Raw genomic sequence first — 529,784 nt, forward strand, 5'->3', positions numbered from 1 at the left:
GGCACCCTAAGCTGCCTGAGGCTCCAGAACGATCTAGCCCGGGATGAGAAGAAGCATAGCCAATCTGTCTTGGAGCAGGATCCATTCTGCAGAGGGCTCTCAAACCGGAACTGCTGGCATAAGTCGTGACCATGACCCATGAGATGGGACAATTACGCCGGTTTAGAACTGAAGCCACCAGAAGAGGTTGCCCCTCATCCTCGATACGTGAAATAGGTTGATTGTTGCCCCTTGGTTTCCGTTGCCGTCGACAACCTAGCTGGAAAGAAGGGCGTACATCTGCAGGGACCACTTGACCATAGGGATCGTGGAGCCCATTGGGCCGATAATCTTTGATACCATGAGGTCTTCAGCCATGAAGAGAAATTAAATTCTCCTCTGGAAAAAACGAGATCTTCCCCACTGGGAGTGGGATGGTGCCTTCCACTATAGAAAAAACAAAGCTGGGCTCCAAAGTACAGCGGGCGCTGGACTAGTTCTAGGTGGCTCTTTCACTGATCTAGGAGCCATCCACAGCTGGCCAAGGTGGAGACTACCTTCTCCCTGTGAACCAGCAGCTACCCTTTGTCTTGGGACAGCAACAGGAGGTTGAAGTAGTGAAAGGACGTACGTTCTGATGAGAGCCACTATGGCCAGATGAATTCTAGAGAAGACTTGGGTGGGGTTGACAGCCCAAAAGGAAGGAAGATGAAATGTAGATGTTATCGTCCAACTTGCAACCGGAGGTATTTGAGAAACTCCTTCGCCACCAGAACATGGAGGTAAGTATTTTAAGTCGATTAAGAATAGCCAGACGGAGTCTACATTTGACCCTTCATACTACATATACTTGTTTAGGTAAGCTAAGACTGTCACTGGTCGCCATAAACCCTTTCTCTTGTTCTACGAGAGAGGGGGGGGGTATACCCCCTGGGAATTTCCGTCCCTTGGGACATGTACCGCTGCTCCCTGCGACTTCAACGATTTAAGTCCACACAGATGTGCCAGAAGTTCCAGCCAGGCCTTTAAGGGTGAGCTTCTCCCGAGCGTTCAGAACCTTCCATACTAGAAACTCTTCCGATCAAACAGACGCCTAACCTTGGGGAAGACGTAAGTATAAGGCCCACTAGCCGTGACCGAGGCTTAAGTATGGAGACATATGTTCTCTGTCCAGGTTTCCAAAGCCTTAGCCATAGCTGTTAGCGCCAGGTCAGGTCAACAGCCATATCATAGATTTTCTTGGGTCTTGGCTTATTCTTCTCTCCAGCCCGTCCTGAAGGACGCAGGATCTTCTAAAAGAATGGTAACCCATTTAGCCAACCGTATTAATGCTGCAACTATGGGGGGAGTGTTCCCAGAGACTTCACTTCTTCTGTCATGAAGGGGTATACTCTGGAATTTTTTTTTTTTTTGATGAAGCAGTTTTCATGTCCACCATAGTCCACTCCGATGATATCCTTTAACTCCATAAGAATCTTAAAGAACCTCTTCGCTTAGCCGGGGGTGGAAGGGTCCACCCACCTAAGGGTCTCCTTAACCATCCTGACTAGTGGGGGAGCCAAAGAGCCATCAAGGCCGCTGACACTTTACATCACCTTCCAGCTCGCTGACCGAAGAATCCGGAGAAGCAGCGTAGGGCTGTAAGGATCCAAATCCTTTGGGCCGCATCAGCCAAGGAGCCATGTAGAATGGTGGACTGGCTCCGTGTGTGGGATGTATCCCATTTCTTTAGGGATTGATCTACCACATATTTCACCAGAGACTTTTCATACTTCATAGTTTCCAGTCTCTATTTCCCTCAACTGCCTGGGCATCACATTGGTCACATAAGGACTTGCCCTCCGGGACTCGTGTCCCATATCCCCAGCAGGCTCTGCGTTCAGAGCGGCTGTCACGGCAGTGGGTAAGGTGAATGGAGGAGGAATGGAGCGTCTCCTCTATTTGGAGGAGGAAAGCAACGTCTCCTCTAGTTGGAGGAGGAATGCAACGTCTCCTCTAGTTGGAGGAGGAATGCAACGTCTCCTCTAGTTGGAGGAGGAATGCAACGTCTCCTCTAGTTGGAGGAGGAATGCAACGTCTCCTCTAGTTGGAGGAGGAATGCCCCGTCTCCTCTAGTTGGAGGAGGAATGCCCCGTCTCCTCTAGTTGGAGGAGGAATGCCCCGTATCCTCTAGTTGGAGGAGGAATGCAACGTCTCCTCTAGTTGGAGGAGGAATGCCGCGTCTCCTCTAGTTGGAGGAGGAATGCCGCGTCTCCTCTAGTTGGAGGAGGAATGCCGCGTCTCCTCTAGTTGGAGGAGGAATGCCGCGTCTCCTCTAGTTGGAGGAGGAATGCCGCGTCTCCTCTAGTTGGAGGAGGAATGCCCCGTCTCCTCTAGTTGGAGGAGGAATGCCGCGTCTCCTCTAGTTGGAGGAGGAATGCCGCGTCTCCTCTAGTTGGAGGAGGAATGCCGCGTCTCCTCTAGTTGGAGGAGGAATGCCGCGTCTCCTCCCAGTTGCAGGAGGAATGCTGCGTCTCCTAGATGGAGGAGGAATGCTGCGTCTCCTAGATGGAGGAGGAATGCGACTTCTCCTCTCATCGGAGGAGGAATGCGACTTCTCCTCTCGTCGGAGGAGGAATGCGACTTCTCCTCTCGTCGGAGGAGGAATGCGACTTCTCCAGTTGCAGGAGGAATGCGACTTCTCCAGTTGCAGGAGGAATGCGACTTCTCCAGTTTCAGGAGGAATGCGACTTCTCCAGCTGCAGGAGGAATGCGACTTCTCCAGCTGCAGGAGGAATGCGACTTCTCCAGCTGCAGGAGGAATGCGACTTCTCCAGCTGCAGGAGGAATGCGACTTCTCCAGCTGCAGGAGGAATGCGACTTCTCCAGCTGCAGGAGGAATGCGACTTCTCCAGCTGCAGGAGGAATGCGACTTCACCTCCAGTTGCAGGAGGAATGTGACTTCTCCTCTTCTGTCTAGACGGCGAATCTCGTCTAGATCTAGACAATAAATGGAGAAAGTTGTGGTCTGGCAAGGTCTCGGACATCCTGGACCACAAATTGCTGGTCCGATCTTTTGAAAGAGCTGTGAAAGAAAGATTGGGGGGTGGGGACACCAAACGCAATCTCAAACCCTTGAGAATGCAACCTCAGCCCCCTCCCCTTGCCTGCACCTACCCAGTGCGCAAGGGCTGGCTGCAAAAAGGCAGTGACCTGTCCATAACCTCTGGACAGGACGTCAGCAAAAAATACATACAGTCTGCGGATGACCCATAAATGCTACCCAGACCAGGGAAGCCAACCAGAAGAAAAAACATCTATTATTATTTTTTGTTTTTATATTATCAAAAATATACATATACTTTTTTTTTTTTTTTTTTTTTAACATATAGAGCATCCTGGTGCAGACTCAGCTTGGGGGAAGCCACCGCTCACTGTCTGAGGAAAATTCCCGCACTGACAGGAGGCAGACCTTCGAATCCCCGGCCTGGTGACGTCACCGCCCCCTCCACCTCGCGCCTGCGCCGTGAAGACAGCCTAACGGCGCCTGCGCGGTCGCCGGACCACCTGCCACTGCATGAACACGAGAGCCGGGCCTCACTATCACAGAGGCCCCGCACATGCGCAGAGCGGCGGCAGCGCCCGTGACCTGGAAGTACCGTGGCACCCTGGAACGCAAATGCATTCCATGCGCCGTGAGGGGACACAGAGGTACCGGAGAGTACCAGAAAATAAAGGGAAACAAACAAACAAATAGACACAGAGGCGACTGCCATGGAGGAAGTGAAAAAGGTTCAGACCTTGCCAGCCGTTGATGCGTCCACCTTCAGGCATACCGTGGCAACCTCCATTCCATCACTGGGGTATATATTTTTGGAAGTGCGGTTGTTCACCTTTTTCCTTTCAAGCTTTGTTTCCATGCATTGCCTGCACCCAGGCTTCTGAGAGGACACTGATTGCTTAGTGCACTCAGCTGGAGCGGCAGATCCCTTCTTCTCTATGGAGTGTATACTGCCAAAGAAATGCACAGGCCAACTCGTAGCTCAGCCCTGAGCTGTACCGCATGGATGATATGCCAAAAATTCAGGAAATATTCCAAACGGACGCCAGCAGGAACAAACGTGATGTAGGTCCATGAGGAGGACAAAAAAGGAACACAGTACTGATAGGTGAGCTGACTTTTATGGGTATGGGGTCCTATAGCATTGGAGAGGAGGCGGGATTAACCCACACGTAGGCTGCCATGGAGTCAGTCAGGAAAGTTAAGTTTCCCATCACTTACAGACTTGGTCACCAAGACTTGCAGCCACATGAGTATAGTTGAGATGCAAGTAATAAGAAATTACACAGAGACAATTTCCTACAGGTTTGTGTCTTTTTTTATTAAATGATATAGGCAAAACATCTATGGTAACATATATTAGACAGGTTAAGCATATGAGATAATATTTGGTAAAATGTTAATAATATGAAGACTAGATAAATTACACCAAATTCATAAATTTTTGTTATTTATTTATCTAATATTTAAATTCAAAATCTGTTTATAATACATATTCAGAACACTGCACATCAATTGTTTGCTTCTGTTCATAATTTATAGTTTTCCCATATTCTTCGTTTGTGACAGGAATTTTCTTTTTTTTTTGGCCAGATGTTAGTTTTATTGAAGTAGAATAATGCTGTATCTGACCTATGGCTGAAAATAAAAAAAACAACAAATCATTAACATTTCAAGTCGCTATTGACAAGCTTTGCAATCTTTAAATCTCTCAGTTTACTCATGACTGAGTGGGTCTTAGCTGTCAAAAATGACTCATGCAGATAGCAGAGCAGGTAGGCATCAAAGAGAAATCACACTCAGTGCTTTGGAGTGAGGCAAGTGCACACTATAAAAGGATATGCTTTGTTTCTTGTATTTTTTATTTTAACTCTTGAGGCCGCATACACACGGTCAGTCCATCCGATGAGAATGGTCCGACGGACCATTTTCATCGGTTCACCGCTGAAGCAGACTGATGGTCTGATGTGCGTACACACCATCAATTCAAAAACCGATCGAGTCCAACGCGGTGACGTAAAACACAACGACGTGCTGGAAAAAATTAAGTTCAACGCTTCCAAGCATGCGTCAACTTGATTCTGAGCATGTGTGGTTTTGGAACCGATGCTTTTGTGTACTAACCATCGGTTTTGACCTATCGGTCAGGCGTTCATCGGTTCGATTTTAAAGCAAGTTCTCTGTTTTGGAACCGAAGGACAACAGACTGATGGGGCGTACACACGGTCGGTTTGAACCAATGAAACTGAACTTCAGTCCGTTTTCATCGGTTTGGACCGACTGTGCGTACGCGGCCTAAGAGAGTTGGGAAGACAGCTTTAAATGGTAAGTATATGTTCAAGATAAGAATGTGAAGCCATTAGAGTCCACTTAAACCCATTTGGACCTGTGTTTTGGTTGTAATTTATTTTGAATGGCAACCCATTGCACTAAAGCAGCCCATAAATAAGCCTTTTTTTTTCATACACCCAGTGGGTTGAATGAGAAAAAAATCACTCAATTCCCTCATTCCAGGGCTGGGACAATGCCCCGTGAGGGGCGGCTGCCCTGGTCACTGTTGTATCATGTGGGGTGGCACGCACCACAGGGAAATTGAGGGGGGGGTTTGTGTTAGAAGGGGGACTTTGTGAAGAAAAAGCGGGTAAGTATTGTTCTAGAAGGGGATTTTTTTTGGCGGGGGGGGGTTGCTAGGAATAGTGATTTAAAAGGGATTTGTGTTGGGAGGGAAGATGGGGGAGGAATATTTGTGCTAGGAGGCGGAGATTTGGGGACAATGTTTGCTAAAGAGGGGATTTGAAGTGGGTGGGGTGATGTGTACTAGGAGGGGACATTTTTTAGGGGTAAAGGATTTATGCTAGGAGGGGTGAATTTTTTGGGGGGTTGGAATTTGAGCTGGGGGTATTTAGAGGATGGAAGGGGCAAACATTTGTGCTAAGAGGTGGGATTTCATCAGTGGGTCAGATTTGTACTAGGAGGAGAGGGAATTTATGCTTTGGGGGTAAGCATGCAGATTAGTGCTCAGTGTTTTTGTTGGGGGATTTTTGCTGACACATAATGCTCATACATCGTGGGGGGTGCAGTTTGGCAAGTGCGCCCTGGACTCTAGATGACCTTGTCCAGGCACTGCCCCATCCACAAACTCGATTAGTGGAGAAAACCCCAACAGGGTGGTTTTACTGAGGTTGATCAGTAGATCAACTCCTGTACAACCAAAGAGCTGATTTGTGGATCAAAATTCGGCCGGTCCCTACTCAACTGGCTGAATTTCAATCAATGTATGGTGGCTTGAGCCAGTCAATTCCAATATACCCACATTGCAATGCACCATAATGCAAAGTGACTTACACTTTTAAGTACACAATGGCACCAGAACATGTATGTAAAATAAAAATGTACTTAAAGTGAAGAAATCCCTTATTTCACTTCTGAGGGGTCAGGGGCTGCAGTGGGGGTGTCAGGGGCTGTAGTGGAGGGATCAGGGCCTATAGTGGAGGGCCATGGGCTGTAGTGGGGTGGTCAGGGAGTAAAGTTTATAGTACTGTACAGTAATCCACTTACGTTTTAGGCAGCAACTCTGGGCTGGCTTGCGGGCAACTCTGGGCTGGCTGATGGGCATGGCTGGTGGGCAACTCTGGGCTGGCTGGCATGACTTTGCCTCTTCACTTGCGGCTTCTAGTAATAGCGACAAATCCAGGCGGCAGCTCTGCCTCTTCCAGGCCATACTGCGGCTGCATGGCGTGGGAATGTCTGTACTTGTCTGTACACTTTACGTACACTCGCAGGTATGTCCGTACTCGCGAGTGTACGTAAAGTGAGTGTACTTAAAGTTGGGTATGCCTGTACTATCATGTGATATACTGTGAAGCAAAATAAATGACGCAGAATCTCCTTTAGGTTTGTTTTACTGCATTGACAGCTTATTCAACTTAATAGGCTGCCTTTACACAATGGATGATAGCATGAATTTGTTAATGCATCAGACTAGATAGCCCTTTCAGTAAACCTTTTGCTTTTCCCACATGTTTGTTCTAATGTCACCTAAATATACAATTGTCTTTAGAACTTTATATAACACCTGGATCCTGTGGTTTCTAATTATTTACCAAATTTCTCGCAATGAAAGCTCTAAGTTTAAAGATGGCCATAGACATCAGATGTCTCATTTGACCAATTTTCCACTGGATATGGTGATAATTCTTATGACTAACTAAGATGTAATGCCTCCACATATTTAATTGTGTTCCTCCTATATATGCCTCATCCATATATTTTTCTTATTTATTGCAAAGTAAGCATGGCCACCCATTTTAGTTACAGTGCCAACCATATAGTCAGTGTCTGGTCTGCAAAAAAAATTTCCACAGCAATCTCAGGTAATTAGGCCCGTTAATATTAATTGTTTTCACTTAAGACAAGTTGGATTTGGAGGTATTTTAGGGATTTCTTGCATCTATTAGCATAAACATGCATGCTCTGGATGTTTACAACATGTCTGCATGCCCATCCACGCTTTAATGTCTATTGCTAGTTTTATAAATCAACATCTTCTTTTATGACTAGTCTGGCCCCATAGCATCTAAAAATCTACTCCAGCAATGTACAGTATCTCACAAAGGTAAGTACACCCCCCATTTTAGAAAATATTTTTTTATACCTTTTCATGTGACAACACTGAAGAAATTACACTTTGCTACAATGTAAAGTAGTGAGCGTACAGCTTGTATAACAGTGTACATTTGCTGTCCCCTCAAAATAAATTAACACACAGTTATTAATGTCTAAACCCCTGGCAACAAAAGTGAGTACCACCCTAAGTGAAAATGTCCAAATTGGGCCCAAGATTTTGTGTGGCCACCATTATTTTCCAGCACTGCTTTAACCCCCTTGGGTATGGAGTTCACCAGAGCGTCACAGGTTGCCACTTGGGTCCTCTTCCACTCCTCCATGATGACACCATGAAGCTGGTTAGAGACCTTGCGCTCCTCCACATTCTGTTTGAGGATGCTCCACAGATGTTCAATAGGATTTAGGTCTGGAGACATGCTTGGCTAGTCCATCACCTTTACCCTCGGTTTTTAAGCCAGGTAGTGGTCGTCTTTGAGGTGTGTTTGGGGTCGTTAGCATGTTGGAATACTGCTCTGCGGCCCGGTCTTCGAAGGGAGGGGATCCTGCTCTGCTTCAGTATGTCAGTACATGTTGGCATTCATGGTTTGCCCAATGAACTGTAGCTCCCAATGCCGGCAGCACTCATGCAGCCCCAGACCATGACAATCCCACCACCATACTTGACTGTAGGCAAGACACACTTGTCTTTGTACTCCTCACCTGGTTGCCGCCACACACGCTTGACACCATCCTAACCAAATAAGTTTATCTTGGTCTCATCAGACAGCAGGACATGGTTCATAGTTCCAGTAATCCATGTCCTTAGTCTGCTTGTCTTCAGCAAACTGTTTTCAGGCTTTCTTGTGCATAATCTTTAGAAGAGGTTTTCTTCTGAAATGACAGCCATGCAGACCAATTTAATGCAGTGTGCGGCGTATGGTCTGAGTACTGACACGCTGGACTGGTCAGTAAGGCTCGGTAGAGCAGAAGTTTATTGTCGTTAAATTGATGGCAATATGTTTTTTTTTTCTTCTGTTTGGGAATATCCTGTGGATTAAATGTGATGTTTTCCTAAAAAAATGTGAGTTGTTCCCGGCAATCAGTCTAATCCCCCACAGGGTGTACTCACTTTTGTTTCCAGCGGTTTAGACATTAATGGCTGTGTGAGTTATTTTATTGGGGCAGCAAATTCACACTGTTATACAAGCTGTACACTCACTACTTTACATTGTAGCAAAGTGTAATTTTTTTAGTGTTGTCATATGAAAATATATAATAAAAGTTACATTTACAAAAATGTGAGGGGTGTACTCACTTTTGTGAGATACTGTATGTATTATACTTTAGGCAGACTTGAGCTACAGATTTATTTTAAGAAGAAGTATGGCCAATGCTCTTTTGGCCATACTTCTCTTTTAGATACCTGTAATGCACTTAGTTCTGCATTTCTGTGAGCCAGATTCAGCCAACAGCAGGCTAAGCCTGCTGTCGTCTGACATCACAGGCTCTGCAGAGATCCCAACCTCTCAGATAGCCTAAGCCAGCAGCTCCCGGCCCCCTGCACAGTCTGGCACTCCAGTGAGGGACAGAGGGACAGAGCAGAGAGCCAGTGACTTATAGTCACTGCTTTGTACTCAGTGAAGACCGCGAACTGAGCGATCAGCGGTCATTCGATTGCTCAATTCTCAGTCTTAGAGCTGATGGTGGACAGCTGCAGTATCGGACCTATGCTGCATTCACATAGGTCAGGGGTCTCCAAACATTCTAAACAAAGGGCCGGTTTATTGTCCTTCAGACTCTTGGAGGGCTGGACTTTTTCAAGCGGGGGTGGAAATTTTCCCGGCATCAGTGGGACTTAACATATGGTATTAGGGGGAGAAATAACACCCCATCGTTTGTATCATAGGGAGGAATAGTGCCCCATTAATGGTGTCAGTGGGAGAAATGGTGCTCCACTGTCGGTGTCAGATGTCAGAATAGTGTCTCGTATTAGTGGGAGGGATACTTCCCCAAGGGCCGGATAAAGGCAAGCAAAGGGCTGCATCCGGCCCTCGGGCCGCAGTTTGGAGACCACTGACATAGGTGATTATGTATGTTTGTTTTTTTGTAATCTCACACTTATCTTTTAACCTAAAATTAGAAAATAAGACACCCTTACCTTCAGGTTAGCTCTTGCTTTCTTCAGAATTCCACAGGTATTTGTAACTGTAATAGAAAAGTACATAGAATGTAATATCTTTATTTTTATATACATGTGTGTGTGTGTATATATATATATATATATATATATATATATATATATATATATATATAATCATTCAGTGCCTTGAAAAAGTATTCTTATCCCTGGAAATTTTCCAAATTTTGTCATGGTACAACCAAAAAAAAAGTATTTTATTGGGATTTTATGTGATAGACCAACACAAAGTGGCACATAATTGTGAAGTGGAAGGAAAATGATAAATGGTTTTCAAAATTGTTTACAAATAAATATGTGAAAAGTGTGGCGTGCATTTGTATTCAGCCCCCCCCGAGTCAATACTTTATAGAACCACCTTTTGCTGCAATTACAGCTGCAAGACTTTTATAGGTAGATTCAGGTAGAGTTAGGCCGACTTATCAGTAGATAAGTCGACCTAACTCAGAATCTACTCCGACCTATGTTTAAGCGTATGCTCAAACAGAGATACGCTTAAACATATCTAAGATAGGACGGCTTGCGCCGTCCTATCTTAGATTGCAATATTTCGGATGGCCGCTAGGTGGCGCTTCCATTGTGGTCGGCGTAGAATATGTAAATGAGGAGATACGCCGATTCACGAACGTACGCCCGGCCGCCGCAGTAGTTTTACGCCGTTTTCGTAACGCATTACAGGCCTAAAGTTATTCCATCTATTAGGTGGAATAACAATGTTAAAATATGGCCGTCGTTCCCGCCGCGAGATTTGAATTTTTTACGTCGTTTGCGTAAGTCGTCCGCGAATCAGGATTTACGTTGTTTACGTCCACGTCGAAATCAATAGGCCCGTGCGGCGTACATAGCCGCAATGCACACTGGCAAATGTAGTCGCCCGGCGCATGCGCAGTAAAAAAAACCCTGTCAAAAACGTAAGGTCAAACACAATTAGCATACAACACGCTCCCCTAACACACATTTGAATTAGGCACCCTTACGCCCGCCGATTCAGGCTACGCCGACGTAACTTAGCAGGCAAGTACATTGTGAATCATGTACTTGCCTCGCTAACTTATGGCGGCGTAGCTTAAATTCCTTAAGCTACGCAGCCGCAAAGTTGCGCCGATCTTACTGAATCTACCCATTTGGGTCTGTCCCTGCGAGCTTTGCACATTAAGGCTAGGTTCACACTTCACACAGATTTTCCTGCATCCAATTTGCATAGCAGGAGATTGTAATCGGCTGCGAATTGCACAGAAGCCCTGTGCGTTTTTGAGTTAATTTCAGGTTCGAATTCAGGGCTGAAATCGTACCTGAAACGGTGAATGGAGACGCCCCCGGACTCCTGCTGTGTGATCTAGTGTGATTCCAGCCTTAGAAAGTGACATTTTTGCCTGTTCTTCTTTGCAAAATAACTCAAGCTCTGTCAGATTAGATGGAGAGCGTCTGTGAACAGCAATTTTCAAGTTGTCACATATTCTCAATTGGATTTAAATCTGAACTTTAACTGGGCCATTATAACACATTAATATACTTTGATCTAAACCATTCCATTTTAGCTCTGACAGTATGTTTAGGGTCATTGTCCTACTGGAAGGTGAACCTCCGCTCCAGTCTCAAGTCTTTTATAACAGGTTTTCTTCTAAGATTGCCTTGTATTTGGCTCCATCCATCTTCCCATTAACTCTGACCAGCATTCCTGTCGCTATTGAAGAAAATCATCCCCACAACATGATGCTGCCACCTCCATGTTTCACGATGGGGATGGTGTATTCAGGGTGATGTGCAGTGTTAGTTTTCTGCCACACATAGCGTTTTGCTTTTAGGCCAAAAAGTTCAATTTTGGTCTCATCTGACCCAAGCAACTTTTACCACATGTTTGCTGTGTCCCCCACATGGCTTCTCACAAACTTCAATTGGGACTTATGGCTTTCTTTCATACAGCATTAAACTTACAGTAACGCACTGATATGATGCCTTAAAAAAAGTATTTATACCCCTTGAAATTTTCCAAATTGTGTCATGTTATAACCAAAAATGGAAATGTATTTTATTGGGATTTTATGTGATAGACCAACACAAAGTGGCACATAATTGTGAAGTGGAAGAAAAATGATAAATGGTTTTACATTTTTTTTTACAAATATGTGAAAAGTGTGGCATGCATTTGTATTTAGGCCCCTAAACTCTAATACCCCTAACTAAAATCTAGTGGAATCATTTTGTGGGGTGCAGAACTAATGCCACGTACACACGATCGGTCAAACCGATGAGAACGGTCTGATGGACCGTTTTCATCGGTTAACCGATTAAGCTGACTGTCACGCCTACACACCATCGGTTAAAAAAACGATCGTGTCAGAACGCGGTGAAGTAAAACACAATGACGTGCTGAAAAAAACAAAGTTCAATGCTTCCAAGCATGCGTCGACTTGATTCTGAGCATGCCTGGATTTTTAACCGATGGACGTGGCTACAAACGATCGGTTTTGTTCTATCGGTTAGGTATCCATCGGTTAAATTTAAAACAAGAATGCTTTTTTTTAACCTATGGATAAATAACCGATGGGGCCCACACACGATCGGTTTGGTCCGATGAAAACGGTCCATCAGACAGTTCTCATCGGTTTGACCGATCGTGTGTACGCAGCATAATAGTTGTCCTTTGAACCACTTCTCCCACCTGAGCTGTGGATCTCTTCAGCTCTTCAGCTCCTCCGCTAAGAGTTACCATGGGCCTCTTAGCCAATTCTCTGATTAATGCTGTTTTTGCTCAGCCTGTCAGTTTAGGTGGATGGCCGTGTCTTGGTAGGTTCGCATTTGTGCCATACTCTTTCCATTTTTCCATTTTGGGAAGATTGATTGAAAAGTGCTTTGTGAGATGTTTAAAGCTTGGGATAGTTGTTTATACCCTAACCCTGCCTTAATCTTCTCCACAACGTTATCCCTGACCTGTCTGGTGTGTTTCTTGGACTTCATGATGTCGTTTGTTCACTAAGGTTCTTTAACTACTTAAGGACCAGACCAATATGCTGCTAAATGACCCAAGGGGTTTTTACAATTTGGCACTGCGTCGCTTTAACAGACAATTGCGCGGTCGTGCGACGTGGCTCCCAAACAAAATTGGCGTCCTTTTTCCCCACAAATAGTGCTTTCTTTTGGTGGTATTTGATCACCTCTGCGGTTTTTATTTTTTGCGCTATAAACAAAAATAGAGCGACAATTTTTTCGTGACTGCGACATTATGGCGGACACTTCGGACAATTTTGACACATTTTTGGGACCATTGTCATTTTCACAGCAAAAAATGCATTTAAATTGCATTGTTTATTGTGAAAATGACAGTTGCAGTTTTGGAGTTAACCACAGGGGGCGTTGTAGGAGTTAGGGTTCACCTAGTGTGTGTTTACAACTGTAGGGGGGTGTGGCTGTAGGTCTGACGTCATCAATCAAGTCTCCCTATAAAAGGGATCACTCGATCGATGCAGCAACCACAGTGAAGCACGGGGAAGTCGTGTTTACATACGGCTCTTCCCGTTCTTCAGCTCCGGGGAGCGATCGCGAGGGGGCGGCTAGAAACGAATAGCCGCGCCCTCATCCCCGATCTCTCCTGAAGCCACGGGAACCGCCGCATGTACGGGGGGGGGTCCCGATCGGACCCCCGACCCACGTCTAGGCAGGGACGTACAGGTACGCCAATGTGCCTGTCCGTGCCATTCTGCCGACGTAAATGTACATGCGGCGGTCCGGAAGTGGTTAACAAACATCTAGAATGGCACGGCTGGTCACAGGCACGTACCTGTACGTCGCCTTTAAGAGCCCAGCCAAGGGTTGCACACGCGCCGCCGACAGCACGCCCGTGACCTGGTCCGAAGCTCCGTGACCACGCCCGCGAGACCCGTGGACCCGATCGCCGCTGGCGTCCCACGATCGGTCACAGGAGCTGAAGAACGGGGAGAGGTGTGTGTAAACACACCTTCCCGTTCTTCTGTGTGGCAGTGTCACTGATCATCTGTTCCCTATTATAGGGAACAACGATCAGTGACGTCACACCTACAGCCACACTCCCCTACAGTAAGAAGCACTCCCTTAGGGCACACTTAACCCCTTAGCGCTCCATAGTGGTTAACCCCTTCACTGCCATTGTCATTTTCACAGTAATCAGTGCATTTTTATAGCACTTTTCGATGTGAAAATGACAATGGTCCCAAAAATGTGTCAAAAGTGTCCGCCATAATGTCGCAGTCACGAAAAAAATCACTGATCGCCGCCATTACTAGTAAAAAAAAAAAAGTATTATTAAAATTGCCATAAAACTATCCCCTATTTTGTAAACGCTATGGCCCGGATTCACGTAGAATGGCGTATCTTTGTGCGGGCGTAACGTATCCTATTTACATTACGCCTCCACAACTTTTACAGGCAAGTGCCGTATTCTTAAACGAAAGTTGCGGCGGCGTAGCGTAAATAGGCCGGCGTAAGCCCGCCTAATTCAAATGTGGTAGATGTGGGGGTGTGTTATGTAAATTTTATGTGACCCCACGTAAATGACGCTTTTTACGAATGGCGCATGCGCCGTCCGTGAAAGTATCCCAGTGCGCATGCTCCACATTAACCCGCAAGAAGCCAATGCTTTCGACGTGAACGTAAATGACGTCCAGCCCTATTCACGAACGACTTACGCAAACGACGTAACATTTTCAAAATTCAACGCAGGAACGACGTCCATACTTAACATTGGTACGCCGCATCTACGCCTCATATAGCAGGGGTAACTTTACGCCGGGAAAAGCCTAACGTAAACGGCGTATCTGTATTGCGTCGGGCAGGCGTACGTTCGTGAATTTGCGTATCTAGCTGATTTACATATTTCTAGGCGTAAATCGGCGTACACGCCCCTAGCGGCCAGCATAAATATGCAGTTAAGATACGACGGCGTAAGAGACTTACGCCGGATGGATCTAATACAAATCTATCTATAACTGATTCTAAGATTTAGGCGCATAGATACGACAGCTCGGACTCAGAGTTACGACGGCGTATCTGGAGATACGCCGGCGTAACTCGTTTGAGAATCCGGGCCTATAACTTTTGCGCAAACCAATCAAAAAACGCTTATTGCGATTTTTAGATTTTCCCCAAAAATAAGTAGAAGAATACGTATCGGCCTAAACTGAGGAAAACATTTTTTTTTATATATATATATATATATATATATTTTTGGGGGATATTTATTAGAGCAAAAAGTAAAATATATTGTTTTTTTTCAAAATTGTCGCTCTATTTTTGTTTATAGCGCAAAAAATAAAAATCGCAGAGGTGATCAAATACCACCAAAAGAAAGCTCTATTTGTGGGAAAAAAAGAACGCCAATTTTGTTTGAAAAACACGTTGCATGACCGCGCAATTGTCAGTTAAAACAACGCAGTGCGGAATCGCAAAAAGGGGCAAGGTCCTTAACCTGCATAATAGTCCCGGTCTGAAGTGGTTAACAACCTCTAGAGGCTTCACAGAACAGCTGAGATTAAATTACACACAGGTGGACTCTATTTTCTAATTAGGTGACTTCTGAAGACAATTGATTTTACTAGATTTTAGTTAGGAGTATCAGAGTAAAGGGGGCTGAATACAAATGCATGCCACACTTTTGAGATATTTATTTGTAAAAAATGGGAAAACCATTTATCATTTTCCTTCCACTTCAATTTTCCGGTTGTGAAAATTAAAATGTGTACATCAACCAATGTAAACTGAATAGTCATATAATGGAGAAGTCAAGATACTACAGTTGTCGGCAAGAAATTGTTTGTATAACAAAATATACCTGTGCATATGTGAAGAAGAAAGAAGGGAAGATAGAAATTGAGAGAAGGGAGGGAAGAAGTGAGTAAGGGATACTACACAAATGTCTACAAAATAATTTGAGAGTCAGAGATATAATGCTGTCTGATCAGGTTGGGAGTAATTTATCCATGGGGTTCATATTTTCAAAAATTAACTGTGTTTGTATAATGTTAATTTTAAACAGCAGCTAGATGCTCCAGTGAGTGCTCCAGGACCTGTTGCTACTAACATCCTTGGTTTCTGCACAAGAGACTGGTAATCAATCTATGTTTTCTTAAAGGGATTGTAAAGGTTTGTTTTTTATTTTCTAAATAGGTTCCTTTAAGCTAGTGCATTGTTGGTTCACTTACCTTTTCCTTCGATTTCCCTTCTAAATGTTTTTTTTTCTTTGTCTGAATTTCTCACTTCCTGTTTCTCCTCGGTAAGCTTGCCCCCATCATCCGAGCTGTTCTGGCTGGGGGTTAGTCAGCCAGAACAGCTTACTGAGGAGGAACAGGAAGTGATAAATTCAAATGCACACAAACAGTAGCAGCAAGACTTCAAATAAGTCCCCATACCACATACTGCTGTGGTTGCACAGATATATTTAATCAAGCTTATAAATCTATTATGGTTGAAAATGTTTCAGATGACCTGAACGTATTTCTATTTATTGACTCAACTGTCACTACACAGTCCTAAACAATTACCAAGATAGTGAAATGTTATTATTAGGGTTGTACCGATACAGATACCAGTATTGATGCTGATACTAAGCATTTGCACGAGTATCGGTACTCAAGCAAATGCACCAATACCTCAAAAGTGCTCATTTTAAATCCCAATATACAAGTTATTGTCGGAAAACGGGTTTGGGGACCTGTTTCTTTCCCCAGGGAAACATGTATCAATGGAAAAAAACTGTCGTTTTTTCTAGAGCAGCGATTTTAATGATGCTTAACCAGTTAAGCCCCGGACCAATATGCAGCCTAAAGACCCAAGGTGTTTTTACAGTTCGGGACTGCGTCGCTTTAACAGACAATTGCGCGGTCGTGCGACGTGGCTCCCAAACAAAATTGGCGTCATTTTCCCCCCCACAAATAGAGCTTTCTTTTGGTGGTATTTGATCACATCTGCGGTTTTTAGTTTTTGCGCTATAAACAAAAATAGAGCGACAATTTTGAAAAAAATGCAATATTTTTTACTTTTTGCTGTAATAAATATCCCCCAAAAAACATATATAAAAACATTTTTTTTCCTCAGTTTAGGCCGATACGTATTCTTCTACCTATTTTTAGTAAAAAAATCACAATAAGCGTTTATCGATTGGTTTGCGCAAAATGTATAGTGTTTACAAAATAGGGGATAGTTTTATTGCATTTTTATAAAAAAAAATTTTTTTACTACTAATGGCGGCGATCAGCAATTTTTTTCGTGACTGCGACATTATGGCGGACACTTTGGACAATTTTGACACATTTTTGGGACCATTGTCATTTTCACAGCAAAAAATGCATTTAAATTGCATTCTTTATTGTGAAAATGACAGTTGCAGTTTGGGAGTTAACCACAGGTGGCGCTGTAGGAGTTAGGGTGCACCTAGTATGTGTTTACAACTGTAGGGGGGTGTGGCTGTAGGAATGACGTCATCGATCGTGTCTTCCCTATAAAGGGAATGACGCGATCGATGCGCCGCCATAGTGAAGGACGGGGAAGCCGTGTTTACATACGGCTCTCCCCGTTCTTCAGCTCCGGGGAGCGATCGCGACGGAGCGGCTATAAACAAATAGCCGCGCCGTGGTCCCGGATCGCTCCCCGAGCGGACCCGACCTCCGCATGTAGCGGGGGGGGGGGTCCCGATCGGACCCCCCACCCGCTAATAGGCGAGGACGTACGTGTACGCCCATGTGCCTGTACGTGCCATATTGTGGACGTATATGTACATGCGGGGTCGGGAACTGGTTAAAGTGCAAAAAAAAAAAAAAAATGAAAAATTCCTTTAAATATCGTACCTGCTGGGTGTCTATAGTAGTGGCACGTGTTTAGAACTGTCCCTGCACAAAATAAGATTACTATAAGAAAAAAGTCATTTAAGACTGTTTGAGGCTTTAATCTAATGTTTGGTCCCTGCAATTTTGATGAAAATCACTGAGAAAAATAGCATGGGTTTCCCCGCCCCCCTCCCCCCAGGTCATTAAAAAGCCCCTTTGGCCCTATATACTTTGAACAGAAGTATACAGGCAGTGCAAACAAGACAGGGACTGTAGGTTTGTTGTTAAGTAGAATCTATTTGTAATTTTTAACTGGTACTTCTTTAAAGTGTAGCTTCAACCCTAAAATCTTTTTTTAAGCTTTTCTGAAAACATAGAGAAGGGTTATCACCCCTGTAACATTTGTTTTGCTGTCTGTGTGCATCTGTTCAGAAGATTGCACCTCATGCCGCGTACACACGGTCGCTTTTTGTGATGAAAAAAAAAACGACATTTTTAAAAACGTCATTTAAAATGACCGTGTGTGGGGAAAACGACCCAAAAAAATTCAAGCATGCTTCAATTTTTGATGTCGTTTTTCAAAACGTTGTTTTTTGTGTCATAAAAAATCACAGTGTGTAGCTAAAACAACGTTTAAAACTACGTTTTTAAACCCGCGCATGCTCAGAAGCAAGTTATGAAGCGAGCTTGAATGGAACAGAGTGCCGCCGTACGTTTTTTTTCATCACAAAAAAACGACCGTGTGTACGCGGCATCACTTTCTGTCCCAATGACAAATGATTTTTTTTGGTGAAACAAGGATTGTGATAAAGCATCAGTGGACAGGAGACACCTCTTACAGAAGAGAATTTCCCTTCCTAGGGATAGATTTCCTCTCACTTTCTGTTGTCTCCTTCCGTTTGCAATTTGGATGTTTGAAAGTAGGGGCCTGCCGTATATACTCTGCAGAAATTTGGGACCTAGGTGTTGGTGTTGCCACAACACTGTAAGCCCTCACAGTTAGTCTTGGTGGGCGCTGGAATGCCCTGCTGTGAAATATTAGATCAAGAATTGTAATTACACGCCCCTGTTGGGCCTTAGGCACTGGTGGCAGTGCAAAAAACACTGCAACCCCTCACAGATACTGTAATTGGAGCGCAGCAAAGCACCTCATACAAAGTATTGCATCAAAAATTGTTATTACACGCTCCTGTTAAACAGGGGCAGAAAAATTGTGCCTTAGGCACAAGACTGCAACCTCTCACAGATACTGTAATTGGAGCGCAACAAAGAGCCACATGCAAAGAATTGCATCCAAAATTGTTAATATGTGCCCCTGTTAAACAGGGGCAGAAAAATTGGGCCTTAGACACTGGTGGCAGTGCCCAGAACCAACAATGTTCTTACTAGCTGTAGCGGGGTCCTCCTGTCAGAATCTAATGAGAGGCCATCCCCGCTGGAACTTTATTCATGCTTGTAAATATGTAAGATACCTTTAAGAAAGCTATTCATTGTGGGACTTCAAGTAGCAGGAGATATGGACTCCATCTACTCTTAGGAGAAACAGACTATACTTCCCACAATGCCCTGTGTTATTGGAACATGTGACACCTCCGCACAGACTTATGGGGGAGGTTATTTAAGGAAAGGGAGTGGCTGATCTCTCTCTCTCTTGGGATCTGCATCTTCTCCTGGGCAGTGCTTCTGAGGAGCACAGCCGTGCTGCTAGGCCAGAAGCCTGGGCCTAAATTCACAGAGAGACCAGCCATCCAGAAGGAAGCAAGACTCCAGCATCCAGCCCGTGTTCCCGGAGATCGGAGAGGCAACCCAGCTGACAACTGAAACAGTGGAGAACCCTCATCCAGGATCTTTGTGCTGTGGAGCAGTGATTTATCAATACCTCTTCTGAGAAGAACTCAGGCGTATCGGCCTTACGGGTGAGAGAGCATATGCTCAGCTTCAAACTCTCCCTTTAAACAGTTAACCTAGTACCACCCCACAGGCCGGAGACACGTGTTGGGCCTCCAGCTGAAGTTTAGAGGCCCCTTTTTACTGTTCATAGTTATTATACTGAAGTGACTGACGTTGGCTAGTGATCAGCTCACCAACATTGCTGTTCAGGATACTTTGTTTAATCAATCTTCCCTTATTATTTACCACTTGTGGATTATAATTTTAACGTGCACCAACCGGCCGCAATGTGACTTTAGCTGTTTGCAGGACTGCCCACTAGAGGGCGCTCACAAGCATAGACTGCCTATCTTAAGTTTAAGTAATGGTACCATTCTTTAGTGTAGACCTGTTTTTTTCTTATTAATGTCACTTGCTGATTTCCAAAAAGGGCCCTTGCGAAATCATATTGTGTTGTTACAAACAGTTATCCATTTAATGATTTAAACTTATGCTTGTCTCTCTTTGAGTTCATATAAAGTAAACTAATTTTATTTAAATATATTCACTGTGTGGAGTGTATTTTTCTTGTCTGGAAGGACCGTCCATAACAGCAGGTAATCCTATTGTCATACATCACTGCATATTGTGTACCTGCCATTGTGACCCCAGCCCAGCAGAGGTCACAATATCTCACTCACCAGACTTCTGATGTGTCAAGGGAGGGTTCGAGCTAGTTAAATAGGGGTGAGCTAAGCCAAAAGAGAATAGATCCCAAATCAACCAGCGGCTCCTTCGGGGGTAGCGCTACATAGCTATCAGCAAGATCACTGAGGAGGAAAAGGATATTCAGTCAGAAGCATAACAGGACAGTCACTCAGCATCAGCATAGGCAGTCTCCAAGGGATCAGACATTTTCAAAAATTATTCAGTTACATCAGCATCAGGTGCTTGGTAGCTGGTGTTGATCCAAGCCTGATTCATTTTTATGAAGGTCAGTCGATCGACGGACAAAGCCTCCCAGCAGCACTGAATGTGCGTTCTGAAAGAACGCTGGATGCCAGGACAAGCCAGTAGCTCAATTGCGTACTGTGCAAGCTCTGGTCAGTGATCCATCCTCAAGACCCAGTAAGCCAGAGGATTTTCGGTGGGGAAGGTGTCCAAGTCTGATCTTGCCCCTAGGTACTCCCGCACCATGTAAACAGACGCTAGCGATGGTTGGTGGAACCGGTCATACCTTGGGGCTGCGTACTAAAAAATTGTCTGAACGCATCGGTCAGATGGCCACCTTCTCCACCGCTCCCTCTGTGACTCACCGAAACCACAGCAACACGTTGACCAGGACCAGGATTTGGTAATCCCCCAGGTTCTGGGACCGCGTTGCACAGGCCTTTCTGCAAGGCCTCCCGAAGATGTTTCATCTTCTGCTCCCTCTGCGACGGCAAGATAAGCTCCGCAACCTTACTCTTGTAACGTGGATCAAGGAGAGTTGCCAGCCAGTAATGATCCCTCTCCTTGATACCACGAATACGAGGATCCTTACGCAGGCTTTGCAGGATCAGGGAGGCCATGCAGTGTAAGTTTGCTGAGGCATTCGGGGCACAGGCCTCTGGGTCACTGATGACGACAGGATCCACAGTCACCTCATCCCAGCCACGTAAAAGTTCATGGGTTCCTTGGGACTGTTAATGATCCCTTGAAGACTGCTGCTGCTGATGAGTGATAGGCTCCACCTCCATGCTGATGATACAATCCTCCTCCTCCTCGTCCTCTTCCTGTGTGCTAGGTGGGCAAGCAGGACCACTGTCTGGATAAAGGGGGCCTTGAGAGGTAAGGAAGTCCTCCTCTTCCTCCCTCTGTTCTGCCTCAAGGGCCCTGTCCATTATTCCATGTAGCGTGTGCTCCAACATGTAAAAAAGAGGGACAGTCTCACTAATGCATGCACTGTCACTGCTCACCATCCTTGTGGCCTCTTCAAATGGTGACAGGACAGTGCATGCATCCCTGATCAAGGCCCACTGGCGTATGGAAGAAAAACCAAGCTCCCCTTACCCAGTTCTGCTGCCATATTGGCACAGGTACTCATTGATGGCTCTCTGCTGCGTGTGCAACCGCTGCAGCATGGCCAATGTAGAGTTCCATCTGGTGGGCATGTCACAGATTAGGCGGTTCTTGGGCAGGTTGTATTCCTTTTGGAGGTCTGTCAGCCGAGCAGTGGCATTATATGACCTTCGGAAATGCACACAGACTTTCGAGCGTGTGCAACGGCCACGTGCTGAAGAGGATGCACTGTGTCCACCACCAGCACTGTTGCCTCTAGATGCAGAGCCTGCTTGCCCTCGTGACTCTCTGCCTCCCTTTGTTGTCCTTCCAGACATTATAATGGTCTAAAGAAGAGGACAAAATCAGTACAAACACCTCGTAGCTTTAGGTGCAAACTGCAGAGGACACGTGCAGTACACACCAAGTAGCTTTATGTGCAAACTAATAAGCACACTTGCAGTATACACTAAGTAGGTTTAAGTGCAAACTAAACAGCACAAGTGCAGTAACACCAAGTACGTTTAGGTGCAAACTAAACAGCACAACTGCAGTAACACCAATGACGTTTCGGTGCAAACTAAACAGCACAAGTGCAGTAACACCAAGTACGTTTAGGTGCAAACTAAACAGCACAAGTGCAGTAACACCAATGACGTTTAGGTGCAAACTAAACAGCACAAGTGCAGTAACACCAATGACGTTTAGGTGCAAACTAAACAGCACACAGGCAATACAACATGTTAGAACACTGCAGCTAGCACAATCTACTGCCTGACAAATAGAAATAGCTGATCTAGCTAAACTATACAGTGTATAAATATATGTACAACTCCTGGGATGTATATATATCCTCTACACACTGTAAATTTAACTGAACTGACTAGCCTGCCTGCTCTATCTATCCATCTATCCATCTATCTATCTATCTATCTATCTATCTATCTATCTATCTATCTATCTATCTATCTATCTATCTATCTATCTATCTATCTATCTATCCATCTAGTAAAAAAGACACTGGCCCAGATTCAGGTAGATTTGCCCTTTAGTTACACCTGTGAAGAGCAGCTGATTTGCTCTGCGCTGGGGCAAATTGGAAAGATTGCCACCTGATTCAGGATTCCTTTTGTCTGCTAATTTGCTCCTTTGTAAGGCAAAAATCAGGGCGTAAGGCAGCGCAAGTGAAAGTGGGTGTGCCCTATGCAAATGATCTTTTTTCCACTCAGCAGTGGTTTGCGCCTATTTTCAGGGCAAATTTTGCCCACCTGCTTGCACTGAGCAAATAAATAGAGGCAGACCTGCGCAGGTCCTGTGCAAAATTACATCCTGCTTGTTCCACCCCCCCCTGAGCAAGGTAATTGTGCCTTTTGCTGCGAGATGGCACCTCCCGGCCCAACAAAAAAAGAGGAAGGCTAACTTTGTGGCAGCGGAGATGGAGATCATGCTGGAGGCACTGACGCCCAATACTGCTGTTCTGTATGACGCTGAACGGCAAAATACTACCGTAGCCCAAAGGAGGGCAATATTTGAGGCGATAACCTTAGACATCAATGCCCTGGGCTTTGAGGACCGGACTTGGATGGACATCCAGAAAAGTTCACGGACATGCGGCGTTGCGTCCGGGACAAAATTGTCCTCATTAAACAGCAGGGGCATCGGAGGAGGACCAGCCTGTTCTGTGCGACTCAATCCGGAGGAGGAGGTCATCTCTCAGAGTCTAGCGCTGGAGCAGGTGGAGGGACTGCCAGGCTATGACTCCACTGTTGGGGACTTGGGGACTGGTAAGTTTTTTGTTTCTCATATCTGCTGTGTATCATGGGAGGAGGTAGAAGTGAACATATGAGGGGGTAGAAGGGAACATGTAACAAGTTTTTGTTTCTCATATCTGCTGTGTATCATGGGAGGGGTAGAAGGGAACATATGATAAGTGTGTTGCTCCAGCAAAATTTTTGTTTTGTGTCATCCACAGATGTTGATGATGAGGCTGGGCCGTCGTCGGCTGTAGGGCGACCCACGCCATCCCCAGAACATCATGGGGTGCAGTCAGGCCCTCTGCAGATCCTGGGCATGTTGGTGGAGGAGGATATCGGCCAGAGTCCATCTAGGGAGGAGGAAGTGGTGGAGGAGGCCGTTATCCTCAATCTGGAGGAAGCAGTGTCCCTCCAGGAGGATCCCACCATCCCGGACCGACCCACCACCCCCCGACCATAACATCATCCCCCTCCAGGGCAAGCCCCTCCAGTGTCCCTCCCTCCAGTGTCCCCCCTCCAGTGTCACTCCCCTCCTGTGTGACCCGCTCCCCTTCTGCTCCCTCAGTTCGTGCCCCAGCCTCTCCTCCAAGGAAGGCTCTTTCTAAAACAGGGGTGTACCCTCCAGCCTCTGTGAGGGTCTGCAGGAGGAGCAGGCCCGGCAGGCCCACCATATAGGGGAGATGGTGGGAGACCTGAGGCGGGTGGCGGACAGCCTGGCATCCTCCTCCTCCTCTGTCCAGCAGGCCCTCACCCACCATGCTGACCGGGGGGACTGACAGAATGAGACCCTGGAGGATGTTAGTGGCAACTGCGCAGCCATTGTGACCTGTCTGGTTGAACAGCAGGATGCCACTGCATTATTAACTTCGGAGGTGAGCAGGTTGGCAGGTGCGGTGGAGGCCAACACTGCTGCTGTGCGGAGGAGGGGAGACTTACCCGACGGCAGTTGAGGATCACCACCACATGGCAGATGAGGATGTTGGGACAGACCAACACCGTCCTCAACCGCCTGGCCAACACCATGGAGGGCTTGCAGGCACCACCTGCCAGGAGAGATGAAGTAGGGGTTGATGCTCCCCCATCTCCATCCCCCACCCCATGCTCCACCACGGCGTCTGAGGAGCAGAGCCGGGGCACCCTTGGGCCAAGGATGTCCAAAAGAAAAAAATAATTTATGACCATTCTTTTTTTTTTTTGGTGGGCTTTAGATTATGAGCTTGTTTTTTGGTTATGCTCAGATTTTGAGTTTTTTTTTTTTATGATGCTCAGATTATGAGCTTTTTTTTATTTGTAGCTGCCCCTGGCATGTTGGCACACAGATGTGAGATCCAGAAAGTGTGGGTGCTCTGCTTGTTCAGCTCGTCCGTCTTGGTGCTGCTGTAGTTGCTCTCCAGCTGACCTGTGGCCATCTGTTGCTAACTTGCCCCTGCTTTTTTAAAGTGCAAATTTGCCCCGGCCCAAACAGCTTGCACGCTTTGGGCGCAAAATGCGCCTCAAACGCGCAAGTTTATGAATCAGTGGCAGTTCCTCATTTGCATATTTGCTGAGGGAAAACCATGAGAGCGCAATTTGCTCCCTGAGCAAAATTGCCCCTTAATTGCGCCGGGGCAGAGAAGCTGCCTCCGTGCAAAAATGCCACATTTCAGGCTTAGCTTGCTTTCTGGGTCACCCGCAAATTTGCCTGGGCGCAAATCCGTACTTGCGCGGCGCAAATCGCACTTGCTCGAACATGGATTCGAGTCGAACGCGAAGCTCATTCCTATTGCCCAGCACCGTAGCACTATCAGACATAAGCCATGTTTGCCGGTATCTAGGCATTTTCTTGAACAGGACACAAGGATTCTGACTTGAGATTTATGGTTCTGGAGGAAATACTTAGGCCCCGTACTCACGACCAAACATGTCTGCTGAAACTGGTCCGCAGGCCAGTTTCAGCAGACATGTTTGGTCGTGTGTGGGCGCGAGCGGGCCGAATTCCAGCAAACATTTGCCCGCCGGGCCTTTTCCCAGCGGACAAATATTCCTGGACTTGTTTTAAACAGTCCGCTGGAATCCTGCCCGCTCGGACATGTACGGTCGTCAGTACAGACCTACCGTACATGTCCAGGCGCCCGCCGTCCCTCGCATGCGTCGAATGACTTCGACGCATGCGTGGAAGCATTTTAAAGGCGGGCCGCCCACGTCGCTGCGTCATTGTCGCGGCGACACCGCGTCATCGACGCGGCGACACCGCGGACACGCCCCGCGTATTGTTTACGCGCGGACTTCTGTACGATGGTGTGTACAACCATCGTACAGAAGCCCTCTGGCAGACATGTATGGTGAAAACGGTCCGACGGACCGCTTTCACCATACATGTTTGGTCGTGAGTACCCGGCCTTAGATATATGAGAAGTGGTGCTAGGATTTTGAAATTAAAACAGAGAAAGGTATGGTGGATAAATAGATTGCGATACCTGAATCCTGAGGGAATGAACAGGGACTATGATCCATATTTTTATAAAAATAATGAGGTTTGAATTTCATGTTCCCTTTCAGATTGAATTGGACCGCACAGAATAGGAAAAATTAAGTCCATTTTTGGAGTGAGCCATGGAAACATACAGGGGGAGATTCAGAAAGAGATACTACGGCGTATCTCCCGATACGCCGTCGTATCTCTGAGATCCGTTAAGAATCAGTTACACATAGATCTCCCTTAGATCCGACAGGTGTAAGTGACTTACACCGTCGGATCTTAGGCTGCAATCTCCCGCCGGCCGCTAGGTGACGCTTCGTTTTTTTACGCAACGAATATGCAAATTCCGATTTCCGCCGATTCAGAAATGAACGCCCGCCCCTTTGCTTTTTTTTACGTCGTATGCGTTCGGCTTTTCGGCGTATACTTACCCCTGCTATATGCAGCGTATCCAATGTTAAGTATGGCCATCGTTCCCGCGCCGAGTTTTGAATTTTTACGCCATTTGCGTAAGTCGGTCGCGAATACGGATGGACGTAATTTACGTTCACGCCGAAAAACCAATGACGTCCTAGTGACGTCATTTGGAGCATGCGCACTGGGAAAAAATCGCGGCCGGCGCAGGCGCAGTACGATCGGCGCGGGACGTGCCTGATTTAAATAATACACTCCCCCTAGCCGCGGAATTTGAATTCCGCCGGGGGAGTTACGATCCGCCGGCGCAAGTTTCGAAGGTACGTGCTTTCTGAATACAGCACTTGCCTTCAAAAATTGCGCTGGCGGATCGTAAATAAGATAGATTACGCGGATCCAAAGATCCGCTGATCTATCTGAATCTAGCCCACAGTCTATAGAGGAACTGTGATTGTATTTTTTTTGTTTTGAAAATTGTTTTCTTTGTTTATGAAATTATATAGAATTTAGACAAATATCTGAATTACTGGTGTTAGATGGGGAAATAAATTTGATCCATATGTTTGACACTTTTTTGGTGAATGAGTAGGTTTTATACCCCATACCCATCACATGGGGGCAGGATCTGGGGGCCACCGGGCAAGGGTTTGTGGAGATGAGGCCCTTTTCCCCCATCAACCCTCCCCATGTTGAGGGCATCTGGCTGGTACGGTTCAGGAAGGGGCGCTCTCTCACCCCCCCTTTCCTGCAGCTATTTTTTTGGCACAGGGTTACCCCTTAACCACTTTAATAAACTGTGTTATATAAACTACACTGCCTGCATTGACTGAATATAGAGTCTACACTGAATGCAGAGTATATATACAGTATTTTACAAAAGTGAGTACTGAAGTTCATCACCATTTCACAGGTGCACCAAATTTAAGGTTTGAAATGTTGGATATCTATTTACTCAGTGTAACCTCAACTTGTATATTTACCAAAATGTGGGTAGTTTAGTGCATTTTGTTTGCCCTAAAAATCACATTAGTGTGTTTTCTACTGACCATTTTGTGTTTCCTAGACCTTTGCGGTAATAACGTGTGACCATAAAAAATTGGAACTACCACTATTTTATTCTCTCCTACGCTTTGTCTGCAGAAAATATGATCGTGTGTATGAGGCTTTAGCTAGGCAACTAGTATTCAAAAAGTTAAATCCAGCAATGGCCTACAAAATGTTTAACACTTACCGACCGCCTAACTCTAAATATGCGTTATTACTTTGGCGTTAAATACCGGGGTTATGGTTACCGGGGCTAGCTGCCATAACCCCCCGGTATCTTTATTTAGAGCAGGCAGCTGGCTTTATGGTAAAGTGGTCTCAGCTGCTGCAAGCTCACTTTTATAGGGCGCAGGAAGAGGTGCCCCTCCGCTGCTTCCCAGTGTTTCCCAAGCTTACCAGAGCCATCGGTAACCAAGGAAACCATCGGTGCGCCCGATCGTTAGACAGGAAGCTGAGTGGGGGCAAGATAGCCCTCACTCGGCTCTATGCTGTTGGAGGACCGGAGGTGACCTCACTTCCGCCTCTCAGCCTTTAAAGGGATGATTTGTTTTTCCCTCTTAAAGGCAAAAGGTCATTTATTTTGGCTTTTTAGAAGGTAAATGAGAGATCTGAGGTCTTTCTGACACCAGATCTCTCCATATTGTAATTGATAAATAAAAGTGATACATATTTTTTTCAAAGGACGGTGTAAAATAAAGAGTAAAATATATTCGATTTTTTTTTTTTTAAAGCGCCCCGTCCCTCTGAGCTTGCACGCAGAAGTGAACACATATGTAAGTCCAGCCCACACATGGTAAACAGTGTTCAAACCACACATGTGAGGTATAGCCGCGATCGTTAGAGCGAGAGCAATAATTTTAGCACTAGCCTCCTCTGTAAACTCTAAACAGGTAACCTGTAAAAAATTCAAAACACTTCCTATGGAGATTTTTAAGTACTTTAGTTTATCGCCATTCCACGAACATGCACAATTTTAAAGCATGACATATTGGGTATCTATTTACTTGGCGTAACATAATCTTTCACATTATAGAAAAAATTTGGCTACACTCTAGTGTCTTGTTTTTTTATTTATTTTTTCATTGAAGTTGAAAGACTGCTGCGCAAATACAGCGTGATATAAAATATTGCAACAACTGCCATCTATTCTCTATGGTTTTTGCTAAAAAAAATGTATATAATGTTTGGGGGTTCTAAGTAATTTTCTAGCAAAAAATTACATATTTTTCTTGTAAGCAACAGTGTCAGAAAAAGCCTGGTCTTGAAGTGGTTAATACTTACGTTGTTGTGATACAAGCTTCTCATGCTGAGTTTGGTCAAGGTTTGATATTTTCAGCTTTTCTGACACTTTCTTTAACATTACTCTTTTTCTTTCACCTTGTTTCTGAGAGTCAAAATTTCATCTTTCATTGCCTGCTCCTGCATAAAAAATATCATTGCATTTAAAATTTGTAGCATAAATACTTTTAAACAGATGAAATTCAGTTCCTAGGTTGTACTTTTGCTAACCATGTTCCTGTACTTGTTCAACCAAGTAATTTATGTCTGTAGGGAAAAGAGTAGCGGAGAATTTAATCTTGCCACAAAATGTGCTCATCCTTGTGTATTTGATTGTTACTGGTGTACTGTTGCTTTAATTTTTTTTCCTGGTAAACATAAAATAATGAAGCTAATAAGAGGCAATTCTTTGGCACAAGAACAGGCTTAAGCTGGCCATACATTATACAATTATACAAGTTTCTTATTCAATTTTCCTTTAGATTTACCAAAACCATATAATATGAGGTCAAAGCTAAACACTTTCAATGTGTATGCAGTCAGGCAGGCCCTTGCACTACATAGTTGAAGGTAAATCTAATAACAATTGAATAAGAAAATTGTATACAGCCTTAGAATAGTTTAAAGATGCTGTCACCCTTAGGAGTCATTTAAAGTGGTTCTAAAGGCATGACGTTTTTACCATAAAGCGGAACTCCACCCTAAAGTGGAACTCCCGCTGATCGGAACCCTCCCCTCCTCCGGTGTCACATTTGACACCTTTCAAAAGGTGACAGGTATTTGCACCCACTTCCGGCCACACAGTTTCGGGCAGACTGCGGGCATGACGTCACCTCCCCCCCCGTTGTGTTCTGGGAACACTCGGCTCCCAGTACACAGCGGGAGACAATCGGCAGGCGTAGCGCGACTCGCGCATGCGCCGTAGGGAACCGGACAGTGAAGCCAGAGCGCTTCACTTCCTGGTTCCCTCACCGAGGATGGCGGGGGGGGGGGGCAGCAGAGTGACGCCCACACATGGGTTTAAGAGTGAGCCCACATGTGTGCTACCATAGGAAGTGGCTTTGTATTGTGGCACACAAAGAAAAGGAGGAGCCTAGAGCACCCCAGAAAAGGAGGTCAGAGGTCCCTCTGTATAATTATTGCACTGTTGCACACAGCAGGTAAGTATAACATGTCTTTTATCAGGGGTGTACCTAGAGCATTTGGCACCCGGGGCGGATCCTTTATCTGGCACCTCCACATTAAAGTGTAAAAACACCCCACTGTGCCCCATGCATACCTCTGCATTCTTCAATATCTTTGTCACTACTGTGTACCCCCTCTCCACAACTGCACCTCTGGACCCCTTTTAAATTACACAGCCCCCTGCACCTCTGGACCCTTTACATTACACAGCTCCCTGCACCTCTGGACCCTTTTACATTATACAGCACTCTGCACCCCTTTACATTACACAGCACCCTGCGCCTCTGGACCCCTTTACATTACACAGCACCCTGTATATTACACAGCACCCTGCACCTCTGGACACATTTACATTACACAGCCCCCTGCACCTCAATACCCCTTTACATTAAACAGCCCCCCACAGCTCTGGACCCCCTGCATGTTACATAGACTCCCCCTTCACTGCAGACCCCCTTCAGTGTAGCCCCCATTCAGTGCAGACCATCCCTTCAGTGCAGACACTCCTTCAGTGTAGACCACCCCTTCAGTGCAGACCACCCTTCATTACAAACCCCCCTTCAGTGTAGCCCCCTCATTCAGTGCAGACCCCCCTTCAGGGTAGCCCCCATTCAGTGCAGACCCCCCCTTCAGTGTAGCCCCGGTTCAGTGCAGACCTCCTTTCAGTTTAGCCCCCGTTCAGCAGGGGTGTATTTAGGTTTTGTGCTGCCCTAGGCCTGGCGAAACTCGTGCACCCCCTACTTTATATATGACGCACCCCTTCCTGTCAAGACTACACCCCTTCCTTTTTAAGACCCGCCCTGTCTTTTACATGGGAGGAAGACAGAGGGACGCATTGGTATGAGGACAGAGGGACAGGGTGGGATGAGGACAGAGGGAGAGGGTGGGATGAGGACAGAGGGACAGGGTGGGATGAGGACAGAGGGACAGGGTGGGATGAGGACAGAGGGACAGGGTGGGATGAGGACAGAGGGACAGGATGGGATGAGGACAGAGGGACAGGATGGGATGAGGACAGAGGGACAGAGCATCGCTTTTTTGCCGCCCCCCGCAAAGTGCCGCCCTAGGCCTGGGCCTTGTTGGCCTAGGCCATAATACAGCACTGCCGTTCAGTGCAGACCCCCCATTCAGTACCTCAGATCAGCATGGCGGCGGCACATGCACAGCAGGTGAGGTCCCCTCGGCTATGCCTGCCTGTGTGATATCCTGACCGGGATCGCTCAAAAACACAGCCCGCGGCCACGGGAGGAGGGGATGGTTGGTGCAGCGGTGTGTCACCCTGCACCCCGCAGCCCCCTCCCCCTTCCATCGCCACTATAGCTCGGAACAAGTAGCAGGTAGCAGAACCTAGACATGTGCATTTCGTTTCGTTACGAATTCGAACTAATTTTTCATTACGAAATTCTAATTCGAATCGAATTCGAAAACAAATTCAAATTGAATTTGAAAAAATAGAAATCGATTTTCTAAAAGCTACAATAAAATAGAATATAAAACAATAAAGCAATATAATCAAAAATAATAGAATACAAGTTAATAGAATGTAATAAGATAGAACATGACAGTCTTCCCAAATTTGAATAGTATAAATTTGAATTCTAGAATAGATTGGAAAATAATTAAAATGTATGGAATTTATATAAAATATAAAAGAATAGAAAAACAATAGAACAGAATAGAATCAATTATAATATATATTATATTTTATTCTATTCTCTTGCTTTTCTTTTCTATTCCATTCTAATCTTTTCTATTCGAATTTGAATTCATTTTATACGAAATTCAAATTTCTTATTGAATGAAATCAAATTTGAATAGAAAATATTATAAAAGATTAGTTTCATATTAGAATTTGAACATTTTTTGTACGAATTCCTATGAAGTCGATCAAATTTGAAAAATTTAATTAGATTTGAAAAAATCTACTGCATTCGAAAAAATTCTACCGCATTTGAAAAAAATCTACCGAATTAGAAAAATCTACCGCATTTGAAAAAAATCTACTAAGTTAGAAAAAACTACCACATTAGATTTTTTTTTTTACATATAACCATTTTCCAAAATTCGAATTTCATATAGAATGAAATCGAATTGGAATAGAAAAGATTAGAATAGAATAGAAAATAATAGAAAAGTTAATAAACTAGAAAAACAATAGAACAGAATAGAATCAATTATAATATATAGTATATTTTATTTTATTCTCTTGTTTTTCTATTCGAATTTGAATTCATTTTATACGAAATTCGAATTTCTTATTGAATGAAATCGAATTTGAATAGAAAAGATTATAAAAGATTAGTTTCATATTAGAATTTGAATATTTTTTGACCGAATTCCTAAAAAGTCGATCAAATTTGAAAAATGTAATTATATATATATATATATATATATATATATATATTGTGTATATATATATATATATATATATATATATATATATATATATATATATATATAAACCATCTTCCGAAATTTGAATTTGGTACAGAATGAATTAGAATAGAAAAGATATTAGAATAGAATATATTATATTTTTTTTCTATTTTTTCTATTCTGTACTATTGTTTTTCTATGCTTTTCTTTTCTATTATTTTCTATTCTATTCTAATCTTTTCTATTGGAAATCGATTTCATTCTATACGAAATTCGAATTTCAGAAGATGTTATATATAAATATATATATATATATATATAGATATATAAAATATTTTTTTTCTGTTCTGTGCTATTGTTTTTCTATACTATTCTTTTCTATTTTTTTCGATTCTAATTAAATCTTTTCTATTCAAATTCAATTTCATTCTATATGAATTTTGAATTTCAGGAAATGGTTATATATAGTGTAACAGGATGACCCGTGACACCCAGAGACTTTTGAGGGATGGGGGATACTCCTGTGCCAGCGGCCCTAAGAACTCTTGGGTCTAAGTTCACCCTGTGCCCCTTTTGGGCATAGGGTGGCTAATCATAATTCATGTATTACATGAGATGGGACATTAATAATAAATCATGTTTGTAGGATGTCTTGAGATATCACAAGTTGTTGGCTATTCAATGTGGGGACACATTCTTTTGAAAGGTGTTAATTGCATCTACCCCTAGACATTTCATTAACCATTGTGTAAGGCTGTAAAGGTGTTAATCCAGGTCTGCTCCCAGACCTCTAATTATGTATGCTAAATACTGTTTTGTATGTGGAATGGAACTTGTCAACCTGTCTGTCGGAGACAGAACGTCTGCCTAACAATGTGGATTGAAGAGATCATTGTGTGATGGTGTTTTGTTTGAGTTCTGTTAATGAAAGAATGTTTAGTAATTAGCTCAAAGAATGTGATTGAAGCCCCCACGGTGTGATGTTTGGGTGGGGAGTTGATTGTTCCTTTCATGCCTTGTACTGCATAAAAAGCTGAGAAGAAACCATTAAAAGTTAGTTCATATTTTGACGCAGTAACAGAGCTTGTCAGTCTCGTTATTGAGGGAATTCTTATGGAATGGATCGGGTCTGCCTGTTGGTTGGAGTGTCGATAAGCTGTCTTGGATGGGATGGAAGGTCGTAAACGGTGGTGACCGTTACAATTGGTGGCAGCGGTGGGATAATTCCATCGCTTAAACGACGGCTACAAGGACACGGGACAATGGAGACGATGTATGAACGGCTGAAGCTCTCTTCCCTCAAGGACTTACTGGAGAGCCGGGGCAGATCGGCCTGCAATCGTAAGAGAAGGGACATTATTACAGAGCTTGTCCAAATGGATAGAGCTGAAAGGCCCAGCATAACAGACAGGACACCCGATGAAGAGTTTTTTGACTGGGCTGTTAGACATGGACTGGCACACTATGGACCTAATCCTCCACCGGAGATCATAGACCGGGTTATAGCCGCTGTGGATGCCACTTGGCTACAGCAAAGAGGTGCTGCAGCAGCAGAAGTCACAGCAGCACCAACTGAAGAGAGGGAAGAGGTACAGATGCCAGTCACCATGGAAGTGGAGTTCCAGGGAGCCGGGGCAATTGGCCCCTCTCCCCAGCAACAAGCTGTGGTGGTAAAGCGTTTACTCCCAGCTGAATCGCTGGCGGCAGGGCAGGATGCTACTGGCTGCTGCACACAACTGCAGCTTGAGCTGACATCGGGGGATGGGACTGTGGTCTCCCCTCAAAGCGACCCAGCAGAAGGGCTGGCAACGGAGCAGAGTGCCACAAGTCTCTGCTCTCAACTAGCAGGAGAGGGAGTTCCTGTGGGAGTGGATGGGACTGTGGTCTCCACTCAAAGCGACCCAGCAGAAGAGCTGGCAACAGAGCAGAGTGCCACAAGCCTCTGCTCTCACTTAGCAGGAGAGGGAGTTCCTGGGGCAGTGGATGGGACTGTGGTCTCCGCTGACACAACCCCAGAAAATGGTGCGTCACCGAGACAGGATGATGTTGGCTTTGCTGTGCAACATCAGGGGATTTTCTACCACCAGTGGATGGGACTACAGTCTCCACTGGTATACCCCAGGGATGGGGGCAAGTTGGCCCAGATCCCCAACAACATGATGGACTGAGCCCAGTCACCCTGTCTTCTCTCCAGCGGCTGAAAGCACTCCAGGGAGAAGGGCCAGTCCAGGCCTCTCTCCCCAGCGGCAGGCAGGTTCTCTGAGAGAGACAGAGGTTGGCAGGGATAGTAATGCTCTGTTTAGAGCAATTTATTTGGGGCACTGTATGGATACCAGCATTGGAGGACTGGATCTACTGACTGACTTCGGAGTCAACCCGTCTGGGGTCTCCTCCTGTGTCAGTCTCCCACCGAAAGGGGAGAGATGTAACAGGATGACCCGTGACACCCAGACACTTTTGAGGGATGGGGGATACTCCTGTGCCAGCGGCCCTAAGAACTCTTGGGTCTAAGTTTACCCTGTGCCCCTTTTGGGCATAGGGTGGCTAATCATAATTCATGTATTACATGAGATGGGACATTAATAATAAATCATGTTTGCAGGATGTCTTGAGATATCACAAGTTGTTGGCTATTCAATGTGGGGACACATTCTTTTGAAAGGTGTTAATTGCATCTACCCCTAGACATTTCATTAACCATTGTGTAAGGCTGTAAAGGTGTTAATCCAGGTCTGCTCCCAGACCTCTAATTATGTATGCTAAATACTGTTTTGTGTGTGGAATGGAACTTGTCAACCTGTCTGTCGGAGACAGAACGTCTGCCTAACAATGTGGATTGAAGAGATCATTGTGTGATGGTGTTTTGTTTGAGTTCTGTTAATGAAAGAATGTTTAGTAATTAGCTCAAAGAATGTGATTGAAGCCCCCACGGTGTGATGTTTGGGTGGGGAGTTGATTGTTCCTTTCATGCCTTGTACTGCATAAAAAGCTGAGAAGAAACCATTAAAAGTTAGTTCATATTTTTTTTTTCAAAATTCTTTATTTATACACCACAATGAGCGTTTCCGCACGGATCACAATAAAAGTGCAAAACACAATGTTAATTCTAAATATGTAAGTATAGTGAATTTCAGTCAAACATACATTTTCATCAAATTCGTGCAATCAAGGATCCGCGGGCCTGCCCACATTTTCGTAGTTTCTGAGAAGTAGCAAGTGTGAAGGAAGGAAAGATAGCAAACAGCAGCAGCTCCCGAGGAACAGCTCGGGGAGCTAGGAGGGGTTGACACCCCGTGGGGAAAACTCCCCCCAGGGGGTCCAGTGTGAGGGGGGGGGAGAGAAAAAATAGAGGGGGGGACCCACGAGCATGGATCCACGCGTCTGGCAGTCCCATCCGTATTGAGCTTGGTTTGGCACGTCTGTCTCTGCTTAAACAAGGGTATCAGTCAGTTTTTTAGTTTTAAGGGCTGGTCCCTGAGACTCTGTCCCTCATCCGAGTATATGTAGATATTCCACAACTGCCATGTGTTTTTGTAAGATTCCTGCCTGTCCTGACTTGAAAGAATCAAATCTTCCATCCTACTAATGTCGTCCACCTTCCGCAGCCACATTGCAACAGTCGTGGGTCTGGGGATTTCCAGCAGATAGGAATGCATGCCTTAGCGGCATCAAAAAGGTGTCGAAGAATTGATTTCTTATATACACGGGCCGGGATGTCATTAGCGTGTAGTAGAAAAAAGGCTGGGTCATCAGGGAGCTGTCGTTCCGTGAACTTCTGGGAGATCTTCCTGACCTCCGACCAGAAGGGTCTCAGCTTTGGGCAGGACCAAAAGACATGGAGCAGCGTACCTGTCTCGCTCTGGCACCGCCAGCACAGTTCCGAGGTCGTCTGAAACAGTTTACTGAGGAGGCCTGGCGTGCGATACCACCGTGTCATGACTTTATAGTTCGCCTCCTGGACTTTCGTGCAGATAGAGGACTTGTGTGTGAAGGTCAGTATGTGTTGTTTTTGCCTTGCTGAGAATGAGCAGCGTAAGTCCTGTTCCCATTTAGCAATACATGGGATTTGATAGTCGTCCGTCGGCGTAACGATCGTGGTATATAGAATGGACAGGGCGTGTGGTAGGGCTTCCGTGCCCGAGCACAGCTCTTCTAGGGGCGTTAGAGTGTGGGTTCCCGCAGGGGGGGTGGCATGGTGTCTAGGAAGTGGTGAAGTTGGCTGGCCCTCAGGAAGTCTAAGCAGTAGCTCTCACCCGGGTCCGTCAGTTCTGCCAGTGTTCTCAGCGGCCAGCTACGCTAAAGTGGGAGGCCCGAAACACGCCTGAGTCTCTCAGAGCCCGAAACCTCCCGTCTCGTATCCCTGGTTCAAATTGCGGGTTGCCCAACACCGGGTGTAGAGGTGAAACACCCAGTGCCAGCCTTGCCCGGGGTAGCAGCTTAGCGCATACCTTAACCGTGGTTCCTATCAGTGGGTGAGTTCGTACCGGCCTGGGCAGCGTCGTGGGGCACCACGGGGCTGTCTGCAACAGAACTTCGCTCTGGGCTTGTGTCTCTATGTCAAAAGTTAGTTCATATTTTGACGCAGTAACAGAGCTTGTCAGTCTCGTTATTGAGGGAATTCTTATGGAATGGATCGGGTCTGCCTGTTGGTTGGAGTGTCGATAAGCTGTCTTGAATGGGATGGAAGGTCGTAAACGGTGGTGACCGTTACATATATTTTCGTTTAAATGTGGTAGCATTATTTCGAATTTGATAGTTTTTTTCGAATTCGGTAGATTTGTTTTCGAAAGCGTTAGAATTATTTTGAATGCGGTAGAGTTTTTCCGAATGCGGTAGAGTTTTTTCGAATACGAAATGAATCCCGAAAACAAATGTAATGAATGCAACAAACTTAACTAAACAAATTTAATTAAATAACGAAACAAAACAATTTTTTTTTATCCTGCACATGTCTAGCAGAACCCTGTATTTGTTTAAATAGCCCACTTGACACCAATCACCAAATTCGAAAAAACGCGAACGAAATTCAAATTCGAATCGAAAACAAATTTAAATTGAATTTGAAAAAATAGAAATCGATTTTCTAAAAACTACAAAAAAATAGAATATAAAACAATAAAGCAATATAATCAAAAAGAATAGAATACAAGTTAATAGAATGTAATAAAATAGAACATGACAGTCTTCCCAAATTTGAATAGTATAAATTTGAATTCTAGAATAGATTGGAAAATAATTAAAATGTATGGAATTTATATAAAATATAAAAGAATAGAAAAACAATAGAACGGAATAGAATCAATTATAATATATATTATATTTTATTCTATTCTCTTGCTTTTCTTTTCTATTCCATTCTAATCTTTTCTATTCGAATTTGAATTCATTTTATACGAAATTCAAATTTCTTATTGAATGAAATCAAATTTGAATAGTAAATATTATAAAACATTAGTTTCATATTAGAATTTAAATTTTTTTTGACCGAATTCCTATAAAGTCGATCAAATTTGAAAAATTTAATTAGATTAGAAAAAATCTACTGCATTCTAAAAAATTCTACCGCATTTGAAAAAAATCGACCGAATTAGAAAAATCTACTGCATTTGAAAAAAATCTACTAAATTAGAAAAAACTACCACATTCGATTTTTTTTTTTTACATATAACCATTATCCAAAATTCGAATTTCATATAGAATGAAATCGAATTGGAATAGAAAAGATTAGAATAGAATAGAAAATAATAGAAAAGTTAATAGAAAAAGTTAACTAGAAAAACAATATAACAGAATAGAATCAATTATAATATATAGTATATTTTATTTTATTCTCTTGTTTTTCTTTTCTATTCGAATTTGAATTAATTTTATACGAAATTCGAATTTCTTATTGAATGAAATCGAATTTGAATAGAAAAGATTATAAAAGATTAGTTTCATATTAGAATTTGAATTTTTTTTGACCGAATTCCTAAAAAGTCGATCAAATTTGAAAAATGTAATTATATATATATATATAAACCAGCAACTAAACAAATTTAATTAAATAACGAAACAAAACAATTTTTTTTATCCTGCACATGTCTAGCAGAACCCTGTATTTGTTTAAATAGCCCACTTGACACCAATCTAGTGGCGGGCGTGCCGAAGCAAACATGGCTCTGGTCAACAGGAATTCTATGTCTGCACATAACTACGCGTCTATTTACATCTGGTCTTTCCTGACAACGGGTCTGGCTAATAGGAATTCTCTGTCGGCACATAACTATGTGCCTGGGTATATTTTGCCTTCCCTGACAGGGGCCCTCGCCATACTAATTACCTGGACTTTGCAAAAGCGTTTGACACAGTTCCCCACACACGGCTCATGTGTAAGGTAAAGTCTACAGGCTTGGAAAGATCAATTTGTAAATGGATAGAAAACTAGCTAAAAGACAGAGGGCCAGATTAAAAAAGGAGTTACGTTGGCGTATCTCCAGATAGAATTGATTAGCTCAATAATAGCATGCATATTTACGCTGGCCGCTAGGGGCGCTTCCGTAGATTTACGCGTAGAATATGCAAATGAGCTAGATACGCCGATTCAGAAACGTACGTCCGCCCGGCGCATTGATTTACGTCGTTTACATAAGCCTTTTTCCGGCGTAAAGTTACCCCTGCTATATGAGGCGTAGCCAATGTAAAGTTTGGACGTCGGGCCAGCGTTGAATTTTGCGTTGTTTACGTCGTTTGTGTAAGTCGTACGCGAATAGGGCTGTGCGTAAGTTGCGTTCACGTCTAAAGCATTGACTATTTGCGGAGTAATTTGGAGCATGCGCACTGGGATACTTTCACGGACGGCGCATGCGCCGTTCGTTAGTAGCTTCAATTACGTGTGGGTCACGAATAATTAGCATACAACACGCCCCCTACCAGCCTATTTTGAATTAGGTGGGCTTACGCCGGCCCATATACGCTATGCCGCCGTAACTTCGGGCGCAAGTTCTTTCTGAACACGGGACTTGCCTCTCAAAGTTACAGGGGCGTAGCGTATATGAGATACGCTACGCCCGCCTAAAGATAGGCATTTGTTTCTGAATCTGGCCCAGAATTCAGAGGGTAGTGGTCAATGACTCATACTCTGAATGGTCTAAGGTTATCAGTGGTGTACCCCATGGTTCAGTGCTGGGACCCTTACTTTTTAATATCTTTATAAATGACATTGGGTCTGGGATTAAAAGTACAATTTCTGTCTTTGCAGATGACACTAAGCTATGCAGTGGAATAACGTTCTTACAGGATGTCTCCAATTTACAAGCCGACCTCAATGCTCTGTCTAATTGGGCAACTAATTGGCAAATGAGGTTTAATGATGATAAATGTAAAGTAATGCCCTTGGGGGCTAAGAATATGCATGCATCATACATACTAGGGGGAGTACAACTGGGGGAATCAATGGTGAAGAAGGGGGTTTTGGTAGATTATAAGCTCAATAATAGCATGCAATGCCAAGCTGCGTTTTCCAAAACAAGCAAAATCCTTTTATGTATTAAGGGAGGTATGGACTCCAGAGATAGAGAGATAATTTTGCCCCAGTACAAATTGTTAGCAAGACCTCATCTAGAATATGCAGTTCAGTTTTGGGCACCAGTTCTCAAAAAGGATATCGGAACTGGAGAAAGTGCAGAGAAGGGCAACCAAACTGATAAGAGACATGGAAGAACTCAGCTATGAGGAAAGATTAGAGTAGCTGGATATATTCCCTCTTGAGAAGAGGAGATTAAGGGGGGATATGATCAACATGTACAAATACATAAGTGGTCCATTTTGTGAACTTGGTGTTGAGTTATTCACTTTAAGGTCATCACAGAGCACTTGGGGGCACTTTTTACATCTAGAGGAAAAAAGATTTAGGCCCAGATTCACGTAGGGCGGCGTAACTTTAAGCGGGCATAGCGTATCGTATTTACGCTACGCCGCCGCAACTTAGAGAGGCAAGTGCAGTATTCACAAAGCACTTGCGTCCTAAGTTACAGCGGTGTATCGTAAATGTGCCGGCTGTAACAGGAGTGACTTTTGGGCACAGATTGAGCCAGGAGATGGGGTGGCAAGTGAATCATAATTCATGTATTACATGAGATGGGACATCAATAATAATTCATGTTTGCAGGATGTCTTGAGATATCACAAGTTGTTGGCTATTCAATGTGGGGACACATTCTTTTGAAAGGTGTTAATTGCATCTACTCCTAGACATGTCATTGTCCCTTGTGTAAAGGTGTTAATCCAGGCCTGCTCCCAGACCTCTAATTATATATGCTAAATACTGTTTATTTGGTAGATTCAGAAAGAGTTAGGCCGGCTTATCAGTAGATAAGCCGACCTAACTCAGAATCTACGCCGACGTATGTTTAAGCGTATGCTCAAACAGAGATACGCTTAAACATATCTAAGATACGACGGCTTGCGCCGTCCTATCTTAGATTGCAATATTTTGGATGGCCGCTAGGTGGCGCTTCGATTGCGGTCGGCGTAGAATATGTAAATGAGGGGATACGCCGATTCACGAATGTACGCCAGGCCGACGCAGTACTTTTACGCCGTTTACGTAAGAGATAGGCCGCGTAAAGTTAGAGCTAGGCCCTAGTCGAATAGTAATGTCAAGTATGGCCGCCGTTCCCGCCGCGAAATTCGAAATTTTTACTTTGTTTGTGTAAGTCGTCCGTGAATCGGGATTTACGTTGTTTACGTCCACGTCGAAATCAATAGGCCCGTACGGCGTACTTAGCCGCAATGCGCACTGGGAAATGTAGGCGCCCGGCGCATGCGCAGTAGCCAAAAAACGTCAAAAAACGTGAGGTCAAGCCTCATTACCATTAAACACGCCCCCCTCCAACCCATTTGAATTAGGCGCCCTTACGCCCGCCGCGTTTACACTACGCCGCCCTAAGTAAGGAGGTAAGTGCTTTGAGAATCGTGTACTTGCCTCTCTTACTTAAGGCGGCGTAGTGTAAACACGCTAGGCTACGCCGCCGCAAATTAGCGCGCCCCTACCTGAATCTACCTATATGTGTGGAATGTACTTGTCGGAGACAGAGCGTCTGTCTGGGGATGTGGATTGGAAGGAGATCATTGTGTGATGTGTGGGTGGGGAGTTTGATTGTTCATGTGCCTTGAAAACTGTATAAAATCTCAGAGTGAACCATTAAAGTTGTCTACTTGACCCTTCAAAACGTAGCCCCGTCTCGTTCTTGAAAGGGCATTCTATGGGACTATTATTCTGCTCCTTTTACAGCTGAACCTGACTCTCTCTGGATCTCGTGAATGGGATTATACCGGCTTCACTCGCATACAGCAACTTGTCAGGGAAAAGGACGTCTCCAACGGCTGATACCCTCTCACTACATGGGTAACTGTTACACCGGCGTAAGCACGCCTAAATCAAATGAGGAAGAGGTGGGCGTGTTTTATGTAAACTAATCATGACCCCACGTAAATTACGCTTTTTACAAACGGCGCATGCGCGCGCATGCTCAGTATCGCATTGAATTATCAAAGTAAATTGCGCCCGCTCAATGCTTAGTCGACGTGAACGTAACCTACGCCCAGCCCCATTCACGGACGAATTACGCAAACGACGTAAAATACGATGCTGTTCGTACGTTCCCGACGTCCATACCTTACATGACTTACCCCTGCTTTATGAGGGCTAACTTTACGCCAGGCGTATGTCTTACGTAAACGACGTATCTTGATACGCCGGGCGCATGTACGTTCGTGAAACGGCGTATCTAGCTAATTTGCATATTCTACATGGAAATCTACGGAAGCGCCACCTAGCGGCCAGCGTAAATATGCACCCTAAGATACGACGGCGTAGGAGACTTACGCCGCTCGTATCTAGGCAACTGTGAGGCGTATCTGTTTTAATAAATCAGGCGCCGAGTTGCGACGGCCCACATTCGGAGTTACGACGGCGTATCTGGAGATACGCCGTCGTAACTCCTTTGTGAATCCGGGCCTTAATCTCCAAATACGGAAAGGTTTCTTCACAGTAAGAGCTGTGAAAATGTGGAATAGGCTCCCTCCAGAGGTTGTTCTGGCAAGCTCAAATTAAAAAAGGCCAGGATTATTTTCAAAATGTATACAACATTACTGGGTACTAACATTTATAGGTAAAGTTAATCCAGGGAAAATCCATATGCCTTCCAGATTTTATAATAAATGAGCCTGGAGGCCGGCTTCCTAGCATTAATGAGAGTAGAAAGAACTGGACCCGAGAGCCCACGTTTCTTCAGTATGTAGGTTTCAACAGCCAGACCGTCAAATTTAGTTTTTGTAAGGAAGGATGGAACACTGGACCTTGTGATAGCAGGTCTTGGCGAAGTGGTAGAATCCAAGGTTTCCCCACTGCCATCCTTATGATCTTGGTGTACCAGGACCTTCTGGGCCAATTCTGGGCCACCAAGAGCACTGGTATTCCTTCTTCTTTGATCTTTGATCTCTGAAGAAGCGGAACTGGAGGGAAAGCATAGATCAGGGAAAACCTTTTCCAGGGAATCATTAGTGCATCTGTTGCGTAGGATAGAGGATCGTTTGTCCTCGATACGGAATTGTCAAACTTCCTGTTGAACCTGGAAGCGAACAGGTCTACGTCCGGGGTCATGGGCGTCCGCTGAATTTTTTTCAGGAGGGGGCACTTCGGCAGCGGCGATACACAGTCGCATTTTACCCTTTCTTCGGCCTTTAACCCCCCTCGCTAGCGGGGGTTAAAAGTGCCCCCCCACATTAAAATGTAAAAACACCCCACTGTGCACCCTGCATCTTTCAATATCTCTGTCACTACTGTATATCCCCTCTCCACAAATGAACCTCTGGACCCCTTTACATTACACAGCACCTCACAGCTCTGGACCCCTTTACATTACACAGCACCCCACAGCTCTGGACCCCTTTACATTACACAGCACCCTGCATCACTGGCCCTCTTTACAGTACACAGCACCCCTTTCCCTTGACTGAAACACTACACTATATTGATAGTATATTTATTTCAGGTCTAAGAGGATCACTGCATCACTGGATCCCTTTACATTACACAGCACCCTGCATCACTGGACCCCTTTACATTACACAGCACCCTGTATCACTGGACCCCTTTGCACCAGTGGTCATCAACCCTGTCCTCAGGGCCCACTAACAGGCCAGGTTTGCAAGATAACTGAAATACATGACAGGTGATATCATTTTCTGCTCAGTGATTGCAGCATTCTAGTCTGCATCTCCCCAAGGTAATACATAAAACCTGGCCTGTTGGTGGGCCCCGAGGACAGGGTTGATGACCACTGCTTTACACTACACAGCACCCTGCATCACTGGACCCCTTTACATTACACAGCATCCCTTTCCCTTGTCTGAAACACTATACTATATTGACAGTATATTTATTTCAGGTCTAAAGCCCCATACACACCATCAGATTATATGCAGATTTTTGTCTTCAGATTTACCAAAACCATGTAGTAAAAGGGCCTGCCTGATTGCATACAAATTGAAACTCTTAAGGTTTGACCTCATATTATATGGTTTTGGTAAATCTGAAGACAAAAATCTGCAAACAATCTGATGGTGTGTATGGGGCCTAAAAGAGGAACCTTTTGGAATGAAGGACAAATGGATTTGATTCCAGAAGAGGGACAGGCACTCTAAATAAGGGACAACTAGAAACTATGCCATAGGCTACAACTCTGTGTTGCGTTTGCTCTGCGGTTCCAGACTTGCTAAAAATACATCAGAAAATAGTCTAGTGTTACCTGTGGCAACAGATGTTGGAACAAACAAAGCACAGGCCTGGTAAACAATATAAAACGGCGCTTCCTCTGTCCTTGGGCGCTCGTATTGTATGTCACAGAGCTGGGTCTGTGTGCAAGGTCCCGCCCCCCTAGTTCGGCTTGTGTGATAGGTGGAACACTAGAAGACTATCAGACGAGCTGAACTAGGGGGGCGGGACCTTGCACACCGACACAGCTCCATGACATACGATACGAGCGCCGGAGGACAGAAGGAGGGGAGCGCTGCAGTTGCCGCTGCAGTTCAACCCTGCTCCTGGCTCTCCCTAGCGATTCCAGGGGGGGCAAACGACCCCCCCTTGCCCTACGCCCATGTCCGGGGTCCCCCATTTCTGGCATATATCCTGAAAAATTTCAGGGTGGAGAGACCGTTCCCCCGGCGATAATTGCTGGCGGCTCAGGTAATCCGCTTGCCAATTTTCCACTCCTGGTATTAAGATCGCAGAAATACAAGGAATATGAGCTTCTGCCCATGATAAAATCTTGTTTACCTCCCTCTGAGCATTCCGACTCTGGGTGCCACCTTGGTGATTGATGTAAGCTACTGTAGTAGCATTGTCTGATTGAATCTGAACCAGGTGACAGTGTAACCTGTGTGTCCAGGTTCTGAGGGCTAGATATACTGCACGAATCTCCAAAATGTTGATGGGTAGACCCTTTTTGGACTTGGACCAGGTACCCTGGGCTGAGGCTTCTTCCAGAATTGTCCCCCAGCCCAACAGGCTGGCATCCGTAGACACTACCTTCCAAGTGACTGGGAGAAAGGATTTCCCTGCTCGCAAATTCTTGGTGCTTAACCACCAACTGAGGCTTTGGCGCACCTCTGGGGATAGGTGCAATCTAAGGCCTGGATCTTTCTGTTCCAGCCTGCCAGGATACTGCTCTGGAGTAGTCTTAAATTAAACTGGGCATACGGAATGGCTTCGAAAGAGGCCACCATTTTCCCCAGCAATTTCATGCAAAGGCGAATTGATGGTTTTCCCTTTGCCCTGACCATGCAGACCAGATCCTTTAAAGATTTGACCTTTGGCTCTGGAAGGAATACTTTGGTTTGGGTTGTGCCTAAGACCATACCCAAATACTCTACCCCTCTCCGGGGCTGTAGTGAGAACTTCTGGAAGTTTAGGATCCAGCCTAAACACTCTAGGTATTTTACTGTACTAAGTACACTGTGATTTAACTGTGCCACTGACCGTTCTACCAAGAGTAGATCGTACAGATAGGCCATCACCATTATGCCCTGCATCCTTAGCTTTGCTAGAAGCGGGGCCAGAACCTTTATAAACACATGAGGTGCCGTAGCCAAGCCAAAAGGTAGAGACGCAAACTGATAGTGGTGGTGTTCCACAGAGAACGTTTGGTGAGCGGGATGAACAGGCACATGTAAATATGCATCTTTTGGGGCAGATCCACAAAGCACTTACGCCGGAGTATCTCGAGATGCGCGGCGTAAGTGTAAATATGCGCCGTCGTATCTATGCGCCGTATCCACAAAACAAGATACGCCTGAAAAAGAGGCTTTTCCGACCAACGTATTTTTTCTGCGCCGGCGCATTGTGGGCGCAAATATACGCTGGACGCATCATTGTTTTGCTATTCAAATATGCAAATGAGGGAGAAACGGCGATCCACGAATGTACGTGCGCCCGACGCGGGCTACGCGCACCGCGCATAAGACATACGTCCGGTCTGAAGTTACCCCTCATAATAGCAGCTGTAACTTTGCACCAGACGTGTGCAGGTCAGCTGGAGAGCAGCTTCAGCAGCACCGTTAGGGACGAGCTGAGCATCCACACTTGCAGGACAACAATCTGTATGCCAACATGCCAGGGGCATCCATGGTCATAGCTATACTACTGGCTTTACATGCGCGTAGAAGGAGGAGGGCACGGAGGAGGGCACGGGAGAGGATATACCGACCGCGCATAAACGACTTTGGCATGGGGGATTCGGAGGTGTATCGCATCTTCAGATTCAGCCCTGCTGTCATCCTGGAATTAACCACAACCCTGAAAGATTACATCACCAGCCAGCCATGCAGTGGAGCCACTAGTCAAGGTACTGGCAACACTCCATTTCCTTGCCAGTGACTCGTTCCAGTGTACAAGTGGAGTTGTGGCTGGGATGGCACAATCCTCCATTAGCAGATGTCTGCACCAGGTTGTCCCCGCAATCCTCAGACGCATGGCCCACCACAGGATTCCCACGCACCGTGGGGGCCATTGATTGCACACATGTGGCACTACGACCCCCCTGTGACACAGAGCACATATACCGCAATCGGAAGCACTGGCACTCCATCAACGTACAGGTGATAGCCGATGCCCAATGCCTCATATGGCACGTCCGTGCCAAACACCCCGGGGCCAGCCATGACAGCTACATATACCGTCAAAGCACCATCCCAACAGAATTTGAACAGAACGTGTATGGGGACAGCTGGCTGGTTGGTGAGTGACATGGGTGTCAGGCATGACTGTCCGACCCCATGATGCAGACATCACGAGGGGCACATGCACGACTAACATCCTCCTTTTTTTCCCTTCCAGGTGACTCAGCATATGCACTTGGACCCCATCTCATGACTCCATTCCGGAATCCCCAAACCACAGGAGAGAGAAGATACAATGAAGCACACGCACGTACCCGTGCAGTGGTGGAACGCACCTTTGGCCTCCTGAAGTCCCGTTTCCGATGCCTGGATTAGTTTGGGGGTACCCTGTTGTATTCCCCAAATGTTGTGTGCCAGATCATCAGTGCATGTTGCATTCTGCACAACTACGCCATGAGAAAGGGCCTGGAGATTGACATACGTGATGACCTGACCCCCGAGCCACACAGTCCCCCCCTAACCAAGGGTACCCGGTCTGCTGAGGGAACAGCAGTCAGGAGATGCCTTACAGTAGGCATCTTTGCACGTTAAACACACACATTCATCATGGCACAAGGAGAATGCATGCATGCACACCACTGTGGTCCCTAGCTCACACACCCCACATCCTCATCAAATTGGATTAGCCCAAGTACACCACACGGAACTTGGGAGCAGCAACGCCACGTCAAGGCTCCAATTATGTTGCTGTATATTAATTCTACATAAAATAAAAATAAGACTCATAACCTGAGTATCATAATAAAATAATAAGACTCATAACATGAATATCATAATTAAATAATAGAACTGGTACTCATTTGCCCTGACGTGGGCTACGCCTAGTGCCAAGGCTCCTGATCCTCTGTTGCCTGGGGGGAGCAGCGGGTGGAGGGGTGGGTCATCAGGAGGAGGATCATCCCCCGGTCTCTCCCTGGCTGGCTTCCCTCCAAAGCCAGGGCTATGCGTGTGAGGACCGCATTTGTCCTGATTCCCCACCGCCTCAATGGCAGCTGTATTGGCCTGTATGGCCACTGCCAGGCTCCTGACCTCTGCCACAAGGCCTAAATTTGTGGCATCCAGGTCCCTCAGGCAGGTCACTTTTGCTGTGCTGTTTACACTGACCTCCTGCACACTTTCCGCGATGGCGGTAGTGTAAGCAGCCTGCTGGTTGAGGGCCTGCTGGACTGCCAGTGTGCTGGCAGCCTGGGTCTGGCCCAAGGAGGCCAGGCTGTCTGCCATCCGGTGCATGTCACATGCAACAGAACCAACATGGCGGGTCTGCCTGGCCTGGTCCCTCGACAAAGTGGCTTCTAAGGCCGCTGGATCACCCCTCGTCTTCCTCGTAGCCTTCCTGGGTGCAGGTGAGGTTTGGGGCCGACTGTATGGGGATGCCCTTGAGGGTACTTCCCTTATGGAGGAGGAGGAGGAGGGGCTTTCCATAATGTTGGAGGCCCTTGGGGGGCTTCCCATAATGGTGGAGGCCCTTGGGGGGCTATCCCCTATGGAGGTGGAGGTATGGGAGGGTCCTGGGATGGTGGTCTCATCCCCAAGGTAAATTCCATCCTCCAGAGGACCGTGCTCCTCCTCTACTTCCTCAAAATGAGATGTGTTGACACTGTCCTCATGGGATGGGGTTGGTCGCCCAGCTCCTGGACATCTGTGGATGACACAAAACATTCACATGTTGGTGGACCCACACACTTGTCACATGTTCCCTTCCACCCCCACACATGCTACACACCAGATAAGAGATAAAACACACTTACCTGTTCTCAAGGGCTGATCAACAGAATCGAAGCCCTCCAGGCCCTCCACCTGCTCCCTCTCCAGGCACCTGGCTATGACCTGCTCATCAGTAGTCAGCGAGATATTCAGGGCTGGTCCACCTCCGGTGCCCCTGCTGTGCCTCCTCATCTTGACCACCTTCTCCTTCACGAGACGCCGCAGGTCGTTGATTTTCTTGCCTATCTTGTTTGGCGTCCGTTCCTCATGGCCAAGGGCATTGACCTGTGTTGCAATCTCAGCAAGGATCTGATCCTTACGGACCTTGCTGGTCGTGCCACTCTCCAAACCACGAGGTACTTGTTGTGCCTTGACATGGCATCAATTATTATAGCCTTCTCCTCTCTTGTAACATTTTTCATCCTCCTGTCCTTAGGCCTAGGCACTGGTTCAGACATGGCTCTGAAATAAGCACACAAAAGTAACCACACCAAACCTACCAAAGCTGCTGGTGTACTTTTGCGCTCCACGGGTGCATGTCTGGGCGTATTTATGCCATGGGCGTAAACGGTGGGCCGGCTTATCTCGGGGATACGCCGGGCGTAGTTGTGAGCATGCGCAGAGGGACGCGGGACATGCGATCACTTGAGGGCGCATGCGTCGTTCGTTCGGCCCTTCATTTGCATGGGGTCACGCTTCATTTAAATGGATCACACCCACTTCCTTCCCACTTTGAATTACGTCGGATTACGCCAACGAATTTAAGTTGCGCCGGCGCAACGCTGCGAGCATTTGCTCTGAGAATATGCTGCTTGCCTCTCGAAGTTACGTCGGTGTAGCGCATCTTTGATGCGTTACGTCGGTGTAGCGCATCTTTGATGCGCTACGCCAGCATAAAGATGCGCCGGGCTACGTGAATCTGGCCCCTAGTGTACGTCCACAGGCATAGGTGTGCGCAACTTATTGCTATTTTGGGAAGGGACAGCAGATGGTTTGAATTTTTTTTTAGAAAAAATGAACAATAACAAGTATGGGTCAACTTTTGTGGCAGAAACCAGCACCACCTCAGTTAATTATTTAGATTTAACTATTAGGAAAAAAGGATATGAGGTTTCAAACCTTAACGTATTTTAAAGCAACAGACCGGAATGGGTTTGTGCCCACACACAGCTGCCACCATCCTCAATGGATAGGGGCAGTACCCAAAGGACAGTACATGCGACTCAAACGCAAATTTGATACGGAGGAAGATTTTATAGTACAAGCCAATCACCTCACAAATAAATTCTTGGAAAAGGGTTATTCGGCAGAGACATTGCAAAAAGTGTGTTCACAGGTAGCCGGGATGAACAGACAATCTTTGCTGATTACCAAACCAAAAAAAGAGTTAAAAAATGAGGTAGCCTTTATTTCTGGATTTCATAGGCAGTATAGGCAAGTTGAAGCAATTTTCAAGCAACACTGGCCTATTCTTATGAAAGACAGAGATCTTACAACGTCCATTTCCAGTGTGCCAAAATGTATTTATAGGAGAGCCCCGGGTCTCAAAAACAGAATAGCCCACAATGTACCAGATCTGCCGAAGAAACTTGTGATCTTTTTGGATGGATCGGGGTTTCATCATTGCACCCGGTGCAAGGCATGCAAAACCACTCGTAAATCAGGTGACAGCAAAAAAATCACACAGTTCAATCCATTCAGATCAAGCCTCTCATCACATGTGGGTCTGATCATGTCACCTACGTATTGGAGTGCCCTTTTTCACTCCAGTACGTAGGGAGGACTACACGTCAACGTAGAATTAGAATTAATGAGCATTTAGCAAATATTAAAAAAAGTTTTCCAAACCATAGCGTGTCAAGGCATTTTGCTAGTCACCATGATAGTGACCCTAGCCTATGCACATTCTATGGAATTGATAAAGTAAATAAGCATTGGCGGGGAACACATATGACCCAGAGTGTTTCACAAAATGAGATGAAGTGGGTGCATAGACTACGAACGATACAGCCCCGTGGCCTAAACATCGAATTGGATCTGAATTGCTTTCTGACTAATGATTGAGGTTGTAGGCTTCAGATCCAGTCCACAACATTATATTCCCTTATTATTTTTAATATTTAGTTATCTGTGGGGTAACGCCTTAAGAATGCCCCATGATTGGGGTTAAGCCATATGGGGTCCCAGGAAAACATATTTGTTACAAGGGGGTGTGGGAATGCCAGTCAGGGGATTTAATCTCCATTTGCATATATTTCTTTGATTTTTTTTATAGGAATTTATCTTTTTTAAATTTATTATTAGTACTCAGATAGGACTAATATTTTGATATATATTTTTGTGTATCAATACTTTTCACTTTTAGTAAGTAAGGTAGGATTAAAAAACATTCAGAGATGTTAATTATTATTTGGGATGGGAAGGGTGACACCATGGGAGAGTCAATTAGACCTGTGTGTCACTGTGTTCAATCCTGATATACAACACCGGAGATTGTAGTGCACATCTAGAGGGAAGCAAGGGTGGCAATGTTTCCGCTTTATTGTTTCTGCACTCCGTGGTTGTCCTTTCTAAATAGAGATGTTTTAAATGTGTTTTTTATATTGTAAATTCATTATCCAATTGATTTGTTTGCCTGTATTTTAATTATGGCGCCCAGTTATTCAGTGAGCTGATTGGCACTGAGGCTGCATCTCAATTGGTCTTCCCCGTCTGGAACCAATGAGTAGTCTGTTGTGACTACAAATACCATGATGCCTTGTGACCAGGTACACCCCCTGAAGACGTTAACCAATGAAACGTATGTCGGCGTCGGTACCTGGTCATGTGACGTCCTCTCCGACCTGTGGAGCTAGCAGCCGGGAACCTGTACGCCTGCTACGGAGGTAGCAACGGATCCAGACGCCCCAATACTAACCGCGATTACAGCGGTGACTTGTCTGCAGTTAAAGTAAGGGGCCATTTGGCTTTTCCGTTTGTTTTATAATTTTAAAATAAATCAGTATTACTCTATTGGATTTCTCTTCGGTTTTTTCATATATCCTGCCTGGAACGCCGGGAGCAAGGTTACACAAGTTATTATCCTGTCAGCATGTGTGCAGGCACAATCCTGCTAAAGCTCTATTTGACTATCTTTTTTATTAAAGTAGTCAAATATTTCTGGTAAGCGCATCCATTTTCCTCAGCACGTTTTTGGGTGAAAGAAGAAATATCTAAGTGCGGTGGTGGCATTTTCACTTAAATCAAGATTACAGCGGTTAAGAAGAGAGGATCACTAACTTTACTGCACTTAATATTGGGACTTTATGTCATAGAGACACTTCATGCAAATTGCTATAATTTTAGCATTATAAATACTATTTATGATTGTTTCTTAGCATATATTGAAGTTTTTATAATTTCATTTTTTCCAGTACTATAGGGGATACATTTCTATTTTGTGTTACTTGTAGTTTAGCGCCCTCTATACACACCTATATATATTGCAATCACTAATTGCCTTCGAGGAGCAGCTTTTTTTAATTTACATTACTAATTGGATCACCTTCGTCTATACCCCCCAGTTACCCAGATGCTGGATCTGTGAAGCCACAAAGTAACGGGCATGCGGAACTGCCATGCCCCCTTGATCTTTAGCTAGCTGTAATGTGGAGAGGCTTATTCACACCACTTTGTAGCCCCAAATCAAGTCTCTAAACTGCGCATCAATCTGGGTAAACCATTTATGCGGCACCCAGATTGGGGTGTTGTGAAAAATGTAGAGGAGCTGCGGGGCCCACACCATCTTAATAAGATTAGCTCTCATTGTTACTGAAAGAGGGAGTTTCGTCCAAGCCAAACACTTTGCTCTGAATTTATGAAGTAACGGTGCCAAGTTCAGAGAGAGATATTGGGTCGGATCCAAAGTCACCTGGATTCCCAAGTATCTAAATTCGTTTACCACTAATATGTCTTTGGCACAGTCAGGTAAGGGGTTAGTCAGGGGGTCCAATGGCATAAGTATTGACTTGTTCCAGTTAATGCTGAAACCCGATAGGCCTCCGAAGTCCGCGATCAACGTCATCACATTCCTCAGAGAAACATCAGTATCTCCTAGATAGATTAAGGTGTCATCCGCAAACAGAGAAATTACGTCTTGCCTTGCTCCCCTGTTAAAACCAGTAATAACCGGTGAGGCTCTAATGTGTATCACAAGAGGCTCTAAAGCCAGGGCAAACAACAGGGGCAAATGCTGGCACCCCTGCCGTGTACCCCGAAAAAGTCGGAAGGAGTCCGAAACCTCCCCATTAATTCTCATTCTTGCTAGTGGTGAACTGTATAGCAGTTGAACCCATTTTAGAAAAGATGAACCCACCCCAAATCTACTCAATACTTCCCATAAATAGGGCCATTTAACACTATTGAACGCTCTAGCCGCATCCAAGGAGAAGATGGCCCTATTGCCCGGATTATCAATGGGTACCTGCATATTAAGAAACAATCTGCGTAAGTTTTGAGAGGTGGACCTGGTTGGTATAAAGCCAGACTGATCCCTATGCACCACACGATGGATGCACTTGGACAATCTAGTGGCTAGAACCCTGGCCAAGAGCTTAACATCGTACGTCAGTAGGGAGATAGGTCTGTATCAATCCGGGGAAAGAGGATCCTTCCCAGGATTCAATAGAACCACTATCAGCGCGTCATTCATAGAAGGGGGTAGCGTTCCAGTAGCAAAGGCCGTATTATATATTTTCAAAAGAATAGGAATAAGTTGGTCAGAATAGCGACTATAAACCTTGAATGGAAGGCCATCAGCCCCTGGCGCCCACCCACTCTGAACATGCGCCAGTGCTTCCAGGAGTTCCTCCTTGTTCAAAGGGGCATTAAGCATTATCACATCCGAGGCAAGTAAACTCGGTATAGGGTATCTATCCAGGAAGGAGTGAAGCTCCTCAGAGGGTTGGACCTTAGACGTGTAAACATCTTGACAAAAACTTGGTAAAACACTCCGTAATGGACTGTGTGGAGTGACACACCCCCCCACTAGCATCTGTCACGTCCACAATATGCGAAGGGGGCTGCTGCGACCTGGCCAGTAGTGCCAGCATATGGCCTGTATTCTCCCCCTCCTCAAAATGCTTTTGTTGCAAAAAGAACCGTTTGTTTTCTGCTAATTGAAGGGATAGATCCTTGAGCGTGGATCGAGATGCCAGCCACCTTCGTTTGTTAGAATCTGTAGGGTCAGTCACATAATCCGTCTCAGAGCAGTGGGCCTCATCCAAGACCTGCATCTCCCATTCCTTAGTATTAGATTTAATACGGGATATAACTTTAATAAATTGACCTTGCATGTAGGCTTTAGCCGCATCCCGTACTGTCTGCAAATCAGTCAAGCCCATGTTGTCTCTAAAGAACTCAGTGAGGAGTAAAGGAATGATCTGAGGTATGCCTCGGGTGATATTGGGACAATTTCACCAAGGGCAGCAGGAGATCATTGCCCAAGCCCAGATCTATCCTCGATAAGCCCCCCACAGAGGCCGATTGGCATGAAAATACTTTGGCGTCAGGGTTATGCATTCTCCACACATCTGTGAGGCCCAGCTCCCCCATGAGGCGAGCAAAAGGTGTGGGACCCTGTCCCCCTTGTGCATCTGCACCCACACCAGGCCTAAACTTGTCCTTCTCATAGTCGAGATAGTTGTTAAAGTCTCCTAGAAGCAATACAGGGACCCCCGGAAAATGTGACATAAAATCAGCCAAAATTCTTAGGAGACTAGACGAGAATGGGGGAGGGATATAGATTCCTGCTAATACACACTTCATCCCTAGAAGGGAACAAAAAAGAAAAACATATCTGCCTTCTGGATCAATCTTAGCATCTATATAAGAGTATTGAGTACCCCTACAAATCAGGACACTCACCCCCCTTGAGTACACCGTATGAGTAGCATGGTATTGATGACAAAATTGTTGGGCTGCAAATTTTGGAGTGGTCCCTGGAGGAAGGTGCGTCTCCTGCAAGCAAATTACATCAGCTCCCAACCTCTTGATTGTGCGTAGCACGGCCAAACGTTTAACCAGATTATTTAGACCCCTGACATTCCATGAGAGACATCTCATGGACCTTTCCGGGGGCAACAGTGGAAGCGCACAAAAGTGTCTTAGAAACTTCTCAACAGCAAAAATAGAGGCCAGAGTAACCAAAGCGAACAAAATCCGCCTTAGCATAGTTAGCGTGGAAATAGCAAACTTGGTGTGTAAAAGCTATATGTGTCATGGGACAACCGGACGCCTCCCAGATCAACTGCTCTTCTCGATCCAACCATTGTGCGGTAGCCACCGGGGAATCAAAAAATTTCACAGAGCCAAACACCTCCACTCGAAGACAGGCAGGATACAGCATGGCATATTTCAAATCAAGATCACGCAGACGTCATTTAACATCTATAAACTTGCTTCTCTTTTTCTGTATCTCCGCAGAAAAATCTGTGAACAGGGATACTTGTCAATCTTAGCGTTGTCAATCTTCAGGGCAGCCGGTTTAATTCTAGCATTATGGAGCATAGCATCTCTGTCCCTATAGTGCAGCAGCTTAAACAGGAATGGACGTGGAGGTGCTCCGGGCGGTGGTGGCCTAGCAGGCACCCTGTGTGCGCGTTCCACAGAAAACATGGGGGAGACCGCTTCCCTCCCAAACACGGCAACCAGCCATTTCTCAATGAACTCCACAGGGTTCTTCCCCTACATTTTTTCCGGCAAACCTATCGCTCTCACATTATTTCTTCTCATCCTGTTTTACAAATCTTCCAAACGGGATGAATGCTGATCAAGTAGGTGATTGTTATAGGTGAGATCCCTCTGCATAGGCCCCATATCATCCTCAATGGTGCTCACCCTTTCCTCCAGAGCAGAAGTCCTTTCCCTTATCTTTTGGGCATCTTGCCGCAGGAATGACATTTCAGACTTTATCCCCTTTACTTCTGTGGTGAGAGCTGCAATGGACATATTGCAGGAAGTCACTGCTGCAAATATATCTCGCAGCGTGGGTTCCCCATCTATACTAGGACTCACTGAGGCTTGAGGCCTATCAGACCCCGGGGTAGGAGTACTCACTGCATCCCACACTAGGCCAGGGGCACCGTATTATCCGCCTCAGACACCCCTCCGGAGTGCTGGAGGACGCCACCGGTTCCTTTGCGAGCGGTTTGGAAAACTATTTTTCTGCAGCCTCTTTGTGCTTCTCCTTGGCTGTGCGGCCTGCATAGGCGCCATTTTGGGACATGAGGTCTGCAGGCTTGTTCAGAAGCTGGCGTTTAGCAGAGGACATCACGGGACGATTGAGCTAGGCAAGGTAGGTAATTGTTCCCGGGACCTTACGACACCCACCAGAGTCTATTAAGGGAATTAGATTCCTTTTCCACAGGATTAAAGATCGGATTATCGGCGGAGCTCACTTCAGTCGCGTCCAGCTACATCCGCTGCCTGGCCACGCCCCCAAACTGGCCCTTTGTTTAAAAAGTTTGGAGACCCCGGGTCTATCACATAAAATCCCAATAAAATACATTTATGTTTTTTGGTTGCAACATGACAAAATGTGGAAAATTTCAAGGTCTATGAATACTTTTTCAAGGCACTGGGGTAGATTCACAGAGAATTTACGCCAGCTTAAATTCAAATCTGCGCCGGCGTATCTACTTTCTGTATTCAGAAAGCTAGATACGCCGACTTTAGCCTAAGATACGTCTGGCATAAGTCTCTTACGCCGTCGTATCTTAGGGTGCATTCTGACGCTGGCCGCTAGGGGCGCTTCCGTTGTTGTCGGCGTAGAATATGCTAATTTCCTAGATACGCCGATTCACAAACGTACGTGCGCCCGGCGTTCGTTTTTAGCGTCTTTGCGTTAAGGCTTTTTCGGCGTAATGTTGTTCCTCTATTAGGAGGCGCAGCCAATGTTAAGTATGAATGTCGTTCCCGCTTCGAAATATGAATTTTTTACGTTGTTTGCGTAAGTCGTTCGCGAATAGGGCTGGACGTAATTTACGTTCACGTCGAAACCAATACCTCGTTGCGCCGTACTTGGAAGCAATGCACACTGGGATATGTACACAAAACGTCAATCACGTCAGGTAATCATAAATGTACATAAAACACGCCCCCCTTCCACATTTGAATTACGCACGCTTACGCCGGCCCCTTTTACGCTACGCCGCCGCAACTTACGGAGCAAGTGCTTTGTGAATACAGCACTTGCTCCTGTAAGTTACGGCGGCGTAGCGTAAAGACGATACGCTGCGCCGCTGTATCATTGCGCGCCCCTACCTGAATCTACCCCATTGTATATAAGATTGTTTGTAGACTTTCACACAGACTAAATAATATACACTGAATTGGGTTATTTTTTACCAAAGAAATGGACCTGACTACATTTTGGCCTAAATGTATGAAGAAAGATTATTTGTTTGCAAAATTTTATAACAGGAATTAGGATAAACTTGTGTATTTTTTTGTTTATACAGTAAAAAACCCAGTGGTGATTGAATACCATCAAAATAAAGCTTTATTTGTGTGGAAAAGAGTTATGTAAATTTATTTGGGTAAAGTGTTGCATGACCGAGCAATTGCCAGGTAAAGTAGCTCAGAGCTGATTAGTAAAAAAATGCTCTGGTTATACGAAGGGGTAAAAACGTCCAGAGGTCAAGTGGTTAATTTTTAACATGACACAACGCTAATGCTCCTGTGTGAACAGCACTGCATGGTGCCATTGTAATTTTAACCGGTTTAATACCGCCTTCCGCACATTTATTGTGGCCCGGCTGCACGAAACAATGTACCTGTACGTCGTTTCGTGCAGTAGCTCTGGGGGGCGGGTGTGCTAGTGGGGGGCGTGATCGTGGGCTGATGTCAGCCGGCCACCTGTTCCCGGAAGTGTAAATGTAAACCAGGCAGATCGATATTCTGTCAGTGGGAAAGAGAGAGATCTTGTGTTTCTGCTAAGCAGGAACACGGATCTCTTTCTTTGCCCAGTCAAACCATCCCCCACACAGTTAGAAAGCAACCCCTAGGAACACATTTAACCCGTCGATTGCCACTGGTGTTAAACCTTTCCCTTCCAGTGTCATTAGTACAGTAACAGTGTAGATTTTTAGCACTGATCACTGTATTAGTGTCACTGGTCCCCAAAAATGTGTCAAAAGTGTCAGCTAGGTGTCCGATTTTGTCCGGCGCAATGTCGCAGTCCTGCTAAAAATCACTGATCGCCATTACTGGTTAAATAAATAAATAAATTCCATAAAAATATCCCATCCATTGTAGCCACTGTAACATTTGCGCAAAACAAAAAATATACACTTATTGGGATTTAAAAACAAAAAAACATGTAGCTGAATACATATTGTCCTAAATTGATGAAGAAATTTGATTTAAAAAAAAAAAAAAATTGTATTATAGCAGAAAGTAAAAAATATACAATTTTTTTTTCAAAATTTACACTTTTTTTTTGTTTGTTTATAGCGCCAAAAAATAAAAAACGCAGAGGTGATCAAATACTACCAAAAAAAGCTCTATTTCTTAAAAAAAAAAAAAAAAAAAAATTTATTTGGGTACGGCATCACACGACCATGCAATTATCAGTTAAAATAATAGTGCCGGCCTGCATCCCTATGTTATGGAAGTCCCCCCCCATCCACCGACCGTAGCCTCATGGCCTAAAAAAGTAGATGAAATAGGTAGGTTGGAAGACCTGGTCCTAACCAGCCAAAACAGACAAGAGAGGTACACCAAAACCTGGCAGCATTGGAATTTCCTTAAATACTCCACTGAAGGGCAACTCCTGAGAGGAGCCGTGCCGACACCCTGGGAGCCTGATTGGATCCGATTCCATCCCGCTCTCCTTCATTTAATCTTCATTAAATCCCCATTAGTGCTTTGCTACCTCTGACTATTTCGTCCATAACACACAGATAGACTACACGGGTGAGAGCCTAGGCCCATGTCCCCTTTTTTCTGAGCGTCCCTCCTCCCCCATCTTTTTTCCTATCTTGGGCAGTTACGCCTACTTATTTCTATTTTCTATTCCAGGTAAACTAAAAACCTTTGATGAAAAAGAGGGAGCTGGGCCCGCTGGGCCGCAGTACTTTGGCTGATACCTGCCATCCACAAGGGGCAGCCACAAGAAGAGGCGAATACGCCAAGCTCCGCATAGGGAACTCCCCGGCACAGAGATCTGATCAAGGAAACGGTGACACTGGATCTTGTTCTGTGGGGATATTTTATGTGGGTGGAAGTGGGTGGATGCTGCTGTTGAACTATTCCTGCATATGTAACCTACCATGGTGGATGTTTTGTTGTATTGTTATCATGGTACTGTTGTTGCTGTGGTGCATGTGGACCAGTTTCCCTGACATAAAAACAAATAAAATAAATAAAAATAATGCAGTGCCCTATCGCAAAAAATGGCTTGGTCAAGGGGGTAAAACCTTCCGGGGCTGAAGTTAAAAGAAAGACAAAAAGAACACATGTAAATAATGTAAATATCAAAATATTTAATCGTTCTAAGAACAAAACTTCTTTATTAACCACTTGAATACCGGCCGCATGTAAAATGACGGCTTCACAGTGGCTCTGGAAACTCAACAGAACGTCAATTGACGTCCTGGATTCCTCCGGCCACTGGGGGGCGCGCGAGCACGCGCGCGCCTCGCGTGTCCCCGAGATGCCGATGCGCGTGCCTGGCGGTCGCGATGTCCGCCAGGCTTCCCACGATCAGCAGTGACAGAGCAGGGACGTGGAGCTCTGTGTGTAAACACAGAGCTCCACGTCCTGTCAGGGGACAGAGGAGACCGATCTGTGTCTCTTGTACATAGGGACACAGATCGGTTACCTCCCCCAGTCACCCCCCTTCCCCCACAGTTAGAACACACCCAGGCTACACATTTAACCCCTTCCTCACCCCCTAGTGTTAACCCCTTCAATGCCAGTCACATTTATACAGTAATTAGTGCATATTTATAGCACTGATCGCAGTATAAATGTGAATGGCGCCAAAAATGTGTCAAAAGTGTCCGATGTGTCCGCCATAATGTCGCAGTCCCAATAAAAAAATCGCAGATCGCCGCCATTACTAGTAAAAAAAATAAAAATAAAAAAAATAATATAATAATAATTCTGTCCCATATTTTGTAAGCGCTTATTGCGATTTTTTTTTTTTTATTATTATTTTTTTTTTACCAAAAATATGTAGAAGAATACGTATCGACCTAAACTGATAAAAAAAATTTTTGAAAAAAAAAATTTGGCTATGTATTATAGCAACAAGTAAAAAATATTGATTTTTTTTTCAAAATTGTTGCTTTTTTTGTTTCATAGCGCAAAAAATAAAAACCGCAGAGGTGATCAAATACCACCAAAAGAAAGCTCTATTTGTGGGGAAAAAAGGACCCCAATTTTGTTTGGAAGCCACGTCGCACGACCGCGCAATTGTCAGTTAAAGCGACGCAGTGCCGGAAGCTGAAATTTCACCTGGTCAGGAGGGGGGTATATGTGCCCGGTATGGAAGTGGTTAAATGGGTTGTAAAGGTAAAAAATGTTTTCCCTAAATAGCTTCAGGGCCGATCTGCCCTATAGGCTCACTATGCAAGCCACTAAGGGCCCCACAAAGCTGCGGAGGGCCCCCCCAAATTACTAGAGGCTCCGCCTGGTGAGAAGTAATTTTTGGCCCCTCACCCCGCTTCTCAACTCGCTGGCTGCATGGGAGAAGAGGTAAGAAGCCAGCACCCCCTGCTTCTCACTTTAATGTAAGATGTCACTTCCAAACACCCCCTCAACCCCGCTTCTGAACTTTAATCCTTAATGTGACATGTCACTGTCAGCCCCCCCCCCCCCCGCTTCTCAACTTTAATTAATGTGACATGTCATTTTCGGCAGATTCCTACCACCCCCTCCCCCCACTTTTTAACTTTAATGTGACATGTAATTTTGCTTAGGGCCCCAGGGAGGTCAGGATCGGCACTGAATAGCTTCCTTTACCCTAGTGCAGTCCTCCTTCACTTACCTCATCCTTCGATTTTGCTTTTAAATGTCCTTATTTCCCTTGAGAAATCCTCACTTCCTGTTCTTCTGTCTGTAACTACACGCAGTAATGCAAAGCTTTCTCCCTGGTGTGGAGGGAGAAAGCCTCCTGAGGGGGAGGGGGCGAGCAGGATGGTCAGGATGCCCACTAACACAGCTCCTTTTTAGCAAAGCCTTGCATTACTGTGTGTAGTTACAGACAGAACAACAGGAAGTGAGGATTTCTCAAAAGAAATAAGGACATTTTAAAGCAAAATGGAAGGATGGGGTAAGTGAAGGAGGACTGCACTAAAGTAAAGGAAGCTATTTAGGGATTTTTTTTTTTACCTTTACAACCCCTTTAATGGTCTCATATAGGGAAGGTATCATGATAATATATCTGAAGCAATTAAGTAATATCTAGAAAGAACCAAAAGAAGAATTCATGGGATTTTGGTGGTGGGGAAACCTCCCCACCTTTTGCCGCGTACACACGACCGGTTTTTCCGTCGGAATAAACTCAGGCGGATTTTTCTAACAGAATTCCGCTCAAGCTGTCTTGCATACACATGGACACACCAAATTCTGACTGTCAAAAACACAGTGACGTACAACACTACGACGAGCCTAGAAAAATGAAGTTCAATGCTTCCGAGCATTCGTCATATTGTTTCCGAGCATGCGTGTTTTTTTCCTCCGTCGGAACTCCATACAGACAAAGGGAATTTCTGATAGAAAAAAGAACATGTTCTCTTTCTAAGTCCGTCAGAATTTCCGACGGAAAAATGTCTGTGTGTACGCGGCATTAGACAAACATATTATACAAAAGCATTCATTTTGTATTTATGTTTGTCTAAGGTTTCATCTATGGGGAGGTTTCCACACCACCAAAATCCCATGCATTCTAATGATGGGGTATCGACCCCTTAAAATGCATATTCATATACAGCATCATCCTCCCCATGATAATCAAGATAAAATATGCAAAATTAAATTAAGTTTAAAGGCGGAAACTTTTTTTATCTTAATGCATTCTATGCATTAAGATAAAAAAATTCTGTGTTTAGCAGCCCCCCACCCAGCACCCCCTAATTACCTACCTAAGCCCTTCTCTCTCCAGTGATGTCTACGATCCCCTCAGCCATCCAGTACACTCCTCCTGATTGGCTGGGACAGAGCAGAGGAGCTATTAGTTCCCACGGCTGTCAGTCAGCCAATCAGGGGAGAGAGGGGTGGGGCCAGGTCAGGGCTCCGTGTCTGAATGGATACACGGAGCTCTGACTCAGCTTGGGTGACCCCTGTAGCAAGCTGCTGGCTGAGGGGCACTCAAAGGTGGCAGGATCTAAGAGCATCGAAGAGGGACACAAGAAGAAGAGGATCCGGGCTGCTCTGTGCAAAACCAACTGCACAGAGTAAGTATAATATGTTTGTTATTTAAAAAAAAAATAGCTTTTGCAAACACTTTAAATGCACAAACTAGGAGGAAAGGTGATCATATAATCCAGACACGTTTCAAAATTATAACTTCCTCTAGGGCAGAGGGTGTTGTTGGATATGGTGGAATAAATCCCCTAGAGAGGGGGGAGTATGTACTCTGAGCTGATAAGGACCTCAAAGGCCTGGGAGAGGAACATGGCTCAGGCCTCCATTTCCCTGGATGGATAAATAATAATATACTAACAACTTTTAAAAGAAAACATCCTTTAAATGACCCACTGTATAATTCAACTTCATCCACCAAAGGGGAGAAGAGAGGAGATAGGGGAGCAAGGCCCACCATCTTCTGACTCCTATGTAGTTGGCCACAGTGAGTGCCAACCAAACAGCGGCAGCGTTCTAAAATTTTCACCATAGATACAATTTAAGTTTTATGTTTTGCAGTACAAAATAACAAATGATCTGAAACTGTTTAAGCCTGGTGGTATATGTTTAAACGACATTTGAAAATAAACTCTGTTCAAAATAAACTCGCTGCAACATTTGAATCCTCTATCTATATATTGGTAGGACCCAAATTGCACACACCTAGTATTTGGTTGGTGCAGTATTATGCATACTGTAAGTATGTACAGTATATATTTCTTGGGCTAAGCTATCACAAGTTTAACCACTTCAATACCATGCACTTTCGCCCCTTCCTACCCAGGACAATTTTCAGCTTTCAGCGCTGTCGCACTTTGAATAACAATTGCGCTGTCATTCAACACTGTACCCAAACTAAATTTTTATAATTTTCTTCCCACAAATAGAGCTTTCTTTTGGTGGTATTTGATCACTGCTTAGTTTTTTCTTTTTTGCTAAACAAACTAAAAAAGACCCACATTTTTGAAAAAAATATATTTTCTCAGTTTCTGTCATAAAATGTTGTTTTCCCCTTCACTGATGGGCACTAATAAGGCGGCACTGATGGGCACTGATGAGGCGGCACTGATGGGCACTGTTGAGGCGGCACTGATAAGGTGGCAATGATAGGCACTAATGAGGAGGCACTGATATGTAGAATTGATGGGCACCAATAGGCGGCAATGATAGGCGGCACTGATGGGCACTGACATGCGGCATGATAGGCACTGACAGGTAGCATGATGGGAACTGACAGGTGACGCTGATGGGCACTGACAGGCGCCTATGATGGGCACTGACAGGTGGCACTGATAGGTGGTACTGATTGGCACTGATGGACAGCACTGATGATGAGGTACTGATGTGTTATCGACAGGTGTTACTGCTGGGCACTGATTGGCACTGTAATGGGCACTGATTGGCACTGTGGTGGGCACTGTGAGTCTTTTTATTATGGGGACACTGTGGGCATTTATTAGCATGTGATTGGCACATCTGAGGGGGCTGTGCTGTGCTCATAATCAATGTGCTGATTATCAGCACAGACCCCCCCCCTCTGACAGGAAGAACCGCAGATCGGCTCTCCCTGTCAGCGCGAACCAAAGAAATGCTGTTTACCAGCACTTCCTAGTTCACGCGATGCTCAGCTGTGATTGGTCACAGCTGATCATGTGGTAAGAAGCCTCAGTCAGGATAACAGAGCCACTCCCCGGATGTCAATATGCTATTAACCAGGCGGGAAGTGGTTAAGGACCTAAAACCTTCTGATTTCATTGTATTTGCTTCCTAAAATAGACTTTGTTACATACAAGGAAGTTACTTACCTCCTTTATTTGTAAAGGATTGACTTGTGTCTTCGGTAGACTCTCTATCCAAAACATACTAAGTAGGGAATGTGAGTCATGTAGAATATTTTGCAGGATTCTAGTAGTAGAAATCACTTTCTGGATACGTCCACATTCCATACCCTACAGGTAAAGCAAAATGTTGTATTAGTATTATGGTATTATTTAGTGGGACTAATTTTTGTACGGATTAGAGTTCTACTGTACAAGTTTTAACTTTACATTTTTGTTGCAATTGTGCATTGTAGATCTCTACATTTGTTAAAGGAACTATGGATGAGTAAACAGATTTGTGTGAGCCAGGCTACATTTATACTTCTGCATTGCGGTAACATGTATATTACCATATGCTTTACCACCATGTATGGCAACACATGACACCCTAAAACATCTTAGGCCCCATACACACGAGAGGATTTATCCGCAGATACGGTCCAGCGGACCGTATCCGCGGATAAATCCTCTCGAGGATTTCAGAAGATTTCTATGCGATGGCGTGTACACACCATCGCATTGAAATCCGCGCTGAAATCCTCTGGCGATGACGTGTTGCGCCGTCGCCGCTATTATGACGCGGCGACGGGCGCGACGCTGTCATATAAGGAATTCCACGCATGCGTCAAATCATTACGTCGCGTGCGGGGAATCCCTTTGGACGGATGGATCCGGTAAGTCTGTACAGACGAGCGGATCCATCCGTTGGAATGGATTCCAGCAGATGGATTTGTTGTGCATGTCAGCAAATATCCGATCTGCTGGAATCCATCCCAGAGGAGATTTCTCCGCGGAAACAGATCCGCTGGCGTGTACACACCATAGGATCTATCCGCAGAAACCCATTTTGCTGGGATTTATCTGCGGATGGATTCTATCGTGTGTATGGGGCCTTATAGTTCACCACAATGCATAGTAATGCTGTCAAACGGTCAAAAGGTTTGGAAACCATAACTAGACTGGAAAATGTGTAGGAATAGAGTTTGATAGAACAAAGAACAATTTGAAAAGGGCTACTGGAAAAAAAATGAAGTAGAAAATGTGAAATTACATTATGAGAATTATAACTTCTTGTGGATTCCACTGAAAAGCAATGAATGAGATACAGTATATAGGCAGCACTTAGTCTCATGTTGGATTACCACATTAACCACTTAAGCCCCGGACCATATTGCTGCCCAAAGACCCAAGGTGTTTTTACAGTTTGGGACTGCGTCGCTTTAACAGACAATTGCGCGATCGTGCGACGTGGCTCCCAAACAAAATTGGCGTCCTTTTTTTCCCACAAATAGAGCTTTCTTTTGGTGGTATTTGATCACCTCGGCGGTTTTTATCTTTTGCGCTATAAACAAAAATAGAGCGACAATTTTGAAAAAAATGCAATATTTTTTACTTTTTAGCTATAATAAATAGCCCCCAAAAACATATATAAAAAAATATTTTTTCCTCAGTTTAGGCCGATACGTATTCTTCTACCTATTTTTGGTAAAAAAAATCGCAATAAGCGTTTATCGATTGGTTTGCGCAAATGTATAGCGTTTACAAAATAGGGGATAGTGTTATTCATTTTTATATTTTTTTTTTTTTTTTACTACTAATGGCGGCGATCAAGCGATTTTTGTTTCGTGGACTGCGACATTAGGCGGACACTTCGGCAATTTTGACACATTTTTGGGATTTTTTGTCATTTTCTCAGCAAAAATGCATTTAAATTGCATTCTTTATTGTGAAAATGACAGTTGCAGTTTGGGAGTTAACCCTCAGGTGGCGCTGTAGGATTTTGGTGTACAAGTGTGTGTGTTTACAAACTGTAGGGGGGTGTGGCTGTAGGAATGACGTCATTGATCGTGTCTTCCCTATAAAGGGATGACGCGATCGATGCGCCGACACAGTGAAGCACGGGGAAGCCGTGTTTACACACGGCTCTCCCAGTTCTTCAGCATCCGGGGAGCGATCGCGACGGAGCGGCTATAAACACATAGCCGCCGTCTGTCCCGGATCGCTCCCCGAGGGGACCCGACTGCCGCAAGTCGCGGGGGGGGGGGTCCCGATCGGACCCCCGACCCACGTCTAGGCAGGGACGTACAGGTACGCCAATGTGCCTGTACGTGCCATTCTGCCGACGTATATGTACATGCGGCGGTCGGGAAGGGGTTAAAGAAATTGTGGGTAATCTATATATATATAAAACTCAACGTGTGTGTGTGTGTATGTATGTTCCAGCATCACGTCCAAACGGCTAAAGATATTAACATGAAACTTGGCACACATGTTACTTATATGTCAGCAACAAACATAGGATAGGTGGTTTAACCCTTACCCACCCCCATTTGCCATGGTCGGGGTTTTCCTTTAAAGTCCCATTCAACTCTATGGGAAATACATGTTACTTCATAACTTCCAAACGGCTGTAGATATTTCGATAACACTTGGTCACATGTTACTTATATGTCCACTTAAACTATAGGATAGTTAATTTATCCCTTAACTACCCCCATTTGTGAGGGTCTGGGTTTTGTTTAAAGTCCCATGCAAATCAATGGGAAATGTATGTTCCCACATAACTTCTGTACGCCTGGAGATATTTCAATAATACCTGGTACACATATTACTTATATGCCAAATAAAAATATATGACAGTTAAATTAACCCCGTACCTCACCCTTATATAAAAGATGGGTATATTTATATTACTATGATTTTCCTCCCCAAAAGGTTTAAAGATAGGAAGATCGGGGCAATGCCGGGTATTCAGCTAGTATACATATATAACAGCATGTAGAGTGCAAAATCTGCATCATATCTTTGTAAAAAGTGAATTTTTTGGGCGGTTATCAAAATGTTGAGGGATGGGTCCTCCATTTTCTTTATTGATCACCAGACTCACAATAGCTAGAGATTGGAAAACTCCCTGCTTAAGTTTTAAGAAGGTAAAAAAAACAGTAAATAATAAATAAATAAATAAACAACAACTAACAGCAAATTTGTCCTCATTTGGCAACCTTGGATATCTTCAAGATATCTTCAAGATTTGAGAACTTTTTATTATCTAACTATATACAAAAATTACCCATTGGGCCCCCTCTACTGTTAATCTTTTCTTTTTATCAAATTTTTTTTTTTATTATTATTATACATACAAACATGTCAGATCGATCCATGAATTATCAAAAATAGAAAACACACACACACACACACACACACACAACAAATAAACCTTGCACTTCTCAGACTGAAATGGCTTAGCATATAAGAAACAAGCACAATAAGGACCTTAAATACATTTACACATCATCTTGTTCTCCACTAATACCAATCATTAGACTATGGAAGCTTCCTCCATGCAGCGTCAAATTATCTTTCTTTACGCAATAATTTTTCTCTTCTATTCTTTACTCCTCTACTTCCATTCACTTCTCCCATCTATCTCCTCTATGTCACTCCTCTCCACTAATTTGCACACAAATTGATTTTGAAGAATATGTATCAAAAACCAGAGGGATTGGCGGACCTAACACCCAAAGAGAACAAAGCGACAAAGAACAAAGGGATTGATCAATTTGTCTCCCTTTTGGAAGAAAACGATACCATGGATTTGATCGATTGTATCAATCTACCATTGGCACTCTCTCTTCCTCAGGAGACCTCCTCGGACAAGAAATTGGATCGACCAAACTGTAGCTTACGACAAAAAAAATAAAAAAAAAATTAGTTTTTACTCATCTGGAAATGCCTGTTGCTATGCGGTCCCACGAAATCTGCCTTTGAAACCACCTAGGATTCTGACATCATCTTCCTCTAATGCTCCTGGGAAATGTGTGTCATCATTTCCCAGGATGCAGTGCGCTGTCCAATTATCACTCCCCATCCAAGACTTCCAGGAAGTAAGGGCCTGATCCACAAAAACCGGCCGTAACTTAACTTTTGGCATTTAAGTTACACCGCCGCAAAATCTCTACCTAAGTGCCCGATCCACAAAGCACTTACCTAGAAATTTTGAGCGGTGTAACTTAAATCCGTCCGGTGCAAGGCGTTCCTAATCTAATGGGGCGAGTCCCATTTAAATTAGGCGCGCTCCAGCGTCAGACATACTGCGCATGCTCTCGACGCGATTTTCCCGACGTGCATTGCGCGAAATTACGTTACGCCGAGTTTTGTGAATCGCGCCGGGTCAAAAAAGTTGCGTCGGGAAAAAAAACAGATGCGGCGGGAAAAAAAAAATTAAAAAAAAATTTGACAGCGTCGCGGGAAAGAAGGGTCTACTTTTACATGGTGTACTAACTTTACACTTTGTAAAAGCAGCCCTAATTTTGCGATGGCAAACTAATACTTACAGAGAAAAAACAAAGCGTAAAAGCTTCGTGGATCTCCGTAAGTGCTAATTTGCATACCCGACCCTGGATTTCGACGAGAAATGCCCCCAGCGGCGGCTGCGGTACTGCATTCTAAGATTCGACAGTGTAAGTCCCTTACACATGTCGGATCTTCTGCCTATCTATGTGAAACTGATTCTGTGGATCAGTTCCATAGATAGAAATATGGATACGACGGCGTATCAGTAGATACGCCGGCGTATCCCTTTTGTGGATCAGGCCCTAAGTGCCTGTAGGCTTCACAATGCCCACAAGCAAAATGACAACGGTGTAGATATAGTTTTATAAACTATCTTTTTTGAATATCTATGCGGATCGGCGGCTGATTGTAAAATAGTAAGTGACCAGATTTATATTATAAAAACGCAGGATGAAAGGACATACATTTAAAAAATGCTAATTGTGGTTGGAACTCCGCTTTAAGAAAAAAAACAATATTTTTATTTTTTGTACGCATTGGATAGAAGAAGATCCTGGACTGCCACACTCCTTAAAACGATGTCTTTATTGTACCAATAAAATCTAAAAAACAACCAAAGCGATGCAGTCAAAATGAAGTGAACAACAGGAAAAAGGTGGCTGACATGTTTCACATCAAGTTCTCAAGTTGGTTGACCTGGAGATTGAGAAACTTCACATCCGATCTCCAAAAGTAACCAATATTAACAGCCAAGAAAAATTAGCCTTTAAGAATATTTAGTCAAAATAAATCCATCACCATTAGCCGGCTGATAAAGAGGGCAATATTGTCCTAATGGACAATACCCAATACACAGCCATGTGCTCCAAAATTATTTTGAATAAGAACTGGTTAGAGGAAGATTACCAAGGCCATTGTGGAAAGATTCAATTCAGAGTACTATCAGTTGGTCGATCTGGTCTATTCTAATAACATAATAAACAAAACGATATGGGATATGTGAGAACTAAATTCCCAATAGTACCCCACTTTTCTACTCACTTAACAAAAAGTCCAACAAGGACATATTAAATCCCACGGGGATGACCCATAATATCAGGGAAGGGTTTGATTAGTGAGAATGCAAGATCGCCTAATTGATGAGTATTTGAAACCCCATGTAGTAAGTCTAAGATCTTCGTGAAAGATACCATCCATTTTTGGAAAAATGTTGAGAATCTTACTGTCTCTGCCAATGCCTTCTTGGTTACGATTGATGTGGAAGCCCTCTACAGCTCCATTCCCCATGACAAAGAATGGCAGCTGTGAGACCCCCATATATCAGAGGGGTGATGAGGACTGGGGATATAATAAGTTCATTCTGTCATTATTGGAATATATCCTGTTTTCACAATGTTTTCATCTTTGATGGTTCCCACTTCTCCAGGTGCAGGGGGTAGGCGATGGGGGACTTGTTTGTGCCCCATCGTATGCCAACCTGTACTGGGGGAGTGGGAAAACATGTCCCTCAATGATGAAGCCTTTTCGGTATATACAAACCACCTGTTAGTATGGTTTCCGTTATATTGATGATGTTTTCACCATATGGGATGGTCCTATGGTCCTATTGAATTTTACATCATTGTCTTGACAGAATGAACAAAAATCATTTCACCTCACTTTCACACCATGTCCTCTAGCCCTAAAGAGATCTTTTTGGATGTACAGGTCTCCAAAAACAACGATAGTACTCTCTGCAGTGGTCTATACCGCAAGGCCACTGCAGGAAATACCATACTTCATGCCACCCACAGCCTATAATCAGGTCTATACCTTATAGCCAATATCTCAGGGTGAGAAGAAATTGTACCAACAATGAAAATTTTTTGATAGAGGCAGGCAACTTACGAGACAGACTTCTGCAGAGGGGTTACTCGCACAAATCGTTAAAGGCTTTAAACGGGCCACCCTACATACCAGACAAAAGCTCAACTATTCACAAAGAGCGCAAAATGAAGACAATCCTCTTCGGATTGTCACAAAGTTTTGCAATCAGCACATAGAGGTCAGGAAAATTGTCTCCAAATGTTGGCATGTCCTGACTATGGATCCCAACTTGGGAAGACTACTTCCTGAAACGCCTCTTTTTACCTTCCGAAAGGCAACATCAATTGCATCAAAATTGGTCAAAAGTGAGTTTAGGGAGGACCACGACATTGAGCACTGCAAGTACAAAGGCACTTTTCTGTGCGGATATTGCGGGTAATGCAAATTTATGTACACCAACAAAAACAAACATCTTGCAGATAAGCAGTGTTTTTACACCCAAACACTTTGCCAACTGCAAAACGTTTGGTGTCATCTACATGCTCTGATGTGATTGTGGGTTGCTTCTATGTCAGGAAGACCAAATTGGAATTCTGGCATAGAGAATACCGACACATCGGGAGCATGCAGCCCTACAATCCAGACCTACCCTTGGGAAGAAATACCTCCCTGGTACACCAGGGAGTTTTTCCCAAGATCAAATTCTTGATCCTTTATCGAATATACCCCAATCTGAGGGAGGCGATTGGAATAAGAGCCTCCTACAAACTCGAATTGCGTTGGATTTTCAGACTGAAAGCGACCAATTCACCAGGGTGTGAATGAGCGTCAGTTTGCTTTTAAGCCCTTTCTGGTGGGATGTAAAATAGATTTCCTCTTTCTCAGTCTCATTCCCTCTCCCCTCTCTTCCTCACTATTGAAAACTGCACTGTGTGTGGGTACTGTGACCAGCAATGCCTTTCATATGCTGTGTTCTATCCTTTTTTTCTCCCTACATGCTGTTCGTTCTGCCCTTTATATACTGACTTTAATCCCTTCTGTTTTTTGTTTTTGATTAATAATGTAAGATATGATTTTTTGTTATTTGTATATTTGGTATTGTCTACATAGTATACATCACTCTGGCTGCCCTTGATTGTGTTTTTTCTATGTACACACTGCAATGCATGTCCCCACTGCTGACCACCCACAGGTCATTAAATATATTTTTTTTACCCTTCTTTATTTTTTACTTACACTGAGTGGTTTTTTCTACACAGGGATTCTATACTAGGATTGCTGTGCGTTTTCGCATTTGCAATCTGTGAGGCCCCGTACTCACGACAGAGTTTCTCGGCAGAATTCACCGAGAAACTCGGTCAAAACCCGGATTCTGCCGAGAAAACTCTGTCGTCTGTACAGTTTTGGATCAATGGAGCCGCCGAGAGGAGCTCGACGAGAAAATAGAGAACATGTCTCTATTTTCTCGTTGTTCTATGGGAGAAGTCGGCCCGCCGAGCTCCTCGGCGGCTTCATCCCAAAACTCGACGAGGAACTCGACGTGCCAAGCACGTCGAGTTCCCCTGTCCGTGTGTACGGGGCCCTAAGGGGATTGTTTGTGGTTTTATTAGTCAGACAATGGGGAGGTCTCCATAGGTCGGGCTGTAAGCCTTCTCATGTCCCACATGATGACATGAGGATTGTGGTTTGTGTGCCTGGCACGGCCAAGACTCCATCTTTGGAGTCCTTTGGGAGGAGCCAGGCCATTCCATTCTCCGTCCTCTCCCTTTGTTGTGTCCAGGGCAACTACAGTTGCTTTCTGGACACGCTGCCGTGCTGGTGGGACCCGCTCGCAGCGCGCCGCTCTGGGGCGCGCGCGGTCTTGCTGAGTGTGCCCTACCTTTGGTGGCCTTTGCGCATGCGCCATGTGGCGGCCGGTCCACAATCCGCGCTCAGGGGGCCCGACTGATTACCTGTACAGGAGCCTTTCATTCCCAGCTGATTAAGATCTGGCACTAATAGCTGGGCTATATTAAGCTCACTTCATTCACTGGCAGACATGGCAGGGAGGAGGTTGTGTTTAGAGGAATCTGCATGATATTCAGCTTGAGAGTAAGTACAAGAAATCATCCTTATGAATACATATGTTATTACTGGGTGTTGGGCATTTTTTATGGCAGAATATGAATACATCCTAACTTTGGATATTTTTCTTTATATTGTTTTTTGATGATTTTTTTTCTCTTTTCCTTTATGTTTTTTTACAATATAGTTGGTTCCTCTTACTGATGTAAAAACCATCTGTACTGGCCTAATCCTCAGCACTTCCCTATTAACATGCCTGCAGGTATGTTAGTACACTTAGGCCCCCATACACACGGGAGGATTTATCCGCGGATACGGTCCAGCGGACCGTTTCCGCGGATAAATCCTCTCGAGAATTTCAGCAGATTTCTATGCGATGTGTACACACCATCGCATTGAATTTCGCGCCGAAATCCTCTGGCGATGACGTGTCGCGCCGTCGCCGCGATTATGACGCGGCGACGTGCGTGACGCTGTCATATAAGGAATTCCACGCATGCGTCAATTCATTACGACGCATGCGGGGGATCCCTTCGGACGGATGGATTCGGTGAGTCTGTACAGACCAGCGGATCCATCCGTTGGGATGGATTCCAGCAGATGGATTTGTTGTGCATGTCAGCAAATATCCGATCTGCTGGAATCCATCCCGGGGGAGATTTATCCGCGGAAAAAGATCCGCTGGCGTGTACACACCATAGGATCTATCCGCTGAAACCCATTTGCTGGGATTTATCTGCGGATGGATTCTATGGTGTGTACGGGGCCTAATACGCATAGGTGGGCAAAACATTTGCAGTGATTCTATTTCTTATATGAGTCATTGCTTTGACCTTAATACCCTTTTTACCACCCCCCTTTTTTCCTTATGCAGTTACTTATATATTTTTATGCGCCTGCCACAGGCATATTCCGAAATCCAAATTTGGTACAGAATGAATTCGAATAGAAAAGATTAGAATAGAATATATTATATATTTTTTTCTATTCTGTTCTTTTGTTTTTCTATGCTTTTCTTTTCTATTCTATTCTAATCTTTTCTATTGGATAAAATATGGACGGTTGGGACTTTAAATGAGATGCGATTAGCAATATGCGATTAAGTATACATATGGAAATGTAAAAAATTCTTACCATAAGGACCAGGCTCAAAAGATAGGACTGCAGTTACACAGAGTGCCGTGACGTGGCCTGCAGCTTCCCAGACATTTGCAAATGACTGCAACTGAACCTCTGTTTTAATCACATACAGTTAGACAGATTAATTTGGTTTTGTGCTTCTTTGGTTTGGCATTTTTGAGCCTGGTCCTTATGGTAAGAATTTTTTACATTTCCATATGTATACTTAATCGCATATTGCTAATCGCATCTCATTTAAAGTCCCAACCGTCCATATTTTATCCTTACAGGGATGGAGGCCTGTGGTGACTTAAACCACATGCCTCATATAAAGTCCCAACCCCATTTTTTAACATCTTTTCTATTGGAATTCGATTTCATCCTATACGAAAGTCGAATTTCAGAAGATATTATATATAAATATATATATATATTTATATATATATATAATATCTTCTGAAATTCGACTTTCGTATAGGATGAAATCGAATTCCAATAGAAAAGATTAGAATAGAATAGAAAAGAAAAGCATAGAAAAACAATAGAACAGAATAGAAACAAATATATAATATATTCTATTCTAATCTTTTCTATTCGAATTCATTCTTATAGAGAGAGAGAGATATATATAAATATATATAGAGATATATAAAATAGTTTTCTTCTGTTCTGTGCTATTGTTTTTCTATACTATTCTTTTCTAGTATTTTCGATTTATATTTTAATCTTTTCTATTCAAATTCGATTTCATTCTATACGAATTTCGAATTTCAGGAAATGGTTATATATAGTTTTGTTTTAAATGTGGTAGCATTATTCAAATTTGATAATTTTTTTCGAATTCGGTTTGATTTGTTTTCGAATGCGTTAGAATTATTTTGAATGCAGGTAGAGTTTTTTCGAATGCGGTATGAATGTAATGAATGCAACGAACTTAACTAAACAAATTTAATTAATAACGAATCGAAACGAAAACAAAACACATTTTTTCCATCCTGCACATGTCTACTGGGAAAGCCCTTTAAGCCCCTTAAAGGATGCATCTCTCAGAGATATTACTTTGAAGGTTTCTATTCCTGGTCGCCATAACCTCCAGCGCGCAGGATTAGCGAATTACATGCCCTGTCAATAAGGGAACCTTACTTATCTTTATTTTCAGATAGGGTTGTGCTTAGAACAGACCAAAGTTTTGCCTAAGGTAGCTTCAGCGGTCAATCGCTCTCAGGATATTGTTTTGCCTACTTTTTGTCCAAATCCCTCAGGGAAAAGGAGACTTTTTTTCACATGCTAGATGTGAGAAGGGCTTTGTTTTGCTACCTTGAAATAACAAAGTGCTTCAGACGTACAGACTCTTTATTTGTTTTGTTTGGGGGTAACAGAAAAGAATGCCCCAGCCTCAAAGGGTACCTTGGCTAGATGGTGAAGTCTAGCTATGGAGAGGCCTATCTACATGCAGGTGTGGTCCCGCCAGAAGGGATCTGTGCTCAGTCAACGCGAGCGCTTGCAGCCTCATGGGCAGAGAGAGCTGGTGGCCACCAGGAGCAGATCTGCAAAGCGGCTACGTGATTTAGCTTCAGCACGTTTGTGCGACATTACAGGTTGGACCTCATTTATGCCAGTGACCAAGCGTTTGGCAGGAAGGTCCTACACGGCTGTTGTCCCGCCCTAGGTGGTAAGTCTCTGGTATCCTCTCAAGGTGCTGTCCTGAAAGACGCCCTGGGAAAATTCAAGTTAGTCTTACCGGTAACTTGTTTTCCAGAAGTCTTTCAGGACAGCAACGACCCGCCCTATTGGTTTTGATGTGCCATGCTGTGATTAACGTATGTGTTTATGTGTTCCAGCCGAGGCCGGAGGTTTCTCTGTGACACCTGAAGTGTTCTGGGGAGGGACCTCCCTTTAAAGAATTGGGAAGATGGTGTTTGCTGAAGGAGAGGGAGGAGTCGCTATCTCTCCTGAAAGACTTCTGGAAAACAAGTTACCGGTAAGGCCGGGTACTCACGACCAAACATGTATGGTGAAAGCGGTCCGTCGGACCGTTTTCACCATACATGTCTGCCAGAGGGCTTCTGTACGATGGTTGTACACACCATCGTACAGAAGTCCGCGCGTAAACAATACGCGGGGCGTGTCCGCGGTGTCGCCGCGTCGATGACGCGGTGTCGCCGCGACAATGACGCGGCGACGTGGGCGGCCCGCCTTTAAAATGCTTCCACGCATGCGTCGAAGTCATTCGACGCATGCGAGGGACGGCGGGCGCCTGGACATGTACGGTAGGTCTGTACTGACGACCGTACATGTCCGAGCGGGCAGGATTCCAGCGGAACTGTTTTAAAACAAGTCCAGGAATATTTGTCCGCTGGGAAAAGGCCCGGCGGGCAAATGTTTGCTGGAATTCGGCCCGCTCGCCGCCCACACACGACCAAACATGTCTGCTGAAACTGGCCTGCGGGCCAGTTTCAGCAGACATGTTGCTCGTGAGTATGGGGCCTAAGACTAACTTGAATTTTTCGTCATTTAGAAAAAACAAGTTTTTTCCAACTTCATCATTAAAATGCGTTGCCCACACACTATCGTTTAAAAAAAATGCTCTAGCAAAAGCGCGGTGACGTACAACACGTACGACGGCACTATAAAGGGGAAGTTCCTGCGGATGACGCCACTCTTGGGGCTGCTTTAGCTGATTTCCTGTTAGTAAAAGACGATTTGCGGCTTTTCTGTCTGTTACAGCATGATGAAACTTGCTTCTGAGCATGCACAGGTTTTTAACGTCGTTTTAGCCCAAACACAATAATTTTTTACAACCCGAGAAAACAACATTTTTTTTTTTGTCGTTTTTCAGAACCCAAAAATGATGTGAAGCCCACACACTATCATTTTAAATGACATTTTTTAAAAACTTTGTTTTTTTTCATGCCGAATAATAATCGTGTGTACGCGGCATAAGACTAAAACTAAATCAAAATTTGCTGCCAAAATTTAAAACCCCTAAACAGAAGGGTGATCCGCTTGCTGCAGTAGGCAATTCTTCTAATCAGGAATTAAATTTAGCACAGGAAAGATTGTACCTTTTGCAATTTCTACAAACCTCAATCAATCAATTTCTAAACTCTCCCCTTTCATCCTTGGGTGCTCATGTCTATTCTTGTCTCAGTGCGAGGTATTTTCTATGTTTTTTGGGTTTATGACGCAGAGTTAGTTCAACTTGTTAGCAACAAACAAATGGGGGAAAAGAACAGCCTTTGGGCTGCTTTTAGCTGATTCCGTCTTAGTAAAGAAAGATTTGTGCTTTTTTGTCTGTTACAGCGTGATGAATGTGCTTACTCCATTTTTTTTTTTTACGTTTTTCAGAAGCCGAAAAACCATGTGAAGCCCACACACGATGATTTTAAATGACGTTTTTAAAAATGTCATTTTTTTTTTCATGCCGAACAACGATCCGCGTGTACGCGGCATTACAGTTTAATCCATTGGAAGTGAAGATGATCACCAGAGCATAGAGCAGTCTGAGAACGATCATACAGAGACCTGGAATGGGGAGCTGACAGGGTAGGAGATGAAAGGCAAAGGGACCAGGACCATAGAACAAGGGGTTTCAATGAGAGGAAGCCGCAACTGTAGCCACAGAAGCTATGGGAGCCAGAACCCAAAGGCCGATCGGACTGTGTCCGATGCCCAGAAGTGACATCACAAGCCTGGCAGAAGTCAGACTAGAGGATCCAGAAACTATGGGCAAAGCCCTGCTGCGGAGACCAAGTCAAAGTTGCTGATGCCAGAAAGGCAAGGTGGATCATACACTTCCGACAGAAGGAACTACATGTTTTGGGGTCTCACCCCGTCTTCAGGTTCGTAGCTTGGTCAGCATGAGGTTAAGTATTAAATAGGAAAAAACAGAAAGTAAGGGAGCAAGCAGGGAATGGGCTGAGCACCCTTGTCATCCATGATGCCTCACCCTCCCATGTAAACCAATAAAATCACCTAGTACTCAAATATATGTATGGAAAAAATGTAAATAAATAAATAAATAATATAATATCCTGTATATATAGTGTGACATAGGGGATTGTTCAGCTCAGTGATGGGTGCATTCTCTGAAGTGAGTTCACATCAGACAGCAATTATAGTTAAGTGCCTGGTAGCCCACGTTTATTAAATGAAAAACAAAACAAAAGTCAATTAAGAATCCCACCCAGGGTTTTAATCGTCATTCAAACATAATTGAAAATGCAAAGCCCACCTGGCTACTCTTCAATAGCACTGCTTCTATAGGTACTGGTCCCTCAAACCACCAGTATTCCAGGCCCACAGTCTTGGATGCACACAGCTTTAGGCTTCGTAAACACACAGCTTGAAGTCCTCAATGCACACAGCTTCTGGCTCCTTGGTTGCACACAGCATTTTTCTCTGTTTCAACTCTAGACTCTGTGTCACTTTACCCCCATTTTCATAGGGACAGAGCCTTGCTCTGCCACATACCCCCCCTCGATTGGGACACCTCTGTGCTGGCCATCAGCCACGTAGGCCCAACCTTTTTTCGGGTGTGCTTACAGGTTCGTCCTACCTTGGATCTTAACAGGGCCCTATAATTCTGTATACTCTGTGTGACGGTATCGGTATGATATCCCCGTCAACGTTCCCTTCTTCCCATAACGAAAATCACCCCAATATCCACGAGGGAGGAAATCCCTGGGATCGCCCAGAAAGCCACACATGAGACCAGCTTACTGTTGAACAACACAGACTTTAATGTTATCACACAGCTTATATGTCATTCCTAAACTGTTACAATGACAAATCTCCGCCCCCCTCACACTGGGGCTTCCATACAGATTATAGGTAGACACGACGGGGCCGATGCTGAAACACATTTTCTTTAGACAATGACATCAATGACGCTGAGCACTAGCTGTACTGAATACATCAACCAGACCGCTCGACCCCGCATATAGAGGATAATTACCACAATGAAGCAATCAGAATAATTAACACAAGCCACTTAAACCCAGCTCTCCTTCACACAACACAATAGATCAATTAACCTTTAGAAATAGTGAGGGGACATTAGCACATCAATAACCTGGCTAGCAGGGAGCAGTAAACTGAGCATATAGGCAAATGTATCACAATGGCCCCCCTTTTGCTCCCTGCTCCGGCAAACCCGGTTGGAACCTTCCCTGGTCCAGTAGGGTTGACGGGTTCAGAGCTATTAGTCAGAGGTTAACTCCGTTTGGCATGACTGAACCTCCCTTGGCAACTGCTTCAGACTCAGGTATGTCACCGGGTCGTCAGATCACACGCCGGTCAGTCCCCAAGTCTTTGTGCGATCTGCAAAGTCACCAGAAGTCAGTGTGAAGACAGCGAATGGGTCTGTGCGCCGCCGTCTAGGTGTCCCGCTATGGGAGGGGCCAGGTTATGGCTCTGAAGTGACAATCCCAGGAGATTCATAAAAAGAAAAAGTTATATTTGTTGAAATGCTGTAGCACTGGTGCTCAGAGTCCGGGGGGGGGGGGAGGGGAATCAGAGCCCCATAAGGTCAGCCACCCCCTGCTCCCTCCGCAGCCGCCGGTTCTCCTCTTGGAGCTTCTCCAGCTCCATCTCCAGTTCATGCTGCTGTGACCTCAGGTGGTTGTTCTCCTCCTCCCTGCGGCTTATGCACTCCTCCAGCTCTATGTACTCACGGATCAGCTCCTGCTTGCTCATGTCCTGCCGGCTCTCCACGTGGTCCTTCATCATCAGGAACTGGGTGGTGGTGTAAGGGGCCACCGGTGGGCCCTTGGCGAACATCTCGGCACGCATCTGGGACGCCCGCTGCGACTCCCTCTCCTCCAGTCGCTTCTTCTCCTCCCAGGTCAGCTTGTTATACGGCTTCCAGGACCTCTTCTTCTTGAAGGGTGGCCGGCGGTGCCTCTTTCTGCCCAGCTCCCTCCAGGGCCCCCTCCGGCTCAGGGCTGTCGCCCATGACCAGCTGACAATGGTGTTTCCTGTTGTCCGTAATACAGATTGTACATGAGGGCTTCGTAAGGGGTGCCCAATGGTTCTTCCTGACCCCAGCTCCTTTGGATCCCAAGCCGAGTCTACACAATGGGCTGCTGCTGGTGGGCGGTACCCAGGTTGAGACCAATTTGACCTGGTGTTGTCATTCATGGGGCAATTCTGCTTGAAGTGACCCAGCTGTTTGCACCGGAAGCAGCGTTGTTCGTTGCCCATCCTGGCGATGATAGAGAGGGCTAGATGTCACCGGTCTGTTAGGAGGTTGGTATCTAGCGGTTGGTGGGTGTGAGGGCACCGTTTGTGGTGGAGGTTGTTCCTGTGTGTGACCTGGTTCGTCTTGCGAGTATCTGCATGTTCATCCGCCAACTTCGCGGGCCTCTGGTAGCGTCATGGGCCTGCGATCTCTCACCCAATCCTTGACGTCCGTCTGGATGTGATTGTAAAATTGCTCCAGGAGCATTAGTTGCAAAATGTCCTCTGCGGTGGTGGCCTGGCTGCTGTTAGCCCAGTTAGAGGCCGACCGGGACCAATTGCATGCCCCATTCCGCATAAGAGTCTTTCGTGGTTTTTGCGTGAGTCCCTGAACTTCTGTCGGTGGGACTCTGGGGTTACTGCATAACGAGCCAGGAGCACTTCTTTAACCCGGCGTAGCTATGGATATCCTGATCTGGCACGGTCCGGAAGGCATCAGAAGCTTTGCCTGACAGTTTGCCTGACAATATTGCAACCCACTCTCCTCTAGCTATTCGGTGCAGGTTACATTGTCGCTCAAATCCGCCAGGAAGTTATCAATCTCACAGTCCTTTTTCATCAAAAGCTTTAAAAGCGCTTTAACGGAATCTTCCTTGCGTCTGCTGTGCTGTTACTCACTGTTCGTAGAAGGTGCGGCTGCTTGTTGGACTGCTGCCAGTTTTAACTGTAGCTCTGCGTCCCTTATTTGTTTATCCTTCTGTAGTTCTGCGTCCCTTATTTGTTTATCCTCCTGTAGCTCCGCGTCTCTTATTTCTTTAGCCTTCTGTAGCTCTGCGTTTACTAACATGTCCATCACTTTCAGTACCAACATCTGGCGTTGGTTCGGGCCGAACCACGCTAGCTTCTCTCTCATTAGCTTGTTGGCTGGCGATTCCTCCTCCTGAAACACTGGTGTCTCCATCTCTTGTACTGCTGGCATTGCTGCAATCCCGTCCTCCTGGTCTAGCTCCATTGATTCTGCTATGATGACCCGCTTGGTTTTGTTGCTAGCGATCCTTCCACGAACTTCCAGTAGTTCATCCAGTGTCTGCTTGGAAATCCGGGTGTGAAGGGGAAATAGAAGGAAAAATCCACTGCTACCAACCAATTGTGACGGTATCGGTATGATATCCCCGTTCAACGTTCCCTTCTTCCCATAACGAAAATCACCCCAAATATCCACGAGGAGGGATATCCTGGGATCGCCCAGAAAGCCACCATGAGACCAGCTTACTGCTTGAACAACACAGACTTTAATGTTATCACACAGCTTATATGTCATTTCCAAAACTGTTACAATGACAAAATCTCCGCCCCCCTCACACTGGGGCTTCCATACAGATTATAGGTAGACACGACGGGGCCGATGCTGAAAAACACATTTTCTTTAGACAATGACATCAATGACGCTGAGCACTAGCTGTACTGAATACATCAACAGACCGCTCGACCCGCATATAGAGACATAATTTAGCACAATGAAGCAATCAGAATAATTAACACAAGCCACTTAAACCCAGCTCTCCTTCACACAACACAATAGATCAATTAACCTTTAGAAATAGTGAGGGGACATTAGCACATCAATACCTGGCTAGCAGGGAGCAGTAACTGAGACATATAGGCAAATGTATCACACTCTGCCTTCCCTCTCTTCTCTTGGGGTCCCTGAGCATACTCTCCTCTGTTGGGGGAACTCTGCCTTCCCCGATCCTACTTTTTCAGTTTACGGAAGTCCGTTTCTATCTTTCACCACAGGTCTTTCAGGTTCATAAAAACCTCTCTGATTACCCACGGCAACCACATCACTTTTAACAAGCACCAATCATTAGCAAATCATACATTTCAATGTGACCCTATCACATGCAGATGGTTATCTATCTCAGTGCTTGTTATGCCCCGTACACACAATTGGAATTTCCGTTGGGATAAACTCAGACTGATTTTTCTGACGGAATTTCGTTCAAGCTGTTTTGCATACACACTGTCACAACCCAATTCCGACCGTCCAATACGCGGTGACATACAACACTACGACGAGCCGAGAAAATGAAGTACAATGCTTTCGAGAATGCATCGACTTGATTCTGAGCAATGTATGTTGTTTTTCTCCGTTGGAGTTCCATACAGACAAGCTGAATTTTCAATAGAATTTTTTTTTCATTGGAAAAAAAGAGACCATGTCCTCCACATATGCAGCACCATGTCCCCCACATATGCAACCATGTCCCCCACATATGCAGCCATGTCTCCCATACCTAGATGCCGCCGCCTAGTTAATCAGCGGGGTGGGAACATTACAGCTTTCATTTGAATAGCTGTCTGTTCCCCACCGCGCTGCGTAATAGACACTCCCCCTTTCTCGGATTGGACGGGTGGATCCACGGATGGGGGACATATGCAGCCATATCCTCCATATATGCAGCCATGTCCCCACATATGCAGCCATGTCCCCCATATATGCAGCCATGTCCCCCCCACATATGCAGCCATGTCCCCCATACCTAGATGCCGCCGCCTAGTTAATCAGCGTGCAGGGAACATTACAGCTTTCATTTGAATAGCTGTCTGTTCCCCACCGCGCCGCGTATAGACACTCCCCCTTGCTCGGGAATTGGACGGGTAATTTTTCTATCAAAGTGCAGATCTCCCGTCCAATCCCGAGCAAGGGGGAGTGTCTATATGCGGCGCGGCGGGGAACAGACAGCTATTCAAATGAAAGCTGTAATGTTCCCCGCACGCTGATTAACTAGGCGGCGGGGGCATTGCGGTATGCGGCGGTCGGGCGGCGGTGGAGGTAGTATCGGATCTGGCATCGGGGGCATTGCGGAAGTACAAGTACTCCCGCAAATGCTCAGTATCGGTCCCGATACCGATACTGGTATCGGTATCGGGAACAACCCTAGTCCCACAATGCCATTCTTGATCAAGGCTTCCCAGTACGGCCTGTACCACCTGGCTCCACTCATTGGTACTACACAGCACCACCTGGTCCGACTGCGGTTGGAGACACCCAAGTGTACAGTGAGTGCTGGCATTTCCACTAAAGTTTATTTTATCTCTAAACATCCCATGTCTTATACCAGACCTTTCTAAAGTCTTTTCCCCTGTCCAAGACATGGAGGGGCTCATCCACTGCACCTTGTGAGGTTGAAACATTTGAAGATACCTCCACATCCTTGGAAGTACCCATCATCACAGCCTGTTGCTTCCCTGGAGCGCTGTCAGACACATGTCCCACTATTATCCATTCTGCACCAGTGTCAGTGAGCTGCTGCAGGTCATGACAAGTCACATTGTCACCTTGACACTTGCTATTACTTAGTTGCTGGGCTGTGATAAACACATCTGCTATGCCAGCGTCCTCAACTGTTCCTTCAGACTGGAGGCATTAACCTTTGCAGGGGCAAACGTGTCCTTGAGCACCAGCCGAACCAGAAGGTATCTGCCATCCTGGAATGGCTAGCCCCCACCGATAAGAAGGGCATCCAAATGTTCATAGGGTTTGCTAACTTCTATCAAAGATTCATTAAAGACTTTTCTAGCATTAATTGGCCTGATCACTCAGCAGACTCGCCAACACCCGTTTCCAGTGGTCTGAGGAAGCTCAAGTGACTTTTGATAAACAAAAGGCTTTATTCACCTCAGCCTATGTTCACCCAGATCCAGCTCTGCTCTATGTCCTGGAGGTCGTTGCATCAGAAATCGCCACAGGGGCTGTCCTGTCCCAGCGTCAAGGTCCTGAAGTATTTCTGCCTCCAGTAGCTTTTTTCTCCCAAAAACTGAGCCAGCCAGAAAGAAATTTGATATGTAGGGATAGGGCACTGCTAGCCATAAAAGTCGCTCTAGAAGAGCGCCAGGAAACATACTGAAAGAGCATTCGCCTTAACATTTTTGGACCTGGGCGATAAGTTGAGATGAAAATTGAATCTCAAAAAGAACTACCGTATTTATCGGCATATAACACACACTTTGTTTCCCTGAAAATAGGGGGGGGAAATTGCGGGTGCGTGTTATACGCGCCGATAGTGTACCTTGGAAGGTAAGGAGGGGGACGAACACAACGGTAATTCACAAGCCGTCATCTACCTGTTCGGCTCTCACTCGACTCTCACGTCACACACACAATCCCACCTCCGCCACTGTGGCATTGGACCAGTGTTCTGTCTATCACAGGAGCTGGTCCAATGCCGATGGTGTCTGTGTGACTGCCGAGGTGAGAGAGCCCAACAGGAGATGACGGCTCTGTGATTTCATGCACTGTCCAGGCTGCATTAATGGTGAGGTTGCATTCAGGCTAAAAAGGGACATTGATAAGGCTGCATGATGAGATGGGCATTGATAAGGCTGCATGGTGATATGGGCATTGATAAGGCTGCATGATGGGATGGGCATTGATCATGCCACATTGGATAAGGCTGCATTGGTGAGATGTGCTGCAGATGGGCAATGATCAGGCTGCATTGATGAGCACTGCCCTTATTTTTATTCAAAGTTGTTTAGTTAAAAAAGTTTTTTTCCTGAAATTTCCCTCTTAAAATGTAGGTGCGTGTTATACGCTGATAAATACGGTAAGTCCCTCTGGCTTGCCAAGGCCTTAGACGTTTGGCAGATCTCAGGATACTCCAGGTTTTTATGATCTGTGAATATCATGATGGGGTGAGCTGCGCCTTCTATAATGTTTCAACTGCAAAATGTATTTTCCCAGTGCTGCTGTGCTGCCATTCATAAAGTGATGAGTTGATTGATATCCCACATAGCTCCAAACCCCCCTTTGTGGTTAGACTCACCAGATTCAATGGAACCCTCAGCGATACTGCGTTGTGGGTCAGACAGACTTATGCCGCTTACACACGATCAGAATTTCCGATGAAAAAATACTTATTTTTCATCGAAAATTTAGATCGTGTTTGGGCCCCATCTGACTTTTTTCCATCGTGTTTAGAAATAAAACATGTTTTATTTTTTTTCCGATGGGGAAAAAAACGATAGGAAATTCCTATCGCCGTGTTGCAACTCCGACGGAGAAAAACCCCACGCATGCTCAGAATCAAGTCGACGCATGCTTGGAAGCATTGAACTTAATTTTTCTCGGCTCGTCGTAGTGTTTTACGTCACCCCGTTTTGGAACGGTCAGAATTTGGTCTGACAGTGTGTATGCAAGACAGCTTGAATGGAATTCCCATGGAAAAATTCCATCGGATTTTAGGTCATCGGAAAATCCGACCGTGTGTACGGGGCATTAGTCTGGTGAGAAGAGTGATGAGTGATGTTTCAAACTTGGACATAAGGAGGAAAGAGCCCACATAGTATAGATCGTCTTGTTTATTCAGTAGAAATCAAGCTTACAAAGTTCCATATTAAAAAACGAGGATGTAGCATCAAAACACAGTTCCAGGAAACAGCAGGTTCTCTCACAACCTTATCTGCATTGCAACATTAGGACGTTTGATAAAGCCCTGTGGGAGGGGCGAAATGCATCAGATGCAGACTATGGACAGCAGTGACATTGATGTCCTATGTTGGAATGCAATATCTTTAATAAAGCCCTGTGGGAGGAGCGAAATGCATCAGACTACGGCACTGCAGTGACATCATGTCCTATGTTGGAAATACAGATAAGGTTGTGAGAGAACCTGCAGCTTCCTGGAGCTAGCAGACAGTGTTTTGATACTACATCCTCGTTTTTTTACTATGGAAAGCTTGATTTCTACTGAATAAACAAGACGGTCTATACTATGTGGGATCTTTAGAATTGTATATATGCTTTTTTGCACTTTATTTGAACTTTCACTGGCTACATGCTTGTATATGAAATTTCACAAATTTATTGTGTTTTTTGCACATTTAGGCCCAGATTCTCAAAGGAGTTACGCCCGGCGTATCTCCAGATACGCCGTCGTAAACCCTGAGTGTGAGGCGTCGTAATCTATGCGCCTGATTCTTAGAATCAGTTACGCATAGATTTGTCTTAGATCCGACCGGCGTAAGTCTCTTACGCCGTCGTATCTAAGTTGCATATTTACGCAGGGCGCTAGGTGGCGCTTCCGTCGATTTACGCGTTCGAATATGGTAATGAGCTTAGATACGCTGATTCTCAAACGTACGTGCGCCGGCGCATTTTTTTACGTTGTTTACGTAAGGTTTTTTGTGGGCATAAAGTTACCCTGCTCTATGAGGCGTAGATGAGGCGTACCAATGTTAGGTATGGACGTCGGAACAGCGTAATAATTTTTCAGGTTTTACGTCGTTGCGTAAGTCGTCCGTGAATGGGCTTGTGCGTAAGTTGGGTTCACGTCGAAAGCATTGAGTCTTTGTGGCGTAATTTGGAAACATGCGCACTGGGATACGTCTAAGGACGACGCATGCGCCGTTCGTTAAAAGCGTCGATTACGTGAGGGGTCATGATTAATTTCCATAAAACACGCCCCACCACTTCCACATTTGAATTAGGCGGGCTTACGCCAGCCCAGTTACACTACGCCGGCGTAACTTAAAGCGCAAGTTCTTTGAGATACGGGACCTGCCGCTCTAAGTACGGTGGCGTAGTGTATCTGAGATGCGCTACGCCCGCCTAAAGATAGGCGAATCTACGTGAATCTGGGCCTTAATCTATATTAGCACTAGCATTTTACTATTACCCAATTAAGCTTGTTTGCGCTGTGGTATTCCCATTTTCTTTCATATTTTTTTACTTATGTCATGAACAGCAGCAGCAAGTTTATCACTAATTACCATATATAGCATGGGTGATTTCTGTTTATTACTCCCTGTTGCCACCTTCAGGGGTGCCGGTGCACTGAGCTGCAAGGGGAGCCCTCTCAGCACCCTCGGCCTCTGACCAGGTACGTGACCCCTATATTTGGAAGACTGGTAAACTTGGTACTGATACAAAGGAGTATACTCCTAATTGTGCTGTAGAGAAGCCTTTTTATAATGAAGTTCAGCTAATCTTCAGCTTTTTGCTGTCTCTCAACTGACAGAAACTGCTGGAACAGTATATTGCAATGCTGGATTCCAGATCATTATACCACCCTCCTGTCCAATCCCCAGCTGATCCTGTCCAAAGCAAGATCAATAGCTACTCCTGTGTCTGTGACTGTGTCACAGGCAGGGGTTAGGTTAGAGAGTAGTAGCTATAGAAGTAAAGAGGCTCCCACCGATCAGTAGTGATGTCGCGAACCTAAAATTTTCGGTTCCCGAACGGCAAACGCGAACTTCCGCAAATGTTCGCGAACGGGCGAACCGCCATAGACTTCAATGGGCAGGCGAATTTTAAAACCCACAGGGACTCTTTCTGGCCACAATAGTGATGGAAAAGTTGTTTCTAAGGGACTAACACCTGGACTGTGGCATGCTGGAGGGGGATCCATGGCAAAACTCCCATGGAAAATTACGTAGTTGTCGCAGAGTCCGTTTTTAATCCATAAAGGGCATAAATCACCTAACTTTCATAAATTGTTTGGAATAACGTGCTTTAAAACATCAGGTATGATGTGTATCGATCAGATAGTGTAAGGGTTAGGGTTAGGGTTACAGACAGGGTTAGGGTTAGAGTTACAGATAGGGTTTACAGACAGAGTTAGGTTAGGTAACAGATAGGGTTAGGGTTACAGATAGGGTTAGTGGTTAGGGTTACAGACAGGGTTAGGGTTCTAGGTTACAGACAGGGTTAGGGTTACAGATAGGGTTAGGGTTACAGTCTGTACCCTAACCTAACCCTGTCTGTAACCCTAACCCTATATGTAACCCTGTCTGTAACCTAACCCTATCTGTAACCCTACCCTATCTGTAACCCTAACCCTATCTGTAACCTTAACCCTATCTGTAACCCTAAACCCTGTCTGTAATACGGTTAGGGTTTCACAGTGACAGACCAAACTCTGACTATGTCCTCAGAACTTTTCGAGTTCAGGGTACGTGGCCTCTGAACATTGGGCATTATTCTAGGGCCAAAGGGAATCACAGCACCATGACCAAGACGGCCCCTGCGGGTGGCCTGCCTCTGCCTGTCATTTTTTTAGATTAGTTTAGTTGTACTATGTGTGCAAGCTACTGTGCCACCAGATATGAGATGTGGCACTGGCAGGTGGGCACAGTTACCCTGTGAGGCAAAGACACCCTGGCAGACAAAAGACTACTATTTAGTATTGCAGTGATTTTGTTTTATATCTTATCACTGTGCCAACACAATATAGATGAGATGTGGCACTGGCAGGCAGGTGGGCACAGTTTACCCTGTGAGGCAAAGACACCCTGGCAGACAAAAGACTACTATTTAGTATTGCAGTGATTTTTGTTTTTAAATCTTATCAACTGTGCCAACACAATATAGATGAGATGTGGCACTGGCAGGTGGACACAGTTTACACTGTGAGCCTGGGCCCCTTACATTACACAGACACCCCACAGCTCTGGGCCCTCTACATAGCACCCAGCACCACTGGACCCCTTATATTACACAGCAGCTTGCACCACTGGCCCCTTTATATTACACAGCAGCTTGCACCACTGGGCCCCTTACATTACACAGCACCCCACAGCTCTGGACCCCTTACATAGCACCCTGCACCACTGGACCCCTTTATATTACACAGCAGCTTGCACCACTGGGCCCCTTTATATTACATAGCAGCTTGCACCACTGGGCCCCTTACATTACACAGCACCCCACAGCTCTGGACCCCTTTACATAGCACCCTGCACCACTGGACCCCTTTATATTACACAGCAGCTTGCACCACTGGGCCCATTTATATTACACAGCAGCTTGCACCACTGGGCCCCTTACATTACACAGCACCCCACAGCTCTGGACCCCTTTACATAGCACCCTGCACCACTGGACCCCTTTATATTACACATCAGCTTGCACCACTGGGCCCCCTTTATATTACACAGCAGCTTGCACCACTGGGCCCCTTATATTACACAGCAGCTTGCACCACTGGGCCCCTTACATTACACAGCACCCCACAGCTCTGGACCCCTTTACATAGCACCCTGCACCACTGGACCCCTTTATATTACACAGCAGCTTGCACCACTGGGCCCCTTTATATTACATAGCACCCTGCACCACTGGGCCCCTTTATATTACACAGAAGCTTGCACCACTGGGCCCCTTTATATTATACAGCAGCTTGCACCACTGGGCCCCTTTATATTACACAGCAGCTTGCACCACTGGGCCCCTTACATTACACAGCACCCCACAGCTCTGGGCCCCTCTACATAGCACCCAGCACCACTGGACCCCTTTATATTACACAGCAGCTTGCACCACTGGGCCCCTTACATTACACAGCACCCCACAGCTCTGGGCCCTCTACATAGCACCCAGCACCACTGGACCCCTTTATATTACACATCAGCTTGCACCACTGGGCCCCTTTATATTACACAGCAGCTTGCACCACTGGGCCCCTTACATTACACAGCACCCCACAGCTCTGGACCCCTTTACATAGCACCCTGCACCACTGGACCCTTTTATATTACACAGCAGCTTGCACCACTGGGCTCCTTACATTACACAGCACCCCACAGCTCTGGGCCCCTCTACATAGCACCCAGCAACCACTGGACCCCTTTATATTACACAGCAGCTTGCACCACTGGGCCCCTTTATACTACACAGCAGCTTGCACCACTGGGCCCCTTACATTACACAGCACCCCACAGCTCTGGCCCCTCTACATAGCACCCTGCACCACTGGACCCCTTTATATTACACAGCAGCTTGCACCACTGGGCCCCTTACATTACACAGCACCCCACAGCTCTGGACCCCTCTGCATAGCACCCTGCACCACTGGACCCCTTTATATTACACAGCAGCTTGCACCACTGGGCCCCTTACATTACACAGCACCCCACAGCTCTGGGCCCCTCTACACAGCACCCAGCACCACTGGACCCCTTTATATTACACAGCAGCTTGCACCACTGGGCCCCTTTATATTACCCAGCAGCTTGCACTACTGGGCCCCTTACATTACACAGCACCCCACAGCTCTGGGCCCCTTTACATAGCACCCTGCACCACTGGACCCCTTTATATTGCACAGCAGCTTGCACCACTGGGCCCCTTACATTACACAGCACCCCACAGCTCTGGGCCCCTCTACATAGCACCCAGCACCACTGGACCCCTTTATATCGCACAGGAGCTTGCACCACTGAGCCCCTTTATATTACACAGCAGCTTGCAGCACTGGGCCCCTTACATTACACAGCACCCCACAGCTCTGGCCCCTCTACATAGCACCCTGCACCACTGGACCCCTTTATATTACACAGCAGCTTGCACCACTGGGCCCCTTACATTACACAGCACCCCACAGCTCTGGACCCCTCTGCATAGCACCCTGCACCACTGGACCCCTTTATATTACACAGCAGCTTGCACCACTGGGCCCTTACATTACACAGCACTCCACAGCTCTGGGCCCCTCTACACAGCACCCAGCACCACTGGACCCCTTTATATTACACAGCAGCTTGCACCACTGGGCCCCTTTAAATTACCCAGCAGCTTGCACCACTGGGCCCCTTACATTACACAGCACCCCACAGCTCTGGGCCCCTCTACATAGCACCCTGCACCACTGGACCCCTTTATATTACACAGCAGCTTGCACCACTGGGCCCCTTACATTACACAGCACCCCACAGCTCTGGACCCCTCTGCATAGCACCCTGCACCACTGGACCCCTTTATATTACACAGCAGCTTGCACCACTGGGCCCCTTACATTACACAGCACTCCACAGCTCTGGGCCCCTCTACACAGCACCCAGCACCACTGGACCCCTTTATATTACACAGCAGCTTGCACCACTGGGCCCCTTTATATTACCCAGCAGCTTGCACCACTGGGCCCCTTACATTACACAGCACCCCACAGCTCTGGGCCCCTTTACATAGCACCCTGCACCACTGGACCCCTTTATATTACACAGCAGCTTGCACCACTGGGCCCCTTACATTACACAGCACCCCACAGCTCTGGACCCCTCTACATAGCACCCTGCACCACTGGACCCCTTTATATTACACAGCACCCTGCACCTCTAATCTAACTAAACTATACAGTGTATAAATATATGTACAACTCCTGTTGATGTATATATATCCTCTACACACTGTAACATTAACTGACTAGCCTGCCTGCTCTAAGTCCAAAAAATTACTCTCTCTCTCTCTCTCTGTCTCTCTCTGTAAACCACGCAGCACAGATTACAGAGAAACAAAAAGCAGACCGGTTGATTAGCCCTAACAAGGGCTGTTTGGGGTGCTGTTCTAACAGCAGAGATCAGATGAGTCTTTCAGGCCTGGAGTACACTGGCCTAACTAGCGCTTTCCCTATAAAATCAGCAGCAGCAACACTGTCCCTCCTCTCACTAAGAATGCAGGTTCAGAATGAATCTAAAATGGATGCTGCCCTAGAGGTGGGAGGGTCAGGGAGGGTATGCTGCTGATTGGCTGGAATGTGTCTGCTGACTGTGAAGTAGAGGGTCAAAGTTTGCTCAATGTTAATTAATAGGAGGCGGATCGAACATCGCATATGTTTGCCCGCGGCAGCGAACGCGAACAAGCGAAAATCGCCGCAAACTATTCAACGACGAACAGTTCTGCACATCACTACCGACCAGCTGGATAAGTGAACAAGTAGGTGGGGCTCACCTGAGGTCCTAACCAGTGTTCACCAGAGCTCCTGATGGTGGAAGTAGGTTTGGTTGTGCATTAGTACCAGGTCACTGTCCTCGGGATCACCCCACCAGGAGGTGAGAAAACCAGGGCCCAGTAGCAAATATAGCAGGCAGGGATCAAGCAGAAGTGTAGCCGAGCAACAAGCAAAGGTCGGTAAAAAGTGGTAGCGAAGATACGGCAGGCAGCAAGAGTTACAAGATCAAAATATTGGCTGGGGACACCACAATATTCTGACAAACAGGAAGTGCACAGATATGGCTTATATCAGGAAGTTCTTGGGAGGAGCAAAGAGTTCAAGATTCACGAGAATAAAGACATAAGGCAAGGTTGTCTAAGCAATCAGGTAGAGAGCTGTCCAGCATCTTAGGTGGCTCAGCGAAAAGAGTTACCAGACGCAGTCTATCAGAATGAGAAAAAAAGTCTTGTGTGAGCATCACCAATGCGGTTAACAGGCAATGATTGTTGTGAGGGTACAAATCTACCAATTAAAGTGGAATCTGGCCCAGAAGGCAGAGGCTTCTAAGCTTAGTCTGATGATGGTGAGGCTCCAGCAACTGCCCCTTTAATTCAGCCCTGATGATATATGACTATGAATATATAATAATTTCTCTGGGGTCCTGGACAAATTTAATATTTGTGTAATGTGTAATTAGACTTTGTCCTGTTTTAAGGTTTAGTTTTAAGTCTTATATCACCTATATTTGCTAATAGTGAATTGATATATGGCCTCTGTGGGATAATATTGAGAAAAATAATAATACCTTTTTTCCATGGCCTTCTGTTCTAAATATTTGAAGAGACGACTGTAAATTTTTCTCCATTTCTTCAACCAATGATTTACTCTCCAACAGATGCTTCTTCAAAGCATGGAAATCATCAAAGTGGCTTGTGACGTAAAATCCATTTTCCAATGTTACAGTGCCATCTAGAGTATGTGCTGAAGTATCTAAAGATTCTGATCGGCAACATATGCCTACAAAAAATACAATTATATTTGATATTATTCTCTAAAAATAAAATCAGAATGATAATTAAAAAAAAAGATCAAAACAAAGAAAAGGAAACAAACTGCAGAAAAAAAATTGGATCACAGTTTATATTAGCCCTAATTATGTGAAGAGAGTTGTTAGAATCCAAGAAGAGATCTTCATCAGCCAAAGTACTAAACTAAGCTAATTATGCCAGTTTCTTGTGTGTTATAGAAGCAAATGATTAGGGTCATTTTTAGTATAATTTGTGCTCTGTGTTCACCAATTCCTTATATTAAATAATAACAGCTTTAGGTCAGTTATATATATTTTTTGTCTTTTTTTAAGTGTATACATTGTTAAACAGTTTTATGTGTGCTTTAATATTGTTGGAAAATTCTGCACATGGCTTCAGTCAGACTACAGGCCTGACAGTGGTTATGATCTAAAGAACAGTGGTTATCAAAAGAACAGTAAAACACACATAGGGTATGAAGCAAGGCCAGTGCAGAAGGTTAACTTGGCAGACGGTTGGAAATGGAGAGTAGTTGCTACGGGTAACCCATGTACCTGGCCACATGGTATGGGAAATAATTAATTAAGTAAGAGCATGCGTGAGGTCCCTGCTTGTGCTTGGCGGGACCTCATTCTGTCACTGGGAGTGAGGTGATAGGTACGTTGGACTGCTGGAGTTGGCAAAGTCTCTGCGATGTCCCTCCTAAATGAAAATACTTTTCAGCAAGGTGTGTAGTGATATGGGATGATATACTACACATGAACTCTGTACATTTAACTGCTGCTGCACACAGTGTACAGCTCATCTCTAAGCTGGGGTACCGCCATAGTGTTTGATTTTCACATGAACGAGGCCCCGCCTGGACCCGGGCTTCGATGAGCATGTACACATGAAATATACAGTTTAGGCCCCACCCACTGACACAAATTGTAGAACTGATTTTTGCACTTGCTGAACAACAATGTGAGGGACACGGTTATATACTTCTTGCAACTACACTCTGTACACTTCAACATGCTTAAAAGGGAATATAGTCTGTGTTCTACACTATGAATGGTTGCTATATAGCTTTGCATCTTTTATTTACTGACTCTGCATTTTTCTTTTTTCTGTCTGCTTTTATTATAACATAGAAATTAGGGGCAGAGACTTAGGCCCAGATTCACAAAGCACTTACGCCGACGTATCTAGAGATGCGCGGCGTAATTCAAAAATGCGCCGCGCGTATCTTTGCGCCATATCCTCAAAACGAAATACGCCTGAAAACCAGATTTTTCCGTCCAACGTAAAACGATTACACCGGCGCATCTTGAAGCGCAAAATACGCTAGACACACCATTGATTTCCCATGCTAATATGCAAATGAAGGAGATACGGCGATCCACAAAAGTACGCTTGTGCGGCGTAGGCTACGCCCTGTGCGCATCTGCTAGTTTCAGGGCGGAAAGTTACACCTTATAAAAGCTGCCCTTACTTTACACCAGCCGTGTAAATGTCAGCTAAAGCAACACCGTTAGTGAAGAGCTGAGCACACACACTTGCAGGACAACAATCTGTATGCCAACATGCCAGGGGCATCCATGCTCATAGCTATACTAGTGAGGGAACAGCAGCCAGGAGACGCCTTGCAGAATGCATCTTTGCACAGTAAACACATACATTAATCACGGCACAATGAGAATGCATGCATGCACACCCACTGTGGTCCCTAGCACAGACACATCACATCCTCATCTAATTGGATTAGACCCAAGTACCCCCATGGTACTAGGGAGCAGCAACGCCCCGCCAAGGCTCCAATTATGTCACTGTGCATTTATACACCATTCACATGGACCTGGGATCACTTCTCCCTGGTCCTGGGGATCCCTACTCCACCAAAACTGAGGGTGACACCCTTTTTCATCAGGAATGTCACCCCCACATTCATACATCATTCACACACATAAAACAAATCATAATCACATAAAAAAAACAAAAACAAAAGTACACCCAATATTAACGGCGGCGGCGTGAGCTACGCCTGGGCCGGCCACGGCCACAGCCAACCAGGGGAGACTCATGGGGGGGAGCAGGGGAAGGAGGAGCCTCCCCTGGTGACTGTCCTTCTGCTGGCCTGCCCTCCAAGGCCACGGCGATTCTGTTCAGGCCCACAGTGAGGGCAGCCGTATTGGCCTGGAAAGCCTGGGTATTTGCGTGGACAGCCTGGGTCAGGGCACTCACCTCCAGGGACACGCCTGCTGTGGCGGTCTGCAGGTCACAAATGCAAGTTATGACCGCCAACGAGTTTGAGCTCAATTCACTGACCGAGTCCTTAATTGAGCACAGGCTGTCTTCCATCTGGGCCAAAGACCGGGTGACCTGACCCAGATGTTGGGTCTGCCGGGCCTGGTCCCTCCGCAGATTGGCCGGCAGAAACTCGGCCACCCCCCTGGTCTTCTGGGTAGCCTTCCTGCCTGCAGCTGAGGCTTGTGGCCTGGGAGGAGGGGAGAGAGAGACCCTTGTGGGGGAGCCCTGTTGGGGAGGAGTGGGAGGGGCTACCCCTGATGGAGGCCTGACTGCTGCTAGCCACAGGGGCAGCCACAGGGGGAGCCACAGGGGGAGCATCATCCAAAGCAAAAAGGATTTCCCTGGCAAGGTCCATCCGATCATCCCCATCCCCCCCCTCATCCTCCTCCCCCTCAACGTCCTCATGATGTGAGGTGTGGCCACTCCCCTCCCCTGAGGACTCCTGCCCTTCTTGGGGCTCTTCTGCAGCCTGTTGTCCGGAGGATGGTGCAGACTGGCCTGATGGCCCAGCAATCTCCTGGCCATCTGTGGATGACACAAAACATACACAGGTTGGAGGATCCACACACTTGGCACATATTCCCTTCCCCCCCCCACACATGCTACTCACCAGATAGAAAAATAAAAAACTTACCTGTCCTTACGGCCTCCTCAGAGTCAAAGCCAGGCAGGCCCACCACTTGTTGGCTGTGGAAGCACCGGGCCACTGCCCACTCCTCCTCAGTCAGCCTGACGGGGCAAGGTGGTCCTCCGACAGTGCCCGTGGCATGCGCTGTAATCTTGGCCACCTTATCACGGACTAGGCTCCTGAGATCATTGATCTTCTTAGAGATCCCACTGGGGGTCCTCGCCCCCCCCTCCGCATTGATCTCATCCGTAATCTGGCCGGGGTGGTGTCCCGGCTCTCAGGGCCATGTAAATATCGCCCAAATCGGGTGATGGCCCTAGCAAGGGTTTGCTTCTCACGCACCGAGAAATTCAGCTTTTTCCTCTTGGGTGCCATAACACCACACAACAATCAGCCAAAAACACACACAAAAATCAGACAGAACAAACAAACACCAAAAGACACAGAACAAACAAACAAAAAAATACACAGAACAAACAAACACAAAAATCACACAGCAAAAAACACCTAATACAAACTCCTCTAACACTATCCAATAACTCTTACCTACTACACTCCTACACAAACCAACACACAGCCACAGACAACAGAGCAAAAGAACCTCGCTTCAGGAAAGGGAACACAGGGATGTACTTTTGCAAAGGAAGGGCGTTTGTGTGGGGCTATTTATACACAGGGCGTATCTCACTAAGTCTGCTTGGCCTATTTCCTATCTCACTGATTGCCCCCGGGCCGAGTTCTGAGCATGCCCAGTGAGGTGCAGATTCGTGCGCGCATTTGGGCGCAAATGCTCTGTGGATACGGCACTTACGTCACAAAATTGAGCCGCCTTAACTTAACTGACATACGTTAGGACAAACTAAATTTGCGCCGCTCTACGTAAATCTGGCCCTTAGCTCTGGAGCTACTCCTGATTATACATAATTTTTCAATATCAGCAAAAGTTTAAATACTACTATCTATATTATTCACCAATGTTAAAACAGGAAGAAAAACTCCCACTACCCCCTTCTTCCTATCTCAGCGCTATGGAGTAGCAAGTGACATAAATACAGGTAATAATTTAAAACATAAATAAAATATATAAGTATATCAGTCAGCAGCCACTTAAAAAGTTGATCATAAATTTACACATAAGATGAATAGTTCAAACTGTCAACCAGTAGCAGATACTCATCAAAGTGGACACAGATGGTGGTCTTAAACTTGTTAATGATGCGTGCACCTTTCACCAAATTCCTCCACACACCCCGCTGGGGTTTAAACTCATCGAAATGATAAGGATATCAAGCCACAATCCACATCAATATACTGCCATATACTGGATCAGAGACTCGTTGGTAAACCAAAGCTTTGGCTTAATTTTTCAATGTGAAACTTTAACGTGACCACAAACTTCAGTGTCAATGGTTGATGATACCACATCCCCTTGGTACGACTATTTGCTCACTCCATGGAAAGCCACTGCTACTGGGGTCATCAGAACACCTAGTGAACCCTGGTCAGGTTCAACACTAGCACCGACTACGGGTTACATCCCAAAGTATGGGTGTACTCCCACTTAGAGAGAGATAGTCTTAAAAGTCTGTTTTACTGCAACCTGAGATCGTGTATTGGGAAGCAGTGGGACTAAGATCTGGGCATGTCTGTGCTCCCTCTTCAGTCTGCACCCACTTTAAAAATGTAAATTTACACTCATTTACACTACAGCTCCTAAACTTAGATTCAGGAGTTTTTGGTGTTTTTTCACTATAGTTCTTAAACTCAACTTCATAAAAGCCTACACTATGGGCCAGATTCACAAAAGAGATACGACGGCGTATCTCCTGATACGCCGTCGTATCTCCTGATACGCCGTCGTATCTCTGAGATACGATTGTCGTATCTATGCGCCTGATTTATAGAATCAGGTTACGCATAGATAGCCCTAAGATCCGACAGGTGTAAGTGACTTACACCATCGGATCTTAGGCTGCAATTCTAGGCCGGCCGCTAGGTAGCGATTCCATTGCGGTCTGCGTAGAATATGCAAATGACTAGTTACGCCGATTCACGAACGTCCGCTTTGCCCGTCGCTCTAAATTTACGTAGTTTCCGTAGAGATACGTCGCGTAAAACTAAGCATGCCCTCTAGGTGGTCTAACCAATATTAAGTATGGCCGTCGTTCCCGCGTAAAATTTTTAAATTTCACGTCGTTTGCGTAAGTCGTCCGTGAATGGCGCTGGACGCCATTTACCTTAACGTCGAAACCAATGACGTCCTTGCGACGTCATTTAGCGCAATGCACGTCGGGAAATTTTAGGGACGGAGCATGCGCAGTACGTTCGGCGCGGGAACGCGCCTAATTTAAATGGTCCCCGCCCCATTTAAATTAGGCGGGCTTGCGCCGGGCGGATTTATGCTACGCCGCCGCAAGTTTACAGGTAAGTGCTTTGTGAATCAGGCACTTACGCTGTAAACTTGCGGCGGTGTAACGTAAATGGGATACGTTACGCCGCCGCAGCGTAACGTATTTGTATGTGAATCTGGCCCTATGTGTCCATGTACACATAAGGGATTATTTACTAAAGGCAAATCCACTTTGCATTTCTACTTGAAATTGCACTGAAAGTGCACTTGGAAGTGCCTTTTTCTGTAGATCCGAGAGGGACATGCAAGGAAAAAACAGCGTTTTAGCTTGCACATGATTGGATAATAAAATCAGCAGAGTTTCCCCTCATTTCAGATCTACCACTCAGATTTACAGCGACTGCACTTTCAAGTGCAATGTTCAATTATCTGCGGGTTCGTGCCTGAGGACCGGTGCGTGTCTGTTCACCAGTTCAGGTGCTATTCAGGTCTGAATCTTTGCCTGAATTCACACCTGCACCGCACCCAAACATGCCCCGGACCCTTTTAAATCTGGACAGCGGCCGTCCAGGACAGTTAGAGTCGGTCACAATTGCCTGTCATGCGAATTGGATGGGTGGAAACCCCCATCCAATTAACATATGTATGAACCCGGGCTCAATAAAGCTTAGGCCCCGTACAGACGACCGAACATGTCTGCTGAAACTGGTCGGCGGACCAGTTTCAGAAGACATGTTCGGTCGTCTGTACAGCTGAGCGGACAGGGTTCCAGCGGACATTTGTCCACCCGACCGTTTTCGAGCGTACAAATGTTTCTTAGCATGCTAAGAAACATGTCCGCTGGAATCCTGTCGTCTGTACAGACTTACCGTACAAGTCCGAGCGGCCGCCATCCCTCGCATGCGTCGAATCACTTTGACGCATGCGTGGAAGCATTGAACTTCCAGGGCCGCGCACGTCGCTGCGTCATCGTTGCGGCGATGGCACGGCCTCGTCACCGCGTATCGTGTACGCGCGGATTTCTGTATGATGGTGTGTACAGCCATCATACAGAAAGCTCCGGGCGGACATGTCCGATGAAAACGGTCCGGCGGACCGTTTTCATCGGACATGTTTGCCCGTGTGTACGAGGCCTTACTGAAACCTCTGCAAATGCTGTGTCAAAGCTTGCTGTTCATACTACTCTTATACAAGCTAAAGCTCATGTGCAACTGTCCTAATGGAATGGAACTGAAAGGTAAAAAATGAAAATTCATTTTTCTGTGTAATAGAAAGCAAATACTTACTGCTGCTTAGTTTCATTTGAAGTTTTTTTGCAAGTTGGTTTACTTTAGTGAGATTCTGTCTAAAATTCTTTCCCATACCATAGTCTATATCATTAGTTTGGAGCATCTCTTCAATTGATTTAATATTTTCCTCCTGATGTTGAGTCAAAATGTGGCAAATACTTTCTCCTTCTTTCATCCTCTGCCGCATAAATGAAAGCTCTCGTGATTGCTCCTGAATAAGCCATTCATATTTTCTAAAACAAGGAAAGACTTGTAAGCTTTCACACAGATACAATGGAACCTTAGGAAATAAGATTTTATAATTCAATATACTTGATTTTACTTGGTTAAACTCGTAAATGTTAATAATCATAGTTAAACGAGAAGTATGGTATTCGTAAAAAAAATTATACTTACCTAGGTGGATGCAGCATCGGCCCGAAGCTGCAATTGTCCCCTGCCAACTCCAGGCCAAGAACTAAGCGATGAAACTCAGTTCTCATGCTGAAGAGAGTTGGTGATTGTCAGTCACCGGCTCTGTGCTCTACCCTTCCAGTACTCACTGGAGTGCTGGGATGTGGAGGGGCAGGCTCAGGCTCTCAGCCGATTGCTGAGAGGCTGAGCCAGATGCCAGTCCAGGGTTTTGGGTGGATCTCCACCATACAGTAGGGATCTTTTCAAAGCCTGGACTGACTCTGTGACCAGCTCTGAAAACGGGTCACAGTAGTGCAGAACAAACTGCACTCCTGTGAGCCATAGTAGAAGTACAGCCTAAAAGCTTTGGCCATACTTCTCATTTAATGAATATAGGATGTTTAAATCTTTATTTAACCACTTGACCACTGGCAACTTAAACCCCCTTACTAACCAGACCAATTTTCCCAAAACGGCTTTCAGGACAGCACCTGAGAGATATCATGGCTCCTCCTCCACAGGAAACACCTCCACCAATCAAGTCTTTAAAAGGGAAGCCTCCCCTTCCACTCTCCAGTTTTTTGTGTTTCCTCCAGCTGGAGGAACACCTCCGGTGGGGGCCATGATATCTCTCAGGGCTGCCTGGGAGACGTGTGGTTCTCACCCTTACTGTTTTTTTTTGGAGAATGACTCTCCCACTTGCCTGGTGAGGGCGGTCCGTGGGCTCCTTCTCCCTCTTCTGTGCTCGGGGAGAGCCCGTACGCCCGGAAGTTGCGGCCCGTTTTTTTCCGGCGGAGCAGCGGGGTCCGTGAAACCCCATCGCAAGGCGAGAGGCTCCGGCGTCAGAGGAGGGCCTCAGACGCGTCCTGTATGCAGGAAGTGGCAGCGCTTCCGGGTCGGCGCAGCGTCATTTCCGGCGCAGGCGCAGAGGGAGGAGGCAGGGTCTCCTGGTGCCTTAAAGGGGACTTCCGGTTCCGGGTCGGCGCGGCGGCGTTTTTGAATCCTGGAACCGTGTCCTCATTCAACTGCACGCTGCTGCAATACTCTGCAATGGAGGAGGATACTGCAGCTAAGGGGGCAAGCCAAGGCACCAGCAAGGCTAAGGTAAGGGAGTGTCCTACATTACCTTTAGCTATCTCTCTCTTAGGGGGGTTACTTCACCCATCTCCCCCTTTCCCCACCTCCCACTTCCCTGTCTGGTCGGTGTCTCTATGGATATATCTTCCTACATAGGGGTGCCATGGTGGTGATGGTCTTGGCTTGTAGGGCACAGGGGATTACTGCTAAGTTTCCTTAGTGCACCTGGGTGTCAGTTTATTACTGTCATTTTTTGTTTTTGAGCGTGCGTGCTTTATCTTGTCTGTTGATACAGGGAAAAGGCTCGGCTCAGATTGTGAAGAAGCGATGCCCTGTTTGCAAAGAGAAGCTCAGTGATTCTTGGAGTAAAACTCTTTGTGCAGACTGTACTAAAGAGGTGCTGAAAGAAGCTCCTTCCGTGGGTGGGGACTTAATATCCACCCTTAAGAAAGAACTCCGTACCACATTTCAGGCCTTTAGGTCAAGTCTGGAGGCCAGACCTGTGGAGCAGGCTGGAGTTTCACAAGACCCTTCGCTGGGTGAAAGGCATAACCTCTTTAACCCTTTAAGCCAGGACGATTCTCAAGAAATCCCACTAAATTCGGATTCTGAAAATGAGGATGAGGCAGAACCTGCTTCAAAATATAAATTGTCGCTGGAAGAAGTTGCAGGCCTTTTAAAGGTGATCCATGCAACATTGGGGATAGAGGAAGAAAAGAAAGAGCTCTCCCTGCATGACCGAATGTATGCAGGGTTAGGGGATACCAAAGGTCGGGTGTTCCCAGTGCATTCATTAATCACTGAGATGATTAAGAAGGAATGGGTGGAACCGGAGAAGAAGCCGTTTTTTTCTGGGACTCATAAAAGGAGGTTCCCTTTTGAGGAAAACCCAGAAGCCATCTGGAATAAAATCCCAAAGTTGGACGCAGCTTTTTCTCAGGTTTCAAAATCTACGGACTTGGCCTTTGAAGACATGGGCTTACTAAAGGAGCCTATGGACAAAAGGATAGAGCTACTGCTTAAAAGAAACTGGCAATCTGTGATGAACAATCTTAAACCAGCTATGGCGTCAACTTGTGTGGCCAGAAATCTGGAACACTGGTTAAACCAGTTAAAAGCGCACATCTCGGCAGATTCCCCAAAACAGGAGATCTTGGACTCCTTTAATACTCTTTTTGCAGCCGTGTCGTACATTGCCGATGCTTCAGCGGAATCTATCCGTATGACAGCAAGGTCAGCATCTTTGACCAATTCGGCCAGGAGAGCCTTGTGGCTTAAGACCTGGCCGGGAGATGCGGCCTCAAAAAATAAATTGTGTGGTTTACCTTTTGCAGGGGATCTACTGTTTGGTCCAGAATTGGAATCTATCCTTGACCGAACGGCGGATAAAAAGAAGTCCTTTCCGATCAAGCCTAAAAAGGCGCCGATCCGCAAACGTTTTTTTCGTCTGCAAAGGCAACAGGAAGAAAGGACTCAGTTCAAAAAGAAGTGGCCGGCGCAAAGAGGTCGCGGTAGGGGTGGAGTGCTCCTCCGTCCTCCTCCAGCCCCCGAGAAACCGCAATGACTCTCCGCTACAGGTAGGGGGAAGACTTCAGGAGTTTGTTCCCCAGTGGAGAGGCAGCACCCCAAATCTGTTTATCTTGGACCTTCTTCAAAAGGGTTACGAGATAGAGTTCAGGGAAGAACCCCCGAAGAAATTTCTGGCAACAAATGTTCCAAGGGATCCCGCCAAGGCCCTGGCTTTGAAGTCCCTAATTCAGGAGCTGTTGGACCAAAGGGTAATTGTGCCGGTTTCAAAAGCGGAATTTTTTCAGGGGTTCTATTCTCATGTTTTTCTGATAAGAAAACCATCAGGAAAGTACCGCCTTATCTTAAACCTAAAGGAACTAAACCTGTCAGTGTTGTACAGAAAATTTTGCATGGATTCCATCTTTTCCGTAAGAAACCTCCTAAGTCGGGGTTGCTTCATGGCAACAATAGACTTACGAGATGCCTACTTACACATTCCCATTGCGGCCAGCTCCCAAAAGTTTTTGAGATTGGCTCTGAGGGAAGGAAAGAAAATAGTTCACCTACAGTTCAGGGCTCTTCCCTTTGGCCTGTCGTCATCCCCAAGGGTATTTACAAAGGTGATGGCAGAAGCGCTGGCACCTCTTCGTCTAGAGGGGATCTCTGTGGTCCCTTATCTAGACTACCTGCTGTTTTTTGCCCAGTCCAGGGAGGGGCTTCAAAAGGATCTAGACAGGGCCCGGTCTCACTTGGAAGACATTGGGTGGATCCTGAATCTCCAAAAATCGAGCCTGATTCCGTCTCAGCAGGTTCTATTTTTGGGCTTCCAGATAGATTCCGTGGAGCAGAAAGTTTTCCTCCCAGAAGAAAAGCAAAGAAAGGTGATAGAGATGGTTTCTCTTCTACAAGGCAGTCAGGAGATTTCCATCAGGAGGATTATGTCAGTCCTAGGAACCCTGACTTCCTCTATACCTGCAGTGCCCTGGGCCAGGACCCACTTCAGACCGCTGCAGGAATTTTTATTAAAGGTCTGGGACCGCGATCAGAAGTCCTTAGACTTACTGGTAAAAATTCCCACCAAGGTGAAAAGGAGCCTCTGGTGGTGGAGAGACCAGGAAAGACTGTCGGTGGGTCTGTTGTGGTCCTTCCCATCCCAAGTAAGGATAACGACAGACGCAAGCTCCTGGGGGTGGGGGGCCCACATGAACAGTCGTTGGACCCAGGGGTCATGGTCCGCAGGAGAGGCGAGAAATTCCTCAAATTGGAGGGAATTAAAGGCGGTAGAATTGGCTTTACTGGCCTTCGCTTCAGAAGTAGGAGGACAACATTTACAGGTCCTATCGGACAATGCCACAACAGTGGCCTATGTCAACAGACAAGGGGGCACCAGAAGCAAAGGGCTTCAGGTCTTAGCCGGAAAGATCCTAAGGTGGGCAGAGTCCCATACTCTATCCTTGTCCGCAGTCCATCTAAAGGGGACCCTGAATTGCGTGGCAGACTTCTTAAGCAGAAATTTAATTCGGGAAGCGGACTGGCAGTTGAACCCGGAAGTGTTCAGTCTGATAACAGAAAAGTGGGGACAGCCAGCGATAGATTTGTTTGCGAATCAAGAGAATGCACAGATCTCTCAGTTCTTCTCCTTAGACAGGAGCAAGTCAGCTGCGGGGACGGACGCCCTAGCACACAGCTGGAATTTCCATCTTTGTTATGCTTTTCCCCCTTTCCAGCTCATTCCGCAGGTCATAGCAAAAATGAAGAGGGAAAATACTACAGTAATCCTGATCACCCCATTTTGGCCCAAAAGGCCTTGGTTTTCTGCCCTTCTACTGATGCAAATCAGACCGTTCTGGCATCTACCTCTGAGACACGACCTGCTTTTACAAGGTCCTCTGTTTCACCGAGACATAAAAAAACTAAGTCTTACGGCTTGGCTTCTGAGGAGCAACTCCTCAGGAGAAAAGGGTTTTCGGCCAGATTAATAGCAACTCTCCTGTCGAGTAGGAAACAGGTCACGAGGGCTATCTATTTCAAAGTCTGGAAGACTTTCAATACATGGTGCTCTGTATCAGGCAGATTTGTAGAAGAAACTTCCTCTATCTTGGAATTTCTTCAGGAAGGAGCCGACAAAGGGTTAGCGGTGAGCACCCTGAAGGTTCAAGTAGCCGCGCTGGGGGTATTCCTAGAAAGATCTGTTTCAGCAGATCCATTAGTAATAAGGTTCTTTAAAGCCCTGGTTAGGTCCAGACCGATAGTGGTAAAGGATTGTCCCGCATGGGATTTGCCAGTAGTCTTACAGGCCATGACCAAGGAACCTTTTGAACCTTTGAATATAGCGTCTCTTAAGTTATTAACGTTAAAAACCGTTTTTTTAGTGGCTGTCACTACAGCTCGCAGGATCAGCGAGTTACAAGCCTTGTCCGTCAGAGAACCTTTTTGTTTAATTTTTTCGGACAGAATTGTGTTAAAACCAGACCCAAGTTTTTTACCGAAAGTTGCTTCGTTCAAAAATCGGTCTCAAGAAATTATACTGCCTTCATTTTGCTCTAATCCAAAAGGAAGAAAGGAAGAAGAATTCCATACCTTGGATGTCAAGAGAGCTGTTTTATGTTACTTGGAAACCACAAAAGCATATAGACGTTCAGATGCCTTGTTTATTTTATTTTCCGGTGATAAAAAAGGAAAGCAGGCGTCAAAAGGAACCATTGCCAGATGGCTCAGGATGGCCATCTCAAATGCTTATTCAATCTCAGGTCAAGAATGTCCGGAGAATCTAAGAGCTCACTCTACTAGAGCAGCTGCGGTAAGTTGGGCAGAAAGAGCTGGTGCCACCCCCGAACAGATCTGCAGAGCAGCCACCTGGTCAAGCTTGTCTACCTTTGCCCGTCATTACAGACTTGATCTAATGACGGCAGATGATCAGGCGTTCGGAAGAAAAGTCTTACAGGCTGTGGTCCCACCCTAAGGGGGTAAGTCTCGACTGTCCTCTCAGGTGCTGTCCTGAAAGCCGTTTTGGGAAAATGCAAGTTAGGCTTACCGGTAACTTGTTTTCCAGTAGGCTTTCAGGACAGCAGCAACCCGCCCTTGGTTTTTTCTTATGTAAAGATTCTGCTGTAATACTATGTAATAACTGTCACTTATGTGTTGCAGCCGGGGCTGGAGGTCTCTACAACCAACTGGAGAGTGGAAGGGGAGGCTTCCCTTTTAAAGACTTGATTGGTGGAGGTGTTTCCTGTGGAGGAGGAGCCATGATATCTCTCAGGTGCTGTCCTGAAAGCCTACTGGAAAACAAGTTACCGGTAAGCCTAACTTGCATTTTCAGCTTTCGCTGCTCTCACAATTTGAATGACAATTACTCAGTCATACAACACTGTACCCAAATGAAATTGTTGTCCTTTTTTTTCCTACAAATAGAGCTTTCTTTTGGTGGTATTTAATCACGGTTGGGTTTTTTATTTTTTGCGCTATAAAAGAAAAAAGACTGAAAATTCTGTAAAGAAATAATTTTTTCTTTGTTTCTGTTATAACATTTAGCAAATTTGTAATTTTCTTCATAAATTTTGGCCAAAATTTTTACTGCTACATATCTTTGGTAAAAATAAGTACACATTGGTGTATATTATTTGGTCTTTGTGAAAGTTATAGAGTCCACAAGCTATGGTGCCAATATCTGAAAATTGATCACACCTGAAGTACTGACGGCCTATCTCATTTCTTGAGACCCTAACATGCCAGAAAAGTACAAATACCCCCAAATGACCCATTTTTGGAGAGAAGACATTCCAAAGTATTTAGAAAGAGGCATGGTGAGTTTTTTGAAGTTTTCATTTTTTTCCACAATTCTTTGCAAAATCAAGATTTTTTTTATTTTATTTTTTTTCACAAAATTGTCATTTTAGCAGATTATTTCTCACACACAGCATATGCATACCACAAATTACACCCCAAAACACATTCGGCTATTACTCCCGAGTATGTTGATACCACATGTGTGCGACTTTTACACAGCGTGGCCACATACAGAGGCCCAACATGCAGGGAGCACCATTAGGCGTTCTGGAGCACCCAGGTCAATTCTGACATTTCTCTCCTACATGTAAAAATCATAATTTATTTGCTGGGAAATTACATAGAACCCCAAAACATTATATATTTTTTTTAGCAAAGACCCTATAGAATACAATGGCGGTTGTTGCAACTTTTTATCGCACACAGTATTTGCGCAGCAATTTTTCTAATGTGTTTTTTTGGGAAATAAAACAGTTTTGTGCTTTAAAAAAAACAAAAAAAACATTAAAGTTTGCCCAATGTTTTTGCATAATATGAAAGATGAAGTTACGCAGAGTAAATAGATACCTAACATGTCACCCTTCAAAATTCCACACACTCGTGGACTGGCGCCAAACTTCGCTACTTAAAAATCCCCATAGGTGACGCTTTAAATATTTTTACTGGTTACATGTTTTTAGTTATAGAAGAGGTCTAGGGCCAAAATTATTGATCTCGCTCTAACGTTCGCAGCGATACCTCACATGTGTGGTTTGAACACAGTTTTCATATGTGGGCGGGACTTACGTGTGCATTCGCTTCTGTGTGCAAGCACACGGAAAACAGGGGCGCTTTTAAAAAAAAAAAATATTGTTCATTTTACTTTATTTTAGTTTGACTCGTTTTTCCCCAAAAATAAATGTTTTGGTCACTTTTGTTGCTATTACAAGGAATGTAAACATCCCTTGTAATAGGAATATGGCATGACAGGTCCTCTTTACAGTGAGACATGGGGTCAATAAAAATTAATGAATAAAATGTACAGGAATGCTACTGCGCAGAGGAGAGAACGGAATTAATAAGAGTTGATTAGGCATATGTAAGGGTTAATAAGGAGTAAATAGGAGCAATGTTTTCTTATGCTATGTGCTGATCAAAGGAAAGTGCTTTGACATGAACATCAAAGAATTAGTGTCAGGGAATTCCTATAAGACGTCAGGAATGTGCATGCGAGAGGCATTTCCCAAAGAATGGTGACCAGGAATGCACGCCAGACATTGCCGCTAAAGGGCCTTTTTTAAGGATGCCTCCACCCTTGCTCAGGTGCTGACTGATCCTTTAGCTATTGCCTGTGTCCTGCATTCATCCTGTCTGTTGCTGGCCCGGCTTGCCCCTGACCTGATCTTTGACTCGGCTTCTGACTTGTTGTCAGTTTCTGACTTCGGCTCTGCTTATGATTCGGTACCTCGCTGCCTGTCTGTTAACAACTCTGGCTATTCCTGTGACCACGCTTCTCTCTCTGATCCTGGCTCCCCATCTTTTTCAAGTGCCTGCCTGGCTGTCTGCAATACCAGCTTTGCGCACCGCAGTGTTCTGCTAAGAGATTTACAAGCAACACATCCAGGACCCGCAGCACATGTGGAGTGCCCCTTTAGCATCGGCTGGACCACTGAGCACAGTTACTGTTCCTGATATTCTGCCAGCCTCCCTGGGACCACATCTCCAGCTGCAAGCTCTATCAAAACCTGCTGGCACCCATGTTCCTCCTGTCCATCAATACCCTCTCTTCCACTCTCACTGGGGCCTAGGCTGGAGATACAAGTTTAGTGTAAAAACAATGCAGACATTATTTACACAGGAGCAACTATATTTATTGGGAAATCGTAGCTTGTATGTCAATTATTGATTTCCAGTTTTCCACTGGCAGAAAATCCTTTAACCACTTCCATACCAGGCACTTACGCACCTTCCTGCCCAAGCCAATTTTCAGCTTTCAGCACTGTCGCATTTTGAATGACAATTGCGCGGTCATGCTACACTGTATCCAAACAATTTTTTTATCATTTTTTCCCACAAATGAGGCTTTCTTTTGGTGGTATTTGATCACCTCTGCGGTTTTTATTTTTTGCGCAACAACTAAAAAAAGACCGAAAATTTTGAAAACAATAAAGTTTTATTTTATTTCTGTAAATTTTTTTGTAAATAAGTAAGTTTTCATCTTCAATTACGGGCACTGATATGGCGGCACTGATGGGCACCGATGAGGCAGGACTGATGGGCCTCATAGGCGGCACTGATGGGCGGTGCTGGTATGAGGCACTGATGGGCACTTATAGGAGGCACTGATGGGCACTCATAGGCGGCACTGGGCACTCATAGGCGGCACTGGTGGGCACTCATAGGTGGAACTTATGGGCGGCACTTATGGGTGGCACTGATGAGTACTTATGGGTGGCACAGATGGGCACTGATAGGTGGGCACTGGGCATGGATGGGTTCGAGAGGTGGCACTGATGGACACTGAGGGGTGGCACTGATGGACACTGAGGGGTGGCATCACTTTTGTATCCCATATTGTGCCAGTCAGTGCCCATGTTGCCAGTCAGTGCCCATGTTGCCAGTCCGTGCCCATTTGTGGGCACTGATCGGCATCTATTCTCTTTTTTTTTTCTTGTTTTTATATTGTTGCCCACTTCCCTGGTGGCTCTTTACCAAGATCGGAGATGCAGGGTGTCAGACTGACACCCCGCATCATCGATCGCCGCGCTGCGCGCGCCGACATGTTATCCTGCTGGACGTCAATAAACGTCCAGTCAGGATTACACAACCACTTCCCGGACGTAAATTGACTATTGACCGGCGGGAAGTGGTTAACCTAAATATATGATTGCAGAAAAGGGACAAAAACTTGGGTCTTGAATCCCAGGTGGGAAATTAGGGTTTACGACAACTGCAGTCAAAAGAGATTGCTTAATTGAGGAAAGGGCAGTACCTTTTGTTCTTTGGATAACATTTTATTGTTGTTCCCATCAGTGGGTGGTTTTTAGCTGGTTATGGGTAGCCAAAAGAGTGTCTAGAGGGGTGCGAAAGCCTATTCTAGGATCACCCAGCTCTTTGTCTCCACAATGTGTACAGACTCCAATGACCTAACCCATACAGGGGGGTCATGGTTATGGTTGGTTATGGGTAGCCAAAAGATTGTCTAGAGGGGTGCGAAAGCCTACTCTAGGATCACCCAGCTCTTTGTCTCCACAATGTGTACAGACTCCAATGACCTAACCCATACAGGGGGGTCACCGGTAATACCACACATAAAAAGAACAAAACCAAAAAAAACTAACAACAAATAAACCCCTAACGTGATGGCTCATGAACCAGTCCACAACAACCTATAAGGATTTCGGAGCATCTTCATGTAAGTGTTACATTGAAATAAGTGGAAAAGGCATAAAAAGGAATAAAGAATAAAGCACAAAAGGACAGTCCCAAGAATTTTCTCTCTGCAACAGTAGGGGCCAGTTAATTCACCAAGCACAGAAGGCACACCTTCGGCTCCAGTGGAAGGTGAGTCTAAGCCACATCATTTAATACCCCCAAACAGAGGGTGAAACTGGGTTTAGCTTATGCAATCTGTGAGAAGAAAAATTGGGCCCGTGCAAGAGCTTGTACTGAATCAACCCATCACGAGCCGAGACCAGGTGTTTAAAGGGTACATCCCAGACATCTGACCAGTCTTCATCATCTAATTCTGGTATGTTCCTCCACCATTTCTCCTAGAGACTGGAAAGATCAGAGAAGGTAGCACAAACAACATGTTGGTAGAGGGATGAAGCCGGCTTCAACAACTGGTCTGAGTGTACTTGGGTTTCTAATGAAGAACAACTCAAGGATACATGTCAAAGAGTGCACTGATCATGGAAGGCCTGAGAAAGCTGCATATATACGAAGGATATCAAATAAGAGCAATTCTACACCAACGACTATATGGGCCAGTTGTAAATTTACATTTAGCACAGTTTTGTAGAACTCTATTGGAATCCTGTCAGGTCCAGGAGCCTTGCCACTGGGGTTGTCCCTGTTAGTTTACACCAATCCAATACCCTTATCACTCTGGCGATAAAGTGCTGGGTCTGGAAAACCCATACCAAGTTTAGAAGGTGTCATGGTCTTACCTCTCTGCAGGCTTCTTTCATCTGACATGTGCTGGCGGCCATATTGGTTCCTGGGCTTCTTATAACTTACCACACCCTGCGGCTCCTCCTTCCCACTGGGAGGAGCTGGATGCCTTGCATATATATAGGAGGTCTGTTGCTTCATTTCCCTGCTTGGTCCTCTTGTATACACATGCTCCTGAGATTGTGCTGCTGCTTTTGGTTACCGACCCGGCTTCCACGGACTATCCTTCTGGCTCCCGATCCCTGGCTTCGTTCGGACTATCCTTCTGGCTCCTGATCCCTGGCTCCGGTGGAAGACTCTGCTTACTGTTTGATCATCCGTTTGGACTTTAACCTTGCTGTTTGGTTTTTAATAAAGCCTTCCTATTTCATTTATCTGTTGTTGTACGTCTGATTCATGCTTCCGTGACAGAAGGCAAATCCCATGATGCTTAAGTTTTCCTTTTGCCCACTTAAAAGGAAAATTTGTCTCTAAGGCTTGCGTAGTAATAAAAGGAGTAATACAATCTAAAGCAGGGGTGCCCAACCTTTTGAAGAGAGAGGGCCACTTAAGCGACTTGGTAACCGGTCGCGGGCCACAATGAGCGGAGCGGGTGGATGGCAGGTCCATGTCGGCTCTGTATATATATATATATATATATATTTTAGCGGATTGGATTGGAGGTAAGACACAAGTCAGTTTACATCTGCCACTCTTTAGAGGTGAATGGAGGGTCCAATTAGGTCAGACTGACCGTGTGAAAGGGGCCCAAGGCTGCTTTCACAGAGATGCGCTGCAGTTTACCCTAACCAAACTCACAGGTAATAACAGAAATCTATGGCTCAGTACAGGTAACCCGCAGGTGTACTGCTTTGCACCTGCGGATCAGTTTGAAAGCAGCCCAGTAACCACCGCAGAAGAGATACTGCATATTTACCCTGTGATTTTAGTAATAAAACAGACCTTTAATAACAGTATTCTATTCTATTCCATCCCAAAGCAGGAGGTTGCGGGCCACATCAGAGGGCTCCGTGGGCCACATGTGGCCCCTGGGCCACTAGTTGGGCAACCCTGATCTAAAGCTTCTGACTTGGTTAGATTGACATTGTAATCTGAGTAAGCCTCAAGTTCTTGTAGCAGGTTAGGGACAGATGTTTCTGATCTAGAGTATGCTGTCCAGTTCTGGACACCAGTCCTCAGGAAAGATGTACTGGAAATGGAGCGAGAAGGGCAACAAAGCTAATAAAGGGACTGGAGGATATTAGTTATGAGGAAAGGTTGTGAGCACTGAACTTAATCTCTCTGGAGAAGAGACGCTTGAGAGGGTATATGATTTAAATTTTCAAATACCATACTGGTGACCCCACAATAGGGATAAAACTTTTTTGCAGAAGGGAGTTTAACAAGACACGTGGCCACTAGAAGAAAAGAGGTTTAACCTTAAACTACGTAGAGGATTCTTTACTGTAAGAGCGGCAAGGATGTGGAATTCCCTTTCACAGGCGGTGGTCTCAGCGGGGGGGCATTGATGGTTTCAAGAAACTATTAGATAAGCACTAGAGTTGAGCGGACACCCGGACCCGAACTCCGAACCCCGAACCCCATTGTAGTCAATGGGACACAGACTTTTTGAAAAAAATGCGCGGAGGTCCCCGCAAATTCAATAACCAGACCCTTTAGGTCTGGTATGGATATTAAGGGGAACTCGGCCATCAACTTAAAAAAAAAAATGACGTGCGGTTCCCCCTAAATATCCATAACCAGACCCTTCAGGTCTGGTATGGATATTAAGGGGAACCCCGCCGTCAATTTAAAACAAAAATTACGTGCGGTTCCCCCTAAATATCCATAACCAGACCCGTTATCCGAGCACGTTGACCTGGTCGGCCGCAGAAAAGAGGGGGGGACAGAGTGCGGCCCCCCCTCTCCTGAACCGCACCAGGCCACATGCCCTTAACATGGGGAGGATGTCCCCATGTTGATGGGGACAAGGGTCTCATCCCCACAACCCTTGCCCGGTGGTTGTGGGGGTATGCGGGCGGGAGGCTTATCAGAATCTGGAAGACCCCTTTAACAAAGGGGACCCCCAGATCCTGACCCCCCCTGTGTGAAATGGTAATGGGGTACACTGTACCCCTACCATTTCACGAAGGAAGTGTAAAGTCTTGTAAAAAAAAAACACACACACACACCGTAGAATACACTCCCCGCGCCACTTGAACTGCGCATGCTCCGTTTTGAAATTTCCCGCCGTGCTTTGCGCGAAATGACGTCGCACCGGCGTGATTTTTTGAACGTCGACGTGAGTTACGTCCTTTCCTATTCACGGACGACTTACACAAAAAAAAATTAAAATTTGACGCGGGAACGACGGCCATACTTTAACATAGCAAGTCTAAAGATAGGCCAAGAAATAGCAGCTTTAACTATACGCCGGGAAAATCCGTCTAGTGACGACGTAAGAGAATGCGACGACCGCGCGTACCTTCGTGAATCGCCGTAAAAAGCTAATTAGCATACCCGACGTGGAAAACAACGCAAACTCCATCGGATCAAAGCCAAAAGTAGATACTCCGGCGTACTTCTTCTGTGAATCTAGCCCTTAGAATTTAAAAAAAATTTGAATTTTAGAATTTTTTTAAAATTTTGAATTTTCAATTTTTTTTAAATTTTTAATTTTAGAATTTACATTTTTTGCATAATAACTATTAAATTATAGGTATTGGAATAACCTTTCAAATTTGTCTATTACTGAATGTAATGTAAATTAGAATTTTCGAATTTCCAAAATTTCGAGTTTCCCAACTTTGAATTTTCAAATTTCCATATTTCCAATTTTCGAATTTCGATTTTTCAAATTTCTAATTTTACTAAATTTCCAAATTTCTGAAATGTCTAATTTCCAGATTTTGGATTTTCGAATTTCTGAATTTTTCGAAATTCACATTTTTGGATTTTCGAATTTTTAGATTTCTGAATTTTTGAATTAACACTTTTCCAATTTCGAATTTTCGAATTTCCGGAATTTCGAATTTCCTAACTTTTAATTTTGAATTACCGAAATTTCGAATTTCCAAAATTCCTAAATTTTTTAATTTATGAAATTTTTAATTTTCAAATTTATGAAATTCCGAAAAATTCAGAAATTTTTAATTTACGAAATCCGAAACTTCAGAAATGGGAAAATTTCGGAATTAACTAATTTGTCAAAATTTGTTAAAAAACGAATTCGGAACAAAACGAATTGCACATGACACTTGGCGAGATTAATTAGGTTCAGTGCCCTATAGATGTTATCCCAGGACACTCTACCAGGCTGACCAAGCATTAACCCGACTTGGTCATAATGTATCATACAAGATTAGTGCTGAAGAAGTCACGTAGCTAAGATTTAATAAAAAAAAAATAATCAGTATTTTAAAGGGATATTGGTCCGTAAAGTAGAGTTATAGGCCCTTAGAAGCCATGTCGTTAAGCACTGGTGAAAGGTTTTATAGTAATAAAGAGAGACGTCGTCCAGCCCAGGCAGCCCAGGAGCTTTTCCTGTTGGCATGTCAATTAATAGTTCTTCTGCAGTTACAGGATCCTCAATGGAATCCCTTGCCTGAGGTGATAGATTGGGCAACCCTGCCTTTGTAAGGTATTGATCTATAAGATCCTCCCTTGACTGACATTGTGATTCTGGTAAATTAAATAGAGCTTTATAGAATCTTCTGAAACAATCTGCTATGTGATCTGGCTTTGTATATTTAGAGCCTTGCCTAGTATTGATTTGAGGTATAAACATGATATTGCTAATGGATCTCCCAACAGGTGGAGCTCAGTCACCTCTGCCACTGCTAATGATTGTTTATGTGTGCATTCCAGTGACTGTGGGCCAGATCCACAAAAACCTGGCGCAACTTAAAAAATCCCATTTAAGTTACACTGCCTTAAAATTTCTACCTAAGTGCCCGATCCACAAAGCACTTACCTAGAAATTTCAGGCTGTGTAACTTAAATCCGGCCGGCGCAAGGCGTTCCTATTCAAATGGGGCGAGTCCCATTTAAATGAGGCGCTTTCCCGCGCCGGCCGTACTGCGCATGCGCGAAGTTACGTATCGCCGAGTTTTGTGGATCGCGCCGGCTTTTAAAAGTTGCATCGGGAAAAAAAAAATGAAAAAAATTTGACAGCGTCGCTCGGCATGCATTGCTGAGGGAGAACTCCATGCCAATTTTCAAATAAAAAACCGGCATGGGTTCCCCCCCCAGGAGCGTACCAGGCCCTTAGGTCTGGTATGGGTTGTAAGGAGACCCCCCTACGCCGAAAAATCGACGTAGGGGGTCCCCCTACAATCCATACCAGACCCGTATCAAAAGCATGCTACCCGGCCGGCCAGGAATGGGAGTGGGGACGAGCGAGTGCCCCCCCCCTCCTGAGCCATACCAGGCCGCATGCCCTCAACATGGGGGGGTTGGGTGCTCTGGGGCAGGGGGGCGCACTGAGGGCCCCCCCACCCCAGAGCACCCTGTCCCCATGTTGATGAGGACAGGACCTCTTCCCGACAACCCTGGCCGTTGATTGTCGGGGTCTGCGGGCGGGGTTCATCGGAATCTGGGAGTCCCCTCAAATAAGGGGGCCCCCAGATACCGGCCCCCCACCCTAAGTGAATGGATATGGGGTACATCGTACCCCTACCCATTCACCTGGAGGCAAAGTGATAGTTATTAAACACACAACACAAGGGTTTTTAAAATCATTTATTAGTCTGCTCCGGAGGCCCCCCCCTGTCTTCTTTAGCTCTAATACCAGGGAGGGCTTCTTCTTCCGCTCTCCGGGGGGGTCTTCTCCGCTCTCCGGGGGGGGTTTCTTCTTCCGCTCTCCGGGGGGGTCTTCTCCGCTCTCCGGGGGGGGTCTTCTCCGCTCTCCGGGGGTCTTCTTCTATCTTCGCCGCTCTCCGCTGTTGACTCGGCGCACCCCGGTTCTTCTCCAGCGGTCCGGTGCCTTCTTCTTCAGCGCTGGCTGCCTGCTATCTTCGTGTGTTAGCTCAATTACTAGCAGGCAGCCAGCGTGGTCTTCTGTGACGTCATCTTCTTCTCTTCTCTTCTCCTCCCTTCTTCCGATGTTGACCCGACGCCTCTTGTCACTGCAATGATGGAAGCGCGCCTTGCATCCCATTTATATAGGCCTCACCGTCCCATCATGCTCCGGTAGGTACCCACGTGGTGGGTGCCTACCCACGTGGGTACCTACCGGAGCATGATGGGACGGTGAGGCCTATATAAATGGGATGCAAGGCGCGCTTCCATCATTGCAGTGACAAGAGGCGTCGGGTCAACATCGGAAGAAGGGAGGAGAAGAGAAGAAGATGACGTCACAGAAGACCGCGCTGGCTGCCTGCTAGTAATTGAGCTAACACACGAAGATAGCAGGCAGCCAGCGCTGAAGAAGAAGGCACCGGACAGCTGGAGAAGAACCGGGGTGCGCCGAGTCAACAGCGGAGAGCGGCGAAGATAGAAGAAGACCCCCGGAGAGCGGAGAAGACCCCCCCCCGGAGAGCGGAAGAAGAAACCCCCCCCCGGAGAGCGGAGAAGACCCCCCCCGGAGAGCGGAAGAAGAAGCCCTCCCTGGTATTAGAGCTAAAGAAGACAGGGGGGCCGCCGGAGCAGACTAATAAATGATTTTAAAAACCCTTGTGTTGTGTGTTTAATAACTATCACTTTGCCTCCAGGTGCATGGGTAGGGGTACGATGTACCCCATATCCATTCACTTAGGGTGGGGGGCCGGTATCTGGGGGCCCCCTTATTTGAGGGGACTCCCAGATTCCGATAAGCCCCCCGCCCGCAGACCCCGACAACCAACGGCCAGGGTTGTCGGGAAGAGGTCCTGTCCTCATCAACATGGGGACAGGGTGCTCTGGGGTGGGGGGGCCCGCAGTGCGCCCCCCTGCCCCAGAGCACCCAACCCCCCCATGTTGAGGGCATGCGGCCTGGCACGGCTCAGGAGGGGGGGGGGGGCGCTCGCTCGTCCCCACTCCCATTCCGGGCCGGCCGGGTAGCGTGCTTTGGATACGGGTCTGGTATGGATTGTAGGGGGACCCCTTACGTTGATTTTTCGGCGTAGGGGGGTCTCCTTACAACCCATACCAGACCTAAGGGCCTGGTATGCTCCTGGGGGGGGAACCCATGCGGGTTTTGATTTTACAAATTGCCGTGGAGTTCTCCCTCAGGAATGCATACCAAATGCCGTCGCTTGAATGTGCTTTTACAAGGTGTTACTAACTTTACACTTTGTAAAACCAGCCCTAATTTTACACTTGCAAACTAAAACTTACGGCGAAAAAACGAAGCTGAAAAGCTTTGTGGATCGCCCTAAGTGCTAATTTGCATACCAGAAGCGGCATTTCGACTCGAAATGCCCCCAGCGGCGGATGCGGTACTGCATCCTAAGATCCGGCAGCGTAATTCAATTACTCATGCCGGATCTTCTGCCTAACTTTGGAAAACTGCTTCTGTGGATCAGTTCCAAAGTTAGGACAAGGGATACGATGGAGTAACAGCAGCTACTCCGTCGTATCTCTTTTGTGGATCTGGCCCTGTATTTGGGCAATTCAAGTAGACATTTTATCTAGACTCTCTCTTTTATGTCTGGTCCCAATATTTATTAGTGTGCCTCTAATAACACACTTACGGGCTTCCCAGATGCACAGAGGCAAAACCTCAGTGAACGAGGTAATACAGATTAAGGTGGACAGTTCTGTATCCAACATGGCTCGTATCCTTACAACCTGTAAAAGACCCTCATTGAGTCGCTAGTGACATTATTTCTGTAAGGTTTGGCCTACCATGAGAGTAATTGTCATTGAAGCGTGGTCTGAAAGAATTATAGGTTCTATAGTGGTCTATATAACTGCCTCTAGAGAAGAATGGGGTATTAGGAAATAGTCAATCCTGGAATATGTCTCTGTACTGAAGAGTAAAATGTGTAGTCTCTAGCCTCTAGCCTATGTTGGTATCAGCATGCATCTATCATCAGTCTTTCCTCACAGAGTTGGTTCTTAAACCACCTGAGAAATTAATATGCAATATATGTGAAGCTCCCCACAAGATATTCAGAAGGGGGTTCAAGGCTACATTAAAGTCACCTCCCAGGATCACAAGCCCTTTAGACAAAATTAACAAATCAGTTACAAATGAGTCTATATATTGGTATTGCAATGTATTGGTACAGGTACAGACCTGCACACAAATTTTACCCTTGAGGAATAGATAGCCTTGAAAATCTGCCATCTGATCTTCATAGGTCCACTGTATGGATCTTGAAAATATGATGGACACACTATTGGATTTTGAATTAGTAGAATAACTGTGAAATCAGGCCCGGACTGGCCATAGGGCTGGGGCCGTGGGCCACATGTCCTCAGCGGTAGTTGCCCATGGACTTGTCTCTCAGTATGTGTAGTTGCTCTCTCTCTCTCTCAATCTGTATTGTCTCTCAGCAAGACACTCCTGAGAAGCTGCAGCCATGCATGTCACTCCCGATCTCTGGCTCTTGTCAAACAGGGCCTGTGTGAATCGAGCTACAGTCACACAGAGATCCTCCATCTGGAGCTGCTGGTGGCTGTAGGGGTGGGTTTGGCATCTCTGGAGGGCGCGCGGCGTGATGTCATATGGTACCCAGAAGAAAGAAAATCTCCCCTACTGATCTGACTGATGAGAGTTCAGTGAATTAGGGGGAGAGGGGATTGTGTAAATGGTCCCTATTTTCAAGGTCAGTTTGTTAGATAAAGTTGCCACTGAATCTTTACAAATGTTACAACCTAACTTTGTATATTTTAAGAAATAGACTTGAATTCACAGCTTCTGTGAATTGGCATGTGACCCCCAAATATGGCACGTTTCCTTCCTGTCCTGTCAAGAAAGTAGAGTGGTGAATACTGGAGTAGATTTTTGGCAATACAGGAGAAAGTGAGGTATGAGAAAGAGTACTTTGTATGGGTTCTCATAAAAGCTAAAATGTTGAACAAGCATTTAAAGACCACACATCCTCCCAGTCCTCATCCAGTAGATGTTTTACATAATTCTTCCTCCTGGCAGAGCATACAGTGGGTATCAACCCCCGTTAAAATAATCACATTTTGTTGCTCTGAAGCATGAAATGAAGACATTCCAGACGTTTCAGCTGCAACTTACAACATCCAAGTGCTGTGCCAGTATTTTGTTGAACCACCTTTTGCATTAATTAAAGCCTCTACTAAATTTGCACATCTAGACTTTGCAATATTTGCCCACTCTTCTTTGCAAAACTTCTCAAGTTCAGTTAAATTTAATGGTCACCGCTTGTGGACTGCAGTCTTCATGTCATTCTTCAGATTTTCAATGGGGTTTAAGGCTGGACCCTGACTAGGCCATGCAAGCACATTCACTTTTTTCTCCTTCAACACTTTGTGGTCTTTTTTGCTGTGTGCTTTGGGTCATTGTCATGTTGGAAGGCTAACCTTCTTCCCATTTGGCGGTATTTTGCCCCCTCTTTCCTGACTGTGCTCCAGTTACTGCTGCAGAGAAACACCTCCATAACAGCATATTACCACCTCAAAGCTTTACTTTAGGATTGTTATTATTTGGATGGTTAGCTGTATTGGATTTCCACCAGACATATTGTTTAGTGATAGACATGTGCACAACGAAAAAATAGGATTTTATGCTCACCGTAAAATCTCTTTCGTTCATGGACGGACACAGCCTTAATCTTGACTTAGTGGGTATTAGCCTTCCTTTAGGAGTTGACCATTCAGAAACTTATATATAAAAGGTTAACTTATCATACACCCTATAGCCCCACCCAGGAGGCACATATTGCCCTGGTCAAATGAGCCGTGATAGAAAAGGGGGGCGCCCGACCCCTTATGGCGCAAGCCTGCATTACTGTCTGTCGGATCCACCTAGAGATGGTGGCTGATGAGACTGCTAGGCCCTTCTTGGGCCCAGCCACCGAAACAAACAGTGAGTCTGACCTCCGGAACGGAGCAGTGGCAGCTAAATATACTCTCAGGGCTTGGACAACGTCCAAGGAATGAAACACCATCTCCCTAGGGTGCGACGGGTTAGGACACAAGGATGGAAGTACAATATCCTCATTGAGATGGAAGGCCGAGACGACCTTGGGTAGAAAAGATGGCTGCAGACGCAGCACCACCTTATCCTTGTGGAAAATTAGGTAGGGAGCCCTACATGATAAGGCGGCCAGCTCAGAGACTCATCTAACTGACATGACCGCCAGCAAGAAGACCACCTTTTTGAGAAAGTGTCAATACGGGAATCTCCGTGATCTCTTCAAACGTAGCCTTCTGAAGCACCGAGAGAACTAGGTTAAAGTCCCACAGAGGTAGTGGAGGACGGACCGGAGGGGCCACATGTCGGACCCCCTGTACAAAAGTTCTCACTAGAGAGTGAGTCGCCAGGGGTCACTGAAAGAAAACAGCCAGGGCAGAGATCTGTCCCTTAACCGTGCTTAAGGAAAGTCTTTGGTCCACCCCGCGCTGTAGGAACAGCAGTATCCTGGACACAAAATAAGTCTGTGGATTCCACCTCATCTCTTCGCAAAGTGCTAAGTAAGCCCTCCAGGTTCGATAGTAAATCCTCCTAGAGGATAACTTCCTAGCCCCTCTCATGGTAGAAATGACCGAATCCGATAGGCCCCGGTCTCTTAGTACCTGACTTTCAATGGCCATGCCGTTAAAGCAGTGTGGGACCTTGTGACAACAGGTCCTTTCTCTGCGCTAAACGCCAAGGAACGTCTGCTACTAGCTGCACTAGATTGGCGTACCAAGGACGCCGAGGCCAATCTGGGGCGATTAGGATCATTGGAATCTCTTCTGCCTCTACTCTGCGAAGTAGAAGAGGCAGGAGCTTTAGAGGAGGGAAGGCATAGATTAGCCGATACTGACTCCACGGCGCCACTAACGCATCTGTGGTGTCTGCCCATGGGTCCTTTCGACCTGGCCACAAACCTCAATACCTTCCGATTGAGTCGAGACACCAGGAGATCTACGTCTGGCGTGCCCCATCTCTGGCAAAGGAGCTGAAACACCTCCGGGTGCAGAGACCATTCTCCTTGGTCCAACGACTGGCGACTCAGGTAGTCCGCCTGACAGTTTTCCACACCCGGAATGTATATGGCCGACAGTGCCGGTATGCTCCTTTCTGCCCACCTTAGAATGTGCGCGGCTTCCGACGCTGCAGCTGAGCTTCTTGGTCCTCCTTGATGTTGACATATGCCACCGCAGTGGAGTTGTCCAACTGGATCCTGACTGGACGCCCCTGTAGTCTCTGAGACCATGCGGCGAGGCACAGCCTGATCGCCCGAAGTTACAGGACATTGATCAGCAGGTGGGAATCCTCCAGGGGCCAGCGACCCTGGGTCGACTGGACCCCCCAGACTCCCCCCCACCCGATAAGGCTGGCATCTTTCGCGATGACTGTCCAGTGATAAGTGATTTAATATGAGAACCTCTTAATATAAACAATAAAAAATTAGTAGTACCATCATCCTTGAAGTCAATTAGAATAGGGTTAGGACTTGAGGGACCCCAGGGGCCCAAAAGACCAAACAAAAAAGGGGGCCAAGAGGACTATATCGGTACTGTATAGAGAGATAGACTTGAAAGGTAGTAAGAGTAAAAGATATACAGTATATCAATTTATTAACATGGTATCAAAAAGACAAAACATGGTCTAAAAAACATCAAAAATAATGATATAAGACAATAAATATATATTGCGTGACCAGCCATGCAAATCACCGGGCTAAAGTAGTCCCCAAGGGGAGGATCACGGTGAAAGAGGAGGTCACGCAAAACGGAATCTCAACTAGTTTCGTGACTGGGTCACTTTGTCAGGAGAATTCTAAAAATAATACATAGTTGTTAGCACAAAGGGCTATATATACATATACATAAACATGCACAGGCCAATCAAGTGTAAATAAACACGTATTGAGGTATTTAAAATATGTAAAGAAACATTATTTAGGGGAACAAGCGTTTGTGTGGCTTACCTATAGAGAGAACACCAAGTCGCTCGGAAGAACGCAGCCAAACCTGGGAAAAGCCTCCTGGGGCGACCAAGGGGGACAACTGCGGAGGTGAACCTGTTTGACTATATACATAGGTATATCGTGAGTTGAGACTGAAGTGTTCTGTTAAGTGGTAGTGGTGAAGGGGTAACACCGTGGCAAGTGTAAAAGAGGTATTTGAATTGAGTGAGGGAACATGAAACCCAAGGATAGAGGGAGGAGGAGGGGGGGGGGGAGGGGGGAAAGGGGGGGGTGAGAAGGGGGTAAGAAGGAGAAAGAGAGGAGGGGGGAAAAAGAGGGGGGGTAAAGAAGAGGGGGTGGATTGGAGACGAAAGGCGGTCATGTTCCCTCACTCAATTCAAATACCTCTTTTACACTTGCCACGGTGTTACCCCTTCACCACTACCACTTAACAGAACACTTCAGTCTCAACTCACGATATACCTATGTATATAGTCAAACAGGTTCTCCGCAGTTGTCCCCCTTGGTCGCCGCGGGAGGCTTTTCCCGCATTTGGCTGCGACTTCCGAGCAACTTGGTGTTCTCTCTATAGGTAAGCCACACAAACGCTTGTTCCCCTAAATAATGTTTCTTTACATATTTTAAATACCCCAATACATGTTTGTTTACACTTGATTGGCCTATGCATGTTTATGTATATGTATATATAGCCCTTTGTGCTAACAACTATGTATTATTTTTAGAATTCTCTTGACGAAGCGACCCAGTCGCAAAACTAGTTGAGATCCCGTTTTGCGTGACCTCCTCTTTCACCGTGATCCTCCCCTTGGGGACTACTTTAGCCCAGGGATTTGCATGGCTGGTCCCACAATATATGTTTATTGTCTTATATCATTATTTTTGATGTTTTCATGACTATGTTTTGTCTTTTTGATACCATGTTAATAAATTGATATATATCTTTTACTCTTACTACCTTTCGAGTCTATCTCTCTATACAGTACCGATATAGTCCTCTTGCCACCCTTTTTTGTTTGGTCTTTTGGGCCCCTGGGATCCCTCAAGTTCTAACCCTATTCTAATTGTCCAGTGATAAGGAAGGAACGACTTCCCGGACAGAAGTGCCGGTGAGGTCAGCCACCAAACCAGGGAGGCCCTGACCAGGTGGCTCACCCGGATCTGATAATCCAGGGATGATGGGCACTTGTCCCATCTGGACAGAATTTCCTTCTGTAATACTCACGTGTGAGATTGCACATATGGTACTGCCTTGAAGGAGGCCACCATGAGGCCCAGGACTCGCATGCAGAAACGGAGTGACGACCATTTCTGGGACGTCAACTACCGCACCGCAGTCCGAAGGGTCTGCAATTTTTCCACAGGGAAGAACACCCTTGCCTCTGAGGAGTCCGGGATCAATCCCAGATACACTAGGCGTTGAGTCGGTATCATTACTGATTTCTGAATGTTCAGAAGCCACCCGAAATGTCTGAGGGTCTGACATATTAAAGACACGCTCTCCTCTAATTCTGAGGCTGAAGGAGCCCTCAGAAGCAGGTCGTCCAAGATGCCCACAATAACGATGCCACGTTGTCTTAGTAGCGTGAGAATTCGGGCAAGCACCTTGGTGAAGACCCTTGGTGCCAATGCCAGGCCAAAGGGGAGAGCCACAAACTGATAGTGGTCTTCCCCGACCGCAAAGCGCAGAAGTTTCTGATGCTTTGTGCATATGGGGACATGTAGATAGGCATCCCTGATGTCCAAGGATGCCAGAAAGTCCCCCGGCTGGAGGGTAGTAACGACAGAGTGGATTGATGCCATCCGGAATCCTTGTACCTTCACAAAGCAATTGAGGGCCATGAGGTCCAGGATAGGACGAACACCCTCCTTCTTTGGTACAATGAACAGATTGGAGTAAAACCCCTGAAAACAATCCTGTACTGGGACAGGAATAACCACCCCGCGTTCCAGCAGGTCTTGAACTGCCCCATCTAGGGCTTCCCGACGAGCCAGTAGTAGCTGGAGGTTGGAGGGAAAAAATCTGTTTGGTGGGCAAGATAGGAGCTCTATCTTGTACCCTGATGAGACTACCTCGCAAACCCACCGGTCGGGAACCTGAGATGTCCACCGGGTCGCGAATTCGCGAAGACGTCCCCCCACCCGAGGGATGGGTGGGGGTGCAGCTTCATGTGGACGTGTTCTTGTTAACGGGTTTGCAAAACCAGGGACGTCTCTGTCCCTGAGCAGGCATTTTATTGGCCTGTGGTTTTCTTCCTGCAGCGCTGGGCGGGCGGAAAAAACGCTTGGGTGCGGTAAAGAAGGGCCCCTGTCACCGACGTGGCTCCTTCCCCTTATAGGTCTGTGGGAGCAAGGTGCTCTTACCTCCTGTGGCATCCTTAATAATGTCATCCAGGCAAGCTCCAAAGAGTCTATTGCCTTTAAAGGGCAGGTCCATTAGGGCCTTCTTGGAAGCTTGGTCCGCCGACCCATTCTTCAACCACAGTAGACGGAGTAACAACACAGCCTGAGCAGAGGCTCTAGCCAGCAGAGGAATAGTGACAAAGGCTGATTCACACACAATTTTAGGCCCTGTACCAGTTGTTCCGCTAGGGCTACCTCGTGGATGGAAGCGTGATGTGTTTGTAACCCATTGAGCAGTAAATTTGCCCACTCCGTGAGTGTCTGGGACACCAGCGCCCCAACTATGGTTGGACGTACCGCTGAACCTACTACAGTGTATAGGTTACGGGATATTGACTTTGCCTTCTTGTCCGCCGGGTCCTTGAAGGCAGGACCCCCCTCCACCGGAAGGGTGGTAAGCTTGTTTAGTCTGGAACCAGGAAGGTCCACTATGGGGGGGGCGAGGTCCATTTCTTTAAGAAACTCTCCTCCAGTGGGTAACGTACCGCTAGGTTTTTAGGTACAAAAAAGTTTTTTGTGGTCTGTCCCATTCCTTGTATAAAAGTTTGTCTAAATAAGACACACAAGGGAACACTTTAGCAGTGCGGGTCACCTTATGGAACCCAAAGGGGACCGGCGCTTCTGTTGCTTCTACAGACCCCTCTATTTTTAGGGTATCTCGCACTGCGGTGATAAGGTCACTCAACAGAGCCTTCTTGCGAGCTGACCTGGGTCCAGAGTCCTCCTCACTGTCTTGCCGCTCTAGGTCTGCACCGTCAGATACCTCAGAGTCAGGGTCCTGAGTGGTAGCTAGACCTGGCTTCGTATCTGAGTTGTCCCCAGAAGATGGCGGGGGAGGGGGCGCTTTCTAGCCCCTGTTCTTCCACGCGCTGATTCCACCTTGGCAATGAAGGCATCTAGGATTGCCGACATAGCGTCCACCGATACATCAGGTACAGGGGCATCAATTGCCAGCTCAGGTGTTTCAGGGAAAGTAACGTCTGTTTCTGACGCCATGCTGCCCACACGCTTGACACAGGGATTCCAAGCAAGGTAGACAACCCACCCTCCTAACTGCAGCAGAGATGAGGGGTACCCCCCCAGAGGACTCACTACCCTGGAACCAGCAGTGCAGTGCCGTTTAGCTGAGCTGCTTCTTGTCCGCTGAATATAACTGTCAGTCTGCTGAAAGGCTGCTATCTACAAGGCTGCTGTCCTTATCAGCTTGTTTGCTAGTCAGTAACGTGTGTCTGTTTGGCTGCTGATTTATAGGATGGCCGCCGCTCAGGCGCTAGAGGTCAAGCATACTGAGGCCCCAAAAGCATGGCCGCCAGTGCTGTAATACTAGCATTGGCTACAAAAAAATGGCTGCCGAGCGGGACGCTAGAGGCCCCAGTTTCATGGGGAAATGCTGCCGGAGGATAGTCGTTCTAAGCGCCCCCTTCTTGGGGCGCACCGCGCAGGCCGCTGAGCGGCTGGGAGACGCGGTACAGCCCCCCCTTGGGCGCTGTGTGAGCAACACCTCCAACGTTGGGCGGCTACAAGAAAATGGCCGCGGTAGTGCATACAGACCCCAGAAGTATGGCCGCCGAGCTCTGAGTAGAGGCCAACAGTGGCTACAAGAAAATGGCCGCCAGGTATACAAACAATCCAGCATGGTCACAGAAAAAATGGTCGCCAGACACACAGCAGCAGAATATCTTATGCAGCTCTCTACATTGTAAGAGGGAAGCAGCAGCTGACAACATGGACACAAGTAAGCGATATCTATGCACTTATACTTTATATTGGTTCTCAGGTGGAGCTCCCCAGGGCAACCCTCACCTCAGCAGTCTAGGGAGGAGGGAAGGGGAAGGAGGGTAGAAGGGAAATATAGAGCCCTTTACTCACCTCTCCAGGGATGTCCAGCTCTGTTTTCTTGCTGAAGCAAGGTAGTAGTACTTACCCTCCTGTGGTTTTATGCTGGAGAATCCTGGACAGTGCATCTTCCGCATGGTAACGGAGATGACTGTCGGCCAGGCTACTGCGACTCGACCCTGTAGACCGGCTTTATTCAAGCCCTGGAGCGCATAGCTCACCGGCCACCCGTAGAGCGGCGGGCATGTCGTGCACGACCCAGCACGCTAAAAAATAAAAATCCAGAATCTTGAACTAACAGCCTTCAAGCCATGGACCTGAAGGGAGCCATGTCTTCTCCTGAAACTAGGCAGAAAAAAACTGATCTGCGAGATGCAGAGAGAGGGGTTATACCAAGAGGGCCCGCCCCCTGGGCAGGGGCTATAGGGTGTATGATAAGTTAACCTTTTATATATAAGTTTCTGCCTAGTCAACTCCTAAAGGAAGGCTAATACCCAAGATTAAGGCTGTGTCCGTCCATGAGCGAAAGAGAAAATTTGTTTCAATTTGTTAGTTACATAAATTTGTTTAGTTAAATTTGTTTAATTTGTTTATTTTGTTTTCGAAATTCAATTAGTTTATTCGTTTTTGAATTGATTCAAAAAGTTTTTGAATTTGAAATGTTTTCAAAACAATTTCGAATAGTTTTCGAATTTGAAAAGTTTTAAAATTTGAAACGTTTTCGAATTCAAATAGTTTTCCAATTTCCAAAAAGAATAGAATAGAATAGAAAATAAAGGAATACAATATATTAAGATTCTATTTTATTTTTGGAAATTGCAAAACTATTCGAATTCAAAAAGTTTTCTAATTTGAAAAGTATTCACATTTTAAAAGTATTCAAGTCCAATTTTTTTATTTCGTATAAGTTTAAATTCGGTATTATTCTAATTCGGAAATTCTGAATATATCTGAATTTTCGAATAATGAAAATTCGTTCGAACCGCTCATGTCTATTTGTTGCTGAGACCAAATGATAATATTTTAGTCCCATCTGACCATAATATCATTTTCCATGTGGCCTCAGAATCTTCAAGGTGCGTTTTGGTAAAGCTCAATTGTGACTGCATGTTGCCTTTCTTGAGGAGTGGATTTTTTGCAACCCACATATGTGGAGAAACTGTGATATTGGTATCACATGCACACAATGACCACTCTGTCAGAAATTCCTGCAACTACTTCAGAGTTGCCATGGGTCTCTTGGTAGCCTCTCTGACAAGTTTCCTCCTGGTTCTTTCATTCAGTTTTGAGCGGTTTTCTGATCCAGGAAGGGTCTGTGTTGTACCACACATCTCCCACTTCTAAATAATAGACTTAAATCGGAGTGCCACCCATTTTTGAGAGGTGGTCTTAAGCTAAAGATCACCTCTAAACATCTCGTTTTTGCATATTCATATATTTTTTCTTTTTCTTTTACCTTTTTGGAAGTACCGAGTGTACTTCCGATCCAGCCAGGCTGCGGCCCATGTCGTCACGTCCTTTCCTGCAGCGGACTCCCCATTGTCTTCTGGGACCCGTGTCCCAGAAGTCAAGCTGCCCATTCACAAAGCACCACTCGCGCATGTGCAGTAGGAAACTGGCAGTGAAGCCGCAAGGCTCCGCTGCCAGTTTCCCTTAGTTGTGTAACGCTACCCCCGAAGGAGCTGCTTGTTTGTTTTGGGATTGGTGTATTAAGTTACCTCGGTGTTGTCTAGGGGTGTATTTAATGAGAAGAGTAGTGAGCGAATGTCCAGTTAATGAATAATGGTTTTCAAATGCTTTATTTCCAGGCCCAACATGGCCAACATCAACATCAAATGAGGAGAAAAGGTTGATGAAGCAAGCGAGAACTTTGCAGTATCAGGCCTGGATATGAGCAATCCTGCTCTCAGTAGTATCAATTGCAATCCGTTGCCACTCCAGCCAGAGTGGGTGAAGTGCCCCCGGACAGACCTCCGCCACGAGTCTGGCAGCCTAAGTGTCACTTTAGATTTGCTGGAAGGAACAGGCCTCTGCTACAGACCTGGCTTTAGGGCCTTTTCCACAGGCCAGTTACTTTGGATGAGATAAAAGGACGAATTGAGTGAATCCTCCCAGTAGATTTAAGCATAGGTCACCGGATGACAGCAAAGTGTACCTGTCAGCATTCCAGTCACCAGATCCCCGATGGTTCGTTCAAGCTCTGTTGGACAACCTGCCTCCGGGTTCTCCTCAAGCCGGCCCCCATAATCGAGCGGCACCCAGCCTGGGATCCTTTCAATAGAACTGGGGACCCAGTAAGTCACTGGGGCCCCTCTCAGGAACATGGAACATCGCATAGAATGCGATCCCGGCCTGGTAGGCCATGCGCACACCCTAAAGGTGGGTGCCGCACCTGGAACATGGAACACGCGAATAACCTAGAAAAATGGCGTCTGCCACAGATATACTCTCCCCCAGCATGCTTTGCGAGGGAAAACTCCTCTAATTGGCTGCTGGGGAAAAGCGGCTCCGCCAGAACCCCTCTAGCGCCACCTGTCGCCCAGGGGTGGTGACAACACCCCTGGAGCGCAGACTGACCTACAGGACAGTTCAGGAATGACAGCAGCCCAAAATTTAGCAAATTACGAATAGGAGCAAAATAACTTTCCCATTCCCCACTAACTTTAGCGTAGTGCCCATACTGAAAGTAAGGGGGCGCTACAGTTGGAATGGTGGCGCCGGCAGCCGATCCGATGGACGGATCGGCCTCAATCAAACCAAACAGTGTTTGTAGCTGCTGACTTTAAAAATATATATATTTTGGCTGGAACACTGCTTTAACTGTGCTTCTAGGCATTAATAAAGCCTTTGAATTTTTTTGTATACATACCCACAACTTTATCCCAGAGATCTTTTGACAGTGCATTGCATCCCATAGTTGATTGCTTCAGTTGCACTATCAGGGACTGACATTTTCCAGGAAATCTCTTTTTATACTGAGCTAATCAAAATAACCCCAGCTGATCACAGTTCAAAGTCAAATGGCTTTCTGTGCCATCGAGAAAGTGATTAGCGACACCTGATTTGAGTCATTTTTTGAGGGGGGTGGTCCTTTTTCCAACTCAGTGATTCTGTTTTTTTAATATTTACAGCTGAATAAAACAAAAACTGTGATGATTCTTTTCTGTAATGTGTTTTGAGATGACTCTGGCTTTGAGAGAAGCAGACAGATTACTGTATTAAAAAGCTAAGATCTGGGGGCTGGGAATCTGTACACCACGTGTTTTTAAAGATTTCACATTAGCCAAGAGGAGAAAACATTTTGTAGTCGGTTTTTCTCTTTAGCAAAATGGAGAGTTACTGAACCCATGGAAGTGTATTGCTTTTGGAAGAGTTGCCTTCTCAAATTTGACTGCAAAAGTGGAAATACACTTTAAATAAACTTGGCAAATTGTTGGGAGTATAGCCATACCAACAATTAATCTGCAGACTCCCCTTTAATAGCAGTTCCTTTTAAATAACGCTAAGTGAGTGGACTTTTTCTCCAGGAATGTTTTGAGTTGTTAGGACACCTTCCATCTTTAAAGTGTATGCAAACCATGAACTTATTTGATTTACTCCCCTTTGGTTTGTTAAAGTGCTACTAAACACACAGGCCCGGATTCACAAAGAACTTACGCCAACGTATTTCGAGATACGCCGCATAAGTGTAAATATGCGCCGTCGTATCTATGCGCCGTGCCCATAAACTGAGATATGCCTGAAAATAGGCTTCATCCGACCGACGTAACTTTCCTACGCCGGCGTATCGTGGGCGCATATTTATGCTGACCGCAAGTGGCGCTCCCATTGATTTCCTATTCAAATATGGAAATGAGGGAGATACGTCGATTCACGAACGTACTTGCGCCCGGCGCATAATATACGCAGTTTGCGTAAGTCGTACGTCCAGGGTAAAGTTATTCCCCATATATGAGGCGCAACTCATGCTAAGGTATGGACCAGGGAACACAGCCGTCGTATTTTACGTTGTTTACGTAGTACGTGAATAGGGCTGGGCGTAGGTTACGTTCACGTCGTAGGCAGTGATCCGTCGTATCTTAGGGAGTAGTTCCGACGTGATTCTGAGCATGCGCACTGGGATACGTCCACGGGACGGCGAATGCGCCGTTCATTTTAAGTACTTGTATGGCACTCGGCTCATCATTTGCATGGGGTCACGCCTCATTAGCATGGCTCACGCCCACTTCCACCTACGACGGCTTACGCCGAGGGAACCCAGCGCAGTTTGGGAGGCAAGTGCTTTGTGAATTCGGTGCTTGCCTCTCTGCGCAACGCCGGCATAAATATGCGCCAATGTATGTGAATACGGGCCACAACACTGTTTAATTTACATGATTCCTTGTCTTTCTGTATGTGGATGCTAGCATTGTAATTTTTTTAATAAAAAAAACACCTAAGTAAATACTTTCTTAATAAATATACAGCAATCACATGACAAGACCCAGCTCTTTTCCATCCTGTCTTTAGGGAAACACAAGCAACAGGAACTTCTAGTCCTCTGCTGCTGATCACATGTTCAAAATAAAATAAAAACAACCTTCGGGATACAGTATAAAAATAAATAATATAAACCGTTTTAAATTGTTATATAAATATATATTTGAAATAAAATCTTTATTCGTTTTTTGGCAATAACATGGTGTGGATTTCTGCCAGTCACAGGCTGTGTCACACCTCTCCAGCCTATGTCTTGGAATAAAAGGAAGGTGAAGCCTCCATCAATCAAGATGTAACATCCCACTACTATTGTGTTTAGCTGGTTAGTGGGCATAAAGGAGGAGGGAGGGAGTGGGCTGTCATTTACCACTGCGTATACACCCACATGTGTGACTCTTTAGTCACATGGGCTGCTCAGATGTGATAGCGAGGAAATGCTCAGTAAAGAAACTCACTGAAAACTGAGCATGTGCCCTAGCTGCCAACAATGCTCAAAATCCCCAACTGCATTGGGGACATGATCAAAAGGGGAGACAGAGAACAGCAGGATCAACCATATATTTTTTGCTGAAAACAGAGGCGTAACTAGAAACTTCAGGGCCCCGGTGCAAGAAATCACAAAGGCCCCCCCCCCAAAAAAAATCATGATTTTGATTTTTTTTTTAGGGAGGCAGGAACGGCGGTAGTTGAGGGTGGGTGGCAGTGGTGATAATTGAGGGGGGTGGTAGCGGTGGTACTTGAGGGGGTGGCAACAGTGATGTTGAGGGGGTGGCAGCGGTGGTACTTGGGGGGTGACATCGGTGGTACTTGGGGGGTGGCAGCGATGGTACTTGGGGGGTGGCAGCAGTGGTACGTGGGGGGGGGTGACAGCGGTGGTACGTGGGGGGGTGACATCGGTGGTACATGGGGGGTGGCAGCGGTGGTACGTGGGGGGGTGACAACGGTGGTGCCATCCTCTCCCACCACCACCTTTACCTCTTACTGATCCCATCCCCCCCCACTGATCTCATCCCTATCTCCCCCCACTAATCTCATCCCTACCCCCCCCCACTGATCTCATCCCTATCCCCCCCATCACCTCTGTTGTAGAAGTGATGGGGGTAGGGATGGGATCAGTAAGAAGCAGAGGTGGTGGAGGTTTGGATGGATCGATAGCACTGCAATCCATCACTTACTTCCGTCACCGTGCCTTTCCTCATGGGGAGAGCACCTCCCCTCCACTCGATTGGTGTCAGCTGACTTCATTTTTCAGTGTGCGCCCCGCCTCCCTACAGTCTCTCTCTCTGGATAGGTGGGCGGGACGGTGCAGAGTCTCTCTCAGCCAGTGTTCTCTCCGCTCAGCGGGCGAAAGCCTCCCTCCCCGCGGCGGAACGAATGGGCAGGCAGCGCGGCTGCGGCAGGCCTCCCAGTAGTCAGCAAAGCCATATTGACGGCCCCTCGCACTGGCACACGGGTGGGCCCCCCTAAAGTAGCGGATCTGCAGGGCCCAGTAGCAAGTGCGACTGTGGCGACCCCGATAATTCCGCCACTGGCTGAAAACATAAAACGAATCTCATACTTAACAGTATGTAATACAGCATTTATTGATAGTTTTTTTATGATGCAGGTTTAATGACACTTTAAAGGCATTCATTTTGTTACATATGTGCAATAAATGCAAAAAAAGAAACAGAAAAACAAAAACCTAATGATCTTGTCACAAATTCAAAGCTGCCCTTTGTCCTGTCCACATTTCCTGTATAATCTTAGGAGTCTGATTATCTCTCCCAGTCCTTATTTTGGATTACAAATCAATAAGAGCTTACAAATAGAAGGGGCATGATTTAGTAGTTTATCAAAAGGAAAAAGGGCAGGGCTGACTCTATACATTCCACAAAAATGTCATGTGTTGTCACTACACAGTACAACAGGACTTAGGAACTTAGGGCCAGATTCACAAAATAGATACGACGGCGTATCTCCTGATACGCCGTCGTATCTCTGTTTTAGGGGCTTCCTAACTATGCGACTGATTCATAGAATCAATTACGCATAGTTTGCCCTAAGATCCGACAGGTGTAATTGAATTACACTGTCGGATATTAGGATGCAATACCTCGGCCGCCGCTGGTGGGAGTTCGCGGCGTAAACCAGCGTCGGGTATGGAAATTAGTACTTACGGCGATCCACAACGGTTTTCCGCGTTCGCTACGTCGCTGCTAGTCTAGTTTCCCGTCGCAAAGTTAGTCATCGTTTTAGGTGCCCTAACTTTACACAGCCCATGTTAAAGTATGGCCGTCATTCCCGCATCGAAATTCAAAAAAAATATTTCTTGCGTAAGACGTCCGGGAATACGGAAGTACGCTACGCACGTCACCGTTCGAAAAAATGACGTCACTTTTGCGCAAAGCACGGCGGGAATTTCGAAACGGAGCATGCGCAGTAGGTCCGGCGCGGGAGCGCGCCTAATTTAAATGGCACACGCCCCTTTGAATTACGCGGGCTTACGCCGGAGGCCACCGGCGTAGGTTTTCATTGCAAGTGCTTTGTGAATCAGGCACTTGCGATGAAAACTTGCGGCGGTGTAACGTATCTACGATACGTTACGCCGCCGCACTTCTACGTGAATCTGGCCCTTAAAGTGGATGTAAACCCAAAAATTGTATTTATTTATTTTGATGTCACAATGTAGAGAATACGATTTCCTATCATCTGTGCCCAGTCTTGCCACACAGAGTTAATCCAGCTCTGAGCAATCCTCTTTTATTGTTCAGTGAAAATTAACAGAATTCCAGATAAAAACCTGTCTAAATAAAAAGTCCTTTCCGTCCCCTTGCTTTGAGTGACATACATTACCTCTCACAATGAACTGTGGATCACCCCCCATATTATGATAAACATCCAGGAATGTGCATGTGTCCAAGCAAGATGTAAAAACCCTGTCACTCGAAGCAAGGGAACAGAAAGGACTTTTTATTTAGACAGGTTTTTATCTGGAAGTCTGTTAATTTTCACTGAACAATAAAAGTGGATTGCTCAGAGCTGAATTAACTATGTGTGGCAAGACTGGGCACAGATGATAGGAAATCGTATTCTTATTCTCTACATTGTGACATAAAAAAAAAAACATAGGAAATTGTGCATCTGTTGCACAGCGTACTACAATATGCTTTAAGGAAAATAGACTACTAGCCTTATGGTGATTCTATTGATTTTAATGTAAACTTTGTTCTGATATGTACTGTTCTAGGACTGGCCGAGGCGTAACTTTAACCTTCAGGGCCCCAGTGCAAGAAACCAGGAAGGGCCCCTGATCTGTAGTATGATGGGAGGGTATTATGAAAGGATGGGGGACAGTGTGACGGGGCAGTATGATGGGGTATTTTGACAGGAAGGGGGCAGTGTAACCAAAGAAGGGTATCTGGAAAGTGTGACCAGAGGGGGGGAGAGAAATAAGAGGGGGCACTGTGAAAGAAGGGAGGCAGTGTGACAAGAAGGGCCAGTACGATGGGGGCAGTGTGACAGGAGGGGGCAGTATGACAGCGGGATACTGTGACAAGAGGGGGCAGTGTAAAAGGAAAAGGATACCTGGGAAGTATGACAGGAGGGGGGCAGTGTAATGAGGGAGCACTGTGAAAGGAGGGGGGCTGTGTAACAAGAGGGGGCAGAATGACGGGGGTAGTGTGACTGGAGGGGGTAAATATGACAGAAGGGGGCAGTGTGACAAGGATGCAGAATGAGGGAGGAGCAGTGTTATAGGAGGGGGCAGTGCGACAGGAGGGTATTGTGCCATTGTGATGGGTGGGGGAACAGTGTCACAGGTGGGGGGCCAGTATTACAGGTGCGGGGCCAGTGTCACAGATAGGGGGCCAGTGTCACAGGTGACAGGTGGGGGCCAGTGTCACGGTGGGGGGCCAGTGTCGGGCTAACCTTACATGAGAAGTCTAAATGCAAGAAGCAGCAGCCCTTGTACATGCTTCCTTGTGATTAGGGATGAGCTTTGAGTTCGAGTCAAACTCATGGCCAAACAACCAACAATTTGTGGTGTTTGCGGCAAATTCGAAAAGCCGCGGAACACTCTGTAAAAGTCTATGGGAGAAATCTTAAAGTGCTAATTTTAAAGGCTTATATACAAGTTATTGTCATAAAAAGTGTTTGGGGACATGGGTCCTGCCCCAGGGGACATGCAAAAACAAGTTTTAAAAACTGCCGTTTTTTCGGGAGCAGTGATTTTAATAATGCTTAAAGTGAAACAATAAAAGTGAAATATTCCTTTAAATGTTGTACCTATGGGGTACACTACACTACACTAGCATGCCTGTAAAGCAGCGCTTGTTTCCCATGCTTAGAACTGTCCCTGCACAAAGTGTAATTTCTGAAGGAAAAAAAGTCATTTAAAACCACTCGTGGCTACAATGAATTGTCAGCTTCCGGCAATATAGAAAAAAGGCATTGAAAGTCATTGATAAACAAAAATGCGTGGGGGTCCCCCCAAATTCAATTACCAGGCCCTTCAGGTCTGGTATGGATATTAAGGGGAACTCCACCCCAAATTTAAAAAAAAATGACGTGGGGTTCCCCCAAATATCCATACCAGACCCTTTATCCGAGCATGCAACCTGACAGGCTGCAGGAAAAGAGGGGGAGGACAAAAGAGCGCCCCCCTTCCTGAACCGTACCAGGCCACATGCCCTCAACATGGGGAGGATGCTTTGGGGGTCTGTGACCGCTCTTATGTAGCTGAGGGCGGGGCCACGAGCTCGTCCCCCTCTGCGAACCGAACTGGGGGGTCTTCTGCTCATCCCTACTTGTGATATCTATGGGATGTCCCTCCAGCCAGCCCAGTTCACTTCCAGAGTGTCAGTGTATACAATGGAGAGGGGAGGGGCCTCTGACCTGAGCATGTATCGGCAAGTACCGGAGTGTACAAACAGAGCGACAAACTTGTGCGCTGAATCTGGTGCCTGCTTCGGTCAGAGGCCCCTCCCGTCTCCATTGTATACACAGTTCACTTGGGAAGTGAACTGTGCTGGCTGGAGGGACATCCCATGGACATCACATAGCTGCCGATCACCCCCTCCTGCCCCCCTCTCCTGTATAGTTAGATGCCAGCCGGAGGTACAGGGGGAGGTGCAGAGTCTTGGGGCCCCCCACACTGGCAGAATGCCAGGGCCCAGTCGCAAGTGCGACTGTTGCGACCCTAGTAATTTCGCCACTGAGGATTGGTTATGAAAATATTATTGACTGTCTAAATCATTGAAATGGGGGCTAACACCAAGTCAGACTAGTACCTGTTAGAGCCTTAAATTTACTTGGTTAATTAAATATGACAAACTGGTATTTGGATGGTGCATATTAAGGGAACGTATTCTACAAATAAAACAATCTTTTTATTGGACGAAACATCGGAAAATGGAATCTTTATTTCACTATTGTATTTATACTTAATTTTATGGTCTTTATAGAGTTGTTATGTATCGTGTGGTAAAACAATGTACTGCTTCTTAAAAAAAAAAAAATATCTGATTATATTGTGAATTAAAAAAAATTCTAGCAATTGCTCAGCTTGATTTGTCAGGACGATAGGTAGGTAAGATGATATTTCCTCTATTTACAAAAACCTACAAAACCTTTATTCAATGCTGTAGGATGAGTAAAACGTTTTGTTCAAGGTAACTGCAGCCCAAAGTTGAGAAACACAGCAAAGCTTATGGTTGCCGTATGACAGGGAACAAAACATTTTCTCTCATGCATCTGTATTTTTTGTTATATCATACTAAGTATTGTACCATCAGAAAGTTGATGGATCTGTTGGGGGGGAAAGTAGTGACGTGGCAGAGGATAAACATCCTATGGTGTCCAGTTTATTGGACTGTGATAAATGAGAACGTTAGATACATTAGAACGTGTCAGGATTTTATTGTTGTCTGTGTTCCCATAGGATAGATTTCCTTTCTGTGAAATTGTCAGGTGTCAGAAAGAGCAGAAAGAAGAACAATTGAATAAACCTATATCACCTGAAGAAACCCTTAAAGTAATCAATGAATTGCCCAAAAACAAAACACCAGGAGCTGACGGCCAATCAGCGGAATATTACATAGCCTTTAAAGAAACTCTAGTTCCATATCTAACTAATATGTTTAACCATCTAGCTAACTCTAAATCTTTCCCCAAAGAACTATTGGAAGCAATAATAATAACAATTCCGAAACAAGACAAAGACCCCTCATCCCATCTCAATTATAAACCAATTTAATTATTAAATTCTGACCTAAAAATGTATGCAAAAATCCTGGCCAACAGATTGATAAACATAACCTCCTACCTAATAGGACCAGACCAAGTAGGATTTACTAAGGGGAGACAAGCACCAGACAGCACTAGAAGAATCCTTAACTTGATTGACCAAATTCACACTGATCAAACTCCCTCCGTACTTTTAGCATTAGATGCTGAAAAGGCATTAGACAGAATGCATTGGGCCTACATCTCCAAAACTCTAGCCAAATTTGGATTTCATTGATTTATCCATTCGGCAATTATGGCGCTATACTCTCAATCTACGGCTAAAGTATTCACATCAGGTATAATCTCTAAAACTTTCTACCTTACTAACGGAACCAGACAAGGTTGCCCATTATCCCCATTAAATTTCTCACTAGCAATAGAACCACTTGCGGAATATATAAGATCAACCGCCAACATCAAAGGTATAACTATAGGACGATATGAACATAAAGTAGGGCTATTTGCAGACAATATTATACTTACATTATCTAACCCTACTTCTTTCCTGCCAGAAGCTCAAAAATTATTGGAAAGATTTAGTGAGGTGTCGTATTACAAAATAAATCAAAACAAATGTTATACCCTCCCTATGAACATTCCTATGACGCTAATTAATACTTTACACAAAGAAAATAACTTCAACTGGGACAACTCCACAATAAGCTACCTGGGAATACAACTCTCCTACCCACCAACCAAAATATACAAAGTTAATTTTCCCAACCTCTTAGAAGTAGTCAACAAAGACCTACAAAATATACAAAAAACACAACTTTCCTGGGTAGGGAAAATAGACGCATTTAAAATGCAAACCCTCCCTAAAATATTATACTATTTAAGATGCTTACCCATCCCAATCCCGGCCAAATTTTTCACGCAACTGAACACAAAACTTAAAAAATGCATATGGAATGGGAAAAAACCCAGAGTGGCATTCTCCATTTTAACTACCAGAAAATCTTTAGGAGGAATGAACCTACCTGACATCAAAAACTACTTTGCAACCCTATTAGATCAGATGAGATATTGGTTTAACAATAGGGAAGATAAACTAAGGCTAAACATAGAAAAACAAGTCACAAAAAGACCTGTATGCCCTAGCAATAGCTTACGCTATACTTCCAAAGATTAACATTCCCAATTTACTTAGTATCAGATTCACATTAATAGCTTGGAAACATATACTTTCAAAAACTAAAAATATCCAAAATAAAATAAAATTGATGATACCGACAGGTGCATTCAACTATTGTAGAATACGTCTAATGGTAGATGAATGGGTTAAGGAAGGTTTTCATCTTTACGGAAATCTACCCTTGCAATACAAAGAGATCACTCTAACCAAACTGAGGAAACATACCAACATACCAGAATAAAAGAGTTCAATCTGACTGACCCTGTAGAAATTCCCTTAATTATATGGCAATTTTTCACCCGCCAAAATCAACAAATAATAAAAGGAATCTCTCTCTTTTACGATCTACTATCTACCCACCCATTTGACAACAAAAATGCACACATGATTAAGTGGGAGAAAGATTTAGAACAAGAATTTACCTGGGACCAATGGAAAAAAGCATTCCATATAGCTAGCAAGTCATCAGCATGTATTGAACACTGGGACAATGCACAAAAAATAATAAATAGGTGGTACCTAACCCCATATAAATTAGCGAAAATATATCACTCAATGTCTAATGAGTGTTGGAGATGCAACGATCAGATAGGAAACCTTTTACACATATTATGGAGCTGTAAAAATCTACAAAGCTTCTGGAATTCAATAACTTCCTTTATAGCAGATCTCACAGGCATTCTAAATAAACTAAACCCTGCCACAGCTTTACTAGGTATCAATTTGGATATCTATCCTAAAGAATATAGAACAATTGTATTCCACACACTAGTAGCAGCAAGACTCACTATAACCAGCCTGTGGAAATCCAAGGACGCGCCCAACTTATCGACAGTTATAGCTAGAATCAATATACAGGCCCAATACGAATTAATGCTGGCTTATAAAAATTATTCCACTACTACATTCAGAAAGAAATGGTTAACTTGGATCACCCATCCTAGAGCATCCAAATACTTAAAAGAGAGTAATATTTAATCTATAGTCAAGTTTGAAATATGTCAAAGTTATATATATGCTTACCCCAGATGTAATGTATTATCCTGGACCTACTTTATTGATCTGTGTAGCAAGTTTTGTTAAGTTGGCGTATCTCTAGATACGCCGCCGTAATTTCAAATGTGCGCCGTCGTATCTTTGCGCCGATTCACAAAGCGAGATACGTCCAAAAACATGGCTTCAGCCGTCCGACGTAACTTGCCTATGACGGCGTATCGTGGGTGCATAGTTACGCTGGACGCATTCGGCGTTCCCATTATAAATATGCAAATGACCTAGATACGCCGATTCACGAACGTACTTGCGCTCGGCGTATTAATATACGCTGTTTACGTAAGGCGTACGACCGGCGTAACTTTATACCTCATAAAGCAGGGGTAAGTCATGTTAAGGTATGGACGTCGGAACGACCGATAAAATTTACGTTGTTTATGTAAGTCGTACGTGAATAGGGCTGTGCGTAAGTTACGTTTACATCGTAGGCAGTATTCAACGTATCTTAGGCATTCTAGCCGACGTGATTTTGAGCATGCGCACTGGAATACGTCCACGCACGGCGCATGCGCCGTTCGTTCGGCCCCTCATTTACATGGGGTCACGGCTCATTGTAATACAACACGCCCACTGCCTTGATAATTTGAATTAGGCGGGCTTACGCCGGCCTATTTGCGCTACGCCGCTGTAACTTAGGGCGCAAGTTCTTTCTGAATACGGTACTTGCCTCTCTAAGTTACGGCGGCGTAGCTTATATGGGATGCGCTACGCCCGCCAAAAGTTACGCCATTCTTTCTGAATCTGGCCCAGTGTGTTTTTTTTTCAAAATTTACGCTCTTTTTTTGTTTATAGCACAAAAAATTTAAAACCGCACAGGCGATCAAATACCACCAAAAGAAAGCTCTATTTGTGGGAAAAAAAGGACGTCAATTTTGCTTGGGAGCCATGTTGCGTGACCGCGCAATTGTCAGTTAAAGCGACGCAGTGCCGGAAGCTGAAATGTTGCCTGGGCAGGAAGGGGGTATATGTGCACAGTAAGCAAGTGGTTAAACATAACTTTAGCTTTCATTTTCAATTTTGAATAATGTATACCTTTAAAGTATATCAGATTCCTTTATTTAATTGTGCTACTTACCCAGCCTCTTTATTTGAACACATTTTGGAATCATTCCCTGTATCTTTCTGAAACTGATAAAATTGCATCTCCAGTACGAATACTCTTTGAGCTAGCTGGTCTAAACTCCTTGGAGGATTCATTCCAGTGGCATCTGACCAACAGCCTTCATGTTCATCTGCAAGACCATATAATGTGGAACCATGGGATGAATAATAACTTTGATTTTGAAGAACCTGGATTAGGTTTTGTGACTTCTCCAGTTGTGCCCTCAACGTCTTCACAAGCTGTTTCAGAACAATGGCATCTTCTGACTTATTCAAGTCAGGGTTTCTGTTAGTTTGTTGAAAGTGAATTTTCCCCAAAGGCGAGCTAGTAGTCTCACTGGACCAGTTATTGCCCTCTGTAAACAAGTCATCATCCTCATCGAAGTCTAAGGAAAGAAATATTATTTAAAATTTAGGACAGAGACATTCTAGGACTATTATACATGATGTATGTCTACCTTTAAACGTAACTACGGTCAACATTTTTATATGTTGTTGAATTTTACTGGTCACATGCAAAACAAGATTTTTATACTTACTTATAAAATATACTTTTAAAATCCAATTTTTGGCTTTAATTAAAGGCCACAGGACAGGATATAATTGGGTTGTATTGCTGCCTACAGGAGGACACTGGCAAACAAAAAAGCTGTGGGTCATGCAGAAATAACCCCTCCCACTCCCAGCATGTTTCATTTTTTTAAATAAAAGCAATACTTTAAAATGTATTTGCTGTTCATTAAAGGACAAGTAGGGCCAAAGCTCGTTTGGCCCTACTTCTCCTGTGGGTCACAGTAGTGCACTTAATTCTGCACTCCTGTGACCTGTATTCATCCGACAGCTATAAGCTGACATCACTCAGCCGCTCCAGACTCTGGAGGGATCCCAACCCTAATGTAGGATCCGCCCAGATTCCTGGCTGACAGCTGGCTCAGCCTCTCAGTATGCTGCTGAGAGCCTGAGGCAACCACTCCCACCCTCTCCACAGCCCTGCACTCTAGTGATCGCTGGAGGGGCAGAACAGGGAGCTGGTGACTGAGAGTCACTGGCTCTCTGCTCACTAAAGACTGAGAACTGTAACATGTTCCCAATGCTGAAGCCTCTGCCTGCTACCCCCCACTCCCTGTGGCAGCAGTACGGGAGAAAGTTTCTTGTACTGTCACTGCTTGTGCAATGCTTTACAGCAGGGATATGCAATTAGCGGACCTCCAGCTGTTGCAAAACTACAAGTCCCATCATGCTTCTGACTCTGGTGTCATGCTTGTGGCTGCCAGAGTCTTGCTATGCCTCATGGGAATTGTAGTTCTGCAACAGCTGGAGGTCCGCTAATTGCATATCCCCGCTTTACAGGCTTCAAAAGAAAAAAAATTCTAAATGCAATTTTTTTTACTTGTGAACAAAATGTGTATAGCAACCCCCTGGGTTTACTGAAAGCAAGGTGTGACCTCCAGAGGCAGAGGGCAAGCTATCATTTACCCCAGGGCTAAGTCCACGACTATAATGGGGAGTTTAGCGCTGAATTTGGAAGAAGGTAGTAGGAGAGAGGGTTGGGGGTCTCAGATGCCAGTAGCAGACTCCTTTGGTCCAGTAAATGTAAAGCTTCACAGTACAAGAACCTTTAAGCCGACCCGGCGATACTGCAAACACATTTAAGATTGTAAAACAAGATCCAGCTTCAAAGTGTCAGAACATTTAACAACAATGTTGGTCTTTATTGATGCGCAAATGGTACAAGGCACAATATAGAAATCACAAAGCAGAAAAAAAAAAGAAAACAATACAGAAAAAACACATGGAGCACATGAGTTAGCAGGAGAGATGTAACATGTCATCAATATGATCAATACAATTTAAAGTGTGAGCAGGGGAGGAGGAGGGAGGAGGGGGGGAAGGTGAAGAGGGGGGCGGGGGAAGAGGGTAGGGGGGGGAGCCCACAGCCAAGCAAGGACCTCAATACAAATCGGACTCATATAGGGTTAGTCCATGGTCCCCATACATGCTCAAACTTCAGAGGACACCCTCTGTTCAAGTACGTCAGTTTATACAGAGGCAAGACACCATTAACCGCATCTATCCATGCCCCCACCGTGGGAGGGGCCCTGGAGGTCCATTTGAACAGAATCACCTTTTTGGCGTAATAAAAAAGCAGAGACATTAACAGCTTGGTATACCTATGCCTCTGCTCATCATCATGTACCCCCAGCAGAGCCAGCTCCGGAGAGACCGGGACATCCAGGTGGAGACGGACATTAATGGTCTCAAAAACTGCGGACCAATAGTCCGAGAGCCTGGGACAGGTCCAGAATATGTGGATATAAGTACCCTCTGGAGAACAACATCGCAGGCAGTCCGGGGAGCGTTGCGAATAGATCCCATGCAGTCTCTGAGGCGTAAAGTACACCCTATGCAAGAACTTAGTTTGCACCAATTTGTCCCTAGAGGAGATCACCAGCTTGTAGCTATCTTCAAAACATTCCTCCCACGCCTCCCTGTCCATGGATGAGATATCTCCCTCCCACTTTCTCCATAGTGAATCTATCTTGGGGGAATCCTTACTAAGAATCGTCAGGTACAAGGTGGACAGGGCCTTCTTCAGAGAGCTCTGAGCCAGCAAGTCCTCAACAACATCGGCCTGGAGGATAGGAGGTGCAGGAAACTTGGCCCGGAAGGCATGTCGCAACTGACAGTAGCTGAAAAGCATCCAGGGTGGAAGTCCAAACTGGCTTGTCAAGTCCAGAAAGGAAAGCAGGGACCCACTAGAAACAATATCCCGCAACAGTCTAATTCCCCAGTGGGCCCACAACTGCGGGTCCAGCATGGAACAAAAATGTCTAAGGAAAGGGTTCCCCCATAGCGGGTTAAAGGGAGACCAGTGACTCGGGGACAGAAAACGGCGCCTAGCCACACCCCACACCCGTAACGTAGTCCTAGACGGAGCTGGCAGGGGGTACGCAGAGGACCCCCTATAAACCAGAATACTATGTTCGGTAAGGGACCCCACAATAGCTGCCTCCAGGCAAACAGCTGCATTGGCTCTAGACTGCTTAAACCACCACCTCACTGTTACCAGCACAGCCGCCCAATAATACACCAATAGGTTAGGCAGGGCCAGCCCTCCACAACTAACAGGCAGCTGAAGAGTGCATCTGGCCAACCGAGGGGATGATCCCGCCACAGAAAAGAGCCAATACAACCATCCAAGTCCTTAAAAAAGGACGGGAAAATCCACACAGGGCAGTTCCTAAAGATATAATTAAACTTGGGCAGGTAGATCAATTTCAAAACGTTAATGTGCCCCAGGAGGTTTAACGGCAAGTTACTCCAGCGTGAACAATGCTTAAGTCGTTTAACAACCGGTCGCAAATTGAGCCGGTAGAAGGACTGAAGGTCTCGGGAGACCCTGATACCCAAATACGTAAATTCTTTAACCCACTGTAGCGCCATCTGTGGGGCTACATTCCTAGCCTTAAAGTGTCAGGACATTTAAGCCGACCCAGCAATACTGTAAGCATATTTTAGATGTAAGTGCGTCATCCAAGCGAGTCACCAGACCCTCCTAAGAGACCAGCCTTAATCCTGGCTCTCTCCAGCAAGATCCTCTGGATCTTCTCTATTTGGCTTGGCTTCATTCACGCTGGGCAAGACAGCCTAAAGGCCACCTGAGGATTAGTAGGCCCCAGACAGGCTTCTGGGCCTACTTGCAGAGCTAACTTCAGCAGCACATCCTTAGGCCAGGAGGGCCTGAGTTAAAACAGCGAGCACATGGCCAATGCACCAATGGGCAAGAACCTCTTACTGAACTGCCTGGAAGAAGAATAAATATTCATAACTCAACCTAGCTGTACTACCAATGAAACCCACTGGTAACACAACCTAATTGAGATTAGGGAAAGACCAGATAAACGGTTCAATCAGTCTGAGCTGTTTACATCCCAGCAACAAACTAAATTTACATGATAGCCCTAGTTTAGGACCAAGGGGCTACATGTGCATTTACTATTGTTTTCTAAAAGGTGCACTTATCCTTTAATTACTGTTTTTTAATACATCATATTCTTATATGATTGTAATCATATTCTGATATGATTGGGATATCCAAAAGCAGTCAGACTAAGGGCTGAGCAACAGTAACAAAACATTAACAGGCCATGAAGGACATTATGCCCAAAGTCAGCATCAGATGAGGTCTAAACATCTACCTGGTAAAACTTATGAACGTATGAGCTGAAGACCAGGTGACAACTTTGCAAATCTGCAAACCACAGATACAGTAGAGAGCACCTTGACAGAAAAGGATCCCTAAGGTAATAATCCTGATTTTTTGGGGGGCTAAGCCACTGAGAAATGGTGGGGCAAGAAGCTGCTTAACTTTTTACAGGGACCAACAGGATTAAAAAAAAAAAAAAGAGTCTATCTTTCTCAAGGAAGCAGTAGCTGCTGGGTAAACACATACAGCATGAAGAACATCAGGGCCGTAATTGAGCTGACATTAGGATGGAAGAACAATGTCCTGGTTGAGGTGAAAAGCTTAAACCACATCAGGAAGGAAAAGGCTCTTGTTCTCAGTACCACTCTGTCACTTTGTAAGGTCAGAAAAGGTTTGTTACAGACAAAGCAGGCAACCAAATAGAAATCTCATCAGCTGTACAGGAGGGCATGTAAAACACCTTGTGCAATAGTCTTTACCAAGGAATGGGAAGCTAACAGTCTTTGGATTAAGATCACATGAGCCGAGAATTGTTCTTTGATGGTACTTAACCTCTTGCCGACCGCCCACCGTAGTATTACGGTGGAAGGTTGGCTCGGCTGCGCAAAATCACGTAATATAACGTGATTTCGCATTTCAGCCACTAGGGCCGGGGGTGAAGTGGTTAAAGCGGACCTTTTTTCAAGTTTCCATCTATTAAATCTTCTGCCCTTGTTGTTTTACAATGGGATAGTAAAACATTTTTTTTTGCCAGTAAATACTTTATACAGCCCACTTCCTTTTTCTTGTCTGGTCATTAGCCTAGGCTTATGACATCATGCACAGCTCTCTCTCACTCTCCTGAGAGTTTGCCAGGAAGGGAGGGCGATGAGTCATAAGAGGGCCAATGAAAGCCGCAGGGCTCCAGAGCAAATGCTAACCCAAGCCCAACTAGAGGAAAGTCATGAACACTTTTCTGAAGACTTAGGCCTCGTACAGACGACCGGATCTATCCGCTGGGATTGATCCGCGGATCAGTTCCAGCAGATAGATCCGGTCGTGTGTACGTCTGAGCGGACATTTCCCAAAAATACCAAATTTCCCATTTTCCCAAAAATCCAGCCGACGGATTCCCAGCGGATAAAAATTTCTTAGCATGCTAAGAAATCTATCCGCTGGAATCCAGTCCAGCGGACTGATCCGGTCGTCTGTACAGACTCACCGGATCAGTCCGTCCGCTCCCCTTCCTCGCATGCGTCGTAATGATTCGACGCATGCGTAGAAGTATTTACCTTCCAGCGTCGCGCACACCGCCGCGTCATCGTCGCGGCGACGGCGTGACACGTGACCGCGGCTGTTTTCCACGTGGATTTTGATCCGATGGTGTGTACAGCCATCAGATCAAAATCCGGAGGAGGAATGTCCGCTGGAAACGGTCCGGCGGACCGTTTCCAGCGGATAACCCCTCGTCTGTACGAGGCCTTAAAGGCTTTAGAGACCTAAGGTTTGCGAATGTACTGGGCCCCTCCAGAAGTTCAATGCTTCCACGCATTCGTCAAATCACTTTGACGCCATGCGCGGGTTCTCGGGCCAGCGGACATGTCCGATGAGTCGTACTGACCATCGGACATGTCCGACGGACAGGCTTCCAGCGGACAAGTTTCTTAGCATGCTAAGAAACTTTTGTCCGCTGGAAACCTGTCCGCTCGGCCGGGAATCCGGTCCGGTAGGCCCTACACACGGTCGGACATGCGGACCAGTTTCAGCAGACATGTTCGGTCGTGTGTACGAGGCCTAAGGCATCACCATGTATATACCAATCTGGATCGCTGCATATAAAGCCAAGTACAGCAGTATGCAGATAAAGCATGCAGATGAAGCCTTTATTGAAGAATTTTTTTTTAAAGGCCAGTTAAAAAGGGGTAAACTTTTCTAAGTAGAGAAAAGATGTCCATCCTCTTAGGATACTAGCAAAAATAAACCTAAATAATGCTGAGCGTGGGAGGGGTTATACCTGGCAAATCTTGTTTGCTAGTGTCCAAATCTTCATGTAAGTGGCAGAATAATCCAATAGTATCAGAATAAGTAGGGTCTTTTGCACAGACCTAAATTCAAGGTTACCTAAAAGTGTGCATCTGGTTTTGGTACCGTTGGTGCTCTACTTATTACTAGCTAACTGCATATAACATTGTACCATTGTTGCTATTTGTTTGGCCAGTGGCAATGTAGTTTGATTAATGTATGAAAAGGCACAAGCCTCCTTTTCCTTGAGTTTCTTTTAATAAAGAATAGAAATACAGCTTTTAGGTTTGTGTGGGGAAAAACTGGTCAGTGGCACCACATAATTGATGGCATTGCAAACAGCCTAAACAAAAAGACACAAGGCACATGTAGATGTTTTTCGAAAACATTATAGCTACAGTCCTTAGATTTGCCTGTGGCAACACAATTTGATGGCAGCACAAATAGACCCTCAGCTTGAGCCAGTGGCACTACAGTTTGATAGCAACTCAAACAAATTTAAAAGAGGAGATAAAAAGTAGACATGTGCAATTCGTTTTGTTTCTAATTTGTTTTTTTACGAAAATTCGTTAATTACGAATTTTCGTATTTACAAATTTTTTATTTACAAATTTTCCGACTTCAGAAAATTGTGAATTTACAAATTTTCGTATTTCCGAAAATTCGAATTTACGAATTTTCGAAAATTCGTATTTACGAATTTTCGTATTTCCGATTTTTTTTATAATTTCCGAATTTTCGTATTTACGAATTTCGGAAATTCGGATTTTCGGAAATACGAAAAAAAAAAATCGGATTTTAGAATTTTCGAAATTCCGAATTTTTTAATTTTTAAATTTTCGAATTTTCGAATTTTTCAATTTTCGAATTTCGCATTTTTCAGATTTTGAATTTTAAAATTTTCAAATTTCGAATTTTTCAAATTTCGAATTTTTCAAATTTTTCGAATTTTTCAAATTTTTCGAATTTTTCAAATTTTTCAAATTTAAAAATTCGAAATTCGAAAATTTTTGAATTTTTCAATTTTCGAATTTTGAATTTTTCAATTTCGAAATTCGTAAATTGAAAAATTCGAAATTTGAAACATTTTTCAATTTTCGAACATACGAATTCGAAAATTGAAAAATTCGAAAATTGAAAAATTCGAAAATTGAAAAATTCGAAAATTGAAAAATTGAAAATTTCGAAAATTGAAAAATTCGAAAATTGAAAAATTCGAAAATTGAAAAATTCGAAAATTGAAAAATTCGAAAAATTCGAAAATTGAAAAATTCGAATTCTTCACTTTTCCAATTTCGAATTTTTCAGTTTTAAAATTTTTCAAATTTCGAATTTATCAAATTTAGAATTTTCGACATTTTGAATTTTTGAATTTTCGAAATTTTGAATTTTTGAATTTTCGAAATTTTGAATTTTTGAATTTTCGAATTTTTGAATTTTTGAATTTTCGAATTTTTCAATTTTCGTATTTCCGAATTTTCGTATTTACGAATTTTCGTATTTACAAATTTCGAAAATTCGAAATTGAAAAATTCGAAAATTGAAAAATTTCGAATTTTTCAATTTTCGAATTTCGAATTTTTCAATTCGAAATTCTAAAACTGAAAAATTTCGAATTTCGAATTTTTCAATTTTCGAATTTTACAATTTTCGAATTTTTCAATTTTCGAATTTTAAAATTTTCGAAATTTTGAAATCTCGTATTTCCGAATTTTCGTATTTCCGAATTTTTTCGTATTTCCGAATTTTCGTATTTCGAAATATCGAAAATTGAAAAATAAAAAACTCGAAATTTTGAAAATTTAAAAATTCCAAAATTCGAAATACGAAACTTCGAAAATACGAAAATTGAAAAATTCGAAAATTTCGAAATTTCGAAAATTGAAAAATTTGAAATTCGAAAATTTAAAAAATCGAATTTCGAAAATTGAAAAAATTGAAGTTCGAAAATTGAAAAATGTTTCAAATTTCGAATTTTTCAATTTACGAATTTCGAAAATTGAAAAATTCGAAATTCGAAATAGAAAAAATAGAAAATTGAAAAATTAGAAAATTGTAAATTTTTCAGGCTCTAGAAAAAACGTTTTTTTCAACTTGATCATTAAAACGGTCTTGCCTACACACGATCGTGAAAAAAAAATGCTCTAGCAAAGCGCGGTGACGTACAACTTGTACGATGGCACTATAAAGGGGAAGTTCCATTCGGATGGCGCCACCCTTTGGGCTGCTTTAGCTGATTTTGTGTTAGTAAAAGACAATTCACGCTTTTCTGTCTGTTACAGCGTGATGAATGTGCTTACTCCATTACCAACGGTAGTTTTACCAGAACGAGCGCTCCCGTCTCATAACTTGCTTCTGAGCATGCGGGGATTTTTCACTTTGTTAAAGCCCACACACGACCATTTTTTTTACAACCCAAAAAACGACAACGTTAAAAACGTTGTGAAAAAATAGAGCATGTTCGAAAAAAAAAATGGCTGTTTTTCAGAACCCGTAAAATGCTCTGAAGCCCACACACAATCATTTTTAATGACATTTTTTAGAACCCGAAAAATGGTCATGTGTACGCGGCATAAGGGTTTCTTGCTAAGGGCTGAACGAAAAGGAGTACCAGTACTGTTTTTGCTTGGCAGCAATATTCATTTCTTACCTGGCCATAAGCAACAGCAGCTATTCTGAGTGTAGTGAGTTAACGCTGGCTAAAAAGTGGTATCCTCAATGAGTGTGGAAGTCCTCCATAATCCAAGCCTGATTAATTTTAAAAAAGTGTGCTGGTTTGCACTGTCAGTTACAACTCCTCTAGCTGTGCTGAGGTCCATCTGTGGCATGACACTTACAGCAAAACAGGACAGCACCACTGCCTTTGTCTTTAGTCCTGCTCAATATTTTAGGTATATTTTTGATGTATAAAAAAACTTTTTTAACATGAGTATAGAGGTGCGTGTATAGCATGCAGTTTTTGATGCATACATCTTTTATGCTAGAGGAGCATGGGGTGCTGTGTTAATTAAGTGGGCTGTTCTCCTGTGCCTGCTCTTCCACTTAGCCCCCCGCCCCCACTCCCTTGTGCTGCAGTGGCGACTGTTAAAAAGAACTGTTAATTTAGCTGCTCATCCCCTCCCTCTTGGATAATGCAATCGTGCTTAGGATCATAGGACATGTAGTGTGTGGAGGCGCACTGCACTATAAAGTTGATGGGGCTGTAAACTACAAGAGACAGTACACCCTGCAGCTGGGGGAGGGGAGAGCTTTAAGCGCTGATCTTGCAGTGTGGGGACTGGAGGAGTGTTTCTGGTATGTGTCAGGGCCTACACCTGGGGGAGAAAAAGCCACTAATACCAGAGGGCTAAGAGATGAGCCTGTGAGGACCTGATACTGAGGACTGAGTTATCAGGGACTGGGTTCCTGACGGCAGACTGACCAGGTTTTCTGTTTGCCAGGACTGGAGAACAGATTCAGTTGTACTTACTTCACTCCTGTTAGTAGTTCAGTACAAAAGGAGACTGCCTTTTGCTTAGCAGCCCCAAAACAAATCAATGCATGCAGTCTTAAAGAGATGGTATTAGGTGCATCACTATACAGATTGGGCCCCACCATTAGCCAGCTGAAGCTTATAAGTCAGGCATCAAGTACTGTACAACTGCTTCCCAGGGGTACCCCTTTTTCAGGAAAATATACAAATATCTTTACTAATAGTCAGGTACATATACACAGAATGCACTTTGGGACACTTTTTTTGAACATTTGTTGCAGAGGGGTACTGCAAAACTTGTTTTCCCCTTACATGCTGTATTTTTATTAAGTGCTGCAGATACTAGGTTAGTTTTCTTAGTAGCACAGTGATCTCAATCAACCACCATAACCTAGTATTCACACCAGCTAGCTTATTGCACTCAAGCGGACTCCTTAACTTGTTCATTGTTTCTATGTATTGCCATTTATTTTGCTTGGTGTTAATATACTTTTTTTATTTACTAGTACATACCCTGGTGCCTATTTCCTATATTCTAATACAGTTGCAGGTAGTATACTAAGAACTGATCTCATAGTAAGTGTTTGCGGCATCTCACTATTTAACCAGGTGTGTCAGAGGGGCCAAAGCAGGTCTCAAGAACAAAGGACAAAGAACAGAGAAGCGGTCATACCAAGTGACTCCTCCAGGGTGTGTGCTACACAAAGATACTGCAAAAAATATGAAAAAGCCACCCACTAAAATACCACTCCCCCTACAATATATATAATTACTTAAAAGTTATTGAAAGTCTTGTTTGACTTGAAGTCTCCTCGTACATATATATATATATATATATGGGGCATTCAAGTAAAATCTGACTTTTCATTTTACAGCTATGAAAAGGGATGCTAGCATGGTTGTTAGTGGCAAGTGTGCCCTATTACTGATAAGCGGCGCACATGTTGCAGGCCAGTCCAGAGATCATTAATCAAGATGGCAGACAACAGTATTAGTGCATGCATGGAACAGCATGTGATGATGACATTTCTTGTGAACGAAGGCGTAAAACCCACAGATATCTACAGAAGACTTCAAGAACAGTACAGTGATGATACGCTCAGCCGCAGTAATGCATTTGAATGGTGTAAACATTTCAAAGATGGTTGTACATCGTCAATGAGGATCCCAGGTGTGGTGATTCCCAGCCCGCAGCAGCCATTTCTGTGAACATTTAACGTGTGGAATGCCAGATCCTGGATAATCGACAATCGTGAAATTGCAAAAACAAACAAAATCCTTGAAGGTCAGCATATAGATCACCAGGGCTTTCTTTCGGCCAGCATTCTCAGCAGAATTCTCAGCAGTCTCAGCAGTTGTGCACAATAGAGGTAAGCAGCTCATGACATAATTTAGATAGGCAGCAGTCAAAGTTGGCTGGTAGTAAATATGCGAACCACAGTTCCCAGATCCTGTGCAACGTGGGCATAGTGCCCTGCAGCTTAGCTGTTAGCTTCTCACTAAATGATGTCTGGATTTGACCTCTGTTACCTGTATATTTCCTAAGAACCTGCCTTTATGCTATTGTCTGCTTTGTGGCTGTCAGAACATGGATCATGAGTATAATTGGGGGTTTTCGATTTAAAAGCGATTTAAATGGATTTACGGAGAATAATTGTTAAAAAAGAATGCACAAAATTCTGTATAGTTTCCATAATCTTTGGGCAACCTGTCAGATCCACCAGGTATGTAGAAATGTGCCTATCTCTAAACAACATTGAAAGCAAGTGGAGGGGTTGCCAGGTGCCACGTGTGCTAGTTGGCCAGATACCATGTACCACCAAAGAAGCAATTTATAATTCATTTTCACCCCTAAAGCATTGGGTAAGCAAGATTTAGTGGTATCCCAAAATTTGGCCCATTTGTCAAGTTCCAACTGTTCATAGATAAAGTGGAACTTTATAAAAAAAAAATGCAAACAGACAGGCTTTGTAATATAGGAGAGACATGCTATGTCTCTTCTGCATTAACATTTCTTATCTCTTGCAGCTCATCGGACAATTTTAGTATCTGGAGAGAAGAATTAAAATTCTGCACATGCAAGCGAGTGACATTATCTCAGCCTGGCCAACCAGGACAGCTGAAGATCAGAACCCGCAAGACACCCAGGAATAAGATGTCAGCGGCCTGCAGGGAGCTCCTGTACACCACATCACCGTAGTGAAGGTGTGTACATTTCTCGTTGTAAACCCAGTAAATATGCTGGACTCAATTAATATACAGAGATGAAACAAATCTCCTACATAAGTTGTACCTGTCAATCTCAAACCTCTCTTCTCTGCATCTGTTCATAGTGCTGAATTTTAAGGCTTGTCGGAAAGTTCAGAAAAAAAGGGGACGAAGAGCTGAAGTTACACTCGGCAGAGCTCAGTGAGGAGAGCTCTGAGAGCTGATTGGAGGCACACCCCCTCCATGCAGCATACAGGAACAGAGCTGAGGCTGTCAATTGGCTGGAGATCCCTATGCTGTCATCATTTTTTCTCTGGTGTCAGGAAAACTTGTTGAAAGTGATTCATGCTGATAGCAGAGGAACAAAGCAGCAGATAAAAGTGACAATTAGTGCTCCTAATTGAGACAAGTAAACACTATGGATGGTTATGCTGTGTTCATATTTCATGTCTGAGGTTTACAACACCTTTAAGGGGTATTGGAAGTATATTTAGATAACAAGTTGTTATGAAGAGAAATGTGGGTTGTTCTTGCATTTGGATTCAAAGGGTATAAATGTCAGTCTCTCGCCTGATAAATGAGCAGTGATGGAGAGGGAAGATTTACTAAAACTGGAACACAAAGAATTAGGTGCAGCTGTGCATAGTAACCAATCATCTTCTAACTTCAGCTTATTCAACTGGGCTTTAACAATAAAAGCTGATTGGTTACTATGCACAGCTGCACCAGATTCTGTGTGCACCAGTTTTTAGCAAATCTCCCCCATAGTGTTTGGCTTGCAAATATTGGATGAATTTCAGAATCAGCTAAATGATCATCTTTTTGCAGACTGGAAAAGGGTTTTACACTTTTTGGAGAAAGCAGACAATGAAATGGAATTGATCTAGAGTCAATCCAATACTTAAAAACACCTGGTAAATCATATGCCAGGGTAAATGAAGGGTTGTGGATTATGAATGGGGTAAATGTGGCGAGAGCAAGTCATGGGGGTGTTTAACGTTATCCCACAGTTGGAGAAAGGGTTGGGAGAATTTCTGTCACAAGGGTGGAGCTATAATAGATTATGCATGGACAGTGGGTAGCAGAGTAGCAGTAGGCCTTGTACACACCATGGGCCGGATTCAGAAAGAAGATACGATGGCATATCTCCTGATACGCCGTCGTATCTCTGAGTCCGGCCGTCGTATCTATGTGCCTGATTCATAGAATCAGGTTACGCATAGATATGCCTAAAATCCGACTTACACCATCGGATCTTAGGCTGCAATTCCAGGCCGGCCGCTAGGTGGCGCTTCTGTATCTTTTACGCGTCGAATATGCAAATGAGCATTTACGCCGATTCAGAAACGAACTTTAGATCCGCGTAACCTATCTGAATCTAGCCCGATCAGTCTAAACTGATGAAAACAGACTGAAGGACCTTTTTATCGGTCCAAACCGACCGTGTGTGGGCCCCATCGGTCAGTTATCCTTCGGTCCAAAAAAATAGAACTTGCTTTAAAATTGAACTGATGGACACCTAACCGATAGGTCAAAACCGACGGTTAGTATGCAAAAGCATCGGTTAAAAACCTGCGCATGCTCAGAATCAAGTCGACGCATGCTTGGAAGCATTGAACTTTATTTTTCTCAGCACGTCGTTGTGTTTTACGTCACCGAGTTGGACTCGATCGTTTTTTAAACTGATAGTGTGTAGGTACATCAGACCATCAGTCAGCTTCATCAGTTAACCGATGAAATGGTCCTTCTGTCCGTTCTCATCGGATGGACTGATCGTGTGTACAGGGCTTTAGACTCCTCTGACAGTTAAAAGATCAATTAACTTACAGGAAATGTTTCCCTGTAACAAAAAACTCTGTTTGAACAGAAAACTGTTGTTAAGTTTCCTTGTGGAAGTTGTAAAGTTTGTAGTGTAAATATGTGGTAAAAGGTAAAATCTTTAATGCTGAACTCTAGCAATACTGAAAAATTCACCTTGCAGTGGGGGCCCCCACCCCACTGCAGGCGGCAATTGTTAGTTTCATCCATAGATGAGGGATACAGTGAAATACTTACCTTATTTTTTTTCTTACACAGGCTTTATCACTGCTGTACAACCAGTCCACAAAGCACTACTTCCACCTCTCAACTGGACGACGTGCTCAGATATATAATAGATATAGATAATAAGCTGGACTGGAGCAAGAACACTGAGTTGCTCTATAGAAAGGGCCAGAGCCGCCTATTTTTTGAGGAGCTTAAGGTCTTTTAACATCTGCCGGACAATGCTGAAGATGTTTTATGAGTCTGTGGTGGCCAGTGCTCCCCTGCATGCGGTGGCATGCTGGGAAAGCAGGCTTAACAAACTGATTTGCAAGGTCAGTAATGTTGTTAGATTGGAGTTGGAGTTTTTAACAACAATGTTGGAAAGGAGAACAGTGGCGGCCCGTCCATAGGGACCCCCAGGCGCCGCCCCCCCCTCCCGTAGTAGCATTGTATTGCACAAATGTATGTTATTGTTGGTTGCCAGCTGCCTGGTCTATTCAGATAACCGGACATTGGGCGCCGATTACCTGAATAACGGCAGCTGGTTGGCTGAGCGGAACTGCCTATCAGAGCAAGCTGCTCTGATAGGCTTTCCGAGTACAGCCCTCCGGCTCTCGGATTTCTATCCTCGGACCGCAGCCCCCCTGCGTTCCTTGGATAAGACTGACAGCCGTTTCAGCCAATCAGGTTCCCGGATTCTGGTTATCAGGAGCCTGATTGGCTGAAGCGTCACCAAGGCGCAGGGGAGGGCTGGCAGCCTTAGGCCTGGGGGGCAAGTCCAGTCAAGTGGCCCATAGAGCGTGGAAAAGTGATGGATCGAGGAAAACAGTCTAAGATTTTTCATGATCACAAGAGTCCGCACAGAGGCCCCCTTACATCAGAGTCTGCACAGAGCCTCCCCTTACATCAGAGTCCACACAGTGGCCCCCCTTACATCAGAGTCCGCACAGAGACCCCCCTTACATCAGAGTCCGCACAGAGGCCCCCCCTTACATCAGAGTCCGCACAGAGGCCCCCTTTTCATCAGATTCCGCACAGAGGCCCCCCTTACATCAGAGTCCGCACAGAGGCCCCCCCTTACATCAGAGTCCGTACAGAGGCCCCCCCTTACATCAGAGACCGCACAGAGGCCCCCCTTACATCAGAGTCCGCACAGAGGCCCCCTTACATCAGAGTCCACACAGAGGCCCCCTTTTCATCAGAGTCCGCACAGTGGCCCCCCTTTCATCAGAGTCCGCACAGAGGCCCCCCTTTCATCAGAGTCCGCACAGAGGCCCCCCTTACATCAAAGTCCGCACAGAGGCCCCCCTTACATCAGAGTCCGCACAGAGGCCCCCCTTACATCAGAGTCCTCACAGAGGCCCCCCTTACATCAGAGTCCACCAGTGGAAGGTGAGCAGCAGCCATGAACTGTGTTAACAGAGCTCCAGCAGGCATATTCCTGCTCTGCAAAAACAGCATTTGGTAGTGGCGGCCGGTGGCTGTGCATAGTGTCACCAGCCCGGGGGGAGATTTCCACCCTGCCCCCCCTGCCAGCCCTCCCCTGCCAAGGCGGAAGAAGACATCGAGGGAGGACATGGAAGCTTCAGGTAAGAGCATTTTACAGGGCACAGTGGCGAAAATTGATGGGCACAGTGGCTAGAATTAATGGGCACAGTGGCGACAATTGATGGCATGGCACAGTGGGGACAAGTGATGGCACAGTGGGGACAATTGATGGTATGGCAAAGTGGGGACAATTGATGGCATGGCACAGTGGGGACAATTGATGGCACAGTGGCTGCATTTGATGGCATGACACAGTGGCTGTGTTTGATGGCACAGTGGCTGCGTTTGGCATGGCACAGTGGTGACAATTGATGGCACAGTGGTGACAATTGATGGCACAGTGGCGACAATTGATGGCACAATGTCACAATGGACACAGTGGTGATAAATGATGGCACAGTGGCTGCGTTTGATGGCAAGGCACAGTGGCTGCATTTGATGGCATGGCACAGTGGCGACAATTGATGGCACAGTGGCGACAATTGATGGCACAGTGGCTGCATTTGATGGCACAGTGGCTGTGTTTGATAAGCACAGTGGCTGCCTCTGATGGACACAGTGGCTGCGTTTGATGGGCACAGTGAGGCTGCAATTGTTTTTTTGTGTTTTTTTCGTTTATTTGCCCCCCCAAAAATTTTGAGCACCAGCCGCCACTGGAGGAGAATGTTGTTCAAGGTATGTTTAATCTTTGACAACTCCTCTCACCCACTTCACAATACACTGGTCAGTCTTTGGAGTAGCATCAGTGACAGATTGTTACAACCACGATGCACCACAGAGCAACATAGGAAATAATTTTTTGCCTGCGGCCATCAGATTATATAATTCTTCTCTGGATGGGAGGATTTAATCTTGTTTATGATACAGATTTTTATGTCGTTTTTATAGTATGTTGGTATTGGTTTAATTATGATTTTGGGTGATGCTAGCGAACGTTGTGTACTATTTACTAGTATTTTTTATAGTTTGATTTTCTGTTTTTTTCTATCTGTGTTATTTATTCTATGTTGTATTTTAATAGTATGGGTGGTTTATTAGAGTATAGTTTTAATCAGTTTTATTTGGTACTAATTGAAGTTATTGGTAATTTTATTGTGTCGTGGCTTGCTCTGTTCGTTATTGTGATTTTGTGTTGTCTTTGAATGTAACTGTATTTTAAACATTTCCCTTTGGGATTAATAAAATATTCTAAATTTTGAAATGTAGTCATGCACCATGCAGGACCAGTGATCCTTTTATGTATGTGAGGCCCACCCATATCCCAGGAGCATTAGAGAGTAGAGAAGAACATTTTCAAGCCTTTCAGAAACAATAACAGGTGAGTATTTCATGTGATGTAAGTAAAGACAACATAAGCTATTACTGCACAGTTACTGTTCATTGAATAATACTCAGCAGGAACAGAAAACACAACACAGGAAGTAAGAAAAACAGAGATGCATCATAGAGTTGCATACAAACAAACCTAACATCCATAACATCTCCCCCCTTTTAGTGTTAACAAATTAAATTCTACATTGCGAAATTAGGATGAGACACAGCAATAACACATTCTATAGGTTAAGTCTCATAGGTGGTTTTGAACATCTACCACTACGGTTGAAGACTGGCCCTTGTGCAAAGATTCCTTTAGCCCACTATCAATTGACTCGATTGCGGTGATAGAGAATTCTTTCAACGTCCACAAGATAGGAGCGTGAGGCAACCTTTTGCAGACACGTACCCATTCTCCAATGGCCTGTTTAATCTCCAGGTAATGGTTTCATACAGATTTGTCCCCCAATATTCAATTCTGGCATATCTCTGGCCGATGTGTCAAATCGTGCCTTTGACACTTGTCTCTTAAGAGTTAACTTTTTTAAAACACCTTGTATGACAGAGGGTTCAAGAAGCCTATTTGCTGCTGGTAAGGAGGTCTTTAATCTCCTTGACAACAGTCTTTGTGCAGGACTACTATCCATGTCTTCGGTCGGAGTGTTTCTCCAATGTAAAATGGCCTTCCATGGGTCTTTTCAATTACTTTGTGCTTTCTTGCATACATTTTTAACAATCTTTACAGCTGATTCAGCTTTGTCAACAACCTGTGGATGACGTGGTGAGGGAGTAACGTGCTCAAACTCCCATTCAGTGGCAAATTTTTTAAATTGTAGGCTTACAAACTGAGGGCCATTATCAGAGATCACTGTATCTGGTTGGCCATGACGTGCAAACTGAGCCTTGCAACTCTTAATTGTAGCTTCAGTGGATAAGTCAGGAAGAAGGTCTATTTCCCAGAATTCTAATTAATGACCGACTAATAGTAGGTATTCTTTGCCTGCATAGTTGAATAAGTCCATACTGATAATCTGCCATGCCACGGACGTGTAGGTATCTCATGTAACATCATGGTTTCTTTTTGTTGTAAATGGGCATATTCATTGCAGGTGGGACAATTACTGACAAAGTCTTTGATTTCACAATGCATGTTGTGCCAGTAAAGAGTATCACAAGTGTGTCTGTAGCATACTTCACAGGCAATTCAATAACTGTAATTTGAAATACATGCTCCAGGAATATACCTGCAATGAATGTTTGGTGAATGCCACATTCAATACTTTATAAATATGCTGAAAAAGTATCCTTGATTACCTGTCACTGGCAACAGCATATCTTGAAGTGCCCATGCTCAGAAGCATTACAAAAATAAACAGAAACATTAAAATGTAATTGTACATTCTATTATTACCTGGACTTGTTGTTTCCCGATCCATTTCATTTTCACTCTTTCCACATGTTTCATAGCCCTGGTCCTGGAAATCCATCTGCATCTGGCAGGTATCAGACTTAATTTGGACTTCATCTGGACAAAAAATGAACAGACATTTAAGTGAGTTATATATAGCAAATAGTAAATAGAGTGAACACACACACACAAGCAGAGAAAATACACATAAACAGAACACACAAACCGCACACCATTACAGCACAAAGACACACACTTATACCTGATATACAGTACATCTACGCCTCCCCCCCCAACTTTTGCATATGTAGGGGGGAGGACAGTGAGAATCAATGGTGGAATATGCTGTGATACATTTAGTAAATTGGGTGAATTGTAAGTGCATGTATGATCATGTTTATGATTTCCATCAAACATATAACATGAAACAAATAATGTATGAAGTCTATTAACATATTTTCTGCCATGTTTTTCTTTTAGTGAAAACTATATACATTAAGTCACCATGAGATAACACTAATTATTTTATTTATAAATGTTAATGTTAACAACACACAGTGCAGTTCTGAGAAAACTGATCAGTTCTGAAACACATAGACCTTCGTGTTGTAATTAATCTTACACAAAATATTGTGACAACGAATTTGTTTGAATATATGAATTTGTGTTTTTAGATGGATTATTTATTAAAATCATATATTTGGTATATATTATTTGGTGTTTTTTTTTTTTTTCATATTTAAATCTTTTATTTTATTTTTCTTTTATGGTAAGGTTCACAGAAGGTTAACATATCTTATACAATGGATACATAATCATATAGTTCTTATCACTACACACTTATGATGGGCTAGCAAATAAACAGGTGGGGATTCAGAAACTTAAGAATAAACCAAAAGCATTACCTCCCCGGTCCTCTTGCTCTATTCCCAAGCCCGCCTGCCTTTTATCAGTAACTTCTTTTCCCGTTTCCTAGTACCACTGTATTGACCTCACACTTCTTCCTCCCCTCTGTTCCCTTGTCCATTCCTATACCCCACCTAACCCCCCCTTAAACCTAGAATCAACATAATCCTCAACAAAACAACAACCAAAAAAAAAAAAAAAAAAAGAGAAAACACCGCCAACCCCCTCCCCTCCTCTCCCTCCCCTACCTCGCCGGAGACGGACGGATCCTCCCTTACTTCAACCCTTCGGCCTCTCCCTTTTCACTTCTACCCAAAAAGGGATCTTCTCTCCCCTATCTATTCCACCAGTAATCTCTTCCCCTCTTCCGTACTCATAAACTGATTCCAACCTGTCCAAGTTTCTACATACTGTTCCCTTTTGTTCCGGGCTGAGAGGATCAGGTCTTCTATAGCTCCAGTCTCTCTCACTCTATTGAGCCATCTCGCAATAGAGGGTGATCTACTGTCTCTCCATTGTAATGTTATTCCATTTCTGGCAGTATTTATCATGTGACATATCACCATCTTTTTGTACTCTCGCACTGGGATTTGTGAGCAATGGAGCAGAAAAAAAGCTGGATCCTCCTGAATCTGGTGCTCCGTAAATTTTTGAACAATTCTCTGGACTTCCTTCCAGTAATCTCTTACTTTTGCACAGGACCAAAATATATGCAGCAAAGTTCCCTGCTCCACACCACATCTCCAACAATACTCTGAGTAGCCTTTAAAAAATTTATGTAACCTTACTGGTGTATAATACCATTGGAACAATAATTTATAATTGGATTCCTGTATTCGCGTAGATATTGAGGAGTTTAGTGCTAAGTGAATTATGTGTTTACGTTGAGTCTGTGAGAAATTTCTCCCCAGATCTCTTTCCCATTTCCCCAGTCCCGGCAACTCAAAATCCTCCTGAGGGGAATTCAATAGTCTATACATCTTTGAGCTCACTCTTTGTATTGGTTCCTCCTCGTCGCAGTATTGTTCAAATTTTGTTAGTTGTCGCCGAAAATTAGATGGTTGTCCCAGGGATCTTAAAAAGTTGCTTATTTGAAATGCTTGCCAAAAGGATAACTCATAATTCCCTCCTCTCTTTGTTAGGGCCTCCAATGATGGCCACATACCAGTTTGCAGAAAATGTGATACCTGTACTTTACCCCTTTGTTTTAATTTATTAAAAACTGCTCCTGCTGTACCTGGTATGAAGCCTGGGTTCCCTAATATAGGGAACAGGGGAGAACACTTCGATGAGAATTTTGGATTTTTACATATTTTAGCTGCGATTGACAACGTTGGGCCAATTATGGGATGTTTCTTCATCTTACTTGGCAATAACTTATAACACCAAGGGGCTCTACTTAGTGTTATTGGACAGGTCTGCTGTTCTACCTCAACCCACCTTTTATAGTGTCCGTTTCTACACCAGTCTATCAATCTCGTCAAATGTGCCGCTTGATAATATTTGGCAATATCCGGGACTGCCATCCCCCCAAAACACTTGGGTAACCTCATCACCTCTTTCTTAATTCTTGCCTTTTTCCCTGCCCAGATGAATTTCATCAGGAGGGCACTAATTTGCCGTAGGAAGGCCGATGGTATCAATATCGGCAGTGTTTGAAACAAATACGTAATCTTTGGCAAGATGCTCATCTTGACTATATTATTTCTGCCGAACCATGAATGTAGTCCATGTTGCCATTTCTCTAGTAGCATTCTTATTGAAGTAAGAAGAGGTGGAAAATTTATTTTAAAAACTTCTTTTATGTTTGCTGGAATCAGGGTACCCAAGTATTTTAGCGCAGTCTTCCACTTAAAACCAAAGTTTTGTTGTATAATTGACTGTTTCTGGGGTGTCATTGACACACTCATTGCTTCAGATTTTGCTTGGTTTATTTTTAGGTTGGAGAGCTCTCCGAATTTAGCGATTTCTTTGACGAGATTGGGAAGAGATACGTGAGGGTTTGATATAGTAAACAGCAAGTCATCTGCAAATGCGGTTATTTTATGCCTTCTCCCCCCTATCTGTATACCCTGTATATCCGGATTTTGGCGTATTTTATTTAATAAGGGCTCCAAAGATAGCACAAATAGTAGCGGTGACAGGGGACATCCCTGGCGCGTTCCGTTTGTGATTTGGAAAGTTTTAGAGAACATCCCATTTGGTGTTTTATATCGATGAATTATATCGGTTTCACAGAATGAAAAAAATGCAATAAAAAAGAAACATAAAAATATGATGTGGATTTTATGGTTTCCTTTTGCCAAATAACAATAAAAGATAAATAAAAATAAAAACACAAGGACAGGCTGATAAGACTGTTGGAATTCCAGTTCACTGCACACTGTGAAATTAACATGTATTTTCTGTATAATTTTTTTTCTTGACTTCAGATGAGCTTCAATAAAGCTTTTTTTAAGCATTTCCCTTGATCTTATTTTTAATAATCTAGAGAAGAAATCCCTTATCAAGAAAAGAAGCAGCATTGCTGCAAAACATACTGCATACAATTTCTTTTTTTTTTTTAAATCAAAATATTGTTGCTTGGTTAGAGCACAGAACAAAATGTGCCAAGCAGCATACTGGCAGTTTGTAAAACAAATATACATATGCTATTTCAGTGGTCATGTGACTTACATATTCCTTTAAACAGAGCGCACTTTTAATTTGCATACCGTAAATGTCTAATAAGGGAATACTCAGAAACACTGCAGTATTAATTATTTATTACTGTTTAGAGGGCTATAGGAAGATGAATTAATATTGTAGATTTGTATACAGAGAGACTACAGTGCTTAAAGGAGCAGTAAAGGAAAAACATTTTTTTGCTGAAATGACTGTATTTCTGTACAGGGTATATAGACATAATAGTTAACTGATTCTTTTTAAAAATGAATAAAAATAGATAAAAATCAATCATATAATGTGCCTGCAGTTTAGTTTCGTTTTTAAACTAGTTTCATGTTTCTGTGAAATACAGAGACACACAGAACAAAAACAAAATAACACAGGGCAGTGTTTGTTTTTTAAAATGAATCTGATTGGTTCTGAGGAGTTTTAGACACACAGTAATCACACCTTCTTGATCATGGACCACAGTGAGAAGCTTGCATGAGTTTTTTCATAAGGAGCCAGACAAGCAGGAAGTGTGGAGATCAGAGAAGGATTACAGCTACTTCAAAGCAAAAACGAACAATGAGGACATGAAACCAGGACTGCAGTAAGTAAAGGAAGCTATTTAACTAAAAAAAATGTTATCCTTTAGTGACACTTTAAGTCATTTTAGCTGTGCTAATATTACACCATTTACCCAGTATAGGTAGAGTAAAAGACGGCCAGTTTGAAACCAATCACTACTTTCATAGGTAAAGTATTAGGATGGTTAAGTATCTATTCATATGTTGCTAAGTACTCCCAGCAATAAGAGCGTTGGGTTGAGGGGTCCAGGCAACCCGTTTAAACAAATATGAGTTTAGTATAGTAAGCCTCCCACATTTGGCTCAGATGAGTACTAAAGAGGCATCTGTTGCATATATACATTATATAAATATAAATATATATATATATTAGGGCTGTGCAAATTAACTTTTAATTAATCGATTAATCTTTAATTTTTTTGATCGATCAAAATCTTTTTGATCGATTAAAATTCTTTTGATTGGTACTCACCTCTCCGCCGGCTTCTGGGCCTTCAGGGAGTTCCATCGGGGATCCAGTAACATCACAGAACACCGGCGGGGCTTGCCGTGTCCATCTGAAGGGCTCCTTTGCTGTGCCTTCATATCTGCATGCCAGCGGGACCTCACTATTTGCCACACGCAAGGGCTGTTACACTTCCCTCTATCACTTCCCTCTATCAACCTGGGATTCTACGACCATCCACTGGGAGTTGTGATAGTTTCCTTCATGGGACATCTACATGACGGACTGATGTTAACCTCTCCTCATCTGGATTCAGCAGTGGCATCGTTGTACACATTTTTATACCAGTATCATACTTAGCTACATGTTTTTATGACTGCTTTTGCTACCGTTTGGTATTACTCGCACCATTTTTACAGTTTATGTAGCTACATCGATTTTATCTCCAGTGCAATATTTATTTTGTTACCTACTTGAAGACTATAAAAGTTTTAATGCTATTCCCATCGAGCGCTGCCTTTGTGTGTTTTTTGTATCCTGCTCTCCATTTTTCCAGTGGTTGGTAGCTGCACTGGGAATCGGCCTGCAAGGAGATCAGCTAAAAGTAGTTGGACCTGTATGTGCGTTTATAATTAATCGAAATTAGTCGATTAATCGATTAAAAAAAAAAAAGATTAATCGAACAGAAAAATTTTGATCAGTAACAGCCCTAATATATGTATATATATATATATATATATATATATATATATATATATATATATATATATATACATACACAGTGCCCTGAAAAAGTATTCATACCCCTTGATTTTTCCCACATTTTGTTATGTTACAGCCAAAATTGTAAATGTCTTTTATTGGGATTTTATGTGATAGACCAACACAAAGTAGCACATAATTGTGAAGTGGAAGGAAAATGATAAATGGTTTTCAATTTTTTTTACAAATAAATATATGAAAAGTGTGGCGTGCATTTGTATTCAGCCCCCTTTACTCTGATAACCCTAACTAAATTCTGGTGGAACCAAAAGCCTTCAGAAGTCACCTAATTAGTAAATAGGGTCCACCTGTGTGTAATTTAATTTCAGTATAAATACAGCTGTTCTGTGAAGCCCTCAGAGGTTTGTTAGAGAACCCTTAGTGAACAAATATCATCATGAACACCAAGGAACACACCAGACAAGTCAGGGATAAAGTTGTGGGGAAGTTTAAAGCAAGGTTAGGTTATAAACTAATATTCCAAGCTCTGAACATCTTAATCCATCATCCCAAAATACAAAGAGTATGGCACAACTGCAAACCTACCAAGACGTGGCTCTCCACCTAAACTGACAGGCTAGGCAAGGAGAGCATTAATCAGAGAAGCAGCCAAGAGGCTTATGGTAACTCTGGAGGAGCTGCAGAGATCCACAGTTCATGTGGGAGAATCTGTCCACAGGACAACTATTAGCTGTGCACCCCACAAATCTGGCCTTTATGGAAGAGTGTCAAGAAGAAACCCATTGTTTGCGATTAGCCATGTGGGAGACACAGCAAACATGAGGAAAAAGGTTCTCTGGTCAGATGAGACCAAAACTGAACTTTTTGTCCTAAAAGCAAAATTTTATGTGTGACGACCATGAAAGCAGGTCAGAGTTGACGGGAGGATGGATGGAGCCAAATAACAGGGCAATCTTAGAAGAAAACCTGTTAGAGCAGTGGTCTCCAAACTGTGGCCCGAGGGCCGGATGCGGCCCTTTGCTTGCCTTTATTCGGCCCTTGGGGCACTATCCCTCCCACTGATACGAGACACTATTTTGCCATCTGACACCGACAATGGAGCACCATTTCTCCCACTGACACAACTAATAGAGCACTATTCCTCCCTATGATACCAGCAATGGGGCACTATTCCTCCCCCTAACACCAGATGTTTACTAACAATGATGCCAGGAAAATTTCCACCCCCGCTGGCCAAAGTCCGGCCCTCCAAGAGTCTGAAGGACAATAAACCGGCCCTTTGTTTAGAATGTTTGGAGACCCCTGTGTTAGAGTATGCACCTTTCAGCAGAACAACGACCCTAAACATACAGCTAGAGCTACAATGGAATGGTTTAGATCAAAGCATATTCATGTGTTAGCATGGACCAGTCAAAGTCCAGACCTAAATCCAATAGAGAATCTGTGGCAAATCTGTCCAAAGGTGCCCCTGTACTCTTTCATACAGACCGAGGGCCCTGTAATACAGGAATTGGGATACTGGCCAGGTAAAAAAGACTATAAAAACAAAACAAATGCTGCCACCACTGCAATATATTACATTCTTGGTTTTGGGTTTAACTCTGCTTTAATTAAAAATATTAATAAATGTGTTGGTATGTGAATATATAATTATCCTAAAAGCTGAACCTCCAAGCAATCAGATACATACTGTATATGCTGTATGTGTATATATATATACACACACACACACACAGTGCCTTGAAAAAGTATTCATACCCCTTGAAATTTTCCAAATTTTGTCATGTTACAACCAAAAACTTCAACCAACACATTCTAACACACAAATATGCTTTGATCTAAACCATTCCATTGTAGCTCTGGCTGTATGTTTAGGGTCGTTATCCTGCTGGAAGGTGAACCTCCACCCCAGTCTCAATTTTTTTTGCAGACTAATAGGTTTTCTTCTAAGATTGCCCTGTATTTGGCTCCATTCATCTTCCCATCAACTCTGACCAGCATTCCTGTCCTAACTGAAGAAAAGCATCCCCACAACATGATGCTGCCACCACCATGTTTCACGGTGGGGATGGTGTGTTCAGGGTGATGTGCAATATTCGTTTTCTGCCACACATAGCGTTTTGCTTTTAATACACATAAAAGTTTAATTTTGATCGGACCAGAGCACCTTCTTCCACGTTTTTGCTGTGTCCCCTACATAGCTTCTTGAAAACTGCAAACTGGACTTCTTATGGCTGTCTTTCAACAATGGCTTTCTTCTTGCCACTCTTACATAAAAAAAAAAGATTTTTGGGGTGTGCAACTAATAGTTGTCCTGTTGACAAAATCTCCAACCTGAACTGTGGATCTCTACAGCTCCACCAGAGATACCATGGGCCTCTTGGCTGCTTCTCTGATTAATGCTGTCCTTGTCTGGCTTGTCAGTTTATGTAGACAGTCATGTCTTGTTAGGTTTTTAGTTGTGCCATACGCTTTCCATTTTCCGATGATGGATTGAACAGTGTTCCGTGAGATGTTCAAAGCTTGGGATATTTTTTTATAACCTACAGTAACCCTGCTTTAGACTTCTCCACAACTTTATCCCTGACCTGTCTGGTGAGTTCCTTGGCCTTCATGTTGCTGTTTGTTTACTAAGATTCTCTAACAAACCTCTGAGGGCTTCACAGAACAGCTGAGATTAAATTACACACAGGTGAAATTCTGAAGGCAATTGGTTCCACTAGAATTAAGTTAGGGGTATCAGAGTAAAGGGGGCTGAATACAAATGCACACCACACTTAAAAATATATTACAATTATATATATATCAAATCCCAATAAAATACATTTACGTTTTTAGTTGTAACATGACAAAATGTAGAACATTTCAAGGGGTGTGAATACTTTTTTAAGGCACTGTATGGGGGTTATTTTACCTGTCACAGGTCCTGAGATTTAAACAACCCTAAAAAGGTTGGCAACCTACGTTTACTGCAGTTGTGCGACAGACCTGATCACTCTACCCCAGCCTGTAATTGCATGGTGAAGGAAAGAAGACTGTGGTGTTTATCTTGCTCCTGACTCTGTCAGCATGTTTCTACTAATTAGATGCACTGCAGCATGTCAACCTGGCTAATAGTGTTGCTCCTCCCTCTTCCAGTCTGGGTGCTGCTATGTTTGGAATACAAGGAGTCAAATTATTTCAAAATACATGTTTAAATGAATATATACAAGCATCCATTGGTGTTATTGTATATCTGCCCAGAGTTTAGCACTAAGTACAGGAGTATAGAATTAAACTATACGATTTTAGATAAGTGGAATCATTTTGTCAAATTAATTTGGCTTTAAAATTACCTTTCCTGACAGGCTCCATGGCAGCATATGTGTGGGTTGGCCCTGCCTCCATAACCACCCAGTAGGACCCCTCCATATAAATTTCAGCTCTGGGTTCCTAGCCGTGTTCCTTTTTTGTCCTCCTCTGTAGGACCATATGTTTGGTTCTCCTACCTGAAGACGATTTTCCTACGATCAAGATTGGCTGTACAATATGGTGTCACGTCCCTCCGATAAGCCTTGACTGATAAGTAGGGTATGGAGTGTATTGCAGAGGAATCATGTCTACCATTAGAAAGACAGGTGCGCACTGGCCTGTTTGCCTAGCAATTCGCAGGTGGCCATTATCTGCCCTGAAAGCCCGGTCTGCGTATGGATGCAGTGTCCTTGGCCGAATCGATCGTAAGTGGTGGTAAGAATGTATCCCCTTTTAATGGCAGCAGTGTTTATGTTTGTGGTTTGTTTTATCGTCATATGCTTTCCTTTTACAAATTTTCCCCTTCTCTATGTTTCTAGCAAAGCAGCTGGCTCCGGGTCCTCTATATCACATAACTGGCACTCCTCTGGCTTTAGACACCATGGTTCTTCTTCTAAATCCAGACATCCCAGTAGAGACACCCCCCGCTCCCCCTCTTCTCACAGTGAGCAGTCAGAGAGATTATGTTGGGGGTGCAGGGCTCCGGTTCCTGCCAGCAAATCTCTCTGTGATCGCTGTTTCTCTAAGGCAGCCAATAAGAGGGAAGGGCAGACCAACACCTGGAAACATTGGTTAAGCAAGTTGTGAAAGGGTTGTGAAAGAGTCACTACAGGAAAGAGACGCTAAAAAGCCTCATGATTCTCCTTCAGATACACTGATTCCTCTGTCAGGAGAGGTACAAGTGCATGAGACATTGGAATCTTCCCAACCTAGCCACCCTTCAGCTCCTCCTTCGGAGAGCGGCTCAGAATCAGATGATCCTGGGATGGGCTTTGATTACGCCCTAGTTCCTGCTCTAGTTAAAGCTGTTAAAGAAGCTTTGAATTGGGAAGATCCAGTTATTTCTCCTCCTAAGCATAGAAATGTTTTTAAACAGCTCAGTAAAGAACGTCAATATGTTCCTTTTCTCTCTGAAGTTGGCGCCATAATTTCTGAAGAATGAGGCAAAACAGATAAGAAAAACTCTATGCAGTCTAAAGTTTCAAAACTGTATCCTTTCAAGAAGGAAGAGATTAAACACCTTAATTCAGCTCCCTTGGTCGATGCAGCATTAATGAGACTTGTTAGGTATGTGACGCTTCCCCTGGAAGATACGGTCTCATTTAAAGATCCTCTAGAGCAGGGGTGCCCAACCTTTTGAAGAGCAAGGGCCACTTAAGCGACTTGGTAACTGGTCGCGGGCCACAATGAGTGGAGCGGGTGATGACAGCCCACTCGGCTCTATAGAGCCCACTCTACTCTTTTTTTTTTTTTTGTGGATTGGATTGGAGACAGGCGTTGTAAATGGGCACAAGTCCATTTAAATCTTCCACTCCTTAGAGGTGAATATAGGGCCCGATTAGGTCAGACTGACCATGTGAATAGGGCCCAAAGCTGCTTTCACACTGATGTGCTGTTGTTTACCCGTACCACGAGTGCAGCACAGTTCACCTGTGGCTTTCCTGCAGATTAGCTGCACTTTGCCATAGACTTCTATTATATCCGGTAGGTGTGGTGCACTTTCAGAAAGCTCACCAAACTCGCAGGTAATAGAAGTCTATGGCTCAGTGCAGGTAACCCACAGGTGCACCTCTCTGTACCTGTGGATCAGTTTAAAAGCAGCCCAGTAATCACAGCAGAACAGATATGCCCATTTATACACTGATTTTAGAAATAAACGTACCTTTAATAACAGTATTCTATTGTAACAAGTGAAATATTTGCGCTGTAAAGTGTTATACAAATTAATGTGTGTGTGCATATAACCACATACATATACAAGTACAAAAAATGGGTGGGGAAAGTCCAAAAAAGGGGGAGTGACACTAATATACCAGTAAACAATATTGTTGAATAGTCCTTAATCGAGGGCACAGTGCTGAAGAGGTCCAGGTACAACAAAATCCAACCATGTAGGGGTGCAGTTCATCAATACTTAATCCAATCAATAACGTTGTGAAGTGAAAAATGTTGAAAAACACAACAATAAAAGTAATATAAAAATAAAAATAAAAATAAAAATAAAAATAAATATAAAAATAAAAATAAAAATAAGGGTCAAAGTATTTCAGAAGAAGGAGGCCTTGTATCCAAAAAGGGTGAAAGATAGAGAGTGAGCCGTAACCAAGATCTCATATATGCACCTCTAGTGATCCCAGCAGCTCACCTCTAATCTGGCAAGCTGGATTAAATCAGCCTGATCCTGATGGGTATGGTCCGTTGTTGGATATCACATACGGGTCTCCATAAAGTGTATTACATGAAAAAGTAAAAAGGGTAGAAACCAAATGGTGTGATAACGTCACAGAGAGGGGTAGCAATGTCTTCTGATTTAAACCAGTGGAGATGCACTCACATGTGGGTGAAAAAACTGGGGCTCTTATCCACGAACGCCGAGCTCGTCAGTCCCTCCTTCCTCTCCCTTACTGATTCTCCAGGGTTAGGAGTCCCGTGTCCCCAATGGTTCACGAATCGGCTCTTGTTATGTATGAGGATCTCGGTAGTGTATATGGGGTAAGAGAGAAGGACAAGCCTGATCGTGTGATATCATCAACAATAAACAAAAACCCCCCAGGAATGCCCAGGTAGTAATGCACTCACATGAACAATATAACATAAAAGACCTACCTCCACGAGTGCGGACTCGCAATAAATCTGTGCCTCCAACACTTCCCCTCTAACTGTGGCTCAGTCCGGACACTCAGATGTGGCAGTCATACATGGGGGGAAGTGGAATAGACAACCACAGCGTAGCCCAGTCAGACGTGAAAAGTTTATTTTAAAAGCACTTAAAAACTCACATTTAAAATCGAAATTGCTGCATCAATCCGACGAGTGGCGAACTCGTATGTCCAGTGGTCGGATGCTGGAGTGTGATTACTACCTGGGCATTCCTGGGGGGTTTTTGTTTATTGTTGATGATATCACACGATCAGGCTTGTCCTTCTCTCTTACCCCATATACACTACCGAGATCCTCATACATAACAAGAGCCGATTCGTGAACCATTGGGGACACGGGACTCCTAACCCTGGAGAATCAGTAAGGGAGAGGAAGGAGGGACTGACGAGCTCGGCGTTCGTGGATAAGAGCCCCAGTTTTTTCACCCACATGTGAGTGCATCTCCACTGGTTTAAATCAGAAGACATTGCTACCCCTCTCTGTGACGTTATCACACCATTTGGTTTCTACCCTTTTTACTTTTTCATGTAATACACTTTATGGAGACCCGTATGTGATATCCAACAACGGACCATACCCATCAGGATCAGGCTGATTAAAACCAGCTTGCCAGATTAGAGGTGAGCTGCTGGGATCACTTGAGGTGCATATATGAGATCTTGGTTACGGCTCACTCTCTATCTTTCACCCTTTTTGGATACAAGGCCTCCTTCTTCTGAAATACTTTGACCCTTATTTTTATTTTTATTTTTATATTTATTTTTATTTTTATTTTTATATTACTTTTATTGTTGTGTTTTTCAACATTTTTCACTTCACAACATTATTGATTGGATTAAGTATTGATGAACTGCACCCCTACATGGTTGGATTTTGTTGTACCTGGACCTCTTCAGCACTGTGCCCTCGATTAAGGACTATTCAACAATATTGTTTACTGGTATATTAGTGTCACTCCCCCTTTTTTGGACTTTCCCCACCCATTTTTTGTACTTGTATATGTATGTGGTTATATGCACACACACATTAATTTGTATAACACTTTACAGCGCAAATATTTCACTTGTTACAATTATCACTTTTTGTCTATCGAGGTAGACCTCTTTTTTATTTGCAGCAGTATCCCCACTTTTCACTTGTCCCCTCACTCTAGACAGCGCAGGAGTTCACTTCACTTAACAGTATTCTATTGTATTTTATTCCGTCCCAGAGTAGGAGGTCGCGGGCCAAATCAGAGGGCTCTGCGGGCCACATGTGGCCCTCGGGCCACTGGTTGGGCACCCCGGCTCTAGAGAGATGGATTGAGTCTGACCTAAAACAGATCAATTTGACAGCAGGAACAGTCTGTAAACCAATTCTAGCTTTGGCAGCAGTCTCAAAAGCCTTGGAAGCATGGTCTGACAATGTGGATGAGTCTCTTAGAAGTATCTGAAGAGATGGCCAAGAGCTCCCCTATTCAGGAAATCAGGCTTGCATCCGCCTTTCTGGGGGAGACCTCTATTGGTGTTATTCGCCTAGTGGCCCGGGTGATGTTGTCAGTGGTCACCGCCCGTCGTGCCTTGTGGCTTTGTCCCCGGCTGGCGGATCCAGCTTCAAAGCAGGCTTGGTGCCACATTCCTTTTGAGGGCTCCTCTCTCTTTGGTAACAAACTTGATAACGCTATTACCCGGGCCACAGGTGGTAAGTCGGGGTTCCTTCCTCAGGACAGGCGTCTACAGAATCAGAAGCGCACCTTTCCAAGAGCTCAGAATACCGACTGTGCAAGGAAAGCACGCAGCTACAGGCCTGGTCGTGAGTTTGCAAGGTCTTGGAAATCCAGACAGTCCTCTTCCAAAAAGCCCACAAAAAATGTGTCCGTCTGGCAGTCGATTACACAAAATCCTTTTGAAGTTGGGCCCGCTCAAACATGTCAGCTGGAGGCTCGTCTACTCCACTTTCGGCATTTTTGGGCGGCCTTAATTCGGGACTTTTGGACCGTCAAGACGGTCCCTTCGGGCAACACCTGGGTCTTCAACAGCACCCCCAGACTCATATTTGTGCCTACAAGTCTTCCATGTTCAGAAGAAAAGAAACAAGTCTTGTTAGCTTACGTAAGCTCTTTATTAAATCAGGGCACAGCCATTTCTGTTCCAGATGGTGAACGGTGCGAAGGCATGTATTCTCCTTTGTTCATGGTAAAGAAAAAGAATGGTACATGGAGACCAGTTATAGACTTAACTCATCTCAACCAATTTATTTGAAAATAAAAATTCAAGATGGAGTCACTATTGACGATCCAACAGTCAGTCCATCTAGGAGACTGGTTGGTATCAATAGACCTGAAAGACACCTATTTCCACGTTCCAGTGGCTGCAGTCTACCAGAAGTACCTCCGCTTTGCTGTAGGCAATCAACACTTAAGGCCCCATACACACCATAGAATCTATCCGCAGATAAATCCCATCAAATGGGTTTCTGCGGATAGATCCTATGGTGTGTACACGCCAACGGATATTTATCCGCGGATAAATCTCCCCTGGGATGGATTTCCAGCAGGAGGATATTTGCTGACATGCTCAACAAATCCATCTGCTGGAATCCATTCCAACGGATGGATCCGCTCGTCTGTACAGACTTACCGGATCCATCCGTCTAAAGGGATTCCCCGCACGCGTCGTAATGATTTGACGCATGCGTGGAATTCCTTATATGACAGCGTCGCGCCCGTCGCCGCGTCATAATAGCGGCGACGGCGCGACACGTCATCGGCAGAGGATTTCAGCGCGGATTTCAATGCGATGGTGTGTACACGCCATCGCATAGAAATCCTCTGAAATCCTCGAGAGGATTTATCCGCGGATACGGTCCGCTGGACCGTATCTGCGGATAAATCCTCTCGTGTGTATGGGGCCTTACAATTGACCTGCCTACCCTTTGGTCTCACGACTTCACCTTGGGTGTTCTCCAAGGTTCTGTTAGCCATTGTTGCTCTGCTCCGAGTCAAAAGAAGTTCATCTTATCACTACCTAGACAACCTCCTGCTTCTAGCTCAAGACAGAGGTCAACTCCTAGAGCACAGGAACCTAGTAATTGCCACTCTCCAAGAATTTGGGTGGCTCCTGAATCGGGAGAAGAGTCAGCTAGAGCCAAAACAATCCCTTGTGTTTCTCGGTGCCCAATTCAACACGTTGAAAGGCACCATCTCGTTACCCGAGAAAAAGATTGTGGTAATCTGGGACAGGATCCGCTCAACACTTGTCTCATCTTACCTGTCTGCTCTTCAATGTCTGAAGGTGATTGGCACCATGGTAGCCACCATTCATATTGTGAAGTGGGCTCAATGGCACACTTGCCCATTCCAAAAAGGGTTCCTCCAGCAATGGGACTCCCCCAGCAAGAGGCAATGCATCATTCTCACTCCACCCATGAGAAAATCTCTCCTTTGGTGGTTGCAAGGGAAAAATCTGTCTCATCACATGGGTTACGATAACCTCAGATGACAGCAATCAGGGTTGGGGCACTCATTGCCTCTCAGAAATGGCCCAGGACAGGTGGGACTCACCTTCTCAAAGGGTTGTATCCAAAGTACTGGAATTACGGGCTGCCTTCCAGGCGCTTATATCCTTCCGCCATCTAATAGTGAACTCCTCAGTGATGCTCAGGTTGGACAATACAACCGCGGTTGCTTACATAAGGAAGCAAGGTGGAACTCACAGCTGGTCCCTACTCCAGGAGGTGGAGCCAATCATGAAATGGGCTCAGAGGAATTTGTCAAACATCTCGACAATTTACATCCCGGGGGCCCAGAATGTACAAGCATACTTTCTGTCTTAAAGTGGAGCTCCGGCCAAAATTACACTTTTTAAATAAAAATACCCTTATAATACACAAGCTTAATGTATTCTAGTAAAGTTAGTCTGTAAACTAAGGTCCGTTTTGTTAGGTTATTACAGCATTTTGAAAGTTTATAAACTAGCATTAGACCGTGGCCATCTTAAGTGTGGGCATATGAAGCCAGACTTTATTACTTCCTGGATTTCAGCTTTGCAGATCTCACACATGCTCAGTGCTGCACAAGCAGTGTAATAGGTTTCAGGTCAGGTTTCCACAGCAACAGCAGTGTCAGACGAAGTTGCCGCCCCTTATGCAAACCTCTCCTGAAATAACCCATTAAAAGTTGATATGTGGAGGGGATAGGGATTGCCGATCGCTGAACGTAAATGACATTAAAAGTTGATAATAAAAAACAATGACATCGCGCACTTAAAGTTGATAAGCGGGCATGGGGGGGGGGGATTGCCGATCGCCGAAGTTGATAACCCAGGGGGGGTTGCCGATCGCTGAAAGTAAATAAAGAGAAATAACAATCAACCGCCGATCGCCGAATATAAATGACACTGACATCGCACATTAAAAGTTGATAAGCAGGGGGGGGGGGGCGTTCTGTCGCCGATCGCTGAACGTAGATGACAATCAATGACATCGCAATGACAACTTATAAAACTTCATGGCGCCGATCGCTGAAAGTAAATTACATTCAATGACATTGCCGATCGCCGAATATAAATGACACTGACATCGCACATTAAAAGTTGCTAAGGGGGAGGGGGGTGCCGCTGATTGCTGAAAGTAAATGAAAGTCAATGTAAATAGAAAGTAAATAGAAAGTAAATCAATCAATATGACAGCGCTCATTAAAAGTAGATAAGCCGCCGATCGCCGAATATAAAAGACACTGACATCGAACAATATAAGTTGAGAAGCGGGGGGGGGGGGTGCCACCAATCGCCCAGCATAAAAAAACAAAGCCACCACACACTGCTCTATCGCACATGAATGGGGGGGTGCCGCCAATCGCCCAGCATAAAATACAATGAGAGGGGGGGGTGCCGCCGATCGCCCAACATACACTGCCATCGCACACTATAACTTGAGAAGCGGGGGGGGCGATCGCCCAACATAAAAGACAAAAGACCAGATGGGTGCAGCCGATCGCCCAACATACACTGCCATCGGACATAAACACGGGGGGGAGGGGGTTCTGCCGATCAGCCATCATAGAAGACACTGGGAAGGGGGGGGGGGTGTTTGCTGCCGATCGCCCATCATAGAAGACACTGAGAAGGGGGGTGCTGCCGATCGCCCAACATACACTGCCATCGCACACTATAACTTGAGAAGCGGGGGGCGCCGATCACCCACCATACACTGCCATCGCACACTATAACTTGAGAAGCGCAACATAAAGGACAATAGATCAGATGGGTGCCGCCGATCGCCCAACATACACTGCCATCGGACATAAATGGACAGGACATCAGCCGCCCCTCTAGGCATGACTGGTCAATAAGAAAAATGGGAGGGCGTGGCTTAGGGAAATCGTTGCACAGCAAATTACTGCCTTCTGGGGGGGCGTGGCTTGCCAGCAATGGTGGTGGCTGCTTGAAACCTGTGCTCGTCTGCCAGGAGAGAGTGCCGGAGCGATAGAAGCCCGATTCGGAAGGCAACCCCTGCCAATCCAGCCTACTGAGACCCAGAGGACACTTGGGAGACATGTCCGGCAAACGGAAAACGGAACACCATCCGCAAAAGCTAACGGCCTTCTTTAACTACACTTCCCAGGTCAGTCAGTCACAAAATGGCGCCGCCAGCAGCGCAGCGCCGGGAGCCCAATCAGACTTACCAGATGCCAGCCTGGGTACACAAAACCCCCTCTGCCCTCCTTCACCTCCCGCACCTAAAACGGGGGAGAACCCGATAACGGGAAGCCCGGCGAAATGCGGATGCGCACCGATCGCGGCCCGCCGCGGACGTCCCCGCAAATCGAGGCCCCGGCTTGCGGCCTACTCCCGGCGAACCAGGCCTTACAATCATCCATGGCCTCCTTCCCCACAACGGGACAACCAGTGGTAGACACCACACTGAAGGATATGCTACTTTCCCTCCAGACCTCCCTGATGACAGACCTGTCCTCCGTTTTCTCTAAAATTACCACAGATCTGCATGTGATGGAGGACAGGGTTACACACCTGGAAAACAGCATGGGGGACTGCACAACCACAGTAAATGAACTGGTGGATTCTTATGACGACATACAGGCAGAGCAGAAGTGGGTGAGGGCCAAGCTGGCCGATTTAGAAGACAGGTCCAGGAGGAACAACTTGAAACTTAGAGGGGTCCCGGAAACCATACTGCCGGCTGACCTCCCCAGATATGCCAAGGAACTTATGCATAAGATACTACCTGACGCCTCACATAGAGACCTTATAATTGATCGGATCCACCGCATAGCCAAACCCTTACATCTAGCTGCTTCGATCCCGAGAGACGTGCTAATGAGAATTCACTTCTTTCATATCAAAGAACAGCTACTGATGGCTGCCAGAGGGGGACCACCGCTACAACAACTGTTTGAAGGAGTCCTACTCTTCCCTGACCTTTCAAAATACACACTGCAACTCAGACGACAACTTAACCCAATTACCAAAGGCCTCCACAACAATAGGGTCCTGTACAAATGGCGTTACCCTGCCACTCTACTTGTAACGAAGAATGGCTCCTCACACGTAATTCAAGACCTGCAAAAGGGGATACAACTGCTCCACACATGGGGAATTATCCCTGAACTACATCAAGACTCTACAGCCCCGAAAGCTCAACGCGGATCCAGACATACTCGTCATAGTCCCGATACCCAAGATGGTGAACCGGAACAGATGACCTGAAGATCCCGGGCATCACTTTCCATATCTACATGATAGATGCTCTCCCTGGCATTCAGCTCTCTACCTATTTTCTTTCTTTTTTCCGTTTTGGTTTTGAGCCAGCAGCCCTGTGACATTCGTTACCCCAAATCTAGCGGTTTAGCTGGGCACTTAGTCCCTCTACTCTGCTTCATAACTCTCTAGGTGGCATTGCCATCGTAAATTGCACTTGTTATTGTTACCAGTTTTTCTTGCTTGTTTAGCTTGTTACCATCTGAATTACTGTTACAGCGAACTTGACACCAGTGCAGGGACCTGCACGATACCGGCCTACGCTTGACAACATTCCCATAGGTGACCTCATCTTCCTCGCGCGGACAAGCTCAACCTTCTCTCCGAATCGTAAGTGACTTTCTATCCCAACTTTCGCTCAACCTCAGCCCCCAATGGCGACTAAAATCCTATCCCTTAACGCCAATGGGCTGACTCACCCGGTGAAAAGACATTCCCTTTGGAAAACCGCTTTAGACCTGAAATGCGACATAGTGTGTGTTCAAGAGACACACCTTATGTCAACCGGCGCACCTGCATGTACCAACAGGCACTTCCCCCATATTTTTGCGGCCCCCTTTACCTCCAAGAAGAGGGGGGTACTCATAGCAATCAGAGATACTGTTAAATTTCTTCTGAAATGTGTTAAGATAGACCCAGATGGACGCTATGTTATACTTGTATGTAATGTAAATGATATAGAATATACCCTGGTCAACATATACGCTCCCAACGTCAAACAGATCAGTTTCCTTTGAAAGGTAATGAAAATTGTACACCCCATCAAACAAGGTCGCCTTATTGTATGTGGGGATTTTAATCTAGTGCCAGATGTCTCCCTGGACTCCACCACGGCCTCTAAACGCAGAGAGTCCCCTCTAAAGCACTTTATCTCCTCACATGACCTGTTTGACGTTTGGAGATGTTACCACAGTTCTGAACGTGATTACACGTACTTCTCTCCCCTCCACAAAACATATTCACGCATTGACATGTTCCTCACCGACAAATGGCTTCTACAATCTATTAGCGCATCTGTGATCCACACCACGACCTGGTCGGACCATGCCCCAGTCACCATCACTATCTCCGACTCTCCGACTGTCAGACCTGCGTTTCTCTGGCGAGCTAACAACTACATCTTGCAACATCCTTCTTTCTCACCAAAAATCTCTGAACATCTGAACGAATACTTTGACATTAATATAGGCTCAGTGCCCGATCCAGGCGTGGTGTGGAACGCGCACAAAGCATTTATTAGAGGTATTTTGATTAAATTAAGCTCTTCCCACAAAAAGAACAGATCAATAAGGATAGACACTCTTGTATCGCAAATAGATGTTTCCGAACGACTTAACAAGTCCAACCCCGATCCGACCAGGGCCGCCCATATTCTTTCCTTAAGACAGGAACTGAGACTCCTTCTCCTACAATCCTTTGAACACAACCAAAGGAAATTGAAAGCATTTTCCTACTCCACATCCAATAAGGCAGGCAAAGTTCTAGCGCAGCGCATTAAAGGTAGGAGGACTAAGAATAAAATTGACCATCTCTTTCATCCCCATACCAATGCAAAACTCACTAACCCACAGGACATAGCTGATGCGTTCAGCACGTACTATGGGGACCTATACAATTTGTGTAATGACCAAGACACACACCAACCTTCCCCGACAGACATTGACACCTTCCTCAATCATATAAGTCTCCCATCCCTTTCAGCAGATCAAATAGCCCGATTAAATGAACCCTTCACTATTCCGGAAATCTTGGCAACCATTAAATCTTTGCCTCTGGGCAAATCCCCTGGCCCAGATGGACTCACCGGAGAATATTTCAAACACTTTGCCCAACACTTAGCGCCTACCCTCACTGCAGTATTCAACGACGCGGCCGCTTCCTCCAAATTCTCTAAAGAATCTTTGCAAGCACTGATTGTCACGCTGCCCAAACCGGGTAAAGACCCGGTGGCACCCCAACATTTTCGTCCGATATCACTTCTCAACCTAGACCTCAAAATTTACGTGAAAACAATTGCCACAAGGCTTATCAATATCATGCCCACACTGATTCATAGAGACCAGTCCGGTTTCACAACTGGACGACAGGCGTCAGACGCCACGAGACGAGTGATCGACATCCTTCATTACGCTGAATCTAGTGGAACGCCTTCTCTGCTCCTAGCCTTGGATGCGGAGAAGGCGTTCGACAGAATCCACTGGGGCTATTTACGACGCGTGCTTGAAAAATTTGGGTTCCAGGGACACATACTGAACGCCTTACTTGCTCTTTATACATCCCCATCAGCACGAGTATTTTCGGCAGACATGATATCCCAACCATTCACCATAACAAACGGTACCAGACAAGGCTGCCCACTGTCGCCGCTGATCTTTAACCTACTCATTGAACCTTTAGCAGAACACATTAGGCAAAACCCAAAAATCTCGGGATTTCGAATAGGCCCTACATCTCACAAAATCAGTCTGTTCGCGGACGATGTCATACTTATGTTGACAGATCCGACAACGTCACTTCTGGAAGCGCAAAAGACCCTTCAATGGTTCAGTGAGGTGTCATACTACAAAATCAATGCCAATAAATCCTATATACTAGACCTGGGACTTGACGCCACTACCAGGAACCTGCTGCAAACACAATTTCCCTATAAATGGGCGGATCACGAGATTTCATACCTGGGAATCCAACTGACAAGCTCCACCAAAAATGTATTTAATAGTAATTTTAAGCCCTTCCTCAATACACTCCAGAAAGATACTACTGGTCTGGCCAAACATGAACTCTCATGGTCCGGTAGGCTCGCAGCATTTAAAATGATGCACCTGCCGCAGCTACTATATTTGTTTCGGACACTCCCCATCCCTATCCCAGCGTCCTACTTCCATTCTCTACAAACTACCTTAAATAAGTTGCTGTGGCAAGGTAAAAAGCCCCGCTGCGCAAAACAACTTCTCACCAAACATAAATGTGCGGGAGGGGCAGGCTCCATAGATTTTAAAGAATATTACTGGGCTTCAATTCTCACTCAGCTTAAGGATTGGTTCCAGCCGTTCCCCCTTACATTGTGGGGACAGCTGGAATCCATGTTGATTAAACATAACAACCTTCGAGACTGGATTCTGGGGATCCCACATGGTGCATATGTCTCTAGCTCACTCCCTCCCACGATGAAAGCATCAGCTTTAGCGTGGAAATTCCTTGTCCAGCAGGGTGCACTTCACCCTCATCCATTTCACCCTCCTATCCCGCTGAACAGCCTCCTACACTGTACTGACGACCTTCAGTTAAAACGTTGGAAAGCTAACGGTATATCATACATTCATGATATATTTTGTGGAGAAACACTACTTACATTCCCTCAGATACAAACTAAGTTTCACCTAAATCAATCAGAACTCTTTACTTACATTAGAATTAAACACTGTATTGCACAGATGTCCAGGCCGTGCTACCCTATTCCCCCTACAGTGTGGTCTTTCCTGACCAACTACTCCTCAAAAAAGAAAGGTATCTCCCTTTTCTACAACATTTTTCGCCAAAAACAGGTCTTCTCCAAAGCCAAACCACATCTACAATGGGACATAGACACAGGCCAAACGCTTACTGAAACCCAGTGGCAATATGCACTCAGATCCATATACAAAGCCACCCGAAACGCGGCGCTATGGGAACTCACATTGAAAATCTCCCTACGCTGGTACCTCACGCCAGCTAAATTGGCTAAATTTGGTACGAACAGCTCCGACACATGCTGGAGATGCGCCGGAGCCAAAGGCGATATGTTACACATATTCTGGTCCTGTCCGCCCATTAGCATATACTGGTCCACCATTTTCCGTATGCTGTCAGACATAACGGGCAGCCCCATATCTCCGTCACCAGCCCTAGCATTGCTAAACGTGAATATAGACCTGATACCCGTCGACATACGTCTGGTAGCCACCAACATCTTCCTGGCAGCTCGGCTGAGCATAACCAGACTCTGGAAATCTACCAAACCCCCGACGATAGAAAGCACTATTGAACTAGTTAATCTACATTATAACTATGAGCTAATATTGGCTTCTAGCAGAGGTCGCCTAACAGAGGCTCACAAGGTGTGGCTCGCATGGGCACGTTGGCCCAGAGCAGCACTATTTCTGTGAATCCGAACGCCATAGAGCGCACCTGGGTTGACAGGACTCTAGTTTTCATTGTCATTCTATAACATGTCTGTACGATACTGTTTCCGTGTACGCTCACCTTGCTTTGATGTCTAACCTACACTTTTTATTTGAATCGATTGGTTATAACATGTTCGCTGTCCTTGGAGATTGTATACACACTCTTGACGAAGAATTGGTATGTACCTTGCTTTGTATGTTCTATATTTCGTGAAAAATCAATAAAAACTATTGTTGAAAAAAAAATAATTTACTGCCTTCTGGGATTCAAGCCAAACATCTCCCAGGAGGCATTGTGGAGGGGGGATGGGCTCGGGCCGCGGCTGGAGGAGATCTAGAAAAAGAATAAAACTGAGTTTTTAAAAAAATATATATATACTGTAGTGGAGAAGGATCTGGGGGTTTTAGTTGATCATAAGCTCAATAATGGCATGCAATGCCAAGCTGCGGTTTCCAAAGCGAGCAAAGTCCTTTCTTGTATTAAGAGAGGTATGGACTCCAGAGACAGAGATATAATTTTGCCCCTGTACAAATTATTAGTAAGACCTCATCTGGAATATGCAGTTCAGTTTTGGGCACCAGTTCTCAAAAAGGATATAGGAGAACTGGAGAAAGTGCAGAGAAGAGCAACCAAACTGATAAGAGGCATGGAGGAGCTCAGCTATGAGGAAAGATTAGAGGAACTAAATTTATTCACTCTTGAGAAGAGGAGAATAAGGGGGGATATGATCAACATGTACAAATATATAAGAGGTCCATACAGTGAACTTGGTGTTGAGTTATTCACTTTACGGTCATCACTGAGGACAAGGGGGCACTCTTTACGTCTAGAGGAAAAGAGATTTCACCTCCAAATACGGAAAGGTTTTTTCACAGTAAGAGCTGTGAAAATGTGGAACAGACTCCCTCCAGAGGTGGTTCTGGCCAGCTCAGTAGATTGCTTTAAGAAAGGTCTGGATTCTTTCCTAAATGTACAGAATATAACTGAGTACTAAGATTTGTAGGTATAGTTGATCCAGGGTAAATCCGATTGCCTCTCGGGGGATCAGGAAGGAATTTTTTCCCCTGCTGTAGCAAATTGGATCATGCTCCGCTGGGGTTTTTTGCCTTCCTCTGGATCAACTGTGGGTATGGAGTTGGGTGTATAGGATTTTACTGTGTTTTTTTATTTTGTTTTTTGTGGTTGAACTGGATGGACTTGTGTCTTTTTTCAACCTGACTAACTATGTAATGTCATCGACATAGATAGGGAAGTATATCTATGCCAAATTCGTTTAAAGGGACTGAGCAGCAGGGGATGAAGAGGAGTTGAAAAAGAGGGTGGAGCTCCACTTTAAGTTCAATTGAACAACGAGTGGTCTCTACACAAAGAGGTGTTCAATTGGCTCCTCACTCTGGGAGTGTCTCCAGAAGTGGATCTGTTTGCGTCCCCATGCAACTACAAGTTGACCAAGTACTACTCAAGGTTTCGGGATCCTCAGGGCTATGGCATAGATGCCCTCATGGACCGATGGAGATTCAGCAAGGCTTATGCCTTTCCTCTGATACCTGCGATACTCCAGTTTCTCCACAGGCTCAGATCAGAGGAAGTGGAAGTCATTGCAGTGATTCCATTCTGGCCCAACAGGCCATGGTTTCCCCTCTTAACACTTCTCAGTTATCGGGACTCAATTCCTCTACCTCTCAGGCCGGATCTCCTGTCTCAAGGCACAACTTTTCACCCATGTCCGGCTCATCTGCACCTCAGGGTGTGGTTTTTGAGAGGGGAAGGCTTGAAACCTTAGGTTGCCCAGAAGAGGCCATCCTCATAACGCTAGAAGAATAAGCATCAATAGAGTCTACGAACGTATCTGGTCCAAGTTTACAGAGCACATGTCTTCTAGACCAAATCCTTGTAGTTCTCCAGAAATCCAGCATATTCTTAGCTTTTTACAAACAGGGTTGGATTTGTCTCTAGCAGTAAGTTCACTTTGCGTACAAATATCGGCCATCTCTGCTTTTACAGGAGTCTTGTGGGCTAATCACTCTCGGGTTTGCCAGTTCTTCAAGAGGGCTATCAGACTTAGACCTCAAAGGAAACCAAGGTTTCCCAAGTGGGATCTACCTCTTGTACTGGACTTCCTTTCCACGCTTGGTACAGATCCTGACAAACCTTTATCAGCTAAAGACCTTATTCTCAAGACCGTCTTCCTGGTAGCGGTCACATTGGCTAAACGAGTGTCTGATATAAGAAATTTTGGTTCCTAGGAGCCTTTCCTGACCTTTTTTCCAAACAGAGCAGTATTAATTGGTAAATTTTCGATATTTTACATTATTAAAGGTTACTTTGTAATCATGTTCACATGTGTTTTGTATATAACAAAATTTCAATGTTTTTGCTGTTTTTTGCTGTTTCAAAATAAAGAGTTCATTTATTTATATATATTGTCTATTTGACTGTTCCAAAGTTTAATTTATTTACTTCATTACAATATATATTCAAATTATGACCACTTTGATTACCACGTCCATGTAGTCCATCTCCATGTCTTTCATAAGCTATGTGTGCCTCCTTCTGACCACATATGTTTGCAATTAAAGACAATCAAGTTTATCATGTGATTTATTTTACATCAGTATTTATAATATGTATGGTCATATAGCTATGACGAAACAATGATGAGGGTGTGAAACGCATCAGCTGTCTGTTTGCCTGTACTTCTGCTGTTACATGAATTTTGATGATTATTTACAATAAAAGACGTTTTATTGCAGTGCGGCTGTCCAGATTTTCCTTTTTCACTATTGTATTCTGAGCCAGCACCTGCTACTTCCACTTTAAGGAGGGTGTCACCTTCAGTCCACCACCTGGAGTGGTAAAGTTTCTCTCTTTGGTAAAACTTAAAGGGGTTGTAAAGACAAAAATATTTTCCTCTTAAATTAAAGTCTGATAGTAGTCGATAAAGTAAAAAGTAATGTTTTGCATTATAACTAGTTTGATACCTGTTGAAATCGAGCTGTTTTATTCACCTCCGTCACTCCTGAATCATTATTCTCACTGACTTCCTGGTTTGCGGTGCGCATTCATTCTTGCTACATCACGGCCTAATGGGAACTACAGTTCCCATTAGGCTTAGCCTCCATGCCTGTGAGGGATAAGAGAGCATCTTCACGCAGGGCTGTAGTCATAGGGAGGGGGTGAGCACATTCTGCTTTCCACCATGCAAAACGGCTCAGATGCTGGTGGAAAGCAAGAAGAGGAGTGACAGGAAATGGCATTTTCAAACCTGGATTACTGTATTTTGGAGGTCAAAAGGAAAAACGAGGTAAGTGATATTTAAATGCTTTAGCTAACAGCAATCAATTGATCTAATAAAAACAAACCTTTAGTGTTCCTTTAATTACTCAGGGAAACAGTGCTGGAGAGTATTGCAGCCAGAGCTGCTTTTTATTTTTAATCTAACTCGGGAAACATTTAAATAAATAGCTTAAATTTTGTAGCTCATTAGCAGCACAGTGGCTAAGTTTATAGTACTTCCACCTAGCAGTGCTAGCATGACACTACCTGCCTGGAGTTTGCATGTTCTCCCTGTGCCTGTGTGGTTATCCTCTGGGTACTCCAGTTTCCTCCCACCCTCAAAGACAAACATGCCGGTAGGTTAACTGACTCCTGTCTAAATTGGCCCTAGTATGTGTATTATTATTATTATTATACATGATTTATATAGCGCCAAAAGTTTGCGCATCACTTTACAATATGAGGGCAGACAGTATAGTTACAATACAATTCAATACAGGAGTAATCAGAGGGCCCTGAATAAATGTGAATAAGGGACCTTAGATTGTAAGCTCCTTGAGGGCAGGGACTTATGTAAAAAATTCAAGCTATTTTTTTAAATGTTTAACATATATATGTAAAGTGCTGTGTAAATTGATTGCGCTATATACTGTAAGTACCTGTAATGAAATGCTAAATAAGTTTACAGTTTCCTTACTTCTGTACGAAGTATATTTTCTATTTTTACAGAATGTTTACAGGTTTGCAGGTCATAATATTATAGCAGCAATTAAAACTGAAAACTTACCTAATAGAAAATCATCTTCTGTCATATCCACTGAGCTGTTGGATGCAACTGAAGTGTCTTCCAGCTCACAATTTTCAGGCTTGAATTGAAGTTGCATATTGCTTGCGCTGAGCCCCTTGTAAAGTTGTGGCAAAAAAAAAAAATTGAGAAATAATGAATTTAAAACATTAAAAAAAAACTTGCCTTACCTAACCTAATTTGTCATGTTTATTGTTGAAATTATTCATAAAATTATTTAAAAAATATGTAGTTACAATTAAGTACACTTTACAAAGTATTGCTCAATGCTTACCATATCAAAAGGTTTCTCTCCTACCTTGAAATTCTTATTTTTCTCCTCATCCAATATGATTGATCTGAGACAACCTCTCTTTACAGAGTCTGCTTTTGGATGCCCACCTGTATCTGATAAATATTTTACTTTTGGCTGGGTTTCACAAGTTGTTGTACTGGTTAAATTTGAGTTATGTAGGCATTCCCTTTGCTTCATTAGGTCCTTGTTCATGATTTCAGCTTTCTTTTTTTCATCTGAAAATGTTTTAGAATCTCTTGCTCTGTCTTCGTGCACTTTCTTCTGTTTTGTATACTCCACATTTTCTAATACTGCACTTTCTTTTTCAACTTTCAAATTTCCATTTTCAATACAAACATCTTGCATAACTTTCCTGCAAATAATTTGTAAGGGTCATTTATTTATGTTACTGAAACAAACTGGTTAATATTACAAATAAAATATAATTAGTTGACCACACTTCTTAAAGAGGTTGTAAACCTCAGAAAAACAAAAAACAAAAACCCTGCAAGACAAAAGCATAATGAGCTAGTATGCATTGCATACTAGCTCATTATGAAATAGTTACCTTAGAACAATGCCCTGTAGTGCCGCCCACACTCCACTTCCACGGCCGACATTTTTCACCAGAGGTACTTCTGGGTTTGCGGGAGCCGCCGGTCACGGCACGGGTCCAGAAGAAACGGCACCAGCAGGCCGTTTTTTCAGTACGCATGCACGATGATGTCGGCAGCAGCGTTTATAGTGAATATCTCCTAAACTGTGCAAGTTTAGGAGAGATTTAAAGTACCTACAGGTAAGCCTTGTTATAGGCTTACCTGTTGGAACAAGTGGTATAACAGAGTTTACAACCACTTTAAGCATTTTCACAGATCGTTACATATTTTGATAGCTCATTTAAGTATTTGTAAACCCTTATGCCGCGTACACACGGTCGTTTTTCGGCATTAAAAAAAACGATGTTTTAAAAAACGTAATTTAAAATCATTGTGTGTGGGCTTCACATCGTTTGTTCGGCTTCTGAAAATGTCGTTTTTCGGGTTGTAAAAAACGGAAAATTGTATACTCACCTTTCCGTAATTTTCCTTTCCTGACGCATCTTCATGGCAGCACACACTGGGTTGTGACTCCGCCCCCACAACCTGACAGGATTGGTTAGCTATAAATTTGAAGGGGAGACGCCCCGCACCATTCTCTGTATATATCATCATAAAACAATAGGGCGGGCATCTGTGTGCTGCCATGAAGATGCGTCAGGAAAGGAAAATTACGGAAAGGTGAGTATACAATTTTCCGTTTTCCTGACGCATTCATGGCAGCACACACTGGGAAATAACTCGCCAGTTGGGAGGGTGCAAGAAAACAGTAATATTTATTCTCTTTAGCGCTGAGGAATTGGCTCTAAGAACAGATCTGCCAAAGTCGACGGTAGCCAGGAGAGCAGAATCCACTCTGTAGTGAGAAATTAAGATGAGTTGGGAAGACCAAGTTGCTGCTCTGCCTATGGTTTCCGGTGAAATCCCGCAAAATGCTGCCCAAGAAGTGGCCACTGCCCCTGTCGAATGAGCCCTAATGCTCTTTAGGAGTCGTAAGTTGCTGGATGGAATAGGTCTCCGCGATAGCACTAACAACCAAGAGGTAATGGTACAGGAGGTAGCTGGCTGACCTCGTCTGCTCCCGTGTGGGATAATTAAGACATAATCTGTCTTCCTGAGATGTAGCTGTGAAGTAACTGGAGATGGTAGGTTTGACATCCTAGGCATGGGACTCGCCCCTCTCATTAGTAAAAGATGGAAGGACGATGTCCTGGTTATAATTAAAGGAGGAAGTTACCCTTGGATAAAAATGGTCTGAGGGCTTCAGAACCACTCTGTCAGGGGAGAACACTAAATAGGGGTTCCGTAGCCATAAGTGCTTGTATCTCCGACGTCCTCTTAGCTGAGGTGATAGCAATACGGGAAGCCATCTTCAGAGCTAGGTTCCACGGTGAGACTAAGTTGAATGGAGAAAGGGGTGGATTGGACAGGGCCTCGAGTACTACACAGAGATCCCCTGTTGGAAAGGCTGGCCTCCTAGGTGGTCTGATCTTACGCAGGCCCTGAGGAACAGAGTGACCGGATGATGAAGAGCCCATCTAGTACCCGTCATGGCTGAAAGGGCGGATACTTGCACCTTCAGGGTACCCGGGCCCGGGCCCTTGTTAAGCCCTGACTGAAGAAATTCAAGAATTTGAGATGGGATTCCAATCTCTTTTCTGCAACGACACAAACCTCTCCCAGATCCTAGTATAGGTGACATCAGTGGAGCTCCTTAGAGCTTGTAATAAGGTTGATATTACCTCCTGAGAGTATCCTAGTTCCCCTAACCTAGCCCTCTCAACTTCCAAGCTGGCAAATGCAGCTTCTCTGGGCTGGATGGAAGAATTGCCTCTGATGTATGAGATCCCAGGTTACTGGAAGATGTATTGGAGGCCGCGTACCTATTGTAGCAGGGTCGTAAACCATGGCCTCCTCGGTCGGAACGGTATTAGTACAATAACCGTGGCTGAGGACCTCCGAAGTCGGGACAGGAATCTTGTAATCCGAGAAGTTGGAAGAAAAATGTACCCCAGCTCGAAGCTCCATGGAAGAGCTAGGCAGTTTGTCCCTTCGGCTGATGGAAAGTGGGCTCTGGACAGGAACCTCTGACACTTGGAGCTCTTTGGCGTGGCCGCTAGGTTGACTTCTGGTATTCCACAAGTTTTCGTAAGAATGGAGAATACCTGTTGGTTCAGGGACCATTCGTTGTTTGAAAGTGTCTCTCGACTTAGGTAGTTGGCCAACGAATTCTGTGTTGCCGGGACGTACACTGCCCATAGATCTAACAGGTGCACTTGTGCCCTTTCCAATATGGGCAAACTTCCTCTTGAAGCGTGCGACTCCTGATGCCCCCCTGTATCTGGATACATGACACCGCTACTTGTTGTCCATCCTGATCAGGACACTCTTCCCCTCTAGAAGAGGCGCAACGGCCAGGAGAGCCTGAAAGGCTGCTCTGAGCTCTAAAATATTTGACACTATGCCCTGAGCCCGAAAGTGCCACTGTCCTTGGGCTACTTGGTCTAGATAGTGTGGACCCCATCCCCCCTGGCTGGCGTCCGATGTTACTACTTCTGGACTTGGGGGAACTATTGGAATGGACTCCCTGAGGTTGGACGGGTGTGTCCACCACCATACTAATTGCTTTACCCAGTTCGGGATGTGAATGGTTTGGAGTATTGACGTTCCATTCCACTGCCTGAGAAAGGAGTTCTGTAAGACTTGCATGTGTCACAGGGGCCACTGTATCAAAGGTATGGATGCTGACATGGACCCCCGGGTACTGAGGCAGGCTCTGACAGTAGACGTCTGGATGATAGCAGATTCTGTACCTTCTGGAGTAAGGGCTTCAGCCTCTCTTGAGGGAGTTGCACCCGGTACAACCTGGTATATTATTCTGCCCCTAGGAACACCCTGACTTGCTGAATGCTCTGGGTGCTGACGCGATGCCGAATGGGGGGCACCAAAATTGGAAATGAGATTGATAGATTGAGAACCGAAGGGACCTCTGGAAGGCGGGATGATCGGGACGTGAAGGTAAACGTCCGAAAAATCTAGGAGATAGCATCCAGTCTCCCACGTCCACTGTCAACAAAATGGACTGAAGGCTTTTCCAATCTGAGGGCCTCTATTTTGATCGTCTGTTGAACCTCTTTAGGTCCAGGACTGGACGTAGATCCCCTGTTTTTTTTTTTTTTTTTGTACCAGAAATAAAGGGGAATAAAACCCCCTCCCTTTCTGGTGTGGAGGTACTTGGTAGGCTGGAATGTGTTCCCTGGCAATGTGCCCATTAATTTCCAATTGTGACCGGTCTTGATAGAGGATAGTGTCCATGAATCTGTTATACGAGTTGCCCATATCCGAGCGAATCTCTTGAGTCTGGTGCCCACCTGAGCTGGGTGGGCAGACGGACCCTCAAAAAGGACTTCTGCTGTTCCCCGGCTGTGATAGCCTTGGCTTACTGTAAATACATGAAGGAGGGTCGAGTCTTCCAGTCCCTCCTAAATTTCCTGCGGGGACGGTAGGATCTAGCATCCCTGTACTTGACAGGAAGATCGCGTCTGTAAGCGGGGCCCTTCTGGGGCTCTGGTCTACTATCGGAGGGAATCAGCCCGGATTTTCCCCCGGTAACCTTGGAGATGGCCAAGTCCATCTTTGTGCCAAATACACTTGAGTCGCCATATGGAGTTTTGCACCAGTAGATTTTGATGCTGTCTCCGCTATCCAGGGTCTCAGCCATAAGGCTCTTCCCAGTCATGAAGTCGCCCCCTCAGGAGCCGTAAGCCAACTTAATTTCCCTGCAGGGAGGAGAATATCTTCCCCTGGTCGGCTCCTTCTAGAATGGAATTCTCAACATTAGCCGCCCATGCAGCGATAGTTTTAGCTACTGCCGCCGTGGTGATAGCCGGCCTACTAGCGTCTCCTGTCGTGGAGCAGGCTTCCTTCAGTTCTATATTGATTTCACGATCAAGAACGTCCCGGATGCTAACTGCATCTTCAATCGGTAGAGAAACGTCTCTAGCGAGTCACATTAAAGATGAATCGACCGTAGTTGCATTGATCAAAGAATTGATCCTAGACTCCCACAAGGGGTACAATCTGCAAACTTGTTGCTCATACTGGGCCGCTTATGCGATCTCCCCCACTCATCCTTTATGAGGTTTTCCAGCTCTTTGATGAAGGGAAATGATTCAGGACCCCCTTTTCAGCACCAGGAAATATTTCTGAACCTTCAGAGGTTCTGCCATAACCCCTTCCCAGCCGATCGCTTCCTCGACTGAATGGGCAAATGGTTCAACTAAAGAAGAGACAGTCCGACGCCTGCTCACACTCCTCATTCTTAGAGAGGGTTTTTGCAGCCTGGCGTAACGGCCGGGTGCTGGGCGATGTGCTTGGGGAAGGATCGCCCACAATTGATCCCTGTGCGATTCTCCTAGGAGCTCAGTATATACTCTGGCCTCCGAATCCTTGGTTACTTCAATGAAGCACGAGCGGCAGGCCAATTCCCCTGGCAAGGCTGGCGCCCCACATATTTGGCAAACATTTGCTGTGGTGCGGGTAAGATAGCTCCATCTGGGATGAAGGTAATCGTCTGCGGTGGGACCGACTATGACAGGAGTGGCTGTGACGCGAGCGGCTATGCCTTGATTGAAGAAAGCAAGAGGGTAACCTTGAGTGACTTCTTGCGCCTTCTGCCGGAAGCATGGCTAGAATCTCCCTCTGTGCCGCAAACTTGCGTCTTTTGACCCGATAGGGCTACCAAAACTGTAGCGTCAGTGGCCAAGCTCTCTTTTTTGTCTCTTCTCTACTTACCACCTTCTGGACGGCCTCTATACCTGGTCAGCTGATGGTGGTCTGCGAGGGCAGTGGCCCCCATGAGGATAGCAGGGAGACAGCCCGGAAAGGTGGGAAAAAAGAGAGAAGGAAAAACATTACAATATGTCCCCCCCCCCCCCCCCAACATTTCTATTTATTAAATATAATGATTTATATACATATATCTATCCTTATTTTATTTTTTATTTTTTGGATTATATTAATTGTTTAATTATGGATATACTTTCTCCTATAATATGTTATAAATTAATATATAAATGTATTATATCTTCTATCCTATTTGTTCCTATGTCTTTTTTTTTTTTTGTATTTTTTTTTTTTGTGTAATCAATTGGCCCAGGCTGAACTGGGACGAGCCTGCACACACCTGGTGCAATCTTCACTCTGAGTAGAGCAGAGCAGCAGGACTGCAGCCAGAACTACAGAGCAATAGGACTGTTTCCTTTTTTTTTTTTTTTTTTAAACGGCGCCGCTATTTGGAAGAGGGCAGAGGAGACCGGCTGCATCATCACTGAGCTGCGTGCATGCGCAGAGCGCTGAGGGGTACGCGGCGGTGACCCCGAGAGTATGGGGTGTCAGAGGAACCACAGGGCTCAGCAGAGCTGAGAAAAAAACAACAACAGGCAGGCAAAGGTACAAAACAGACTAACCTTAGGTGGCAAATGTAATGATACAAATACCTTTGTGGAAGCACACACTGCACTGGAAGGAAAGACAGAGCGAAAGTGGGGGCCACTGCGAGATTTGAAGCTTCTTTAAAGCTTGCTACAGATGCCAGTATAATTCCAGAGCCCCTGAGACCACCAGAACGGGGGTTCCCACCATAAAGCTCATTTAGAGACTGTACAGGAGGGACTTCCAAACAGGAGAGGCTGAACCTGCTGGGGCGATCTGCGGTAAGAGGCATGCTTCTTGCTTGTTCGTCCAATCTGTCAGGTGAGGATAAAAAAAGAGAATGGTGCGGGGCGTCTCCCCTTCAAATTTATAGCTAACCAATCCTGTCAGGTTGTGGGGGCGGAGTCACAACCCAGTGTGTGCTGCCATGAATGCGTCAGGAAAATGATGTGTGGGCTAAAACAACGTTTTAAACTCGCACATGCTCAGAAGCAAGTTATGAGACGGGAGCGCTCGTTCTGGTAAAACTACCGTTCATAATGGAGTAAGCACATTCATCACGCTGTAACAGACAAAAAAGCGCGAATCGTCTTTTACTCACAATGAGCCAGCTAAAAGCAGCCCAAAGGCGAATAGAACTTCCCCTTCAGAGTGCTGTCGTACGTGTTGTACGTCACCGTGCTTTGTTCATAATTTTTCAAAAACGATGGTGTGTGGGCAACATCGTTTTTAATGATGAAGTTGGAAAAACTTAGTTTTTTGGACATGCTGAAAAACGTTGTTTTTTTTTCATGCCGAAAAACGACCGTGTGTATGCGGCATTAGGCCCCTTCCACACTAGGTGCATTTGTTTCAGCAGAGTCCGCCAGCTCAGTGGCAGATCGCTCTGTTGATCTCCGCTGAGCTGGCGGATGACAGGTCCGTCTCTGCTCACTGAGCGGGGAGGGACCTGTCAGAGCCCCGCTGATCTTTATGGGGAGAGTGGACAGACATATCGCCATACGTCTGTCTTGAGTGGACTGGATGGCAGATGGGTGTCAGTGGACACATCTCCGCTGACATTCACCTGCCTATAGGAGTCAATGGATGGCCCACTCGGATCCGCCTGAAAAATGGACAAGCGGATCCAAGCAGGCTTGTCCTGTGAAAATCAGGTGCACACGGGAAGTTTTTTTTCATTCAACCCAGTGTGCTGAATTTTAAAAAACTGAGGAGGTCGCTGCCCCACTGTTCTATTGTGTTCTGACAGGGGGATCGTCCCCTCACCAGAACACACAGGTCAGTGCTCATAGTTATTGACTGCAAGCACTGACCGGATGCTGATTGGCATCTGGCTTTCCAGTATGCCTGTTCGACAGAAGCTGGTCGCGAGACCGGCTTTTTTTGGATGAGGAGCTGTACATACGGGCCAAATGTAGGCTGGTAGCTCCAAAATCAAAGTGAGCAGTTTAGACAGAATTTCTGATCATCAGAACCAGCAGCTGAAGATCTGAGGTCACACACTGCACAGCATAGAGCAGGGAGATGAGTGTAATCTGGCACCTGGGAACGGATACACCCCCCTCTACACAGTCCCATAGGGAAACATGCACAGTTGAGGCTGTCATTCACAGGCTGTGTGCTGGTGCTCCTGTCCCCCCTGGATTCCTTGGAGTAGCCATAACCTGTCATAACTGGCTTATGCAGATATCAGAGGAAGGAGACAGAAGACAGAAATCACACTCAGTGCTTTGGGTGGAGGCACATTATAATACACACTATAGAAAGATATGCTTTGTTAATTCTGAGTCATAGTGAGTCATATTTATACAGTAACCTGCTCTTAAGAAACAAAGTGATGAATGATTTGGAAGAAAGGTTATTTTATGTCTGTTATTATTTTATTAGTACATCTTTGCTCCAGGTGTAGCAGTGCCCAGTCGCTGTCTGTGCTGTGAGCACATAAGTCAAACAGTTTAGAGAAGCTGCACACAGGATATCACACTTGGGATCTGTGTATGCTCACACATCCCCTCCCCCTGTATGGGTGACATTGCAGTATTAATCCGTGTATGCTGACATGTCCCTCCTATCCTCCTCGTTGGCACATCCCCTGTCTTTGCATGAACAACACTGCACTATGGATTTGTGAATGTTAACAAGCTCCCTCCCCCTAAGTGACACTGAACTGTGGATCTGGGAATGCTTATACCCCCTCCTTTTCACTGATATGCCCATTCCTTTGCAAGAGTGACACTACACTTTAGAGCTGTGTATGCTAACACACTCCTTCTACCTCACTTACACACCCCTACCTCCTGCATGAGTGACATGGATCTGTAAATGCTGATAGGCCTCTTTCTCATCCTGCATGTGTAGTGACCACGCTGGTCTCAGGTACATGCCTAAAGAGCGCGACAAGTCCTGTCAGCAACACCCAATTAGCTATTTGTCTGCTACAGGGCAGCATGGTTGATCAGCAGTGGATGAAGAGAGCACACTGTTAACCACACTACCTCAGCTTCCACAGCAGCTATACAAATAGGATGAAATGCAACATATACTTTGTCCCCTGGGGGACAAGAAGAAATACTTCTTCTTTAAAACATAAGGAGTAAGTGCACTCAAAATTAGGGATGAGCCGAACACCCCCGGTCCGGTACGCAGCAGAACATGCAAACTGACAAAAAATGTGTGCGAACATTCAAACACCTTTAAAGTCTATGGGACCTGAACGTGAAAAATCAAAAGTGCTAATTTTAAAGGCTAATATACAAGTTATAAAAAGTGTTTGGGGACCCGGGTTCTGCCCCAGGGGACATGTATCAATGCAAAAAAAAAGTTGTGAAAACTGCAGTCTTTTCGTGAGCAGTGATTTTAATAATGCTTAAAGTGAAACAATAAAATATTAAGGGGAACCCCGCACTCAAAAAAAAAGGCGTGGGGCCCCCAGACCCTATATACTCTGAACAGCAGTATTCAGGCGGTCCCCGGGTTACAAACAAGATAGGGACTGTAGGTTTATTCTTAAGTTGAATAGGTTTGTAATTTGGAACAGGTACATTGTAACGAGACCCTTGCTTGCTTCCGCTCTCCCGGCACTCCTCTGCTACTATTGAGTCAGCTTGCAGATCGCAACGTCTGATGGTTCGGTCATCCAAGGCTCCGGGATCTGAACTACAGCTATGTGCCATTCGGGATCCATAAGAACAAAACACCAGGCAGGCTGTATGTAAGTTCAAACAGGAAGACCTTTATTGGAAGTACACAACACACTTTTAAACAGAATTTGGAACATCCCGCCCCCAACAATCGCTTTCCTATTGGTCAATTGTAAAGTACATTGAGTTCTCCTTCAGGTCCTCATAACCATGCAAATGAGGACTTGAACATGAGTCAGCAGGGATTGGTCCGATAGCTTGAATGGAGGGACTGTTATGTGTATTGAGACAGAAGCCCCAGGGGGCAATCAATGTACACAATAGTAATCGTAGCCTCGGAATCGCGGAGTCCCTGGGCAGGCTGCCCATTAACCCATACTGCCTGGCGATGGTGCTGCCGGTCGTTCCAAACCGATGAGAATGGTCCAACAGGCCGTTTCCATCGGTTCACCGCTGAAGTGGCCTGACGGTCTGATGTGCATACACACCATCGTTCCAAAAACCGATCGGGTCAGAACGTGGTGACGTAAAACACAACGACGTGCTGAAAAAAACGAAGTTTAATGCTTCCAAGCATGCGTCGACTTGATTCTGAGCATGCGCAGGTTTTGAACCGATGCTTTTCTGTACTAACCATCGGTTCGGACTGATCGGTCAGCGGTCCATCAGTTCGATTTTAAAGCATGTTTTAAAATTTTTGACCGAAGGACAACAGACCGATGGGCCATCACACGGTCGGTTCGGACCGATGAAACTGAACTTCGGTCCATTCTCATCGGTTTGGAATGACCGTGTGTACGCGGCCTTAGAGTAGTTGTAGCTGTAGCTGTAATTCTGACATGGACTCTGCATATGTCAGAATAGACACAGTAGCAGTTAGTAACAACTTTGTGAGGTCCAATTGCAATAGGATAGGAAGAACATTTTTTTATAGTCATAACTGTAGACAATTCCATTCTGCCTCTCCAGTCCTTTCTCACAGAAATCAGCACCTATTCTTCTTTGTTTATCATCACATCAGGAGTCTCCATGAGGTCAGAACTTACATACCCAGGCAATACTGGAAGCTACTCACCCCCTGGTGGAATTTCCACTGGGAGCTCACGGATATGATATAGGAAGAACACCCTTGTTTTCTAAATCTGGAACAGTCACAATTACTTGCAAGCTTCCATACACAGGATATGACTCAGTGTTTAGGTCCCACAACTCTATTCTTCATGTAAACTGAAGAGGTATGTGGCTCAAGTACTTTTGGTAGAATGAATGGCAAATAAGGGTAACTTGGGAATTTTTGTCAAATAGAGCTGGAATTGTATGCCTTTTGACAGTGACTGTGGGCCATATTCTGAGAGAAGTTACGATGGAGTATCTCAGGATACTCCATCGTATATCTCTTTTTTGGCCCGTGTATCTATGCGACTGATTCTTAGAATCATTTTCGCATAGATACACTTAAGATCCGCCATGTGTAAGTCACTTACACTGTCGGATCTAAAATGTAATTACGCCGCCCGCCGCTAGATGGCATTTACGTGAAGGTCTCATTTGTTTATGCAAATGAGCCTGCTACGCCGATTCCCGAACGATTTCGCATCGCGTACCCGTCGCTAACGTCGTTTGCTAAAGCGGAAACTTACTCCTGCTATATGAGGAGTAAGTTTCCGCATGTCCCACGTAGGCCATGTTACGGATAGCGTTGGGTCCGCGTTGTGTTTTTCCGTCGGCTACGTCGTTTCCCTAAGTCGTTCTTGAATACGACTTTACATCAATGACGCACACGTTGGCGTCATTGACGTTTTCCGCCGAGAACTGGAGGCTTTTTTAAGCCCGGCGCATGCGCAGTTACTTAGAATCGGGGGCGTGCTTAATTTGAATAGAAGCCGCCCCCTTGAAGATACGCGTGGCTACGCCGGGCCATTTACACTCCGCCGCCCCAAACTACGGAGCAAGTGTTTGGGGAATACAGCACTTGCTCCTGTAGTTTGGGGCGGCGGAGTGTAAATGCCTTACTCGCCGCCCGCGGACATTTACAGAGAATATGGGCCTTTAACTATAGTCTTAGGGCCAGATTCAGGTACAATTGCGGCGGCGCAACGTACCCCGTTTACGTTACACCGCCGCAAGTTTTCAGTCTAAGTGCCCGATCCACAAAGCACTTACCTGTAAACTTGCGGCGGTGTATCGTAAACACGTCCGGCGCAAGCCGGCCCAATTCAAATGGGGCGGGTACCATTTAAATTAGACGCGCTCCCGCGCCGGACGTACTGCGCATGCTCTGTTCGCAATTTTCCCGACGTGCTTTGCGCAAAATTACGGCGGCGCGACGTGTTTGTGAATCGCGACATGCGTAACGTACTTACGCTGGGAAAAAAAAAATTCAAAAGCGACGCGGGAATGACGGGCATACTTTAACATGGTGGAGTAATTTTACACCATGTTAATAGCAGCCCTAACTTTGCGACAGGAAACTAAGACTTGCGCCGACGTAACGACGGGAAAAACCTTTGTGGATCGCCGTAACTGCTAATTTGCATACCCGACGCAGGAAAACGACGCAAACTCCCCCAGCGGCGGCCGAAGTATTGCATCCTAAGATCCGACGGTGTAAGTCAATTACACCTGTCGGATCTTAGGGGTATCTATGCGGAAATGATTCTATGAATCAGCCGCATAGATACGACAGCAGATACGACGGTGTATCAGGAGATACGCCGTCGTATCTGTTCTGTGAATCTGGCCCTTAGAGCCTATGAGAAATCCTCTTGGCTTTGACTTGAGTCCTCATGACACTGTTTTGCAGTATGGCCAGTGTGACCACACCTGAAACACCTTTGAGAATATATCTCCCTCTGTGTAGAAACTGGTTAAGCAACTGAAACTCTGGATCAAAATATCCTCTTTGGAGAGAGTGAGAATGGGGATCCTCTTTTGGAGCAATTTTCACTTACCTGGGAGTACAAAACTGAATGTCAGCCTCCTATGTCTTCACTAACTTCATTAACTCATGAAAGTAAGGTATTCTGTCAGATAACATAATTTTGAGGAGCTGTATAAGGGGATGATGAGGTAGTAAGCTTCTTACTAACTGACTGGTCCTCATAGCATCCACTGCAGAAGAAATTCTAGCAGTGTGATACACCAAACATTACAACAGCAACTGTCAAAATTGTCTTCTCCTTATGGCACAGAAACATTAGCAGAATACACTTAATATAATGTGCTGCCTGTACTAACATTTCAGTTAGTTTTGCTAAAGTACCACTTGCATTGTCACTATGGTGCTCACTATCATTATCCATTTGGTGAGAATAGCTACAATATGGGTTTTTACATGAACTGGTAGGAAGGTACAGGGTAACTTTATCAACTAGGAGCAAATTATGCCCTTCAGGAGCAGGTTGAGGAAGCTGCTCTGGCTTATATTCCTCCTATAAATCCCACTTCAATCTCATCAGTAGTGTTGAGCAGAATATGCCATATTCGATTTCGCGATATATCTCGAATATATATTCGAATATTCGAGATATATTCGCTAAATTCGAATATTCGTGATATTTTATCGAAATTAATTGAATGCGATTTTTCGCTATTGCGAATGCGAAAATAATTGCGATTTTTTTAATAACTGCGGTAGGAGCGCTCTGATTGGCTTAGAATATTCGTGATATTTTATCGAAATATCGCAACATGCGAATGCGATATTTATTGCGCAATTTCGAGATATGCTGGAGGAGCGCTCTGATTGGCTCAGAATATTCGTGATATTTTATCGAAATATCGCAACATGCGAATGCGATATTTATTGCGCAATTTCGAGATATGCTGGAGGAGCGCTCTGATTGGCTCAGAATATTCGTGATATTTTATCGAAATATCGCAACATGCGAATGCGATATTTATTGCGCAATTTCGAGATATGCTGGAGGAGCGCTCTGATTGGCTCAGAATATTCGTGATATTTTATCGAAATATCGCAACATGCGAATGCGATATTTATTGCGCAATTTCGAGATATGCTGGAGGAGCGCTCTGATTGGCTCAGAATATTCCTGATATTTTATCGAAATATCGCAACATGCGAATGCGAAATTTATTGCAGATATTTCGAAAACTGCTGTAGCAGCACTCTGAAATCGAATATGTATGATATTTTAACCAAAATACATATTGCGATTGCGATTTTTCGATCGCGCATGCGCAATTGCGCGAACAACACGCGACCATTTCCTGGAGCCTTGCCAGTTTCCAACTTATGATCGCAGCGCAATCACACAGCAACATGGTTGGAAGCAATTTCACTAAGTCTGAGGAAAAGTTGCTGATTTGTGTAAGTATTTTGACCACTGTTATTTCATCATCTTCAACTGCATTTTAGTCTAGTTTAAAAGTTAGTATATATGATCAGATATTAGTATTTCACAAAAAATGTGTCTCCTGCTTTTACAAAACTACAAGTCCCAGCATGCCTGGACAGCTGCAGACACCCTGGTTGGCAAATGTGTATTTAGGCACTTTTCCTTGTTATTTAGCATAATGAATTTAACATTTTATTGGACATAGGACGTATGCGAACGTCCTGACTTCAGTGTCCTCAAGGCCCAAGGACGTTCGAATACATATTGCCCTTTAGATGTTGCAGAACTACAACTTCCAGCATGCCTGGGAATGCTGGCACTTCTAGTATTGTAAGTTCTGCAGGCCCACATTTTTCAGGCCTTTATGCACGGGTCTCTAAACTGTGGCACCCTAGATGCAGCAAAAGTAAAATTCTTAGCATGCACTGACAGACCGTGGCTGATGGGAGTAGTAGTTTTGCAACAGCTGGAGGTGGACTGGTCTTGAAACCCAGAGTTAGGTAACAAACCCGTAGTGTTTTGCAACCATTCTGCCTCCAGCTGGTTATTTTCTGTTGAAAAGCCTGTGGCGTGCAAAACACAACCCAAAAACTCCACCCGGTGCAAGGAAAAATTTGCACACACCTAAAGAGTGACATCACAAAAAACTGCGACGGTTGCATACGTCAGTGGTCCTCCGAAAAGGTCCCGTCTCTGACCCCCCGGGGCGTTAGGCTCCTAGGCTCCTGACAGGGAAAAGAGTTACTGTGGTCCATACAGCCGAAGCCATATGGACCCATCTCGGTCCAAGCAGCGCAATCAACACGCGAACAACACGCGACCATTTCCTGGAGCCTTGCCAGTTTCCAACTTATGATCGCAGCGCAATCACACAGCAACATGGTTGGAAGCAATTTCACTAAGTCTGAGGAAAAGTTGCTGATTTGTGTAAGTATTTTGACCACTGTTATTTCATCATCTTCAACTGCATTTAAGTCTAGTTTAAAAGTTAGTATATATGATCAGATATTAGTATTTAACCAAAAATGTGTCTCCTGCTTTTGCAAAACTACAAGTCCCAGCCCAGCCCAGCATTTTAGTCTAGTTTAAAAGTTAGTATATATGATCATATATTAGTATTTCACAAAAAATGTGTCTCCTGCTTTTACAAAACTACAAGTCCCAGCATGCCTGGACAGCTGCAGACACCCTGGTTGGCAAATGTGTATTTAGGCACTTTTCCTTGTTATTTAGCATAATGAATTTAAAAATTTTTTGGACATAGGACGTATGCGAACGTCCTGACTTCAGTGTCCTCAAGGCCCAAGGACGTTCGAATACATATTGCCCTTTAGATGTTGCAGAACTACAACTTCCAGCATGCCTGGGAATGCTGGCACTTCTAGTATTGTAAGTTCTGCAGGCCCCCATTTTTCAGGCCTTTATGCACGGGTCTCTAAACTGTGGCACCCTAGATGCAGCAAAAGTAAAATTCTTAGCATGCACTGACAGACCGTGGCTGATGGGAGTAGTAGTTTTGCAACAGCTGGAGGTGGACTGGTCTTGAAACCCAGAGTTAAGTAACAAACACGTAGTGTTTTGCAACCATTCTGCCTCCAGCTGTTTTTTTCCTGTTGAAAAGCCTGTGGCGTGCAAAACACAACCCAAAAACTCCACCCGGATGCAGTGAAAAATGTGCACACACCTAAAGAGTGACATCACAAAAAACTGCGACGGGTACATACGTCAGTGGTCCTCCGAAAAAGGTCCCGTCTCTGACCCCCCGGGGCGTTAGGCTCCTGACAGGGAAAAGAGTTAGCAACGCATATCTCCCCTATACGTGTATCCTGTGTTGTTAATAATATATTCATAATTATGCAAATGATAATGGCTGCTATATTTATGCAAAAAAGGTGGCGACCGAAATGGCAGGATATAAAATCTTTCATGTTACCCCTGTCATTGATTAATAAGGCGAGAATGCTTCCAATTGTTGAATAGCATACATTTACGTCATATATCCATAAGGCTGTCAACAGAAGTATTACAATATACTTTGTTCTTCATCTTGCAGAAGTTCCTGGAAACAGGATACGATGAGCTGCGGAGGCAGCCAGAGAAAAGGGCTGTGGTCAGCGCCCTAATCGCTGACTTTGGCGGCCAACATGACCACAAGGCCATTGTTAAGAAGTGGTCTGACCTGAAGAGGCGCCAAATGGTTCATGTCAGACGTCTTCGGGCTAAATATCATCCAGGTAAGTTATTGTTGACAGTTATGTTTTTTTTTAAAAAAGTGTATTTTGTGCTTGAACTCGAAAGAGAGAGGAGCCGGCCTGCAGGAGTTGGGAGGCCTCCCCCAGAGGCAATCTGCCACCTTTCTCCATGCCCCGGTTGGCAATGGCGGGTGTGAGGGGGTCCTCCCAACCCAACCTCGCATAGCACACCCACCAGGGGCGGGGCTGAGACCACCAAACTCAATTCACAGGTAGCCGAGAGCGGGATCCGAACCCCTAGCTGCAGAGGTGAATCAGTTGTCAGTGCAGTGGCAATCGCGTGGAGCCACCGCAGCTCCTTTGGTGACAGTTATGTAAGGTCATATGTAATTCATGTAAGGTCAGATGTTGTTAACCAAGATGCCATGTTGTGCTAACATATATCACCACCGGCCAAGGTATTCATAGTACTGTTGAAAAAAGACATGGGGCAGCAGACAGGAACACAGAAGTTATGTGGGAACATAATTTTCCCATTGCTTTGCATGGGACTTTAAAGAAAAACCCCGACCATGGCAAGTGGGGGTGGGTAAGGTTTAAACCACCTATCCTATGTTTGTGGCTGACATATAAGTAACCTGTGTGCCAAGTTTCATATAAATATCTTTAGCCGTTTGTACGTGATGCTGGAACATACATACATACATACATACATACATACATACATTTATGCACACACACACGTTGAGTTTTATATATATAGATTACCACTAAATTCCTGTGTTAGGAGTGGGGTTGTTATAGTAATCCCGTGTGCTCCATCAGGCCCTTTTTTTAACATGAGATGGTCTGAACAAAACAAAGGAGACAAAAACAGCTCATTTTAACATGGTTGCATCCCAGCTCACGCTCAGTCCCCTGTAGTGCCCACAAGACCCTTTAATATAACATTGTCCCATTGGTTAACTGTCTATATAAATCAATTTGTATTCATATACAATACAGCAGAGTACACAGAATTTGCATACGTCATTAGAAAACATTTTTATAATATATGAACATTGTGTTATTATAGGAGCTCCAATGCCAGTTATCCGCGCCAAGCGCAGAAGGCGCCAGGCCGATGAGGAGGAGGAGGAGGATGCGGCAGAGGAGGATGCGGCAGAGGAGGAGATGGATGAAGAGGAGCAGCCAGGGCCCTCCCACTCCCCAACCCCAGCTCCTGCTGAGGAGCAAGCTGAGGAGATTCCCCCCCCCACCACCCCAACTTCTCAAGCAGAAGAGCAGGAGGAAGAGAGCGGTCCTGTGAGCCTCGCTCAGGAAGGTAAATATGTGCACAATGATTAATAACATTTCAACAACAAAATGTAGATATAAAAATGGACAACATATAAAGCGCACCTGTCAGATTGTAGAACCATAATATGGTATTGATGCTAGAAGTATACAGGTAGTGCATAATTATTAGGCAAGTTGTATTTTTTGAGGATTCATTTTATTATTGAACAACAACCATGTTCTCAATGAACCCCAAAAACTCATTAATATCAAAGCTGAATTTTTTTGGAAGTAGTTTTTAGTTTGTTTTTAGTGTTAGTTATTTTCGGGGGATATCTGTGTGTGCAGGTGACTACTATTACTGTGCAGAATTATTAGGCAACTTAACCAAAAAATAAATAGATACCCATTTCAATGATTTATTTTTAACAGTGAAACCAATATAACATCTCAACATTCACAAATACACATTTCTGACATTTAAAAACAAAACAAAAACAAATCAGTGACCAATATAGCCACCTTTATTTGCAAGGACACTCAAAAGCCTGACATCCATGGATTCTGTCAGTGTTTTGATCTGTTCACCATCAACATTGCGTGCAGCAGCAACCACAGCCTCCCAGACACTGTTCAGAGAGGTGTACTGTTTTCCCTCCTTGTAAATCCCACATTTGATGATGGACCACAGGTTCTCAATGGGGTTCAGATCAGGTGAACAAGGAGGCCATGTCATTACTTTTTTTTATTTAATACCCTTTCTTGCCAGCCACGCTGTGGAGTACTTTGACACGTGTGATGGAGCATTGTCCTGCATGAAAATCATGTTTTTCTTGAAGGATGGTGACTTCTTCCTGTACCACTGCTTAAAGAAGGTCTCTTCCATAATCTGGCAGTAGGACTGGGAGTTGAGCTTGACTCCATCCTCAATCCGAAAAGGCCCCACAAGCTCATCTTTGATGATACCAGCCCAAACCAGTACTCCACCACCACCTTGCTGGCGTCTGAGTCGGACTGGAGCTCACTGCCCTTTACCAATCCAGCCACGGGCTCTTCCATCTGGCCCATCAAGACTCACTCTCATTTCAGTAGTCCATAAAACCTTAGAAAAATCTTTCTTGAGATATTTATTGGCACAGTCTTGACGTTGCAGCTTGTGTGTCTTGTTCAGTGGTCGTCGTCTTTCAGCCTTTCTTACCTTGGCCATGTCTCTGGGTATTGCACACCTTGTGCTTTTGGGCACCCCAGTGATGTTGCAGCTCTGAAATATGGCCAATCTGGTGGCAAGTGGCATCTTGGCAGCTGCACGCTTAACCTTTCTCAGTTCATGGGCAGTTATTTTGCGCCTTTGTTTTTCCACACGTTTCTTTTGTTTGATGATCACGCTTCAGAAGCTTTGCAATTTTAAGAGTGCTGCATCCCTCTGCTAGATATCTCTCTATTTTGGACTTTTCAGAGTCTGTCAAGTCCTTCTTTTGGCCCATTTTGCCAAAGGAAAGGAAATTGACTAATAATTATGCACACCTGATATAGAGTGTTGATGTCATTAGACCACACACCTTCTCATTACAGAGATGTACATTACCTAATATGCCTAATCGGTAGTAGGCTTTCGAGCCTATACAGCTTGGAGTAAGACAACATGCATAAAGAGGATGATGTGGTCCAAATACTCATTTGCCTAATAATTCTGCACTCCCGGGATGTGTTAGACACATAACAAGTGTATACACATGATAATGATTGATTAATAAGCAAAAAAAATATTTTATTTATTTGGTAACGTTCTTTGAAATCCAAATGTTTTTTTATTATATCCTAACAGTAGCAAGAAAGATGATGCAGCAGCACGCGCTGCTAAAGAAGACACATCTGAGGATTAAGGGAAATCATCAACAAATTCGCTACCTGGTCCAGCAAAATACGCAGCTAGAGCAGCAGCAATTAGAATATCTTGCTGAGCTGGAAAGGCTTCAGAAGCTCATGCTCAGCTATGTCTGAATTAATTTTTTGATTAAAAAATGTTATTTTTTGGAAATGTTTCATTTCTTTTTGAGATCGATTTTTAGGTTTTTCAACACATCTAACTTCACATCGAACAAATCAACATCAACACATCTAACTTCATAATAAGCAAAAACATTTTATACTATCATTTTATTTAACACAAACCTAGGACAAACTAAAGCACACGGACACAGACACGACGAACACAAAATAAACTGTTGAAAAATGAACATAACAAAAGCAACAATATATATATATATACAGAGAGAGAGAGAGAGCAAGAAAGAGAGAGAGAGTGCAGATTTGCTCTTGCAGACAGCCTAATGGTTGCAGTATAAAGGCCGCAAACCAGGGTTTAACATAAGGTTAATTGTTTTAGTTACACTTGCTGTTACGATCCGGTCTGGTAGCTTGAAGCGGAGGCTGTTGGTGAATCCGCTGTGCCAGAGAGGTCATGAAGCTTTACTCAGCATGGAGGCAGCAGCAGTAGTATTAAAATATAATGTAACTAGACAATGCATTTCCTGAGGAAAATGCGAGTGGGAATGCTGAATAGCTTAATTGCTGAGCCCCTTGCCAAAGACATTCACCATAACCACTACACTATCTTTAGGACACACAGCTTCTTTCTCTATCTGCAAAGTATAGAGTATGCTGACTTCCTGGTCGCCCCTCCCCCCTCAAGAGGTTTCCCCTCCCCCCAGGTCAGTGAGGAGGAATATTGCACTGAGGTCAGGAAAGTTATTTATGGAAAGAAATAACATTACAAACGCTTTTAATTCACAGATCAAATACATGATTTAAGCCTCCAAACAAAGCTTAATAAATCCTCAACCGTACATGCGATCGATACAACGACTACACCGTTTGAAATACACGGCCCTTGTGAACGCATTGATATGAAATTTATGTTGATAAACTTAAAAATGTGGCCATGTCTGCGATTTAGAAAAGAGCGTCTTTGTGAGTTTTGCAGCAACATTTTTTAGATAATTTAACATGAGAGTCTATGAGACATAATTTCTGGCTGTTGCTCCAATAACTAAAACTAAAATACGTATCGCAGAATTGATCACATTGCCAGAAACCAGACAAGCATAGCTACGTTTTGATATAAAAATTGTGTATGAAAAGTAGATCTTGTGGGCGTGAGACCATTTTGTTTCCCCTTTTTGTAAAGATATTTTTAATTACAAAGATCTCCAATGTTAAGGTCACATGACAGACTCTAAATCCCCTCCATAGGATTACATTATAACCTATCGCATTTTTGTGAAAAATTCGCAAAACGTAAATTGCGTTTTCAACAAAAAATTGTAAACGATGACGATCTGAAAAGTCATAGCCGGATAGCTAAATATTTTGTGACCGCTTTACAGTTTTTTCAGTGTCTGTAAGTGAAAGTATGAAGTAGCTGAAACTTTTGGCAGGGCATGTGAATTCAAAGGGGAAAAGGATGTTCTCATTGACTTCAATGTTAAAAAAAGGGTCTAAAAGCTTAAAATTTATAAAAGTGTAAAAAGTAGAAAAAAACTTGAAGAAGTCCCATCATTAGCTGAAAGAGACGAACATTTTTACAGTTGAATGGTCTCAATAGCTGAAAGTATGCCGAAGTTACGCAGAACCAAAAAACGTAAGGAATAATAAGATTACTAAATTTACGTATATCAATACTGGAAATGTTTATTAAAGCATTCACACTAATTAAGATTAATACATTTACGGGTATCCATACTGGGAATGCTTATTAAAGCATTCCCACTAAGTATCACACAGGCATGATTTACAAGCAGTAGTGGTAATAGTAATACATAGCATAAAAACACTTGGGGAATACTTTACAGCATCAGTAGTGGTCATAGTAGTCAATAGTGTACCAAAAAATTGGGACACAGGTGTCTTGACTGAGCTGTAATAGTAGTAGTAGACATTGACAATACAGTGTCAAATCACTCGGGCAAGAGGTGCCATGATGAACAGCAGTCTTAATAAGAGTATATAGGGTGTGAAATAACTGCTGACATAGGTGTATTGACTGGGCAGCAGCAGCAGAAGCAGCAGTAGTATTAACAGTAGTAGTTGATACAGAGTCATATCACATGGGCAGGAGGTGCCATGATGAACAGCAGTAGGAATAGGAGTATATAGAGTGTCAAATAACTGCTGACATAGGTGTCTTGACTGGGCAGCAGCAGCAGAAGCAGCAGTAGTATTAACAGTAGTAGTTGATACAGAGTCATATCACATGGGCAGGAGGTGCCATGATGAACAGCAGTAGGAATAGGAGTATATAGAGTGTCAAATAACTGCTGACATAGGTGTATTGACTGGGCAGCAGCAGCAGAAGCAGCAGTAGTATTAACAGTAGTAGTTGATACAGAGTCATATCACATGGGCAGGAGGTGCCATGATGAACAGCAGTAGGAATAGGAGTATATAGAGTGTCAAATAACTGCTGACATAGGTGTATTGACTGGGCAGCAGCAGCAGAAGCAGCAGTAGTATTAACAGTAGTAGTTGATACAGAGTCATATCACATGGGCAGGAGGTGCCATGATGAACAGCAGTAGGAATAGGAGTATATAGAGTGTCAAATAACTGCTGACATAGGTGTCTTGACTGGGCAGCAGCAGCAGCAGAAGCAGCAGTAGTATTAACAGTAGTAGTTGATACAGAGTCATATCACATGGGCAGGAGGTGCCATCATGAACAGCAGTAGGAATAGGAGTATATAGAGTGTCAAATAACTGCTGACATAGGTGTCTTGACTGGGCAGCAGCAGCAGCAGAAGCAGCAGTAGTATTAACAGTAGTAGTTGATACAGAGTCATATCACATGGGCAGGAGGTGCCATCATGAACAGCAGTAGGAATAGGAGTATATAGAGTGTCAAATAACTGCTGACATAGGTGTATTGACTGGGCAGCAGCAGCAGAAGCAGCAGTAGTATTAACAGTAGTAGTTGATACAGAGTCATATCACATGGGCAGGAGGTGCCATGATGAACAGCAGTAGGAATAGGAGTATATAGAGTGTCAAATAACTGCTGACATAGGTGTCTTGACTGGGCAGCAGCAGCAGAAGCAGCAGTAGTATTAACAGTAGTAGTTGATACAGAGTCATATCACATGGGCAGGAGGTGCCATGATGAACAGCAGTAGGAATAGGAGTATATAGAGTGTCAAATAACTGCTGACATAGGTGTATTGACTGGGCAGCAGCAGCAGAAGCAGCAGTAGTATTAACAGTAGTAGTTGATACAGAGTCATATCACATGGGCAGGAGGTGCCATGATGAACAGCAGTAGGAATAGGAGTATATAGAGTGTCAAATAACTGCTGACATAGGTGTATTGACTGGGCAGCAGCAGCAGAAGCAGCAGTAGTATTAACAGTAGTAGTTGATACAGAGTCATATCACATGGGCAGGAGGTGCCATGATGAACAGCAGTAGGAATAGGAGTATATAGAGTGTCAAATAACTGCTGACATAGGTGTCTTGACTGGGCAGCAGCAGCAGCAGAAGCAGCAGTAGTATTAACAGTAGTAGTTGATACAGAGTCATATCACATGGGCAGGAGGTGCCATCATGAACAGCAGTAGGAATAGGAGTATATAGAGTGTCAAATAACTGCTGACATAGGTGTCTTGACTGGGCAGCAGCAGCAGCAGAAGCAGCAGTAGTATTAACAGTAGTAGTTGATACAGAGTCATATCACATGGGCAGGAGGTGCCATCATGAACAGCAGTAGGAATAGGAGTATATAGAGTGTCAAATAACTGCTGACATAGGTGTATTGACTGGGCAGCAGCAGCAGAAGCAGCAGTAGTATTAACAGTAGTAGTTGATACAGAGTCATATCACATGGGCAGGAGGTGCCATGATGAACAGCAGTAGGAATAGGAGTATATAGAGTGTCAAATAACTGCTGACATAGGTGTATTGACTGGGCAGCAGCAGCAGAAGCAGCAGTAGTATTAACAGTAGTAGTTGATACAGAGTCATATCACATGGGCAGGAGGTGCCATGATGAACAGCAGTAGGAATAGGAGTATATAGAGTGTCAAATAACTGCTGACATAGGTGTCTTGACTGGGCAGCAGCAGCAGAAGCAGCAGTAGTATTAACAGTAGTAGTTGATACAGAGTCATATCACATGGGCAGGAGGTGCCATGATGAACAGCAGTAGGAATAGGAGTATATAGAGTGTCAAATAACTGCTGACATAGGTGTATTGACTGGGCAGCAGCAGCAGAAGCAGCAGTAGTATTAACAGTAGTAGTTGATACAGAGTCATATCACATGGGCAGGAGGTGCCATGATGAACAGCAGTAGGAATAGGAGTATATAGAGTGTCAAATAACTGCTGACATAGGTGTCTTGACTGGGCAGCAGCAGCAGCAGAAGCAGCAGTAGTATTAACAGTAGTAGTTGATACAGAGTCATATCACATGGGCAGGAGGTGCCATCATGAACAGCAGTAGGAATAGGAGTATATAGAGTGTCAAATAACTGCTGACATAGGTGTCTTGACTGGGCAGCAGCAGCAGCAGAAGCAGCAGTAGTATTAACAGTAGTAGTTGATACAGAGTCATATCACATGGGCAGGAGGTGCCATCATGAACAGCAGTAGGAATAGGAGTATATAGAGTGTCAAATAACTGCTGACATAGGTGTATTGACTGGGCAGCAGCAGCAGAAGCAGCAGTAGTATTAACAGTAGTAGTTGATACAGAGTCATATCACATGGGCAGGAGGTGCCATGATGAACAGCAGTAGGAATAGGAGTATATAGAGTGTCAAATAACTGCTGACATAGGTGTCTTGACTGGGCAGCAGCAGCAGAAGCAGCAGTAGTATTAACAGTAGTAGTTGATACAGAGTCATATCACATGGGCAGGAGGTGCCATGATGAACAGCAGTAGGAATAGGAGTATATAGAGTGTCAAATAACTGCTGACATAGGTGTATTGACTGGGCAGCAGCAGCAGAAGCAGCAGTAGTATTAACAGTAGTAGTTGATACAGAGTCATATCACATGGGCAGGAGGTGCCATGATGAACAGCAGTAGGAATAGGAGTATATAGAGTGTCAAATAACTGCTGACATAGGTGTCTTGACTGGGCAGCAGCAGCAGCAGAAGCAGCAGTAGTATTAACAGTAGTAGTTGATACAGAGTCATATCACATGGGCAGGAGGTGCCATCATGAACAGCAGTAGGAATAGGAGTATATAGAGTGTCAAATAACTGCTGACATAGGTGTCTTGACTGGGCAGCAGCAGCAGCAGAAGCAGCAGTAGTATTAACAGTAGTAGTTGATACAGAGTCATATCACATGGGCAGGAGGTGCCATCATGAACAGCAGTAGGAATAGGAGTATATAGAGTGTCAAATAACTGCTGACATAGGTGTATTGACTGGGCAGCAGCAGCAGAAGCAGCAGTAGTATTAACAGTAGTAGTTGATACAGAGTCATATCACATGGGCAGGAGGTGCCATGATGAACAGCAGTAGGAATAGGAGTATATAGAGTGTCAAATAACTGCTGACATAGGTGTCTTGACTGGGCAGCAGCAGCAGAAGCAGAAGCAGCAGTAGTAGTATTAACAGTAGTAGTTGATACAGAGTCATATCACATGGGCAGGAGGTGCCATGATGAACAGCTGTAGGAATAGGAGTATATAGAGTGTCAAATAACTGCTGACATAGGTGTATTGACTGGGCAGCAGCAGCAGAAGCAGCACTAGTATTAACAGTAGTAGTTGATACAGAGTCATATCACATGGGCAGGAGGTGCCATGATGAACAGCAGTAGGAATAAGAGTATATAGAGTGTTAAACAACTGCTGACATAGGTGTATTGACTGGGCGGCAGCAGCAGCTGAAGCAGCAGTAGTAGTATTAACAGTAGTAGTTGATACAGAGTCATATCACATGGGCAGGAGGTGCCATCATGAACAGCAGTAGGAATAGGAGTATATAGAGTGTGAAATAACTGCTGACATAGGTGTATTGACTGGGCGGCAGCAGCAGCAGAAGCAGCAGTAGTAGTATTAACAGTAGTAGTTGATACAGAGTCATATCACATGGGCAGGAGTTGCCATGATGTACAGCAGTCTTAATAAGAGTATATAGGGTGTGAAATAACTGCTGACATAATTGTCTTGACTGATCCAAAGGAGTCATGGGAGAAAATCATGTGGTCAGATGAGACTATAATATAATTTTTTGATCATAATTTCACTAACCGTGTTCGGAGGAAGAATAATGATGAGTACCATGCCAAGAACGCCATCCCTAATGTGAAGCATGGGGGTGGTAGCATCATGCTTTGGTGGTGTTTTTCTGCACATGGGACAGGGTGACTGCACTGTATTAAGGAGAGGATGACCGGGGCCATGTATTGCAAGATTTTGGGCAACAACCTCCTTCCCTGAGTTAGAGCTTTGAAGATGGGTCGAGGCTGGGTCTTCCAACATGAGAATGACCCAAAGCACACAGCCAGGATAACCAAGGATTGGCTCTGTAAGGAGCATATCAAGGTTCTGGCGTGGCCTAGCCAGTCTCCAGACCTAAACCCAATAGAGAATCTTTGGAGGGAGCTCAAACTCCGTGTTTCTCAGCGATAGCCCAGAAACATGACTGATGTAGAGAAGATCTGTGTGGAGGAGTGGGCCAAAATCCCTCCTCCAGTGTGTGCAAAGCTGGTGTAAAACTACAAGAAATGTTTGACCGCTGTAATTGCAAAGAAAGCCTACTGTACCAAATATTAACATTGATTTTCTCTGATGTTGAAATAGTTATATTCAGCACTGTAAATACATCAGGTCCGGGGCTTCATCAGGGAATGCATGGCAAGGGACCCTTCAGCGCCCTGAACCGACGACGGGTGCCAGAAAGTCACCGCCGATCCAGGACTCATTCATCTTTATGAATGTGAGTCTGTCCACGGAGTCTGTGGACAGACGGGTCCTCTTGTCCGTGACCACCCCACCTGCCGCGCTGAATGTCCGCTCAGATAGTACGCTGGAGGGGGGGCAAGACAATAACTCCAGCGCATACTGAGCGAGCTCGCGGCAGGTGTCCAATCTGGCAACCCAGTACTCCATGGGGTCGTCGGTGCTCATACTGTCAGAAGCACCGACGGACGCCATGTAGTCTGCCACCATGTGGGCCAGCCGCTGGTGGTGACTGCTGCTGCTGCTGCTGGTGGTGGTACTGGGTCGCTCGGTTTGGAAGAACATCCTCATCTCTTCCATTAGGTCCCCTGCTCGGCTGCAGCTGGGTGCAGCCACCTGCTGGGTGAGATGAGGGGGGACAACTGGAGGCCGGGGAGTTGCCTGCTCCAACCGTCTGACAATGGCTGCCTGCAGTTCCTCCATCCGGTGCTGCCTCCGGCTGGCTGGGATGAACTGCTCCAGTTTCCCCTTGCACCTGGGATCCAAAAGGGTGGCCATCCAGAAATCATCCCTCGTCTTGATGGTCTTAACCCGGGGGTCCCTCCTGAGGCATCTCAGCATGTGGGCAGCCATGGGGAAGAGCACAGCCCGCTGTGACTCCTCAATGCTGGCCAGGTGAATGAGGTGCGACTCTTCTTCCCTGAGGCGCTGCTGGTCAAACTCAGACATGCCCAACCCCCGGACTATCGGTGCCCCCAACACCGGCTCTCCCTCCTGACCAGGCCCTGACTCCGGGACGACACCAGCAACCACCTCCTCCTCCTCTTCATCATCATCCTCCTCCTCCTCCTCCTCCTCCTCCTGGTCCTGGCCCTGGTCTCGGTGGAGCATTGCTGACTCCTCCTGCTCCACCAAGGCACTCTCCCCAGCCTCGAGCAGGCGATCTAGTGTCCTCTCCAGCATGAACAGTATTGGCAGCACGCTATTGAGGCCAATTTGCTCACTGCTGACCATCTTGGTCGCCTGCTCGAAGGAGGACAACACTTGGCAGACCTGGTTTATCTGCCCCCACTGCGCACAGGCGATGAAAGGGAGTTGTGGTGAAGCCCTCTCAGTGCCTAGTTCCATCAGGTACTCCCTCACCGCCCTTTGCTGCTCCCACAACCTCTTCAGCATGTGGAGGGTGGAGTTCCACCGCGTCACACTGTCCACAATCAGCCTGTGAAGGGGCAGATTGTACTTCCGCTGCAATTTGGACAGGGACGCGGTAGCGGTTGGGGAGCGCCTGAAGTGGCTGGCAATCCTACGCGCCTTTGCCACAATGTCACTCAACCCTGGATAAGTGCGCAGGAACTTCTGCACCACCAGGTTGAGGACATGTGCCAGACAGGGCACGTGCGTCAGACTGCCAGCATGGAGGGCGGCGAGTAGGTTGCTGCCGTTATCGCAGACAACCATACCTGGCTGGAGCCTTCGGGGTGTCAGCCACTTCTGGACCTGAGCTTGAAGTGCTTTCAGCACTTCTTCTGCAGTGTGTCTCCGGTCCCCTAAACTAACAAGCTGGAGCACGGCCTGACAGCGCACGTGCCCCACACTTGAGTAGCTACGGGGGCGCTTGCTGGGAGGCTCAGCAGCTGCGGAGACAGTGGCTTGAGGGAGACCAGCAGTTCTCCCCTGGACACCCCGGGGCGGCACCACAAGATCGGTTGCCGACGATCCCTCACCGACGCCTCGGAGGGAAACCCAATGGGCCGTGAAGCTGATGTAGCGTCCCTGCCCATGCCTGCTGGTCCAGCCATCCATTGTCAGATGAACCCTGTCGCTGACAGCGTGATCCAGCGACAGGGTTACATTCTGCACAATGTGCTGGTGTAGGGCAGGGACACCAGTCCTGGCAAAGAAATGGCGGCTGGGGACACGCCATTGGGGTTGGGCCTGCTCCAACATCTGCCTGAAGGGGTTGCTGTCAACTATGTTGAAGGGCAGCAGATGTTGGGCAATAACCCTTGCCAGGAGCCCATTGAGGGAACGCACACGTCGGTCTCCAGGGGGGAAGGGAGTGGTGCGGTCAAAGGCGTCTGAAATCGACGCCTGGCGCCGGACGGCAGTGCGGGACACAGACGTGGAGGGTGCTGTGGAAGTAGAGGTCTGGCTGCCGGTACCAGTACCTCTACTAGAGGGAGCGGGGGGGCATGACCTGCTGGAAACAGATGAAGATGTGGCAGGGGCTGCTGTACCCTGCTCACTTGTGGTGGTGGCGCTGCTACCACCACCACGCTTCATCTCGTCATACAACGCCCAGTGGTTTATCCTCAGGTGCTGGTTCAGGGCTGTGGTACCCACCCGAGCCAAACACTTCCCTCTCTTCACCCTCACTTTACAAATCCGGCAGATGGCCACGGTAGGGTTGTCTGCCACCAGGGTAAAGAAATTCCAGACAGGTGACTTCAGCACCGCCCTCCTGTCAGATGGGGTGACGCTTACTTGCACCTGCTGGGATTCGGTGCGCACAGGTGGAGCTGCCTGCTGCTGCTGCTGCTGCTGCTGCTCCTCCTCCTGACACCTCCTGCTGCCATCACCAGTGGAGACCCTGACGATGGTCTCCCTGGTGGTGACCTGGCGCACCGTTTCACCAGGGTGCCTACCTTCCCCGTCGTCACTGACGTAGTGAGCCGACGCGTCAGATGGCAACCATGATGGGTCACCCTCTTCGCCCCCAGAGATGTCAGACCAAGGGCTGAGATGTGTTGGTCTGAGGGAACCACGTGACATGGAGCCTCTAGCCTGGCTCCGCTGTCCCCTCACCCACGCCTGGGTCTGACTAGGTGCTGCTGTTTCCTGCACCAAAACAGCAGCACCAGTTTGAAGGGATGTCTCTGGGATACTGCCAGCAGGTATCCCATCCTCCTCATCCATCCCTTCAAAAAGGTCCTGACCATCAGGACAGAGCTGGAGGTCTGCCTGATGCATGGCCTCCCCCAAGAGATCCCTCTCACTGTCGCTGTCGAACAGTAAGATGCTGGACTCTTGGGGGCTGGGGGGGGGTAGTACAGGCAACGGTGTAATGGTGGTACTACTGTGAGTCGGGACCGACGACTCAGTGGCACTGCTGTGCCCCATGTAGTCCACCACTACTTGAGCCTGAGATGGCAATATCGGGCGGCTGCCCGATGGGAAGAACTCCCGGATCAGGCGTACTCCCCTTGCACCCGATCCTCTACCACTAGTAGGGGCACGAGAGGTACCCCGTGCTGGCAGCGATCCAGCACTGGGAGTAACTCCCCTACCCCTACTGCCACGGCCACGGATGCCGCTCATAATTGCTGATATGTGTGTGGGGGGGTTAAACTTTATTGGGGGGGGAAAATGTGAACAAAATGTGTTTTTGTGTATTTTTTACAAGACAGGCACGCAGACAAAGACGTACACAGACAGCTACTAAACTATAAGAAAAGTAGTACACCAGACAAGGACTACAAAATTAAAGAAAAAAAAAAAAGCACTAAACAAACACTAACTTTTTTTTTTTTTTTTTTTTTTAAACACAAAACACAGACACTAAACACACACTAAGCTAAGCTAGATGAAATAAATGTACACTAACAGTGTGTACACTTACTACACAAAATTTAACTAAACTGAACACAAAACTTAGCTTTTATAAAAGCTCTTTAGGGAAAACTAAACAAAATTTGAACTGAGATGCCTATCAAATATCACTGAACAGCAAACCTGCAAGATCTAACAGTAACACAAGATGAACAAAACTTAGCTTTTAGAAAAGCTCTTTTATAAAGCTCAGCAAAATGTGTTCTGAAATCTCTTGCAAATATAACTGAACAGGGAGGATTGCAGGATCAAACAGTAACACAAATGAAAAAAACAGCACAAAACAGCACAAAACGTAGCTTTGAAAAAAGCTCTTGGGTCTATTGCTTTGAAAAAAGCAGTTGATATACTGGAAAAGATCCACTGGAATCACTAAATAGCAATGCTGGTGATGATCTAAATCAATCAAGAACAAAGACACAGGAAACCAGGAACACAGAAACAGCCTCCACACTCTACAGCCAGCTTCTGAATCTGCAATGAAATGGTGCTGGGAGTGAGCTTATATAATGTCCATGCAGGCAGGTTCCTATTGGTTGCTAACCTGTGACGAGTGTGGAAGGAGAACTCTGATTGGCTCTGATGCAAAAGGGCGGAGCAAATAATCGCGCAATATTCCTATTGCCGAATATTCGCATTGCGAATATTCGGCAATATAAAATGATCGCTTCAGCTACTCGGCCCAATGGCTCTAATCATACCAGCAATGCTTTCAGACGTCTATGGAGATCACTAGGATGTGATCTGTTTTAAAAATGAAACTGTAAAAATCGCTCTGATGCGGAAGATCGGGGCGAGGAAAATAATCGCGCGATATTGCGTTTGCCGAATAATCGCATTGCGATCTTTCTGGAAAATTCAATGAACGCTTCAGCTACTCGGCCCAGGGTCTCTAATGATACCAGCAATGCTTTTAGACGTCGATGGAGATATCTAGGATGTGATCTGATTAAAAAAAAAAATTGTAAAAAATCGAATATTCGGAATTGCGAATATTCACCGCGAATTTCGAAATATAGCGCGATTTCTCGAATATGCTATATTCGAGTCGAATATTCGCAATGCGAATATTCGTGAGCAACACTACTCATCAGTACCTCCAAATGTTATGCACGGTCGTTTTTTGTGATTAAAAAAAACGACATTTTTAAAAACGTCATTTAAAATGACCGTGTGTGGGGAAAACATCGTTTTATGTCTTCTGAAAAACGACAAAAAAAAAATTTGAACATGCTTCAATTTTTTATGTCGTTTTTCAAAACGTCGTTTTTTGTGTCATTTAAAATGATAGTGTGTGGGTAAAACGACGTTTAAAACGATGTTTTTAAACCCGCGCATGCTCAGAAGCAAGTTATGACGCAAGCTTGAATGGAACAGAGTGCCGTCGTATGTGCTGAACGTAACCGCGCTTTGCTAGAGCATTTTGAAAAAACGATGGTGTGTAGGCAATGTCGTTTTTTAAAATGAAGTTTGAAAAACGTTGTTTTGTTTCATGATAAAAAACTTGTTTTTATTTCATCACAAAAAACGACCGTGTGTACGCGGCATTACCGTCTGAGGATGTCACTGCAACTTCTACAAGGTAATAACTTAATAATTTTGGGGGGGGGGCGCAAACGAAAAAAAAAACAAAAAAAATTGCAGCCTCACTGTGCCCATCAAATGCAGCCACTGTGCCCATCAAAAGCAGCCACTGGGCCCATCAAATGCAGCCACTGTGCCATCAATTGTCACCACTGTGCCATGCCATCAAACGCAGTTACTGTGCCATGCCATCAAACGCAGCCACTGTGCCATCAATTGTCACCACTCTGCCATGCTATCAAACGCAGCCACTGTGAGTGAATTAGAAACGTGTACATATGCGAACTGAATCGCCACAAGGCGCTTGGTATCCATTTCCTACTTTTTTTTTGCCTTCAGAACAGATGGGTTTTGAGTTTTTTTCTGAAGGCCTTGTGATTCCCTTCCGCTCGGATGCTGGTTGGTAAAGCGTTCCATAGTCGAGGTCCTTGGACTGCGAATCTTCGTTCTCCTTTGGACTTGTATCGGGCCTTGGGTATTTGGAGTAGATTTTGGTTGGTAGATCGGAGGACGCGCTTTGGGTTGTGACATTTTAATTTTTCGCATAGATATTGGGGTGCACTGTTTTGTACACATTAAACGTGCCTTAAACGTGATTTGATCTTTTACGGGCAGCCAGTGAAGGGACCTAAGGGAGGGAGAGATTGATTCCCATGGTTTTTTACCTGTTACAAGTCGTGCCGCCATATTCTGGACGACTTGTAGACGAGCAATTTGGTATTTTGGGAGGCCGAGGTAAAGGGCGTTTGCATAGTCGAGTCTGGTGTTGATTATCGTTCCCACCACGACTGCTATGTCTTCTTTTGGGATAAAGGGAATAAGTCTACGTAGTAGACGCAGCAGCTGGTGGGATCCGCTGAATACTGAACTCATTTGTGCATCCATTGTCATGTCGGAGTCAAAGGTGACTCCAAGACTTTTGACTTTGGTGCTAGGGGTGATGGTGTGTCCCAAAATTGGCGGAGGCATCCATGATGTCGTAGCAAGTCTTTTTCGGTTGGCATGGAACAGAAGAAGTTCTGTTTTTGAGCCATTGAGTTTAAGGTAACTCTCCGTCATCCAATTCTCTATCAGAGTAAGGGATTTCTCTAGTCCGAGATAATGATCCTTTTTGTTGCTGATACGAAAATAGAGTTGGGTGTCATCTGCGTAGGAATGGTAGAGTAAATTCTGGTACTGATGATTTCAAGGAGGGGGCGGAGATAAATATTGAATAGTACGGGCGACAAGGGTGACCCCTGAGGGACTCCGCATGACACCATGCGTTTTTCAGAAGTGAAAGGACCTAGTTTCACTATCTGTGATCGGTTTTCCAAAAAGGAGGAGAACCAGGGTAGATCCGAGTCTGCCACTCTAGCTACTTCAGCTAGGCAGGTCAGCAGCAATTTGTGGTCTACTGTATCAAAAGCTGCACTCAGGTCCAACAGTACCAGAAGACAAGATTCTCCTTCATCTGCAGCTTCGAGAGCGTCATCCCATATTTTGAGAAGTGCTGTTTCCGTTCCATGACCAGGACGGAAACCGGATTGAAATGGGTCCAGTAGTTTTTGGGTGTCTAAATGGTGTTGTGGCTGTTGCACTACTGCTTTCTCCATTACCTTGGAGAAGATGTTTAGGCCTGTTATGGGTCGACGATGGTTTGGGTCTTTGGGGTCGAGCCCTGTTTTTTTTAAAATGGGTTTAATTATGCCTTGTTTCAGGGAGGTCGGCACCATGCCTTCTTTAACCACTTAACCCCGGACCATATTGCTGCCCAAAGACCAGAGCACTTTTTGCGATTCGGCACTGCGTCGCTTTAACTGACAATTGCGCCGTCGTGCGACGTGGCTCCCAAACAAAATTGGCATCCCTTTTTTCCCACAAATAGAGCTTTCTTTTGGTGGTATTTGATCACCTCTGCGGTTTTTATTTTTTGCGCTATAAACAAAAATAGAGCGACAATTTTGAAAAAAATGAATATTTTTAACTTTTTGCTATAATAAATATCCCCCAAAAATATATAAAAAAAATGTTTTTCCTCAGATTAGGTCAATACGTATTCTTCTACATATTTTTCATTAAAAAAATCGCAATAAGCATTTATTGATTGGTTTGCGCAAAAGTTATAGCGTTTACAAAATAGGGGGTAGTTTTATGGCATTTTTATTAATATATTTTTTTTACTAGTAATGGCGGCGATCAGCGTTTTTTTTCAGTACTGCGACATTATGGCGGACACTTCGGACACTTTTGACACATTTTTGGGACCATTGCCATTTTTATAGCGATCAGTGCTATAAAAATGCATTAGATTACTATAAAAATGCCACTGGCAGTGAAGGGGTTAACACTAGGGGACGGGGAAGGGGTTAAGTATGTTCCCTGGGTGTGTTCTAACTGTAGGAGGGGTGGCCTCACTAGGGGAAATGACTGATCTTCTGTTCATACATTGTATGAATGGAGGATCAACATTTCCCCCCCTGACAGGACCGGGAGCTGTGTGTTTACACACACAGCTCCCGGTCCCCGCTCTGTAACGAGGAATCGCGTGTGCCCAGCGGCCCACGGGAGTCGGGGGCAAGCGGGGGGCGCCCGAGAGCCGACGTTATACGACGGGCTCTCGCGCAGGAGAGCCGATTTGCCACCGTAAAAGGACGGTGGGCGGTCGGCAAGTAGTTAAAAGATTGGTTTATGAGGTGCGTGATAGCCGGTGACAAAATATCAGCACATTATTTCAACAGTTTAGTTTAGTAATACTTTACAGATGTGGCCCATGTGAGTGCCTTCCTTACGTTTCTTCCCATTTCTTCATTTTCTTTCAACCCCCCCCTTTTTTTTTTCTCTCAATATCTATCTAGTTCCCCTTTTCCTTTCCTCTTCTTGTAATTTTCCCTCTCTCCCCCCCCCCCCTTTTTCTTTTTGCCCCTCATCTATTCCCCCTCTTTTTTTGAATCGATTAGTTTAGTGGGAATGATATCATTAGGTGATGTACCGTCTCGCAGGGCGTCAATGATATTTTTGGTGGTGTCGATGGAGATTGAATTTAGTGTGAATTTCGTTGATTGTGGCATATTTGTATTAATATTGCCATTTTGGTTTAAAGGGGGGTGGGTAGAGGTTCTCTTTTGCTGAATAATTTCACGGATATTTTCAATTTTGTTAATGAAATAGTCCAATAATTCATTGCAAAAATGTTGTGATTCAAAATTCTGAGCCTCTAGGCAGGCTGGATTCATGGTCTGAGCAACTAAATTAAAGAGTTTGCGGGGACGGTTGTGGGCTTTGGCGAGGACATTAGAAAAATTATCTTTTTTTGCTTTAAAGATTTCTTTGTGATATTTCTTGGTGATCCATTTGTAAATTATGTGGTTTCCCTCTGTTGAGCTTCTTCTCTGGGCTGCTTCCGCTCTTCTGCGTTCTTGTTTCAGCAACGTGAGATCGTTGTTGGACCAACCTGAGTTGTTTTTCCGGATGAGCATTTTGCGTTCCGGAGCTACTATGCCTGCTGTCTGTAGTAGAGCTTTGTTGATGGAGTTGAGTGCTTCCACTGCTGTTTGACATTGATCTATTGTTTTTATTTTGTTTAATAATGTAGTTTTGAAGAGTTCCGAATGGAGCTTCTTCTGGGATCTTGTCCAGTGTGTTGTTAACGGGTTTGTCGGTTTTTTTAAGAGGGCGTTTAAAGTGATTTTGAATTTGATTGCATGGTGATCTGTCCAGGGTAGGAGCTCATTTTCCAGTGTGTTGATATTCATTAGCTAGATTAAGGTAGCCCCGCACAACTTTAAGGCGGCGTAGCGTATCGTATTTACGCTACGCTGCCTTAAGTCAGAGAGGCAAGTACTGTATTCTCAAAGTACTTGCCTCCTAACTTACGGTGGCGTAGCGTAAATGCGGCGGGCGCAAGCGCGCCTAATTCAGAATAGGCTGAGGGAGCGTGTTTTATGATAATTTTGTTTGACCTGACGTGATTGACATTTTTTTGGAACGGCGCATGCGCCGTCCGCCTACATTTCCCAGTGTGCATTGCGGAAACGTACGCCGCACGGGCCTATTGATTTTGACGTGGACGTAAATTACGTAAATCCCTATTCACGGACGACTTATGCAAACGACGTAAAATTTTCGAATTTAGAAGCGGGAACGGCGGCCATACTTTAACATTACTATTCCAACTATTTGATGGAATAACTTTAGGCCTGATAAAGCATTACGTAAACGGCGTATCTGTACTGCGTCGGCCGGGCGTACGTTCGTGAATAGGCCTATCTAGTGATTTGCATATTATACACCGACCGCAATGGAAGCGCCACCTAGCGGACAGCCTAAATATTGCACCCTCAGATAGGACGGCGCAAGCCGTCGTATCTTAGATAGGGTTAAGTGTATCTCTGTTTGAGAATACACTTAAACTTAGGTCGGTGCAGATTCCGAGTTAGGTCGGCATATCTACTGATACGCCGACCTAACTCTATGTGAATCTAGCTACATATCTTGTTTGAAGATAAGATCGAGAGTGTGACCTGAAACATGTGTGGGCCCGCATACCAGTTGCTGCAGACCTAATCCTTCCAAGTGGTCAATGCAGGCGTTGGCGATGGGGTCCTGTGAGGCATTGGCCCAGAGGTTAAAGTTCCCAAGTAGCAGGAGATGTTTGATATTTAAGGTATAGGTGGAGATGAATTCTGTCAATGATGTGAGGAGCTGCGTTTTTGGTCCAGGTGGTCTATAGCAGAGTAGTATGTGAACGGTGTCCTGGGGATTTGTTTGCAGTTGCAGAGTGAGGGTTTCCATGAATGGTAGTGAGGATCTGGTTTGGTGAGCGAGAGGTGAGCCTTGTAGATCACTGCCAGGCCTCCTCCTCTTTGCCCTACTCTGTTTTTGGTTAAAATACCATAATTCTCTGGCACCAGTTCTCCAAGAATGGTGTTACAGTCCGACGTTAGCCAGCTTTCTGTGATGAAGAGGCAGTCAATGTTGTGCTGAACGATGAAATCGTGGATTTCCTGTCTGTGCTTTACTGCGGATCTTGTGTTGATCAAGACGCATGATAAGTGTTGTAGCTGAAATGTAGGCGTTCTATTTTTGACGGTCGATCGTCGATCGGTTTTTAACCACTTCAGCCCCGGACCATATTGCTGGTCAATGACTGGGCCACTTTTTGCGATTCGGCACTGCGTCGCTTTAACTGACAATTGCGCGGTCGTGCGACGTGGCTCCCAAACAAAATTGGCGTTTTTTTTTGTTTTTTTCCCACAAATAGAGCTTTCTTTTGGTGGTATTTGATCACCTCTGCGGTTTTTATTTCTCGCCCACCGGGCACGCGCGTCGGCACCAGGGGCGAGCAGGGGGCGCCCCTGTTGGCTGATTCGCGAGATGACGTATAGTTACGTGATCTCGGGCAGCCGAGCCAACCGAGTTATATGGCGGCTGGTCGGCAAGCAGTTAACAGTTGCTCTTTCTGTAGTACTTTTTTTGTGGCATCTGGTAATGTTTAGGCAGTTTTCCTTAGACCCCAAATGTTTTTTGCTGAGTATTTCATGTTACCCATGATAGCAGATGCGCCGACGATGATGACGCTGGTGATGGTGGAAAATTTTAGTGACTCTGATAAGTGGCGATAAGTGGTCCCCCAAACTAACCCCCTAGTTGATCCAGAGGAAGGCGAAAAACCCCTGCCGAGCAAGGCCAATCAGCTGCAGCGGGGGAAAAAAATCCTTCTTGATCCCTCTAGGGCGATCGAGTAACCCTTGATCAACTCGCCAAGGCGGTCGAGGCCTGTGTCCTTACCTGTTGTAGTCGATGGTTGGGGACCTGCTTGTCCGACGTTGTGCAGCCGACAATCCTCTGGTGTAGGCACAGACGGTCAGGGGTGTTGAGATATGGAGGGCGAAAAAAAGAGTGAATGGGAGGCGTAAAAATTCTGATGTGATCCGCTTGACTGCTGATGGTGGCTCGAGGGTGGGTGGGGGTCAGTTTACAGGGGTGAGCACGGGTACCTTTTGTAGTGGTAGTTGTGGATGGTAAGGGGGGGCGGATGAGGAACAAGGTGATTCCTGTTCCTCGGGTGTAGCAAGTTGGCCGCCGGACGGAGCTAGGTCCGAGCCGCGGACTTTCCTGGCCGGAAAGGAGGCCGCTTGCTCGGGGAGGCTCTAGCGAACGGTAGGGGGAAAACACAGGGGCTCCTAGGGCAGGGGCCGGTCTGGAAAAATGGGCCTTGATGTGACTGGGGACCATGGGAGGATGGATGAGTGTGCCGCTAGGCCGCAGCCAAAGACTTTCCCAAAGCGGCCGCCGCGGACTGCGGACCACTGTGGGGAGCGGGCACTTACCTTGCTGTGTGCTCGTCAATCGGGCTTGATGTTGGCTGGCGGAGACCTGCGGGAGGAAGAAAGGTAGGCGGTAGGAAGAAAGGAGAGCAAGTGGGGGGTGGAAAGATTGCAGGCCGCAGCCCTGGTTTTTCCTGCTGGCCTTGCTGATGGTCAGGGCGCCTAGGGGGCTGTGGCTGCGGTCTGCTGCTGTTGCTGCTGTTTTTTTTTTTAAGGAAGGGAGAGCTGGGGGGGAAAGGACCATAGGCAATAGAACATAATCCAAGGGGTGTTTGTGATCCTGGATACCGAAATGCTGAGCACTGGGTGCTGGCTGGAAGCTGGGAGCCTGCCTGCCTGGAGCTATGAGCTGCACGTCCTACTCCTAGGAACATGCGCCGATCTGAGCTTGTGCTGCTAATCCACTGTGCCATCAATTGTCACCACTGTGCCATGCCATCAAACGCAGCCACTGTGCCATGCCTATAAAACGCAGCCACTGTGCCCATCAATGGTCGCCACTGTGCCATGCCATCAAACGCAGCCACTGTGCCATCAATTGTCACCACTGTGCCATGCCATCAAACGCAGCCACTGTGCCCATCAATTTTCGCCACTGTGCCAATTGTCGCCACTGTGCCCTTTAATTGTCACGACTGTGCCAGTTGATGCCACTGTGCCCTTTAATTGTCACCACTGCGCCCATTGTTGCCACTGTGCCAATTGATGCCACTGTCACTGTGCCAAATGTTGCCACTGTGCCCATTGTTGCCACTGTGCCAATTGATGCCACTGCCACTGTGCCCATTGTCGCCACTGTGCCCATTGTCGCCACTGTCACTGTGCCAATTGCCGCTGGCTCTGATAGGCACTTCCACACAGCCAACCAGCTGCCGTTATTCAGATAGCCGGCGCTCACCATCCGGCCGGCCATCTGAATAGTCGGCAGCAGTGGCAACAATACATAGATTCATGCAATGCATGAATCTATGTATTGAAATCAGTGGCGGTGCGAGAGCGAGAGGGGGGCGGCGCTCCGGAGCCCTCTATGGACGCACCGCCACTGTAATAACTGTGAGCTAGATTCAGAGAGAGTTACGCCGGCGTATCAGGAGATACGCCATCGTAACTCTGAATCTACGCCGTCGTAAATTTAAGCGTATTCTGGAAACCAGATACGCGTAAATTAGGCTAAGATACGAGCGGCGTAAGTCTCTTATGCCGTCGTATCTTAGTTGCATATTTACGCTGGCCGCTAGGTGGCGCTTCCGTCGTTTTCGGCGTAGAATATGCAAATGACCTAGATACGCCGATTCACAAACGTACGTGCGCCCGGCGGAATTTTTTTACGTTGTTTGCGTAAGGCTTTTTCGGCGTAACGTTGCTCCTGCTTCTATGAGGCATAGCCAATGTTAAGTATGGACGTCGTTCCCGCGTCGAATTTTTAATTTTTTACGTCGTTTGCGTAAGTCGTTCGCGAATAGGGCTGGACGTAATTTACGTTCACGTCGAAACCAATACGTCCTTGCGGCGTACTTTGGAGCAATGCACACTGGGATATGTACACAGACGGTGCAATCACGTCGGGTCACCACCCATTTACATAAAACACGCCCCCCTCATACTCATTTGAATTAGGCGCGTTTACGCCGGCCCCATTTACGCTGCGCCGCCGTAACTTAGGAGGTAAGTGCTTTGTGAATGCAGCACTTGCCTCTCTGATTTACGGCGGCATAGCGTAAATACGATACGCTACGCCGCCGTAACAATGCGCCCGGCTACCTGAATCTAGCCCTGTGTTTGTAAAGACATTTCAGTGCACAGTGCAGATTTATACCCTTTCTGGCTATTGAATAATATATTTAGGGGTTAAGTTCACCTTATATTTAAGTATATTTATAGTGTAACATATAACTTGAATTTGGAGTGGGTGGGGGATCCTCACTTTGCATCCGCTGTCACATTTTAAAAACAGCACAGCTGTGTGGGGCTCCTTCTATACAGCCGCATCATTCATTCGCAGAGATCTATGAATTAATGAACTACAAGTGCCACCTTCCACCACCGCAGACAGCTTGTAGTCCTCAATGAACTATGAGAATTCTGATGAGCGCCCTCATAATGCATCGACTCTTCTTGCACTTTAGTAATTGTCTGCCTATATGATGCATGGGCAGACAGATGTTCTGAATGTTTGCAGGAGCCCGGCAATGCATCAATGATCCACTGATCGTGGGAGCAATGTTTTGCAGACCACAGTGTTAGAAAAAAAAATGTTTTTATAGAGGCATCTTGTATTCTGTTCTACAGTATTACAGGTTTCTGTATCATCTGCAAACACTGAAATGGTTCTTTTAAACCCAAACACTATGGGGGTTATTTAGGAAAGGCAAATCCACTTTGCACTACAAGTGCAAACTACAAGTGCAAAGTGCACTTGAAATTGCACTGAAAGAAATGAAATAATTGGGACACTAATTCACAGAGATCAGGTAGGCTTCATGCCAAAGCGGCAAGCTGGGGACAATATAAGAAGGGCAAGTCTTCTGGCACATATAGCAAAGAAGAGAGGTATCCCTGCTTGCTTTCTTTCTTTGGACATAAAGCAGGCATTTGACTCGGTGTCCTGGCCATATCTGAGATATGTATTACAAAAGTGGGGCTTCGGCCCCAATTTTACGAAATGGATCCTGGAACTGTACAATGGCCCGAAGGCATATGTAAAATATGCGGGGTACAAGTCAGATACTTTTTCTATAAATAGAGGTACGAGACAGGGATGCCCGCTCTCTCCATTAGTATTTGCTCTCCTCATAGAACCTCTCGCACAAAAGATTAGGTCAGATCCAACGATTTTAGGGATAGAAGTAGGTGGCCATAATCATAAATTATGCATGTTTGCCGATGACATTCTCCTTTTTCTCGCGTCTCCCCAAGTTTCCGGACTCAACTTAACGTTAATACTAAACCAATTTGCTTCTTTCTCGGGGCTAGCTATCAATCCCAAAAAATGTCTTGCATTAAACATTTCTCTCTCTGATATAGAGCTAAGCGCAGCCAAATCTGGTTTTCCCTGCAATTGGTCAGACAAGAACATCCCCTATTTAGGAATACGCCTTACAGCAACGCCGTCAGAACTGTACTCGTCCAATTACCCCAATATTTTGTAACAGATATCAAATCTCATAAAATCCTGGGTCCATTTACCACTGTCATGGTTCGGAAGAATTAGCGCGGTTAAAATGATAATATTACCTAAACTCCTATACCTCTTCAGAGTGTTACCCGTCCCTATTCCAACATACTTCCTAAGAATTGTGCAAAAAAGAGTTTCTACCTTTGTTTGGGGACTCACTAGACCGAGAATAAAACCTCAAATCCTTCACCTTTCTAAAGTTAATGGGGGATTGGGATTACCCAACTTTACAAGTTACTATAGAGCAGCACAACTAGCAAACCTAGTGAAATATCACGCCAAATGCGAACCTCCCCTCTGGGTATCAATTGAAGCGGTAGAGTGCGACCCTGTTTCAATTTCAAATGTTTTATGGATCTCTCCCAAAGCAAGTAAACACATACAGAATCCTATCACTAAGCACTCTCTCTCCCTATGGGACAGAATGAAAGTCAAATATCTCCTACAATCCCCTCATATCCCCCTACTCTCGTTCTATAGAAATCCTGTGTTCTACCCAGCATGGATTTATCCCAACACCTTTAAAGAATGGGTGATGAAAGATTGTACATGCCTGTATAAACTAACGGACACTTCTTCTTTCAAGTCCTTTCCCACAATCTGTGAAAATTATGACATACCGCAAGCCGAAATATTTAGATATCTGCAAATAATTTTTTTTTTTAAGCCATCACTAGATTCTTCACCTACGCCATTACGCTTATCCATTTTTGAATATTTCTGTAAAAATGATCCTCATGCTAGGGGAATAATTTCAATGATCTACTCCCAGTTACTGACCAGCTCTATCACAGGGAAATTATCTTATGTGAGTAAATGGGAAAAAGATCTAGAACTAGAACTAGAGGCTTCGGAGTGGAAACAAATCTGGAATTGCACCAAGATCCTAAAACTGCACTATTAAATTTAAAACCTGACAATTTGTCACTCGCGCAATTTAAATTAATTATACAGCTTCTTACAGCTGCGAAACAAACGCTCGCGAAGGCATGGAAATCCCCTAATCTACCACTAAATGAAGTAGTCAACAGAATGAATAACGCGATGATTCACGCTAAAATGATGGCAATCGACACAGATACGATCACCAGATTTGAGAAAATATGGAAGCCTTGGATCACCTATACAATCCCAAATGTATTTAACAATGATATTCTACAACCATGGTAGCCCAGCCAAGTTAACATCCTTTTGCGCATATTATCCAACAAAAACGGTGCCCGGATTGCTCCTGCAGACCCCCCTCCTCTGACCCCTTCCTTCCCGTTTTCCCCTCTTTTCAGTAATTTATTTTAGGCTCTATAATGCTTGTTCTCTCAAGTACTGTTAAAAGGTTGGATATCGTTGAAACTTTCAGTGTTTTGCATGAACGGATTGTAGAGCAAGATACGGTCCTAGAATCAGCTTAGATCGCACTAGATAATTGTGACAATGCATAGCGACACTAGGCAATTAGAAAACCAGTCATTACTGTTCTTGTACACTCTACTATGTGGACAATAAGTAGTCTATCGTGTAATGCACAATTACTATATTCATTTGTTAAGGAGTTTCTTCTTTTTGTAACTATTTCACTTTATTGTACCTGTATAATTCTTTATCACTCAAATAAAGATATATTGACAAGGAAATTGCACTGAAAGTCCTGCTGATTTTATCATCCGATCATGTGCAAACTAAAATGCTGTTTTTTATTTTCCTTGCATGTCCCCCTCCAAGTGCACTTTCAGTGCAATTTCAAGCGCACTTTGCATTCGGAGCTTGCACTTGTAGTGCAAAGTGGATTTGCCTTTAGTAAATGACCCCCTATGTCATGTATAAACTAGTTTAAAAAACTATTAGTAGTTGATACTTGGAATTAGCCACATTTAATTTTGAATGCAGACTTTAAACCAGATTTATATTTATTTATAGACTGTTTTACAGAATGTCTAAACTTAAGGGGGCAAATCCACAAAGAAGTTACGACGGCGTATCTATTGATACGTCGTGTAACTTCTTTTTTGCTCCTGCGTATCTTTGTTTTGTATCCACAAAACAAGATACGCCTGAAGCTGGGCTAGATCCGACTGGCGTACATCTAAGTACGCCGTCGGATCTAAGGTGCATATTTACGCTGGCCGGCCTAGGTGGCGCTTCCGTCGAATTCCACGTTGAGTATGCAAATTAGCTAGATACGCGAATCCACAAACGTACGTCCAGCCGGCGCTTTTTTTTATGTCGTTTCCGTAAGGCTTTTTTCGGCGTATATTTACCCCTGCTATATGAGGCGTACTCAATGTTAAGTATGGCCGTCATTCCCGCGTCTAATTTTGTACGTTGTTTGCGTAAGTCGTTCGCAAATAGGGCTTTGCATAGAATGACGTTCACGTCGTAAGCATTGGCTTGTTGCGGGTTAATTTCGAGCATGTGCACTGGGATACCCCCACGGACGGCGCATGCGCCGTTAAAAAAAACATCATTTACGTCGGGTCAAGACGTATTAACATAAAACACGCCCCCATCACATCCATTTGAATTGCGCGCCCTTACGCCGCCAAAGTTACACTACGCCACCGTAACTTACGGCGCAAATTATTTCAGGATAAGGAAAATACGCTGTAAGTTACGGTGGCGTAGTGTATCAGAGATACACTACGCCGGACGCAACAATGCGCTCAGGTACGTGGATCTGGCCCATAGATCTTAACTCACACATGAGGGGAACCATGTTCAACCTTTGTATAGGTTTCTGCTAAGTAACTCTCTTAGTAACTGTCAAGAGAGAAATATTTTTCTTCAGTTTTATAATTTTATATGAACTTTACTATTATTATATGTGTAAATATAATGAAGTAGCACTAATTACTCTAATAATAAAGTGCTAAGTGAATATATCAGTAGAAAATGGATCAATCTGATATAAAGTGCATCACATTTAAGATAGCATCTAAATGAATCAATCTAATATAAGGTGCATCACGTATAAAATAGCATAAAAATCAATAAGCTAGAAAAAAAGTCCATATAAGTTTATATTAAACTATAAACAAATCCATATGTAAAGTGCATATTAATAGTGCATCCGCAAAGAATCTGATGATCCAGGAAGAAAATCAGTCTTTTCATATGTAAACAAAATGGAGATTGTTATTGCCTATTTTTAATAAATGCAAAAACCTGCTTTTAAAAATTACTATACTATGGAGAACCTTCTTTTTTGCTTTTAACTCCGTGGATCTGGAGGCAATATTTCCTAGGAATTGCCAGTGAGATCGCAGGTACAGCTGCAGGACACACTAAGGAGGAGAAAGCAATTGCCCGTTGCTGTTTATCACCGTTTGATGCACTACTAGACCCGTCTATGAGGTGAGAGGCTAGCACCACTGGGGGAGGATTCGAGAAAAAATTCTGTGATATCTACATACATCTGCAGATTTGGACTACCTTACTCGTCCCTCTCCCCCTCCACTCTCCATTTTGTTTACATATGAAATCATCCTGTTGTTCTAAAGACTGATTTTCTCCCTGGATCATCAGATTCTTTGCGGAAACACTATTTGTATGCACTTTACATATGGACTTGTTTATAGTTCAATATACACTTATATAGACTTTTTTTCTAGCTTATTGATGTTTATGATATTTTATGTGATGCACTTTATATTAGATTGATTCATTTAGATGCTATCTTAAAGGGGTTGTAAAGGTTTGTTTTTTATTTTCTAAATAGGTTCCTTTAAGCTAGTGCATTGTTGGTTCACTTACCTTTTCCTTCAATTTCCCTTCTAAAATTTTTTTTTCTTTGTCTGAATTTCTCACTTCCTGTTCCTCCTCAGTAAGCTTGCCCCCATCATCCGAGCCGTTCTGGCTGGGGGTTAGTCAGAGGGCTCGCTCCCTCCCTTGGGACTACATCCCTGTGTGCAGCTCGTATGATGGTGGAAAGCTTACTGAGGAGGAACAGGAAGTGAGAAATTCAGACAAAGAAAAAAAACATTCATAAGGGAAATTGAAGGGAAAGGTAAGTGAACCAACAATGCACTAGCTTAAAGGAACCTATTTATAAAATAAAAAAACAAACCTTTACAACTCCTTTAAATGTGATGCACTTTATATCAGATTGATCCATTTTCTACTGATATATTCACTTAGCACTTTATTATTAGAGTAATTAGCGCTACTTCATTATATTTACACATTTACACGGGTGCTGGCAACACTATAGAAGTCTAGCTGCTTTTTACGCATTCAATTTAGCACCTTATTGCTAATATTTTTTTTTATTTTCTAACACTTTGGTAGCGCATTAGTACCCCATTGTTTACTATTTTTATATTATTCAGGAAAGTTCAATTAATAAGGTATGGTCTAATTTGGAACAAAATCAAGGGCCAGATCCTCAAAAGAGATACTCCGACTTAACTGCTGTTCAGTCTGTGTGTAACTTTGGAAACGATCCTCAAAAGGCTTTTTCCAAAGTTAGACAGAAGATCCGGCATGTGTAATTGAATTACACTGCCGAATCTTAGGATGCAGTACCGCATCCGCCGCTGGGGGCATTTCGAGTCGAAATGCCGTTGCTAGTATGCAAATTAGCACTTAAGGCGATCCACAAAGCTTTCTAGCTTCCTTTTGCGCCGTAAGTGTTATTTTGCAAGTGTAAAATTAGGGCTGGTTCTACAAAGTGTAAACTAGTCACACCTTGTAAAAGCCCATTCCAGCGACGGCATTTGGTATGCTTTCCCGAGGGAGAACTCCACGGCAATTTGTAAAAACAAAACCGGCATGGGTTCCCCCCCAGGAGCATACCAGGCCCTTAGGTCTGGTATGGGTTGTAAGGGGACCCCCCCTACGCCGAAAAATCGACGTAGGGGGTCCCCCTACAATCCATACCAGACCCGTATCCAAAGCACGCTACCCGGCCGGCCAGGAATGGGAGTGGGGACGAGCGAGCACCCCCCCCCCTCCTGAGCCGTGCCAGGCCGCATGCCCTCAACATGGGGGGGTTGGGTGCTCTGGGGCAGGGGGGCGCACTGCGGGCCCCCCCACCCCAGAGCACCCTGTCCCCATGTTGATGAGGACAGGACCTCTTCCCGACAACCCTTGCCATTGGTTGTCGGGGTCTGCGGGCGGAGGCTTATCGGAATCTGGGAGTCCCCTTTAATAAGGGGGCCCCCAGATACCGGCCCCCCACCCTAAGTGAATGGATATGGGGTACATCGTACCCCTATCCATTCACCTGGAGGCAAAAAGTAAAAGTTAATAAACACACAACACAAGGCTTTTTAAAATATTTTATTTTTCTGCTCCGGAGGCCCCCCCTGTCTTCGTTATTAGCTCAATTAGCAGGGGGGGCTTCTTCTTCCACTCTCCGGGGGTCTTCTCCGCTCTCCGGGGGGGGTTTCTTCTTCCGCTCTCCGGGGGGGCTTCTCCGGACTCCGGGGGGGGCTTCTCCGGACTCCGGGGGGCTTCTTCCATCTTCTCCCCTCTTCCGCTCTTGACTCGGCGAACCCCGGTTCTTCTGCAGCTCTCCGGTGCCTTCTTCTTCAGCGCTGGCTGCCTGCTATGTTTGTGTGTTAGCTCGATTTCAAACAGGCAGCCAGCGCGGTCTTCTGTGGCGTCAGGGTCTTCTCTTCCTTTCTTCCGATGTTGCCTCGTCGCCTGTTGTCGCTGTAATGATGGAAGCGCGCCTTGCATCCCATTTATATAGGCATCACCGTCCCATCATGCTCCGGCAGGTACCCACGTGGTGGGTGCCTACCCACGTGCACCCACCACGTGGGTACCTACCGGAGCATGATGGGACGGTGATTAAAGGGGACTCCCAGATTCCGATAAGCCTCCGCCCGCAGACCCCGACAACCAATGGCAAGGGTTGTCGGGAAGAGGTCCTGTCCTCATCAACATGGGGACAGGGTGCTCTGGGGTGGGGGGGCCCGCAGTGCGCCCCCCCTGCCCCAGAGCACCCAACCCCCCCATGTTGAGGGCATGCGGCCTGGCACGGCTCAGGAGGGGGGGGGGGCGCTCGCTCGTCCCCACTCCCATTCCTGGCCGGCCGGGTAGCGTGCTTTGGATACGGGTCTGGTATGGATTGTAGGGGGACCCCTACGTCGATTTTTCGGCGTAGGGGGGTCTCCTTACAACCCATAACAGACCTAAGGGCCTGGTATGCTCCTGGGGGGTGAACCCATGCCGTTTTTTTCTTTGAAAATTGGCATGGAGTTCTCCCTCAGGAATGCATGCCGAGCGACGCTTTTTTTTTTTTTTTTTCCCCGACGCAACTTTTTTAAGCCGTCGCGATCCTCAAAACTCGGCGTAACGTAACCTCGCGCATGCGCAGTACGGCCGGTGCGGGAGCGCGCCTCATTTAAATGGGACTCGCCCCATTTGAATAGGAACGCCTTGCGCCGGCGGAATTTTAGTTACACAGCCTGAAATTTCTAGATAAGTGCTTTGTGGATCAGGCACTTAGGTAGAAACTTTAAGGCAGTGTAACTTAAATTGGATTTTTTAATTTACGTCAGGTTTTTGTGGATCTGGCCCCAACTTTTTAATGACAGGTTCTGTAAAGGCTGTGAATTGCAACGACCTGTTCAATAATAAGGTATATCCAGAAAAGAAATCACACAAATTTAAAAAGGGTATGGGATACAAAAACTGTCTGCATTGCCTGCAAAAACAGAACAAACGGGGGTAGTTCATATGTGTAATAAATAAATTATCAATGACAGTTATATAATTGTATAGTGAACACATAAATCTTTTATCTGCTTCTCATACTGCTGTTGCAAGCACAAAGATGACATTCTGTAGTAAACTGTTACAATACCTAATTTTAGATGGGATTATTTCTGCATCCTGAAGCTCAAATTGTAGCTTTTCAGAAATCACTTCCTTTGGAATAATCAAATGGTCACTTTCCTTCATTACCTGGAAAATGAAATTTCAGATAGTTTTTTAAAACAAATTTCGATGTCCTTCATCAACTCCTTACCTGCATTTGCTTTCATTTAACTGTTCATTGTCATTATAAATGTATTTTTGAGAGATGTGGATTTTTCCTTGCAAAGTAGTTTAGCTCTATTGACCACCAATCATTATATGCTATTATTTCTATGGTTACCATGTTAATTTTACTAGCAGCTTTAATAATTATTGATTAATTCACTAATTCGATCAGTTGCATTAATGGGTCTATGGACTCAAAAGTGTATCAGCTGAACCAGTTTTTGTTGCTACAAATAAAATATGATGGAATAGCACAGATAAACTCTAGCTATCAATGGTGTGTGGGTATGTTTTATAATTTTTCAGTCTAGACGTGTAAGCCAAGAGTTATTTACATTTTTGATACATCTTATATCATTTGGCAGGCCTGTGAGATAAAAAAAAAATGTAAGTAATATTTGTCACTTTTCTTTTTAAGTTATGTATGCAAGAAATGCTTTATGTCATTTATTACTAAAGGGAACTTGTGCTTCCTTTGTATAATCTTTCATTTTGCTGTTGAGTCCCGACTATTTCTGACTTCAAAACTAAGCTCTACTAACTGCTTTCCATTGCCCATTTTAGTTAACAATGAAAAACAGTGCGAACGCAAAGGGAAGTGAATACCAACAGAAACGGTATTAACCGTCATCCCAAAAGAAGGGAAGGACCCCTCCCAATGCCCCAGCTACCGCCCTATCTCCCTGTTGAATGTGGATCTTAAAGTATTTACAAAGATCCTCGCCATGAGACTAATAGACCACATTCCAGGACTGATACATCCAGATCAGGTGGGGTTCACCCCTGGAAGGGAGGGCAGAGAGAATACACAGCGGGTGGTGAATGTGATATATATGGCACAAAGGCGGCGGAGACCACTGGTGCTGGTATCCATCGATGGGAAAAAAGCTTTTGATAGGGTAGACTGGATGTTTTCAAAAGCTACTTTACAACATATAGGCCTGGGAGATGGGATGCAGAGTTGGTTTTCTAATCTTTACTCAACACCAAGGGTAAAGATAGAGGATAGAATCTCGGAGCCCTTTTCTATCCGAAATGGAACACGACAGGGATGCCCACTCTCGCCCATTATTTTTACTCTGACAATAGAACCTTTTTTTATATCAAGGGTTTATCAATAAAAGGAGAGGTACAGAAACTCGCGGCGTATGCCGACGACCAAATCTTTTTAATGACCTCCCCAGTCATTTCCCTTCCATCTTTGTTGTCGGAGCTGCGAGAGTATGGGAAAATATCCAATATCCAATTCGAGGCAATGGGAATATAAATAAATGTGCCCCTTTTACACCTGATAACCACACAATTTGACTTTAGATGGACGGAATCCTATATAAGTTACTTAGGGACCAAAATACCAAAAAATCTGAATAAGCTATTTGAGCTTAATTATGCACCATTGGCACAACAGATTAAACGGGACTTCCTGAGATGGGATAAAGAAATCTTTACTTGGCTTGGTAGGACAAATATTATAAAGATGAACGTAATGCCAAGACTCATGTACATATTACAGACCCTGCCAATTGAGATTCCTCCAAGTTTTTTGAGAGATCTTAGATCAAGGTTTCTGAAGTTTAAATGGGCCGGGAAACCAGCAAGAGTACACAGAATCATTATTTCAGTTCCCAAGGGAAAAGGAGGTATCGGGTTCCCAGACCCAATAAGATATCAGGAAGCCTCACATTTGGTCAGAGTGGTGGAATGGTGTGGGCTAAATAGGACAAAACCCTGGATACAAATGGAACAGGCGACAATAGATATTCCTTTGGAGGGCCTGGTATGGATACCAGAAGCAAACATCCCGCCGGAAGTAAGGAAACTTCCGATGATAGGCACAACTCTACGCACAACTAAAAAGATATTTAAAAAAAACGAATATATCAACATACCCCAGTCCGTTGACCCCGATCTTAGGTACACCGGCGTTTGGCCCAGGGTTAACGGACTTGAGATTCAGAGCAATACGCAGAAGGGGTATCAGTAGGGTTATACATTTCACAACAGAGAATCGTTTAATGACAAAAAGAGAGACTGAATGAGAGATAGCATCAGATTTAGATTGTTTTAGGAGGTTGCAATTAGATGCTTTTATACGATCGAAATCTAACATTTATGCAGAAGTCAGAGATTTAACAGGATTTGGACAGATATGCCTGAAAGGGGAATCAATGAGACACTTGTTGTCATATTTGTATGCTACATTAACTGAATTAGAAGCACCACATAAACTTACTTTCCTCCAGGCATGGGAGATTTTTTTATTGTCTCAAGAGCAGAGGGACAGAATTTTGCTATTTAACCAAAAGTCATCAATAGCGAGTAGATATCAGGAGGGGGATATGCATTTTTTACCAGGTGGTATAAAACACTGACAGTACTACACCGGGTATACCCCCAAATGTCAGACGTCAGAGGTCCCATAAAGCAGAAGGCACCATATTACATATTTTCTGGGAATGTGCGAAAATAAAAGAATTCTGTAAAATGGTTGCGGAATCCATTAAAACAATAACAGGAGTGTGCCTAGGGGATAGACCAGCAACCTTTTTGTTATTTGACATTCCGATATCAACGGAAAAATATAAAAACTCCCTGCTGAGACGCCTTCTTACAGCAGCGAGAGCGTGTATTCCTGTCCTGTGGAAAAGTGCTAGTCCCCCTTCTAGAGCACAATGGCTGACTAGAGTAGCAGAGATCCAACAAATGGAGAATCTTACTTTGGCAATGAAAGATTAAGATGGGAGGTACCGGAAGACATTGGCCCCTTACTTGGCATACAAGAAGGGGCTGAGAATAGAGGGGTAAAGGGGTAAGATGTTCGAACGAGAGAGGAGAGAAAGGGTGAGAGGGGATAAGAGGAAGACATTTTTATTTTTTTGTAATTTTTTTATTTTTTTTTGTGTTGTCTGTTTTATTTTGATAGGACATGGGGGGAAATAAGAAAAAGAGAACTCACACTGAATTACTGAGGTTTTCAAGAGTCAATATAATATATATATATATATATATATATATATATATATATATATATATATATATATATATAAGTAGATGTAATATTAAGGACATTATAATGAAACATTGTAAAAATGTGATGAACTGTAGAGTGAATTATATGAAAAATAAAGAATTTATAAAAAAAAAAAACAGTGGCAATATAAGTCGTGATAAGTTTGCATTGGTCTGTGTACAGTGTAGTTACATATTGGGCTTTGATAAACATAGCCATTTTTAGCACAAGCAGATGGATGTACATATAGTCCACTAATGTATCCCTTCAGGATTTCTAAAGATATGATGTTTGTACACATAGCATAAAAATGTCATTATGAACATACAGTTAATAAAAACATAACTGCACAATCAACTAGTTCAATTGTGTACTTTAGTGCTTCAGAACAAAAGTTAATAAGCAAAACAATAAAAGGGGAAGGGAGTGTAAAGCAGTATTTAAATCCAAAACAAAAATGGATTAAATTGCAGCTGGCAAATTCTTATATGTGGTGGCTGTATTTGTTTTCCTTTTGAGGTGTTTTCCTTAATTTTCTCCTTGTGATCGAGCCATTAAGGCATTTTTTTAAAAACTTACTTAAACAGACCAAGCTCTGCAGTCAATGATGTGGTTAGAGAGTAGGGATAAATAATTTAACACTGACAGGAGTGCAATGGTCAGCTTTTATTCATTTAAGTAAAACTTTTATCCCCCAAAAAAACTGTTTGTGTTTGCTATGACTGTTAAAAAGTGTTAGCTGGAGTTCTGCATAAATTTGTTATTCGAGTCCATCTAAATCTGCTAGTCCAATGGGTGTCTGCATTAATACTTCATCCAGAATGCAGACACCCTAAAACATAAAGTGTGTTAGCGGCAGGATAAGCAGGTGAAATAAGGGGGGAAAAAAGGATAAAAAAAAAAACTGGACAGGTAAGCTGAAATATATATACATTTTTGGTTTAAGGTTTAATACAGGGGCGGATCCAGAGTCTATTCTTGGGAGGGGCACTGCCAGAAAATAAGGTGTTGCTTACATAACTGTATTTAACGTATCATACAGTCCTGATTGGACAGAGGGGGAGCCAATCAGTGGGTCCGGCGGAAGGGATGTCCGCCACCCATGATCGCTCCCCATAGAGATAGAACGGTGGTAAACAAGGCAGACGCCATTCTGTCAGAGATGAACAGAGTGATCTTGTGTTCCTGCTAACCAGGAACATGGAGCACTCTGTTCATCTAGTGAATCCATCCCCCACATAGTTAGTAAGCACCCCCTAGGGATACAGTTAACCCTTTGATCACTCCTGATGTTAACCCCTTCCCTGCCAGTGTCATTAGTACAGTGACAGTACATATTTTTTTAGCACTGATCACTGTATTAGTGTCACTGGTCCCCAAAAAGTGTCATAAGTGTCAGTTAGGTGTCCAATTTGTCCACCGCAATGTCACAGTCCCGCTAAAAATCACTGATCGCCGCCATTACTAGTAAAAAATAATAAATTGTAGACGCTAGAACTTTTGCGCAAAGCAATCAATATACATTTATTGCGATTTTATTAACAAACATATGGTGGTCAAAAGAAAGATCTATTTGTGGGGAAAAAAAATACATACATTTTATTTGGATACAACATCGCATGATCAAGCAATTGTCAGTTAAAGCAACGCAGGGCAGTATCGGGAAAAATGGCCTGGTCAGTAAGGGGGCAAATCTTTCCGGGGCTGAAGTGGTTAAGAATAAACAAGATGGAAATGGCAATGCTAAAAGAACATTTTCTTTTTTTCTTTGTATTGTGTGATTTTTACACAATCATTACTTTGTACTCACTTTCCTATACTTTGGTGCTCTGGTGGGGGGAGGGGCTTCCAAGGACCAAGAGATGAGCAGGATCCGGGATTGCAGGCAGCATCCCCAATCGCCATCTCTTCACATGACACACAGTCACAGCCACTGCAGCCTTCATGCCTTCTACATCCAGAGTGTCAGTGTCACTGTCTTCACCTTGACGCTGCGCTGGCTGGACACTACTTGGAGAAGGTCATGGAGGGAGGAGGTGGGTGGAGCCAACACTCTCACACTAGTCGCGGAAGAGGAAGAAGTCTCTGAATGCGGCGCCTTACTCTCCTCCCCCTCAGCAGCGGCTGGGACGTGACTGGACCTGACGTCACAGGTGCTAGCAGCCAGTACAGCGGGCATTAGAGAGGCCATCGGTGCGGCTCCACCCACCTCCGAGTCCTCCCTCCACCTTCTCCAGCGCGGCTCTACCCACCTCCGAGTCCTCAGCGCGGCATTAAAAGAACAGGATCTCTCTCTCTCTTGGCGCCGCTGCTTCTGATGTGAGAGAGACTCGGGACGGGACCATTAATAGTTTCGAGGGGGGGGCAATTTCCCTGTTGCCCCCCCCTGGATCCGCCCCTGGTTTAATACTACTTTAAAGAGGAACCATAGAAAAACTGATCCAATAAAGCCTGAGCTTGTTTGATTTATAAAATGTACTTCCAATTCCAGCAATGAGTCTCTCCTGTCCTAAACCTTCATATACTGTTGATATATATTCACCTCCATCGCAGGAGTATCTGGCTCCTTTCTCACAATTGGATTGAGAATGTATGCAAAATAGTCCTGTATCTCTGGATTTTGGGACATTGCCAAAAAATGTTATACAGTGTTCCTTTCTGATTTTGTGTATCTCCCAGATAAGCTCAGGATTGATATGTTACAAGAAGTTAGTAATACCAGGATCTTGTGCCCTAGCATAATTTTTTGTTTTTGTGTTGGGCTTCTTTAAAGGATGTGTAAATGGGTGATTTTAGAGGCACAGCTTTTTTACAAGTGAACAGTGATAGATTTTGTTGGAACATGTTTTCCTTTTGTTTTCATTAGTATTTTCATCCACATTCCTCCGGTGGTACTATGAAAATCATATACCATATTTTCCGGTGTATAAGGCCACCGGGCATATAAGACGACCCCCTAATTAAATTTTTTTTTTTACGATTTTTTACCTGTACTCATTGTATAAGACGACCCCCCCCCCCCCTTCCGAGGCTTCCGACGCTTCATATATCTTCCTTCTGGAGCCATATTCTTCTTCCTTCTTGCTGGAGCTGGAGCCATATTCTTCCTTCTTGCTGGATCTGGAGCCAATCACGGCAAGCGATGTATTCTATTAATGAATACGAAGCCTACTTGGATTGGCAGAGGCTGTAACATCATCAGCCCACGCCTCTCTGACTCTCAAAGCCAATCTGAGCAGGCTACTGTATGTAGCCTGCTCGGATTGGCAGAGGTTGTTACTCCAATCCAAACAGGCTCTGTATTCATTTGAATACATTGCTCACTGGGATTGGCTAAGCAGTATATATTGTATGTAGCCCAAGCTACATACAGTATTACCGTTACCGCACATCCAGCAGGCATCCGAGCAGCTGACCCAGTGTATAAGAAGACCCCTGCTTTTTGGCCATTTTTTTTAAGTGTAAAAGGTAGTCTTATACGCCAGCAAATACAGTACATATTAGTGATCAAGTATTGTTTATTGGGCACAGTCCATCAATAGTAGAAGGATTAATCAAACTGTAGGTTTTGGGTGAAGCCTGACATGTATGGGCGTATTTTCAAAGTAGTGAATGTGACTTTCAAAGATAGGAGTAAAATATTTTTTATGTAACACAAACTTGTCTTACAATTTGAATGTAACTAGATAAATATTATGTCCTTGTTGCAATAACCAAGCTTTTAAGCTTTTGAATGAAGGAGAGGCTATCTGGAGTTCAGAGGGTTGTCCACAATATTTGTGAGGTAGAGGTAGAGGTAGAGATACAATATAAATCAGGTTTTAACTCTTTTAGCATCATCTCCAAACATTTACAGTAAGCCATATTATCAAAGTGAATTTTTATATCATTAGTTGGCCAAATAAAAAAACCTGGAAGGGTTAGTGAGGAGGACCATAGTTGTTCTCTTTTTGTCTACACATTTTCAAGTGGTTCTAAAGGCTGAAAGGTTGTTTACCTTAATGCATTCTCTGCATTAACCACTTCAGCCCCGGAAGGATTTACCCACTTCCTGACCAGGCCATTTTTTGCAATACGGCACTGCATCAGTTTAACTGATAATTGTGCGGTCGTGCGACACTGTACCCACACAAAATGTATTTCCTTTTTTCCCCACAAAAAGATCTTTCTTTTGGTTGTATTTGATCACCCCTGTGGTTTCGATTTTTTGTGCTATAAACAAAGAAAGACCGACAATTTTGAAAAAAATTATATTTTTTACTTTTTGCTATATTAAATATCCCCCAAAAATATATAAAAAACGTATTTCTTCCTCAGTTTAGGTCGATACGTATTCTTCTACATATTTTTGGTAAAAAGAAACACAATAAGCGTATATTGATTGGTTTGCGCAAAAGTTATAGCGTCTACAAAATAGGGGATAGACTTATGAAATTTTTATTATCAAGCTTACAGTAAAAGGTGACATGCTTAGGCATGCACCAAATGTGTTTAGCGAAAGCTTTTACATTATATGGTTTTAAAGTAAAATAAAGCAGAGACACATAAACTAATATTAATAATAATTCTTACCTTCTGTATAGGCTTCCAGAACACGTCAGTATCAGCATTAAAATCACTGCTCTTTGGGATCTGATACTTTTCAATAATCTCTTTTTCATAGCAACCTACACAAAAAAAATGAAAAATCTAAGCAATATTATAACTAAAGAAGAAAATGAAGTGCCTGCACTTTTATGTGTTGTGCTACATTTAGGTACTGTGAAGAAATTACAGCTTTCAAGAGGTTTGACTGTTCACACTTGAGGCTGGGTTCACACTATACTACACAACAGCAGTATGACTTTGAATCCTACTTTGCTCTGCGACATCGGTCCTACATTGGTCTCACTTTCATGAACAGGATACTACTTTGATCCGACTTTGTGATAGTCTGACTTGTTCTTTGACCAATCAAAACAATCCCAGTGTGAGATAAATTCCTTTTACTGCTGCTGTAATCACAATGTCGGATGTCAAAAGTCGGATGGTAAGGACAAGGCTCCTACTTTGGTCCGACTTCAATGATATTCAATGGGCCTGAAGTAGGATCAAAGTCGGACCAAAGTAGTACAGGGAGCATTTTCAAAGTCGGACCGACTTGTGTCGGACCAGTTAAGACAGCTCTCATAGGGAAACATTGATTTTTACACATCATGCGACATGAGTTCCCAATGTCGGAATGTTTGTCGGACAAGTGTGAACCCGGCCTGAGTGGTGACACCTATATTGACCACACCCAAACGGTAAGACCCATGAATATAATTATTAAAGACAAAAACATTCAGTGAGATATCAATGTTATCCAGTAAACACAACAACAGTAAGGTCACTAAATTTAAAGTGTATTTATATCTAAAACATTTCATTTACATTTTGAACAGAATGTAAAAAGGTTGGAACTGTCAGATTTTACTGTTATCTTGGGTTCGTTAGACTTAATCTCACTTTTTGTTCTGGGAACAACCTTTTACCAGACAGAAAGTGACAATCTGCACCAGGGAAACAGACAACAATAAAAAGTATCCCCCTCTTAACCACTTAACCCCCGGACCATATTGCTGGTCAAAGACCAGAGCACTTTTTGCGGTTCGGCACTGCGTCGCTTTAACTGACAATTGCGCGGTCGTGCGACGTGGCTCCCAAACAAAATTGGCGTCCTTTTTTTCCCATAAATAGAGCTTTCTTTTGGATGTATTTGATCACCTCTGCGGTTTTTAGTTTTTGCGCTATAAACAAAAATAGAGCGACAATTTTGAAAAAAAATGAATATTTTTTACTTTTCGCTATAATAAATATCCCCCAAAAATATATAAATAAACTATTTTTTTCCTCAGTTTAGGCCGATACGTATTCTTCTAGATATTTTTCGTAAAAAAAAAAATCACAATAAACATTTATTGATTGGTTTGCGCGAAAGTTATAGCGTTTACAAAATAGGGGGTAGTTTTATGGCATTTTTATTAATATTTTTTTTTTACTAGTAATGGTGGCGAACATCAATTTTTTTTCGGTACTGCGACATTATGGCGGACACTTCGGACACTTTTGACACATTTTTGGGACCATTGGCATTTTTAAAGCGATCAGTGCTATAAAAATGCATTGGATTACTATAAAAATGCCATTGGCAGGGAAGGGGTTAACACTAGGGGGCGGGGAAGGGGTTAAGTATGTTCCCTGGGTGTGTTCTAACTGTAGGGGGGGTGGACTCACTAGGGGAAATCACTGATCACTGTTCATACATTGTATGAACAGACAGTCAGGCATTTCTCCCCTGACAGGATCGGGAGCTGTTTGTTTACACACACAGCTCCCGTTCCCCGCTCTACAACGAGTGATCGCGGGTGCCTGGCACGCGCCCCTAGTGGCCACTTCAGGGAGTGACGTATAGCTACGGGCTCTCGCGCAGGGGAGCCAACCTGCCGCTGTATAACTGCAGCGGCTGGTCGGCAAGTAGTTAAATAACTTTAAAAACACTTTTGTTTCTGTCTCTGTTGCTGTTAGAGAAATTTCCCCCCACTTCCTGTCACTGCGACAGCTTTTGTTACCAGACAGGATTTGAAGGAAAATCTTCCCAACACCGCCCTTAGCAGCAAGAAAAACCTGACAGGAGTTATTTTCCTATTCTATCCAAAATTTAAAAGGTTATGAGTATCGGTAGACTTTAACTCAATTTGAATTCTGTCTAATCCTCTGAGGAATAAGCAGCCACTCGTCTATACAGGATCAGTAGAAATGAAACAGGAGGGTGCTTCTTATAGGCTATGCTGTGTGACTTTTTCTGTGTGACCAACCACATTCAAACTTTCAAGAGAAGTTTAGATCTAGTTGGTGGCTTAACTTTGTTCTTGTATTTTTACAACAGGCTTTCTGTGGGTATTCAAGAATCACCAGTGTGTGGGTTTCTGGACCCATGCATATAACAGTAGATAACAGTTTGCAACATGTGCATGCGTGTGTGATTTTTTTTCTAACAATTAGCATAGCCCTCTATATTCTGCTTTCTGAAGAAGACATCTAAAAGTTTTTCAATGTTATCGATATTCTCACCTAGTACCTCTTCTTGGGGAAGGGAGTTCCACATTTTTACTGTCATTTTTACTGTAACATTTTTAACATTAAAGAACCCTCTCCTCAGTCTAACCTCCTTTCTTCTAACCTCAAATCATAACCACCTGTCTTCTTCACGGACCTTAGGATAAACAGTTTATCACAGTTATTGGAGTCACCTTTGATATATTTGTAATCATATCCCCTCTTTTTTATTTTATTTAAAGATGTGACAGATACAAACAAAAAGACAACTTTGCATTGCATAAAGATTTCTACGAGCGCATCAAGTACATTAACCATACTTATTAACTGCATGTGAGTGGAGGGAGCTACTTGGTCAGGCTCACTCTTTTAGCTGAAGTCTAATGCCGCGTACACACGATCATTTTTCGGGTTATAAAAAACAACATTTTTCAGGCTCTAGAAAAAAAAGACCATTAAAACGGCCTTGCCTACACACGATCGTGAAAAAAAAATGCTCTAGTAAAGCACGGTGACGTACAACACGTACAACGGCACTATAAAGGGGAAGTTCCATTCGGATGACGGCACCCTTGGGGTTGCTTTAGCTGATTTAGTGATAATAAAAGACGATTCACGCTTTTCTGTCTGTTACAGCGTGATGAATGTGCTTACTCCATTACGAACGGTAGTTTTACCATAACTTGCTTCTGAGCATGCACGGATTTTTCACGTCGTTAAAGCCCACATGACCATTTTTTTACAACGTGAAAAATGACAACGTTAAAAATGCAGTGAAAAAATAGAGCATGTTCGAATTTTTTTTTGCCCGTTTTTTACAACCCGAAAAATGCTCTGAAGCCCACACACGATCGTTTTTAATGACATTAAAAAAAAACGTAATTTCTTACAACCCGAAAAAATGATCGTGTGTGCGGCATCATACAGGGTAAACAAAAGCTTCTGTGCCCATAAATTTTTGTCTTTTAACTGAAAAAGAGAAATGGAAAAAAGGAGAGAAAGAGAAAAAAGAAAAGGCGAGAGAAAGGGAGAGCGGAGAGAGAGAAAGGAAGAGAAAGAGAGAGAAAAAAATATATAAACATCAAAAAGGGGAGGGGCAATTACCCCCAGGGAGTCAAGGTCGATAACACTGAACAGACGATGGGGATCCTAGATGGAGGATCCTGACATGTATTGGTGGAATTCGTCAGAGAAGTGAAAGAGGTTCTAATGAAACCATCTGGACTTATGTTCCTCTGACTTATCTTGCAAAGCAGAGGTCAGATCTTCCATTTGCTCAATGTCCTTCACTCTTGCGAACCATTGGGCCATCATTGGTGCAGACTGTTGTTTCCAAAGGGGTGGGATGCTGGCCCATGCAGCATTAAGGAGATGTTTGAGAAGGGATTTATGATGTTTCCTTGATAAGGGGGTAAGGTTAAGGAGGACCGCTGCTGGGTTATCATGTAGGGATATGTCTGTGAGTTTCTGTATGAGCTTAAGCACCGGCTGCCAAAAAGTTTGGAGCACAGGGCAATCCCAAAAATGTGTAGGAGGGTGCCTGAGTGTAGGTTGCAATGCCAACAGCGATCAGTTTGTAGAGGAAATATCTTAGCCAGCACAGAAGGGGTTCTATACCAGCGTGTCACTATTTTATATGCGGTTTCTTGATATTTTCTACAAAGAGAAGATTTCTGTGCGAAAAAGAGTATGCGGTCTTTTTGGGGTTCTGTGAAGGTCACTTGTAAGTTTCTCTCCCATTTTGCTAAGAATGGAGGGTCTACAGTGGTGTGAAGGTCTAGCAGGGATTTGTAGGAGGTTGATAAGGACCTCCGGATTGATCCTCAAAAGAGTGGAGCTTTCTGACAAAATGGGTTGGTTTGGGCAGTGAGCCAAGAAAATTAGATAGTTGATTGATCCTCCAGCGGTCTAAAAGAGAGTGGAGCCTGAGAGCAAGGTCTCCGTAGTTACCTAACCGGAGGAACGTAGAAACAAAGAGGCCCTCATGAGTCCCTGTGGGGCTTGCGAGAGGAAGGATGGGTCAGTGAGGCCAGGTATAATATGCGGGTGACCAACAAGTGGCGTCATTGGGGATGGAAAATTACTTAGTGAGGATAAACGGAAAAACCTTTTGAGTAGTGTAAGGGGTTAGCTCGGTAGCGGGGTGTGTGACCCCTTGGATGGGTTCACTACACACTGAATTTATACAGACAGGCAGTCGAAGACGGTTGAAAACAAAGATTTTGGTTTATTCTTCCATCTTGCTGGAAACAAGTGCAAGCATCCAAACAGCATAAACAAAATCAAACATAAAATAAAACAATAGTCTTTTGATTTTTTATCACACAGAAAAATCAATTTCCTCCTCACCTCCTCAGAAGACTTTCAGCTACTGCTCTCCTTCACTCACAAAACCTCAGGATGCAGCAAATCAGTGGTAATCCTCTGGATTACTTATAGAGACCTTAATTGCCTCATTCTGAACAACTGAAGTTTTCCAACGCCCTTAGACCTTTTCTGGCTACTTTTGCAGCCGACGCCTAATAACAATTGGTGTATTGTCTAAACAAGGCAGAAATGTATGTCCCGTCTGTGACAACACCCACAGATTTACCTGACTTCCTGTCACAGTAGTCAAGTGGGTGGCAGGAGTTTTCCCTGCCCAAGGTAGACCCGCTAGTGGGGCATGGGCAGCCTCCTGTTCCAGCGACACCCATAGTTTCAAATCACTATGATGACACCAATCCACGACCCAGGTCATATGTGCCGCAGTATAGAATAGGGCTGGATCTGGAAATCCTATACCGCCCTTAGTCTTCAGTTGTAGTAGTAGCGCTCTGCAGAGACGTGGGTGTTTACCATGCCTGATGAATCTGATAAATATTGAGCGCACAGCGTGAAAGAATGTCTGAGGTATCTTGACGGGCAATGCCTGCAATAAATACAGAAGTCTGGGCAATTATTTTAAGTATATTGCAACGGTCAAACCAGGAAAGGGCCAGAGAGTCCCACTTTTTAAGATCAGCAGTGAGCTTAGATAAGAGGAGCTGGTAGTTGAGGGTGATAATGTCGTGCAAGTTTGCAGGAATTTTTGTTACCCAGTATTGAATTGAGCAGGCAGCCCATTCAAATGGGAAGAAGGGGCATAGGTTAGAAATGGTAGAGTCTGACAAGGAGACACTCAGGGCTCTGATTTTTGTAGATTAACCTTAAAATTAGACAGGGTGCCATAGCGCTTCAGCTCCTGAAACAGGGAGGGTAAAGAGGTAAGGGGTTCAGTAATGTAGAATAAAAGGTCGTCAACATAGGCTGCAACTTTGTGTTGACATTGGCCTGACTGGATGCCTCCAATGGACTGATTACCTCTGATATGGTGCAAAAAAGGTTCTAGTGAAAGGACGAATAGCATAGGACATAGCTTCCAACTGTCCCTAATTTCGAGGGACTGTTCCTGATTTGGAGCAATGTCCCTCTATCCCTCATTCCTCCTTATTTGTCCCTCATTTTGGTCTGATCTCTATAAAATACACTTTTTATCTTTCAAAAAGTGTTTCCCAGTACTAAACCTTTCATCCAATTTCTAAATTGCTGCATTTGTACATTCTAAAAGCCAATATGAAGAAATAGTAGTGGTAAACAAAAGCCCCTGTGGATTTAATTAACCATTTTTTGGTTGTTAATTCCCCTTTAAGGGGGTGTGACAGGGGCCCATGCCTACATACGTTTGCTAGTAGGTGTCCCTCATTCCTATGAGAAATGGATGGAGTTGTAGCCATTTACCCGAACTGTCGCTGTGGGATTATCATAGATAGCTGATATCCATGACAGGATGGGGTCTGGCATACCCACAAATTTAAGTGTCTCCTGGAGGAAATACCAATCCACCCTGTCAAAAGCCTTCTTGGCATCCATGGATAGGAGCAGCAGGGGTACACAGGATCGTTTTGCTTTTTCTATGATGTTCAGTGTCTGAATGGTGTTGGCTCTGGCCTCTCTGGTCTGGATAAAGCCGACTTGATCCATATCCCTGATTGTTAGAGGGGGATTGGGAGATTGGGACTTTAAATTAAGCCATGACTGGGTAGAGTCATGCGCCTCCATCCCTGTCATATTGATGGGCGGCTGTTCGGGTAGAGTCAGGGTCATTCCGAGTGCACCTCCACACTGGCCACACATTCACTGTTGGACTGGCCTTTCACTCACCTTGCTTTATCCTTAATACAGGTATAATTTGGGCTTCAACTGGCACATTCACTCGCTCCCACTGGGTGTTTCTGGTGATGACCTTTACCATGGTCTCTTACCCTTCACTCCCGTTTACCTACCCACTCTTCACCTTATCCCATCTTTCCCTCACCCAGTCCACTCTCACTAATTTTAGCTCATTCACATAGTCTAAATTATCCCAACATCTCACACTTTTATAATCATTTTTTATCATTTTCATTTCACATTTCCATCACCCATTCATCATTTTACATTTCACTTTTATGTCCTCACTAGGGGTGCTCGGGGGGGGGGGCTTATCCACCTGGACTGCTCTTCCCTGTTGGGTGCTGCCGCCGCTGCTGCACGTGCCCCCTCGGCTCCCGGCCTGGATCATGTTGTCGGGTGACTCTCTGGTCTGTGGCACCATATGCTCCAACGCACACATATCTGTAAGTCACTTTTTCTTATTCGGTTTTGTGGGCTTACCTGTAGGCAAACGTGGTTGTACAGCGTGTACAACCACTTTAAGCGCCTCTTCTCTAGAGTGAATGATTATCATAGCAGAGGTTCTCCATGCCCCGTATTAATTTTGTTGTTTTTCGCTGAACTCTTTCTAGTTCAACAAGGTCATTCCTGAGGATTGATGATCAAAACGGAAGCTTTAACAGTGTTTTATAATGGTGTAGAATTATTGAATTGTTTCTTAAATGTATACCCTTTTTAATGCATGCCAGCATTTTGCTAGCTTTGCTAAGCCTTAGAGCTACAATCATCCTCAGATCATTTTCCATCAGTAGGAGCTCCTCCTAATGTATCTTTTTGGCACCAATTGTCTTTCTGTAATGATGCCACATCCTGTGATAAAGTTATTTGCCTGAATAATTTAGTATCATCGGCAAACACTGAAATCAAGCTCTTGATTCCAACCTCTATGTCATTAATAAACAAACTAAACAGCATTGGCCCCAAGTCAGAACCCTGCGGCACACCGCTCACAACTTTACCATTCAGAGAATTAATCATTTATTATTACTCTCTGGACTTGTTCATGTAACCAGTTTCCTATCCACCTACAATTCATTTAACCAACTCCAGCATTTACCTTTACTTTTATCATGATCATATGATTTCATCATTGATATTAAGTGGACTAGTCTGTAGTTTCTTTTGTATACATCTTAATTCTTGTTTGCATATTGGTACCATTCTAGTCAATAAGGTGTCTTTAAAAATTAGAAATAGTGGGTTGGCTATAACTGAGCTAAGTTCCCTAAGGACTCATGGCTGTAAGTCATTCGGGCCTTGAGATTTGTTTACACAAATGTTCTCTAGTTCCTTTTATATCTGGTTTTCAGTCAATTACAAAGGTACCTTCAGTAAAACATCATTATCACTGCTAAGACCATCAAACCCAATTTTTTGATGATCCTTGAACCAGTAATAAAGACCAACCTTCAAAGGCAAGTTACACACAGTGTATAAACAAAAAGTAAATAAAACTATACCTCTGTGTTTAAAAGAGTAAATGACAAGGACTCCCCTATGTTGTTTACACAGGTGAAATAAGAAATCAACATCCCTGACCAACTCAAAGCATTCATATAAGTAATTTCACAAACTCTATATTGCAACAGGACCCTGTGTGATATATATATCTTACAAGCCAATGGATTAGAAACTATTGCACCAATACCAATATATAAATATCATGGTCATATGATTGTAAAGCATAACACAGTATACATGTTGGAAGGGTACAAAATTATGTTATCTTGGCTAGATATTCTATCACCGGTAAAAAGGTGTTAATATGACAGTTGTTTATTTGTATTCAATATTGTTAGGGAAATGTGTGTTTCGACATAACTATATTCAATTAATAGTTTGTTTAGTATTTTCAAAGTATTTTATGTATTACAATTGCTATATATGAAATGACAACTCCTGATAATCAAAAATTCTTACTGGTAAATATTGCTGCTTCAGAAACCTATGCTCATCTGTTGGCAGTTACCATTTCTCCTAAACATTACATATATATGGTAGAAATCTCACATGGTCACGCCTGTACCATGAGAAAGTGAACATTCCTACAACAGATTATTTATAAGATTAATTTAGAACAAACATTCCTTGTCAAAGGCCCCGTACACACGATAGAATCCATCCGCTGAAAAATCTCAGCGGATCGGTTTCAGCTGATAGATTCTATGGTGTGTACAATCCAGCGGATCTGTTTCCGTGGATTTTTATCCCCTGGGATGGATTTCAAGCGGATATAAATTTGAAGACATGCTTTCAAATCTATCTGCTTGAATCCATCCCAACGGATTGATCCGCTGGTCTGTACAGACTCACCGGATCAATCCGTCCGAAGGAATCCCCCGCATGCGTCGTAATGATTCGACGCATGCGTGGAATTCCTTATATGACAGCGTCGCGCTCGTCGCCGCGTCATCATCGCGGCGACGGCGCGACACGTCATCGCGAGGGGATTTCGGCGCGGATTTCGATCCTATGGTGAGTACACTCCATCGGATCCAAATCCGCTGAAATCCTCGAGAGGATTTATCCGCGGAAACGGTCCGCTGGACCGTATCCGCGGATAAATCCTCTCGTGTGTACTAGGCCTTAGAATGACACCTGGTGGCTAAGAGAGGCAATGTTTGAACAAACAATGAGTACATTTTTAGCCGCATTGTCAGAACTATTATGAAGAAATAGACATATTTTCATACATTTCAAAGGGAGGTTTAAGATTGAATAAGCCTCAAAACAGGGGTTAAACTCAGGGACACTCACATAAGTCTTTCAACAGGACCACCTGCGTTTTTGTCACCCTGTTAGAGGTCTGTAAACAGGTTGTTTAGGGCGTAATAATGGGAATGTAGGTTTGGGCTCCTGTGAATAAAGGGACCAGGCAAGAAAATGTCTTCTGGAATAGTTCTGGTTATATTTAACATTAATGAACAGTACAGCACTGTGGTAATAATCCAGAGTATCTGTATATAAGCCACTTTACAGTTCACAAGTGACAGTGTGCTTAAAGAGGAGTTCTGACTGTGATTTTATTTTTTAAAGTCAGCAGCTATGCTTTCTAACTGGCCTGGCGGCAGAGGAAGGAGGAGGGGGGCCGAACTTCCGAGGGAGGGCTCCGCGGCACCGTCTTCCGGAAGTGGAAAAGGGTATCTGTCAAAAACAGGTACCCATTTCCCCACCCCCTGAAAGGTGGCAAATGTGGCACCGGAGGGGGGAAGGAAGCAGATAAACGGAATTTCCACTTTTGGGTGGAACTCCGCTTTAAGGAGTGCTCCTTAAACTGGTTGCCTTGGCTGGCATAATGTGGTCTTTTATTAGGGTACCATGTTGGTAATACAGGGCGCTAAAATGCGTCAAAGCAGCTCCAGGCCAAAACAGGATCCTTCCCAAATTTGGAAATAGCATCCAGGGGGGTCTCCCAGACTATCCCTACACTGTCCCTACTCATGAGGTCTGTTCTCTGCACTTGTCCTAACTCTCCCCTTAGTTAGCATGTGCGTGCTAGCCACATCCAACCATTCCCACACTGCGAGCTTGCCAGATTGACCCAGCAGGAGCTATATATAGCCTCCCTTAGTTCTAAAATGGCTGACCAAATCTAAGGAGAACGTATTGTTCATTCAGACCTTGGCTTTCCCAAGATAGACACTGAAATCTCAGTATAAAGGCCAGTCAGAGTTCCCTAGGTAGACAGCAATTATGTAATCGCTGTGTTTACTTCTGGCTCTATTCAGGAAGTGACCGATCTGTGTATGGCTGCCTCACTCTCAATTCTATTCCCTGCTCAAGCAGCATCACCATCACCAATGGAGGCTCCCACACAACATCACCTTCATATATTTGCCCCATCCCCCCCCCCACTGCTTAATGGATGCAGTCCACTTACCCCCCCCCCCCCTTTATTTTCCTCTTTAATCTATCCCTTTCATTTTCTCTCTCTCTGTTGCTGACACTGGGCTTATGGCAGCTTTCTGTCTCCCTCTTTTTATGGAGGCCCTGGATCCCCAGAGCTGGTGCCCCCCTTCCTTTTTTTGCAAACTTGCGGCTAACACTGCTAGGTATAGAACCCATTTTGCACCTGTGAAACTGTTCGCATTTTATTATTTGATGTAAACTAGTGCACCTACAACATGGACTCTCCTTGTTGGTCCTTGGTCCTTCGGTTTGTTTCCCTAGGTCGCTCAGTGGACACTCTATACCTAATAAAAGTTATCTGTTCATATTCCCTTAGCCCATGCCTTTTCATTATGTTTGATATGCTATACTGCTGCATGGGTGAATGGTTGTCATGTTGTCATGCTCATTACAATAAAAATGATTGCACCAGAAAGGATGCAGTCCTTGGCATTACAAAATGACCAACAGACAGCATGCAATCTAAAGAACAGTAGATTAACCCCTTAAGGACCGCCGCGTGACTATTTACGCCGGCAGAATGGCATGGCTGGGCATATGGACGTACAGGTACGTCCCCTTTAAGATGCCCAGCTGTGGGTCACGAGCGCGCCGCTGGTGGCAAGATTGCGACACGGTCCTGTCCTCCGTAACCGCGCCCATGGGACCCACGGACCCAATCACCGCCGGTGTCCCGCGATCAGGTCACAGAGAGGAAGAACGGGGAGAGGTAAGTGTAAACAAACCTCTCCCCGTGCTTCCTAGTGTGGCAGTCACTGATCGTCTGTTCCCTGTGTTAGGGAAGGACGATCAGTGATGTCACATGCACAGCCACACCCCCCCTAAGTAAGAACACTTCCTTAGGGCACACTTAACCCCTACAGCGCCCCTCCTGGTTAACCCCTTCACTGCCAGTGTCATTTTCACAGTAATCAGTGCATTTTTATAGCACTTTTTGCTGTGAAAATGACAATGGTCCCAAAAATGTGTCAAAAGTGTCCGATGTGTCCGCCATAATGTCGCAGTCACAAAAAAAATCACTCATTGCCGCCATTAGTAGTAAAAAAAAATAATAATAAAAATGCCATAAAACTATCCCCTATTTTGTGAACACTATAACTTTTGCACAAACCAATCAATAAACGCTTATTGTGATTTTTTTCAACACAAATATGTAGAAGAATACGTATCGGCCTAAACTGAGGAAAAAATATGTTTTTTTTAATATATTTTTGGGGGATATTTACTATAGCAAAAAGTAAAAAATATTTTTTTTTTAAATTGTCGCTCTATTTTTGTTTATAGCGCAAAAAATAAAAACCGCAGAGGTGATCAAATACCACCAAAAGAAAGCTCTATTTGTGGGAAAAAAGACATAAATTTTGTTTGGGAGCCACGTCACATGACAGCGCAATTGTCAGTTAAAGCACGCAGTGCCGAATCGCAAAAAGGGGCCTGGTCCTTTACCTGCATAATGGTCCGGGGCTTAAGTGGATAAAGAACATTGCAATAAACACAAGACAAAACATTTCAAGTAACATAATCAGAATATTTGATAGGCATAAATCCTCTAGTGGTTCGCCTGGGTAGGCGAGGTACAGCATCCAAGGAATGTCCACCCTCAACAATGTTGCCCATTATCAAAATAATGATCAGAGCTTTCTTGGCAGGAGATGTCTGTTGAGGGGCTTCTCAGCCAAAGTTACATGCTCAACTGGAAGAAGAATGGGAAGGCACCATTTCCACAGGGCCACAGGGTCAGAATGAGGGCACATCTCTCCTGAGTACAGGTGATCAATTACCCCTACACATTAGAGTTGGCAACCACAGCAGCTGGCCAAGATTTCAAATGAAACACACAAGGTTGTAGTAAGTTTCAATGTAACTATTTGAATAGTCTGCTTTGCCCTTCAGATACAACATACAAAGGTGCACTGGAAAAGGTTGCTATTCAACCCCATAGAGCAGGGATCTTCAAACTACGGCCCTCCAGTTGTTCAGGAACTACAATTCCCATCATGCCTAGTCATGTCTGTGAATGTCAGAGGTTTACAAAGTAGCTTCAATGCACCTGCAAAATTATGATGTTGTTCCATCACCAAATATTTGCCCTGCAACAGGCAGTGCCAGTGAACTTGGACCCATTTGTCAGGGGTCCATAGAGTTATGGGTTCAGGCGTCTTCAACAACAGATCAACAGGAAAAATCACAACGTCCAAACATCAGAAAGTTAAGGGTGTAGTCTGTGGACCAAAAGATCACGTAATTGCAGGTTCATACAACATCCCCCACATACTGAAGCCAAAAGTGTTGATGATTTTGCTACAGCTTATGGAGCATACCAGGCAGAGTGTGGTTAAAATGTTCACATAACTCATTCACTGTGGGTGATATGTAGTAGTGTGCAACTTCTGCTAAAATGACAGAAGTCTAAGTTCAGAAAATGTAATTTAAAGTTAGGGCCCTAGTCCTTAAGAGTGTGTTTTGGAAACTCATAAGGTTGGACCACATGTTCCCAGAAGAGTTTTGCAGTATTAAAAGGTGTCTAATCTTTAGTGGGCACCAGGATAACAAAATTTGAAAAGTGCATGACAAACACTAGGGCATAAGGATGCCATTAGGAGGTCTCAGCAACTGTGAAAGAGGCCATAAGAAAGTAATTGTAAGGCTTCATTTCCATGGACGTTTTTACAGCCACTTTCTTTAGCCTTTTTTACAGCTTAAAAACGCCTGTCCATGTTATTTATTTATTTATTTATTTTTGAGCTGGAGCTCAAAAACGCAGCGGTAGCGTTTTTGAGCGTTTTTTAACATCTGGCGTTTTTACAGCTCTACTCTGGAGCTTCAGAACGCACTGGTCCTGGTTTTTTTTTTTTGCAGCTTAAAAACGGCTCAGCCATCTACAGCTCAAAAACTTCATGGTGGGCATGAGGCCATAGACTAACATGGAGAGCTGTTTTTAAGCTGCAAAAAATTCTCAGAAAAGTGGCTGTAAAAACGTCCATGGAAATGAAGCCTTATGGTTCTCCAGTGTTTACAAGAAGAGTTGTTTGTTCCACTTGTCTCATGTAAACAGCACAATTTGGGCATTCTTTACAAGCATTCTCAACCTAGGTGGATATTCCCAGGCAAAAGAAATACCATAAACATGTAAACATGTGTTTCAATACGTTCACTTAAGTGTCCTCCAGTGCGATGCAGAATTAGGCAAACAACGAAAACTGTGGAATCACCAGCTGGTAAACGTCCAACTGCTCACTTGGTATTTTCAACCATTGATAAAGAGGCCATTGTGTTTCTCAAACATATTCCACTGCAGCAATAGATTGTTAGTAGTGGGTGAGAGTTGTAGCTGTTCATGATAACCAGGCTTCTCATTATACACTATTTCAGGAAAATGCGCATGCCTTACAAATTGCCATCTGTTTATGGCTTTATGGTTGTTAGCATATGCCCAAGAAGGGGGCAGTATTACATTTTTCCCTGAAAGTCTCCAAAGGCAGCTACTTGAGAAGCCTGCCGCTTGGTTTTAAATTAGTGGGAGGTTTTATCCCTCAAACGAGAACAATGCCCAAAAAAAAAGCTGCGCAAGTGGAGCAGCGATCCAAGCAAAGTTTGGCATGAAGCTTCGATAACAACCAGCCAGAACAATACAGGAACATAACTCAGTCAAAGTTTTAGGTATCTGCCAACTTTGTACATCCTGTGCCTTAGTAGGATCAGGAGATACACCTTCCATTTTGACTAATGTCCCAAGTATTGTATCCAGGTCTCCACCAGGTGACATTTATTCGGCTTAAGCTTTAGGCCATAATAGGTTAGCCATAAGTAAGAATCTGATCTAAATGTTGAATATGATCATCAAAAGTCTTAGAGAATATAACAACTTCATTGTGGTAAATGAGAACAGAGTAAAAGTTCAGATCTTCAAGACACTGCTCCATCAGTCTCTGAGAAGTACTGGGTGCATTGGTCAGACCAAAGGGAATTTTTGCAGACCCTCTGTGACAGGGATTTGCCAGTATTCATTGGTGAGGTCTGGCATGGAAATGAAATAGGATTGCTCCAAGGCCATATGAGACTCTTCTAACCTTATTAAGGGGTAGGCCCTAGTGTGAGTGCAAGCATTGTGTTTTCGGTAATCCACACAAAAACATAAATTACCATAATTTTTCCAAATGAGGACTATGGACACAGCACAGGAGCTACAGCTTTTCCGGATCACACCCCCTTGCCACATATTCCATAACAGTTCTTTGACCTCTTGGCAGAGAGCTGGAGGGATATCCTAGTATCTTTCTCAAATAGGGGCAGTCTCACTGATGTGAATAAGCTCATCTTGTATGCATCGCATACAAGCACATTATGAAATACTTAACTTAGAATGAAGTCCTCCAGTGGCACGCTGTCACCACTGACAGGGCTTCCATCTTCCCCCAGTCTTCCTTCCTTATTCAACAGTCATATAAAGGGAAGAAATAGAGTAATGCCCTTTGTTTTAATAAAAAGTATAGTAGTAGCTTCAATAGCAAAATATTTTCAGATCAATAGTAAGATCTAATGTAAAAAAAGAGGCAGCCAATCTTAGAGGGTGTCAAGATGATTCCAGTCTGAAATCAACACCCCCACGGCCGAGGGATCGATACTGGAGCCACAGAGTGGCATCAGAGCACCCCAGGACATTATTATCTTTGACTGGCAACTCCACCCCATGGACCTATACATTTTTACTTTACATAGAATACACTGAAACCAGTAGGATTTATTAGGTTGGTGCCTCCCCCCCTCACTTTTTTTACTTCCTTCCTTGTTCGCAGTCTCTGTATGAGTGGCTGGAGCTGTGATGACATCAGTTCACACAGCATGCACACAAAAGTCCTGGGCACTGCCACGGAGCTCCAAAGGTCTGGCATGGTATGACGTCACTGGCTGCATCCAGTGTGAATATCTCCTAAACGGTGCACTTTTAGGAGATATTGGTTTTACCAACAGGTACAGGCTTACCTGCAGATAAAAATTACAAAGCAGACTTTACTACCGCTTTAACACAATATCAATAAATGAATTTGGACTCTATTATCTTTTGGTCTGGTACTCTTTGCATATATGCACATCTTTTTCTGTTAACCTTCTCCTGAGAAACATCTAAAAGGAAAGAAATATTTAGTAAAACAATATTTTTTGCCGTGTGAAGGTGAACAAATAAAAAACATATGGAGGGGTTTTCTCAAAATTGTAAAGCAGCCAAATGATATATAATTCTCAGAGTATGACTAATAACACTGAAATTCCCTGAAAGGTGGAACCTTTGAGTCACAATGGCCCAATATGTAAGCTCAAACACCAATAGGGTTATCCAAATGACTTCCACCATCAGGAAGGCAGATTATTGGCAAGTTTCAGGTTGAGCCATGAGGGAGCCAGAGTCATTAAGGCTGGGTTCACATATCTCCGGCCACAGTTCCGAGCATGGGGCCCGGTGCGCCCCTGTTCACCAGTTCATGTTCGATTCAGGTCCGAATTTTTGAATTTGCACCTGAACCAGGACTGCCAGAGCCTCCAGTCTGGGTAAGTTTCCCTTGAAAGAGGGTTGAATCTGGGTGAGCATTCTTAAACTCCTATTGTTAAAGACGGCACCTTCTGCTTGATAGAAACTAAGGATTTCGTTAATCTCTCATTGTGACAAATTTCCAATTTTTTTTTGCCCTTACTCGGTCCTTGAGACTGGACCGTGAAAATAAATTGATCATGCATTACCTAATCATTATGATGTATGACTGCACAGCCAGGTGCATCTAGGCAGTTCCATAGCTCTTGTATGGCCACCACAAACTGTGAGATGGGCTCTGTTTCTATCCGGCTCCAGGTGAAAAAAATCTTGCACAGGGTGCCACAGAGGCTATTTCTTCATATAGGCTAAGTGGGCCATTACAGCTGTATAGTTTCTTGTTCTCGGGCCTGACAGGCCCAAGAACAAGCCTGACAGGCTTCAACTAATTAATAGCTAAGTCATGATTAATTAGGTCATTATAAATGAGGTGTGCCTCACTGATCTGGAACAAATGTTCAGCTGTTCTGCTCAATCCGCCAGTGGAATTTTTGGATTAACGCCAGTGCAGCTCCATAAGGCACCATAGCTGTCCCTCTTGCCACACTGTTGAGGTTGATGGTTCCATCGTCTTGTTGACTATATCAAAATATGAATGGGGCTAATAAACTGGCAGTAACTTACAGGGACCAGGTGAGACGTCTTCTGTAATTTTTCTTGTTTTATGTAATGAACAATGAATAGCACTGTAGTAATAATCCAAGTATCTGTACATTCAATAATGCACTTAATGCAACTTAAGTTCAGACAAGGCAGACAGTATGAAAACCTTACAGGCAGCAATGAGCTGAAGGAGTTCTCCTTAAACAGGTCCCCTTAGCTGACATAAAGTGGCCTCTCAATAGGGTGCTGTGCTGGTGATACAGGGCACACAAACGTGCCAAACCAGTTGCAGGCTGGAACAGAAATTTTCCCACAGTGGACAATATTGTCCAAGGAACTTCTGGACCAGTCCTACCCTTTCTTAATGAGTCAGGAACCCTTCTCTTTACTTGTCCTAATTCTTCCTAGCCAGCCTAGCCACCTGGTGATGAGGTATTGTAGCAATGTTGCTAAAGGACTTGTGGTTATGGATTATTAACTGTCAACCTGTTTATCCAGTCGAGCCTAGGGGCCTACTTTTTCTTCCCTGAAGCTGGAAATTAGGAATATGATTTGAGTGCATCATGGAAAAGGGTATGCAAGTTGTCAGTAACAGTCAACCAAGTCACTTATTTTTTATGATTTTTCTTTTACACCTCGGGGGTTATCTCTGTAAACAAGTTCATCATTAAAATGTGTGTTTTTTTTAGGGAAACAAGGAACTCTTACAAGAGTCATTTGTAATTTGGATGTTTGAAAGTAGGGGCCTGCCCTATATACTCTGCAGAAATTTGGGCCTTAGGTGTTCCCCCCCCCTCCCCCAAGGTCATTACAAGCCCCTTTGGCCCTATATACTTTGAACAGCAGTATACAGGCGGTGCAAACAAGACAGGGACTGTAGGTTTGTTGTTAAATAGAATCTGTTTGTAATTTTGAACTGGTACTTTTTTAAAGTGTAGCTCCAGTCATAAAATCTATTTTAAATTTTTCTGAAAACATAGAGAAGGGTTATCACCCCTGTAATATTTGTTTTGCTGTCTGTGTGCATCTGTTCAGAAGATTTCAATTCACTTTCTGTCCCAATGACAAATGATTTTTTTTTTTTAAACATTTTTTCTTAGTGAAACAAGGATTGGTGATAAAGCATCAGTGGACAGGAGACACCTCTTACAGAAGAGAATTTCCTAGGGGTAGATTTCCTCTCACTTCCTTTTGTCTCCTTCCGTTTGCAAGTAGGAGTCGTTTGTAAGTTGGATGTTTGAAAGTAGGGGTCTGCCGTATATACTCTGCATAAATTTGGGCCCTAGGTGTTGCCACAACACTGTAAGTCCTCACAGTTATTCTTGGTGGACGCTGGAACGGCCCTGCTGTGAAATATTATATCAAGAATTGTAATTACATGCACCTGTTGAACAGGGGCAGAACAATTGGGCCTTTGGTGGTGGTGGTGGTGTTGCCAATTATTTACACCATCACCACAATATGCACCACATATAGACATTTTGATGTTGTCCTATCTGTCACAGATTAGTACTTGAGTTCATCATATAAGATTTTTCATTCATTCACATAATTTTTCTTTGCACATCCATTCTTATGTTTTACACAACATTTTTTATGTATATTTCAACTTTCGAGTTTATACTACATGGTGTGTTTTAGGTTATGCGTTTTTAATATGCACATATGTTTTTGATCGTGCAGGTGCTCTTCAGATTTTGAGTTGTGTCGGATTCAATCAGGCATCTAATATTCTAATGCTGTGCAGAGAGGTCACAATTGGTTCAGAGACCTCTGATGCCCTGTACTTATACATGCTTTGAATCCCACACACCTCAGCTATGAGTAAGCATCTAACCTTGATGTGAAACACGTTAGCCATTTGTCCCTGTATGTCCACTTTTTGTTTTTGACTGTGTTTTGCATGATTTTTGCATTATTTTGCCATCTTTTGGATTTTACTCTTTGCCATTTTTTTTTAAAAAAAAATTACCGATCAGAGTGCAGCAGTCCAGGACGTCTTCTTCTTTCGTCGGATTAGTGCAGAGCCAGCACCTGTCAGTGCAACAGGGTGGGAGCGAACCACAGGTTCTGAGGGTTTGGAGCAGTATTCCTTTCATTGGTTGCCACAACACTGTAAGCCCTCAGAGTTACTCTTGGTGGGCGCAGGAATGGGCCCTGTTGTGAAATATTAGATCAAGAATTGAAATTACATGCCCCTGTTGAACAGGGGCAGAAAAATTGGGCCTTAGGCACTGGTGCCACAACACTGCAACCCCTTACAGATACTCTAGTTGGAGCGCAGGAATGAGCCCTGCTGCAAAGTATGGCATCAAAAATTGTAATTACACTCCCCTGTTAAACAGGGGCAGAAAAATTGGGCCTTAGGCACTGGTGCTGGTCCCACAACACTGCAACCCCTCACAGATACTCTAGTTGGAGCGCAGGAATGAGCCCTGCTGCAAAGTATTGCATCAAAAATTGTAATTACACGTCCCTGTTAAACATGGGCAGAGAAATTGGGCCTTAGCCACTGGTGGCGGTGCCCAGAACCAAAAATGTTCTTACAAGCTATCAGCATGATCATTGAGGAGGAAGAGGATAGTCACTCAGCATAAAGGGATAGTCACTAAGTATCAGCATAGGCAGTCTTGATAGGATCTGACATTTCAAAAGAAATTATTCGGTTACATCAGCATCAGGTGCTTGATAGCTGGTGGTGATCCAAGACTGATTCATTTTTATTAAGGTCATTCGATCGCCCGAGTCGGAGGACAGGCGCACCCTGTGATCGGTTACAAAGCCTCCAGCAGCACTGAATGCGTGTTCCGAAAGAATGTTGGGTGCAGGACAGGCCAGTACCTCAATTGCATACTGTGCAAGCTCTGGCCAGTGATCCATCCTCAAGACCCAGTAACCCAGAGGATTTTCGTTGGGACTGTAATTGATCCCTTGAAGACTGCTGCTGAATGCTAGGCTCCACCTCCATACTGACTCAATCCTCCTCCTCCTCTTCCTGTGTGATAGGCGGGCCAGCAGGAACACTGTCTGGATAAAGGGGGCCTTGAGAGGTAAGGAAGTCCTCCTCTTCCTCCCTCTGTTCTGCCTCAAGTGCCCTGTCCAATATTCCACGCAGCGTGTGCTCCAACAGGTGGACAAGAGGGACAGTGTCACTGATGCATGCACTGTCACTGCTCACCATCCTCATGGCCTCCTCAAATGGTGACAGGACAGTGCATGCATCCCTGATCATGGCCCACTGGCGTGGGGAAAAAAACAAGTTCCCCTGACCCTGTCCTGGTGCCATATTGGCACATATACTCATTGATGGCCCTCTGCTGCGTGTGCAGCTGCTGCAGCATGGCCAATATTGAGTTCAACCTGGTGGGCATGTCACAGATTAGGCGGTTCTTGGGCAGGTTGTATTCCTTTTGGAGGTCAGCCAGCCGAGCACTGGCATTATATGACTGGCAGAAATGCACACAGTTTCCTGGCCTGCTTCAGGACATCCTGTAAGCCCAGGTACCTGCCCAAGAACCACTGCACCACAAAGTTAAGGACGTGAGACAAACAGGGCACATGGGTCAGTTGTCCCTGTTGGAGGACGGAGAGGAGGTTGGTGCCATTGTCGCAGACCACCATTCCTGGCTTAGGCTGGTGTGGTGTCAACCACATCTGAGCCAGCCCCTGCAGAGCTGACAGTGTGGCTCCTGTCCCCCAAGCACACCAACATAAGCCCTGCATGGCACCTTTTTGTCTGCATACTTGCGTAGTCCCTTGAACGCCTACAGAGCACCGCTGGTTCCGAGGACAAAGCACAGGAAGAGGCCATGGAGGAAGAAGAAGAGGAAGGGGTGGAGGAGAGGTGTGTCAGAATCACCAGTAGTAGCATTTTGGAGGCGTGGTGGCGGAAACATCCTCCAACACTACTGTACCTTGTCTTGCATCCTTCCCAGCTGCCAGCAGAGTCACCCAATGTGCCGTAACAGATAAGTAACGTTCCTGTCAATGCCTGCTGGATCATGAGTCAGCGGTAATATGTACCTTACCGCTGACCGCCCTGTCAAGCGAGGCCAATACATTGCCTTCCACATGCCGGTAGAGAGCCGGAATCGCCTTTCGTGAGAAAAAGTGGTGTTTGGGAACCTGCCAATGAGGAACCGCACATTCCACCAACTCACGGAAGGGGGCAGAGTCTAGTAACTGAAAAGGCAGCAGTTGAAGTGCTAGCAATTTAGCCAAGCTAGCATTCAATCGCTGGGCATGTGGATGGCTGGGAGCGAACTTCTTTCGGCGGTGCAGCAGCTGGGGCAGGGAAATTTGCCTGGTACAATCTGAGGTCGGTGTACCGATAGCAGATTGCCCACAAGCATTTGGCTGTGACACACCTAATTCTACATCTTCATTCCTCTCAGTGCAGGTTTCAGAGAGGACTGAAGGTATAGTGGGGTTAGAGATCCCAGCTGATGAGGAGCAAGGAGAGGTCTGCTTTGTTCTTTGATGTGGGTAATTTAGTATTGGAATTCTAGCAAAATAGGATGTAGTAATAGCCTTTTAGGGATAGCTGCATTAGCTCATTTTAAGGTATTTGAACCTACACTATATTACCAAAAGTATTGGGACACCTGCCTTTACACGCTCATTAACTTTAATGGCATCCCGATCTTAGTCTGTAGGGTTCAATAGTCAGTTGGCCCACCCTTTGCAGCTCTAACAGCTTCAATTCTGCTGAAAAGGCTGTCCATAAGGTTTAGGAGTGTGTCTATGGGAATGTTTGACCGTTCTTCCAGAAGCGCATTTGTGAGGTCAGTCACTGATGTTGGGAGAGAAGGCCTGGCTTCGCAGTCTCCACTCTAATTCACCCCAATGGTGTTCACACACAAAGCAAGGTCCATGTAGACATGGTTGAGCGAGTTTGGGGTGGAGGAACTTTACTGACCTGCACAGAATCCTGACCACAACCCAAATAGAACACCATTGGGATGAATTAGAGTGGAGACTACAAGCCAGGCCTTCTCTTCCAACATCAATGCCTGATTTCACAAATGCGCTTCTGGAAGAGTGGTCAAACATTCCCATAGACACACTTCTAAACCTTGTGGACAGCCTTCCCAGAAGAGTTGAAGCTGTTATAGCTGCAAAGGGTGGGCCAACTCAATATTGAACCATACGGACTAAGACTGAGATGCCATTAAAATTCATGTGTGTGTAAAGGCGGGAGTCCCAATACTTTTAGTAATATAGTGTATGATTTGTTGTAATTTTATGACAGACCACTGTGTTCTTCCTTTTGTGCTTTTCAGGTTTGATTAATTTTCCAGCTTTGTTGCAGTCTGAGGAAAAAAAAGTTTAGTGAGAACAGATCCTCGTTTTTGTCCATATTTTTGGTGATTCCTCGCAAACAGCTACTAGGAACCAGCAAAATTATATTTAGCACTACTAATCAAAATACCCCCAAAGATGATAAATCGTTAATAAAAAACAAGCTTGATAATTTTTTTATATTTACGTGCATATTTAAGGTATTTGTCTATTTGTCACAGGACAAACATTTTCTGAATATGCCTTAAAGAGTATTAAGGGAATTGTACAGAAAACAACACCCACTCCCAAAATGATCGGGTTAATCAATGGACTAGTAAAAAAAAAAAAAAATATTTATGTGTAACTTTACTACTTCTTCAAAGAAGGATGATGGCAGAAGTGCACTGGCAATCTATATTCCAGTGGCACTAGCGAAAAAAAGAAAGGGGACACAGAAGTAGACACTACAGTAACCATTTCAATAGCAATAATCACTAGAAAGAGGTGCCATTCTCAAATATCGTTCAAGTTATAAACAAGCCCAAAATCTTAACCAAATGTCTGACATTGGTAGCAGGATGACATGCTCATGATACTGGTATCCGGTGGCAATAGAAAGATGATGATGCATTTTTATCAAGAACACTTCACTGTGTTTTTCCTTCCTAAATTAAATATTTTTTCCGTAAGGTTATGTTTTCAGTCTCAAAATTCTAACTAACATGAGATATTTAAACAGATTAAAGAATATGTAAACTCAACATTTCATTTACCTGATATGTGCCTGTAGTACCATGTACTTGTATGAAAAAGTATCCTGTTCAAAGTTAGTCATTGAATTGCTTCCTCTGTGTAAAATACCTGGTGTTTGTTTGCGCGTCCCTCTGCTTTCCTATTAACCACTTGCCGCCTGCCCGCACTGTACTATGGGCGGATGGCTCATGCAGGCACAGTCACGTACCTGTATGTCGGCACTTTCTTCCAGGTCCGTGGGCGCATGAGTGCATGCCCATGCAAACCCGTGCTGTCATTGTCTGCAGCCCATATTTGTTAGTGGGTGACAGCCAATGATTTTGGCCAGGACCCTGCTGATCAGCACATCACAGTGAGTAAAAGCAGCACATTTACCAACACACACACCTTAGGCACATTTAACCCTTTGATGTCCCTCAGTTAACTCTTTGATCACCGCTGTCACCCAGCCAGTGCACAGTATTTATCACTGATCACTGTATTAGCATCACTTGCGACATCAGATAGTGTCAGGGTCAGTTAATGCCCCTCCCAGCCAAGGTTAGTTAGAGTTAGATTGCCCACACTATTGCACTCACACTATAGGTCACTGATCACTGCCATTGCTGGTATAGTGTCTGTACGGACCAATATATTAATCACAAACAGAATCTTCAGATTCAGCACTGCTGCCGTGCTGGAACTAGCCACAACCCTGCATGATGATATCACCAGCCAGACACACCACTCACATGCAGTGCAGCCACTGGTCAAGGTACTGGCAACACTGCATTTCCTCGCCAGTGGATCATTCCAGCGTACAATTTGAGTAGTGGCTGGGATGTCACAAACCACCATGAGCAGATGCGTGCACCAGGTTGTCCCCGCAATCCTTAGACGCATGTCCCACCACATCACCCATGAGCATCTGCGGCAGAAGGCAAGGCATGATTTTGTCAGAATTGCAGGATTCCCACACACCATGGAGGCCATTGATTGCACCCATGTGGCACTACGGCCCCCCTGTGCCACAGAGCACATATACCGCAATCATAAGCACTGGCATTCCATCAACGTACAGGTGATAGCTGATGCCCAATGCCTCATATGGCACGTCCGTGCCAAACACCCAGGGGCCAGCCACGACAGCTACATATACTGTCAAAGCAAAATCCCAACAGAATTCAAACAGAACGTGTATAGGGGCAGCTGGCTGGTTGGTGAGTGACATAGAGTCAGGCATGACTGTCCGACCCCATGATGCAGACATCACGAGGGGCACATGCACGACTAACATCCTCCTGTCTTTTCCCTTCCAGGTGACTCTGCATATGCACTTGGGCCCCATCTCATGACTCCATACCGGAATCCCCAAACCAGAGGAGAGAGAAACTACAATGCTGCACACATACGTACCCGTGCAGTGGTGGAACGCACATTTGGCAACCTGAAGTCCCGTTTCCGATGCCTGGATAAGTCCGGGGGGACCCTGTTGTATTCCCCAAATTTTGTGTGCCAGATCATCGGTGCATGTTGCGTGCTGCACAACTTCGCCATGAGAAAGGGCCTGGAGATTGACATACGCGATGACCTGACCCCCGAACCAGACAGTCCCCCCCTGCCCGAGGCTACCCCGTCTGCTGAGGGAACAGCAGTCAGGAGTTGCCTCGTGGAACGCATCTTTGCACGTTAAACACACACATTCATCATGGCACAAGGAGAATGCACGCATGCACACCACTGTGGTCCCTAGCTCACACACACCACATCCACTTCACATTGGATTAGCCCAAGTCCACCATGCAGGACTTGGGAGCAGCACTGCCACGCCAAGGCCCCAATTATGTCGCTGTCCATTCATACCACATTCACACGGTCGTGGGGATAACTTCTTCCCGACGACCCATGGTGACACCCCTTTGCTGGCAGGAGTGTCACCCCCACATTCACACACCAGTCACACTATAGCCTCACTGTGTGCAGTAATTATTATTTAAAAAAACTCATGACCTGAGCAAACATAAAATAAAAGCGCTCATCACCTGAGCAAATAGAAAAAAAACGCTCATGACCTGAGCAAATATAAGGGAAAAAAAACAATGAATTGCCCTGTCGTGGGCCAAGCCTGGTGCCACGGCCGCGGCTCCTTAATTGTCTGGTGGGAGCCTCGGGTGGGGGGGGGGGCATCAGGTGGAGGAGCATCCCCTGGTCTCTCCCTGGCTGGCTGCCCTCCAAAGCCACTGCAATGCGGGTGAGTACCACATTTGTTTCCGCCTGCAACAGCTGCATCTACCTCCCCTCCGCCTCAATGGCAGCTGTATTGCCCTGTACGGCCACTGCCAGGGACTTTACCTCTGCTACGAGGTTTGCCGTTGTGGCCTGCAGCTCCCCAAGGCAGGTGACCATCGCTGCACTGTTGCCACTAACATCCAGGAGAGTGTCATTTATGTGGCCCCAGGAGGCCAGGCTGTCTGCCACACGACGCATCTCCACGGCAACAGCACCCACATGGCAGGTCTGGCGGCCCTGTTCCCTCGCTAAATGTTCCAGGAGGAATTCAGGAACCCTCCTTGTCTTCCTGGTAGCCTTCCTGGGGCCAGGAGAGGCTTGGGCCCTTCTATACGGGGAGGCCCTTGAGGGACTGGATCTGATGGGGTTGGACCCTGAGGGGCTGGATCTGATGGGGTTGGACCCTGAGGGGCTGGATCTGATGGGGTTGGACCCTGAGGGGCTTGACCAGATGGGGGTGGATGTGTGAGAGGGCCCGGCCAAAAGGGAAGAATCCTCCAAATAGAGGCAAACCTCCTGATCCATATGGACCAACTCCTCCTCAACCACCTCTTGAGTTGAGGTCTGGGCACTCCCCAGGGGGTCAGGCTCAGGATGTTCCGGGGATGATGGTGTGGGACGGCCACAGGCAGCAGATGGCCTCGCTCCCTCCTGCACATCTGTGGATGACACAAAACATTCACATGTTGGTGGACCCACACACTTGTCACAATGCCTGTTCAAAGGAGTCATAGCCCTCCACTTGCTCCCTCTGAAGACACCGGGCAACCACCTACTCCTCAGGAGTCAGTCTAATAGCAGTGGCTGGTCCACCTCCAGTGCCCCTGGGATGCTTCATCATTGTGGCCACCTTCTCTCTGACCACACGACGCAGGTCATTGATCTTTTTTAAAATGTCCTTGGGGGTCCTTACCTCATTACCAAGGGCATTGACCTGTGTGGTGATCTTCAACAGGATCCCATCCCTCTTGGCCTTACTGGTTGTGCCGGTCTCTGCCCCATGGAGGCGAGCATCGTACCTCTCCATGGCCGAGATCACAATCGCCTTCTCCTCTGGGGAGAAGTTCTTCTTCCTATTATCCTTCATGGCATGGCACAAAGCAAAAGTACTTACACCACAAACAAACAAACAAACGGGTGTACTTTTGCACTCGACGGGCGCATGTCTGGGCGTATTTATGCCCTGGGCGTAGGCGGTGGGCCGGCGTATCTCAGGGGTTACGCTGGGCGTAGTTGTGAGCATGCGCAGAGGGGTGCGGGACATACGTCCACGTCACGGCGCATGCGCCGTTCGGCCCTTCATTTGCATGGGGTCACGCTTCATTTAAATGGATCATACCCACTTCCTTCCTACTTTGAATTACGCCGGCTTACGCCAACTAATTTACGTTACGCCGGCGCAAGGTTGGGAGCAGGGGCGGACTGACCATTGAGGCACTCTGGCACTGCCTGAGGGCCCCATGCCACTAGGGGGCCCCAACAGGGTTGCCAGGCTCAGTAAAACCAGGGACAGTATGTAAAAATCTGTGTTTTTTTACATCTGTCCCTGATATGTCCAAAATCGACATGCCTTTGATGTGAAAATCCTGAGATTTTAGCTGCCCCACCTCTGCACTGCCTCCTGGCTTGGTGGCCATCTGTAAGCTTGGGGGCCCCATAATCTTCTATTGCCCGGGGGCCCCATGAGTTGTCAGTCCACCCCTGGTTGGGAGCATTTGCTCTGAGATTACGGTGCTTGCCTCTCTAAGTTACGTCGGCGTAGCGCATATGAGATGCGCTACGCCGGCATAAAGATGCGCCGATCTACGTGAATCTGGGCCCAGATCTCAGAAAGGGGCTCGGTCCTTAAGTGGTTAAAGTGGAACTTTATTCAGAAAATTAGGTCCTGCTAGATCACTTCAGACTGGCTCCTTTTGCAGGTATAGCTATGAAAAACATGAAAAATAAGTGCCTATACTGTTTAAAATACATTAAACACTGTCTCACCCTGCTCTGCACATGCTCAGTTGCTCTCTATTTTTAGACACTACCAAAATTGTAGAGGCCAAACTGCTGACAGCATTAAAGCGGAATTATGTTCTCCTATCCTTTACAGCCAAGGAAGCTGCTTCTGTTTGCAACTGCCATGGTGCTGCACAGTTTTGACACCAGCTACTTAATGGTTTGTCAGTTTGGTTGAGGACACAAGCAAATGAGACCATTAGCAATCCCGGAAATGTAACTGTTTTTTAAACCGTTAAATCGATGGGTCTAGTCCTGCTTTATGATTTACTGCTGTTCAGGGGCTCTGGGCTTCAGCAAAATGGCAGCCTCCAGCAAGAAGAAACAAGAGAAATGCTGAAGGCAATTTACAGCACACACTAGTTTGGGCAGCATAAATATTAATGTGGAATGTATGTTCCTTGCTAATGAACATTATTTTTTATCAAGATGTTATGGTTAAAGTTCCACTTTAGATAAGAAACCTGGGTCAGACGTCTTAACAACTCTTTTCTAAAAACGATCTGAAACCCCTGCTCTACATCCATACAGTACATTTAGCAAGATCATGTATGGAGGTTTTTAAGATGCAGAAATGCTCAAGACCAGCATTTTAATGATTTCCGAATCTGACAAAGACCTCAAAGACAAGGGCAAACTTCCAACTACTTTTATTATTAAATACTGATGCAAAATTCCTTGCAAAAGATTGCAAATCTCTTAGGTTTCGATATCAAGAAATCAAAATCTAAAGTAATAAACATCTATATCCCAGATAATCTCTAGGTGCTTCAGGCAGTTTTGCATTCAAATAGGCATCCTGGTGGCTTAAAGATTCACCTCAAGCTCACTAATGACACTGGGCTAGATTCAGGTAGCATTTACGGCTGCGTATCCCCAGATACGCCGCCGTAATTTCAAATCTGCGCTGACGTATCTTTACGCCGATTCTCCAAGGCAGATACGTCGAAAAAATAGGCTTCCCCAGCCGACGTAACTTGAATGCGGCGGCGTATAATTGTGTGCATTCTTACATTGGCTGCTAGGGGCGCTTCTGTTGTTTTTGGCATAGAGTATGCAAATTACCTAGTTACGCCGATTCACAAACGTACGTGCGCCCGGCTGTAGTTTTTTACGTCGTTTGCGTAAGGCTTTTTCGGCGTAACGTTGTTCCTGCTTCTATGAGGCGCACGCAATGTTAAGTATGGACGTCGTTCCCGCTTCGATATTTTTTATTTTTTACGCCGTTTGCGTAAGTCGTTCGTGAATAGGGCTGGACGTAATTTACGTTCACGTCGAAACCAATACGTCGTTGCGCCGTACTTGGGAGCAATGCACACTGGGATATGTACACGAACGGCGCATCCATACAAAACTTCAATCACGTCAGGTCATCATAGATTTACATAAAACACACCCCCCTCCCACATTTGAATTACGCAAGCTTACGCCGGCCCCATTTATGCTACGCCGCCGCAACTTACGGAGCAAGTGCTTTGTGAATACTGCACTTGCTCCTGTAAGTTGCGTCGGCGTAGCGTAAATACGATATGCTGCGCCGCCGTAACTATGCGCGCCCCTACCTGAATCTAGCCCACTCTCTACAAAGCTAACTAGAATTATTTTTTAGAAGGTTGGATGGTTGGTGAAGACATAGTGACAATGTAGGATTGAAGGGTTAGAAAAATAAACTCTTTAAAGCGGAGTTCCAACCACAATTAGTATTTTTTAAATGTATGTCCTTTCATCCTGCGTTTTTATAATATAAATCCGGTCACTTACTATTTTACAATCCGCCGCCGATCCGCATAGATATTCAAAAAATATAGTTTATAAAACTATGTCCACACTGTTGTCATTTTGGTTGTGAGCAATGTGAAGCCTACAGACACTTACTTCCTGGAAGTCTTGGATGGGGAGTGATATTTGGACAGCGCACTGCATCCTGGGAAATGATGACACACATTTCCCAGGAGCATTAGAGGGAGATGATGTCAGAATCCTAGGTGGATTCAAAGGCAGATTTCGTGGGACCGCATAGCAACAGGCATTTCCAGATGAGTAAAAAAAAAAAATGTTCTTCTTTTTTTTCTTTTTTAGTCGTAAGCTACAGTTTAAAGCAAAATTGTTTTTTTGATGGAACCTCCACTTTAAGATGGGTCTGATGATGTAACTGCCAAAAATACATCTTTAACATTTTTGCCTTTACCCTACATATACCACAAATTAGTCTTAAAATTCATGTGGGCCCCCAATTGCCCCCAGGTTAATAGTTTCACCTTTTACAAGGACAGACTTCCAGGAAGTTTATAAGTAACTTTTACTGATAAATACTATGCAGTATTGCAAATAGCATTCCCTCAGGACTGGACGACTTTCCCAGATTACTAATGGTTACTATAACTACCAACATTGTCTCACAAAAACTCACTAATCCGGCAACAACACACTGGACAAGATCCCAGAAGAAGCTCCATTCGGAACCCTTTAAAACTACACTACTAAACAAACCAAAAACAATAGAACAAAATCAAACAGCAGTAGAAACGTTCAACGCTATCAACCAAGCTCTACTACAGACCACAGACATAATCGCTCCGAAACGCACATCGCTCATCCGGAAAAACAACTCCGGTTGGTTTAATACCGCGCTCACTTTATTGAAGCAAGAACGCAGAAGCTGCCTGGAGAAAAAACTCAACAAAGGAAAACAACGCAATCTACAAATTTATCACTAAAAAATATCACAAGGAAATCTTTAAAGCAAAAAAAATAGCATTTTTCAAATATCCTCAAAAAAGCCCAGAACCGTCCACGTGAACACTTTTACCTAGTCGCTCACACTATGAATCCAGCCTGCCTAAAGGCTCCGAATCATGAAACACAAGATTTTCTGCAATGAATTATCGGATTACTTCATTAACACAATTGAAACAATCCGTGAAACAATTCAGCAAAATAAAACTACCACCCCTACCCCCTTAAATCAAAAAAATAATATAAATACAAGTACGCTGCAATCAAAAAAGTTCACACTAAAGTCAATTTCCATCGACACCACAAAAAATATCATTAGAACCCTGCGAGACAGTACATCACCAAACGATATCATTCCCACAAAATTGCTGAAAGAATGTGCGGATATTTTGGCACCGGCGATCACGCACCTTATAACCTACCAACCTCCCTAAAACACGGCATAATCAAACCCATCTTAAAAAAACAACAACCTCGACCCCAAAAACCCGAACCATCGTCGCCCCATAACAGGCCTAAACGTCTTCTCCAAGATAATGGAGAAAGTAGTAGAGCAACAACTACAAAACCATTTAGACACCCACAAACTACTGGATCCACTGCAATCAGGGTTTGGTCCTGGTCACGGGACAGAAACAGCACTTCTCAAAATATGGGATGACGCTCTCGAAGCAGCAGATGAAGGAGAATCTTGTCTTCTGATACAACTGGACCTGAGCGCGGCCTTTGATACAGTAGATCACAAAATTCTGCTATCACGCCTAGCAAAAATAGCTAGAGTTGCAGACTCGGATCTTCCTTGGTTCTCCTCCTTCCTGGAAAATCGATCCCAGACAGTGAAATTAGGTCCTTTCACCTCAGAACGACACACTGTGTCATGCGGAGTTCCCCAAGGGTCACCACTGTGGCCTGTACTATTCAATATCTATCTACGCCCACTCCTTAAAATTATCAGTAACCAGGAGTTACTCTCCCATTCCTACACCGATGACACCAAGCTTTATTTTCGCATCAGCGGTAAAAAGGATCATTATCTCGGACTAAAGAAATGCTTTACTTTGATAGAAATTTGGATGACGGAGAGTTACCTTAAACTCAATGGAGCAAAAACAGAACTTCTGCTGTTCCACGCTAACCGCAAGAGACCAGCGACGGCATCATGGACGCCCCGCCATTTTTTGGACAAATCATTACCCCTAGGACCAAAGTCAAAAGCCTCGGAGTCACCTTTGACTCCGACATGACAATGGATGAACAAATTGGCTCAGTAGTCAGTGGATCTCACCATCTGAGATCTACGTAGACTTATCCCCTTCATCCCAAAAGAGGACACAGCTGTCATCGTAGGAACAATAATCAACTCCAGACTCGACTCGACTATGCAAACGCCCTGTATCTAGGTCTTCCAAAATACAAATTGCCCAGAACACGGCGGCACGACTGATAACAGGGAAAAAACCCTGGGAATCAATCTCTCCTTCCTCAGGTCCCTTCACTGGTTGCCCGTGAAGGACCGGATCACATTTAAGGCCCTCTGCCTGACGCACAAATGTGTTCAAGGAATCTCTCCCCAATATCTATGTGAGAAAAAAAAAAAAAACCCAAACGTGTTCTCAGGTCAACTAACCAAAATCTACTTCAAATCCCAAAGGCCCGTTATAAGACAAAAGGAGAATGGAGATTTGCAGTCCAAGGACCCCGACTGTGGAACCAACCGATATCCGAATGGAAATTAATCACCTGGCCTTCAGAAAAAAACTCAAGACCCACCTATTCTGAATGTCAAAATTATAAGGAAAATGGATACCAAGCGCCTTGAGGCGATTCAGTTTGCATATGTAGCTCTATACAAGTTTTTCATTCATTCAACTATCAATGATTTTATACTACCAACTTTCTTCTCAGCCTATATGGTGTTGAATTCTTTCAAACATATTCCTAAACAGAAGTGGTTCTGATATCCTTAGGTCAAAATAAACATTACATCTAACTAATCATATATTTGGATAAATATTGCCGCCTCAACTTCTGCAACATATTCCGAATTCGCCCCTTCTTGACCATCGACACCACAAAGCAACTTATCCGTGCCTTGGTTATATCCGCCTTGATTACTACAAATCCCTAATCACTGGTGTACCTTTACACAGGATATTCCCCCTTCAGTCTTATATAAATGCTGCTGCTAGACTTATACACCCTACTAACCGATCCGTGACCATTGCTCTTTTCTGTCAATCTCTTCACTGGCACACTAGCCCAAAATACGAACCACGATGTAGAAAGCCATGGGGTGTGACCAGGATGTGAGTGAGTGTGGGATGCTTCCCCTCCCTCTGATCCTAATCCAGCCATCCTGTGGTGTGCTAGGCCGTGCTGAGCCGAACTAAGGTAGGAACTAATCCAGGTGAACTGAGCCAAGTGAAAGCCGGAGGTGGGGGGCACGCATCGGCTGTGGCCAGGAAATCGCAGCGCTGCGGACCATTACCTAGCTCAGCCCTCAAAATTTGCACTCGCCCGCTCGCATTTTGCGAGTAAATTTTGAGGGCTGGCGAGTGTGGGGCGGGCTGCCTGGGAGCAGTGGGGGCGAGCAAAGAGAGGAGCCGCCGCCACTGACTGGTTGTTCAAAGCGCGGGAAACATGACAGCTTTCAATTCAATAGCTGTGTTCCCCACTACGAGCCGCCATATACAGCCCCTCCCCCTTGTCCGGGCACTTCGATAGACAGATCACCCATCCCATGCTATGGGGACACTGGCTGCAGGCTGCAATGGGGACACTGGCTGCTATGGGGACACTGGCTGCAATGGGGACACTGGCTGCAATGGGGACACTGGCTGCTATGGGGACACTGGCTGCAATGGGGACACTGGCTGCTATGGGGAAACTGGCTTCTATGGGGACACTGGCTGCTATGGGGACACTGGCTGCTATGGGGACACTGACTGCAATGGGGACACTGGCTGCTATGGGGACACTGGCTACTATGGGGACACTGGCTGCTATGGGGACACTGGCTGCAATGGGGACATTTTGCTGCAATGGGGACATTTTGCTGCATTGGGGACACTGACTGCAATGGGGACACTGGTTGCAATGGGAACACTGGATTCAATGGGGACACTGGCTGCAATGGGGACACTGGCTGCTATGGGGACACTGACTGAAATGGGGACACTGGCTGCAATGGGGGCACTGGCTGCAATGGGGACACTGACTGCACTGGGTACACATGGCTGCATTGGGGACAGGTGGCTGCATTGGTAGACATGGGCAGGCTGCATTTTTGGGCAAGGATAAATATAACTTAATTCTGCATAAAACATTTAAGTGTCATTTCATGAGATAATTTATGAGGGTGTGTCTGGGGGCGGGACATGGTAGGGGTTGGGCGCGGCAACTGGTGGCGAGTACGCCTTGAGGCCTGGCTAGTAGCTCAGGACTTGAAATTTTGAGCCCTGACCTAGCTCATTCAGCTATCCTGCTGAGCCGAGCCGGAACGCATGGAGGTCGGAGGCGTGCAGCGCCAGCTACGAAGGGAGTGAACAGCTGGGTAGAAGCGGTGGTGATACGAGCGACGGCAGCAGTGTGAGAGACAGCTGCCGATTCCTTCTTAACGGCGCCGCCTCCGACTGCGGGGAGACAGAGAGTGGAGGTGGAGAGACCTCCCCCCACCCACGAAGGCGAACGTCGGACCAGTCAGTGGTATCCAGCAGCATTGGGGCACCTAGGTCGTGAGAGGTCATGGAGCACCCATTCATCATTAGACAGATGGCCGCAGCATTGGAGTCGGTGGGCATGTGAGGGGTCTTCTGCAGTGATCATGTACCCCCCCCCTGGTGGCCGGAGAGGAACTTTTCAACTCCTGTTCAAAGCGGCTCAGAAATCTCAATTTTTCTTTTCTCACCCTGCTGGAAGCCTGGAAACAAATTGTCCTGGATAGATGACCATGGGTGGATGGGTGAGAGATAACCGTTGTACTTATTCTTTGCTTGTTTCCATTACCCTTACCCTGGTCCTTTTATCCCCCTAAAGGGGACTAAATAAAGGGAAAAGAAAGGGAAAAAACTAAGAAAATACAGTTCCTAATAAGAGGGAAGTAAAGAGATTAGAACTTTAAAGTGGGCAATTGCTCCTTCCCTTTTTCTTTTGGATGTTTCCCCCTCTCTTTTCTTCCGCCCCTCAGATCCCTTCTTTCGCTGCACTTGCGACATCAGAAAGACAGACCTAGCAGACATAGCTCTTTCAATAGAGCCATCGATAGTGCCACTTAATTTAGACACGCAGGGGCGGAGGGAAGTATACAAACATACTCTCTAGCATAAAACCCCTTGCCTGCTTTACAATGTCATTACAACGCATTACAAAGGCAAGCCAAGCAGCCGCAAAACTTGGAAAAAATATGCGCATAACCCAGATCAGACTGTAACTCAGCCCCCTCCGAAAAACACCCAACAGAACCAGCAGTCACATTCAAAACCACAGGCTGGGGCTTCAGGGGTAAGAAAGAGTCAAGGACACACTCAAACAACTTTATTAGCAGAAAGTGATCCGGAGGGGAAATCTTTGGTAACCGGAGAGGCCAGAGAGACCCTGGGACTACCAGCTGAGGAGAAAGGGTTAGTGGAACCAGAGCCATCTTTAAAAGAGGTTCTAAATACAATCAACTTTTGCAAATCTTCCCTAAATGAAATGTCTGTCCAGCTTAAAACTATACAGGAAGAGCTGTCTTTTGTTAGACATGATCTGCAAAAAGTAAGCGAAAGGACTACAGCTCTGGAAGAGAGTCAGCCTAGTGGAAGATGATCTAGCTCCCCTTAAAAGGGAAATAAGAATCGTGAGAGAGCAAATGGTTAACCAGGAGCTAAAAATGGATGACATGGAAAATAGGATGCAAAGGAAGAATGTCAGGATTGTGGGGCTCCCTGAGCGCAGTGAGGGTCCCGATCCTGTAGCCTTTTTGGAAAAATGTCTCAAAGATACATTTGGCCAAGAATCCTTTTCTAGCAATCGAGAGAGCACACAGGGTCCCCTCTAGACCACCCCAACCCGGAAGGTCCCCCTGCTCCCTCCTAGTAAAAATGCTCTATTACAAGGACAGAATGTCTATACTACAGAAAGCCAGAGAAACTGGCAAAATTCTTTATAATGGCACTAGGGTGTCTATATACCCAGATTTTTTGCCCAACCTACAAAAGCGGAGAGCTAAGTTTGGAGAAATAAAACGTAAACTACATCAGTTGAAAATAACTTATGCATTGCTATATACAACAAGACTACGAGTAAATGCCTTAGAGGGGGCGGTGTATTTTAATACTCCTGAGGGGTAGCGGAGTGGCTAGGAACTCGCCAAGGAAAGCCATAGAAGACATTGCCTGCTTTATTCGTAAATCTAGGAGACGATACGGCTAAGCACGATTAAGCACAAATCAAGTAGCACAAACTCTTTTTTGACTCCTTTCTTTTTTTGTTTTTATGTGGACGGGACACTAAGGAGACAGTGAGAGATGATACCGCTCTAAAAACTGCTGATCCCTTGGCTTTGCTTCCGTCCCACTAAATGAAAAGGGTGCTGGCTATGCACAGGTGCATTGGATAGAAGAAGGTCCTAGACTGCCGCACTCCTCTAAACAATGTCTTTATTGTACAAATGAAATCCAAAAAACAACCAAAATTATGCAGTCAAAATGAAGTGAACAGGAAAAAGGTGGCTGACATGTTTCACATCACAGCTATGAGTAAGCATCACATGATGTGAAACATGTCAGCCCCCTTTTTCCTGTTGTTCACTTAATTTTGACTGCATCGTTTTGGTTGTTTTTAGGATTTCATTTGTACAATAAACACTAAGGAGATAGGGGGAGGGGTTATGTTTGTAATGAAGGGAGCAGTTTGCATATTACCCCTTTTTACAAAGGGGAATAGCGAGGAGCCTCTTTTTTTGTGGGTTATTTCGTTTTTCAGGTTTTTTTATGTAATATTTGCTTGTTTGTAGTTTTTTTTTGGGGGGGGGGGGGGGGGACGGGACAGGGGAGGAAGAGCGACTTAAACTGGAGGAAAACAAAGTGGGTAACATTTCAAAAGAAGGGTGCATGGGATGGTCACAATAGTAAGCCCCATTTAAAGCCTGGGGAGGCAGTGAGAGGGACACGTGAGATAGGTAGGTGTGTATGGAATGGAAAGTTTAGAACTGAGCGCATGAAGCACAAGCATATTTTCCTTTATCACGTTAACACAAAGATACCACAGGAAAGGCACGTTTATTAATTAAGAAAACACTATAAAATGATTATTATAAATGAAAATTAATGATTAGAGAGGTACAGAACAAAAAAGTTAACTGTATGCTCCTGGAATGTTTGGGGCCTGGGAGATCAAGGGAAAAAAGCAGCAGTTTTGTCAATGTCAAAAATATATGGGGTCGCACTCTTATGCCTCCAGGAGACACATCTAACGAATGACTCGATTGGGGTGGGAAGATTTTTGAACACAGTATCATTCTGTCCACACGTCCTACTAGGGGGGGTAAGCATTTTGATTAGGTCAGGAGTAATGTTTAACTGTATACAGAGTGAGATTGATGAAGTGGGGCATTATGTTTTTTTATTCTGCAAATTAGAGAATAGAACCTATATATTGGCTAATTTGTACATCCCCCCCTTTTCAAACCACGATCTTGTGCAGTCTGAGTTTGTTCTGGATATGTCGGGCGTCCTGGTGATAGTTATGGGAGATTTTAATATGGTCTTAAACCGGGAGCTGTATAGATTCCCCCGAGCGTCACAATCAGGCAGTGCAATGGATGATAGATTATCCCAATTTTTGGGAGAGATAAGGCTGAGGGATGTATGGAGAACACGGAATCTGGAGATCCGGCGATACTTGTGCTTTTCCAGAAGACACTCCACACTGTCAAGTATTGACCTTGTCTTAGGAAACGAGGAGACAATACCCATAGTAAAGAATGTGAGCTATATGACAAGAGGTTTATCAGATCACTTCCCGGTGACAGTAATATTGGAGACGGGGAAGGTAACCACCTGAGGGAAGGGATACTGGATGGAACTATTGGAAGAACCAGAAGAGGTGTCAATAGCTCTAAGGGAATTTTTTGAATTAAATCAAGGCACTGCATCAGAGGGGGTCGTATGGGATACATTAAAGGCCTTTCTCCGGGGGGTGTAATGATACAACAAATATCAAAAATAAAAAATCAATCTAGGGAAAGGGAGAGGGTGATCAGTGAAAGAGTGACAACAACGGAAGAACAATATATTATTGACCCAACACCTGATAGTCTGAGGGCATGGACAGAAGCACAACAGAATTATCGCCTAACAATGCTCAGGAAAGAAGAGAATAAACAGATTTTCCAAAGTCAATAAGCATTTGCGGAGGGCGAAAGCGTAGGCCTAATGCTGACCCACCTGGTTAAAACAAACTCACTCCCATCGATGGTTCCAGCGATCAGTGTAGGGGAGGGTAGAGTATCCTCCAATACACCAGAAATAGTGGACAGATTCAGAGACTACTATGCAGATCTATATAGCTCCCGACAGGAGGAAATGGGGGAAGAAAAGGACAATTTTTTGGGAAACGTTTTCCTGCTTCTGTGCTGCACTGAATCTGAAGTCTGCAATAGCCAAAGCAATGTTCAGCTCAGGCTTGTCATTACTAAAGCAAGGCAAAGAGGCAGCAATAGCCAAAGCAATCCAGCAATGTCCAATAGCTGAAGAGAAGTGATGTGGAAGCTGTAAAAATTAACAGAAAAGATGAAAGTACTGAAGGACAAAGTGGCAAGGGACAACGAGGCACAGCTCAGGCTTGTCATTACTGAAGCAAGGCAAAGAGGCAGGACGTCTACACTATTGGAGTCTCCTTTCTTTTTTCCCCCATTGGGTATATCCCATCCCTCGCCATCGGATGCTCACATATTCCAATCCCGGAACTTGTTTGTGGATCGCACCCGGATCATCCACCTGGCAATTGTGGAAGTGACATCTGTGAACGATCAGATTAGGGAGGACTCCTTAAAGTTCCAGTGAGGACCATCATTCTGCTGAGCCTGTTTTGACCCCCCTGAGAAGGGCGGTCACTGGCTAGTTGGTAAGCCTTCACTTTTTCTCTTGGTGGCGGGTCCCATCACGCATTGGATATTATTCATATGTCCTACATCACTGGAGGTCTACATGAATTTATTGGACTTTTTTATTTATGAACTCTATTGATTCACGGTTCACTGTATACTCATTTATTCTGTGTTTTATACTTTTTTCACTATTAATTGGATTATATGGTTGCATATTGTCCATCATCCAGCGCTACACTTTTGTTGTATAGATTCAGAGACTACTATGCAGATCTATATAGCTCCCAACAGGAGGAAATGGGGGAAGAAATGGACAGTTTTTAGGAAATTCAACTGATGGTACAGGAGATGGCGGGCCAGAAGGCCCCATGCCTAAATGACCTCCCGTTGGAGACCTACCGGCATTTCGGAAAGGTCCTGCTCCCGGAGATAATATAAATCTTAAACTGGTCAGCGACGAAGGGAGAACTCCCCTCATCTATGATGGAATCCACTATAATAGTAATCCACAAGAAAGGAAAAGAGCCACTTAATACCTCCTCATATAGACCCATCTCCTTATTAAATTCAGACATAAAAATCTTGTCGAAAGTCCTCACAGCTAGACTGAATAAAGTTATAGAGAAACTTGTCCACCCTGCCCAGTCAGGAGTTATACCCAGAAGGGCCACTAGCATAAATATAAGGCGAGTATATCTGAATCTTCAGACTCCAACAAATGAGGATGGAAGGAGAGCAATTGTGTCATTGAATGTCACCAAGGATTTAACCACTTCAGACCCGGAGGACGTCCTGGGACGTCCTCGGCTTTGTGCGGTGATATCTGAATGATGCCTGCAGCTACAGGCATCATTCAGATATCGCCGTCTTCAGCCGGCGATTCTGTGCACCAGAAGAACGATCAAAGCGGCGTTCGATTGTTCTTCTAGGCAGCGGGAGGGGACGTCCCCCCCTCCCGCCGCCATCTGGCACTTCTCCGGGCTTTCCCGTGCCAGTCGGGGGCCCGGAGAGCGAATCGGCCGGCGCTCGTTGGTGAAGCATAGAGATGACTGGTGACCAGATGGTCACAGTCATCTCTATGACCGTCGGAGGACCGGGCGCGAAGTTATGACGTCACGCCCGGTACCCGGAAGTAAACAAAGCCGCTATCGCGGCTGTCGGCATGTAATCAGTGATTTTTTTTTCACCGATTTCATGCTTGTAAGCCTGTAGGAGAGATGTGGGGTCTTATTGACCCCACATCTCTCCATAAAGAGGACCTGTCACAGTGATTCCTATTACAAGGGATGTTTACATTCCTTGTAATAGGAATAAAAGTGATCAAAAAAAAATGTAAAAAAAAGTGTAAAAATAAAAAAATGAAGTAAAAAAAAAAAAAAAATAATAATAAAAAAAAATGTAAAACGCCCCTGTCCCGGTCGCTCGCGTGCAGAAGCGAACACGCATGCAAGTCCCGCCCACATATGTAAACACCGTTCAAACCCCACATGTGAGGTATCATCGCGTGCGTTAGAGCGTGTGCAACAATTCTAGCACTAGACCTCCTCTGTAACTCAAAAATAGTAACCTGTAAAAAAAATTAAAGCGTCGCCTATGGAGATTTTTAAGTACCGAAGTTTGGCGTCATTCCATGAGTGTGTGCAATTTTAAAGCGTGACATGTTAGGTATCTATTTACTCGGCGTAACATCGTCTTTCACATTATACAAAAAAATTGGGCTAACTTTACTGTTTTGTTATTTTTTAATTCATGAAACTGTTTTTTTCTCTAAAAAAAGGTGTTTGAAAAATTATTGCGCAAATACCGTGCGAGAAAAAAAAGTTGCAATGACCGCTATTTTATTCCCTAGGGTGTCTGCTAAAAAAATATATAATGTTTGGGGGTTCTGATTAATTTTCTAGCAAAAAAATTGTGATTTTTACATAAAGGAGAAAAGTGCCAAAATAGGCCCGGTAACGAAGTGGTTAAACAGCCTTGAATGGCGATATTTGTGGAGAGTCCTAAGGAAATTTCAAATCGGACCGACTTTTATGAACCGGGTAAAGATGCTATATAAAACACCGGGAGCGAAAGTAAAAGTGAACAATGCTCAATCTGACATGTTTCGATGACAGAGGGGAACGAGACAGGGGTGCCCGTTGTCCCCCCTTCTCTTTGCCCTCGCAATCTAACCTTTAGCCCTTAGGTCGGCCCCTGAGATAAGAGGGTATAAACGATGCAAGATAGAAGAGAAAGTGGTATTTTACTGTATGCGGATGACCTCCTCTTTTTTTAGGAGATAGGCCCCGTACACACGACCAAACATGTATGCTGAAACTGGTCCGCGGGCCAGTTTCAGCATACATGTTCGGTCGTGTGTGGGCGCGAGCGGGCCGAATTCCAGCAAACATTTGCCCGCCGGGCCTTTTCCCAGCGGGCAAATATTCCTGGACGTGTTTTAAAACCGTCCGCTGGAATCCTGCCCGCTCGGACATGTACGGTCGTCAGTACAGACCTACCGTACATGTCCAGGCGCCCGCCGTCCCTCGCATGCGTCGAATGACTTCGACGCATGCGTGGAAGCCTTTAAATGGCAGGCCCGCCCACGTCTCCGCGTCATCGTCGCGGCGACGACGCGGACACGCCCCGCGTATTGTTTACGCGTGGACTTCTGTACGATGGTGTGTACAACCATCGTACAGAAGCCCTCTGGCAGACATGTACGGTGAAAACGGTCTGACGGACCGCTTTCACCGTACATGTTTGTTCGTGTGTACCCGGCCATAAGCAGAATTCTCTAAGAAAATCTATGGAAGAAATAAAAAATTTCGGTCAATTTTCTGGACTCACCATAAATTGGGGAAAAGCTACATTACTACCTGTGGACCCTTTAGTAAACCACCTGCCGCAAGAGGCAGCACAGATTCAGAACGCAAACCAAATAAAATACTTTATCTTATCTCCAGAGATCCCAAACAATATATTATAGATAATATTGTTCCATTATCAACAAAATGTAAGGGTAAAATTTTAATATGGAAACGGCTTCCGCTATCTGTGGGGGGCCGCTGTAATCTAATTAAAATGGTATGAATGCCGCAGCTTTGTATGTCTTAGGCCTCGTACACACCACCGGATCTATCCGCTGGGATTTATCCGCAGATCAGTTCCAGCGGATAGATCCGGTGGTGTGTACGTCCGAGCGGATATTTTTCCACGGATATATTTCCGGCCAATGGATTTTCAGCGGATAAAAATTTCTTAGCATGCTAAGAAATCTATCCGCTGGAATCCTGTCCAGCGGATTGATCCGGTGGTCTGTACAGACTCACCGGATCAATCCGTCCGCTCCTCTCCCTCTCATGCATCGTAATGATTCGACGCATGCGTGGAAGTCCTTATCTTCCAGCATCGCGCACGTCGCCGCGTCATCATCGCGCCGACGGCGCGACACGTCACCGCGGATGGATTCCGCGCGGATTTCGATCTGATGGTTAGTACAACCATCAGATCAAAATCCGCCAGAGGATTTATCCGCGGGAACGGTCCGGAGGACCGTTTCAAGCGGATAATCCTCTCGTGTGTACGGGGCCTAACATAACTCCCCAGTGTGGATTTACAAAAAGTGGTTCCAAAAGATAGATACCATCTTCAGGGAATTAATTTGAAAAGGAGGGGTGACAAGAATCCATTTAAACATTTTACAAATGCAAAAACAGAAAGGGGGAGTGGCACTCCCACACCCGTTCAGTTATTTCCTTGCGGCACAGCTTCAACATATGAGAGGATGTAATACGGGGAGGGAGAAATAGAGAGGAGGATACTCCTACTAAATATCCCACATAGATCATTAGTGGAAATAATTGAGGCAAGATCCTTCCCTCTGAGATTTCCTACCCTAGACCTAATGATGAGAATATGGAAGGCAGCAAAGGTAGCATTGGGGTATAATGGAATAACAGACTATACTCCCTTATGGGAAAATAACAACTTAGGGGAAATACAGAAGATGGGGACAATCAAGTAGACATGTGCACACTGAAATATTTAGTTTCGGAATATTGTTTTCGTCCGAAAAATGTATTTATTTAGTTACTCCCGGAATTCGTCTTTATTTATTTTGTTTCATTAAAAAATGCATTCGTCCGAAAATCCGAATTAAGGTTGAATCTGTCATTAAAGGCTCATGGTGTCTGTCCAATGTTCTAAGAAGATTTGACGGAGCAGCTAAACTATACGACGCCGCAATCGTACATTCCCGGTCGAATGTTCCGCCTACAAGCTATAGAAGAATTCTAATGTTGTATGACACTAGTAATAATTATATTTATAAATTATTAATATTAGTCAAATCAACATTCAAATTCTTCTATAGCCTATGACCTGAGCATTTGACCGGAAATGTACGATTGCAGCTTCATACAGTTTAGCTGCTTGTCCAATCTTCTTAGAATATTCCACAGACACCATAAGCCTTCAATGACAGATTCAACGTTTGTATGTTTTTCGCTGCTTCGTTGAATCTTCGTCATTCATGTCAAATGGTCTACCCCAACACTGTCTCTATAATGTCGAATCTTTTCTCTCTATGTCAAATCTTTTCTCTCTATGTAGAATAATCTTGGACTAATAGAGTTATAGTTTAAGCACATTCGACCACAGATTCGATAGACACAGATTGCTATTGTCAGCATCATGTCGAATCCCCTATCTATATCGGACTGTTGTAGCAACGAAAACTAAAATCTTTTGGATTTCGGATTCTGCGCATTTGTTAAAACGATAACGAAAATACATGAAATTCGGACGAAAATGCATTTGGACGAAAACAAATGCACATGTCTACAATCAAGGAATGGGAGAGAAAAGGAATAAAGTATATTACCCAGCTCTACCAAGATGGCACATTAAAATCCTTTCAGGAATTAAGAGAAGAATATGTAATACCGAACAAATCCTTTTTTAGATACCTACAAGTCAGGCACGCACTAGCAGAACAGTATAAAGGAACGATAATGGAATAGAGTAGGATTCCTCTGCTCCAGGAAATTATCAACGCAAGAACATCAAAGGGCCTAATATCGAAAGTCTACTCTAGTATATATAAGGGGAGCTTGAGAGGAATAGAGGGCCCATCATATAAGAAAAAGTGGGAAGGAGATGTTGAGAATATAACCGAGAAACAGTGGGAAAGAATTTTGGAATTTTGGAACTTGTCACATTTGTTTCTGCTATACAGAGCTTACTATACCCCATAAAAGCCTTTTCTGTTTGGCCGCAGATTAGACGCCAGCTGACCTAGGTGCAGAAAAACAGAGGGAGATATGATTCACATGTTTTGGAGGTGTCCAAAACTGTTTCGGTACTGGAGGGAGATAGGTAGTAGGAATCATTGAGCAGGTTTTTGAAGTCCCCATGCAAATGGAACCTATACAATGAATTCTGGGCTGGGCTGAGGGAGAGGGAAAAAATAGGATTTTTGTACTCACCGTAAAATCCATTTCTCCGAGTTCATGGACGGACACAGCAGCAATTGACCTTAGGGTATTATATCCTTCCTTCCAGGAGAGACTAGGCAGAAAAAACAGCACTTCAAGTGTTAAAACACTTTTCAGTACAGCTTCTCCCAGGGGGCGTGGTCTCCCGGGTATAACCCACTCTCTGACTCAGCAGCTCCAGTTCGTAACAAGCAGTACAAACAAAAAGGAGGGGTGGGTGCTGTGTCCGTCCATGAACTCAGAGATATGCCTGGAGCGCGACCTGTCTGATCCACCTGAAAATGGACGCCGACGAGACCGCCAGACCTTTCTCAGGACCATTCACTGACATGAACAGTGAGTCCGATCTCCGGAACGGAGCCGTAGCAGACAAGTACGCCCGTAGGACTCGCACCACGTCCAAGGGAAGTAACGTGGCCTCTGAGTTCTTCGGCTGAGGACATAAGGATAGTAAAACAATGTCCTCATTATAAAAGAGCCCTGCAAGACAAGGCCGCCAGATCAAAAACTTGTCTGACCGAAGGAATGGCTACTAAGAAAGACACCCTTCTGGGACAGAGAGAAAGAGGAATCTCCTAAATGTCCTCAAACGGAGCCCCTTTGAAGCACCGAGAGGACCGAATTCAAGTCCCACGGAGGCAGTGGAGGACACACAGGAAGGTCACAAGCCTGACCCCCTGTACAAAACGTACACACCAGGGAGTGCCTCCCTGTACAAAACGTACACACCAGGGAGTGCGTCGCCAACGGCCAAGGCCAAAATCTGACCCATAACCGTACTTAAGGCAAGAGCTTGACCCACTCCCCGCTGTAGGAACAGCAGCATCTGGGACAGCACGTATGTGCGGGGTGTCCTTTCATCTCTGCACACAAAGAGATGTAGGCCTTCCACGTACGATGGCAAATCCTACGTGAAGTAGACTTCCGTGCAAGTAGCATGGTAGAGATCACCGAGTCCGACGGACCTCGGACCTCCAGCTCCTGGCTCCCAACAGCCATGCCATTAAAGCCAGCGACTGTAAAGCAGGGTGAGGAAAAATCGGACCCTGCGACAGAAGATCTACTCTCAGGGGTAGAATCCAAGGGACGTCTGCCACCAGACGCACCAAGTCCATGTACCAGGAAAGGCGCGGCCAATCCAGAGCGACCAGGATTGTCGGCATCCCCTCCGCTTCCACTCTGCGCTACAGGTGAGGGAGAAGCTTCAGAGGAGGGAAAGCGTAGATTTAGGCGATAGTGACCCCACGGTGCCACCAACGCGTCTGACGCGTCCGCCCAAGGGTCTATTGACCTGGCCACGAAACGTGACACCTTCCGATTGAGACGGGATGCCCGAAGGTCCACGCCTGGCGTGCCCCATTTTTGGCACAACTCTGAAAACACTTCCTGGTGCAACGACCATTCTCCCTGGTCCAGTGTTTGGCGACTTAGGTAGTCGGCTTGCCAACTCTGCACCCCCGGAATGTACACGGCCGACAGAGCCGGAGTGTACCTTGTGGCTCACTGGAGGATGTGTGCAACCTCCACCACCGCGGCCGAGCTCCGCGTGCCCCCTTGATGGTAGACATATGCCACGGCCATGGTGTTGTTGGACTGGATCCTGACCAAACGGTCCTGCAGACCCAGAAACCACTTGGGGAGACGCAGCCTGATAGCCAGTTCCAGGACATTGACTGGCAGATGGGACTCCACCTGATTCCAGCGCCCTGGGCTGACTGGACACTCCAGAACGCCCCCAGCCGGAGAGGCTGGCATCCGACGTGACCACGGCAAAAATAATTTCCCGGTCCGAAGTACCGGAGATGTCAGCCACCACACTAGGGAGGACCTGACCAGGCGACTTTACCCAAATATGGTAATCCAGAGACGAAGGGAGCATGTCCGAACGTGACAGAATCTCTTTCTGTAACACTCGGGTGTAAAATTGGGCATACGGAACCGCTTTGAAAGAGGCTACCATGGGACCCAGAATTCTCTTGCAAAGGCGAAGCGACGACCACTGCTGGGTCGCAAACCGATGCACCGCAGATTGCAGTGTCTGGAGTTCTTCCGTCGGGAGAAAAAAATCGCTTCTGAGGAATCCAGGACCAACCCTAGGTATTCCAGTCGCTAGGACGGAACCAACATTAACTCCTGGGCATTCAGTAGCCATCCGAATCTTTTGGAGGGGCTGGCAGGTGATGAACCCATCCTCTCCTAAGTCTGAGCTTAAAGAAGCTCTCAGGAGAAAGTCGTTCAGGTATCCCACAATAGTGATTCCGCGCTGCCTTAGCAGGGTCAGAATCGGAGCGAGCACCACTGTGAAAACTCGTGGTACCGAAGCCAGGCCAAAGGGGAGGGCCACAAACTGAAAATGGTCCTCTTCGACCGCAAAAACCTCTGGTGTTTCGCGCGTATGGGAATATGCAGGTACGCATCCTGAGTACCCAAGGACGCCATAAAGTCCCCCTGATGGAGAGCCGCCACTACCGAGCGAACAATTCCATCCTGAATTTTTGCACTTTGACAAAAGAGTTAAGGGCCTTGAGGTCCAGGATTGGACGGACCCCCCTCCTTTTTTGGGGACTACAAACAGATTGGAGTAAAAACCCCTGAAACCGTTCCCTTGAAGGAACCGGTATAATCACTTCCCTGACCAGCAGATCCTGACCAGCCCCTGACAGGGCCACCCGGCGTACCGGAGGAAGCTGGAGGGAAAAATCTGTTTGCTGGACAAGAGAGAAACTCCATCTTGTACCCCGAGGAAATTACCTCGCAAACCCAGCGGTCGGAAAGAGGGATCTCCACTGAGTCGCGCATCCGCAAAGTCGGCCCCCCACCTGAGTGTCTGGCGGGGGCAGACCTACATGCAGAAGCAGGCTTGTTGGGCTTGCGGTACCAGGTGTGCTTTTTGATCTACAGCGGGCGCCTTAGCACCCTGGAAAACGGTTTTCTGCCGCACCTGGGGGCAAAAAAAACGCTTGGGGGAGGTAAAGGAGGGACCCTGCTTATGATGAGGCTTCTTACCCTTCCCAAATTGCGGGAGCAGAGTGCTCTTACGTAGCATCTATAATGATGTCATCCAGGGATGCCCCAAAAGGCCTTACACCCTTCAAGGGTAAGTCCTCCTAAGGACCTTTTAGAGGTTTGGTCCGCAGACCAACACTTTAGCCACACAAGGTGGCATAGTACCACCGCGTAGGCGGAGGCCCTGGAGAGCAAGAGGAGCGTATCCAGGGCCAATTCACAGACAAACTGCAGGCCCTGCACCAACTGGTCAGCCAGGCCCACACGGAGCTCAGGAGCATTATGCGCCTACAGCTCCTGCAGCAGGGACTTTGCCCGCTCGGTAATTGTCTGTGACACTAGAGCTCCGGCCAAAACCGGCCTCACTGCCGACCCCACTACTGTGAACATGGAGCGGGCCACAGCCTCAGCTCTCCTATCTGCGGGGTCCATAAAGGCGGGAGCCCCTTCCACAGGTAACGTGGTAGACTTGTTCAGTCTGGACACAGGGGGGTCCGCTGACGGAGGACTATTTTTTTTTTTTTTAATCTTCCTCAAGAGGATAACGGACCGCAAAGTATTTTGGTACATCAAAAACTTTCTGCGGCCGATCCTATTCCTTCTATAATATTTTGTCCAGGTAAGGAAGACAAGGAAACACTTTGTGGTGAGGGGCGGCGTGCGGAACCCAAAAGGGACCGGCAACTCTGATGTCTCCGCCGTCCTCAAGTTTTTGAGTATCCCGCACCGCAGTGATAAAAGCTCCAACAAAATGCCTTATCAAGCGCTGACCCTTAAGCAGAGTCATCCTCACTGACCGTGTGGGCTAAGCCTGCAACATCTGACATGACAGAACCAGAGCCAGCAGCAGGGTCTGGTTCCGTGTCAGAGCCGTCCCCAGAAGCAGGTGCAGGGAGGGGGTTTTTACCCCCCTTCTGGCCGCTTGTCACTTCAATCCTGGCGATAAACACCTAAGGGACTGCCGTATGGGCTCTACAGAGACCGCAGGGGCACTAAGGGTTAACTCAGGCATGGTTGGGGTAGAAGCCTCTGTTCAGACTCCATGTTGACCCACCACTATGCTGCCCTAGTACTGCAAGGCAGATACCCACCGGTCACCCTCCCGGCCGCAAAACAGAGAGCAGAGGACCCCCAGGTAACTCACCACCCGGCCAGGCTGTAGTGCTGCTGAAGCGCTGAGAGTGCTGTCCACTCTGCGCTGTCCCTCAGGAAGCATTTTGTGGGCTGCAAAATGGCGGCCATACACGTGTTTAAAGCAACAGTGACACAGCAGAAAACACAGCCCAGCACACACAGCAACTCCAGTACAACAAATTAATAAGAAGGCAGAAGCTGCTGCTCCAGGTGAGCACACCTGAGCAATCAATGTCCTCTCAGAAACAGGTGGGTGCCTGCAATGCATGAGGCAAAAACTTGAAGGCAGGGTATGGACAGCCGCACACCAATGAATCTTAAAAAAGTAAGTCTTTAATGGTGAAAAAGGAAAGGCACTACAAAAAATTAATAGCACCACACAGCAGCACAGCCCCCGTAGTGACAGAGCCCCAGGCGGACCCCCCCCTTACAGCCGCCACCCAGCATGGGGAAGGAGGGAGAGTAAGGGAGAGAGGAAAGCAGGGTGGACCCTCATTCGCAAGGGGCCACTACTTACCCGTCCTGCGACCACCGGCTGGAGGCATTCCGGACAGAACCAACGTCCGCTAAAGGGCATGGCTGTCGGCCAGACACACTGTAACAAAGCCATAGAGACCGGTCATATGTGTGCCCTGGAACATGTAGTTCCCCGGCCACCCCTGGAGCAACGGGGCATGTCGTGGACGACCCAGAGCTGAGCTAAGGGCCGAGCATGGGGGGACTACAAGGATCGAGATCCAGCCTGTCACCCAGTCGGTAGTTGATAGTAGAATCTCAGGATTCAAAAATGCAGGAACAAAACAAAATAAAAAGCGAAAAAAAAAACCCAGACTAGATGGACTCCAGGGCCCAGATTCACGTAGAGGGCGCATCTTTTGGCCGGCGTAGCGCATATGCGAACCATGCTCAGAATCACGTTGAATTTACTCCCTAAGATACGCCGGCTCAATTCATACGACGTGAACGTAACCTACGCCCAGCCCCATTCACGTACGACTTATGTAAACAACGTAAAATCCGACGGCAGTTCCGACGTCCATACCCTAACATGACTTAGACCAGCTATTTGGTGGTTTATCTTTACACCGGACGTACGCCTTACGCAAACGGCGTAGCTTACTGTGACGGGCGCAAGTACATTCGTGAATCGGCGTATCTAGGTCATTTACATATTCGACGCGTAAATCAATGGAAGCGCCCCTAGCGGCCAGCGTAAATATGCGCCCAAGATACGACTGCGTAGGATACTTACCTCGGTCGGATGGAGCCAGAATTCAGGCGTATCTTATTACAAGAATAAGGCGCATAGATACGACGGCGCATCCATGGACTTACGTCAGAGAGTGGGTTATACCCGGGGGACCACGCCCCCTGGGAGGAGCTATACTGAAAAGTGTTTTAACACTTGAAGTGCTGTTTTTTCTGCCTAGTCTCTCCTGGAAGGAAGGATATAATACCCTAAGGTCAATTGCTGCTGTGTCCATCCATGAACGGAAGAGAAACTGGTAATAATCAGCTTGCAATTTTGACATGTCTATTCCAGGCAAGAAAGCTGATAGCACAGAAATGGCAATCAGTCCTTCCACTGCCTAGTAAAGAATGGGAACAAAGTATGAATATAATGATCTTGAAGGAAAGAGCCATATACCATATTTATCGGCGTATACCGCGCACTTTTTTCCCCTTAAAATAAGGGGAAAATCGTGGGTGCGCGATATATGCTGATACCCGCTTCCCGCGCTCAGTTTGAATGCCTGCGCCGACATATACCGAGTGCAGTACACTCGGCTACATTCGGCCAGGCTCGGCTTCGCTCGTGCTCACGCATAAACGTCACAGAGCGTGAGCACGAGCGCTATACGCCGGAGCGCGCAATACCCTGATAAATACGGTACATTAGACAAGGCACCCTCAAAAAAATTTACAAGATCTGGAGACTGTGGTGGGAGAAAAGTAGTATAAAAATGTTATAAAGAGCTGCTAGAAAAGGAAGTGGGAAGAAGGGAAGCGTTGATTTAAGGAAGTAGAGACCAAGAGTAAATGGAAGATGAATGAAAGGAGATGGAAGAGAGAGGGAGGCGAATGGGTCTGATAGTGGAGGGAAGTCCTAGCTTGAATGAAGAGAAAGGTGGGGTTTCTGGAAGGAAATAAATCAAACCATCGGGGACGCGGATTATTCCCGCGACTTTAATAAAATATTGTCTTTATGTTATTGTTTCTTCCAGGGGAGGGGGGATGCTCTCTAGCTCCCTTGTCATCTCCTGCCGTGCTTGCAACCAGGACTTCTCCAGAACTTCTCCACCACCTAAGAATTTTACTTGAGTTACTTCCATCAGATCATCCTCTGTAGCTATTACATTTTTTTTACCACCTTCCACTTCCTTTAGATTGTAAGCTCCATGACCAGGGCCTTCATTTTTCTTCTGTATTGAACTGTATTGTAATTGTACTGTCCCCCTTTATATTGTATAGCACTGTACAAACTGTTGGCACTATATACATTCTGTACAAAAATAATAATGATAGTAATATATCTAGATAAATGGCAATGGTGTCAAATGTTTGGAAAGAAATGTCCTTTTATTGATAGCTTGAGATTTACACCTTTGTGTTTGTATGTACACTTGTCTCTTTTGCCTTATAATTTTGCATCCTTCTTCACAATAACATACAAATAAAATCTACCTAAAAGAAGAATGAAGGTGTGTTGATTACCTATTTTGCTTGCATGGCTATCATTAACATTTAGTCATTTAGGAAATGTACTTACCTTCTCTTGAAATAATTTTTTATGAAGAAAGGTTAAGAGCACTGAACTTATTCTCTCTGGAGAAGAGACACTTGAGAGGGGGATATGATTTCAATTTACAAATACCATACTGGTGACCCCACAGTAGGGATAAAACTTTTCAGCGAAATGGAGTTTAATAAGACACGTGGCCACTCATTAAAATTAGAAAAAAATCGATTTTTTTTTTTAAGAAAACCTTAAACTGTGTAGAGGGTTCTTTACTGTAAGAGCGGCAAGGATGTGGAATTCCCTTCCACAGGCGGTGGTTTCAGCGGGAAGCATCGATAGTTTAAGAAAAGTATTAGATGAGCACCTGAATGACCACAACATACAAGGATATACAATGTAATACTGACATATAATCACACACATAGGTTGGAATTGATGGATTTGTGTCTTTTTTCAACCTCACTTACTATGTAACTATGTAACAATATTTCAGTTTTATCATGCCAATACAAATACCAATACAAATACAAATGGATATCATTTGTTGTATTTTTTAGCTATGACTAAGCACTAGTTTCAGTGCAAAATGCGTCAGCAGTCGAGTTTTATTTTATTTTGCTGTGACTTGTAGTGCTGTCCTTCTTTTAATAAAGGCTACAATTTGTTCAGAGTGCTGCTGTCCAGAGACAATTTTTTTTCCTGCAATACAAATCCCCCCCCCCCCCCCCCCCAAAAAAATAGGATTTTTGTACTCACCGTAAAATCCATTTCTCCGAGTTCATGGATGGACACAGCAGCATTGACCTTGGGGTTATGTACCCTCCCTCTAGGAGAGACTAGGCAGAACAAAAAACAGCACTTTAAGTGTTAAAACACTTCTCAGTACAGCACCTCCCAGGGGGGTGTGTCCCCCGGGTACATCCCACTCTCTGAAAGCATCCAGCCTCAGTTCGTAGACAAGCAGTACAAACAAAAGAGGGGTGGGTGCTGTGTCCGTCCATGAACTCAGAGAAATGTATTTTACGGTGAGTACAAAAATCCTATTTTCTCTTCCGTTCATGGACGGACACAGCAGCATTGACCTTAGGGACGTCCCCAAGCAGTGTCAAAAATTTCGAGGGGTGGGAAAAAACACAGCAAACCAAGCTTCACCCCAAACAAAACAGAGTTCCTCAACGGAGGAACTGCAACCATAAACTGCCCAAAAAAAGAAGGGAAGGCTGGGAAAAAGGGAAAGGGACCAAGGGAAGGAAAGAAGATCGGCCAGCTGGGGCCTAAAGGGATTACTTTGTGCAACACTATAATGATCAAAAAGGGAGTGGAGGGGATGGGAGGATGGATGGATGGCATGGATCCATGCATGGGTTATTGATCGAATAGTTCTCAACGTGGCAATTAAATCGCTGAAAGTTCCATTAGTAACCGAAATGGTCCAATCACGGCAAGGTACTATGTTTATAGAAGTCTTTGGCATATGGAATTCATAGGAGCACTGTTGACTGGTAAGATACTTTTTATGATGCACTGGTATAATGATCACAGAAATACTCAGTTGAGAAAGATAATGACTAAGCAGTATCAATTGTATTCAAGTCCACCATCAAGATGCTAAAATCAGTAGCATTTGAAAACAAACATCCAGCATGAATTCAGTGAGCAAAGTGGATGCCTGCAGCAACAGTTGTTGAATCAACATGGATAACCTGCAATAACCAGTATAGTGGAGGTAAATACATTACCACTTCGTTGGTTGTTGTTTATGAAGCAGGTCCCTCCATGTAGTGCGGCCATCCCGATAGCAGTCTCAGTATGACTGCATCGCTGTAGTGTCGCTCGTTCTGAGTCCAGAACAAATTTTTGCTGGAGAGTAGGGGCGGCTTGGTCTGCTTAGAGTCCGTCCATGCAAAAGTCAGATCCCAATCCTTAGTATCCGCGGGGATAAAGTCCGACGCGATCCGACATAGTCGGATTCCTCCGATCTCCGTCCTCCACACAAGCCTTCGGGGTCACGTGGTCACGCTAGTGGGTGACGTCAACGCGTTTCGCCTTGCGCTTTGGCGTAGCTTCGTCTTGGACGTATTGGTCATAGGCAGAGGTACAGTTATTTATATGCAAGGCAAGGCTCTATGATCATCACCAGTGAAAAAGGGGAAATAAATGTGTCATTGTTCAGTGTACGATGATAGCCATACCATTTCTTTCAGAACAATTTGTATAGAGATCGGTAGTTCATTGTGGATAGTCATACGATGGCTTTAATGAACAAAAAAGAAAGTGCCGTTTTGGGTAAAGGAGACAAAATCTAAAATGCTAAATAGCATATTCTCCATGTTCCCAAAAAGGGGGGACTATTTGTTAATCAAGACATTACATCTATTAAACGATCCATTTTGTCATATTCATGTTTTTAGATGGTGAGGGGTGGAAACACTAGGAAGGAAGGGGACCATGGGGATAGACACGGGAACAAAAATAGGGACATCCATAAAACATGAGCATTCACATGGCCTATTTGGCTTGCTTTTTTTCATAACGCAAGAATAACTGTATCCAATGTCACGGAAATAGTTCATGACTGGGAATTACATGAATCATAGGTGAGGAGATCAAAATCAGAGAAAGGGGGAGGAATAAAAGGGAAGTAAACAGGGAAGAAAAAGAAGACGATTTTTGAGGAGAGGAAAAAACAATTTTTTGAGAGAGGAAAGAGGGAGGTAGCGAGGGGGGTTGGGGAAGGGGAAAGGGGCCACTTTGGTCGTATTAGGGACATGGGCAGAGGTGAACGGCAATAGATTCACCTAATATGACCATCATCAGTACGTCTGGATGAACCAGAGATGAGGTCAGGTACATATATTAGAGGTCCAAAAAGGCCTATAGATTGAGTTCCGTATTGAGGCCGACTGGCACAAGGGACTTGAGGTGGTACACCCACCATTTCTCTTTCTGCAAGAGAACCCGATCGAAGTCACCACGTCGATTCGGGAGTTTGAGGGCGTAAATACCCTTGACAGTTAGGCCTTTTGAGCATCTGTTATGGCACTGGGCAAAGTGTTTGGCAAGGGGTTTCTCCGGTTCTTTCAGTTTCTCATTGATTTCCCTTAAGTGTTCCCCCATGCGGACCTTCAAAGCTCGTTTTTCCCACATAAATTTTGGGACAGGGGCAAGTAATGATGTATATTACACGAGTTGTAGAGCAATTGATTAGGCTCCTAATTTCATAGGACCGACCTGACACTTGTTGCATGGAAACATGCCAAGTGTCCTGGGGTAGTTGGATAACCAAGTGGTCTCTGGTTCTTTTGTGAACTCGGATCGAATCAGGATATCGCCAATGCTCTTGGCTCTGTGGGCTACCAATTTAGGAGAGTCACCAACAATGTCTGTCAGTATTGGGGCATTTCGCAATATGCCCCAGTGTTTCTCAAGAACCCTGCGGACATTATCCCATTGGGACCCATATGCGGTGATAATTCTAATTGGTTCGGCGAGTTCTTGAGAAAGTTTATTAGTCGTCCTTTTCTTTGTAAGGTGGTCAAGGCGGTCGCGTATCGCCGCTCTTTTCTTGGCCTTTTTAATTTGGCCATGAGAGTATCCACGCTCTCGAAACCGTGTATACAATTCGTGGCTTTCACGTCTGTAATCATCCGGGCTAGAACAGTTTCTCTTAATGCAAAGAAATTGGCCAACAGGAATCCCGTTCTTGAGCCAGTTCGGATGGTGACTGGACGCATAGAGTAAATTGTTAGCCACAGTGTCTTTACGGTATGTACAGGTGTGAAGTTGTTGATTTTTTAAGGTTATTTGTAAGTCAAGAAAGGAGAGTTTTTCAGCATCTAAAGTATACGTTAGACGTATATTGCGATTATTGGTATTTAATTCCTGTAGGAACTGACTCAATAGCTCTATTGGTCCCTGCCAGAGCATGAGAACATCATCAATGTACCGCCACCACGTACGGACGTGGCGGCGGTACATCGGGGACGTGTAAACCTCCTCCCAAAGGCCCAAATGGAGGCAGGCATAGGCTGGTGCCCAGGCTGCCCCCATTGAGGTCCCCCTTATTTGGTGGTAGTAAGAATTCAATAATTGAAAATAGTTATTGTGTAATGCAAAGTGGAGAATCTCCACAAGGAATTCATTTTGGGGTCCTGATGCCGGGTATGTGGATTCGAGGAAGGTTTCCACCGCTTTAATTCCAACTTTGTGTGGTATTGATGTGTATAAGGACTCCACATCAATCCCTACAAGTAGTATGTCGCCAGTCTCCTGCCGCCTGTAAAACCTTGCGGCCAAAGGAGGCATCCGAAGAAGCTCACTTCCACCTTGTAAAACTTTGAGAAGGTGTGGATTGACGACCTGCAAGACAGACGCTTGATGACGGAAAGCCCAAGAGGCACCAATCGCCCTGGTCGAATGCGCCGTGACCTGAAAGGGAGGCGCCCGCCCCTGTAGGGCATAGGCCTGGAGCACGACCTGTCTGATCCACCTAGAAATGGTGGCCGACGAGACAGCCAGGCCTTTTTATAGGACCAGTCACCGACACGAACGGTGAGTCCGACCTCCGAAACGTAGCCGTAGCAGACAAGTACACCCGTAGGGCTCGAACCACATCCAAGGAATGCAAAGTGGCCTCCTTCGGGTTTTTCAGCCGAGGACATAAGGATGGAGAACAATGTCCTCATTATTGTGAAACGCCGAAACAACCTTTGGAAGGAATGATGGCTGCGGCCGCCGCACCACCTTATCCTTATGGATGACTAAGTAGGGAGCCTTGCAAGACAAGGCCGCCAGTTTAGATACTCGTCTGACCGAGGTAATTGCCACTAGAAAAAAACACCTTCTGGGACAGAGTCAACAAAAGAATCCTCCGAATGTCCTCCAATGGAGCTTCTTGAAGCGCCGAAAGAACTAAGTTCAAGTCCCAAGGAGGCAGTGGAGGATGCACAGGCGGGGCTACATGCCAGACCCCCTGCACAAACGTACGCACCAATGAGTTCGCCGCCAAGGGTCGCTGAAAGTAGACAGCTATAACCGAGCCTTGGCTCTTTACCATACTTAAGGCGAGAGCCTGATCCACTCCACGCTGTCAAAAAAACAGAATCGCGGAGACCACGTATGTACGGGGGTGCCACTTCATCTCTTCACACAGAGATGCAGGCCTTCCACGTACGATGGTAAATCTTACTTGACGTGGACTTCCGTGCTCGTAGCATGGTAGAAATCACTGAGCCCGACAGGCCTCAGTCCTTCAACACCTGGCTTTCAACAGCCACGCCGTCAAAGCCATCGACTGTAAAGCTGTAAAGCAGGGTGAAAGATAGGACCCTGCGACAGAAGGTCCTCTCTCAGGGGTAGACGCCAAGGAACGTCTGCCACCAGATGCACCAGGGATGGCGCGGCCAATCCGGGGCGATCAGGATTGTCGGTATCCCCTCGGCTTCCACCCTGCGCAGCAGGCGAGGAAGAAGTTGCAGAGGAGGGAAAGCGTATATTTGGCGATAGTGACCCCAAGGCGCCACCAACACCTCTGACGCATCCGCCCACGGGTCCCTCGACCTGGTCACGAATCTTGACACCTTCCGATTGAGACGGGACGCTAGAAGGTCCACGTCAGGAATGCCCCAACTTTGGCACAGAGTCTGAAAACACCTCCGGGTGTAGCGACCATTCTCCTTGGTCTAGCCTTTGGCGACTTAGATAGTCGGCTTGCCAATTCAGCACCCCCGGAATGTACACCGCCGACAGAGCTGAAACCCAGCTTTCGGCCCACCGGAGGATGTGCGCGACTTCTGTCGCTGCAGCCGAGCTTCGTGTGCCCCCCTGATGATTGACGTATGCCACAGCCGTGGCGTTGTCGGACTGGATTCTGATCGGTTTGGCCTTGCAGACCCAGAGACCACTTGGAGAGACACAACTCGATCGCTCGGAGCTCCAGTACACTGATTGTGAGGCGGGACTCCAGAGTCCAGCGTCCCTGGGCTGACTGGGCACCCCAGACACCCCCCCAGCCGGAGAGGCTGGCAGCCATCGTGATCACTGACCAGTGACACGGCAGAAACGATCTCCCGGTCCGAAGTACCAGAGATGTCAAACACAACACTAGGGAGGACTTGGTCAGTCGACTCACCCGAATCTGGCAATCCAGAGACGAAGGAAGCTTGTTCCAATGTGACAGAATCTCTTTCTGTAACACTCGAGTGTGGAATTGGGCATACGGGACTGCCTCAAAAGAGGCCACCATCAGACCCAGCACTGATATGCAAAAGCGAAGCGACGCCCATATTGGGTCGCCAACCGCTGCACCGCAAATTGCAGAGTCTGCAGTGTTTCCGAGGAATCCAGCACCAACCCCAGACATTCCAGCCGCTGAGATGGCAACCGGTACTGACTTCTGGATATTCAGCAGCCAACCGAATTCTCGGAGGGTCTGACAGGTGATAAGACACATCGTCTACTAATTCCAAGCTAGCGATCCCACGCTGCCGCAGCAGGGCCAAAATCGAGGCGACCACCTTGGTGAAAAAAACACATGGTGCCGAAGCTAGGCTGAACGGGAGGGACACAATAGAAACTGGTCCTTCCCGACCGCAAAGCGCAAAAAACTCTGGTGTTTTGCGCAAATGGGGATATGCAGGTACGCGTCCTGATATCCAGGGATGCTAGGAAATCCCCCCGATGGAGCGCTGCTATTACTGAGCGAATCGACTCCATTCTGAATTTTTTGCGCTTTGACAAAGCAATTGAGGGCCTTGAGGTCCAGGACCGGACGGACCCCGTCCTTCTTGGGGACTACAAACAGATTGGAGTAAAAACCCCTGAAACCGTTTCGTTGAGGGAACCAGGATAACCACCCCCCTGTCCAGCAAATCCTGGACAGCTCCTGACAGGTCCTTCAGGCGATCCGGAGGAAGCCGGAGGCGGAGGGAAAAAAATCTGTTTGGTGGACAAGAGAGAAACTCTATCTTGTACCCTGAGGAAACTACTTCGCAGACCCAACGGTCGGAAAGAAGAGACCTCCACCGAGCCGCAAATTTGCGGAGCCGGCCCCCCACCTGATGTGGGTGGGGCAAACCTTCATGCGGAAGCAGGCTTGTCCGCAGGCTTGTTGGGCTTGCGGTACCAGGGGCGCTTTCGCCCTTTAGTGGACATCTTAGCACCCTTGAAACATTTTCCTGCCGCACTTGGCGGGCAAAAAAAAAAAACGCTTGGGGTCAGTAAATGAGGGCCCTTGCCTACGGCGAGGCACCTTACCCTTCCCAGATTGCGGGAGCAGAGTGCTCTTACCGCCCGTGGCATCCTTTATGATGTCATCCAGGGACACCCCAAAAAGCCGTTCACCCTCACAGGGTAAGCCCACCAGGGACTTCTTAGAGGACTGGTCTGCAGACCAACCTTTAGCCATACAAGGCGGGGCAGTACCACCGCGTAAGCGGAGGCCCTGGAGAGCAAGGGGAGCATATCCAGGGCCGACACAAATTTTAGACCTTGTACCCACTGGTCGGTCAGGTCCACGTAGGTCTCAGAAGCATTTTGCGCCTCTAGCTCCACCACCAGGGACTTAGCCCGTTCGGTAAGTGTCTGCGACACCAGAGACCCGGCCAAAACCGGTCTCACCACCGGCCCCCCACTGTGAATATGGTAATGTGGCAGCCTTGTTCCAAAACAAGCTTCCCAGCCAGGACACAGGGGGGTCCACTGACGGAGGAGATACCCACTGTTATAGGAAATCCTCCTCAAAAGGGTAACGGACCGCAAGGTATTTTGGTACTACCAAAAACTTCCTGCGATCGATCCCATTCCTTGCACAACAGTCCAGATATGGAACACAAGGAAAACACTTTTTGCGATGCGGGTCGGCTTGCTGGACCCAAAGGGACTGGCATCTCTGATGCCTCCGCCGAATCCTCAAGTGCTTGAGTAACCCGCACCGCAGTGTCAAGAGCCCCAACAAAAGCACAATCATGCGCTGACCCTGAAACAGAGTCATCTTCACTGTCCGTGTGGGCTTAGGCCTGCAGCATCTGACAAAAACGGAACCAGAGCCGGACACCTCAGCGAGGCCTGATTCCGTGTCAGAAAACATCCCAGAAGAAGGCAGAGGGGGACGCTTTGTTAACCCCCTTTTTCCCCCACCACTTCCATCCTGACCACAAACGCCTCAGGGACTGCTATCACAGCATCCATAGAGGCCACAGGAACAGGGACACTAAGGGCTAACACCGGCATGTCAGTGAGAGTCACTGTAACTGCCACCCTAGTACTGCCAGGCAGGACCACAGGACACCCTCCCAGCCGCTACAGAGAGCAGGGAAAGCCCCCCCGGAGGACTCACCGTCCGACCAGACTGCCGCTGCTGAGAAGCTAAAACGCTGTCCATGCTGCGCCATCCCACAGGAAAGTGTGCATAATCCGTCAGCGCCGTTATTCTAGTCACAGGAGGCCAAGAGCTGTACCAAGATGGCTGTCGACATACAAAAAAACAGCCTGCGGGCTTCGAGAAAATGGCTGCCTTCATTACAACTGTGCCATAAAACACAGCCGGTCACTGGCAAAATGGCGCCAAAGCGGCGTTTTTTTTTAAAACATACACAGTAAAGCCCCAGTGGCACACGGCAACCTATAGGCCCACGGGACCCCCCCACACACATGGCAGTACCAAAGCACTAAAATAACACCAAAACAGCACCCACAGCAGCTGCAGCCCCCAGGTCAGACTGAGCCCCCCAAGCGGGCCCCCCACCTCACGGCCGTCACCCAGAAACGGGGAAGGAGGGAGAGGAAACGGGAGAGGAAAGCAGGGCACACCCTCAATCGACCTCCCCAGGAACGCACCAGCCAAAACCACCCTGCCGAGGCAAGGGGAAAAAACGTACCCGTCCCATTCCAGACAGATCCAACATCCGCTTGCGGCATGGCTGTCGGCCCGGCACACTGTGACACGGCCATAGAGACCGGTCATATGTGTGCCCTGGAACAAGTAGTTCACCGGCCACCCCTGGGGCAACGGGGCATGTCGTTGACGGCCTAGCTAAAGACCGGCACACGCTCGATGGCCGAACATGGGGGGACTACAAGGATTCAAAATCCAGCCTGTCACCCAGTCGGCAGTTGAAAGTAGATTCCAGGATCCAAAAATGCAGGAACAAAAAAAACAAAAAAGGCGAAAAATCGCAAAAAAAATCTCCAGAGCAATGAGCTCAAAAAAAGTCATGCTCTCCTGATGCTAGGCAGATTAAAACTGAGGCTGGATTCTTCCAGAGAGTGGGATGTACCCAGGGGACACACCCCCTGGGAGGTGCTGTACTGAGAAGTGTTTTAACACGTAAAGTGCTGTTTTTTGTTCTGCCTAGTCTCTCCTAGAGCTAAGGTACATAACCCTAAGGTCAATGCTGCTGTGTCTGTCCATGAACGGAAGAGAAAAAGACCCACACCGACACAAACACAACTATATATTTCCCAGTGCCATGTTTTCGATATCTTTTCAAATCTGCCCACACATTACCTTCTTACATATACTGACTTTCCATTATTATCATGTTATTAACCATTCTCAACGAATCTGCATGTGTGGGAGCCAATGGAGATATCCATTTCTAAATAAATGTTCTAGTCTGATAGGGACATCTTAATTCTGTTATTTGGATTGATGTTTGATATTCTTTTAACATAACATAAGGTTCTGTCAACAATTTTCTTCAGATCATATGAATGAGGCCTGCTTCCAAGTTCCCCCACATGGAACATGATGCCTCTGGGTGTCTCCCAAACAAAAAATAATTTCCTCTGTGTATAATATGTCCTATGTGTTATAAAAAATCTGCGTCCATTTTTGTAACTGAGACAGAAATATGACCTCGTCGCTTTTACAAAGGTGAACCTGAGTGGCACTGAAATCTTGCATCCTTCTTCACAATGACATACAAATAAAAGCTACTTATTAGAAGAATGAAGGTGTGCTGATTAATTATTCTGCTTACATGGCTATAATCTACATTTAGTCATTAAGGAATTATACTTATCTTAAACATATTAAAACATGCACAACACAATTAAATATGACAAAACACAATGCAGGCATAAAAACCGTTTTATTTTGACTAGCAAAATTGTGCTTGTTCCAGAACAAGCAAGGTTAAGGATATCACAAACAATGTTGAAGTGTATTATATACAGGGATGTCAATAAGAAGTGGAAACAATGTGTAAGATTTTGTAATGAAAGAGGAAATTAAAGTTCTTTATCTGCATGAGTGGGTTGCCAAAGGTCATGGCGTTGAGCAGTATGTGAAGGAGAGAATGCGGGAAAATATGGCAGGGGGCAGTTTGTGCAGGGAAGGTGTTTCAGAGGGTGTAAGAGTGGATAGTACTGTATATAATTGTCAAAATGTATGATAGTGTGCAGTGTGTGCTAGAGAGAAGTGCCAGGTGGTATGACAGTGGGTAGTAAATGAGGGAGTCCTGAAGAGTATGACAGTGAGTAACGTGCAGGAGAGAAATGTGAATGTCTGAACATAGAACATAGTATATGTATGATCGAATTGTGAAGGGTATGACAGAGGCCAGTATGTGCATAAAAAAATTATAGTAGATATGATGTTTTGGAGCACTAGTGTAGAGCAAAGGCTATGTCAGCATACACAATCTGGAGACAGGGTGTGTAAGAAAAAGCAGGGGAAAGAGTAAGAACTGTTGAAGGATAGGTCTTGTTCTCTGTATAGAGACAATCAAAGGTCTATTAGAACCATAAGTAACGACAAGTAGAAACTGGAAACTGGCTTACCAGATGAATGGATCAATACATGGGATAAGAGGGATTAGTCAAAAAATGGTTTCACAAATATGAGGTGTCTAAATGTACTAAATTATATTTAATATGAGGAAAGCTAAAATAAATAAAGATATCTAATGCTGAATTGGTCAACTTAAGTTAGCAATAAATGATGTACTTTATTTCAGCAGATTTACGTTGTTAGCTAATGCGCTTTGGTTAAGCAACACAATTCACTCTGGTTAAAAAGTTAGTTGTCATGCTTCATAGGAAAGTTCAAACACTCTGTTTCCCCACCTCCAAAACCAGATACAAATATGTTTTCCGACTGCAGGGCAGCTAGTTGTTCAATTGTTTTCATCAAGGTTTCTTCAAGCTGACTCCTCAGCGTCTGTATAGTCAGAAGCTCATTGAGAATTTTGGAGCTGAAACTAACACTGTTAAAATAAAAATTTTACAGCATTAACATTGATTCATAATATTTTCACTGTGTACTAAACAGAATAAGATAGAGAAGCAATGCTCAAAAGCAAAGTTTGAGTTTATTAATGTGTCAGTACACTCAAAATGTACATTTAGGCATAGGTGGAACCAAATGTGCTGTCATCTTCTGATTTCTTATGCCTTGGATACTACAGGAGCTCACAGCCATCATTTTCAATTCAGTTCCAGTCCAACTTTTGAGTGCTCCCACCCACTTTGCATATTTGGGTTGCATTTGCTAAAGTTAAAAATCAATTAAATGGACAGGGAGAAACTAAAGAGTGAATGCCACAATCCAGAGCTTTACGACTGTAAAGGCTAGGTGGTTCCTTTTAGCATATCTACCTTGTTCCTAGTCCCATCCTCTTACTGTACAGAACCGCTCCAGCAACAATCAAGAGCATACAAAACAAAGACTGAAGTAAAAATGAATTGCTGAAAGAGGAGATGTTCAACATTGGGTGGTCTATGTAGAAACCCAATTATGAATGTGGATGGACTATTAATAATAAAAGGCCTAAGAGAGATGGTGATGGATCACTAAGTTGTGATATACTTTTTTCCTTGTTCTGTCAAAGCTTTATAAGACAATTATCAATTAATGTGTTGTCAAATGCAGCTCACAAACATAATTTATTACCATGCTTTATCATAGATTAGTCCACCTCTCTTGTTTTAATACCCCCTGCTCCACAATGCTTGAACAATTGACTGATTGGTTAACTGTAATAGTCAGGAAAAATGTATCTTCTCCCTGTGCATGCCCTACATCAGCTTACTTTTGTATTGGGTATTATTACACCTGTCATTATGCTTCCTCCAGATACAGTATATCTTTAAGTTGGCTCTAGCAATAGAAAACATTTTCAGTGCCTCAGAAGTAGGGAGTCCAGAACAACATAGTCAAAGAGGCACAGGTAACTTGGACATGAAGTCAAAGGAAAATGTCAAACAAGCGTTATAGCATTGGCAAGGTGGCTCCCACACAGCAAGGCTTCCCTCAATGGGCAGCTGACAGAAACTCAAAAACCATAGAAATACAGAAAGGAGTGCAAAATCAAACAGGATAAAAATCTAAGATCATTTTAACTTTTGGTTAAAAAGTAACAAGATAAGAGGGTCATATGGACTTTTAGAAAGGGAAAGGCAAACTCACACTTTATTTTTCATTTTTCGGCATGAAATAAAATGACATTTTTAAAAACGTCATTTAAAATGATGGTGTGTGGGCTTCACATCGTTTTCCGTCTTCTGAAAAAAGACCAAAAAAAAATTCGAACATGCTTCAATTTTTATGTCATTTTTGAAAATGTTGTTTTTCGGGTTGTAAAAAATGATCGTGTGTGGGCTAAAACGACGTTTTAAACCCGAGCATGCCCAGAAGCAAGTTATGAGACGGGAGCGCTCGTTCAGGTAAAACTACCATTCATAATGGAGTAAGCACATTCATCACGCTGTAACAGACAAAAAAGCACGAATCGTCTTTTACTAACAAGTAACCAGCTAAACGCAGCCCAAAGGCGAATAGAACTTCCCCTTTAGAGTGCCGTCATACGTGTTGTACGTCACCGTGCTTTGTTCATCATTTTTTAAAAACGATGGTGTGTGGGCAATGTCGTTTTTTATGATGAAGTTGGAAAAACTTTGTTTTTTTCATGATGAAAAATGTCATTTTCTTTCATGACAAAAAGTAATCGTGTGTACGGGCATTATTGTCTACAATATAGTGGATGGTGGGTAGGATGACACACATGGCTTTATATAGTCAGCTAAACTTCTGCTCGAGACCGCCGGATCACGTGGTTGCGCGGCCCGAGGTCGCATCGTTGCGCCTCCGCCATCTTGCGGCCTACGAGACCTCCACGTCCTCAGAGCTCGGGTGCCTCGACCCTGGACATCTCCGGTGGTGGCCCGTAGTGGACCGCCGGATTGCTCTGCTGTGCAGCCCAGAACCGCATCGTTTTACCGCTACACCGTGGCTTTCCTGAAACCTACTTGGCCTCGGCATCCCCGGAGCTCGAGTGCCACATTCTGCCAGCCGGGCGGCACCCACATCCCAACACAGCGGCGGCGAGCCTACCTGCACCCGGTCTATCAGACACTGTACCCTCGGGGGACCACCGGGGGAGGCCTGCAGCGTGGCAGATAGCAGAGATACAGGTGAGAGGCGGCCATCTTGCTACACCCAGGTCCCACCTGTAGCCTCGTCACCCCCAGTGTGCCAGCATTTCTCTAACAACATCCCAATCCGCACGGGGGGTTCCCCCTTCCGGGGTTTAGGGGATCCCTGGAGCCGGATTCAGCTCAGGTGACTGTGGCCCTGTACCCCTTTCCCACTAATAACGGCCATTTTGCTACACCCTGTAGTAGTGTAGCTGAGGCTCCACAGCTTGAATTTCTGACACTACCCAGCAGATTAGCCTACCACCTTCAATCTCCATCTAAAGACCACCGCATCGCCTCGGGAGATGCCACTCTCTACATCACTATACTCCCAGGAGCGGCCATCTTGCTACACCCCATTAACTTGCTCTCCTTGGTCCCAAGGTATTTTACTCGTACCCTGTTTGCCCCGTGACTACCTCATGAAGAAGTATGTTGCCACATAACTGTTATAGAAGGGGTCACTAACCAGTGATACACAAGGCAAGATGTTCTAAAAGACATGCTCGTGACCTGTGCGGGACGCGTGCGTGGCGCGATGCAGATCCCCTTCTTTAATTAAATGCTCCTTCGGATCAGCGGGGATTCAACCTATACTGCAAGCCATAACTGTTACAAATAGCTATATTTCCTTCTTTTTTTTATATAATCATTCCTGTGGTCCACATTAGTGCATGCCGTCGGGCAAGAAGGCGTATAATCGCTGTGCGCAACAGCACTCTTTGATCACATACATACTGCGCAATAAGGAACAGAAGAAAATGGCTCATAAAGGCGCTAGTTCCCTGCCTGCACAGTCTCCTATAGCTGCCAGTAGCTCGCAGCAGATACCTGTTTCCACACAAAATAACAGCGATCTATCCTCTCAAATCACAAAGGCGGATTTGGACTCTTGCTTAACCAAGATTTACGAAAGGCTTGTAGACAAGATACAGTGTGAACTTCAAAAAACAACAAGCACACTTACGCAAGAAATAGCTTCCCTGGGAGGACGCACAGATATTCTGGAAACTAAACACGATGAACTTTCACTTGCACACAAAGATCTTGAGATTTTGAGCTACTGGCGGAAAACCACTCATACTTACAATCTCAAGTGGAAGATTTGGACAACCGAAACCGAAGAAATAACCTCAGGATTTGCGGTATTCCTGAGTCAGTCACCGATCTGATGCCAGCAGTTTCCAAACTGTTCCACAATCTCCTCCCTGAATTACCTCCATCATCATTTGTGTGTGACAGGATTCATAGGGCCCTAACCACCCCCAGAGAAGCCTTCACGTGACATCATCCTATGCATGAAAGATTTTATCACTAAAGAAAGCATTTTAAGAGCATCTAGAAACATGCAGAACATTATCTTAGATGGCACCAAAATTCAAATATTTCCGGATATCTCACAAGCTACCCTTGAAAGGAGACGCAATATGAAGGAGATAACCTCGGTATTACAATCAGCTCATATTAGATGCCGGTGGGGTTTTCCATTTAAGTTAACAGTGCCACACAATGGCACCACCTACACAGTCTTCAACATCTCATAGGGCAAAGATCTCCTGGTGAAGTTGGGTCTCCTAGACCCGGGTGCGGTTGCAAGACCTCCTGCCACTCCTCACCTATCTGGATCACCCCAGCCACACGTCGTGACCAAAGAAGATGGCAACCATCACTCAGAAACTGGGACGCATGAAGACAAAGCTGAGCCATAATTACAATCGAAAGCTTACTCTTCTTCTTTTGGAGGAACTCTTTTTTTTTTTTTTCTCCCTTCCCTTCCTCCACTTTTTCCCTTTTGTTTTTTTGCAGGGTTCAAAGTACAGTTTTTTCAGTTCTAAAAACATGCAAGTTTTGAAGTTTGATTGACTCTGCATAGTAATCTACATATTTAAAATGTATTGGGTCGGTATACCATAGTTCCTCCTATACAAACTTATACATTTAATATTTTTCTTTTTCTTCACCTATGTTGTTTTCACCTACTGTTTTTTTCAAAATATGTTATGGCATGCACTTGTATTTTTCCTTGTTTATAGAATCCCTGCTGAGGCTAATCTGCTCCGCCTCTGCTAGTTTGTCCCCCTTACTCACAAAGGACTCCAAAAGCATGGTTCAACGAGTGGATACTCTTCTACGACTAATCCTGCTATACATGGTTCTAATGGTGGAGGTTCCATTTGTGAGTACTGGACACCATTGTCCACATCAATATTATTTTCGGTCAGGTAGTGCTTCTCACACTGACCCCCAAGCTATAAATAATAATTCTCATAATTATACTAAAATACTCAAAAAATTTAGAAAAAGTCATACAAATATCCTTCATCTTACGTAAAGCATTATGATGAAGCAGCGTTGTGCAATGCATTCCAGTTTTCTTCTGTGAGCTCATTAATCCTAATGTTCTACTGTTCAGGTACCCTATTCTATACTGTTCACAGATTCAGAGACAATATTTTAGTTATTATAGAAAGGTTATCAAGAAAATACTTCTATTGGTTACTAACTTATGTTTCGTTATATTGTATGTATGAAGATATAAATAGTAACACAGGGATTGCTGGTAACTCCTCTATCTCAGGTAATTATTTATTTTCAATGTTATTGGTGAGACACAAATTACTTATACAACACCGATTTGGTTATAGGCTCAACCCTGGGCCATGTACCCCGTCGCGCTCCCCCATGATCACCATCGCTCCCTGGTACCACTACAATGGGTCTTAAGGTGATTTCTCACAATGCCCAGGACATCAATTCACCTCACAAGAGAAAGAAAGCTTTTCGCCACTACAAAAGATTAGGAGCAGATATAATTTTATTGCAAGAAACTCACTTTGCTACAGACAAACACCCTAAATTTTTTGAAAAAAGTTACAGACAATTTTATTGCACTACTTACAACACTAAATCTAGAGGTGCAGCTATATTTATTTGGAACTCAGTGGTTTTTGATGTTCAAAATGTATTTAAAGATCCAGACAGTCGTTATTTGATTTTGAAAGGCTCAATTAAAGGTTGTTCTATCACTATTGCCTCAGTATATGCCCCCAATGACACCCAAGCAAACTTTTATAGCAATTTTTTTGATACTCTAGATAATTATCACTCCACACATTTAATAGTGGGTGAAGACTTCAATTTAGCTGCCCATTCAGCTCTAGACAGAAGCAAAGTTGGCCCATCCTCAAAAGCTTTTCCCAAATCTCTGAACAGATCACTATATAATCATCAATTAATAGACACTTGGAGAGCCCACAACATTGGATCCAAATCCTACACATTCTACTCCCACCCACATAACAGCTTCGCCCGTCTTGATTACATCTTCTGCACCCCTATCCTACTTGCCAATTCCTCCAAGGCAGATATCCATGCCTTCCCCTGGTCTGACCACCACATAGTCTCCTTTAACACTTCACACATAGGTCTAGTCAACACAACACACACATGGCGAATAAATTATTCCTTGCTCACAGATCCATCAAACAACCAGCAAATTATATCTCACCTCGAGCAATACTTTGCACTTAATGTAACACCAGACATGTCCCCTACAACTATATGGATGGCACATAAAGCAGTTATGAGAGGCCATCTGATAAACATTGCCTCAATTAAAAAAAAAAAAAACTTGCGGATATTAGGTCCCTTACTAAAGATCTTGGCCAATTATATCACAGATACAACCAAAACCCATCTACCTTAGACACATTGTTGACATCGGACACCGAAAAAGCCCTCAGATGGTCTAAAGCTAGATTCTTACTTAACTGCAACTCATATTCCACTATGTTCGCTACAAAACTTAACCAATCTACTAAACCACCTCACACCTACAAATTAAGGAACCCATCTGGAAATTTAGTGTCCCATCCCAAAGAAGTCATGAATATGTTCTTAGACTTCTACAAAAATCACCTTTCCTCACCACGTACATCTCCCAAACAGTCCTCGCTAGACTGGCTTAACAACATTACACCACCCACTCTTACTAGGGAACAAATTGAATCCCTCAATGCCTCTTTTACAGATATAGAATTTAGCAGAATTATTGGAACATTAAAGTTATCCACAGCCCCAGGCCCGGGCGGTTATTCCACATCTTTCTATAAAAAATTTGCCTCTACCATTACCCCACATCTTACTAAATTATACAATAATATTTTACAGGGTGAGCAATTCCCATCTGAGATGCTTTTAGCCAACATATCCCTGCTTCCCAAGCCAAATAAAGACCACTCCACCCCCCGAAACTACCGCCCAATATCAGTTAACAACGACTTAAAAATATTTGGCCGTATTTTGGCGGACAGATTATCGGCTGTTATCTCCCCATTAGTTGACCTTGATCAAACAGGCTTCATTCCAAACAGACAAATAACTGACAACATACGACTGACTGCAAATATTATTCAAGACGCTAACATATATTCTAAATCCACACTGCTACTCAGTCTTGATATACACAAAGCTTTTGATAGCGTATGCTGGTCATATCTTGACACCCTACTCCCCAAATATGACATCAACAATGAATTCCTGCATGGCTTTAAGGCCCTATATCAAAACCCACAAACATGCATCAAACTCCCAGGCAATAACTCTGACTTTTTTCCCCTGACTAGAGGCACCGGACAGGGTTATCCCCTCTCCCCGCTACTCTTCGTCCTAGCAATAGAGCCCCCTGCCTGCGCTGTCAAAAACAATACTGATATTAAAGGATACTTCAAAGGATCCAAAGAATACAAGCTAAGTCTCTATGCAGATGATGTCCTTCTGTTCATAACTGACCCTAGTATCTCTCTACCCAATCTACCGTATTTGCCGGTGTATAAGGCGACCAGGCGTATAAGACGACCCCCTAGTTTTACAGTTTTTTAAGATTTTTTTGCCTGTACTCACCATATATGAGGCTTCATACGCTTCATATTTCTTCCTTCGGGAGCCATATTCTTCTTCCTTCTTGCTTGAGCTGGAGCCAATCACGGCGAGCAATGTATTCTATTAACTAATACAAAGCCTGCTTGGATTGGCAGAGGCTGTAACATCATCAGCCCATGCCTCTCTGACTCTCAAAGCCAATCTGAGCAGGCCACTGTATGTAGTCTGCTCGGATTGGCAGAGGTTGTTACTCCAATCCGAGCAGGCTCACCGGGATTGGCTAAGCGGTATATACTGTATGTATGTAAACATCCCTTGTCAATCAGACCCCACATCTCACCTCTAGGCTGGGAAGCCTGAAATAATAAAAAAAAACCTATCCTGGCTTCGATCGTAGCGGTGAGTCGGAAGAAGCACCGGAGGCCGATGGGAGGGGGGGCATCCACTTTCGCCTCCCGTAAGAACGATCAAGAGGTGGAACAGCCACCATGATCGTTCTTATGGTGGAGAATCGCCGGCTGAAAAAGATGATATCTGAATGATGCCTGTAGCTGCAGGCATCATTCAGATATCCCTGCACAAAGTCAAGGATGTCATATGACGGCCGGCGGGCAGGAAGTGGTTAAAACGCATTTTTTTCCCAGAGTATTTTCCAGGTATTGCAGAGTATTGGTTGGGTATTGCAGAGTATTGGCCGGGGTATTGCAGAGTATTGGTCGGGTATTGCAGCGTATTGTGCGGGGGTATTGCACGGGGGTATTGCAGAGTATTGTGCGGGGGTATTGCAGAATACTGGCAGGGGTATTGCAGAGGATTGTGCAGGGGTATTGCAGAGTATTGTGCGGGGGTATTGCAGAGTATTGTGCGGGGGTATTGCAGAGTATTGTGGGGGGGGTATTGCAGAGTACTAGCAGGGGTATTGCAGAGTATTGTGCGGGGGTATTGCAGAGTACTGGCAGGGGTATCGCAGAGTTTTGTGCAGGGGTATTGCAGAGTATTGCACAGGGGGTATTGCAGAGTATTGTGTGGGGGTATTGCAGAGTATTGTGCGGGGGTATTGCAGAGTACTGCGCAGGGGTATTGCAGAGTACTGGCAGGGGTATTGCAGAGTACTGGCAGGGGGGTATTGCAGAGTATTGTGCGGGGGTATTGCAGAGTACTGGCAGGGATATTGCAGAGTATTGCACGGGGGTATTGCAGAGCATTGCACAGGGGTATTGCAGAGTATTGCACAGGGGTATTGCAGAGTATTGCACAGGGTATTGCAGGGATGGTTGATCAAGGATGGCTGGATTTGTGACTGCAATAGTCACAGATCCAGCCCACAGTGCTGCTGACACCCGCTCTCTCCTCTCACACTGTATCGACCGGTACAGGTTTGTTTACATGTGTTTACAGGTTTGTTTACATGTGATCGCTCCGTCATTGGACGGAGCGATCACGTGGTAAACGGCCGCTACCAGCGGCAATTTACCGTGATGCAGGAGCGCGACTCTGGGAGGACGTCAATGTACGCCCTCCCAGAGTTAACGAAATGCCCTGTAGATGTATTTTGTCTATGGACGGGTCGTTAAGTGTTTAAGTTGTTTCTGAGGTGCTTTCCTTTTTTGCAACTAAACATACTGGTCTTCTTTTCAAATAATTGTTATTGGTATACATCAAATACATCAATATAACAGTACCAAAGTATAAAGGAATAAACAGTGTAGAATACAGTAGAGATTCTTAAAGCGTGCAATGACAGGTCATGTACTGCACAAGACAAATTGTCAATATACATAAATTTCAAACGGTAGGTAAGGTATTAACAGAATACATTTATACTAACAAAAGGGGGGGACAGGGGGGAAGAAGCATGAGCAATAGGGGGGAGGGGGTTTAAGAGCATCAAGAATAAACCAGTATAGTCATAGGGTGTATCAATGGTTCCACTTGTTATTATACCAAAGTTGCCATGGGTTCCAGAAAGTCAGTATGGTAGAGCAAGAGTGTTTCCTACGTGCAAGGGTGATTTCGTAAGTATAATGGGTTTGCACCAATCTCACTACGTCAGACATTGTTGGGATATTTTTAGATTTCCAATTTCTAGCAATTAAAAGTCTGGTTGCCAATAAAACATGTGAAGTCACCAGTCTCAGGGGAGGTGGAAATGTCATCAATGGTCAGGTTAAGGATAGCTAGTTGGGGGGTTAGTGAAATGGGAAGACCAAGTATTTCCCGTAGCACCGACTCCACTGATGTCCACAGTAGCCCTATGCATGGGCAAGTCCAGAATATGTGGATAAGAGTGCCAGGGTTGTTGCATTCCCTCCAACAGTCGTGGGAGGTGTTAGAATGGAATCTAGCTATTCTAGACAGTGTCAGGTACCATCTCATCAATAGTTTTTGTGAAAGTTTCCATAAGGAGGTGCAAGAGGTGTATTTGTAAATAGACTTAATCGCTGCTTGCCACTGTTGGTCAGAGAATCGGGTAAGTAAGTCAGACTCCCAGTCGGTGAGTGGTTTGGACTTTTGGAAGGAGTTTTTTTCCTGGAGGGTTGAGTAAATTAAGGAGGTGCCCCTGACCTTTTTCGTATCAGAAAAGAGGTAGTGCCATATGTTTGTGGGCAAGGAACCTTCTAGAGAGGGATAAGCCTTAAGGCAATGTTGTAGTCTATATTATGTAAAGTAGTCCGAAGTGGGAGCATGGAGGGTCCGTTGAATATGGAGAAAGGATGTGTTAGTCACTAGGGGGCGCAGTTCGTGAGTGTGGGTTATTTTCTCAGTCAGCCATTTAGGGATATGTAGATCAGGAGTCAACAGTTTCAGCGTCTCTATAGGTATGGGGATCGGTTTGGTTGGGAGAGTTGTCCATTTGGAAGACTGAAGCGTTTTCCAAACCCTGACAGAAGCCTGAATGGTAGGGGAGTATAGGCAGAGTTGCGGGTTTTTGGCGGTCGTGCTGAACAACCATTGGGACAGATTGGAGCCCGGAATCATGTTGGATTCTATATCACTCCAAAGCGTGTTGGGAAGAACTGTCATTCATTCTCGTAGTTGCGAGAGTATAGTGGCAAAATAGTAGTCCCTAATATCAACGAGGCCCATGCCCCCTACATATCTATGTTTGATAAGTTTAGCCTGATTGCATCTGGGTTTCTTGCCTTGCCATATGTAGTGTCCTAAGATAGATTGTAGGGATTTAAGGTAGGATTGCGGTAGTGGTATCGGGAGCGCTCGGAAGATATATAGTAGTCTGGGTAAAACCATAATCTTAAAAGCCGCAAGTCGTCCCGCCCAGGAAAATTTGTGCTTGAAGATTTTTGTAGTTTCGCGGATAAGCATCTGTTTCACTTCAGCATAGTTACGGGGGAATAGAGCCTTTATGGATTTAGTTAGTATGATACTAGGGTTGTCCCGATACCACTTTTTTAGGATCGAGTACAAGTACCGATACTTTTTTTCAAGTACTCGCCGATACCGAATACCGATACTTTTTTTAAATGTGTCCCCAAATGCAGCCATGTCCCCCACATATGCAGCCATGTCCCCCCATCCATGTCCCCAAATGCAGCCATGTCCCCCACATATGCAGCCATGTCCCCCCAGCCATGTCCCCCACATATGCAGCCATGTCCCCCTAGCCATGTCCCTCACATATGCAGCCATGTCCCTCTAGCCATGTCCCTCACATATGCAGCCATGTCCCTCTAGCCATGTCCCTCACATATGCAGCAATGTCCCTCTAGCCATGTCCCTCACATATGCAGCCATGTCCCTCTAGCCATGTCCCTCTAGCCATGTCCCTCTAGCCATGTCCCTCTAGCCATGTCCCTCCAGCCATGTCCCTCCAGCCATGTCCCCCATACCTTTGCCGCCGAAAGCCGCCGCATGGAGAAAATCACAGCATTCATTTGAATAGCTGTTTTGCCCGTGCGTATAGACACTCCCCCTTGCTCGGAATCGGACAGATCACGATCACCCATCCAATCCCGGGCAAGGGGGAGTGTCTATACGCGTGGGAACACTATAGCTATTCAAATGAAAGCTGTGATGTTCCCGCGCAGCGTTTAACCCATGCGGCGGCTTTCGATGCAGCGGCGCGATGCGGCGGCAGCGGCAGGGGGGGAAGTATTCTATTTAGGTATCGGGGGTATATGCGCGAGTACGAGTACTCCCGCAAATACTCGGTATCGGTCCCGATACCGATACTGGTATCGGTATCTGGACAACCCTATATGATACCTAAGTATGGTATTCCCGCGTCTGCCCAAGGGTATGGAAATTTGTTCCTAAGTAAGCTGCTGGTGATTGCGTCTAAACCCATGTCTAAAATATATGATTTATGTTCATTTACTTTGTAGTAAGACACGTTACCAAATCTCTGCAATAACAATTGTACCGAAGCCAGGGAGGAAAGGGGATCTGTTAACATTATTATCACGTCATCCGCAAATAAATAGATTTTATGCTCTAAGGTGCCAATTTTAAATCCTGTTATTGAGCTGTGGCTTCTAATGTGCTCCGCTAGAGGTTCCATAATGAGATTAAAGATGAGCGGCGACAAGGGGCAACATTGGCGCGTGCCATTGGTGATTGAAAAAGGTTTCGAGAGCATTTCCGAGGTGTACACCTGGGCTGAGGGGAAAGAGTATAGCGCCATGATAGCGGCAAGTATAGGTCCCTGAAATACAAATTTAGTGAGGGTTGCATGCATATATCCCCAATGGACCTGATCAAACGCCTTCTCTGCGTCCAACATACTGGTTTTCTAATCTTTAATTGTGTGTAATATTTTCCATTCTGTTTTTTTTTTTTAGCTGTTTGCAATGCATGAAACTGTCCCCAATAATCTACATGCAGCTTTAGAAGTGCACTTACCTGTCACAATCCGTGTGACATTTAATTAAGCAGCTGTAAATCTGCTTCTCGGTTTGCAGTACCTCACTTAGTCTAGTTTTGTTTGTGATCAGTTCTTCAAATAACTTGAAAAGCTGTGAAGAACAAAGAAATATAATGCATGAGAAATCAAATACAAAGTAAATCCACAATGCCCTAACCCAAAACTCAATTTCCAAACATAATTTTTTTTTAAAGACTAAGCTTAGTCATAGATTTTCTTTACAATCAGCACAAGGGACAGTACGTGCTAATGACTGCTGCTTTAGCTGAAATACAATGTCCTCTGAACTCCCTCCTTCCCCGGCTGCCATAAAATTCTGGTGCTGTGCGGGTTAGAAGAGATGAGGGACCGGTCACAGGCACTCATTAAGAGCGCCAACTATGCCCATCCTTTCCTTCTCCATTCATAGACTTTGTACTATAGCTTGCATGAATGAAAAACATGCTATAAATGGAGGATGAGCGTATGAAGGAAATGTCTGCCTCCTCTATTCATAGAGTGCTTTTCAATTATGGAAGCTATAATAGAGTTTCTATGAATGGAGGAGGTGGGTGTAAAGGAGAGGCATAGTCGGCATTCTGTTAACCCCTGCAGCACCGTAATATTACAGCTGTCATGCTGGGGGTTCAAAGGACTTTCAATTAAAGCAACAGCCATCAGCACAAGGAATACTATGCATTTATGGTAATTTCTCTTTGCTGATTAAAAAAAAAAATGTTTGACCAAACTTAGGCTACGTAAAAGTAAGGTAACAGGCAGGTGAACACAGGGAGGCATAATTATTGTACACTGACAGAATAAAAATAAAAATATGTAAACAATAACTGCAAAACAACAGAATAATAATGATATGTGTAATAAAAATCCATGATGGGAGAATTCAGGAAAATAAGAGAATCAAACAGAAATGTATAGCTTTTCAAACTTAAAGCATCTTTGAAAGACAGAATCCATAAACATTTTAGGAATCCAAGATATCTGGTTGTTTAGAGGTTGTGCCATTACTGAGAAAATTTGAACAGCACAGGACTCCTACCCATGGTGCTTTGAAACATGCTGTGTTTTGACAGTTCCTCCCAAATGCAAACTGACCAATTGGCCAAGAATGGAGGGCAGAACAAGTTGGAAGCTGGAATTTAGGAGTGGCTATACAGTGCCTTGAAAAAGTATTCATACCCCTGAAAATTTTCCACCAAAAATGTAAATGTATTTTATTGGGATTTTATTTCAGCTGTAAGTCTTTTTTGGGTACGTCTCTACCAGCTTAGCACATCGAGAGCTCTGTCAGATTGGGAGGAGAGCATCTGTGAACAGCCATTTTCATGTCTTGCCACAGATTCTCAATTGGATTTAGGTCTGGACTTTGACTGGACCATTCTAACACATGAATATGCTTTGATCTAAACCATTCCATTGTAGCTCTGGCTGTATGTTTATAGTTGTTGTCCTGCTGTAAGGTGACCCCCCGCCACAGTCTCAAGTCCTTTGCAGACTCTAATGGGGTACACATGATCGTAAATTCCGACAAGAAAACCGTGGATTTTTTTCCGAAAAAATTTGGGCTCAAATTTGTGTTGCATACCACACAAAATTCCAACCGTCAAGAACGCAGTGACATACAACACTACGACGATCGGAGAAAAATCAAGCTAAATGATTCCGAGCATGCGTCAAATTGATTCAGAGCATACGTGTTTTTTTGTGCGTCGGAATTGCATACAGACAATCGAAATTTCCGACAAGAACTTTTCCAGTCGGAAAATTTGAAAACCAGCTCTCAAATTTTTGCTGTCGTAAATTCCAACAGAAAAAGTCAGATGGAGCCTACACACGGTTGGAATTTCCGACCAAAAGCTCACATCAAACTTTGTCGGAATTTTCGATCGTGTGTACGTGGCATAACAGGTTTTCTTCTAAGATTTCCCTGTGTTTGGCTCCATCCATCTTCACATCACCTCTACCAGATTCCCTGTCCCTGCTGAAGAAAAGCATCCCCACAACATGATGCTGCCACCACCATGTTTCATGGTGGGGACGGTGTGTTCCTGGTGATGTAGTGTTAGTTTTCCGCAACACATAGGCCCGGATTTACATACATCGGCACATATTTATGCGGGCGTAGCGTATCTAATATACGCTACGCCGACGCAGTGCACAGAGGCAAGCACAGTATTCAGGAAGCCAGTGCTCCCACTCGCTCTCAAATCTATGCTGGGTTTCCTCGGCGTAAGCCAGCGTAGGTGGAAGTGGGCGTGAGCCATGCTAATGAGGCGTGACCCCATGCAAATGATGGGCCAAGTGCCATAGAAGTATTTAAAACGAACGGCGCATGCGTCGTCCCGTGGACAGATCCCAGTGTGCATGCACAGAATCACGTCGGAACTACTCCCTAAGATACGACGGATCACTGCCTACGACGTGAACGTAACCTACGCCCAGCCCTATTCACTTACTAAGTAAACGACGTAAAATACAACGGCTCTGTTCCCTGGTCCATACCTTTGCATGAGTTGCGCCTCCTATATGGGGAATAAGTTTACGCCGGACGTACGACAAACCGCGTATATTATGCGCCGGGTCCAAGTACTATCGTGAATCGGTGTATCTCCCTCATTTGCATATGTGCATAGAAAATCAATGGGAGCGGCAAATGCGCCCAGCGTAAATATGCGCCCACGATACGACGGCGTAGGCAAGTTACGTTGGTCGTAGGAAGCCTATTTTTAGGCGTATCTCAGATTGTGGGTACGGCGCACAGATACAACGGCGCATAGTTAGACTTACGCGGCGTATCTTGAGATACGTCGTCGTAAGTGCTTTGTGAATCCGGGCCATAATGTTTTGCTTTTAGGCCAAAAAGTAAAATTTTGGTCTTATCTGACCAGAACATGTTCTTCTATATGTTTGCTGTGTCCCCCACATGGCTTCTTGCAAACTGCAAACGGAACTTCTTATGGCTTGTTTTCAACAATGGCGTTCTTCTTTCCACTCTTCCATACAGGCAAGAATTGTAGAGTGCAGGACTAATAGTTGTCCTGTGGACAGATTCTCCCACCTGAGCTGTGGATCTCTGCAGCTCCTCCAGAGTTACCATTGGCCTCTTGGCTGCTTCTCTGATTAAAGTTCTCCTTGCCCAGCCTGCCTATTTTTTTATAACCTAACCTTGCATTAAACCTCTCCACAACTTTATACCTGGCCTGTCTGGTGTGTTTATTGGCCTTCATGATGCTGTTTGTTCACTAAGGTTTTCTAACAAACCTCTGAGGGCTTCACAGAACAGCTGTATTTATACGGAGATTAAATTATACACAGGTGGACTCTATTTACTAATTAGGTGACTTTTGAAGGCAATTGGTTCAACTAGATTTTAGTTAGGAACATCAGAGTAAGGCCCCTTTCACACTGAGGCGGGAGGCGCGGTGGCGGTTTAGCGCTGCTAAAAATAGCGGCGCTATACCGTCGGAATTGCCGCGGGATAACCCCCGCTAGCGGCCGTAAAAGGGTTAAGACCGGATCATGCAAAAGATGAGTGGGACCATCTTTACTTCTACCAGGCATACTATCATGCAATGCAGGGCTCTCCGCCCCCTGTTGGAAACTGTCCAAAAAGCAGGCCTGCCTTATCGCTGGGGATTCCCCTTTTATCTGCAGGTGTCCAAAGATGGCAGGCAAGCTACGCTATGCACCAAGGATGACCTCCCACACTTTCTGGACACCCTGGGGCTGGAGCCAGTCGACTTTCCAGACTGAAGGGACCCGCAGGACCACCCTAACATGCAACTCCCCCAACCCTGGCTGCCAGCTAAATGCAAGAGTCGCAGGCGGGACCACAGACACCCCACTTCTGCCTGCCCCTCTGGCCCGTGTCACCACGGCACTGAATGAAAGCTCCCTTACCCTGATCTGTTTTTTGCCTTCATGTAAGATCCTCGCGTCCAGGCTAAAACACTTAATCCCACTCATTGTCCACCCGGACCAGACAGGGTTTATCACGGGCCGAGAGGCTAGGGACAATTCCATCAGGGCTATTCACCTTATTCATTGGGCATGTGCTTCTCCTATTTTCCCCCCCACCCACCTGATTCTGTCCACTGATGCGAAGAAGGCCTTCGATCGGGTGGACTAGACTTACTAACGAGCTGTAATGGAGGCGCTGGGCTTACGCATACATATGTTAGCTTGGATCATGGCCTTGTACTCGGATCCGAGTGCTCAGGTTAAGGTCAATGGTTTTCTCTCCCCTAGATTCTCGATCAGAAATGGCACGAGGCAGGGATGCCCTCTTTCGCCAATTTTGTTCGCCCTGGTGCTGGAATCGTTTCTAAGCACCGTCTGGTGTAACCCGTCAAAGGACTGACAGTGAGTCATACTGAGCACAAACCTTTGGCATACGCTGATGATGTGCTCTTCCACCTGATGGACCCCCTGATCCCTCTGCCTAATCTGATGTGAGAACTCTAAGGCCCCGTACACACGACCAAACATGTATGCTGAAACTGGTCCACGGACCAGTTTCAGCATACATGTTCGGTCGTGTGTAGGCGCGATCGGGCCGAATTCCAGCAAACATTTGCCCGCCCGGCCTTTTCCCAGCAGACAAATATTCCTGGACGTGTTTTAAAACCGTCCGCTGGAATCCTGCCCGCTCGGACATGTACGGTCGTCAGTACAGACCTACCGTACATGTCCGAGCGCCCGCCGTCCCTCGCATGCGTCGAATGACTTTGACGCATGCGTGGAAGCCTTTAAATGGCAGGCCTGCCCACGTCGCTGCGTCATCGCCGCGTCATCGTCGCGGCGACGACACGCCCCGCGTATTGTTTACGCGCGGACTTCTGTACGATGGTTAGTACAGCCACCGTACAGAAGCCCTCTGGCAGACATGTACGGTGAAAACGGTCCGACGGACCGGTTTCATCGTACATGTTTGCTCGTTAGTACCCGGCCTTACACTTTGGGACACTCTCTAATTTCAAGATCAATTACGCAAAGTCAGAGATACTGCCCATCCAGTTACCATCTTCTTTAGCTAGTAGGCTACAAACCGCCTTCCCATTCATATGGGCTAAATCATCCCTGAAAAATGTGGGTATAAGGCTGACTGATAGTTTGACACCCTATACACGACTAACTTCCCTCCCCTGCTGACAACCGTGAAGAAAGACCTGGCCCTGTGGAATAAGACAGCTTTCAATTGGATGGGGCGACTCAATATCATAAAAATGAATATCCTCCTACGCATACTGTTCTATATGCAGATGATACCCATGTCCTTAATTTTTTAATTTGTAGTTTTTAACACCAATATATATTTTTTTAGTTTTTTTTTGGTTTATTGCTGTGGAGATTTGGCTTGACACACCCACTTGACAGTAGAGTGCGATGCGTCAAGTTTTTTTTCCGGTATGAAACAAACGGTAGACTGATATTATTAGTTTTGTATAAATGATAGCCCGCATCCCAACTTGCATTTATTCAATCATCACAGATTTTTCCATGTGGGGGAGAGCAGGGCAGGTGCCCTCAGTTAATATGGTGGGAGCAGGGTAACATTATCTCACCATTGGCCGTCATATACACGCTGTTTAATTTATCAGTTTAGGCTAACCAGCCTTTTTTCTGTCTGTCTCTTTTCCTCTCACAGTGATGCACCTTATGTGAGCGGAGTGAGTTATTTTTGGGTTTAGAACGAAGGTGATTTTAGCTGCGGGGATGCTGGGCGTTCCTGTTAGGGCGGTCTGGTCACATGACGCACGGACTTTCGGGTTACACAGCTAGTGTGGAGCGGAACATATGGAGTGATCTGCCCACTCCACTACTAAATCTACAGGTGGCTAAGACACCATATATTTACGTGAGTAACATCCATTTCAGGGTTTAGCTCATTTAGAGTCCTTTTTACAGTTTTTAGTTTTTGAAGGGAAGATGCCCAGAGTTGAAATGGCGTCTCATGGGATAGCGCAATCATGGCTAACCATTTGTGACCGTAGTAATGTGGATATAATTTCCAAATTCATATCTATTGATACACTATCTGTCTCTCTCATCTGTCGCAAAGTTTGTGTAGGCACTCTCGTTGTGATGAGGAGAAAGGGGGACGGGGGTACCCAGTGTTTTTGTGCTTTAAGGGCATTTTCCCCTTATTCAATATGGCAACTATGGTTGTGGGGATGCTGGGAGCTCAGATGGGGGCGGTCCCGCCTATGTTGGAGATATAAATAGCGTTGAGTCAGCGCGCTGCTCGTGCCCCAGGACAAAGTCAGTTTTGACGAAACGGCGTAGGGAGAAGCGGCGTGCTGACGTCATCACTACACAAAGAGAGTCCCAGAGTGAACGGGCTGTGTTAGCCGGCCGGCTATACTATTCTCACATGCGATTTTTTATCTTCACACTGTAAGTGTAATTTTAACCAATTTTATATTAAATGTTTACTGGATTAAGCTACGTTGGCCTTTCTTTCCTTCTTCACCTGGCTGTGATCATACACGATTGCTTGTGAGTGGTTGGAGATCGACTCATTGCCGAAGTAATGACATCCAGTTGCATAGACCCCCAGGCTGGGTTATAGGCCATACACCAACAGGAGCTCTCTAGTTGGGATCTTCATCTTCGGTAAGAGGCAGTTATTTAGAAGGTTCCAGATTTCTTTCCTATAACATCACTTTTCCTTGGTTTGCTCTGGTTTGATGTCACCAATTTACCTGTAGGAGGACTGTACATCTTCAGCCTTTTTTTGACCATCATCAGATGTGTTCCTTTGGAATAACAGAACAATCATTTGCTAATTTCCTATTGGGACTCATTAGAATATATTGCTAATAGGGCAACCTAATTGTGTTGTGACACCAGAAATATCGATAACACATGTATATACTCACCTATTTACAATGTAAATTTGTTTTTCTTGGATGTTTTCATGTTTATTGCGCAGCTTGTTTTTCATACAGTTTTATTTTTTGTGTGTCTCACATTTTAAGTGGCAGCATCATTGGTAATTTGTTCACATTTAGACAGTGCAGTATCACCACATTTCTATGCAGTTACCCATGTCCTTGCCTAGGAGTTTTTTCACACAAGTTTCCAGCTTGATATCGACCTTTGTCTGGAATAATAGGAGGCCGAAAATTGCGCTCAGACTGTTGAACTGCCCGAGAGAAGCAGGGGGGCTAGGACTCCCAGATATTCAAAAGTATTATAGGGCCATCGTCCTTCAGAGGATACTTAACTGGCGCTTCCACATTATATTCAAACTCTGGGTCTCCCTAGAAAAATATATGGCGGGTAGAAACTTGTCCTATGCCCCGTGGCTGGCCCTGGAATACAGGGGGCTGTCTGAATTTTCACAGCTTATGCTTTAGTTGATGAGGGCAGATTCTCACTTAGTGAAATACAGCCTTTGGTTTGGGTCTGTTCCGAATTATTATTTCCATTTAGCTCCCAGAGCCATGATGTTTTCACTCCTCCTTTTACTAAGTTTCAGGCTGGATTTTTGGGATCTGATTACGAAACGTGTCAAACTAGGATGCACTATGCAAATCTCTAGGTGGAACACACGGCAAAATACCTGAGTGGTTTTCATGTTTTTTATGTGCTGATATGGATGCCTGCACAGGAGGTGGTTGCAAAGTTTATTTTCTGTGTGCTGTACCTGCCTGAAGGCTTTTAATAAAGAGACAAGACTTTATGCTATGTGGAGCCCGTTTTCAGTTTTTTTCTGACTGCCACAAGATTCATCTTTGGAGTTCCGGAATGCTGTTAAGGAGGGAACGATTGAAGTCGGTTGGTATATTTCCTGGTCACGGAGATGGCTTAAGCCTATTTGACTCCTCTTGTTATATGACACTGAGGATCAACTACATTTGGTGAGTGGGGACCTTCACTTAACTTTCACAAAGTGTTTGTTTGGGAGCACATCGAATAACAAGTCACTCATTGAGGGATTTACACGGCGGTAGCAAGTAATCTGGAAAATATTTTGTTTTTAATTATTTTTTTCATATTAATCGTCATAGGACTTATGAACACTATTTCACATGTTATGTGTTTTTTCGTTTTGTGGGTTATGTAAAATTATTTATTTACAGAATTTGATGCTACACATTAACAGCAAGCACTATTTGTTCACTGGAATAAGGTTGTTGTGAATCACCATCAATTTTCAATCACTAGATTTGAAAAAGCTGCTGCAGCATCACATTATTAGTTATTTAAAACTTCTGATGCGAGTGTTTGTTCATCACATGTATTACAGTTTATCCAAGGGGCTTGTTATCTTCTAAGGATTGTCATAAACATACCCCAGACTTTATAGCCATACAAATAACTCAGTCACCTTGATCCTATCACTATGGAATGTTTTATGGAAGATGTTGATTGTCCCAGAATATGATGGGAAGTTTTTGCAGCTCAGAGTCTATTCTAACTACATAGTCTAATCCCATGTAGGCATTAAGTTTTGGACAGATATTAATCATTGGAGCGACTTAGGTGACAGATTGTGTCAAAGGACTTTATCTGTGTTTAAGGATGGTTTCTCCAGTCTTATATAGATGGCTTTTTTCACCTCTCTTTCCTTTTCCTTAAACTGTACATAGACTGGTAAGTCCTAACCTGCAGTTTGCCCTCCAATGCTGGGCTTTTTATTTGTTGAAATTTTTTTTTGCATTGCTCACAGTACTGGACTGCATATACCAAGGTAATTTGCTTGTGACTGAGTGCTGGGTTCTTCGGATGTACAAGTTTCTGGGCCAGCCATATACAAGATGACTATAATAGTTTGTGTCCTGCTTCTCCTCTCTGTTTGATGGTCCTGTGTTTTTTCTTGACCTTGTGGATATTTTATTAAAAGCCCAATATGTTTGCTGTTATCCTCTCAGCCCAGTATTGTGTTCCAGTGAGCAACTGGATTGAAAAATCTGATACTGGTCTGTGTGGGTAGGTTTCCTACAGACTTCATTACCCTTTAAGGGGTCTAACCCTTTCCTATGCCACCCAAAAAAAAGCTTTGGTGTTAGTTTAATGCAACACATTATATATTGTGAAAAGACAGGCCACGGTATCAAAGTTTACCTCCAACTGTACAACCTTGATTTCAAGGAGAAGAACCCTATTGTACCTAGAACAAAATTTTAGCAATGGAATTGATACTAAATAAATATGTTGAACTTACTGAAGACACTTTTTGAGTTTGTCTAAGCATCTCATGATTGTACATGGAAGACATTTTCTCTTTAGGACTCAAAATGTGCTGATTGAAAAGCTCGACAACTGGTTTGTCCCTTCGATCAGCCATGTTCATTTGAAGGTCCTTTGAACAAAAAAGTATTTAGAATTAATAGGATATAAAATCAGTAAAAAGCAAGACAAAAAAAAAACATATGACCCATCATCCATGTATTACTAATTCTTTCCCCTATCCAACCAGAACAGTTATTTGTTTCAGTAATGTGCTGCTTTTTACAAAATCTAGAGTCTGTCCAAACACATACCACATTTTGATTAAGTGCAGAAAATGTTTGATACATGATACATGGTAGCAAATCTGAAAATGGATATTTTTATTCATTTGAGACTTTAATAAGATAAAACCATGAAAAATGCAATTCTTTTGAATTTTTTCCCTAATGCTGCTTTTAACTAATTAATGCAACCCCAGAAATGTACTGAAAATATAATTGCCTAGTTCTTTATATGGGATACTGCAGAGCTATAAAATCCACAAACAAAGGTTTATCCTTAGATGAGTATTTGTTTATTTCAATGTTACTTTGCAATGCAAACAGATACAAAGAATATGTATAAATAATTACAGAGCCATTCACATAAAATGTTAAAGCCTCATGCACACTGGACGTTAAAATACCGTTATAAAAACGCCAGTAGCTTTGCAGTGAGTTTTATCAACTTTTTTCAACGTTTTTTCAATAGCGTTTATTAGCGGTTTTCCGCGTTAGTGTTTTTTTGTTGAAGAAATGTTTTTTTTTTCTTTTCACTTCAATGGATCAAAAACGTTAAAAAACGCTGGTGAGTGACGTTTTTGAGCGTTTATCAGCGTTTATCGAAGTTTATCAGCGTTTATCAGCGTTAGAGCGTTTTTACAGTTGAAAAACGTCTCTCAGAACACACTAGTTTTTTTTTTTTTTTACTGCTCAAAAATGCCACTGCCCAAAACTGCTGATAACAGCCTATATGTGCATGGACACATAGGATAACTTGGAGAGTTTATTGACTGTAGAAAAAAACGTCTACTGCCAGAAACAGCTGCTGTAAAAACGTCCAAAAATGTCCAGTGTGCATGAGGCCTAATCGGTATCTTGAGCAAAATAGATGGTATTTCTGCATGTTACAATTTGTAAATTATTTTCCCCTACATTCTGCAGTTAACATTCTAGTGCTCTATGCTAGCACACCCCACATCACAAGTGCCCTCACACGGACACTCATTGCAGAGGAAAAGAGGGTGTGCCCTGCCAGGTATGGTGCTGAATGATTATTACTGAGTTCATTAGGTCCATCTATGGTCCTTACAGGACTATAAAGTAATTTCTAGACACCCTGCAAATACCTGAATGCACTCTTTAAAAGAAAAGCTGTCACACCAACTGCTATCACCTGAAGTGCCATTAAAAACAGTTCAGATGGTGTGGTGGGAACCATTACTTATATGGGTTCTGGAGAAACAATACAGAAAAAAAAATGACTGTTATGGGGAGGTTGAGAGCCATTTACTGAAACAGTACTTCACTGTATTCCTAAAACTGAAGGCTTTAACGCAGACCTTCAGTCATTTTTTTTACTTTCCATCTATTAAATATTCTGCCCTTGTTGTTTAAACTTTGGATAGTAAAACCTTTATTTTCTGACAGTAAATACCTTATACAGACCATTTCCTGTTTCTTATCTGGTAAGAAGCCTAGGCTTATGACATCATGCACAGCTCTCTCTCTAACTCTCATGAGAGTTTGCCAGGAAGGGGGGGGGGGTCATAAGAGGGCCAATGAAAGCTGCAGGGCTGCGGAGCTGGAGGTGTGCCTCTGTGTAAATCCAGAAGTGAACAGGCAACAGCTTCAGCTGCCCACAGTTAAAATGGATGGAGCCAGACTTAGTGGAGGGAGCTTTCTGCAGCATATTTGGGCAATACAGAATCAGAGTATATATAAAATAATATGCAAAGTGGTTGGAGGGGAGCTTCAGAATGGCAAAGATGTTTTTATTACAAATTATGTAAGTAGACTGCAGTTACTCTTTAATACATCATCAAAAATCGATGCACACCCATTTTACTGATCAAAAACCATCTTTGTTATTTATTTTAGATAATAATTTTAAATGCTATTCTGAAATGGCAGGAATGTCAGCTTTTGGATATAAAAGAATGAAAATTTAACATTCTGTACAAATTACCTTAATTAAGTCTTCTTTTATCTGAAGATTTCTAGTGCAAGTATCTATATCAGCTGCCTGATCCCGCAACTGTTCGTTTTGTTTCATGATGATAGATTGAAGAGCAGAAACTTCCAGCTGTTTAAACAAGATGTTTGTTATAATTTTATTGTAACTGCAACCCAAATAACACAGTAAACGATTTCAGACTGTAATGAAACATCACAATTTAAAGCTTATAGCATTTTAAGTTGACAGAGTCACAATTACAAAGACATTAGTCTTTCTGCCTTTCTGGAAAAATAAAAAGAGGGGAGTGTTTGCATGTTACTGTTCAGAAGCAGAAAGAAAATAACGAAATTAGGATAAAGAAAGAAAAAGGTTTTGGTGAAAGAAGAAAAGGTGGGAAGAACAAAAGAACATGGACTGCAAACTTGGCATTACCATTACATAGTGACATGGATAATTCCATGGATAACATTATGGATTCCTGTGAAAACTGCAGAATCGGGGCCTCAAAATCAAGTAATTGATAGTAGGCTGATACAAGTACAAGTTTCAAATTTTATTAAGAAACAAAAAGTAAATGTGAATGAGTAAAATGTATGGAGCAAGTAAAATTTACATTTTGTAATTTAGATCCTATAGATCAAGGGTCTCCAAACTTTCTAAGCAAAGGGCCAGTTTACTGTCTGTCAGGTTTTGGGGGGCCAGACTGTGGCCAGTAGGAGTAGAAAATGCCCTGGCATCAGTGCCCTATCATTGGCTTAATGGAAGGAATAGTGCCCCATTGTTATCAATTAGAAGAGTCGTGCACCATTTATGGTGTCAGTAGAGGCAACGGTGCTCCATCATTGGTTTTAGTTGATGGAATAGTGCCCCAAAGGCCAGACAAAGCAGCAAAGGGCCACATCCGTCCCCCGGGCCACAGTTTGGAGACCATTGCTATAGCTGATACATGTTGATTGTTCCCTTGAAATAAGATTTAGCATATAGCAGCCATCATTCCATGACCCAGCAATCAATGTGATGAATTTTTTAATTCAGGAAAATGTTTAGCAAGAACCAGGTTTATAGGACAAAGTAATATAACTGAAATACCTGATACTCTCTCATTTTTCTTAACACAATTCTTAAGTCTTCTTGGGCTCTAACAAGATCTGTTCTCAGGCTTTCTGTTCTTTCCTTTTCATTCTCTTTTAAAAAGAAAACATATCCATCAGGGAATCAAGCATTTTAAACAAAAACAATTTGAATGGTATACAGATAACGAATATGCTTTACTTGCACAACCAAAACAAAAAACTTTTATTGGTGACTAAAATTCACAACATTTTTAAAATACAGCACTATATCACTAGATGTGTGCATTTTAAATTGGTCTCATTTTCTACCTCTATTAGCAACCTATCTCTTGCTCTATGTCTGGATTAATTATTTAAGAAGGGGTGAAATGAAAGCGCAACACCACTGCTAAGAGGTCCAGATACAACCTTATTCCATTGAAGATCAGGGGTACAATTCAAGAAATAGAAAATGTTTTTCGGAGGTCTAAGTGCCCTCTTCATCTGGGCTTGACTGGCAACAAAGTGAACAAACCAGCAGTGAACTGGACCTACAATGGTATTTGTTCCAGTGTGAGTTAAAAGCACAGGCCTAATCAGACCTTTTATTATATTCTAGTCTCTTGAGGAAACTTTTTGCAACCCTAAATATTTTCATAGTTCTCCATCACTAAATAGTAAAGTGCTAGTGCTTCTCACTACCATACCACAGCATGTTTGCTACATAAATGGCTTCTTTAGTGACCCCAGCCTCATTGCACACTTCTGCCTATAGGAGACTCTCTCTTGGCCTAGCCTTCCCCCTCTATGCCGACTATGAGCAAAGCTGTCCATCTCTCCAGTATTATAACCACTATACTATTGATATCTGTGATGCCAACAGCTAAATATCAACACTAAAATGACAGATCTTTTATACAGGATTACTTTGCATATCTTTCTAGCAACCCTTTTATTTTATCCATGAGACCATTAAAAATAACTGAAGAGTCTAGATATAAACTATAAACCACGATTCTATAACATTCATTCATAGCTTTGTTAAAGTTGAACACATCAGCCATAGCTGAAAGATGAACATCTTGCATCACATCGAAATAATAGGAGGATGACTTCCTGAGATGCACTGAAGAAGGTAGAGAGATGGAAGCACAATATCCTGGTTAAAATGAAAGGGGAAACCCACGTTAGCAAGAAAGAAGGCTTTAGGCTGCCAGTGGACCTTGTCTCTGTGAAGCACCAACGGAAGTTCTTTACACAACAAAGCTGCTAACTCAGAAACACGTCTTGCAGAGATGATGGCAAGAAGAAATTCCAGGTGTGGCACCGCCCCACCTATCCACCTCATCCAATCACAGAAAGCTTTGCATTCAATGAGAAAAATGCAAAGCATTCTCAGAATGGTGGCCATGTCGAGCAAACACCTTTCTTTGCTCAAAATGCATCAGGGAAGCTGCTCACAATGGGACCCAGGAACTAGTGGGGATTACTGTGGAAACAGTGCCTACTACAATGACTTTCAGCTTCTAGAGGGACTGAACGGGTATGGTATATGCATAGTTACATTGTTCCAAGCTGGACCAATAGTTCAAGACCAATGTATAAAATGAAAGACCTGAAAATCTTCAAGTTATTAAGCCCTATATTCCTGTTAAGTCCTGTCCACTGAGGCGCAAGTATTTGACAGTTGAAAGTCAGGGGACATTACTTATTTCTGGGAGGAGGTTCGGCTTCATTTCTACTTGGGCTGAAGATTTTATGAAATTCATTCATAGTTTTATAAAAGTTGAACACATTAGCCATAGCTGAAAGAGGAACACTAAAATAAGTTCTTTACACAACAAAGCCGCTAACTCAAAACACATCTTGCAGATGCAAGAAGAAAGTCAACCTTGATGGGTGCAAAGGGAGTATGTAAAGAACTGACAGAACCAGGTTTAGACCAGTTGGAACTATGTACAATTTTGTACTCTGTGCAAAAGATTTACTAAGAATTGAGATGTAAGTGGTCTTTTAAAAAGTATTGTGAGGGCTGAGATTTGACCTTTGGCGACACTCAAAATCAAATGTTGGGCCAGCCCAGACTGGAAAAAGGACACGATGCGTCCAATGGAGAACTTGGGTAGAATTTCAAGTTTTAACACCATGTGAAACATGCTTTTAAAGTGCAATGGTAGACTTTGCAAGAGGTGCTTTCCTAGCTTTTAGGAGCATATGAACAATGGAATCAGCCAGGCCCTATCTTTTAGGATCTGGTCTTCAACAACAATGCCATTAAAATCAGCGACCACAAGGCAGCATGGTAATCTGATCCTTGGGCAGAAGATATAGGCAATCTGGGACAGCACATGGAAGTACCGCATCCGCCTGGAACATGATGTGATAAGTATCAACAGAATACACAATTAAGTTCAATTTACAGAGACATCTTCTATTGTCAGGGCTAGAAAGTCCCTGAACCTGAAGACAAACTTACTCTGTTTGTTGTAAGCCAGGAACTCTATGTCAAACGCTACTCACCTGCGACAGGGGTCTTGAAAAACCTCTGGGTGGAGAGACAATTCCCCAGGGTCCAGATGTTGATGTGTACCTGCCAATTATCCACACCTGGCAATTTCATTGCGAGCAGGACCAGGCCTAGTATATAAAGTTCTGCTCAAGCCAGAATCTGGTAGGCCTCCACTGAGCTCCAAGATTTCTAGTTCCTCTCTATTGGTTGATGTATGTCACTGCTGGGGTATTGTCTGGCTGAATTCAGGTCAGATTACCCCACAGTCGAGAAGTCCAGGATTAAAGGGATAACCAAATCACTCTGAGTTCCACTATGTTAACTGAAAGATGAGCTTCCTCCGGTGACCAAGTGCCAAAAGGGTGAATAGGACTCCCCAGGTTCTCAAACCTGAGCTAAACCGGTTTGGAGTAGAACAGGTCATACAGAGGCAACCTGGCTCAAAGGATGTAAATATTAAGACAATAAACCTCATGCAAAAGTGGAGGGTTGGTGGGCTGCAGAGTCCAAACCTGGGAACAGTGAGCCACGAGTTTGTTTCATGGAAGAAAAAACATGGACAGGGGAAATATATACAGGGAAACCTATACACTCCAAGTGATGGATTGATTCCATTGCCTAATTCTGATGGTTTAGGAACCAACTGAGCTGCTGCAGGGTCTGAACAGTTCGATAGACACTGGCAGACAAGAGAAGATCATCCAGATATCCCACAATGGAGCTGCCCTTTGCACGACGCAGAGTAGGTCTAGGGGCAAGCACCTTGCTGAAGACACGGGGTGCAGTGGACAGACCAAAGGGAATGGGCAACAGCTTTTCTTTTATAGCTTAAGACCAACAGGAAAACTACTCCAAATTAGACCTAACCACCTGAGTATGGTATACACTATGGATCTTCTTTTTCTTATTTCTTTGAGATACTATTGATCCGATCGTCTGCATAAGTCCAGTTTTAACCACGAGTCTTCAGGGAGACGTTAAACACCCCAGACACATACTGACCGCTGTGATTGTGGTCACAGCTTCTGGTAAGGAGACTGCAATAACAGCACTTTGGTGTCCCCCCTGGTGGAAGGATTGTGTACTTTTTGGTTTTACCACACAGTTCAGATATAGGAAGAATTCCCTTGGCTTATGCACATTCAGTTGTGGATTATTGGGACTTTTGTATTATTTACAGTGGTTAACCACGTTCACCTATTTATGCATTTAAATAGTGTATTATTTAGTTTTGATTTCATTGTTATTTCATATGTTTGTTTTTGAAATATTGTTTTTCACTCACGTATTTTGCACATATATGTTGTATATTTTCCCAGTTTTTTAATAGAAATTTTGGGTATCATCATTATTAATTTTCTAGCGCTGTACCTAATATTTAAAAAAACTGTTAATCTTACATGCCCACAGCAAAACACAGATAGTGGTCCAGTGGAAGGATAGGGAAGAGTAAGCAGGCATCCTTGATGTCCACAGAAACTAGAAAGTCTTTTGTACTGACTAAAGCAATGACTGACCCGATAGAAGAAGTATAAGCTTGTGGTGGAACTGAGTTCCAGGCTGGGTCTTGGACCTGGAGGGATGGTAGAAATGAAAGAAACTCTTCCCCACTTCAGAGATAGAGGATTTTCCAGACTGAGGCATAGTCTTCATTTTTTGTAGTTCCCTTCCAAGACGTTCTTGATAAATGTGTCCTGAGAGACCCTAAAGAGCTGCTTACCATCAAAGGGCTTGCGCAATAGTTGTTTTTTCACTGATGCGCCACAGACCATCATTTGAGCCAAAAGGTCCTCTGCATATCTGCCATCATGTTAACACAGTAATGCAAAAGGACATGACAGGGCCTGCTATGGAGAATAAGGCCTTGGAAGGCCCTTCTGTTCTTTTATCCACTGGATCGTTTAGACCAGTCACCATCAAAAACAGGTTTTAACAGCAAGTGCACTCGAAAGGTTTTGGCAGGTTTGGGACTTTTGAGGGTGACCATATTGGTAATGTTAGAGAATACAGCTCACTCCAGCTCCAGACAGGAATGCACTGAAGCAAAAAGGACTGCAATTGTATCCTTAAGCCTAGAAGTTAAGCATATTAAGATTCCTCAGGCACAAACCCATCTAAAAATGATAAGTTAAAATCCTTGTCATCCTCAGCAGAGTGTGCAGAGACAGCTGTAGGCAAATAAAAATTCTGAAGGAGAATGTGAAAAATCACGCTTATGGGGGGTATTCCGAGTCAGCTTTCTTGGAATTTAATGGACATGAATTCTGACATGGTTACAGAAAATTCCTCCCCGAAAAGTGCAGAAGAGGGGGTTGCACCCAGGGAAGTTAGAGGAGATTCAAAGGAATATGAGGACTCTAGCAGGAGGCAACTGTCCCGACTGTTGGCGTCAGGCCCTTGGGCAGGGAGACTGAAAGCTGCCCCAGAGCTGCTAGTGGATCAGCAGCTGGGAGAGCAATTCAAAAGTAGACAAATGCCTGCTTTCCATCAGGACTGTGACACGAGTATTGCAGCTCCCAAACACAGTCAGCACTGGAGAATACAAATGCAGGACCCATAGAACAAGCCAAATCTAGGCAGTCTTTGCCCCTCCACTAGGGAGTCTTCAGGGAAGGGCTTCCACCAGTGGGTGTACAGTGGGTCAGTGTCACATACCTGGTCGGAGGCCAAAGTGCTGTGAGGGCTCCCCTTGTGGCTAAGTGCAAAGCACCCCTGGAGGTGGAACAGGAGGTGCAGTGCCCAAAGAAGCACAGTTTGCCAGTAGTGTTCTGAAGAGCTGGGTATTCTCAGCAACAGGGAAAATGGGAAGATGTAATGGAAGCCAGGTCAGGGGTCATGCACGGTGGATCAGTCAGTAGCAGAGGCAGATAGCAGAAACAGGAACAGGCCAAGATCATACACAACTAGGCAGATAGTAGCAGAGTCTGCAATGCAGGCCGAGGTCATATACAGGTGGTCAACAGCAGCAGTGTTAGAAGTACAAGCCGGGGTCAAAGACATAAATGGAGATCAGACAGGTCAAGGGCAAGCCGGGTCGGTAGCAGGAAATCCAAGATCAAACAAACAGGAACACGGGGGGGGGGGGGGGGGCTCACGATCATCCAGCATTCAGATCATCTCATTCATGCACCAATGCACACTGGAGTGAACCAGATATTGGCAATATTGACAGTTTTTCTTTGTCCATTCTCCTGACAGCCTGGGCCTATAAAGCACTTTGCAGCTAAACCACACAACACACCGGTGTCTGGAGAGCATCCCAAGCAGATCTAAGGGTCTCAGGGTCATATACAGCAGACCCCGGATCTTCAGCAAGGTAGGTTCTGGGCACAGTTTCCATAGCGATGCCAAGAATCAGTCAATCCAAAAAAATCCAGTAAACAAAAGAGCTTTATTAAAGAAAAAGGATTTTGAGGAAAAGAGTTTGCTTCTCTTTAGAGAGAGAAGATGTCCATTCTCCTAACACACTAGTATAAAACTGAAGCATGATGAGAGTGAGAGGGGTTATATCTGGCTGACTAACAGCTTTGTTTGCTAGTGTCCAATCTCCTGTAGGAAATAGTATAGCCCTCTTGTCTCTCAATTAATCCTGTGTCCCATTAAGAGGAGCTCCAGGCTGTAGATGCTGATGTTTAATATTAGGAAACGTACCTGTCCAGGAATCCAGTGGTATACTTACCCGAGGCGATTTTTTAACCGGCTATCGGGTGCTACCACAGCCATCACCACTAAGGAAAAACCGTCAGTAAAGCCCTGCGGCTTCACAGCCGGTTCCCTACTGCACATGCCCAAAGTGAGCTGCACTCTGTGAATGGGCCGGTTTCGGAGAGAAGGAGGAGGGGGCCGAACTTCTGGCTGAGGTTGCTATGGCAAACTCAGCTGGAAGTGGTAGCGGGTATCTGTCAAACCAGGTACCCGCTTCCCTGTTCCCTCAAAAGGTGTCAAATGTGGCATCGGAGGGGGGAGGAGGCAGACAAGCAGAGCTTTCCCTTTTGGGTGGAGCTCCGCTTTAATTGAGAGAAATAATACATTTTATTACATACAACATTTGGATATCAGTCTCTTGTAATCCCATACAAAACATTACATAGAAGCACAGTAAGGTAATGGGGCCCTTAATGCATTATACAATGATAATAATCTAAGGCTGAAAGCTCTTTGGAGAGAGCAGAACTGTGACACCTTCAGTGTACTGGTGGTCTTTTATTGGTCAGTCCCAGGTTCAGGTTTAATTGCTAAACTGCAAGGTAGTCAAAGGTCTAGAGGCCTAAGGGACAGCTGGACCCAACTGTAGTGTTTGGTAGGAGGCATGGATCTCAAAACTGGTTGAGGTTAATTACAAATTGTTTGTCAGTTAAAACAATCCACATGTGTTTTTAACTGTGCATTTGTGTGTTTGCCTGAAGTTTTGCTTAAAGCAGAGCTCCGTTGTAAAAAAAAATATTAAAAGCCAGCAGCTACAAATACTGCAGCTGCTGACTTTTAATATTAGGACACTTACCTGTTCTGGAGTCCAGCAACGCCTGCAGCACAAGACGAGCAATCGCTCGTCTATGTGCTGCCCCCACTGCCATCCTCGGTGAGGGAATCAGGAAGTGAAGCGCTCCGGCTTCACTGCCCGATTCCCTATGGCGAATGCGCGACTCGCGCTGCGCCAGCCTCACTGGTCCCCGTCGTGTTCTGGGAGCCGAGTGTTTCCCAGAACACTACGGGCAGGGGCGGGAAGTGACGCACTACCCGCAGAATCCCCGCAGTCAGGACTTACAGAAGTGGGTGCAAATACCTTTCTTTGACAGGTATCTGCACCCCCCTCTCCCCTGAAAGGTGTCAAATGTGACACCGGAGGGGGGAGGGTTCTGATTAGCGGACGTTCCACTTCAGGGTGGAGCTCCACTTTAAACATTTGCATAGTCTGCAATATGTGTGAATATACATAACATAAACAATTCATTGAACACACACTTGCTGAGGTGAAAACTCACCTTTGGTGTCCAGGTTTTTAAAGCAAATCGGAGCAGTGTGAACTGAAGGACTTTGTGTAAAGGCCTGAAAAGATACACATGCAGTTATTTCACATAAGTATTTCAAAAGAAAATATTACTTTGCCAATTTAGAGTAAAAGAAAACATTCCTAAAAAAATATAAACATGTAAAAGATTGCCTCCTTGATGCAATTAATCTTACTTACAGGAAGTCATTAACTGTTTACAGTTATACTGCCACCTACAGGAAGATTTGCCACTGGCAAACAAAACAATTGTAGGCCAGCGAGACTAACCTACCTACATGCCTCAGTTTGTAGTAAAGCAATACTAACAGCATGACCATTAACACAAAAAGATGGGACCTGTGTCCCTTAATGTATAGGAAAGGGATTTTTTTCTTTCATGTTCATTGAGGTACACAGGAAAACATTAACTGTTCAAAATTGATGGACTAAAAATTGGGCAGCACAGAAAACAAAACGCTAACGGCCTTAAAAAAAAACTGAAAGTAACAGAACTAGGGACTAGGGACTGCAGCTAAAATAACAGTTTGAAGGTTTTTACATCTGAAGATGACGCCTGAATATTCACCTGGTAAAACTTGGAAAATGTGTGAACAGAAGACCAGATGGCAACCTGGGAAACAGTAGCCTGATGTCAAATAGGCCAAAAAGCACTCACAGATCTAGTAGAAAGTGCCTTGACAGGAAAGGGTGGGACCTGATCCATGAGACCAAGCTTGGATAATGGTCTATCTTTGCCACTGAGAAATGGTAGATTAAAAAAGCTTGATCACCTTTAAGAGGGACCATCCAGAACAGGCATCACTAAATGGCAAACCGCGATACAACCCTGGACTGCGTCATTGTCCCATTCAGGCCACCCTGGTACTGTCATTTAGGGGCCTTTTCTACCGACTGAGCCAACAGCGGGACGCAGGACAGTTCTGGATGGAGGGTGGGAACTGGCCAAAGTTAACAAGCAGGCGATTGGTTGCTAGGATCTCCCTTCATCCCAGCAGCTAGTCACTATGTTGCAACTGTCGATCTCCGGTGTGTGTAAGTTAAGACACTAGTGTCAAAGGCTGAAAAGGAGCTATGGAGTGTGTCATGCCTTTATTTGCTGGATGATCTTTTATCTAATTGCTACTTCCCTTCTCTCAGAGGTGATGTGTAAAATTTGTGTATTGGGGGGGGGGGGGGGAAAAATATATTATGGGGGGGCTCTGAGGATATTAAAGTGGGGAGGGGTTGCTTAGGACAGTGATATGGGGGGACAGAATGAGGAATGTAATATAGGGGGCAGATGACATTGAAGTAGGGGAGCTGAGGACATCAAAGTGGGGGGGGCTGAGGACTGTGATGTGGGGCACCCAATACAGTGGGACCTCTATATATATATATATATATATATATATATATATATATAGAATCAAATATATTGCAACCCCACAACAGTAAAGCAACATAGCTCAGGGTAACATACAAGGCATTAGGTACTAACAAACCTAACCACTGGTAGCAGGTGCACATTCAGAGCGTCAAAGGTGATTAAGTCACTGTAGGCAGGCAGCAGAAATGAACCAAAGATTGGAGATCCATGTCATTCTGCAAAGCAGAAGCAGGAGCAGCAGGACAATACTTCCTCTACTCTGAATGGCAGGAAAGAGAGAAAGCGAGGAGCGCATGTGACACACTTCACCCAGTGGATGATGGCAGCACGTAGTCCCTCTTAACACAGTAAACAGATAAAAACAGGAGATTCAACAGGAATTCAAATGGCCCTGGAACGCACTTCACAGCTAACTTAGCAAAATAGGGACTGGAAAGTGCCTACTGTGTAACTCAGTATTCTAAGGTCACTTCCAAGCTAGCCCTGCATTGTCTATTCCAGCAGAGTCTAGGGGTGGCACTTTAAAGATATGCTGAGGAAAAGTTGACCCAGAAAACTGCCCTGTAGACATTAGCTCACGCAGCAATGTACTAAGAATCTTGACTATGGAAAACAAAAGGAAAAAAAATCATCAAAAAAGGTCATACTTTGTGATGGAGTGAAATAAAATGTCTATGTTATCTTTCTCCTAACCACTCAAATATTGCTTTCCTTTCTTTTATTATTGGATTTCTTTTGTTTTCTGTTGCGATGTGTGTATATATATATATATATATATATATATATATATATATATATATATATATATGTGTGTGTGTGTGTGTGTATTTCAGTATTCACGTGAGAGACATTAGTATTATTTTCCTTGAATAAAAGTCATGACAGAGTTAATCCTCCCAGAGTGAAGAATGAAAGCCATATGTTCTTTCCAACCCCCTCCTTTCTGCCCATCCCACTGTGTAAAGAAAATGTCCCTCACGAACTGTGGAATGTTTGCCTCGTGGTGAAGAAGAGATGTAATAAGAGAAGACCATATGAATGAGCCAATCAGATACACCCATATGTGATGATGTTTGCTTATGTCACTTTGGTTATAAAAGCTGTGATTTGAATAAAGTCTTCCCTTTTCAGTTGGAGACGATGATGGAGACTAAAGCCTGAATTATTTCCTCCTGCCTGCATGTTCACATCATCATGAATTTGGCTCAGCGGAAGAATATAACATTTATTGAGCCAGGGAAAGTCTATTACACTTTTCTCAGCAGCGCTAAAAAAACAATGTCCATCATCCCAGGACACTACCTAAAAAACTGAGGCATGGTAAGAGAGGAAGAGATTATCTTGGGCTGGCTTACAATGTTTTTTTGATTGCCAGTGTTCAATCATTCTATAGACAACAGTATAACCCAAAGGTTATTGGCTTCCTGTGTCCCTCAATTGATGAAAAAGAAAACATACAGTACTGTAATTTTATATGTCATTTAAAATGAGATAACACCACATTACAGGTGATACCCGAAAAATTTGAATATCGCGCAAAAGTTAATTTATTTCACTAATGCAACTTTAAAGGTGAAACTAATATAAGAGATAGACTCATTACAAGCAAGATAGTTCAAGCCGTAATTTGTCATAATTGTGATGATTATGACTTACAGCTCATGAAAACCCCAAATCCACAATCTCAGAAAATTACAATATTGTGAAAAGGTGCAATATTCTAGGCTCAAAGTGTCCCACTCTAATCAGCTAATTAAGCCATAACACCTGCAAAGGGTCCCTTAAGCCTTTAAATGGTCTCTCAGTCTAGATCAGTAGGAATCACAATCATGGGAAATACTGCTGACCTGACAGTTGTGCAGAAAACCATCATTGACACACTCCATAAGGAGGGAAAGCCTCAAAAGGTAATTGCAAAAGAAGTTGGATGTTCCCAAAAGTGCTGTATCAAAGCACTGTGAAAGTTATGTGGAAGGGAAAAGTGTGGAAGAAAAGGTGCACAAGCAGCAGGGATGACCACAGCCTGGAGAGGATTGTCAGGAAAAGGCCATTCAAAAGTGTTGGGGACTTTCACAAGGAGTGGACTAAGGCTGGAGTCAGTGCATCAAGAGCCACCACACACAGACGGATCCTGGACATGGGCTTCAAATGTTGTATTCCTCTTGTCAAGCCACTCATGAAAAACAAACGTCAGAACTGTCTTACCTGGGCTAAAGAAAAACAGACCTGGTCTGTTGCTCAGTGGTCCAAAGTGCTCTTTTCTAATGAGAGCAAATTTTGCATCTGATTTGGAAACCAAGGACCCAGAGTATGGAGGAAGAATGGAGAGGCACACACTGCAAGATGCTTGAAGTCCAGTGTTAAGTTTCCACAGTCTGTGTTGATTTGGGGAGCCATGTGATCTGCTGGTGTTGGTCCACTGTGCTCGTCTACCAGGAGATTTTGGAGCACTTCATGCTTCCTTCTGCAGACGAGCTCTATGGGGATGCTGACTTCATTTTCCAGCAGGACTTAGCACCTGCCCATACTGCCAAAGCACCAAAACCTGGTCACATGACCGTCGGATTACTGTGCTTGATTGGTCAGCAAACTCGCCTGACCTGAACACTATAGAAAATCTATGGGGCATTGCCAAGAGAAAGATGAGAGACATGAGACCGAACAATACAGAAGAGCTGAAGGCCACTATTGAAGCATCCTGGTCTTCCATAACACCTCAGCACTGCAAAAGGGGCCCAAACCATGTACTGAGTACATATGCATGCTTATATTTTTCAGAGGTCTGATATTGCTCTATGTACAATCTGTGTTTTATTGATTGCATGTAAAATTCAAATTTTCTGAGATTGTGGATTTGGGGTTTTCATGAGCTGTAAGCCATAATCATCACAATTATGAAAAATCACGGCTTGAACTATCTTGCTTTGCATGTAATGAGTCTATCTCATTCATTAGTTTCACCTTTTAAGTTGCATTAGTGAAATAAATGAACTTTTGCACGATATTCAAATTTTTCGAGTATCACCTGTATACTGTCAAACCCAACTAGCAAGCCATCAGTCATCATGGAAGGACTGAGATAAATTCAATAATATTTTTTTCTTAAACACACATATTTATTCACAGTTACAGGAAGAATCAATAGAATATAACTATTAAAAATACAACTACCGTATATTCAGCACCATAAGATGCACTTTTCCCCCCAGAAATAACGGGGAAAATGTCTCTACGTCTTATGGTGCGAATATTGCCAACGGCAATGTTCCCCGCCATCACCGCCGGAAGAGAGGCAGGAGAGCGCGGGAACAAACATCTATACCCCCCCAAGTGGGCGCCAGGCGATCTCCTGACTGGGCATGACACTGTGCCTAAGACAGAGCATTCGGCCACTTGTGCTGCTCTGTCTTCTGTCAGGCAGATGAGATAACATGAGGTCACTCTGCATTTATGGCAATGGTAATTCTGCATGTCACTCTGCATTTATGGCAATGGTCACTCTGTGTGTCACTCTGCATTCATGACAATGGTCACTCTGCGTGTCACTCTGCATTTATGGCAATGGTCACTCTGTGTGTCACTCTGCATTCATGACAATGGTCACTCTGCGTGTCACTCTGCATTTATGGCAATGGTCACTCTGCGTGTCACTCTGCATTTATGACAATGGTCACTCTGCGTGTCACTCTGCATTTATGGCAATGGTCACTCTGCGTGTCACTCTGCATTTATGACAATGGTCACTCTGCGTGTCACTCTGCATTTATGACAATGGTCACTCTGCGTGTCACTCTGCATTTATGGCAATGGTCACTCTGCGTGTCACTCTGCATTTATGGCAATGGTCACTCTGCGTGTCACTCTGCATTTATAGCAATGGTCACTCTGCATTTATGGCACTGGTCAGGCTGCATTTCATGGGCACTGGAAAATATTTTAGTATACCAGGTAGTTTTAAACCGAACTCGATGGGTAAGGGTATTTCGGACACCGTTCGGTAGTTTTAGCTGGGATCTGAGCGGTATTCTCACAACACATAACCCCAGACCCCAGCTATCAACCGACCGTTCTCTCGTGCAGCAATGCCTGATGGGAGAATTATCCAAAATGTTAAGTTCCCCATGTGGTCCTCACTGTATTACCCCTGCTAAATCTGTTTGGCAGTTTGGAAACCCCTTGCATGGGGAATTATCCGTTCTCTCGTGCAGCAATGCCTGATGGGAGAATTATCCAAAATGTTAAGTTCCCTATGTGGTCCTCACTGTATTACCCCTGCTAAATATGTTTGGCTGTTTGGAAACCCCTTGCATGGGGAATTATATAAATATGGAAGCCTGTGAATAAAAAGTCAGTTGACTCCCAGAGCTGTGTTTCGTCCGGTTACTGGGGGGGATTTGGGACATTGCCTTACTTTTCAGCGCTGACGGTGGATTTACCCTGGTTACCAGCGGAGATTGTGGATTTTAATATTGTACTCCGCTACAATTGGTGGCAGCGGTGGGATCCAACCTTACAGCCGAAAAGCGCAATTCGTGCAATGTGAACTACTGAAGTAAATGGAGACGGATTATTCTACGCTAAAGCGGCAGACATTAACCACTTGCCGACCGCGCACCGCCGTTCTACGTCGGCAAGTTGGCTCTGCTGGGCGAGAGCACGTAGTATAACGTCCTCTCTCTCAGCCGCCACTAGGGGCGCGCGCGCCCCCCGCTCGCCCTCGACTCCCGTGCGTGTGCCCGGCGGGCGCGATCGCCGCCGGGCACACGCGATCGCTCGTTACAGAGCGGGGACCGGGAGCTGTGTGTGTAAACACACAGCTCCCGGTCCTGTCAGCGGGGGAAACGCTGATCTTCTGTTCATACAATGTATGAACAGAGGATCAGTGTTTCCCCTAGTGAGGCCACCCCCCCCCCCCCACAGTAAGAACACACAAGGGACATACTTAACCCATTCCCCGCCCCCTAGTGTTAACCCCTTCACTGCCAGTGGCATTTTTATAGTAATCCAATGCATTTTTATAGCACTGATCGCTATAAAAATGCCAATGGTCCCAAAAATGTGTCAAAAGTGTCCGAAGTGTCCGCCATAATGTCGCAATACCGAAAAAAAATCGCTGATCGCCGCCATTGCTAGTAAAAAATATATATTAATAAAAATGACATATAAATACCCCCTATTTTGTAAACGCTATAACTTTTGCGCAAACCAATCAATAAACGCTTATTGCGATTTTTTTTTACGAAAAATAGGTAGAAGAATACGTATCGGCCTAAACTGAGGAAAAAATATGTTTTTTTTTATATTTTTGGGGGATATTTATTATAGCAAAAAGTAAAAAATATTCATTTTTTTCAAAATTGTCTCTCTATTTTTGTTTATAGCGCAAAAAATAAAAAACGCAGAGGTGATCAAATACCACCAAAAGAAAGCTCTATTTGTGGGAAAAAAAGGACGCCAATTTTGTTTGGGAGCCACTTCGCACGACCGCGCAATTGTCTGTTAAAGCGACGCAGTCCCGAATCGCAAAAAGTACTCTGGTCTTTGGGCAGCAATATGGTACGGGGGTTAAGTGGTTAAAGGAACTGCTAGAAGCCAGGGGTAAGGTAGCCAGCAACAAATCCAAAGCTGTACTAACTGCCGAGCTGATGGAGGGAGACAGAGCCCGCAGCGCTACACCACCAGCAGCCATGGAAGTAACCCTCTACCAGAGAGAAATGAGGACCAGGCTGGAATTTTTGCCACAGCCTATATCAGATGCCATGCTGCACATGGTAATGGCGAATGTGCAGGAGTACGTGATGGCACACAGTCCGCAGCATACACCGTCTCGAGCAGAATCCACTACTGGGTCACTCTACAACCAGGTAAAACCCAAAATTCCCTATCATGCCTTTAAAATGTTTTGCTAGGAGAAGGATGAGATTGATTGGTATTTACAGGATTTTGAGAGACTGTGTGATTTACATGACTTGGAACGGATGGTATGGGTCCCATTGCTAGCAGGCAAGCTGGCAGGTCGGGCAGCAGAAGCGTATCGTGCTGTACCCAGTGAGGACAGCAAGGATTATGATAAAGTGAAGCAAGCAATATTAGAGAGATACGCCATTACTCCAGAGGCATACCGGCGCAAGTTTAGAAACCTGCGCAAACCAGAGAAAGATTCACATGCTGAATGGGCACACAAGCTGGACCAAGCTTCCCAAGGGTGGATACAAGCCAGCCAAGCCACTACTATGGAAGAATTGCGACAGTTAATGCTGTTGGAGCAATTCTTCAACGGTTTGTCCCCAGAGGCACAAGAATGGGTACGAGACAGGAAACCTCTCACCCTAACCGAAGCGGTTCAATTAGCGGATCAGCATTTTGATGCCAGGAGACATCATGGGCCCCTAACCAAGAGTTATCCTCGACCCGCGGGACCACCCAGTACTCTACCACCCCACCGCTCTCACAGCCTCCCCTTTTCGTCCATCCCAAGGGACTTTACCACCACCCTCCAGATATAACGGAGGTGCCAACATCCAATGCCACACCTGCAAACAGTGGGGACATATGGCACGCGAGTGCACCCAAAACCGGGGCAGACCCGCCTGGAACCAAGGCCGACCGAACCCGGCACCAAGGGCTGCTGCCCATCATTATCAACGAGAGCCGGCCGCTCAAGAGATGTTGAGCATTCCAGCGGAAGATCCCCTGGGAATCTTGCATGAGGTGATGACAGTCCGAGCCACAGATAACCGGCAGCATCATCGACAGCTGGTGACCTTGGAAGGGAAAGAAGTCCAGGGGCTTCGGGATTCAGGAGCTACTTTAACCTTGATAGCACCCTGTGAAGGACTTTTTACCTATATGCTTCAGGTTAATCCTCCCTGCTTGTTTAAGGCTGTTAATTGTATTTACCCTTCTGCAGCCAGTCCTGTTTCAAATGTTAATTGTTCTAGCCCTGTGTTTACTGGTTACTGTGATTAGATAAGTGGCTCATGTTAATTATGCTGATTGCTTCATTGTGGTAATTATCTCTCTATATGCGGTGCCGAACCGGCTAGATACTGAGTAGTTCAAAGAAATATCTTTATTTCAAAGGAGCTGTATTGAAGACCCCCCACTGTGTAAGAGGGGGGCGGAGATTTGTCATTGTAACAGTTTTGAAAATGACATATAAGCTGTGTGTTATAACATTAAACTCTGTCTTGGTTCCAGCATCCAGTCTTGACTCATGTGTGGGGGATCCTGTGATGTTCTTGTATGGAGAGGAGGGAATGCTTGACGGGGATATCATACCGATACCGTCACAATTGGTTGGTAGCAGTGGGATTTTCCCTTCTACTCTCCTTTACACCCGGGATTCCAAGCAGACACTGGAAGAACTACTGGAAGTTCGTGGAAGGATTGCTAGCAACAAAACCGAGCGGGTCATCATAGCAGAATCAATGGAGATAGACCAGGAGGACGGGATTGCAGCAACGCCAGCAGTACAAGAGATGGAGACACCAGTGATTCAGGAAGAGGAATCACCAGCCAACAAGCTAATGAGAGAGAAGCTAGCTTGGTTCGGCCCGAACCCAACGCCGGATGTGGTGCTGAAAGTGATGGACCTGTTAGCGGAGGAGGCTAAACAAATAAGAGACAAACAAATAAGAGACGCAGAACTACAGGAGGCTAAACAAATAAGAGACGCAGAGCTACAGTTAAAACTGGCAGCAGTCCAACCAGCAGCCGCACATTCTCCAAACAGTGAGTACAGCACAGCAGACGCAAGGAAGATTCCGTTTAGCGCTTTTAAAGCTTTTGATGAAAAGGACTGTGAGATTGATAACTTCCTGGCGGATTTTGAGCGACAATGTGACCTGCACCGAATAGCTAGAGGAGAGTGGGTTGCAATATTGTCAGGCAAACTGTCAGGCAAAGCTTCTGATGCTTTCCGGACCGTGCCAGATCAGGATATCCATAGCTACGCCCGGGTTAAAGAAGTGCTCCTAGCTCGTTATGCATTAACCCCAGAGTCCCACCGACAGAAGTTCAGGGACTCACGCAAAACCACGAAAGACTCTTACGCGGAGTGGGCATGCCAGTTGTCCCTGTCGGCCTCTAACTGGGTTAACAGCAGCCAGGCCGCCACCGCAGAGGACATTTTGCAACTAATGCTCCTGGAGCAATTTTACAATCACATCCAGACGGATGTCAAAGATTGGGTGAGAGATCGCAGGCCCATGACTCTACCAGAGGCCGCGAAGTTGGCGGATGAATATGCGGATACTCGCAAGACGAACCAGGTCACACCACGGGTACAACCTCCACGACCAACGGCGCCCTCACACCCACCAGCCGCTAGATACCAACCTCCTAACAGACTGGTGACATCTAGCCCTCGCTACCCACGCCAGGAGGACAACGAACAACGCTGCTTCCGGTGCAAACAGCTGGGTCACTTCAAGCAGAATTGCCCCATGAACGACAACACCAGGTCAAATTGGTCTCAACCTGGGTACCGCCCACCAGCAGCAGCCCATTGTGTAGACTCGGCTTGGGATCTCCAGGAGCTGGGTCCGGAAGAACCATCGGACACCGTTTACGAAGTCCTCACGGTACAATCGGGTATTACGGACAACAGGGAACACCATTGTCAGCTGGTCATGGGCGACAGCCATGAGACGGAGGGTCCCTGGAGGGAGCTGGGCAGAAAGAGGCACCGCCAGCTACCCCCCAAGAAGAAGAGGTCCTGGAAGCCGTATAACCAGCGGACCTGGGAGGAGAAGAAGCGACTGGAGGAGATGGAATCGCAGCGGGCGCCCCAGATGCGGGCCGAGATGTTCGCCAAGGGCCCACCGGTGGCCCCTTACACCACCACCCAGTTCCTGATGATGAAGGACCACGTGGAGAGCCTGCAGGACATGAGCAAGCAGGAGCTGATCCGTGAGTACATAGAGCTGGAGGAGTGCATAAGCCGCATGGAGGAGGAGAACAACCACCTGAGGTCACAGCGGGCTGACCCCCCCAGGCTCCATGAACTGGAGATGGAGCTGGAGAAGCTCAAAGAGGAGAACCGGCGGCTGCGGAGGGAGCAGGGGGTGGCTGACCTTATGGGGCTCTGAGTCCCCTCCCCCCCCCCCCGGACTCTGAGCACCAGTGCTACAGCATTTCAACAAATATAACTTTTTCTTTTTATGAATCTCCTGTGACTGTCACTTCAGAGCCATAACCTGCCCCTCCCATAGCGGGACACCTAGACGGCGGCGCACAGACCCATTCGCCGTCTTCACACTGACTTCTGGTGACTTTGCAGATCGCACAAAGACTTGGGGACTGACCGGCGTGTGATCTGACGACCCGGTGGCATACCTGAGTCTGAAGCAGTTGCCAAGGGAGGTCAGTCATGCCAAACGGAGTTAACCTCGGACTAAAAGCTCTGAACCCGTCAACCCTACTGGACCAGGGAAGGTCCAACCGGGTTTTCCGGAGCAGGGAGAAAAAGGGGGGCCATTGTGAAGGACTTTTTACCTATATGCTTCAGGTTAATCCTCCCTGCTTGTTTAAGGCTGTTAATTGTATTTACCCTTCTGCAGCCAGTCCTGTTTCAAATGTTAATTGTTCTAGCCCTGTGTTTACTGGTTACTGTGATTAGATAAGTGGCTCATGTTAATTATGCTGATTGCTTCATTGTGGTAATTATCTCTCTATATGCGGTGCCGAACCGGCTAGATACTGAGTAGTTCAAAGAAATATCTTTATTTCAAAGGAGCTGTATTGAAGACCCCCCACTGTGTAAGAGGGGGGCGGAGATTTGTCATTGTAACAGTTTTGGAAATGACATATAAGCTGTGTGTTATAACATTAAACTCTGTCTTGGTTCCAGCATCCAGTCTTGACTCATGTGTGGGGGATCCTGTGATGTTCTTGTATGGAGAGGAGGGAATGCTTGACGGGGATATCATACCGATATCGTCACACACCCCATTTGGTCCCTGACTCGGCACACACTGGCGGATCCGTAGCAGTACGAGTGGCAGGGGGAGCAGTGTACCGACTACCCACTGCCAAAGTACATTTGAATTGGGGTGTGGGAGAGGGGACGGTAGAAGTGGGCCACATGCAAAATTTACCAGCAGATGTTGTGCTGGGAAATGACTTGGGCCAGATGACCTCTGCTTTTGTACCCCAGGCTCCATACCAGGAAGACCATCCAGTGACCACACGGCAACAGGCTCGCACCACGGTTCCACTGACACACTCTGAGGCTCCGGTAAGAGACCATGACCCCCACACGACACGTATGTCCTGGGATACCCCGACTAAGTTTGAGGCCGAGGTGAGGTCAGACCCCACGCTACAGGTATATAGGGACAGGGTACACGCTGACCAGGCTGGGCTAGAGGGGGAGCGGTACACCTGGGAGAAAGGGCTACTTTACCGCATTGCTGAAAGAGGAGTGGGAGGGTCGGTCACAGTAACGACCAAACAGTTAGTGGTTCCCCAGAAGTATAGGCAAGAACTGCTTCGGATTGCCCACGACATTCCCCTGTCTGGACATCTAGGGATGACACGTACCCGATACAGGTTGACCCACGTTTTCTTCTGGCCAGGGATCTCTAAGGATGTGAGGCAATACTGCACCTCCTGTGACATTTGCCAGCAAGTAGGCAAGCGAGGTGACCGCCACAAAGCCAAGTTATGTCCTCTTCCCATTATTGAAGAACCCTTCAGTAGGGTGGCCGTAGATATAGTGGGGCCCTTACCAAAACCCAGTACCTCTGGGAAAAGATATATTTTAACTGTAGTGGACAATGCCACCCGGTACCCCGAGGCTATAGCCCTCACCAACATTCATGCCGAAACTGTGGCAGAGGCCTTAATGAAAATATTTTCCAGGGTGGGGTTTCCCCAAGAAATCATATCCGATAGGGGCACCCAGTTCACCGCCGAGGTAACCCAACAACTATGGAAGATATGTGGCATTAAGCCAATAGTAAATTTGGCGTACCACCCCCAGTCCAATGGTCTATGCGAAAGGTTTAATGGTACGCTGAAGCAGATGCTTCGTACATTTGGAGAGGCTCATAAAGACTGGGAGCGCTTTCTACCCCATCTGCTCTTCACCTATAGAGAGGTACCCCAAGAGTCAACAGGGTTTTCCCCTTTTGAATTACTGTTTGGGAGAAGGGTGCGAGGGCCACTAGACCTAATTAGAGAGCATTGGGAGGGGGAGAGTAGCCCAGACGGAACCCCTATTGTATCCTACGTACTGGAGTTCAGGAACCGTCTGGAGGCGCTAACCCAGGCTGTGCGCACCAACCTCCGGGCGGCCCAACAACGTCAGCGCTGTTGGTACGATAGGGGAGCCAGAGACCGCAGCTTTCAGATGGGACAAAAGGTTTTGATTTTAAAACCGGTCCGCACAGACAAGCTGCAGGCCATCTGGCAAGGCCCATACCAGGTGGTGGAACAGAGATGTGACACCACCTATGTGATTGGCCCCTGCTCAGGGGTAGGGGAGAGACGCATGCTCCATGTGAATATGCTCAAACCATACCATGAGAGGATAGAGGACCTGGCCGCCATATGCACTTCCGCCTCGGAGGATCAGGAGAATCTGCCACTACCTGACCTCTTAGAACAGGAGGGACAGACGGAGCCCTCCAAGGGGGTTCAGCTGGGGGAGCGGCTAAGCCCTCAGGAGCATGCCCAGGTACAAGAGCTGATTGTAGCTAAAGGGGCTACCTTCTCCAATTTACCTGGGTACACTCCGCTGGCCACTCACCGAGTCGAGACCCCGGGACAGCTACCTATGTGGCAAACCCCATATCGTGTCCCTGAAGCAGTCAGAACGCATATGAAGACTGAGATTGACGAGATGTTGCAGCTAGGGGTTATCGAACCTTCCGATAGCCCCTGGGCATCGCAGGTAGTGCTGGTACCAAAGAAGGACGGCACGACACGTTTCTGTGTCGACTACCGGAGGCTAAATGACAAAACGGTGTCTGATGCCTATCCGATGCCCCGGATAGACGAGCTGCTGGATAAGATGGCACGGGGCCAGTATCTCACTACCATAGACTTATGTAAGGGATACTGGCAGATTCCACTGGCCGAGGAGGCCATCCCCAAGTCAGCGTTTGTCACCCCGTTTGGCCTGTATCAATTTCAGGTCATGCCATTCGGGATGAAGAACGCTCCGGCAACTTTTCAGCGGATGGTCGATCGGTTATTGGACGGATTCCAGGAATACGCATGTTCCTATTTAGATGACATCGCCATATTTAGCCAGACCTGGGCAGAGCACCTAAAACACATAGGGGCCATTCTATATTGTATTGGAGAGGCAGGGTTAACACTGAAACCCAGCAAGTGTCATATAGGGATGGCCGAAGTCCAGTACTTGGGCCACCGGGTGGGGAGCGGGCAACAGAAACCCGAACCAGCTAAAGTTAAAGCTGTAGCTAAATGGCCCACCCCCAGGATGAAAACCCAAGTGCTAGCGTTTCTAGGTATCGCGGGGTACTATAGAAAATTCGTACCCAATTATAGTGCCCTGGCCAAACCCTTAACTGACTTGACATACAAGAACCTGCCCCGACAGGTTGTCTGGGCCCCAGAGTGTGATCAGGCATTCCAACAACTAAAGACTGCTCTAACTAATGCCCCTGTACTTGCTGCTCCTGATCCAACTAAAAGATTTCTTGTCCACACAGACGCTTCAATGTTTAGATTGGGAGCAGTGCTGAGCCAATTGTGAGCCGATGGCGGAGAACACCCTGTAGCTTACCTGAGCCGAAAGTTATTGCCACGAGAAGTAAGCTACGCCGCCATTGAGAAGGAATGCCTGGCCATGGTGTGGGCCCTCAAAAAGTTGCAGCCGTATTTGTATGGACAACCTTTTTCGCTACTCACAGATCACAACCCGTTGGTGTGGCTAAACCGTGTGGCGGGAGACAATGCCCGGCTGCTGCGCTGGAGTTTGGCGCTGCAGCCGTTTGACTTTACAATCCACTACCGCCCAGGGAAGCAAAATGGTAACGCCGACGGGTTATCTAGACAAACTGAACTTGAAAAGTGATCTGTGAGTACTTCCCCGGACATCCCCAAGCCGATCGGTAGGGATCAGACTGTGTATGCCGGCTTGGTTCTGGGGGAGCATTGTTGCAAACCTAGCCACTTCTGGAACGCTGGACGTTACATGTCAAAGTGTTGTCTGTATTATATGCTATGTATTCTGCTGGGTCTTATGTGGGCATGGTAATTCGTAGGCTAGCAGCCGTAAGCCACTAGCATTCAAGTACTTCGTTTTATGTTGCCCATCGGTGTTCGGTGGTTTTAAACCGAACTCGATGGGTAAGGATATTTCGGACACCGTTTGGTAGTTTTAGCTAGGATCTGAGAGGTATTCTCACAACACATAACCCCAGACCCCAGCTATCAACTGACCGTTCTCTTGTGCAGCAATGCCTGATGGGAGAATTATCCAAAATGTTAAGTTCCCCATGTGGTCCTCACTGTATTACCCCTGCTAAATCTGTTTGGCAGTTTGGAAACCCCTTGCATGGGGAATTATCCGTTCTCTCGTGCAGCAATGCCTGATGGGAGAATTATCCAAAATGTTAAGTTCCCTATGTGGTCCTCACTGTTTTACCCCTGCTACCGTGTTTCCCCGAAAATAAGACGTACTCCGAAAATAACCTGTAGCGGGATTTCGACGCAAGATCGAAATATAAGCCATACCCCCGAAAATAAGACGTAGCGATGGCGTGTCGAATCCCCGAAAATAAGACGTAGTGATGGCGTGTCGTATGCTTGGCGCGGGCGGGAAAACAAGACGTGATAGGCGTACTGTACTGGTGCGGAGCTCAGGAGCTGTAAAGAAGTCGTGCAGCCCTTCTTATCTTCTCCACGGTATCTCTAAGTGACCGGAGAGGTGTCGGCAGCCCCATAAATACGGTAAGGTCAGCTCCCCCTGTCAGGTGAAAGTGAAAGTAAAAAGTCTCCTCAGTGAAGTGAGGAGAAGGACGCTCTGTACTCAGGGGAAGAAGTAAAGCTTCTCCCCAGCACTGACCAGCAACAGTCTCTCACCCCACACAAACACCAGGGGATAGTTGAATAAATGTAGATTGTTGTACCATATTGTTGTACCATACTTGCCGGTAAAAAAAATAAGACATCCCCCGAAAATAACCCATAGTGTGATTTCTGGAGGAAAAATAAATATAAGACGGTGTCTTATTTTCGGGGAAACACGGTAAATCTGTTTGGCTGTTTGGAAACCCCTTGCATGGGGAATTATATAAATATGGAAGCCTGTGAATAAAAAGTCAGTTGACTCCCAGAGCTGTGTTTCGTCCGGTTACTGGGGGGGATTTGGGACATTGCCTTACTTTTCAGCGCTGACTGTGGATTTACCCTGGTTACCAGCGGAGATCGTGGATTTTAATATTGTACTCCGCTACAGGGTATCAATCTCCAAACTTTCTACATTAATCGTTGGTTAACACGGTGCAATATTCTACTAGGGTCATGGACTGACAGTACTCAAGTCAGTGAATCAACATAGTCAAGCAACTAACATTTTGAGAAGGTCAGGTTATCCTCAGGACACATCACAGGAAGCACCCTCATGGCTAACAGAGGATAGAATTAGAAATATACTGCGTACACATGATCATTTTTACAACTTGATCATGAAAACGACGTTGCCCACACACGATCGTGAAAAAAAAATGCTCTAGCAAAGCGTGATGAATGTGCTTACTCCATTACGAACGGTAGTTTTACCAGAACGAGCACTCCCGTCTCATAACTTGCTTCTGAGCATGCGCAGGTTTTTCACGACGTTAAAGCCCACACACGATCATTTTTTACAACCCGAAAAACAACATCGTTTAACCACTTAAGGACCCGCTCATGTACATATAGGTCGGAACTTTAAAGATGGATATCTTGTAACGGCAGCAGCTGCTGTCACAACCGAGATATCCATCTTTACTGTGAGCGGCGGATTCGTCGCAAGATCAGCGCTATCGGCGACGGGAGAGGGCCCCCCCTCCCGCGCCCTCTGTCTCTTACCGGAGCCGTCGGTAGCGGCGGAGGCGATCGGGTCCTGTCCCCTGGAATACGAGTGAGGGCAAGATGGCCCCCACCCGTCCCCATAGCATAGCAGGGTGGAAATGACGTCAAAACATCACTTCCGCCCATGCTTCTTAAAGCAATATTTTCTAATTGTCATTTTTTCAAATGAAAACATTTTTTTTTTTTTTTTGCATTTAAGTCTAAATACGAGATCTGAGGTCTTTTTGACTCCAGATCTCAAATTTAAGAGGACCTGTCATGCTTTTTTCTATTACAAGGGATGTTTACATTCCTTGTAATAGGAACAAAAGTGATCCATTTTTTTTTTTCAGTGTAAAAATGAATAAAAAAAATAAAAATAAATACGAAAACAAATTTTTTTTTTTTAAAGCGCCCCGTCCCAACGAGCATGTGCGCAGAAGCGAACACATACGTGAGTAGCGCACGCATATGAAAATGGTGTTCAAACCACACAAGTGAGGTATGAGGTATCGCTGCGATCGTTAGAGCGAGAGCAATAATTCTAGCCCTAGACCTCCTCTGTAGCTCAAAAGATGCAACCTATAGAATTTTTTAAACGTCGCCTATGGAGATTTTTAAGGGTAAAGGTTTGACACCATTCCACGAGCGGGCGCAATTTTGAAGCGTGACATGTTGGGTATCATTTTACTCGGCGTAACATTATCTTTCATAATATATAAAAAAATTGGGCTAACTTTACTGTTGTCTTATTTTTTAATAAAAAAAAGTGAATTTTTTCCCAAAAAAGTGCGCTTGTAAGACCGCTGCGCAAATACAGTGTGACAAAAAGTATTGCAATGACCGCCATTTTATTCTCTAGGGTGTTAGTAAAAATATATATATAATGTTTGGGGGTTTTAAGTAATTTTCTAGCAAAAAAAACAGCCAAAGTCCTTAAGTGGTTAAAACGTCATTAAAAAATAGAGCATGTTCGAATTTTTTTTTTTGTCGTTTTTCAGAACCCGAAAAATACTCTGAAGCCCACACACGATCATTTTAAATTACATTTTTAAAAAAACAGAGCTTTTTACAACCCGAAAAATGATCGTGTGTACGCGGCAATGGACTTGAAAAACTTAACGTTAATAAGTCACCCGGACCAGATGGTTTGCACCCGAGGGTCCTTAAAGAAGAAGTAATTGCCAGACCATTGTTCCTAATTTTTACTGACAGTCTACTGACTGGAATGGTACCAGCAGATTGGAGCCAATGTAGCTCCAATATTTAAAAAAAGGGCCAAGATACATCCCTGGGAATTACAGACCAGTTAGCCTAACATCAATAAAATGCAAGCTCTTGGAGGGGGTGATAAGGGACTATATACAAGATTTTAGTTATGAAAAAGGTATCATTAGCAGTAATCAGCATGGATTCATGAAGAATCATTCTTGCCAAACCAACCCATTTACTTTCTATGAGGAGGTGAGCTGCCATCTAGATAAATTAAGGCCTGTAGGCGTAGTGTATCTGGATTTTGCAAAGGCATTTGATAAAGTTAAATTATAAAATAAATTAAATAAAAAAAATTAAAAACACATTACACATAGAGTACACTGTAATCTTAAAGATTACTTTACTGTATCAAATTTTTTCACATCCCTTTTGTCCCTAGTGGTTTGTCCAGTGCCCTGCATGTAGTTTTATATTACAAATACTGTTCTTTCTGCCTGGAAACTGGAGATTGTCTAACTCTATAGCAACCAAAAAGTGTCCCTTTACGTCAAATAAATTAGAATCACTTGCACAATTGAGCGATAGTGATGTGTGGAGATATTTGGCATCAAACACTGAAAGTAATGACAGTGACAATTCTGCAACTGAGCAAATTTCAGTGTTTGATTTGATTACATTATTAAATAATTTTTATTATTACTATATTATTATTTGTTACAATTATTTATAGTTATTTATTATATTATAATTTATGATTTTGTTTTTCAAATGTCTACTAGACTCTTGTTTGGACAGATTTAAGTGTGTTATTCCTAATGCCCCGTAAACACCATCACTTTATGTGATGAAAAAAAACGACATTTTCTGTTAAGTAAAAAATGACGTTTTTGAAACTTCAATTTTCAAAGACGAAGTTGCCTACACACCATCGTTTTTCTCACAATGTTCTAGCAAAGTGAGGTTACGTTCCACCACGTTTTTTCATTGAAGCTCGCTTCATAAGTACCTTCTGGGCATGCGCGGGTGTAAAAACGTATTTTTAAACTACGTTTTTTGCTACACACGGTCAATTTCTGTGAAGTAAAAAACGACGTTTTGAAAAACGACACATAAAATTGAAGCATGCTTCAATTTTTTTTGGTCGTTTTTTAGAAGACATAAAACTACGTTTTCCCCCACACACGCTCAATTAAAGTGACGTTTTTAAAAACGTCATTTTTTTTCATCACATATAGTGATGGTGTGTACGGGGCATAAGAATTACAGACCTACAATATAAAATGCCAAATTTTCATGCGAAACATTGTACCGTTTTGAGCATCAAAAATCTGACATATTCATACTGCCAGGAATCGTAAACTGCGTAGAGGGTTCTTTACTGTAAGAGTGGTAAGGATGTTCCAAACCGACGCTGGCGTTTCACCTAATGAGGCATCGACAGGGATAGGAAGCAGGACTGCTTCCTATCCCTGTCGATGCCTCATTAGGTGAAACGCCAGCGTCGGTTTGGAACATCTTTATCAGACACAGCCTTTCTTTAAGAAATTCGTTTTTTTCATATGCTGCAAAGAGACACATCCTAATTTGGTTATTGGATATCTTTCTTGTATTTTTTCATTACTGAACCCATGAAAGAAAGTGGTTGCCAAACCCAGATGTCCATTTTAAACTTTTTTGCAATAAAGAGGTTCATATGAACATTTTTAAATGGATTGCACTATGAAGTCCTCTTTTCTTCTCTAATTCTATTTCCTGACCACGACACCTGTGTGAGAGCTGCAAGCAAGCTGAGTGGAACAGAGCGGAACAGAGCGGGAGTGTCTTTCGGAATCTATGAAGACGGATCTCCTGTCACCTCCATCCCTCCGGTATAAAGAAACCCTTACTGTATGCCTATATGATCTCTTGTCATAGAGATCCATCCGTTCTGGTAAGGGGCCGCACAGCCTAGATTATTATATCCCTATTTCTGCATATTCAAGCTGTACTAAGTGTGGAGAATCTAGCCGTGTCTTTTGAGGGGTCACTCAGCGCTCTCACTCATTATCAGTGGACTACATGTGTTTTAAAACATTTTGATAGTTTGTCCTAATTGACTCATCCACTGTTCATTTATTTTATTTATTTTTTTGTCACTTTTTGCTCAGTGTAAGATTACTGTTGGAAAACCAGTTACCCTTTGAACAGCGATCGAGTGAACTTCCTTCACATTTAGTGGACTTCACACATTTGTTGGTTTTTCACATCATTTGGAGGATATACCACAATATACATTGTTTCCTTTATTTATTCACATTGGGGGTTGCGCTATATTTGTCCCTATTTTTCTTAAGGGCCAATTCACCAGTGTTTTTCTGAACTTAAAGATGCAGGTCACTGCTAGAACACACAGAAAACAATTGTTTTCTATATGTCCTATTCACAGTGAAATGCACCTCAAAGCTGCACTGCATTGATCTGTGATAAAACACAGACATGCTGCATTTTATCACAGCGCGCTAGGAAGGGTTGCATGTCACTGTACAGCAACACAGTTAGCTATTGTACAGTGGCATGATTGAAGTGTCACTTTTGTGCACTTTGAATAAAGTTTGTACGGTAGCTCTGTGATGTGCTGAATCGCGCACCATACTACCTGCTCCTGCCAGATTACTGAAGCCAGAGCAGACAGCTACCACACAGTAAATCTGCTCCGGTTTTACTGTGTGGCAGCTGTTAGTTTAACGCTTGCCATTCGTATAACTTACATATACAATGGCAAGGCGGCTCTTCTACACAGGATCACGTACCTAGTTCATTATCCTGCACTTTCAGGTCTGGGTTGCGCATGCGCGCAGCCGGCGACCCGCTACCCCTGTGACTAGGGATGTCCCGATACCGATACTAGTATCGGTATCGGGACCGATACCAAGCATTTCCCCGAGTACTTGTACTCGGGGAAATGCTCCCGATGCTTCACCCGATACTTGAACGGGCAGGCAGGGGAGTTGCAAATCTTCTCTCCCCCATGGTCAGTGTTGTCCCCCCCCTGCTGTTTACGTCCCCTATCCTTGCTGCTCTCTCACCTCCCCCGTCCGTCCGTGCAGTTCTCTCCTCCCGTTCCCCCGTCCATGCAGTGCTCTATCCTCCGTCCCGTTCTCTCTCCTCCCCTTCCCCGGGCTGTCCGTGCCGTTCTCTCCTCCCCTTCCCCCGTCCATGCAGTGCTCTTTCCTCCGTCCCGTTCTCTCTCCTCCCCTTCCCCGGGCCGTCCGTGCCGTTCTCTCCTCCCCTTCCCCCGTCCGTCCGTCCCGTTCTCTCTTCCACCCCCCTCCCCGTCCATGCAGTTCCCGTTCTCTTTTCCCCCGTCCGTCCGTGCCGCTCTCCCCCCTCAATCTGTCAGGGGGGAGAGCGGAGGTAGGAGCCGCTAAGCCCGGCTCCTACCTTTTCAGAATGAACAGAGTCGGTGGTCACTGACTCTGTTCATTCATATAACTGAGCATCGTAAGCTCCTGTGTTTACGATGCTTCAGTTTATGAATGGAGGAGCTTCCCTCCATTCATTTCAGCTGAAGCTGCTGAGAAAGGGACTGGGGAATCTGTTTCCCTAGTCCCTTTCTCTGTCTTAAAGGGGAGATGCCAGAGGTCTGTTAAGACCCCTGAAATCTCACCAAAGCCCCCCAACAGGGCTGATAAAAATGAAAATAAAAAATTGCAATAAATATTAAAAAATAAATAAAATGTAAAAAAATAAATAAATAAATAAAAAAAACACACTGACAATTCCCCCCCCCCTAAAAAAAAAAAAAAAAAAATCACTGTAAAAAAAAAAAAAAAAATAGTAAAAAAAAAAAAAAAATACTGCCACTGTCACATGACATTAAAAAAAGTATCGGTATTCGGTATCGGCGAGTACTTGAAAAAAAGTATCGGTACTTGTACTCGGTCTCAAAAAAGTGGTATCGGGACAACCCTACCTGTGACTATACAAAGCAGGAGCTGATCTGCGTGTACTGCGGACTCAATGTCTGCTGGCACCCACCAATCATTAGGCAGAGAGCAAGAATGCCGATCTTCCTATGTAAACAAGGCAGATCACTTTTCTGTCAGTAGAGACAGCATTGATCCAGTTTTCCCGGAACATGGATCAATGTCTTCCCCTAGTAAAAGCACCTATCAACACAGTACACAAGCACTGTCTAGGCACACAGTTAACCCTTTGATCGCCCCTGATGTTAACCCCTTCTCAGCCAGTGTCATTGTACAGTGACAGTGCTTCTTGGTCACTGTATTAGTGTCACTAGTCCCCAAAAAATTAAAAAAGTGTCAGTTAGTGTCCAATTTGTCTATTCTGTTATAAGTCGCCGATCGCTGCCATTATCAGTAAAAAAAAAAAAAAAAAAAATTAATATATTTCATCGTTTGTAGACGCTATAACTTTTGTGCAAAGCAATCAATATATGCTTACTGGGATTTTTTTTACCAAAAATATGTAGCAGAATACATATTGGCCTAAAGTGATGAAGAAATTAAGATTTTTTACATATTTTCATTGGATATGTTTTATTGCAGAATTGTGAAAAAAAAAAAAAAAGTTTAAATTGTTGACTTTTTTGTTAATAGCACAAAAAAAAAAAACAGAGATGATCAAATACTACCAAAAGAAAGCTCTTTTTGTGGGGAAAAAAAGGACATTAATTTTATTTGGGTACAGCGTCACAGCGCAATTGTCAGTTAAAGTAACGCAGTTCTGTATCGCCAAAAATGGCCTGGTCATGAAGGGGGATAAATCTTCCGGAGGTCAAGTGGTTAATGCTGCAAGGTCCAAAAGTAGTCAGCTAAAGCAATGACAAGGATTCTCCCTGCCAAGCCCTAGAATAGGTTCCTGTAAACTTCAAACTCATAAGTGTCATCCCCATTCAAAATGGGCTAATCCTTTTGTTGTGGACTTTGCAGTTCACTGGTAAATTATTCACACACACATGTATTACTCACAGTGGTCAGCATTTCCATCATTTCTTTCATGTGGTCTTCAGCTTGTTGTTTTCGAGCCAATACAGCTCCCTGTAGCATTTCTTCCTTCTGCTGTAAACATTTTGTAAGCTCTTCTATTATCTGAGCATTACCAGTATCTGATTGTGCCAGAAAGCAAGTAGTCAACTCCTGTAATAACATGTAAAATGTACTCCCTTACTTTCCAGGTTAATATATTTATATGAATTATAATTGCTTACTGTACATTTTCAAGAATAATAACAACACTACCTACAAAAGGAGCCACTACAATTACACATTCATTCCTCATGTGGAACTCAATATCTAAAGCTTATTGAAATAGAATTTAATATAAATGTTCAATATTCATCTATCCCTTGCAGCTATCAAGAAGATATTGTTAAAAATGAATGTTGCGTACACACGATCGGAAATTCCGACAAGAAAACCGCAGATTTTTTTCCGACTGAATTTCGGCTCAAACTTGTGCTGCATACACACGGTCACACAAAATTCCCACTGTCAAGAACGCGGTGATGTACAACACGACGAGCCAGAAAAAATGAAGCATGCGTCAAATTGATTCAGAGCATGCGTGTTTTATTGCGTGTTGGAATTGCATACAGACAATCGGAATTTTCGACAAGAACTTTTTCCGTCTGAAAAATTGAGAGCCAGCTCTCAAATTTTTGCTGTCGTAAATTACGACAGAAAAATTCAGATGGAGCTTACACATGGTTGGAATATCCGACCAAAAGCTCACATCGAACTTTTCTTGTCGGAAATTCCGACCGTGTGTACGTGGCATAAGACTTTTTGCTCATTTAATACGGATTGTGATGTCAGTAACACAAAAGCCTTACTATGTGATAACTTGGGACAAAAGTTTTCCAATTTATAGATTTTATAATTATCTATTTCCAAGAAAATGTGACATTTAGATAAAAAATTATCAGAAAGCCAAAGTAAATGTTTACATACTATAAAATGTAAAAGTGCTAGCCTACCACCCCTGGTCCTCCTATAGTCGAAACATGTCACTTCAGATACTTACCTCAAGAAAACATCCACAGCCTGCTCCAAGATAAAGCCTTGTTGACACCCTCTGTAGTGATTGCCTTTAGTCTGGAGGATGTCAAAAAAGCTGTTTGTCTGAGCAAGCTGGGATAGGTGGGTTAATGTACTTTGGAGTTTTGAATGTAGTACATCAAAGCTGACCATACATGGATTGAAATCCATCACAATTTCGATCCATGTATGGGCAGGTTCAGGGTGGCTGTACAGAAGTGGATCTACCAATCCACTTCTGGACAACCTGCTGAAAATGTTCAGTGTATTCTGATTGCGGGGAAGTCTCCCCGCTTTCAAAGTACAACAAAGGCACAGCGAAAGGATTACCCCATCCACCTTGAATATGTGGATGGGGTATTGTTTAACCTGCTGGTTGAACAAAAAATGAATCATCTATGGCATAGATGTCAAACACAAGGCCCGGGGGCCGAATCCATTTCATGTGGCCCTCGCACCTCTCCTGCAACTGCAGGAGAGCTCCAGTCCTCCTCTGGTCCTCCTCCAGACCCTTACTTTCCGCTTTCAAGCAATGCATCCAGCTTCTTCCCAGAAGCAGCATAAGAAAAGGGGGGTGCACTGTGATGTAAGGGAGAGTGGGGGACTCAATTTCTGACGGTGGGGTGGCTCTTGACATCTAATATATGGGGAGAGGATGCGCTGGACATCTAATCTTACAGATACAACCGGCCATTTTGAGGGCAATCATAATACTGATGCGGCCCACGATAAAATTAAGTTTGACACCCCTGATCTATGAGCTGCGCAAGACTTATCATGTCTCATTTAATATACTGTATGCCATAGCATATGTTTCACATGAAAAAAGCCAATAAGCGCTAAATGTTCAGCATGTTATACGCTTTTATTACAAATGTACAGCAGTGTTTTTTTCTCACCTCAGACTCTTTTTTCTTCTGTTGAAGAGATTTCTGCAACTGCAGTATTATGGACTCCTTCTCTCTAAGAGAAAATCTGTATTTTTCCTCTGTTTCCTGCTTTAACCATTGCAGATCTTTGTAAGCAGCAGAGATCTGTTCCAGTTCCAAATCCTTGGCTTTCACAAGGTTGTCCAAACTCTGAAAGACATTTCAAAGATATGGAACATCAGAGATGAACAGTACTATCAGCAATACTGCATACAAAAAAAAGAAATTCACCTACTTTGTCCAAACAGGGTATCCTTGGTTAGTTAGCAAAACAGCTCTAATGGATATATAATACTATAAAATACTGAGTATTAAAGTGGTTTTAAAGGCAAGACATTTTTACCTTAATGCAGGAGTCTCCAAACATTGGCCCTCCAGTTGTTCAGGAACTACAATTCCCATCATGCTCAGTCATGTCTGTGAATGTCAGTTTTACAATGCCTCATAGGACATGTAGTTTCACAACAGCTGGAGGGCCGTAATTTGGAGTTCCCTGCCTTAATACAACCTGTAAATCGCTTGATTGCCCCATCAACACAGTCAGTGTTGGGGGAATCCCTCCCATGGGGCTATTGTGTACTTCCATCAGGCGGGTGGTGGGAGCTGCTGGCATTATTCAGTGCAAATTAATATCAGCTGGTTCAGTCTCAACTGATGGCCTATAAAAATGTGTCTTATTACCAAGGTGTCACACAAGAAACATATCATGATGGTTAAAAGCAAACAGCTCTCTCAAGACCGTTGCAACCTTATTGTTGTAAAACATACTGATGGCATTGGCTACAGAAGGATTTCTAAACTTCTGAATGTTCCCGTGTGCACTGTTGGGGCCATAATCCGGAAGTGGAAAAAACATAATTTCACCATAAACTGGCCATGACCAGGTGCTCCTCGCAAGAATTCTGACAGAGGAGTGAAAAGAACTATCAGAAGAGTTGTCCAAGAGCCAAGGACAACTTGTGGAGAGCTTCAGAAAGACCTGGAATTAGCAGGTGCAATTATTTCAAAGCAAACAATAAGTAATGCACTCAACCGCCGTGGCCTGTATGCATGCTCAATACGCAATACTCTATTGCTGAAGAAAAAGCATGTTGAAGCCCATTTAAAGTTTGCTGCACAAAATTAAGACAAGCCTACTAGGAGAATTTAGTCTGGTCAGATGAAACCAAAAATTGTACTCTTTTGGTGCTTTAATACACACCATGTTTGGAGTACAAATGGCACTGCACATCACCCCCCCAAAAAAACATACAAACAGTGAAGCTTGAAGGTGGGAACATCATTGTGTGGTGCTGTTTTTCAGTATACAGTACTGGCAAACTTTATAGCATTGAAGAAAGGATAAATAGAAAAATGTACCAAAACATTCTTGATATAAATCTGCTGCCATCTACCAGGATTATGAAGACGAAACAAGGGTGGACATTTCGGCAAGACAATGATCCCAAACACAAAGCCAAGGAAACTCTCAATTGGTTTCAAAGAAAGAAAATAAAGCTACTAGAATGGCCCAGCCAATCACCTGACTTGAATCCAATAGAAAATCTATGGAAAGAACTAAATGATCAGAGTTCATAGAAGAGGCCCACGGAACCTTCAAGATTTGAAGACTGTGGGCCAGATTCACAGCCAGCGGGCGCAACGTAACTTTTCTGATTTAAGTTACACCGCCGCAAATTACACAAGTTAGTGCCTGATCCACAAAGCACTTACCTGGAAATTTGCGGCGGTGTATCCTAAATCAGTCCGGTGCAAGGCGGGCCAATTCAAATGGGGCGAGTCCCATTTAAATTAGGCGCGCTCCCACGCCGGACGTACTGCGCATGCTCCCGACGCTATTTTCCCGACGTGCTTTGCGCAAAGTTACGATGCGCCGAGGTTTTGTGAATCGCGACGGGTAAAAAAAAGTTGCGTCGGGAAAAAAAGAGTTGCGCCGGGAAAAAAAATTTGACAGCGACGCAGGAAAGACGGGTACACTTTTACATGGTAGAAAGGGAGGTTATATAAATATATGATGTACTGTTTAAAACATAGGGAGAATCATGTGATATACAGTGGGGATCGAAAGTTTGGGCACCCCAGGTAACAATTTGTATTAATGTGCATAATGAAGCCAAGGAAAGATGGAAAAATCTCCAAAAGGCATCAAATTACAGATTAGACATTCTTATAATATGTCAAAAAAAGTTCGATTTTATTTCCATCATTTACACTTTAAAAATTACATAAAACAAAAAAATGGCGTCTGCAAAAGTTTGGGCACCCTGCAGAGTTAATATCTTGTACTGCCCCCTTTGGCAAGTATCACAGCTTGTAAACGCTTTTTGTAGCCAGCCAAGAGTCTTTCAATTCTTGTTTGAGGTATCTTTGCCCATTCTTCCTTACAAAAGTCTTCCAGTTCTTTGAGATTTCTGGGCTGTCTGTCACGCACTGCTCTTTTAAGGTCTATCCATAGATTTTCAATTATGTTTAGGTCAAGAGATTGTGAAGGCCATGGCAAAACCTTCAGTTTACTCCTCTTGATGTAATCCCCCGTGGATTTTGAGGTGTGTTTAGGATCATTATCCATTTGTATAAGCCATCCTCTCTAACTTTAGCTTTTTCACAGATGGCATCAAGTTCCCATCCAAAATTTGCTGAAATTTTATTGAATACATTTTTCCTTCTACTCGTGAAATGTTCCCTGTACCACTGGCTGCAATACAACCCCAAAGCATGATTGATCCACCCCCATGCTTAACAGTTGGACAGGGGTTCTTTTCATTAAATTCTGTGCCCTTTCTTCTCCAAACGTACCTTTGCTCATTCCGGCCAAAAAGTTCTATTTTAACCTCATCGGTCCACAGAACTTGTTTCCAAAATGCATCAGGCATGTCTATATGTTAATTTGCAAAGTTCAAACGCTGATTTTTGTGGTGAGGACGTAGAAGAGGTTTTCTTCTGATGACTCTTCCATGAAGGCCATATTTGTACAAGAATTTTTTTTTATAGTGGAATAGTGTACCAAAACTCCAGTGTCTGCCAGATCTTTCTGGAGGGATCGTGCAGTCAAACGTGGGTTTTGAATTGCTTTTCTCACAATCCTACGAGCTGTTCTGTCTGATATTTTTCTTGGTCTTCCAGATCTTGCTTTAACTTCCACTGTTCCTTTGACATATTATAAGAATGTCTAATCTGTCATTTGATGCCTTTTGGAGATTGTTCCATCTTTCCTTGGCTTCGTTATGCACATTAATACAAATTTATACCTGGGGTGCCAAAACTTTCGATCCCCACTGTAAGGCCAGAATTATTACTTAATGTGTCAAAATAACTTTGCATTATCATAATTTGTCAATTTAATTCCCCTTTGAATTAATTACATTCTAAACAATTAAAATACTTAAACCTCTGCTAAAAAGATCATCCCCTTTTAAACATAATGATAAACATAAACAACTTACATTTATTGTTTCTTCATTTCCACAAAGAATGTTAGTCAGTCGTTCTATGTCTTGCTCTCTCTCCCGTATAATCTGTTTTAGCTTATGCACTTCATTTTCTTTGTCTTCTAGAGCAAAAAACTTGCTTTCAACTGCCAGCTATTTTATATTAAAAGAAGGGTAATAAGTAAAATAAATGAAAAGTAGGTCAATAGCTGCAAACATACAGCTATGCAAACATACAAGCATGTAACATTTAGCTTCATTACCATCCGTGCATTGCATTAGTGTAAAACACCCATCACCGAAACACAAGCAGATAAACACAACTGATTATGGCGCCATTCATTTTAATTGGCACCTCACTGCACCATGCCAGTGCACTGGCATACCTGTGAATTTCAGCAAACCACCATGAGTGATCTGAGTATTGTGGTGTACTGTTTTAAAATAAAGTGCATTTTCTTTAAATAAATCAATTGTGGTGTGCTTGCCACCCATTCGAAAAAAATATACCACGCATTAATGCGCATGTAGTCACACATGGCGAATGTGTGTATGTAAGAAAATGCAGTCTCATCTACAATAAACTAACTGCCTGATCACAGCGATCCCCCTAATGTAAAAAGTCGGCCTGGTCCTGTGTGCTGGGATGACTAGTGCCGGCACCGGTCAATGAAGAGGCCTGAAAACCGTCACATAGGAGAAGATGCTGGCGCCGAAGAGACCATTGTAAAAATTAGTATCTGTGCCTTTCCGCTTTAACTTCTTATGTCACCTCTCTGCCTTCTGCCTTACCATTGGAGAGTGAATTGGCATCATCACCTATTTTCAGTGAACAGAGATATAACCTCAGGGATGATGTGGGAAGAAATAAGGCTGACCAGTAAGATTAAACCATGAAGTAGCAAAGTGATCTTACTGAATGGCAATAGTTTGTATTACAAGAATGGCTGGACATAATTACAAATGTTAAAGAAAGTTAAAATATTAAAGAAAACCTTGTCAGATAAAACAGTAAGCATACTGTATATACGGTATGTGCTTTAATGTGTCCTAGCTGTTTGCCTGCATACAAACACTATAGCCCAAGAACATTCGACCAGCAGGGAAAATATGGAATGAGACCTATGCACCATGTACAGTCTATGGATTCCTGTGCATGAATGAATGGGTGTTCGGCTGAGCAAACCTCCAGCTGCAGTGTGAAGCAGAACATTTGGCAGTGGTATTATTACCATTGCTAAATGTGACATCTTCCTCCAAGTTGTTAGGGGGCCAGCAACCGTCAGTGTCCTAACAAACAGTGGCTCACCCCCTAGCAGATTCAATACCCAGCTGAGGATTTCCAACTGACAGGTGAATAGTCTTTCTATTACTCTAATGTTCCATCAATACTCCTTGTTACCCACCCTTCAAATGTATCAGCGTTAACCGTACCTCTTTTATTATCGATATATGAAGTATCACTACCCTTCCCAGTATCCGCTCCCCTCTCCTCACCCCAGGCTTAATTATTATCCTTGCCTCACTGTCCTACAGTACATCCTGTATTTGTCCTAAAACAGGCTGTGACGGTATTGGTATGATATCCCCGTCAAAGATTCCCTTCTTCCATAAAAACATCACCCAATATTCCACTAGGAGGAATATTCCTGAGATCGCCCATTAAGCCGCACATGAGTCCAGGCTTACTGCTAGAACAAGACAGACTTTAATGGTTTCTTCTCAGCTTTTTATACAGTCCAAGACATTGAAGCAACAATGAAATCTCCACCCCCCCTAATCACACACTAAGGCTAATTACTAAAACATTCTAGACAGGTCGGCACCGACTGATAATCATCATGTCTAATCACTGCACATTCCTTAAACAGCATAACAACAAACCACCTTCACACCCTTGAGTTTCTTAGGCAGACGTTTCGTCTGCATCCAGTTTGACACCTAGTAACACCTCTGAGCATCACTAGGTTGTAGACAGCGTTGTCACACAATTAAAGGCCTTTCAAAAGCTAGCCTTATTTAACATATGAACAGTCTTTACAGAGAGAGATGAATCACACAGGAAAACACCTGTTACCTGTAACCCACAGCATTAAATTAGCAGGGAGAATTAAACTGGAGCATATATAGGCAATTGCATCACAATGGCCCCCCTTTTTCTCCCTGCTCCGGCAAACCCGGTTGGACCTTTCCTGGTCCAGTAGGGTTGACGGGTTCAGAGCTTTCAGTCCGAGGTTAACTCCGTTTGGCGTGACTGACCTCCCTTGGCAACTGCTTCCGACTTAGGTATGTCACCGGGTCGTCAGATCACACGCCGGTCAGTCCCCCAAGTCTTTGTGCGATCTGCAGAGTCACCAGAAGTCAGTGTGAAGACGGCGAATGGGTCTGTGCGCCGCCGTCTAGGTGTCCCGCTATGGGAGGGGGCAGGTTATGGCTCTGAAGTGACAATCACAGGAGATTCATAAAAAGAAAAAGTTATATTTGTTAAAAGGCTGTAGCACTGGTGCTCGGAGTCCGGGGGGGGGGGGATCAGTGCCCCATAGGGTCAGCCACCCTCTGCTCCCTCCGCAGCCGCCGGTTCTCCTTTTTGAGCTTCTCCAGCTCCATCTCCAGTTCATGGAGCCTGGGGGGGTCACCCCGCTGTGACCTCAGGTGGTTGTTCTCCTCCTCCATGCGGCTTATGCACTCCTCCAGCCCTATGTACTCACGGATCAGCTCCTGCTTGCTCATGTCCTGCAGGCTCTCCACGTGGTCCTTCATCATCAGGAACTGGGTGGTGGTGTAAGGGGCCACCGGTGGGCCCTTGGCGAACATCTCAGGCCGCATCTGGGATGCCCGCTGCGACTCCCTCTCCTCCAGTCGCTTCTTCTCCTCCCAGGTCAGCTTGTTATACGGCTTCCAGGACCTCTTCTTCTTGGAGGGTGGCCGGCGGTGCCTCTTTCTGCCCAGCTCCCTCCAGGGCCCCTCCGGCTCATGGCTATCGCCCATGACCAGCTGACAATGGTGTTCCCTGTTGTCCGTAATAACAGATTGTACCGTGAGGACTTCGTAAAGGGTGTCCAATGGTTCTTCCGGACCCAGCTCCTGGGGATCCCAAGCCGAGTCTACACAATGGGCTGCTGCTGGTGGGCGGTACCCAGGTTGAGACCAATTTGACCTGGTGTTGTCATTCATGGGGCAATTCTGCTTGAAGTGACCCAGCTGTTTGCACCGGAAGCAGCGTTGTTCGTTGTCCTCCTGGCGTGGATAGCGAGGGCTAGATGTCATCGGTCTGTTAGGAGGTTGGTATCTAGCGGCTGGTGGGTGTGAGGGCGCCGTTGGTCGTGGAGGTTGTACCCGTGGTGTGACCTGGTTTGTCTTGCGAGTATCCGCATATTCATCCGCCAACTTCGCGGCCTCTGGTAGAGTCATGGCCCTGCGATCTCTCACCCAATCTTTGACATCCGTCTGGATGTGATTGTAAAATTGCTCCAGGAGCATTAGTTGCAAAATGTCCTCTGCGGTGGTGGCCTGGCTGCTGTTAACCCAGTTAGAGGCCGACAGGGATAACTGGCATGCCCATTCCGCGTAAGAGTCTTCCGTGGTTTTTCTTCCTGAACTTCTGTCGGTGGGACTCTGGGGGTTACTGCATAACGAGCCAGGAGCACTTCTTTAACCTGGGCGTAGCTATGGATATCCTGATCTGGCACGGTCCGGAAAGCATCAGAAGCTTTGCCTGACAGTTTGCCTGACAATATTGCAACCCACTCTCCTCTAGCTATTCGGTGCAGGTTACATTGTCTCTCAAAATCTGCCAGGTAGTTATCAATTTCACAGTCCTTTTCATCAAAAGCTTTAAAAGCGCCAAACGGAATCTTCCTTGTGTCTGCTGTGCTGTACTCACTGTTTGGAGAATGTGCGGCTGCTTGTCGGACTGCTGCCAGTTTTAACTGTAGTTCTGCGTCCCTTATTTCTTTAGCCTCCTGTAGCTCCATCACTCTCAGCACCACATCCGCCGTTGGGTTCGGACCGAACCATGCTAGCTTCTCTCTCATTAGCTTGTTGGCTGGCGATTCCTCCTCCTGAATCACTGGTGTCTCCATCTCTTGTACTGCTGGCGTTGCTGCAATCCCGTCCTCCTGGTCTAGCTCCATTGATTCTGCTATGATGACCCGCTTGGTTTTGTTGCTAGCAATCCTTCCACGAACTTCCAGTAGTTCTTCCAGTGTCTGCTTGGAATCCGGGTGTAAAGGAGAGTAGAAGGGAAACTCCCGCTGCTGCCAACCAATTGTGACGGTATTGGTATGATATCCCCGTCAAAGATTCCCTTCTTCCATAAGAACATCACCCAATATTCCACTAGGAGGAATATTCCTGAGATCGCCCATTAAGCCACACATGAGTCTAGGCTTACTGCTAGAACAAGACAGACTTTAATGGTTTCTTCTCAGCTTTTTATACAGTCCAAGACATTGAAGCAACAATGAAATCTCCACCCCCCCCTAATCACACACTAAGGCTAATTACTAAAACATTCTAGACAGGTCGGCACCGACTGATAATCATCATGTCTAATCACTGCACATTCCTTAAACAGCATAACAACAAACCACCTTCACACCCTTGAGTTTCTTAGGCAGACGTTTCGTCTGCATCCAGTTTGACACCTAGTAACACCTCTGAGCATCACTAGGTTGTAGACAGCGTTGTCACACAATTAAAGGCCTTTCAAAAGCTAGCCTTATTTAACATATGAACAGTCTTTACAGAGAGAGATGAATCACACAGGAAAACACCTGTTACCTGTAACCCACAGCATTAAATTAGCAGGGAGAATTAAACTGGAGCATATATAGGCAATTGCATCACACAGGCTTCCCTGGCACTTTTCTATCACCTCCATGGTTTTGAGTGTGTTAAGCTCCAGGTTGTTACAACTGCCCCACAGGGCCAACAGTTTTATTTATTGTCTGTATACTAACTCATTGCCATCTTAGATGAGGCAGATGACAGTTGTGTCATATACATATTTTAATAACTTAACAGACAAATTTCTTGAGGTACAGTTGCTGGTATAGAGGGAAAATAATAGTGCAGAGAGCACACATCCTTAAGTAGCATCAGTACGCATTGACCAAGTGTTGGATATGATTTTCCCCAGCCTTCCTGTCTGTCAGGAAGTTTCTAGTCCACTGATAGGTAGAGGTGAGCACAGTGAGCTAGGTGAATTTGAAGTAGAGGATTTCTGGAGTAATAGTGTTGAATGCTGAGTAGAAATCCACAAACCAGAGCTGGGGAATTAAATGTTGCAGGATGTAGTGCAGCCCTATGCTGACAGCATCCTCCACTCACTGTACTATAGGAAAACTGCAGAGGGTCCAGCAAGGGACCTGTGATGTCATTCAGGTGGGTCAACACTAGTCTCTCAAATGATTACTGACAACCAGCATGTAGTGGTGGGCGTCTAAGGAACGGGTATAATTGAGGAGCGTTTGAAGCAGGAGGGAACTTCATGCTTCTCCAGTAATATATTGAAGATCTGTGTGAGGGTGTCTGCCAGCTGATTAGCACAGATCTTCAAACAGGAAGATGTTTTAATGCCTTCCTTTTATTTTGTCTCTGGAGGCCTGGTAAACATCCTCTTCTTAGAGACTCAGCGGAGGGTAGAATGTGGTGCGTAAGAGGGGGGCTCTATATCTCCCGGGACTTCACGGGCAGATAAAACACCCGCACGGCTTCGGAAGAAGTATATAAAGAGCTCAATCCCATGACTAAGTCTTTTATGACGAAACATGTCGGGGCGTGGCTGTGTGGCAACCATCTGAAGTGAACGTGTGACGTCTACCAGTGAGGTTTTTTTGTACACGTTTACATGCCGAACATGAGAGTATTAGGCAATTTGAGTTGGTGAGTTTTGCATCTGATGGGAGAGGATTCACTGACACCGGGTGTGGTGGAAGATTGGAAGCTATTATTATTATTTTTTTTACAAACCTACTTGATGTGATATATGGAGGCCTGATAAACATCCTCTTCTTAGAGACTCGGTGGAGGGTAGAATGTGGTGCGTAAGAGGGGGGCTCCAGGGGAGTGTTAGAAAGGTAATGTCTGGAGAGCATGCGCGGAGCCGGCTGAGGCAGACATGTCCCACTAAAGCTCTGTATCTCTCGAGACTTCACGGGCAGATAAAACACCAGCACGGCTTCGGGTGAAGTATATAAAGAGTTACAAACCTTCACTGAGGTACAGGGGACATATTATGATGTTCGGTGGGGCCCGTCCAAAAAATACAATAAAGAAGAACCCCAGAGACGCTCTGCCCAGGGCCATGTCTAAAATGGCACCTCCCCCCTCACCTCACACAAGCTCTTCTTGTGCTGCTAAGCAGAGGCAGAAACCGCAGCCACAGGATGACACTGATTCTGATATTGAATATACTCCTTCTTCACAAACTGCAGTAATAGACACTTTACATCCAAATATTATAAAACAATTTGAAAAAATGCTACAAAAAGCACTGAAGCACACATCAAAACACATCACAGAAAGCCTGACTAAAGAAATCGGAGAATTAGGCCAGCGTACATCAGACCTAGAAAATAGAGTAGAAGATGTGGAAACAAATGTACAGTCCCATGTTTGCAAATTGGAAAATCTTAAAGAGGAAAACCTCACTTTACAAATGCATTTGGAAGATTTTGAGAATAGAGCACGTAGCTCCAATCTGTGCATCCATGGAATTCCTGAGGCAATTGTTGATCTTTAATCGACCATCACTGCTTTATTCCAAGAACGAATGCCGTCAATCCCAATTGATCGATTGGAACTTGATAGAATTCATAGGGCTTTAATGCCACGCAAAACTGAAGGTCCACCTCGCGATATAATCGCAAAGTTGCATTTCTTTCGCACCAAAGAGCAAATTTTGGCTGCAGCAAGAGGAAAAGACTCCATCACTTTTCAAGGTCACACTTACCAGCTATTTGCTGATCTTTCCCCAATTACAGTCGCTAAAAGGTGAGCCTTAAAACCTCTTCTTCAAATCCTTCAGCAAAATCAAACAGCTTATCAATGGGGATTCCCGTTTTCTGTACGTTTTACCAATAACCACTTAAGGACAGCCTAACGCCGATATAGGTCGGCAGAATGGCACGGCTGGGCACAGGCACGTACAGGTACGTCGCCTTTAAGAGCCCAGCCTTGGATCGCAACCAGGTCCAAAGCTCCGTGACCGCGCCCATTAGACCCGATCGCCACCGGTGTACCGCGATCAGTCATAGGAGCTGAAGAACGGGGAGAGGCGATTGTAAACACACCTTCCTTGTTCCTCTCTGTGGCAGTGTCACTGATCGTCTGTTCCCTGTTATAGGGAACGACGATCAGTGACATCACACATCCAGCCACGCCCCCCTACAGTAAGAATCACTCCCTTAGGGCACACTTAACCCCTTAGCGCCCCCTAGTGGTTAACCCCTTCACTGCCATTGTAATTTTCACAGTATTCAGTGCATTTTTATAGCACTTTTCGCTGTGAAAATGACAATGGTCCTAAAAATGTGTCAAAAGTGTCCGATGTGTCCGCCATAATGTCGCAGTCACGAAAAAAAATCGCTGATCGCCGCCATTAGTAGTAAAAAATATATATTAATAAAAATGCCATAAAACTATGCCATATTTTGTAAACGCTATACATTTTGCGCAAACCAATCGATAAACGCTTATTGTGATTTTTTTAACCAAAAATATGTAGAAGAATATGTATCGGCCTAAACTGAGGGGGGGAAAAAAGTATATCTATTTTGGGGATATTTATTATAGCAAAAAGTAAAAAATATTTTTTTTTTTTTTAAATTTTCGCTCTATTTTTGTTTATAGCGCAAATACCACCAAAAGAAAGCTCTATTTGTGGGGAAAAAAGGACGCCAATTTTGTTTGGGAGCCACGTCGCAAGACCACGCATTTGTCAGTTAAAGCGACGCAGTGCCGAATCGCAAAAAGGGGCAAGGTCCTTTAGCTGCATTTTGGTCCGGGTCTTAAATGGTTAAAGCGACGCAGTGCCAAATCGCAAAAAGGGACAAGGTCCTTAACCTGCATAATGGTCCAGGTCTGAGGGGATTGAGGGGTTTGATTCCCGGAAGATGTCTTAAGGACAGGTAAGTGTGTTTTATATTTCCTATCTGGTGTGTAACATGTGTGGGTGGGGGAAGGGAACATGTGACAAGTGTGTGGGTCCCCCAACATGTGACTGCTTTATGTCATCCACAGATGTGCAGGAAGGGGTGGGCCCATCTGGGCTTGTTGGCTGTCCCACCACCTCTTCTGAGGAGCCACATGAAGCCCCCCAAGATGTTGTGGAGGAGGGGACAGTCCACACCAGGTCTATTGAGGTGGTCATGGACGACTCGGTGGACCTTGGCCAGATCGGGCACATTATAGATGAGTGCATTGTGATGGTTGGGCCCTCCACCACCTCCACCCCCATTATAAGAAGCCCCTCTCCCTCACCCACCAGCAGGGCCACCACCACCAGGGGCTCCCCCTACACCCGCTCTGTTGCCTCTTCTGGCCACAGGAAGGCGACCAAGAAGACCAGGGGGTGTAGTGGGCGACGTGCAGGAGCAGATTGCCCAGGACCAAACCCTCCAGACCCAGCATATGGGGGATCTGGCTGGGAATATGAAGAAAATCGCACAGGATGCTGGCCATCTGAGGGAGGCTGTGCAGGATTTGAGCTGCAACAGCTCTGCAGTGGCCACCTGTATGGTCGACCTGGCCACCAAGGTGGATTGCCTTTGTGAGGCTGTTAAGGCCAACACCACCGCGGTGCAGGAGGAGGGGAGACGGAGGCAGCGGAGTGAGAGGGCCAACCTCACCCACCAGCTCAGGATGCAGGCCCAAACTAACCTGGTCCTCACCAGGATTGCCGCTGCCTTGGAGGCCAGGCAGCCGTCACCTGGCAGGAGTGGGCCACCTCCCGATCTAAAACCCCCCCACCCCAGGCTCCGCCCAGGCAGCCGTCACCTAGCAGGAGTGGTCCACCTGCTGATGAGCCTCCTGCTGATCAACCACCCCCCCCCACCACCCCAGGCTCCGCCCAGGCACCTGAGGAGCCAATCTGCTGCCACCAGGCGAAGCCAAAGAAAGGCAAAATAAAAGCCTTTTTTTTTTTGCTCAGGTCATGAGCTGGATTATTTTTTTTTTGCTCAGGTCATGAGCTGGATTTGATTTATGCCAGCACACGGTGAGGAGTGCTGCTTCAGTGTGACTGGTGTGTGAATGGGGGGGTGTCACTCCTGCTGGCAAAGGGGTGTCACCCTCTGCCGTGTGAAAGGGGTATGAATGTACAGTGACATAATTGGAGCCTTGGTGTGGCGTTGCTGCTCCCAAGTCCCGTCCGGTGTCCTTGGGTCTAATCCAATTAGATGAGGATGAGATGTGTCTGTGCTAGGGACCACAGTGGTGTGCATGCGTGCATTCTACTTGTGCCATGTTTAATGTGTGTTTTTAATGTGTAAATATGTCTTCTGTGAGGCGTCTTCTGATTGCGGCTCCCACAGCAGACGGGGTACCCTCGGTTAGGGGGGGATTGTCTGGTTGGGGGGTCAGGTCATCACGTATGTCAATCTCCAGGCCCTTTCTCTTGGCGTAGTTGTGCAAAATACAACATGCACATGCAACATACAACATGCACAACATGAACAGGCATTCCATCAACGTACAGGTGATAGCTGATGCCATATGAGGCATTGGGCATCGGCTATCACCTGTACGTTGATGGAATGCCAATGCTTCCTATTGCGGTATATGTGTTCTGTGTCACGGGGGGGGCCGTAGTGCCACATATGTGCAATCAATGGCCCCCACAGTGCGTGGGAATCTGTCAATTCTATAGAAATCCTCCATTGCCTTCTGCTGCAGATGCTGCTGGGTGGGTCTGATGATGTGGTGGGAAATGCGTCTGAGGATTGCGGGGACAACCTGGTGCACACATCTGCTCATGCTGGTTTGTGACATCCCAGACAAATTTCCACTTGTGCGATGAAAAGAGCCACTGGCCAGGAAATGCAGTGTTGCTAATACCTTGACCAGTGGCTGCACTGCATGTGAGCGGTGTGTTGGGCTGGTGATGTCATCCTGCAGGGTTCTGGTTAAATCCAGGATGGCTTCACGGCTGAATCTGTAGATGCGATACACCTCTGCTTCCCCCATGGCAAAGATGTTCATGCGTGTGCGGTATATCCTCTCCCGTGCCCTCCTACGAGTCTGTGGACCCATCAGTAGTGCTAGGAGCACGCCTGCCCCTGGCATGTTGGCACACAGATGTGTTGTCCTGCAAGTGTGGGTGCTCGGCTTGCTCAGCTCGTCCATAACGCTGCTGCTGTAGCTGCTCTCCAGCTGACCTGTGTCCTGGTGCAAAGTTATTCCACCTTTTTGGTGGAATAACTTTAGGCCTGATGTAACACTTGATTGCACCGGGCTTAGCCTAAATCTGGTGCACTTTCATTCGTGAATCGGCCTATCTCCCTAATTTGCATATTTAAATAGGAAATCAATTCAAGCGGAAGATGCATCGTGCCTAAATATGCACCCGGCTTAGCAAAGTTACGTCGGTGGGAAAAAGCCTATTTTCAGGCTTATCTTGTTCTGTGGGGAAGGTGCAAAAGCGCGCCGGAGCATATCTACACCTAGGCCGACTATCTGGAGATAAGCCGGCATAACTCTTTGTGAATCTACCTAATTAAGTTGAATAAACGCCCAGGCCCGGATGGCTTTTCAGCCTTATATTACAAAAAATGTGCTTCTAACATAGCTCCAGTATTGACTGAAGCCCTTAATTCTCTATTAAATGGACATACCTTTAGAACTGAAACTTTAACTGCAATTATTTCAATGATACCTAAACCCCACTCTGATGAAACATCTTGCTCTAATTACAGACCCATCTCAGTACTTAATTTAGACATCAAACTTCTAGCGAAAGTTTTAGCAACTCGCCTAAACAATATAGTTGGCTCTTTAATAGAGATCATAGAATAGAATAGATGTCCTACAAAACTGGGGATTTTGCCCCCATTTTGTTAGTTGGATCTCTTCTTTATATGATAAACCCAAGGCATATGTAAAATATTCAGGACATAAATCAAATACATTCGACATTTGCAGAGGTAAGAGACAGGGTTGCCCACTATCCCCACTTATATTTGCCTTACTTATTGAACCCCTTTTAATCTTTATGTCCTCTACACATATTTCCTCTCCTAATTTTATCCGAAAAATAAAAAATTTTGCTCATATTTCCAGTCTAGGCATTAATCTTCCAAAATCCATGGCACTAAATATTTCCCCATCCCCCTCAGATGTACAACAGGCGCAAGCATCTCTCCCTTTCTCATGGTCTACTACCAGTCTCCCATACTTAGGAATTAATCTTATGCCTCATCTCTCTGAACTATTTAGGACAAATTATCTTACGGCAGATTACCAATCTATTAACTCAGTGGTCTTCTCTCCCTATTTCTTGGATCAGTAAAATCAATGTTATTAAAATGGTTTTACTACCTAAAATTCTTTATCTTTTTAGGGTTTTACCTATCTCGGTCCCAACATATTTTTTAAGAATAATGCAGCGTAAATTAACAACCTTTGTTTGGGGCTCTTCAAAACCTTGCCTACCTAAGCATACATTATATCTTCCAAAATTTAATCACTTAAGTAAAGGACCTGGCCAGTTTTTGCGATTCGGCACTGCATTGCTTTAACTGACAATTGCGCGGTTGTGCGAAGTGGCTCCCAAACAAAATTGGCGTCCTTTTTTTCCCACAAATAGAGATTTCTTTTGGTGGTATTTGATCACCTCTGCGGTTTTTATTTGTTGCGCTATAAACAAAAATAGAGCGACAATTTAAAAAAAAATGCAATATTTTTTACTTTTTGCTATAATAAATATCCCCCAAAAATATATAAAAGAAAAGTTTTTTTCCTCAGTTTAAGCCGATACGTATTCTTCTACCTATTTTTGGTAAAAAAAAAATCGCAATAAGCGTTTATTGATTGGTTTGCACAAAATTTATAAGGCCAGATCTATTGATACGCCGCGTAACTGCTAGTTTGCTCCGGCGTATCTTTGTTTTGTATCCACAAAACAAGATACACCTGAAGCTGGGCTAGATCCGACTGGCGTCTTAGTACGCCGTCGGATCTAAGGTGCATATTTCCGCTAGCTGCTAGGTGGCGTTTCTGTCGATTTCCGCATTGAGTATGCAAATTAGCTAGATACGGCAATCCACGAACGTACGTCCGGCCGGCGCATTTTTTTATGTCGTTTTCGTAAGGCTTTTTTCGGCGTATAGTTACCCCTGCTATATGAGGCGTACTCAATGTTAAGTATGGCCGTCGTTCTCGCATCGAATTTTGAAAATTTTACGTCGTTTGCGTAAGTCGTTCGCGAATAGGGCTTTGCGTAGAATGACTTTCACGTCGTAAGCATTGGCTTGTTGCGGGTTAATTTCGAGCATGCGCACTGGGATACCCCCACGGACGGCGCATGCGCCTTCAGAAAAAACGTCAATTACGTTGGGTCAAGTAAAATTAACATAAAACACGCCCACATCTTTAACGGCCGTGCTTTGTGAATACAGCACTTGCCTCTCAAAGTATCGGCAGCGTAAAAACGGTACGCTACGCCTGCCTAAAAATACGACGATCTGCGTGGATCTGGCCCATAGCGGTACAAAATAGGGGATAGTTTTATTGCATTTTTATAAAAAAAACATTTTTTACTACTAATGGCGGCGATCAGCGTTTTTTTTCGTGACTATGACATTATGGCGGACACATCGGACAATTTTGACACATTTTTGGGACCATTGTCATTTTCACAGCAAAAAATGCACTAAAAATGCATTGTTTACTGTGAAAATGACAATTGCAGTTTGGGAGTTAACCACTAGGGGGCACTGAAGGGGTTAAGTGTGACCTCATCTGTGTTTCTAACTGTAGGAGGGCGGGGCTGGACGTGTGACGTCATTGATCGTGTTTCCCTATATCAGGGAACACACGATCGATGACAGCGCCACAGTGAAGAACGGGGAAGCTGTGTTTACACACAGCTCTCCCCGTTCTTCAGCTCCGGGGACCAATCGCGGGACTCCAGCGGCGATCGGGTCTGCGGGTCCCGCGGCCGCGGAGCTTCAGACCGGGTCGCGGGCGGGCACTTAAAGAGGATGTACAGGTACGTGCTTGTGCCCAGCTGTGACATTCTGCCGACAGATATCTGCAGGAGGCGGTCCTTAAGTGGTTAAAGGTGGTCTCGGATTTCCTAACTTATCTACTTATTATCATGCGACTCATTTAGCACAAATACCTAAATTCCATGCGACTACTGAAATTCTACTTTGGGTGGCTCTGGAATCTATAGATTGTGGCGCATTACCAATATCCAATCTCTTGTGGTTACAACCCTCCTGCCGAAAAAAAACGTACAAATCCGATAATGAAACAATCCCTCGTAATATGGGACAAATTTAAATTGTTCTGTGGTTTACAATTTCCTCATAATCCACGCTTATCGTTCCTTAAAATCCTCTTTATTATCCTGCCTGAAAAATTCCTAAAACCTTTAAAGCATGGACCGCCTCTAAATTGACCCAATTACATGATCTTACTTCCTCTAATTCCTTTCTAACATTCTTTGATTTAGGTAACAGTCATGAACTTCTAAACTCGGAAATTTTCCGATATCTTCAGATTACAATTTTTTATATGCCTAACATCCAAGGAAGACTTGCACTCGACAAATTATCATACTTTGAAAATATATGTAAACATGACCCCCATGCAAAAGGACTTATTTCGAACATATATGCCCAACTCATTTCTATATTAGATTCTAGTCAGACCACATATGTAGCTAAGTGGGAATCTGATCTTGGATTCTCATTGGACACAGAAGTATGGGATAAGATTTGGATTACTACAAAATCTTCCTCTCAAAATCTAGCCGCTTTAGAAACCAACTACAAAGTACTTACACGTTGGCACTTAGGGCCAGATTCACAGAGAAATACGTTACGCTGTGGCGGCGTAACGTATCCCATTTACGTTACACCGCCGCAAGTTTACAGCGTAAGTGCCTAATTCACAAAGCACTTACCTGTAAACTTGGGGCGGGCACCATTTAAATTAGGCGCGTTCCCGCGCCAACGTACTGCGCATGCTCCGTCCGTAAAATTACCCAACGTGCATTGTGCTAAATGAGGTCGCAAGGACGTCATTGGTTTCGACGTTAGCGTAAATGGCGTCCAGCGCCATTCACGGACGACTTACGCAAACAACGTGATTTTTCAAATTTCGACGTGGGAACGACGGACATACTTAACATTGGCTAGTCCACCTAGAGGGCATCCTTAGTTTTTACGTGGCGTATCTCGACGGAAACGACAAAAAAGTTAGAGCGACGGGTAAAGCGTACGTTCGTGAATCGCCGTAACTAGTCATTTGCATATTCTACGCCGACCGCAATGGAATCGCCACCTAGCGGCCGGCCTAGAATTGCATCCTAAGATCCGACGGTGTAAGTCAATTACACCTGTCGGATCTTAGGGCTATCTATGCGTAACTGATTCTATGAATCAGCCACATAGATACGACAATCGTATCTCAGAGATACGACGGCGTATCAGGAGATACGCCTTCGTATCTCTTCTGTGAATCTGGCCCTTAGTTCCTACCAGAATTGCAAAATTTGCCCCAATTACTCCTCCTCTTGTTTTCGAGGCTGCACTGACCCTGGATCACATTTCCATATTTGGTGGACCTGTCCAATTGTCAAGAGATTTTGGTGATCCCGACACTATTTGTAGTGTCCATCCTTCCTGATCCTTTGATTGCGCTTTTGAATTTAAAACCAATAACTCAGTTCAAGCTACTGCTACAGATCACTACAGCCGCGAAACAATCGCTAAAGCCTGGAAAACTCATACCCTGATATTAACTGAAACTAATTGTAGAATTAATCAAGCCATGGTTCATGCCAGAACAGAGGCTATAACACATGACAAAATTCCTAAATTCAAGAATATATGGCTCCCTTGGACAACACATTACCTGTCTTCTAATTTCGATGCAACCCTGTTGATGCCTAGGTACATTTCTCATGCATTTTCAGCTTCTCATATTGAATATTTGATTGGAAACACACCTTGCCTCGGTGATCCCTTCCCTTTCCTCTCTCCTCTTTCCTTTCTTTTCTAACCCTTTCGCTATTTTACCTTTCTTATAATTTTCTCTCTTATCAGGTTCACATAGTGTTACTCATAATTGTATTTCTTGTTTTTATGACGTTATTAACTGTTGGAATTTTCTCTTACTTGGAAAATGAGAGCGATAATCCCGTAACGCTTCGTTTATTAAGAACTTTAGATTTTTCCAAATTATAATCATTTTGAGACTCCGTTATTCTACCATAGTCTAAGTTTAGACAAATTTGTTTTCTTAAAACTATAGGAAATGTCTCTCTGAGTTGACAATCTCTTGATTAAAGTATGAGACAACTTTATTTGTAGTCATATTATAATGTTATACTGTACCTTACTATTGTATATACCTGTATCGCTTTTGAACCTGTTCCCTAATTTGTGAACTTTCAATAAACAAATAACACAAGAAAGGGGATATCTGAACTGGATTTGGATGGGTAGGGAGGGGGGTGTAGTGAAATGTGGGTGTAATTTTGTATAAATACACTACAGGGGGTGTAAATGTGGAGTTAGAAACCCTGGAACAAAAGTAGAGTAGAACACGTTAGTTAGTTATTTCTCTCTGCAGTGTTGGGGGTGGTTTCCTGTAGCTTGTAATGTTCTGCAGGTCTCTCATGGTTTTCAGTTTATCAGAATAGCTCCTTTTTGCTGCTCTGCCAAGACTGAAGGGGTGAAGGTTTTCTCACCAGTGGCGGTGCAGCCATAGAGGGCGCAGGAGCGCCACCCCCCCCTCTCCTGGACTCGTCAATATCCAATAGATAGATTCTTGCAATGCATGAATCTATCTTTTGTCGCTGCTGCCGACCCCTATTCAGGTGTCCGGCCTCTTGTAGGGCACCGGGCATCTAATTACAGCGGCGGGGTGTTTTTAGAAGTGCCCGATTAGAGCCGACGGCTCTTATAGGCGTCCTGATTAGAGCCATGGGCTCTAATAGGCTTCCAAATTGGTAAACAGCGGACGCACTGCTGTGTGTTCAATGTTTACACAGTGTTGTGTTATGGAATCTAATAAAACGCTTCCCTAACACTGACCTGCCTCTCAGCCAATCAGGTGCACCAAGTCTGGTTACCTGTCACCCGATTGGAGCTGTGATTAGAAGAGGACGGGAGAAGACATTGAGGACTCGGAGGGAGCGTGGAGGACAGCGCTGACCCGAGACAGGCAAGTGCCGGTGGGGGAGCACACTGGCAGCATTTGATGGGGCACACTGGTGCCAATTGATGGGCACTCTGGTAGCAATTGATGGTTACAGTAGCTGTGTTTGATGGCACAGTGGCGGCAATTTATGGGTACAGTGGCTGCGTTTGATGGGCACAGTGGCTGCGCTTGATGGCACAGTGGCAGAGTTTTTGTTAACACCAGAGGCTTTCTTTGTATGAAAGGCAGCAAGGGGGAAGCCTCACTCTCAGCAGCGGGTGTGGTCAAGGACCACCAGGTTAGAGAGCAAAGAGAAAGGAATAGACTTTGTTTAATACAGCAATGTATGTATGAAAAACTGAACTAAGCTGGTAGGTATTCGCTATATGCATCTTAAAGTTAAATTCTGAACAGAGTTAAAGGGTCACTAAAGGAAAAAAAATGTTTTGCTGAAATGACTGTTTACAGGGTATAGAGACATAATAGTTAACTGATTCCTTTTAAAAAATGATTAAAAATAGATAAAAAAACCAATCATATAATGTACCTGCAGTTTAGTTTCGTTTTTGCTGTCGTTTCCCTGTTCTCTGATGTACAGAGACAAAGAGCCAATATTAGGGCAGTGATGCTTTGTAAAACGAAACTGGATTGGTGCTGACACACAGTAATCACACCTCCTTGATTAGTCACCACAGTGAGAAATCTCCCAGTACTGTGGTGATCAGGAAACAGACAACCAGGAAGTGTCCAGAACAGAGAGGGAATTACAGCAACATCAAAGCAAAAACGAACAATGAGGACATGAAACCAGGACTGCAGTAAGGTAAAGGAAGCTATTTAGCTAAAAAAAATAAAAATCCTTTAGTGACCCTTTAAAGCATTGTTCAAATGATGATGAAGATAATATGTCTGAGTGTGCTTCTTGTAAAAAAAATATATATATTTATATACACACACTTTTCCAATGTCATTTATTTACCTCTAAGGCAGTATCTCGGTCTTTGATTCTCTGCCGTAATTTTTCCAGCGTATGTTTCATTTCCACCTGAATTTCTTTCATGCTCTGTTTATAGCTTAATATATCCATGTATTCCTAAATACGTATCAAGAAACAATACAAACGATAAACAACTGATTACAGAGTTGAATCATAATTTATATGTAAAAAATAAGTAAACAAGTTCCAATAAGCAATTTATATATATATATATATATAGAACAAGGTATCTTTTACTGAATGAGACAACTATCAAGGGTTCATAAGGTATTAATTTATGTTGTTTACTAAAACTGGAGAGTGCAAATCTGGTGCAACTTTGCATGGTAGCCAATCAGCGTCTAACTTCAGCTTGCTCAATTAAGCTTTGACAAAACATTGGAAGCTGACTGGTTTCTATGCAAAGCTGCACCAGAGTTTGTACTCTCCAGTGTTTGTAAATCAACCCCCTTGTCTTATTAGAGGCCACATTATCACTGTGTTCACCTTGTTCATTTAACCTCCCTGGTGGTATGATTCTTTCAGATTTTAGGTGCTGAAAGCGGTACAATTATTTTGCATTGCAATTTGGCGTTTTATATTGTAGGCCTGTAATTCTTACGAATAACTCACTTAAATCTGTCCAAACAAGAGTCTAGTAGACATCCCGGGTATGATAAAGTTTGAAACACAAACTCATAAATTATAATATATTAAATAACTATAAATAATAATAACAAATAATAATGTAATTATAATAAAAATTATTCAATAATGTAATTAAATAAAATCACTGAATTTGCTCAGTTGCAGAATTGTCGCTGTCATTACTTTTATTGTTTGATGATGAAATTCCCCACAAATCGCTATCGTTCAATTCTGCAAGTGATCCTAATTTATTATCACTGTTTTCTAGCTGATCTAAAACCACTTTTGATGTAAAGGGAGACTTTTTGGTTGCTATGGACAATCTCCAGTTTCCAGGCAGAAAGAACAGTTTTTATTATATAAAAGTGCATGTAGGACACTGGGCAGACCACTAGGGACAAAGGGGGTGTGTATTTATTTCATACAGTACTGTAATCTATAAGATTACAGTATACTGTATGTATTGTGTGTATTTACTTTTTTGAATTTGGCGTCGCTCTCCGCCCCCGTGCGTTGTAACGTTGCAGGGAATGGAGCTCGGTGGCAAACGGCACTGTGAATCGAGCGAGGAGGACACAGCTCGATCACACAGCGGGGATGCATCGCAGGATCCAGGGACAAGGTAAGTAACCTCTGACTGTGGATACTGCGAGCGATCCCGAGTCTGGCTCGGGGTTACCGCTTTTGGTGCTGAAATTCCACCCCGAGCCAGACTCTGGAATACCGCTCAGGGGGTTAACTAGTAATTCAGAATAGTAGTGTTAAATTTGGACTTGTGTAGATTAGGATTTTTTAAATCTGAGTTTAGCTATCGTGATATCCAAAAGAATTAGTCATACATTCTACAATCTGATTGCATAATTTACTTCATTAAGATAGAACTCTAGAGATCTAAAAGTTGTGAGTGTTCACACATGATTCATTCCATCCATAACATTTGGATGAAGTATTAAAGTATTGAAGTATTAGTATTAAGTATGAAGTATTAAGTGGTCAAGCAATGTATCAATTAGAATTTACAAATTGGTATCACCGCGCAGCAATCTCTAATTTCTCTCATTTTAATTTTATTTCATTTTATAAATTCATATTTTTATATTTGCACAGAAAGTAAACAAGCAGTTTAAGTGCATCCTTTATGTATATGTATTTATGATGATTTTTCTAATTGAATACTTTTCTGGTGTATTTTGTGGTTTCGTCATCGGAATCGTTAGAATGATTATTTAAAGATTATTAATTAACATCAAGCACTTGTTAGATATATGCACCACGCAGATGTATTAAAGCTTTAGATCACAAACTTCATATGATCCTTTTGTTTTGGCATTCCTATGGTTACCAAATAGGAAGTAGCTATAAATATAACATGACATGATTGGGTAGCCATACCTCTGAAGAAGTTCTGCCCTGAAACACACATGTCAGGTCTTTGACCAGCCTCCTTTGTGATGTCAGCACGTAGTGATAGGCTAGACTCGCAGGGTCTACATGCGTCAATTTTCCCTTTCTTTTGTAAGTATGTTTGTATGCATCTCTTCTTAACAAAAAATTACAGTTGGAGAAGAGATTAGATTGGTGTCTTTTTTGTGTTTAAATGAGGCATAAGCGATCCCTCTGAGGAAGTCCTTTAACCTGGAATTTCATTTGAAAATGGTTGGGGTTCTAATGTTGGAGGATATTAAAGACTGATCAGTGTATGTCTAGTCGATCTATTCAAGGAACCATCCGAGTCATAGAGGTCAGTGCTTCTGGTGAGCATATTGTAAGAGCACAGTGTAAAGGTGGCAGGAGTGGAAGAATCAGCTTGTTGCGTCACAATTTTTTTTCACTGGGAGTATAATTTTGTTTTTTCATCTGACTTTTTTACATCACATTGCATTTTGTTTACTGATTGTCATTTTGTTACTGATTCAACATTGGACACTTTTTGTTTTGCACATTTGAATATATTGTATGAAGTGGATTCACAGTAAAACGTTACATACATACATTTGGTGTTATATATTTTATATATATATATATATATATATATATATATATATTCTCACAAAAGTTAGTACACCCCCCCCCCTCACATTTTTGTAAATGTTTTATTATATCTCTTCATGTGACAACACTGAATAAATTACACTTTGCTATAATGTAATGTAGTGAGTGTACAGCTTAACAGTGTAAATTTCCCCTCAGAATAACTCAACACACAGCCATTAATGTCTAAACCGCTGGAAACAAACGTGAGTACACCTCTAAGTGAAAATGTCCAAATTGGGCCCAATTAGCCATTTTTTCTCCAAGGTGTCATGTGACTTGTTAGTGTTACAAGGTCTCAGGTGTGAATGGGGAGCAGGCGTGTTACATTTGGTGTTAACACTCTAACTCTCTCATACTGGTCACTGGAAGTTCAACATGGCACCTCATGGCAAAGAACTCACTGAGGATCTGAAAAAATAATTGTTGTTCTACATAAAGATGGCCTAGGCAATAAGAAGATTGCCAAGACCCTGAAACTGAACTGCAACACAGTGACCAAGACCATGAAGTGGTTTAACAGGACAGGTTCCACTCAGAACAGGCCTCGCCATGATCCACCAAAGTTTAATGCACGTGCTAAGCATCATATCCAGCGGTTGTCTTTGGGAAATAGACGTATAAGTGCGGCCAGCATTGCTGCAAATGTTAAAGGGGTGGGGGGTCAGCCTGTAAGTGCTAGACCTATTTGGTTCAGATGGTGTCAAGCGTGGGTAGCGGCAACCAGGTGAGGAGTACAAAACCAATTGTGTCTTGCCTACAGTCAAGCTGAGGATGTGTCATGGTCTGGAGAGTTACAGTTCATTGAGGGACCCATGAATGTCAACATGTACTGTGACATACTGAAGCGATGCATGATCCCTTCCCTTCGGAGACTGGGCCACAGGGCATTATTCCAACATGATAACAACCCCAAACACACCTCTTAGACGACCACCGTCTTGCAAAAGAAGCTGAGGGTAAAGGTGATGGACTGGCCAAGCATGTCTCCAGACCTTAACCCTATTGAGCATCTGTGGGGCATCCTCAAACAGAAGGTGGAGGAGTGCAAGGGCTCTAACATCAACCAGCTCTGTGATGGCATTATCGAGGAGTGGAAGAGGACTCCAGTGGCAATCTGTGAGGCTCTGGTGAACTCCATGTCCAAGAGGGTTAAGGCAGTGCTGGAAAATAATGGTGGTCACACAAAATAGACACTTTGGGTCCAATTTGGACATTTTCACTCATGGGTGTACTCACTTTTGTTGCCAGCCGTTTAAACATTAATGGCTGTGTGTTGAGTTATTTTGAGGGAACAGCAAATTTACACAGTTATACAAACTGTACACTCACTATTTTACATTGTAGCAAAGTGTAATTTCTTCAGGGCTGTCACATGAAAAGATATAATAAAATAGTTATAAAAATGTGAGGGGTGTACTCACTTTTGTGAGATACTGTATATACAGTTATGCTCATAAGTATACATACCCTGGCAGTATTTATGATTTCTTGGCCATTTTTCAGAGAATATGAATGATAACACAAAATCTTTTCTTTCACTTATGGTTAGTGTTTGGGCTGAAGCCATTTATTATCAATCAACTGTGCTTACTCTTTTTAAATAATAATTATAACAGAAACTACCCAAATTACTCTGATCAAAAGTTTACATACCCCAGTTTCTTAATACCGTGTGTTTCCCCCTTTAACATTAATGACAGCTTGAAGTCTTTTGTGGTATTTGTGGAGGAGGCTCTTTATCTTCTCAGATGGTAAAGCTGCCCATTCCTCTAGGCCAGTGGTTCTCAACCTGGGGGTTGGGACCCCCTCGGGGGTCAAATGATGATTTGCCAGGGGCCACCAAATCCTGGGCTGTTCCTGAAGCCCGCACTATTCTCCCAGGAAGGGAGATAAGAGGGGGAGGAACAAAGAAAAAAGGAGAGAAAGGAAAAAAAGAGAGAGTAAGAAAGACAGTTAGGGGGAGGGAAGGGGGGAAAAAAACAAGGAATTAGGATAGAGAGAGATGAAAGTGAAAGAAGGAGAAACAAAGAGAAAGAGTGGTACACCCTAAAATGTACTATAAGGGGTTTTAATACTGTACGAGTGGAAGGCACTCAGGAAGAGCTAAATGTCCGTGGGTTAGGGGCTAAAATTACTTGTCTTGCCTTGGGTGCTTTCAACCCACGCTATGAAAATTATTTTACTGTTAGGGGTCCCCACAACTTGGGAAATTTTATCAAGGGGTCACGGCACTAGAAGGTTGAGAACCACTGCTCTAGGCAAAAAGGCCTCTGTTCCTGTAAATTCTTGGGCTGTCTTGCATCAACTGTACGTTTGAGATCTCCGCAGAGTGGCTCAATGATATTGAGGTCAGGAGACTGAGATGACCACTCCAGAACCTTCACTTTATTCTGCAGTAGCAAATGACAGGTCAACTTAGCCTTGTGTTTTGGAACATTGTCATGTTGGAATGTCCAAGTACATTGAATGCGCAGCTTCCTGGCTGATAGATGCAAATGTTCCTCCAGTATTTTTGACAACATACTGCATTCATCTTGCCAACAATTTTGACCAAATTTACTGTGCCTTTGTAGCTTAAGCACCCCCAAAACATCAGCGATCCACCTCCATACCTTTCATCATAGGCCTTGTTGACTCCTCTCCAAATGTAGCATTTATGGTTGTGACCAAAAAGCGAAATGTTGGTCTTATCACTCCAAATGACTTTGTGCCAGAAGGTTTAAAGCGTTTGGAAAGGAATTTTTTTTTCTTTAAAATAACAAACATGTCATACTTAACTCCACTGTGCAGTTCGTTTTGCACAGAGTCGCTCCGATCCACGTCTTCTGGGGTCCCTCGGCGGCTGTCTCTGGTCCTCCCCGCAATTACTCACCACAGTCATGCGAGAGCTCGCATGGTGGTCAGTAATTGTGGACGCGCTCCCGTGATACAGCCAGCGGCCATAGTCGCTCACTGTATCACTCTGCCCCGCTCCTCGGCGTGGCGCGTCACTGGATGTGATTGGTAGCAGCGCCAGCCAATGGCTGCGCTGCTCTCAATCCATCCGCTCTAGTAAATCAGCGGCCAGGCTGAGCGGCGAAGAGGATATCGGGAGCGCGCAGGACTTTCGATGGGTCAGGTAAGTAAAACGGGGGCTCGGGGGGGGGCGGCAACACCAAATGTTTTTTCACCTTAATGCAATCTATGCATTAAGGTGAAAAAAAAATGTCATTTACAATTCCTTTAAGGCTTGCCTCTGTGCTGTTTTGGCGTAGTTGTAAGTGGGATACTTTGTGGCATTGCGTAGTAATGGCTTTCTTCTGGCGACTCGGCCCTCTTTCTTCAAGTGCCTCATTATTGTGCATCTTGAAACAGCCACACCACATGCTTTCAGAGAGTTCTGTATTTCACCTAAAGTTATTTGTGGGTTTTTCTTTGCACCACGAACAATTTTCCTGGCAGTTGTGGCTGAAATTTTAGTTGGTCTACCTGACCGTGGTTTGTTTCAACATAACCCCTCATTTTCCACTTCCTGATTAGAGTTTAAACACTGCTGATTGGCATTCTCAATTCCTTGGATATCGTTGTATATGCCTTTTCTTGTTTTATACAGGTTCAACTACCTTTTCCCCGCAGAACCTTTGACAATTATTTTTGCTTTCCCTATGACTCAGAATCCAGAAATGTCAGTGCAGCACTGAATGAAAGGTGCAAGGGTATGTCAGGAGTCCGGAAACTCATTGACCTTTTATATACACACACTAATGATAAGCAAACAGATCACAGGTGAGGATGGTTACCATTAATAGCCATTTAAACCCCTTTGTGTCAACTTGTGTGTATGTTATCAGGCCAAAATCGCCAGGATATGTAAACTTTTGATCAGGGTCATTTGGGTAGTTTCTGTTGTCATTATGATTTAAAAAGAGTAAACACAGTTGATTGATAATAAATGGCTTCAGCCAAACACTAACCACGAGTGAAAGAAAAGTTGTGTTATCATTCATATTCTCTGGAAAATAGCCAAGAAATAATAAATTCTGCCAGGGTGTGTATACTTATGAGCACAACTGTAAATATATTTATATAAATCAGCCTTACTGGGTATTAATGTAAAGGCACTGTATAATTAATAGTAAGACTTCACACATACCGTGAAATGGGGCATGAATGTTTAATGCTAGACACATTTTGATTTTGTCCTGTCATAACATTAGATACTAAAGTTCATGGTCAGGTTAATACACATTGAAACAAATTGTATGTAAGTCCTGAATTACTAAACTGTAATGTAATGTAAAGCCAACAATTATTTTCTAGTTTTGGATAAATTGAGGAAGGATATCTGTGTCCAGATTGCTTCAGGTAACCATATTGCATTTTACAGAAAATGACAGTGCTGCAGATTGAAAAAAAAAGGTAATTTTTAATAACATTCAATTACAATATGACTTGAGTAGCAATTGTATATGCTATTTATTGTTTTAATTTGCAAAATTGTATTCACGGAAATGGAGTTACTCTTTAAATTTTTAATAAAAATCTGTTGAAAGTAAAAATGGAAAGCATTTGTTGAGAAGTCAAAGCTTGCGACTCATACAATGCAGGGGTTAAGAAATCCTCTGCAGATTCTGCTACAATATCTGGGTTCCCCCCACTTTCCTACATTCCTCCTCAAACATGTTTGGAGGCTCCATCTCTGATTCATGAACAGAGTCGGGGGGAAGAAGCAAGTGTAGCATTTGTGGCCCAAAGAAACAGTGTCTTAACAGGGACAATGCTTTCAGACAAGTGAATAGTTCTCATCCCAGCAGTGTTTTGAGCTTCCTGTAGGCCATTGACAGAACGTGTGATATTCCGCCATTTTGTCCCTGTTCCCTTGCGCATGTAAATCCACCATTGCTTAAGAGGAGAGATAAGATGTGAAGAATTGGAGTTCTCAGAATGCTAAGAATGCAGGAACTTGGCCAGGGCCCTGGCCAAGTTCCTCTGGCTGTGTCACTGCAGCAGAAAGCAGAAAGAAAATGTGCTGTTCTTATTTTTGGGGAAATATGGTGGACGGAAAATGGTGTGTCCCGACTATGACATCATCATGACACTATGTCCAGATGGTGAAAAAAACTGGCCAAATTTTAATTATTTATGGCCCTGAAACCTATAGAGATAAGTAAAACAGGGAGTAACACAAACAAGTGAATAAGCACTGCAGGTGGTCAATTAACGAGCAGGAACTGATCCAAAGTTACAGGGAAACCCTGTGACGGAACCGCTTTGGCACCATGCTTTGGTGATTCCTTCCACCAAACAGTGCCTCCTGCCTTCCAAAACTTTTAGAGCAGACCAAAAGCTAATGCTAGCCTCAATGAAACAAGAAAAATCACTCCAGGTGAGTGAGTCATGACTAATCATTGTTATGGTAATGACTAAGCGCTAACATTTGTCTGAAACGTATCTACCTTTTTGTTCCCTGCTCCATCTGTCAACCACTTGGTTGCCAGTAAAAGACAGAATCACTTTCAAGCACTCTGTCTAATACATAAGTGTATTCAAGCAACGCCCCCCAATATCTATGCGAAAAAATAAAAGCCAATAACCCCAATCGCATTCTGCGATCCACAATCAAAACCTCCTCCAGATACCCAAGGCCAGATACAAGTCCAAAGGAGATCGAAGATTTGCAGTCCAGGACCTTCGCCTGTGGAATGCACTACCAACCACCATCCGACTGGAGTCGGACCAATAGGCCTTCAGGAGAAAGATTAAAAACGCCATCTCTTCTGAGGTCAAGGGGTTCCTTACCCATGATATGGATACAGCGCCCAAAGGCGATTTTCAGTTCGCATGTGTTGCGCTTTTTACAAGTCACTCTCTCTCTCTCTCACCTCTCTCTCTCTCACTTGTCATATCTGAAGCTTCAATAAAGGCTTTTTGGAAGTGCAGCCATCCGGTAACATTTTCTTAAGCTAATACTAGCCCTTTTTACCCCAATCATCATCACAGTCAAGATGCTGGGATAGAAACCAAAGGAATTACTGTTTATTAAAACTCAGACACATACTTTATACCACACAGGAGGATATTTCCCCTCTTGAGGATATTAGCATAACAATGCAACTTAAACACCAATTCAATTAACAGCTAACAACAGTGATCTTAATTACCAGTAATATGGGCTTGTAAAGGTTCGTCTTTTAATTTTCTAAATTGGTTCCTTTAAGCTAGTGCATTGTTGGTTCACTTACCTTTTCCTTTGATTTCCCTTCTAAATTATAGTTTCTTTGTCTGAATTTCTCACTTCCTGTTTCGCCTCAGTATACTTTTCACCATCATCCGAGCGGTGGAAAGTCATTTAGAACAGCTTACTGAACAGCTTACTGAGGAGGAACAGGAAGTGAGAAATTCAGACACAGAAAACAAAGGAAAAAAAACATTTAGAAGGGAAATTGAAGGAAAAGGTAAGTGAACCAACAATGCACTAGCTTATAGTAACCTATTTAGAAAATAAAAAACAAACCTTTACAACCCCTTTAAGAAACATATAACATCCCACAATTGCTAACAAGGTGGACACAATACTAGAAGACAGACAGAAACAATAGGTGACCCCAATTAACAATGGGAGGGCCACAAACTTGTGTATTCTGTCCACTAGTAAAGTCATCAGAATGTCCCAGCAGTCTGATACAATTTATCTTTATAGATCTCTTGAGGATTATGGTTGATAAATATTTCTGTCCCAAGTGAAAGAGCCTCTCCAACCCAGTCTGCAGGAGGGCCACCATATTTCCTCTGACCAGTAGCCTGTACAAAGGATTATTACTGCACCTTTACATCCACTCCAGAAGAGAAGCCTTATTGTCCGTATTCATAGAATTAATCCAAGCCTTGCTCTCAGCATCCATTACATTATTATCAATCATTGGAGAATTATCTGCTTTCTTTATGATCATAATCAGTGCCCCTAGTCCTCTCCAAAGGGCCCCTGTCCTGGTTGGGTCTGTCACATATCCCCCCATCAAAGGTAGACTAACAAGGTCCCAGACCTCCACCTGGTCTGGACCTGCGTTAGTAAAGTAGAGTGAAACCTACATAGGTGGTCAACACGATTTCCATTCTTGGCTTCAGGGAATAGTTGTCATCGTAGGTGTGGGACAGAGGTCATGAAATCTCTATCAGGCTGCCAGTGCTTCAGCTGGTTAGTCTTTACTGTTCTGGGGCTGTCTGCTGCAGGGGAGAGGGGCCAACTGCCCCGGCTCTCCTGAAGTGGTGGAGACACTGTAGGTGCTAGGCAGAGGCCAGCGGCGCTCTGCCCTGTTGTCAGCGCTTCAGCGGGGCGTAGGAGTTTTCACTACATCAGCTTGTTGCTGGGGAAAGGGCCACATGCCCCGGCTCATTGGAACTTGGAGTTGTTGCCAGTGCTCAGCAGAGGTTGATAGCACTCTGTCCTGATGCCAGCGCTTCTGCTGGGGACCCTACATCATCCGCTCTGGCTAACTGTTAGGGAGGGAGGCCAGCTTCATCCACTCCAGAGTCCTTGAACTGCCGCTGGGGAGATGAGCTGGCTGCTCCGTCTCCCGTACTTTCATCCAGGTGCTGGAATAACATCTCTCTGGTGCTGTCTCCCAGGTGCACAGATGTTTTCTGGGGAGGGAAGACAGTTTCCTCCGCTCTGGCTGACTGTTAGGGAGGGAGGACAGCTTCCTCCGCTCCCTGGTCCTTGGCCTGCCGCTGGGTAGGGGGAATAGCTTCCTCCCCTCCCTGCATCTCTGACTTCCTCTGGGGAAGAAGAACTGCCACATTCTCACCCTGGGCCCCCTGGAGCTGCTGCCAGTGTTGTGCAGAGGTCTGAAAGAACTCTGCGCTGGAGAAGTTTGTTGTAATCATGGATTTTATAGGCACCAATATATAAAAAAAAAACTATTTTTTTTTATAACACATTTACAAAATAAATGTGATATAATAAAAAAAAATGTTTTTATATATATTGGTGCCTATAAAATCCATGATTTCTCTGATGTATCCAATCTCAGTTAATAGGATGTGGCACTTTTTACCACTGTCTATACACCAACAGTACCATCCTGTGGTGGTGTATTATTTTGAATTTATCTAAAATTTGTTGTAACTCCACAGATGCTGCTGGTATGTAATCCCATGTCCCTGTCAGTGGTGTGGGAGAAAAGCCGGCTGATTTTTCTCTCAGAAAGGCTGAAGCTGCTGTTGGTGCTGGCAGAGCTCAGTGGTGTTCTGCCCTGAAGCCAGTTCTTCTGACCGAGATTCCCTGGGTTGTTCCTTCTCTGCAGAAAAGTATATTAAACCCCCACTCTCTGGAATTGCTGAAAATCCAGGGCACTGGCTGGTGGCACTTGGGCCCAGTGCCAGCACTTCGGCAGGTGACTCATAATCCATAACATCCTCCGATGAAAAGTTAATTAAATCCATGCTTTCTGTGATATGTGGCTGGGGAGTGACTCCCAAGTCCTTGAACTGCAGCTGGGGAGATGAGTCGGCTGCTCCATCTGTCGTACCCTTATCTGGCTGCTTGACAGACACATTTCTCCATCTAAGCTCGTCCTGTGCAGAAACAGGTTCCTCAAGGTGAGTCAACACTTGCTGCATCCGCCATAAGAGCTCTGTTTCCAAAGCTAAAGGTGGGCAAAGCACACTATTACTCTGCCCCATTGCCGACACTTCAACCAGGATTTCAAAAACTGTCGGCTGGTACTTCCTGTGAGTCCCAGGCAAAGGGAGCCCAGCCCGGCTGCTGAGCAGAGTCTAGCAGCTGTCTCAAGGCGATCTCCAGCTCCCATTCCTGAATGGCTAGAAACTCCAAATCTTTCTATGCCCAGAGCACTTCTGAGACATTAAGCCTCAGGTCTCTGTACTCCAAGAATTCCTCCAAACGCTACTCCAGATCGCTCAAAAGTCAGGGTCCTTGGACAGCCTCCAGTACAACAGCCCCAGGCCGCTGTGGGTCAAAGCCTTCCGTCGGGCTGTTACCCGCTGTCCTCGGGCTGTCATCCGCCGTCCACGGGCACACTTGGGCTACATACCAGCAGAGGGCTCTGTAGCTCTTGTCCAACCACATCTCTGCCTGCACCAGCCTGCTTAATTCAGCTGTCCACTCCTTGTGTGTTTTTCCCCCAATAAAAGCATTTGCAATTCGTAGTGCGACCAGAACCTTTCCTGGAAGGAGGGAGAATTTTTCCTGGTGGCGCTGCTCATGGGCTATCGCTACTCCCAGAGTTTGCCGGGATACTAAATCATACCATCCCAGCAGGACCTGTTTTGACACTGGTTCCCTGTGCTGTAACCGCATCTCTCCCATCCTCTTTTCGAATTCCACTTCCATGGTACCTGGTACCTCGCCTCTTCTGCTATCCGGACCCTGGATCCCGGAGGTGGTTTGGAGGTCCCAGGCTGTAGGAAGCATCCCACCGCTGCCACCAAATGTGCCAAAACCATTTTTGCAACCCGCTTGGGTGCTTCCTTCCGCCAAACAGTGCATCCTGCCCTCCAACCCATTACAGCTGACCAAGAGCTTATACAAGCCCTGTTACCCCAATCATTGTACACAGACAGGATGTTGAGGTAAACTCCAAAGGAAAGACTGTTTATTGAACAGAACTACAAGTTTTTATACACTTCAAAAGTAGGTCAGTCACCACAATGAACAATAAAACCAAACCCAAAACATCACACAGTGGTTTAGATAATAAAGTAGAGCTGACACAAGGCTAATCCCATCATAGATACCTCCAAGAGTTGACAAGTTAGCCAACAGACAGAAACAATAGGTGATTTTAATAACTTAATACATAAACAGTGCTGCACTATAAAAAACATCAATAATAATAAAAGTGTAACTAAAAAATGGTAATTAAATAAACAGTCAGCTGTGAAGAGAGGCTTTCCAGTGTGCATGAATCGCGATCATCGTGCATGGAGATGCACATTCGTGCATGGTAGTCGTGCTTTGGTGCCTAGTGGCCTATAAAGATGCTTCAGCTGCACTAGTTCTTTGCTGTTTTATCTGCAGCTGTACCCTGTGTTCTGATCCTGGGCCTGTATTCTGATCCAGTATTGACCTGGCTTCCTGATGATGCTAATATCTCCAGTCCTGACCTTTGGCTTGCTTGACCCAGCTACTTCTTGCCTGTTCCCCTGATTCCCTGTTGCCATACCCGGCCTGAACTCTGACCATTCTCCGACACCACTCCTGCCTGCTGTCCTGCATCCGCTGCCCTGCATCCACAGCACACCTGCACCTGCTGACCTGCATTCGCAGCACACCTGCATCCGCAGAACAATTGCACCTGCTGACCTGCATCCACAGCACACATGCATCTGCTGCCCTGCATCCACAGCATACCTGCATCCACTGCCCTGCATCCGCAGCACACAGGCACCAGTCGTTCCTGCTTCTCGTCAGCTACTACCACTTCCAGCAAAGAGAACCTTGCAGGCAATCTTACCACACCGTGTTCTTGCGGCCACTGTCACAACTCTAGTGGTCCCTGAGTCTGGGTTGTATGCACATCAGGCTATATCTCCAATGTATGTGACAGCATCTAGGGGACGGAGCCTGCTTATTGATGTTACATCGCGGCCATCTTGAGACCTATTGGTTCTGAAATATGTTTTCAGCTTGCATGGCTTAAAGTGCTATCTTTGCGAGTTTTATACCTTACCTTTTTTATATATAATTAAACGTTTAAACGGAGAGCACTAAATTCTGCCTTCCTTCTTTTGCATATCCATCATATCTGGTGAGATGATCAGGGTTTTTTCCCATGGAAATAAGTGATTTGAAGGAGGAAAGTGATTACCAGCACCACGTCAGCCCTCTCTATTATCCCCAGAGGGGAACACTGCTGATTTTATTTGAATGTGAGGTGAGCAGCCTGTGAGACTGGTGGAGGAAAGCATAAGCATTTTGGATTTTTGCTCCTTTGACGTATTCATGTTGCTGGGACGGTTACGGGTCCAGCTTTTTCCCATCACAGTGGGCATATTAGGAAGGGGGTCTTTAGGGTCTGGAAGCCATAGAGATGGACCAAAGCCCTGGACCTGTATAGCACTCTAGGTAAGTACAGAAGTTGCACTTTGTGTCAAAGTGAGAGTCTAATGCAGAATCCAGTGCTGAAACAAACACCACAGGCTGACCCACGCAGTGGAATCCCCATGCAGTCCCCAAGGGACACTGCTTGATATCCCAAGGCAATAAGCAGTCAGATCTAAATAGAGGTGCATTGAGTCTCACAGAGTGGGTGGGGTTTATGAGCATGCAGTAGGTGTGGCCATTGCAATTTTTTTGCCAGTGTTAAATTACTTGAAGGCAGCCTGCACATTTTCATGGTCTGCAAATCCAAATTCAGCATACTGTACAAATAAGATAAAACGTTTGGCTATACACTTTAAAAATACTGAAGCTGACTTTTGAAACTACATGAACACGTTAAAGCAGATATGAGATATTGATGACTCAGTCTACATATACTTTTAGTACTCACTTGTAACATCTGGTCTTTCTTTGACACAGTTTCCTTTAGTTTCTGGATGCTCTGTTCCTGAGCTGCTAGTTTTGTGCATTTCTCTTCTTCTACATGTTTAAGGTGTTGGTTCTTTTCCTGCAGTTCTCTTTGTATTTTACGCAAAGTCATGTGCAGTTCCTGACAAAAACATCAGTGATAAAAACAAAATTACGCAGAAGAAATTTTGTTGTCGAATTAACACAAATATATAAAATGTTATATATTAAAAACATTGCACAAAGTATCTGATTGCAAAAAAATGTAGATTAAAATATGAAAATATTAAGGTGCAGATCTATACCAAAGGGTCCACTCTAGCAGTGTGCTTTGGTTTACCTCTAGCACCCACTTTTATATGTACATGGGTGTCCCCAGGAACTTAAAGTGGAGTTTCACCCACTTTTACAACTCTTCAGCATCCCTCACTAAGCTGTGCACTGTAAACGAATTTGATATTTTTATTTTATTTTCTCAGCACCTACTGTATATCTGCTGTATTCATTTTTCACTTCCTCCACTTCCTTGCATCATTTCCTGTTGGCAATGCCTCCTGGGAAGGGGCGGCAACTTCTTCTGACACTGCCGTTGCTAAAGAAACCTGACCTGAAACCTACTACACTGCTTGTGCTGCACTGAGCATGTGCGAGATCTGCAAGGATGAGATCCAGGAAGAAATACAGTCTGGCTTCAGATGGCCACTGCCTGCCTGTAGGTTTATAAAATAACAAACTACTGCTATAAACTAACAAAACGGACCTTAGATTACAGACTAACTTTACTAGAATACATAAAGCTTTGTGTATTAAAGGGGTATTTTTATTTAAAAAGTATAGTTTCGGCCGGAACAACACCGCTTTAAGCACCAGATTATCTGGTTTTAATAAGGAATGCTTCCCAGAGAGACAGGAATATAAGTATCTAGAAAAAACTGAGGTTGTAACCAGCCAGGGAAAGTTTGTACCAAAGGGAAAGTTGAAAATGTAGTGAAGAAAAGTGCCAGGGCTAATCAGAGCTGTGTGGTGTCAAAGTGGAGAGTGGAGCAGAAATGTAGTCAGAGCACATCAATAACTAACGTAGGCAGAGTACTAGCAAAGTCGTTCTGAGCAAGCAGTCTGATTAAGGAAGACCAAACAATCTAGTTTAGGGGACTACAACTCCAGTTTAGGGGAAGAAAATTAAGTGATTCATTAATAGATATACAACAGGGTCTAGGCACACTGACAGTAGGCAGGAACCAGATAAATTAGCAGACTAAGCTGGGAAGGGAAAGACAAACGGATACTAGCCATTAGTATAGTAAAGCAAAACTTATTTTTAAAGGCTTTTTTAATACTCATATTTTTATTTTATTTTTTTTAAAGCTTATGTCAAGGCAGGACAAAAAAAGCTGTTCCTTAAAAGAAGTGTTTCTCCAGGCAACCCAGGCAAAAAAGTCTAAAATCTCGGGGAACCCCTGAAATTATTTTCATATCGACAAGTCACAGAAAACATCGGTGTGATGCACGAGCTGTATATACAACAATTATTTTTAAAAATAGCATTAAATAATAGAATAAATATTAAAACGCACCTATTTATACTTGTTTTTTGTGCACATATGCTCAATTATGGGTCCAACTTGATAGCAATGTGCAGGGCAAGGTACAGGGGGCAAGCAGAGTTCAGCACAACAGGCAGGAGGGCACAGTATATGGCAGCAGTGCACATATTTACATGGCGGCAGCAGGGTGCATTATTACATGGGATCACGGCACATGAGAGCAGGGCCCATGACTACATGAAAGCAGGGCACATGATTACATGAGAGCAGGGCACATGATTACATGGGAGCAGGGCACATGAGAGCAGGGCACATGATTACATAGGAGCAGGGGCACAGGATTACCTGGAGCAGGGCACACGGGAGCAGGGCACATGGGAGCAGGGCACAGGATTACATGCGAGCAGGGCACAGGATTACATGAGAGCAGTGCATATGGGAGCAGGGCACAGGATTAATGGGAGCAGGGCACATGGGAGCAGGACACAGGATTAAATGGTAGCAGGGCACAGGATTACATGAGAGCAGGGCACATGGGAGCAGCACACAGGATTACATGGAGCAGGGCACAGAATTAGATGGAGCAGGGCACACGGGAGCAGGGCACAGGATTACATGAGAGCAGGGCACAGGATACATGAGAGCAGGGCATATGGGAGCAGGAACAGGGGATTACATGGGAGCAGGGCACAGGATTACATGAGAGCAGGACACATAGGAGCAGGTCACAGAATTACATGGGAGCAGGACACAGGGTTACAAGGGAGCAGGTCACAGGATTACATGAGAGCAGGGTACATGGGAGCAGGACACAGGGTTACATGGGAGCAGGACACATAGGAGCAGGTCACAGAATTACATGGGAGCAGGGCACATGTGAGCAGGACACAGGATTACATGGGAGTAGGGCACAGGAATTGCATGGAGCAGGGCACATGGGAGCAGGACACATGAATACACTGGAGCAGGGCACATGGGAGCAGGACACAGGATTACACTGAAGCAGGGCACGTGGGAGCAGACCACATGGGAGCAGGCAGCAAGGCTCTTTATAAAGAGCTGCAATAAACTTTTTTGTCATGAGTAAGAGTCAGTGTATTTGGGTCGCAATTTAGTTAATGGCTGTTGCAAACCTATACTGAGTGTGCACACTAGTACATACATGTATTAACCTATTTAGAATCACAACCTGAATATTCATCAATGGTCAGCAATACAGTTGTTTTGTATTTACAATATAATCCTTTCCTTGGATTGTAATAAAGGGTTAATTCTGACAACTGCCTGCTACAGAAGACTGTACACTAGCAAACAAAGCAGTTTGTCGGCCAGATATAACTCATCCCATTCACATCATTCTCCAAGCAATAGCAGAAGTGGATAATAATAGACAGAGGCGTGGTGCCTGTACCCCTAATAAACTGCAAGGAGAGGATTGTACAATAAGTATATAAAAAAAATGTTTTCTTCATCGTATGTTAGGGGACACAATAAATTCTATACAAATGTGACATCCAAAAAGCAGTCCAACTAAGGAGCAGGGCAACACAGCAAACAAAACACTAAAAAGCCCTCCAAAACAACAGTGTACAACTGGAGTAGCTTGCGCATGCACAAAGCAAGCTTTGTGAATGGCCCAGCGGTGGAGGGAGGAGGAGGAGGGGGCCGAACTTCCGGACTGATTTGCTGTGGTGAAGTCAGCTGAAAGTGTCTAAACCAGGCACCCACTCCTGCTGAAAAGTGCCAGATGTGGCAGCGGAAGGGGGAAGGAGGCAAATAAGCAGAGCTTCCCCTTTTGGGTGGGGCTCTGGTTTGGGCTAGCAGGAGTGTCAGGAGGACCACTAACACACAGCTCCTTTCTCTATCTGCAAAGTAGAGAGCGTCCTGACACTCCTGCTCGCCCCCTCCCCCCTCAAGAGGCTTTCTCCACACCAGGGAGAAAGCCTTGCATTACTGTGTGGAGTTACAGACAGAAGAACAGGAAGTGAAGATTTCTCAGAAGAAATAAGGACATTTAAAAGCAAAAGCGAAGGATGAGGTAAGTGAAGGAGGACTGCACTAAGGTAAAGGAAGCTATTTAGGGATTTTTTTTTTACCTTTACAACCCCTTTAATTTTCAAATGCATTTAATTATTTACCGTATTTCCCGAAGTATAAGACGACTTTTTAACCCCTTAAAATCTTCTTAAAAGTCGGGGGTCGTCTTATACGCCGATAATCTAAAATCCCTTACCTTATCCTTATTAAGACATGCAGAATCGTGGCCGTCCATTTTTCAAAGCCACGCCTCCTTCTTCTTCTGTTCAGCTTCCCAGGAGACAATTGGGTAGATTCAGTAAGATCGCCGCAACTTTGCGGCAGCGTAGCTTAAGGAATTTAAGCTACGCCGCCGTAAGTTAGCGAGGCAAGTACATGATTCACAATGTACTTGCCTGCTAAGTTACGTCGGCGTAGCCTGAATCGGCGGGCGTAAGAGCGCCTAATTCAAATGTGTGTTTAGGGGGGCGTGTTGTATGCTAATTGTGTTTGACCTTAAGTTTTTGATGGTTTTTTTTTAAATGCGCATGCGCCGGCGGGCGACTACATTTCCCAGTGTGCATTGCGGCTAAGTACGCCGCACGGGCCTATTGATTTCGACGTGGACGTAAACTACGTAAATCCCGATTCGCGGACGACTTACGCAAACGACGTAAAAAATTTGAATCTCGCGGCGGGAACGGCGGCCATACTTTAACATTGTTATTCCACCTAATAGATGGAATAACTTTAGGCCTGTAATGCGCTACGGAAACGGTGTAAAACTACTGCCGCGGCCGGGCGTACGTTCGTGAATCTCCTCATTTACATATTCTACGCCGACCGCAATGGAAGCGCCACCTAGCGGCCATCCAAAATATTGCAATCTAAGATAGGACGGCGTCCTATCTTAGATATGTTTAAGCGTATCTCTGTTTGAGCATACGCTTAAACATAGGTCGGCGTAGATTCTGAGTTAGGTTGACTTATCTACTGATAAGTCTGGCCTAACTCTTACTGAATCTACCTATATGTGTTTAGTGTCCGCCTATCACGGAGGCCCTCTCGTCCTCGGACGAGAGGGCCTCTGTGATAGGCGAACACTGAACACAGTGCCTCCTGGGAAGCGGAGTGTTCCGCCTATCACGGAATAAAAGAAGTAGGAGGCGCGGCTTTTGAAAAACGGACAGCCACGATTCTGCATGTCTTAGGATAGGGTAAGGGATCGTCAAGACACAGTCAGGCATGTCATAAGGGTACAGCGAATCTGGCATGTAGTGGCACAGTGAGGCATGTAATGGGGCACAGTGAGTCTGGCATGTAATGGGGCACAGTGAGTCTGGCATGTAATGGGGCACAGTGAGGCATGTAGTGGCACAGTCTGACATGTAATGGTGGCACCGTGAGGCGAGGCATGACTAGTAGGAAGGGGGTAGTCTTATACGGCGAGTATATCCCAAAACCAACATTTTAGCTGGAAAATTGTCATCTTATACGCCGGCAAATACGGTATTTCTCTTCTGTGAATGGATTTTAAGAACTTTTCATGCAGTATTTACTGAGCGTTTTCAGTGTTTCTCTGTAAATACCGCAAAACAATCTAGTGAATTGACAGTTTCAGGATCGCATGCGATATTTAGGGAAAATGTGTCCTAACACCTAAATATGTCATGCGAGTTTGTTCTGTGAATGGAGCCGACTGTAGCTTATCAATCCTTAGATATGGTGGCTGCGTTAGTTTTATTTTTTAGGTATTTTTTCTTTATTTCACCTAGTGAAAGGGGCCTTAGGCAAAAATGTAATCTTCTACATGTCTTTGGTAAAAATTAAATACAAAAATCCCAATGCAGTAAGTGTATATTAATTGGTTTGTGTAAAAGTTATAGCGTCTACAAACTATGGTATATATACTGGAATTTACACAGCTATAGATGCTATACTTGGCAGTGATCAGAGACTTATATTGCGACTGTCATAGTGTTGCGAGAAATCTGGCACTAACAGACACTGGCTGGGAGGGACACTAACTGATTAAGTGACACTGACGTTGCTAGTGACACTAATACAGTGATCAGTGATAATACTGTACTAATGACAATGGCTGGGAAGGGGTTAACCTCAAGGGGCAATGAAGGGATTAACTGTGTGCTGAACAAGTGTAATGTGTGTAACGTGTGTTGCTTTTACTCACAGATCTGGCTGTTTTTTCTCCCTGCTTTTAGGGAGAAGAAACAGCCAGATCACTGTTCTGTTTACACATATTTCTTTATGTTTGAAAAAACAGAACTCTGTGCTGTGAGTGGACAAAGTCGATCAGCAGATTTCAGCCAAACTTATTGGCTGAATCCTGCGGACAAACTCGTGCTGTGTCCAATCACAGCATGGGTCACATACTTGGAAGCAGGCAATGACATACTGTGAGCGGGCAACAAGCAGTTAAATACATTTGGGCAGACAAAAACAAAAAAAATTATAAGGACCACATGATATGGACAAAACACAAGTAGGCACTAAAACTTTCTTTCACTTTGGACTTTCTGGTGCATGGTCACATGGTTAAAAAAATCTAAAAGTGCCCCTTAAAAAGAACAGGAGTTTAATAAAGTTACAGAAGTGACTGATTTGATCTGACGGTACCTGGTTATGATTCCATGTAGTTTCCTTCTGCTGTTTTCCCTCTAATAACTGGACTTCTAGCAACTGCTGAAACCTTTTAGCATCAGATAGTTGATGTTCTTTCTGTGTAAGTGCCATCTGTTTTTTTTGAAGTTCCATCTGAGTTAAGAGCAATGTATTCTGCAGGTCTAAAAAATCCATCTGTGTTGGCATTACCTGGAAAAACTAAAATAAACAACAAATCATAACCTAATATTTGTCTACCTTCAACCATAAGCTTCATTCTTGTATTTAATTTAACAGTTGGTCCATCTAATACATAGTTGGTACTGTATGTCATTTATCTCACATCTACCCACTGATATCGTTTAGATGGGCAGTGGTGAGATGAATTACCTACCAACTTCTTATGTCTCTTGAAGATTTCATTATCAAAATCTGTCAGTCACCTTCCATGAAACTCATTCTCAATAAATAATATATTTTACTGTATATCACAAAAGGTGTGAGAAGGAATTATATCTCTTTGCTTGGATGTAGAATAGTGGTGGCTGAAGAACAATGCAGAAAAGCTTGAGAAATGTAACTCCCTCAGTACAAACTCATATACAGGAGGTTCTCAAAAAATTTGCATATTGTGATAAAGTTCATTATTTTCTGTAATGTACTGATAGACATTAGACTTTTCATATATTTTAGATTCATTACACACAACTGAAGTAGTTCAAGCCTTTTTATTGTTTTAATATTGATGATTTTGGCATACAGATCATGAAAACCCCAAAATTCCTATCTCAAAAATTAGCATATCATGAAAAGGTTCTCTAAACAAGCTCTTAACCTAATCATCTGAATCAACTAATTAACTCTAAACACCTGAAGAACACCAAAAGATTCCTGATGCTTTTAAAAACTCCCAGCCTGGTTCATTACTCCAAACCGCAATCATGGGTAAGACTGCCGACCTGACTGCTGTCCAGAAGTCCATCATTGACACCCTCAAGCAAGAGGGTAAGACACAGAAAGAAATTCTGAACGAATAGGCTGTTCCCAGAGTGCTGTATCAAGGCACTTTAGTGGGAAGTCTGTGGGAAGGAAAAAGTTGTGGCAGAAAACGCTGCAACAACGAGAAGAGGTGACCGGGCCCTGAGGAAGATTGTGGAGAAGGACCGATTCCAGACCTTGGGGACCTGCGGAAGCAGTGGATTGAGTCTGGAGTAGAAACATCCAGAGCCACCGTGTACAGGCGTGTGCAGGAAATGGGCTACAGTTGCCGCATTCCCCAGGTCAAGCCACTTTTGAACCAGAAACAGCGGCAGAAGCGCCTGACCTGGGCTACAGAGAAGCAAACACTGGACTGTTTGCTCAGTGGTCCAAAGTACTTTTTCGGATGAAAGAAAATTTTGCATGTCATTCGGAATCAAGGTGCCAGAGTCTGGAGGAAGACTGGGGAGAGGGAAATGCCACAAAATGCTGAAGTCCAGTGTTCAAGTACCCACAGTCAGTGATGGTCTGGGGTGCATGTCAGCTGCTGGTGTTGGTCCACTGTGTTTTTATCAAGGGCAGGGGTGAAATGCAGCTAGCTATCAGGAGATTTTGGAGCACTTCATGCTTCCATCTGCTGAAAAGCTTTATGGAGATGAAAGATTTCATTTTTCAGCACAACCTGGCCACCTGCTCACAGTGCCAAAACCACTGGTAAATGGTTTACTGACCCATGGTATTAATGTGCTCAATTGGCCTGCCAACTCTCCTGACCTGAACCCCATAGAGAATCTGTGGGATATGGGAAGAGAAAAGTTGAGAGACGCAAGACCCAAACTGGATGAGGCTTAAGGCCGCTACCGAAGCATCCTGGGCCTCCATAAACACCTCAGCAGTGCCACAGGCTGATTGCCTTCATGCCACGCCGCATTGAAGCAGTAATTTCTGCAAAAGGATTCCCGACCAAGTATTGAGTGCATAACTGAACATAATTATTTGAAGGTTTGACTTTTTTTTATTAAAAACACTTTTCTTTTATTAGTCGGATGAAATATGCTAATTTTTTGAGATAGGAATGTTGGGTTTTCATGAGCTGTATGCCAAAATCATCAATATTAAAACAATATTAAAACAATAAAAAGGCTTGAACTACTTCAGTTGTGTGTAATGAATCTAAAATATATGAAAGTCTAATGTTTATTAGTACATTACAGAAAATAATGAACTTTATCACAATATGCTAATTTTTTTAGAACCACCTGTTACAAATTCAATACAGATTAAAACTGCTGTTGTCAGTAATAGCCATGCCAAGTAATTACCACAACAGAGTTCACAACACTGTTTGAAAAGGACAGGAAACATTGCAGGCAACAAGTGGAGGCATTCACTGACACACACTGCACTACAAGTACACTTGGAAGAGCAGTCCGCTGTAAATCTGAGGGGTAAGAATCTGAAATGAGGGGAAACTATGCTAATTTTATTATCCAATCATGTGCAAGCTAAAATGCTGTTTTTTATTTTCCTTGCAATTCCCCCCTGGGATTTACAGCGACTGCACTTCCAAGTGCACTTTAAGTGCAAAGTGGATTTTCCTTTAGTAAATAACCCCCACTGTTATCTAACATATGCTGCAAATGTGCCAATACTCAGAAAGTTTACTTTGTTTATGTTAACCTAAATTCCTCTATAAGGCTCCTACACCAAGAGTCCAGAGATCAACTAACATGGTAACTAGGAATGTTACTTTCTGAAACTTGAACTATGCAACTCCATCTTGATCTCTACATGTTTATTTCGCCAATCACATCCAAACTTCCAAAGCAGACTTGAATCTAACTAGAGTCTGAGAAATAATTAATTCTAATACTTGGTATGCAGTGACTGCACAAGCAGGAGCTCTTATGCCACATACACACGATCGGTTCATTCGATGAAAACGGACCGATGGATTTTTTCATCAGATATCCGATGAAGCTGACTTTCATCAGTCTTGTCTTTATCAGTTAAAAATCTGTTTGTGTCAGAACGCGGTGATGTAAACACTACGACGTGCTGAGAAAAATGAAGTTTCAAATGCTTCCGAGCATGCGTCGACTTGATTCTGAGCATGCATGGATTTTTAACCGATGGACTTGCCCACAGACGGATCGTTTTTTTCTATCGGTTCTTTAACCATCAGATAATTTTAAACAGGTTCTAAGTTTTTTCACCGATGGGAAAAAAAAAACGATGGGGCCCACACACGGATCAGTTCGTCCAATGAAAACGGTCCCATCGGACCATTTTCATCAGACGAACCGATCGTGTGTACAGGGCATTAGAGTTCACTTCAAAATCATCAAAAAAGAAGTAGGCATACTGGTCCACTACTGGAATACCAGATAAAAAAAATGAAGAACTGAGGAGGTAGACTATACTTCCTATATGCAATCTCAAGCTTAACTTTGCAAATATGGAGTAAACCTTGCCAACCTCTTCCCCTCAGTCCTCCTTTTATTCTGGAGAGGTTAAATAATGAGATCACTACCAGGAAAATAAATTTGATTTTTTACTCCAATTCCAAAACAAAGTTGGGACGCTGTGTAAAATCTACATAAAAACAGAATGTCAATGATTTGCAAATCTCATAAACCCCATATTGTATTCACAATAGAAAACATATAAAAATCTCCCATTATAAGAACAAAATAAGATCATTTTGAAATTGATGGCAGGAATACATCTCAAAAACGTTAGGGCAGGGCAACAAAAAGCTAGTTCTGGTAACCCTGGCGACACCCAGGGATTCCCTCATTTGGAGGAATTTCCCCTCATTACCTGTTTTGGCTATGGGACAGGAAGTGAAAGGAAATCTCCCAAATGAGAAAAACAGACAGGGGTTATAACCCTCCCTTAGGCCCCATACACACGATAGAATCCATCCGCAGATAAATCCCAGCAAATGGGTTTCTGCGGATAGATCCTATGGTGTGTACACGCCAGCGGATCTGTTTCCGCGGAGAATCTCCTCTGGGATGGATTCCAGCAGATCGGATATTTGCTGACATGCACAACAAATCCATCTGCTGCGAATCCATTCCAACGGATGGATCCGCTCGTCTGTACAGACTTACCGGATCCATCCGTCCAAAGGGATTCCCCGCACGCGTCGTAATGATTTGACGCATGGTGGAATTCCTTATATGACAGCGTCGCGGCCCGTCGCCGCGTCATAATAGCGGCGACGGCGCGACACGTCATCGCCAGAGGATTTCAGCGCGGATTTCAATGCGATGGTGTGTACACGCCATCGCATTAGAAATCTTCTGAAATCCTCGAGAGGATTTATCCGCGGATACGGTCCGCCTGGTGACCGTATCTGCGGATAAATCCCTCTCGTGTGTATGGGGCCTTAATCTACACAAAATGAAAAAAATAAAATAAGGCTTGCTTTTTGTTCCACTTAAATTAACACAATCTCATACAAACATTAACGTTATTGTAATATTGATGCAGCCTTCCAACAATTATAATGGTAATCAGCACCATGCACAGATGCATTTGGATGCGATCGCAAAATGACAATATAAAATAAATATGTCTCAATATGTGTAGTTTATACCATTGTGCTGTAGTTATATGTGCTTTAAAAAAAAAGTAGAGTAGGCTGCATTCTTTCACGAGCACGGACATGTAAATGCAATGCATATAAACAGCTCATTAACCCCCCTGGCGGTATTCCCGAGTCTGGCTCAGGGTTACATTTTTGTGCTGCGATCGGTAACCGCAGAATCCACAGGCTTGGTTTACTTACCTTGTCCCTGGATCCAGCGATGCCCACCCGCGCTGTGTGAGCGAGCGGGGTGCTCGCTCGATTCACACAGTGTCCTCCTGTGCGCTGATCTCCGTTCCCTGCGACGTTACGACGCACGGGGGCAAAGAACGGCGCCAAATTCAAAAAGGTAAACAAACACTTACATACAGTATACTGTAATCTTATAGATTACAGTACTGTATGTAAAAAATACACACCCCCCTTTGTCCCTAGTGGTCTGCCCAGTGCCCCTACATGTACTTTTATATAATAAAAACTGTTCTTTCTGACTGCAAACTGTAGATTGTCCCATAGCAACCAAAGTGTCCCTTTATGTCAAAAATGGTTTTAGAGCAGCTAGAAAACAGCGATAATAAATTATAATCACTTGCAGGAATTTTGCGATAGCGATTCGTGGGAAAATTCATCATAAAAAAAAAAAAGTAATGACAGCGACAATTCTGCAACTGAGCAAATTTCAGTGGATTTTGAGTTGATTACATTATTGAATAATTTTTATTATAAATTATATTATTTATTATATTATAATTTATAATTTTGTTTTTAAAGAAATTTCATACCCGGGATGCTTACTAGACTCTTGTTTGGTCAGATTTAAGTGAGTTATTCCTAAGAATTACAGGCCTACAGTATAAAACGCCAAAATTTCCTTGCAAATAATGGTACCGCTTTCAGCACCTTTTTTTGAAATAATCATACCACCAGGGAGGTTAAAAACACAAAAACTTCTAAATGAAAAGTAAAAAAAAACACACAGGAAAAAACTTATGCAAAAAATGCAGTTACAGCTCATAGCAAAACGTATGCAAATGAGTGTGAATGCAATGGCAAAGCCCCTTTGGCTATCTGATAAGGTCCGGACCTGATCGAAACGCTTCAGTCTCTTCTATGAAGTGAACTGGACACCCGCCGAAAAAACAGACAGATATTCCCCATCCATTTAGCGGATCGGATGGAAACAGACAGGCGGTCTGCTTCTATCTGATTGCCCCATAGACAAGAGCGGGCTGCTGCCCTTGTCCACTTTGCATAGCAGACACCGGACCTGTCATCACACACCCTGCTCAGTGGGGATCAGACCCCCCACTGAGCAAGCGAAATCCGGTTCAGGGAGGCGCCCATGTGATAGGGGCCTTATTAGAACCAAGACAATGCAATTATTTATTTTACTATTCCAAAACGATTTCACACATGTGGGAAGTTATCCTGTTAGCATAGATAATTTGATGTCAAAAGTCCACTTTAATGACTCGTTCACAGCCGCTGCGATTAACTCTTGGCTGCTGGTGATGCACTGGGAGGAAACTATGCAAGCACACTAATCTCCAGCGCGTCACACTGTCTAATGCCAGCAGCATGGTGCGAGGCACTGGATTGTGCACATCGAGTTGTGATGAAAAAGAAGCATGGCGTGCAGTAAAAACATACCTGAATGCAGTACTGTTTCCCAGTGCACACCACCGTAAAATGGTTGAGACTGCACTGGGCAAGGCTGTCCACCACAGTCCCAACGCACCTGATGTGAACAAGTCCTAAAGAGCAGCTATAGGAGCTTTGATTTTGGTGCAAAAAAAATGTAACGGCCAAAAGTAAAATGGCCTTGCCTCACAAAAAAAGCTTGTGTAAAATAACATATACTATGTATAAAGTGTCAAAATAACAAAGCAGCATATTAATGTATAAATATTACTTACTTGTAAATGCTCGCTCTGACTTTTCAGAAGCATATCCTGTAGTTTAGCAATGGTATCCTCATGATCGCCCTATTATTTGATATAATTCCCCCACCTAAAAATGGCAGGATCAAATGTAAAAAAAAAAAAAAACGACATATATTACTAAAAAGAGTGGTAGAATATTATATATTTGCTTTGTGTAAATTTCTTAGGGGCAGACATAACTAAACCTCTATATTTCATGTATGGATCTATTAACTGACTCACTGTTTTTTTACTTAGTGATAACAGCATAATACATATTTATTTTTTTGGATAAAAAGAAGATTTGTTTTGACTTGTAAATCTTTTTTTACCTTCTATGCAAATTAAAGACAAGACACAACAAAATTTAAATATATGCTTTTCTCTAATTGACCAGTGCTACCATAAAAATAACGGAAAATTGAATTTTAATACTTACGTAATTTTCCCTTTCCTGACGAGCTCCATGTCAGTACAGCTAGGTGCAGGCTCCGCCCACCCCGTGCCCCACAGCACTTAACTCGTATAAATGTTTCACTTACCTCAGCCCTCAGCTTTTGTAACTATTACTACTTAAAGGGGTTGTAAAGGAAATTTTTTTTTTTTCATAATAAGCATCCTATTACCTGCAGACATTCCTCTTTTCACTTCTTCATTGTTAGTTTTTCCTCAGAAGTTGCTCTATTTCTTCTCTGTTCTGTTCACTTCCTGCTTGTCTGATTTTACTGGACCCACCGTGATGGGAGGCTTTACTGTGGTGGTCAGTAACGTGCTCACCCCCTCCTGGGAACTACATCTGTGCGGGCAGGGACGCTCTCTACGTGTTAGAGACTTCAAGGAGGTGTGAATTACTGGGCGTGCCGCAATTCATACTGGGAATGTAGTTCTTACATGAACAAACGATGCAAACCAGGAAGTGAATGAGAAGAGAACAGAAACTAGAATGCCGGAGGTGATATAGATGAAGGAATTTAATAGGTATTTACTTGTTTTTTAACAGAATCATTACCACTATTCTGTCTGTCTACCTTGCAGACATTAATTTTAGGCAAAATTTTATTTCCCCTTAGTGACCCTTTAACTGGGCGGGTATTGTGATGACATGGAGCTCGTCAGAAAACGGAAATTACGGTAAGTATTTGAATTAAATTTTACGTTTACCTGACGGCTCCATGTCCAGCACAGCTGGGGAAATTAACTAGCAAAAACAGGGGAGGGATAATGCTACACACTCCTCAATTCTGATTAAAAACAGTAATGCCGCGTACACACGATCGGTTTGTCTGATGAAAACGGTCTGATGGACCGTTTTCATCAGACTAACCGATGGTGTGTGGGCCCGGTTATTTATCCATCGGTTAAAAAACTAGGAACTTGTTTTAAAACTATCTGATGGTTAAACTAACCGATAGAAAAAAACGATCGTTCTGTGGGTACGTTAATCAGGTTAAAAATCCACGCATGCTCAGAATCATGTTGACGGATGCTCGGAAGCACTGAACTTCATTTTTTCTCAGCACGTCGTATGTGTTTTACATCACCCGCGTTCTGAACGATCGGTATTTTAGCCGATGGTGTGTAAGCACGACTTATGAAAGTCAGCTTCATCGGATATCTGATGAAAAAATCCATCAAAACGTTTTCATCGGATGAACCCGATCGTGTGTACAGGGATAACAGAAGCCATGATGCCTCTCCTGACATGATCAATTGTCATAAAGCCAAGAATATGAATATTTTGGTGTCCGCATTGCAGATAGTTTAAGACACCCGGCCTGCTGTCACTCTCAAGGTCCGGACCCTTCTAGTGGAGAGTACCGTGATTCTCCTGGCACAGCCAGCCCTACAGCCTGCAGGCCAAGGACGATGAGGTTACCAACTAAGAGACAATATCTTGCTGGAAGCCGTAAGATCATATGTGTTCCACCTGAAAATGACAAACAGATGCTCCGACTTCCTGATGGCAGGAGTCGCCTTTTAGAGCCCACATTTGATGGGCTAACCTCTTGAGTACTACCCCAAGGGAACGTAGGAGGAAAACCTCTCTGTGTGATATGGACTCTGAAGATCGAGATAAAAATTTGCATCACCACCAGTGGGACTGTGGATAAGAAAGATAGAAAACAGGTGCCACGTACCCGATATGTCAGATTGAGAATTTGGAATTGCAGATAATGGACTTTGTAGGCATAATATAGTTAAAAGCATGTATAAAATGTATTAAAGGAAAACAATAGAATTAGAAAAGACCATATATATATATATATTATATATATATATATATATACCACAATATAATAATGGTTACTCAGAAGGCCTAAGAACACAATAGAACATAATCACAGCACTATAGTCTATACAATGTAATATAGTATAGGGAGGGGACACACGGTCACTTCCTATTATACTATCTAAGACAGTGATCATTAGACAGTGATGTATTATGTACTAACTCCGCTTAGCTCGACATGTTGCGCGTTATTAAGGAGGAAAACGCTTCTTCAGGAGCTTATAACAGGTTATTTCACAAGTAAAAATAGGCAAACAGGCAGAGAATATACTCAGATTCAACAAACATAGCCAATTTCACTGGGAATCAATTGCTTCATACGGAAAATCAATGGTTAGACAATTCCTCTAGTGGGGAAAGTAGCAAGGGACTGTTGCAGCAGTCGCAATAGAACTGAACCAGAAGGCAAACTTAGTTTCAACAATAGTTGCAGGTATTCCACTGGTTAGGAGGACTAACCAAGCGCAAAAGAAGTATTATCCTCAGAGGGTAACAATAACCATGCAAGCCCAGGGATTCTCCGCCTGTAGTGACAGTCTCGATGGTAAAGCAAGAGCGAAAGCAAGAGACTCTGAAGATCAGTTCAGGCACAAATTCGAGTACTGGCACGAGCACCATCCTGGTCTGGGAAGTACGCGAGTAAACCCCAAAGACACCAATGCTAATGTAATTGCCAGCAGTAAATCAGTTTCAGAGGAGGTACCACAGAGTGATTGAAGGCATTGAGAAATAAAAATCTCCATCAGCATTAGGATATCTCATTTCGGAAAACAATTTGAGGTTTCAACCAAGTCGCATCTTGAAAAACTGTATAATTAAGCATTGAAAGCCCGCTGTATGCGGTGATGAGACAGAGATAGCCAAAATGCATGCCCTATAGCATGCTTGTGCAAATCACAAATTCTCCACAAATGTAGCTTGTATGAGAGGGTGCAAGAAAAAAGCCACCCCTGAAGAAAAGCCATGACTGAGCTTTGCCCAAAATGCTCCCGTTTTACAAGGATAGATCAGGACAGCCCCTGAGGTTGCATGGGACTGCCATTGGGTAACAATGAAAACATCTCGTTTGCTTGTAGTTCAGAAGATTTTACAAGACATGCAAGTTGTTGGGAAATAGGAAAGGGGTGTATAAGGTCAACCAGATCTACAGGGTTTTCATTTAAATTCCAGGAGTATGGCCAGGTTAAGGTGTATATAGAATAAGGGACAGAAAAGGAACTCATGATGAGCTTTATTAGCCCAGAGATTGTGAGACGCTACAGAGGGAAGCACTGGAATCAAACCTCTTTTTCTCGGGTATCTGGCTATGATTGACAACCCTGGGACCTAATGGTTCCTGGTTCCCCAGCAAAGCCAGCGAGACATGGAAGTGAATATAGAGAAGAGCTGTAGACATGTACAGCACTAGACGAATGAGGGCTCAGGTAAGTATAAGCGGGGCGGGGTCAAATCGATGCCTAAACATTTTTTACCTTAATGCAAGGAATGTTTAGGCTTTAGAACCATTTTCAGGTCCAAAAATCTTATTTTTTCAATTATCATCAAATCTGAACTGCATATAATTTTTCACTTAGACCCTTTTCACACTGAGGCACTTTACAGGCGTTTTAGCGCTAAAAATAGCACCTGCAAAGTGCCTGTAAAGCCCCTCTCCTATCACTACAATGTGAAAGCCCGAGGGCTTTTACACTTTAGCGGACGCTGTCTGGGAACTCAGGGGACCAGTGTAAGGAGCTTTGGGTGGGGAATGTTGTCCTATTCTTGACCGATACAGGATTATAACTGCTCAACAGTTTTTGTTTCAAGATGCACCAGATATTTTCAGTTAGTGAAAGGTCTGGACTGCAGGCCGACCAGTTAAGCACCCAGGCTCTTCTAGATTTTTTTCAATTAACATCACATTAGAACTACACATTATTTTACCTTATTGCAACAAGAAAAGGTAAACAGTTGATTTTATTCACTGACTTTATATAGTTATTTTTTGTAAAAAGACCCAAGTTCCTCTTTAGAAAGTTCAAGTGCCAAACTCACATGACAATATAGTGTGGCAAAACATTGGCAACAATCACCTGAGAACAGCAGAAGACGAGATTTTTTTTAAATTAAGCTCAATTACCTCTTGGTCTTTGTTATGAAGAGTCTCCCTTAAACACTGCAACATTCGTTCTTGATCCTGTGCTACATCTTGCACACCATTCTTCTTAGCAGTTAACTGTCGCTGAGCATCCTGCAGCAACTTTAACAAAAAAATAAGTAAATTAATAAAATAAAAGATAACAAGCCTAATGCCGCGTACACACGGTCAAAATTTCCGACAACAAATGTACGATGTAAGCTTTTGGTCGGATATTACGAACGTGTGTAGGCTGCATCGGACATTTGCTGTCGGAATTTCCGACAATAAATGTTTGAGAGCTGGTTCTCAATTTTTCCGACAACAAAAGTTCTTGTCGGAAATTCCGATCGTCTGTATGCAATTCCGACGCACAAAAATCCTACGCATGCTCGGAATCAATTTTATGCATGCTCGGAATCATTAAACTTTATTTTTCTCGGCTCGTCGTAGTGTTGTACGTGACCGCATTCTTGACAATCAGAATTTCCGACAACATTTGTGTGACCTTGTGTATGCAAGACAAGTTTGAGCGAAATATCAGTCGGAAAAAAAATCAACGTTTTTTTGTTGTCAGAATGTCTGATACTGAAAACCTTTCACATTGTCAGCACCTAATACAAATTTATTTGCAAAATGATCTGTATGTATAATGTTATAGTGGTTTTTGGAGGTAAACCATAACACTTTTATTATGTTAAAAAAGATTCTAACTGACTAGAAATGTGAGTTATAACAGTATTATCTGAGAGTTGGTATCAGGAGGTTTGGAAAGGAATTGCCCAATGAGAGTTTCAAATATATGTAAAACATTTTTTCCATGTCAAAGAGTCCAAAGTTTTTATTGATAAAATAAATTCTTAGCAGAAAAATATCCACCGTGTTTCAGAGAGACAAAAATGTTTTCCCTTCATCAGGGCTACAAAACAAGTACAAAGGTCAAGCAAGATGTTGAAATATTTCTAAAATGGTTTACTTGTAACAACATGTAACAACAGTAAATTACATGGGCATTTAGTACACTGGGCCAGATTCATCAAGAGATACGACGGCGGATCTCCTGATCCGCCGTCGTATCTGTGAGAGCCGACGGTCGGATCTGTGAGATCCCACGGTCGGATCTATGCGACTGATTCATAAGAATCAGTTCCGCATAGATCTCCCTTAGATCCGACTGGTGTAAGTGACTTACACCAGTCGAATCTTAGGCTGTAATCTCCCGCCGGCCGCTAGGTGTTGTCGCTTTTTTTTACGCGTCGCATATGCAAATGAGGAGAACCGCCGATTCAAGTCCGTACGCCCGCCCGTCGCTTTTTTTTAACAACGTTTGCGTTCGGCTTTTTCCGGCGGATAGCTACCCCTGCTATATGAGGGTGTGAAGGATATGTCAGTGTAAATCTCCCTGCTTGGTTAACCACTTAAGCCCCGGACCATATTGCTGCCTAAAGACCCAAGGGGTTTTTACAGTTCGGGACTGTGTCGCTTTAACAGACAATTGCGCGGTCGTGCGACGTGGCTCCCAAACAAAATTGGCGTCCTTTTTTCCCCACAAATAGAGCTTTCTTTTGGTGGTATTTGATCACCTCTGCGGTTTTTATTTTTTGCGCTATAAACAAAAATAGAGCGACAATTTTGAAAAAAATGCAATATTTTTTACTTTTTGCTGTAATAAATATCCCCCAAAAACATATATAAAAACATTTTTTTTTCCTCAGTTTAGGCCGATACGTATTCTTCTACCTATTTTTAGTAAAAAAAATCGCAATAAGCGTTTATCGATTGGTTTGCGCAAAATTTATAGCGTTTACAAAATAGGGGATAGTTTTATTGCATTTTTATTAACTTTTTTTTTTTTACTACTAATGGCGGCGATCAGCGATTTTTTTCGTGACTGCGACATTATGGCGGACACTTCGGACAATTTTGACACATTTTTGGGACCATTGTCATTTTCACAGCAAAAAATGCATTTAAATTGCATTCTTTATTGTGAAAATGACAGTTGCAGTTTGGGAGTTAACCACAGGGGGCGCTGTAGGAGTTAGGGTGCACCTAGTATGTGTTTACAACTGTTGGGGGGTGTGGCTGTAGGAATGACGTCATCGATCGTGTCTTCCCTATAAAGGGAATGACGCGATCGATGCGCCGACACAGTGAAGCACGGGGAAGCCGTGTTTACACACGGCTCTCCTCGTTCTTCAGCTCCGGGGAGCGATCGCGACGGAGCGGCTATAAACAAATAGCCGCGCCGTGGTCCCGGATCGCTCCCCGAGCGGACCCGACCTCCGCATGTAGCGGGGGGGGTCCCGATCGGACCCCCCACCCGCTAATAGGCGAGGACGTACCTGTACGCCCATGTGCCTGTACGTGCCATATTGTGGACGTATATGTACATGCGGGGGTCGGGAACTGGTTAAATTGTGGGTTAGAGGTAAAATGGATTCATGTGTTACAAGCTATTGACATGTTAATGACCCGTCTGCAGCTAGTTTCTTATTTCAAAGGGATGTTAACCCTGTTTGCTGTGACTAGAGATGACTCATGTTATGTATTCTGATTGCTTCATTATGCGGTGCCAGGCTGCCCAGCTAATGTGTTCTGTACACCTTGTAATTAACTTCCCTGATGTCATTATTTAAAGAAAATGTGTCTCAGGTCGGCTCCGAATTGTCTGGCTATATTCTGTATGAGAACTCCAGAGTGGGTGAAAAGGGGGTGGAGCTCCCATTGTTCCTTGATTAAGGATTTAGCTTGTAAAACTGTATTTATAACCAGCAGCAAGCTGCCAATAAATCAGTCTTGGTTCCAGCATCCAGTCTTGACTCATGTGTGGGGGATCCTGTGATGTTCTTGTATGGAGAGGAGGGAATGCTTGACGGGGATATCATACCGATACCGTCACAATTGGTTGGTAGCAGCGGGATTTTCCCTTCTACTCCCCTTCACACCCGGATTCCAAGCCGACACTGGAAGAACTACTGGAAGTTCGTGGAAGGATTGCTAGCAACAAAACCAAGCAGGTCATCATAGCAGAATCAATGAAGCTAGACCAGGAGGACGGGATTGCAGCAACGCCAGCAGTAGAAGAGATGGAGACACCAGTGATTCAGGAGGAGGAATCGCCAGCCAACAAGCTAATGAGAGAGAAGCTAGCGTGGTTCGGCCCGAACCCAACGCCGGATGTGGTGCTGAAAGTGATGGACCTGTTAGTAAACGCAGAGCTACAGAAGGCTAAACAAATAAGAGACGCAGAGCTACAGAAGGATAAACAAATAAGGGACGCAGAACTACAGTTAAAACTGGCAGCAGTCCAACAAGCAGCCGCACCTTCTCCAAACAGTGAGTACAGCACAGCAGACACAAGGAAGATTCCGTTTAGCGCTTTTAAAGCTTTTGATGAAAAGGACTGTGAGATTGATAACTACCTGGCGGATTTTGAGCGACAATGTAACCTGCACCGAATAGCTAGAAGAGAGTGGGTTGCAATATTGTCAGGCAAACTGTCAGGCAAAGCTTCTGATGCTTTCCGGACCGTGCCAGATCAGGATATCCATAGCTACGCCAGGGTTAAAGAAGTGCTCCTGACTCGTTATGCAGTAACCCCAGAGTCCCACCGACAGAAGTTCAGGGACTCACGCAAAACCACGAAAGACTCTTACGCGGAGTGGGCATGCCAGTTGTCCCTGTCGGCCTCTAACTGGGTTAACAGCAGCCAGGCCACCACCGCAGAGGACATTTTGCAACTAATGCTCCTGGAGCAATTTTACAATCACATCCAGACGGACGTCAAAGATTGGGTGAGAGATCGCAGGCCCATGACTCTACCAGAGGCCGCGAAGTTGGCGGATGAATATGCGGATACTCGCAAGACAAACCAGGTCACACCACGGGTACAACCTCCACGACCAACGGCGCCCTCACACCCACCAGCCGCTAGATACCAACCGCCTAACAGACCGATGACATCGAGCCCTCGCTATCCACGCCAGGAGGACAACGAACAACGCTGCTTCCGGTGCAAACAGCTCGGTCACTTCAAGCAGAATTGCCCCATGAGTGACAACACCAGGTCAAATTGGTCTCAACCTAGGTACCGCCCACCAGCAGCAGCCCATTGTGTAGACTCGGCTTGGGATCCCCAGGAGCTGGGTCAGGAAGAACCATTGGGCACCCCTTACGAAGCCCTCATGGTACAATCTGTTATTACGGACAACAGGGAACACCATTGTCAGCTGGTCATGGGCGACAGCCATGAGCCGGAGGGGCCTTGGAGGGAGCTGGGCAGAAAGAGGCACCGCCAGCTACCCTCCAAGAAGAAGAGGTCCTGGAAGTCATATAACCAGCGGACCTGGGAGGAGAAGAAGCGACTGGAGGAGATGGAATCGCAGCGGGCGCCCCAGATGCGGGCCGAGATGTTCGCCAAGGGCCCACCGGTGGCCCCTTACACCACCACCCAGTTCCTGATGATGAAGGACCACGTGGAGAGCCTGCAGGACATGAGCAAGCAGGATCTGATCCGTGAGTACATAGAGCTGGAGGAGTGCATAAGCCGCATGGAGGAGGAGAACAACCACCTGAGGTCACAGCGGGCTGACCCCCCCAGGCTCCATGAACTGGAGATGGAGCTGGAGAAGCTCAAAGAGGAGAACCGGCGGCTGCGGAGGGAGCAGGGGGTGGCTGACCTTATGGGACTCTGAGTCCCCTCCCCCCCCCGGACTCTGAGCACCAGTGCTACAGCATTTCAACAAATATAACTTTTTCTTTTTATGAATCTCCTGTGACTGTCAGTTCAGAGCCATAACCTGCCCCTCCCATAGTGGGACACCTAGATGGCGGCGCACAGACCCATTCGCTGTCTTCACACTGACTTCTGGTGACTCTGCAGATCGCACAAAGACTTGGGGACTGACCGGCGTGTGATCTGACGACCCGGTGGCATACCTGAGTCTGAAGCAGTTGCCAAGGGAGGTCAGTCACGCCAAACGGAGTTAACCTCGGACTAAAAGCTCTGAACCCGTCAACCCTACTGGACCAGGGAAGGTCCAACCGGGTTTGCCGGAGCAGGGAGAAAAAAGGGGGGCCATTGTGAAGGATATGTCAGTGTAAATCTCCCTGCTTGGTTAAATTGTGGGTTAGAGGTAAAATGGATTCATGTGTTACAAGCTATTGACATGTTAATGACCCGTCTGCAGCTAGTTTCTTATTTCAAAGGGATGTTAACCCTGTTTGCTGTGACTAGAGATGACTCATGTTATGTATTCTGATTGCTTCATTATGCGGTGCCAGGCTGCCCAGCTAATGTGTTCTGTACACCTTGTAATTAACTTCCCTGATGTCATTATTTAAAGAAAATGTGTCTCAGGTCGGCTCCGAATTGTCTGGCTATATTCTGTATGAGAACTCCAGAGTGGGTGAAAAGGGGGTGGAGCTCCCATTGTTCCTTGATTAAGGATTTAGCTTGTAAAACTGTATTTATAACCAGCAGCAAGCTGCCAATAAATCAGTCTTGGTTCCAGCATCCAGTCTTGACTCATGTGTGGGGGATCCTGTGATGTTCTTGTATGGAGAGGAGGGAATGCTTGACGGGGATATCATACCGATACCGTCACAGAGGGGTAGCTAATCTTAAGTATGGCCGTCGTTCCCGCGCCAAGATTCAAATTTTTACGTCATTTGCGTAAGTCGATCGGGAATACCGATGGCCGCAATTGACGTACCCGCCGCTAACAATGACGTCCTAGCGACGTCATTTGGAGCATGCGCACTGGGATATTTCGCCGGCGGCGCATGCGCAGTTAAATCGGCGCGGGAACGCGCCTGATTTGAATTGTACACTCCCCCTAGCCGCGGAGTTTGCATTCCGCCGAGGGGAGTTACGATCCGACGGTGCAATTTGCGAGGTAAGTGCTTGATGAATACTGCACTAGCCTCGCTAAATTGCACCGGCGGATCGTAAAACACGTAGATCTAGCGGATTTAAAGATCCGCTGATCTACATGAATCTGGCCCAAAGTGTATAGAACTCCTCTAGAATTGTAATTTTTCTGATCATTTGATTCGCTGGCTGATTTTCCCAGCAATATTTTTTTTCTTATTACAATGTAGTACTAATGTAGTGATTTAGCAGACATACCCTTATAAAAATGACTGCAATAATAAGGGGTCTTAGGAAGCACATGTAATGCCTTGTACACACGATCGGTTTTCCCGGCGGTAAAAAGTCCGCCAGGAAAACCGAGAACCAGCTCGGTAGCTTTTTCCCCCTACACACGGCCGGGGGAAAACTGCCATGAGAGCTTTGGTCGGGAAACCCAGCCGTGTGTATGCTTCACCGCAGGTTTTCCCCATAGGGAAACTGCCGGCTTAAAAACGGCAGGGTATCCCAGCGGGAAAAAAGACAGCGGGGATAGGTTTCAACTGTTGGTCAGGGCAGGAAGAGAAGACGTCTTCCCAGAGGATACACGTACAGCAATAAATCCTGGCTAACCCTTCCCCATTCTATCAACATTTACAGCATTTGGGCAGTGATGCATTTGACTCCCCAGTCTCTTAACTGACTGACTGCAAAAGCCTTATCACAGTATGCAGTCACTTCATAAAAAATTGCATAGCAATTTGGCCAGTGAACATGCATGTACATTTGTTCTGCGAGAATCTGGCAAAAAACGAAAAGTTATTAGGCTGGCTGAATGATTTAATTGATTTCAAATGGAAAATACCATATCTTGCTGATAAATGGCGGTCATTTCTATGATACTTAGCACCTATAGTGGCCATGTGCAGTGGTTTTGGTTTCAGTGGCTTGTTGAAACAGATGCAAACACATTTTTAAATGCAATACAAGTTCATATGTGGGAAAAATGTATTTCAATGAGCCCACTTTATACCAGTTGCAATTTAAAAAAAAAGTAGATCATGCTGCATTTTTTTTTTTTTTTTGCATTTGAACGCATTAGAACACACCACAAAAGAATTGAATCTTAACACAGTAAAAAAAAGTTCACTGAAGATGTGACACAAATGCCTTGCAAACACATTACAAATGCATATACATTCGCATGCAAAACTGCACAATGAACACATATAGTATGGTGTAAATGAGACATTATTTAATGAAAAAAAATTCGACCAGCACTGGAAATAGCCTAATACATTCTTATTTTGCCATATTCACACAGAACAAATTTACATGCACTTTTAGTGGCTTAATTGCTATACTATACAAATTTGTTATAAATACACCCCCAAGCTGTACAGTGCAAACGTAATAATGTATGTTTATTTTCCCTACACATTTTTAAAGGTCTCACTGCTCATTCGTCACTGGAGAACATCCAAATAATAACACATTCCCCCAAATGAAACATTGGTCCCACTACTATCTGTTTGGAAAGGACAAGACCATATATGCCCAAATAAGTATTGAGTTGCATTATTGACTACGAATGATCCTAGATAAGGGGGTTAAGTTGCAGTGCTATTTCAGGCAAAATCTAATATAGTCTATCGCAGGGTCTTGAATTAAATTCAATGAGGTCCGGTCACTAAAATTTTCTTTGGGCCGAGGTCCGAATCTCAAGTCCCCATTTGTCCCCATCACAGCGCCCCTTTACATCAGGTGTCCCCATCACAGCGCCCCTTTACATCAGGGGTCCTCATCACAGCACCAATTAACATCAGGTGTCCCCATCACAGCACCCCTTTACATCAGGTGTCCCCATCACAGTGCCCCTTTACATCAGGTGTCCCCATCACAGTGCCCCTTTACATCAGGTGTCCCCATCACAGCACTAATTTACATCAGGTGTCCCCATCACAGCGCTCCTTTACATCGGGTGTCCCCATCACAGTGCCCCTTTACAACAGATGTCTCCATTACAGTGCCCCTTTAAATCAGGTGTCCCCATCACAGTGCCCCTTTACATCAGGTGTCCCCATCACAGTGCCCCTAACATAAAATGTGCTCATCATTGTGCCCCTTAACATAAAATAAGGGGCACCCTGATGGACACATTTTATATTAAGGGGCACTCTGATGGGCACAACAAAACGTGATCCTTAACATAAAATTTGCCCATCAGAGTGCCCCTTAACATAAAATATGTTCAACAGCGTGGCCCTTAACATAAAATGTGCCCATGGACACATTTTATATTAAGGGACACTCTGATGGGCAAATTTTATGTTAAGGGGCACTCTGATGGGCGCATTTTATTTTAAGGTGCATGCTGATGGGAATATTTTTAATGTGTACGCTGATGGGCATATTTTATGTTAAGGGGCAATCTGATGGGCACAACAAAATGTGTCCATGAGTGTGCCTCTTAACAAAATATTCCCATCAGCGTACACATTAAAAATATACCCATCAGAGTGCCCCTTAACATAAAAAAGTGCCCATCAGCGTGACATTTAACATATGCCCAGCAGTATTGACAATAAGAAAAAATAGTCCCAATTAATAGTGATCGCAAACTATATGAACGTGCCACATACCTAGAATGCAGGAGGGGCGGATGCCGCAAGATAAGGAGCCGGGAACGAGTAGCAGGGGGTCACATGCGTGCCCCTCCTCGCAAGGAGAGGACCCGGGAACCAGAAGCAGAAGGGGCGGGGCACGCAAATGACGTGAGAGCCAGGCGTGGCCCCTACTCGCAATGTGTGCAATGAGTGGACTGCGAGCTGCAGGGGGCGGGGGAAGTAACGTGTTGTCACGCCCCTACTCGCGGCCGTACAGCTTGTAAACTTTCAAGACCTGCGGTGAGGAGCAGGGGGCGGGCGCACACTGGCAGCGTCACTGGTTGCTGGGGAAACCCACGGTCCCAGCAAACCAGCGCTGCAATTTGTAATTATACTGGCGGTCCGGGCAGAAGTGTCTCTCGGGCCGGACTCGGACCGCGGGCCGCCATTTAGTGACGGCTGGTCTATGGCATCACGAAAAGGGCATCCTGAAGCCTCGTACACACGACCGAGGAACTCGACGGGCGAAACACATCGTTTTGCATCCTCGTCGAGTTCCTTGTTAGGCTGTCGAGGAACTCGACAAGGCAAGTTTCTCCATTCCCGTCGAGGAAATAGAGAACTTGCTCTCTTTTTGGCTCGTCGAGTTTCTCGACAGTTTCCTCTACGAAAATGTACACACGACCGGTTTCCTCGGCAAAAAAATATCTCCCAGCAAGTTTCTTGCTGTTTTTTGCTGAGAAACTCGGTCGTGTGTACGAGGCCTCAGACTGCTAAAGTAGCCTGAAGCTAGGGCAGTGTAAAATTATTCATAAAATGATTAAAACAAATATTCCAGACCACATTTTCTCATAGATGCATTAGCAGAAAATATAAAACTTCTCTATATAGGTAAAAAAAATACAGAAATACCTCAACTGTGTCTTGAGACTCCAGTAATTTTTCCTTAAGAGTTTGAATCTCCATTTCAGCCTTCTGGAGCATCGAAACTTGTTTCTCAAGTAAAGCACTATACTGGTTTGCATCACAACTTTGTTTTTCAACAAGATTCTGAAAAAAAAAAAGGAACAGTGTTATTGACATTTACTTTCACTGTAGAAAAAATGTCCAGTTAGAATGCAACAATATTTATTGTAACATTTTTTTTTTTTTTTATATGAAACAGCAATTGGCCTGGGTTCACAGTGGTAAACCAGTACAGGAAATTCCTAGACATACACCCTTAGTGAAAGGCTCTATTGGAGTTTAACTAGTCACTAGGAGATGGACTCACATGATTGGCATTGATCACTTTCTAACAGCATTTTGAAACATAAGGTCAACAAATCATGTACTGATGTACTGTATTTATGTGTATCTAAATCCCAAAATAAAAATGCAATATAAAGCAGCTTGCCAGTAATAATGAGGTGGCATTTTATACCTTTATCTTCACCTCGTTATCCTGCCAATAACACACTTCTGGCACTTATTGAACAGATACAACAAAACCCCTTTAACCGCTTGCCGACAAGCCGCCGTCATTATACTGCGGCAGGTTGGCACAGCTGCGTGAATCGCCAAAGGTCTATGTCGCCGCTTTAAGAGCAAAAGCAGGCACGCGCAAATATATATATTGGGGACAGTGGAAAGAGGAGAGGATCAGACATGATCAAACAGCCTTTTTACACAATGCAGAGGATTAATCCCCTTAGGTTTCACAGTGAGTATAACAAGCATGCGTTACTACATATACAGACTGATTTTACTGTTGTGGGTTTAGTAACACTTTAAGCCGAGGTTCACACAGGATGCGGTGCGATGCAGTGCAGTTTTCATGCGGTTTGGAGTATGAGTTTGCATTGAGATTGGTGCTTGGTAGCTGTGATAGTCTATGGCGCTTAAAATCGCACTGTACTAAAGAAGCACATGACACTTTAACTGCATCAGAATCACACCGCATAGATGTGAACAGCCTTCAAAGAAAACTCTTTTATTTCACTTGGCATTCAGAACTAAACTCACCAATTCAACTGTTTCCCAAAATAGTTACTTTCAAGGCATGCCTTAAATAATAACTGTTGCAGTTACTAGGGTGCTCATGTTAGTTCTCAACTATCAAGTTATCAAATGGATAGTGTCATGGCTGATCAAGGGTGTAGCACCATGGCAACTGCAGATCAATTAGAGGCTAAGATGGCAGCTTTCTTAGCTGTAAAAAATAGGAGGGTCTAGTTCACTTTCAAGTATTTGTGAATACAGTAGTATCATAGACAACTTTCACATATTAAACATTTTCTAACGTAAAGCGGAGTTCCACCCAAAAGGGGAAGTTTCCCTGGTTTTGACAGGTACCTCGTCCCACTTCCTTGTAAGATCGCCGATCTACGCCATTTCCGGCCCCTTCTCCTTTCCCCGCTGCCTTCTGGGACACACACAGGTCCTAGAAGACTGCGGGACCATTCAGAAACCGCAGCGTAACTCGCACATGTGCAGTAGGCTTTACTGATGGTTTTGTCGTCGGATGTTCCGATCGTGTTTACGCGGCATTACGCTATCAAAAATGAAATAAAAGTTTTGTTTTTAGTTCTACTTTAAACCGTTTTTATTTTAAAAATGCTGAATACCTCGGCTAAATGCTTTAAAAGGCAGTGACATGATCACAGAGCCCCCAGTCATCACAGAGCTTCCCATATCAAGGGGGTGTGTCTGTGGGGGTCACATGAACATCACACACAGCAGCTCCTATTTCCTGCTTGGAGTTACAGGACATTGTGTCTTGCACAGCAACTGTACCCCCATACTCCATTTGGCTGACATGTCCCTTGCCCAGTCCTGTTGTGTTTACTGATAGCAGCTTCTAGCAGAAGACATTGTCAATCAACACAGAAGGGCTGGGTGGGTAGTGTGGTGGCCAAGCTGACAGCGAGAGATACAGACACACTGTGCAGCACAGCATCCTGTAACTCCAAGCAGGACACACAGCTATGTAAACTGACCAAGCTGGATTTACCGACATATACCGTACATAAAAACACAAACACCTAGTTTCAATAGTAAGTTATGGGTAACATAACTGGGAAAAATGTTACAGATTACCTCACATGGCCATGGAAGACAGTTTACAAAATAAATATAAAAAAAAATCTGTACATTTTGCATTAAACAAATATAATGTTTATAGTTTCATATTTAAAAAATGCACAAAACAATATAACAATCTATAAAATACCTTGGAATGAAGTGGAATATAGTCTTCATAGATGTTTTGCCACAAGGCATAAAGATCAGTTATCATGAAGTCATCACAGACCTTAGAATATTCCACAGTGCTATCCAGAAAACCAGTCACTGCATTTGACAAACTTGTGTCACCACCAGAAAGAATGTTGTTTGATTTTAAGACTACGCTATTTTTTATAGGTATTCTGCTTCCCCTTGGGCTATGAACTGGTCTGTAGTATAACATTTTAGCAAGACTAAGTGCAACTTCTAACTTATTTGCTATGGTTCCCATGTTTTTTTCCTCAGCTTCTTGCATACTGAATACCGGATCTTTGCTTTCAGTAAGAGATTCAACTGAATGGTCTGAAGGCAATTTATCCAATCCATCTCTGTCTACTATGTTGACATTCACAACCTCACAGTCTGATAATGTGCTAGTAGTAGTAATATGCCCGTAAGCAATATTCTGGACAATCCTCCTTGGTACTTTACAAACTGCTTCATAGTCAGCATCAGCTACTCTTAAAGAGGAACAAAAATGGCATTTTCGTGGAAGAGTCCCAGTACTCACAGTATGTGAACAACTCTGTATTGATTGGCCGTATTCTTCCAATTCTGTCCAGTATTCAGAACCAGAATACGCAAAGTCTTCTTGTAAAAGAGCAGAATATGAGCATTGGATATCTGTACGATTCAGATTTTTAATTGTGCTGTGCACAGATTTGGCCTCCTGACCATCTTCATTGTTGTTCTTCCTATACAGACTAGTAAGGCAATGTTTAAGCCTATCCTTCTCAGAAATGAGTTTCTGTAATTTCTCAATAGAGAGAGCTTCGATCCGTGCAATCACAGTGTCAAATCTGAAAAAGCGTTCCAGCATGAAAGTGCATTTACTGCAGACAAACTCAGCTTGACCGTCACGTAAGATTTCCTTACCCAGAACATGAGATAATAGAACCTGAAGATTTAGTTTGGCAGCTGTATGAAAAATCCATCTTCGCTGATTTCCACAAAGCTCCCTTCCACAAATTCTGCAAATCTCTTTCATTTTAAAATCCAATTTTGAATATGATATATACAGCTCCCCTCTGATTAAACAGGAATGGCAAGCACTATGATACTAACAGTAATTGGCTATAAATATACAGGTGATGCAAGTAGCCAAGTTATATCATAAATATATAAATAATATATGTAACCATAAGGCAGTAGATAAACCTGGGTTCAAGTAAATTATTTTAAATCTTTCGGTGTTAGTTGTTAGTAGTTTGGCAGTAACTCAAATATAAAAATTAATCCGTTGTTTCTCTTCAGTTAAAGATCAATTGAGCTGTATTGAAACAAAAACTATATTTTAGTGATTAATAGGACACATTTATGAAATTCACCTATAAACACAATTTACATTTTCATATAAATGTTATATTACCATACCGTACTTTGCTTACTACAAACCCCATTGAATGCTTGCAACATCAATAACTTGTGGCTTTATTCAAAATTGAGCAACTACAATAAAACTAGCTTTCCAAGAAGTCACATGATAACCCATCATGGGATATGAAAGCAGTCTGATAAGTATTAGTGCACATATTGATGGTCAAGAAAACACAAGACTTGGCCAAGATCTTCAGAAATGACCAAGTCTATCATGTCAATGGATCAGCAATATTCGAAAATGAAATTAAAGTGCCACGCGGAAATATTAGATGTTGAAAGAAAGTTTCATGCCAAACATTAATTAGGTACAAAAGCCTAAAATAAGGCTTACCTGTAGGTACTGGAAATATCTCTTAAACCTGCACGGTTTATGTGATATTTACCATATACGCTTGCGCCAATGTCATTAGCACATGCGCACTGAAGAAAGGGAACGATCGCCCCGTTTCTGAAGGGCCTGTGCGGGAGTGACATCACGCGACTCCGGACAGTCACGGAGTTCACGGCCCCAGAAGGAAGAGGGGTGAAGATGGATGCGGCTACCAGCAGGGACAACATGGGCTTCGTTTGCAGGTAAGTGCAACATAATGGGCTAGTATGCTTTGGAAGAGGAAGTAAAACAGTTTTTTATCCATCTCTTGATGGAAAAACAGATGTAAACGGATGATCATTCATTTACATCTGCTTCCGTCAACATCTGCTTTTTGGAACAGATCAAAGCCCTATTTTTCTTCCGTTAAAAAAATTATTCAGACAAAAAATGGGTTTAAATGGAAAAATGGTCAGTTTTTGCATGAAAAACTGATGTGAAAAACGGATGAAAAAGTGATGTAAACTTCATGTTTTTCTTAAAAAAATGTGACTGAACTGATGAAACAACCGGTCTGCATGTGTAAAAAAAGGGGCCTAAGATTGACCAAAAAAATTTGAATATTATCATTACCTCTCAAGGTTCCAGCACCATTAATCTACTACTTTAAATGTCAATTGATCAAGACAGCAATGCTGGTATTTGTTGTTCAACACCTTGATTCACCTCTGAGCTGGTGAATCTGGAAGGGAGATATTTCAGTGGAAGGGCTGTGAGATTTATTAAACTGTCCGTTTGTGACAAAACAGCCATGTGCTGTGATGAGAAGCGGAGAATATGTTCTCCGCTCCTTATCTCAGTTTATTAAACCGGCAATGCTCTGAGATAAGCCGTGATCATCATGATCTCGGCTTATCGCGGTTTATAAAACGTACACCAGTATTAGTGGGCACCTTGGAGATGGAGGAGTATTTATGTAAGTAAGATAATTCAAACATTAAGAAATAGAATACATAAAAAATATCAGCGCTATTTAATATTTAATGTATTAAATACATGCACATAGAGAAATCTATTGTATAATTGGGGTTTAATACTACTTAAAAGTAGCTTAATTAAGTCTTCATGGCTCGTTATGACTTGTGGTTGGGGAGGGGCAATCGGATGAGGCAACAGATGCAAGGGCAGCATATGGGGGTGTTTATATGCCATAGTTATATGTTTTGCTTTGTGTCTGCTGCACAAATTATCATTCCTGTCGCGTTCAGTGGGCAGTATACCCACCAAATGCAACCCATTCAAGTGTATGGGGAAGCGCGGGCACAAATCCCCCCAACTGCATGCAATGTATGCAGTTGCAACGCATTGGTGCAGCAATTACGGGGCTAAAATAGGCAGCGAGGAGGTGTCACATGGTACCTCTGAAAAGCAATCTGAACAATCATCGCTTTTAAGAGGTGTTGTGATTTAGAGTCACAAGTCTAAACTTTGCCTTAAGGCTGGGTTCACACTTAGTGTGGGCACGGCTCACACTGTGTGTCCCTGTTCTCCGTTTCAGGGATGAATCGGGCCTGAATTTTTGCCTGAATTGGGACTTGAAACAGAGCCAAAGACGCACAGGACCCCACGGAGGTGTGTGAATCGGCTCCTGTCCTGGCACACTATCCTGTCATGAGAATTGATTGTGGGAAAATCTGCATCCAATTCGAACTAGTGTGAACCCTGCCTTACTAAATCCAGGGCCCTGCATTCACTATATCTGGTCTCCCACAGTACGCAGAACATGGATATTCAATTACTTTAGTCAATATAAACCGCTAAATACCCTTTCTCATCAGCAGTATATAGCAGTCTTGTGACTTCTATCAGTGCCTGGTTAAGGCTTGTAGAATGAGTTTTCATTCTACTCTGACTGTCCTATGAGCCTGCAGGACCCCTGATCCTATGTCTGGACAGTACTGATTTACCCTGTGCTGATCACATGCACCCTCCCAAGTAACACGAAAAACTCTCTGGCAATACACACCAAAATGAGCATGTGCCAAGTGACTCTAAAGGCTCTGTTCTATCAGGAGATGGATTGGGGACTGTGGAAAAAGGGGAGAATCAAGGAAGACATGCTTTGTACACAATGAAGAAGATTAACCCCCTTAGGTTCCACAGTGAGTATAACAAGCATGCTTTACTACATATACAGACTGATTTTACTGTTATGGGTTTGATAAAACTTTGAGAACAGGGGTGAAATTGAGTACTATTTAAAAGCAAAACACAAAAGGTGAATAGCAGTAGTTTGTATTATTTTTATTTTTTTGCCAAGTCAATTGATCAGGACAGCAATGCTGGTATTTGATTTTTAACACTACTACTTCTGTTCTTGTCTTTAAAGGTGCACTCCAGTAAAAATGTTAATAAATGCCAAGATCCATACAGGAAATATAACCTAGTCCTTTTCTTAAAGCGGTGTTCTGGCCAAAAAATTAAATAATTAAAAACCAGCAGCTACACATACTGCAGCTGCTGGCTTTTAATAAATGGACACTTACCTGTCCTGGAGTCCGGTGATGTCGGGACCCGCAGCTGACGTTTCCATCAGCTGTCGGATGCTGCTGCTGCTGCCATGTAGGTAAGGGTACACGGCAGTGTAGACTTTCGGCTTCACGCCCCGCGCTGACGTCACGGCCCGTGGCCTGGACTCCCGCAACTGGGAAAGGATACCTGATACCTGACAGGTATCCTGCCCCCTCTCCCCCCGAAAGGTGCCAATTGTGGCACTGGAGGGGGGGGGGGGGGGGGTCTGATGAGTGGAAGTTCAACTTTTGGATGGAACTCCACTTTAAGGCCAGTGTCATCATGATTTTGTTTCTATAAAAAAAAAATTCTCCCCATAAGAGTATAAGGGAATGCGAATACAGCTTGAAGCAGATCTGATACAAGTCATGAAGAGATAAAACTGCAGGTCAAATGCAACGAATTCTGAATGAACTCTGAAGCATCTCAAACTGATTTTATGACGGTACTTTGCCACATTTCTTCTTTCTTCTGTAAAGCACCTATATACACCATGCTTTATCTTTCGGATAAAAGCATTATATTTTTTACTGAAAAAATATTATTATCTCCTAAATAAAATACAGAGTTAGAAAAATAGAAGCTCCTCTTAGCCTGATGAAACGTGTCCATATATCTGTACTTCTCTGGTGACGTGTTCCCTTTGTAATCCTTCAACAATAGGTTTCTATTAATTATTACTTAGGTGTGTGAAATGAATCCTTGCTCAGGAGAAGTAATTCATTTCAGAGAGGAATTGGTCAAAGAACTGCCATAACTAAGTGGTTCTCAAACTGTTGTCTGTACACTACCAGTTTTCCATGGGCACACATGGAGACATGGACCTCAGACACCCTTCTACACACGTTGTTGGATGTGAAGTCACCAGAGCCAGTAGACAGGTAAAGCTTTTGCTGATCTGACTTCACCTCATGGCTATATACTGTATGATGTCATGTTAAAGAAAATCTATTCTCACTTCGTCTCCAGTGACGCTGCATTCTGGAGCTCCCCACCAGCCAGCTTCCAGGTACTGAGCGCCGGCCGCTTTCATTGGCTGGGCCGATATGACATCACTCCCACACACATGTGCAGGGGTGCAGTCATATTCGGCAGTGCCAAATTTTTGCAGTAAGCTGTGCATGCACAGCTCACTGTACAGGGGGGGGGGGGGCGGGTAGGGGGCATTTTAATGCAGAAGAGACAAAGCATGTCTCTTCTGCATTGAAAAACGTGCCTGTTCACCATTTTTGTTTTATTTATAAAGTTACACATTAAGCCTTTCTTGGACACACCAAGATGCTCCCTAGATATCTTTCTACATTCTGGTTTAGAATGTGCAAATACTGGAGACAATACATTTTTTGGGGGCGCAAACAAACTTAAAAATTCTGAAAAATACTGAAAAAAAAAACATCAATTGCAGCCTCACTATGCCCATCAATTGCAGCCACTGTATCTACCATTGCAACCTCACTGTGTCCATCATTTGCAGCCACTGTGCCCATCAATTGCAGCCTCACTGTGCCCATCAATTGCAGCCTCACTGTGCCCATCAATTGCAGCCTCACTGTGTCCATCATTTGCAGCCAGCCACTGTGCCCATAAATTGCAGCCACTGTATCCATCCATTTCAACCTCACTGTGCCCATCAATTGCAGCCACTGTATCCATCCATTTCAACATCACTGTGTCCATCATTTGCAGCCACTGTGCCCATCAATTGCAGCCACTGTATCCATCCATTGCAACCTCACTGTGTCCATCATTTGCAGCCACTGTATCCATCCATTGCAACCTCACTGTGTCCATCAATTGCAGCCACTGTATGCATCCATTGCAACCTCACTGTGTCCATCAATTGCAGCCACTGAGCCCATTAATTGATCCCTGAAAACTCATCTCTCCAGGGAAGCCTATCTCGTCTCCAACTAATCATTTACCACTTCCATCAGCTTATTCCCCACAGTTAAAACCTTTTGTACCACCTGCCCCACCCTATTAGAATGTAAGCTCTTTTGAGCAGGGCCCTCTTAATCCTCTTGTATTATATTGTATTATAACTGCATTGTCTCCCTTTTATATTGTAAAGCGCTGCGTAAACTGTTGGCGCTATATAAATCCTGAATAATAATAACAATAATAATAATTGCAGCCACTGTGCCCATCATATGCAGCCACTGTGCCCATCAATTGCAACTTTCAACTTTATTGCTATTTCAAACATCCCTTGTCATAACAATGGGCAGTGACAGGTATTTTTCACTGAAAGATCTGGGGTCTACTAGACCCCAGATCTCTCCTCTGTCCTTAAAAGCATCTGATCAAACTAAGATCGATTTGTTCAGATGCTTTTCCGAGCCAAAAATGACACCAAAAGTGACAAAATACTCGTTGTTTCAGGGTTCTTATACCATCTCATTATATCATGATAATATACCATAGAGATGATTGGGAAGATTCAGTCCCCGTTCAGCTCTATGGTAAGCCAGCCGAACCACCGGTTTCACTCCCTGGTGGGATAGGAAAGCCCAGAAAGGCACCAGAGAGAGGCGGTGGGAGGAGGGACCACCTCCTGCCGCTTGTAAAAGCAATCCAGTGGCTATTTAGCAGCTGCAGGCATAATACTGGTATTCCCACTTCAACCCTGCGATGTACCGATATGTCACTGGAGCAGAAGTGGTTAAGCGTACATCCACGCAAAGGGCCCTGTTTGCCTGTACAGGACGCACAGTTGTTCCATGCATCCGCTTGCAGGCAATCCCAGCCATGTCTATTGGGACCCAGTGGCTGCATGGACAGAGCCGCTGTTCCCAATTTGACATCCGTGTGGGTGCATACTGTCTGTGTTCAGGGGACAAACACCTGTAAGGCTGTCAAACTGGGATCAGTGGTATGTCTTTGCAGCTGCTGCATCCCAATAGACATGAAAGAGACTGCCAGCACAAGGATGCATGGGACACCTGTGCATTCCATGGAGACAAACATGATCCTTCGCATGTATGTAGGCTTAAGTACGCCCTTGTAAACATGGTCTAAGTTCGGGTTCACACACCTGCGGCCGTGGGTTCGTGCCTGGGGTCCGGTGCATTTCTTTTCACTGGTTCAGGTGCGATTCAGGTCTCAATTTTTGCCTGAATTCGCACCTGAACCGGACCCAAACGTGCACAGGACCCTTTTTCAATCCGGGCCGTGGACGCTTTAGACGTGTGTGAACCTGCTCTATTGAGAGCCGGTCACACTTGCCTGGCATGCGAATTGAATGCGGGCAAACCAGGATTTGAGGCCTGAGCTACATCACTAACACCCTAAGGAGACCAGGAAGTACAGAAATAAAATGTAAGTTTGGCCAAAATGATCTGATTGTACAAATGACGTTTGGGATGTTTATGGATGGACTGGCAGTGCTGTATGCGTTGCGTATTTGTGTGTTTGGGGAATAAAGACGCTCTTTTATTACTGTTTTGATTTATATTAGAAAGGATCGGTCACAAATGTAACAATTAGGGAGGATGTGACAGAAGATCTCCATCAGAGGAGATGTGACATTGTAGATGACATGTAGGGTAGGAATGAGTGGACACTATGATGTGTCAGGGGGGCTGCACGTTGTTGGAGGTGTGTGGGGTGTACACGACAACTACAAATTACTCACATGATCACACCATAATAGGTTCTTCTCATATTCCAGTATCTGACAGCGCATTCATTACTCATGAAGACACTCTATATCTATATAATATCGTTATAACTATCGTACTACAAGTAACACACACACACAAACTGCTCACATGCTAGCATTCTCAAATGTCAAGGTATAAAAAAAACATACAGAGCTCGCACGTTGTATTGTCCCCGGTGCTGAATCGTCCTCCCTAGAGTCCGCCTCACAGATGCTCAGGCCCGCGGTACCACTCCTTGTTCTTTGCTCTCATCAATAGCGCTGATGCTCTGCCGCGGGGGCACCTGGGGAATGTAGTCCGTGCGTCATGCCGGCGTACGCTACACTCACTTCCGGGTGTAGTGCGCCAGTTGCATCACCTGGCATGGGGTGTTGCTGTTGCAGATATTGGCTCTGTACGTAATCCAAGGGTGACAGCCCACTGAGACTTGCATGTAGCTGCATTAGGGGCACGTTTTTACACTTCCCTGGGCTACCATTATTCGTGCCATTTGATACTTGTATATAAATAAGACAGGTTCTATGGCTGATCAGTAGGATGGTTATATTGTCATGAGCCTGTGAGTTTGTGTCTCAGGAGGTGGCGGCTCTTCTGTTAACCCCTACCATGCATGTTTAATCACTGAGAAGAGCTGACTTGTTTGATTCTTTGTAAGGATCAATCCATAAGAGCAGCTCATTGTTGATGGCGCTAACCCAATCAAGGCTTCTCACTAACCCTTTAATCCAGGATTTGTTTAAAAATAGCAGCTATGTGACATATGCGGACCCCTAGGTCGCTCAGTGGGCATTTACTATTTACAAAAAAGTTTGCCGATCAGTTTTATTTTTGCCCATGCCTTTATGATATGTCTGATGGGCTTTACCCCTGCGTGGGTAAATAGATGTTATGTTGTACTTAGGCTAGGTTCACACCACGATTTTTACATCCGATAATCGGACCGTTAAATCGGATGGAATCGTATATGACAAAATCGTATGTAATCGTATGTCAAAATTTTCACTAAAAAATCGGATCCTGATTTTAAATAATGTCTGGGAAAAAGAAGATTTTTGAAGTTATGGATATTCAGGGGAACCCGCCGTCAATTTAAAACAAAAATGACGTGCGGTTCCCCCTAAATATCCATAACCAGACCCATTATCCGAGCATGTTGACCTGGCCAGCCGCAGAAAAGAGGGGGGGACAGAGTGCGGCCCCCCCTCTCCTGAACCGCACCAGGCCACATGCCCTCAACATTGGGAGGGTGCTTTGGGTGCCCCCCAAAGCACCTTGTCCCCATGTTGATGGGGACAAGGGTCTCATCCCCACAACCCTTGCCCGGTGGTTGTGGGGGTATGCGGGTGGGAGGTTTATCAGAATCTGGGAAGACCCCTTTAACAAAGGGGACCCCCAGATCCTGGCCCCCCCCCTATGTGAAATGGTAATGGGGTACACTGTACCTCTACCATTTCACGAAGGAAGTGTAAGTATTGTAAAAAAACACACTGACACCTTAGAATAAAGTCCTTTATTAAAAAAAAAAAAAAAAAACACTCGTTCCCGGCTTCCAGCATTGTCCTGATCCTGCGAGGGCTGATCTCCCGCGATGAGAAGATCCTGCGACGGCCGGGTGTTCTCCGATCCAGCGCTGAGAAGATCCATCCGGAGCGCAGCATCCCCCGACCTCCTCATCGCCGGACACAGCCCAGCGGAATGACGCGCTGGAGCTGTGACATTACTATATAGAGGAGGCAGGGCCACCCGTCACGTGACCCCGCCCCCTCTAAAGTACCCTCTGCTACGTCACTGGCGAAGCCCATAGTCTTCCCTCTTCTTGGGCTTCCCCAGTAACGTAGCAGAGGGTACGTCAGAGGGGGCGGGGTCACGTGACGGGTGGCCCTGCCTCCTCTATATAAGTAATGTCACAGCTCCAGCGTGTCATTCCGCTGGGCTGTGTCGGCGATGAGGAGGTCGGGGATGCTGCGCTCCGGATGGATCTTCTCAGCGCTGGATCGGAGAACACCCAGCCGCCGCAGGATCTTCTCATCGCGGGAGATCAGCCCTCGCAGGATCAGGACAACGCTGGAAGCCGGAACGAGTGTTTTTTTTTTTAATAAAGGACTTTATTCTAAGGTGTCAGTGTGTTTTTTTACAATACTTTTTACTTCCTTCGTGAAATGGTAGAGGTACAGTGTACCCCATTACCATTTCACACAGGGGGGGGGGGGTCAGGATCTGGGGGTCCCCTTTGTTAAAGGGGTCTTCCAGATTCTGATAAACCTCCCGCCCGCATACCCCCACAACCACCGGGCAAGGGTTGTGGGGATGAGGACCCTTGTCCCCATCACATGGGGACAAGGTGCTTTGGGGGGGCACCCAAAGCACCCTCCCAATGTTGAGGGCATGTGGCCTGGTGCGGTTCAGGAGAGGGGGGGGCCGCACTCTGTCCCCCCCTCTTTTCTGCGGCCGGCCAGGTCAACGTGCTCGGATAATGGGTCTGGTTATGGATATTTAGGGGAAACCGCATGTCATTTTTGTTTTAAATTGACGGCGGGGTTCCCCTGAATATCCATACAGACCTAAAGGGTCTGGTTATTGAATTTGCGGGGACCTCCGTTCGGGTTCGCTCAACCCTAGTAATAAAAAATCGGGTACGATTTATCGCACAGTCATCCGATTTAGATTGACCACAATATTAAAAAAAACGGACACGATTTTAATACGATTTCAAATCAGGACCAAAAATCGTGGTCAAACACGATTTTTGATGCGATTTTAAATCGTATCAAATCTGATGCGGATCAAATCGGATGCACTTGGGGACCTAAATTAATGAATGGAAGTGAATGGATACATTTTGCCATACAGATTTTGTACGATTTTAAAGCTAAAATCGTGAGTAAAAGTAGGATGACAAAATCGTGGTGTGAATCACCCTTACTACAATAAAAACTATTGTACCAGAATATAGCAACTATGCAGGGCCGGCCCTATGATGGGACCTGGGTGGTACCATGGGTACCAGGCAGCATTTTTAGGGGGGCAGCATACTGATGCCCGCCAGCCCGTTCCGCCAGCTCTGCTATCTAAATAAAATTGATGTCCTTTTTTCCCACAAATAGAGCTTTCTTTTGGTGATATTTGATCACCTCTGCAGTTTTTATTTTTTGTGCTAGAAATATATATATTTTTTTAACTTTTTGCTATAATAAATATCCCCAAAATTTTGAAAAATAAACTATTTTCTTCAGTTTAGGCCAATATGTATTCTTCTACATATTTTTGGTACCAAAAAAAAAACACAATTACGTACATTGATTAGTTTGCGCAAAAGACATTGTGGCCGCCGGCAATTCTCATGTCCCTTTTATACTCCTGGATAATGTATAGAGCCCATGACAGGCCCTCTTTATACATCTATAGAGCCATGACAGGCCCTCGTTATATTCCTTTATACATGTATAGAGCCATGACAGGTCCTCTTTATACTCCTATATACATTTATAGAGCCATGGCAGGTCCTCTTTATATTCCTTTACATCTAAAGAGTCTTGACAGGTCCTCTATATACATGTATAGAGCCATGACAGGTCCTCTTTATACATCTATAGAGCCATGACAGGCCCTCGTTATACTCCTTTATACATGTATAGAGCCATGTCAAGTACTCTTTATAGTCCTATATACATTTATAGAGCCATGACAGGTCCTCTTGATATTCCTTTACATGTAAAGAGTAATGACAGGTCCTCTATATACATGTATAGAGCCATGACAGGTCCTCTTTATACTCCTTTATACATGTATAGAGCCATGACGGGTCCCCTTTAGTTATCATGATATAAAATAATGAATGTGGGGGCCTTTTGCTTGGCATGATTTTTTTTCGGGGGGGAGGCAGCATTTCATTCTTGGTCCCAGGCAGCACAATGTCTTGGGCCGGCATTGCAACTATGTGTTACCAGTGTTAAAGCAGAGTTCCACCCAAAAGTGGAAGTTCCGCATTAAAGCGGAGGTTCACCCTCAATGTCAACTTGACCTTATTCAGACCTGCTCCATATTTACTACTACCTTCCGCTATCCGCAATTTTTAAAATTAGTTCGGTACCTTAATTCAGATGATAACAGCAGCCACTTCCTGCTATCCCTCCCGCGGGAGTGGGCGTGTCTCCCTTTTCCACAGCGGCCAGTGTTTCATGGGACAGCATCGCAGTGTCTCCTGGGAGCAGAGTGTGACGCTTTCCAGGAGACGATTCCTAACACAGAAAGACGAGATATCGCAAGATTTTACTCGTCACATGACTAGGGAGCCAGGTCACGTGACGAGGGCGGATCTAATTCCGCCATTTTACTCAATGGCAAACAGGTGAAATCAGGCATTAGATGTGCCTTTCCTCACAACGGGGCTGCTCGCCGTCAACACTGCTCATGCATGGGATAGAGCGGTGAATGCTGGGATATCCGCATTCACCGCTTCCCGGAAGCATTTGCTTGTGGACTTCACGCTGCCCACAAGCAAAATGGAAACGGCCAGCATAAAATTTTATAAAAACACATTTGATGCAGACGGAGAATGCGGGGCAGTAGCGACATTAAATATGTGAGTACTATTTTTTGAACATTAGAAGAGTTTAATGAACTAAAAAAAAAAAACTTCCGGCCCGCGGAACCCCCGCTTTAAGGGGCTCCTCACCCCTTAATGCCACATTGTACCTAGTTTTGACAGGTACCCAGCTCCCACTTCCCCTATGCGACTCGAGCGGAAGTTCTCCTCTCCCCCTTCCTTCCCTGCAATCTCCTGGGACACGTCACAGGTCCCAGAAGATTGCCCAGCCGTTAAAGAGATGCAGCGCGACTCGCGCATGCGCAGTGCACACCCGGCTGTGAAGCCACAAGCTGTCACAGCTGGGTGCCCACACTTGCAATGCCAGAGCCAGGGAGAGACGAGAGAGAGAGCTAAGTGTCTTTGGGTGGACGCATCGCTAGATCCCGGGACAGGTGAGTGTGTGTGTAGAAGCCCATCTACTAAGGAAGGCCTGTGATTGGCTGATACGCGTCTAGAAGGGAGGAGCCGTTAATGTGAAGTTCAGCCAGGCACTGTGAGTGTGTACACGGCGGCGTTACTGTGGAGGTTTTTATATGTGATTTTATCAGTTTTATCTTGGAAGTGTACCCTTTTTTTGGGGGCTTTGAATAAATTGGTATATGGAGAAGACTATGGTTTCTGTATTTATAATTTACATGTCCTAAACTCATGGAATTTTGAGCAAAGCTGGAAGGCGATTTATTTTCCTGGATGCAAGTGTGCTTTTTTTATGCCTTTTGCATTTTGCAGAAATCAGGGGAAATTTTTAACATGGTTTCCTATGGAACATGTTCACATCAATGCTTTTTTGTGCCTCTGTGTTTTGGAAAGGGTCAGGGACTTTTTTTCCTGCAAAAAGCAGCGTTTTGCATGCAATAGAATTCAATGGACCTGCATCAAAAACGCAAGTGCCGTGATTTTGCCGCGATTAGCATTTTGCGTTTTGTAACCTGTTTATAGCTGGTTGTTAAAGGAAATGTAAAAAAATAAAAATTACCGCAAATCGCGGTAAAAACGCACGTCAAAAAACGCAGGAAGCACTGCAAAAAGCATTGCAAAAACGCTCAAAATCAACATGCATAGGTGTGAATCAAGCCTTAGAATGGAGCATTCTGCAGATTGCTGGATAACCCACCATTGATTACTAAGAGGAGGAGATCGTAAAGGACTCGTGGAGAGACCCATTTATGAGTTTAAACTCATCTGGGAGGTGAGCGGGCATTTATACTGGAGGTGGTGTGCGCTCCTTTTGAGGACGAACAATCACTGTGGTGGATTTGTGTGGAGACACTGATTATAAGAAGAGTTTTTATATCTAATGGACTATATATCATTTATGTGCATGATTTATAAATGTTATTAATATTATATATTTACACTTAATTTAATTTGGTTTATATACATAGCGCTACATTACATAGTTACATAGTCAGGTTGAAAAAAGACACAAGTCCATCCAGTTCAACCACAAAAAAATAAACAAACAAAATAAAAAAACACAATACAATCCCATACACACAAATCCATACCCACAGTTAACTTATTATAATTATTTGCAACCAGTGTGGTGTATCACTAAGAATGTTTAGCAGCAGTGCACGTTTATGTTAGGGTATTATAATACATAGTGGCATGGGATAAATTCACTGAATATTATTTCAATGTATATTTAATTTTTGGCGCCGATTGTTTTTTCACAATTCATTCCTGTATTGTACACAGCCTGTGCTGAGAGCAGAGCTGTGGGAGGGGCCCCTGTCTGCAGAAAACCATAAGGCTCCATTCACACTAATGCTTTTTTGATGCATTTTGCAGAAATGCAGGGAATTTTTTTAACATGGTTTCCTATGGAACATGTTCACATCAATGCTTTTTTGTGCCTCTGCGTTTTTGGAAAGGGTCAGGGACTTGTTTTCCTGCAAAAAGCAGCGTTTTGCATGCAATAGAATTCAATGGACCTGCATCTAAAACACATTTTGCCACGATTTGCGTTTTGCGTTTTTTTTTTTAACCTGTTTATAGCTAGTTTTTAAAGGAAATGTAAAAAAATAAAAATTACTGGCAAAAAAAAAAAAAAAGCAAAAAAACGCACGTCAAAAAACGCAGCAAGCACCGCAAAAAGCATTGCAAAAACGCTCAAAAGCAACATGCATAGGTGTGAATTAAGCCTGAGGCTGGGTTCACACTACTACACTACTTTCATCCTACTTTACTCTGCTACATTGGTCCTACATTTATCCTACATTGGTCCTACATCCATCCTACTTTCATGAACAGGATACTACTTTGGTCCGACTTTAATGATATTCAATGTCATGAAAGTAGGATCAATGTAGGACCAAAAGTAGTACAGGGAGCATTTTCAAAGTCGGACCGACTTGTGTAGGACGCTACAAGACGCTCTCATAGGGAAACATTGAACACAGAGCAAAGTAGGATGAAAGTAGTGTAGTAGTGTGAACCCAGCTAAGGCTGGGTTCACACTTGTCCTACAAACGGTCCTACATTGGGAGCTCATGTCGCATGACGTGTGAAAATCAATGTTTCCCTATGAGAGCTGTCTTAACTTGGTCCTACACAAGTCGGTCCGACTTTGAAAATGCTCCCTGTACTACTTTTTGGTCCTACATTGATCCTACTTCAACCCATTGAATATCATTGAAGTCGTACCAAAGTAGTATCCTGTTCATGAAAGTAGGATAAAATGTAGGACCAATGTAAGCAGAGCAAAGTAGGATGAAAGTAGTGTAGTAGTGTGAACCCACCTAAGAGGAGCGGCAGGGCCGGAGACTGACCAGCCCCCCCGCACAAGGAGAGAGAGCAGCAGTGACCGGTCTTATTACAGAAAACTCCTCACAGAGGCCACATTTCAGACTAGATTACTGCACAGCTCTGGATGAAATACACAATGCACACCAAGATTCTATTAAGAATACCCATGACTCTTGTATTTTTATAATGATTGCTTATCCTAAAGTTCTGCTTTAAGTAAGAACACCGGATACTTCACACAGCTGTTCACATGCCAGCGGGAAGAGACAGAACTATGTTGTGCTAACATTAAGTAACTGTTGCACTGATTCACCACAACATTTCAGTATCTGTGATCCCCATTTGCTGTATACACCTGTCACTTTTGCCAGCGGGAAGTTAATATTTAATACAAGTGCTGGCATAAAGTCTGCATGCAATGCTATACACATTACATTTGATTTGAAATAATGTTGGCTGACTTGTGATCCCCACTTGTTGCATAATTTGAAGTATATGGCCCGGATTCAGAGACGAGTTACGACGGCGTATCTCCGGATACGCCGTCGTAACTCTCAGTGGCGGGGTCGTATCTATGCGCCTGATTCGTAGAATCAGTTACGCAGAGATTTCCCTAAGATCCGACCGGCGTAAGTCTCTTACACCATCGTATCTTAGGCTGCATATTTACGCTGGCCACTAGGTGGCGCTTCCGTAGATTTACCCAAGGAATATGCAAATTAAGTAGATACGCCGATTCAGAAACGTACGTCCGCCCGGCGCATTTTTTTACGTTGTTTGCGTAAGGCTTTTTCCGGTGTAAAGTTACCCCTCATAAAGCAGGGGTAAGTCATGTTAAGTATGGACGTCGGAAACGACCGAACAGCGTCGTATTTTACGTCGTTTACGTAAGTCGTTCACGAATAGGGCTGTACGTAAGTTACGTTCACGTCGAAAGCATTGACAGTTTGCGGCGTAATTTGGAGCATACGCACTTGGAAACGTTCACGGACGGCGCATGCGCCATTCGTAAAAAACGTCAAATACGTGGGGTCACATGTAATTTGAATAAAACACGCCCACATCATCCACATTTGAATTAGGCGGGCTTACGCCGACACATTTACACTACGCCGCCGTAACTTAGGGCGCAAGTTCTTTCTGAATACTGAACTTGCGCCCTAAGTTACGGCGGCGTAATGTATCTGAGATACGTTACACCCGCCGATAGATACACAATTGTATCCGAATCCGGGCCTATGAGTGCTGGCATTTAGGCTTGACTACACTGAGGCTTCATGCACACTGGGCTTTAAAAAATGTCTGTTATTTTTGGAGTAAAAAACGTCCATCTAGAGCATTTTTTGTACAAAGTTTAGATGAGTTTAGGAGAGTTTTACCTGCCAGTGAGCTCCAATTAGAAACGCGAATGAGAAGGTTTTTTTTCCTGCCTCTAAACGTTGTTCTCAAAAATATGCCTGTAAACGTCCTAATGTGTATGAACACAAAGGGTAACATTGAGTTGCTTCTACAGGCAGAACACAAAACTCCTGTAGAAGCAATGGTTTTTATTCCAGTGTGCATGGAGCCTTAACATTGTATGTTTGCTGCATAATAGTGGGAAGTGAATGAGATGTGACATTTTATTCATTGAAACAACAAATGTGCTATAGTGTTGCATTTGTGATCTTCATCTACTAGACTCCATTTTGATATTCAGGAGTTACATTATTTTAATGTGATAATAGAGAACTTATGAATTTGTGATATCAAGAAGTGGGAAGATTTTTTTAATGGATTCATTTAAAGTGTTACTAAACCCAGGACCCTGCATTTACTATATCTGGTCTCCCAGAGTCAACAGAACATGGAAATGCAATTAATCTAGTAAATATTAACTTCTAAATACCCTTTCCCACCAGCAGTTAGAGCAGTCTTGTGACTTCAATCAGTGTCCAGCAGAGCACTGGTTAAAGCTTGTAGGAGGAGTTTTCAGGACCCCCGACCATCTGTCTGGACCGTGCTGATTGGTCCTGTGCTGAACACACGCACTCTCCCAAGCAAAAAAAAAACTCTTTAGCAATACACACTGAGCATGTGCAGCTTGCCCCCAAGGCTATGTGCTATCAGCAGATGGATTGGGGACTGTGAAAGAAGGGGAGGATTAGAAAAGACCACATCACAGGCCACCTCAGGGGGGTACAGGCAGTACTCAAGTAAGGGGCCCACTTCACCTACAGCAACTTTTTTTTGGCAGCAGCACAGAGGACACGGGTGGCTGTATTCCCGATCTATCCAGCAGTGAGGGAGCGGGGCAGGAGCTCCACTGACGCGCTGACCCCCCCTCATGTAGCCTGTATGCTCGGAACAGAGCGGCTGTATTTAGAGCAGTGATCGGAGTGGGTGAGTCAGTGAAGCTCCCGGGCCCCACCTCCCCTATACTGGCTGGGGAATACAGAGGTCTGGGAGCTCCACTGACGCGCCTACTCTGATCACTGGCTCTCACTACAGTCGCTCTGTTCTGAGTGGAGCTCCCGGCCCTGCCCCCTCTTTGCTGGCTAGCGCGTGAATACAGCCTCCTGTGTCCTCTGTGCACTCTGCAAAGCTGTCATCGGGGCCCCAATTCACGGTAATCTCATGCAGTATGACCGCAGTCTCTGGTAGTCTCATGCAGTATGACCGCAGTCTTTGGTAATCTCATGCAGTATGACCGCAGTCTCTGGTAATCTCATGCAGTATGACCGCAGTATCTGGTAATCTCATGCAGTATAAACGCAGTCTCTGGTAGTCTCATGCAGTATAAACGCAGTCTCATGCAGTATGTCCGCAGTCTCTGGTAATCTCATGCAGTATGTCCGCAGTCTGGTAATCTCATGCAGTATGTCCGCAGTCTCTGGTAATCTCATGTAGTATGTCCACAGTCTCTGGTACTCTCGTGCAGTATGTACGCAGTCTCTGGTTGTCTCATGCAGTATGTCCACAGTCTGGAAATCTTGTGCAGTATGTCCACAGTCTGGTAATCTCCTGCGCTATGTCCACAGTCTCTGGTAATTTCCTGCAGTATGTCTGCACTCTCTGACCCTCTCCTGTAATATGTGTATTAATGTGCTGCTTTACTTGCTCAATTATTTGGGATTGCTCCACTGCTCAGTGAGTGGTAATTATATGCATTAACCTATAGCAACCAATCAGTGAGCGCTAATAATGTGCAGTACCTCTAGCAACCAATCGGCAATCAGAAATTATCTGTTGTAACATCTAGCAACCAGTCAGTAAGCTGTAAGGATAGGCTGTAGCCTCTGGCAAACAATTGCAATGATCTGCTGCAGTAAACTGATTTTGAGTCTATCTGCTATTTTTTTGTATGTCTCAGAATGGAGGGGGGGGGGGGGGGGGCCAAAAAATTTATAAATAAAGACGGTCCTGGCAGCAGCACAAGAAATTAATCTATTACCTGCTGCGCCGCCGCTAGGGCGAGGGGTGGTTAGCAGTAAAACGCTGCTAATTTTAGCGGGTCTTTTAGCCCCCCGCTAGTGGCTGAGGAAAGGGTTAAAAGCGGCACTGCCGAAGCACTTTGCAGGTGCACCGGTAGCAGTGCCAATTGATTTCAATGATGGACGGTGGAGCAGCGGTGTATACAACACTCCCACTTTGCCCCAAAGATGCTGCTTGCAGGGCTTTTTCTAATGTCCTGCAAGTGCACCGCCACAGTGTGAAAGGGGTCTTAAACTCTGGACTCTGGGTAATGTTGGTGGTCAGGCTGAAGGGAGGGGGGGGGGCCAGGCCTAAAGCTGTGTAAGGGGCCCCAAAATTTCTGATGGCTGCCCTGCCGGATCAAACAGCCTTTTTAAACAATTCATAGGATTAACCCCTTAGTGCCGGTTCACACTACATCGACTTGGGATCCAACTTGTCAGACCTCAAGTCGCCCTAAGTCGCTTGACATCAGTAATCCCATGTTAGTCAATGAGAGCCGTCTTAATGTACACTACTGAAGTCACCCCAACTTCAGAAAAGGTTCCTGTACTACTTCAAGGCGACTTCTAGGCAACTTGTACATATAGATTTTAATGGAAGTGGAAGTTGCCTCCAAAGGGCTCTTTCACACGGGCGGCCCGTTCAGGTCCGCCTGCCAGTTTTTTGGGCAGATCTGAGCGGGCGCTCCGTGCTCCTCTATGGAGCCGGGGATGTCAGAGGTGACATGCCCGCTGACATCCGACCCGCTCCGATCCGCCAAAGTGTGACGGAGGAAAAACCTACTTTTCCATCCGTCTGGCGGATCGGATCGGGTGAACACGGACAGACGATCCGTGTTCATCCGATCCCCCCCATAGGGGAGAGCGGATAAAAGACAGGGCGGTCCCTGCACAGTGTGCGGGGACCGCCCTGTCATCCGCCGGCTCAGCGGGGATCAACGGAGCGATCCCCGCTGAGCAAGTGGAGGTTCACGGGGCGGATCATTACTGATCCGCCCCGTGTGAAAGGGGCCAAAGTCGAATCACCATCTTAACTGAAGCAACTTTACAGGAAAAGAAAATAGTTTTTCTCAGGCAAAACCCTCCCTCCCACAGAGCTGATTATTCTGTTATTGGCCACAGCCAAAGTCGCCTGTCCTGGAGGAAACTTTAAGTTGCGTTGTAAGTTGCTCCAAGTTGCGCTGAAGTCGCCTTGCAAAGTCACGCTGTAAGTCGGGTTGCCCCTGTGTGAACCGGCACTTAGGTTCCACAATTTATTTTACAAGCATGTTTTACTGCATATACAGACTGATTTTACTGTTGTGGGTTTAGTAACAATTTAATCTGCAATCAGGCATTTTTACACTAGTGTGAGCACTGTCTGAATGGAGATTAATGGCAGCAGGGGCTAAAGCATGGAAAGATGAATTGTGTTGGTGGTGAAGACGTTTATGAAATTTGTATTCTGTCAAGCTGGGGACAGGGCATGTAGAGAAGCATTCTTACGATACAGGAGAAGCCTTTAGAAAGCTGGGGGTAATGGCCATTTTTCCTGCAAAGGGGAGGTGTGGAGCTCACAGGTAGCCAACCATTGGGAGAGGGGAAGGTGTGAAAAAAACAGCAATGGGGATAGAGGGGTCTATGGAGAAGAGAAGCAGAATGTTGACTTATACTTTATTTGCATTATTGTAAGAAGAAGTTCTCAGATTTACTTCTTGGCAGTACGCCAATTCTGTGTATAAATTCTGTCAAAACTTGTTTGCTGTTTGAGAAAAAAATAATGCAATTTATGCTGAATCTGCTGCTATTTGTAAACTGAGGCATCAGGCACGGAAGTTGCAAATATTGAGATACATTTTTTTACTAATTAACATAATTTTTCTAAATGTTACTGGAATCAAAAGTCACAAAGCTGTTTGTAAATGCCCCTTCTTATCTTTTTTCCTAAATCCAAAAGGATAGCGAGAGACATCTCTTATTTGGATGAAAAGTTTCAGTAAGACTAGGTTCACATTGGAGCGATTTGTCATGCGATTTGAGAGTGGATCAAACCCTGCATAACCCTGCCTAATCTCATTGCCAGGATCCTATAGCCAAAATCTTAATGTCCGAATTTAAAAGTGATATTGAGTGGTAGCCAGTCAAGGCCCGGGGCCTTGCTATTTGGAGATTCTGTTACTTCCCTACCAAGCACCTCTAACGTCAGAGGGGCATTAAGCTCCCCTCTTACTATAGTGGAGAGAGAGGGCAGTTTTAAAGGGTCCAAAAATTCACTAAGGCGTGACATAGGATAGTCAACCTTTCTTTACTATACTATTACTATAAAAGGAACAAAAGGAATTCAGGATTTCATTTTGATCATGTGTAACCGTGTAACAGTGTTTAGAGGGAGTAGGATCCTGTATATACTGAGCTTCATTTTGCTGCACCTCAGTTGCTAACAAAGACTCCCATTCTAAATTGAATTTTTTTATAAACGCTAATTGCTTTCAGCAAAACAACCCTCAAAAAAGCTTTCCTAGTATCCCAAACCAACTGAAGTGACGCAGACTTATCATTAATATTAAAAAACTCAGTTAAGACGCGACTCGTTGAGTCTCCCTGGGACAGTTCCCCTTGTCCAAATGGCAGGAGCGCACCAGTTAGTCTTAATCCTAGGTTTAATTTTATTTAGAGTAATAGGGGAATGATCTGATTCTCTAAGGCCTCTGGTCAGGTATTGTATATTAGAAACCCATGGGAGAGACAAATCCCTGCCCAATGACAGATCTATTCTTGGTAAGGTCTGATAAGTGCTAGAACAGCAAGAATAGGCATAGGAAAATGGATTCTTAAGGTGCCATATGTCCTGTAGTCCCAATTCCCTGCAGTACCTATAAAAAGGAGTGTCCACTTGAGGACCCACTGGATATCTATTATCTATCCATACTAAGGTTGCAAACCACATTAAAGTGTTTGCAACTGTTCCCCACAATCAACAGAGGTATCCCTGGATTATCCACCAAGAATTAACCTATCTCGCATATTACCTCACTATTATAAGGTGGAGGGATATATACGGACCCAAGGTTTGTGTTTTTTCAACTTAATGCATCCTATGCATTAAGGTGAAAAAATACCTGGAAATGACGGGCCCCCCAGCCATCCCATTTTACTTACCTGAGCATGTTCACCTGCTCGGCTTGTCCCCGGCGTCCTTTTCTCCATGGAGTCTCGGCGTTGATTGAATAGATTGATAGCAGCGCAGCCATTGGCTCCCACTGCTGTCAATCAAATCCAATGACGCGGCCGCTGGGGGGGCGGGACCGAGACATACACTCTGTGTCTATGGACGCAGAGTGTATGAGACAGGAGCGCGCCCACAAGGAGAGAGCTACCAGAGGGGGTTAGCTATTGTGGGGAGGAGACGAGAGAGCCGTCGTGGAACCCCAGAAGAGGACGATCGGGGACACTCTGTGCAAAACGAACTGCACAGTGGAGGTAAGTATGACATGTTTGTTTTTAAAAATAAATAAAAAATGAACCTTTACAACCCCTTTAAAGAGGAAGTAAACCCTCCTCAAAAAAAAAAAAAAACACCCTGCAAGGCAAATGCATAGCATACTAGCTCATTATGTATTACTTACCTCTGATCAAAGCCCCCGCAGCGGTCCACGTCTCCCCCTCCGGCTGCCGACATGTTGTCCAGGAGTTACTTCCGGGATATCGCGGCTTCGCTCTGTGATTGGCCGGAGCTGCGATGACGTCACTCCCGCGCATGCGCGTGGGAGCCACCGATAACGGCACAAAGACTGAAGCAACGCCACATAGGTGCCATTGCTTCAGTTTTCCCCAGTGCACATGTGCAGATGAATTCTGCACATGCAGACACAGGGGGATATCTCCTTAACCGTGCAGGTTTAGGACATATCCTGGGTAGCTACAGGTAAGCCTTAATATAGGCTTACCTGTAGCATAAAGTAAAAAAAAAGGGGTACACACTAATAAAATAAACCTACGCTGAGGATCCAACAAAGTTTGCCTACAGGAAAACTGAAGTTTAGAAGAAATAAATACACTAGTGCCTCTAGCATACGTAGAGTATACAGCATGATACTGAATAGGGTACTTTTTTGTTTGCAATATTTTTATTTATTTATTTTCTTTTCGTATAATGGTTTTTATTTTAAAGTAATAGATTACAACAGTTACAGTATGTCAGATGACAACAACTAAGAATGAGATACAGCATTGAAATACAGATGAATGCAATAATAATTGAACTGTTGTAGGAGTTGTAGTATTATACAGATATAACTAAACATAAATAAAAACAATTACTAATAAATGGAAATGAGAACTAATGGAGGGAAGGGAGAGGGTAAGGGCCCTTTCACATGGGGTGGATAAGTAATGATCCGCCTCCGTGTGTGTCCGTCAGCTCAGCGGCGATCGCTCCGTAAATTCCCCGCTGAGTTGTCGGCTGACAGGGCGGTCCCCGCACACTGTGCAGGGACCGCCCTGTCTTTCCTCTGCTCTCCCCTATGGGGGGATTGGATGAACACGGACCGTATGTCCGTGTTCACCCGATCCGCCAGATGGAAGAAAAATAGGATTTTCTTCCGTCCGCAAAATCTGAGCTTTGCGGAGGCAGGTGATTACGGGTGTCAGCGGATGTTCATCCGCTGACACCCGCAATCACATAGGGACCAATGTATGTCATGTTTTCAGGGGCCTTATGGTGGTGTTCCGAAGGTGGATTTCACTTATTTTATTTCGCTATTATCCATGAAAGGGTATCAATACCATGACATGAGAACTCTTGAGTCAAAAGTGTCTGGAGTATAGTAGATGGCCCAGGGCTTCCATATGCTATCACATTTTTCCAACCCATTTTTGTCTAGCGCTTCCAGTTTAGCATGTACGAATGAAAGATTCATTCTCCTTTCGGCTTCCGACAACAGTAATGCAGGTGATTTCCATGCGCTGGCTATTACCTGTTTCGCGGCTATCATAAATAAAATGAATAACTTATGTTGATTCTGAGAAAGGTTTTCTGGTTCAATGTTAAGTAAGGCCTCCATTGGATCTGGTAGTAAAATACAGTAAAATATTTTAGAAGCGATCCTGAAAATCCCTTCCCAGAATTTCCTTGCAAGTGGACACTGCCACCAGATGTGGATATATGTTCCATTGTCTGGGCAAACGCAGAAACAGAGATCTGAGCAGTTTGCTGAAATTGTGGCTAATCTATTGGGGAACCAGGTACCGACGGGAAAGCATTTTATATGATGTTTCCATTGCCGAAACATTTATAGATGCAGAGCTAGTATTAGACCAAATGCTTGCACAGGTTTCGTTATTAATTTTACATTCTAAGTCTAATTCCCATTAAGCAATGTAAGAGGGTAATATAGTATTTGATTTAGTGATCAGTTGGGAATAAATTATTGAAATACGACCTTTGGCATGTGGATCTTTGAGACATATCCTTTCAAATTGGGTGATATTATTTAGATTATCACTAAGGTTAAGGGAATGTCCATAGAAGTTCTTGATTTTAAGGTATCTGAAAATTTCTGTAGTGGGAAGGCCGGATATCTCATATAGGTCTGGGTAAGGTCGAATTGTAGTTGTTGATGCTATGTGATATAGACACGTAACTCCAGCCCTGATCCAAGTCATAAAAGTTCTTGGAAATACCCATGCTGGATAAAAGGTCAGATTTTTAAAAAAGGAAAGAAGCGGAATGTGTGGCGATTGCAATCCATGAGAGGTTTTGTACCTATCCCATAATGACAATGAGTGTTTAGAGATTGGACTTTTCAATTTTCTACGGTCTTGAGGGAATAGGGTACTTTTTATTCTGCAACAAGGTAACCGTGTCCTGAGTTATATGTGTTTCCTGAAAGCAAACTATTGATGGTGCATATTGATTCGAAGTATTAAATATGGCCTGCTTCTTAATAGGATTTTTAATTTCTCTGATGTTCCAAGACAATATTGAAATTTTAGTAGCCATCGTTAACTTCATATATATAATCAGGTGCAAATCTATAAGTCTATAAATCGGTAGAAAAAATATCCTACAGCCCCTTGTAGACAAAAAGATAGTACCTAAAAAGAATAAAGAGGAAGCATTTATCCATACATATAATGGGAAATGGTATATAAACTGGTGAAGAAAGCAAAAACAGAAAACCCTCCCCCCAAACAAACAAAACACGCATGCATCCTGGCACACTGGATGCCAAACAATTTCCTGCAGGAAGATGTAAAGGGGGGAAAAAACAAAAAAAGTTTATCCAGGCTTGCAAATGGGCCTATAGCCCAGTAGTAGAGAGGCAAGTTGTTAAATTAAAGTGCACATGAACTAGCTGGAAAAAAAGGAAAAAGTAAACATCTCAGAAAAAACTGCCTAATTAAAAAAGAAAGAAAACTGCTCCAACAATCATAAGGTATTGTTACTAGAGGAAAAGGGAGGAACATGTTTCTCATTTCTATCAAGCCAGATGACAGCCCCCTTAGATTTATCAAAAAAACTGAGTTTCTCCCCTAACTGTAATCCAGAGTTTAGCAGGGTAAAGCATAGCATATCGGATTTGGAAGGTGCAGAGACAGAACAGTCTGGGGAAAAAAGAGGATTTGGAACCATTAACTTCAATGTTGCCTTTGGTACAGGCTAAAAAGAGAATTTTGTCTCTGTCTCTATAGTGGAGCACAAAAAAGGGGTGACGTTTTCCTTATCAAAGGCATTCAGCAGCCATTGTTCAATTAACTGAGTAGGGTTCTTCCCTTCCATGCTTTCTGGGAGACAAAGAATGCTTATATTGTTACTTCTAAGTCTGTTTTAAAGGTCATCTATGCGATTAGCATGATGACTAGATTGACAGCCCCCTGCTTTAAGATCGTGCTGCATGAGACCCGTGTACTTTTCTATGATGGTAACCCAGTTCTCTAAAGCAGATGTGTGCTCTCGCACTTTCTGCATGTCTTGGAGCATAATAGTGACATCCTCCCTGAGATGATGAAACTGAGTAGACAGTGAAGACAGAGTATAGTTGCAGTTCTGTACAGCCAGGAATACATCTTTGAGGGGTGGTTCCCTCATTGGAGCAGATGGAAAAAGCAGGGCAATACCACCCAGCCCCCCTGGTACAGCAGCGCCCAGTACTGAACACCTATTTCTCTCCCCTTCATCAGCCACAATATCCTCTACTTGCCTGTCCCTGCATTCTCTGGCTCCTCCGGCTTCCCAGGCTTCTTTCCTACAGGAGGCACAACAGGCATAACAGAGGCATCCTTAACCATATCCTTAGCCGTGCTCCAAACAAAGCACTCTAGCCTCGCCGCTGCTTCTCTGCTCTTGTCCTTAGTCAGCGTGTGTGGGGTGGGAGAGCGAGTCAGTGCCGTCTTCCAAGCCCGGGTTCTTTTCCCTCTCCGGCGTCCCTCCCGAACTGGTGTCCTTCCCTACTCTGCTGTCCTCCCCCCACTCCAGCATCCTTAAGCTGCCAGGTGATGTTGCAGGATGGATACCGCTGATGGACCTGCCGACAGCCCGCCAATAGTGGAGGTACATAATGGATAAATGGCGGAGGTAGTTAGGAGCAGAGAAAGCCAGAGGAGCAGTGGAGGCTGGTGTTTTTTTTGAAGGGGTGCCTCTGGCTCTAAACACGTGCTTCAATAAAACACCCACCCCCATTGAAATCCACAGTCCGGCGCCCTGGCGGTGCCTGTGCGCCTTCTATGGACAGGCCGCCACTGCACAGGAGACGCTATTAATTAGCTGATCTTTGGCAGAGTCTCGGGAGTCAGCATCCTCCCACATGCTTAGCCTAGCTGCTCCCCTGCTCAATCACTTGTTTACACTTGCTGCTGTACTTGAGCTGTTTGAGATTCCTGTTGTATATTGTAAACACTGAAGATATTGACTGGATATTTACAGAAAGACAAAAATATGCAACATAACGTATTTGCTTTGTCTTACCTCCTGCAGTAACTGAATCTTGTACTCTAGTAGCTTTTGAATCTGCGCTGCATTTTCCAGCTTCTGTCTACACTGTTCATGCAGCTGTGGTTCATTGCAGCTTGTTGAGTTTTCAGCAGCACTCCTGAAAAACAACACAGATGTTACAAATTTAAAAACCTTACCATTGTATGTGTTTTCTATAGTACTTGGCTCTACTCCACAGAGACCTGGCATCTTCTACTTTTGTATGTGGAGCCTTAACGGAAAAGTGCACTTTTAAACAAAGTGCTTGTATACCCTTAGTTCAAAGCTAAACTAGCCTACCCTTCCCCTCCCCTTATACATACCTACCTTGCAATCATGATTACCATCTCCACTGTTTGTTTACCTTTCACCAGCAGATTTTCAATGCACTACCAATGCGCGTGGAGGTGCAGCGTGATGTGTCGGCAGTTAACACCAAGGGCCCTTTCACACGGGGCGGATCAGTAATGATCCACCCTGTGAACCTCCGCTTGCTTAGCGGGGATCGCTCCATTGATCCCCGCTGAGTGTGCGGGGACCGCCCTGTCTTTTCTCCGTTCTCCTCTATGGGGGGGATCGGATGAACACGGACCGTCTGTCCGTGTTCACCCGATCTGTAGAATCGGAGGAATGCGGACCCAGATGAGATCGGGTGTCAGCGGATATTCATCTGCTGACACCCGCAATCTCATAGGGACCAATATATGTCCCTTTTTCATCCGTACACGGATGGATGAAAAAGCGGACATACGGTCCGTATGTGTGAAAGGGGCCTTTCAGTCCGGTTGCAGAGAAAAGGACTTGTATTAATGTCAGAGTTTAGTAATTCATCACAACAAGCCCAGCGGGAAGATGCCCGACCAGAAACACAAGCATAATGTATCATCGGTGTGTAGCAGAGCAGGTCTCAGAGGTGCTGACAGTGTTTGTATTGGGGGCAGAATGGAGTCTGGCCTGTAAAGGCCTCCAGGAAGGATGGCGTGCCTCTATATTTCTCTACTCGTCTGGAACCCCTCCCTGTCCCTGTCAGATTGGTGTCTGTCCTTACACTACCCATGTAGGGTAGTCCAGGGCCAGGGCCTTAAATAGGCTCTGCCTGACCCAAGATGGCTGCCATAGTCATATGGCACAACAGAAAAAAGTTTAAACAACATAATCAGAGTATCTTGCAGGAAGCTGACCATGATTAGACCTCAAAGGGGCAAAGAGCAATATAGTCCTCTGCGTGTGAGGTACAGGTAATCATCTTCTGGCTGAGACTCTGGGGTCACAGGTGGATGTGGGTCAACTGGGCTTTCCATACCCCCATCACCTGGGCCCAAGGCCAAATACTCTGTGGCATCTGGACAGACTGTTGAACTTTTTGGACTGTCCATCGTTGCTGCACTGGCGCTTCCTGCTGCCAAACCCAGAGGGGCTGGAGACTTGAGCAGGAGTGGAGGCAGGTACCACTCTGTGGGAACCTCCTGCATTGGTGGAACGTCCAGGGGGTCAAATACTTTTTGGTCTCTTGCTGGTTTGGCAGAACAGTCGCCACATAGCACACAGGACTCAGCAGGTTGCAATGGAGATGTCTCTTGATGGAATTGGGCTCTTCTGAGACCAGCCAACAATAATAAAATTTGGAACACAATGAAACTGTGAAACAAGCATATACAGTGCCTTGAAAAAATATTTACACCCCTTGAAATTTTCCACATTCTGTCATGTTACAACCAGAAACTTAAGGTTATTTTATTAGAATTTTATGTGATAGGCCAAAGTGGTACATAATTGTGAAGTGGAAGGAAAATGATAAATGGTATTTTACCAATAAATATCTGAAAAGTGTGGTGTACGTTTGTATTCAGCTCCCTTTACTCTGATACTTCTAACTAAAATCTAGTGGAACCAATTGCCTTCAGTAATCACCTAATCAATCCATTATCCAAAAATAGAAAGTGTATGTCACAACTGAAAACCTACCAAAATATGGCCGTCCCCCTAAACTGGCAGGCCGGGCAAGAAGAGCATTAATCAGAGAAGCAGCCAAGAAGCCCATGGAGATTGAGAGCCACAGCTCAGGAGGAAGAATCTGTCCACTATTAGTCGTGCACTCCACAAATCTGGCCTTTATGGAAAAGTGGCAAGAAGAAAGCCATTGTTGAAAGAAAACCCTGCTCATGAAACTTGAGCTGGGCACATATATCTGCAATGTTTTCTTATCTCTCTCCAAAGCCCTAAGTCCACTGGAATTCTCCTGCTCTGTTCTTCTGTTATCAGCATGATAACTTCTGACAAGTTCTTTGTCAACTGTGATGAAAACAGGCTGAATTTTGTGTAAGGGTGGGTGCTAAAAATAGATTAGCAGAAAGCTGGTCAATTCACAGCACAGCTCTGCAGGTCTCTGCTTATGTGGAGAGGGGATGTGTGCCTTTCCTCCAATCAGTTGTCTCACAGTGTATGGCAATAATCCACACCCACAGGTGAATCAGGAGGAGGAAATTCTAACAGTAAAACTGATGTAAGATGATTTGTTTCATCTCAGTGTATCATATGAGGCTGGTCACTTCAATTGGTATATGAGAGGGTTTACATCCACTTTAATGGTGAACTCAAAGAAAAATGCTATGTGCCAAGACAAAGTGTACCTTGGGTACACCATAGGATGAGGTGTAAGCTACCTGCTAGGTTGTCACGTCAGTCTCATTACTGACTACCTCACATCGATAGCAAAGGCAAATAAACAAAAGAGTTTACAGTGTTTCCTTATGCATCTCAAGGCTCAATTTTTACTTGACTGGAATGCACCTTTGAAGTCAAATTATAGTTTTCTGCAATAAATGAGACCAATGAACTCAATCCAAGCAAGCAATTAAATCCACAGTTGAAATACTGTAAATATATATGAGATTATTTACCTGCCAAAAAATATGTTATTGCGTTATATCCATCCAGTCATGAGATATACTGTACATACATACAAATAATGTGCTGCACTGCTAAATATAGATTAGGTACCCAATTAATAAAACAGCAAACTCAACTGTAAAAAGTGAAACAAGTCCATAATAAAAGTCCCAAAAAAAATAAACCTAAAAAAAATTGTAACTTTTTTATCACATTCACCAGATTCAGTGCTCCAGCTACCACCACATCTGATTGCTTACCAGAAACTCATGCCGCGTACACACACCTGTTTTTTGGGTTCTAAAAAAATAAGTTTTTTTTTATGTCATTAAAAACGATCGTGTGTGGACTTCAGAGCATTTTTCACAATCTAAAAAATGGCCATTTTTTAGGTTGTAAAAAATGATCGTGTGTGGGCTTTAACGACGTGAAAAAAAAAGGTGCATGCTCAGAAGCAAGTTATGAGATGGGAGCGCTCGTTCTGGTAAAACTAGCGTTCGTTATGGAGATAGCACATTCATCACGCTGTAATAGACTGAAAAGCGCGAATCGTCTTTTACTAACACAAAATCAGCAAAAGCAGCCCCAAGGGTGGCGCCATCCGAATGGAAGTTCCCCTTTATAGTGCCGTTGTACGTGTTGTACGTCACCGCGCTTTGCTAGAGCATTTTTTTTTCACGATCGTGTGTAGGCAAGGCCGTTTTAATGATCGGGTTGAAAAAAACGTTGTTTTTTTCTAGACCCTTAAAAACATCATCATCGTGTGTACGCAGCATCAGACCTCATAATACAGGAAATTTAGATTGCTTAAATCTCCCGCAGAAGGATGGATGGCTCTCTCTGTGCAGGGTAGTCATAACCGCATGTATTAGAACCAGGTCTCATGCTACTTTGGCATGCCTTGGATGACATTCTATGAAACAAAATGCATAAGGGCAAGGTCAAGCGGTGACATCATCACGACCAATTGGACAGGCGGCATTTGGTTTTAGTAAAGCCTGGATTGTCCCTCTTTTTGTGAGTATGCAATTTGAGTTTTAATAAATCATTTTGGAAAAATTGCTACACATGTGAGAGATCTGGTTCTAATACATGCGGTTGTCACCACCCTGAACGGAGAGAGCTATGCATCCTTCTGTGAGAGATTCAAAGTGATCTAAGACCTCCTGTATTATGAGGTCAGAGTTTCTGGTAAGTATTTGGATGTGGTTGTAGCTGGAGCACTGAAGCTAATGAAAGTTACTTAAAGCGGGGGTTCCGCGGGAATTCTTTTTTTTTTTTTTTATATGCATCTGCCGCTCTTACAATACTTAATAGTGTACTCACGTGTTCTATTTGAAACAGCCGTCCGCATTGTCATTCTGCGGTAAAAGATCATTTATAAAAATATTTCCTGAACGCTTCCATCTTGCTTGTGAGCACTCTGAAGCCCACAAGCAAATCCTTCCGGGATACGGTGAATACTGATGTCCCAGCATTCACCGCTCTAACCTGCGCATGTGCAGTGTTGACGGCGAGCGGCGCCGTCAACACTACACGGTTGCCATCACAACGGCCGGCATACTGAAAAGGTCATCCACATGTCAAATCACGCGAGAGTGCTTCTGGTGGGCTAGAGAATCGTCTCCTGGGCAGCGTCACACTGTGCTCCCAGGAGACACTGGGGTGATCGCAGCCAAAGCGACACGCCCACTTCCGCGGGAGCTAAACCAGGAAGTGCCTGGTTCTTAACACAGAAACAAGGTATGGAATTGATTTTTAATTTTTTTAAACAGCGACGTTTCGATATAGACACTCAGCCCGTGTGTTTAACGTTGAGTTTAAAATTAGGGTGAACCTCCGCTTTAACGGTTGAGTTTCACAGCGGATGAACTTCCATTTATTTTGAGACTTTTATTATTATTATGCAGGATTTATATAGCGCCAACTGTTTACGCAGTGCTTTACAGTATAAAAGGGAGACAGTATAAATACAATAAAATACAAGTTTGCTGTATTATTAATTGGATATTTATATTTAACAGCACAACACATTATTTGTATGCAGTATCTTCAATATAGCAGTATTAGATATCTGTAAGTGCTGCTGTTTTGATTAAAGGAGTTGTAAAGGAAAACATTTTTTGCCTACAATTAATGTCTGCAAGGTAGACAGACAGAATAGTGTAATGATTCTGTTAAAAAACGAGTAAATACCTATTAAATTCCTTCATCTATATCACCTCCGGCGTTCTAGTTTATGTTCTCTCATTCACTTCCTGGTTTGCGGCGCTCGTTCATGTAAGAACTACATTTCCCAGTATGCATTGTGGCACGCCCAGTAATTCACACCTCCTTGAAGTCTCTAACACGTAGAGAGCGTCCTGCCGCACAGATGTAGTTCCCAGGAGGGGGCGAGCATGTTACTGACCACCTCAGTAAGGCCTCCCTTCACGGTGGTGAGTAACAATTAGACAAGCAGGAAGTGAACAGAACAAAGAAGAAATAGAGCAACTTCTGAGCAAAAACTAACAATGAGGAAGTGAAAGGAGGAATGTCTGCAGGTAACAAAAATGTTTTTCCTTTACAACCCCTTTAAGTTTTATGTTGATTTTATTTAGAATGAAGCACAGTTTTCTTTTTTGTTTTCTAATGAGATATACTGTACATAACCTTAAAAGACCTCAGAGTCAGCAGGGTGATCTGATTTTTGTTTACAGCAGTTAAGCAATACAGCGCAGTCACTATGTCCCACCTACCTGTGTCTGGCCAATAAAGGAGGAACATCAGCAGACTGATGAACTCATTACTCACAGTTACATAGACAAAAAGAACTTCCCGTGGTGGCAATTTCATAACATACTAAAACCATTAAATATCCTATTCGCTGGAGAGAGAACCAGATGTAAAACCTCAGGAAGCCACAAGATGACAGCAACGTATTTACTCCAGTTGTAATTATGTTCATAATGCAATAACTCTTTTAACTAAAACAGATACTAACAGTTAAAAAACAAGACCTATTATTTCCCTGACACTCTAAAATTATAGTATGGATTTCGAAATCTTCATTCAGTCTATTAGGTGACTTTGAAGGTAAAAATACAAAAAGTTATACCTTAACCAAGATTCCAGAATATGTCCCTACTTGCAATATCGGCAAATAACCTATAGTCCAAATACTTTCATTTGTGTGGATCACCACTATGGGCCATATTCTCATAGAAGTTACGATGGAGTATCTCAGGATACTCCATCTTATCTCCCTTTTTTGGCCCGTGTATCTATGCGACTGATTCTTAGAATAATTTTCGCATAGATACACTTAAGATCCGCCATCTGTAAGTCACTTACACTGGCGGATCTTAAATGTAATGACGCCGGTCGCCGCTAGATGGCATTTACGTGAAGGACTCATTTGCGTATGCAAATGATCCTTCTACGCCGATTCCCGAACGAGTTCGCGTCACATAACCGTCGCTAACGTCGTTTGTGTAAGCGGAAACTTACTCCTGCTATATGAGGAGTAAGTTTCCGCAAGTCCTACGTAGGCCATGTTACGGATGGCGTCGGGTCCGCGTCGTGTTTTTTCGTCGGGTACGTCGTTTATGTAAGTCGTTCTTGAATACGACTTTACGTCAATGACGCACACGTCAGCGCAGTTCATTAGAATCGGGGGCGCGCTTAATTTGAATACAAGTCGCCCCCTTGGAGATCCGCCAGGCTACGCCGGGGCATTTACACTCCGCCGTCCCAACTTCCGGAGCAAGTGTTTGGGGAATACAACACTTGCTCCTGTAAGTTGGGCAAGCGGAGTGTAAGTGCCTTAAGCGCAGCCCGCGGATTTTTAGAGAGAATATGGGCCTATATATTTAAAAATTGTCAAGGAACACTGTATTCCACAGCTTTATTGAGGATTTTCCTGTGATGATCCCAAATCTCATTCAAAGGGATCTGGTGGTCTGGCCTGTATATATATATATATATATATATATATATATATACACACACACACAAATGCATTGTAAGTAGTAGATCGAAAGGTATAACAACCTTTTTTTACCTATGTAGCGCCCCCTTTACTTTCAGTAAGGGCACTACGCTAAAGTTAGTGGGAGGATGAGAGAGATAAGTTGCTCTCATCCTTGATTTTGTTAAATTTGGCTGTCTCCAAATTCTGGATTGTTCTGTGGGTCAGTCTGCATTCCAGGGATGCGGTAACATCCCTGGGCGGTAGATGGCGCAGAGAGATCCAGGCGGAGTCGCTCCTTCCCAGCAGCCAATGAGAGGAGTTGAGCCTCGCTGTGCATGCTGGGAGGGGGTATTTCTGTGGCAGAAGCCATTGTTCTTGGTTCTTCGCGGGTTCCTGGTTCCAGGTGCGGCACCCACCTTTAGGGTGTGCGCACATCAGAGTTCCTGACTCTCTGCCCTCCTGGCCTGGAGAAACTGATGCCACAAAGGGGCCCCAGTGACTGACTGGGTCCCCCTTCTATTGAGAAGATCCCAGGCTGTATGCCGTTCGATGGGGGATCGGCTTGAGGAAACCCGGAGGCAGGTTATCCAAAAGGGCTTGAACAAACCATCGGGGATCTGGTGACCGGTTACTGACAGGTACGCTGAAACTGTCAGACGGTGACCCTAACGTCACTTATTGGGAAGATTCGCTCTGCTGTTCACATTGCCAGCATTGAGCCTGTGACAGAGGCCTCAACTGGCATCTTAATCCGATCAGAGCCAGGCCTGTGGCAGAGGCCTGTTCCTCCCAGCAACTTTAAAGTGACACTCCGGCTGCCAGGCCTGTGGCAGGGGTCTGTCCGGGGGCACTTCACCCACTCTGGCTGGCCACTCTGGCTGGAGTGGCGACGAACTGTATCACTGCAGAAAGCAGGACTGCTTTCCTACTATCCAAAGCCTGATACCGCAAAGTTCCTTTACTTCATCAACCTTTTCTGTCTACCTCAAGTTGTTGGTCGTGTTGGGCCAAGAAATAAAGCATTCAGAAAACCTTATCTACGAATTGGACATTCGCTTATTGCTCTACTCACTACCTTCACCCCTAGACCACATATAGAGGTAACTTAACACGCCAATCCCAATTCAACCAGCAGCTTCTGAGGGGGTAGCGCTACATCTCCAACTCCTTCAACCTGCTTGCTGTTACTGCAACCTGGCTCCAGAAATATGATTTTGCCTCACCAGTAGTTGAACTACTCTCTGCACAAAGCACTTTTCATGTTCTTCCTACACCTTCCTCTCTGCCCTCTCCTCTTTTGAAGCTCACTGCATTTGTATTTTTTTTTTCTGGTTTCTCTGAGGACTTATCAGCCTCCTTGACTAGGAGGGCCGGGGCCGTGTGGGCTGGGGTCGCCTGCTCTGTGGCCTGTTGATGTCCAGACCGCACAGCGAGAAGTAAGCGGCGACAGGGTTAACACAGGCCTGTGGCCGCCGCTCACCTGCCACTATGCGGCCATGCCTGTGCCTGTGTCTTCTCCGGTGTCTTGTCGAGCTAGTTCCCCTATCGATATGGTTCCCTGCTTGACTGTGCAGGCGCAGACGAAGCCCACGGAAATCTCCGAACCTGAACAGCTGTTCTTCAGGTGTACACGGCGCATGCTCAGCTCGGGGCGGCATCCAGGCTCATTCCTTACCATCCCTGTGGATTGGAGGATGTTAAAAAAAGAGCCAGGAGGCCAAGCGAGTGCAGAGAGCAGTCTGAGCGAAGCGAGGACGTGAGGCCGACTGGCCACTTACAGCAAATTCCACGTCGCCCTGGACCTGTTGCTACAGCTGATCAGGTTCGGTGATTTCCGTCTGCTTGGATTGCGCCTGCGCAGTCAAGGGGGGAACCAAATAGATAGGAGGAACCATATCGGCAGATCACCGGCGCATGGGCTGAGCTGTGTGTCTCTCTCACACACAGCTCAGCCTCAGAGCCGACAGGAACAGTTCCGCTCTCCGCTCAGATGGACTGCTCCTCCTCTTCCCGCCCCTCTAGTTCTGTGTCTGCCACGCCCACACACTCGGGGAGTTGTGAAGGAAGCAGACAGCCTGTGCCTGAGCCTCTATTCCTGGGGTAAGATCACCCTCTATCCTGCCTCCCAGTGTGAATTTAAGGGGTGCTCTGTGGACTCTGATGCAAGAGGAGGGCTTTGATGACCAGAGACCCCCCTTACATCAGCGTTTCCCTTTGCACACATTCCCCCTATAGGCTGGGTTCACACTTGTGCGATGCGGGAACCCAGCGGATTCACTGTGGATTCCCGCATCGCACCCAACTCGCACAGCAGTTCACATTGTCATATGCACACTCCTGGGGAGTGTCATTATATGTTAACGACACCCCCATTTCAGTTTTCAGATCGCACTGCGAACTGACAATTCTGTGAACACCCATGCGATTCAATTCTGGTGCGGACCAAAAAAAGTGTCCTGTGCATGTTTGGTCCACATGCAGTGCGATATCAGCCATACTAGCTGTATGACTGAAATCACATTGCATGTGCTATCACTGCTATCACTTTCATACTTTCACTCCCCTCTTCATAGTATTATTATTTAAGGTACTTGTATAGCGCTATCAATTTACACAGCACTTTACATATACACATTCACATTGGTCCCTACCCTCAAGGAGCTTACAATCTAAAGGTCCCTAACTCACATTCATATACTAGGGACAATTTAGACAGAAGCCAATTAACCTACCAGCATGTCTTTGGAGTGTGGGAAGAAACTGGAGTACACGGAGGAAGCCCACGCAGGCACAGGGAGAACATGCAAACTCCAGGCAGATGGTGTTGTGGTTAGGATTCGAACCAGCGACCCTTTTTACTGCTAGGCTAGAGTGCTGCCCACTACACCACTGTGCTGCCCGTATTTCTCTCTAAGGCTGCATTCACACCTAGGCGACAAAACGCCTGAAGCGCGACGCTACAATACGCTGGAGGGGAGAAATAACATGATTCTCTATGGAGATGGTTCACATCTCCATGCCGAACGCCTGAAGCTCAAACAAGTCCCGGACCCTTTTTTGTTGCGTAGCATATCGGGCGGCTTTGGCGTTCTCCATACCCGACAATGACCTATACAAAACCGCGGTTAAAAACGCTGCGTTTTGTCGCGGCAAATCGCGGTAAAAAACGCCGCAAATCGCCTACGCCAAGATGTAAATGCAGCCTTAATAGTGTCGCGTCCCCTCCCGTATTTTTAGTGACACACATTTTTATACCAATGCATATTGTCTTTCAAATTACATAAATGTTAACCATCAACAAAATAATTTTTTTTCAATGGATCTGCCAGGAAGCGGTGGTGCCTGAGGACATCTGGAATGTGTGTGCATGCTTAACTGTCCTTCGCAGTCAATGCTAATTTTTTCCAGATAAAAACCTTACAGAAATAGTAATATCATTTTGCAACCATGAACAGTAACACCGTCTTTGTTAAAATGGCTTTATGGTACATAACCTGGCAATGTTGTTTCTAGACCTTGCAGTATGACACCAATGCATTTAGTAACCTGACACTAATCTGGCTCCTATAAAATGGTACTGCTGTGGCTTATGTGACAGTATTACTTTCTGGTGATATGACAGGTTATGAGCCATGTAACCGTGTCTAACCATGTCTAAATTCTAGCTCTGATAAGTTGGCAATATTTATTTCTGGGTATTTGTAAAATGGCATAAAGTGAGAGTAAAAGATGTTCCTACAGCGGTAGTCGATGTGATTAAAAATGCCCCCTCCCATGCAGTTCACAGTTCATAGCAACAGTTCACATCAACTAATAATCTATTGCTGCCTGCAATCAGCCAGTAATAGATCATTATAGCAGTAATCTATTGCTGTAGGGGGAATAGGCAGGGCCTTCTTAATAGCATCATGGGCCCCTGGGCAAAGTAATGCTCTGGGGCCCCTACAATGATGACAGTGTAGGTAAACAGACATCAAGTAGGTAGGAGGCAGACTGCCTCCCCTGTGTATCTATCACTCTCAGTGCCATCATGGGGCCCCCAATTTCGGGGCAGCGTGGGCTCAAGGACCAGCTGCTTTGGGGAAAGTGCAGGGGCCCCCCATGCAGCTGGGGCTCCTGGATACTCCTCTGGCTATCCTATCGTGTGTACAAGGCCTTAGACTTGTTATTGAGCAAAAGATTGACTGTGATTGAGTGCCAAATACTGGGAAAAGGAATCTGGGCAATGCCTAATGGCTTCTTTAGGGCAGAGGTACACATGCATTTGATTCTTTAAGTTCCTGCTGTCTTTCCTGTATTGTACATGGCGCACAATATGTTTGAGAATTTGAATTTAAAATTGTGAGAGTACACAGACCACAGGATGGGCTGTGGGCAGGGTTGGACTGGCCATCGGGACTACCGGGAGTTTCCCGGTGGGCCGATGGCTCAGTGGGCCAGTTGTCACTCAGGGGCGTCGCACTGATGTCGGGGATGGGCGGGGCCAATATGCGGGCAGAGGCGGCTCTCTAATTAGGCAAATAAGGCGATGGCCTAATTGAAGAGCCGCCTCTGCTGACAACAATGTCGCCGCGGCGTTAAGCTCCGGCCAGCAGCGGGTTAGCATGCCTGTAAACTCCACGGCCAGGCAGTGGAGAGAGAGGTCGGAGCGTGGCTGAGTGTTAAGGAGGAGGCGGGGCCAGCGCTGTGCAGTCCGGGGGAGAAGAAGGGGAGGAGATTCCAGCAGCCAGAGCACAATTCCCGCTGCTCCAGAGATCGCGCCCCCCCAGCCTTCACCCCCACCGCTGGAGTGCTCAGCGAATCGGTCCCCACACACCAGGAGGAGGCATCTGGCATGCCGTGGAGGGATAGAGGAAGGTACCGCGGAGGAGGCCCCACGAACGCTGTATGGAGCCGATGGTAGGAGAGAAGAAGTGTCCGAGCGGCAGGCCGGGAGGCGAGATGAAAGAGCAGAGGTGAGTGCTGCTGCAAAAGACCTGCGAGCCCGAGGAGCCAGTGAAGCCTCATGCAAAACCGCAAGTACGTTTTTAGAGGCTACAGACCTTTCACTGTTGTCACAGTGACTTTGATTAACTCTTTGTGGGGGGGGGGGGTTAATTTACAATGGTAATTTTAATATGCAGCATGGAGGGGGTTAATGTACTGTCACTGATGCATTGGTGACCAGTGGCAGTTAATTAACCCCTTTGTGCTGCATTATTGACACCAGTGTCAGTGTTAATTTAACCCCTATATGGTGCAGCATGAAAGGGTTGATGAACACTGACACTGGTGTCACTAATGCAGGACAAAGGGGTTAATTAACTGCCACTGGTCACCAATGCATCAGTGACCAGTGGTGTATTTGATACTGCCCACCCCATACACTCCGCACCCCTCTCCTATACATACCACCCACCTCCATTCACTCCGCACCCCCTCTCCTGTACATACCACCCACCGCCATACACTCCGCACCCCTCTCCTGTACATACCACCCACCCCATACACTCCGCACCCCTCTCCTGTACATACCACCCACCCCATACACTCCGCACCCCTCTCTTGTACATACCACCCACCGCCATACACTCCGCACCCCTCTCCTGTACATACCACCCACCACCATACACTCCACACCCCTCTCCTGTACATATCACCCACCCCAGACACTCCGCACCCCTCTCCTGTACATACCACCCACCCCATACACTCCGCACACCTCTCCTGTACATATCACCCACCCCAGACACTCCGCACCCCCTCTCCTGTACATACCACCCACCCCAGACACTCCGCACCCCTCTCCTGTACATATCACCCACCCCAGACACTCCGCACCCCTCTCCTGTACATACCACCCACCCCAGACACTCCTCCCCTGTACATACCACCCACCCCAGACACTCCGCACCCCTCTCCTGTACATATCACCCACCCCATACACTCCGCACCCCTCTCCTGTACATACCACCCACCCCAGACACTCTGCACCCCTCTCCTGTACATACCACCCACCCCATACACTCTGCACCCCTCTCCTGTACATACCACCCACCCCATACACTCCTCCCCTGTACATATCACCCACCCCAGACACTCCGCACCCCTCTTCTGTACATACCACCCACCCCAGACACTCCGCACCCCTCTCCTGTACATACCACCCACCCCATACACTCCGCACCCCTCTCCTGTACATACCACCCACTGCCATACACTTTGCACTCCTCTCCTGTAAATACCACCCACCCCATACACTCCGCACTCCTCTCCTGTACATACCACCCACTGCCATACACTCCGCACCCCTCTCCTGTACATACCACCCACTGCCATACACTCCGCACCCCTCTCCTGTACATACCACCCACCGTCATACACTCCGCACCCCTCTCCTGTACATACCACCCACTGCCATACACCCCGCACCCCTCTCCTGTACATACCACCCACCCCATGCACTCCACACCCCTCTCCTGTACATGCCACCTACCCCATACACTCCGCACCCCCTCTCATGTACATACCACCCACTTCATACACTCCGCACCCCCTCTCGTGTACGTACCACCCACTTTATACACTCCGCACCCCTCTCATGTACATACCTCCCACCTCCATACACTCCGTCCCCCTTTTGGTTTCTTTAGTGAGATATCAGGGGTCTAAACGGACCCCTGAAGTCTCACTATTGAGACTGCTCCAGAGATCGGGCCCTAGCCTCGGCGGTAAAACGCCGCTATTTTTACCGCCGACAATTGCGTATAGTTTACTGTGTTTGTGTGTGTGTTTTCAAAAATTAAGTGGGCCGATCTGGATGAAGTCCAGGGCCAAATTTTTGTCCCAGTCCACCCCTGGCTGTGGGTGTCTCGCAGTAATACAGTGCCACATCCTAGATTATAGCAAAAAAGAGTTGTTGGAGGGACAATGAAATGGACTTTCTAGGCACTAATCGTTATAAAAATATTATTTTATTGAGACAATCCCAACATGGGTGTTTGAATCAACAGCAATGTAATTACATTTAAAAAGTACATAAAAAATACAAAATAGAAAAATCACATATATTGCAATAATTACAAACACTTTTAAACCAAAAACTGGTCCAAAGACGACATCAACAGAGTGATGGCTATCGTATATTATAATATTCTAGGCAAGCTCTACATGTTTCGTGGGGAAGTCCGCTTCATCGGGAGCTAAAGGTATTTCATCCACGGTAATGGAGATAGTTTAAGGATTTAACTTGAATAGGTATTACTGTAACTATAATAACGTTGCGTAGATTTCCTTTCCTCAGGCGGTTTAGATGTTAAAGAAGGCTGGAGGGTTGTCCAGGCCCGGCCAGTAAGTGGGTGCGTTTGGTCACAAGATTGATTTGGCTGAGTATTGCAAACAGCAACAGCAAGCGTAATCAGGTAAGAGGGATAATTAACCAAAAAGTTTCAGAAATTAATTCTGGACAAGTAGAGACCATAAGGCACCGTGAAGGCTGGGTAATGGACACACCAGCCAGACCGCCGAGTCAGCAACGCAGCAAGTTGTGGGAGAGTGCCTTGTCTCAATAAAATAATATTTTTATAACGATTAGTGCCTAGAAAGCCCATTTCATTGTCCCTCCAACAACTCATGTTTGAGAATTTAACCTTGGAAGTCCTTCCTTTCAACTTAAAGCCTAGGGCCCGGATTCAGTAGAGTGGCGTATATTTGAGCGGGCGTAGCGCATCTCATATGCGCTACGCCGACGTAACTTAGAGAGGCAAGGCCAGTATTCACAAAGCACTTGCTCCCTAAGTTACGGCGGCGTAGTGTAAATGGGCCCGCGTAAGCCCGCCTAATTCAAAGTAGGCAGGTAGTGGGCGTGATGTATTGAGATAAAGCCTGACCCCATGTAAATGAAGGGCCGAACGAACGTCGCATGCGCGCGCATGCTCAGAATCACGTCGAATTTACGCCCTAAGATACAACAACTCAATGCCTAAGACGTGAACGTAACCTACGCCCAGCCCCATTCACGTACGCCTTGCGTAAACGACATAAATTACGACGGCTGTTCCGACGTTTCCGACACCTTAACATGACTTACCCCTGCTTTTGGTGGAGTAACTATACGCCGGACGTACGCCTTACGTAAACGGCGTATACTACTGCACCGGGCGCAAGTACGTTCGTGAATCGGCGTATCTAGGTCATTTACATATTCGACGCGTAAATCAATGGAAGCGCCCCTTGCGGCCAGCGTAAATATGCGCCCAAGATATGACTGCGTAGGAGACTTACGTCTGTCGTATCTAGCCAAAATTCAGGAGTATCTTGTTTGCTGAATACGGCGCATCCGTGGACTTACGCGGCGTATCAGAAGATACGTTGGCGTAAGTCCTTTCTGAATCCAGGCCTAGGTCTCTAAATGTAAACCTATATTTGTGCACCTATTGATATATACGACTTTCTTTAAATATAGTTATATAATATAGTTACATAGACTCAGTTATTCAATGATCATGGACGTGGACCAGGCATTACCAGGTCAACCTATCTGCCATCTTCAAATTCTGCTGCTATTTGCTGAGGCCTTAAGGTAAACTCTGTTTACCTCCCAATCGACTTTTGTTAGAACAGGAAGACACAGGAAGCTGTCTCCTCCTCCAGTCATGAAATCCCGCCTTTTTTCTGACATCACATCTGGTATCCTCTGCAGTTGTATAACTTGTAATGCCTGGTCCACTTCCATGATCATTGAATAACTGAGTCTTCCTGGTTGATTGGCAAGTGTTTCTGCCCTATCATACCAAGTATCTGTCTGTGAACTGCTATTTCAATACCTCCTGGATAAAGACCCTTGCTGGGTTCATAGCCGCAAGCTTATGATAGCTTGCCTTCCGGTAAGCACACACTTCATGTGGTGGACGTTCACGAATCTGTAGTGGTATTAAAAGCTATTTCAAGACTTATGCACACTCATCTGTGTTATATGGACTGATTATTTATCATTCTTTTTGCCTTTTCACTTGTTTAGCGTGACTCCTTTTAACCATTTTCTTCTTTGTGTGTATCTCACTTTGAGCTGTCACTTTTATATTATTTATTCTCCTATTTTCATACATATTCACAAACAGAGAAATCTGTCATTGGTAACTTACCAAGCCTCATCCAAAAGCTGCTGTTTTTCTTGAAGTTCTTGCGTCAAGCTCTCCACTTCCACCTTGAGCTTGATATTCTATGGATAAAGAAAGCTCAATTAATAAAATATAGAATTTCAGCAACATTTCTTTGACTTAGGCCCCATACACACGATAGAATCCATCCGCAGATAAATCCCAGCAAATGGGTTTCTGCGGATAGATCCTATGGTGTGTACACGCCAGCGGATCTGTTTCCGCGGAGAAATCTCCTCTGGGATGGATTCCAGCAGATCGGATATTTGCTGACATGCACAACAAATCCATCTGCTGGAATCCATTCCAACAGATGGATCCGCTCGTCTGTACAGACTTACCGGATCCATCCGTCCAAAGGGATTCCCCGCACGCGTCGTAATGATTTGACGCATGCGTGGAATTCCTTATATGACAGCGTCGCGCCCGTCGCCGCGTCATAATAGCGGCGACGGCGCGACACGTCATCGCCAGAGGATTTCAGCGCGGATTTCAATGCGATGGTGTGTACACGCCATCGCATAGAAATCTTCTGAAATCCTCGAGAGGATTTATCCGCGGATACGGTACGCTGGACCGTATCTGCGGATAAATCCTCTCGTGTGTATGGGGCCTTAGAATAAACTGTTTTGTGTAAAATTTAGGAACACTAATCATAAGAGATATGTGTGATCTGCAATTGGTGGCCCCATCTGTTAATACTTATGAAGCGCCCCCTTGCTTTCAGCATGGGCACTACGCTTTAATTTAGTGGGGAACGGGAGAGTTTCCTTGCTCCCATTCAAAGTTTGTCTAAATTTGATGATCTCTGTCATTCTGGAAATTCCACTGGGTCAGACTGCGGTCAGGGAGTGCAGTGCTACCCCTGGCTGGCAGCTGGCGCTAGAGGGGTTCTAGCGGAACAGATCTTCTCCCAGCAGCCAATTAGAGGATGTTTTCCCTCACGGGGCATGCTGGGGGAGGGTATATCTGTGAGAGAGAGGTCATGTGTCGAAAACTTTCCGCGGCAGGGAAGGGGTTAACACTAAGGGGGTGTTTACACACACAGATCCCGGTTCTCGCTCTGCCACGAGCGATTGCTCTGGCGGAGAGCCGTGGGTGTGCGTGCCCCTGGCGGCGCACGCACCCCACCCAGTGGTCAAAAGGCAAACTGACGTAAGCTAACATTGTTTGCCCAGGGGAACCAACCTGCCGCATTATAACTGCAGCGGCTGGCCTGGAAGGGGTTAAACACAAAAGCAAACATTTGTTATATTGCAGATTACTAATTCTTAGATGTGATGGCTGCATTCGTTTTCTTTTTTAGGCTTTCTTTACTATATTTTCACCTAGCAACCATCTAGCAACTAGCCAGTATGTTGTTTTTCAAAATAAAAAGCTCTCCTGCAAATGTAGCAATTACAGGCATGAGACAAATCATTTACCACTGACAGGGGGGCTAACAACGATCAGCTTTTATTTATGTAAAGCCTTTATCCCAGAAGAAAAAAACAGTTTGCTATAACTGATTATAAAGTGTGAGCTGGAGTTTGACTACAAGTTGTTAGTGTATCTAAATCAGATAGTATATTTAACACTCCCTTTCCCCCAGATAAACAATGCTACTTTCCAAAGGTGCCCCTGTGCTCCTTCATCCAGAGTTGGGCCACTCTAAAACAGGAGGTGTGATACTGGCCAGATCACTAGGTAAAAACAGTGAGGAACTTAAAAAGACAAAACTAATGCAGTCACCTCATCATATGATTGGTAAGCTGCAATATATTATATTTTAGGTTTTGGATTTAATACCACTTTAAATAATACATGAGCCAAAAAAGTATATATCTAACTGGGGACGAGAAGATTCTAGTACTGCTGACTGGAAACAGGAGGTATTCTGCTGCCAAGGAGTGGGAGAGGAGGTTGGTAACTGAATACTTAGGTTGAGTGCAGGAATGGCAGTATACTCAATCAGGGTATTTAGCTGACTGTTATAAGAAGTCTCCAGTACTTTCCTCTTTTTCAGTCAATACAGGATATAGGAAGGATTGCTCTGTGTACTGGATGGGCCATCTCATTGCAGGCATAGATATGTGATGTCTGTGTGCTGGGGAAAGGATATACTAGAAAGACAAATGAGGGGTGACATTTTAGAGGACTTGGAGCCAGGGGCGGACTGACCATTGAGTCACTCGGGCACTGCCCGAGGGCCCCATACCACTAGGGGGCCACATCAGGGTTGCCAGGCTCAGTAAAACCAGGGACAGTATGTAAAAATCTGTGTGTTTTTTTTACATCTGTCCCTGATATGTCCGAAACCGACATGCTTTTGATGTGAAAATCCGGAGATTTTAGCTGCCCCGCCTCTGTACTGCTTCCTGGCTTGGTGGTCATCTGTAAGCCCAGGTGCCCCATAATCTTCTGTTGCCCGGGGGCCCCATGAGTTGTCAGTCCGCCTCTGCTTGGAGCCCATCCCGGCCAGTAGAATGGTAATTACTGTTAGCGGCTGTAGATCTATCGATCAACTTGGGTGCATTCAGCCTGCCCTTACATGTTTCGAATCTCGTCCGGGCCCTGCTGAACCTGTTGAGATTCGAACCGCCTATGGCCAGCTTAAATCTGTTGTTTTTCAACAAAGCAAGCTGTCCTGCAGATGTAGCAGTTATAGGGATGAGATAAACTATTTACCACTGACAGGGGTGCTTACAATGATTAGTTACAATTTATGTCAAGCCTTTTTTTTTCCCTAAAGGAAAAACTGATGCTGTAACTGCTTATAAGTGTGATCTGGAGTTTGGCTTTAATTTGTTAGTGTATCTAAATTTGCTAGTACATCTAGCACTCCCCCCTCCCCAGACTGACAATGCTGCTATCCAAACTTGTTTCTGTTGCTTCTTTGTGCAGAGTGTAAGCAAATTAATACAGGAGGTGTGTTGAAAACAGAGGAAAAAAAACATTAAAAAGAAAACGAATGCAGCCATTCACATCTAATAATTGGCAAGCTGCAATATAATAGATTTTTGGTTTTGGGTTCAATATTACTGTATTTATCGCGGTATAACGCGCTCTCGCGTATACCGCGCACCCCTAAAGTTGCCCCGAATCCTGTGGAAAAAAGTTTTTTTTGTACTTACAGTTTTGGTGTCTTGCGCGGCGTCCATCGGCGGCCTCCTCGAGTCCGGCGTCCGTCTGCGGCTTCGGGTGTCCTCTTCGTCGGGTCCGGCGTCCGTCTGCGGATTCGGGTGTCCTCTTCGTCGGGTTTGGCGTCCGTCTGCGGCTTCGGGTGTCCTCTTCGTCGGGTCCGGCGTCCTTCTGCGGCGTCCTCGCGTCCTCCCCGCTCATTTCCCGCGCTGAGTTTGAATACTGCGCCGACATATACAGAGCGCAGTACACTCGTGTATTGTCGGGCAGGCTCTCTCGCTGACGTCCTGTACGTCCAGGACGTGAGCGCGGAAGGAGCCGAGACTGCCCGACTATACCCGAGTGTACTGCGCTCGGTATATGTCGGCGCAGTATTCAAACTCGGCGCGGGAAAGCGGGTATCGGCGTATACCGCGCACCCACGATTTTGCCCTGATTTTCAGGGAAAAAAAGTGCGTGGTATACGCCGATAAATACGGTACTTTAATAAACAGCTACTAAGCTACAGCTGAATTAGCGGCATGGAGACAGGGCCTAAGATCTAGTTTCCTTTTTGAATATGTGAATATGAAAAAATATTAAACACCTTATAGACGATCTTCAGTCTGCTCACATAATTTGTAATAAAAACATCTTTGCCATTCTGAAGCTTCTCTCCAACCACTTTGCATATTATTTTATATATACTGTGATTCTGTACTTGCCAAATATGCTGTAGAAATCTCCCTCCACTGAGTCTGGCTGCATCCATTTTAACTGTGGGCAGCTGAAGCTGCTGCCTGTTCACTTCCCGGATTTACACACACACAGAGGCACACCTCCAGCTCTGCAGCTTTCATTGGCCTTCTTATGACTCACCCCCCCCCCCTTCTTGGCAAACTTTCAGGAGAGTGAGAGAGAGAGCTGTGCATGATGTCATAAGCCTAGGCTTTTACCAGACAAGAAACAGGAAGTGGGCTGTATAAGGTATTTACTGTCCTAAAAAAAATGTTTTACTATCCAAAGTTAAAAAAACAAAGGCAGAAGATTTAATAGATGGAAAGTTGAAAAAAATGACTGAATGTCCGCTTTAAAGGTTTTTTTGGTTAAAAATAACAAACATGTTATACTTTCCTGCTCTGTGCAGTGGTTTTGCACAGAGCAGACCAGATCCTTCTCTTCTTGAGTCCCTCGCTGGGTCTTCAGGCCCCTCCCTTCCTCCCACGAGTCCCCCCAGAGCTAGCAGGGGCACCCGAGCCGATCCGCAGCTCCCTGTGTCCATTCAGACATGGAGCCATGGCCCAGCCCCACCCCCTTTCTTTATTGGCTCACTAACTTTGATTGACAGCAGCAGGAGCCAATAGTGCTGTCTCAGCTAATAAGGAGGGAGAGTCCTGGACAGCCGAGTCTCTTGTGCAACATTGCTGGTTCTAGATGGGACTCAGGTAAGTATTAGGGGGGCCGCTGCACACAGAAGGCTTTTTATCTTAATGCACAGAATGCATTAAGATAAAAAACCTTCTGCCTTTACATCCACTTTGAGGGCCAGTATGAAACTGACCGGAAACTGACTGCATTGGTGTGAACTAGAGCCATTGGAATACATGGAAAACACTGTGCTTGCATTTTTAGTGCAGAAAAAAAAGCACACAGAACTGCATCTGGTGTGAACTGGCCTTAAATTAATTTACTGCTTTTTGAGGAAAAGAAAATGCAAAAAAACCCTGTACTAATTACAGCTGGGTTCACACTGGTGCGATGCGGGAAAACCTGTAAATCCTGTGCGGGTTCCATAATCGCAGATGGTTTACACTAACATCTGTGAACCGCTGCCGGTGTCAAAATAAAGTTAATGACACCCCCAGTTCAGTTTGCAGATTGCAGTGCAAACCGTGAAAAGGTACAGAAATCAGATCGCATGGGTGTGAACCAAAACAAGGGTCCTGTACCATTTTGGTCCAAATGCGATGCAAATTCAGCCATACAAACGGTATGGCTGAAATCGCATCGCACTAACTTTGCATGTGATCTGCACAGCAATGCGAATCACATGCGATGTCTGTGTTCACACCAGTCTGAACCTCAACCCAGCCTAAGGCCACTTTTTATTTGTATAGCTAGATTCAGTAAGAGTTAGGTCGGAATCTGCGCCGACCTAAGTTTAAGTGTATTCTCAAACAGAGATACACTTAAACCTATCTAAGATACGACGGCTTGCGCCGTCCTATCTTAGGGTGCAATATTTAGGCTGGCCGCTAGGTGGCACTTCCATTGCGGTCGGCGTAGAATATATAAATCACTAGATACGCCTATTCACGAATGTACGCCCGGCCGCCGCAGTACAGATACGCCGTTTACGTAGCGCATTATCAGGCCTAAAGATATTCCATCAAATAGTTTTAATAGTAATGTTGAAGTATGGCCGCCGTTCCCTCTTCGAAATTCGAAAATTTTACGTCGTTTGCGTAAGTCGTCCGTGAATAGGGATTTACGTCATTTACGTCCACGTCGAAAACAATAGGCCCGTGCGGCGTACGTTGCCGCAATGCACACTGGGATATGTAGACGGACGGCGCATGCGCCGTTCCAAAAAACCGTCAATCACGTCAGGTCAAAGAAAATTAACATTAAACACGCCCCCTCAGCCTATTTTGAATTAGGTGCCCTTACGCCCGCCCACCCGCTTTAGGCTACGCCGCCGTAACTTAGCAGGCAAGTACTATGTGAATCATGTACTTGCCTCGCTAACTTACGGCGGCGTAGTGTAAACACGATACGCTACGCCGCCGCAAAGTTAGGACACCCTTACTGAATCTAGCTAGTAGTCTGTAACAGATAATCACAGTTTTGTTAATATGGGAAACAGCATTAAAATAAGCTAGTTAGTAGATACAAAATGTGTCCAGTTAGAGAGAAACTCCACTATATAGCAGCCTAGGTTTCTCTGTACAGCTTAGTAGGGATCGTGTTTCATCCCTGTTAGTCCTATTTATAGCAAAGTCACCATGGGACATTCTTTACTCCAAGGCATAATAATCTTTTGCGTGGAAAGGAATTGAACAAACCTGTAGTTATTACAGTTGTAGTCAGGGCAGGACTTAGGGTGGTGGGGGCCCCTGGGATTGAGTCACTTTCGGGCCCTACCTTCTATACATTAATTTAAATAGAGCAAAATGATACATACACAAGCTATGTATTAGAAGCAAAACAGCATAAAATGTATATGTGTAAGGGGATAAATAACCCAATATCACCACAAAGAGCCTGGCAAGGAAAGAGCTTCCGTTGTACCTGTCAGGTGGAGAGGGATCATATAATTCCGCCGTACGAGCCGTGACGTCTGTCCATCGGTAGCCGCCGCAGCTATAAATAGTGTCATTCAGATGGCCACACATGCGCAGAAGAATGAGCGGGCGTAATGACGTCATCGTGATCGCATCACATAATGAGGATGCGTAGTCATCAATAGTAAACACAGCGTTGTCCCGAAGGACATGATGTATACTGCGCATGGGCATAAAAAAGCACTGACACAAGTGAGATTGCAATGTATTCAAAGGCCAAATCCAGCAATTGGAGCCAAAGAAACATGCCACATGCAGAAAAAGGACAGACACCGGGCATAATATTGCAAAAATAGCTTCACAAGGGTAATAATAAAAGAAAAACAGTTTGTCTACTTGGACGGAGGACAAAAATGATCAATGTCCCTAGAACAGGTAAAAATGCTAGACCAATCGACACACTTTAAATGAAAAATTAGATAACTGGCATATTATTGAATTTTTTTTACGTAAATGGGCGGTGCCCCTATTGGGCGGGGCCCATGGGCTTGAGCCCAGTCAAGCCCAATGGTAAGTCGGGCCCAGGTTGTAGTGATGTGATCATTTCTTTGCCCATTTACCAAGTGTATACTCTTGTTATGCAATGTTTGTTTGCCCTTTTCCAATATAGTTGCTATGCTCTCTTTTACCAAGGATGAGGTCATCAAGAAGAGCAGAGGATGGCAAGGGGTTTTGTGGGTAAGTGGGTGGAGAGAGAGATGTGGAGAGAGACAGAACAGAGACTCTGTAAGTCAGGGGTGGCCAACCAGTGGCCCGGGGGCCACATGTGGCCCGCGGAGCTCTCTGATGTGGCCCGCGACCTCCTTCTCTGGAATGGAGGGTTGGCAAGCCCAGATCGCAGGTTGCCGACCAGCCATACCACAGCATCAGTGTTGTGAATGAAGCTGGTGGTAGAGGAAGAAAGCGGCTGCAGAGCAGAGCCCCATAAGCCGATGCTTCCTCTACAGTGCCGGCTTTTGCTACAGGCGGAGTCTATGGCAAAGTTCAGCTAACCCACAGGATAGACAACGGTGCACTACACTGCACCCACGGTGTGGGTAAACCGCAGCACATCAGTGTGAAAGCAGTCTTAGGCCCTTTTCACAAGATCGGCCCGATTAAATGGGACCCTTAATTCACCTTTATAGAGCGACAGATGTCTGTTTATGCCCACCTACCTCCAATCCGAAAAACAGAAGAGAATTCATCCCCTTTCTTCTGGGCGGATAGGAGGGCCTATAGAGTAGCCGTGACCTGTCTTCCGCTCTTGGATCAGGACATTAGGGAACGACCGTGTCACTGTTATCAACAGAAGTTGTGAGGCAGTGGGCCCTGGAAGAGGGACTTCCACCTAAAATGACATTTGATATTTCGTGTGTACCTATCACTGTGAGCACCCATAGACTGCAGGAGGCGCTACAAGCAAATGAAACCTTGCCGTCTGCCTCTCTTGTGGCTAAAAGAGTGGTAGATTAGAGTTATGAACTGTATGTATACCCATTATCTCTGTCTCAGTGAGGTGGATTTAAATCCAGTTAGAGGGCCCTTTTGCATATATCCAAAGGGGGCTGAAGTAATTGGTTGTGCTGTAGTATTTCCAGTAATTTCACCTCCAGTAAAGCGGAAGTTACCAGCCCTGCCTGTAAAATGTGAACCATTGAATACAACCAGTGCTGGGACAAGGCCTTTTGGTGCCCAGGGCGAAGATGGCAAACTGCATCAATTGTTGCCAGTTTGCCCCATCAATTGCCGCCAGTGTGCCCATCAATTGCCGCCAGTGTGCTGCCAGTTTGCCCCATCAATTGCCGCCAGTGTGCTGCCAGTTTGCCCCATCAATTGCTGCCAGTGTGCCCATCACATGCAGCCACTGTGCCCATCACACGCAGCCACTGTGCCCATCACACGCAGCCACTGTGCCCATCAAACGCAGCCACTGTGCCCATCAAACGCAGCCACTGTGCGATCAAACACAGCCACTGTGCCATTAGATGCAGCCACTGTGCCCATCAAACGCAGCCACTGTGCCCATCAAACGCAGCCACTGTGCCCATCAAACGCAGCCACTGTGCGATCAAACACAGCCACTGTGCCATTAGATGCAGCCACTGTGCCCATCAAACGCAGCCACTGTGCCCATCAAACGCAGCCACTGTGCCCATCAAACGCAGCCACTGTGCGATCAAACACAGCCACTCAGTGGCTGTGTTTGATGGGCACAGCTGAGTGGCTGTGTTTGATGGCACAGTGGCTGCATTTGATGGGCACAGTGGCGGCGTTTGATGGGCACAGTGGCTGTGTTTGGTCACACTGCCAGCACACTGGCGGCAATTGATGGGGCAAACTTGCAGCACACTGGCGGCAATCGATGGGGCAAACTGGCAGCACACTGGCGGTAATTGATGGGCACACTAGCGGCAATTGATGGGGCAAACTGGCAACAATTGATGGTTACAGTGGCTGTGTTTGATGGCACAGTGGCTGCGTTTGATGGGCACAGTGGCTGCGTTTGATGGGCACAGTGGCTGCGTGTGAGGGGCACAGTGGCTGTGTGTGATGGGCACAGTGGCTGTGTGTGATGGGTGCAGTGGCTGCGTTTGATGGGCACAGTGGCGACGTGTGTTGGCACAGTGGCTGCGTGTGATGGCACAGTGGCTGCGTTTGGTGGCATAGTGAGGCTGCAATTTATGTGTTTTTTTGCTAGTCAGAGAAGGCAAGCATGGCTCAAAATAATACAAAAACTTTTTATCTGCCTTACTTTTTACACAGTAGTTTTCTTTGTAGTAGCACACTGCTAGGTTCCTAGGCAGGCTCCTCATGAGTCGTGACTAGTCCTTGTCCTCTCTAGCTCACAGGCAGCTCCGACACAGCTCCCTGCGCAGCGCTCAGAGTCCTCCCTCTCTCACCTCTCACCTCGCCTCCGGCCGTGACGTCACGTGGCTCACAGCGCTGAAATGCACCAAGAGACTCCTCCATAGGGGGAGTAAACAAACAGGAAAGGCTGACGGTACCAGATGCAGGACTTACGAGTTATTGACTCCCTGGGAGCTGGTGAACAGTGTATCCCAAACATGTTTTGCTGCCCCACCGCTTTAGGGGTACCAGAAAACATCCAGCTGCAAGAGAAAGATATGATCCTTCTACAAACGAGAGATCAAGTAATCAGACATGTTAGAGGGTCTGTTTTCTGCAAAGATCCTAATTACATGAGAAAAACCCTGATGGGTTTTACTTCCTCTTTAGCCCGCTGCAAAGACTGCAAATGAAAAGCATAATGGGCTAGTATGCTGTGATTATTTTGACAGTTACGCGGCTTGCAGTTTGGCATTGCTCTCCATGCAATACCTTTGTAGTATACATTTATTGTCAATTCCGCTTGATATCTCTCCCAATATTGTCTGGAACAAGCATTGATACTATTGATTTATTTAGGAAGATCCAGGTATTTTTACCTTTCGATACAATATATAAATTATCACTTCTCTGTATGCTTGCATTTTCTGCTTAGCATACAAAGGATTATTAACTCATTATTATTTTCTTATTCAGATTTCGATCCTATATACTATAACCCAATGATTGACTAGTGGGCAGTTTGAGTATGCACGGTTTCTATGGCAAGCTATGGCTACATGTGATTTTATAGATTCACTATCAAATCTCTCTGGCTTTTAATTATTTCTGTGGATTGAAATTGGCCCAAAGTGGTGAGTGTTGCTCAGTATTAAATATTGACTTCTATCAATATTTTTATCTGTATTTTATTTCAGTATCAAAACGTATACATTTATTGATTTTGCCATAACTAACTGTATTATTACACACCATAACTAATGATTGTCTATTTAATTATCTCAATTATTTGTATATATTTATTGATTTATATTTATATTGACCCATCCCTTATCAATTGTCTTTATCACTTTCAGCATTACCTGTACAGCTCCTGATGAAGCTCGATTAGAGCGAAACATGTAGAGCATTTCCGGCACAGGTTTTCGGCTCCTTGTTGAGCATTTCTTGTTCTTTGGGATGGCTATTGTGCTGTCTAAATTTTTTTTGAATGTTTACTTTTGTTAAATAAAAAATTCGTTTTTTACTATGCCTATATGATTTATTCAATTTGACACCTTTAAAGTCCCGGGGTTTGTTACCCTTTTGCCATTCTCCTATCTTCATCGCATACTAGCCCATTATGTGCCACTTACCTGCAAAACAAATCCAGCGATGTCCCCTGTGTAGGCAGCGTCCATCTTCTGTCCTCTCTTCCTTCTGGGCTGCGGACTCCGGCTCTGTGATTCGCCGGAGCCGTGTGACTTTACTCCCGCGCACAAGGGCCGCCATTTACGGCACAGGCTGGGGAAGAAACAGCACTTAGTTTTGTTTCTTCCCCGTGCATGTGCCGTTAACATTTTCGGCGGACTACAAGTGAAATATCTTCTAAACGCCACACGTTTACGAGATATTTCTACTACCTATAGGTAAGCCTTATTCTAGGCTTACCTATAGGTAGAAGTAGTCAAAAAGGGTTTACAACCACTTTAAAGAATGGGATAAACTCAAAATAATTGATGGACTTTTATACAGGGTACATTTGCTTCATGATCATCCTGGAAGGAGAAAGCTAGTGCTTCCTCTGAAAATCTGTTTTGAGAAGCTTGCATGACCAACATGGACATCTAGGAGTTGAAAAAACCTACGGACTAATCCAAGACCGTTTCTTTTGGCCACGAATGAGTGAATCTGTTGTGGATTATTGCCGCCGTTGTGTGAGATGTCTGCAACGGAAAACTTTGCCTACTCGAGCTGCTCCTATGGAACACTTGAAAAGTTCTGGTCCAATGGATTTGTGTGCATGGACCTTTTGCGTATTGACAATGACAGCAGTGGTGTGGGAAATCTTCTGATTGTGACTGATCACTATACTCGATATGCTCAAGCCTATCCCACCAAAGATCAGAAAGCAGTAACTGTAGCTAAAGTGTTGTGGGAGAAGTTTTTTGTTCTTTATGGATTGCCAAATCAACTTCATTCTGTCCAGGGGCGGGACTTTGAAAGTTGCCTAATTAAAGAGCTGCTTAACTTTGACAAGAGCCGAACCACACCTTATCATCCAGAGGATGATGCTCTCCCTGAACATTTCAATTGCACCTTGTTGAACATGTTGGGTACCCTCCCTAATGGTACTAAGCAAACCTGGAGCTGACATGTTGGAGCTACAGTATGGTACATACCAGACATGAATCAACTGGTTTCTGTCCTTATTTTCTCATGTTTGGGAGAGAAGCCCGTCTCTCTATTGGCATTAAGTTGGGTGTGTCTACTGATTGAGTGAAAAATAGAAATCACTACCAGTATGTGGAACGACTTAAACAGAGTTTAAAAGAGGCCTAACAAATGGCTGAGGAAAATACTGCAAAAATAAATGCAGCCAATAAAAGGCATTTTGATGCCAAAGTTCATTACAAAGACTTACAACCTAGTGATAAAGTGCTTCTCCGCAATTTGGGATCTTCAGCCAAACATAAATTAGCTGATCATTGGTGAAATGAGTTGTTAGAAGTTATAGAAAAACTGCCTAGAATTGCAGTCTACAGGATTCGAAGACTTGAAGGTTGGATCAAAGCCTGGCATAGGAATCACTTGCTTCCAGTGCCACAAGTTGCTACTGCTGATGAGGAGCCACAATCTGATATTGTTACAGATTCTAATGATGTGCCTTGCGCAGACCGTGGAGACCAGAGTGATGACACTGACTGGTTTACACCTCCACCAGAGTCTCCTGTACAGGTTCCTTCACCTATTACTGATCGGGGCCTTCCTCAGAGGGGAGGTTTGAACCCAGCTACTCCTGTTTTTGAACCAACAGCCCAAAACTTTGTGCCTACAGTTCCAGGCATGGTTGGAGCACCAAGTTTTCCCACTAATGTTGTCCCAGAGTTATCTGGACTAATGCTTGAGGAGAGGAGATCGTGTTCGACGACCTCCACCAACATTTACTTATGACACCTTGGGAAGACACTGCTATGCTGTACAGAACTATGTACAACCTTATGTTCTGATGGACATGATTGCAGCTCATTCTAGGCTGGTTAGCATGATGCCTATTTGTTACTAACCATATTTCATTTGAAGCTAATCTCTGTAATAGTTTGCTTCTGGAGAAGTGGTCTGCAGAAGGCAACAACGATGTTAACTTTTGCTATGTTTTGAGTGTATATCCTTGCCGGGTCGGAAGGATTTTCAGCAGGGGGGGAATGTAGTGATGTGATAATTTCTTTGCCCATTTACCAAGTGTATACTCTTGTTATGCAATGTTTGTTTGCCCTTTTCCAATATGGTTGCTATGCTCTCTCTCTCTCACCAAGGATAAGGTCATCAAGAAGAGCAGAGGGTGGCAAGGGGTTTTGTGGGTAGAGATAGACATGTGGAGAAAGACAGAACAGTGAATTCCTGCTAAGAGAACAGAGACTCTGTAAGTGATGAGCCGAACACCCCCCTGTTTGGTTTGCAGCAGAACATGCGAACAGGCAAAAAATTTGTTCGAACATGCGAACACCGTTAAAGTCTATGGGACACGAACAAAAATCAAAAGTGCTCATTTTAAAGGTTAATATGCAAGTTATTGTCATAAAAAGTGCTTGAGGACCTGGGCCCTGCCCCATTGAATTCGTTTTTACTATTCAAGGCGAACTCACCCTATGTCTACATGCTTTATTTTGCTGTCCCTTTGAAAATCACCCCCTGGCATTTCTGGCTGGGCATCTTTTTTTTTAACAGTGAAAGTCTTTATTAAAGTCTGCAAGGTATACAAGCAAGCATAAAAGTACAAAAGTACATATAAAAACATGCAGGAATTTAAATAACACAGCAACAACGATATCTCTCATTCACAAAAATATGTAGCATTACATTTAGAGTATGGTACCAACACAGAGCAGTAAAACACGCCCAGTGGGATGTAATAGGAATGTTCAGCAGCAAGGAGGGGGGAGAAGCCTGTGTAATTCATATGTGTTTTGGTTTAAAGAGATTAGGTGGCAGTGTGCAGCCATTCATTAATTTTTCCCTGTTGATCTCAGAGGCGAGACGGGCGGGCACCTCTGCTTTGGAAAGCAACATTAGACTGGCAGCACTCACACCTTGAGCTGTGTTTTCTAATCATTGTCATTAATAGCTACTTTGCCATCCACTCACAGCGGGTGGAAGACTTCCAAGGCATAATAATTTCTCTTTGTGCAAAGTAGGCGGAATAAAACACAAAAACTCATGCATATGTAGCGCCCCCTTGCTTTCAGCATGGGCACTACGCTAAAGTTAGTGGGGAATGGGAGAGTTATTTTGCTCCCATTCACAAATTTGTTTAAATTGTGACTTCTGTCTTTTCAGAAATGTCCACTGGGTCAGTCTGTATTCCAGGGATGTGATACCATCCCTGGCCAGCAGTTGGCGCCAGAGGGGTTCTGGCAGAGCAAGTTCTCCCCAGCAGCCAATTAGAGCTTTTCCCTCGCGGGGCATGCTCGGGAGGGGTATATCTGTGACAGGGGTCATGTTTTCTAAAATCTTCGTGGGGTCCCCATTCCAGGTGCGGCATCCACCTTCAGGGTGCGCGCATCCATGGACCCCGCCGGCGCGGCCCACCTGGCCAAAGTTGCAGACTACTTGGAACCTCATCCGGAGGTACAAGGGGACCCCAGTGACTTACTGAGTTCCCGGTTCTATTGAAAGGATCCCAGGCTGGGTGCCGTACGATTGGGGAGTCGGTTTGAGAAGGACCCGGAGGCAGGTTGTCCAACAGAGCCTGAACAAACCATTCGGGGATCTGGTGACCAGAGTACTGACAGGTATGCTTGCTGTCATCTGGTAACCAATGCAGAAATCTACTGGGAGGATTCGCTCCATTTATCCATCTAGCTAAGTTATTGTAATTGGCCTGTGGCAAAGGGCACTAGAGCCAGGTCCGTGGGAGAGGCCTGTTCCTCCTAAAAATCCTAAGTGACATCTCGGCTGCCAGGCTTGTGAAAGGGGTCTGTCCGGGGGCACTTTACCCACTCTGGTTGGAGTGGCGACGAGTTACAAATTGGTACTATACAGAGCAGTACTGACTGCTCCATTCAATATCCAGGCCTGATACTGCAAGGTTTTCTCTCTCTCTCTCTTCATCAACCTTGTCCTTCCCAATTTATGTTGATGTTGGCCGTGTTGGCCTGGAGAATAAAGCATTGAAAAAAAAACTTTATTCACTGTCTGGACATTCGCTCACTGTTTTGACTCACTCTATCACCCCTAGACATACTGCAGGGTAACTTAATACGTCAATCCCAAAACAAATCAGCGGCTCTGCGGGGGTAGCGCTACACGTGGGGGCTCGTCCGGGATTCGGCTATTACCATTAGCAACAACAGAAGTGGGTGATCATTTACTAAAGAGCGAAGAGTGTCCGGTGTTGTGTACTTGAACTTGTCCGGCAACGAGGGAGTTAACTTCGCCTCGCTAAGCTTGGGCGTAGCACGCGCCTGCAACGTGTCCGGACAAGTTCTTCCAGGTGGGCAGAGCCACCCTCCCCTGCGTGAGACGTACAGGGTGATTTTGCGCCAAATGAGGAGGAGAAACGCCCAATTTCGCGCCAAGGTAGCAGAGCCACCATTTCTCTTGAGAAGGACGGACCGCTATACGACATGTCCGGAACCTGGGAGGATTCTGCTGCCCCTGTCGCACTGAGGCGCCCCGTGACCACACCGGGGGTGTTCCCCGTTCCTACCGGAATGTCTGTGACAGACACAGGCATACGACTGATCGCCAGAGGACAGTTTGTGCTATTGTCCCAAGAGGGGACAGAAATGCTGGGCCTTGCTTGCCCTCGGTGCCAAGAGCTGATCGTGCACCTCCTGCCATTCGCCCGGTGCCATGGTTGCCGGGCCTACCTCTTTGAGGCTGCTTCACCAGTGGGACGCCCGAGGGAGTACTATATGGACCAACGTTCGGGAGAGATCGCCACCGAGGTGGAAGTCCCATGGCTGGAGGTTCCCTCCTCCGAGGAGAACGTGGGGTCGGAGGCCCCCGAGTGATGGAGGTGCCCCCGTCCTGTCTGCCAGGACTCTATTGCTGTCTGCCTTGTCTCCTCAATTTCAGAAGGTAGGCCCGCAGGACGGGATAGGGAAGCTAAGAGACTATGCGGCCCGCGCGGCATGCGTGGAGGCTGAGAACACCTGCGAGGCCGCCTCCATTAGGTGCATTGCTACGGGAGAAAAGCCCCCTCAACTTATCGATTGGGATACGGTGAGGAAATCTCTTCCAGCCACGGGCCCAACCAAGACTTTTGAATACCTCCCTACGGGAGCGGAGGATTCCACCGATCCTGAATTCTGGTTAGGTGACTCCATGGTGGGGGGTGATGACCTGCCTGACCATCTCTTTGAACCGCGGTTCGCTGAGCAGCAGGGCTTTGGGGGACCCTGGGCCTCTACAAAAAGGAGGAAAAAGAAGAAGCGCCCTGCCTGGAGCGCATCCTGTGGACCGAGCACCGCATGTCTACCTTGAGGAGCTGATGAGTGTGTTGCCGTTGTTCTCTTTTTCACCGCTCCTCCAACCCGGGACATGTTGCTCTATGCGGGGTACCCAATGTTCCCATCGCCGAGCCCTGTTTGTGTGATCGGGTGAGTCTGCCTGGCTTGGGCACTCACCCAAAGGGGAGGTTACGGACAAGTATGCCCCCACTCTGTTTGAATTTCTCTTCCCGGTTTCCCCTTTCCCACCTGCTCCTCCAGAACCACATAAACTTTTGTGCAGAACTCTTGGGAGGGGCTGGGTTCAGTCAGTTAGAGTGGGGACCTTTGCCAAATGTAATTGCAGCAAGGAAAAATAAAAAATTTTCCATCTTTCGTGTCACTTCCCTTTTGCTGCTATTTCTTTTTCTTTTTCTCTGAGTTTTGGACTGCCGCAGTACCAGCGCACTGACCACTAGGGGCAGTGTTCTACACCGTTACTAAAAAATGTGTGATAAGTTTTATGTTTGAACTTCTTGCAAATGAGTATTTCTCCCACAGCACTTCCACCTTAGGACTCCTCGGGAGGGAAGCGCTTAAAATGACAATCAATGATGAAAATCAAATACCAATAAATGTGAAAATAAAACACATAACAATTGTAGATAAAGTGTGCATCAATAATGTATGAGTCCCTTTTCCTAAGGAACAAGTGATGTGCCTCTGGCACGTGATACAGCGTGAACTGTTGCGCCTATTTGGTTTGTAACAAAACACAAAACTGAAGCTAAACTATGGAGGCATGATTGCGCTCCATGTGGAGCCCGGAAATAATGAATATCAACATATTAAAGAAAAAAGGCTGTTAAGCCCATTCAAAAAAGACAAATAATCTCTGTCATACTAAGACAGAGATATAACTTATAACAAAATAAAACTAAAACGTTTTTAAACAACTTTTTATATATAAAATACGGCTGCCAGAGTATACGCTCATTATATCCCACGTATCCAACAGAATATATTATTAGACACATAGATACAGATATGGCAGACTGGAAGAGCAAAATTGCAATATGATGAAAATTGCAATATATATTAAGTAAAAAACTGCATATATATAATAAAAAAAAAATTCTACTGATTAAAAAATGTCAACGCCTCATATCACTTGTGAGTCAAATCTCCACGTAAAATGACATATGACAATGTGCATAGCAATAAGAAAAAAGCTCACAAAGTATACTACCAAACAAGAAAATACTGTATGCTCCAACATGTACACAGTATAAACTTTTGTGAAGAAATTCTAAAGATCCAGAATGTAAAAATTAAAAGAACAAAAATATATAATTAGGACATATTGATGAAGGAGTTAATGTCCCATTCAACATTCATTCCTAATGGGATGTGAGTCTGGAGTTCATATATCCAGAAAGTCTCTAGACGGGAGACCCCTCGGGTCATAGCTCCGCCTCTCCAAGGGGGGGTGTATTTGTCAATAACGACAAACTGGGTACCCTTGGGGTTTCTATGATGGTGCTGTCTGTAGTGTCTGGGGACAGGATGTTTAGTATCGCCACCTATTATGAGTGCAATATGTTCGCTGACTCTGATGGAAAAGGTACGGATGGTACGACCGACATATTGCATGCCACAAGGACAAGTTAATAAATATACGACATACTTAGTCGCACAAGTGCAGAATGTTTTTATAGTGTACTGCTTCTTGGTGACTGTAGATGAAAATTCAGAAATTTTACGTGTGACCAGCGCATTGTGTTGACACACTTTGCATTTCCTGCAAGGGTAAAAGCCAATTAAATTATGAAAAAAAGAGCTTTTAACAGGAGGGTTGATTATATTTGGAGCAATTTTACTCTGTAATGAAGGTACTCCTCTGAACACTACCTTAGCCTGTTCCGGCAGCAGAGAGCCCAGTACTTTATCTGCTTTAAGGATGTTCCAATGTTTGTTGAAAATGCTCTTAATTTGTTTATGTTGGGTAGAGTATGTGGTCAACATAGCAAATTTAAAACCATCATCGGTAGGGCGTTTAGGTTTGACAGATGTTAGTGACTTCCTATCCAATGAAAAGACTCTCTGTAATTCCAAATCTACATCACTGACAGAGTAACCTTTTTCCAAGAGCCTGGATTTTAAAAATCTCGGCCTGTGCGAGATAGGTATTGTTATACGTACAATTCCGGCGCAGTCTAAGAAATTGACTGTTTTTATTGTATTGCTGTATTTTATGGGCACAGTGGCTGCATATGATGGGCACAGTGGTTGCATTTTATGGGTGTCTGAATATGATGGGCACAGTGGCTGCATTTGGTGGGGCACAGTGGCTGCAATTGATGGCACAGTGGCTGCATATGATGGTCACAGTGGCTGTGTATTATGGGCACAGTGGCTGCATTTGATGGGCACAGTGGCTGCATATAATGGGCACAGCGGCTGCATATAATGGGCACAGTGGCTGCATATAACGGGCACAGTGGTTGAATTTTATGGGCACAGTGGTTGAATTTTATGGGCACAGTGGCTGCATTTGATGGACACAGTGGCTACATATGATGGGCACAGTGCCTGCGATTGATGGCAGAGTGACGCTGAAATTTATTTTTATTTTCTGAATTATTCAGAATTGTTCAGTTTCTTTGCAACCTCCCAACAAAAAAAATTGAGCACCAGCTGCCACTGGTGAAATGTGTGGCACAGCAGTGCCTTCACAGGAATATGTGTCACAGAATCTGTGGGGATCTGCATAAACTAAAGTTACAAACTTCAAAATTACTCAGATTAATAGGAGTAGGCTGGAAATAATTTAAATTCAGTGTGAAAATGAATATATGATTTTACATTTTGACCATAGATACCAGTGTTGGTTCGATTGGTCGATCTATCGGTCAAATCCCCCCCCCCTCGGCAGCTTTGGTGCCCCCCGTATCTCCTCCTTGGTGCCTCCCCCTCCTGCTCCCGGCCAATATGGTCGCTTCTCCTCTCGGCCAATTGGGTCTTAAGACCTGTTTCCTGATTGGCCAGGAGTAGAAGCAGGAAGACGATCGCTATTGTCACACAAGTGGGTGGGCTCGGAGCACAGTTCTCTGTGGCTTGAGCCCACCCTTTTTTGAAGCCAAATAGAGACTCAGGCTCTAAACTTGTGCTAAAAAACAAACAAACAAACACAGAAATCTATGTGTCTGGCGCCCTGCATGTATATTAGGGGTCGGGCACATGGATTAAGGGGTCCATGCCCCTGTGCCCTTAATGGAGCGGCCGCCACTGATAGACGCACTTTAACTAATAATGCTGCATGATATAAATATTTTACTTCATGCACAAATATCTACTCACATTTTTATAGACACTACTTTCTGTGTCCTCATTCTTCTGTTGGATTCTCTCTTCCAGGAAGTAGATCCTCAATTTTAGGTTAAAATTTTCCTTCTTCAAGTCATCAGCATGCTGCGACAACGTCCTGTAGCCGATAGACATGGTGCGTACTCCCTAGCAGCACTTCTACCACTTCCTTTTTCTAACCTTTAGCGCGGTTTGCATACTGTATATATTTGTATACAACCTCTAAATTTTAAAAACAAAAAATAATATGAAATACAGCATATTTGTGACTACGAGATCATATTAGAAAAGTTTTGTGCTGACTGAGAGCTAAAGCTACTCATTAGCCTTCTGTGCTTCATGAAGCTGATGTGTATCGAGTGTTTAGCCAGCCAGTGGATTTTGTTTTTTCTAAGTTCAGGGAGATATTTTTGGAACCTTTACACCAGACAACTGTCATAAGTCCATTACAGGCACAAGTGCTGAAAGCAGATACCAGCAGCACAGGCTGTCACTCTGCCATCTGATTTTCACGTACACAGCTGTTAGTTTGCTCAACATGTTCTAAGATATGAATACTTCAATTTGCTATTAAAATGAACATATAACATTAACACATTCTTTAAAACATGTAATTACAATTGCAATTAAGTTGTCATTTAATCAAAATAAAATCCTAAAATATTTAAGGTTTGCACTGTTTACGTAACCCCCTGTATCATTTGTTCATATGAACAGCACATAAAGCACTACAACAGAATATTGCATGACATGATGCTGGACATTGGGGATCCGTGCAGGACAAGAAAAGGACCACTACCATAATACAAATAGACATTTTCTGCCATGTAAATATCAAGCAATAGACTAAAAATATGTTGATATATTTTTCAAAAGTCATGTAATGGAAAAATGTAGGAAGGAATCTGTGTGTTGTTGCTTTCTTTGTTAAAGTGATTGTAAACGATCACCTTGTAAAACAACCCATTCAGTTTAAAATTGAAATGAAAGGCAAATATTTGTGTATAAATATATAAAAAAAACATTATAAATACCTTTTTTCCCCTATTTTTTTTAGAAGTGACCACATTCCCTCTGTTACATAGTTACATAGTTAGTCAGGTTGAAAAAAGACACACGTCCACCCAGTTCAACTATAAAAAATATATATATATATATATATATATCGTACAATCCAATTTTTTTACCCACATACAGAGGAAGGCAAAAGAAAACAGCAGAGCATGATCCAATTTGCTACAGCAGGGGAAAAAATTCCTTCCTGATCCCCCGAGAGGCAATCAGATTTTCCCTGGATCAACTTTACCTACAAATGTTAGTACTCAGTTATATTATGTACATTTAGGAAAGAATCCAAACCTTTCTTAAAGCAATCTACTGAGCTGGCCAGAACCACCTCTGGGGGGAGTCTGTTCCACATTTTCACAGCTCTTACTGTGAAGAAATCTTTCTGTATTTGGAGATGAAATCTTTTTTTTCTCTAGACGTAAACAGTGCCCCCTTGTCTTTTGTGTTGACCGTAAAGTGAATAACTCAACACCAAGTTCACTATATGGACCCCTTATATATTTGTACATGTTGATCATATCCCCCTTATTCTCCCCTTTTTAAGAGAGAATACATTCAGTTCCTCCAATCTTTCCTCATAGCTGAGCTCCTCCGTGCCTTTTATCAGTTTGGTTGCCCTTCTCGGCACTTTCTCCAGTTCCCCGATATCCTTTTTGAGAACTGGTGCCCAAAACTGAACTGCATATTCCAGATGAGGTCTTACTAATAGGGTTTTTCCCGATACCACTTTTTTGAGACCGAGTACAAGTACCGATACTTTTTTTTAAGTACTCGCGGATACCAATACTTTTTTTAGTATTTTTTTTTTTTTTACAATTTTTTTTTTTTATATTTTTTTTCTTACAGTGCTTTCTTCTTTTTTTTTATGGGGGGGGGGGGGTGTGGATTGTCAGATTGTCAGGATGGCCCGGATTCTCGTACCTCGGCGCATAGTTATGCCAGCGTAGCGTATCGAATATACATTTGCGAGCACAGTATTCACAAAGCACTTGCTCCCAACGTTGCGCTAGCGTAACGTTAATTATTTGGCGTAAGCCGGCCTAATTCAAAGTAGGTGGAAGTGGGCGTGATCCATTTAAATGAAGTGTGACCCCATGCAAATAATGGGCCGAGCGAACGGACGCATCCCAGTGCACATGCTCAGAATCACGTCGGAAATACTCCCTAAGATACGTCGAATTACTGCCTACGACGTGAACGTAACCTACGCCCAGCCCTATTCATGTACTACTACGTAAACGATGTAAAATACGACGGCTGTTCCCTGGTCCATACCTTAACATGACTTACACCTGCTTTATGAGGCTTAACTTTACGCCGGACGTAAGCCTTACGTAAACCGCATATATTAATGCGCCGGGCGCAAGTACGTTCGTGAATCGGCATATCTCACTCATTTGCATATTCAAATCGTAAATCAATGGGAGCGCCCCTTGCGGCCAGTGTAAATATGCGCCCACGATACAACGGCGTAGGAAGCCTATTTTCAGGCGTATCTAGTTCTATGGGCACGGCGCATAGATACGACGGCGCACATTGACACTTACACGGCGTATCTGTAAATACGTCGGCGTAAGTGCTACGAGAATCCGGGCCAATGTTTTTTTATTTACATTTTTACTATTTAAAAAAAAATGATTGCTATTTTTTTTATCTTTTTTTTTTTTATCAGCCCTGTTGGGAGGTCTTAACAGACCCCTGACATCTCCCCTTTGGGACAGAGAAGGGGACTAAGGACACAGATTCCCCAGTCCCTTTCTCTGCAGCCCTTCGCTAAAATGAATGGAGAGAAGCTCCTCTCCATTCATAAACTGAAGCATCATAAACACAGGTTACGATGCTCAGTTATGTGAATGGACAGAGTGATCACTGACTCTGTACATTCGGAAAAGGTAGGAGCCGAATTTAGCGCTCTCCATCCTGACAGATCAAGGGGGTGAAGGAGGACATTAAGGGGGGAGAGCAGCACTGAGGGGGGAGATCAACATGGAGGGGGAGAGCAGTACGGAGGAGGATACAGGGACAGTCAGCGGTAATCGGTGCGGCTTTGGGGGGAGTTAGAAAGAACTAATCACTGCTGTATAACTTTAACTAAAGCAGCTGAAAAAGGGCAGATCAGTGCTTGCAACTTCCCCGCCGCACCGATCACCCTGACTGCCCAGGTATCGGGTCAAGCATCGGAGCATTTCCCCGAGTACAAGAACTCGGGGAAATGCTCGGTATCGGTATCGATACCGATACTAATATCGGTATTGGGACATCCTTACTTACTAATGATTTGTACAGGGGCAAAATTATATCTCTCTCTCTGGAGTCCATACCTCTCTTAAAGTGGATGTAAACCTCATCCTTTCTAAACTACTGCCATAGTGCTGATCAGGGCTTTTTTTCAGGGGGAACTTGGGGGAACTCAGTTCCACCACCTCTGGCTCAGACCCTTTGGTGCCTGCTCACCACAATCACTTGTAAACACAGAAGTCTGGTTTCTGTGTTTACAAGCAACAGCTCTGCACTCTGTGTATAACCCCCTGAACTCTGCACTCTGTATGTAATGCAATCCTGGTATTTAGTGCCCCTTTAAGACCCTTCTACTGTTTGTGAAATCTGAACGGGGTCGTGGTTGAGTTCCTGCACCTATTTTCTGAGAAAAAAGCTCTGGTGCTGATCCATAAGGATATAGATGCCTCCTGCATGTATCCTTACCTGTCAAATGTCTCCCCTCTGTCTGTTATAAGAACTGAAAAACTGCAGATTCTGTGGGTGGGTCTGTTGTCTGGAGCTCGGTGGGTGGAGTCGTGATGTCAGTAGACTCCCCTCCCCCACCTCTACACTCCCCTTGTCAACATAAATTTTTCCTGTTTATTCCTTACACTGAATTCTGCTATGATCACTAACATCCAGTCAAAACCCATATGAGACGGGGGGCCTGATTTACTATGCTCTGTGCGCTGCGCTGGTTCATGCGTTAATTAGTACTCCGGGTGGAGGCTTAATTGGGCGCATGAACCAGCGCAGCAGCCGGCGCATTGAAACTAATATGAAAAGCCGCGCTGAACTCCCTATAGAAGTCTATGGGAGAAATCAAAAGTGTTCATTTTAAAGGCTAATCTGCAAGTTTTGTCCTAAAAAGTGTTTGGGGACCTCAGTCCTGCCCCAGGGAACATGTATCAATGCTTTTTTTATTTTTTAAAACGGCCGTTTTTTCGGGAGCAGTGAAATTAATAATTCTTAAAGTGAAACAATAAAAGTGAAATGTTCCTTTAAATTTCGTACCTAGGGGGGGTGTAATGTCAGCATGTGAAATAGCGCATTTTTCCCGCACTTAGAACTCCCCCTGCACAAAGTGACATTCAGAAGGAAAAAAGTCATTTAAAAATTCACTCGCGGCTATAATGAATTGTCGGCTCTGACAATTCTAAAGGGATTCATTCATAAAACAAACAAGAAAATGTGTAGGGGTTCCCCCAAATTAAATTACCAGGCCCTTCAGGTCTGGAATGGATATTAAGGGGAACCCCGCCGTAAAAACCAAAAAAAAAAAAAACGTGCGGTTCCCGGCAAATATCCATTCCAGGCCCTTCAGGTCTGGTGTGGATTTTAAGGGGAACTCCACCCCAAATTGAAAAAAAAATGGCGTGGAGTCCCCCTAAAAATCCACACCAGACCCTTATCCGAGCACGTTGACCTGGCCGGCCGCAGAAAAGAGGGGGGGACAGAGTGCGGCCCCCCCCCTCTCCTGAACCGCACCAGGCCACATGCCCTCAACATGGGGAGGATGTCCCCATGTTGATGGGGACAAGGGTCTCATCCCCACAACCCTTGCCCGGTGGTTGTGGGGGTATGCGGGCGGGAGGCTTATCAGAATCTGGAAGACCCCTTTAACAAAGGGGACCCCCAGATCCTGACCCCCCCCCTATGTGAAATGGTAATGGGGTACATTGTACCTCTACCATTTCACCCCAAAAAAAATGTCAAAGTGTTAAAAATGACAGTAGCCGGTTTTTGACAAATCTTTTAATAAAATCTTCTTTTCTTCTTTCCTTCGGGTTTCTTCCGCTGCTTCTATCTTCTCGTCCACATCTTGCCCGACGTCTTCTTCTATCTTCTCCGTCCGTCCTTCAGCCTTCTGGTCCCGCATCTTGTGTCTTCTCCGGTCTTCTTCTCGGTCCGCCAGCCTTCTCGTCCCCGGACTCAGCGTTTGAATTTGAATTGGGCCGTCGTGTTCCCGCTCCTGGGACCCGCCCCCCTCTGACGCCACAAGTAAACTCCTTAGAAGGTCATGTGCGTCAGAGGGGGGCGGGGTCACAGAGCGTCACACAGCGGGGGAATTCAATTTCAATCGCGCCGCCCGGAGAAGAAGTTCCCGCCGTGTCACACTCATGTGACCCCCGCCCCCCTCTGACGCACATGACCTTCTAAGGAGTTTACTTGTGGCGTCAGAGGGGGGCGGGTCCCAGGAGCGGGAACACGACGGCCCAATTCAAATTCAAACGCTGAGTCCGGGGACGAGAAGGCTGGCGGACCGAGAAGAAGACCGGAGAAGACACAAGATGCGAGGAGGCTGGCGGAAGGACGGAGAAGAAGACAGGACAAGACAACGGGCAAGATGCGTGACCAGAAGGCTGAAGGACGGACGGAGAAGATAGAAGAAGACGTCGGGCAAGATGTGGACGAGAAGATAGAAGCAGCGGAAGAAACCCGAAGGAAAGAAGAAAAGAAGATTTTATTAAAAGATTTGTCAAAAACCGGCTACTGTCATTTTTAACACTTTGACATTTTTTTTGGGGTGAAATGGTAGAGGTACAATGTACCCCATTACCATTTCACATAGGGGGGGGCCAGGATCTGGGGGTCCCCTTTGTTAAAGGGGTCTTCCAGATTCTGATAAGCCTCCCGCCCGCATACCCCCACAACCACCGGGCAAGGGTTGTGGGGATGAGACCCTTGTCCCCATCAACATGGGGACATCCTCCCCATGTTGAGGGCATGTGGCCTGGTGCGGTTCAGGAGAGGGGGGGGGCCGCACTCTGTCCCCCCCTCTTTTCTGCGGCCGGCCAGGTCAACGTGCTCGGATAAGGGTCTGGTGTGGATTTTTAGGGGGACTCCACGCCATTTTTTTTTCAATTTGGGGTGGAGTTCCCCTTAAAATCCACACCAGACCTGAAGGGTCTGGTATGGATATTTGGGGGGACCCCACGCCATTTTTTGGGGTTTTTTTTACGGCGGGGTTCCCCTTAATATCCATTCCAGACCTGAAGGGCCTGGTAATTTAATTTGGAGGGACCCCCTTTTTTTTTTTTTTTTTTTTTTTTTTAATGAGCAATGACTCTATTCTTTATAGCCATGAGTACTTTAACCACTTGCCCACCGGGTTAATTCTGGCACTTCTCTCCTTCATGTGAAAATCAAAATTTTTTTGCTAGAAAATTAATCAGAACCCCCAAACATTATATATTTTTTTTAGCAGACATCCTAGGGAATAAAATGGCAGTCATTGCAATACTTTTTGTCACACCGTATTTGCGCAGCGGTCTTACAAGCGCACTTTTTTTGGAGACAAATCACTTTTTTGAATTAAAAAATAAGACAACAATACATTTTGCCCAATTTTTTTATATATTGTGAAAGATAATGTTACGCCGAGTAAAATGATACCCAACATGTCACGCTTAAAAATTGCGCCCGCTCGTGGCATGGCGTCAAACTTTTACCCTTTAAAAATCTCGATAGGCGACGTGTAAAAAATTCTACAGGTTGCATTTTTTGAGTTGCAGAGTAGGTCTAGGGCTAGAATTATTGCTCTCACTCTAACGATCGCGGCGATACCTCACTTGTGTGGTTTGAATACCGTTTTCATATGCGGGCGCTACTCGCGTATGCGTTTGCTTCTGTGCGCGAGCTCGTCGGGACGGGGCGCTTTAAAAAAATTTTAATGGGTTTTCTTATTTATTTTTATTTAGTTTTATAATTTTTTACACTGAAATAAAAAAATAAAAAAAAAATGATCAGTTTTCTTCCTATTACAAGGAATGTAAACATCCCTTGTAATAGGACTAGTGTGTGACAGGTCCTCTTTATGGAGAGAGGCGGGGTCAATAAGGCTGGAAAGCATGGTATTGAAAAAAAAAATAAAAGTTCTCATGCTTTCAGCTGCAATCATGTTCGTTCACCACAGTGGTGTAGTGTATAGCACTTTGACCTAGCAGCAAAAGAGTCGTTGGTTCGAATCCCGCCCGTGACAGCATCTGCATGGAGTTTGCATGTTCTCCCTGTGCCTGCGTGGGTTTCCTCCCACAATATAAAAACACGCTGTAAATCGGTTCCGGTCTAAATAAGCCCTAATATGCAGTAGTATATTTAGGTTTGGTTCTGCCCTAGGCCTGACTACATATCTGCACCTCCTAATAGAAAAATGACCCACCCCTTCCTGTCAAGGTCACACCCTGTTTTTGTATAACCCCGCCCAGTAATTTTCAGGGGACCCACACACTAGTTCTGGGGGGGCACTGGATTCCCTTAACCACTTCCATACCAGGCACTTACGCACCTTCCCGCCAAGCCAATTTTCAGCTTTCAACACTGTCGCACTTTGAATGGCAATTGCGCGGTCATACAACACTGTACCCAAACAAAATTGGCGTCCTTTTTTCCCCACAAATAGAGCTTTCTTTTGTTGTTATTTGATCACCTCTGCGTTTTTTTTTTTTGCGCAACAACTAAAAAAAGACTGCAAATTTTGAAACAAAAAAAAGTTTTTATTTTTTTAGGTTAATTTTTTTGTAAATAAGTTTTTCTCTTTCAATTACGGGCACTGATATGGCGGCACTGATGGGCACTGTGCATGGATGGGCACTGTGGGGTGGCACTGATGGACACTGTGGGGTGGCACTGATTTTCCCAGTCAGTGCCCATTTGTGGGCACTGATTGGCATCTTTTTTCTTATTTTTTATTGCTTTTTGTTTTTTTGTTCTATATTTTTTTTGTTTTTGCACACCCTGGTGGTCCAGGGTGGGCATCCCTGGTGGTCCAGTGTGGTGATCCGAGGGGGGGCTGCGCTGATAAACAATCAGCGCGAACGCCCCCTGTCAGGAGAGCCGCCGATCGGCTCTCCTATACTCGCGTCTGTCAGACGCGAGTGAGGAAGAGCCATCGATGGCTCTTCCTGTTTACATCGTGATCAGCCGTGATTGGACACGGCTGATCACGTGGTAAAGAGTCTCCGTCTCCGTGAGAGACTCTTTACTGAGATCAGACTGACACCCCGCATCACCGATCGCCGCACTGCGTGCCCCCACAGGCACGTGCGGCATGAAATCCTGCAGGACGTCCTGTCAGGATTGTGTAACCACTTCCCGGACGTAAATCGGCCATAGGCTGGGCGGGAAGTGGTTAATTTGCATAGTTTTTCTCTCACTTCCTGTTTGGCTATGGGGCAGGAAGTGAAGGCAAATCTCCCCAATTGGACACAGATAATACAAAATAAACTGACAGGGCCTATAACCCTCCCTCACTCTATCCAAAATTAAAGAAAATAAAACTTGTTGATTATAGTTCTTGTCAGGGGCGGACTGACCATTGAGTCACTCGGGCACTGCCCAAGGGCCCCATGCCACTAGGGGGCCCCATCCGGGTTGCCAGGCTCAGTAAAACCAGGGACAGTATGTAAAAATCTGTGTTTTTTTTAGATCTGTCCCTGATATGTCCGAAAATGACATGCTTTTAATGTGAATATCCCAAGATTTTAGCTGCCCGCCTCTGCACTACCTCCTGGCGTGGTGGTCATCTGTAAGCCAGAGGGGCCCCATAATCTTCTATTGCCCAGGGGCCACATGAGTTGTCAGTCCGCCCCTGGTTCTAGTTTAAGCACAAATTTCATAGAGTTTTATTGAGAGCCCAAAAAAATATAACCATGCCAATAGGCCAGGATAGAGCGTTGCTAATATGTAGGAATGTGTGCGTTAGAGCACCCCACCCAATGTTAACTAAAAAATTATTCATTTGCTAATAAGTATTATCTGCTCATTTTTTGGGGATGTCTGCACCCCTGATAGTGACAACATTTGTGAGGTGTCTTCACCCTTTCTAATTCATTCACTTCCTGTCACATAGCCAAACAGGAAGTGAGGGTAAAACCTTACTAATATCTTTTCTTGGGGACACAGAGATCAAGCTAAATAGTTTCCCATTATGTAAATTGCACTCTAGCATTTTGCTGTGTACACCCCAAATTATTAGGGATCTTGGACTTTGGGGTCCATTTACTAAAGGCAAATCCACTTTGCACTACAAGTGCAAAGCAAGGAAGAAAGAAAGAAAACAAAACAACTTTGCTTCTACAGGATTGGATGTTAAAACCATCAGTGCTTCCTCTCTGATTTTCAGCAACTATGCTTGTACTGCAGAGTGGCTTTGCCTTTACTAAACCCCAAACTAAATAATCATTTGGGGCAGGGATCCTCAAACTACGGCCCTCCAGCTGTTTTAGAACTACACATCCCATGAGGCCTTGTAATGCACTGACATTCACAGACATGACTAGGCATGATGGGAATTGTAGTTCCTGAACAACTGGAGGGCCGTAGTTTGAAGACCCATGATTTGGGGTGTACACAGCAGTGCTGGAGTGCAATTTGCTTAATGGGGACACTAGTTAGATTGACCTGTGTCCCCAAGAAATGACACTGGTAGGGTTTTAACCTCACTTCCTGTTCAGCTGTGTGACAGGAAGTGAAGCCAATTTTAAGAAAAGGGACACAAAGCTCAACACAAAAATAAAAAACACAAAGCAGGGGTTCTAACACTCACTTGGCTTCCCTCAAACACCCACAATTTGAATAGGATTGCCTTGCGCTAGATTTAAGCACAGTGCTGTAAATCAGCACGTCAAGCCTGTCCACCAATAGCAAACCCCCCCCACAGGCCATGTTTGCAGGTTTTTCATTCATCTTGCACATGTGCTTTAAAATACAGTCTGGACAGCAATTCTTGATAAGAGAAATCCCCAAAACATGTCCTGTCGGGGGTACTTGAGGGCTGAGGACCACTGCAGAATAAATAAAATACTTACCAGTTTTTGTCTTTAAAGTCAGGGAGAATAAACATGGCAAACATTTCATGATTACACACCAGGAAAGAAGCTTAGACAAAAATCACACATAATTTGTTAGGCCCTAACCTAGTTCAGCTGCAGCTGTCAACATATGTAGCATGAAAAAGTAACAAAAGACAAACTTAACAATTTTAAAGTAATTTTTATTGGTCAACAAAACAAGGAAAGCAAAAAAGACAAACAAACAAAAATACATTTCAAAATTCTAAATAACCATAGCTTTACACATTTTTCATAAAATAAGGCCACATAGACAAATACATCAAAGTGAACATCATTTAAAAATAAACCAAAACCATTGGCAAAATAAAACAAAACCCATGCAACAAACCACATTTGTGTTTAGCAACAGCATTTCTGCCAGCCTGCCCCTTCTGAGGGCAGCTGAGGACTGATCGATCCAAGCTTTTTATAACAGTGCTAGTAATGAAGCAATTGAAATCACATGACCAAATTGCAGTCTCTAGTTTGGGTGAGCTTGTAATTGGGCACACCTGCAATTAATCCAAACCACGCTCTATGAGCATCCAATGAGTGTTTTTCACCTTTTAAAAAGAAAGGATATTTTTTTTCTAAGTGTTTGAGCATGCTCAGTTCATCACACATGTAGGAACCAAGCTGCAATGGAATGAGAGCTTTTTTTTTTTTTGTTTCCCCTGATCTGATGCTTTCCAGCCTGAAGGGGAGGTGTTAAAGACAGAAGTAAACACGCACATTTAATAATCTATTTGTGTGAAAAAAAAGGTTGCCAATTTTGTTTGGGAGCCACGTCGCACGACTGCGCAATTGTCAGTTAAAGCGACGCCGTGCCGAATCACAAAAACTTGCCCGGTCATTGACCAGAAATATGGTCCGGGCTCAAGTGGTTAAAAATTAACAAAACACAAAAGTGAGCCCAATTTTTGGGGATAATGTGAAAGATGATGTTACACTGAGTAAATAGATACCTTACATGTCACGCTTTACTATTGGAAACACTCCTGCAATGGGGCCAAAATGAATTCCGTGAATATCCCCATAGGCGACCTTTTATTTTTTTTTCCAGGTTACCAGTTTATAGTTACAAAGAAGGTCTAGTGGTAAAAGTATTGCTCTCGCTCTAAGGCACGCGTCAATACCTCACATGTGTGGTTTGAACGATGTTTATATATGTGGGCGGGACTTGCGTAAGTCCCGCCCACATATGTAAAAATTATTTTTACTTTTTGCTATAATAAATATCCCCAAAAATATATATTGTAAAAACTAAAAAAACCCTCAGTTTAGGCCGATACGTATTCTACATCTTTTTGGTTCCAAAAAATCGCAAATAGCGTTTAGTGTTTGGTTTTTGCAAAAGTTATAGCGTCTACAAAATATTTTGTTTTTTTGTTTTAACTAGTTATTGGGGCGATCAGCGATTTTTATCGGTACTGCGACATTATGGCGGACACATCGAACACTTTTTTGGAACCATTGGCATTTTTCTAGCGATCAGTGCTGTAAAAAATGCATTGCTTACTCAAAAAATGCCACTGGCAGGGAAGGGGTTAACACTAGGTGCGAGGGAGGGGTTAAATATGTTCCCTGGGTGTGTTCTAACTGTAGGGGGGGGTGGGACTGACATGTGTAAATGACAGATCGCTGTTCATGAAGGGGAACTCCAGACCCCCCCCAAAAAAATAAGGTGGGTTCCCTCCAGGTGCATACCAGGCTCTTAGGCTTGGTCTGGAACATAAGGGGTTAAACCCGCGCAAAAAAAAATAGCGTGGGGTCCCCCCCAAGATCCAAACCAAGCCATTATCCCAGGCACGCAGTCTGGTCAGACAGGAATGGGGGTGGGGACGAGCGAGCGCCCCCCTCCCTCCTGAGCCATACCAGACCACATGCCCTCAACATGGGGGAGTGTGTGCTGTGGGGGAGGGGGGCACTGCCCCCCCACCCCAAAGCACTCTTGTCCCCATGTCGATAGGGACAAGAGCCTCTTCCCGACAACCCTGGCCGTTGGTTGTCGGGGTATGCGGGCGGAGGGCTTATCAGAATCTGAGAGACCCCTTTAATAAAGGGGTCCCCAGATTCCGGCCCCCCACCCTATGTGAATGAGTATGGGGGTACATTGTACCCCTACCCATTCACCTGGGGCAAAAAATGGAAAAAAATAATACACCACACATGAATAAATTAATTTATTAGTCAGCCGGGGGTCTTCTGCCGGGGCCCCCCACCACCACCCCATTAGGCCCCGGGCTTCGCCATCTTCTGCCGGAACCCCCCTTCACCAGTGAGGCTCCTGCCTTTGGGGGAGGGTCCCGGGCTACTACGACGGTTTCTGCGGGGGGGGGTGCACTGGCACCCCACCCCCGTCTTCAGCGACGTAATTCACCGGGACCCCCTTCACCAGGGAGGCTCCTGCCTTTGGGGGAGGGTCCCGGGCTTCCACGACGGTTTCTGCGGGGGGGGTGCACTGGCACCCCACCCCCGTCTTCAGCGACGTAATTCACCGGGACCCCCTTCACCAGGGAGGCTCCTGCCTTTGGGGGAGGGTCCCGGGCTTCCACGACGGTTTCTGCGGGGGGGGTGCACTGGCACCCCACCCCCGTCTTCAGCGACGTAATTCACCGGGACCCCCTTCACCAGGGAGGCTCCTGCCTTTGGGGGAGGGTCCCGGGCTTCCACGACGGTTTCTGCGGGGGGGGTGCACTGGCACCCCACCCCCGTCTTCAGCGACGTAATTCACCGGGACCCCCTTCACCAGGGAGGCTCCTGCCTTTGGGGGAGGGTCCCGGGCTTGTACGGTGTCTTCCGCCGGAGGGCGCCACTCTCCGGGCTTCTGCGATGCCTTCCGCTTCTGCCTGTCTCCTCCGCGGAGCACAGGGCTTGTCTCCGCTGTCTTCTCCCTTCTCTTCCATTCGATGTTGACACGACGAGGTCCGGCGCTGGAATGCCGTCTGAGCAGTGGGCATGGACTTATATAGGGCAATGCCACCATGTGACCTCAACCCATGTGACATCACATTCCCATCATGCCCAGGGAATGTGATGTCACATGGGTTGAGGTCACATGGTGGCATTGCCCTATATAAGTCCATGCCCGCCGCTGACACGGCATGTCAGCGCGGAACCTCGTCGTGTCAACATCCAATGGAAGAGAAGGGAGAGGACAGCGCAGACAAGCCCTGTGCTCCCGGAGGAGACAGGCAGAAGAAGGAAGAGAGAAGAAAGAAGACGGAAGAAAGCCCTGGCTCCGCGGGGGAGCCAGGCAGAAGAGGGAGCAGAGAAAAGACCTGGGAGTTGGCGCACCCCCGGCAGAAGACCAGGAAGACCGGAACCCTGGCGGAAGGCACCGGAAAGACCGGGGGATAGGCGCCATCCCCCGGCAGAAGACCCCGAAGTCCGGATGCCCCTCCCTAATGAAAAAGAGCTTAAATGGGGTGGGGGCATCCGGCGGAAGGCTCCGGAGAGGACCGAGGGATGGCGCCCTCCCCCGGCAGAAATCACCGAAGCCCAGGGTCCCGGCGGAAGATCGGGAGAGAAGAAACCCCCCCTTCTAAGAGAGCTAAAGAAGAAAGGGGGGGCTCCGGAGCAGATTAATAAAATATTTTATTCTGTGTGGTGTGTTTTTTTTACTTTACATTTCCCCCATGTGAATGGGTAGAGGTACGATGTACCCCATACTCATTCACATAGGGTGGGGGGCCGGCATCTGGGGGCCCCCTTATTAAAGGGAGCTCGCAGATTCCGATTAGCCCCGCCCGCATACCCCGACAACCAATGGCAAGGGTTGTCGGGAAGAGGCTCTTGTCCCTATCGACATGGGGGCAAGAGTGCTGTGGGGTGGGGGGGCAGTGCCCCCCTCCCCCACAGCACACACTCCCCCATGTTGAGGGCATGCGGTCTGGTACGGCTCAGGAGGGGGGGGGGGCCGCTCGCTCGTCCCCTCCCCCATTCCTGTCCGGGCCAGACTGCATGCTTGGGATGAGGGCTTGGTTTGGATCTGGGGGGGGATTCGGCGCGGGTTTAACCCCTCACGTTCCGGACCAAGCCTAAGAGCCTAATGTAGCCCTGGAGGGGGACCCGCGCCGATTTCAAGTTTGAAATTTGGCGCCGAGTTCCCCTTCAGGGCTGAAAACAGCTCGGAGATTCCCGTGCGCCGCGTCACGCAGCGCAATCACGGGTACGCCGCTTGGTATTTACCAAGATTTTCACGGCGTACTGACAAGGCGCACGGGAATCCCTGACTTTTCTCTCTGCGCATGCCCAGTATGCAAATGAACCTCCCGAGGTTCAGGCGCACTGTGCAAGCGTACCGGGATCTGTTTACAAAAAACACTTTCCCTTTCAATTCGGCCCGCCAAACACTTTAAAACACATGTCACTTCACTTCCCCTGCATCCCCCCACCTCCCCCCTAATAAACTCCCGCCCAAACCCCCGCAATTTACAGTTTAATGTGCCGTGCGCCAGGTCTGTACTGGTGCACAATGCACCCTCTCCTGGGCGCACGGAGCACATTAGTAACTAGGGAAATACACTGCACTAGCAGCGTATTTCTTTAGTAAATGGCAAAACGGCTGCTACTCCTGCTTTTACTCCATGAGTCATGGAGTAAAGGCTTGGTAAATCAGCCCCATTGTCTGTGTTCCCCCTTTGTTTGCTCCAGTCGGCGACTGAGTGGCGACTCTCGGCCGCTGACGTCAGCTTCGCCCTGCCGGCGGCGTCCCTTGTTCACCTCCGGACCGCTTGTGGCGAGATGCGCATGCGCTTTACGCTATGTGCGCACTTTGGGGGGGATGTGGGTGGCAATCCAGCCCCCTGGATTCTTCAACAGCATTATTATCTCTGGTCACATGAATAGTTATTTCACCGTTGAGTGGTAAATATACCATTATGGTTTATTTAACAATATGTATGACATTTTTCTAAACTTTAAATTATGTAATGTAATGTATGTATTTTTTAGAGCCAATTGTCCCCCGGAGGAGACCGAACAGAGGTCGTAGCGCGTCAGTGCTCGCACACCCCATAGCGCATGCTATGTAACGATGTGCACAATTATGTTCTTTTATTGCATTAAATTGTATTTGTACTGTACATATACTGTATCATTGGACCAGATTAAATTCTATTGTATTTTAATCATGCTACTGGATTACTCTTCCAATAAACAACTCCTTTTATACTCGAATTTCTGATCTTGTTACATTGCTGTCCAAAGCCCCACTGGGGAAACTTTCCATTCACATTTGTTTTCTGGGTGTGCAGCTCTTTCGTCTGTGCTACCGTGTTTCCCCGAAAATAAGCCTGGGTCTTATATTTATTATGCCAACAAAAGACACAGTAGGGCTTATTTTCGGGGTAGGTCTTACCATGTAATGTGCTGTCTTCTCTCCCCCTCTCCCTCCCTGCCTGTCAGGAATACCCAGTGTGAACTGAGTTAAAATGCTTGTACAATCCTATAATCCACTCTATTACAGTAGTATATAATGTACGTGTGTGCGTTTCTGTAATATAATTGTGCCAAATACATTTGTTATAGCGCCGCTCTGCACTTCTGTTACCCGCCGGAGCTCTCTTCCCCGCAATTATATTACAGAAACACACACATTGTACATCATATAATATAGTGGATTAGAGGATTTTACAAGCATTTTTAACTAGGGCTTATTTTCGGGGTAGGGCTTATATTGCAGCCCTCCTGGAAAATAACGCTAGGTCTTATTTTCAGGGTAGGTCTTATTTTTGGGGAAACAGGGTATGTGTCTTTTCCATATTTGTATCTTTTTGGGTGGTTAAACACCCATTTCCCCCTGACACATCAGAGATATGACATAACCTGTGTGTATTATAGCATTTTCTTCAACTCTTGCTTTTTTGGTGAGGTATTCACCTGTGAGGGATTAGATTAGAATTCCATCTTTTCCCTCTGCATGTATTAGGAGAAATCGAATATAGACTCCTATACTGCATCATGCACAAATATCCAACAGGGTATTTGTCTTGGCAACATATATGCAATAGATTGAAGTCAGGAAACAACACACAGCTCCTGTATAAATTTACTGAATAACGATATCCAGTTTTCTTCTTTTTTTTGTACTCTGTGATCCAATGATCAATTACCAACCATACAGGCATGACTTCAACATTATGTTATTCTGACCAATGGCTGTTGGTATCCTGGTGGGGTTTGGGTTGTGCTCCTCCCCCCCCTCTCCCCTTTGGGATTTGGTTCCGACCCCTTGCAGCTTCCCAGCAGGGTGGGGGGATGAGACATTGTCTGTGTTCCCCCTTTGTTTGCTCCAGTCGGCGACTAAGTGGCGACTCTCGGCCGCTGACGTCAGCTTCACCCTGCCGGCGGCGTCCCTTGTTCACCTCCGGACCGATTGTGGCGAGGTGCGCATGAGCTTTACGATATGTACGCATGTCGCCATGATGTCACGCTTATTGCGTCGGAGTTGACCACAGCGTTCGGGGCTCCCCAGCCTTTCCCAGACACCAAGGGAGCCACACATGGGCTGTTTGTTTGTTTTTTCTCTCAGCAGCCTGCACGTCTTTCCTGTGGGGGAGGGGGAGCTTACTGGCACCTGTGTGTGATCATACCTATCATTAGACCTACTAGCCCATATAAGACTGGAAGCTTGAGGATCCAAGATGATTCCAAGCAGGCCAGCATGGACGTTACTGCATTTATTCCCTAGTTGTTATCCGAATCTTTTCCTGCATAATTGCAATGAGGTCTCCAAATACAAAGGAACCCTACCAGACCTAAACAAACCTATATTACTACTATACTATTGCACAGGTAAATTTCATTACCTTTCATCACACCCCTACTTTTGTTTTAGTTTTTGTTAACACGATTGTTGGTCACTCACCAGCAAACAGCTGGTGCACACACTGGCGTTAGAATAAATGTTTTTCTTACCCTAAGGTATTTACTCAATCCTTAACATCACTGAGCACATTTGTGACTGTATACTGTCAGTCTCCTTGACACACCATTGCACTGTTTGTTTATCACTATATTCAGTCACATGATCACCTACTTATACAATTTTTTGGACTATTATACCACTGCATTACTTTAACCAATTACTTTTAACATTGGCTAGTTATCCCTATGGGACGCCAATGATACCTAGAGGATGTAGCATATCGGCAATTCCTATTTGCCGTTAGTCCCTACATATACTTATATGGGCATACAAACATTCAGAAAAGTTTATAGTTACATTTACACTCTGGCTTAATATGCTATGAGTTTACTCTTTTAATCCTTTCACTAACACATGGCTATTATTTGGGTGGCCTTCACAGGTGCCGACTCCTCTTTTCAGTGGACGTTTTCTGTGTGGCTCTTTGGGGCGGTCCCCTTTTCCCTTCGGTGGTGCTTCGGGGGGGATGTGGGTGGCAATCCAGCCCCCTGGATTCTTCAGCAGCATTATTATCTCTGGTCACATGAATAGTTATTTCACCGTTGAGTGGTAAATATACCATTATGATTTATTTAACAATATGTATGACGTTTTTTTTTACTTTAAATTATGTAATGTAATGTAATGTATGTATTTTTTAGAGCCAATTGTCCCCCTGAGGAGACCGAAAAGAGGTCGAAATGCGTCGGGGCTCGCACACCCCATAGCGCATGCTATGTAATGATGTGCACAATTATGTTCTTTTATTGCATTAAATTGTATTTGTACTGTACATATACTGTATCATTGGACCAGATTAAATTCTATTGTATTTTAATCATGCTACTGGATTACTCTTCCAATAAACAACTCCTTTTGTACTCAAATTTCTGATCTTGTTACATTGCTGTCCAAAGCCCCACTGGGGAAACTTTCCATTCACATTTGTTTTAGGGGTGTGCAGCTCTTTCGTCTGTGCTATGTGTGTCTTTTCCATTTTTATTTTTTTAAACCCAGAGAAGTAACCACATGACTTCAGAAAAGGAGTGGGGTGGGAATTAAAAAAGAATGCCTGTCTCAGGCTAGTGCATGAGATATGTAAATCACCTGTCATTCACAGCAAGGGGGAGGATTTGACAAAAGTTTTCTCTGTTTGTCAAGATTTATCTCACTGAACAATAAAAGAGGATTGCTCAGAGCTGGATTAACTCTGTGTGGCAAGACTGGGCACAGATGATAGGAAATCTTATTCTCTACATTATGACATAAATAAAAAAATACATCCACTTTAATACAAGAAAGGACTTTGCTTGCTTTGGAAACCGCAGCTTGGCATTGCATGTTTTTATTAAGCTTATGATCTACCAAAACCCTCAGATCCTTCTCCACTACAGATCCCCCCAGTTGTACTCCCCCTAGTATGTATGATGCATGCATATTCTTATTCCCCAATTCCCCACATTTATCTACATGAAACCTCATCTGCCACATAGTTGCCCAATTAGACAGAGCATTGAGGTCAGCTTGTAAATTGGAGACATTCTGTAAAGACGTTATTCCACTGCATAGCTTGGTGTCATCTGCAAAGACAGAAATTTTACTTTTGATCCCAGACCCAATATCATTTATAACGATATTAAAAATTAATGGTTCCAACACTCAACCTTGGGGTACACCACTGATAACATTGGACCATTCAGAGTAAGAATCATTAACCACTACTCTCTGAATTCTGTCTTTTAGCCAGTTCCCTCTGTTCTCAGAGAGCGAGGAGAAGCAACATCACACTGATCTTCCCAGTGAAAGGCTGTGCAGGGTAGGCGTGTCAGGACAAGTCTGATCATTGGAGGAGAAAAGCCTGAGTTCCCAGCACAGCTAGGGAACTGACCACAATGTGCTCTCATGCCTAGTGTGGTCAGTTTTAACAGAAAATCAGAGGGACTGGAAGAAACACCAGATATTTCACACAAAGGAAGCAATACAAAGAGAACAGGATACTTTGTCATAGGGTACAGCAGGCACATTTCAGGAATTTGAAATGCTGGGGTAACAAACCCTTTAATTTCTGTGGTTGTTAGGTTGTGGTAGGTCCATTGCATCCTCCTGTGATTTACACAGTGTATTTTGAAGAAATGCCCCTACAATTTTGTATGTAATTTATTCTTTGAGTCTTCCTCAGACAAATTATAACAATGTTTCTTCCAAAAAAAAAAAAATTATATAATTTATAGAAATGTGTAAATGTATGTACTGTAGGGGGAAAACATGCCTTTGCTGTCCAAATAAATTACAGTAAAGCCTTGGATTGCAAGCATAATTTGTTCCAGAAACATGCTTGTAATCCAAAGCACTTCATAAGAAATAATAGAAGCTCAAATGATTTGTTCCACAATCATTTATTCATAAGTCCTTCAGTTTATAGTCCATAGAAAAAGATTAGAGCAATGTGACCAGGTTGTGTTCAGGTTGTGTTCTTTAAATATATTAATAGTACAAAGGTGAAGTCTGAGCATGTAGGCCCCTTACAAAATAATCTAGAGTGGGTGACTGGGGACAAAGAGAAGGCAAATTTATTAAATGTTTTCTTCAGCTCTGTGTATACAATGGAGCATGGGGGAGCTCATGTCCAAAATGGGGGTGGGAGTGACACGGCCTCAAATCCACAATGGCTCAAAAGTGATATGGTCCAGAAATATTTAGACAGAATAAAGGTGGATAAAGCACCTGGACCTGATGGCATCCATCCACGGATCCTAGGTGAGTTGAGCTCTGTCATTTCAAAGCCACTGTATCTAATATTTAGGGACTCATTAAAGACAGGAATAGTACCACTGGATTGGCGCAGGGCCAATGTGGTGCCCATATTTAAAAAGGGAACAAAGTCTTTACCAAGTAACTATAGACCTGTTAGTTTAACTTCTATAGTTGGGAAGATACTGGAACGTTTAATAAAAGACCACATGGATGAGTTCTTGCTGGAAAAAAAACTATTTAAGCAGCAGACAACATGGATTCATGAAAGACAGAAGTTGTCAGACAAACCTGATTTCCTTTTATGAAGAGGTAAGTAAAACCCTGGACAGAGGAATGGCTGTGGACGTGATATATTTGGATTTTGCAAAAGCGTTCGATACAGTTCCGCACACACGGCTCATGTGTAAGGTAAGGTCTACAGGATTGGATATATCAGTTTGTAAATGGATAGAAAACTGTCTGAAAGACAGAATTCAGAGAGTCGTGGTTAATGATTCTTACTCTGAATGGTCCAAGGTTATCAGTGGTGTACCCCAAGGTTCAGTGTTGGGACCCTTACTTTTCAATATATTTATAAATGATATTGGGTCTGAGATCAAAAGTAACATTTCTGTCTTTGCAGATGACACCAAGCTATGCAGTGGAATAACGTCCTTGCAGGATGTCTCCAATTTACAAGCCAACCTCAATGCTCTGTCTAATTGGGCGACTAAGTGGCAGATGAGGTTTAATGTAGATAAATGTAAAGTTATGCACTTGGGGGCTAAGAATATGCATGCATCATACATACTAGGGGGAGTACAACTGGGGGGATCTGTAGTGGAGAAGGATCTGGGGGTTTTAGTTGATCATAAGCTCAATAATGGCATGCAATGCCAAGCTGCGGTTTCCAAAGCGAGCAAAGTCCTTTCTTGTATTAAGAGAGGTATGGACTCCAGAGACAGAGATATCATTTTGCCCCTGTACAAATCATTAGTAAGACCTCATCTGGAATATGCAGTTCAGTTTTGGGCACCAGTTCTCAAAAAGGACATCGGAGAACTGGAGAAAGTGCAGAGAAGGGCAACCAAACTGATAAGAGGCATGGAGGAGCTCAGCTATGAGGAAAGATTAGAAGAACTAAATTTATTCACTCTTGAGAAGAGGAGAATAAGGGGGGATATGATCAACATGTACAAATATATAAGAGGTCCATACAGTGAACTTGGTGTTGAGTTATTCACTTTACGGTCATCACTGAGGACAAGGGGGCACTCTTTACGTCTAGAGGAAAAGAGATTTCACCTCCAAATACGGAAAGGTTTTTTCACAGTAAGAGCTGTGAAAATGTGGAACAGACTCCCTCCAGAGGTGGTTCTGGCCAGCTCAGTAGATTGCTTTAAGAAAGGCCTGGATTCTTTTCTAAATGTACAGAATATAACTGAGTACTAAGATTTGTAGGTAAAGTTGATCAAGGGTAAATCTAATTTGCCTCTCGGGGGATCAGGAAGGAATTTTTTCCCCTGCTGTAGCAAATTGGATCATGCTCTGCTGGGGTTTTTTGCCTTCCTCTGGATCAACTGTGGGTATGGAGTTGGGTGTATAGGATTTTACTGTGTTTTTTATTTTTATTTTTTTATTTTTTGTGGTTGAACTGGATGGACTTGTGTCTTTTTTCAACCTGACTAACTATGTAACTATGTAACTATGTAACTATGTGTAACCATAAAATGTCCATCCACAAATGGAAGCCTCTACAAGTGGATTAGAAGCAAAATCACATGATCGGACTTCCATCTGACTTTTCCGTGAATTTTGCTTCGAATGGGCGTTGGCCGTGAACTTGGTATGCATACACATGGCAGGACTTTTTCAGCCAACTTCCACCAAATCACGTGTTTTTTCAGCTCTTTACCGCCACCCTTTGCGGAACTTCTGCTATTGTTGTGTGATATTTAGCATTGGTTCTGAGAATGCGTGTTTGTACTTAGGACTTTAGTCCGATGGACTTGTGTACTCACAATAGGATTAGCCTCCATCAGACATTTTTTGAGGGAAAGTTTGTCTGTTTGCACAGCAAACATTTGTCAGATGAAAAAACACAAAAAGTTTGTCTGATGGAGCGTTCACACGGTTAGATTGTCCGATCAAACAGGTCCATCAGACATTTGTTGTCAAAAAGTCAGATCGTGTGTATCGATTCAGTGGGCATCCAGCTGTAAAGCCAAAGGCCGCACAGCCAAGTCAAAAGCCAGCTGCTCACAGTTAGGATGCCAGTGCTGAGAACCCGAGGGCTAGTGAAGAACTAGCCTGGGTTAGGGCAGAGCGGGATCCTTGGAAAGCTAAGTGTCCATTTGTTAAGCTATAGGATTTGTAGCTGCTGACCTTAAATTTTATTTTATTTTTTTACAGAATAAAACTTCTCTTTAAGAGGAGTACTAAATGTGATATTTTCAGGAAGCTATAGTGATAAATGCAATATAAATGGAAAGATATTTAACATATTCTGTAGCATGTTGATGAGGTTGTAGGGGGGAGGAAGGAATAAACATCTGTTTTAATGCACCGCATGGAGGTGATTCTAATGACCCAAGTGAGTAATGGGTTCATAGCTTTGCACTGACTCATATTATTTTACATATATAGATGATGTGTTTCTTCTTAAAAAAAAAAAAAAAAAAAGAAAACGCAAATAAATTTATCTGACTTTTAAAGATATTTATAGAGGCATAAAGTAATTGTATATATCTAAAGGGAGAACACACTATTTAAAATGAAAAGAAGAATATGGCATGGGGTCCCCCTAGTCCGCGTACACGCGGTCGATCCATCCGATGAGAAGCAGACTGATGGTCTGATGTGCGTACACACCATCAGTTCAAAAACTGATCGGGTCAGAACCCGGTGACGTAAAACACACGACGTGCTGAAAAAAATGAAGTTCAATGCTTCCAAGCATGCGTCGACTTGATTCTGAGCATGCGCAGGTTTTGAACCGATGCTTTTGTGTACTAACCATCGGTTTTGACCAATGGTCAGCCGTCCATCGGTTCGATTTTAAAGCAAGTTCTAAAACTTTGGTCTGAAGGACAAAAGTCTGATGGGCCGTACACACGGTCGGTTTGGACCGATGAAACTGGACTTCGGTCCGTTTTCATCGGTTTGGACCGGTCGTGTGTATGTGGCCTAAGAGTTCATATAAAACCTTTATCCAGGTATGCAGTCTGGCTAAGGAAAATTGGGGGGTGGGGGAGGGGGGGTTAGCTGTGTGCTTGAGTGTGTGTGTGAAGATTCGGGTGGGTGAACTGGCCAACCATATTGCTACATAGTAGGTGAGGTTGAAAAAAGACACAAGTCCATCAAGTCCAACCTATGTGTGTGATTATTCGTCAGTATTAAGGCCTGTACACACGGTCGGACGTTCGGCCAACAAACTTCAAAATCAACAAGTTTTCACATTTGTCCGATCGTGTGTACGCTCCATCTGACCAACTTTTTCGGGTTTCATCGGACAAAAAGTTCGGTCTGCAAATGGACAAACTTTACGACAACAAAAGTCCGAAGTACAAACACGCATGCCCAGAACCAATGTTAAAATAAACCAACAATAGCAGAAGTTAACCAAAGGGTGGCGATAAAGAACAGAAAAGAGCAGAAAAACCACGTGATGTTGGGAAAGTCCGGCCGTGTGTATGCTATGGGTGTGACCGGACAAATCACTTCGGACAAAAATCCAAGGGAAAGTTTGTCGGATGTCCGACCGTGTGTACAAGGCTTTACATTGTATATCCCTGTATGTTGTGGTCGTTTAGGTGCTTATCTAATAGTTTCTTGAAACTAATCGATGCTCCCCGCTGAGACCACCGCCTGTGGAAGGGAATTCCACATCCTTTTGCCACTCTTACAGTAAAGAACCCTCTACGTAGGTTAAGGTTAAACCTTTTTTTCTAATTTTAATGAGTGGCCACGTGTCTTGTTAATATAGTTACATGGTAGGTGAGGTTGAAAATGCCCAGTTAGTTCACCTGATTTGCAAACTATGGACAAGCTGGGTTTGGGTCAAACTTATGTTCGACCTAAACCTGAAGCTCCCTAGTGTACAGTATTTAGCTGTTTGTCTGGAATGCAGCTTTAACTGCAGAGGAGAGTAAGGCTACCAGTCTAGCCAGGTAGTCTAAAAAGGTTGCTTTAATCACAAGTGTAAAGACCCATACACACAATCAGACTTTTTGACAACAAATGTCCGACTGACCACCTGTTTGATCGGACAATCCGAGTATTTAGCCTTTTCTATAGAGTTCAGCAATACGATGAGTATATTAAAGCGGAGTTCCACCCTATTTTTCAACTTATCAGCATTCGTTTTAACACTGCCCCTTTAAATACATTTGGGATGTCTTTTTTTTTTCTTTTAAATACTCACGTTTTTATCTTTGAGTGTCTTATTCCCCCGCCGCGGCGGAATGCCCCCCCCGCCGCATCCAGCGCTGCTATGCCTCCTGGGATATGTGTGTCATCAATCCCAGGAGGCTGGCCTCAACATCGCAGCCGTGGATGAACATCTCGGGGGGCGGGAGGGAGGGAGGGCAGTGCCGCCCATAGAGGTGGTGTCCTTCCTCTTCTCCCTCTCCAACTCCTCCCCCGTCCTAGCACCGCCCCCGTCCGTCCGTCACCGCCGCCCCCCCCCCCCCCCCCCGCCATCTGTCTCCGGTGCACGGAGATACAGATCATCAGACAGACAGAGCGGATCTCACTCTGTCTGATAGATCTGTATGTGTGAACACCGAGCATAGTACAGCCCCGCCTCCCTGTACATTGCAACAGCACGCTCTGCACTGTGTGTTACAAGTCTAGTGCAGGGAGGCGGGGCTGTACTACATTCGGTGCTCACACATACAGATCTACACAGACCGAGATGTGCTCTGTATGCCTGATCATCTGTACCTCTCCCCACTCTGCACTGGGCACTAATTGTCACCGCACTGATGGGCACTAATGGTCACCGCACTGATGGGCACTAACTGTCACCGCACTGATGGGCACTAACTGTCACCGCACTGATGGGCACTAACTGTCACCGCACTGATGGGCACTAATGGTCACCGCACTGATGGGCACTAACTGTCACCGCACTGATGGGCACTAACGGTCACCGCACTGATGGGCACTAACTGTCACCGCACTGATGGGCACTAACTGTCACCGCACTGATGGGCACTAATGGTCACCGCACTGATGGGCACTAATGGTCACCGCACTGATGGGCACTAACTGTCACCGCACTGATGGGCACTAACTGTCACTGCACTGATGGGCACTAACTGTCACCGCACTGATGGGCACTAATGGTCACCGCACTGATGGGCACTAACGGTCACCGCACTGATGGGCACTAACTGTCACCGCACTGATGGGCACTAACTGTCACCGCACTGATGGGCACTAATGGTCACCGCACTGATGGGCACTAATGGTCACCGCACTGATGGGCACTAACGGTCACCGCACTGATGGGCACTAACTGTCACCACACTGATGGGCACTAACTGTCACCGCACTGATGGGCACTAATGGTCACCGCACTGATGGGCACTAACTGTCACCGCACTGATGGGCACTAACGGTCACCGCACTGATGGGCACTAACTGTCACCGCACTGATGGGCACTAACTGTCACCGCACTGATGGGCACTAATGGTCACCGCACTGATGGGCACTAATGGTCACCGCACTGATGGGCACTAACTGTCACCGCACTGATGGGCACTAACTGTCACCGCACTGATGGGCACTAACTGTCACCGCACTGATGGGCACTAATGGTCACCGCACTGATGGGCACTAACTGTCACCGCACTGATGGGCACTAACGGTCACCGCACTGATGGGCACTAACTGTCACCGCACTGATGGGCACTAACTGTCACCGCACTGATGGGCACTAATGGTCACCGCACTGATGGGCACTAACGGTCACCGCACTGATGGGCACTAACTGTCACCGCACTGATGGGCACTAACTGTCACCGCACTGATGGGCACTAATGGTCACCGCACTGATGGGCACTAATGGTCACCGCACTGATGGGCACTAACTGTCACCGCACTGATGGGCACTAACTGTCACCGCACTGATGGGCACTAACTGTCACCGCACTGATGGGCACTAATGTCACCGCACTGATGGGCACTAATTGTCACCGCACTGATGGGCACTAATGTCACCGCACTGATGGGCACTAATTGTCACCGCACTGATGGGCACTAATTGTCACCGCACTGATGGGCACTAATGGTCACCGCACTGATGGGCACTTATGTCACCGCACTGATGGGCACTAATGTTGTCACCGCACTGATGGGCACTAGAAATGTTGTCACCGCACTGATATAAGGCACTGGTGCCACTGCACAGATAATAAACTGGTGTCACCGCACTAATGGGCACTGATAATGCACTGGTGGGCACTGACATTTGGGTCTGGTTGTGGTTCTGGGGCCGATGCGGGGTGCTGTGCCGGGGATGATGCAGTGGGCAATGTTATGGTGGCAATGTGCTGTGCTGGGGGAAGAAGGAAGCAGGAGGAACTCAGCACAGGGATGGTGGGACCCCCTCATAATGGGCACAGCGGGTGTACAGACCCTGGAACTCAGCACAGGGATGGTGGGAACCCCTCATGAAGGGTTCCCACCATCCCTGTTCTGTACTGACTTCCTGTGGCTGTACTCCTGCTGTGCCCATTATGAGCGTACGAATCCGAATTGAGTTTCGGGCACAAAATACGAAATAACGGCTAATAATGCGAAACGGAACTAAACAAAATGAATTTATTGACAGTGCACACGTCTAGTATATGTATACACACTACATATATAACAAGAGAGATCTATCATCTTGTTATGTAGATATATCTGCACAGGAACAAATTATTTCGTATATTTACTGGTTCCTGGAAGGAGGAGGGGAGGAGAGGTTTGCATAGATAAGGGGCGGTAACTTCCTCTGACACTCCCGTTGCTATTGAAACCTGATCTGAAACCATTACACTGCTTGTACAACACTGAGCATGTGCGAGGCTGAAATCCAGGAAGTCATACAGTCTGGCTTCATGATGCCCACACTTAAGATGGCCCCAGTCAATTTCTGTTTTATAAAGTGTCTAAATGCTGTAACAACCTAACAAAACGGACCTTAGTTTACAGACTAACTGTAGTAGAATACATTAAGCTTGTGTATTACAGGGGTATTCATATTTAAAAAGTTTTTATTTTTAAAATTGTGGCCGGAACTCCGCTTTAAGATAGAAATATGGAAGCTGGTATTAATTGCTTGCTGTCATGTAGCTTTAGATTTTGCCAAAACCTCCTAAACTGTATTTTTGACCAACAAATCTGTGCACACTGAAGGCACGATTTCTGTTAGGCGAAACTTGCAATGTCCTGTTCTTTATCAGTATAATGTTCTATGTCATACCTTGTTATAACCTATGATAATTTGTCAAAAACATTACAAACAAATGCTGCTAAAAAGGAAAGGAGAACAAATTTAGACATTTCTGATATAAAAAAGACAATATAAAACATGTATAAATAGAATCCTGCCCTAAACTTGAGGCTAATCAGAAGGCATTCGCTCATATGACACTCATCCAGTGGAAATATTTATATTTAGCTTGGTTCAAACTAAATGAAAGAGTACATCTTTCTCTTGCTGAGGTGATGCAGGAAATCGAGTGACATAATGACAGCTCTGACAATATTTGATCCACGGTTTATTTGCACATATTACACATCGAGTGTTTTAGTCACCTCCCACTACTAAGTAACAAATCCCACATTACTAATATCTTTGCAAACAGGCTAGGCCGGCTGTAAATACTTCTAAACAGGTGCAAATGTTCCACAACACTGTCCTGGTTCTACTGGAGGTCTTTTGAAGTATTTGAAAAGATCACTGTTCCCTAAGACAACAGCTTGGATAACCCTGGAATATATTCAGTATAAAAATATTATTTTCTCCAGCTAGCAGATAGAATTTAGGAAATGATAATATACTCTATAAACCATTTTGATGAAGATGGCTTGTTTTAACCACTTCCTTACTGGGCACTTAAACCCCCTTCCTGCCCAGAGGACTTTTTGCGATTCGGCACTGCGTCGCTTTAACTGACAATTGCGCGGTCGTGCGACGTGGCTCCCAAACAAAATTGACGTCCTTTTTTTCCCACAAATAGAGCTTTCTTTTGGTGGTATTTGATCACCTCTGCGGTTTTTATTTTTTGCGCTATAAACAAAAATAGAGCGACAATTTTGAAAAAAAAATTTTTTTTTACTTGTTGCTATAATAAATAGCTCAATTTTTTTAAAAAAAAATTTTTTTATCCTCAGTCTAGGCCGATACGTATTCTACATATTTTTAGTAAAAAAAAAAAAAAATCGCAATAAGCGACTGGTTTGCGCAAAAGTTATAGCGCCTACAAAATAAGGGACATAATTATTATTTTTTATTATTTTTTTTTTTACTAGTAATGGCGGCGATCTGCGATTTTTATTGCGACTGCGACATTATGGCGGACACATCGGACACTTTTGACACATTTTTGGCACCATTCACATTTATACTGCAATCAGTGCTATAAATATGCACTAATTACTTTATAAATGTGACTGGCAGGGAAGGGGTTAAAACTAGGGGGTGAGGAAGGGGTTAAATGTGTAGCCTATTGAGTGTTCTAACTGTGGGGGAAGGGGGGTGACTGGGGGGGGGTGACCGATCTGTGTCTCTATGTACAAGAGACACAGATCCGTCTCCTCTCTCCCTGACAGCACCGCTGTCTGTGAGAGCCGGCAATGAGAAATGATCTCATATGTAAACATATGAGATCATCTCTCATTGGCCGCACAGATCGCCTAGCAAACGGCCACTCCGATTGGCCGTTCACGGCGATCTGTGATTGGCTGTGTCCAAGGGACACGGCCAGCACAGGAGTTCCCCGCTGCGCGCTCGGGAACGCAGAAAGGGGCGGACGTCAAATGACGGCGCCTCAAAGAAGTAGAACCACCCTGCGGCCGTCAATAGTCGTACGGCCGTCGGGAAGTGGTTAATTCTGTATCATCCTTCCAAACCAAGTTCATCTATGACCACACAAAGGTCGTGAGGAGTGCACCCAATCAGGTCATGTGCATGCAACGCAGCTTAAACATTACTTACGGATGTTTACATTTGTTTTATATTATTGCTTACATTTTTATTAGAAACTCTATCTGCATTAATAAAAGTGTAAGCAATAATATAAAAAAAAAATAATATACTGTATATAATAATATTAAAAAAAATGTGGAATAGGATGCAGTAGAATGCTTACAACCATTTGTTATAAAATGGTGTACAATTAAATGTTACATTTACACAAACAATGAGTCTCATTTTGTTCATACTTGCTTATTGTACTGTGGAGAGTCACCAGATAATAATTGCGTACTTTAGTTATTAACACCAGATTCTTTATGCAATATTTCAAAGTATTTCAATTTCCTTTCGAGTTGAGGCTGGAAAGGAGCTGCATCCAAATTTACTCTGTTAGCAGACCTCAAAATGTCAAGTCCTGAACTACTAGCCAGGCCTTAATGCCACGTACAGACGATCGGACATTCCAACAACAAAACTGTGGATTTTTTTTTTCGACGGATGTTGGCTCAAACTTGTCTTGCATACACACGGTCGCACAAATGTTGTTGAAAATTCGGAACGCCAAGAACGCGGTCACGTACAACGCGTACGACAGTAATATTAAAGGGAAGTTCAATACCATTCGTGTTAGTAGAAGTTTGGTGAGAGACGATTCGCGCTTTTCAGCCTTGTGCTTTTCAGTCTGTTACAGCGTGACGAATGTGCTATCTCCATTACGAACGCTAGTTTTACCAGACCGAGAGCTCGTACTCGTACTTGATTCAGAGCATGCGTAGAATTTTGTGCGTCGGAATTGTCCACACACAATCAGAATTTACGAGAACGGATTTTGTTGTCGGAAAATTTGAGAACCAGCTCTCAAATTTTTGTTGTCGGAGATTCTGACAGAAAATGTCAGATGGAGCCTACGCACGGTCGGAATTTTCGAAAACAAGCTCCCATCGAACATTTGTTGTCAGAAATTCAGAGCATGTGTACGTGGCATAAGAGTTACTCACCACCAGTTGCCCCACCCAACAACTACCCTGTCTCACCCCTAAACACGCATTTGTTAATTATCTCATGAAATTACACTGGTAAATGTTTCATGCAGAATTAAGTTACAAAAAGAAACCTTAACAACAACTTTAAATATATTAACATAAAGCATCCTCTTCAGTGCAGCTTATCAGTGGTCATCAGTGCAGCCTCATCAGTGCAGCATTACAGTGCTGCCTCATCAGTGCAGCTTATCAGTGGCCATCATTGCCACCTCATCAGTGCCCATCATTGCCACCTCATCAGTGTTCATCAGTACAGCCTTATCAGTGCAGCATCATCAGTGCCCATGAGTGCAGCCTCATGAATGGCCATGAGTGCAGCCTCATCAGTGCCCATCAGCTCGAGCTTGAGAAAGGTGTGCGCTGTGATCCTCAGTAGGTCGCGACGCATACACTGCAGGATCCATTGTTTGCGCTCCAGTCCTCTCTCTGGTGCTGCAGAGACTTACCCAGAAACCGCTTGTCGGCGAACCAGGCACACGCTCTCCCACAAAACAGCAAAAGCACAGCGGATAGATTCCACAGCTACAAGGGACTACACATTGCGGTTGTGAACTGACGGTCACCAGGACCTTATCTACATGCCTGTAAACAACTACCTCCATGTGAGTGCTTTGATGTTATTTTTATATTAAAGTTTGCAGTTTTTCTAAGTGGCGCCTGCTTTTTTCTGTTTTTGTTTCATGTTTTGGAGTCTGGCTTTGGCTCCCAACGCAAGGCTGCCCAGAATAAAAAGACTGCTTTCTCACTCCAGAGATATTTGCTCAAAGGACTTTTAAAGAAAAAATATTAAAACTTCTGTTAGCATGCGCCAGTATTGTAAATATTGTTATACCAGCCACGTACAAGTCCATGGGTTTCTTGGGACTGTAATTGATCCCTTGAAGACTGCTGCTGATGCTGAGTGCTAGGCTCCACCTCCATGCTGACACAATCCTCCTCCTTTTTCTCGTCCTCTTCCTGTGTGATAGGCGGGCAAGCAGGAACACTGTCTGGATAAAGGGGGCCTTGAGAGGTAAGGAAGTCCTCAAGGGCCCTGTCCATTATTCCACGCAGCGTGTGCTCCAACAGGTGAATAACAGGGACAGTGTCACTGATGCATGCACTGTCACTGCTCACCATCCTCGTGGCCTCCTCAAATGGTGACAGGACAGTGCATGCATCCCTGATCATGGCCCTCTGGCGTGGGGAAAAAAAAACAAGCTCCCCTGTCCTGCTGACATATTGGCACAGATACACATTGATGGCCCTCTGCTGCGTGTGCAGCCGCTGCAGCATGGCCAACGTAGAGTTGTCGTAGATTAGGCAGTTCTTGGGCAGGTTGTATTCCTTTTGGAGGTCTGCCAGCCGAGCACTGGCATTATATGACCGTCAGAAATGCACACAGACTTTCCTGGCCTGCTACAGTACATCCTGTAAGCCCGGGTACCTGCCCAAGAACCGCTGCACCACTAAGTAAAGGACATGAGCAAAACAGGGCACATGGGTCAGTTGTCCCTGTCGCAGGGCGGAGACGAGGTTGGTGCCATTGTCGCAAACCACCATTCCTGGCTTAAGCTGACGTGGCGTCAACCACCTCTGAGCCTGCCCCTGCAGAGCTGACAGAAATTCTGGCCCAGTGTGGCTCCTGTCCCCCAAGCACACCAGTTTAACCTCTTGACCACCGCCCCATGTCCAAAAGACGTCCTGTTTTTAAAGATGGATATCTCGGTAACGGCAGCAGCTGCTGCCACAACCGAGGTATCCATCTTTTCAGTGGGCGGTGGTGTACACGATAACAGCGGTCTCCGCGGCAGATTCGCCGTGAGATCGCCATTATCGGTGGCGGGAGAGGGGCCCCCCCTCCCGCCGCTCTCCTGCGCCCTCCGCCGCTTACCGGAGCCGTCGGTAGCGGCGGAGGCGATCGGGACTGTTCGGCAAGTGACTGGGGTTGCGAGTGAAGGAAAAATTTCCTTCACCCGTCCCCATAGCTCTGCTGGGCGGAAGTGACGTCAAAACGTCAGTCCCGCCCAGCGTCTTAAAGCAACATTTTTTTTTTGTCATTTGAAAAAATGACAGTTTCAATTTTTTTTATCTTTTTTTGCATTTAAGTCTAAATATGAGATCTGAGGTCTTTTTGACCCCAGATCTTATATTTAAGAGGACCTGTCATGCTTTTTTCTATTACAAGGGATGTTTACATTCTTGTAATAGGAATAAAATTGATCAATTTTTTTTTTTATTTCAGTGTAAAAAATTATTAACTAAATAAAAATAAATAAGAAAACAAAAAAAAATGTTTTTTAAAGCGCCCCGTCCCGACGAGCTCGCGCACAGAAGAGAACGCATACGCGAGTAGCGCCCGCATATGAAAACGGTGTTCAAACCACACAAGTGAGGTATCGCCGCGATCGTTAGAGCGAGAGCAATAATTCTAGCCCTAGACCTCCTCTGTAACTCAAAAAATGCAACCTGTAGAATTTTTTAAACGTCGCCTATCGAGATTTTTAAGGGGAAAAGTTTGACGTCATGCCACGAGCGGGTGCAATTTTTAAGCGTGACATGTTGGGTATCATTTTACTCGGCGTAACATTATCTTGCACAATATGTAAAACAATTGGGCCAAATTTATTGTTGTCTTATTTTTTAATTAAAAAAAGTGATTTTTTTCCAAAAAAAAGTGCGCTTGTAAGACCGCTGCGCTAATACGCTGTGACAAAAAGTATTGCAATGACTACCATTTTATTCTCTAGGGTGTTAGAAAAAAATATATATAATGTTTGGGGGTTTTAAGTAATTTTCTAGCAAAAAAAATGTTTTAGTCTCGTAAACACCAAATCTGAAAAACAAGCCCGGTGGGAAAGAGGTTAAGCACTGCATGGCATCTCTTTGCCTGCATAGCCCCTTGAACGCCTACGGAGCACCGCAGGTTCCGAGGACACATCAGCACAGGAAGAGGCCACAGAGGAGGGGGTGGAGGAGAGAGGTGTGTCACAACCAGTAGTAGCATTTTGGAGGATGGTGGCAGAACAACCTCCAAAACTTCTGTACCTTGTCCTGCGTCCTTTCCAGCTGCCAGCAGAGTCACCCAATGCGCCGTGAAAGATAGGTAACCTCCCTGTCCATGCCTGCTGGACCAAGAGTCAGCAGTAATATGCACCTTACCACTGACCGCCCTGTCCAGCGAGGCATGGACATTGCCTTCCACATGGCGGTAGAGAGCCGGAATCGCCTTCTGTGAGAAAAAGTGGCATTTGGGAACTTACCACTGAGGTACCGCACATTCCACAAACTCACGGAAGGGGCAGAATCTACCAACTGAAAAGGCAGCAGTTGAAGTGCTAGCAATTTAGCTAAGCTTGCATTCAACCGCTGGGCATGTGGATGGCTGGGAGAGAACTTCTTTCGGCGCTGCAGCAGCTGGGGCAGGGAAATTTGCCTGGTACAATCTGCAATCAGTGTACCAATAGTAGATTGCCCGCAAGTACTTGGCTGTGACATACCTAATTCTACACCTTCAGTCCTATCAGTGCAGGCTTCAGAGAGGACTGAGGGTATAGTGGGGTTGGAGATCCCAGCTGATGAGGAGCAAGGGGAGGTCCGCTTTGTTCTTTGGTGTGGGTCTTTGAGATAAGCTTGCCAACGAACTGCATGGCAGGTTGACATATGTCTGGTCAAGCGGTAGACATGTGGTGCCCAAGCCGGTAGACATGTGCACTGCCAAAAAAATCGTTTTTTTCGTTTATGTTATTTTCGTTTTTTTATTTTTTCGTAAATTCGGGAAATTCGAAAAATTATTTTTTCCCGTTTTTGTTTCATTCGTTTTCTTTTATTTTTTCTGAAATTCGTAAATTTCGAAAAATAATGTTTTTTTTTCGTTTTTTTGCTTTTTTCGTAAATTCGGGAAATTTTCGGATTTCCGAAAAAGCAAAAAACGGAAAAAACGAATGAAACGGAAAAAAACGAATGAAACGAAAAAAAAAATCTACGAATTTTCGAAATTTCGAATTTCGAATTTTCGAATTTTCCAATTTTAGAATTTTTCAATTTTCAAATTTTCGAAATTTCGTATTTTCGAAATTTCGTATTTTCGAAATTTCGTATTTCGAATTTTTCAGTTTTCGAATTTTTTAATCTTCGAATTTTTCAGTTTTCGAATTTTTCAATTTTTGAATTTCGAATTTTTCAAATTTTTCAATTTTCGAAATTTCGATTTTTGACATTTCGAATTTTTCGAAATTTCGAATTTCGAATTTTTCAATTTTCGAATATTTGCATTTCGTATTTTCGAAGTTTCGTATTTCGAATTTTTTAGTTTTCGAATTTTAGAATTTCCAAATTTTTCAGTTTTAGAATTTTCGATTTTCGAATTTTTCAATTTTCGAAATTTCGATTTTCAAATTTTTCAATTTTCGAAATGTCGAAATACGAAAATTCGGAAATACGAAAATATTCGGAAATACGAACATTCGGAAATACGAAATTTCAAAATTTGGAAAATTGGAAAATTCGAAATTCCGAAAATTGAAAAATGCGAAATTCGAGAATTGAAAAATTCGAAATTTTTCAATTTTCTAATTTTTCTATTTTCAAAAATTGAAAAATTCGAAATTTTTCAATTTTTCAATTTTGGAATTTTTCCATTTCGAATTTCGTAAATAAGACAATTTGGAAATTCGAAAATTCGGGAATTGAAAAATTCGAAATTTGAATTTTTTTTCAATTTTCGATTTTTTCAATTTTCGAATTTTTCAATTTTCGAAATTCGGAAATACGAAAATTCGAAAATGGAAAAATTCCAAATTCCAAATTTCTGAAAAATTCGAAATTGGAAAAGTGAAAATTTCTAAAATTCTAAAATTGAAAAATTCGAAAATGTGAAAAATTCGAAAATTCGAATTTTTCCATTTTCGAATTTTTCAATTTTCGAAATTTCGATTTTCGTTTTTTTCAATTTTCGAATTTCGAACTTCGGTTTTTTCCATTTTTAAATTTCGAATTTTCGTATTTCGAAAATTCGAATTTTCGAAAATTGAAAAATGTTTCAAATTTCAAATCTTTCAATTCAAGTTCGAAATTTGAAACATTTTTCAATTTTCAAAATTTCGAATTTTCGAAATTCGAAAATTGAAAAATTCAAAAATTCAAAAATTCGAAAATTGAAAAATTCGAAAATTGAAAAATTCGAACATGGAAAAATTCGAACATGGAAAAATTCGGAATTTCGAAAATTCTAAAATCCGAAAAATGTTCGTATTTCCGAATTTCCGAAATTCGTAAATCCGAAAATTCGGAAATTAAAAAAAAAACGGAAATACGAATACGAATTTTCGAATACGTATTCGGAAATACGAATACAATTTTTTTTAAATACGAATTTTCGAAAATACGAAAATTTGTAAATTCAAATTTTCGGAAATACGAAAATTCGTAATTAACGAATTTCCGAATTTTCGTAAAAAAACTAATTAGAAACAAAACAAATTGCACATGTCTACAAGCGGGTAATGTTTTGGCCATGCGAGATACGCTTGAGACATATGTTGCAAATAGCAGCGGTGCGATCTGATGCACTCGTCTCAAAAAAGGCTTACACCAAAGAACTTTTGGAATAATGCTGAGAGACAGCAGGGCCCTGCACATGCGTAGCTCTGCGTTGTGATGCCCTTAAGCTGGCCCCTGGAGGGCATCCTGCCTCGTTGGAGATGTGCCTGTGCCTCCTTCTCCTCTCTGGCACCCATGTAAAGTCAGTGACCTCATCATCCCCTCCCTCCTTATCACTGTAGAAAACCTGGCAGTATGCTGCAGCTGGGGTAACATGACTGCCAGATTGCTGTCCTTCTTCTCTCTCTGGGCTCACGTTACTGCCTTCCTCTAGCTGTGTACCATCATCGGAGCCTTCAAAACGCTGCGCATCCTCCCGCAGCATGTACCCAACACTGTGGTCAAACAGTTCAGGGGACTCCTCAGGAGGACATGGTGGGGCTAGGGAAGGAGTGACTGATGCCATTGAGCAGAGGAAAGAGGCCGCGTTGGCAGCTGCTTTGCCAGACAAAGTACCCTAAGCCTGGGTGAGAGAAGATGAGGAGGATGAGGACGGCTTGGTCATTCACTCTACCAAGTCTTCGGCATGTTGCGGCTCAACACGGCCAGCTGCCAAAAAAATCGACGAGCGTGTCCAACTGCCACGTGCTGATGAGGATGCACCGTGTCCACGACCAACACTGTTGCCTCTAGACGCAGAGCCTGCTTGCCCTCTTTTATCGGCCTGTGACTCTCTGCCTCTCCTTGTTGTCCTTCCAGACATACTAATAGCCTGCAGAGGACACAGACAGAACACCACGTGAAAGTACTTGCAGCAATATACCCTGCCTGTAGTATTAATATGAGCAGATCCCTGCCTCTAGGAGTAAATATGGGAAACACCAGCTTTACATTAGGTGCACAATGTGCAGAGGACACAGACAGTACACACACCACGTAGCTTTAGGTGCACACTGCAGAGGACACAGACAGTACACCACATGAAAGTACTTGCAGCAATATACCCTGCCTGTAGTATTAATATGAGAAGATCTCTGCTTCTAGGAGTAAATATGAGAAACACCAGCTTTACGTTAGGTGCACAATGTGCAGAGGACACAGACAGTACACACACCACGTAGCTTTAGGTGGACACTACAGAGGACACAGACAGTACACACACCATGTAGCTTTAGGTGCACACTGCAGAGGACACAGACAGTACACTACGTGAAAGTACTTGCAGCAATATGCCCTGCCTGTAGTATTAATATGAGCAGATCCCTGCTTTTAGGAGTAAATATGAGAAACACCAGCTTTACGTTAGGTGCACAATGTGCAGAGGACACAGACAGTACACACACCACGTAGCTTTAGGTGCACACTGCAGAGGATACAGACAGTACACCACGTGAGAATACTGCAGCTAGCACAATCACCTGCCTGCATGTCAGTAAATTAGGAAGAGCAGATCTAGCTAAACTATACAGTATATATATACAACACCTGGGATGCATATATATCCTCTACACACTGTAACTCTGACTAGCCTGCCTGCCTGCTCTATCTACATGCAATAAATGACACTCTCACTCTCTCTCTCTCTCTGTCTTTTCTTAACCACCGCAACACACTACACAAGGCCTTTTATAGTGTGGGGTGTGTACTAAACCCCCTGAGCCATAATTGGACAAAGCCACCCTGGCTTTGGCCAATTATGGCTCTCTGTTTTTTGTAAGCTGTAATTGGCCAAGCATGCGGGTCATAGTGCATGCTTGGCCAATCATCAGCCAGCAATGCACTGCGATGCTGCAGTAAATTATGGGCCACGACATGCCACTCGAATTTGGCGCGAACGGCCCGTAACGTTCGTATTTCGACATACGATGTTTGAGTCGAACGTGAGTTCGACTCGAACACGAAGCTCATCCCTATTGGAGAGCTGTCTCTGAACATTGTGACTAGGACCCTTTCCTAGAGCTTCAGGTGTGCCTGTGCTTTAAGTGTTAGATGCCAAGGGTAGATACAAGGACTGTGACTACTTTTACAGAGTCTCAGATGGACTCAGAAGGAGATACCTCAAAGACTTTTTCAATTGATTTGAACAGTCAAATATCATTGTCTCATTTTTTAACATCACAGAAATTGACATTTTACCAGGGGTGTGTAGACTTTTTATATCCACTCTATGCCCCCTTCACCGCCCCCCCCCCCCAGTAGCAGTATTCTCAGCATCCCCTTGTGGGGGAGGGTCAAAGTAATGTTCTTAGTACTTCTTCACCTCTGTCCCCTTCAAATCACCCCCCCCCCCCCACAGCAGTGTCCTCTCCCCCCTTCACATTGCCCTTCCTCAAGCAGTATCCTCATGACCCCCTCTTCTTCACACCACCTGCCCCAAACGAGTGTCCTCTGCCCACCATCACATCACCCCCTCCCCTACAGGCCCCCACCCATTACATTGCCCTCCCTACAGCAGTTTCCTTTGCCCCCCTTCACATCATACCCCCCCCCCCCTTGCAGTGCACTTGTAGTGCAAAGTGTATTTGCCTTTAGTAAATCAACCCCATGGTCCTTATGTTCATTAAAAATAGGAATGTCCCAAAGCACTAAACAGGAAGGTAGAGCACGCTGCATCAAGCCCCAAATAAACAAACATGTTAGAACCACCAGCAGCAGTCAGCAAAACATGCTGACCAAAGACTAGCATCCTTAGAAGCTCTAAAAGCCACATGTAAAAGTTCATAAAAAGGATATGAACAAAAAAACAGATAGCAACAGCACAAACTTTAAGCTACAGAAGGCTAATGTCGAATAGCCCAGGAAGCACCCACACTGGTAAAACAACCCTTTGTTCCTTTAGACCAGTGGTCTCCAAACTTACTCAACAGTGGGGCAGCAAATACTGCCACTGACATTATTGATGGGGCATTATTCCACCCCCTAATATCAATGATGGAGCACTATTCTTTCCACTGACAGCAACAATGGGGCACAGTTTCTTCCACTGACACCAATGATGGGGTACTATTCCTCCCACTAATACCAATGATAGGGCAATACTCCTCCTACTTGCCACCAAGCCTGAGGTAATGCTGATGCTCTGCTCGGGACATTTTATACCCACCCCGGCCACATTCCGCCCCTTTCCCTAAGTGCTGAAGGACAGAAAACTGGACCTTAGCTTGAAAAGTTTGGAGATCCCTGTCGTAGGCTGCAATCCCCTGAAATAAGCTGACAGATCCATTGAGAATAGGAAGATTTGGAAGCTGCTTCACACCTCCTTAAAGGGGTTGTAAAGGTAAATGTTTTTTCACCTTAATACATCCTATGCATTAAGGTGAAAAAACATCCGACGGTACCGCCCCCCCCCCCCCGAACCCCCATTTTACTTAACTGACCCCTCGAAAGTCCCGCTCGCGTCCACGTGATCCTCTTCGGTTCCCAGCCTGGCCGTTGATTGGCTAGGCTGGACGGATTGATAGCAGCGCAGCCATTGGCTGGCACTGCTGTCAATCACAGCGGATGACACGGCGCGCCGGGGGGCGGGGCCGAGTGATACAGTCGGCAGCTATGCCTGCCGCTGTATCACGGGAGCGTGCTCGCAAAAGCTTTCCACCATGCAAGCTCATTTGCATGAAGGTGGAAAGCTTTTGCGAGGAGGAGCCGAAACCGCCGCTGAGGGACCCCAGAAGACAGGGTTAGGGGACACTCTGTGCAAAATGAGCTGCACAGTGGAGGTAAGTATAACATGTTTGTTATTTAAAAAAAAAAAAGTTTGCCTTTAGTGTTCCTTTAAGCCTTCAGGAAGCACAGAAAAATCTGACTGACAAATAACAGCATTAGACCTCATGGTACACCAGAGAGTAAATCTGGGAGTTGTGGACAGGCCACATGGCAGAGCTACAATTTAAGTGACCTATCTCTACTGCAAAACACAGAAAACCTTTGAGGTGGAAAGATCAGAAAGTATAGGTAAGCCCCTGACATCGACTGATATTAGGAATTTCCCTACTGTAGAAAGGTAATCAATGACCAGGCAGGTGAAGCTCTGAAATTCTAGTTTGTAGCCTCAGGCTGGGTTCACACTAGAACACATGCATTTTGGTGGAAACAAGCACCTTGATAGGGTATGTCCAGTCTGTATACAAAACATCCTTTAAATGATACAGTTGTGTTCAAAATAATAGCAGTGTTTAACCACTTAAGACCCGAGCCTTTAGGCAGCAAAAGGACCTGGCCAGTTTTTGCGATTCGGCACTGTGTCGCTTTAACTGACAATTTCGCGGTCGTGCAACGTGGCTCCCAAACAAAATTGGCGTCCTTTTTTTTCCACTAATAGAGCTTTCTTTTGATGGTATTTGATCACCTCTGTGGTTTTTATTTTTTGCGCTTTAAACAAAAATAGCGACAATTTTGAAAAAAAATGCAATATTTTTTACTATAATAAATATCCCCCAAATATATATATATATAAAAAAATAAAAATTCCCTCAGTTTAGACTGATGCGTATTTTCTACCTATTTTTGGTAAAAAAAAGGTATGAGGAACAGCAGGGCAGGCATAGATTGGTGTTTGACCATCAGGCAGTGGAAGGGAGGAAGGGGGAAGGCAGTCTTATTGGGATATCCAGGGCAACGAAACCTTATCAAACTTCCAAGAACAACCCCGGCTAATGTATGTTAGTTTATAAAGGGGCAACGCGGCATTAATCCTATTTTCCCAGGAGGATATGGCAGGGGAGGACCATTTACAGAGAATTTCTTTCTTGGCATAGAACAGGAGGTACGAGAATAGTTTACTACGATAGGGTCGTTGTTCATGGATTCCCAGCAGGGTCAACCCAGGTGACATAGGGACAGACAGACAGATCAAGCCAAAGATTCAGTTGTTCAAAAATATCAGACTACAATGCAGAGACAATTGGGCACTCCCAGAACATGTGAAAGTATGTGCCCAATTGTGTCCGACAGCAGTGACAGTATGGGTCCCTATCAGGATATATTGTGTGCAACCTGACAGGAGTAAAATGGAACCGATGTAAGAATTTTATTTGAATCAGCTTGTCACCAGATGAGATTACCAACTTAGGGCCTTGTTCTAGGCACTCTACCCAGTCTTCCCTATCCAGGGCGGGTATGTCCAGTTTCCACCTGTCCCATAGTTTATCCAGACTCGGTGGTCAGCAGAGTACAGTATAGAGCAGACAGAGGCTTCTCCAAGCCACTACAACACAGCAGGTCCTCAACCGGGTCCAATTGGAGGAGGGAAGGCTCGGGGAGTGGCGGAGTTGGGCATATCAAAAGCACATCCATCCAGGCAAACCATGCAACCTAGAGAGCTGGGGAGAAAGTCAGCAGTACGCCCTCAGGCATAATATCCCTTAAGGTCTTGATATCGTGTCTAGCCCAGATCTGAGGGTCCAGGATCATCCTGAAGTGAGCCAAGCTAGGATTTCCCCAGAGAGGCTGGACAGGTGACCAGCGCTCAGGCTGTGAGAATCGACGTCTAGCTGCAGCCCACACTCTGTGTCGTTCTAGTTGGGTCAGGTATCTCAGCGTAGGCCCCCGCACCCCTGTACACTAAGTTTTGTAAATCCTGCAAGGAGCCTAAGCGGGCCGCTTCCACACACAACATGGCATTGGAACACGAGCCCTCAAACCACCAGTATGTGGTAACCAGTCACCAGTCAGGGAGCAGAACCATTCCATACAAAAGAGCTAATTCAGCGATCCACTTCCGGAAAGAAAGAGACCGATATTCATAGTGGGCTATTGCGGAACATATAGTTAAATTTGGGCAGGAGTATCATTTATTTATATGGCCCAATAGATTTATTGTGAGTCCTGACCATGACCGGCATCTTTCCTTCAGGAGCGACAGCAGGGGAGCCAAGTTGAGGTTATAGTAAAAGGGGCAGTAGACCTGGCCACCCGAACCCCCAGATATTTAAATTCAGTGACCCAGATCAGTGGCGTAGGACAGGCAAGAGCCTGAGGCCTGACTGTCCAGGGGGAAAGAGGACAGACTTCGTCCAGTTAATACGAATGCCGGAAAACTTTCCAAATTTGACAACATTTTCCAGGGCTGCTACAAGTGAAGGGTCGGCATCTGTCAAATAGAGCAAAGCATAATCCGCATAGTGATAATTTTTCCTCCAGTCTACCAATCTGCAGACCCCAAACCTCCAGAGACTCCCTAATCAAAATCGCCAAGGGCTCCAGGGCCAGGGCCAACAGACTGGGAGACAGAGGGCACCCTTGACACGTGCCTCTATGCAGCATAAAAGGGATCAGTCTATCATTAGAACGCACTCTCGCTCTCGGTGCTCTATAGAGCAACTGGACCCAGGGCAGAAATGTAGGACCAGACCCAAAAGTACGCCCACTCCACCAAGTCAACCGCCTTCTCGGCATCTAGAGAGGCGACCACTCGGGAACTAACATTGTTAGGGATAGGTTCAAAAAAGAGGCATCTGATATTTATTTCAGTACTCTTGCCCGGCATAAATCCAGTTTGATCAACATGGATCAACGTGGAAATAATCGGGATGCCAGTATTTTAGCCAATACCTTGGCATCCACATTGAGCAAAGATATGGCTCTATAGGAGGCGCATTCCTGCTTAGGGATCAGGACAACGTCCGAGATGAAGCTATGCCACTAAGCACGGCAAAACGCGTTGAGGTCATCACTCCGCGCCAGTGTGACGTGACGTTCCCTGTGAGTGAGACGAGCAGGACGCTGTAAAGAGAGCTGCGAGGCTGCAGAGTACCCTGACCACCGCTCTACCATTACCAGGATTGGGCCTACACCACAGCGTCTTTCTACCAATTGGCAAGCATTAAGCAGCTGATCAAACAATCAGGATGACTTGTGAACTACGATCTACCACATGATCCCTCTGCCCAGCTGACTGGCCAAGCCACACTCTTTACATCAACACGCGTCTATATGGCCCAAAGTAATGGACTGACAAGTATGAGAACGGCAGCATGGTGGTAATGTATTAACATCTTCCCTATTGTCTAATGCTACTGGATGCTAGAACCAATCAGGTACTCTGAATGTCTAATATCATCCTCTGGCTATCAGTACTGCTTCATTCACCACTGGTGCCAGGACTGTCTATGATTAAGCAAAATAATGCTGATGAAGCAAAGTTATTCATGATTACTGGATACCTATGGACCCAATAGGATACTCATAGCTAGGACAGCCTCCATGCAATGTTTATGAACCTTTATTTGAATAGCCTGACTAATTCCAGCTCATTATAGCGCTTTCAGGAATACTAACCAATAACAATATCTAACCAATGGTCCCTACTTTGATATTAACCAACCAGGATATCCTAATATAATTTTTGGCCAATCCAGACAGCTCTTTCTTTCTTTCCTCCCTCTCACGCACTGGGTTCAGCCACTAGTAAAAGCACCCATTGGCTCAGCTAAAGAAGGTGTTATCAAACTAAGTTATTTGATTCATATACTTTCCTTCTTTTAACAATTTTGCCAAATAATTCATGAACCATATTGCCTATAACCTGTGACTGAACCATTTACGTCCGGACTGGTGCTGTGTTTATGTTTTGTAACAAGTTAGTCCTGTTCGTTTTTTATGTACATGATAATTCATGTTTTTAAATTATTCTATTTTTTTGTGTCATCAAGTTCTAAATAACTGCACTTTCCAATATTTTTGATACTAGAATAAATTTAAGTTGTATCATACTTTGGCGAAGATCATTATTTGTTGCTACAGGTAACCTCTTTTTAAATAGCCTTCTCTTAGGCTATTTCCCTTTTCCTACCAATTTACAGACATGCATGTCGGTTACAGCAACAAAACCCAACAGAGTACATGATCAACTATAGGTACCTTCAGTGATAACCTTATTAAATTAGCGACTACTTGCCTCACCCCCCCCCCCCCAAAAAATTCCCCTTAATGATCGCCTCCTCCATATAGTCCAGGAAGGATTCCATCTCGGAAAGCTCAGAGAAAAAAGGGCTTTAAGTCTAGGGGCTAGAAGATCGACATGCTGAGACTAAAACTCAGTCGGGAGTCTATTCACACCCGGAGTTTTGCTACTTTGCTTTCCCCCAACTGCAGCCTGGATCTCTTCAAAAGTAATACCCACATCAAGCTGATTTATATGTCTATCTGACAACGTGGGGGGGGGGGGGGGGTATAGGTCCCAAATAGTTCTGCAACTCAGAAGGGGTGAACTGTGCCCTAGAGGTGTAGACCTCCTGAAAAAAATTCAGAGAACCGAGAATGTATGGCCCCAGGAGAGGACAGCACCTCCTCTAGCTAACCAGGCCAATAGCCGCCCATTTTTATTACCATACCCAAATAACCTTTGTGCGGAATGCAGCATAGATTTTTTTATTTTGCTCCACATTATATAAGGATAGCTCTCTTAGGGCTCTCTGTGAGGTCAAGTGGTTTGCACTGGTTGGGGATTCTATATAGGCCGCCTCCTCCAAGACCTCAAGGGACAGAGAAGCCCCCGTCTGCACAGAGGAGATGCGAGAAACATACTCCCCTCTGATCCATGTCTTAAACGCATCCCAAAGCATTCTAGCATTAGCAGAGTCCCTGTTCAGAGCCCAGTAGTTGCAAATAGCTTCCAACAACGGCTCCTGCATCCTATCATCAAGCACCCAGAACCTAGACAGATGCCACAGTTGCAGACCAGGTGATTTAGCTAGGGAAATAGTAAGGCTGACGGGAGCGTGGTCTGACATCCCCCTGGGTAAGTGTCGAATTTCCCTCATGCAGCACAGCGCATCAGACAAGGCATATACCAAGTCTATGTGGGATAGAGTTTGGTACATGGTAGAGTGACATGTGAATTCCCTGCCTTGGGGGTAGTAATTAGGGTTGTCCCAATACTAGGGCTGCAACTAACGATTATTTTCATAATCGATTAGCTGGCCAATTATTATTTTGATTAATCTTCAAAAAAGTGTGGTGTACAATTTAGTTAATGTGTAAATAAAAAAAAAAAAGGCAATTTATTCTTAAATATCCATATGCAGTGGTAAATATAAATAACCAACTACAGTAATTGTAAAAAAAAAAAAGAGTAAAGGAGAAAAGCGCCACTGAGTAAACTGTGTTTTAATGTAATGTATAAAATAATCCAGCACTTACATCATAAGATACTATGCTGCAGTCAGGGAAGCTGGCACAAGTCTGACGGACAGTACAATATATCCAGATGAGATGAGAGTGCGCATGCTCTGAAACGCGTTGTGGTCCCTCTCGGCCTCCGTCCAAGCTGATGCTACCGTCCACCTGATGAATTCTCGGCTGACAGTGAGACATCCACCACGGACATAGCCGGCTCCCAGCAGCCACATCTCATCTGGATATATTGTACTGTCCGTCAGACTTGTGCCAGCTTCCCTGACTGCAGCATAGTATCTTATGATGTAAGTGCTGGATTATTTTATACATTACATTAAAACACAGGAGAGAGAGCCGTGCTGCACAGACTGCCAAGCTACACTGATTGAAGAGCACACGGATCATTACCACACACCAGAGGAGGAGAACCGATGCGTGATCATTACAAGTGGATGTATCCAATGATTTTAAAGTACTACATTTTGGCGAGTACAAAACCTTAGGGGAAAATCACAGAGAGTCCTTATCAGCATTTGAGCAGACAAACAGCTATACTGTGAGATCACTCCTAACAAAGAACTGTACATCTGAGGAATTGCATGGACTACCATTAATTGACTCACAAAGAGTGGGAACACATGTTATATATCCAATAGGCAAATTTAATGTGATATATATACAGTCCTACAAACCTTTTTCTCAAATTTACCATTGCAGTACATGAGTATTGGACTCATAAGCCATCTATAGGCTCATTTTAGCGCTGTTAATGTTTTGTTAATATCTTTTAATAATACATTGTTTTTTACATTAAAACACAGTTTACTCAGTGGCGCTTTTCTCCTTACTCTTTTTTCTTGCATATATTGAGCTGACTTTGCTCCTGGACAGCTGCCTTGATTAACTGCTCATCATCTGAACTGACCGTCCACAGCCTTCTACAACCTCCTATTGATATCTTGCTGGGACTGATCTCATTACTTCCCAAACATGGACTCATGAACTCTCAGACTACACACGTCGCCGTTGTGGTTTGTCCATTTATTTTAATAGCTTTTAACCCTCTATTGATTGTTCGTGCTGACAACCTGAGCGCTGTACTCCCATTGCTATTTCCTTAACTACAGTAATTGTAATGCCTTCTATTACCTCCACTTTCTCTGGGTTCAGCAGCTAATCCTCCCTGCACAGAGTCTTTAAAGTGATTTTTTTTTTTTTTAAAACAAACTTGTTATACTTACCTGCTCTGTGTAATGGTTTTGCACAGAGCAGCCTAGATCCTCTACTGCTGGGGTTCTTCACTGATGCTTCTGGCTCCTCCTGCCTTCAGAGTGCCTCAATAGCAAGCTGCAAAGTATAGTATAGCAAGGTAAAAAAAAAAACTTCTGCCTTTAGAACCACTCACTTCCTGCCCAGGACTACATGTCCCATGAGGCATTGCTCCTCGCACTTTCACATTCCCAATTTCTCAGGCACTTAGCGACATGTATGGATGGTGTACTGAGCTGTATGTGTGCTGCACTGTATTTCCTGTTATGCAAACAAATAATGCATTCTATATGCAGGCCAACTAATCAACTGGCCGATTAATCGATTATGAAAATAGTTGACAACGATTTTCATAATCGATTAGTTGTTTCGGCCCTACCCGATACCACTTTTTATTAAGACCGAGTACAAGTACCGATACTTTTTTTCCAAGTACTCGCCGATAACGAATACCGATACTTTTTTTTTTAATCTCATGTGACAGCGGCACATGTGTCAGTATGTTTTTTTTTATCTTTAACAGTTTGTTTTAAAAAAATGTTTAGTTTTTTTATTTATGCTTTCTTTCTTTTTTTAAGGGGGGGGGGGGTAGACCATGTCAGTGTGTTTTTTCTTTAATTTTTTATTTTCTACAATCATTTTTTTTATTCTTTATTTATTTTTTCAGCCCTGTTGGGGGAGCTTTGGTGAGATATCAGGGATCTTAACAGACCTCTGACATCTTCCCTTTGAGACAGGGAAAGGGACTAGGGACACATGTTCCCCTGTCCCTTTCTCAGCAGCATCAGCTGCACTGAAAATGAAAAGAGACGACAGCGTCTTCTCTTCATTCATAAACTGAAACATTTGTAAACACAGGTTACAATGTTTCAGTTATGTGAATGGACAGAGTCAGTGATCACTGACTGTCCATTCGGAGCAGTAAGGAGCCAGATTTACGGGATACACACGGCGGCATACACTGGATACACACAGCGGTATACACGGCGGCTTTCAGCTGCTTTAAAATTAGCGGTGATCGGTGCTTGTAACTTCCCCACGCACTGATCACCGCCGACAGTACAAGTATCGGATGAAGCATCGGGAGCATTTGCCCGAGTACAAGTACTCGGGCAAATGCTTGATATCGGTCCCGATACCGATACTAGCATCGGGACAACCCTAGTAGTAATGCCTCCACACATCTGTTAGAAAAAAAAAAAATCTGCCCATTACTGCACACCCGAGAAGTCTGTCCAGGTCCTGTGAGGACACTAAATTAAAATCTCTGGGGTGTCATAACCCATTACAATTTGCATGATGTCATACAAAGTCTGTACATTTGCAGGAGGAGGCAGATACAGTCCCACCAGAACCAAGCGCTTGTTGCACACGAGAGCATGCAGAATCACATACTGTCAATCGGGGTTCCTTTTTATACCTGTCAAGTCCGTCCTCCGAGGCATTGCGATGCAAAGACCGGTGGAAAACAAACAGCATAGGACCCCTAGTGGGCAATAGCAAAACCCCCCGAGCAGCCAGGTGGAAACAGTTCAGAAGACATCAAATGGAGGAACAGTTAGCGGTGAGGTGGCAGGGATTCCAACCAGGTAGCAGCATCCCGGGGGGGAAGAGAAGAACCACACTGTCTCGCCGTCCTGGACCCTCAGATTGGCAGGGAAGAGAACGCTGTACTTGATGTCGCGTGCCCGCAGTGCCACCTTAACCCGATTAAAGGATCGGTAGAGCTTTTAAATCTCTATAGCGGGGATATGCAATTAGCGGACCTCCAGCTGTTGCAGAACTACAAATCCCATGAGGCATAGCAAGGCTCTGACAGCCACGCGCATGACACCCAGAGGCAGAGGCATGATGGGATTTGTAGTTTTGCAACATCTGGAGGTCC

The 529,784-nt window shown here is 44.6% G+C and overlaps 1 protein-coding gene across 4 annotated transcripts; it reads right to left on the bottom strand.

The window, feature by feature from the left end:
- Positions 1-4,582: 4,582 nt before the first annotated feature.
- LOC120945491 (myomegalin-like) lies at positions 4,583-421,327 on the bottom strand. 4 transcript variants are annotated; one of them, XM_040359668.1, is made up of 29 exons: positions 419,991-421,327; positions 417,692-417,829; positions 408,315-408,442; positions 404,746-404,764; positions 403,908-403,976; positions 397,431-397,634; positions 391,217-391,375; positions 377,046-377,159; positions 359,708-359,845; positions 356,235-356,414; positions 354,268-354,435; positions 331,655-331,718; positions 324,201-324,295; positions 323,121-323,237; positions 320,887-321,024; positions 311,696-311,808; positions 299,606-299,745; positions 238,215-238,309; positions 230,454-230,554; positions 183,067-183,439; positions 182,775-182,889; positions 156,315-156,428; positions 138,103-138,514; positions 97,920-98,155; positions 91,144-91,355; positions 63,151-63,294; positions 28,475-28,612; positions 9,783-9,829; positions 4,583-4,657 (listed from the first exon to the last, which is right to left on the bottom strand). In XM_040359668.1, exons 1-27 carry the CDS (start codon positions 421,029-421,031, stop codon positions 28,553-28,555), a joined length of 4,887 nt encoding a protein of 1,628 aa, XP_040215602.1. In that variant the 5' UTR covers positions 421,032-421,327; the 3' UTR covers positions 4,583-4,657; positions 9,783-9,829; positions 28,475-28,552. The 4 variants fall into 4 exon arrangements, with proteins under 4 accessions (XP_040215602.1, XP_040215600.1, XP_040215599.1 ...); XM_040359666.1 differs by lacking the exons at positions 404,746-404,764; positions 417,692-417,829; positions 419,991-421,327 and having other exon boundaries at positions 183,091-183,439; positions 403,908-404,001; positions 408,323-408,410; XM_040359665.1 differs by lacking the exons at positions 404,746-404,764; positions 417,692-417,829; positions 419,991-421,327 and having other exon boundaries at positions 403,908-404,001; positions 408,323-408,410.
- Positions 421,328-529,784: the final 108,457 nt, after the last annotated feature.

This window comes from Rana temporaria, chromosome 7 (genome assembly GCF_905171775.1).
Source record: "Rana temporaria chromosome 7, aRanTem1.1, whole genome shotgun sequence".
Classification (NCBI taxonomy): Eukaryota; Metazoa; Chordata; class Amphibia; order Anura; family Ranidae; genus Rana; species Rana temporaria.

Excerpts from the sequence above, each read along its gene's own strand:
- LOC120945491 (XM_040359668.1), bottom strand. The coding sequence starts at position 421,031 with ATGAAAGAGATTTGCAGAATTTGTGGAAGGGAGCTTTGTGGAAATCAG. Across the intron at positions 323,238-324,200 it reads GAAAAATGAGAGAGTATCAG|CTGGAAGTTTCTGCTCTTCA; the intron begins GTATTTCAGTTA and ends TTGTTTAAACAG. Across the intron at positions 183,440-230,453 it reads ATAATCCCATCTAAAATTAG|GAAAGTTATGCAAGATGTTT; the intron begins GTATTGTAACAG and ends AATTATTTGCAG.